Source organism: Schistocerca serialis, chromosome 1, assembly GCF_023864345.2.
Source record: "Schistocerca serialis cubense isolate TAMUIC-IGC-003099 chromosome 1, iqSchSeri2.2, whole genome shotgun sequence".
NCBI lineage: Eukaryota > Metazoa > Arthropoda > Insecta > Orthoptera > Acrididae > Schistocerca > Schistocerca serialis.
In genome coordinates, this window is record NC_064638.1 from 364,853,738 (window position 1) to 365,430,453 (window position 576,716).

Genomic DNA, 576,716 nt, shown 5'->3' on the forward strand with positions numbered 1-576,716 from the left:
AAAACATTCATTCTGGAAACATCCCCCAGTCTGTGGCAAAGCAATGTCTCCACAAAGTCCTTTCTTCCGTCAGCCTTCAGCGGCGCATCCGTTCGGACGGTGTTTACGTCTCTGCCGCACGTGTGCGCTAGAGGTGTTTACGTTAAGTGTATAGCGGTGTGCCGCGGTAATATATACAACGAATCATGGCCTTGTTGTTTCGCAAATCGACAATGAAATCTAGTTTTGTTAAAGAATATTCTCGATCAAAGGCTTGCGAGATAGTACGTTATTTACGGGACGACGTAAAAATCGAACCTGACGTTCTAGTTGGAATACACTTACCTATAGTCAGCAGCGTGGTCTGTGTCAAGCTCATCAATGAAGCGGCATGTGACGAACTACTGCTCCGACTCCGACACAGACTTAATTTCTGTCATTCGGACTGGAATGTTGGAGCGGTTACAGTTGAACACGCCGGCATGGGACTACGCACGATCCGCGTCTTTGAGCTTCCATTCGAAGTGCCAGAATTGGTGAGAGACGTCCTGCGTCCTTACGGAACTGCCCTATCCCATGTGGCTGAAAAATGGGCGAGCTTCAAAACGTATCCTGTCCTCAATGGCGTCAGACAAATACGGATCGAACTCCGAAAGCATGCTCCGTGAAACTTGTACATCGCTGGTTGTAGTACAATTGTCATCTACGACGGAAAACCAAGGGCGTGCTCTGGACACGTACGTTCTGAGTGTAGTCAACGAACGTTTTTACAGCTGCCATGGGATGATCCACCATTCACGCCGCATCCGACTGTGTTCTCCATGACCAATGTCGCCGCATTACGCGATGACGTAGGCCGCGCGACAGAAACGTACGTGGCGAGCAACGGGAGGACGACGTTGCGCTGGACCGCCTGCAGCAGTCACAGGATGTGCTCTCTTCGGTGTCGCTTGCGGCCCCTTCAGATAAGGCACTTACAGACGTCGATAATTCGACGGCGCACGATTCCTACGTCGCCTACGAACATCCGGAGGCCATGCCGCGATTCCGAGGATCGGCAACGAAAACAGCGATCACCACCTCACAGTGGAGAACGACCGACCAGATCCAGCAGGCAGTGCTGAGGCGTTTTCGGATACAGAGCAGACCACCATGGATATGGCACACGACCTTCCGATGCCGATGCTTCAGAAAAAGCGGAGAAGTTCGATCGATGGCAACAGGCTACTGAGGAGGCTACGGGCCTACAACGCACTACAACGATGGGAAGCTAGGGGACTGATGAGAAGACCCACCCCCATGGAGAACAGATGATGCTGGAGGAACTGCTCCCACACACTCTCCCGGTGTAAGACCGGAAGAGTGCACGAAATAACGGCAGACCATATGAAGGGACGGCGGGGGACGTTAGATAGAATACAGCCTGTGTGTGTAAGAACTAGCGACCGTAAGGTGTCCTGTCTGCGTTGAGAGGCATTCAACAAGCTAATCGGATAGGGTCTGTTAACGTCAATAGCATTGGGACGCTGGTAAATATTAAGATGCTCAGTGACATGATAAAGACTGCGGATTTAGACATAGCGCTGTACAGGAAGTTCGAGTGCTTTCCACCTCGGACTTTTACAGTTACGATATTTACTGTTCCCCATGTGACGAGAGAGACGTTGGCACTGCGATACTATTGAAGCAAGGGATACGTGCAGACGAAGTAGAGTATTTGCCTTCTCTCCGTGGTACGGCCGTGACCATAGGTGGAATTCGTTTGATCAATATACACGCACCGCCGGGCTCGGATAAGAGAAGGCCACAGCAGATTTTTACGCCCATGAGGTTACACCGTTGTTCTGGGGACGATACCATGCTTGCATACTCGGCGGAGACTTTAATTGTGTGCTCGACAGAAAGAACCAACATCCTAACTATACTCCTAGCCAAGAACTTCTGGAGCTGGTCAACGGAGTGGAATTAGCCGATACATGGGACCTGAAGTATCGCAACCAACCAGGATATACGTTTTTTTACGAGCCACTCCGCGACCCGTATGGATAGGATCTACGTTTCGAGGGCGTTAGCAGCGTCGATGGTGGACTCAGAAATCTGGCCGACCGCGTTTACAGACCATGAGGCATATATTTGTACGGTTAACCATGCTAGACAGCAGGTATGGAGACGGAAGGGTAACAGGGACATGAACGTCTCCCACCTGCGTGATGCAGAATGCCGACGCATGATGGACGCGTGGCATCGCTGGTCGACGAAATTCTTGCGGTTCTGTCCTACAGTGGTGGATCGAGTGCGCGAAACCAGCTTTACGGAGGACGTTCATAGGTGATGGGAAGGAGGTTTCTTGATGGCAGCGCACGACGACTTTTACTTTACGGACCTCCGGGAACTGTTCCCTCAACCACCTACAAGAGAACGCGAGACGCTCGTCCACCGAGTCAAGACGAAGCTGGTACAACTTGCGACACTACGGATGGCGGGTACAATGATACGCCCGAGGTAGCAGGATTGCCAGCCCAACGAAGTTCCCTCGATGCATTGCGTGGTAAAGGAAAGAAGAGGAAGACAAGGAAGTTAATTCATGAGATCGTTCTCGCCGATGGCCGCCGTTTTTCAACACAAAAGGGCAGAGCACAGGCGTTCACCAATCATTTTAGCAGGTTATATGCGAGTGACGGGGGGGAACAGGGGGAGCTGGGGAACGTCCTGGAAGAGGTCCCATACGCGACGCGTGTGAATGGGGAAGCGGAGGTGTTATCTGAAATTACGTGTGAGGAGCTGGAGGAAGCGATTACACGAGATGCCTCTAACAAGCCCCCAGGTCCAGACGGATTCCCGTTGGAATTTTACGAAGCCTTTGTGACCATTATGACACCGATGTGGTATACATGTTTAATGAGCTTCTGCGGCAAGAAGTATCGGTTCCCATAAAATTCACGGAAGGGATCATGATCCCAATCCCAAGCCACGTGGTGGCAAACGACCTTGGGATTATCGCCCCTTGACCCTCCTTAATAGTGACTACAAGATCTTTATGCGCATACTGGGCAGCCGTATCAAGACGTCGCTGGCGTATCGAATACATGCCGATCAGAATTGTCTTGGCGGTATCAGTAATATCCACACAGCCATAGCAGACTATCGTGACGTGGTCGCCCTCGCGGCTGCATGCGGCCTCCGGGGGGCTCTGGTTGCTGTAGATTTCGATCATGCTTTTGATCGAGTGGGTGATGTGCACCTCGCGGCGGTGATGAACAGGATGGGTGTCTCGCCATTATTGACCACTACAGTTATGCGGCTGTTGCACGAAGCCAGATCAGCGATGGTGATCAACGGAGGGAGAACTGAGTGTTTTAAGAAGATCAGTCGGACAGGGTTGCCCCAAGTCGATCCGCCTTAGAACCGTGCCTCGCAGGCCTTCGCTGCCGTCTTGCCAGGATCTCCTTGCGGCATCTATCATTTAAATGTAGAGCATACGCGGATGAAATTGTGTTCCTCGCCCGGAATGAGGTGGAGACTCGATCAGCACTAGATTGGCTACAGACTATGATACAGCAGCTGGCAGCGAGGTCAACTTCCTAAAATCACAATTCATGCATGTATGGCGTGGACTTCAACAAGGAACGGAAGCACCTTTACCTGTGGTGCAAACCCCTGATGTTTGGGTACCACCTTTCATAAGGAGACGGCGGGAACGGCTGCGGACAACTACCGACGGCTGTTGCTGAGAGTCCGCGCGTCAGCACGACTAAACGCCCTACGGTCGATGGATATGCTGCAGCGAGTGTCACTCGTCAACCTTTATCTCATTCCCATGATGTGCCACAGTGGCTATGAGGATTCAGCCGCCTTTTGGGTACCATGTAAGCCTGGGACAGCTCTTTAAGGTATAGTTCAACACGATAACACTTCCAGCGCGAGAAGGGGGCGTTGGTTTAGTGAACATGCACGAGAAGGCGCGCGCCATATATATTAATACTATGCTAAAACGGTGGCGCAACAGGAATTACTCGCTTACGGGGACAATCATCGAAGAACTAGTACCAATATCGCATCTTCGCCCGGTCAGTGTCGGCCATATATCGCCCCATTAACGTATGTGCGGACGTTCATCCTTGAATACAGTTACGTTCGAGAGCGATTAATCTGCTTCTTCGACAGATCGCCCGCAACAAGGTGTAACGGAAACATCCTGCCTTTAATTGGCACGTGGAGTGGCGCACGTTACACCACCCCCACCTACCTACCAGAGTCAGTCAACATGATACATTGTAGTGAACCGGAAATACCCAACGAATAACGAAAAGTACGCCCATGTGTCAGCAACGCGGCATGCTGGGTACAGACGACCACCAGCTGGTCTGCGGCGAGGCGTTGGCTGCCTGGACTCTACCAAGGAAGATAACAGCATTCATGCGGCGCACTATACAGGGTGAGTCACCTAACATTACCGCTGGATGTATTTCATAAACCACATCAAATACTGACGAATCGATTCCACAGACCGAACTTGAGGAGAGGGGCTACTGTAATTGGTTAATACAAACCATAAAAAAATGCACGGAAGTATGTTTTTTAACACAAACCTACGTTTTATTAAATGGAACCCCGTTAGTTTTGTTAGCACATCTGAACATATAAACAAATACGTAATCAGTGCCGTTTGTTGCATTGTAAAATGTTAATTACACCCGGAGACATTGTAACCTAAAGTTGACGCTTGAGTACCAGTCCTCCGCTGTTCGATCGTGTGTATCGGAGAGCACCGAATTACATAGGGATCCAAAGGGAACGGTGATGGACCTTAGGTACAGAAGAGACTGGAACAGCACATTACGTCCACATGCTAACACCTTTTTATTGGTCTTTTTCACTGACGCACATGTACACTACCATGAGGGGTGAGGTACACGTACACACGTGGTTTCCGTTTTCAATTACGGAGTGGAATAGAGTGTGCCCTGACATGGCAGGCCAATAGATGTTCAATGTGGTGGCCATCATTTGCTGCACACAATTGCAATGCGTCCTCCACGTCCTATGAAACGCCCGTCGAACATCCTGTCAAGGGTCAGCCGAGTGTTAATTGCGGAATGCGCAGGTGCACCATCATGCTGATACCACATACGCCGACGCGTTTCCAGTTGGACATTTTCGAGCAACGTTGGCAGATCAGTCTGTAGAAACGCGATGTATGTTGCAGCTGTTTGGGCCCCTGCAATGATGTGAGGACCAATGAGGTGGTCGCCAATGATTCCGCACCATACATTTACAGTCCACGATCGCTGTCGCTCTACCTGTCTGAGCCAGCGAGGATTGTCCACGAACCAGTAATGCATGTTCCGTAGATTCACTGACCCGCTTCATCGGTAAACAGGTAGAACTGCATCGCATTCTCTGTTAATGCCCATTGACAGAATTGCACTCGATGATTAAAGTCATCACCATGTAATTGCTGATGTAGCGACACATGAAACGGGTGAAAGCGGTGACGATGCAGTATGCGCGTGACACTACTTTGACTCAGTCCACCGGCTCTCGCAATGTCCCGTGTACTCATGTGTGGGTTCATGGCAACAGCAGCTAACACACCAACTGCACCCGCTTCTCCTGTGACGGGCCTGTTACGGACCCGTTTGCGTGCTACGACCATACCTGTTGCATACAGTTGGCGGTAGATGTTTTGCAATGTGCGGCACGTTGGATGCTCTCTGTCCGGGTACCGTTCTGCATACACCCTGCAGGCTTCAGCTGGATTTCGTCGACACTCGCCATAGATGAGTATCATCTCCGCCTTTTCAGAGTTCGAATACACCGTGGTCACAGTTCCTACAACACTACACTATCACAGACGTCTGGTATCACAGTTGGTCTGCGTGCGGAGACGAATGCAGAATAACAATAGCAGCAAGCGCTACATGCGGACACTGCGACAGCTAGACCAAACCACAACAGTGCACTACAGCCACACTCGTAAACACGGTCATCATCGTAAACATGTCCCTGCAGATGCTGCTCGCCGACTGTGGCCCGTGTTTGTTACAACACGCAACTGAACGTCGGAGGTTTCAAGCGTCAATGTTAATTACAATATCTCCGGATGTAATTAACATTTTACAATGCAACAATGATTACGTATTTGTTTATATGTTCAGATGTGCTAACAAAACTAACGTGGTTCCATTAAAAAAAAACGTAGGTCTGTGTTAAAGAACATACTTCCGTGCATTTTTGTATGGTTTGTATTAAACAATTACACTAGCCCCTCTCCTCACGTTCGGTCTGTGGGATCGGTTCGTCAGTATTTGATGTGGTTTACGAAATATATCCAGCGGTAACGTTAGGTGACTCACCCTGTATATACAGCAATATCTTCCGACGTAGTATTTTGTTCAGAGGAAACGCATTTTCCGCGCCATAAGACGAATGCAGTGGCGTGGATCACAGGTATGATGGTCCATTACACATATAGATACACGTGTCTGAGTGTACTGAACGTACAGGATTACTGGCAATACTCGCAAGATGGCCACACAAAACTGTTACGGCTACGAAAGTACAGGGACTGGTATGCAAATTTTCTAGGACGGTTTTTGCGGACTCGCCGTATACTTGGGGTATGACGGGTGCACAAAGATGAGCGGCGGTGCTGTCGTTGTGTAACCGACCAAGTAAAGTGATCAGCAAAGGAAAACTACGCGAGTATGCGACCCAGGAAGAACTAGCGATTGCACAAATAGCACTGGAATGTTTCTTTGAATTTTATTTCAATATATACAAATAATTTTTTTAAGAGTGCCAGAGATGGCCCCACTTTGACCTTGTTGTTAATTCATGCTGCATGGTAGGACGGCAGCGAGGTTCCTTCCAGGACAGCTATAATGTATAAGGATGTACCACGGTTTTGTGAATAATAAAGGTTTCTGTTTCTGATATCTCCATTAAAAAAACAAAGCAAAACGGTAGAGCACTTGCCCACGAAAGGCAAAGATCCCGAGTTAATAAAGAAAAAGGTGGTAAAACACTTGCCCGCAAAAGGCAAAGATCCAGAGTTCGAGTCTCGGTCCGGCACACAGTTTTAATCTGTCAGGAAGTTTCAAGTGGGTGTATCTTTGTTTCATTATTTATACTCCCAAAGTCGGTATGAATGGTGTATACTTGCGAAAATTTTTTGCTACACCACTTGAACGTACCGTTCGTACGGAAGTCTTGTTTACTTCTTAGAACCTCTTTCCCTGCTCTTCTGCTAAAAACTACTATCCTTTTTCCTAATTTGTCATCGCTTATCAGAAAATCATCATTCATAGCTAGTAACTCTGTTTTGAGATTAGTTTCTTATCTTGTCTGCGAATCTCTCTCTTTTTCCTGTAATTTTGCCTACTGATAGTTCTTTTCGCTGCTCGCTGTTCTGGCATGACAGAAACAAAATCATATCCTCGATTATGCAGGCAACCCAGCTCTTATGAATATATTTTGTAAATAGACGTCTCTTCCTCTCGTGCCCTTTTTTGTATGGTTCCAGGTCTTCCTTACTTTTAACCGAACGTCATACGGAGCTCCACATTGATGGTCGAGTGAAAAAAGTACCGTCGGGTCTCTGGTTTTAAATTCGCAGCTCGTGGTGTAGTGGCTAGCGTTTTTGCCTCTGGATCGCGGGTCTTGGGCTCGATGCCCGGCCGGATTTGGGATTTTCTCGGGGGGGGGGGAGGGGGGGTACTAGGTGTTTGTGTTACCCTCATCATTTCATAATTATCATTCATGACAGTGGCTAGATTGGACTGCATAAAAATTGGGATTTTGTACGGGCGCTGATGACCGCGCAATTGAGCGCTCCATAAACCAAACACCATCATTATCTTGATTTTAAGCATTCCTCGGCAACGGATTGCTTTCTGTCTTAAACAGCGCCACGTGACTGTCCCTTATTCTTTCGTTATCTTCACTATGTAACAATAACTTTCAAAGCGGCAACATTGCTTATCGCGAATGGTCGTTGAAACTTCCTTACTGGAATTATTGCGACAGAAATACACAAGTTGCACGTTGTCAGCTCTGGAACAGCTAGAGAAACGCTAAAGCTGTTTGTTGAGACAGTCGGCTACTATTGGGGCGCACTTCGGCCGCGTCTGGAGAGCAGATAGTTTAGAGTAATTACAACGATCTTGGCGCAGTTAAGCCGTGACAGAAAGCGAGCAGGTACGGGGCGCATATTTCACAGATTTATGGTTGGGCGCAAATTTCACTTGTCGCAGCACTCATGGATTCGATAGCAACGCGCATACCAGAACATGAGCGCTACATTAGTCTAGAACAGCACAGAAAGTCTGCAGTGGCCGAAAACTGGCAGGACTGCTGCAAAGTAGTCAAATTTAATACTGGCCGAGCAGGCAGGTTTGACGTTGAGAGAAGCCATCCTAACGACATGAACAGAGAGGATGGATAGAGGCTTGTCCCGTCCTGGCTGCCAGCCCGCAGAGTCCAACAGGCCGCACCCAGCAATGCGTGACGCGAGCGCTCCGGCAAGCCACTGCCCCCACGAGGCCTGCGTCCTGCAAGAGGAAAGCGGCAGCGCACGCCTTATTCGTGGGTGAGCTCGAGTCATAGAAAACAATGCAAGAAGTAACAGAACAGCAGGTCTCCACTCCCACCACAGAAGCAATCTGTTATACTAGAGTCCCGGCTCCTGCCTCAAGTGACCAATCATAACAACGACAGCCTAAATTTAGGACGTAAAGGCATGCTCAGTGAATAGCAATGAGAAAGTACACTACTGGCCATTAAAATTGCTATACCACGAAGATGACGTGCTACAGACGCGAAATTTAACAGACAGGAAGAAGATGCTGTGATATGCAAATGATTAGCTTTTCAGAGAATTCACACAAGGTTGGCTCCGGTGGCGACATCTACAACGTCCTGACATGAGGAAAATTTCCAACCGATTTCTCATACACAAACAACAGTTGACCGGCATTGCCTGGTGGAACGTTGTTGTGATGCCTCGTGTAAGGAGGAGAAATGCATACCACCATGTTTCCGACTTTGATAAAGGTCGGATTGTAGCCCGTCGCGATTGCGGTTTATCGTATCGCGACATTGCTGCTCGCGTTGGTCGAGATCCAATGACTATTAGCAGAATATGGAATCGGTGGGTTCAGGAGGGTAATACGGAACGCCGTGCTGGATCCCAACGGCCTCGTATCTCTAGCAGTCGAGATGAGAGGCATCTAATCCGCATGGCTGTAACGGATCGTGCAGCCACGTCTCGATCCCTGAGTCAACAGATGGGGACGTTTGCAAGACAACAACCATCTGCACTAACAGTTCGTCGACGTTTGCAGAAGCATGGACTATCAGCTCGGAGACCATGGCTGCTGTTACCGTTGACGCTGCATCGCAGACAGGAGCGCCTGCGATGGTGCAGTCAACGACAAACCTGGGTGCACGAATGGCAATACGTTATTTTTTCGGATGAATCCAGGTTCTGTTTCCAGCATCACGATGGCCCCATCCGTGTTTGGCGACATCGCGGTGAACGCACATTGGAAGCGTCTATTCGTCATCGCCATACTGGCGTATCACACAGCGTGATGGTATGGGGTGCCATTGGTTACACATCTCGGTCACCTCTTGTTCGCATTGACGGCACTATGAACAGTGGGCGTTACATTTTAGATGTGTTACGACCCGTGGCTCTACCCTTCATTCGATCCCTGCGAAACCCTACATTTCAGCAGGATAATGCACGACCACATGTTGCAGGTCCTGTACGGGCCTTTCTGGATACAGAAAATGTTCGACTGCTGTCCTGGCCAGCACATTCTCCAGATCTCTCACCAACTGAAAACGTCTGGTCAATGGTGGCCGAGCAGCTGGCTCGTCACAATACGCCAGTCACTACTCTTGATGAACTGTGGTTGGTTCAAATGGCTCTGAGCACTATGGGACTAAACTTCTGAGGTCATCAGTCCCCTAGAACTTAGAACTACTTAAACCTAACTAACCTAAGGACATCACAAACATCCATGCCCTAGGCAGGATTCGAACCTGCGACCGTAGCGGTCGCGCGGCTCCCGACTGTAGCGCCTAGACCCGCTCGGCCACTCCGGCCGGCTGATAAACTGTGGTATCGTGTTGAAGCTGCATGGGCAGCTGTACCTGTACACGCCATCCATGCTCTGTTCGACTCAATGCCCAGGTGTATCAAGGCCGTTATTTCGGCCAGAGCTGGTTGTTCTGGGTACTAATTTCTCAGCTTGTATGCACCCAAACTGCGTGGAAATGTAATCACATGTCAGTTCTAGTATAATATATTTGTCCAATTAATAGCCTTTTATCATCTGCATATCTTCTTGGTGTAGCAATTTTAATGGCCAGTAGTGTATAAACGACTCCGCACAGCTGAAAAACGTCAGCAGGTTTTGGAACTGGGTTGAGCACAGCAGTAGTACTGCAGTGTATTCGGGTACGCTACGCACAAGAGAGCGGTTCGGAGCGAGCGCGCGGCTGAGGTAGTCTGCTGCTCGCTGTCTGGCGGTGCTTGCGCCGCCTGATGCCCCACCGGCCGCCGCGTCTAAGGTGATAACGACCATGCACGAAGGAAATTTGGCGACGACGACCAAGGCTGCGAACACGGCAAACTTCTGGAATGGCGCGAACGGACAACAGCGCAGGTCCTGGGCCCCGGCCGCGGCCGATAAACCCACGTCCTCCACGTCGACGATCGAAGTCTGGAACCCGCCACTGCTCTACGGGAAGGATAGTCACACTAGGAAGATACACCCCATTCCACACACACCTCACTGTATAACAACATTACACAGCCAACAACAAACGACGCTCAAAGAAGACGAGACTAACTGGCGCGTGATATGGTCGCTAGACGCGGCGAAATCACGCCGAGGCGCCACACACCAATATCTACCACCGAATCTGATTCGGAACATCCCCGTTGGGCAACCACGAAGACGAAGGTTTTCAGTTTATCCGAAACAAACGAACCAAACAAAAGAGGAGGAACTCACAAAAGACACCTGATAACGCTAAGCGACAAATTCCACTGCCAGCCCCCAACCAATTCGCTGCCTTGCAAGTGGAGGGCGAATAAATGGAATTGACGCCTCACCAGGAACGGCAGACGCACAACCTTCCACCTCTGGTGTAAGGCAGCCACCTTGTAAGAGGTTCATGATTAAGGAATTTGTTGCTAGCGCACTCGAGCAGATATAATTTCGATGGATTGCTCACGCGCTGCCTGCGATGTATAAGCTGTAAGAGAATCTCAGACCAGAGAGCAGTGTTTATGCAGTAAGAACAGTGTCTGTAGCAGTAGGAGTTTGTAGTAGCTGGCAGTCTGGTGTATGGAGTTGGCTGGGCCGGTCGTGTGGAGCGATGGCGGTGCCTGAGCGTTGTAAAATGGTTCAAATGGCTCTGAGCACTATGGGACTTAACATCTATGGTCATCAGTCCCCTAGAACTTAGAACTAATTAAACCTAACTAACCTAAGGACAGCACACAACTCCCAGTCATCACGAGGCAGAGAAAATCCCTGACCCCGCCGGGAATCGAACCCGGGAACCCGAGCGTGGGAAGCGAGAACGCTACCGCACGACCGCGAGCTGCGGACCCTGAGCGTTGTAGTATACGGTAAAAGCAGCGTCGCGCATATGTAGTATTGTTATATCAAGTCCCATGTAAATGTTTAAAAAAAAATCTCTTAATAATTATCTTTCTCATAAAAAGTAACTTTTGACAATCAATCATCTCCATTTAAAGAATTTACTAATTTCTCCAATCCATGGTCATCCAGATTATTGTAAAGAAAAATCAGTTGTTTCTTTTTATACATGACAAATCCATCGGCCGGCATTGCACTGCGTTGTGCCAGAAAAATTTCTTGTAGGAGCAGATATATACGCGTTATCCGGCGACCTTATTGAGGTAAGAATTTTTAATTTATGCAGTATGATCTTCCAGGGCCATTACGCAGCACTGCTGACGTCCAAAATTTACCAGTTTGCATTCACAGTCAGTTATTGAAAGGTTATAAGTGAGCCACAATTTTATTGAGAGGTTAGTCTCATTGTATTATTGGTAGGTTACGGAAGTTTTCTGTTGGGGAGGTTACACTAAATGTCAATGCGATACATATTTTCACTGTTGGGTAGTTACCCTAAATGTGAATACTGTTTAATATTATTTTATTGTTGGGAGGTTACGGAACAATTCTGTTGGGATAACCTCCCAACAGAATTATTCCGTAACCTCTGACGAAAATCCGTCCAATAACCATACAGTACGCGGCAAACATCTTTCGCTAAACACCGAACTGAAGAGACATGTGGCTGGACCAATCAGGGCCATCTATAAAGAGGAATCAATCAATTGCCACTTCGAAACGATACAGGACCAACAGACAGCACTGCAGTTCTTCCAAAACGCAAGAATTCCGTTGTATACACAAGAACCTCCAAGTGAGAAGATGCTCAAGGCCGTCATAAAATATCTCCCGGCCGAAATTACGACGAAGGAAGTTGAGACTGAAAGGAAAGACGAAGGCCGTGATGTTTACACGACAATGCTCCGGTCTCCATAATCGCATGATTCTGCACAGTCTCCACCACTGAACTGGACTCACAGAGTTAAATATATCGGTATTATCTTGGAGAAGGAACTAACACATGTACGAGAGAAACGAATAGAGTTGCTACACCTTCTCCAATAGATCTACCATATACTGGCCAGTATGGAACTACGGACCAGGACCAATCTCCACCTTTATTCTACTAGTCATCCCGGTGCTAATTTACGGTTACTCGAAATGAGGCGCTGTTTGCCCCTCATCCTTACGCCTCCTCCAGGCAGTCCAGAATCGGCGCTTTCGGGCCATACTCCGTCCACCTGGTTGGGTCCGGATCCAGGACTTCAACAGTGAACTTGACATGCCGCTCCTGAGGGAACACATTAGCATATCTACTATGAAACTCCTCAACAAGGTTGAAGCATTTCGTCCGACACCCAGGCACCTCGAGTATGTCGGCTCTGTGGCACCTTGACAGTGGCACAGGGTCACGGTACCGCGAGCTCTCGTACAAGATCTTCCGTAATGACGTCGATTTGAAGCCGAATGAACACACATACATAAACACGTATATATCTCTGTCAGAGACAGCAAAGGACTTGGAAGTGCAGTTGAACGGAATGGACAGTATCTTCAAATGAGGATATAAGATGAACATCAACGAATTAAGTCAGGTGATGCTGAGGGAATTAGATTAGGAAATGAGACACTTAAAGTAGTAAAGGAGTTCTGATATTTGGGGAGCAAAATAACTGATGATGGTCGAAGTAGAGAGGATATAAAATGTAGACTGGCAATGGAAAGGAAAGCGTTTCTGAAGAAGAGAAGTTTGTTGACATCGAGCATAGATTTAAGTGTCAGGAAGTCGTTTCTGAAAGTATTTGTATGAAGTGTAGCCATCTATGCAAGTGAAACATGGACGATAAATAGTTTGGACAAGAAGAGAATAGAAGCTTTCGAAATGTGGTGCTACAAAATAATGCTGAAGATTAGATGGGTAGATCATATAACTAATGACGAGGTATTGAATAGAATTGGGGAGAAGAGAAATTTGTGACACAACTTGATTAGAAGAAGGGATCGGTTGGTAGGACATGTTCTGAGGCATCAAGGGATCACCAATTTAGTATTGGAGGGCAGCGTGGAGGGTAAAAATCGTAGATTGAGACCAAGAGACGAATACACTAAACAGATTCAGAAGGATGTAGGCTGCAGTAGGTACTGGGAGATGAAGCAGCTTGCACAGGATAGAGTAGCATGGAGAGCTGCATCAAACCAGTCCCAGGACTGAAGACCACAACAAGTTACAATAAATGTATCAGGAACAGCAGAGTCTACGAACGCAAAGCCTAAGACCCTGTTCATGACTAATGAAGATAAACTTGACCCATTTATCTCCACCCCACGTGTCCAGCTACACAGGTGGCAGTACTTTGGAAACACTGCACAATAACAATAACAATAACAATAAAATAATAATAATAATAATAATAATAATAATAATAATAATAATAACTAAAGCACGTAAGTAGACTCAGAAGAAGGCACTGTAACTGTGACCGAAAAGATTGTTTCTACACTATAGTTTTTTTACATTATGACGCGGAACGATGCTCAGAAAGCTTTGCAGGGACGCAATTATAAATGCATATAAATTGTTTAATTACCAGACGTACTCAGGAATAGAGCCCGTCGTCACTGACATGTCAGACAAATGCCGTGATGGTTCCTACCTTAAGGTCGCGACCGGCAACCTGTCCCATTCTTGGAACACTACACTTGTATGTGTGTAAATGCCGGTTTAAGAATTACATCATCACTTTTGGAAGTTTTTTTAGTGTTTGCTCACCATGTTAGTTTGTCTGAACACCTGCGATGATAATAATAGTTAAACAATTTCTAGGATATGTTGCAAAATCTAGTAGCAGGTACTAGTTAAGAGCTACAAGTCTTCCAAATGAGATACAAGGCGCCGGGAAAAAATCTTGTTGGCCTACATGTTGGTTTCGTTATGTTTCGTAATGGACGATCGTTGTATGATCGCCAAAATTTCCAGACTGTGATGCACATTCAAGGCACCAACCGGTCTGTTGGTGTGCGGGTGCCCTTGGCATGCAAATTTTTGGTAGCCGGATGCAGGAAGATAGCAGACATGTGAGGAGAAAGTTGAGGCAAGTAGCCCTCTGCAGTTGGTGCTTATTCACCACTTCTGGAAGAACTGAAAGTCTTAATATGTGACCGTACTGACAGGAAGTCAAGTAACTGTGGTTAACTTCGAACATTGTCGACGTCCAACCAACTTGTAGGTAGCGACGACAGCATGATTCGCCGTCGGATTTTTTTTTAAAAAAAAGCCTAATAATTCAAAATGTAGTTTACGTCATTCTGCTACTTTCTGGGTATGGAATTACATTCCACACAGCCTTTGAAGATTCATTTGTAATCAGCATAGAAAGTTTGGGCTTTTTATACAAAACTTAAAAGATTATAGCTAACCTCTCTGCTCGTAATTTTGTTATTGCAAAGATCAGGTCATTTTTCCCACTTCTTAAAAAAATCCTGAAAGAAACACAGTCCCTTTCAGTAATTTGTAACGAAAGTATGCGATTCCTAAATATTGTATGGTTCCTATTAAAGCTGGGTGTACGGTATTCTTCAAAGGCTAACGACAAACTCTGTAAGATGCAGTGTAGATGTTCAAACACATCGTGTTGGACTCTTCCCGAAGTCTTTTTCCAGACGTGTAATATTCTTTGAAGTACACAGACGGTTTTCATTTGAAACGTAACAGAACTTGTAATTTAAAAGACTCTTCTTTAATATTTAACCAGTTTTGCCGAAATTATATTCATTACCTAATAAGGAGGAACTGGATTGTTATGTTGGAGAGCAAATGCACTGATCTCTCATACGTGTCACTGTTTCGTAAGAAGCTTTCACAGAGAAAACCAAATGCTCGTTGACCACTCCATCGACTCCCTAAAACGCTAAAGCTTAAGATTGCGGACGGCAGAACTACTTGCCATTACATTTCGTTTTCGAGTGTACCTAGATCGCCATTTTCACTGCCGCATAGTGTATATGAAAATGCTCGTAACACTGATATATTTCAAGGTAACCCATGCACGAGACAGAATGAAGTGATTTGTTTTCACAATTATCAACTGAAGGAAATCTACGTTCCGTAGATAACTAATAATATTGATTATTTGTGTGAATGCGATCTCATTGTTTTCCTTAAGTCACAAATTACCCAACTGATAGAAATGTTTGTAATTTTTGTGATGAGAGAATTTTGTAATTGTACACTACTGGCCATTAAAATTGCTACACAAGGAAGAATTGCAGATGATAAAGGGATATTCATTGGACAAATATATTATACTAGAACTGACATGTGATTACATTTCCACGCAATTTGCGTGCATATATCCTGAGAAATCAGTACCCAGAACAACCACATCTGGCCGTAATAACGGCCTTGATACGCCTGGGCATTGAGTCAAACACAGCTTGGATGGCGTGTACAGGTACAGCTGCCCATGCAGCTTCAACACGATACCACAGTTAATCAACAGTAGTGACTGGCGTATTGTGACGAGCTAGCATCTCGGCCACCATTGACCAGACGTTTTCAGTTGGTGAGAGGTCTGGAGAATGTGCTGGCTACGGCAGCAGTCGAGCATTTTCTGTATCCAGAAAGGCCAGTACAGGACCTAGAACATGAGGTCGTGCATTATCCTGCTGAAATCTAGGGTTTCGCAGGGATCGAATGAAGGGTAGAGCCACGAGTCGTGCCGGCCGGTGTGGCCGTGCGGTTCTAGGCGCTTCAGTGTGGAACCGCGTGACCGCTACGGTCGCAGGTTCGAATCCTGCCTCTGGCATGGATGTGTGTGATGTCCTGAGGTTAGTTAGGTTTAAGTAGTTCTAAGTTCTAGGGGACTAATGACCACAGATGTTAAGTCCCATAGTGCTCAGAGCCATTTGAACCACTTTTTGAACCACGAGTCGTAACACATCTGAAATGTAACGTCCACTGTTCAAAGTGCCGTCAATGCGAACAAGAGGTGACCGAGACGTGTAACCAACGGCAACCCATACCACCACGCCGGGTGATACGCCAGTAGGGTTCCAATGTGCGTTCACCGCGATGTCGCCAAACACGGATGCGACCATCATGATGCTGTAAACAGAACCTGGATTCATCCGAAAACATGACGTTTTGCCATTCGTGCACTCAGGTTCGTTGTTGAGTACAGCATCGCAGGCGCTCCTGTCTGTGATGCAGCGTCAAGGGTAACCGCAGCCATGGTCTCCGAGCTGATAGTCCATGCTGCTGCTAACGTCGTCCAACTGTTCGTGCAGATGGTGGTTGTCTTGCAAACGCCGCCATCTGTTGACTCAAGTATCGAGACGTGGCTGCATGATCCGTTACAGCCATGCGGGTAAGATGCCTGTCATCTCGACTGCTAGTGATACGAGGCCGTTGGGATCCAGCACGGCGTTCCGTATTACTCTCCTGAACCCACCGATTCCATATGCTGCTAACAGTCATTGGATCTCGACCAACGCGAACAGCAATGTCGCGATGCGATAAACCGCAATCGCGATAGGCTACAATCCGACCTTTATCAAAGTCGGAAACGTGATGGTACAGATTTCTCCTCCTTACACGAGGCATCACAACAACGTTTCACCAGGCAACGCCGGTCAACTGCTGTTTGTGTATGAGAAATCGGTTGGAAAGTTTCCTCGTGTCAGCACGTTGTAGGTGTCGCCACCGGCGCCAACCTTGTGTGAATGCTATGAAAAGCTAATCATTTGCATCTCACAGCATAATTTTCCTGTCGGTTAAATTTTGCGTCTGTAGCACGTCGTCTTCGTGGTGTAGCAATTTTAACGGCCAGTAGTGTATGAATCTTCTTATGTTGTACAGTTGTTTTTTGACAATAATCAGACTTTAATTTTTTAACAATGATTTTCTTTGAAGTCTCCTCCAACATTCTTAGTAAAAGTTTATAATATCTTGTTGTGTATGTATTGCACCCTGCGCCTAACGCAGCCAGAGATTTTTTCCGACAAGCAAAGAGAATCAGAGATCATTTTTCTTTAACTGCTGAATTTCCTGACTGCAACGTGCTTTCGAGAACGTCAGCATACCAGACACAAAATAGCATGCTGAGCAAGAGGTAAGTTGCTTTTATTTCAATGGAGATCTCGCTTTGCGTTCTTGTGAGCAAACCTTACGTAGTCAAAATCTGCAGGTGTTGTGCTAAGTTAGCAAATTAATTTACAGTGAAAAATATTGGTTGTATTAAACAGTTATTACTTTATCGTGTTGAGTAGCATTTTGTTTTGTGGATATTTCAAGTCAGACATTGCACTTCATGTTACGAGACTTTCACAACGTACTGGGTGGTTACAATTAAACTTTCCCTTTTTAACACTTTATAAGACAGAAACTAATTACCGACGGAGCACCAAACTTGACAGCATTAATGTCCAGAGTATGTGGTGCATGATTTCCAAGCGTGAAAGCGCTGCCGCCCAGTTCCAACTATGGCCACCAGGTGCCGTGATCTGTCAGGTGTGTGACGCACCGTCGGTCCAGTCGCAGTTCACTTGTTGACGTGTCAACATTACCTTGAAGAAAAGGCGCAGGGCATTATTGGTGCACCTCTATTACCAAAACAACAGTAATGTTGCAGCTGCACTTCGAGAATATCGCATGTGAAGGGATTACGGAAGGGTCCTCTTTCTCCACCTGATGTGCGGAGCATGATGAAGAAGTTCAAATCATCTGGAGAACTGGGTGTCGCTCCGAGAAGAGACCTACGACCGGTTGCACCACAGGTGGTTGATGAAATCGTTGTTGCTATTGTAGACAACGCTGTGCACAATTCGCGATCGTCAGGCAGTACGCTACTGTGTCACGACAGTTGAACATCCGTGGTCCACAGTGCGGAAGGTACTTCGAACCATTCTCAAATGGTATCCGTGCAAGAGCCATATCGTACAGCAGCTTGCACCACAGGACGCACAACGACGTATAGACTTCGCTTTCACTTTCTTGCAAGGATTGGAGCTGAGGAGAGCTGACCCTGGCCTATCCTACAGGGTTTGTATAAAAAGTAATGAGACTGAGCTTGTGAATCGAAATTAATTGTAGATATTGCTGCAACCACTTAGTACTCTTCAATGTACACTCCTGGAAATGGAAAAAAGAACACATTGACACCGGTGTGTCAGACCCATCATACTTGCTCCGGACACTGCGAGAGGGCTGCACAAGCAATGATCACACGCACGGCACAGCGGACACACCAGGAACCGCATGGCAAGCCGTTCCACAGGACTACATCCAGCATCTCTACGATCGTCTCCATGGGAGAATAGCAGCCTGCATTGCTGCGAAAGGTGGTTATACACTGTACTAGTGCCGACATTGTGTATGCTCTGTTGCCTGTGTCTATGTGCCTGTGGTTCTGTCAGTGTGATCATGTGATGTATGTGACCCCAGGAATGTGTCAATAAAGATTCCCCTTCCTGGGACAATGAATTCACGGTGTTCTTATTTCAATTTCCAGGAGTGTATGACCATTGGGAGTCAACAACCCGCTGCATGAGAGATTTCCACGCTTCAAATGCTGCCGCGAATGCTGAGTCTGAGATGGCCTTCTAAGCCCTCGTCGTGGCTGCTTGGACCTCCTCTAGGATCCCATGACGGTGTACTTTCAGGGAAGTTGTTAGATTTTGGAACAAAAAAAAAAGTCTGGCAGGGCCACATCGGGACTGTAGGAGGGCTGGGGAATCGTTGGAATCCCTTTATTGGCCGGGCAGCTTGCCACCATGTAGCAGGTGTGACTTGGAACATTGTCATGATGCAGCTTCCAATCATTGCAATGGCTGGCCTCATGTGATGAACCCTGACTTTCAGCCTCATGAGTACTTCGCGATAAAAAGCACCGGTGACAGTTTGACATTGTGGCACAAACTCATGATGAACCACTCCCTGACGTTGGAAAACACTGTCAGCATGGCTTTCACCTTCGATTTTCTCATTCGAACCTTTTTTGGAGGTGTGGACGCTGCAGTGCGCCACTCGGCACTCACTCCCTTTGTCTCCGGGTCGTACTGAAACATCCACGTTTCATCTCTGGTGATAACGTTATCTAAAAATTCCGTGTCAGCTTCAAAGCTCTGGAGATTGTCTTGGCAGTCGTCCACACATGCTTGCTTTTGAACGTCTGACAAAATCTTCGGGACCATCTTGGCACAGATCTTCCTCATCGATAATTCTTTGGTGATGACGTTGTGCACTGTCATTTTATCAAGTCCGAGGTCGTCTGCCATCATCCTGACGTCCGCAACGCTGTCCCGGCCCTCTTTAAAGCTGGAGAGGCTAGGTTGGGCCCACATGAAAACTTGGGCTTTTGGCAGGCAATCATCATCGTAGGCTTGCCGACATACATCCAACATTTCCGTACCCGATTGTCCTAGTTTCACACAAAACTTAATGGCGTAACGTTGCTCGATCGTTTGCTGCATGTGACGTCACGACCGGCGACTTCGCGACGTGTCCACTCAACGCAGTCGGTCAGAGGGTTAGCTGCCCTCTCTAATGAAAAACTGCGTCAGCGGCTCAACACTGAACTTGATCGGGTGTCATGGTACATCCGCACCGAACAAATGCAACGAACAAAATGAGAACAATAATAATAATACACACGATGCTGACGAGACAGGAGCCCGCAGGTGAGTGGCACGCTGAGCGTTTACGGCCAGGCACCCCGCAACACCAAACCCCCGGGCGAGCGCGCGCTGCGAAGTACAGTCGTGTTAGCAAAAAGTCGGTCTCATTACTTTTATACAAATCTTGTATGGACAGACGAAGCTCATTTTCCTCTCACGGGTGAGGTGAACACACAGAATTGCAGAATTTGGGGATGTTCACCACCAGTCACTGTGAATGAAGTTCCTCTGTACGGTGAACATGTCACCGTATGGTGCAGCTTGAGGGCTACGTTCATTATTGACCCATTATTATTTGAACAGGCAGTGTGACTGGTCGGTGCTCTACAGGAGAGAGAGACGCACTGAACTCTACAGTCTTCATGCAAGATGGGACCCCACCGTACATCGCGCGCGAAGTTCACCTGCTTCTCCGAAACACGTTTGGAAACGATCGAATCATCAGCCGGTGTTTGGCCGGCACCTTCACCTCATCTCACTCCCTGTGATTTCTGGTTGTGGGCTACCTCTAGGACAGGGTTTACCAGGGGAACATTCTCACACATGTTTTGATTTGAAGCGTAGCATATAAAGAGAGGTAGCTGGCATACCTACGGATATGTTTCCTTCTGAATGCAATTCTGCTTTCAGAATGCTAGGGGACGATGGGTGCATATTGAGCCCCTTTTGTAGCAGTAATTGTACCGGTATGTAATGGTACGATGTACGGAAGCAGCACGCTAAAGATGTTTCAATTGATTACTCTTCCCATGTCCTTGACATTAATGCTACCAAGTACGGTAATTAATTTCCGTGTTATAACATGTTAAATAGGGAAAGGTTACTTACAGTCCCCGGTACTTCAGCATTGAGTTTCAGTTGATTAAGTTTCACTGTATACACGATTAGTTTCTTTTCGGATTTAATTAAAATCATTTTCATTATTTCAAATTTAGCGTTTCGTTTCATTAAGTTTAAAGTTTTGTTTCAAGACACTGTTCGCATACGCATCACGGGGCCACCCAAGAGTTAGTTTTGCTCAGCAGTTGAATACTATATTTAAAGCACACGTTAAACGAGGGGAAACTATGAAAAAAGAATATTCAGTGCTTCTCACACAGATAAGTTACATAGAAACCTTGCAATATGTTGAGATATCGAGCAACAACTTGCAAGCAACTAGATGGGCATTCGGGAGGACGACGGTTCAATCCAGCGTTCGGCCATCCTGATGTAGGTTTTCCGTGATTTCCCTAAATCGCTCCAAGCAGATGCCGGGATGGTTCCTTTGAAAGGGCACGGCCGACTTCCTTCCTCGTCCTTCCCTAATACGATGAGACCGATGACATCGCTGTCTGGTCTCCTCCCCCAAAAACAACAACAACTAGATGGAACCGTAGAAGGTTTGAGATCCTCTCAAAGAATGAGTTCGCATTCGAGAAAAACCGCTCGTGTGAACCACGTCTTGCTTTTGTGACCCACGCCGCCTTGCAAACAGTAGATGGTGAACAGGTAATTCCGTCTCTTCCTAGGTTTTCGAAAGGCGCTCGACTCCGTACCACGCTGACTAATACTTACCAAGATACGATAATAAATTTGATAAAGGTAATAAGAAGGTAAAGAATCCATTTTCTGTTTTCATTCCGTGGTTGTGTGAGTTACCTTGGCGCAGGGTGCTGTGGAAGGTGACAGTGGCAGGCAGGGTAGCCTAATGTGCGGAGGTAGCGGTTTCGTGTCTAGCAACATTAACATTTTTTGAGTGCTGAAACTGTGCACATTCGAGTGAAAGTTGATGTAGCAGCGGTATCTGTGTCGTAAAGTCACCTCTGGAAATTGCAAATTTTGGAAAGCAAGATTATCCAGCATTTATCTGTGACAGAATTTGGAGCCAACGCTACAGCAAGAAAAATGACTGCCGCAAGCAATGTGGTAGTAGTACATCAATTCCACCGCTAAGAAGGGGTGAAGAGCGTACCAAATTATCATTCTGCTATCTTCAATTACAACACCACAACAAAAATTCAAATGGCTCTGAGCGCTATGGGACTTAACTTCTGAGGTCATCAGTCCCCTAGAACTTAGAACGACTTAAACCTAACTAACCTAAGGACATCACACACATCCATGCCCGAGGCAGGATTCGAACTTGCGACCGTAGCGGCCGCGCGGCTCCAGACTGTAGGGCCTAGAACCACTCGGCTACTCCGGCCAGCCAACACAACAACAGCTACCATAAACAAATATGTAGAACAGTACTGAATATTACGCTCCAAACTTCATGCTTCATTATTGAATAGTCAGTTACTTAAAACACTGTCTCTTAAATTCTTTATCCTAAAATCACGAACAGTATCCTTCTTTAAATAATTTTGTGTAAATTTAAATGACCAAAAGACATTTGCCAGGCAAGATGGTCATAATGGCAAATAATGATAATGAAGTTACAAAAGACAGCGTCAGATCTATTTATATTTTATGTAAATTGAAGGGGGGATCACTGTTATCAACTGCGGCGGGCCATGAAGCTGAACTGGCGGCGACGAGCGAAAATGTAAACCGGACTGGGATTCGAACCCGCCGCAGTTGATAGCAGTGATCCCTCTTCATTTTAGAACAGTATTTCACAACTGCTGTATCTGCGTAATGTCTGTTCTTAGAAGGAACAGACACGTGCATTGAAATAACTGATAAACCTGGCTGAATAATGGATCCACTTCCTTCGGTGCGAATGCACATGTACGCCCGACCTCCTGTGGGAATCTCTAAATAGCGAACAGGAGTATAATGGACAGGGACTGCGGATGGGTGGCGCTCGATGGGAGTGTGTATCGGCCGTGAGGCGTACCGAGACAGACCGTGCGGGTGAGGTAGCGTTGTGTACCGGCTAGCGCAGTCGTTACTGCACCTATTTACTTCGCAGGAGATCCCGGGTTCGAATCCCGGGGCTGTACACATTTTCGCACGTCGCCGCTGATTCCGCTTAATCAAACACTGTTTTTTGCCTTGCTTCACAAATTTTATTAGGGTTACTACACAACCTAGGTTTCGGGTTATAAGCCCATTTTCAAGTAGATAACTGATTCTAAAGAATCAGATTCCGAAGAATCAGTAACATACTTGAAAATGGGCTGATAACCCGAAACCTAGATTGTGCAGTAACCACAACAGAATTTGTGAAACAAGGGAAAAAACAGCGTTTGTTTAGTTAATTCACAATGTTTCATCAAGAACCCATAGTTGATTCAACTGAAAATGTAAAGGTTCGTTTGTTCAAAATCGTGTACTTCTGAAAGTCCTTCACCGACTGCTTTGAAATTTTAGCACACGCTACGCACCAACTGAATCGCTATATCGTATGTAAATGTATATATTACGTATGTAATAAATAAAAATGTTATATGTATACAATACATTTTATACACTGTATGACCCTCCTATCAGTGTATAAAAACATACACGTATTGAAATGCAACGTAGTGTCCAAATTTTAAAGGAATCGATTAAGAACTTCGAAGATTTAAGATTTTGAACAAACGAACGTGAGGCTATCTAGTGGGTAATATAGAGACATACACATATTTAAATGTAAATGAGTCGGAATTTAAAAGCAATCGGCGAATAAGTTTCGGAAATTTAAGATTTTGAATAAACGAACATTAACATCTGTTTAAATAAAAATATGAATGTTCATTTGTTCAAAATCTTAAGTCGATGAAAGTTCTTCACTGATTGCTTTCAAATTTCGATGCAACATTGCATTTGATTACGCAAATGTTTTATATACCTACTAGGGTGCCACGTGTAATACATAAATATATATGTAATTATCGTAGGGGAACTCTATATAAAAATATAAATGTTTGTTAGTTCAAAACCTTCAATCTCCGAAAGTTCTTCACCAATTGCTTCGAAAGTTTTATGCAAGACTGAATTCGAAAATATGTGTGTTTTTGTAAACTTATTTTGTAAATATATGTTATATTAAATAAACATCTAGTATAATCTCGAAAAGTTCTTGTCTTGTGTACCAAAATTTTTACTAAATGCTATAATGAATATTCAAGTGGACATATGTATAACATAAAGAGGAAACATTGTTACGAAAAATCTCTGTTAGCAGACAGGAAAGTTTTGTGGCTTATTGGCTTATGATTACGATTCTGCTACAGTATCTTAATTTGCAATAACACTAAACAAGACTAAAGATCAGAGAAAGGCAGGAAGGGTAGATAGGACAGAGAGATTGGAGGAAATCGACGAAGAAAGCGGAAAAGGGGAGATGGAAAGAGAAAGGGAACAGATGGAGGTGGAGTTAGGTGAGGAGAAGGTGGACTTTGAAATTGGTGAGGAGGTGACAGAGAGAGAGAAAGAGAGAGAGAGAGGGGGGGGGGGAGGTAGGGAGAGGCAAGAGGATATGATGAGAGAGAGGAGAGAAGAAGATAGATGGAGAAAGGGGGGAGGCATGAGGGACAGAGAGAGGAAGAGAGAGAGGGGACAGGAAAAGATGGACAGAGAGAGGGGAGAGGAGGTGATGAATAGAGAGAATGAGAAGGAGGAGGAGATAGACAAAGGGGAGGAAGAGATGGACAGATGCAGTGTAGAGCAGAGAAACTCGGTCAAGCCCCACTGAAGTCAGTTAAACTACCGAACATGAAAATTGCTGAAATTCTCAATTTTAACCTTTTGTACTTATATGATACATAAAATCACACAGAAATTTTCCGAGAAATATTGTGCTGTTACGTTTTCTTTTATATGGCATAGCCCATTTACGAGGGTAATCCCAAAAGTAATGTCTCCTATTTTTTTTATAAGTATAGAACTCTGTGTGGCAATTGGTCACACTGTTATGAAGAGTGCTTCACGCGCTGTGTGTAAACATGTGCACGCCGCGCTGAGGCGATCAGTTTTGGCTTGGCAGCCGTTGAGAATGGAGCTTCCGTCGAATGTTACCGCCAAGAGCGAATTGCGCGCAGTTATTCGGTTTTTGAACACAAAGGGCACTGCGCCCACTGAAATCCATCGCCAATTGATGGAAGTGTATGGTGAGTCGTGCATGGATGTCCAAAATTTTCGTAAGTGGTGTAGAGAGTTTACAGCTGGTCGGGCCGATATTAACGACGAACAAAGGAGCGGGAGACCGTCAATTTCTGAGAAAACAGCGTTGAAGGTTGAGCAAAGCATGCTCGAAGATCGTCAGATCACCCTGGATAATCTCTGCACGTTGGTTCCTGAGGTTTCGCGAAGCACCGCTCACAGAATTTTAACGGAGACATTGAACTACCGGAAGGTGTGCGCAAGATGGGTGCCACGCATGCTGACTGAGGACCACATGCGGCAACGAGTTGATGATTGCCGCGCATTTCTTCGCCGCCTTGCAGCCGAACAGGATAACTTTCTGGACTCAATTGCCACGGGTGACGAAACCTGGGCATACCACTTTACACCTGAGACCAAGCACCAACCACGCCAGTGGCGGCGTCCTTCTTCGCCAAAGCTGCGGAAATTCAAACATAGTCTGCCGGTAACGTCATGACAACCGTTTTTTGGGACCGAAAAGGGGTATTGTTGGTCGACTTTATGCCCACTGGGATCACAATTAACGCTGACAGGTACTGTGAGACTCTGAAAAAACTCAAACGGGCAATTCAGAACCGGAGAAGAGGAATGTTGAACAAGGGTGTACACATTCGCCATGGCAACGTTCGACTACTCACCGTTCGGCAAACCGTTGGTCTCCTGCAACAGTTTCAGTGGAACATAATCACCCACACACCCTATAGGCGTGGCCTGGTGCCCAGTGACTATCACCTGTTCCCTAGGTTAAAAGAAAATTTGGCCGGAAAGCGATTCAGCTCCGAAGACGAGGTGAAAGAAGAGGTTCGTAACTTTGCGGACAGCATAGCGGCGAGCTGATATGACATGGGCATACAAAAACTGCCACACTGTCTACAAAAATGCATCGACAGAAATGGTGATTATGCCGAAAAATAGCTAAATGTTCAAGCTATAAACTGATGTAAACCATTGTAGAAATAAACACGTCTATGTACTTTTAAAAAAATAGGAGACCTTACTTTTGGGATTACCCTCGTATAAACAATAATTCTATGGTTTTCCTCCATTTTTGGATTTATAAGTGTAAATTTTCACAAACAGTTTCAATTATACATTAAATAATTTCCTATATACCTAAAGCTCATAGGAGTGCCGCAACTTTTAATGTTTCTCTGTTTATTTTTTAAGAAAAGCTGTTTTTAATTGCGAAAATCCACTTTTCGGCCTCTCATTTAAATATGAGAATAATTCCTGTAAATCTACTACCAAAGCCCGATGAACTTCTATGAGATGTATCCGTAAACACCACGTCTATTGCAATCGCATAATACGTTACCGACGAATTCATTTTTACAGTTTAGGAATTATTTATAACAATTAACTTACAATAATTATAAACTGATGCGGATGTCGAAGGCGGGTCTTCACACGTGTAATCGTCCATCCTTTCCAGACTACTGGCTCTTCAGTGATACATATGGTTCAATATTTATTAATTTTGGGGTAAGCTTTGATATTACTCTGGACGCGAAAAGGGGCGATGAGAAACAAAGCGCCTGTGCTATCCGACGGACGGATTTTCCCGGTCACGCGGTCACCTTAGCGGCCGGTGGAAGTCCAGAGACAACACCATGTGTGGAGCATAGCATGAAACTGGCAGATTTCAAATTTCAGGTGTCAACACGATTATTACCCAATCTTGGCCGCCGCCTATGCGTCCGCGGTCCCGTGTTTGTGACTGAATAAAGTGTCTCTTCGCTTTACAATAAGCTGCTGTGCTACAGGAGGAGAAGATGGACAGAGAGAGCCGGCCGGAGTGGCCGTGCGGTTATAGGCGCTACAGTCTGGAACCGCGTGACCGCTACGGTCGTAGGTTCGAATCCTGCCTCGGGCATGGATGTGTGTGATGTCCTTAGGTTAGTTAGGTTTAAGTAGTTCTAAGTTCTAGGGGACTGATGACCACAGTAGTTAAGTCCCATAGTGCTCAGAGCCATTTGAACCATTTTTGATGGACAGAGAGAGAGAGAGAGAGGGGGGGCAGGAGGTGATGAACAGAGAGAGTAGGAAGGAGCAGGAAATGGTCAAAGAGAGAGGGAGGAAGAGATGGACAGATATGGGGGCAAAAGGAGATTAAAACCTGTGATTTCTCTTTTCTGTCTTTTCCATGTGACCACACTGAGCCATAGCAATTCGTGGCTGGGAACAGCTAGTTAATTATAAATTAGATATTTGTGGTAAGTTCTGTGGGACCAAACTGGTGAGGTCTTCGGTCCCTGAGCTTACACACTACTTAATATAATTTGCACTAACTTAGCTAAGGACAACACATACATCCAACCCTGAGGGAGGACTCGAACCTCCGACGGGGGCCGCCGCGTGAACCGTGACAAGGCGACTGAGACAGCGCGGCTACCCCGCGCGGCAGTTAATTATAACAAAGTAAATTCGTTTCTGTTATATTTGAATAGCTTCTGAAAGAATAAAGCTAAATTTCTCCTCGTGATCTGGTGACAGTGAATCTTCGTTCAGTTAGTACCTATCTCAGAGGAAATGTAGTATTGTAAGATTATAGCAGTCTATAATCTGTTTCACTACTGTGGTGAAGATAAAACTACAGGGTAAACAGTGAAGTGAATGTTCAGTGAAATATCCTTTGTTGTGGGTTGAAATTATTGCAGATCAAGCTCTGGTATCCTCATAAAGCTTTGGCGAGAGGTCTGAGATAAACTTAGCTGCTTGAAAAATAACAATGTATTCCCATAGGTTATGCATGGTCAAAAAGTAATTAAATATTTTCAGGGTCAGGAGAAAGTTGCATTTATAAAATGCAGATTAAGTACCAATACTCAACTCAGCAACGTGTCCGTTAACAGTGAAGAGAGCAGGTGTCGGTTTTTCTTTTTTTTTCTTTTTTTTTACTACTTGCGGCAGCGTCTGTCTCTCGTGCCGCGCTGTCATATGTTTTCTCAGAGCGCCATAATCGTTGAAACACTGGCTTTCCAATAACATAATATCGTATTCTGCACCGCATTCAACACCTCTGTAAGCAAACGCAGCTACTATACCAGCTAGCAATTGCTATTTTTGTAGTTAAAAAGAAATACTTTGCTAGCTACGAGAACATTATAAAGCTTTTCGTGTACTTTAAAATTTTGGACGAATCGGTCACATGCGAAATTGGTGCCGATGCTATAGTGCATAAAAAAATGACCGTCGTAAGAGAATGCAGAAAGAGTTGGACAAAATTTGCGGATGGTATAACGAGTGGAAACTCTTTTTAAGTATCGATAAATGTAAGATAATGTCTATAAGAAAGACGAAGAACCTAATAGAATACAATGATATGCAATGAATGTTATAATTACATCACACTGTGTAAGTGTTGGAGGGTAGTACTAAGAAGATGTATGAAATGGACTGACCACACAAAATCAGTAATAGGGAAAGCGAATGGAAGGCTTAGATTTGTTGCTAGGCATCTGAGAAAGAGCAGTGTGTGTGTGTAAGGAAAATTACGTATAAGGCGCTTGTATGATCAAGTCCAGAGTATTGTAACATTGTTTGAAGTCTTTATGAAGGAGGCGTGGTAGCGAAAATTGGCGAAATTCAGAGACGTACTACTAGGATCGTAAAAGTTCAATACAGTTCATGCGGTAGTCCAACAGAAAAGCTTAAATGAGAATCCTTGAAAGACAGACTATCTCGCGAAATCCCATTGGGTTAATTTAGAGAAGCTGGGCTTCGAAGAAGATGGTGTAGTCATTACACTGCCGCCATTGTGTATTTCGCTTATGAATAATGAGAGTAAGATAAAAGCGATTATGGCTCGTACGGAGGTACTGTATATAGACTTCCCTCCGGCAATACACGAACGGATTTTCGAATTGATAATATTGGAACAGATTAGGCAGTATTTACACAGTAAATGTTCCATTACAAAGAACTACCCAGGAGTATTACCCCAATTTAATCTTCGCGATGTTAAAAAGATGAATGCAACAGATATTTTGTCAGTGGAGTTGAAAAACAGCTCAAATCGTTAAGCCGGCCGGAGTGGCCGAGCGGTTCTAGGCGCTTCAGTCTGGAACCGCGCGACCGCTACGCTCGCAGGTTCGAATCCTACCTCGGGTATGAATGTGTGTGATATCCTTAGATTAGTTAGGTTTTCAGTAATTCTAAGTTCTAGCGGACTGATGACCTCAAATGTTAATTCCCATAGTGCTCAGAGCCATTTGAACCATTTGAAATCGTTAAAAGTGAACAAAGCACTGAGGTCCGATGGAATCACGATCTGATTTTATACCCATTTTGCATCTGAGTTAGCCCCTCTGTCAACTACAATCTGCCACAGATCTCTCGAACAAGAAACCGTGCCGAGCCGGCCGAAGTGGCCGTGCGGTTAAAGGCGCTGCAGTCTGGAACCGCAAGACCGCTACGGTCGCAGGTTCGAATCCTGCCTCGGGCATGGATGTTTGTGATGTCCTTAGGTTAGTTAGGTTTAACTAGTTCTAAGTTCTAGGGGACTAATGACCTCAGCAGTTGAGTCCCATAGTGCTCAGAGCCATTTGAACCATTTGAACCAAACCGTGCCGAGCGGATGGAAGAAAGCTCAGGTCACACCCATCTATAAGAAGGGTAGCAGAAGTGATCCGCAAATTTACCGTCCAATATTTTGACATTCGTTTGTTGTAGAATCTTAGAACTTATTCTGAGCTCAAACGTAATGATGTCTTCGAACAGAATGGCTTTCTTCATGCCAGTCTGCATGGATTTCGAACACATCGATCATGTGAACTCAACTCGCAATTTTCTCGTATGACAGCATCGAAGTATTTCACTCAGTATCACACTTACGCATATTATCAGAGGTGTGATCGTATGGGGTGTCTTGCGAAATTTGTGAATGAATTGAGGATCTCTTGATCGAGAGGTCGCAGCAAGTTATCTCGAATGGAGAACCAGCGACAGATGTAGAAGTAACTTCGGATGAACCACAGGGATGTGTGATGGGTCCCTTACTGTTCTTGCGTATTACTTATCTTACAGCCAATATTAATAGCAACCTTAGATTTTTCGCATATGATGCAGTTATCTACGATGAAGTACATCTGAATGAAGCTGCACAAATATTCACTAAGACCTTGAAACGACGACAAAGTGGTCCAAATACTGACTACTCGCTTTGAATATTCAGTTATGTAGAACTGTGCACTTCACAAAACGAATAAATACTAACCTATGACTATGATGGAGGTTCAGTAAGTAGTGCAACACATTTTTTTCTGAAAGCAGGTTGTTCCTTTTTAGGATTCCGGTACACCATATTATGCCTCATCCATTAGGCTACAAAACCCTATTTTTGAACATTATCTCCGTCAATGCGTCGACCTGACGGCGCCTGGCTGTGAGAGCCTGTTTGTCTGCATTGTACTGCTGTACTGTTTGATATCGCGCTGCATCAATAATCGCCCCATCATGCACATACTGCTCCCCACAGAGTGCCTCCTCCATTGGGCGAAAGAGATGGAAGTCGGAAGCTGCTAGATTCCGGCTGTAGGGTGTATAATACTGCCGGCTCCTCAGAATCAACCACTGTCTTCCTCAAATGTGAGATTTTGTTTCTGTATTTGTTAACCATTTCTACACTCACGCTCATAAATTAAGGATAATTGCAGAATGTGGTGCCACACAACGTGGCACTAGACAAATCTGGCACAGAGGGAACACGTACGATACAGATCTTTAAGTCCGCGGTATTGGTGATAAGTTGAGAAAACCGTACCTAAATACATGTGCTACAAAACGCCACTGTTTCCTGCGTATGTACACAGTCATCAATATGGGATATGATCACAATGCTCACGTACACAGGCCGCACAACAGGTTGGCATACTCTGTATCAGGTGGTCGAGCAGCTGCTGGGATATAGCCTCCCATAGCACCAGTGCCTGTCGGAGCTCCTGAGGTGTCGTAGGGGTTTGAGACGTGCAGATATACGTCGACCGAGGGCATCCCAGACGTACTCGATAGGGTTTAGGTCTGTAGAACGGGCAGGCCACTCCATTCAACTGATATCTTCTGTTTCAAGGTACTCCTCCACGGTAGCAGTTCGGTGGGGCCGTGCGTTTTCATCCATCAAAAGGAAGATGGGACCCACTGCACCCCTGAAAAGGCGGACATACTGGTGCAAAATGACGTCTCGATGCATCTGACCTGTTACAGTTCCTCTGTCAAAGACATACAGGGGTGTATGTATACCATAGTCCCACCTCACACCACCAAACCACGACCTCCATGCAGGTCCCTTTCAAGGACATTAATGGGTTGGTATCTGGTTCCTGGTTCACGCCAGATTAAAACCCGGCGAGAATCACTGTTCAGACTATACCTGGACTCGTCCGTGAACATAACCTGGGACTACCGTTCCAATGAGCATGTACTGTGTTCTTGACACCAGGCTTTACGGGCTCTCCTGTATCCATGAGTGAGTGGGATGCACCTTGCTGGTCTCCGGGCGAATAAACCATGTCTGTTCAGTCGTCTGTAGACTGTGTGTCTGGAGACAACTGTTCCAGTGGCTGCGGTAAGGTCCCGAGCAAGGCTGCCTCCCGTACTCCGTGGCCGTCTGCGGGCACTGATGGTGACATATCGGTCTTCTTGTGTTGTTGTACATTGTGGACGTCCAGTACTGTAGCGCCTGGACACGTTTCCTGTCTGCTGGAATCGTTGCCATAATCTTGAGATCACACTTTGTGGCACACGGAGGGACCGTGATATGACGTGCTGTGTTTGACCAGCCTCCAGTCGCCCTAGTATTCTACCCCTCATAACGTCATCAATATGTGTTCTTCGAGCCATTTTCAACACACAGTCACCATTAGCACATCTGAAAACGTCCTGCACACTTGCTCGGTCCACCATACTCTGACATGCACCCACACACCTCTGCGTATGTGGACTGCTGCCAACGCCACCGTGCGACGACCGCAGGTCAAATGCACCGCATGGTCATACCCCGAGATGATTTAAACCCACAAACCGTCCACCAGAGCGTTGTTTCACCATGTATCAGCATATCAGCATTATCCTTAATTTATGAGCATGAGTATACTTTTCAGACCGAAAACTTTTTCGTCCACTTTCGTTACTACTAAAGGTTCTACCATTTCTTGGATCTCTATAATTTCTAAATCAAACCCTTCGTTGACATCATTGATTGCCCCCCCAGAGTGGCCACATTGGTGTTTGTGATACTTATTTCAAGTTTTGTATCTTTGACTACAATACTCAAAATGCCTAATTTTTGTCTACTTTTTCGGTCTGTTTACAATCTTTACACACCGGTTTTTAAGTTGGTTATCAAGACCACTAACTTGTGCCTTAATTTGACTTTAATGCTGCTACCTTCTACTTTAATTTGTGTAAATAAAATTTTTAACATGTCATTCGTGCTCAACGGTTTTTCACTGTCTTCCTCTACTCTACCTTGATGTTATGATTCTACCTCATGTTTCTCGATCGGTTCTTTTCCTGTTTGTGGTGGACTGAACATGTCAACCGCTTCATTCGCATAACCACCATCTTCCACATATTCTTTTACGTTTGTTCCGTCCTTTAGTTCCTGTTTTCCTTGTGACGGGCTCATCATTTCAATCTGATGATTTACATACACGTGGGATGCTACGTAAGCCAACTGCCGTTTGTGATGCCACTTGTGTACTCATTTCGGCAACTGCTATCGGGCTCCATGATGTTTCTCGGTACGCCCCGAACTGTCTCCTTCTGCTCACTTTTGTTTAGTACTGTTTTTGTATCCATTTAATACTGAATATGATTTACGGTTTATTTTCTAAACTCCCGTAATATTTACTATTTTTGTTTTATTGTATTTACTGCAGGTTAGTCCCGCTGGACATTCAGTGATTGTAATACTTTCGTTTTGCGCTCAAATGAACATGCTATGGTCTGTATTTGACTGTGTAGCAAAGCAGGTCCTGTCACGCAGCGCCACGTATAACACTACCGGACCCTAGTAAATTTGCAGTATACCGACAATGTTATATCTGTGAGAGAAGTTTTGTGACCGTGACTGTGTGTAATGGAAACGTGTCGAACTAGTTTTCTATTCTGGAAATATTGTTACTGTGAGGAATCAATAGCAAAACGAACGGGAATCTAACCCAGGTTTATTGGTAATCAAGCAGACTGTCACTGCGTAACAAGAAACGGTCGCCAGCCTAATTAGGCAAAGTTGTCCTCAGTACTAGCATCATTCATAAAGAAAGTTATCTACGTGGATTGACTTAACTTGATACTAAAGTTCTGTTTCGCTGATACGATACAGGAAAGTAGTACAATTTAGCAAGTAATGTTCCAGTAAATTGACTTGAACTACACTGGAGAAGTATTAATGTGTTCAAGCAACAACTGGCTTTCAGTAACACTTACTATCGGTAAATTACTGTAGGAAAATGATGATAAATGTTGGTAAATGATTGCTAATGGTTGAGCACTATTAACATAGACAAGATGTTCTTTTGCCAGTTTAAATAGGGGAAATTATTACTGAAATGGTTATGAAATAATAGTATCTTTTGCGCTGATAATTATTTGCATTCTCTACGAATATTCACTACCTTACATTATTTAGCTCAAATGGAATACGTGGCACCTAGATCTAGCATAGTTTGAATAATTGTTGCCAGTTGCTTATTTTTGATAGCTGTTATTGTAATATGACATTTAAATTTGCTCAGCAACCAGCACGGCAACCCACAAACTTATTTATCGGTAGATTCAGATCGTGGCTGTGCACTTTAGTTACAACACAAAATGAGAAACACTGTGGACTACAGTACACGTGAAATTGTGAACAATATTATTTCAACTAAAAAAAACTTTGAAATGTATGCTTTACTGTCCATTCTTGAAAACTACATGAAGTATTTTAAAACTTAGGCTCAGTAAATAATTAGTATATACTTTTCAGCTCCACAAGGTTTGTTAGCTTTTGTTAAGGAAAGTAATTGCTTTTCAGTTCAGTAAAACAGGATACTCGGATTCAAATGGTTCAAATGGCTCTGAGCACTATGGGACTTAACTTTTCTAAGGTCAGCAGTCCCCTAGAACTTAGAACTAAGTAAACTTAACTAACGTAAGGACATCACACACATCCATGCTCGAGGCAGGATTCGAACCTGCGACCGTAGGGGACGCGCGCATCCAGACTGTAGCGCCTAGAACCGCTCGGCCACCCCGGCCGGCTGATACTCGGATTCATCGTAGTATTTGGATAGGACCCTGTCAGAGTAAATGACTAAGGATCAAATATGGTGGCTCAACACAAAGTTTAAAGAACACAAAATTATTACTGAAAACGAAACCATATAACTGGCCCATGCATTCATACAGTACTCAACTGCTAACGTGAGATAAAGGTGGTGGCAGCGTCGATCTCCTGTGCTATTCAAATAAGGGCGGCAAAAGTAACCACGGCTCTTCTTGTCTAACGAGGTCTGAAAATTCTCTTCTTGGCGTCGGATTTTTCATAGTACAGAGCTAACCAAAGTATGCCGTGAATAACACTAAACAACAAATTTGAAGTGAAAGTGTATAAATTGCGTGATTTTGAGTTAGTTATGTTTATTTCAGTATAAAATGATACAAAATCATCATCTTCATAAATATTTAGCTCTAGTTTTTTAAAAAAGTAATCTACATTTTTGGATATATAACTCACTAAATAAGCATTCATGTTCCAAGATTCAGCATAACAAATTTTAAGCGAATAATTACTTGAATTATATTATGTGTTACGCATCGATTACTTTCAGTGTCGTTCTGGAAGTACAAAAGTAAAATATGAAGAAAAATGAAGATAATATTGCATGAATGAAAAGATTTTGTAAGTCTACTTTGTAGCAGAACTATGTAAAGCACAAAAGAAAATATATAAATTTACTGGTCACAAATGTATATAAAAGATTACAAATAGTAGTTGTCCATATGGACAGTATATACAATTACATATTTTGTTCAGAGGTAAATTCAGAAGATGACCGTTTTCGTTTCGCTTGACGTTTATACGCATACTCGGGAACATCCCTTATGACAGTCGGTGGTTCAGGTATTGGTAATTCTTGCCCATGTAGAACTGGGCGTATGGCAGACGGAATGTTAGGATGGATCACTGTCCACTTCTTCTTCATAGATATTCCCTTCTTGATAGGAGGAACCATACAAAAGTAGCAGTCACTGACATGATTTGTTGGTTCATGCCAGATCATGGGCACTGCAAAGGGCATTGAACGTCCTTTCCCATGCATCTATTTCCTGAGGTTGCAGTCACAAGTGTTGCAGATCACATATGGACCCCAAGGTTTATCCCATTCATCTGTTCTGCACCCAAAAATGTGTCAGCACTGTTAGCACAAACTCGTGGCATTTTTGTTCACTTCAGTGGCAGTCAACTTGAACAACTGGTAGTTAATCTGGAAACAAATGTGCAAAAATTATTACATGCATTAAAAAAGTCACTGAAGTTGAAGAGGAGTGAGACAAAGAGATCACTAAAATTGGTATCAAAATGTTTATATCCAAAATATTGCACACAAGTAAGACCAGGGACAATAATATAATCCATTTTACTAGTTATTATGACTTTGACAAACGATTATAATATTTGATTTTAAACTTAACATAAAAATTCGTATATAATTATCTCGCCGTAATAAAACAGTGTAAAATGAAAAGTAGAGGTAATTTTGAATAGTCTTTGTAACATTCGCGATCAGCACACTAGAACTGAGAGGAATTGGCTCTTTTCATTTGATTTACATTTTGATTGTTGCACAGTGTAATAAGCCACACTACTTCCGCATTCGAAGCTGTATTATACTGTATAATCTTACAGTTCTTCTCGCCTATCGCCTGCTAGCCACCGACTACCTTTTTACAGGACATTACTTTTGACATTATACTCATAGATTAATTACAATTACATAAATTATCATAAATAAAGAATGAAACATTTCCATCGATGTTACATCAAAGATAATAGTTATACAGAAGTCACATTAAGTAAAAACAGAAATATAATTTAGCTAAGACCACTATAGGTAACATCGATAATTGTGTTACAGGTGACTGGGGAAGAACAGTCCAATGACGTTTTGTGAGCACTACCAATAGAGACGTACAATTGAGCAGCGAGGTGTTTGATTCTGATTCGTCGATCACCTCGAATGAGAGTGTCCGGACGTTCCAATGTAGCAGGAGCAACAGCTGTGCAGCCAGCCGGCACTCGGGAGATAGGACAGGTTGATAAGACCTTGTTGCGCCGATGTCATATACCTCGCCCGACGACTACCCCTGCTTTTGTTCGTTACCAGGTCTTCGTAGACATTTTGTAAGCACCTATGAATATCTGTGGTGCTCTTGTTTTCCGCCAAAAGAGATTCAAATGGCTTTGAGCACTATGGGACTTAACTTCTGAGGTCATCAGTCCCCTAGAACTTAGAACTACTTAAACCTAACTAACCTAAGGACATCACACACGTCCATGCCCGAGGCAGGATTCGAACCTGCGACCGTAGCGGTCGCGCGGTTCCAGACTGTAGCGCCCAGAACAGCTCGGCCACCCGGCCGGCCCCAATGACAGGTCTCTGCTTGGAAGCACTTCCATTTTGAAGGCTACTTATAGGGCCGCCAGCTATCAGAGCTCCATGAAGCTATAGGGGAATATTGCATGATCTCCCACCACAAAACTCATATTTTTTAAACCAAATTGTTGAAAACGTGTTGCTTTACTTATTGAACACCCCTCGTATAATATCAAGCAACTGGAATCGGGTAACTCACACAGATACCCGTCTGTAACACATTATAGGGATATGAAATGGTATGATTACATAGGCTACGTCCTGACTACAGCAGAGAGCAGACTTCGGCTTATAGGTAAAATACTAGGGAAATGCAATCAGTCTACAATGGTGATTGCTTACAGATTGTTCGTGCCACCCATCCTAGAAAATTGCTCAACTGTGTGGGGTCCGCATGAAGGAGCACTACCACACTAGCAGGTGATATTGAATATGTACAGAGAAGGGCAGCACGAATAGTCACAGGTTTATTTGACACGCGGGAGAGTGTCACAGAGACGCTGAAAGAACTGATCCGGCAGACTCTTAAAGATAGATGGAAATTACCCCGAGAAGGATTACTAAAATGTTTCGAGAATCGGCTTTAAATGATGACTATAGAAATATACTACAACCCTCTACCTACCATTTCCATAGGGTTCGTCAGGACAGGAATAGATTTAATATAGCACGCATTGAGGTATTGAAACAGTAATTCTTACCACGCTTCATACGCGAATGGAACGGGAAAATGCCCTAATAATTGATACAATGCACCATACCCTGTGCGTGCACTTCTGCACTTGCCCTCCCTCCTCTCCCTCCCCCACCCTTTCTCTCTCTCTCTCTCTCTCTCTCTCTCTCTCTCTCTCTCTCTCTCTCTCTCTCTCTCTCTCTCTCTCACACACACACACACACACACACACACACACACACACACACACATACACACAAGCACACACACAGGCGCACGCGCGTGCGCTCACACACAAACAAAACTAAAAACCAGTTCGTCAAAAAACCAGTATGGGGAGTGATAGGTAGGATAAGGAAGATTAGGGTTTATCGTGCCGCCGACAACGAGCAACGAGATCGTTAGGGACAGACAAAGATGGAGGAGGGAAATGGCCGTACCCTTTTAAAGTAACCATCCTGGCATTTGCCTGAAACATTAAAGCAAAATCATGGAAAGCCTAAATCTGGATGACCGGTCGCGGATTGGAACCGTCGTCATTCCGAATGAGAGTCGCATATGCTGACGAAATCTACTTATCACCTTGTTAAGTATTGCGGTGAGCCGGACAGTAACTAGTGTGGATAAGAAACAAATTGCAGAAAGGGTGTCCAGTAGAGACTTACCTACTTCAGTTAATGTCGCATTTCCTGATCTAATTCCCTCTACGTCACCTGATTTAATTTTTACCACATCCAATGACGCTTGTTTTACTTTTGTTGATGTTGGTCTTATAACCTTTTTTCGAAACACTAGCCAATCCGTTCATATGATATTGCCAGTCTTTGCTGTCGCTGGTAGAGTTACGATGTCATCAGGAACCTCAAAGGTCTTATTTTCTTATTCCTGAACTTGAATTCCCTTTCCAAAATTCGTCCTTGCTTTCCTTTATTACTTGCTCAATATACAGACTGAATAGTATTGGGGAGAGGCTTCAATCGTTTCTCACTCCATTCTCACTATTTCCATTTTATGTCTTTCGACTCTTATAACTGTAGTACAGTTACTGTAGAAGTTGTTAATAGCCTTTCTCTCCCCATATTTTATCCTTGTACCTTAAGAATTTCAAAGAGCATATTCCAGTCAACATCCTCAACACTCCCTCTGAATTTACAAATGCTATAAACCTAGGTCTGCCTTTCTTAACTATATCTTGTAAAAATTAGTCGTAGAGCCAGTATTGTGTTCCTACATTTCTCCTTAACTCAAACTGATCTTCTCTGAGATAGGTCTTTGGCAGTTTTACCATTTACTGCAAATAACTAGTGTCAGTATTTTGCAACAATGACTTATTAAACAGATAGTTCGGTAGCACACTTGTCAGCACCTGCTTTCAGTGAAATTTGACTATAATTAGTATTTTGGATTGCATCTTTATGTTTTAGCGGCGTAAAGACTGTTCCATAAAATTTCTGGCATGCAGCCGCATAAATGCAGCTAGCTTCTTCTTCTAACATTTCGGGTGAATACCGTGCAGCCATTATCAGAGTGAGCCGAAGTGACTAACGCTCCAGCACTTGCTCCGTCCTTTTAAACTCGACGACCGACCACTACGTATGCGGCCAAAGATACACAAGGCGCCAGAGTTGCTGATAGGCGGCAAAGAGGTGTAAACATGCTTGGAAATTAAATCTATGGCTGCGCAGTCGATCCACACGGTGATACCGATGTGTCACGGAGAGCTGCACCGTCGCGACGTTTTTGTGATTTAATTACAGAAATTGGAGGATTCCATTATTTGTCCCAGCTGAAGCCGCTATATCTATTAATTAAATCAATTCTTAAGGTACAAGGATAAAACGTGGGGAGCGAAAGCTATTCACAACTTCTACAGTAACCGTACTACAGTTATAAGAGTCGAAAGACGTAAAATAGAAATAGTGAGAATGGAGTGAGAAACGATTGAAGCCTCTCCCCAATACTATTCAGTCTGTATATTGAACAAGAAGTTAAGGAAACCAAGGAAGAATTTTAGAAAGGGAATTCAAGGTCAGGAAGAAGAAAAAGACCTTTGAGATTCCTGATGACATCGTAATGTCATCTTTCTGGGACTCAGTAGTGAAAGAAGCAATTGAAATTCAGTTGGCGACGAATTTAATTAATAGAGATAGCGGCTTCAGCTGGGACAAATAATGGAATCCGGCAAATTCTGTAATTAAATCACAAAGACGTCGCGAAGGTACAGCTCTCCGTGACACATCGGTATCACAGTGTGGGTGGACTGCGCAGCCATAGATTTAATTACCATGCATGTGTTACACCTCTTAGACGCCTATCAGCGTCTCTGGATCCTTGTGTATCTTTGGCCGCATACGCAGTGGTTCGGTCCTCGGTTTTAAAAGGACAGAGCAAGTGCTGGGGCGTTAGTCACCTCGGCTCACTGTGAAGATGGATAGACGGTATTCAGCCGAAATATTAGAAGAAGAAGCAGAATTTATGCGGCTGCACTCCCTAAATTTTATGGAACAGTATTTTGCATGTTTTGAGTCATATGTTCTCAGTCTCAGATCGAAGATATCTTTGTTGTGGAATTATAAGATTTCGGGACATTTCGACTAACTCACATGTGGGTCTGAGATGCCCCAGTTCAAGCACGTCATCTCGTCAGAGTCGACTACTATTAGGTCAGAAATATCACCTATTACTGTTGTTTTTCTACTTCGTCTCTTTGTTAGACTCCCCTTCTTACGACTCGGCCTCGTTCCATTCTTTATCTGCTGCTTTATGATTAATCATATCGAAGACAATAATCTGCGAACGGTTCTGCTATTTACTTCTTACATTTCCTTCTCTTCTAAGAGCATTTCATCACGTTGATTCGTATATAGAAGAAACGTTAGATCTTAAATAGGGTAGAGGTCAATCCTGCTTCTCGTAGCACGACCTGTAAATGCACTAACAAATATGTACCTCGAATGTTATACAAATTATTGTAGAGGAATGACCGATATCACGGACAAGCGTCACAAGACGAATACTAATATTCTTCAGTAGTGGGAGGAGCACTAAACCTGGAGCAAAGCCAATGGAATCATGTAGTTCGAAACATGTTTATTGTTTAAGAGTAAATGATCACTTTTCACTCCAAGCAGGTATCTTGTCTATATGTTTTTGTAATTCGTTTTGATCTTGTGACGAATTTACTAGACTGCAAACAGTCCAGGAAAGGAGCTCATTTCTGAACACATGCTGGTTATGTGTCAATAAACGTTTTGCCTCGATGTTTTTCATTACGATGGAGTGCAGTATATGTTCCAAAATCTAATACAAGCCAATATCATTGTTATGGGTGTATAATTCAGAGGGTAGGTTCCATTTTCTTTCTGGTGCGTTGGTGTAATCTGTGCAACTGTCTAGTCTTTAGATACGAGCGAGCTGTTGTATATGATTGCTAAAAATGGAGCTATTTCGTCGTCATACTCAGAAACGTACGGTCTGGACAGGAAGATCTGCCTTTATTAAGTTACTTATGTTGCTTCGTTCCCTTGGCTTCAGTGTACGAAGCAAGTAAACAAGAATTCATCGATAAGAATAAACTGTTAATAGCTGCACCGTAGAAGAAATTCTGAAACTAATTTGGAAGTTTTACCCCGAGAATCAGTAACTGTGACATGTAAGGATTCTGAGAATCTGGCGACACGTGGTCGCCACAAACAAAAAATTCTGCATAAATTGAGTCGTAAAATTCAGAACAGCTGACAAAATTGGACAGGATATATTACTGTGAGTCACGATCTGCAAAGTTAAGGCTCTCAGATCCGTATCTAACACGTGCTAAGACAACGAAGAGATGTGGAAACTAGAGTTCGAACTGAAATCGAAATTAGCGACGTTTCATAAATCTGTTCAACTATACTATACACGTGAGATCACCAACGAACTAAATCAGACTGAACTGAGAAGATGCATTACGAATCCACGTGTTTGAACTGAGGTAGCGCAGAACAGTGGCTTGCATGCGTGGCCAAGTGCAGCTGGTTATAACGTTCCGAAATCAACCAGAAACATTCCGTATGCAGCCCAACGAGCGATGAGCGATGAGAGAAAGACGTTAATTTTGACTGGAGCTAAAATCTACAAAGAAAAGGTAATGAATTAATTTTGAATAGGCACACACACACTCAGTCGGTGTCGCCCGTCTCACGTCTCCCGGAACACTGCCAAGCGAACTCTTTTGGAACCCACGAGTCCCGTTCCTCCGGAAGTGCCCAGAGAGCTCCATATTGCGTGCTGCCAACCTAAACAAGAGCTCCGTCCAAGGCGAACAGAAACCTCTTTCCTACCTGGTACAGGCTGTATAGGGTTAGCTATCATGCCACAGTAGGAGACTACTTTCACTCCCACGTATCTCGATAGGTACTGAAATTTACCTTGTACACTCTCATTCATGCTTTTCATTCATCAGGTGAGAGGAGAAAAGGGTGTATACAGGGTGGTCCATTGATCGTGACCGGGCCAAATATCTCATGAAATAAGAGTCAAACGAAAAAACTACAGAGAACGAAACTTGTGTAGCTTGAAGGGGGAAACCAGATGGCGCTATGGTTGGCCCACTAGAGGGCGCTGCCATAGGCCAAACGGATATCAACTGCGTTTTTTAAAAATAGGAACCCCCATTTTTATTACATATTCGTGCAGCACGTAAAGAAATATGAATGTTTTAGTTGGACCACTTTTTTCGCTTTGTGATAGATGGCGCTGTAATATTACAAACATATGGCTCACAATTTTAGACAACAGCTGGTAACAGGTAGGTTTTTTAAATTAAAATACAGAACGTAGGTACGTTTGAACATTTTATTTCGGTTGTTCCAATGCGATACATGTACCTTTGTGAACTTATTATTTCTGAGAACGCATGCTGTTACAACGTGATTACCTTTAAATACCACAGTAATGCAATAAGTGCTCAAAATGATGTCTGCCAACCTCAATGCATTTGGCAATACGTGTAACGACATTCCTCTCAACAGCGAGTGGTTCGCCTTCCGTAATGTTCGCACATGCATTGACAATGCGCTGACGTATGTTGTCAGGCGTTGTCGGTGGATCGCGATAGCAAATATCCTTCAACTTTCCCCACAGAAAGAAATCCGGGGACGTCAGATCCGGTGAACGTGCGGACCATGGTATCGTGCTTCGACGACCAATCCACCTGCCATGAAATATGCTATTCAATACCGCTTCAACCGCACGCGAGCTATGTGCCGGACATCCATCATGTTGGAAGTAAATCACCATTCTGTCATGCAGTGAAACATCTTGTAGTAACATCGGTAGAATATTACGTAGGAAATCAGCATACATTGCACCATTTAGATTGCCATCGATAAAATGGGGGCCAATTATCCTTCCCCCCACAATGTCGCACCATACATTAACCCTCCAAGGTCGCTGATGTTCCACTTGTCGCAGCCATCGTGGATTTTGCGTTGCCCAATAGTGCATATTATGCCGGTTTACGTTACCACTGTTGGTGAATGACTCTTCGTCGCTAAATAGAACGCATAAAAAAAAATCTGTCATCGTCCCTTAATTTCTCTTGTGCTCAGTGGCAGAACTGTACACGACGTTCAAAGTCGTCGCCATGCAGTTCCTGGTGCATAGAAATATGCTACGGGTGCAATCGATGTTGATGTAGCACTCTCAACACCGACGTTTTTGAGATTCTCGATTCTCGCACAGTTTGTCTGCTACTGATGTGTGGATTAGCCGCGACAGCAGCTAAAACACCTACTTGGGCATCTTCATTTGTTGCAGGTCGTGGTTGACGCTACACATGTGGCTGAACACTTCTTGTTTCCTTAAATAACGTAACTATCCGGCGAACGGTCCGGACACTTGGATGATGTCACCCAGGATACCGAGCAGCATACATAGCACACGCCCGTTGGGTATTTTGATCACAATAGCCATACATCAACACGATATCGACCTTTTCCACAATTGGTAAACGCACCATTTTAACACGGGCAATGTATCACGTCCGCACTGGCGGAATGTTACGTTTGTGAGTATTACAGCGCCATCTATCACAAAGCGAAAAAGTGGTCCAACTAAAACATTCGTATTTCTTTACGTACTACACGAATATATAATAAAAAATCGGGGTTCCTATTTAAAAAACACGCAGTTGATATCCGTTTGACCTATGGCAGCGCCCTCTAGCGGGCCAACCATAGCGCCATCTGGTTTCCCCCCTCAAGCTAGACAAGTTTCCTTCTTAGTAGGTTTTTCGTTTGACGCTTATTTCGTGAGATATTTGGCCGGGTCACGATCAATGGACCACCCTGTATACTGACATACTGCACATAGATGTTTTGAATACGCGTGTGGGGCTCCGATAATTACCAAAAATCTTAGTGAAATGTGAGGCGAAGTATTTAAGGTAATACACCTAGTGCCCAGTTGCTCAGTCTTTTTTTATGTAGTTTACAGTCTGCGCCCAGAATTTAGGTGCCAGAGGCGGATACATTAAGTTAAATGTCAAACAAAATGATGGTGAGGCTCACGTAGAGACCCTTCAGGGGTCATGGCGAAGCGTCGCGGCAAGCAGTGAGCACGGTCTGTGGTGGTCGCTTGGGGCACTCATTCTGTGTCGGGAGTGCACCGCAGGAGCAGCGGGCCGAATGGCTGAACTGGATTTCGTCGTGGTAATCCGAGGTGTGCCTCAGCCTTCGGTGCTGAGTCCGTGTGAGCTGCCGTGACTCCTGTTGAGACGTTTGTTATGTCGCCCAGTCTCGCTTGGGTTTCGTTCACCGTGCTGCAGGCCATTATTGTTTCTTTGTGAGCTGCTTTATTTGAACGTTTTTGTTCCGGAGGTTGCTCTTCAGTTCCGACCATTAGCGGTGATCCTTAAAGTCCCCCTGCATGCAGTGCACTGCATTCTTATATCTCACGTCGGTGTATCATATTATCTGGTTTGGCTTCGCTGTGCCCGGGTTGTTAGTCCCGGTCAGCGTGCCATGTTCTACGGAACTCCCTGCTTACTAATTGATAATTTGGTGTTTTTAACTGTGCAACTTTTGCCCTTGAGCTAAGGACGATCTTTTAAAAAGGTTTTACTCGCTGTCCAACCCATTAACTTACACAGCTGGCTTACAGCCGGCTGCATGTTTCAGAAGTCCGTTATTACATTGCCGGCTGAGAGACCGGCATCTTCTAGATGGCATGAAATGTTACATACCATTGGAAAACTGGGAAATCGGTCTATTTGGTGATGTATAACATACTCGATTTCTTTCGATACATTGCGAGTTACAAGCAATCGTTTTCAGGTTTTGTTAGGTTTATCCCCACTGAGTCCCATCAAGCAAACACCCTTCAGAAATTACGTGTTGTGCATAGCAAGGAAGAAGAAAAGTAATACACCATTTGAGTGTGAGAAAAGTCTAATATTGTTGTACTGCCTGTTTTTTTCAGATTTACCGCTCCAACAAAAACTTCTAAAACTGTGTTATCCTCACTGCTCCTCACTTCAATAAATAGTATGGATAGATTTATAAAGAATTCCTATCAAAAACTTACATAATTTTCAGAAAAGTTTGCAAGACAAAATATGCTGACTTTCACAAATTTAAAGAGTATGGGGAAACATATTAGTAAGTCAATAGTTTAAAGTTGCTCAGTACTGAATATTTGCCTAAAATTTGAAAAATTTAATTTACCTCTTAAAGATGGGTCGGTATAATTTTTTTCTTGTTGTGATCATTGGCTCAAAGTTAAGACTTAAAGTTTCCCTTTATGCTCTTATTAGTGGTTGCGTTAAAATTAAGCGTAAGTGTTGAGTATTTTGTTCACACTAATCCGCTGGTTAGCAGAATTAAGAGTATATATAATAATTGCAATTTGGTGTATTTAAATGAACTTAATCTATTTTTTAATTCTGATGGTAGTTACTCCACGTGTAGTTGCGAGCTTAGAACAGTTATGAAGCCGAAAGCCTCATGGCAATGTCGCACATTGTTCCTGAGGTATCAAGGGTGCCATTGCAAGAAAATTAATTTCATCTAATAATTGAAGAAATAATTTATGGACATCTGTAGTTTATTCAGAGCAAGTTAACTCGCGCGGGTAGGAAAGGTTGGTTCTGTAAATGTGCCACGTACTGCTATATATTATGCACAACCTTCAGTCTTGTTGTTGACCTTACGTGGAAGTATATTTTTAAGTATCTAAATATTTTGTAAGTTTTATTACACTGATTTTTTTTTTGCATTTTTGAATTTAGGTCCAGTGGACTGTTGCCTTTAATTACAATCTGTCTAACCATTTATTTTGGTTCTTTATTTTAAGGTTGTGTTGTCTGAGAGTGATTCAGATTGCTGAGCCTGTTCTGCAGAACCTTTTAGTTAATTGTTCTATGCGTGTTACCACTGCATGTTTGGAATATTTTGCCAAAATAAAAATTATATTTTTGGTATATCTTCAGCTTGTGTTCAGTCCTTCCATGCAAGCAGCCGTATCCTGCTGCCATCCACATCATTTTCCTTGTGGAAACTAGTACAAGGTTGGAAGTGGTTATAGAGAGATGGTTGTTGATGACGTGTTTGCAACGATTTTAAGTTATTACGTGAGGCGCAGCAGTTCTGCCGTGTTTCATATTAGTCCCGGTTCACTAGGGATGGTCCCACAGACTTTTTTTTAATATTTTATTCTCCTTTGTAAAAAGTCAGTATAAATTTGAAAGCTGAATAAATCACGGAATAATGTAGGTACAGAGGTACAAATTGACACACATGCTTGGAATGACATGGGGTTTTATTAGAACCAAAAACAATACAAAAGTTAAAAAAATGTACAACAGATGGCGCTTCATCTGATCAGAATAGCAATAATTAGCATAACAAAGTAAGACAAACCAAAGATGACGTTCTTTAGAGGAAATGCTCAATATGTCCACCATCATTCCTCAACAACAGCTGTAGTCTAAGAATAATGTTGTGAACAGCACTGTAAAGCATGTCCGGAGTTATGGTGAGGCATTGGCGTCGGATGTTTTTTCAGCATCCCTGGAGATGTCGGTCGATCACGATACACTTGCGACTTCAGGTAACCCCAAAGCCAATAATCGCACGGACTGAGATCTGGGGACCTGGGAGGCCAAGCATGACGAAAGTGGCGGCTGAGCACACGATCATCACCAAACGACGCGCGCAAGAGATCTTTCACGCGTCTAGCAATATGGGGTGGAGCGCCATCCTGCATAAACATCATACGTTCCAGCAGGTGTTTATCAGCCAGGCTGAGGATGATGCGATTCTGTAACATACCGGCGTACCTCTCACCCGTCACGGTAGCAGTTGCAAAACCAGAATCACGCATTTCCTCGAAGAAACAAGGCCCGATAACGGTAGATGTGGTAAATCCAACCCATACCGTGACTTTCTCGTCGTGTAATGGAGTGTCCACGACAGTTCTAGGATTTTTGGTAGCCCAAATTCTGCAGTTGTGGGCGTTGACAGACCCTCGGAGCGTGAAATGAGCTTCGTCGCTCCACAACACGTTACTCAACCATTCGTCATCTTCCGCCATCTTTTGAAACGCCCACACCGCAAATGTCCTCCGCTTCACTAAATCACCAGGTAACAGTTCATGATGCCGATGGATTTTGTACGGATAGCATTGGAGGGTACGCCTAAGTGCCAACCAAACAGTAGTGTATGGAATGCCGGTGCGACGTGCGACTGCACGAGCGCTGACTTCTCCGTGCATAGACGAACCCGCTACAGTCTCCATTTCTTCCTGAACTGTCTCAGCAGCATTACGCCTTATGCTCGGTCGGCCACTACGGGGTCTATCGTCTAAACAACCCGCGGCTTCGAACTTCGAAATCATTCTCGCCACCGCTGCATTTGTCAACGGATCTTTACCCGTTCGAATCCTCTTCCTATGGCAATAGGTTCGTAACGCTGAACTAGCACATTCCCCATTCTGATAATACAGCCTCACTAAAAGCGCCTTTTCATGTAACGTCAACAAGCTGCGACTGCTGGCGCATCTGATTCTCTCTCAATACAGTTCCTTTTATACACGATTGTCATGCGTAGTCACTGACGTTTTGCTGTCCAGCGCCATCTGTCGGACATTTTGTGAACTTTTTTTTTGGTTCTAATAAAACCCCATGTTATTCCAAGCATGTGTGTCAATTTTTACCTCTATATCTACATTATTCCGTGGTTTATTAAGCTTTCAAATTTATACTGACTTTTTGATCACCCGGTGTATATATATATATGAACCTTGCTCAATTAAAAACAAATTATGTGCGACAATAAATCTGAAACAGAAGGAAGATACGTGCCACTCACTGGCTGTACGTGTATGCCTATAGTAGCCACGGATACCGCGGCCGACCTGTCCTTGAGGCCTCGTTGTGCGGACGCGCCGCTGCAGCGCTACGTGAAGTTGCCGGCAGGTCCTGTTGGCGGCGCTGGCATCGTGGCCGCTGCATGCGCGAGGTGCCGTTGCGGCTTCCAGCGCTGGAACCAGTGCCACACCGTCCAGGCAGCTGCCGTGTGTGCACGACGTCCTGCAGTTGTCACTTTGAAACAGGTACGCCGCTCGCAAAAGCCTCTCTGTTCGCTTACGCACTTACGCGATCTATACTCCGCCTTCCGGAGCTGGATATCTTTTCGGGTGTTGCGATCGAGCTCTGTTAGAGTCAGTTTGTGAGCCCGCGTTACGTAACAATGGAAGTTGATGACTTACATAAACGCATTGCAAACGCTACTCATATATGTCGGTTCGTGAATATCGCCTGAGTTTTGCAAGTGTCCAATTCAGGTGGCAATTGCAAACCACTTCCTCTGATACTCCGATGTGCGTTGCGCTGTACTAGAAAATACCAATCGATGTAGGTGTCGGTGGGTGTTATATAACATTTGCGAGCTTCCTCCCCGCCAAGAAGTCAATTGTGAAATTTCAACTGTTTTGCATGGGTAGTGGAGTGAAGTGACTATGTGCTTTGGTGAATAAAGAACAAACCGTGTTTCAACGGAAGGGTGAATGACCTGGATGTAATTTAGGTTTATTCACATGGAGTGATGAGCCAAACTCGCCGCTACTGCCAATCTCCATGTTTCTTCATAGATGCCAAATGTTTCCCTGAAGTAGAGAGAAGGAAATAAAAAAAAAAAGGAAGCTGCAAATTCTCAGTGCAATTTGTTTCCTCGGTGCCTTTGTGTTCCTGCAACTCTTAGGAAAGTGATGCTGTGTTATACGCTGATGATTTCACTCTATGTCTTACAGATTTGCCTAAAGAACGTAGTGCAAAGCACGTAGCACTTAGGGACCTGATTTTCCTCTTGTATTACGAACATTGCATACTTGATATTTTTGAATAATGAAAGTCACATTCTGTTGCGGAACATAGCCGATTCGTTAATGCTGGTAATGATTACGGTTGCATGCGCAATACATTTTCGATTTTTCGTCAACCTGTCTGTAATGAGATATCTATCAATCTATAAAGTAGGACGAAGACTGTGTGTCAAGACAAGCCGGGAAGTATCAGCATCGACACTTTTTAAGTATTTTTTATATACTGATTCTGTTCGTCATGAATTTCTTATTTGTTGTTCTATGTTATATTTTTAATGGTTTATTTTACGTTCTTAGTCAAAATGCTCTACAATTTCAAACATGTTCATATTCGAATATATTCTGCAAGCAATTGCAGTGTTTTCCACGTCCCCACTAACAACTATACAGTATCCAGAATGAGATATTCACTCTGCAGCGGAGTGTGCGCTGATATGAAACTTCCTGGCAGATTAAAACTGTGTGCCCGACCGAGAATCGAACTCGGGACCTTTGCCTTTCGCGGGCAAGTGCTCTACCAACTGAGCTACCGAAGCACGACTCACGCCCGGTACTCACAGATTTACTTATGCCAGTACCTCGTCTCCTACCTTCCAAACAAGGTAGGAGACGAGGTACTCGCAGAAGTACAGCTGTGAGTACCGGGCATGAGTCGTGCTTCGGTAGCTCAGTTGGTAGAGCACTTGCCCGCGAAAGGCAAAGGTCCCGAGTTCGAGGCTCGGTTGGGCACACAGTTTTAATCTGCCAGGAAGTTTCAACTATACAGTAGTTTAACTAAGGTTTTATGAGGTTTTTTGTGCACTCTTTTGAATCACCATTTCAATGTTAAAGACAAACTTAAGCAAACTACAGACAGAATAAAGTACTTACATTTACTGAATAGAGACCCTCTGATGCGCAACGTGATTCTGAGCCAATAGGTGACACACTGTATGGGTTTAGTCTACAACTTTTACGCTTAAATGTACTACTTCTAGAATTTGGACAACTTATTACGTTCGGGGTACACTGACGTACTCGGATTTACGAAAGATATATAAACAGAAGACTAAGACCTTCACTGGGGGCTGTGCGCCACTCGAAATACGTATCTTAGACCTGCTCTTTCTGTGCATTTTATAAAGAACGTCTCGCACTAAAATTTAATCTCTGTCAGTAGCTTACGCCTCCTCCTCTACAGCCGTTAGAAAGTGCAGTGAAGTGGCGTGGTGGCAAATAGAGTACATCATACAAATTTATGTACTTTTCTGACTCATTGTCGTCTACGATATTTGCCATTATCATTGGTGCTTGAAATATATAGAACGAAATAAGAACCGGGGAGAAATAAGAAAAAAAACTGAATCATGGCTAGTAAAATATTCATGGTCTAGAGGTAAGTAGGTTTGAAATCATCGTCAGCGTATTTTAAGGAGGGAGTATCAAATATTTCGTAGACTTGAATAAAAAATAGGCAGATCACGCCACTTGTGGTTGGATATTCAACTATAGATTCTAACAGGGTTACCTAGCCGACTAGGAGTTATATAATACGAGCCATGTGCGTAAGCGTCTGGAAGGTGAGCGGATGTTGAGTTTGGAGCGCAGAGTACTTTCTATTCATTACAGAATTCTCGTAAACTTCTAGAGGTGAGTGGGTAACCATCGGTTTTCCCTGAAATAATAAGTTTTTTGTTTCGCCTACAAAATTTACTTTTTGTGGAATAACACATCTCCATACTTACCAACTCATTTACATAAAATATGGCAGTTTTAGAATCTTCCCCTCGCCCCCGCCCCCCTTGCATAGATGTGTGCGGACTCCCATGATCATGTGTAACTGAAGAAATAAATTAGTTCTAAAGTAATATCGGCGGCAAGAATCAGGGAGAACGCCGAATAAAGCTGTGTGAAATGTGGCTGCATTCAAATCCGCACTGCTGGGCAAGCATGGTGACGGAAACATCTTTAACTAATCTGAGGAGGATTCTCCAGACAGCACTTACACGGTAAATCAAGCTGGCACATATATTTCTGAAACTAATATTGACAGTACAATTCGCTTTCCTTTTTTATTCTAGGCGACTTGGACTATTTTAAAAGTTGTTGCTGTTGTTGTGGTCTTCAGTCCAGAGACTGGTTTGATGCAGCTCTCCATGCTACTCTATCCTGTGCAAGGTTCTTCATCTCCCAGTACCTACTGCTACCTACATCCTTCTGAATCTGTTTAGTGTATTCATCACTTGGTCTCCCTCTACGATTTTTACCCTCCACGCTGCCCTCCAGTACTAAATTGGTGATCCCTTGATGCCTCAGAATATGCCCTACCATCTGATCCCTTCTTTTAGTCAAGTTGTGCCACAAACTCTTCTTCTCCTTAATTCTATTCAATACCTCCTCATTAGTTATGGGATCTACCCATATAATCCTCAGCATTCTTCTGTAGCACCACATTTCGAAAGCTTCTATTCTCTTTGATAATCAGTCACTGTAATTCCATAGGTTCTATGTCTAAAATTATGAATATTTTGGCTGACTCGCCTTAAGGAGTTCAAAAACTGAAGCATTATCTTTATTCCACAAATGTTTTACATCTTTAATGCGGCCATTGGACATCGTGGCCAGTGTGACTAAGTTACCAGTGGTAAGCTTGTCAGTAGTCATGTGGTGTTGCGGGAAAAGAGGAAATGACTTTACGAGCAGCACACTGTTCCTCTGCTGTCAGTGATCAGTGAGCAGAGCAGAGGGCAAGGGGAGCATAGCTCACACCTAGAGTATGTTAGTGAGCCAAGTGCCTAGGTGGGGTAGGGTATGTCACGTCCCTTAGTGTTGCCGGCAACAGCATTTTGTGTCCCTTGTAGAGCGTTCGTTAGCATCTCCGCCTACATTTGACCGGGCAAAATGAAATTGTAGTTGCAGATAATTCCAAACCAAGGGCAACCACCCAGGTAAAATACTTATACACAGTTTACAGAACTTTCAAGCAGTAAAATCCAGATGTTAAAATCGGCTAAAGTGATGAACATAAAGCTGATTGAGAGCTCGTTACTCCACTTCACTGTGTGTATTAAAGCTCTTGTAGACTGCCATACCGGTTTCGCAACCTTTTGAGTAGTATCTTCTGGAGCATCTACTGATGTTACACGTAGCCATTGTAGATTACAACTGATCGGGTGTGATGGTACATGTAGTTACCATAGTTTACAACTGATCGGGTGTAATGGTCGATGCCGACCAGTGTGTCGATAAGACACACACCAGAGGTGGACGCATGTTTTAATTTTCACAGTTGCTGAGGATACTGCGAGTCGGCATCGCCATTACAACCCGGTCAGTCGTAAACTATAGTAACTACATGTAACATCAATAGATGCACCAGAAGATGCAACTAAAAATGTTGCGAAACTTGCAGTGATATTCTGCAAGCGTGGCAATAGACAGAGCTATGGTGGATTAACGAGCTTTCATTCAGCTACGTGTTCATCAGTGTTACCCATTTTAACATCTGGATTTTACTCCTTGAATGTTCTGCGAACTGCGTATAAATTGTAATTACTTTATATGCAGGGCGTGGACAAAGTGAAATTTTTAAAATGAATGTCTACACACTGTAATCGTGAATATGAAGACGATGAACAGCGTTTCATTCAAAATTAAGCTTTTACATAACATATTCAAATCAAACAAGCAACTGGGCATTAAGTATAAACTTAAAGTATCATTACATATTCTCTTAGCAAAGCATAACGAAATTATGTATTAATTTACAAGTCTGATAATTCAGAGAGCTTAGAACTTATTGGAATGGGAACTAATAAATAGTGTCAGCTTCTTTGTGTAATTACTGAAACGTCCCCTTAGAAAAATTTATGAGTGGCTGGGCTGATAAACCTCTTACATTATTTGATCTTCAAACAGCTGAGCAGAACTGAACGTACTCAGACATTTCTCTCTTTACTTATTCTGATCAACACTAAACTGACACACAATATTTTTAGCGCAACGCAATCTGACTTTCAATAATCTCTACAAAAGAATGGCCCTGACTAACAATAACCTATACCTTTCACGAATCACTTACCTCACAAAAATCTTCGTTACTCGAACTACTGCAATACAGCGAGCGCCAATACTGCCAGCTAAATAAAAGATTCTAACTACTGAAGGCACTAACTACTGATAGGCATACTTAGCAAATGAAAGATTTTGGTAAGATCAAACAATGTATTTACCTCAATAGTGTTCAAAGGTCATAATATATATAGCAGTTCATGACATCCAGTCTTACAAATGTACTGTCTCTGATGGATACACGTCCAGATCATCCGCTCTCAAAACTCCGCCATCTCTCTCCCCACATCCACCACTGCTGGCGGCTCACCTCCAACTGTGCAACGCTACGCTCTGTTAACATCCAAGTCCGCAGCTCGTAGTCGTGCGGTAGCGTTCTCGCTTCCCGCGCCCGGGTCAGGGATTTTCTCTGCCTCGCGACGACTAGGTGTTGTGTGATGTCCTTAGGTTAGTTAGGTTTAGGTAGTTCTAAGTTCTAGGGGACTGATGACCATAGATGTTAAGTCCCATAGTGCTCAGAGCCACTTGAACCATTTTTTGTTAACATCCAACTGCCCAACACTACAATAGCGAACAACAATGCAAACCAGCCACAGACTGCGCACAGCACAGCCAGTGATTTTCGTACAGAGCGCTACGTGGCGTTACCAATATAAAAACCTAAACAGCCTACTTACATTATTGTGCCCTTTTTAAAATATTTTACATACAGCAATAAAAACTGTAGGATATCATCTTCAACTGAAAGATAATCGCAGTTTGTAAACGATATTAGAGTTAAAATATTGATTGCAAAGATCGCTTGTAGCTGGTACAGATACTGTATTACCATTTCTCTGAACTCAGACCTTAGTCTCCTGATTCATCACATCTTCGTGGGCCTTTGTCCCACTTCAACGCGGGGTCGGCCTTGTTTCTATGGATTTGTCGATGTTAGTGTCGGAGGGTGACCGAATGCCCTTCCTGTCGCTATCCTATACCCCCCGGGACGAAATTAGTGTACCACAGCTGTCTGTGTCTAGTGTAAGCGATGAATTAGTGCGATCGTTGGCAAATGTCTGCGAGTCGTGTAACTGGGGACGGGACATGGGGACCAGCCCGGTATTCACCTAGTGGGATGGGCAAAAACCGTCTAAAAACCACATCCATCTCCGTAAATCCGCCAGGTGGATTCGATCTGGGGCCGGCGCGTCTACCCGAGTCCAGAAAGCAGCGCATTAGCGCTCTTGGCTAACCTGGCGGGTAGACCTTAGTCTCTCGATTACTAGAGAGAAATGGAAGGATAATACTTTCACTTATATTGTGCACTGTCCCGTATTGTGTTGAACATTTAGGCGAAAGAGACATCTTCCTCGCCAATAAAATGGAACGTAGAGGCAAGAAAGTTCGAAAACCTATATACGTGAACTGCAGTACAACACCCATATGTGAGAGGTACGGAAGTTGTATCTCACTTACTCGGTCGAGCTACAACTCAAGAAAACTATATTACCGTGTATATTTTCAGACAAGCGAAGTGGTGCGGCAGTTGATTTACATCCACAAGATTACTCTACAATTAATACTTGAACATCTGACTGAGTGTTCATCACACCAACTTCAGACTATTTCTCTATCGTTCCAGTCTCGAAAAGAGTGCGGGAAAAGTGAACTCTTAAATCTTCCCCTGCGACCAGCGAGGTCACTCATGTTATTTCATGATTATTTCTCCTTGCGTAGGTGAGCTTCAACAAAATATTTTCGCATTTGGAGCAGAAATATGGCGATTTAAATTTCGTCAAATGATCTCACTGCAACGAAAAACGCCTTTTCAATGATTGTCACTAAAATTCACGTATCATATCCGTGACAATCTCTCCTTTTTCACGATAATACAAAACGAACTGCTGTTTTCTGAACTTTTCCGGTGTCCTCCGTCAGCCCCACCTAGTAATGACCACATATCGTGCAGTCGTACCTGAGAAGAGAACGGACAAACGTAATGGAAAAAAAAGTGTGGGGAGGGACCAAACTGCTGAGGTCGTCGGCCCCTAGACTTACACACCACTTAAAAAAACTTATGCTAAGAGCAACCCATGCCCATGCGTAAGAGACGACTCGAACCTCTGCGCGGAAGGAGCCGCGCAATCCGTGACATGGCGCCTCAAACCGCGCGGCCACTCCGCGCAGCAAACGTGATGTAGGAAGTCTCATTAGTATACCTGTTGCTTCTTCTCAGCGGTGTGCTAACAAAACACAGTATTTGGTTCGCATTCCCCACATCGTCATCTACGTAAATGAAAACCCTATTGACAACTTTTAGATTTGTATGATTTATGGCGCAACCAAAATTTAACGAATTCCATTTTGTACTGATACTCGTGTGGATGACCTACGTAAATGAAGACCCTAGGTATTCAGTTGAACTGACAACTTTTAGATTTGTATGATTTACCGCGCAACCAAAATTTAACGAATGCCTTTTAGTACTAGTACTCGTGTCGATGACCTAACACTTTCAATTATTTACAGCAAATTTCCACTTACCGCACCATACAGATATCTTGTCTGAATAATTTTGCGGATGGTTTTGATCTCCTGGTGATTTTAGCAGACGGTAAATAACAGCATCATCTGCAAGCAATTTAAGGGGACTTCTCAGATTGTCTCGTAGATCATTTATCTAGATTAGGAACAGGAGAGGGCCTATGATGCTTCCCTGAGGACCGCCAGATATAAGTTCTATTTCATTCGATGACTTTCCGTCTAGTACAATACTACGGACTGTGACGTTTAGTGAAGGAACTTCAGTCTGACGTGGTTTGGGTCTCAGTCGTCTTCTGTGTGTTCACTGCACGTGAGAGAGTAGTTACCCCGATCCTATAGGAGTGTGAAGCAAAACACGCATGTTCCAATCTTACTTGAGTAATTTATGTCACGTGTCTCGTCCAATGATTCCTCTGACTGAACCATGTTTTTCTTGGTCTGGTGCACGGGAACCCGTTTTCGTGCTGCAGTGACCGATACGGCTTGTACTACTAATTGTATGTGTTGTGGACTGGCCAGACAGCCAATCCACTATGACCGGTAGCCGAAAGGCACGCATTTAAGCTCACGCAGGATGGCATGAGGTCTGGAACAGGACAAGGTCTTTATAGTAGCAAAAATAGTACGTAGCTTCTGGAATACTTAACTTTAATCCATAATTGGTGAATATCGGTCTGACGGTACATGCATCACAAGATAAATAGCAATTGATAATGGCGCCTTGCTAGGTCGTAGCAAATGACGTAACTGAAGGCTATGCTAACTATCGTCTCGGCAAATGAGAGCGTAATTTGTCAGTGAACCATCGCTAGCAAAGTCGGCTGTACAACTGGGGCGAGTGCTAGGAAGACTCTCTAGACCTGCCGTGTGGCGGCGCTCGGTCTGCAATCACTGATAGTGGCGACACACGGGTCCGACGTATACTACCGGACCGCAGCCGATTTAAAGGCTACCACCTAGCAAGTGTGGTGTCTGGCGGTGACACCACAGTATGCTTCTGTTCTTGAAACGACAAGGAAGTAGGAATGAGGAAACTGCATAAGGACCAGTTTCCCTCCTTTGCAAGGCCATTTACTACTTCGTTGTGTGAATAGGCAAGTGCCCCTTTCAGCCCATTAGCTGAAAGGTTTTCTTTTCTTTTCAGGCTTTCATTATTTCCACCAAGTCGTAAATGTAGCTACTGGCGTGAGATTTCCAGTCTGGTGCTCTAACTCGTTTGCAGCAGTTTTAGATTCATGAAATGTAATCGCAGTTGCGAATACGAACAACCATCACCAGTGTAAGGGAATGACGACAGTGAAAACCTCTGCCGGACTGGGACTCGAAGCCAGATTTCCTGTTTACGCGAGCGGTCGTCTTAATTGCTTTGGCTATCCGTGTACGACCCACGGTCACACCCGTACATCCGTATGTCGTCGTTCCTGCGTCGCAGCCTGTACTGCAAAATATTTGAATAAGTTTGAATTACTTATATTACACTCTTATAAATAATTACAGGTTGTTCATTTTCTCCCTTAGTTTGATGTGCAAAGTACAACGATTTGCATTCGAATTCGATTGATAACAATGACAGTCGAAGATGTTTCAGGCATTGCTGACGTTCTCTTTCGTTATCCTTTATTTGCTGCACATAGCTTGATGTCATCCACGTAAGATTGTTGCTTCGAAATTTAAAGTTTTGCGCTGACAGGTTTTAAGGCAAATCTAGTATTCGTGGAGTCGCACACAATACAGTGCAAGCTTTCGAATTACCACTGAAGATATGAAGACAGATGTTGTCAGACGCATTTCTCTTGAGTCGTTTATTGATACCTTACCATAACTCCACAAAAGCAGTGTCCAAATTCTTGAGGCTAACACAAGCACCTCGCAGGAGAAGCACGAAGAAAACTCCTCTTGCTCGTAAGAAGTTCGGGAAATCGTGAAATCTCTTACCAATAACACTGCAGTACCAGAAATTACCTTGCTTTCAATACCCGTTTGACATCACCTTTGTCATACTTGCCTCACCGTTCAAGTCACGGAAAGGACGTCAGTTACGAATTAGAGCAATTTATTGAACTACGAGGGTGAGTCAAATGAAAACCTTAAATTTGTAATAACAAATCGTAATTTCGCGCCGTTATCCTGTAAGTCGGTAAGCGTGCTACAAACAGCGCTCAGAATGGCCTGTAGGTGGCAGCATAGTGCAGATGCACACATACCGTCGCAGTATCAGTATAAAGATGGCCGCCCCACATGCGACTTGCACCAGGGGAGAACAGCGTTCTGTTATTCGGTTTCTGCGTAGTGAAGGTGTGAAACCTATTGAAATTTATCGACGAATGAAGGTTCAGTACGGTGATGAATATTTGTCACAGCAGAAAGTCTACGAATGGAATAGGAAGTTTACAAATGATGTGACTTCAGTGGAAGATGCTCCTCGTCCAGGTGAGGCACAACGAGTTGTGACTCCACAGAACATTGCAACAGTTGAAGCCATAGTGAAGGAAAACCGCCGAGTGACACTGAATGACATTGCAGCATGTTTACAGATTAGTCACGGGTCAGCACACCACGTTGTGCATGATGTGCTCCAGTTTCACAAAGTGTCTGCAAGATGGGTGCCACGGCAGCTGACTCCTGAAATGAGAGAACGACGTGTTGATGCTTGTGAAGAACTTGATGCTTTGAACGAGAAGGTGATGGCTTCCTTGCAAGAATCGTTACTGGGGACGAAACCTGGGTTCACTTCCACCAACAGTCCTCATCATCAAAACCGAAGAAGTTTCGAACAGAACCATCAGCAGGGAAGGTTATGCTGACTCTTTTTGGGACGAAAAAGGCGTCATTTTGGAGCATTACATGTCTAGAGGGACCACTGTCACCAGTGCATCATACACAGATCTCCTAAAAAAATCATCTGCGGCCTGCAATGAAATCAAAGCGACGTGGATTGCTGTCAGCAGGTGTCCTTTTGCAACATGACAATGCAAGGCCCCACGCTGCCCGTACAACAGTTGCAACAATCACAGACCTGCATTTTGAGTGTCTTCCTTATCCGCCATACTCACCAGACCTTACCCCAAGGGATTTCCATATGTTTGAACCACTCAAAGACGCAATGGGAGGGAGAAGTTCCGTTCTGATGAAGAGGTACGCCACGCGTCGCATGAGTGATTGTGCGGACTGCCAAAACAATTTTTTTCTAAAGGAATTTATTCACTTTGTAGGCGCTGGAGGACTTTCATTGAGCGTGGGGGAGATTATGTTGAGAAGTGATACAGCTTTGTAGCACTTCTGCACAATAAATAATATTTTAACAAATATTTAAGGTTTTCATTTGACTCATCCCCGTATATTGGCCACAGTGTATTTATATAAAATCAGATGGCTCTAAAATAGAAGAGGCAGCGGGGCCTTTGCTCTGTTCCTGTAATGCCAATATAAAATGTAAAGGACGTCCAAAAAGCTTTTGTTCGTAGGCTGTACAGTCCAGAATTGGTAAGCCAATCAGGAAAAATCGCCGTGAGCATTGAGATAATCATGCCACTGACGGACCAGTTTGAAGATACCCATTTGGTAAAACACAGGGTCCTGCTATGAGAAAGTCCGTAACTGCTTGCTGCCCATCCTCGTCCGATAGGAATCGACAACCCTGTCAGTACTCTTACAGACACCAGCCTCATCGTGCAACATTTCGAGCCATTTTAGGCGTTTGTATGATCATGGCTCCTTTCAGACAGACGGTCGTGCATGGGGGTGGCGGACTGTGCGTGCACCAGATTTGGAGGATTGAGTTCCACACGATATTGAGACGAATGCTAGTCCAAGCTCCGAGCGAGTGTCCCGACAACATGGTGTAAGCCAAAGTAAGATTGTGTGTAAGCTGCATGCCAATCGCTACTATCCCTATCACATGCAATGAGAACAATGATCGTCAGCAGCGGATATCCCTCTACTGGAAAATTTTGTCGACGGTTTTTGCACCAGGGATCACAATTGTGGGATCTCTGTCGTCAGTCTTTATTACCGACGTAGCTACCTTTTTACCAGAACGGGCATCATCAAGCTGCATAATCGTCATTTGTTGGAAAACGGACATCGCACATGGTCAGAGGCACTTTCATTCGTCAGAGCCATCTATCATGGCAACGATGCATTCCGGGACACATAATCGTAGCAACTTTTTTCCTCCATTTGCAGTCAAGAACCCGTCCGTGTAGTTTGTCGGTTTTATTAATGATCACCCTGTATACCCGCATCAGACTCGCGCTACGTTGTGTCTACGCTGCTGCAACGTCCTCAGAAGGAAACTTGTTGATCCCATCTTGTAATTCCATTTTCACGTGAAACCTCTATCTAAACAGTAGAGTTACTGGTCATTAGGGAGGCTATTTGTTATGGAATACTGATAGTTATACCCATATTTATGCACTACCAAAATGTTTTACATAAGTTATAAATTCCATAATTCAACAAGCACACTAACAGATGTGTCTTGGACATATTGGACACCATCACAGAATCAGGGAACAAAGACTTAGACGACCAGCCGCTTCAGATAAAAGAATTTCATGGAATTTTCTATAAATGAAAAGTTCACCTAGAAATGAAGGACAGTTCCGTCTAACAGCAATCCCTCATTATGACTTCAAACCTACACTCAAGAAGGCTGCTTATCTCGACGGCAACCGTGAGTGGCAAGAATCTCGGCAATAAAGTGGCGCGCTTCGACTAGTATGGTAACATTGGTTGCTTTCGTTCCGAAATTTTGTAGTAGCCAATCCAATGAATCACCCCTGCCACCGTCCTTGGTGCGAAGACTGATCGATCGAGGACATAATGTTCCTGAGGAGTATCAACCTCACATTTATTAATGTACTTTTTGTGCACCAAGAGTGGGAGTCGTCCATGGAGAGTCTTTAAGTGAGCAGTTGAGAGCTTGAGTTTTCTGGGCAGAGGCTTAACGCAACGGCCAGTTATTTAAACGTTCATAGAAGAGGAATTGCACTCGCTCGGGTCATATGATTATAGATTTGTTTACTAACCAGAGAGAGTAGTTTTGATTTGCTCTTGGTCTATAACTTGGCTTTGTGTAAGATTCAGTCTGATGCTCATCGGTGCTCACAAGTTGATTTTTGTGGAAATTCGAGCGTCATAATTGTGGTAGCGCGATTCGTTTTCTGAGCACCTTGCTACTTACTTACTTTAGCACGGTACTTAAGTCGCTTGATTTATTGTAATTTGTGGCCACTCTTTTGTCTCATTAACTTTGAATTTGTAAACTGACCAGTTGAGCATAAATTATTGTTTTCTCTATCCAGTCTTCGATATAATTTGAGATTTTAGACAACTTTCTTCGATATTGATTTTATGTGAATTATATCAATCATTAAGAAGAAATACATATCTCTTACTCTGTCTTGGCTTAGATTTCAAGATACCTTATTCTCCTACAACTTTTCCATGGTTAGGCGACTCACTAATAATAAATACTAATTACTGTATACCAAAGTTGTTGATCTCACTATGACGATTGCTTCGTAATGCACAGAGCCCCAACGCAACGGCCAGTTACTTAAAAATTCAGAGAAAGGAATTGCTCTCGCTCGGGTCATATGATTATAGATTTGTTTACTGACCAGAGAGAGTAGTTTCGATTTTCTCTTGGTCTATAACTTAGCTTTGTGTTGTTTGATGATACAGTAGCTAACGAACTACAAGCCAAAGATTACAAATGTCAAAGAGTTTCTACAGATTCGATGTAAGTAAGTACAATTTGATAGCGGAATGCTTGGAAGATGCAGATATACAGAGTTATGCTTTGTACAAAAACTCCAGCACATGCAGTTTTTGAGTAATGCTTTATACCTTCATGTGCATACATTAAGAACTTACTTTTATGTATGAAGACTCAAACTACTATACCTTTGTATATTCTTTTAAAAAGTACTGACATATATACGAAGACTCAAAGTGCCATGAATAAGGTACTCCATATGAAACTATTCTAAGAGTAGACTTGTATGTAATCTAAGTGTGACTTACTAAATCTGTCTAATATATTGCATTAAACACAATGTTATGCTGATTCTGCGAGGCTACTTTAACTCGGAATCTCTGTTACGTCTGTATAGATATAGTAATTGCCATGCGCATTGCCTAAAGCCAAAATAAATAAAGAAAAAGTCACACATAATATGGACCTGAGAGCACCGGGCGAATGGCCTTGAAAGCGGCCTTTCTCGATTGAAACTTCTTGTTTTATTGCCCTCTGAACTTGTATGCAACATGATTCTAGTATTCTAATGTGACATCATGTGTTTCAAGATTGAAATGGTTGCGGATACGCCTTGTAGAGTTGGAGAATTTTTAACTGCCTACCATTGAGCACTGAATCATATGGTTACGTGTAGTCTGTGTACTATTGCTATTGGTATCCGGTGGCGTTACTGGGGTATAGAGAGTGCTCTGGCTGCTGTTTCCATGAGAGCGCTGTTTTGTGAAGGGAGAAAGTTGATAAACAGCAAAAGAAAAAGGGAAGAGGACGAAGCAGAAGTAGTTGTGGTAGAAGAAGAAGAAGAAGAAGAAGAAGAAGAAGAAGAAGAGTGGAACGGACTGGAGGTCTCTGAAATGGGAAGGGGGCGGAGATATGTGACAGAAAATCATGAGAAGAATCGTATTGGACTGTGTTGAGCAACAGTTCCATAAGACCTACCTATTCGTCGAATGGAGAAGCTTGTGCCTTCTTTTCGATTATTATTGTTGATGGAGCCACTCTGGTTAGGCCAAGTGATCTACCGCAACAAAAGTCTAAAGAGTATATTTTGTATTTGTTGTTTTGTCACGCCTTAGCATTGATGGGGAATGAAACAATGAAAAATGACTTTTCATATTGCTTAAATCAAAGCGATTTGTTGTTGTTCCGTGTCTTGAATTGTATCGTTCAAAAAATAATTATCAGACTGTGTTCTTTTTAATTCATTGTAAAGTCTGTTCATCTCCATAATCGAATAAGGATTTTTTAAAAGGAGGGAGCTGCCGACAGATAGGGGAGGGTGGGAAGCGGGGACAGGAGGGAGGTAAGGACGAAGCTTCCCCGGTCGCCAGTTACCCTGGTTTCGATCAGAGTCATCACTGTAATTTCTGATTTCTGAGGTAGATACCCAGCCGCTCAGTTTGGTTAACACATTGATCATTGCTGTTAAGACTATCGAAGACGCTGGTAATATACGAACTTCTAATAAACACAGCTGGAGTAGGAAAACATTAAACTGGTGGCTACTTGTTGCAACATTTATTTCTGCTAGCGATGTGCCTGCCGCCTAACGTGTGGGAACAAAGACATAGGAGGAGCGATTCGGAAGCATCGAGATGTGAGGCGCGTATTACACTGCAGTACTACCCTGTTTGACGGTAATGCGCCACGTCGCCGTGTAATATAGCCTTTAAATTAGCGTTCATGCTTATATGAGCTGTTTGCCATCACCCACTGCCGCCTTTTCATAACTTAGATCAAGGCGCTACAGTCTGGAACCGCGCGACCGCTAAGCTCGCAGGTTCGAATCCTGCCTCGAGCATGGATGTGTGTGATGTCCTTAGGTTCGTTAGGCTTAAGTAGTTCTAAGTTCTAGGGGACTGATGACCACAGAAGTTAAGTCCCATAGCGCTCAGAGCCATTTGAACCATAACTTAGATTTCTTTCCTTTCATTGGGGTGGTTAGCCAGGAAGATGGCTTATCAAGGGTCGTGTCTGACAGGGTTTCAACACAGTTACCGTGCAAATAGTAATTATTTATTGCTCTATATACAACAAATTAAACTCATCACACACGACAAAGATGGTTCAAATGGCTCTGAGCACTATGGGACTTAACTTCTAAGGTCATCAGTGCCCTAGATCTTAGAACTACTTAAACCTAACTAACCTAAGGACATCACACACATCCATGCCCAAGGCAGGATTCCAACCTGCGACCGTAGCGGTCGCGCGATTCCAGACTGTAGCACCTAGAACCGCTCGGCCACCCAACGGCTCACACACAACAGTCTTCTACTATTATTATTTGAACCTTCACATTAAAATATTATTTTGAATTACGGCAAATAATTGCAGTTCTTTCCATTATACACCCGTCGTTAATCTTCTATACATTTCGACGTCTAACATAAGACTGAGAAAAATTGTTCCTATAGCACATCCATGAATACTGTGGTATACACGCAACTGCCCACTGGCTACCCTCTGCTTAAACGCTCCAACATGTGTCTGTAATCGCGAGGAACAGATGTTTATTTATTTCTTCCACTGAGATAAAAGAAAAAGTAAACTTCTACGTATAGGGAAATGCTAAATAAATGGCCAGATTATGTCTTCATTTACACTTATAGATGAAAGCGCACTTTAAACGGCTATGTAGGCTGCGCCTTTTATTGCCAACAATCAGGAAACTACAGAAAATATGAATTACCAGAAAACACATCAATTTTTACTACAGAATCGGTTGCTGTCCTCGAAGCACTAAAGTACGCTATACATATAATTCCAAACAGAAATTTTGATAGTCACTGATTATCTGTATGTTTTAAATTCAGAGTCAATAAGAAACTGGAGAGCCTTTGAATAGCTATACCAACTGTATAATAGAACAGAGCAGTCCATATAACAGTAAAGGACAAACCATAGAGACGATTTGGGTGAAAGGACACTGTGGAATCAGAAATAATGATAAAGTGGATGAAATTGGAAAGAAAGCAACAAAAACAGGGATCCATTTTAGTGTAAAATTACAACATACAGAACTTTATAAAAATGTCATATCCAATATTAATTCCCTTTTGTAAGAAGACTGAGATTCATCAAGGCAATTAAAGGGTAGCCACTAAATACACTACTGGCCATTAAAACTGCTACACCAAGAAGAAATGCAGATGATAAACGGGTATTCATCAGACAAATATATTATTCCAAAACCCGCATATTATTACATTTTCTCACAATTTGGGAGCATAGATCCTGAGAAATCAGTACCCAGAACAACCACCTCTGGCCGTAATAACGGCCTTGATACGCCTGTGCATTGAGTCAAACAGAGCTTGGATGGCGTGTACAGGTACAGCTGCCCATGCAGCTTCAACACGATACCACAGTTCATCAAGAGTAGTGATTGGCGTATTGTGACGAGCCAGTTGCTCGCCCACCATTGACCAGATGTTTTAAATTGGTGAGAGATCTGGAGAATGTGCTGGCCAGGGCAGCAGTCGAACTTTTTCTGTATCCAGAAAGGCCCGTACAGGACCTGCAACTTGCGGTCGTGCATTATCCTGCTGAAATGTAGGGTTTCGCAGGGATCGAATGAAGCGTAGAGCCACGGGTCGTAACACATCTGAAATGTAACGTCCACTGTTCAAAGAGCCGTCAATGCGAACAAGAGGTGATCGAGACGTGTAACAAATGGCACCCCATACCATAACGCCGGGTGATACGCCAGTATGGCGATGACGAATACACGCTTCCAATGTGCGTTAACCGGGATGGTCAAGGGTAACCGCACCCATGGTCTCCGAGCTAATAGTCCATGCTGCTGCAAACGTCTTCGAACTGTTCGTGCAGGTGGTTGTTGTCTTGCAAACGTCCCCACCTGTCGACTCAGGGATCGAGACGTGGCTGCACGATCCGTTACAGCCATGCGGATAAGATGCCTGTCATCTCGACTGCTAGTGATACGAGGCCTTTGGGATCGAACACTTCGATCCGTATTACCCTCCTGAACCCACCGATTCCACATTCTGCTAACTGTCATTGGATCTCGACCAAAGCGAGCAGCAGTGTCGCGATACGATAAGCTGCAATCGCGATAGGCTACAATCCGACCTTCACCAAAGTTCTCGGGCCTCGTCTGGCTGAGGGTCGGCTACGTATACTGAAGCGCGCGGCGTTTGCCCCGCTTCGGAGACCAGGGAGTGTCGTGGCCGCCTGTGGGGCCGGCCGCGTCTCCTTAAACGTGCGATGCGCGCCCGTCGCCTGGCGGTTCGCATAAACAAAAAAAAAAAAAAGGTCGGAAATGTGATTTCTCCTCACACGAGGCATCACAACAACGTTTCACCAGCAACGCCGGTCACCTGCTGTTTGTGTATCAGAAATCGGTTGGAAACGTTCCTCATGTCAGCACGTTGTAGGTGTCGCCACCTGTGCCAACCTTGTGTGAATTCTCTGACAACCTAATCATTTGCATATCACAGCATCTTCTTCCTCTCGGTTAAATTTCGCGTCTGTAGCACGTCATCTTCGTGGTGTAGCAATTTTAATGGCCAGTAGTGTAGCCGTTGAAGAGAAGGACCCATCGAAACCTTGTTTGCACAGAACAAACTACAGCAGAAGAAGCGTATCTAGTTTAATAAGGACGAGGTAAACCATGAGAATTTTACGGGTCATGAGAGATTACAAGCCTTTTGGGGCTTGTCTCCTCTCACTTTGTTTGATTTCATATCATTTTATTAATGTGTCTCAGTTGGCGCAGGCCGAGAAAGGTCAGTGCTATAAATGAAAACGGTAATGAGGACTCGAATTTTGTTTGTGATGTTCCAACTGCTGTCGGGACATCGCTTGCGCTTTCGTCCTCCTTGTGTGCGTGAGCTAGGGCTGGACCAGGGTCAACTGCGTTGAGTGTGGCAGGAAAACGTCCAGTCGTATCAGGCTGGCTTTTCTGCAGATACGACGGGGAGTGGACATAGCGTGTGTCAGCTCGTCAGGCGGCCGAGCTGCTACGGCTCTTCGCCACTGTATTAGCCAGGAAGCCAGCGTTAAACGTTTTGCTATCGTTGCCGTCTGGGTTTCGCTAGCCCAACGCCAGATGTTGGTATCGTTTTTAGTGGTTCTCAGGATCTGGAGTCTAAAGAGACGGCACGCCCGACACACCGGCCCCTAGCGTCCAAGAGATATTTTCTTCGTTTCTGGCGGCGGTCTTCACGGCCGCTTTTGCGCGTCCCAGGAAACGCAGCGAGTTGACTGACAACTCAATAAGACTTAATGTGACGTCGGAGAATTAGCGACAACGACTATGATTGGCACAAAAAATGTTGCTGGGATTTTGCGGAGTGTACTGAAGACAGATAACTGGAGCAATTGCCCGCGGCCCCCCACGACTGGAAACATTGGAGAATGGTGGGGTTGCGAAGCAGTAGTTTTCTGTGTAGGCACGCAGTGCACGAGACGGAAGTGTCCTCTGGAACACAAGGGAGGATAGGTGTATTGATATTGTTGTCTCCTGGGGACACTCTTGCGTAGACTTACAAGTTACACTGCCTCGGTGATTCGGACAGATGTTCATAATCTTTCCGGGATTTATGTCTTCGGGTTTTATCCGCAGTCATCGATCATCAGAAAGCAGTACGCAGGCCAGTGGATGCACCGTCGACTGTTGCTATACAATGACTGAGATCTTGGTGGTAAGGTATTTGCAGCACCGGCGTAATAGGGACCTGTAATTCTTCTGACGCCCTCAACAGCGTATGCTCTCGTGTTGGCGCTACAATACCCAGAATTTTGCATGTGGATTTTCCGCAGAGTTCCCATTTCCGAGCGGCATTCTGTCGCGCAGTCAGGGTTTATCATTACCTTTGTTGATTGACCAACTCATAATAGATTACTGTATTCAGTATTTCAGAAGAGGTGCCCCTTTAAAACAAATCTACCAACTACTTAACCTCAACGCCATTATTTTGTGACCTTGTTCTATTAAAGAATTGTCCAGTGAATCGCATATTCATATGTTTATTAGATAAAATAAATCTCTTTGTAATAATTAATTTGTCATTTAATACTTTCATGATAAATTTCATTTCGTGCCCATTTTTTTACAACTATTGGGCATAGAGATTGACTAATAACTTCATTAAATTATAGCGTGTGTGAAATCCTTTTTACTACTCATTTACAGGATCGTTTCATTAATTCTCTTAGCGTTCATTTCTCCATTGTGCTTAAGTTAAGGTGGTAGTTAAAAAGAGGAGGGGGTGGAGTGTATTAGCAGCTCTCGTACAAATTCCGATGAGTGTGTTACGCACACTTTATATCCCGGCACCACGCAAACTAGGGAATTTTCCAAGCAATCTGTACCGCCTCGGTCTTCATAAGTGCGTAAATGAAGCAGTTGCTGATGTAAACCACCACCTATTTGCTTGCGCACTGTTAAGCATTCACCAAGAACAAAACTGGTACGCAGAAATATACGTCTTCCTGTGTCCTGTAGCACTGTCTCACGATCAGTGATCTACAACAGTGATGAAATACCTTAACAATAGTATTTCATTTATATGCATGTTCACAATAATGAAAATACATATGCATATAAAAATGGTTCAAATGGCTCTAAGCACTATGGGACTTAACATCTGAGGTCATCATTCCCCCAGACTTAGAACTCCTTAAACCTAACTAACCTAAGGACATCACACACATCCATACCCGAGGCAGGATTTGAACCTGCGACCGTAGCAGCAGCGCGGTTGCGGACTGAAGTGCCTAGATCCGCTCGGCCAGAGCGGCCCATATACTTACACATTCATAGGAAAAAACACCAATGAATGAAAAATTATTATTGCAGAATTTATGATTTGTTAGCAATAATTATTGTATCGCTTTTTTAAAACAAGAATTTACGCTCTCACTGTTATTATATGACCTGTTCAGTACCTTAACTAATATCTGATTTCTTAGTGTGTATTGTATCAAGTTGGTGTGTAAGTTGGTAGCGTTTTTCTATTAGTTTAATAAGCACAGCAGACACACATAACAGAGACTTATGTTATCAATAATATATTCTCCTTGACTATTTACACCAGTCTGCCAACGTTGCGTATCTTTTCGTTTCCGCGGCTGTAGAAATCATGTGGTTCTGAGACGAAGAACTCGTCGAGCCATGTTCGGAGCGCATTTTCATCCAGAAAAGAAATTCCTCGAAAATTATTCGTCAGAGAGCGTGAAAGATGAAAATATGAGGGCGCGAGATCAGATGAATAGCGTTTTTTTGTCAGTGTAGCAGAATTTAGGCGGGTGTCGTTATGGAATAGTGTCACTTGGCGCAATCTTCCTGGTCGTTGTTCTTGGATTACGTCCACAAGACGTCTCAGTTCTTGACAATAAATGTCAGCACTGATGGTTACTCCACGGGGAAAAATTCGTAGTACACCACACAATCGCTGTTCCAACAGATGCGTATAATTATCTTTTGTGGATGCGCTCTGGTCCTTGTACAGGGAGTTGCTGCTATGTCTGGCCTCAACCGTTCCTTTACTTTCCTTATGTTAGCATAAAGACACCGTTTACCGTCACCAGTGACCATACAGGATAGGAATGGTAGACGTTAGTCACGAACTTTCGAAAGTAAAGTTCTATGTACTGACTTGGCAGAAAATCCTAAGAAATTTTGGTCTTATGTCAAAGCGGAGGGTGGATCAAAACAAAATGTCCAGACACTCTGTGACCAAAATGGTACTGAAACAGAGGATGACAGACTAAAGGCCGAAATACTAAATGCCTTTTTCCAAAGCTATGCCTTTTTCCAAAGCTGTTTCATAGAGGAAGTCTGCACTGCGGTTCCTTCTCTAGATTGTCGCACACATGACAAAATGGTAAATATCGAAATAGACGACAGAGGGATAGAGAAACAATTAAAATCGTTCAAAAGAGGAAAGGCCGCTGGACCTGATGGGATACCAGTTCGATTCTACACAGAGTACGCGAAGGAACTTGCCCCCCTTCTTGCAGCGGTGTACCGTAGGTCTCTAGAAGAGCGTAGCGTTCCAAAGTATTGGAAAAGGGCACAGGTCATCCCCGTTTTCAAGAAGCGACGTCGATCAGATGTGCAGAACTATAGACCTATATCTCTAACGTCTATCAGTAGTAGAATTTTGGAACACGTATTATGTTAGAGTATAATTACTTTTCTGGAGACTAGAAATCTGCCATGTAGGAATCAGCATGGTTTTCGGAAAAGACGATCGTGTGAAACCCAGCTCACGCTATTCGTGCACGAGACTCAGATGGCCATACACACGGGTTCCCAGATAGATGACGTGTTTCTTGACTTCCGCAAGGCGTTCGATACAGTTCCCCACAGTCGTTTAATGAACAAAGTAAGAGCATATGGACTATCAGACCAATTGTGTGATTGGATTGAAGAGTTCCTAGATAACAGAACGCAGACTGTCATTCTCAATGGAGAGAAGTCTTCCGAAGTAAGAGTGATTTCAGGTGTGCCGCAGGGGAGTGTCGTAGGACCGTTGCTATTCACAATACACATAAATGACCTTGTGGATGACATCGGAAGTTCACTGAGGCTTTTTGCGGATGATGCTGTAGTATATAGAGAGGTTGTAACGATGGAGGATTGTACTGAGGTGCAGGAGGATCTGCAGCGAATTGTCGCATGGTGCAGGGAATGGCAACTGAATCTCAATGTAGACAAGTGTAATGTGCTGCGAATACATAGAAAGCAAGATCCCTTATCATTTAGCTACAATATTGCAGGTCAGCAACTGGAAGCTGTTAATTCCATAAATTATCTGGGAGTACGCGTTAGGAGTGATTTAAAATGGAATGATCATATAAGTTGATCGTCGGTAAAGCAGATGTCACACTGAGATTCATTGGAAGAATCCTAAGGAAATGCAATCTGAAAACAAAGGAAGTAGGTTACACTACGCTTGTTCGCCCATTGCTCGAATACTGCTCAGCAGTGTGGGATCCGTACCAGATAGGGTTGATAGAAGAGATAGAGAAGATCCAACGGAGAGCAGCGCGCTTCGTTACAGGATACTTTAGTAATAGCGAAAGCGTTACGGAGATGATCGATAAACTCCAGTGGAAGACTCTGCAGTAGAGACGCTCAGTAGCTCGGTACGGGCTTTTGTTGAAGTTTCGAGAACATACCTTCACCGAGGAGTCAAGCAGTATATTGCTCCTCCTACGTATATCTCACGAAGAGGCCATGAGGATAAAATCAGAGGGATTAGAGCCCACACAGGGGCATACCGACAATCCTTCTTCCCACGAACAATAAGAGACTGGAATAGGGGAGAACCGATAGAGGTACTCAAGGTACCCTCCGCCACACACTGTCAGGTGGCTTGCGGAGTATGGATATAGATGTAGATGACGAGCAAGCAAAAAAAAAAAAAAGGTTAAAATGGCTCTGAGCACTATGGGACTTAACATCTGAGGTCATTAGTCCCATAGCGCGGTTCCGGACTGAAGCGCCTAGAACCGCTCGGCTACCGCGGCCGCCACGAGCAAGCATAGATGCACATATAGCCAACCGCTGATTTTTGTGACTTTGGATAAGATCATGCAGCACCCAAACACTCGATTTTCGAGACTTTCGCATTGCAAGCAACTGTCGCACGATGGTGGAATGATCACAGATCACATTTTTGCCAGTTCCCGAGTACACTAACATGAGTCGTTGTGGATTAATGCGTTTAAACGATCTTCATCAATCCCCGAAGGCTCTCCTGAACGTAGATTCATTAACGTGAAAAGATGCTCCTTAAGACTAGGAAACCGTTTTCTTGCTGTGCTATGTCCAATGGCATTATCCACAATCACGGCGCAAGTGTTTCCGGATGTTTCCGCTGCTGTCACCTCTGTACTGAACTCAAATAGAATAATATGTCGGGAACGTTCTGATTTCTCCACTAGACGCTCAATTTTCTAGCGTCCACGGCTCCACTCACTATCTCCAAGTGACACAATGACAACATGTAAACACAAATAGCATCAATGAACCACAAATAAAAACTGACAGTCGATAGATAAACCCACACTAATCGGAATACCAACATGCAAAAAAAGAGAACGCTACGAACTTGGGACCAACCTAGTGCTGTGTACAGAGTATGTTCACAATAAGAAAAGTACGTATTTAGATTACCAGGAAAATATAACACCAATGAATGAAATATTGTTATTGTATGTTTTGGTTCAAATGGCTCTGAGCACTATGGGACTTAACAACTAAGGTCATCAGTCCCCTAGAACTTAGAACTACTTAAACCTAACTAACCTAAGGACATCACACACATCCACGCCCGAGACAGGATTCGAACCTGCGACCGTAGTGGTCGCGCGGTTCCAGACTGAAGCGCCTAGAGCCGCTGGGTCACGCCGGCCGGCTATATTGTAGTGTTTATGATATATTAGCAGTAATTGTAGTACTGTTGTTGTAAAACAAGAATCTACGCACTGATTGTTGTGATATGACTTATTTAGTGTCCGCCCTCTGTAGCTGAGAGGTAGCACGACGGACTGTCACTCCTAAGAACCCGGGTTTGATTCCCGGCTGAGTCGGAAATTTTCTCCGCTCAGGGACTGGGTGTTGTCCTAATCATCATCATTTCATCCCCATCGACGCGCAAGTCGCCGAAGTGGCGACATATCGAAAGACTTGGAGCCGGCGAACGGTCTACCCGAAGGAAGGCCCTAGTCACACGACGACCACCTGTTCAGTACATTAACTAATATTGATGTTATTGCGTATTTTATGTAAATGTGTACAAGGTGCGTGGTGGTGTGGCGGGAAGAATGAAAACCAGAAAAGAACCCGTGATAATAATAAACGGTTTTCTGTGAAGTGATAGAAAACTTCAGGTGTAAGTCTCCTGTTAGAGAGAGGTTTCGCGCGCTGGCGTCGCTCGCGTTGCATAACTGGGAGGCGCGCCCCTGCGTGGGTTGCGGCGCTCGCGGCGCGACCACGTACATGGGCAGTTACTAGCATTCTCGTGATCCGTGCGACATAACTGCTACCTCTCGCTACGAGGTGGAACGTGGTAGCCTGTTTACAAACGTAATACACTCAATCAGTGAAATACTTGGCAACTCGCCGACTTTTTACATGACTGTCTTTTACGTCACTCTCAGGCCAACCTTAATTATTTTCCTTTTACTTGTGACAGTTCAGACTTAAAGCTACGTGCCATTTTTCTCTCTCTGTCCCGTCTCAGCCATTACACTATTACACTTTCAGAAATACTTCTGCAGGGAAGTGCCAAGTTGGCATGATTTCAGTTTGTGTTTGAAGATAATCTGATTATCTTGTAGATTGCTCAAATGACTGATTTCGAACAGACGATTTCATCATCATATGTCTGTCTATTTTTGTTGTATAAATTACCTTCTGATAAACCAGGCATTGTCCTGGGTATTCATTTTGCCAATTTTCTATTAGAAACGAAGAGAAAAAATGAACTGTGTTTTTAGTGTAATATCGAAAGGATTTCATTTCCCTGTATTCGTAAAAACACCTTCGAAATTGCCGGCCGGTTTGGCCGGGCGGTTCTAGGCGCTTCAGTCTGGAACCGCGTGACCGCTACGGTCGCAGGTTCGAATCCTGCCTCGGGCATGGATGTGTGTGATGTCCTTAGGTTAGTTAGGTTTAAGTAGTTCTAAGTTCTAGGGGACTGATGACCTCAGATGTTAAGTCCCATAGTGCTCAGAGCCATTTGAACCTTCGAAATTGTGAGACAGTCGTACAAACAAATAGCCTATGCACAATGCGCAAATGTGTAAGTACAGTATCCAAATTTTTAAAAAAAGTAGTTTGCGAAATACAAATTCTCTTTAATGTTTATTTAAGTCAGATCATGATTATAAATAATATTTTATATGAAACTTACTAGGAGATTAAAACTGTGTGCTGGGCCGAGACTCGAACTCGGGATCTTTGCCTTTCGCGGGCTCTACCAACTTTTGTTTTATCGCATTTTCTTCGTTACTGTTCGTTTTATTTGTTTGGGGCGGACGTCCCTTGGCGCTCGTTCAAGTTCATCGTTGATACATTAACTCTCTTTTTTTATTGCATCGGGCAGTTAACCCTCTGACCGAACACGCTGAGCTACCATGATGGCGTCCAACTGAGCTACCCAAGCACGACTCACGACCCGTCCTCACAGCTGTATTTCCGCCAGTACCTCGTCCCCTACCTTCCAAACTTCACAGAAGCTTCGCAGGAAAACTTCTATGAAGTTTGGAAGGTAGGAGACGAGGTACTGGCGGAAATACAGCTGTGAGGACGGGCCGTGAGTCGTCCTTGGGTAGCTCAGTTGGTAGAGCACTTCCCCGCGAAAGGCACAGGTCCCGAGTTCGGGTCTCGGTCCGGCACAAAGTCTTAATCTGCCATGTCAGCGCACACACGGTTGCAGAGTGAAAATCTCATTTTAGGAATATTTTGTTTGTCCAGGCAGCTGGGCGCAGCTTTCTGGCACGTCTGCAATGCGATTTTTTAAACGTGTATGGCTACGCCTCTCCGTAGCTCTGTAGAAGGCTATTGTTTTCGGCTGCAGCCGTTTGCGACTCGTGGTTGAAAGCTGTCAAAAGCGATGTCAGATGTCGAGGATTTCCGTAAGTTGACACGACGGCAGGAGTGTCTTGGTAGTGAAGAGTAAATGTATTAAAAATTCATTGATGATGAGGCATTTTGCATGCATGTCATTACTTGTGACGTCATATCTCCTGAACTACGATAGGTAGTTGGTTCTTGCCCCCACAGTGATTACTGCCTGAAGGAGAGGGGTATATGTACCAAGTTTGGTTGAAATCGGTCGAGTGGTTTAGGAGGGGATGTGGAACATACAGACACACTCATACATTCCTTTCTTCCTTTCATGGGGCCTTTGTCCCGCTCCAACGCGGGGTCGGCCGTGTTGCTATTGATTTGGCAGTGTTAGTTGCAGAGGGTGGCCGGATGCCCTTCCTGCCGCCAGTCCGAACCCCTGGGGACGGAATAAATGTACCCCAGCTGTCTGCGTCCAGTGGATGCCATGGAATAGTGCGAAAGTTTTCAAATGTCTGCGAGTCGTGTAACTGAGGCGGAACGTGGGGACCAGCCCGGTATTTACCTAGCGGGATGTGGAAAACCGCCTAAAAACCACATCGAGGCTGGTCGGCATACCGGTCCTGCAACACACATGGTAAATCATTACAGTTTCTCACACTCAAATTAAACATTGTACTTGGTTGAGAGTTAAGTAATACAGTGTGACCGACTATAGCAGATGTTGAGATGTTGAAAGTGTCCACCATTCATCTCTTGGCACTTTTGGCCCTGATCAGCAAGTTTCTGAAGTCGAATCGAAGCTGGACTGCTGGAATTGCTGCAGGCTCATCCGTCATGTTCTGGTGCAGTTCTTGAAGACCATGAGGGCTGTTGCGATACACCTTAGAATTGAGGGCTCCCCACACTAAGTAATCGCACACTGACAGATCAGGTGAGCTGGGTGGCCAGCTCGGGCAGCGATTAGATTGATCTCTGCTAATAACTCCGTCAGGCGTGAAGTAAATGTTCTCTTCAGCCGGCTGTATGGGGTGTGGCTATATGCATGTATTCATGTCCAATCGTATCCACTCATCTGGGACCCTTTTATTTGCCCCACCCTGTATTTCTTGAGGAAAAATATGTTCGATTTAGTTATTTTTCCTTAAAAAGCAGCACAAATGTCTGTATATCCGTACTTATCGGTACTGTGCAGGAGTCCTTACTGCAAATTTGTTCAAAAACAAAAGGGGTTGTAAGATGCTAGAATGTAATGCAATTTCCACGTACGTTTCACGAAACTGTCAAATTTGATGAGAGCTGTGGCTTCTTGTTATGGCTAGTCGTAGTTTTTCACGTAGGCCTTTATATTGCAGTAGCGTTGCACTAGTCAAATGTCACTTGCTTGTTAGAGCAGATTCGTACCGTATCGAACTTTGCGGCGCATTGCGAAACCTCGACCCCTTTCGAATGCGAGCATCGTTTCCCCAGGCCTAAGATCAAGTAAATGACGATCACGAAGAAATAAAAATCAGTGAAGCAGCTTGCACACGAGGAATCCTACCAGAATTTATTTTCGTCACATAAGTACAGAGGTTGTATGTAGACGTAATGGAATCTTCAAATCCAAAGAGCTCCAGGCCTTGAGAATATTCAGCCATCTCTATTAAAACACTTGCCACCAACAACTATCCCTTACTTAACATCAATACATGGGATCTCCAGGTTGGAAAATTAACAATATAAAGAAAAGGGTTACTCACCGTAAAGACGGTACGTTGGGTTGCAGACAGGCACAACAAAAAGACTGTTACACATTTATTTTCGGTAAAAGCCCTCTTCTAAAAAAGGAAAGACACACACATATTAATTCTCACAAGCAAGAGCACCTCATGTACATAGGGCCGCCGTGTACAACAGCTCGGACCAGAATCCTTTCCGGATAATTTATTCAGTCCAGCGAACTTGCTGGCGAAGATCGGATTTGATAAGCAGTAGTCTCTCGTCGTGTGCGGGGGACGTTATTTTGCTGAAATGTAAGCCCAGGATGGCTTACCTTGAAGAGCAACAAAACGGACCGTAGAATATCGTCAGTGTACGGCTGGGCTGCAAGGCTGCCGCGGATGACAACCAAAGCGATCCTGCCTTGAAAAGACATGGCAGCCCAGACCATCAGTCCTGGTTGTCGGTCAGTATGGTGGGTGACAGTCAGGTTCGTATCCGACCGCTGTCCAGGGCGTCTCCAGACATGTCTTCGGCGTGGAATCTCATTGACCAGTAGAACTGTATTCAGTGGTAACCTCCGTTTCGAACCGGGTCCCGATGACCAGCGATAAGGTGTCTCGAGAAGCACCGGGCAGTGGTGGGACGGCCCGACAACCAAGAGTGGTGTTCTGAGGTGACATTTCCTTTCATAGCAGGGAGAATTTAGTTGTCGTCGGTGGCATCCTCACAGCGGAGCGGTACCTCTGCAATATTCTACGCCCCGTTTTGTTGGGCTTCATGAGAAGCCGTACATTTCAGCAAGATACTGCCCGCCCGGACACAGTGAGTGTTTCTTTCTACTACTTGCTTTCGTGCTTGCCCAAAGCTGCCTTGCCAACAATGTCGCCGGATCTCTCCCCAACTGAGAACGTTTGGAGCATTATGGGCAGGGCCCTCCAATCAGCTCGGGATTTTGACGGTCTACGCTCCAATTGGACCGAATTTGGCACGGTATCCTTCAGAAAGAAATCCAACAAATCTGTCAGTCAATATCAAGCCGAAAACCGCTTGCATAAGGACCAGAAGTGGAACAACGCCTCACTGACTTGCTCAATTTGTGGAGCTCTTTCTGTTGAATAAATTATCCAAATATTCTGAAGGTGTAATAGTTTGTCTGTCCGTACATCACATCTACCATTTCCGTCCAGTTCTGATAATTCCTTCGTGGTGCGTCATTTTTCTTTTGTCGGACAGTGTATTTTCTTGTGGGCTATACACGCCCGTTACGATCTTAGTAGCTCGTTTCCGAGTTCGTTGAATGTCTGTTGTGGTGAGTAGTTGATGAGGACTTCAGACACTGGAACAGTACCCTGGAATTTGTCGCACTAACGTTTTGTACGCGATTTCCCTTACAGATGACTGCAATTTCCCAGAACGTTTCCAATAAATCTAAGTCTTCCATTCGCCTTCCCTCAGATTCATTTTGCTGATAGTCCCATTTCATATCGCTTCTTGATATCAGCCCCAGATGCTGCTACCCTGCGATATGCTCAAACTGTTCGCCTCTAACCTTGTAATCTCTTGGTATAGAATTCTTTTGCTTTGTTATAGGAATATCTTGCATCAATACATCACAACGAAAGGAAATTTTGTGGAAGTCTTTCTTTATTCCCATATTATTGTCCGACGACTGCACTTTCTTGTTGGTAAGAGTATCGTCAGTCTCGTATTGCTACCGACCCTACCTGATAAATCATTTGTGTATACTGAGAACGCAGGAGGCTTTATTACGTTTCATGGCTCCACAAGTGATGTTACGAAAGGTTGAATAAAATTACGTAATTACTTTTTTGTTCGTTTGCAGTTGCGCGTGTGCAATCCTAGCATACATTGGAAGCCCCACTTCACAGACCACAGTGCCGTAGCACGCCGCCAAAGGAATCAAAGCAAAATGGAGCATCTCACTGTTACAATGGAGATGGCGTGGTCCGTTACATTTTAGTTCCTCAAGCGGCGTACTACGGTGCTCTGACGCGGGGTATTCAGTGTGTACCAGAACTGTAGAAGTGAACTTGCAAACAAAAAATTAATTACGTAATTTTATTTTTTTCCAGATGAGAATTAAAACTTTATGCCTACCTCTCGTACGTTCGTTTCTGTTGAATATTCGCCGTTCGGTGTATCATACTGAGTTATATTGTCATATCTTCGTCGATCCACAACAGTACCAACCACAACAGTCTGCTCTTCGTAAATAACAATAGCAGGCAGATCCAGGTAATGGGTAGGGGTTTGTGGAGGGTGGTGGCAAGGATGTTTATAGTTTAATGATCTGCCCCCAACCAATTTTTTTTCTATAAGCGTTTATATTTTTACGTATGTCAGTTCCAGATTTCATAGCTAATTTTCGGAGGATAAAGTCGCATGAAAACTAACAATCTCGAAAATGGCGAGGGATTCTATAAATTAGAAACTGCGTTTAACACAGGGTTGTATTGTATTGTATTAAACCTGGGACCCCGAAACGACGAAGAGGCTTCGTCCCGCCGTAGCCCTCAGTGGTTCACAACCCAACAACAGGCCACATCAGTTCCCCCACCTCACCGCCGCCCCACACCGAACCCAGGGTTATTGTGCGGTTCGGCTCCCAGTGGATCCCCACCCCCCGGGAACGTCTCATACCGGACGAGTGTAACCCTAAATGTTTGCGTGGTAGAGTAATGATGGTGTACGCGCGCGTGAAAGCGGTGTTTGCGTAGCAATCGCCGACTCAGTGTAACTGAGGCGGAATAAGGGAAACCAGCCCGCATTGGCCGAGGTAGATGGGAAACCGCCTTAAAAACAAGCCACAGGTTTGCCTGCACACCAGATCTCGACGCTGTCAGGTAGAAGCGCATAACCACATCCTCACTTACTACCTGTTGCAAACAAACATAACACGGTTCGCGAATCCACATATAGAACCGGAAAACCACAATAAGGGAAGACAGAAAACAAAAGGCCCTCCACGGAAAACTGACTCCGCGAATTAAGGCGGAAACGACCGAAAGAAACAGCAGTCTCCTTGCTGGACATCTTCATGCTTTCGCGGCGTGGTCAGTAATCCATTAAACGTGCAGTCACATAAAATCTACTTTCTCTGCTAATTTTACAACCGTTTACCGTTCATCCAATTTATATGACCCATTAGAAACGGTTTGTGAAATTATTAGTGCCAAGCCAAGGAATAAAAGCAATATACACACATCAAAAAAAGTTTTGCATCATCCCAGTTCCCAGAACTCCTTAAGATAGACGCTGACTGTTGATATTGTATCACATACACAGTCCCTTTGACTGTTCAGATGTGTCACTAACCCGCCCAACGGAGTGGCCGAGCGGTTCTAGGCGCTACAATCTGGAACCGCGCGACCGCTACGGTAGCAGGTTCGAATCCTGCCTCGGGCATGGATGTCCTTAGGTTAGTTAGGTTTACGTAGTTATAAGTTCTAGGGGACTGATGATTTTAGTTGTCAAGTCCCATAGTGCTCAGAGCCATTTGAACCATTTTTTGAGCCCGCCCAAGGATGTAAACAACCATGCATGAGCAGCGCCTATTAGACGGAGGAGGTACGACAGCCGATCAGTTCCAGTCATTCCACCAGGAAGGAGGTACACGGCTCGTATTGTCTGAAGTTCAGCCATGCATAGACGGTCAATACCGCGGTTCGGTCTCGTCCGCAATCTTACTTTGTGATAGGAAGGGTTCTCAACAAGGGACGTCTCGGAGTGAACCAAAGCTATGTTGTTCGGACACGGAGGAGATACAGAGAGACAGGAACTGTCAATGACATGATACGCTCAGGCCGCCCAAGGGCTGTGGATGACCGCTACCGACGGATTAGGGCTCGGAGGAACCCCGACAGCAACGCCACCATGTTCAATAATGCTTTTCGTGCAGCCACAAGACGTCGTGTTACGACTCAAACTGTGCCCAATAGGCTGCATGATACGCAACTTCACTCCAGACGTCTATAGCGAGGTCCATCTTTGCACCTACGACACCATGCAGCGCGGTGCAGATGGGCTCAACAACATGCCGAATGGACAGCTCAGGACTGGCATCACATTCTCTTCACCGATGAGTGTCGCATATGCCTTCAACCAGACAATAGTCTGAGACATGTTTGGAGGCAACCCGGTTAGGTTGAACGCCTTAGACACACTGTAGCAAGGTGGAGGTTCGCTGCTGTTTTGGGGTGGCGTTATGTGGGGCTGACGTACAGTGCTGGTGGTCATGGAAGGCGCCGTAACGGCTGCACGATACGCGAATGCCATCCTCTGACCGATAGTGCAACCATATCGGCAGCACACTGGCGAGGCATTCGTCTGCAGGGATGAAAATTCGCTGCCCCATCATGCACACCTTGTGAATGACTTCCTCCAGGATAACAACATCGCTCGACTAGAGTCGCCAGCATGTTCTCCAGACATGAACGATGTCGAACATGCCTGGGATGGACTGAAGAGGGCTGTTTATGGACGACGTGACCCACCAACCACTCTGAGGGATCTATACCGAATCGCCGTTGAGAAGCGGGACAATCTGGACCAACAGTCCCTTGATGAACTTGTAGATAGTATGCCACGACGAATACAGGCATGCACCAATGCAAGAGGACGTGCTACTGGGTATTAGAGGTACCGATGTATATTCCAATCTGGACCAGCACCTCTGAAGGTCTCGCTGTATGGTGGTACAACATGCAATGTGTGAGCAATAAAAAGGGCGGAAATGATGTTTATGTTGATCTCTATTTCAGTTTTCTGTAGAGGTTCCCGAACTCTCGGAACCTCAATGATGCAAAACTTTTTTTGATGTGTGTACAAATACGAAAATCTTAAAATAAAAGTACTAAAACCTGTTGCTCGTATAAACTTTAACAACCGCTATTTGCAATTAGGTACAATTCTGAATTGTATAAAAGTGAAAATACGTTCAAGTAGCAGCATAGCAAAACTTATAAAGCAATAAAGCTATTGTCAAAAGCCAAGATCGTTTAAATACTGTTAAGTGGATAACCGGTTTCAACACATTAACAGTGCGATCATCGGATCTGAATGTAGATTAACATTTATAAACCATTTGGATATAACGATACATGAGGCAGACCATCCGATATAAAGAGTGATCGCGCCACTACGCACTATGTTTTCACTACAAAATAAAGCTACTGATGAAGAAAAAGGGAAAAAGAAAACACAATTGAAAATGGTAATCATTTCCCGAAACCAGTCTTGTAAAATAGAGGGTGAACATTAATAAAATCGACAAACTTCGGTGATGGATTACTGTCAGGAAATGGAGGAGAAAAGGTCCTATGAATATGTGTCGCCGGCCGGGGTGGCCGAGGGGTTCTGGGAGCTACAGAGTGTAACCGCGCGACCGGTACGGTCGCAGGTTCGAATCCTGCCTCGGGCATGGATGTGTGTGATCTCCTTAGGTTAGTTAGGTTTAAGTAGTTCTAAGTTCTAGGGGACTGATGACCTCAGGCATGGATGTGTGTGATGTCCTTAGGTTAGTTAGGTTTAAGTAGTTCTAAGTTCTAGGGAACTGATGACCTCAGAAGTTGAGTCCCATAGTGCTCAGAGCCAATATGTGTCCGGAAATGCATCGTAAATGACGCTGACGAACGACAGTTCCTCTGACCACACGCCGTGTGCCTTGTGTATTGCAGGCTGTGTAATTGGCGGAGCGTACTGTGAACAACAAAATGGTCAGGTATTCATATCGGGAACAAGCCGATAGGGTGTTGTGTACGGCCAAGAAGATGGAAACGGTTGAGAGGCAGACACCAACCACATCACACAACATTTTCGAGCCATTTGTGGGCGTTTGTGTGACCATAGGTGTTTTCAGATAAGTGAACGTGCAGGAAGGCGACGGACTGTATATACACCAGATTTATGCGATCGGGTTCTACAGGATACTGAGACGAATCCTAGTACAAGCTCCAGGCAAGTGGCGCGCAAACATAGTGTAAACCAAAGTACGATTATGTGTATCCTGCATGGCCCCTTGGATTTTTACATCTGGGAGCATCTGAAAAGTGTTGTGTACACCGAACCAGTTGCTGATATGACAGGTTCTTTAACAGTGTGTTCGTAACATCTGTGCCCCTACTTCGGAGAGGCTGGAATGTGCGAATGAGTGGGGGAATCCATTATGCGACGTGTGAACGCATGCATTGCATCCCATGTAGGCAACTGTTAACATCTGTTGTGACATGGATGCGCTGCAGCTCTGTACTGTGTTCCGGGACGATTTGTTGTCCTTGCACGCACACCGTCCATTTTCGGATACATGTTCGTAGGACCTTTTTTCTTCCATTTCCAGTCAGAAGTCCGTCCCTGCATTTTGTCGGTTTTATTAAGGTTCATCCTGTATAAATAAAAGAAAAATCGTGACTGTTATTTATAAACAAACTCAACCTTGAGCCTTCTTGAAAGTGAGCCGAAAGACGGAAGACGAGTGTTCGCAGAACTTTGGTTCACGGAACACACGTCATTGCTGACGAGAGCGGTCTGCAGGACGAGGTCCTACAGTTAGTTTTTGAAGCCAACGGGTAGAGCAGATACGTAAGATGCTGCAAATGAAACCAAATATGAATCTAAGCACTGGAGAAGAAGACCAAAACCCATGGCTTTCCTGCCATATGTTGGTAAACTACCGTCAAAAATGGGACGGATCCTCAGCGAACACAAAGTGAAAGTAACTTTTCACCATCCACCTAAGACAGCAGCACTCTTGGGTTCCGTTAAAGATGATTTGATCCTTCGGAAGGCCAGAGTGTACAAGTTTCCTCTTCGGGTGTGGCCTTTCGTAGATCGGACAATCCATGAAACACACACGGAACGCCATAGGTATACCTGGCTCTTACAGCCCAATAAATCGGCTGCGGCGAGTATTCTATTGACCCTGGTCACTCTATACTGGCCGGCCGGGGTGGCCGAGCGATTCTAGGCGCTTCAGTCTAGAACCGCGCGACCGCTACGGTGGGAGGTTCGAATCCTGCCTCGGGCATGGATGTGTGTAACGTCCTTAGGTTAGTTAGGTTTAAGTAGTTCTAAGTTCTAGGGGACTGATGACCTCAGATGTTAAGTCCCATAGTGCTCAGAGCCATTTGAACCATTTTGAACCACTCTATGCTGAAAGAAAACGACAAAATTCTGGCGCAACTTCATCATTTTGGAATTCGGTGATGAAAGAAGCTGTTGAAATTCGTTTCACGACGAGTTTAGATAATAGAGACAGCGGTTTCAGCTCGTATAAATGATGGAATCCGGTACTTTCTTTAATCAACTTTGCAAAGACTTCGCCACAATGCAGCTCACAGTGATGAATAGACTTCCCAGCGTGCATCGGCGATGTAGCCACGGATATACGAGGGCTATTCGGAAAGTAAGGTACAAAAGGGGTGCGACATGGAAACCACAGTGAAAATCCAATGAACCTTTGCACAGATGCGTTGGGCAGTGCCTCTAGTATGCCTGTCGATCGCGTCAAGTCGCTCCTTTCAATTACGAAAACACAGTAAGCACGTAAAGATGCTTAGAAGAGTAGTGTCTCCCGGCAAGTATGACGGCCAGGTGTGAGATTTCGCCTGATGGCATGCAGCCCACATAACATAGCTGTCCCACGTTTCCTTCTGCATGAGAGTTCTTAGCCGCACGCTGCAGGGTCCATGAAGCTGCTCCTGCGGCGTTTTCGATGGGAAGTGTTTGATCATCCAGAACAGAGCCCGTAATTGATTCTCCCTGAGTTTCATCCCTGCTCACATGAACCGCTGGCTATGAAGACAGTGTTCTGGCACAGACATCGAGCTGTAGTCCAGAGCAGAGAATTGGCAGGAAGTACAGGCGGCTGCCTTCTTTGACGAGGGTATTGGAAAGTTGGTAAAACGCCACGACAAATGTCTAAATCGGAGCGGCGACTGTGTAGAGAAGTAGCTGGAAGGTGTAGTTGACTGTTGCAAATAAAACATTTTTGATTTTCACAGTGGTTTCCATTTTGCGACCGATCGGACGTTACTTTCCCAATAGGCCTCGCAGTTCATGTAAAAGTGTGCTTCTTTGCCGGCGATCAACGTCTGTGGTGCTTATACATCTGTGACCGCATGGGTAGTGATGCGGTCCGCGAGTTTAAAAGGTCGAAGCGAGCGCTGTAACGTCAGGCTTTCGGCCCACTTTCGAGACTGCTGAACGGTATACGCCCGAAATATTAGAAGTGGAATTTATACGGCTGCACTCCCTAAACTTTATGGAGCAACATTCATTTACTTGCGTAAGCCTATAACCACAATTGGCAAACCAGTGTTTGCAACCGTAATGCTCAGTGAAATACTGGTAACTGCGATTCATTTTGTTTAAATTATGACTTTATCAAAGTTCTAAGGGTTTTTTGCTACCATCGTTCTTAAATTAATTGCGTGACACATGTACTATCCAATTTTGTGGACGAATGCTTTTCACTGGCTATAATTCTCTGAACTGGAGTTTTTTGCAAGTTATCCTAAAGCAGTGCACTATTCACTGGCGTAAGCAAATAATTATCGTTGCTTTAAAATAAATTGACAGAAAAAAATCGCAACGGCAAGAAGGAGTTGTGCGACATAAACGAAAGCTGGTAGGCGTTTTTCTACATCTGAAAGATGATGTGTATTCAGATTTGGCGCCAGTTACAAAAAGGTGGCGCTCGTAGCGCCACTATGACGATGCAAATCACATTTGCTGTAAATGGAAATGAGCGTTTGGCGTCATTGGCCGGGAGGCCCCTTACGGAGCAGGTCCGGCCGCCTTGGTGTAGGTCTTATTACATTCGACGCCACACTGGGCGACCTGCGCGCCGGATGGGGATGAAATGATGATGAAGACAACACTACACACAGTCCCTGAGCGGAGAAAATCCCCGAACCAACCGGGAATCGAGCCCGGGCCCGTAGGACGGCAATCCCTCACGCTGACCACTCAGCTACCGGGAGGGGACAGATTTTCTGTGACGGGCGTGAGCGGTAGCTACCTTCGAAAACGGACGTGGTGAGTTGATGGTGGTCAAGAATGGCTTTGAGGTGACTACGATGCTACTATCAACAACTCACTTACATTGAAGGTCTCGTATTAGGTCTACTGCGATTGCTGGCAGCGGTGGTCACGGGAACGTCGGTCGCCAGAAGACCGAGCTCCGGACAGACACGTGACACTACCGAGGGGGAAGACTATCGTGTTCGGTATATCGCTCTGGCGCGTAGTACTACATGTGCAGCAGCAATCTGAGCAGCAGTTGGCACCAGAGTGACACAACGAACTGTTACAAATCGGTTACTTCAAGGACAGTTAAGAGCCGGACGCCCTGTAGCGTGCATTTCACTGACCCAAAACCACTACCATTTGCGACTTCTGTGGTGTAAAGCGAGAGATCATTGGAGGGCAGGGTGGACGAGTGTTGTGTTTTGGGATGAAAGCTGGCTGTGCCTCGGTGTCAGGGATGGCCGTGTGTTGAGTAGGACGAGGCCAGTTGAGGGCTTGCAACCAACCTGTCAACGTGCTGGACATCCTGGACCTACACCTGGAGTTATGGTCTGGGGTGCGATTTGGCGCAACACCAGGAGAGCTGTCGTGGCTATTGTATGTCAGCCTGGTGATTCGACCTGTTGTGCTGCCATCCATAAACAGAATTTTGGGGGCTGTCTTCCAATTGGATAGCGCTCGCCCACATATCGCTGTTGTAGCCAAACATGTTCTACACAGTGTCGGCATGTTGCCTTGGCCTTCTCGATCATCAGATCTGTCTCCAATCGAGCATATATGACCATTATCGGACGACAACTGCAGGGTCATTCACAATGAGCATTAGCTGTCCCTATATTGGCTGACCAAGTGCAACAGGCATGGAAATCTGTCCCACAGATCGACATCCGACACCTGTACAACAAAATGCATGCGCGTTTGCATGCTTGCATTCAACACTCTGGCGGTTACGCAATTATTAATTTATCAGCATTTTACATTTGCAATGGCTTATGTCGCGCTTACATTAATCTGTGATTTTCAGTGTTAATCACTCAAATATGTTATGTAGACAAATGTATTCTCGAAATTTCATTTCTCTGAATTAAATATCTTTTGGTTTTGCTACATTTTTCCGTCAGTGTATTTTAAGGCGGAGGAGGGAGGAGATTAGTGTTGAACGTCCCGTCGACAACGACGTCATTATAGACAGAGCACGACCTCGGATAATGAAAGGACGGGGAAAACAAGCGGCTGTGCGCTTTCGAAGGAACTGTCCCGGCATTTGCCTTAAGTGATTAGAAAAATCATGGAAAACATAAATCAGGATGGCCGAGTGCGGGTTTGAACCGTCGTCCTGCCGAATGCGAGTCCAGTGTGCTAACCACTACGCTACCCCGCTCGGTGTCAGTTATTTTATATGCAGCTACCGATTTCGTTTTACGCAACCTGCATTGTTACATCTGGCCTTTAAAAATCATGTACAAGCCGTTCCTAGTCAGACAGAAAATACTAACATGACCTGTTTGTAGGAAATTTAATGTATTTAAATCTTATATTGGGGTACGTATTCGCTAGAGGTCGTAGTTTTTCGAGTTATTAAAGAAAAACGTACAAAAGTGAGCTTCAAACACTCCACGCCAACCCCACCCCGCTCGCACTCTCAGCTTCCACCGGTCAGGATTTGTACTACGTCGTGCATGACCTTCCCTCCTACCACTGTACAAAAATTTGCGACTCCACGAATTATTTCCGACATTTGTCAGTTTTTGGTCTTTGTCTGGACCTACTACGCCACCGGCTTAGTCGAGCAATTACAAATTTTTTATGAATTTTAACAGCATAAAATAAACAATTACATCATTTTATTCGTTAGGCCCTCTGAGTACGAAACCACTATGCTTTTTTTGGGGAGGGGGGAGGGGGGAATGGATCTAACTATTAACGTAATTAATTTTAGCGTATCGATCACAAAGGCCATTTTTCTTTCATTGCCCTCACGGGCGAAATACATTAATAATCTTAACGCAGGAGCCCACTATGTTTGTGGCGTGATAGCCTAATCAATAGAGACCAGAAAAGGTCGAAGTACTAGAAATTCCGATTGGTGAGTGATGAGTGTGTGGGTGGAGGTGCTCTTGAAGAGAACTTTTGTACGTCTTTCTTGAATAACTCGAAAATCGTGTCGTCCAGCGAACACGTATACCAGTACAACATTTAACTAATTGAACCTCTACAAAGAGGTTCTGTTCGCTTTTTTATTTTATATTTTTTATTTTATTTTTTTATTTTTTTAGGATCAATAGTTCTCGCTTTGCAGACTTTACAAGCTGCATAAAACATTGGTAGGGGCAACTGAACCAGCCTGTGTGTTATAGTACGTAGTTATCTGTTGGTATTGCGCATGGCGCAGTGCGCTGGCCTACGAGACAGGAAGGTCAATCAGACAAGGAACGAATCAGTGTGGCGGATTAACGTCCGTGCGTCGGCCAGCGTGAGGTTAATTTTAGGCGAATTCTCACTCTTTTAGGCGAATGCTGGGCTGGTCTCCAATTTTAGTCTCAGAAAATAAGACACACAAACGACTGAAGTATGACTCCACACATAACAAAGTTTATACAGTTCACCTGCCGTAGATAACTGATAACTGCGGCTTGCCGGTCGAAGTGGCCGAGCGGTTCTAGGCGCTTCAGTCTGGAACCGCGCGACCGCTACGGTCGTAGGCTCGAATCCTGCCTCGGGAATGGATGTGTGTGATGTCCTTAGGTTAGTTAGGTTTAAGTAGTTCTAAATTCTAGGGGACTGATGACCTCAGATGTTAAGTCCCATAGCCATTGACTGCGGCTTCAGGAAGGAGACAGCCGGCCGCGGTGGTCTAGCGGTTCTAGGCGCTCAGTCCGGAGCCGCGCGACTGTTACGGTCGCAGGTTCGAATCCTGCCTCGGGCATGGACGTGTGTGATGTCCTTAGGTTAGTTCGGTTTAAGTAGTTCTAAGTTCTAGGGGACTGATGACCATAGATGTTAAGTCCCATAGTGATCAGAGCCATTTGAACCATTTGAACCAGGAAGGAGACACGGCTGCAAAGTTAAATAAAATACATTTGTCAAATCTCGAGTACACTCGACTGCCTACTAGACGCGAATTAACGCCCAGTAAAGGTAATTAAACATTTATTACTACTGCTTTTAAACGTTTTACATATTTCATCGTTTTTATTATTAAAGCCGTAAGTAGCTATGGCACACTAAAAGTGGGGATGACGGCGAGTTATATTTAGAGGGTGAGGAGAGAGAAAGTGAAAACTGTGTCCCCACCTCAGAACCGAACCCTGAAGCTGCCCCTGTTAGCATCTACAGTGCAGTTTCATGTACGTGATGAACGAGTTTCAGGAAAGCATCGAACAAGATTTCCGACCACCTGCGGTTATACAAAACGATCTGCGTTCATGGTATGTCAATGTATTCACAGTACTTACTGCTCCTTCTGGTTGGCTCTCGATCAGAGAACGTTCTGGTACATACTAAACACGTGAGCGACTTTTGTAGCGTATTGAGTGGCTGAGCAGTTTCGGCGACACGGTCTCCACTTCCCAATGAACTGAAACTGCCTACCGCTGTTGCATAACACCAACTGGCCACATAGTTTCCCTGTACTTCCCCTAAACTCGAAGGCGGAGATGCTTTTCGGAACACCGTTTTCTAGACATCGCTGCTTGCCAGTCGTCAGCATCTGTAGAGGACGTTTCTGCAGATGGAAGGTGACGATCGTTCGCAGTCTTGCCATTGGTTGGCGCCGTGGCGGAAGCTTACGTAACGCAACGCCGCCGCCTCGCCGAGGCGGTCGGCCGCATCCGTAGGCAGCTAGCTGGGCTGGCTGTCTAGTAGCCACCCCGCCTGCCCACTGCCGCAGGAAACCCGCTCGGCTGCAGCTGCCAAGGCCGCGCGCGTCCCCTATAAGTTTGTTTCGTAACACTCGACTGTACCAAGAAAAACGAGAGCATCCAAGAAATAAATCTAACTTTACTGTTGCTAACGACAAAAAGGCTACTTTGTGATGACTTGTTGAGACCGTGGCTGTGTAAAGCTAAAGGTTAAGTTGTACGTACTTATTACTTAACACAATAATAAAAGAACGATCAGCGGCTACTAATAATGCTATACAGTAAAAAGAAATAGCGGCATTACCGGTTTTCATACAGTTGATAGGCAGCCTTATTGTGCGACCAATCAGGATCGTATATGTGCTTCACCGTGAACACGACTGTCATGATCCTGGAACACGTCGGTGCTCACAACCTACTCATCATGAAGACGCAGAAGATAAGGCAACATCAAGATGTTGAAATAAACATCACGGTAACCTGAATGAATGAGCCCATTTCACAACACAACAAAGCGCCACGGAACCACCGCGGGCCTCAGCTACACACTGCGGATTAATCGCCTCGCTGGGTCGTTAGAACTCGAGAACTTCCGTCACTTAAAAAAAAAGAGTGAAAATCCGCGAGACATCAGAGCACGCGACGCTAGATTACCGTCAAGTTCCTGTGCCGTTCTGTCCAGTGAAGCTATATGCGCCGCTACGAACAACAACGAGGTATCCGATTCCAAATGCTCATTTCATGCAATTCGCTTCGAAATGTTCGCTCGGAAATTGGTTGTCATGGATATCCATTTACCGACACCAACAAGTCTTATCAGATTTGAAACCGACTGTACTCTACAAGGCGAGGTTCCGTCTCCGGTTCCTGTCCGCAAGGATATTTTTACGACCATTCTTTGTACACTCTGTCAAATGGCTGTGACTTGTACACCACTTCTTGTAGAAAATTCACCTTAATACATCAACGTACGAGGTCTGTACAAAAAATACCGGAAGATTCGTAATTTCGCGCCAGTGGATTATTGGAGTGAAACGCAGTTGGCATCCCAGCATACGCCTGTCTTTAGTGTGTAGCTGCCGGAAGTTTCTTGTCGTATGTTTGTTTTTCATGGTTCAGTGCTGTATTGAGTAGAACGTTGTGTTGCGCAATCTGCGAATTTCGAGACGGATGAATTCGAGGAGCAACGTGTCTGAATTAAATTTTGCGTGAAACTCAAGAAAACCTTTACAGAGACACACCGAATAATGCAGGAAGCCTACGGTGTTGAGCGTTTAAGCCGTACTCGGTGTTACGAATGGTTCGCACGATTTAAAAATGGCCGGATGGAAGTTGAAGATGACCGTCATTCAAGACGCCCTTCGAAGTAACTAACGACGCTCATGCCAGGAACGCCAACGAAACTGCGCGCGACAATCTGACTGTCCTAGAGATTGCAGAAGGAGGTAACAATCCAGTTCGATCATATCATGAAATCCTGACACAACATCTTGGAATGCATCGTGTTGCCACCGGGTTCATCCCATGGCTCATGAGTCAAGAAGAGAGACCCTCTCCTCGCAATCTGTGAAGAGCTTTTGAGTCGCGCAAATGAGAACGAGATCTTTCTTAAGGGGAGGTTTACTATCTTTTGGCTCAAAAAATCTGTTTTTTTTTTTTTCAAATTGGATTTTTGGATCCATAAAAGTGTTTAGAATCCACCCCTGAAACGGTTTTCCCGAATACGGAACGGAAATGTTGAACAAAAAAATGCACCTGCCTGAAATCGGCGTTTTTCACGCACCAGTTTTTTTCTTTCGGAGGACGAGTTATTGTAGCGGTGCTTGGGAGGAAACACACAAAATTCAGATGACAGTTTGAACGAGTATGTTTGGAAGTTAGCCCTCAAGCATGTGCATTCAGCCGCGAAGACTGTGGAGACTGCGACTTTCCTGGCAGTGAGCAGCTTCAGCGAAGGGTATTCAGCAATTCTGAAGACCATGACAACGATGGACGTCACCCTGTGACTATTCGACGCAGTTCGCTTAGCATTCGGACGGCCACCAGATTCAAGCGGCCGAAAACCTCTTGTCATCGGCCGTACGAGCGGCTCTAGAGCAGCGCAGGATGGTCCAGATCGAGCAGAACGCCCACTATGAGGAAGAGAAATGACTATTTTATGAACCCGGAATAGCAGACTGAACGTACCTTGCATAATGTTGCATTTATATGCACTCAAAACTTCAAACGCGTTTTTCTAGAAAGACTTTTTTTTATCGCGCGGTATGGGATCTACTGAACCGATTGGCATGATTCTTTGTTTCCGACGAAGCTAACTAAATTATGTAGGAGTTGTACCAGTTTTATTCCGATCCGTCAACTATAAATAATTTTACTTGGCCGACAAAATCGAAAAATCGATGAAAAAACCCTATTTTTTTCAAATGGCCGCCACTTTGTTCCCTATGGTCCAAATAGCTTAAGCGAGGTCCAACTCCTAAAGAATCTTATTTATTACCCTAACGTTAACTCAGATTTGATTTCAGACGAGCCGGCTGACCTGTGACATACCGCGCGTGGAGGTCTACATCGAAATTTTGTTTCGTTCCGACGGCACTTCCGCCTTTGTTCTTCGACATTTCCGGTCGAAAACAATTCCAGTTTGTAGAGAAAATATCAATAAACATTTTGACCAAATTTTACGCTGATATCTGTAACATATCCCGAGAAAATTTTTTCAAAGAACACGCTTTATTCGGGCCAAAGATAGTAAACCTCCCCTTAAGAGAATCGTAACTGGCGACGAGACGCGAGTCTACGGTTATGCTGTTGATACCAAGGTTCAGTCATCACAATGGGTCAGAAAAGATTCTCCAAAACAAGAAAAGGTCGTCAGGTCATATGACAGCCATGCTGATAGTTTTCTTTGACTTTGAAGGATTAGTGCCACGGGGACAAACTGTTTATCGATGGTACTATCGGGACATTTTGCGACGCCTGCGAGAAAATGCGAGAAGGAAACGACCCGAAATGTGGCGAGACAATTCATCACGCACCCGCACATTCCTCCCTGTTGGTGCGTGACTGTTGCACTAAAAACGAAATCACTGTGCTACATTATCCACCGTAGTCTCCAGCCCTGGTCCTTGCGGACTTTTCTTATTTCCAAAGTTGAAAATATCGTTGAAAGGACGAAGATTTTAAACGATAGAAGAGATAACAGAAAATTAGCAGACGGCGCTTCGCGCGATCAACAAGAGGCGTACGAAGACTGCTTCCGAAGTGGAAACGGCGTTGGGAAAGGTGTATCAACTGTGGAGCAGAGTATTTCGGAGACCATGCACAATAACTAAAAGGTAGGGGTAGAAAAATTTTGTGGACAAAGTTTCGGAATTTCTTGAACAGACAACTTCATTGACTGTGTGATCATTTGCAATCCCAAACACAATGGATCCTTTCTGTCATTCTATTACGTCTCCAGATGAACACGTCTTACCGCGCTGATGTCAAATAAATCACGTTTCTGCCGTGACTTATGCCAGTACTGGAGAGCCACCTCGCTCGGCCACGTAACACTCCTACACTATCTACAGCGCTCCAAGATACTTCAAGATGGCCACTAAATTTGGCCCTGTGAGCCTATGAAGCACTCTTAACAACAGTCGAGCCGTAAAAATGACCCAGGAATAGCCGTTCCACACGAGTAGCACAAAAAGATCTCAGTTCTCATCTTTGAAACTTGTTTGTATTGTTTTAGTATATAATTAAGTTGTTAAAATACCTCTTTTCATAGCATAAGTTTTTGGTTGACCACCACAGTCAGAAATAGTCCACGTCTGGCGTGCAACGTAATTTAAATTACAAAACCAAATGTGAATAGCCGTCTGATGAAAACACAGTCGGTTATAAACTGTTAACAAAGCTATTTTTTTAATAAATACAATTATTAACAGTGATGGTTTCCTGTTTTTTCACCGTTTGTAAAAATTAACCGGTATGGAAATACATATTTTTTTAAGGAAAAGAAACCATGACACCTTCATATCATTCATGGATTTGGAGACGGCCTTAAACAAGTAAATAACAGGAACTGCACGGACAACAATAATCAAATATAAAGGCAGACGTTATGAGACACTTCCTGGTTTACGACTCAATTTTCCCATTAATGCCACAACGCTTTATTCTAATAGGAGGAGATGTTGAATGTAAGGTTAAAAGTCGAGACTGATATCTTGCCAAGACTAATAGACGGAACTAAGAGCAGGTAGCATTGTTACAGCATACTCTCGATTACAAGCAAGTGATTAAAATCTCGACGAGTTTTTTGCCAGCAACACGGAACTAATTGTGACGATTACGTATCACGCCGCGTACGAGAAACTAGCTCCCTGGATTGCCACCACCTGTTCTCACTGAAGCACAGAGAAATTTCGCTTTCAGTTTCTTTGTAACTGATGTTTAATCGAGCGCTTTGCATCTAGAGCACGCGAACATCGGACAGTACAGGTACCTCACCTTTGTAAGATGTGGATCGGACAGATGTGGTGATGTGGCACACCTTGCGATTGAGAAATAACAAAAAATACTCCGTTGTCCAGAATATAATATGCATCTGACTGTAGGATGAAACATTGAAAGGAAATTGAGAGAAGAATAACAACCACACGTGCAGCAATAAAGTAGCGGCATGCTTACCAACTTTACATATTTAAAAAAAAAACACCAAGGATGAGAAGTCAAGAACATTGGCTCATTGTAGAAAATGTAGAAAACGGTGTGACATTCCATCACCAATGCTTGTATGACAAAGAGGGGATGAACGAAAAAAAAAATAATAATTAGAAGAGGAATTAAGTGAAAAGAGCATACGAAACAATCATAAAGACCGTTGAAGACACTATAATACTGTATACTGATATGGATATGGTGTCTGTTCTTTCGGACATGTCCGAAAGAACAGACACCACACCCATGTAAGTATATAGTTCTGGCGATACCGGCCATGACCTTCTGCTTCTGTGCGGATGCACACATAGTACCCGAACTCTTACGGGACTTGGAAGAATGTCTTCCACGAGTAATGAGTGTGTTGGGGTGAGACACTACGAATGTAGTGTGTGGACATACAAGGGGAGAATGTGGGTCTCGCGGGAGGCGTGCGCGAGATAATCCCTGCAGTCGCACTGTGTCCTCGGTGGCTCAGATGGATAGAGCATCTGCCATGTAAGCAGGAGATCCCGGGTTCGAGTCCTGGTCGGGGCACACATTTTCACCTGTCCTCGTTGATCTATATCAACGCCAGTGCGCAGCTGACGGTATTAATATAATTCTAATTTCACTAAAATACTGTGAGGGCAATATAGTGGTAAAGCAAACAAATTGCTGTAATGAAGAACAGAGACAAGATAAACAACAGTAAAGTGAAGAACAAAACTAAATAAGGTACCAAATAAGTGGAAGACACTACATCTACATCCATACTCTGCAAATCACCGCGAAGTGCGTGGCAGAGGGTAGGTCACTTTGCACCAATTACTAGTGTTCCTCCCCGTTCCATTCACGTATGGAGCGCGCGAAGAATAATTTGAGTGCCTCCGTGCGTGCTGTAATTAATCTAATCTTGTCCTCACGATGCCAATGTGAGTGATTAGTAGGGAGTTGTAGTAAATTCGTAGAGTCTTCATTTAAAGCCGGTATTTGAAACTTTCTTAGTAAACTTTCTCGGAATAGTTTACGTCTATATTAGAATCCGCCACTTCAGTTTCTTCAGCATCAGTGGCACACTCTCCCACGGGCCGAACAAACCTGTAGCCATTCGTGCTGCCCTTCTCTGTACGCGTTCAGTATCCCCTGTTAGTCCTGTTTGGTAAAATAATTCAAATTCAGACTAAACATTAAGTTTGCGTAAATCCGTGAATCGTTAGAACATCGCTGGCTCCCGATAGCGTTCCAGGTGTGTTCCATCCGTTACAGATCAAGCGAATTTGGTGTCCAAAACATCATCGTGAGTTGGCTATCATAATCCTCGAACCACTGTAGAGTGATTCTGGTCTTCGAACACGGGCAGTTATCCCGCTGAATGCTGCCGCTGCCATCAGGTTCAAATGGCTCTGAGCACTATGGGACTTAACTTCTGAGGTCATCAGTCCCCTAGAACTTAGAGCTACTTAAACCTAACTAACCTAAGATCACCACACACACCCATGCCCGAGGCAGGATTCGAGCCTGCGACCGTAGCGGTTGCGCGGTTCCAGACTGTAGCGCCTAGAACCGCTCGGCCAACCCGGCCGGCTAGCCATCGGGGAAGACATCAAGCACGATGAGATGCAGGTGGTACACAATAAAGTACAGGCGGTCCACTGCTGTCATGGTGCCTTCAATAACTACCACTAGCCCTACGGAAACGCAGATGAATGTCCCCATAGCATACTACTTCCCCAACAGCCACAGTCCGTGGCGTGTGCATATTTCGTGCAGTCGTCCTCCTTGACGACGGCGCATCCAGACACGACCATCGAGCTGGCGTAACCAACTCTTGTGCCTGTACGAGCATTTTACCCTGTCGTCAGGTTTGCCACAAATGGCTGCTTACCGATCGGGGAGTCCTCAACCTCCAGGTTCGGTAATGAAGCGCAGACGTACACTACCCTGTGGCCTATTCGTGGTTTCACCATCCTTCAACCATTTTCCATAGGTGCTCACCACAATAGCACGCGATCGGCCGACCATCTTCACCGCTTCCGAGTTGTTCGTTGCCACGCGCCACACCATAACAATCAGCCCTTTGTCAAGAGTCTCTTATATCAGTGGATTTCTCCATCTGCGTTCCATATCATCGATAGAGTGATTCCCCTTTCGTCTTGGTCCTGCTTATGCAGGGTGGCCAGAAATAGACTGAATAGCTTGTAAGATTGTTGCAGACGGATTGAGCTGAGGAATAGTTGTTACGAAAAAAATTCGATACGCTGCGTCGTGTCCGAGTTATTTAGCATTAATGTTAGCCAATCAGACGTTCGCGCGCACAAATTCAAGCAGCCTGCCAGCAGTGGTGTTCCTGGTTTGATTTCCTCAAACCGTGCAAAAATAGCTCTTGCTCATCTAGCTTAAATTTATCACTTCCAAAACAGTGCGGCCCCGGTAGCTGACACGGTATCTCAGCGTGTTCGGTCAGAGAGCTGGCTGGCCTCTGAAATAAAAAAACTGAGTGAAAGGAACAACGAACTTGAACGGATGTCACGTGACGTCCGCAACGACCAAACACAACGATCAACAACGAACAAAATGCAAAAAGAGAGAGTGGTCAGCGCGGCTGAATGTCAATCCTAAGGACCCGGGTACGATTCCCGGTTAGGTCAGAGATTTTCTCCGCTCAGGGACTGGGTATCGTGTTATCTTAATTATCATCATTTCGTCCCCATCGGCGCACAAGTCGCCGAAGTGGCTTCAAATCGAAAGACTTGCACCCGGCGAACGGTCTACCCGACGGGAGGTCCTAGTTACACGACATTTGCTTACAAAATTTTAACTCATAGTGAGCATTTCAACATGTGGTATCTCAGGGACCTACAGATGTCCGTGCATTAACACATTTTAACGACTGCAGGTGCCTGAATTTGCACGCGCAACGACCTGGTTGGCTAACTTCAATGCTAAATAACTCGGAAACGACTCAGCGTATCCATTTTTTTCTTAGCAGCTATTTCTCAGCTAAAATCCCCTGCAACATCCTTGCAAGCATTTAAGATTGTTTTTGGCCACCCTGTACACTTCGCTTTCCATGTCACGTGCCCGCAACTCCATTCAGTCTTGGCGTGGGCAGTGGTTGTAGTGATTTGGCTCCACAGTGTGTCTAAAGAACTTTACTTCGTTATCAATGATTAGGTAATTCTACCACCTTCGGCAATGTCGAGCTAAAGAGCGAAATAAGCCATTCACTAATTATTAAATGACGTGTTTTTTTTTATTTCAGCTTAAAAATCCTAGGCATGAAAATGACTGCTTTCAAGAAATTTATAGCGAATATGGAGCAACGCATTACACATAATTAACAAGAATATCAATGTCGTCGAGCCAGTGAGGTAGCACTGGGGAAAGCAGACCCACATTCGTGGAGACGGCAGGTGAGATCTCTGTCTGAGCATCCGGACTTTGGTTTTCCACGGTTTCTCCAAATCGCCCAAGACAAACAGTGGGATGTTTCCATTGAAAAGTTCACAGCGGATTTCCTTCTCTACATTTCTCAATGTGATCTTGTGCTCCATCTCTAATGACGTCATCGTCAATGAGACGTTACGCCTTACTCTGCCTCCCATCAATGTCATCGAGAAAACGGAACGCCAGATATCGAATAAAATACTCGGACGCAAGTTACGCGACGGTATCTGATGCGCAAGACCTGAAAAATGTTGTATTCCGGTAGTTCTGTTGCACGGGAATTACGCATGAACTCTTACAAGCAATTTTTCACGAATGAGCGCCTCACAAGAAATAAAGAAGACACTCTAAACAGGAACGAAAAAGAAATAACAACGATAGCTGTTGACCTCCGGGCAACTACAGCTACGTAAAGACAGAAGATCAATGCACACAAGTTCTCATCCAAAAAAGTGACAGAAAAGTGTCGTAAACTTTTAAAGGGGTGCACAAAAGAATGACGGTAGATCTCTAGTGAAAAGATGAAATTTTGGGAAGATAGGAATAACAAGAAAACCAAGTTAACTAACTCTTCTGGCAGTTCAAGTGTGACAATAGTGATAACAAACATACCCATATATTTAATTGGATGCTTGTGTGCGTGTGTGTGTATGTTTTTTTCCACATCTCCACCTAAACCACTAGATCAATTTTAACCAAATTTGATATACATACTATTTATTATATGGGAAGAAATTTTGTGGGGGTAAGGGCCATTTAGCTCCTCAAGGGTGTAAAAGGCGTTAGCAGGGCTGGTGATGGCTGACATCTAGGCTGCGTGGGTAGTATCGGAAAACACTCCAGACGATATACGTGCAGACAGGCATGACAGAGCAGCGAGAGGAGGCGGGGAGGGGGGGGACGAGGAGATGGATAATGAGAGGGGAGGGGGTGGATGAAACTGACAGAGAAAGGTGAGAATATGAGACGGACAGAGGGTCGGGAGGAGGAAATGCACAGAGGTGAATGCTGAGATGGACAGAGGGAGGGGGAAGTGCAGGAACCAGCTGGAAGACGGGAGTGGTGAGAAGCTGAAAGAGGAAGATCGGAATGAGATGATGGGGTTGAGAGGTGGGGGAGGAGAAGTCATGAGTAATATATGTACCACACGTGTACGGGGGCCAAGCTGTGGGTAAAAGGCTTGTGATAATGTATGACAGGTGTTCACTATTATCCTGCCTGTTATTTTAATCAGATTGTCACTAATGTGGCACTTTCTGAGGAGGTAAGATGTTGATTCCAAAGACAAAAATAGTTCGATAAATTAAATAATAAAGAGCGGACCTATGAAGTCTGTGGTGCTGAGAGACAATTCAAGTACATAATTTTGCTTGGAGTGGACTCAGTGTAGATCTTTGTACGGCAGCGACACCTACTGAAAAAAATCGGCAGCTAATTAAGCACCTGAAATGTGTCGCTTTGCCTGGCCGCAGCAGAGATCACTGAGAGATCAGTGAATCAGACGCTTACGTAAGTAGAACGGCCAGAGGCGTCGCCTGAATGGGAGACTGCAGCCTTGTCGCGCTCTATTCAGGACTCGGCAGCGTCTTGCGTCACAACACAGCAGCCATTGCCAACAGGGCGGTATGCATGCGGTTAGCATTTTACTAATAAATTTTTCCAGTTGTTCATCAGACATGCTAGCGGATACGTGTCGAGCTATCATACTTAAAACACTGCCTGAATTTAAGTCAATTGCCAGGGCATGTAACTGGAACGTTAACGACCACAAGGCAGAATATTCCGCTGTTGCACTTCAATTCAAATAACCAAGTACAGTTAAACTCTACCAGAGGACGGCTTAAATTTGCCAACTTGAAAACACATGTTGTTGCTCTCGGGAATATCCCAACAGCCGACAACGGAATCCAAACGACAGAATGTGGACAGTCGTGACTTGCTGGTAGATTAAGTCAAAACTCAACTTTCATGTCCAGGATCGGTGAGCCACGAACCTCGTAGCAATGGGAACAGCACCACACACTCCGACACCGCATAGAGGCCGCCAGCGGGCCCAGCCAAACTAAGCGCCGCGGAGATTTCCTCCCTACTCGACGCCAACCGACCAACTGCCCAGGCCCGGAAACGATGAAAGGACTAAATATAGGTACGCTGATGAGACGACCAACCGAACGACCAACCAACGGTCGTCCCGCTCCAATCTCCCTCCATCGGACAGTTCATGTGTGTCGCCAGCGGTCGGCGAGCACTGACTGTCGGCGCCTCACCGGCTCTCCGTTCCTCGACTTCACTGCTGCTGCGATCCGAATGCACCGTTGGTCCATCCCGAACGGACTCCCAGACACACAACGACCCGGAAATACTATAGGTCGCTCCAGAGATGGTACGACAGTGCACTTATCGATACGCGCTGCTACTGCCGCTAACGGACAAGTAAGAAAGGAAGTTAGTGACGCCAGTAAATAGAATAAGAGAACGAGGCGGCAGTACCGTAATAAAAGATGACAAACAATAAATGGCATGAACACGAGCCGTGCATGGCTCATTGCGTTACACTTGAAAGTCACGTGGATACATGACACTATTTTTCAGCAATCGCCAAATCTCCGCACACAATATTCTAAACGTTCTACCAATCGTCCAGTTCCTGAACGATAGAAATCCACTCCTTGGTCACGAAGCCATTAGAAAACCGCTGTATGAACGTCCTCATCGTTGGATAATCTCTTCAATCCCAGATATTCTTTTACCTTGCCGACAAGAAATTACAAGGTGTAAGAAGTCTCCTCCTCGATCAGAAACACTCTCGTATGTACGGCCTTGGTCAAATTGTTGTCACCATTCCACTAAGGCTAGATGTGGCATTGAATCTAGTCCACATACCGCCAGAATTCCACAGTGAACATGTATGTAGTTTACACGTCTTGCCCCGCACCCTTCAACGTCGGAGTACGTTTCCAGTTGCTGCACTATTTCAATCTCCGCTGTGCTACACAGTTTACCCACAGCGCAGCAGAACTGTTTGTACAGGAAACGCGGAACGTGTCATCTCTTCTGACGATACATCACTCTTACCGTGCAGGGTCTTACTGTGGAACGATATGTGTAACTTACTGTCAGAAGTCCCTATGAAATGGGGTTTCCCCATGTCAGAAATGAGATTCCTGGCACGTCGGGCGTTCCATGTGAGAACAGATAATCGGACGACAGTACATCATTTGGTTAAATCAAACGAGATTCAAGCATCAGTACCGAGACAGATTCCCTACCCACAATGAATTGTTGGTAAACGGTTTCAATAGCTTATTTTAATTTTAAACGCCACTTCACCTTTCCGTGTTCGTGCTGTCATCTCCAGGTAGAGGACCATATTTTTTACGTTGTTGACTTTGTTTGCGATTTACAAAGTTTTTGTACACGTGTGTTGCCTGTTTGCCACACAGCGCTGTGGCGAGGACTCCGAAGGACGACGGTGCAAATACCCGTCTGGCTATTCAGACTTGTGTTTTCCGTGATTTCCCTAATTCGCTTAAGGCAAATGACGGAATGGTTTCTTTGAAAGGGCAAGACCTATTTCGCTCCCCATCTTTTCGTATGCCGAGCTTGTGCTCCGTCTCTGATTACCTCGTTGTCGATGGGACGTTAAAAAGTTATCTTCTTTCTTCTGTGGCAAGGAGGTTATGTGTCGTCTTGCACTGGCGATGAGTTATTTACAGTGAAGTGACGAATCACGTTACACAGTGTGTCGATACGTTGGCGAGGTATGGGTATGGCGAATGCCCGCTGAACGTCATCTGCCAGCGTCTGTAGTGCCAACAGTAAAATTCGGAGGCGGTGGTGTTATGGTGCGGTCGTGTTTTTCATGGAGGGGCACTACCACAGCACAGGCCTACACTGATGTTTTAAGCACCTTCTTGCTTCCCACTGTTGAGGAGCAATTCGGAGAAGCCGATTGCATCTTTCAACACGATCGAGCACGTGTTCGTAATGCACGGCCTGTGGCGGAGTGGTTACACGGCAATAACATCGCTGTAATGGTCTTGGCTGCACAGCATCTTGGCCTGAATCCTATAGAACACCTTTGGGAAGTTTTGGAGCGCCGACTTCGTGCCAGGCCTCACCGACCGACATCGGTACCTCTCCTCAGTGCAGCACTCCGTGAAGAATGGGCCGCCATTCCCCAAGGAACCTTCCGGCACCTGATTGAACGTATGCTTGCGAGAGTGGAAGCTGTCATCAAGGCTAAATACTGAATTCCAGCATTACCGATGGAGGGCACCACGAACTTGTAAGTCATTTTCAGTTAGGTGTCCGGATACTTTTGATCACATAGTGTATATCCCACGAGAAGACCATGCAGGGAAAATTAGAGACATTTGTGCTCACACGGAGGCGTGCCAGCAATTGTTCTTCAAGCGAACTGTTCTCGATAGGAACAGAAAAAGTGCAGAAGTGACGGTGGTACATAACGTACCTTCCGTCTCACACGTTAAGATGACTTGCGCAGTATAGCTGTGGGTGTAGATACAGAAAGGTTGCCAACCTTTGCTATAGATCAGCCGCTACACCGGCGTCCCTACAATTTTTATGACTAATCTGTATTCGTGTATTCACATTCCTACAGTTTTTTGAAGATACTGACTCGTGTTGTGATTCAGTGGTGTAGTTAACGCTTTTTAAACCTTCAATTTTAGAGAAGTGCATAACATAACATAGCTTTACTCTTACCGTCAGTTTTCAAATATTTTGACCCAGCTGGCATCCTCTCGAGCTGTGAGTACAAATCACACAATTTTTGTTGAATGCGGATAGTCAAGTAGTCTCAAAATAGTGGTTGTTCCAAAGGGTTATGAGCTTTTTGCCTGTGCCCTAGAAACATACCTTATTTTTCACCCATGAGATATTGTGAATTCAGTTATTCTGTACCAGAATGTATTTAGTTAGGGAGCTGAAACGTGATATGCATTACCGGGCATTCGACGTTATAAATGGCTACCTTTGTATTGTATGCACAATCTAATCGTGTGTGCAGCGCCGTCCAGCATGGTATGTAGTTTGATTACTCAATGTATGATTGGTTGTGGGCGCCAATACCTTCTACGTCGTTCCCTTGAACTCCCTGTTATGTGCTGGTCGGGTGAAGCAGAGGTTAGCTTGTTGGTGGGTCTATTGACTGTCTATCGGTTGGGTTGTCGTCGGATCGACAGTGGTTGGGCCGACTGCCTGTCTCACCTAAGCGAGCGTTAGAATTCCTGGCCGACCCTCGGAACTTCTGAGCGCCCTTGGATGTACTGCCTTTTCTTGTTTGTTCTTGCTGTTTGTACTTGTATGGCTTCTAGCCGACTTTTAGATTAAATTTGTTTTATCCTTAAGGCATCAGATTGTTTGGGCCTTCAGCCTAATTTAAGAACTGTTTTACGTGAAGCCTTTGGCTTTTTTTTATAAATTAATGTTATTGAGTCTTAAGTGTTGGGCCTTCAGCCGATTATGAATTTAAGTTGTTTTATCTTAAAGTGTCAGATTCTTTGGGCCTTCAGCCTAATTAAGGAACCGTTTTAAGATAACGCTTTTCCTTTTAAATTTCTGATTTTGGTTGAGCTTTAAATTATTGGCTTTCAGTCGTTTTTAAATTAAAGTGCTCTTGCCCTTAACGCTTGAGACTGTACGGCGCTTTCAGCCACTAATTAAGTTCCAAAACTAAAGCTGTGTCTTTTTTTAAAATTTTTCTTGTCTCTTGTAATGTTTGATCAAATAAAAGGTTGTATGTTCGAGTGTAACTGATAGCCGCTTATTTTGGTCCCTTTCCACAACTTAAACTACCTGTCTTGCTCTGCAGGTGTAGCAGGGCGTTTCACGCAACACTGAATAAAAGTTGGTTGGTCTGCCATAGTACTATGAAACTTACTTTTTTGAAGGACCTTCGTGCAGGTAACTTATGCAAGAGACTGAATGAGCGCATTGCATTTTCCAGCAAAGAGACGATCCACGGCTCCTAGCGCCTCAGTTCCTTACGGAAACCGAACAGCCGGTGTGGGAGGAACTCATCACTGTTGACGTAGTGCATCAGGCATCGACGGGATGTGGCTAATCGGTCTATAGTCCCTTGGTCACTTGACACAGTGCGTTGGTTTCCGTGTGTTTCCAGAATATGATGGCAACATTGCCAGATCTGAACATGTCGTTGAAGGCTGTCGCTAGTGTCCGCCGATATGTGCACCAGCAGGTGCTTTGTCGCATGGTCCGAACTTCGGACCTTCCAGCTGTTCAGATTTATGACAGTCTGCTGAAATAATGTCTTCAGCCGTCGCCTCCAGGAATTGCAGGAGCCGATTATCATAGATCCCGACGTCTTTGAGGCAGATGCGATCCTACTCCCAGTTTTCAGCAGTCACCTCCATTAGGGTTCAAAATGGCTCAAAGCGCTATGGGACCTAACACTGAGGTCATCAGTCCCCTAGACTTAGAACTACTTAAACCTAACTAACCTAAGGACATCACACATATTCATGCCCGAGGCAGGATTCAAACCTGCGACCTTAGCAGCAGCGCGTTTCCGAACTGAAGCGCCTAGAAACGCTCGGTCACAGCGGCCAGCTTCCATTAGGGTATTCGACTTTTCGTCCAATAAATTCGTTGCCCACTTGCAGCGGAGGGATCTTTGTGTGTCGCCGGGGGAAGCGTATGACGATCGCCCAGGCCGTATAATCTCCACACGTTGTGTTTTGCAATACGATCCGTGTCGGCGTTGCAGTGGCGGTATACTGTAGGCCGCTGAATGGGATTCAGGCTGTCGTCTGTGCATTTACCACCACGTCTGTCGGCGTCGCAAAACTCATGAAACTGATAAGGTCGATAGACTTCGTGATCCATGACTCTACATCCGTGGTAGGCACAGACACGAGGTAAAATACTCTCACCGTAAACATTATGTGTTATATCATGAGACATTATAAAACAAATTAAGCATAACTCTAACAGACAAACCTGTCGCAACACCACAAACTACCACAAATTTCTTTGAAATATACTGTGGCAAACTCCTTAGGTTTGAATTGGATCACAGTATGCTTGGAACAGTAAGCTGCATCAAGTGATAATCGCTGACGTGCACAAATAGTCTTTATTTGAGGAAACAAGTAACAAACTTTTTCTTACTTTACCACAATAATATTATTCAAATAAAAGAATATTAAGAATACGTACAACAATTTTACAAGTTTTTGGAAATTTTTGTTGTATGGATCCATAGCCTCAATAAGTTTTAAGAACGAAAATATGGTACAAGCAGGCTGCAATCTATTTGTGTGTGCTATTAGCTAATGTAACGGCATTACTGAATTGCAGTTGTGCTACTCACAAACATGAACGCGATGTGTGCCGTTATATATGTACTGGCTATTTAGTCAAATATGACATGAAGTCTGATAAATGCTTGAGAATGACCGAGGGTCGAAATTAGCTAATAGCACAGACAAAAAATAGATTACAGCCTGCTTGGTTTGCTTTTTTTCGTTATTAGTGTACATGTAACAGGGGCTATATGAACATTTTGAAAAGATTACGGCGTATTTACTCCCCCAGCCTTGGACATTTCGATCGTCTACTGCTTCTGTAATGATTTATTCATCGGGAGACGTTAAATCTTATCCTACCTTTTTACGTTCAGTGCATCATTCTTCGTGCACCATAATATCTTGCACAGTTTTTACAGGAAGAAGAAATATGGAGTTTACATACGGGTGAGGGAAAGAATCTGAATCCTAGTCCTGTCGTTCAGTTATTTCTTAACATCGCTGTTACAGTCCAGTTGCGTCAGACAAAACTGCAGGTGGGCTGTGAAGTGCACCCTGTCACCATTCGTCATACTATGTCACATTACCTGTGCTCATTCCTCATGGAAATTACAGTTCCCTGAGCAGAAAATATGCGTGGCACGTAGTTGCCGCCGGGCAAGAAACAGGCTTAGAGGATAGTAGCTACACTCGTTCTCAAGAACGTGCGATCAAATACACGCTCCGTCAGGAAGTGTCTTTATTCGATTTACATATACTGAATTTCGTTGCCTGTGGCATGCCACCATACGTTATGTTGTAAAAGAGACGTATGTATGTGCGTCACTATCATTCTTCCCTTTTCATATTCCATTCACAGATGGTATGCAGAGAGAACAGTTGTCGCTCCATCTCAATATAAACCCGAGTTTTATAACTTTCTACTGCTACGCGAAACGCATATGGAAGGAAATAACATGGTTTTCGACTTGTCTCAAATCTGAGAGTAAGATTTTATGTCATCCACACCTTAGGATGCTTGTAACTATTAATCTGAGGCGCTTTTTGGTTGAATTTTTTAGTGTGTATCACAAAAATAGATTATTTTAAGAATAATGAATGTCAGATGCCGTAACAGTTATCATATTGAAGAGACACATCATTGTGTATCAGAAAATAATAATCCAAAACATGACGAAACGTCCAAACAATGCCTGCGGACAATAGCCTGTCCGACTATATCGTGCGTTTACAGTCTTGCGTGGCGATAGAAATTAATTGAAGCTATTGACTAGCCAGAGACATACACTCCTGGAAATGGAAAAAAGAACACATTGACACCGGTGTGTCAGACCCACCATACTTGCTCCGGACACTGCGGGAGGGCTGTACAAGCAATGATCACACGCACGGCACAGCGGACACACCAGGAACCGCGGTGTTGGCCGTCGAATGGCGCTAGCTGCGCAGCATTTGTGCACCGCCGCCGTCAGTGTCAGCCAGTTTGCCGTGGCATACGGAGCTCCATCGCAGTCTTTAACACTGGTAGCATGCCGCGACAGCGTGGACGTGAACCGCATGTGCAGTTGACGGACTTTGAGCGAGGGCGTATAGTGGGCATGCGGGAGGCCGGGTGGACGTACCGCCGAATTGCTCAACACGTGGGGCGTGAGGTCTCCACAGTACATCGATGTTGTCGCCAGTGGTCGGCGGAAGGTGCACGTGCCCGTCGACCTGGGACCGGACCGCAGCGACGCACGGATGCACGCCAAGACTGTAGGATCCTACGCAGTGCCGTAGGGGACTGCACCGCCACTTCCCAGCAAATTAGGGACACTGTTGCTCCTGGGGTATCGGCGAGGACCATTCGCAACCGTCTCCATGAAGCTGGGCTACGGTCCCGCACACCGTTAGGCCGTCTTCCGCTCACGCCCCAACATCGTGCAGCCCGCCTCCAGTGGTGTCGCGACAGGCGTGAATGGAGGGACGAATGGAGACGTGTCGTCTTCAGCGATGAGAGTCGCTTCTGCCTTGGTGCCAATGATGGTCGTATGCGTGTTTGGCGCCGTGCAGGTGAGCGCCACAATCAGGACTGCATACGACCGAGGCACACAGGGCCAACACCCGGCATCATGGTGTGGGGAGCGATCTCCTACACTGGCCGTACACCACTGGTGATCGTCGAGGGGACACTGAATAGTGCACGGTACATCCAAACCGTTATCGAACCCATCGTTCTACCATTCCTAGACCGGCAAGGGAACTTGCTGTTCCAACAGGACAATGCACGTCCGCATGTATCCCGTGCCACCCAACGTGCTCTAGAAGGTGTAAGTCAACTACCCTGTCCAGCAAGATCTCCGGATCTGTCCCCCATTGAGCATGTTTGGGACTGGATGAAGCGTCGTCTCACGCGGTCTGCACGTCCAGCACGAACGCTGGTCCAACTGAGGCGCCAGGTGGAAATGGCATGGCAAGCCGTTCCGCAGGACTACATCCAGCATCTCTACGATCGTCTCCATGGGAGAATAGCAGCCTGCATTGCTGCGAAAGGTGGATATACACTGTACTAGTGCCGACATTGTGCATGCTCTGTTGCCTGTGTCTATGTGCCTGTGGTTCTGTCAGTGTGATCATGTGATCTATCTGACCCCAGGAATGTGTCAATAAAGTTTCCCCTTCCTGGGACAATGAATTCACGGTGTTCTTATTTCCATTTCCAGGAGTGTATTAACAGGATTTGCTGAACCACATCATTCAATATCTACGACCTGCGCTGTCACGAAAATCTGTTTGCCTGACCTACGTAATCACTATACGCTGCTGAAGTCACACTACTACAATGTAAGTAAATGTGACAATTCAAAACAAAAACATGAAAATAGAAACATAAAACCACCAACCGTCTCACACTTGCGTATGTATATCTTACTTTCGCAAACGTATTTAAGAGAGCTACCATTGCGCAACCTGTTTGAGACGTCATTATCATTTATCATCGGGGATGGCTGTTACTGACCTATGATAGTATCTGAGGGTCGCTCACATGTGTGATACTTTTGCGGTTTGGTAAATAATGCCATTTTAATTTCTTAGATATGTGCCTGAAATACATCGACGGGGAGAATTAAACTTTGTCACAACTACCATCTTGTGCCGCAGTATCTACTGTCTGCAAAGTGTTTCTTCAGTGCTTGCCTCTCTTATTCTGAACTGTTTAGTACTGTTGGAGTCTCAAATACGCTAGTTTTTTGTGTCTGGCCATTGATAGTCGCAGCCCAATGCTGCGTAGGGTGATGTTGCTGCTGATTATGGGGTTAAAGAGACGAAATGTCTGAAATCATCAATCTGTTATTCACTTGCTCCCTCACCTTGCCTTTACAGTGTAACCCACCAGTCTGCATCTAGAGTAAATTCTATGTGCAACTGTGAGAAAATTTTCTTAACGTTTGCATAGCGTTTCTATGGCGGGACGTGGGTACCAACCCGGTATTCACCTAGTGGGAAGAGGGAAACCTCCTAAAAACCACATCCAAACTGACCGGCAGGCCCGCTCTCGTCGTTTATCCGCCAGGCGGATTCGAACTGGTGCCGCTGTAATGGAGCATGGGTACCACTTTAGGAGTGGTTAGAAAATGATTTGTTTTTTATGTCGTAATCTGTGGCGATAAGCACCATTTCACTTCTACTCCAGAAGCTGCTTGCTGCGAACCACAAACTGAATACGAAGTAGTTGGGCGCTTCGTCGGGAGGTCGGAGTTTGTTCCCTCCGGTTCGCTTTTAGCAACATCAACCGAGCGTCTTCACTTTTTTTTGCGTCGGGAAGTGTTCATCTGCACAAAAGCTGGTAACTGGGTGATAAATATATCTCATATTGTTGTAGTTAGAGGAGATTATTAATAAAATTCGTAACCAATGAAACAAATGTTGAAGTTAGAGAGAGATTCCGTAGCCTGTACTCGGGATTGCGGTAGGTTTTAATATCGGTCTAATTTCGTTGCGAATAGCCACCCGAACTTGACCACGTATCGAATTGAGCAGAATAAAGCAGATATGAGCCGTTGTCATATTCTAAGTTAGTCACTTGAGGAGATTGAAACAACCTCACAGAACAGAAAGAAGTAGTAGTACGTAACATCATTGCAAGGAGGAAACGAAGTACTATCTTGGACTAGGGGAGGAAACCGGACGTTTCTCTTTCAAAGCAACCATACTAGCATTTGCCCTAAGTGATTAAAAGAAATCACGTGAAGCCTAAATCTGGCTGGACGGTGATTTGAACCGCCGTATTCTCGAATGCACCTTCGCTGTCTGCCAGCGCTACTAACAGCCATCAATTGCACCGTGCCATTTTCCTATTACAACATTATGCTCTACGGGAATGTAGTCACTCTAGGTGTGGCCGACTCCTTTTTATTCCCAACTATCTGTGGTTTCTCGTCACGTGTGACATACAATACGAGGCCAGAAAAAATTACGTGGAAGGAACGTGTTAAATAAATGTACTATCTGATTCGAAGTAAGACCGGTTTTTCGCGTAAGTGTTGCAGCCAAGTATACAAGCGCCTATTCGCGAAAAAGAAGCAACAGGTCCTTCCACATCACGTCAGCAGCATATCTCCGAAGTAGAAGACCGATCTGACGCCTTTCACCTGAGTGTTCAATGAGGGTCGCCCGTGTTTCTTCATGAATAATGCTTGTAAGCTCTGTCACTGCTGCCAGGCTTCTGGATTTCCTAGTAGATCCCCTAGAAGTTAGAGCGGTGTAGTGGTAAGCCTGATGGATCCCATAGTGGCTCATACAACGCACGCTTTCACCGGTCTTCTAATCCTGGCGACATTATCAGGAGCTATAAAGATTCAAATCGCTTTTACAAACTTATCCGAGCTCAACCAGACGAGCTCTTTGTATGTACCCACACAACGGTCAGTCCGTGACGCCATCAGATCAGTGCCTAAGATGGAGGAGTGGCTGTAGCGTGTGTTTGTAGTGAGGACGATCTGACGCTGTTTTCTTTGCCCACAGTTTGACTAATTTCAGTCTCTTTTGAATTTGGATGGGCTATCTCTACATTCTAGCATAGTAACGATCTTGATAAACGGTAACGTCGGAGAAACAGACTTAGTGGTCTTTTGGTCCTGGAACACAATCTACTACTGCAGATTTACTCACGATTCTCAAATGACAATTGGGGAAGTTGATGAAAAACATATACTATTTCAAAAATGCACCAAATCCACAGTTTTGGAGATATGGCAATGAAATTTCGTACCACCTTTACATGAAAAAAACACATTTTCATATAAAAACCTTTGATTATATATATTCAACTTTTTTAAAATTAAATTTGAAGTTTTATTTTCAAAAAATAATGTATATTCCTTTTTCTCAGAAAGTATTCAAGAGATTTCTACAAAAACTTCTCTGTTTCATCTCTTTATATGTTGTAAGCTTCTCTCATGGGGTTCTTGAAATAGGTCAAATAGGAGAATTTTCATAATTTTTAATTATAATTCCACAAGTACAATTTTAAATTCATGCAAAATTCCAAGCACTTTGCCCCATATCTCAGCTTGAAATCAGAATTTGCTCTTGAGACAACGTTTATTAGGTTTACAGACATATATGTACAAAATTTCATAATTCTAGCATTAATAGAATCTGAGGAAAAGGTACATAAACTATAGAAAACAAACTTTCAGGAAACGCAATTTAAAGTTCAACCTAACTTTTTCCTTATGTCACTTCTTCAAAAGGTATCATATTTGTACTCTTGGTCGTCTTTCCCTTCAAGGCTTCTCTTCTGGTTTGTTGTTGTCTGTCTTCTTTCCTTTACTAGGTCTTCAACTGACTTTTCAGCTGCAGAGACGCGCTGTAGATCTGTTTTTCTCAGGATGTCTTGAGTAAAATTTCCTGTCTTGAAGCCCATTCTTTCTAATACCTTCATCCTCCCGACGTTCCCATCATTAAATACAATAACTGCATCGTAATTTGCAATCCTGACAACTGTAGCAGATGCAAATGTGTTTTTAGGGCATCGTTTCTATATGAGTCAATTTAGATGCTAATTTGGATTTTCGGTTTTGCCATGAACACACTTTTTGAGAAGTGCAGGATCGGACAAAGGTGATCTATAAAACCAAAGAGTATGTATCACGGCCTTCTAGATGTATCCCGCACACGTTTGGTTGAAAGTAATACACAGAATCGTTGTTCATTGAGCTGGCATTGAAGTGCTGCTTCAAAACGTGGGAGTGGCAGGGAGGCCGCGTCACACTTTTAATTAATTTTCAGGCACTTCAGATGCGATTAAAACATTGAAACTTTGGTAACTTATTATCCATGAGTTGTACTAACAAATAAAAAATAAATCGAAAATTGACATTTATGGTTCAAAATTGCTCAAATGGCTCTAACCTCTATGAGACTTAACATCTTAGGTCATCAGTCCCCTAGACTTAGAGCTACTTAAACCTAACTAACCTAAGCACATCACACACATCCATGTCCGAGGCAGGATTCGAACCTGCGACCGTAGCAGCAGCGCGGTTCCGGACTTAAGCGCCCAGAACCGCTCGGACACAGCGGCCGGCGACATTTTTTGTCAATTTCATTAACGTCCCCCCTTAAGCCGAGTGTCAACACTTGCTCATCGTTTCACCATCTCTCAATCACTTTCCTTATACCATATGTAGGAGCCTGTGAGAAGCAGTCTCTAATTGAGTGCGGGATGGACGAGCGGAAGTGCAGTGGTGGGGCCTTGTGTAACGCCAGGGCGCTAATGAGACATCATTCGATTAACATACATTTGTTTCCGATAGTTTTACAATCACGCTATCCTCTTCCCAGTTCATCTTAGCTGTGGCGTGCTGTGCCCGCGTTGCGCGAAGGTGCAGCGTAGCTCGTCAGAGCCTGGAGATGCCTTTGTAGGCGCCGGTTCTGGCGTTGTCTACGGCCAGCGCCACGGCCCTGTCTCGGAGGGTCAGACAGCCGGCACGTCGCTACAGTCCGGCGTCGCTGTGGGCGTCTGTCGGAACCTTATAATGTTTCTGGCTTATTCAGCCATCATATTAGGCTCCAGGAAGCTATTCCCAGGGCAGTGGAGATGCAAGAAGCATAGAGATGACGTAATGTGAGATGAGGTACCGGTGACAGATGTTAGATTCGGTACCATTCCCGTGAGAAAGACCGCCTGCATGATGCTGCTGCTCTGTGATTGGCTGCTGTGTTCGGCGGTAGGGCGCCAAAACGTTAAAATTTTAGTTGCTATTATTAATTAAACCTGTCATCCAAATTACTTCATTTTTTTAAATAAACATCTCTCAACAGCCAGCTATCAATCAGTCATTTCAAAATTATTAAAATCAAAGTATTACTAAAACAAAAGACTGACGATATTACTGCCGATGCACTTCGGTGGCGTTCGGGTCACGCCTTGCTGGCTTGGCGCGCGAAGTGTCTCGGGCAATCCGGATCTCCAGTTCTGACCGTTCCAGTAGACATACATGTTGTCTGTTATAGCAGTATCTGTTTCATGCAATTTTATTTACTACAGTTCCGACCGTCGCTAGGTACAGACATGTTGTCTGTAATAGTAGTATTTGATTCATGCAATTTTATTCTCCAGTTCTGACCGTTCCAGTAGACAGACATGTTGTCTGTGGCAGGATGTACTTCCTGTTATTTTAGCCAGATATAATGACTGTGGAAAGATATGTTCAATACGTTGTGATCAAGAATAGTTTCTCGTGTCTATATCAATAAAAACGCGAGTGGCATCCCAAATGAGTTATAGTTTATTCGTAGCAGCAGTTCCTTGCGAAGTTAATTTCAGCCTTAAGAAAAAGAATCCACGACCTGCGTGCTGTTATCTGCGCTGGGGACATCATCATCATGAAGACAGCAGGTTAGTGAAGTGTACAAGAACTTATGTGTTCCACACAGGGCAGTGGAAACAACTAGGCACTATCTCACTTTTATTCCATTTCCTCAGCGCTCTCGTTGAGTGAAGCTGCACTTCGGCTCGGCCCCAGAAATCCACATGACCCTGTTGTCGAGTGTCGAGATGGCGTGTAGGTGGAAGACCCAACAGTGACACGAGAGAGAGAGCAGTAGGCGGTTCTACCGTACAACTAGTAAGGCAGTACTTGTTCTCAAACGATCGCTTCAATATCGTTTACTAGATGACCGGTTTCAGCACTCTGAAGGTGCCATCATCGGATCTGAAACGTGGATTAACATTTATAAAACCATATGGACATCATGGCACATGAGGCAGACTATCTGATGGTGCCATGATGTCCATATGGTTTTATAAATGTTAATCCACGTTTCAGATCCGATGATGGCACCTTCAGAGTGCTGAAACCGGTCATCTAGTAAACGACATTGAAGCGATCGTGGCTTTTCAATTATTTTAAAAAAGAGTGATCGCCTCACGACACACCATGTGTTCACTGCAAAGTACTTGTTCTGCCCAGGAATGGCCAGGCCACAGTGGTGCCCTGCTAGCAAGTTGAACAGCTCGCAGATGGGCAGATTGGTAATTCGTTCACCTAAGATTGGCCTGGTCCTCTCTTCAGTTAGTCACCATTATGACCGACAGGGGTGCACCTCGCAGAGTCGAAGTTCCCTCCACAGCCAGATGGCTGTGAACTGCTAGCAGTGGACGCGCAGATGGCGGCAGCTCTTGACATTTTGTTTTATTCACGGGGTATCTTGCAATAGTAGAGCTGATCTTCCATCGGTACCAGTAATGAAAATAGAGTGGCCTAACTCTGAGAATGAGTGGAAGGAAGGCGAGCGTTATATAACACTCGATAGCGTTATTCTTATCCTCCGCCTGACTGCCACCCGCACCGGTCTCCGATGTTTGGGTGACCAGATGTGTGACCGCAGCTGGCTTGATATTCAACATCAGACATTCAGAGCATTCCTTTACGTGAAGTTTGCTGCTTGAAAAGCATCTTGTCTCATCCCTACCTGAAGTTACTACACTAGCCTCGTTGTATCTGTTCTGCATTGTTGTCTAAGTCCTGAGTCAGGTGTTTCTGATGTTCTCCCTCTCTCACTCTGAGGCAATAAGCTTCTTCTCTGTTAGCAGTTCATTACTTTCTAGTGTTGACATTGGTTATTCCACCGTTGCGTACCCGGCGGACGTGTTCCACTTAGTGTCGTCACAGCCGATTCCATTATCTGTACGTATAATTACTCTGCTGTGCAATACATAGACGACGACGACAGTAGCACGAGAACAGCCTGTCAGCTTTGCCCCTTCTGAGACATTCGTTCTCAGACGCTGGGCCATAATAATCTGCACTTTGTCAAAGTCGCTCCTGCAGTCCTCAGTTTGGGATCCTTATGGTCGTTAGAATGATTTGCCGTTCGTCTTTGCTCCACACATGCATTTTTCCTACCGCGTCAAGTGCCTGCAGCCTCATCAGGCACCATTCGATCTTCAGTTTGTAACGTCTCTTAGCAAAAGACATATTATGTAATAAAGAGAAAACATTGTGTGTCATGTTTTGTTCTTGTATAAAATTATGTACTGTTTTTTTTATTTATTTTAGATAATATCTGTGTCGGCGAGTACTGAAACCACCACAGACGATACTTATTAAATATCAAACAAAGATGAGTGTGGTGTCACCACCAGACACCACACTTGCTAGGTGGTAGCCTTTAAATCGGCCGCGGTCCGGTAGTATACGTCGGACCCGCGTGTCGCCACTGTCAGTGATTGAAGACCGAGCGCCACCACACGGCAGGTCTAGAGCGACGTCCTAGCACTCGCCCCAGTTGTACAGCCGACGTAGCTAGAAAAGGTTCACTGACAAATACGCTCTCATTTGCCGAGACGATAGTTAGCATAGCCTTCAGCTAAGTCATTTGCTACGACCTAGCAAGGCGCCATTACAAATTATATTGAGATGGTTATTAATGTATCAACAAGAGCGATGTACACCAATTCTGGATTTAAGTTAAGTATTCCAGCAGCTACGTACTTTTCTTTATAGCATTCATTATGTATCCTGTTTCAGACCTCACGCAAGCCTGCGTGAGTTTAAACGCGTGCATTTCGGCCTCCTCTAGCAACACGGTGTTGGCTCTTCTGCCAACAATTCAATGAGAATGTGTGACTAGTATAAATAATACAGAACGAACATTAATTTCTCTGTCGTCTTCTTGGAGTTACGGGAGTAGGATAGCCTGTGACGTGATAGTGTACGCTAGCGTAGCATTCTTTTGTCAAGATTGAGAGATGTACGCCATTACGTACTCATAGTAAAGGTGTGTAATAATTAATATATTTAAATGTTCTGAATAGAGTTACTTAGTGAAACCTTGCATTATGATTTGTAATAAGCTTGCCTGGTATATTATCCATCCCTTTAAGACATTTTCAGTTAAATATTATTCGTGGTGCAGAGCTGCGCTACGAACGAACGAGCCGCTGCCGCGGCGCATTCAAACTGCATTAAATGAAATCTATCATACCGCAAAGAAGCGGGAAGGTAATAGTGAAATAAAATTATTTCTTTCAGCTTTCGGACTTGCAGAGCGGAGCAGCAGATTTTATGATGTGTTTTTCAGGTTGACGCGGGCTGTTGATATTACTTACAGTACAAAAAAGATAATTTACCTTCATAACATAAAAGAAATCTTGCAGTGCTTAGTTCCGGTCTGGCAAACCTTATAGTAAAAACGTCTTTTTCTCCGATAATAGTCTCATGTTCTTGTGCTAGTCGTGGTACTTATTGGTGTTTTACTGTTAACAAAAATCCACTGCAAACTTTTGATGTTGAACAATCATTGCGAACTGTAACATCAGTATTCATAACAAAGTAATTTTCATTAACATTTTCAGTAACTATAAAGTAGGGAAGATATGTTGAACTTTATAGTGAGTTACAGTAACGAAAAAATTTTCCTTTAATAGAAAGCCAGATCCAGAAGAATAAGAACATAATATCTTTTTGTTGAAAATTAATGATCCGAAGAAAGTCACGGCACAGCATCACTAAAAGGTATTTCGGGGCTCTTTTCGTAGTCACATATTTCATTTAGTATATGAGTTGTTACGCGAGTAATAGTAAAACAAAGCAAATAATAATAGAGCCAGCGAAAAGTTATTCAAAAACAGTCTTAATCGCATTTATTATTATAATACTGCCAACCGGTTTCAACCCGACGTAGGGGTCATCTTCTGGGCGTTTACACCATTGGTTGACTGCTGGTGGTGTCACTGCTGTCTACATAGTTTCCTGCCGTTATGTAGTCAGGAGTGACACCACCAAGCAGTCGACCATTGGTGTAAACGTCCAGAAGGTGACCCCTACGTCGGGTTAAAACCGGTTGGCGGTATAATAATAATAAATGCGATTAAGACTGTTTTTGAATAATTGATTAATCATACTAATCTCCACAAGCATGTTGTCGAAAAACCATTTGATCTTGCCGTGGAAAGCTGACATAATGATTTTGCTCACGAAAGTGAATTTCTGTCAGAATTACTCTTTATACATTTTTCTTAAAGTTTAAGGTAAGTGCAAGGTATTTATTATCTCTCAGAGCGTTAAATGTGTAGCACATACATAAATAAATGAATTCATAAATATGACAATAGTGTGATTCATAGTTAATTCGCTGACCATTTTTTTTAGTTACACGTATCTCCTACCATCGTGGTGGTGGTTAATGTTTAACGTCCCGTCGACAACGAGGTCATTAGAGACGGAGCGCAAGCTCGGGTTAGGGAAGGACTGGGAGGGAAATCGGCCGTGCCATTTCAAAGGAACCATCCCGGCATTTGCCTGAAACGATTTAGGGAAATCACGGAAAACCTAAATCAGGATGGCTGGGGACGGGATTGAACCGTCGTCCTCCCGAATACGAGTCCAGTGTGCTAACCACTGCGCCACCTCGCTCGGTCTCCTAACATCGTGTCGGAGCTCGTTGTCCGGCGTAATGCAGTAACTGGACGCGGCAAGGACTCAACAAGTCATTAGAAGTCCCCTGCAGAAATACTAAGCCATGCTGCATCTATAACCATCCATAATTGCGAAAGTGTTGCCAGTGAAGGATTTTGCGTACGAACTGACATCTCGAATATGACCCATAGGATTCATTCGGTCGGTATGCGTAGCCAAATCAAAGGAAGTGGGTTACAGTACACTTGTTCGCCCACTGCTTGAATATTGCTCACCAGTGTGGGATCCGTACCAGATAGGGTGGATAGAAGAGATAGAGAAGATCCAACGGAGAGCAGCGCTTTTCTTTATAGGATCATTTAGTAGTCGCGAAAGCGCTACGAAGATGATAGATAAACTCCAGTGGAAGACTCTGCAGGAGAGACGCTCAGTAGCTCGGTACGGGCTTTTGTTGAAGTTTCGAGAACATACTATCACCGAGGAGTCAAGCAGTATATTGCTCCCTCCTACGTATATCTCGCGAAGAGACCATGAGGATAAAATTAGAGAGATTAGAGCCCACACAGAGGCATACCGATAATATTTCTTTCCACGAACAATACGAGACTGGAATAGAAGGGAAAACCGATAGAGGTACTCAAAGTACCCTCCGCCACACACCGTCAGGTGGCTTGCGGAGTATGGATGTAGATGTAGATTCGCTGAAAGCGTCCAGAATGCTATTCAAACCAAGCACGAACGTTTGTGGCCTGGTGACACGGCGCATGGTCATCCATAAAAAGTCCACCGTTGTTTGTGAATATGAAGTGCATGAATGGCTGCAATGATATCCAAGTAGTCGAACATAACCATTTCCAGTCAACGATCCATGTAAACATAGCCCACATCATTACGGAGCCACCACCACCTTGCACAGTGCGTTGGGTCCATGACTTCGTGGAGCCCGAATCACTCTCGGACCTTACCGTCAGCTCTTACCAAGTGAAATCGGGATTCGTCTGACCAGACCACGGTTTTCCCGTCTCCTAGGGTCCAACCGATATGGTCACGAGTCCAGGTGAGGCGCTGCAGGCGGTGTGCTGTCAGCAAAGCCACTTGCGTCGCTCGTCTACTGCCATGGCCTACTGTCCTGACAGATACTTTCGTCGTACGCCCCACACTGATTTCTTTGATTATTTCACGCAGTGTTGCTTGTCTGTTAGCACTGACTACGCAAGCGCCGCTGCTCTCTGCCATTGCGTGCATGACGTCGGCCACTGCGTTGTCCGTCGTGAGAGATAATGTCCGAAACTTGGTATTGTCGGCACGCTCTTGACACTGTGGATCTCGGAATATTGAATTATCTAATGATTTCCGAAATAGAATGTCCCATGCGTCTAGCTCCGATTATCATTCCGCATTCAGAGCCTGTTAATTCCCATCGTACGGTCATAATCAGGTCGGAAACTTTTTCACGTGAATCACGTGAGTACGGATGACAGCTTCGCCAACGTACTGCGCTTTTATACATTCTGCACGCAACACTACCAACATCTGTGTATGAGCATATCGCTATCTCATGACTTTTGTCATCTCATTCTAATCAAAAAAATGGTTCAAATGGCTCGGAGCACTATGGGACTTAACATCTGATGTCATCAGTTCCCTAGACTTAGAACTACTAAAATCTAACTAACCTAAGGACATCACACACATCCATGCCCGAGGCAGGATTCGAACCTGTGACTGTAGCGACTGAAGCGCCTGAAACCGCTCGGCCACTGCAGCCGGCTCTCATTGTAATCGCGCAAGTTTATCTCAAGTATGAGAAAGAAGACACGTACGCGTTCGTTTGTCTCCTCCTATCCAGTTTGTCTGTCAGAAAATTTCACAACATCGTGCACTTTCCTACATACCAGAAGATTCTGTGTAGTGGCAACAGAAATGGGTGTCCTTAAGTGAATATTGTATGCTGTACCCTTTCTTCAGACATATTTATTACGAGTCGTCGCATTTTTCCACTAGTGCTTGTTCCAGATAATTACACCAAAGTGGTCCCTGTTTTAATGACGAGCCGCACCTGCGTATAGTGTTTTTAACAACTTCGATTCAGGTCGGCGTAAATGGTAAGAATACGTAACGACCAGTCTGAGATTGCATGCGTCAAGAAAAGCTAAGCAGGAGGTTTTCTGTTTCTCTAATGTTGCCAATGCAAATACAGCGCGACCGGCTTGCATACTCGTACAGCCATCAGCAGATCCTTAACATGGTGACAGAATTGTCTGTCTCATTCGTTCGTTACATAATCCTAACCACTCAGGATGATTCTTCTCTCCCAAAAAGTAAGTAAAGACAGAGAAATATTACATGTACAGAACTGTTTGTCCCTACGACCAAACTTGTTAAGGGAAAGTAATAAGTCAACTTGCAGACTGGTACGAAGGGTGAGGATATATGTCAGATGACGGCTCATGAAGTGGCAGGAGTGTGTTTATATGTTCTGTATCGTCGGGATAGAAATCTATCGCCGGAAATATGTAATACTAATACAACACTTTGATATCTCATAGACCCCCTACAATACATGCAAAATCACCTCTATTTTACCTCAGGGTGTCCGATGTACTGATTACGTAATCGTGATTCGGTCCACGTGAACCCCTAGCGAACAGGCAAACCACAAGCACAGCTCCAGAAAATGTTTGACGTATTGTTTCTGCGCTCTCAACTTACAATTAGTTCAAGTCCGTAACCGCAGCGTCTGAAGGGGTGCATGAAACGTTGGATTGTATTACGGAAGGTTCTAATGCGCCATGGTTCATTTTATTTCAAAGCAACGGTGTATCGTATGTACATACAAGCACTCGCCCTACCATTATTCGATTGTGGCGAAACGCTAAAAAAATGAGAGTTGCCGTTGGCTTCCTTATTGTGTAATCATCTGTTGGGACGACGTTTCAAAACCGCTGGAGAAGTAGATCACTCTTTGAAAGATTTCTTTCGTTAACTTCCCACTTACTTTCCTCACAGTAAGATCAGCGGTTTACCAGAAGGTTTGAGAATGAATTTTGCAGGTGAGGGGAAGCTGTTTCTAATTTTCGGGTACACATTTCAGAATGTTTTGCCGGGATATCATCAAAGAGAAAAAGCTATCTGCAGTCTACTAAATTTTGTTTAATTTCTTTGTAAGCTAATTTTGTATCGAAAAAATAAATGTAGGTATTGTGACACGTTTGGACACCACCTTTCTTATTCTGTCAATTCTCCAGAGTGTGGAGAGTTTACCATAAGACATTAGTCAAGAGCAGTCAGTATGAATTTGGCTTCGGTCATTAACAAGCTCTACTGTCAGTGAAAGAAATGTATTCGCAACGGCGAATACGTTGAAACTTCCGCTGCACAATTGATTAGTGACAATGAAAATTTGTGACGGACTGGGACTCGAACCCAGATTTCCCACTTATTGCGTGCAGTCGCCTTAAACACTTCGGCTATCCGAGCACTCCTTTAGGACCGACCCAAAGTTCCATACGTCACCATGTGTCTACGTCCTGTACTCGCACAGTTGCTGTGATTCCAGCATAGGGAGAAGCTTTTGTTACTATTGTGGTGACGTTGTGTAGGCATGAAATAGTATTTGCAGTGACTGTGTCGTACGGTGCACCATGCAATGTCGTATAATACAAAGACTGCAAACACTACCTGTTGTCATTGTTTGTACTCACTTTGGGTTAATGTGTTTCCATTTTTTCGAGAATTTTGGTCCCTCATAACTCAATTTCACCGCTGAGGTGCCAAGCTGCACAGCAGACAGCTTTCACAATTCCCGCAGTTATGGCACTGACACGAAAACGATCACTTGTGACATGGGAGCTGTATTAGATTCCCTTGCCACGATTAGTCCACTGCGACAAGAAAAACGCTCGTGAAAAGGGGAGTTAGGCGCTGCTTGGCAAGTGTAAGTCAATTGTTCATGCGCTAGAACGATAGCAGACATAGGATGTACAGGCACTTTGTTTGCGGCCTCTGGACTTTCTCCTCTAAATGCGAAAATATTTTGTTGACGCCGACCTACATGGGGAGAAACGATCATCATAATAAAATAAGGGAAGTCAGAGCTCGCACGGAGAGATACAGGAGTTCGTTTTTGTCCACGCGCTGTTCGAAAGTGGAATAATATAGAATTAATGTGAAGATGGTACGATAAACCCTCTGCCAGGCACTGAAGTATGATTTTCAAGGTAGCCATGTAGTTGAAGACATAGATGTAGATGGTATTTACGGCAGTGCATACTCCAGCCACAATTATCAAGCTTGGTGCTATTCACAGATGAGTGCACGTTTACTAGACGGCATATTAAACATGCACAACATGCATGTTTGGGCGGACGAAACACCACGTGCGCAGGTGATTCAAAAGCACCAACACAGCGTCGGTATTTACATCTGGGCAGGGATAACTGGTATCCATATCATTGAACCATATCTACTGCCAAACAGACTAACAGGACCAATCTATTTCACATTTATTAGAGATGTTTTGCACACCGTATTGGATTTAGTGCCGCTAAATATTCGGATGGACATGTAGCTGTAACACGACGGAGCTCCAGCACATTTTGATGTCAATTTGCTGATTCACCTCGACGTTGCATATCCCATTCGATGAACTGGCAGAACTGGACCAGTTATACGGCCACCACGGTCGCCATATCTGACACCTCTCGACTATTTTCTGCAGCGTAGTGTAAAGAGTGTGGTGTATGGCACATCGGTAATGTCAGTGGAGGACTTTACTGCTCGAGTCCAGGGAGCGATTGAAATACTTTAAAACAACTGCACGTATTGGATCATAGGAGCGAGGCTCAGCATCCTGTATATAAATATAAACACGTTGACTGTTGCATGCATTGTGATGGATGCTTCGTCTCAACGAAGGAGGGCGCACGGCATCAGGCGGCCCCGTGGCGGTCAACGTGCTAAAATTCATACGAGAACAAATCCACCTGACAACTGGTGACGAGAATGCATAGTTCGCTTTTCTGTTTCCTGGGGAACACTTCGACCTTATTGTCGGGCAACATGTGCCACGTCAGTCGTTCATACTCTTTGAGGAACGTGCCTTCCGGGGTTTCAAGGGCAGGTCTTCGAGCCACACTGTGCCCTTGCTGAGCACACAGCGTCACTTTTACAAGGAATTGCTTTTACGATCTTTAAGTGCAGAGGTTCGTGCCATCATCTATCCTAAAAATGTTTTGCTTGTCTAGATTCTTGTCGTAGTCAGCCTGAAAACTCTACCATTTGCGTCAGCTTCTTTTGCTTGACGACAAAAGATTGTTGCTGAGCTTGTTCTCCGCAGTAAATTTATGCTTAATGTTCTTGATAACATGTGTTGAGGCCTGTGACTAAGTTCACCTTTGGTTTCTACGTTTCATAGTCAGCGTTCTTGCATCTATTACGGCTCTAATAAAAAGGAATAGAATGTGTGCAACAGTGACATTAGTGAAAGTTGGTTCCGATGCGAGGACAAAAGGACGAATTCGGATATTAAGTAATAGCTACAATAACGGCTTTATTCACCACTGAGATGACAAACGTCATGGGGTACCTCCTAATATCGCGTCGGAGTTCCACTTGTCCGGCGTAGTGAAGCAACTCGACATGGCATGGACTTCACAACTCGCTGAAAATCTCCTGTAGAAGTACTGAACCATGTTGTCCCTATAGCCGTCCATAATTGCGAAAGCTGGAAGTGAAAAATTTTGTGCACGGACTGACCTCTCGATTATGTCCCATAAATGTTCTATGGGATTCATGTCGGGCTATCTGGATGGCCAACTCAATCGCTCTAATTGTCCACAATGTTCATGAAACAAATCGCGAAGAATTGCGGTCCGATGACAGGGGGCATCGCTGTTTGGGAACATGAAGTCCATGAATGGCTGCAAATGATGTCCAAGTAGTCGAAAATAATCATTTTCACTCAATTACCGATTCAGCTAGCCCAAAGGACTCAGTCCATTGCATGTAAACACAGCCCACACAATTACGGAGCCACCACTAGCTTGCACAGCCGCTTAACAACTTGGGTCCTTGGCTTCGAGGGGTCTATGCCTCACTCGAACCCTCCCATCAGCTCTTACCAGCTGAAATCGGGATTCACCTCACCAGGCCACGGTTTTCTAACTCCAAGCAAACGCCGCTGTCGGTCGGCCAGTGCATTGTCCGTGGTGAGAAGTAATGCCAGAAATTTGGTATTCTCGGTACACTCTTGACACTGTGGATCTGAATATTGATTTCTTTAACGATTTCAGAAATGTAATGTACCATATATCTAGCTCCAACTACCATTCCGCGATCGAAGCCTGTTAATTACCGCCGTGCGGCTATAATCACGTCTGAAAGTTTTTCACATGCATTACCTGAGTACAATGACTGCTCTGCACCGCCGTTTTACACATTGTGAACGTGAGAATACCGCCATTTGTACACATGCATTCGGCATCCCATGACTTTGTCAACTCCGCCTATATGCAAATACATACGATCTTCGACAGCAAATACTACTGTTAAGACATTGCTCAAATCGAGGAATCAATATCTGTTTTCTCTTCTTAATATTTGTGCTTCCGATAATAGCTAATTCGCGTGACAGTTTTGTATTTACTTTTTCAACGTCTTGGAAAGACAAGTGTGGTTATTGTGAAATGTCTGTACACTCTGATCACCACATGAGCCCACCCAGCAGTGCCTGTAACTTGTTACATCCGCTTTGTTACTGCTCGTAAATGTTTTCACGTAGTGGGCTGAAAATTGTCAGTCACCTACCGAACATTTATTCATTCAGAGCCTTATAGGTTTGCCATAGGTTGGCGCCCATATAAACGCACTGGCGGCACCTCGACTCTTCCTCCGCTTGTACCCAAGTCAGCTCGTATGGGATCATGGCTTGGACATTCAGAAAAAAGCGTATCTCTACCCGACTCACTTGCAGAAATGGTTCAAATGGCTCTGAACACTACGGGACTTAACATCTAAGGTCATCAGTCCCCTAGAACTTAGAATTACTTAAATCTAACTAACCTAAGGACATCACACACATCCATGCCCGAGGCAGGATTCGAACCTGCGACAGTAGAGGTCGCGCGGTTCCAGACTGAAGAGCCTAGAACCGCTCTGCCACACCGGCCGGCGACTTACTTGCAGAATCAGCGCCTGTGATTACGTATATTCTTACAAATATTTATGATTTACTTTATTTATTTATTTAGTGCAACCATAAAACCTGCCCGCCTGTGTATCTAAAGCAGGTCGCACAGTACATCCGAAAGAACAATATTCGTTTGATAAGCGATATCCACTATTTTGCATACTAAGCTATTCTTCAGTCTCAGATAATGCAACACAAAGTTTGTGTAAGCCAAAAATATGATCGATTACCCTTTATAATTTTTGTACACATTTCATTATTGAATGTGTAAACTACGAATCATGTGGCGAATTTGTGTGGTCAGTTATGTCACCTGACATTTCTGTAGAACGCCTCAGAGACGTTGCGTGGTGATGTTACGTATTCAGCTCCAACGCTATGATTCCTTTGACCGTACTGCTGAGGAAATAATTGTATTTTGACGTTTAAAAGCATTTCCTCGTGAATTCGTACGTTGAACCACAAACGGTATCCATATTTCACTAGGTAATCATCGCTTTTCATCAATTTTCGTATTACAACTAAGTAAATCCTTACCGCGCTGAGCGGTATTATGTAACATGTCGTACAAAATTGCTTGGCGATACTAATATTGATATTGAAGTCCACTGCATACATATGTCTCAGAATTTACGAATATTTAGACTAAATTTTGTAATGTACGAAGATCATTCAAATAGTCCATGCACAATAAGAGTTTGTGCTCATATTGTCAGACTTAGCCAAAATCAGGGCAGTGTAAAAATGAACCTTCTGACTTATATACATCGGCGAGTTTCATTTTTCCAGTTCTTTGTTATGACAAACCATCTGACAAGTTATCTTGGTGGTGAAGGTAAAAATGCAAGACCCATCATCACGAAAACGCAAAATGAGCGTACTTTGTAACGTCCCTAACAGCGAATATGCCACATTCATGATTTTGGCGTTCTGTTAAGAGCCCTCAGCGCTTTAAGCAAACATGAATGAATTACATGCATTGATTGGATGTCCTGACAAATTTTCATACGTGCAATTAAAATCACTTATTTAGTCATTATTAACGTTACTTCGCCCCTAAGAATGTGACTGATAACACTTCAGTTCCTCGTATAACATCTCGGTACATTATATACAGCATGATTGCTGGACAAAAATGTATTTCAATCGTGTAGCTAGCAATAAGAGCGTGCAAAAGCTGTGCAAAATGCTGTGAAGTTATTTGCCTGGCAAGGCAAACGTGGCATACATAAGCTACGTAACAAACTGTCGTATAAAGTAGCACATCTTGATTTAACCTTTCGTCGAGTCACGTTGTCTGGTCAGAAGTCTTTAAGTATGTGTCTTGATTTAAATCTGAGTATTACATTAAGGTATACAGCCAAATGTCAAGTGAACACTTGCAAAGCAGCGTCCCTTCCAAAACACCGGCAAATATTCCATGAGTACAATTTAACATTCTGCAGACCGAAGAACGATTAGTGTCGCAAATGTACCGCATTTAATTCACTGCCCGAGAACTGGAATCTATGGAAGGAACATCATGACAAACATTCGTAGAGAAGAGCTTTGGATCGAAAGAAGCGTAACGTACACAAAATGCTAGCAAAACGTGGCTGGAAAATTTGCTGTCCAAGCTGGGTGAAACACTCAAAAGAAATCTTGTGGCCAAATATTCTACAGGAAAAAACTGGAAATGTATAATTTGAGAATGTACAATACGAGAAATCAAGATCGCAATTCTTAGTAGTGGAATGATACACACTATGAAAGTGAATCGATTGAAATCACCACAATGGATATGATTGCATCATTGTGCTATTAGAAACTAGACAAGTGAGGACAATACTAGATGGGTGTGGTTGGTCAGCGGAAGAACTCTACGTTTGTGCCTACGCGTATCACTGTGTGACAACTGTCCAAACTCACAGTCAACAGATCACGCACTTTTTGAAACGGAACACACAGATATAGAGTGCATGACTATTCATTCCAAGGTAGGAAATAATGGTAAGTATATACCAGTGTACACCACGATGGATGAGCACAAATACACTCCTGGAAATGGAAAAAAGAACACATTGACACCGGTGTGTCAGACCCACCATACTTGCTCCGGACACTGCGAGAGGGCTGTACAAGCAATGATCTAGTGATGGGGAGCTCGTGAATGAGTCGTTTAAATGAACGCTTCACTCCAGTGAAGTGTGAACTAACCACTCAATTTCAATGAACTGGTACTTCAAACTCCGCACAGATAGCACACTCCACACTTTTTTTCTAGTTCGTTCACTCACTCTCTTCCCCTCGCCCTCTCCCACTACATTGGCGCTACGTCACTCATTCTCCCTTCACTTCAGTCCTCCCTCTACTGCCTGTCGTCGAATCGCGCGGTGAAATACACATACAACAACAGTTGCACTTTGCTTTCACATAACCTAAATCGGCGAAGAAACCCCAAATTTCACTACTTTCACGCGAGCGCGTTTTGCTAGCCATTGTATAAGCGTGAAGAGACACAAAAACTGCTTTCAAATAAAATAAAGAGGGATTTTACCTGAAATCGTACCAATGACTACAGGTGACAGTTTACGTTTTGAATTTAGAGGGTTATTATTCTCAATAAAAATAAAATCTCCAGGAAAACTTCTGAATAATTACTTAACGTAGGTATATAGTTTTTGTGACAGTGGTCATTCTATTTTGGATTAAATTTTAAAAGGAACATAAACTTGGACTGCATTTCGTTGGTAGCCCCAGTTTTCAGTCCATTAATACAACAAATAAGGTTTCACTTGGCAGATGAAGACTCTTTTTGGCGCTTCATGAGAAAATGTCGAGCAAGATTAAACGTAATACCTTCTTTATATATGACAGGCTTCTCTGTTTATCTTTCATTTGTCCCCTTCGACCATCCTGTATTTAAGTTAACTCAGACGCTGTAAGACGCAAAACGTTGCGTTCACGTTACTGCATAGTTCGGCCATCTGTTGGTAAAAATATGAAGTATTACGAAGCTTTATTGTACGAGCGAGCGTAGCCGCGGCTGAACGGCGAACTGGGCAACTTCGCCAGGCTTCCGTACTTCATGAATGAACTACTTCATTTGAACGCTTCACGGCAAAGAGTGAAATGAATGAAGTAGTTCACGGGAATGAACGAGTTCGACCCATCTCTACAATGATCACACGCACGGCACAGCGGACACACCAGGAACCGCGGTGTTGGCCGTCGAATGGCGCTAGCTGCGCAGCATTTGTGCACCGCCGCCGTCAGTGTCAGCCAGTTTGCCGTGGCATACGGAGCTCCATCGCAGTCTTTAACACTGGTAGCATGCCGCGACAGCGTGGACGTGAACCGTATGTGCAGTTGACGGACTTTGAGCGAGGGCGTATAGTGGGCATGCGGGAGGCCGGGTGGACGTACCGCCGAATTGCTCAACACGTGGGGCGTGAGGTCTCCACAGTACATCGATGCTGTCGCCAGTGGTCGGCGGAAGGTGCACGTGCCCGTCGACCTGGGACCGGACCGCAGCGACGCACGGATGCACGCCAAGACCGTAGGATCCTACGCAGTGCCGTAGGGGACCGCACCGCCACTTCCCAGCAAATTAGGGACACTGTTGCTCCTGGGGTATCGGCGAGGACCATTCGCAACCGTCTCCATGAAGCTGGGCTACGGTCCCGCACACCGTTAGGCCGTCTTCCGCTCACGCCCCAACATCGTGCAGCCCGCCTCCAGTGGTGTCGCGACAGGCGTGAATGGAGGGACGAATGGAGACGTGTCGTCTTCAGCGATGAGAGTCGCTTCTGCCTTGGTGCCAATGATGGTCGTATGCGTGTTTGGCGCCGTGCAGGTGAGCGCCACAATCAGGACTGCATACGACCGAGGCACACAGGGCCAACACCCGGCATCATGGTGTGAGGAGCGATCTCCTACACTGGCCGTACACCACTGGTGATCGTCGAGGGGACACTGAATAGTGCACGGTACATCCAAACCGTCATCGAACCCATCGTTCTACTATTCCTAGACCGGCAAGGGAACTTGCTGTTCCAACAGGACAATGCACGTCCACATGTATCCCGTGCCACCCAACGTGCTCTAGAAGGTGTAAGTCAACTACCCTGGCCAGCAAGATCTCCGGATCTGTCCCCCATTGATCATGTTTGGGACTGGATGAAGTGTCGTCTCACGCGGTCTGCACGTCCAGCACGAACGCTGGTCCAACTGAGGCGCCAGGTGGAAATGGCATGGCAAGCCGTTCCACAGGACTACATCCAGCATCTCTACGATCGTCTCCATGGGAGAATAGCAGCCTGCATTGCTGCGAAAGGTGGATATACACTGTACTAGTGCCGACATTGTGCATGCTCTGTTGCCTGTGTCTATGTGCCTGTGGTTCTGTCAGTGTGATCATGTGATGTATCTGACCCCAGGAATGTGTCAATAAAGTTTCCCCTTCCTGGGACAATGAATTCACGGTGTTCTTATTTCAATTTCCAGGAGTGTAATTCATAGTTTCAGGGGAACTCCTCGTCCTTTCGTCTTCCGCACTGTCATTCACGATAATTATCTGTACTTCAAAAATGAGCAGAAATCCCAATACTCAATGTTTGCCTACTCCACTATGAAATAAACGAACCTTATTCAGTGGTTTTTTAGTCATCAGTCTACTGACTGGTTTGTGGCGGCCCGCCACCAGTCCATCATCTCGGTGTAGCACTTGCAAACTCTGTCTTCCTCTACCGTGTTTACCCTCTATAGCTCCCTCTAGTAACACGGATGTCCTAGCATCATGTCCCCTCTCCTTGTCAATGTTTTACGTATGTTACTTTCTTCGCCGATTCTACCGAGAACATCCCCATTCCTTACCTTATCTGTCCACCTAACTTTAAACATTCATCTGTAGCATCACAACTCAAATGCTTCGATTCTCTTCTCTTCAGCTTTTACCACAGTCCATGCTCCTCTACCATACAATGCTGTGCTGCAAACGCACTTTCTCAGAATTTAGTCCTCAAACTGAGGAATGTTTGATACTAGTGAACTTCTGTTGGCCAGGAATGCTCTTTTGTCAGTACTATCCGCTCTTTATGTCCTCCTTGCTCCGTCCGTCACGGGTTATTTTCCAGCCTAGTTCGAAAAATTCCTTATCTTCATCTACTTCGTGATCAATTCTGATAAGTTTCTCGCCGTTTTCATTTCTGCTACTTCTCACTACTTTCGTCCTTCTTCTATTTACTCTCACCCTTCTGTCCTCATTAGACTGTTCATTCCGTTAAACAGCTCCCCTAATTATTCTTCACTTTCACTGGGGATAGCTATGACGTTGGCGAATCTTATCATTGATATCTTTTCACCTTGAATTTTAATCGCACTCTTTAACCTCTCTTTTATTTCCATCATTGCTCCTTCGATGTAGAGGTTGATAAGTATGGGCTAACTTCCAATAGTTGCAGAAAATCTTAAGGATTTGCTTATAATGTGTCACAAACAGATTATTACGCAAGAATATTAACTAAATTTGTCTAGCGATGAACCTGAATGTGACGCACTGCTGGGACCATGTACAGAACACACGTTACACTTTTGTGGGGATTAGATTGTTTGTTTACAGTTTTATTGTTCAAAATGGCTCTGAGCACTATGGGACTCAACTGCTGAGGTCGTAAGTCCCCTAGAACTTAGAACTACTTAAACCTAACTAAGGACATCACACACATCCATGCCCGAGGCAGGAGTGGAACCTGCGACAGTAGCGGTCACGTGGTTCCAGACTGTAGCGCCTAGAACCGCTTGGCCATTCGGGCCGGCAGTTTTATTGTTAGTTTAGCGTGTGGTTTACTGTTTCCCTTGTTTATTTTGAAGCAGTAACATTTAAATTTACTCGTACATCCGATACGTCTGATTTACTTAATAGTGCGTATACAAAAATCAATGTAGTTTGAGAATTCCAGAAGAAAAAAAGTAGTACCTCCAAAGGACAGGGAGGTATGATTGACTCACATATCCTAATATTCGTAAATGTGATAAGTGCTGTGTGAAATCGAAAGCAAATCGATTTCTTGAACAACAATAATTGAATTTTACGATTCTTTGAAACATGTATCCCAAAACAAGTACGAGGCACATTCGTTAGTTGGCATAAAGAAGACAATATCTGGTTCACTTCACAAATAAAGGCGCTACTTGCAGTACTTGTTTGCAGCACCATCGACTTTGCCAATTGCAGTTGCGTTTCATAGAGTCCTGTGCAGGACGGCAGAAATTTGGAGGTTATTTTTACAACCGTGTTAGTAGGCATGTGAAACTGCATCAGACGGGTGAACACTTTTGCAACACTTCCACAACCTGCTGTGTGAAGCGTTGTGTGTCTGATAACCTATACTTACTTTAGAGCGTGCTCATTTTCGAGTCGTGTTACATAAGAAGCTCCATCTAACGACATCAACACTCAGAAACTGGTTCTAGGAAATATGTTTTTTCTCCAACACCTAAATACCTCTTCTGACCATTAAGTAAAGTGGAACAGCAGGTACGCCTTGTGTTTCAGCGTATTTGCTACATCCATACATATTGCAATAAAGGATGTAACTATGTATGTATCCGTACGCACGTTCCACATCTCCTCCCAAACCACCGGACCGATTTCAACCAGACTCGGTACACACATCACTTACTGTCTGGAAGGAAACGGTATAGGGGTAAGAACCACTTACGTATCGCAGGGGGTAGGCGAGAGGTTGGAGTGAAAAAGGACGAGTATCCTTACTTTGGTCATCCAGTATTTGAGAATGAGGGCACTTAGTGACCTGCAACAATCTTACACATACTTTCAAACTTTCACCAAACTTTTTATTGCTGCTAACCTCCACAAAATGATGAATGGAAAAAAGTTTATCGAATACTACATTTTCGTTGTTCATGCTGTAAAACTGTCATATGTATCATGACGTTTTAATTCATTACTTCTTTACAACTAACCGTACTCGTGACACATTTTCAGACAGTATTCGCTTTACCACTGAATGTACCAGCGAAATTATATCACTGTTCGACAAATAGCTCAGGAGAAATGACGTCATAAACAGTGAGATGTGTGCAAAAATGCCGCATCATGCATAACGTTTTAATGTTTTACTTCTTCGCTAGTAACTGTATTAACAACAAATTTTGCAGACAGTAGCCACATATATCGCTGGATACACTTGCAAAATTATATCATTGTACACCACATAGCCCAGGAGACAACAGCTTCATAAATTATGAGCTGCAGGAAAATCGAACTACAGCGTAAAATTCGCTATAGATACAACTGAGACGTGTGTACAAATACGTTTGAAATACGTTAAATGTATGTGAAATGTATTTGACAAACATGGGCAAAGCCACCCATAAGAAGGTCATCCTAAAACCCTGGAACGATGTTAGCCAGATTTGGTGCACATAGTTACAATCTGGAATGAAATACTGTAGGAGGTGAGAACCACCAGCCTCCTGCTGGTATGAGCATGATAACGTGAAGAGAAAAGGGGGGCAGACAGCGAGGGAGGACAGGGTCACAAATGGCTGGTAGGAGATGGACAGACAAAGGAAAGAGACACTGGGAGGAAGAGATAGGCAGAGAGGGGAGGAGGAGGAGATGAATAGAGATATGGGGAGGAAACGAATAGTGAAAGGGAAGAGGAGGAGATGGACAGAGAGAGGGGAGAAGCGGAATTCAACAGAAAAAGGAAAGACAAGATGTACAGAGAGAGAGGAGAGGAGGAAATGGATGTAGGGAGCTGAGAGGAGGTGCTCGATAGAGAGGGGGAGCAGGAGGTGGAATTAGTGGAGCGAGCGGGAGGTGGACAGAGAGGGGGCAGGAAGAAATGGGCAGAGTGGGTGGATAGAGGAGGTAGATAACGAGAGGGTATGAAGGAGATGTATGCAGAGAGAGGATGAAAGAAGAGTTAGAGAGGTGTGAACGAGGAGATGCACAGAGCGAGGGGGAAGGAGAAGATGAACTAACACAAAATCGGAATAAATACATACCTGTGGAATGCCGAGTAATCAGCTATTACTATTTAAAACGAAAGTTTGCAAAGTCACAAACCTATGATATTGCCGTCGTATGGTCGGTCAGAAGGTAGCCGGCTGGAAGACTTGTATTGTGAAGTATACGGGTGCCTCCTATTCACCTCCCCCCCCCTCCCTCCCCCGCCCTGATGACCTCAGATGTTAAGTCCCACATAATGCTCAGAGCCATTTGAACCAAAGCTCCTTCCTCCTTCCCTACCAATGCCTGACTCCTGCGAGACACTCCCCCACAGACTGACTGCCTCTGGTCCACGCTAGTAACTTAAAACCTACACTCAAACTTCGAAAATGGAAGATGAATACGTGCGAGAAGAAAGAATTTCCAGTTAGGCAGCTGTATCTGCTCATCAGCGTCTCTAGCTGATACTGTAACACAACTTTACATTATTTGATACAAGTAACATGTGACTGTTTCTTGTATAGCTATACAATTTAAAAGGCAATTCTTGACAGCAGGACTTTGTAAGGTATTGATTAATCGTACTTCATTAATACAACCAAAAAACCAAAATTTTAATGATGGCTGTTGTAGAGAGACGCATGAAAAAAGTTGTTCTATGAAAAAAAAATGTTGTTCCATGACCATCTCTCTATCTGATCTGGCCTGAGTAACTTCTCTGCTTGCGTTGCTGTTAACTGTCATTAAATGCACGGTGTTGAAATACGAAAAGAAATACCTGAGGGATAGCTGGAGCCACTTGCCCGTCTGCAGTGATCGCGCTGTCGGCGGCACCTTAAACTCTAATCTCCCATCGCCGGCCGAGGTGGCCGAGCGGTTCTAGGCGCTTCAGTCTGGAACCGCGCGACCGCTACGGTCGCAGGTTCGAATCCTGCCTCGGGCATGGATGTGTGTGATATCCTTAGGTTAGTTAGATTTAAGTAGTTCCAAGTCTAGGGGACTGATGACCTCAGATGTTAAGTCCCATAGTGCTCAGAGCCATTTGAACCATTTTTTTTTTCTAATGTCCCTTCCTTCCTCTTTGGAGTCGCTGGGAGCGTAGTAAATGTTTGGAAAGTGCATTAGTAAATAATTAACAAATACTGATTATATAGAACTTCCAGGTAATTCAGGGAGACGAATCATGAGGCTACACGGCTGAACCAAATTTAAAGAAGAGTCAAGAAAATGTTATGTGAAATACCCATATCACATCATTAAAGAATATCAAAAATGAGAATTTTCTTAACACTCGTGGAGGGTGAATCACAGCAGTAAAGAGTATGCTTTTATAGCACGTGCTTTACGATAGTACAGCGCGATGACTAGGGGGAGGGGGGGGGCACACGGCACATACAATTCAAACAAGAGTAAAAAAAAAAAATCATGTGAAAATAATCTGTGTCGGAGCATTAGAGGAAGGTAGCACAAAAGCAGAAGAGAAGCTTAGGTGAGCCCAACCTTCGCATAGCAAAATGTATGGAAAACCGCTTCTCCACCTCTCTTACACAAGAAACGAAGTACCTAACAACTTTGCCGACCTAAGATTCCAAGTCGTTCGAAATAATAAATTCTGCAAAGTGACCGAAACCATGAGACGCAAATAATCGAACATGACACGCTAGCATTCTGAACTATAATGCACAACGCATAATGTTGTCGAAACCAATAAACAGAACGAAATTCCCTACCAACCACATGCTCATTGACGCCCGGCGGAAACATTGGTCACAGCGTGACTCTGACGCCTCAGAGATATTAGTACGCCCGTGCTCATTAAACTCGAGAAGCATCGAAACTAAAATTTATGTATGTGATGGAAATGATGCGCGAGTTTATGAAAGGAGTTGAATGTGGGGCATGTTTCCGAAATCTGAGGAACTGTACCGGTGTATCATACAGTCCTACAGGCACCGTCGTAGCACCATGTCTGCATATGTGGACACTTAGCAAGTCCAGAACTACACGATGTACTAGTACCACCAACACACTGAAGACAGCAAGTAGAGAATACATGGAAATAGGCTGACACAAATGACGAGTCAAATGTATGGAAAGGAGGTAGCCCTCGCCGGCTCAATGAGTCTCGATTGGTGGCAGTAAAATGCTTTCACGGCGTTCGCGTCTGACCTATCGGCATCATTTGACGCCTCGTCAGTGACTCAATTGGTCGCAGAAAAGCCTGCGCTTTGTTTTCTGTGACGTTTACTGCTCCACCGTTGTGCCAGTGGTTTACGCTTCGTACTCTGACAACGAAGTGTTTTTGCACTGATTTAGTGTGTATTGTGTCAGAGACAGTGCAAGCTATGATTATACGTGACGAGATGAAAGTCAATTTATTATCCCTCGCGCTTCAGTAAACGTTTATACCAAATATACATCATAAAGAGTTACTGCAGAATGTCATTTTCGATGCGTGTTTCCCAAGTCATATCAACATGTTGCCCGTGTGATCAGTGTAATGAACCAAGGGCAGTAGAGTGGTCATAGGCCAGAACTTGCAGGTGGGGAAACTATGTGGTAAGTCCCGAGGTACAAGTGGAAGTTACTGCTAATTGCCGGCCGTTCATAGAACCTGAAGGGCGACTGCTTGTCTTGACAACTTTCGCCAGAGTTGATGATTGTTTATAGCTCTTCTTCTTGACTCGTAGTGCTTTGTGAGATGTTAAACACTACATGTTCTAAAATACGTCTCTAAACGGATGTGCTACACGATCGTAGTCATACATCGGTGTCCCCTTGTTAATCACCAGACTGTGTATTTGACGGAGTTGCGAATCAAATTTTGCCCGTTGTGTACCATGTCGTCGATGTGAATTCTGTTAACGACAGGTTGGTTGCTGAGTGCGATGTGTAACTAATGGGTTTTTTAGCGGTAAGCCATGTGAAACTGGATCCCTCTCAACCACCTCCGTCGTCTTTTCCACTCCTCTACCTCACTATGCATTCTGTTTTGGTTTCAATCGCTTTCAGAACTACACTAAAACAGCAAGACACTGAACATGGAGTAGGGAGCTAGCGTTACTGTCCATTGGCGCTGACGTTTTTCATCTCTTTCGCAACGTCGACCTTAGATTTTTCCAGCGCTTAGATTGCTGTCCACTCAATGATTTCAGGTCCAAAGTGCAGTTTGAATACAGAAGTAACTACAATAACGCACAAATCGCCGAGGTAGCTGCTAATGAAACTTGAAACGACCAAAAACTTATCGAATTTTCTCATTTTGAGAAGACAGCAGGAACAACCTGTTTTACTTGCTAAAAATATTCTAAGATCGTACAAATAGACCTTTATTTAAAACAACGGTTTACACAGAGGTTGCTGGTGTCTTCAGGTGTTAAAAAATCGTTTTCTTATAAAAAGTGTTAATGTCCAGTATGTGTAAACAGATGTGCTACTGTGTACTGTGTTTTTGTGATGGTAGAATCATCTGTGAGCGGTACATATACGGAAATGACCATCTGCACAAGGTGCTTTATGTTTTTAAATATTTTATTTGTGGCAAATCTTTTAAAATGTGCTGTTTTTTTTGAAGCCGCATTACAATTTGGCGTAAGGCACAACTTAAAACGAAAACTTTGATAACAAAGGTTTTTTAAGATCTGAAGATGACAGCAAAGTCTGACTAAACAGGCTGTTTTAACTAAAGAAATGTTTATACGATTTTGGCTTTAGAATATTTTTAGCAAAAACTTACCACTGATCAAGAGATATGTTTATGGTGGATGTAGAGCAATTTCCTGCTGACAATATTCTAGTTTTTTGAGTGTATACAAAATGTATTCTACAACTGTATCTACTTCCAAACTTTGCAAATGACTAGGAAGTGCATGGAAGAGGGTACTTCCCCTCATAATAGTTATTACGGCTCCTCCCCAATCCAGTCGCGGTTGGAGCGCGGGAATTAGATTACTCTTCAAAGCCTCTTAATCTAATCTTGGCCTAACGATCCCTACGGGAGCGATACTTCTGAAGTCTTAGTGTATTTCTACATTAATCTTTTAAAGCCGGTTCTTGAAATTTGGTATGTAGCCTTCCTCTGGATAGTTTGCCTCTATCTTCAAGTCCACGCCAGGTCAGTATTCTACCAATAAACCGAAATCTGCCACCTGATTTGTCCGCTTCTGAGCCTGTGTGATTGTTCTATTTCACACCCTTACGAGGTACTATATCCAGGTACTTGTATGAGTTGAGTGATTCCACTTGTGTTGCCGCCTAGAGATCTCGGTGCCACACCAAAGTAAGCATTGCACATCGATACCACAGACATTACCGATATCGTCTCGCTACAATCCGCAGTGGCGAATGGGAGAGGCTGAAGAATACACACCCTCTCTCTCAGCACAGCATCATCATCACAGGGAGGTGAATATAGAGCCGAGCATAGAAGCGCTCTGCTCAGTCCATAATCTCAGCTGAAGCATCAACATCATTGAGCAGGACTAAGATAATGTTCAGTTCTCAGGCGGAAATGTACTTTTATAACAATTGAACATTTCAGTTAAAGAGAAGAGTTTGTAAAGCGCATGAAGTGATGCTTCAGCAGTCAATGTCAGTTGTAAATTATCAAGTATATAATTTGAAACCTTAACGAAATTTTGTCTGGTGACAACTCTTTCAAAATGATGAAATATAAAATGTTTATCGCTTACCAGTTTTCCACTGCTCATGCAGTGAAAGTATCGCATGAGCCATGACGTTATAATTTATTACCTCTTTATTACTAACTGTATTCGCGACACATTTTACAGACAGTTTGCATATATGCCACTGAATGTAAGTATAAAATTATATTACTGCTCGACACATAGTTCAGGGGACATGACGTCATAAAGATTAAGCGTAAGGTCTGACGCTGCCTGGCACGGGCGTGAATGCACAGCCACAAATAAATACCGTGGCAATACCAGGCCTCTCCGATAGTTATCGACGCGACTATCAACGTAACTATAAATTATATGACGTTTAATCTGATTCATTCGTAGTTCTGACGTGGGACTTGTTTTGCGCCTGGGAATGACGTCACAAGCCTCCAGAAGCACCAGAATAAAAGCAGCAGCCTCGGCAGCAGATGGCGCGGCATCGATGGGTGCAGCAAGCAGACGCTCGTGCAGAGATAGATGTGAATATTTTTCGTGATAGCACTGAACTATTTTGGACGGGGTAAAGGTGGCAATACTGACGCAGCGAAGTATTTCAATGTAACTCGCTTGTCATTGTTTTCATACGGAACAATAACAAGAAACATTACTGAAAGTTTTTTGTTTCTTATTCATAAAGTTAATATCATGGCAAAAAAGTAGTTATGTGGACCTACAACTCTGGACAACCGACGACTGCACGATATGTTGTGGATTTAGGGAATCTGCATTGTTAATGGTGGTTCGAATTAAAAATAGATACATATCAGTACTTCATCACTTTACACAAAAGGCTCCGAGGAGATCTGCGACCATATTGGCACTAAATGGCAAAACACTTACCTTGATCCCCATAGTAATGTCATTTCACGGCGCGTTTCGAGAGAACCCTGTCATCAGACAATATATTAAAAGGAGTATATTGCAACAACCCAGTCAATATGAGAAACGTAACTATTAAAATCACTACAAAGTGTCTTCCCTCGTCCTATTCGATTTCGTAACATCAGTGCGCAAACTGACACAATCAGTTCGAAATGGTACAAGGTAAACAATATTGCCAGTAGGTGGCGTTAATGACAGTAATGGCTATCAAATGAGGCATCACTGTTACGACAACGCTTATTACAAAACTGCTACATTGCAAAGCTGCTAGAATTTGTATATAGGAAGTGCCACAAATCGCGATAGCTCAGTATATAAGTTTCAAGCAAAATGTTAAAAGCAATATTACATGGCAAAATCAAAATTAAAAATAGACCAATTAATATAAAATTTAAAAATATGGAAGGAAGGGGACAGGTACACTTTCTACGAATACAAGAAACGACCGGCCTAGTGAGCGATAATGCTTGTAATATCGAAATCAATAATTACAATATCATTGCAAAAATCGTCAGTTATTGCAATTAAAAATTTCTGCTGAAAAGGTCATAGCTGTTGCAGCACTTCAAGGTACTTAAATTTGATATCGGAATGTAGCGTCTTTGCTCCCTTTTTTCCTCATTTCCAAATTTTATATTCATTGAGCTACTTGTAATTTTGATTTTGCCATGTAATGTTACTTTTAACATCTTGGTTCAAATTCATGTACTGCGCTATTTCAAATGGTTCAAGTGGCTCTGAGCACTATGGGACTTAACTTCTAAGGTCATCAGTCCCCTAGAACTTAGAACTACTTAAACCTAACTAACCTAAGGACATCACACACATCCATGCCCGATGCAGGATTCGAACCTGCGACCGTAGCAGCGGCGAGGTTCCAGCCTGTAGCGCCTAGAACCGCTTGGCCACTCCGTCCGGCTGCGCTATTTCATTTTGTGTCACTTTCTGTCTTCAAATTGCAGCAGCTTTGGAATGTATCAGCTACGTTCTTGTCAGTATAATGTCTTTTCTGAGATAAAAATACAGTCTTGGTTGAGGTGGGTTTTATTTCCAAATTTTAATTAGGCGTTTCGCCTGTGGTAGGCATCTTCAGATTATCTACAAAGCAAAAAATTGTAAAAATAAGAGTAAGGAAACGTCCTGATCCAACCCTGTGCAGAAATGTATTCTACGGGAAAAGTTCTCATGAAACTTACAGAAAATGGTCATGGCGCACGTCGTCCGTAAAATGATGACACGATGCGAATAAATCGGCAAAACGCAGTTGGGACATCAAAAAGTTGAAAATACCGGTGTCTGTCAACTTGGTCTTGCAGCGATGAAAAATTATAGCGAAAAAATTTTTAAGGTTTGATAAACTGGAAATTATTAGTTTTGAAAAAGGCGGCTAAGGAGACCGTGAAATAAGTAACAAAAAATCCTTTACATCTACATGGATACTCTGCAGATCACATTGAAGTGCCTGGCAGAGGGTTCATCGAACCACCTTCACAACTCTCTATTACTTCACTCTCGTATAAGCACACGGAAAAGACGAACGCCTTTACCTTACCGTGCGAGCTCTAATTTCCATTATGTTATTATTACCTTACCCCTTGCCATGCGTAAAGGATTGCACACAAGTTAGGAACAGATGCACAGCAGAGCTTCATGCAGCGGGAGCACAACATGTATGAGAGTCCCCGCTGAGAAACATAGAACGCGGAAAAGTATGATAATCGGGCCTCGGGGCCTCGGTGTTTGTCAGTGGTGGAAATTTGGAAGTAAAAACCTCCGCAACCAAGGCCGCATTTTATCTCAAAATTTACTCTGGTTGCTTTATCAGTCGAGATGCTGGAATGGAAGAAATTTCAATGTGTTTTCTGTATTAACAGTTTTTTAAATATATACGTAAGTTAAATAATAGATGTGCTCTTTAAATAAGTGTTATATAAAAGTGATGACTCCTGTCGTAGGAATTACTGTCCTAACGCCACCTACTGGGAAAACTGTTTACCTTGTACCTTGTCGAACTGCTTAGGTCAGTTTTGCCACTAAATAAAATGTAAATGTCGTGAGTCTAGGGCCTCCCGTCGGGTAGACCGTTCGCCGGGTGCAAGTCTTTCGACTTGACGCCACTTCGGCGACTTGCGCGTCGATGGGGATGAAATGATGATTAGGACAACACAACACCCAGTCCCTGAGCGGAGAAAATCTCCGACCCAGGTTTGGCCACTGATGGTGTTACAAAACAGAGTAAGAAGTGACGAGACATTTCGTGCTCGTTGCAACATGTACGTTCCTCAATTTCACTGCGTTGCAGCACTGTGTTTCATTTAACATCGTGTCTTACATTATACGTCTCATCCTATAGATCTGATGATGCGGTTATCCAGAAACGCTTTATGAGGAGACAAATAAAATTATTTTGGCAAGCAAGACAAGTGTATTGTCATTTAGACCTCATTAAGTTACATATTAGGGTTGAATTTCAACTGAAATTGGCTAACTATCGGCAGCAACGTATTTAAAAAGTTATTAATGTGATCGAGAATGTCAAAAAGTACCGAATAAGATGGTGGAGTATTGCTCATCATTCCTTTTGAGATAAGATTCTTCGACATTGCAATATGTGGTAGAATTACCTTAATTAATGACATCACTTCATTCTCTGCAAAAAAAAAAAAAAAAAAAAAAAAATGGCGGAAGATCTTAGTCAATCCACTCCATTCTAAAAGAAGACCACTCACTACCTCCGAGTCACGTCGTAGCATTGCGTCACCATGAAGTTACCTTGCATGTACCTCGTTTGTTTCATCATCTAAAAATTGTAGAGAGTAAAGATAACCCTTTTTGGGTTAATTCGCCCGGCACATATCACCAGTCGACGAAACTTGCTCGCAGACGAAAACTGTATGCCTGACCGACACACGAACTTGGGAACTTTCCTTTCTTTCGCATGTGCTCCAACGACTGAGCTGTTCGAGGGGTCCTGAGTCGTGCTCGGATAGCTCAGTCGGTAGAACACCGCGAGAGACAAAGGTCCCAGCTTCGAGAGGCAGTCTGGAACACGGATTTAGTCCGATAAGAAGTTTCAAACCGGTGCACACTTCAGAGCAGAGTGAAAATTCATTCTGGAAACATTCCACTACGCAGTGGCTAAGCCTTACCGACCCAGTATCCTTTACCCACGAATGTTGGTTCGGCAAGGTTTGCAGGAGAACTCCTTTAAAGTTTGGAACGTAGGATAAGAGCTCGTGATGGAAGTGAACCTGTTAGGGCGGGTCGGTAGCTTATTCGATAGAGCATTTGCCTCGGAAAGCAGACGGTCCAGGTTCGTGTGTCGCTCAAGCACCCAATTTTAAACTGCCAGAAACTTTTAAATCCAGCATCCTTTAAAGAATTTAATGATTCTGATCTCTTGAAAGACGCAGTTTTGTGGCTTTATGTGCAGTCCTGCTAGCCTGTTCTGCGGCTCGTCAAAGTTTCAGCAGGCGTTAGAAACTACGAAATAATAAATAGTCCGTATCGTTGCCATCTGTTATAATATTAAAGTATCGAGCTGCCCTCATGGATGAAGGTCATCATTTTCCGTTAATGCATATTCACGGGATTTACTTTTCCCTTATCAGAAGAACGAAAATCTTGGGCTATCAGTGTATGGTTCTTTTATTTGCGTAGCATGTTTTAATTTTTTCCTTGTACTGATAGTTGGCCCTAATGTCCACACAGCAACTTAAAATTGATAAAAAATAAGTGTGGACATTTTATTTAATATCTATCCTTTGTATGCTGCCGTAGCCGAGGTCGTTAACTCGTACTGCCGTCCACATCGGAAAGGAGGTAGCAGGAACAAATACGTGGGGTCGAAGACGTTTTCATCAGTATTTCCCTGGATATGGGATCATACGTGACGTAATAAATTTTTTGAGCATCTGTTGATAGCGATTCTTTGGTCGAGCGTGGATGTAAAAGACAGCGGCCTTCTTGGCAGCATTCAAGAGGGTCTGCTCGGGTTTACACCGCTTCCCTTCTTTCTCTCTTCGTATGAGCAACACAAACGCTTTTCTTCTTACCGAGCGAGGTGACGCAATGGTTAGTACACTGGACTCGCATTTTGGAGGACGACAGCTCAAACCCGCGCCTGGCTATCCAGATTTAGGTTTTTTGTGATTTCGCTAAATCGCTCCAGGCAAATGCCGGGATGGTTCCTTCGAAAGGGCACGGCTGATTTCCTTCCCCTTCCCTGACACGATCCAAGCTTTTGCTCCGTCTCTAATGACATCGACGTCGACGGGACGTTAAACCCAATCTTTCTTCCTTCCTTTCTCTTTTTTTCTCTCTCTCGTATCATTATCATCATGAACAACACAAAAGCGAAATGATGCAAGCTCTTACACGAAATAGATACGCAACGCTCACACGCCGCCACTGCATGGTTGTGGGTAGACGTGATCACAGGAAACTTCCTGTCTGCTCTTTTCAGTTTAGGGGAAATCTCAGCCAAGTACATCATAAGACATTTAGATTTACAAGCCAGCCTAATAGACACTTGCTCTGTTGGTCCCATACTTGGAGGTGAACACATTACATTCCAATAGACTAGTACCTTACGAAAATCAGAATGACAAGGAATTTACGTTTAGCCGCCAAATATAATAGACGTCTACACGTTATAGTGACCAGTAAATCATTAGTAATCTGGCTGCGCCGAGGCCACAGTGTCCTTGTCGTGAACTGCTAATCAGCGTAGCAGCGACTAGGTGTTCTACCACACGCTCTGTCAAGGAGAGCTTCTCAAGGTGACCTTCCCGTCGACAGGGCCTGAAATTCTCTAGCCACCCGACGTTCGTAAGGGGACGTGCTCATCTGAGTGCAGGGACTTTGGACAGATGGCGTCATTTCATTGGAATATCTCTTGCTCGTTATTGCGACAGTGCAGACACTTTTTTCATCGCAAGACTATTTCGAAACAGTTTACTATTGCCTTTCGCGGATCTGTAGAGTGCGTAACAGTACCGGGTGTAAACTATAACTGTTAACAACGTACCACAGTGGTGTAAGCGAAGACGAACAATTTGATATGAGACACTAGTGGTCTATCGAGTCGGGTCAAACCGGCATACAAAAGCCACCTAAGCTGCAGCGTAGGCGCACCGTGGGAGATTTTCAGTATCCTCTCGCTCTCTTACGCCACTGGCTTACTCTGCTGTTTCGTCAACAACTTTCCCGTCAGGGCAATGAAAGAAAAAAAAGACTCTTGTAAACGTTATGCACAACGGATTAACTTTATAATTACATAGAAATTTAACCCGTAAAAATATAACAGTTTCGCAGCAAGAAACAAAGCGTTGTAGTTGTTAATATTATGCTGTTAAAATCAGATGTTTTGAGGTGAAATTTACATAGATGTCAATTTTATATTTTGTAAGTACTACAGCAACGGGTTTTTAATAATGAAAGACGATTTTATCCAAAATCTTCCGCTACGTGAGTGCGTTCTTTTGTAGTTCTAGGTAGTACATCTGCAAAGTGGCTACCGCTAGGGAAATAACGTACAGGTTGCGGTCTTAGTATCACGATTTAACTGCACAGCATCCCAGCATCTGTCAGCCGTGGTAAAATCGGTTCACGTGTGCGGTTGTCTTCAGTGGACGCAAGCAGAAAGGTGGAAGGAGTATATAGAGTCTATACAAGGGTGATGTACTTGAGGGCGATATTATGGAAACGGAAGAGGGCGTAGATGAACATGAAATGGGAGATATGATACCGCGTGAAGAATCTGACAGAGCACTCAAAGACCTAACTGGAAACAAGGACCCAGGAGTAGGCAACATTCCATTAGAGCCAGCCCTGATAAAACTCTACCATCTGGTGAGCAAGATGTATGAGACAGGCGAAATACCCTCAGCTTTCAAGAAGAATATAATAATTCCAATACCAAAGAAAGCAGGTGTTGACAGGTTTGAAAATAACTGAACTATCAGTTTAGTAAGTCATAGCTGCAAAATATTAACACGAATTCTTTACAGACGAGTGGAAAAACTGGTAGAAGCCGAACTCAGGGAGGATCAGTTTGGATTCCGCAGAAATGTTGGGACATGTGAGGCAATACTGACCCTAAGACATATCTTAGAAGATAGATTAACGAAAGGCAAACCTGCGTTTCTATCATTTGTAGACTTAGAGAAGGCTTTTGAGAATGTTGGTTGGAATACTCTCTTTCAAATTCTGAAGGTGGCAGCGATCAAATACAGGGAGCTAAAGTCTAGTTACAATTTGAACAGAAACCAGATGGCAGTTATAAGACTCGAGGGGCATGAAAGGAAAGCAGTTGTTGGGAAGGGAGTGAGACAGGGTTGTGCCTATTCCCGATGTTGTTCAATCTGTATATTGAGCAAGCATTAAAGGAAACAAAAGAAAAATTCGGAGTAGGAATTAAAATCCATGGAGAAGAAATGAAAACTTTGAGGTTTGCCGATGACATTGTAATTCTGTCAGAGACAGCGAAGAACGTGGAAGAGCAGTTGAACGGAATGGACAGTGTCTTGAAATGAGAATATAAGATGAACATCAACAAAAGGAAAACAGGATAATGGAATGTAGTCTAATTAAATCAGGTGATGCCGAGGGAATTAGATTAGGAAATGAGACACTTAAAGTAGTAGATGACTTTTGCTATTTTGGGAGCAAAATAACTGATGATGGTCGAAGTAGAGAGGATATAAAATGTAGACTGGCAATGGCAAGGAAAGCGTTTCTGAAGAGAAATTTGTTAACATTGAGTCAGGATTTAAGTGTCAGGAAGTCTTTTCTGAAAGTATTTGAATGGAGTGCAGCCATGTGTGGAAGTGAAACATGGACCAATAAACCATAGTAATTACTTAAAAGACATCATAGTCGCCCTTGACTATATAAAATATTTATTGTTTCTATTGCAATTTCGGCCTTATGGCCATTTTCAAGTAAGACTGCGAAGTTACATTCTGTCAGAATATAAGACTATGTGACATGAGTACATGTCGTCGTCAAAATGCAGCCTTTTGACTGTGAGAGTCCCACAAGATCTGATGAGAACGACACTTATTACATCGTCGTTGCCGGCCGGAGTGGCCGAGCGGTTCTGGGCGCTACAGTCTGTAACCGCGCGACCGCTACGATCGCAGGTTCGAATCCTGCCTCGGGCATGGATGTGTGTGATGTCCTTAGGTTAGTTAGGTTTAAGTAGTTCTAAGTTCTAGGGGACTGATGACCTTAGAAGTCAAGTCCCATAGTGCTCAGAGGCATTTTTGAACCCACATATCGCTGTTACAACCCAACAAACTTTACAGAGTGTCGACATGTTGCCGTGGCCTGCTTGATCACCAGATCTGTCTGTAATGATGTTCATATGGGACGTCATCGGTCGACAACTGCAGCGCCATCCACAACCAGCATTAACCGTATCTGTATTGACCGACAAAATGCAACACCCGCGGAACTCCACCCCACAAACTGATATCCGGCACACGTGCAACATATAATGTATTCCGTTTGCGTTCCCTCATTCAACATTCTGGCTGTTCACCGGTTATTAATGTACCGGCATTTCGCATTTGCAATGGCTTATCTCGCGGTTACATTAACTTGTGATCCTGCAAAGTTATTCACTTAAACATGTACCCAGACAAATGTATTCCCGAAATTTCATTACTCTACATTAATTATCTTTTGGTGCTGTGAATTTTTTTCCGTCAGTATATTCATAAGGCAGAACAATGGTTGCCGATGTGTTACTGTAAGTGATGATATGACCGTGATTACGAAATCTGTGCGCAACATGTAAATAAATTCTGCGCTTGCAACAGATAACGCTATACTGTTTCTTACTCTGGATTTGCTGCTCACCGGCGAAAATCGGCAGGCTGAGCACAAACTTATGAGGGACGTTAAAAAGCCGAAGTTCTATAAACTTTATTTTAAAAGTATAGCCCAGCGCTCACTTGTCCCACTACGACACAAGGCGGTGAATCGCCGTCTCGTAAAATTCCTGGGGTTGCTTTCTCAACTAGTTCCGAGTGTGCTGCTTGACGTCTTCGTTCGGGAGTAATCTTTTGCATCTCAGAGTCTTCATCAGGTCACCGCAAATGATATAATTGCAGGGAGACAGGTCGTGACCGTGTGGAGAGTGACAAGGGACTTCTCACTTGAATGTCTGCAGCAGCTCCTTGACTGCGATTGCCGTAAGGGACACAGCACAGTCGTCGAGCAGTGTAGCACCACGGGTGAGCAGGTTTGGTCGTTTCGATTTGATCATTTTTAGAGGTGTGTTCAAGGTTTTTGAGTACATCTGCGCTTTTACCGTTGTCCTATACTGTAGGAAGCCGAGAAGAAGGCGACCCTTTTTACCAAAGAAGAAAGTAAGGGCAACCATTCCGGACTTGCGTGCACGGTGTTGGATTTTTTTGAGTGGGGGGCAACCCTGCTAGCATGCATTGTAGACTTTGTCGTATTGGTTTGAGTTCGAAGTGATGACATGTCTCCAGCGACCAATTGTGACAGGAACTCATTCCCTACATTGGCGTAGCGCTGCAGATGTTGAAGAACGAGTCCCATTCGACATGTTTCCTGTTGTGGTTGAAGACTGAGAGACAACCATTGGGTATACCCTTCGTGAAATTTCAGTGTGTCGTTAATGATGGCATGAACACTTGCGACGCTTAAGCCGACGTCTGCAACAAAGGCTGCTACATCAACTCACCAGTCATGAATAATGACAGCCTGCATGGAATCGGTAATGCGGTGTGGCGTTCCAGACCAACGACATCGGACATTCCCTGAACCGCTTGCGTCACTCCTCGACTCTTGCTACGGATTTGCAATCCTCTCCGTACACTTGCTCTATTCTTCGATGGATTTTCGTTCCCTGGACTCCTTCGCAATCAGAAAAAGCTCTATGGACCGTTTCTATTCTTTTGAAACCTCCATTTCACTGTTTTCAGCACGACTGAATGCAGTGGATGGTCGATGCGTGCTCATGCTTACTCTGTCGTCAGGTGGGTGTGCACCCATGTCCCTACATCGGCGAGTTTGGGATTCAACGCTCTTATAGCGATCCAACTTTCTTCCGCGGACAATAACATTGCAACCCTTTCGCCTCTTTTCATTTCACGACATTAGCCTGCTATAAATGCATTTATACAGGGTGCCCTAAAATTCCCTTTTGGATGGCGGGGGCAGGTGTACGAATATATGGAAACACCAAAATGACAACACATTACCATGTCTAAGATGGTGCAAGAAACCCATTGCCATTCAGAACATATTCCAGTCGTCTCTGAACGGATAAAGACTAGTCCTGTGCCGTTTTCAACCGAATCTTTTACCATTCTTGCTGCAAAATAATAGCAAGCTCAGGTAACGATGATGGAGTTGGATAGATATCATGCACCATTCTCTCCAAGGTACACCATAATCGCCGGCCGCGATGGCCGTGCGGTTCTGGCGCTGCAGTCCGGAACCGCGGGACTGCTACGGTCGCAGGTTCGAATCCTGCCTCGGGCATGGGTGTGTGTGATGTCCTTAGGTTAGTTAGGTTTAAGTAGTTCTAAGTTCTAGGGAACTTATGACCTAAGATGTTGAGTCCCATAGTGCTCAGAGCCATTTGAACCATTTTTTTTTACACCATAATCACTCAATAATACTGAGGTATGGTGACTGTGAGAAACGCGACAGTTGATCCTTGTGCTTACACAACCAGTCCCGGACAATGCGAGGTGTGTAAACAGGGCCCTGCAGTACTGGAGCACAGCATTGCCATTGGCGAACAAACACTGTAGCACGAGAGGGCCAAAATGATCACATAATTCTTGGCGGTAATGCGTCCTTGCAGAGTAACCATAGGGTACACGGAATACCACGATATGCCTGCTCAATTTATTGCCATGAAACAAGACTCATCCGACCAAATGACATTCCTCCATTGCTCCACAGTCCACGTTATATTGCTTCGGCACCACATTTTTCTGCTACGGGCATTTGCATCACTGCTGAGCAGGTTTTGGAATTCCAACTTGCCCAGTAATTCCCAGATTACGAAGATTCCTCCGCCTTGTTGGGGTGCTAAAAGGGGTTGCAAGGGCGTCATTCAATTCTGCAGTGACTTCTGCAGCTATTAATTTTCGATACGGTGCCTCTTGAAACACTGAACACTTCGGATTCCTTGATTACGGAAGCACACAGCACACAAGCACCAACATTCTACCCACGTTCGGCGCACGACTGACACTTGCGACGCATTGAGAACATGACAAAGATGTCGTTCGTGGTCGAATATAATAGTGCAAACTGCAGAATGGCTAACAGCTGCATTTCAGGCATATATTTCTCGAAGTGTTTCCTCACTTTTGTCCAAGCCCTGTACAAACCCAAAGAAAAGGTAGAAAGAAACTAAGATGTGCCACAGACGCAAGCCATAGACGATACATAGGGAAAACAGTAATATCACAAATTGAGTCTGCCTTGATGCAAAACACCTTGTTATTCGTTTATTTCTTTATTACCCCAAACTAGTTTCGGCGACAAATATCACCACCATCAGTGGGGTATTTTTAATCTAAAACATGCAGAAAATGGTGTGGTTGTACAAACACAGTAAACCATTATTACATTTTTACAAATCGTCTTTTGAAATACAGTTTTATATTGGCATTTTCCTACTACGTTATATATTGTTTGCTACTTAGAAGAAAATTACCACATACAAAAGGCTTTAGTCGAAGGGAAAAATGGAATAAATGAAAACACAACACTCTACTACAACAACACACTCTTTACCGCTCTGAGAGAACTGACCAAGGACACAGAACAGAAAGCACACACACACAAAAGAACCACTTCCCCATCACACACAGAGACATAAATAATGAACAGAAGACGTCGTAATGCGCGCTACAGTTTTTCATAGCCTTTCTCGCCAATTACGATACGCCTCTCGCGACACACGCGAACAGCAAGATGGTGTAATATTATGGTTCAGAAACAAAGTGCAAAAGTTTCGTTTTTCTGTGTAAAAAGCAGTCACACACCATCCAACGAACCTGAGTATACGAATAGCTAAGCAACAACTAAATACACACCAAAATAACTGGTTTCCACAACACTACCATAACCCCAAGTATATACTGCTGACATACGAAGTTCACCTTCGAGTATTTGTTTACTAATAGCCGCTCACTTGGTTGCAGATGACATGATGTTCGCTAAGTAAAAAGACAGCAACAGAAAAAAAGAGCACAGAAAATATGTCACAAACAGCGCCAATAATTACTTAAAACATGCTGTAGCATACAATATGTAAGGTAATATGAAAATATCAATATAAAACTATATTTCAAAAGACGATTTGTAAAAATGTAATAATCTTTTACTGTATTTGTACAATCACATCATTTTCTGCATGTTTTAGATTTTAAAAAAACCCGCTGATGATGTTGATATTTGTCGTCGAAACTAGTTTGGGATAATAAAGAAATAAACGAATAACAAGGTGTTTTGGATCAAGGCGGATTCGATATTACTGTTTTTCTATGCAAACACGGACCAAATTGAAGCGCTCCAAGATAATATTATTGATACATAGGAAACTAATGTTCAGCAGAAGATACACGTTCGCATATCCAGTGTTACATCCAAAGATGCTACGGGACAAGAAGAGAAGTGACTTATAGAGTGTGTGGATAAAGTTCGTATCTTCCAATGTGGCTCAAGTTTTACTTAGTGACCTGTGATCCATAAGCTAATGACATAATGTCGACAGGAAAATAAACAGGATACAAGAAAACGCTTCTCCCTGTCTGCCAATTGGTACACATCAAACTCTCGTGCTGCGTCGATATGCGTACAGAACTTATCAGCATTAAACACGTGTACTGGTCTGGTTTCGAAACTGAATGTTTGCCTTTACGGGCAGAACTTTTCTCCCAGTTTGCACTGCTTGGATGGTAAAAATATCAGGGAGTTCCCTGAGGGAAGCAAAGATACAGATTCATATTCCGATTCTGTGTACTGGTTTAATGAGCTAAGTTATTCTTGCATCATTACTAGTGATAACTAGAATAATTCAAAGGTAGCGTTGTTGTTGTGGTTTTTTTTTTCAAAAGAGTGACTTGATGCGGCTCTCCAGGCTCATCTATCCTTGCAGGTCTCTTCATCTTTATGTAACTACTGGTGCCCGTATCCATTTCAATCTGCTTACTGAACTCGAGCCTTGATCTCCTTCTACATTTTTTACTCCCCATACTTCCCTCCATTTCCAAACTGATGAGGATTTGATGCCTCAGGATGTGTCCTATCATATGATCCGTTCTTTTAGTCAAGTTGTGCCATAGTTATTAGATCAACCCATCTTATTTTCAGTAGCCATTTGTGTTATCACATTTCAAAAGCTTCTATTGTATTTTTGTCTGTGTGGTGTATCCTCGACGTTTCATTTAAATACAGGACAACATTCCCGAGAAACACGTTTAGAAAAAAAAAAAACATCCTAACTTTTAAATTGATATTTGATGAAACAAATTTCTATTTTTCAAAAATGCTTTTCTTGCTATTGCACGTCTAAATTCTACACTCTCTCTGCTTTGGCACTCGTCAGTAACTTTGCTGCCTAACAGTAAAACTCGTCAACTACTTGTAGTGTCTGATTTATTGATCTAATCCCTTCAACATCACTTGATTTAATTTTACTAAATTCCATTACACTTGTTTAAGTTTTTTTGATATTTGTCTTATAACTTGTTTTCAAGATTATCCACTCCGTTCAACCTCTCTTCCAAGTTCTTTGCCGCCCCTGGCAGACTTACAATGTCATCGGCAAGCCGACAAGTTTCTGTTTCTTTCTAAACTTCAAAACCCAAGTTTAAATCCAAAAACAGGCTACAATCCTGTCGCAGTCCCTTCTCATTACTGTATTCTTTTCATGCCATTCGACCGTTACAACTGTCATCTGATTTCTGTCCAAATGGCAGATGATCATTCGCTCCCTGTATTTTATCCTAGCTACCTTCTGAATTTCACAGTTAAAACTGTCAGAAGTTCTCTAGTTCTACAAACGCTATAAACGTATTTTGCGTTTCCTTCGCTTATCATCCAGGATAAGCCTTAGACTCAGTATTCCTTCAGGTGTTCCTACACTTCTCTGGAACTCAAATTGATCTACCCCAAGGTCTGCTTCTACCAGTTTATCAATTCTTCTATAAGTAATTCGTGTCAGTATATTGCAACAGTGATTTATTAAGTGATTCGTACCTCTCAGCACCTCTCTTTTTTGCCATTGGGATTGTTTCTTCCTTCTTGAAGTCTGTGGATATTTTGTGGGTGTCATACTCTTTGCTCACCAGGTGGGATAGTTTTGCCATAATTACCTCTCGTAATTTTGCTTCACCTTACGTCTTGCAGTGTTCTGTCAAGTTCATCTCTCAATATCGTACTTCCCATATCATCTTCATCTACTTCGTCTCCTCTTTCTATAGTACTGTTTCCAAGTATGTTTCCCTTAACTTTCTTCCGCCCTTCAGCCTTCCGTTCTTTGTTTAGTACGGAGTGACCATCTGAGCTGTTAACACTCATGGAGATTGTTGTGTTCGCAGAAGAGCCAACACCGTGTTACTAGAGGAGGCCGAAATGCACGCGTTTTGGCTCACGCAGGCTGGCGTGAGGAGGGAAGAACTATACTGACGTGAGGTCTGGAACATGACAAGGAATTAGAATTCAGAAAGCGAACGTAATTAGTTTGATACTTAACTTTAATCCATTAATGATGAACGTCGCTCTTGACGGTACATGAGTCACAATATTATCTGTTCAGAAGACATAGAAACTGAATGTGGCGCCTTCCTAGGTCGTAGCAAATGACGTAGCTGAAGGCTATGCTAAACTGTCGTCTCTGCAAATGAGAGCGTATGTAGACGGTGAACCGTCTCTAGCAAAGCCGCCTGTACAACTGGGGTGAGTGCTAGGGAGTCTCTCTAGACTAGACCTGCCGTGTGGCGGCGCTCGGTCTGCAATCACTGATAGTGGCGACACGCGGGTCCGACGTATACTAACGGACCGCGACCGATTTAAAGGTTAACACCTATGAAGTATGGTGTCTGGCGGTGACACCACAGAGATGCCTTTGTATTCCCCTAGTCACGCACGCCTCCACAGCCTTGCATTTCTTTTATAGCCATCCTGCTTTGCCAGTCTGAACCCCTATCAACCTAATTTTTTAGATGTCTGTATTCCTTTTTGCCTGATTCGTATGCTGCAGTTTTAATATTTTCTGCTGTAGTCAGTTATTTTCGATATGTCGCGTTTTATCCAAAGATAACTGCAATTCTTTAGTTCCCCACTGTCGTTGAGGCGAGTAAAACGATGGTGGAGGGTCGCTGCTACGCAAAATTCTCTGTAGAGGTGTGATGTGGCAGGGAACGGCTGGTCAGCATCCCTTGTCCTGGTGGTCCGGGTCTGAGTCCTGCTCGGTGTAGGAACAGAGGACCCTAACTTACGGCCGGTGCGAAGGCTATTGGCGGCTGCCAGGAAGGCTGCCGCGCCGTATTGACCGTATGCGCGGTTAGTGGGCGACGGAAGGCTATTTTGTCAAGCACTGTCGTGGTGCGAGGAAACGGCGCGCGCTGTGGATGGTGGGCGGAAAGGACTTTGGGCGTCACAGGGATGGTCCAGGGTCCAGAAAATCTACTGTACGATGGATTGGTGGGAGAGGAGGAATTTTCCTCTTCCTTGTTTTGTTTGGTAAAGTTCAAATTTATTGGTGTTCTCCTCTCCTTTTTCCTAGCCTTAATCCCCTGTCTTCTCGCTACTGGTATGTTAATTATTCGAGTTGGTTATGTTAGTAGTAAAATGTGGCCGAATGCCCTTCCTGTCGTCACAGCCCTACCTGTTCTACCCCTCCCCCCCCTTTCCAAACACCCTCGGGACGGAATTTGTGTACCCCGCCAGTGGGAAACCGCCTAAAACCCACATCCACGCTGGACAGCTCACCTGCCTTCGCCGTTAATCCGCTGTGCGGACTCGATCCGGGCAAGTTCGCCTCTCCTCCCCTAATCCCGGAAGCAGGGTGCTATCGCGCATGCCTTCCCGGTGGATGTACTGGTGTTGCCTTTCATTAATCTTTTGGTTTCTTGTTATCGGGTCGTCACATTTGATTGTCTTCCCGAGGTAGCGTGCTTAAAGGTACACAGAGGGCATAGGAATTCAAAAGCACTATAACAACTTCAACAGAAAAGAAGAAGGCTTTAAGGTAGGCAAATTGTGGACATTAGAGCTTCATGAAGCAAACGGCACCAACTCTTCCGCAATAGAAGCTCCGTGAAACAAGTCAGCGTGACTCCGCGATGTCGAGTAGTGGTATGAGGACGACATGATACGACCGTTGCGTGGATACGTATACACAGTTCGGCTTGCCGAGCTCGTTTAAGTTTCAAACTGCTATTTGAGTCTTTATAGTCTCTGATTATGTCTCCAGCCGTAGGAGATAAAACTTTTGGCACAGAAAATGCCTTGGACAACGACCTAATGATGATAAAACCAAATTCATTAGTGATGTGTGTCGAGGCAAAGGTGTCAGTACCAGTCGGTAGCCCTTAAGTCGTTTCAGCTAGACGCATTATCAACATCGAGCGGCGTGGGGCAGTGGTCAGCACACTGGACTCGTATTCGAGAGAAATATGGTTGACACCTACGTCTAGCTATCCTGATTTACTTTCCCGTGATTTCCCCAAATCGCGCCAGCCAAACGCCAGTGTGGTTTCTTTGAAAGGGCACGCCCGATATAGTTCCTCACCTTTGAAGCTTTCTGGACTTGTGATCTGTCTCTAACGACTGTTATGGACCCTAATCTTCCTCCCTTCCTTTCCCATGAACCACCGCTCGTTTTATCTAGTCCCTACCATACTGTGCTCGTTTCAGCTAGCTCCTATCACCCACTACCCACTTCGGGCTAGCCCCATCACGCACCACTCCTCTATCACCCACTGCTCGTTTCAGCTAGCCCTTATCACTCACCGCTCGTTTTAACTACCCTTTATCGCCCACTGCTCGTTTTAACTAGCCCTTATCACCCACTGCTCGTTTCAGCTAGCTCCCTATCATCGCTCGTTTTAGCTAGCCCCGCATCACCTACCACGTCGAGTGTCTTCAAGGAGAGCGCGAATAGCAAACGTCATGGTTCTGCTACCAAACCACTGGTAGTATATCGGCATGGAAAAGGTTGTTTTGCGTGGAAATCACTGGTAAACAAAGAGTTAATCACCTGAACTCCATTCGAATGGAGCGGAGTGTACAGTCCCATCCAGATTTAAGCTTTCCATAGTTTCTGTAAATCAGTTAAAGGGAAATGTGGGGTGATTGCTCTGAGGTCTAAGGCGCTGCAGTCATGGACTGTGAGGCTGGTCCCGGCGGAGGTTCGAGTCCTCCCTCGGGCATGGGTGTGTGTGTTTGTCCTTAGGATAATTTAGGTTAGGTAGTGTGTAAGCTTAGGGACTGATGACCTTAGCAGTTAAGTCCCATTAGATTTCACACAAACATTTTTTTGTTGCTCTGAAAGGACACGGTCAATGTCTTACTCCACTCCTTTTCTTTTCGAGCTTGTAGTCTTACGTATTAGCGCGCGGTCGTCGACGAGAAGTTGACACTAATATTCCTTTGTGGTACAGCGCCAGAAAAACAGGATCTGTTGGGATGACTTGGCGCGTGACGCAACTCTAGCCGCTGGCGCTACACCGCAGAGGCGGCCCTCGCTACCCACAGCAGGCGGCCTGGCTGGCCGGCTGGCTACTTCGCTGCTATAAAGCCATCTAGGGCTTCCTCAGCGCCCCACCTCGAACTGCGCCGCCGGCTGCTGCCTTCTGGCCAGTGGCCGACTGGAAGAGCCCCGCTCACATACCACACGCGCCGCACGTTTAATCGTAGCTGCTGGACACCCACGCCGTTTCCGCACCGTTGGCGGCTGGATCGTCACTGTTAGGGCAACGTGAGCCCATGGAAAGGGAAAAACATCAGAGGTAGGCATTATTCGCATAAATATGACGCTAATAAAGTATTTGAATAAAGAAATAATTAGTAATGGAAGATAGGACATCTTTGTAGAGGTAAGCGAACATACACTACTGTCCATTAAAATTGCTACACCACGAAGATGACGTGCTACAGACGCGAAAATTTAGCGACAGGAAGAAGATGCTCTGATATGCAAACGATTAGCTTTTAAGAGCATTCACACAAGGTTGGCGCCGGTGGCGACACTTACAACGTGCTGCCGTCAGGAAAGTTTCCAACCGATTTCTCATACACAAACAGCAGTTGACCGGCGTTGCCTGATGAAACGTTGTTGTGATGCCTCGTGTAAGGAGGAGAAATGCGTACCATCACGTGTCCGACTTTGATAAGGGTCGGATTGTAGCCTATCGCGATTGCGGTTTATCGTTGGTCGAGATCCAATGACTGTTAGCAGAATATGGAATCGGTGGGTTCAGGACGATAATACGGAACGCCGTGCTGGATCCCAACGGCCTCGTATCACTAGCAGTCGAGATGACAGGCATCTTATCCGCATGGCTGTAACGGACCGTGCAGCCACGTCTCGATCCCTGAGTCAACAGATGGGGACGTTTGCAAGACAACAACCATCTGCACGAACAGTTCGACGACGTTTGCAGCAGCATGGATTCTCAGCTCTGAGACCGTGGCAGCGGTTACCCTTGACGCAGAATCATGATGGTCGCATCCGTGTTTGGCGACATTGCGGTGAACGCACATTGGAAGAGTGTATTCGTCATCACCATACTGGCGTATCACCCGGCGTGATGGTATGGGGTGCTTTGGTTACATGTCTCACTCACCTCTTGTTCGCATTGAAGGCACTTTGAACAGTGGACGTTACATTTCAGATGTGTTACGTTCCGTGGCTCTGCCCTTCAAAATGGCTCTGGGCACTATGGGACTTAACTTCTAAGTTCATCAGTCCCCTAGAACTTAGAACTACTTAAACCTACCTAACCTAATGACATCACACATATCCATGCCCGAGGCAGGATTCGAATCTGCGATCGTAGCGGTCGCGCGGTTCCAGACTGTAGCGCGGCTCTACCCTTCATTCGATCCCTGCGAAACCCTATATTTCAGCAGGATAGTGCACGACCGCATGTTGCAGGTGCTGTACGAGCCTTTCTGGATACAGAAAATGTTCGACTGCTGCCCTGGCCAGGACATTCTCCAGATCTCTCAGCAACTGAAAACGTCTGGTCAATGGTGGCCGAGCAACTGGCTCGTCACAATACGCCAGTCACTGCTGTTGATGAACTGTGGTATCGTGTTGAAGCTGCATGGGCAGCTGTACCTGTACACGCTATCCAAGCTCTATTTGACTCAATGCCCAGGCGTATCAAGTCCGTTATTACGGCCAGAGGTGGTTGTTCTGGGTACTGATTTCTCAGGATCTATGCACCCAAATTGCGTGAAAATGTAATCACATGTCAGTACTAGTATAGTATTTGTCCAATGAATACCCGTTATCATCTGCATTTCTTCTTGGTGTAGCAATTTTAATGACCAGCAATGTATTTATGCACTTATACACAAAACTTTTGTTTCTAGATCGCATTTCATTATTTCTGATTACACGTTTCGTCTCCCAGCCACACTCGGATCCAACCTTAAGAATCAGATACAATAAGCCAAACAGCACGTGAGCGTACCAAGTATACGCGTTTATGCTCGGTACGATCAAGTACTATTTGACGTAATACGTTGTATTTATGCTTTAAGTGTTTGATATGAGGGTGGCTGAGAGCCGAAACGCGCAATTAGAAATATACTGCCGGAAAAAATTGTGTACCTTCTAGAGGTTTACAGTTCACTCAAAATTTATTTACGAAGTTGCAGCATGCTGCAGGTGAGAAGTATGTCCGCAGCTTGGCTTATAATTGAAATAAATGGTTGCAGCTCCGTCGTAAGTTACACTGACAAGAACTTTTTATTTCTAGATTTATTACTGCAACGATGCATACTGAGTACATGAAATGATTAGATTTACAGATCAGTAGCACATGTGGTTCTGCGGTACCAGGTATCGACCCACGCTGAAACACTCACATTAATAAGTGGTTTAGCCTCCATGGAGGCAATGGAGGTGCCGGCTCTGGTACCCAGTAGATCATACAGCTGGCGAATACTGTCTTGGGATATGTTATGCCACACCTGCTCGACGTGTTTATGTAGTTCTGCAAGAGCTATTGGTTGACAAGACGCACGAGATACGCTGCTCGTCCCATCATATTCCCCACATGCTCAACTGGAGACAGGTCGGGAGATAATGATGGCCAGGAAATTGCTACATGTCTTGCAGGGCACGCTAAGTTTCACAGGCAGTGTCTGGGCGAGCATTATCCTGTTGGAATAACGCATCACCTTCTTGTTACAAGAACGAAACTAGAACGGGTCTAACATCATTCTGTGCCCGAGAGGTGGAGCCAGTGGTCTTGGACGATTGCACTGTACGAGACAGCACTCGCTAGGTCTGTTTCGTACGCAAACGACCATCACTTGATTGCAGGCAGAACCTGCTTTCATCGCTGAAGGCCACGGCGCACCATTCCATGTTCCAAGTGGCCCTCTGACGGCACTAGTCGATCTGTGCATGTCAATTCTGTGGCTTGAGTGAAGATGGGCTAGAGGTGTGCATGTCCGTAGCCTCATTGCTAATAATCGGTTCGCAACATTTCGTGTTGACACGTCTGGACTCACGAGCCAACCTCTGTGTTTTTTTTAGCTCTACGATCTGCCACTGCTCCCCTTACAATACGGCGGACTTGGGCAATTCCAGCAGGACAATGCGACACACCACACGTTCAGAATTCCTACAGACTAGCTCCAGGAACACTCTTCTGAGTTTAAACACTTCTGATGACCACCAAACTCCCCCGTCTGTGCTGCGTTGACGCCCGGAACCTCGTCTACAGGTGTGAGAATGTTCACGTGACCTGTGACGAAAGCATCGTTGCACAACTGACACAGCACGTCCAACTCCGAAAGGACCATCCCGTCACCCGGAAGGCTACAATTTGACTCCTTTCAAACTCGCTCAGTTGACTGTAGGAAGCACGAGTGCGTCCCCAAGGCATGGTTGCCTGTTTGCTTCGCACGTTTGCGCCATACTGAGGCTTCTGCTGTGAGCATTCCCTATTAAAAGGCAGGCACAGATGGCGCTGTGGTAGCTACGCCACTACGCTATCTGTTGGCAGACGACGTTGAAACAATCATCGGTACATCTACTATCCCCCACGTTGTATACGCCGTCACCGGATCAAAATCGACTCCCTCTTTCCAGTTGCGCAAATTTTTTCCGACAGTGTAATAAAGTGAGACCTAGACAGAAAAAGTATGTATAAGTAAATAAATGATTCATTAAATTGTTCGCAGGTTAATGGATTATTCCTCTCTGCGAATACAAAAAAGTGTTGTTTATCATTCCTAATTTCAACAAACGATTAATGCTGACGACGACTGCATTTTGGCTGTCGATCAGCTCTCTCTCGCGCGTAACCAGTTTTATGACGTTTTCCATTTGTTGAATAATTTTCTAGTGCCGTATACAACAAACATAAAAATGCTTCGTTGGTAAAAACATATAAAGCAAAATTGTTACTGTTGTTATTGTTTATCAAACAGAATCACAGTATAAATACACTGGAGAGCCAAGGAACCTAGTACACGTGCCTAATTCGTGTAGGGCCCCAGCGATCATGCAGAGGTGCCGCAACACGACGTGGCATAGACTCGACTAATGTCCGAAGTAGTGCGGGAGGGAAATGACGCCATGAATCCTGCAGGGCTGTCCATAAATCCATTAGAGTACAAGGGGTGGAGATCTCTTCTGGACAGCACGTTGCAAGGCAGGTTCAATAATGTTCACGTCTGGGGAGTTTAGTGGCCAGCGGAAGTGTTTAAACTCAGAAGAGTGTTCCTGGAGGCGCACTGCAGCAATTCTGGACGTGTGGGGTGTCGCATTGTCCTGCTTGACTTTCCCTAGTGCGGACTGCATGAATGGATGCGGGTGATCAGACAGGATGCTTACGTACGTGTCACCTGTCAGAATCGTATCCAGACGTATCAGGGTTCCCGTATCACTCCAGCTGCACACGTCCCACGCCAATACAGAGCCACCACCAGCTTGAACAGTCCTCTGCTCATACGCAGGGTCCATGGATTCATGAGATTGTCTCAATATTCGCTCGATACAATTTGAAACGAGACTCGTCCAACCACGCAACATGTTCCCAATCATCAACAGCCCAATGTCGGTGTCGACGGGCCCAGTCGAGGCGTAAAGATTTGTGTCGTGCAGTCATCAGAGATACACGAGTGGGCTTTCGGCTCCGAAAGCCCATATCGATGATGTTTCGTTGAGTGGTTCGAACGCTGACACTTGTTGATGGCTCAGCATTGAAATCTGCAGCAATTTCCGGAAAGGTAGCACTTACGTCACGTTGAACTATTATCTTCGGTCGTCTTTGGTCTCGTTCTTGCAGGATTATTTTCTGATCGCAGCGATGTCGGTGATTTGATGTTTTGCCGGATTTCTGATAGTCACTGTACGCTCTTGAAATGCTCGTACAGAAAAATCCCCACTTCATCGCTGCCTCGGAGATGCTGTCTCCCATCGTTCGTACCAGACTGTCACACTGCGTTCAAACTCACTTAAATCTTGATAACCTGCCATTGTAGCAGCAGTAACCGATGGACTCTTGTCTTCTACAGGCGATGCCGACCGCAGCGCCGTATTCTGTCTGCTTACATATCTCTGTACAATACGCATGCCTGTACCAGTTTCTGTGGCGCTCCAGTGTAACATAGAGGTATCGAAACTATAGTTGACCTTGGTGCCAATTGTCAGTTCTTGCTTCATATGGTTGCCAGCAAGTGTCTGCCTGGTACATCTAGGTCGCTTTGTCTGTCGTTCATTGGGCGATATGCTTCGATTTGGGATGGCAATAGTGTAATAGCATATGGCGTTTTTCGACCTTCCGGCAGATACAATTCAGTTATACCTGTGACGTATGATTTTCGTCAAAACTGCGGAACTGATCCACCTACAACTCAAAGCCCTTCGACGATGACTCAATCACTTGTCTGTTTATGTACAGGAAAGTGGATATCCTGTCCGCATGTGCTCGCTCAAAACGCAGAGCTCATTCAACAGGTTTTTACATTTCAGAGACGTTTACTCATCATTCTAGCCGAGGGTTAGTCATTCTTCATGTGTCTATCTGGCGACTTTGTTTTTTCTAAACGCGCTCAATTCAATAGGTATAAAACCGTCATAAAGTGATAAACAACGAAGTGTACAGTGTTGTGGATTCTTTCTGGGTATGGATATGAACAATTTCCTTTCAAGTTTAGTGTTCGATGACCAGCCTACACACCATCTCGAATTAGGAGCGGATGGACAAGGAAATCGACCTTATCGACCTTGCCCCCTTTCAGAGGAACCATCACCGCATTTGCCTTAAGAGATTCAGGAAAATTACGGTAAAGATACATCTGGACGGCCGGATAGGATGTGAACCGTCGTCCTCCAGAACGTGAATCCGGCGTGCTGATCATTGCTCCACCTCGCTCAATCCCGAGACAAGATTTAAGGCCTTTCCTGTTTTGGGAAATGTCGGTCACATAATCACGTAACTGGAAATACTGAAACCAGGATTTTTCCACAATTGCGAGAAAATACCGAAAGTTTAATTTTTCAGGATGACGGAAGTCCAATTAGGGAGCGATGGACCATGAAAGTAATTCTAGGAACCACGTCGAGGTTGTGTGTACGTACATGTAAAACACGTATAATCGGAAGACGCTTTTGGAAAGAAAAGGTTTATACTCCTATATGTACATTAAAATCTACTCCACTGTTCTAGCTTCGTTGATTTAGAAGATATAGTCTTGTGTAATCGTATGTATCTTTTTCAGACAGCCTTTACTCCCTTCATGTTGCAGTGAATACATAGGTAACGTATTCATCACTAGCACACGCATGAATAATAGAGGGATTATCGTTGTTCATAATTTCTAAAGTTTGTCATGATTCTTATGTCAATTATCTACTAGTTTCGTTAGGTCTGTGGAATATAACGGGCTTGTAACACCTGTAACAGTTTTGTGGGAGTGTGATCTTCCACAGATTTAAATGCAGCTTAGTATTGACGTTATGATCATATCGCAAATAGGGAGTCATCCTTAAATTTTTAGAAAGACTGTTATGGAAACAAGACGCTTAACTTCCTCCACAAGAAACTGGCACATTGTGCTTTTATGCAGTTACGTGTATAACTGTAGTTTTATGTAACTTGCCACCCAGCATCACATCGGGGATGTAGGGCCCTGCCATACTGCATATAATGTAGATAATCCATTGTGTCAGGCGTGCATTAGGGATTTCAGCCATTGGCAAGGCGGCTTGATCGTCATTCTGCGCTCACAGGTGGCGCTGTGCCCAACCAAATCACATATCTCAAACACCCAGGCTTCTCTGGCTGCATTCAACTCCATTTCTCTCTCTCTCTCTCTCTCTCTCTCTCTCTCCCTGCCCTCCCTTCTCCTTCTTCCCACCTTTCCTCTCCCTCTCTCTCTTCTTATGACGGGCGTTCCTCCCCTTTTGTGTATTCCCTTTGGTTCCCTAGTGAAATAACTTACACAGTTGTAGACGGGAGAAATAAACTATAATTTTTTGCAACTGCGCTCTGAAACAGGTTTCGTAAGTCAGGCAGACTGGACTGTCAGTTCATCCTGTTCTTGATATTAGTCACTCTGGATGTAGGTAAAGCTGTAACTATCTTTATTAATCATCAGTTACGATTTTTTGCTACCTCGTATTTGTGAACGTGAAGCATTTCTTTTTGTATGTCCATACATCTGACTGGAGGCTTTAGGGCCTTCGGCTGTTCACTTACATAATACGATGTAACACCTACAGCCGCCCTTACGATGTTATTTATTATGTGGCTATCAATTTCGGTGCTTCTGTACACCACCTTAATGCCTTAACAGACTCAACGCCAGTTAAGGATCGAGGATGGTGTACTGAAACACAGAAACTGATAGCCGCATAATAAATAACATCGTAAGGGCGGTTGTAGGTGTTACATTTTATTGCAGAAGCATTTCTAATCTGGTAGCTCACTACAAACTGTAACATCGATAGTGATGATGGAAGTTTTCGTCTCCTTTATTATGAACTTTTTCAGTAAATTTCGTCTTTCAAAAATCTAGTGCAAATAAATCTCGTTTGTGTTCTGGTTTACACTACTACTGGCAACACTCGTATGCATATGTCAGGACCAGAAGCTTCTCATAACCTTACCTAAAACAGAAACAGTACAACAATAAGCTACTACTCGTACTGTTGATACTGATTTTGATATTGCAAGTCAAGGTCTACTGCTGTTTCTGACAGTTTACGTGTAAGTATGTATGATTAAAGAAATATATAAAAAATAAACAACATAATTGGAGTCAAGAAGAAGGTTAAAAGAATACAGCATAGCAATAATTACTGTGTGAGTTTCTCATTGCGTAAGGAAATGTCTACTATGCCTCCGTTCAATCTATCCTATTAATAATTTTTATATTCTGGCCATCCTTAATACACTAACAAGGGGACCTCGTCTACTCATCGTCACCGATTTCTTCCAAATTTATGGTACCTGTATAAACAGGACTTGGCCAGAACTGAAAGTGGCAGAAGAGGGCGCTCGAGACGAGAAAGCGTTTAGAGAAAAATAGCATGTTTGGCGAGCGTGGGGAGGGACATGAACATTTAGGTTGGAATAATTATCCGGCAGAGGTTGGTGCAGCGGAAAGAACACAGAACTGTAAACCGAGGTTCGTGGCTTCGGGGCCCTATACAGAAAATTATTTTACTTTCAGTATTTTCACAGCAAATAAACCTAAATAATGCTCGTTAAATTGCATTTATTGTTATTTTCATAAAAGGCATGAAAAGAAAAGGCAAATGCAAATTTTCGATTGTAAAAAAATTTCCAGGAAGGTGTTGTAAGATTTAAAAGTGAACTTCGGAATTTGAAGATTTGTGGTATGGTTCTATGGGACCAAACTGCTGAGGTCATCGGTCCCTAGGCTTGCACACTAATTAATATAACTTAAACTAATTTACGCTAAGGGCAACACACACACCCATGGCCGAGGGAGGACTCGAACTTTGGACGGGGAGCCGCGCGTACCGTGACAAGACGCCCTAGACCGAGCGGCTACTCCGGGCGGCACGTGAACTTCGTTTATCAATTTAGATAACTGTTATTACTTTACAGTTGATGATCTACACGTGCTGGGGTGATATTCACCATAAAAACAGGGGAGACAGTAATTGTCTCTGCATTTTGTACACGTTATAAACGCCGTACTTTTAGAATTACAAAGTTATTTTAAAGTTTCTGTAGAAAACAGACTTGATTTACATTCATAAAGGTTACATCCTGCACAGTTGTACAGCAAACCACGTGTAACGCATCATTGGTGAGGATGGCTGGTGATGGAATGCATTTTGATGCATCTTCTTCCCCGATGGTTCGTTACACAATTAAGTGTTCCTTATGGAGTTGTTGGTCATTGTACGGACACGATCATGCCTCAGTCTTACCACAAAAATATCGGTATGACAGAATGCCGAACGTCGCAAAGAGGAATCTAATAACACTAGCTGACAATGAGACGCTTGATGGAAAATAACGTTTAGTCTGGCCTAATCTACTTGCAGCAACATCATATTTCTAATTAAGCACATACACAGCACACTTCCTGGTCAGTCCGTTTTACCTCTGGGAAAAAGGTCCTCGAAGTACACGTCAGAGGGGTCAAACAATGGAGAAGTTGAAAATTGACAGCCGTTTGTTTACAACATGATTTTGTAACCAGACGGTTAATACTCAGTCAACGAGCAGCCAAAGCATCTTTAGAAAATCGGTCGTTTTACGATGAGGAGTTATAGCGGCTATTTGTACACAGCCGGTAAATAGGTTAATACACCTGGAAAGACGTCGCGGATTTTGCTGCGATAACGGCATATGCCACCTGCTGGATAGTAGATGTACTGATAATAGTTTCAACGTCGTTCGCCAACAGATAGCGTAGTGGCATATTTGTCACAGCGCCATCCCTACCTGCGCCTTTACAGAGAACGCTCAGAGGGGGTTGCGTTGGGTTGTTTGGGGGAGGAGACTAGACAGCGAGGTCATCGGTCTCATCGGATTAGGGAAATTACGGAAAACCTAAATGAGAATGGCCGGACGCGGGGTGAACTGACGTCCTCCCGAATGCGAATCCAGTATGCTAGCCACTACGCCACCTTGCTCGGTAGAACGCCGAAAACCACAAGGCTCAGTGTGGTGTAAACGTGTCTAGTAAGCGGGCAAACCATGTCACGGAGACGCACTCATGCTTCCTACACCCAACTGAGCCAGTGTGAGAGGAGTCAAATTATGACCTTCCGAGTTGTAGGATGGTACTGTCGGAGAATTGCCACGTAAGATGAACGTAGTACGTCAGTTGTGGAACGATACAGGTATAAGTGGTCACGTGAACATTTTCACACCTGTGGACGAGGTTCTGAACGGCCACGCAGCACAGACGGCGTCCAGGTTCATTGCGTTGTATGGGCAGCAGGCTACCGCAGCAGAGGTAAGAGCGCTTGTGAGTCGACACGTGTCAACATGAACTGTTGCGAACCAGTTATTAGCAGCGGTACTACGGGCACGCACACCTCTAGCCCGTCCTCCACGCACGCCGTAGCACGACGTGCACGGCTTGACTGGTTCCATCGCAGGACCACAGCGATGAAAGCAGATTCTGCCTGCACGCAAGTTATGGTCGTTTACGCGTACGACTTAGACTTCGTGACCGCTGTCTAGTAGAGAGCATTTGTCCAAGACATACTGGCCTCACGCCAGGTCTTATGGTCTAGGGTCTGAGAAGCTGCAACTCTCGTTCACCTTTGGTGTCTCTGAAATGGACATTAACCACCGCTCGGTACGCACAGAATGTTGTTAGACCCGTTCTTTTGCCGTTCTTGCAACAGAAAGGTGGCGTGTTGTTCCAGCAGGATAATGCTCGTCCATATACTACCAGTGAAAGTCAAGACTTGCAGCAACTTCCCTGGACAGCACGATCTTCAGACTTGTCTCTAAACGAGTGCTTGTACGATATGGTGGGACTAGAAGAGACTCGTGCGGTTCGTCAACCGAAAACTCGTATAGGCCTACGTGAATGGGTCGAGCAGGCGTGACATAAAGCATCACAGGACAGTATTCGGCATCTGTACGACCGACTGCATGCCAGAATCAGCGCCTGCGTTGCTGGCAGCGGAGGCAACACCACGCAATAATATGGGTGTTTCAGCGTGGGTCGATACCTGCTACCTCAAAACCGCTGTGCTATTGTTCTGTAAATCTAAGCATTTCATGTACTCCATATGCACTGTCCTCCCCCCATGAACCATGGACCTTGCCGTTGTTGGGGAGGCTTGCGTGCCTCAACGATACAGATAGCCGTACCGTAGGTGCAACCACAACGGAGGGGTATCTGTTGAGAGGCCAGACAAACGTGTGGTTCCTGAAGAGGGGCAGCAGCCTTTTCAGTAGTTGCAGGGGCAACAGTTTGTATGATTGACTGATTTGGCCTTGTAACACTAACCAAAACGGCCATGCTGTGCTGGTACTGCGAAGGGTTGAAAGCAAGGGGAAACTACAGCCGTCATTTTTTCCGAGGGCATGCAGCTTTACTGTATTGTTAATGATGATGGCGTCCTCTTGGGTAAAATATTCCGGAGGTAAAACAGTCCCCCATTCGGATCTCCGGGCGGGGACTACTCAGGAGGACGTCGTTATCAGGAGAAAGAAAACTGGCGTTCTACGGATCGGAGTGTGGAATGTCAGATCCCTTAATCGGGCAGGTAGGTTAGAAAATTTAAAAAGGGAAATGGATAGGTTAAAGTTAGATATAGTGGGAATTATTGAAGTTCGGTGGCAGGAGGAACAAGACTTCTGGTCAGGTGAATACAGGGTTATAAATACAAAATCAAATAGGGGTAATGCAGGAGTAAGTTTAATAATGAATAGAAAATAAGAGTGCAGGTAAGCTACTACAAACAGCATAGTGAACGTATAGTGGCCAAGATAGACACGAAGCCCATGCCTACTACAGTAGTACAAGTTTATATGCCAACTAGCTCTGCAGATGACGAAGAAATTGAAGAAATGCATGATGAGATAAAAGAAATTATTCAGGTAGTGAAGGGAGACGAAAATTTAATAGTCATGGGTGACTGGAATTCGACAGTAGGAAAAGGGAGAGAAGGAAACATAGTAGGTGAATATGGATCGGGAGTAAGAAATGAAAGAGCAAGCCGCCTGGTAGAATTTTGCACAGAGCATAACTTAATCATAGCTAACACTTGGTTCAAGAATCATAAAAGAAGGTTGTATACATGGAAGAATCCTGGAGACACTAAAAGGTATCAGATAGATTATATAATGGTAAGACAGAGATTTAGGAACCAGGTTTTAAATTGTAGGACATTTCCAGGGGCAGATGTGGACTCTGACCACGAACTATTGGTTATGAACTGTAGATTAAAACTGAAGAAATTGAAAAAAGTTGGGAATTTAAGGAGATGGGACCTGGATAAACTGACTAAACCAGAGGTCGTACAGAGTTTCGGGAACAGCATAAGGGAACAATTGACAGGAATGGGGGAAAGAAATAAAGTAGAAGACGAATAGGTCGCTCTGAGGGATGAAGTAGTGAAGGCAGCAGAGGATCATGTGGGTAACAGAAGAAATATTGAATTGATGAAAGGAGAAAATATAAAAATGCAGTAAATGAAGCAGGCAAAAAGGAATACAAACATCTCAAAAATGAGATCGACAGGAAGTGCAAAATGGCTAAGCAGGCATGGGTAGAGGACAAATGTAAGGATGTAGAGTGTTATTTCACTAGGGGTAAGATAGATACAGCCTACAGGAAAATTAAAGAGACCTTTGGAGAAAAGAGAGCCACTTGTATGAATATCAAGAGCTCAGATGGAAACCCAGTTCTAAGCAAAGAGGGGAAAGCAGAAAGGTGGAAAGAGTATATAGAGGGTCTATACAAGGGCGATGTACTTGAGGACAATATTATGGAAATGGAAGAGGATGTAGATGAAGATGAAAAAGGAGATACCATACTGCTTGAAGAGTTTGACAGAGCACTGAAAGACCTCAGTCGAAACAAGGCACCGGGAGTAGAGAACATTCCATTAGAAGTACTGACGGCCTTGGAAGAGCCAGTCCTGACAAAACTCTACCATCTGGTGAGCAAGATATACGAGACAGGCGAAATACCCTCAGACTTCAAGAAGAATATAATAATTCCAATCCCAAAGAAAGCAGGTGTTGACAGATGTGAAAATTACCGAACTATCAATTTAATAAGCCACAGCTGCAAAATACTAACGCGAATTATTTACAGACGAATGGAAAAACTTGTAGAAGCCAACCTCGGGGAAGATCAGTTTCAATTCCGTAGAAATGTTGGAACACGGGAGGCAATACTGACCTTACGACTTATCTTAGAAGAAAGATTAAGGAAAGGCTAACCTACGTTTCTAGCATTTGTAGACTTAGAGAAAGCATTTGACAATGTTGACTGGAATACTCTCTTTCAAATTCTGAAGGTGGCAGGGGTAAAATACAGGGAGCGAAAGGCTATTTACAACTTGTACAGAAAGCAGATGGCAGTCATAAGAGTCGAGGGACATGAAAAGGAAGCTGTGGTTGGGAAGGGAGTGAGACAGGGTTGTGGCCTCTCCCCAATGTTATTCAATCTGTATATTGAGCAAGCAGTAAAGGAAACAAAAGAAAAATTTGGAGTAGGTATTAATATCCAGGGAGAAGAAATAAAAATTTTGAGGTTCGCCGATGACATTGTAATTCTGTCAGTGACAGCAAAGGACTTGGAAGAGCAGTTGAACGGAATGGACAGTGTCTTGAAAGGAGGATATAAGATGAACATCAACAAAAGCAAAACGAGGATAATGGAATGTAGTCGAATTAAGTCGGGTGATGCTGAGGGAATTAGATTAGGAAATGAGACACTTAAAGCAGTAAAGTAGTTTTGCTATTTGGGGAGCAAAATAACTGATGATGGTCGAAGTAGAGAGGACATAAAATGTAGACTGGCAATGGAAAGGAAAGTGTTTCTGAAGAAGAGAAATTTGTTGATATCGAGTATAGTTTTAAGTGTCAGGAAGTCGTCTCTGAAAGTATTTGTATGGAGTGTAGCCATGTATGGAAGTGAAACATGGACAATAAATAGTATGGACAAGAAGAGAATCGAAGCTTTCGAAATGTGGTGCTACAGAAGAATGTTGAAGATTGGGTGGGTAGAACACGTAACTAATGAGGAGGTATTGAATAGGATTGGGGACAAGAGAAGTTTGTGGCACAACTTGACTAGAAGAAGGGATCGGTTGGTAGGACATGTCCTGAGGCATCAACGGATCACAAATTTTGCATTGGAGGGCAGCGTGGAGGGTAAAAATCGTAGAGGGAGACCAAGAGATGAATACACTAAGCAGATTCAGAAGGATGTAGGTTGCAGTAGGTACTGGGAGATGAAGGAGCTCGCACAGGATAGATTAGCATGGAGAGCTGCATCAAACCAGTCTCAGGACTGAAGACCACAACAACAACAACATATGCACTGTTGTAACAATAAATCTTGAGTGAACTGGAAACCTCTAAATTGGTGTGATATTTGTTTTCGGGCAGTGTATTTTGCTTCCGATAAACCGCTAGCCAGCGAGCTGCACTGAAGACATAGTTCGTCGCACCACAACCATATAGGCACGGCGTCAGTTTTGGTGTTACTTAGAGATGTATGAGACGCATTGCACAGGGCTGAGGGCTTAGGCGTCCTTGGTGAGGGATGGTAGGGGCAGGGAGTAGAGGGAGGGACACCTGGGGGCTGTAGACTTTATGATGATTATAATATTGTGGCACAATTTTAGCAAGACCTGTCTGCTATCTTACTGCATAGCAGATATAACTTTCACGCTGTAGGAAATACTGCGGTTCTTTGGAGTCTGTTTACGCTTCCTCTTTTCGGGCAGTAAGCATTTATCATTTTTTCAAAAATGTTCAAATGTGTGTGAAATCTTATGGGACTTAACTGCTAAGGTCATTACTCCCTAAGCTTACACACTACTTAGCCTACATTATCCTAAGGACAAACACACACACCCATGCCCAAGGGAGGACTCGAACCTCCGCCGGGACCAGCCACTCAGTCCATGACTGCAGCGCCTTTGACCGCTCGGTACCATTTTTTCTGTTTATTTTGTGCATCACAACAGAGATTTTCTTGATCGTTCTGAGTTTAATTCATTTACGATTTTTAAATTTCAGTGGCAATGTAAAATTTTTGGCGTATTAATAAATATATTTCTTGTACAAAACTAATTGAACATCCTGGAATCAATCACACAAATTATGTAATTTCAGATGGTTAAATAAAAATTTTAACTTAGATTTTAACATTAATAACATAGTGATATTTACCTAACCTATATTAATAAAATAGGCTTACGATTTTCCTGTCAAATTGTTGTCGTTGTTGTCTTCAGTCCTGAGACTGGTTTGATGCAGCTCTCCATGCTACTCTACCTTGTGCAATCTTCTTCATCTCCTTAGTACCTACTGCAGCCTACATCCTTCTGAATCTGCTTAGTGTATTCATCTCTTGGTCTCCCTTTACGATTTTTACCCTCCACGCTGCCCTCCAATACTAAATTGGTGATCCCTTGATGTGTCAGAACATCTCCTACCACCCGATCCCTTCTTCTAGTCAAGTTGTGCCACAAATTTCTCTTCTCCCCAATTCTATTCAGTATCTCCTCATTACTTACGTAATCTACCCATCTAATCTTCAGCATTCTTCTGTAGCACCACTTTTCGAAAGCTTCTATTCTCTTCTTGTCTAAACTATTTATCGTCCACGTTTCACTTCCATACATGGCTACACTCCATACAAAAACTTTCAGAAACGACTTCCTGACATTTAAATCTATACTCGATGTTAACAAATTTCTCTTCTTCAGAAACGCTTTCCTTGCCATTGCCAGTCTACATTTTATATCTTCTCTACTCAGTTATTTTGCTCCCGAAATAGCAAAACTCATCTACTACTTTAAGTGTCTCATTTCCTAAGCTAATTTCCTCAGCATCACCCGATTTAATTCGTCTGTCAAATTATTCTACCGAAAAACATTGAAACAATATTCCTATTTATCCTTTAAAATACAGTGTGTTTTACGTCATTCCTGTCTAATGTTGTTCTTGGGGCAATATACTTTCTCATACTAATTGTGTCAGTGACACAAAAAATTAGCAATTTTAGAACATTGCCCCTCTAGAAAAAATTTCTGCCGACGCCCGTGATTGATTGCTAGCCTCTATCCATTTACAAAGTATCGCCGTAGAGGCGACAGGTGATTTACACCGGCATTCAGGAAAATATTCACTTAAAGTTGTTGCCTACACTGCAGTACGCTACGCTGATTAAGGGCCCTCCTGTCCTCTGGATGCATGCCTGCACGAGTTAGGTAACGGGCTGTGAGGGAGCAGAGGCGGTCTGCAAGCCGCGCTACGCATTCCGCTGAGGGCCTTGTGCGGCGCTTCTCAAGGCCTGAAGCATCGCTGCTACTGCATGGTGACAGGGTACACGCTCGCTTTGAAGCTATCTCCACTGACAAACATTGGCTGTAAATCAAAAAAGAGCAGCGCAAATCAGCGTGCATCCCGTTTGTCGCCAATACTTCCAGCTAAGTCAGCAGGATCTTGGAGCGACACAGATTAAAAAATTGTGCTGTTGTTTCACCTCTTTATTGGAAAGCTGATAAGAAAGCCTTAAGTAATTACTGTCCAGTTTCCTTACTACGGCTTTTTCCTAATTATTCGAAAAACTAATATATTCAAGAGAAATCTCACTTTTAACGAGAAACAGCTTATATGTCAGAATTTAAATTCTGGAAGGACTGCCCGACTGAAACTGCTATTTATACATTCAATCGCCTGTTATTGCAAGCCTTAAATAATAAAATATCGCAAGCTGTATTGTTATGCTCTTTCGAAGGCGTTTAGTTGCGTGGATAATGTTACTCTCTCAGAGAAACTTTAGCTTTATGAAACTGACGGCTTTGCACATAACTGGTTTGAATCAAGAAACAGAATGAGGAAAGTTGTGTTCGTTAATTCAAGAATTTTAAAAGGAGAGAAAATTTTAGTGACTGGGGAGAAATCATAAAGGGAATCCGACAGGACTCAATTTTGGGTCCATTCCTATTTCTTCTATGTGTGAATGACCTGTCATTTAATATTTATCACGCAGAATTGTTACTTTTGTACACGATACTAGTGCAATAATATACCCCGTTAGAGAGAAAGCAACAGAAGACATTGGTAATGATGTTTTTCAAGGAATTATTAGGTGGTACTTTGAAAATGCTATCTCGCTTAGTTTTGAGAAAACACACTATATTCAGTTCTTTACAACAAATAGTCATATCAACATTTGATGTAACACGTCAAAAGGAGTCAGTAAACAGGTTAGAATGCTCCAAATTTTTGGGTGAACACATTAATGAAAACATGAACTAGAAGAAGCATATTACTGAGCTGCTCAAACAGTTATATTCAGTTACTTCTGCTTTTCGTATATTTGCTTGTGTTGGAAACAAACTGGTCAACTTCCTGACTCACTCGGCATATTTCCAGTCAATAATGTCTTATGGAATAACTTTCTGGGGTGACGCATCATTTTAATCAAGGTATTGATGGTACAAAAGCGAAAATAACAACAATATGTGGTATTCTCCTGCGTCAGCACTTACGCATCTCTTTAAGAAATTAGGAATTTTAACTGCACCATCACATCACATACATTCCCTCATGAAATTTATCATAAATAATGCATCGCGATTTGTGAAGAATAGTGACGTCCATACCTACAAGAATACACCCCTTTCTGTGGCTCAGAAAAAGAGTTAAATACGGACTAGCAAAAGGGGTTGGTCATTCGCCCAATATCATAAAATGTCTGACAGGTAGCAAGCAAATTATAAAAATATGAAGCATATTTCTTCGCCAACTTCTATTCTTTGGACGAATTTTTATTTATGAACTGGTACTGTGTAAAAGACGAAAAACACACCTGGTTTTTAAGTGTAGTTGCATGATTAGGACTAAAATATATGTTCATTAATGTTGACACTAATTAAGTATACATATCCTGTCACCCATCCCTTAGATTTTGATGCTCTTAATGTACAGAAGAGAATAATCTAAGCTTTCGCAAACGGTGTGTACCAAATCCCCTGCGTATGTGCAAGGCACACGCGGGGGAAACTGTTCACATGAAAGAAGAGATGTGCCGTGAATTACTCCAGACCACCAGGTTCTCCGTGGCCGCCCATAGTATAAAAACTGGTCGTACTATAGATTACCACAAAATCACATGACTTAGGCAAGCTTCCTGGATTGCGTAAGCAAAGAGGCCATTGAAATTAGAGTCCACGGTGCTCTAGTTAACAAAGAAAGTGATCTACAACTAACAAGGGAACATTCTCAGGTGTTAATAAACGATCTTGACGAAACTTGGCGGTTGTGTAGAGGGGGGACACACAATGCAATACAGTACGTATTTTTTGTTTGTGCCCAATTTCATTTTTGGGGGGTAATACACACCTTGAAAGGTAATTTGAATGTTAGGTTTGGAGGGAATATCTTCGAAACAATTGTATACAAAAAATGTTTCTGGTATAAAAGTTGATATCTAATGACGTTCTTGAAAACTATATAATCAAATTTTGTAATAATTTGAAATTTTGCAAAATACCCCACCAACATTAATTAATTCTGAAAAATGAAAACTTCTATTACAACAGACATTTAAGAAACTTTCAAACTACGTACATCCAAGTGAAATAGAGCTGGTTTCCGAAGTACCATTTTTAGAAAATAAATTTCTTACAGGCAGTGGGATAGAGAAAAAAGTCACTTGACGCCAGGTCTGGGCTGTATGGTGGACAGGGTGTCTATGCTTTTTCTGGTTAAAATCTCTATCACACTTTGGCCATCATGAAGCCTGCCATTATCCTGATGAAGCAACCACTGCCCAACAAGTTTCTTTCCACCTTCTTTGTTATCTGATTTCTTTCAATTTGTTCAGAATCTTTCTGGAGCATGCTTCAGTTACTGCAACATCTCTTGGAATAGTATGTGTGTACACAGTCCCTCTGTAATAGATGAATGAGATGATGATGGCCTGATTCACAAACATCTGCACAGGTGGTTTCTTTGGTGGTGGTTGACCATCCATGTTGCTCCCACGCTGTGCTACTCCATTTTATTTTTGGGCAATAACAAGTCACCAACTTTTCATCAGTATTGATGATGTTTTTCCAGCATGCGTCACCTTCATCTTAAGCTCATTGTTACTATAGTTCAATTCTTTTATCTTGGCGGCTCGCGCATCCCCGCCTAGACGCGGGAGATTGCTGCGTTGCCAGTTGCACACGACGCACGCGCCAAGAGAAGCAGCGCCATAGTATAGCATAGTTCGCAAGCTTACGTTTAGGGGGGAGCGCGCAGTTCATGAAGTAAAGCCACCACGGCCGCATTAACCCTTTCGCTGCTACAAAGACGTGCTCCCTGCATTCCGCGCTGTGGGCGATTTTGTCACTGCACTGCTCGCCTGTGCAGACACATTGTGTTCCGACTGCTTTGACACTCTTTATCATTCGATTCCACAAAAACTATTTGGCTCAAAAATTAGATTTTTACCTATCTTCTTGACTGATACCTTCCCCCCATAAATGACTTAATTTTGTTTCGATGTTCAACGCAGTTATTATGCAGCATTAAATATAGTAAACTTTTGCACGAAATTTTGAAGAGTTTGCAGAGGTAAAGTCTATAGAGTATACTTTCCGGATGGTCGATTTTAGTTGCCACAATGTTGAGAATGAAATGTGGACAAGATACCTATATATTTCATTTAATTTAAGTACCACATAAGTGTCGTATGTAATATTGAGAAATATTCCACCTTTCACGACTGTAACAAAAGTTTTACTTACACTGGGCACGTTTGGCTTTATTTTAAAGCACTTCAATCAATCAAAAGGAAGTAGACAAAATACATTAAACAAAACTGTGGACTTACAAAAACATTAGGACTTGAATATACCGTCTGTCAGTGAAGTGCTCAGAGCTATGTCAAATATAATTTTGTGTGTGGCACACACAAACAGCATTTATTTGCTAAAACACTGATGAGCCAACACAAACGTTGAATATTGTGCTACCGCAGCACAAAACTACGAAAGGTGACTTGGCAATGGAGGACACAAAATACAGTCCTCTTATGATGCTTCAAAAGAGAGATACGCGTCTGGTCTAAATAAGTCGCTTGTTACAGTTGCAGAAGAGGGATATATTTCAATACCATTGGTAAAACTGCGACTGTGGAACAAAAACAAGAAATAGAACATGAATACCATTGTGTATGTGCCATACCTTTCACCGATGGAAGTGCTTTAAAATAAAGCCAAACGCGCCGTGTGTAAATAAAACTTTTATTACAGTCGCGAAAGACGGAATATTTCTCAATATTACATACGACACCTATGTGGTACTTAAATTAAATGAGATATTGTTATACAGTAAATATTATATGAAATTTAGGTATCGTGTCCACATTTCATTCTCAACATTGTGACAACTAAAATCGACCATACGGAAAGTATACGCTATGGACTTTTACCTCTGCAAATTCTTCAAAATTTCGTGCAATGGTTTACTACATTTAATGCTGCACATCAAAACAAAATTAAGTCATTTATGGGGGGAAGGTATCAGGCAAGAAGACGTGTAAAAATCAAAATTTTTGGCCAAATAGTTTTTGTGAAATCGAATGATAAGTGTGTCAAAGCAGTGGGAACACCATGTGTCTGCACAGGCAGTGATGACAAAATCGCGCACAGCGCGGAATGCGGGGAGCACGTGTCTGCAGCAGCGACAAAGTTAATGAAGAGGCAAACCACTAGAAATTTCATTCAAACGAATAAAATTCGTGAAGTAAGGCACTCCAATATTGTTTTTAAATAAAGAAAATATTAAGTACCGCACAAGGTTTGGACTCACAACCTTTCACTTGGCAGCCCAACACCTTAACCGTTCCGCTACCTCAGCTCATTGAACAGTGTAACTCCATAATGACTCTAACACCTCATGCAACTACTTATAAACACTGTTGGTATGACTATGAATTACTCACGCTTCGTCGAAGTACAATAGGAAATAAACAATTACCGCTGTTCTTTATTGCGAAAAAGCAGTTCGTGAGATTGAAACAAACACCTTTCCTTGCTATCGCCAGAATTAGGAGTCTTATTGCTTGTTTGGTTTAATTAATTAATAGAATATGAAGTAATTGCTATAAAGAATGCTTTTTCCAAACTTTCTGTAAAGGAAAGTCTGCTATCAAGACATTGCTTTTGTTCTATTACTTTATTTATGACTGAACGTTTCTAAAACTGAAGACACTCGTCCGTGCTCTGCACTGCTGTCGAGATCTGGCAACGTCGTTCTCTGTTCATTGGCTGACTGTGTTTTGTGACGTCAGATGCGCAGAACGAACCTAAACTCGGCCGCCAAGATATATGACACGCACTTTAATAGCGATACACATCAACACAATTCTGCTTTTGCTTCGGAGTAAGCAATCGCAGTATGCAGAGTGTGGCCATTGTTCTTTTAAAGGATGTGAGCACTTCCAGATGGTTCCCCAGAATACGTACAAGCTGTTTGATCATGAGACGTGGATCAGTGCCGAATAATGGCTGCCCCAGTTGTGATTGTTGTAATTTTCAAGACCGTAACACGCGCGCCTTCTTCTCCTTGATGTTCGCAACCTTTCTATCCGTCATGATTTGCCTTGTTCCGCAAGGCACTAACCAGATACGGGAAGAACCACAACGTTGTTTCAGAGAAAAACGGTAATTGATTGAAAAGACCGAGTACAAGACGAAAACTGTACACAATTCCGAAATGACAAACCGAGAGCAGTTGAATCGTAAAGCCTAGAATCGTCAGATCGTGCAAGCAAAAATCTGAATAGCGAATCGAGAGCAAGAACAAGTGTGTGACGGTGTGTGAATAATAACGTTGGCTACCGGAAAGCTTCGGATACACCAACACAACTGATCGAACAAACTAACTTTCCTAGTTAGTTGAGCCGCCAGCAGAAGGTCTTGCCAACTTACGCTTAGTTCACGCCACCCGCGGTGCAGCCGTAAGAACCATACAACTCTTGGACTGACAACTTCTGAATCCTGTGACGATACTAAACCTTGTACAAAAGCAAACACGGTCGACGGGACATAACAGACTCGCCAAAGGCTGTCTTCAGTTCGCCATTGGCCACACTAACATTTTTGTTCAGGCGAACACTATGTTTTATCTTGTAGTACTGTTCATGAAACTCAGAAACGGTGGATTTAGAGGTGCCAAAAACGCGCAGACACTTCCATTCACTGCTACAACTCAGCTGAGATTCCGGGAAGAACCATACACTGCCGAGTATATGCATAGTCTAACATCCTGTTTTTGCAAAAAAATGGCTCTGAGTAGTATGGGACTTAACATCTGTGGCCATCAGTCCCCTAGAACTTAGAACTACTTAAACCTAACCAACCTAAAGACATCACACACATCCATGCCCGAGGCAGGATTCGAATCTGCGACCGTAGCAGTCGCGCGGTTCCGAACTGAGCGCCTAGAACCGCTAGACCACCGCGGCCGGCCCTGTTTTTGCAGACGGCTCCTCCAATCACAGTATGCGATTCGGAGTTGGCGCTATTCTTTGTTGAACATCTTTTGTGCTACTTTCTGTTTGTCTGAACATCACAGTAATTATTGAGGAAAGGATTCTGCGAAGGACGATTAGAATCTGCCCTTATTACCGTATCAGGCGGCGTTGATTTACGCTAGACGGAAAACCCTATTTTATCATCCTTTCTAGTGACCGTTAAATAAAAAAAAGTTATGTTTCTATGCACTTCCTTCTCCTTATATTCTCAGTTGTTGAAGGGCTGCTAAATCTGTGTTTCATCTCCTGAGAACATAAACCTATCTTTAGCATAAAAAGTTTTTGTGTCAACTCGGAAATATTTATGAACACATTTGTTTCTATGTTAATCAGGTCTGGTAGGCAACTACCAATCGTTAGACCTTGTTTTTGCTGGTACACCTTACCGTAGAAACCAAAGTAGTTAAAATTTGAACCAAAATTTAAAAAGCAGCGCTCACTCATAATTTTTAAATGAACACACGGCCGTTTGACTGTATTGTTTATTTAATTACAACCCAGGCTGAAACCTGGGTTCTAATTAAATAAACAACAATACATTCAACTGGCGGTTGATCATTTAAGAAATAAAAACGTGTTACGTTCTGTTGCGCAGCATAGTACAGGGTGATTGTAATTAAAGTTAAGCTTTCAAACCGCTGTAGAAATAACACCATTGGTCAGAATGACGTCAAATTGCAACGGAATATTATCGGAAAAGTGGGAAAACATACGGCAGTAGAAAAATAAATAGTTACAAAATGTAGCAATAAATGGCGCTTTAAGCATCATAGTTGAATGGTGGTTGATTACAAATGCTAAATGAATCAGACAACAATGCTTAAGGTGTATGTTTGACGTTAAACAAACTGTACTACTCAGAGTGCATGGTTGTACAGGTGTGATACTGTTAGTTACGTAAGCCCATCCACCACGGTGAGGTCATATCACATCGGATGGGAAAAATCGGTTTTCAATTGTACAGAGGCCAAAAACTGCATAAAAAGCATCAATCACAGCGGTTTTTAATTGTCCTGAGGCCAAAAACCGCATAAAAAGCTTCAATCAAAATCAAATCGGATTTTAATTTTCGTGTGACTGGCGCAAAACATGTTCAATATGCTGTCCACCGTTTTTTGCAACAAGTTGAAATCGAGAAACAGCATGTTCCACAACTGACTGAAGTGTTTTCGCCGTCACGCTCAGAATTTGTTGCGCAATGGGAGCATTCAATGCAGCTGAGTTTGCAATCAGAACACTAAATACATCATCTTTCAGATAGCCCCACAACCAGAAGTCACATGGATTAAGATCAGGTGATCGGGACGGCCAGGCTGTAGGGATATGGCGGCTGATAATTCTAACATTTACGAAATGGCGCTTCAGCAGCTGCTTAACCAGATTTGCGATGTGCAGAGGTGCGGCATCTTCATAAAAATGATCACATCCATACATCCACGCTGTTGGAGAGCTGGAATGACGTGGTTTCGCAAAAGACACTCATAGCGCTTACGAGGAGCATAACACGACAGAAAGCATCTGTCTCTTCGAAAAAATATGGCCTTATGATAAATGATGGCGTAAACCCGCACCACACAGTGACCTTTTCAGGATGAAGTGGTACTGGTTGATTTCCGTGTGTTTTTCCGTTGCCCAGATGGAAGTGGGCTTCGTCTGTTCATAAAACCTTCCACAGCCAATCATTGTCCACTTCCATGCGAGCAAGAAATTCTAAAGCAAACGTGTCTCTTGCTGGCTGGTTAACAGGAAGCAACTCGTGTATATGGGTAATTTTGAATGGATAGGTAAGAAGGATGTTTCGTAGGATTTTACGCACCGTGTTCACGGGTATGCCCAATGTTCGGGCAATTCTCCGTCCACTACACGTTTCCACACCACCACTCGTCTACTCCTGCATTGCTGTGGCCACTGCTTCCACTGACGTCGAATCAATTCGTTTCCTCCTTCTACCAGGTTGCAAACCAAAAGAACCTGTCTTTTCGAATTTCCGAATCATTTTCTCCATTTCTCCAGACCCACGGCAGTCATCGCACCAACGCCTTTTTTCAAACGTTTCAGTGTCCGGAACTTCTGCAGAGCGATGTGTGCACAGTCATCATTCTTGTAATACAGCTTTACAAGCAGAGCTCGATCCTGCATTGAGACAGTCATTGTGAATGTCGCAGACGCCAATGGCGGAAAAGCCGTGTAGCCGGCGTGTTTATACCAAGTTCAATGGGTCGTGCGCATGACAGGCGTTTTCATTTACGTATTCTGACACATACAGCGCCGTCTATTGATCAATTTTCACTTTTTTTGCCATACGTTTTCCTCCTTCTGTGATAATATTCCGTTGCAATTTGACGCCATTCTGACCAGTGGCGTTATTTCTACAGCGTTTTGAAAGATTAATTATAATCGCCCAGTACACGTCAGTATAAGACATTATGGAAATGAATACTGAACGCCAGCTGTAATAAACTAATTTTTTATGCGAAATAACGTTAGTAAGATTATCTGTACACTAAATTGTGCCTGTTTTACGTCTACATTAGCAATGGTACTTCCACATTGTGTTGTTGTGTATCAGATTATCCTTAATTTTTTAAGTATGAACCATTGGTATAACGTCATGTCGTCAGTGATCGAAATTTCTTGAATCTCACTCTCAAAAACTAAACTGCTTGACAAAAAAATTGTAGTAACAACTATGAATTGTTTGTTGGCTGTAGTTTGAGAACAGACAATTTAAACCAAAACTAGTCATCACAAATAAAAAATATTGAATGCTACTGCGACAGAAATTAGAAAAAATAATTTTTATTTACTAGAGAGAGTCGCGTGTGGGCGCGCGAGAGGGTCGTTTCAACCAAGATGTGCTCCTTGTGTATTCTTGCCAAAAAGTGATAGTAATTATAATCGGTTGTTGTCATGAAATAAGTTTGCTTCACCACGCGGTATCTTGAGTCGTCACTGTATAGAAATACGTATTGGAGACTGTTGTGGGCGCCTCGTGAAGCTTACGGGAGAGAAACACCGATATTCGCGTCCAAAGCTCTGAACTAGCAGGGAACTGTGTGAACTGGAAGGAATAAAAGACTCCGGTGATTTTTGAGTGGACTCTGATTACTTGCTAACAAGCAGAAAAACACCTGTACGGAAACAGTGTGTCAGGAGGAGCTTACATTTCTGGCTTTTGTGTGAGTAATTGTTTGACTGTGTTAGCAAGCACGAATACAGAAAATGTGAATAGTACAGCCAAATTTTGACTTATATCAAAATGTATTAGGTACTCTGAACAGTGACTGATGTATCTGGAGTATCGACCTCGCCCTGAATTATTTTTTACAAACACTTCCGCACATCAGCGGGCAGTGGATGGAGATGTAGGGCTCGTGTCTGTAAGAGTTTCGACGAAATTGCATGTAAACACTGGGCGGACTTACATTGACATTATTACGATTCTGAACTATGCGTGTTATATAAACCTCCACAACAACGAGCTAAAAATTGTAACTATTTCGCTTCCAAAATGTGGCATCATTTTCATGCTCTTCCGATTTTTGCTTGAGGAGCTCTGGACATTACAACTCACTGCACAGAAAAATAATGTTAACTATTTTCCTACACTTGCAGTCGAAATGCCTCATATACAACATTTCCAGGCGTTATTAAAAATGTGTAATTTAGCGTTAAGTATTTATTGTTACCCGCGCGGGATTAGCCGAGCGGTCTGGGGCGCTGCAATCATGGACTGTGCGGCTGGTCCCGGCGGAGGTTCGTGTCCTCCCTCGGGCATGGGTGTGTGTGTTTGTCCTTAGGATAATTTAGGTTAAGTAGTGTGTAAGATTAGGGACTGATGACCTTAGCAGTTAAGTCCCATAAGATTTCACACACATTTGAACATTTAATGCTACAGTTTGCATGTAGTGCCTTCAGTGCCACAAAAATGATGCAGTACTAGCTTTTTTCTGGCTTTCAGCCCTGAAAGTACTTTTACAGTTGCAGCTGTATTTCTCTCTGCTTGTTATCGTACACCATTACGTATTAACGCACTCTCTTAGCTCTCCTGTGTTGCTACACTGCCCTCAATCTGCGCCGTATTTCTTGCACAGGCGACTGGCACGAGCCCAGCAGTGGAGCCATTTCAGCCTTGAAATCTCATCTGAAATTCAAAGTCGCTGTTTCTTGTTATTTCGACCACTGAAGTATTACGACCTCAGGCTGAAGTTATCCGATAGGCCTTGCTCTCACTACCTTGCTGAAAAAAAGAGGAAATGAGTTTGCGAGCCAACGGGACTTGTTGCTGAGGCAAAGCATCGTTCTCAGAATTTTTAAAGCGGATAGTTCTGTTTTCTTATTTCCTTTTTGGGGGTCATCTCTCTTCTAAGAGGTTTGACGCGACTTCCAGCGACTTACAATCCAGTGCCAACTTCATCACCTTTCTCAATTATTTGTTGGTTCTATTTCAATCTCCGTTTTCACTATTGTTTTTTCGCATTATGGTTCTATCTAATATCAGGGAAGGTCCTTCCATCCTATACCTTCTTTTATTAAGTGTTTTCACATATTTCTTTGTTCACCAGTTTTGTGCGGAGAACCGTTGATTTCTTAACGTATCAGTCCACATACTTCTTAGTAATCTGGTGTAGCAATACATCCCAAAGCATCGACTCTATTCTTCACCAGTTTTATTACATCTCATGGTTAACTTCCCCACAGTGCTGTGTTCTAGATGTACATTAAAGTCTATGAATCTATGACTGATACAAGACGACTTCTCTTGGCCAGGGGTACCTTTATCGCTTGTGTTCTTACTTTTTCTTCTGTTAGTTACTTTGTTTCCAAGGTAACAAAATTCCACCACTTCATCTACTAGGTGGCCCATTGTTAATGTTAAATTACTTGATAATATCATTTGTCCTATTCAAAATTACTTTCGGCTTTGGTGATCCTAAACCCATATTTTGTGCTCATTAGACTGTCCATTCCATTCAACAGGTCTTATAATTTTGTCTTACTTTCTCAGAGGATAGGAATGTTATCAGCGGATCTTGTCATCCATACATTTTCACCCGGAATTTTAATCCCACTCCTGACCTTTTTTTCACTTCCGTCATTGCTTCTTCGATGTACAATTTCAACAACAGGGGAGAAAGTCTACATCCCTATGTTACACCATTTTTAATCCCAGCACTTATCTCTTTGTCTTCCATTCTTAGTGTTTCCCCTTGCTTATTGTACGTATTGCTTACTACCCGAGTTTCCCTATAGTTTATACCAATTTTTCTTAGAATTTCAATAACCTTTCACCATTTTACGTTGTTGAACGCTTTATCTACGTAGATCAATTATATGAAAATTTACATCATATAGCACAACATCAGAACTGCTTCTCTTAAGTTCAAATGGTCCAAATGGCTCTAAGCACTATAGGACTTAACATGTGAGGTCATCAGTCCCTTAGACTTACAACTACTTAAACCTAACTGAACCTAAGGACATCACACACATCCATGCCCGAGGCAGGATTCGAACCTGCGACCGCAGCAGCAGCGCGGTTCCGGACTGAAGCGCCTAGAACCGCTCGGTCACAGTGGCCGGCTTCTTTTAAGTCTTCGCTTTTCTTAAAACCAAACTTTTTGTCATGTGAAACTTCTCTGAACAGGCTTCGAAAGACCAAACGGTACCGAACGACCACCGTGTCATCCTCAGACGATAGGCGTCACTGATTGCTGATGTGTAGGGGCATGTGGTCAGCACACCACTCTCCTGGCCACTACGTCTCAATCAAATAGCTCCTCAATTGGCCTCACACGATATGAATGCACCCCCCCCCCTTCTGCCAACAGCGCTCGGTAGACCCAGACGGTCACACATGCAGGACAGCACTAAACTTCGGTGATCTGACGGGAACTGGTGTTACCATAGCGGCGAGGACGTTGTCGTTTGTCATACAACAGACCATAAATGTTCTTTTCCGTTGTTCTGTGTATCATTCTTGTCAACAAGTGCGATTCATAACGGGTCATTCCAAAGTGCAGTAATTTTACGGATGTTCCTCACTCGTCATCTCGGATTTTAATCAGATTTTAGGTCAAGGTCTTCTAAGTGATCAAAGGAAGATGTACAGATTTCTAGCTCACAGATTTAATTACTTTGTGAGTAGAAGCCTGTTGCGTGAGTGCCTACAAATATCGTGGCGACGTTTCAAATTGTTTTTTTTTGCCTACTATGAACTGCTGCATTTCAATGCATACTTGTCAGAAAGCTGTAAAACATGGCAAAATGGTTGAAAAACACGCATTTTGCGTTGTTTTGTGTCATTGTGATTCACTATTTCCGTTATTAGCGCAATTCAACGCCATCAATAAAATTTTTCATGGAAGAATTTCTCACATACTCAAGTAGCTTGGTCTCTTCTCGTATTTATCTCAGGAAACACTCCTTCTGGGACCCTATTGTGTAGCTGATTGTTTATAACACCTGACAGTGTTATAACGTTTCGACGTATAGTTTCTTTTAGGCATATGAAGTTGAAATTTCCACACAAATGACTTTTAAGACTTTGTATCTCAAGAGAGATGCCTGAAGCATATTTGTGGTAATCACTATTTGAAAGAGTATTCATTTCACTATGAAATATCAGATTTTCACGACTGCGTGTTTTCCCCTGATGATCTATAACCAGCCAGTAAAGTTTCCGATGCAAATCATTATTTTGGAGCATCATCTTCTAAGAACAAAGTATTATCTTTATGAAATCAGTAGTAAATGTGTGCACAAATTCAGTATGCCTTGAATTGAATATGAGTCATGAGAGTTATCCTGCATTTTATACTTCTTTGGAATTGTCTTACAGAAAGAGAAAGATATTGACTATGAAAAAATTTAATCATATTTAATTGTTGTAGGTAAGTTTTCGTATTTTTGCTTTCAGACTCATAGGTTCAGCTAGTGAAGAAAACCTGCCATAGGGTACTTTTTGGTAATATGGATGATTCAAGCTGCTATTTGCTGACCTGTTATTCCAGTAATAGGGTGAAAAATGTTGGGTACTTTCCCCTGACCAAAGGAGCTATTAGTAAGTCGTTTTGTCTAATGTTAAGTGATGGATTTTTCTTCAACATAGAACTATTTCTATGACAAAATTTAAATCTCTGCTAAAATCATGTTGTAATCCATTTTTAAAGATGGAGCTCCACATTGAAAAAATAGGTGAATTAATTAGACTCTGGAAAGACGGCTAAAAAAATTCTGCAAGCATGGAGAGTCGGACAAAAGACTGTTAAACTGACTGTGCGATAGGAGGCTGTCGTATTTACTTGATTTTTCTAACTTTGGAATTCTGTTGATTTTCTTTCGGAAGTCGGACTGTATTTCTCCAATCTCATGGATTCTATGCACTAATTTTTAATAATAGTTTGATCGCTACTTCTCCCAGTGCTTCTGATGTTATCTATTGCTTCTACTTTGTTTGACCGAAAGTTTCCCAAAGGTGTGTCAGACTGACTCTAACACTAGACCCACTGCATCCTCCAAATCGATGACCATTTCTGCGCCTATCACGTCAATAGACATCCTTCTCACTTGTCGAGTCATCAGTGTACTCTTTCCACTTATCCGTTATCTCCAGTGTTTTTACAATATACTGCCTTCTTCACTCTTATTTTCGATGATCTTGCTTTTATTTTCACCGAGTATTGTATCAAAAAGTTGATTAACATTAACCAAACCAGTGTCAGCATTAGCGCATGACTTTGTGGACTATCAGAGGTTTTCCGATGATTCAGTATTGAGATGATGCCAAACTTTTAAGTGCGCTACATTTTTCCATGATATTCGCTGCTTTCAGTTACGAGAATGATAAATTAATTACGTGATTTCACCTCAAGCATAGATCTGAATATTATCTTAGAAGTCAAAAGGTGCAAGGTTTTAGATAATAAATGGTGAGCAACCCTGTTTCGTGACATGAGCAGAAAGAAGAACAGAAATTTACAGTTTACCGTCCCGTTGAAGACGAGGTGCACCACGATCACGAATTGGATAATGGTGGCGAAGGAGTCTCGTCATAGGAATCACTCCGGTATTGGCTTCAAACGACTTAAAACACCTGCACCTGTACGGCCTGAGGGGGATATGAATCACGCCCCTGCCAGGTTTTAGTCCATTGTCTTGAGCAACGCACCATATCCTTCAGGTTGACATCTGGGGTCGTTGAACTAAAAAGAAGTAACGACTCTGGTCACAAAAACTGACAACAGCCAGGAGAGCGATGTGCTGAGCACATGCTCCTCCATATCCTCATTCAGTGACGCCTATCAGCCGAGGATGTCATGGCGGTCGGTAGGTGCCGCTGGGTCTTCCGAGGCCTGTTCGGCCGGAGTTTAGTTTTTATCAGTATAGTGGTAATGTTTACGAACACATATTTTCAGTATACGTGTTTTTAGTATACAAGATGAACAAAAATTAGCGCACTAATGCCACAGGGCGATTCCTTGCATGCTAACAGCTCAAAAACGTCTAAGAAAAATTTTGTCCCGCGCACATTTTCGGTAGAAAATGGACGTCAGGCATAAGCAGTTTGGCAACACTGAAATCACATGCACCTTCCTTCTACACTATTTAGCTCGCTATCCAATTAATGCAGTAGAGTTTTTTCAGTTTTATTGTCCTTTGTCCAATTTTTTCCTCAATAAAACTGTTATAGTACTAAAATAATATCAGGTGAATCATTTTGGATGTAGATGGTCTTTTAGAGGAAGTAAATGAGACAGCATGTGGGATGAGTATTATTGTCAGGAGGGAATGGGGGTGGGAGGAGGCGGGTGGTATAGCATTTATACAGACTGTTAGTTGCGTTCATTTGGAATGAAACAGGTGAGCTAGGTCATATTTGGTAGTATGAATACAGCTCAGGAATGATTGCATGGTATTCGAGGGAAAGTCGGTTTGAATTATCCTGGCAGATGACATGGAGTGCGTTGAAAGGTACGGAAGATGGATCGTGGTGACACAGCTACGACAGGAGACCAGGTCGTTGGGATACGACATTTTGGGAGACGTAAGACTGGCAAAGGTGTTCCATATGCTTAATCAAACTTGGAAACTGTATTAGTTACAAGAGAATATCGGTGTGGAACAATATATAGATACGTAAAGAGAGAAGGAGAGCGACACTTTGAAGGATTTAAAGAGAGTGGTAACTCTTGGGGGATATGGAGTCCCATGCATTCGGATAGATGAGGACAGGACGGATGGGGGACTTGTAGATACAAATGTATACGACAGTCGTGAGATATAGTTCGCCAACGGTATGCTTTCTTGTGGGTGGGTTGTGTTTCCACGTTAGCTATTAATAGAGCGTAAGTCCGAGGTATTTTAATGATTTACATGGTGAACTGAACGGTTAAGGACTGTGAAGGAGATGCCTCTGGAGGGAAATGGCGGCTGATTTTTAATGTAATTACTACCAGTATTTTTGTAGAATTGATGTACAGGTACCAGTGGTTACATTTGGAGGTGCAGTTATTGAGGAGGCGTCAGAGGGAGCGTTCGGAATAATTTAAGGTGGGATGAAAAGGAAGGAAAGCGGTGTCGTCGGAAGAATGAAGTAGATGTACGGCTGAAGGTCTTTCAGAATGTCGTTTGTGTAGCGGAGATAAAACAGCTTGATAGGATTGATCCTTGAATGTAAAATGCGAAAGTGGGCGTTGTTTATCGTCACATACGATAGAAGTTTTTTTTTTTAGAAACTGTGCAATTAGGGTGATGTAATGAAATTGTTTGCTTAAACTGAAATGTATTTAACAGAATCGACATAGTCTTGTGTGGCATCACAATATGCGTGGGCCTGTAATCGGTGAGTAGTACTGCTAACATATTTGCAGCGCCGATGGGAGATAAGTATAATGGGAAATTCGCTATAAATCGCGTAAGCAGTTTTATTTAATGGCCTGCGACCGGTTACGATAATTGTACGACAATACAGTATTCACTCGTTTGTTCTTGCAACGTGCTTTGTGTATGCAAACTACTATCCGGTGATGATTGTAACAGCTCACAAATCGTATTGGATACTAAACGAAAACGACGTTAGTGACTGACAGCGTCTATTTTTACGTGGTTCTATTCAACTAATTCCAACAAACACGAGGCGTTCGAGAAATAAACAGTGATCTTTCCTCTCCTCTAGTCCTCAACGGAGCGGATTCGCGCTAAGAAAAGACACTGGACTTACATTCGGAAGCAAGGAGTTTCAAGTTCTCGTCCGGTCGTGAAAATTAAGGATTTCCTTGTTACGTAAACCGCTTAAGGCGAAAGCTGGGCTGTTTCTTTTGAAAAGGTCACGGCCATTTTCATTCCCCTTGCTTGACTGACCCAAGCTTGTGCTCCTTGCCTGGTAGCCTTTTCATTGACGGGAAGTTAAACCCTGATTTTCCATCCCTTGTTCACAACATTAAAAGGCTGTAAACAACAGGCAAAGGCTCCGTAATAGCTGGGCTGTGGTAACTGTTAAATTCAGCGGCTGTATAGTGTGGGGAGAGACAGTCTGATCGCAGCAGGGTGCGGGATATCGAGGAAAATTTTCCACACAAACATAGGTCGAAAGTAGATAGCTGTTGAGCTAGAGACATAAAACGACAGACAGCCAAGGACGAGCGCGCGTAATTTTCTGCGGTATGCGCTCGTCTAAGCTGCTGGTATGTTATCCGAGAGGATCGTCGATCATTTCTTAGTCGGCGTTAGCTTTACAGGAAAGTAGCATTTTTCCACGTAGACTGCATTTTTACTACTGTTACACAACTACGTTCATCTTTTTAAGCATTTATGCAATATTTTTTAAAAAATTATCACGTGAATAACAAGGTCAGCGTAATTACATTACGTGCTTCCGTTCGCTTCGTTTTACAAATCTGTTCTTGATGGTTTCGCAATAGTTGGTTCACATAGAGCAGGAAATGTGCGAAGATAAAATGCAGCGCTCATTCAGTAACTGTATGGTTCTGGTACCAGTAGACATCAGTTTTAATGTATGGTCAATACTCGTATTTTTATCCGAATACTAATTAAAAACAAAAATTTTGCTTTTATTAAAAATTATGATTTATTATTTGTGAAGTGAAATTTCCACTTGTTAGTAAATGTGGAATTCAGCTAAAAGTAAAAAAATACCGGAACATACGTTAGGTACGTTCTTAAAGTAATTTTTATTGTTATCTGTTAAACTCTGCATAGTTAATCCGATACTGCAATGGAATTTTTTTTCACTTTTGACACAGTAATGGCATAAAATGAATAACCCACGACGACAAAATTATTTAAACCGATAGAATGTATTAGATTTAACAAAAAGTGTGGAGGTAATCACGTGGTTTCTAATTACACACACGTGAGGGCCAAACGACGTCACAAGCAGCAAAACGAACAATTGGGTTCATCTTTGCACTAATGGCTGTAAAGCTGAAACCGCGACAGTATGAAATAAACAAACATTAAAATATACGGTCAAATGGCAGAAATTTCATTCAGTAAGCTCTACATGACTGTGGTCCCAACGAAGAAAAAATCAGTAATGAAAGAGACGATAAAAAATAAACATACAAAATACCAGGTGTACCGGTATGAAATGAGCGTTTTTTTGTGAAAATGAAACACTAATTTTGAATTGAAAAGTAAAAACATTTTATTCAAAGTACTGACCATTGATTTCTATACATTTTGACCACCATTCTGGCAATTTGTGGGCACCACGCCAATAGAAATGTTCGTCTTTTGAAGCAAACCAATCAGAAACCCAATTTTCGACTTCTTCGTAGTAATCGAAGTTTTCCTCAGCCAATGCGTGTCCTATTGATGAAAACAAATGGTAGTCGGAGGGGACCAAGTCTGGTGAACACGGCGGGTAGGGTAGCAGCTCCCAGCCAAGTGTTTTGATTGTATCCTGAACCAGTTTTGCTTTGTGTGCAGGTGCATTGTCGTGTAAAAAAATTACTTTGCCGTGTCTTCTGGCCCATTCTGGTCTTTTTTCGATCAATGAATAGTTCAAATTGATCATTTGTTGTCTGTAGCGATTGGTATTCACAGTTTACCGGGTTTTAGAAGCTCATGATACACCACACCTTTCTGATCCCACCAAACGCAGAGCATTGTCTTCTTGCCGAATCGATCTGGTATCGCAGTCGATGTTGACGGTTGTCCCGGAGTAACCCATGATTTTTCCCGTTTAGGATTCTTAAAATAAATCCATTTTTCTTCGCCAGTAACAATTCGATGCAAAATTGATTTTCTTTCATGTCTTTGGAGCAAAACTTGACAAATGGTTTTTCGGTTTTCCATCTGTCTTTCATTCAATTCATGTGCTACCCATTTTCCACACTTCTGGATCTTTCCCATAGCTTTCAAACGGTCAGAAATTGTTTCTAGTGCAACATTTAGCATTGTTGCCATTTTCTTCTGACTCAAAGTATCATCTTCATCCAATGTTGCTTGCAATTCGGCGTCTTGGAACTTTTTGGTGGTCTTCCACGTTCTTCATTTCTTACATCAAAATCATTATTTCTGAACCGTTGAAACCATCTTTTGCATGTTGCTTCCGATAGAGCATGATCACCATATGCCTCGACAAGCATTCGATGCGACTCTGCAGTACTTTTTTTTTTCAAATGAAAATAAAAAAATAATGCTTTCCGCAAATCATCAACTTCTGGTACAGAATTCGACATTGTTAACGCGATGAAAACATATGATGATGTTTGTTCCATGACTTGATGTATACTAAATACCTTTGACAGATGTCCTACCAACAAAAAAAAAAAGGCTCGTTCACAACAAATGTTCCCTATCGACACATTTGTCGCTTAACGCTCATTTCATACCGGTACACATGGTAGGAACAAGCAAAAAACAAGTATTTCGTATTAAATCTAGCTAGATTCGAGCTAACATCTTTGCTATCACAGTCCTGTTATGCTACGCTCCCAAGTACGCAAACTGGCGATAACTGTTTTGTACTTAACAGTTCTTGGACACTTTCTCATCTTCGACGGTGAGTTTTTGAGATATTTTTTGAGAAATGCGTCGTACCACATTAGGATACTGACGTCCCGGCATTGAGTACAAGTCCTACAAGTACGTAGGAAATAGAAGGGAGCCACACTACAAGGAGCTCTTTTTAGTCTATTTGCGTTGATGACGTGGCACTTTGTTGCCTACAGTAGGTAATGCTGTTCAGCAGCTGCTTGTAGACGAAGACGACACCGAGCATAATAGGCCGGTAAAATGGAAACTTCCCTGTGCTCGCGCCCACCGCTGCCGCCAGCTTACATACACCAAGGACGCCCGCTGCCCGCTGACCGCCGCCTGCGCCAGAACGCCACTTGCCTAGCCTGTCTGCCAGACCGCACCACTCTCCATTCGCTGCCAACCTCACATATTAAACACGGAACGGGACGTTCCCTGTCAGCCCTCGAAGCACGATCTCTCCCACATGCTCAGCGCTTTGCCCCGAGTTCCTCACACTATTGACCGCCGCTATGGATGATGGAAAATTCTGTCGTCAGCCGGCTCACATGAACTGTGTGGAGTGTTCCTTTCTGTCCTAGCGATTTTTCCGTGGTTACTTTGTTTCACTTGTGTGGTGTCATGAATCGGCAATTATATACTTTAACTTTGTGACAAGAGGTCCTTCCTGCCGTCATAGTTGTCATTTAATCTATGGAAGGAACTTTTGTTTTTTCCTAGTTTTATTCGATTTTTTCTGGAAAAAATACTTACACATTACAGCTCAAAGCAGCTTTCTCACGTTCCCACATACGCACACCAGTGCTTGAGCTAGATCAAAAACACTACTGGCCATTAAAATTGCTACACCAAGAAGAAATGATAAACGGGTATTCATTGGACAAATATACTATACGTTTTCTTTATCCAGAAAGGCCCGTACAGGACCTGCGACATGCGGTCGTGCATTATCCTGCTGAAATGTAGGGTTTCGCAGGGATCGAATGAAGAGTAGAGCCACGGGTCATAACACATCTGAAACGTAACGTCCACTGTTCAAAGTGCCGTCAATGCGAACAAGAGGTGACCGAGACGTATAACCAATGGCACCCCATACCATCGCACCGGGTGATACGCCAGTATGGCGATGACGAATACACGTTTCCAATGTGCGTTCACCGCGATGTCGCCAAACACGGATGCGACCGTCATGATGCTGTAAACAGAACCTGGATTCATCCAAAAAGTGACGTTTTGTCATTCGTGCACCTAGGTTCGTCGTTGAGTACACGATCGCAGGCGCTCCTGTCTGTAATGCAGCGTCAAGGGTAACCGCAGCCATGGTCTCCGAGCTGATAATCCATGCTGCTGCAAACGTCGTCGAACTGTTCGTACAGATGGTTGTCGTCTTACAAACGTCCCCATCTGTTGACTCAGGTGTCGAGACGTGGCTGCACGATCCGTTACAGCCATGCGGATAAGATGCCTGTCATCTCGACTGCTAATGATACGAGGCCGTTGGGATCCAGCACGACGTTCCGTATTACCCTCCTGAGCCCACCAATTCCATATTCTGCTAACGGTCATTGGATCTCGATCAATGCCGCAAGCAGCAATGTCGCGATACGATAAACCGCAATTGCGATAGGCTACAATCCGACTTTTATCAAAGTGGGAAACGTGATGGTACACATTTCTCCTCCTTACACGATGCATCACAACAACGTTTCACCAGGCAACGACGGTCAACTGCTGTTTGTGTATGAGAAATCGGTTGGAAACTTTCCTCATGTCAGCACGTTGTAGGTGTCGCCGCCGGCGCCAGCCTTGTGTTAATGCTCTGAAAAGCTAGTCTTTTGCACATCACAGCATCTTCTTCCTGTTGGTTAAATTTCGCGTCTATAGCACGTCATCTTCGTGGTGTAGCCATTTTAATGGCTAGTAGTGTATATAGTGGAAACAAAAGTTAAGTTTTGGAACGCTGTTAGTCCTCTCGCCTCGAATGCTAAGTTCTTTTACGAGTACGAGCTAGGTCAAGTTAAATTTCCTCACTGCAATCCCCGAGATGATATCCTAGTCCAGACCCGCCTAGCTGATGGTCCGCGGTAGCGCGACGTCTTGTTCAGAAGACTGTCGGTGAACGGAGGATTGGCCTACTACAGCTGCAGTGGCGGCGGCTCTCGCTGTGATCATCAGTTCCGGGCAGGCGATGTCACTGACAGATTAAATGCTCGCTTCGAGGAGACTTTCTTCGTCTGACTGACTGCAAACCTGGGCAGCGGAAGCAGAACATACTGCCGATCTGCACACTCCGATTCTACTGCGCGTGACGATTGCGCTATCGGCGCAACATCCGTAGTCTCCCTGCTGACTTCTTCGCCCTGCCGCGATACAAGTGGAGCCGGGGGCGTTTGAATATTGCGGCCACTCACGCTCCATGGTAGGCACGCCACGGCACTTAGTTTAACTTTGGTGTAATGTGTGATTCCACCTAATGACCTATGGTGGGATTAACTACGTAGATTGAATGCGCTCCCGGTGGTAATTTTGGGACAGGAGGCATTTTCCCAGGCCGCGATTGAAACTTGGGGTTCTTTGCAGCGACAATTTTGCGATGTTGTTATGACGGTCCACATACGGTGGATTTTTTCCTACTAGTTATTTGAGTAGGCTGAAGATTAGTCAGGAAGAATCAATACGCAAAGAAGTGGGATACGGAAGTACTAAGGAATGACGAGATACGCTTGAACTTCTCTAAGGCTATAGATACAGCAATAAGGAATAGTTCAGGAGGCAGTACAGTTGAAGAGGAATGGATTTCTCTAAAAAGGGTCGTCACAGAAGTGGAAACGAAAAACATAGGTAGAAAGAAGGTAACCGCGAAGAAACCATGTGTAACAGAAGAAATACTTAGAGCGATCAATGAAAGAAGGAAGTAAGAAAATTTTCAGGGAAATTCAGGAATACAGTAAAACAATTCGCTGAGGAATGAAATAAATACGAAGTGCAGGGACACAAAGACGAAGTGGCTACATGAAAAATGTGAAGAAATCGAAAAAAAAATGATAGTAGGAGGGACTGACTCAGAATACAGGATAGTCAAAACAACTTTCGTCGTAGTTAAAAGTAAGGGTGGTAACGTTAAGAGTGCAACGGTAATTCCATTGTTGCAGAGCAGAGAGCAGATAGGTGGAAAGAGTACATTGAAGGCCTGTATGAGTGGGAAGATTTGTCTGATGTGATAGAAGAAGGAACAGGAGTCGATTTAGAAGAGACATGGGATCCAGTATTAGAATAAGAATTTAAGAGATCTCTGGGCCACTTAACATCAAATAAGGCAGAAGGGATCGATAACGTTTCATCGAATTTCTGAAATCATTAGGGGAAGTGGCAACAAAACGACTATTCACGTTGGTGTGAAGAATGTATGAATCTGGCAATATACCGTACGACTTTCGTAAAAATATCATCCACACAATTCCGAAGTCTGCAAGAGCTGACAAGTGCGAGAATTATCGCACAATCAGCTTAACACCTCATGCATCCAAGTTGCTGACAAAGATAATATACAGAAGAATGGAAAAGAAAACTGAGATTGTGTTAGATGACGAGCAGTTTGGCTTTAGGAAAGGTAAAGGCATCAGAGAGGCTATTCTGACGTTGCGGTTGATAATGGAAGCAAGACTAAAGAAAAATCGGAAACGCTCATACGATTTGTCGAGCTGGAAAAAGCATTTGACAAAATAAAATGGTGCAAATGTTCGAAATTCTGAAAAAAGTAGGGGTAATCTATAGGGAGAGACGGGTCATATACAACATGTGCAACAGCCAAGAGGGAATAATAAGAGTCGACGATCAAGAATGAAGTACTCGTATGAAAAAGGGTGCAAGACAAGGATGTAACCTTTCGCCCCTACTGTTCAATCTGTACATCGAAGAAGCAATGATGGAAATAAAAGAAAGGTTCAGGAGTGGAATTAAAATTCAAGGTGAAAGAACATTAATGATACGATTCACTAATGACATTGCTTTCCTGAGTGAAAGTGAAGAAGAATTACATGCTCTGCTGAACGGAATGAACAGTCTAATGAGTACCGAGTATGGATTGAGAGTAAATCGAAGAAAGATGAAGGTAATGAGAAGTAGGCAGCAAAATAACCAGTGACGGACGGAACCATGAGGTGATCAAAAGCAGATTAGCAATGGCAAAAAGGCATTCCTGGCCAAGAGAAGTTAACTAGTATCAAACATAGGCCTTAACTGAGGAAGAAATTTCTGTGAATGTAAGTTTGGAGCACAGCATTGTATGGTAGTGAAACACGGGCTATGAAGAGAATCGAAGCATTTGAGATGCTGTGCTACAGACGAATGTTGAAAATTAGACGGACTGAATAAGGTAAGGAATGAAGAGGTTCTGCGCAGAATCGGAGAGGAAAGGAATATGTGGAAAACACTGACAAGAAGGGGGCACAGGATGATAGGACATCTGTTAAGACATCAGGGACTGACTTCCATAGAGGGCAAAACTTGAAGAGGAAGGCAGAGATTGGGATGCATCTAGCAGGTAATTAAGGACTGAGGTTGCAAGTGCTACTCCGAGATGAAGAGGCTGGCACAGGAGAAAAATTGGTGGCGGGCCCCATCAAACCAGTCAGAAAACTTCTGCTGCTAAGGAAGCTACTTTTAAATAATTTCATCTGACTTCTTAGCTAGCAAATTTCAATTTTTTTAAAATTGTTTAAAGGGGCAGCTTACAATTATTGTTTTACTTTAGGTTTCAGATACAACTGGTGGAGGGTAGCAACTTCTCTCATGCAAAAGTTCGATCCATAAAAGCATCTTAAACTGTGGCAGATTTATTTACCATGAACATGTTGCAGGACAGTTGTGGATGTCCCACAAATAAAAATATAAAGTCTGTGGCGCTCAACCCGTGAAAGGGCATCCGACAGGACTGCAGATAGAGTGCATCCTTCCGTTTGTCATGGCACTAGGAGGGAGAGGGTGGCAACCTCATCGCCCAGTCAATTTTATTATAATATTTAATTGACACCAAGGAATATCATAAACCACAGTACTAGTGATTGTTGGTTATTGAGTATTGGACCCCTACTCTTAGTTTTCTTTTTGTTCAGATTTGCATGCCTTATGCAAATGAGAGGACATTGAAAGCATTGTGGGTGATGCAGAAGCACACAGGCTACCAGGTGGGTTAAAGTTGGCCACCACACTCAGTCATTTCACAGAAGGATGCCCGAGGGAGGTGCAGGTCAATAGCCCATGGGCCAGACGACTCTTTGTATTGCCGTACTGAGGCCTCGAAAGCAGCATGGATGAAACAGATAAGATCTCCTGTGGCGAAACCCCCCTGCTGCAAACCATTTTACAACACAGCGAAGAGGAACATTTTTAGCAGATGGCACTTGAAATGTGTTTTCTTATAGGACGACTATCCAATGAGTTCCACCCAATAATACCCAAACAGCAGACTCTGTACACAATTTATTAAATTGCCAATACTAAACACTTTTAAATAACAACTAATTCATATAACTTACAAAACTTAAATGGTTAAAGAGTGAGCTTTAAAAACAATAACGACGGCTTGCCACCATAAAATCAAGAACCTTTTACAATAGTGCTTTTAGAGTTTATCCAAAAGACAAAATCCAATAATAAGTTAACTTGGAATTACAATTTAAAATGATTTATATAAAAAACTTTAATAAAGATAATGGCGCTTGGCACCATAAAATGAAAGAAACGCAACACACAACCAATAAATATAATGACAAAATAATAATTTCATACAACCAAAGGGCGTGGGCAACTCCAAACGCAATCACAGACGAGCGAGCTCTCAACACTTGGGAGCCTTCCCACTAGAAACGGTGCCCGAAATAAACCGCTGAGATCTCCCCGACATGCCTCCCACAACTGCCCATCACTTACGCACGTTGGTTATGTTCTGTAACATACGACACATAATATCGACACAAGACAAAATTCAAAAATAAGTACAACATCCCGACAGCACATGATAACCACGGCGTCGTTAACTCGGGCGCTCTTAATAAGTGCCGGAAGCCAACACACACAGATCTCAAACAGTTCTCGCTTCCTGGGGTATCGGCGAGGACCATTCGCAACCGTTTCCATGAAGCTGCGCTACGGTCCCGCACACCGTTAGGCCGTCTTCCGCTCACGCCCCAACATCGTGCAGCCCGCCTCCAGTGGTGTCGCGACAGGCGTGAATGGAGGGACGAATGGAGACGTGTCGTCTTCAGCGATGAGAGTCGCTTCTGCCTTGGTGCCAATGATGGTCGTATGCGTGTTTGGCGCCGTGCAGGTGAGCGCCACAATCAGGACTGCATACGACCGAGGCACACAGGGCCAACACCCGGCATCATGGTGTGGGGAGCGATCTCCTACACTGGCCGTACACCACTGGTGATCGTCGAGGGGACACTGAATAGTGCACGGTACATCCAAACCGTCATCGAACCCATCGTTCTACCATTCCTAGACCGGCAAGGGAACTTGCTGTTCCAACAGGACAATGCACGTCCGCATGTATCCCGTGCCACCCAACGTGCTCTAGAAGGTGTAAGTCAACTACCCTGGCCAGCAAGATCTCCGGATCTGTCCCCCATTGAGCATGTTTGGGACTGGATGAAGCGTCGTCTCACGCGGTCTGCACGTCGAGCACGAACGCTGGTCCAACTGAGGCGCCAGGTGGAAATGGCATGGCAAGCCGTTCCACAGGACTACATCCAGCATCTCTACGATCGTCTCCATGGGAGAATAGCAGCCTGCATTGCTGCGAAAGGTGGATATACACTGTACTAGTGCCGACATTGTGCATGCTCTGTTGCCTGTGTCTATGTGCCTGTGGTTCTGTCAGTGTAATCATGTGATGTATCTGACCCCAGGAATGTGTCAATAAAGTTTCCCCTTCCTGGGACAATGAATTCACGATGTTCTTATTTCAATTTCCAGGAGTGTATATACTGTACAAAACCGCCCTTCTTGGGCAGACTTTACCTAACACATCGAGTGCCAAATGTACCATACATGAACGCAACTCCGGGCAGGACTCCAGTTGAGCAAATAAATTAGTACAAACAAATATCGTAACGAGCCACACACACAGCAAAAAGTTCTAACAACACCGCCCCACATGAGAAAAATTCAGAAACCGCTGCTGGAGCTTCCAGGGGAAAGTCTGAAGAGCCAACCAACCCCACACCCTAACCTGGCAGACGACTCCAAAATTCAGCAACTAGTTGTCACGTTCCGTGCAGTACCCGGAACACCAACTACCCTTTCGCTTTCCGCCGGCCACCGCAAACACACACCAGTGACGTCATAGCAAATCGCCACCGGAGCGCCACCCGCACCAGGACAGCGAACTATAATCGATTACAGTGCGCGCTCTGAGCAAGATCACAGGTTAGCGGCGCGCGCCATATCAGCACTATTGTGCACAGAAGTAGGAAGCTGGGTTTTTCTTAGTAAGGCACCGGACGACACAGATAAACATCCCAAAACTGGAATGGGGACCCTCAGTTTTTGAGCCTTTGAAGGTATGAGACGCCATTGGATGTGTTGAATTCACAAAAACCCAATGTTTGTACGATGTACGAATCACACGGATTGGCTCACACAAATAAACAAGTGGTTAGACAGAGAAACCCTGCTGTGTTGACAAGGACTGCCTAGTTAGTCACAGAGCGAGACTATGTGTAAAATGGTAGAACTCACATTACTGGTAAAATGAATAGAGGATAGCCTTAGGAAGAGGACTAGCGTGTTCTAAGGAGCAATTTTATTGGTCGGCGATCGGAAGATCCGAAGCCCAGACAGAATACAGTACGAGACGTGAAACGCGGCAGTCTGGGGTTTCCTTATAGTAAGCATTCGATCAGATATCACTTCATCTTAGACTTTTTCAGCTTGGACTCCAGGCTCTGCCGAGAGCCACCGACAGCCCTCCTCCGCCTTGCTGATGTATCGAGAGTCTTAGAGAGATTTCAGGTTGATTTGCACTTTGCCAGTGGCGCGGTTCGTTGGCGCCACCAATGGCTCATTCTGCAGCCACTTTAGCCTCCACATGAGTACCACGGTGAGATTGAGAACAGGGAAATTAAAAGTCATTTCAAGTTTCACTTTGACGTATTACATTTTGAACCAATTAATAGTCTGCTTTCAATTCCAGTCACAGGTGCGACGCATTCCCTTTTGTAGTACTATTTGCCTTTCAATTAACGTCATGGCAATCACGGTACACATCGCGACTGCAATTTATTCTCTTGCACAGTTATTAACAGCCTTCCCCCTGATCCCTTTGTCAGATGTGTCAAGGCCTTATTGTATTATTACTGCCACTGTTTGTCAATTTTTTATGAATGATTTGTGTGAAATCTTACGGGACTTCACTGGTAAGGTCATCAGCCCCTAAGCTTACACACTACTTAACCTAAATTATGCTAAGGACAAACCCAAACACCCATGCCCGAAGGACGACTCGAACCTCCGCCGGGACCAGTCCATGGCTGCAGCGCCCTAGACCGCTTGGCTAATCCCGCGCGGCTATGACTGATTTCATCGGGATAAACCAAAGATATTGTGATTGTCTCATTTAGTAGTCGTAGGACTCCTAATTCATTATTTTGGAGTTTGAATAATTAACATTTGTCAGAAACAGGGGCCACTTTCATATTTTCACTTAAATTAACAACCCTCAAGCAGTATCGACTTGCACAATCAGTCACAGTCAGTAATGTTACTTACAAGGGCGTGCAGAAAAGCAGCGCATCCGAATTCTTTATTCTGTTCTCAATATGGGTTAAGGTATTACATTTCCGTGGTTACTACTCGGTCAACTTTCTTGCTTCGCTAAAGCACGCCGTTCCAAATTGTAGCGTGTGAATTGGCGATGTGTAACATAATTATGTCGGTGTGTGAGAAATAGCATACTTTAATCGAGTTTTTAACCTTAGAAAACTTCTTCTGCAAGACAACGGCAGACCACACACGAGCGTTGCACATCTACAACAATACGACGCCTTGAGTTCACTGTCACCGATCATTCTCCACACACCCCCGACTTGGCATCATCCGATATACGTCCGTTTCCAAAACTCAACGAATACCTTCGAGGGCTTCACTTCAACAGTGACGCTGCGGTGCAAGCAGAGATGAGAATGCTGCACCATCAACAATGTCAAACATTGTACACTGGCGCTATCAACAAACTCGTCTGTCTTTGGGAGAAATGCGTTTGTCGCCAGAGTGACTATGTTGAGAACTAGATATGTAGACATGAAGAATAGAGATGCAGAATGTTATAAAGTTTGTTTTATTTAAAAAGCTTTAAGAGTTTTCACGTATAAAATTCGGAGGCAATACTTTCCGGCAAGCCCTCAAATTCTCATTTACACAAATAGCGTCGTTAACGGTTTGGAACCGACAGATTCACCTCCAGACGGCTGTACAGTTTTATATTACACTTGTTGTTGTTGTTTGAAATAGATTTTGGCTGTTTTTTTTCACAACTAATGTAAAAGAAAAGATGGAATGAAAGCGTGAACAGTCAACTGAAAATGAACCCATACGGTCGACACCGGTAACGGCGCTATTTGTGTAAATAAACAACACTATCAACAGTAGCCGGCTGCTGCTCCCTTCTCTGCAAGAATCAACTTATATTTTGTAGACAGCCATGCGTTTCAGAAATGTTAGTTTTCGACAAAATAGTAGCACGAAACTTTCTGTTCTAAGTGACAAGCAAGAGAGTGCCTAGAATACAGTAGCAATGAAAACGCGATACGTGAAAAAATGGCGTTTAGAACGTTCTCCATTTTTCCTCTTCAACTGAGGTAAACGTAGTTTCACTGGGACTGTTACGCTGGCAGCGACAGAAGTCGTCCGCTTCCCAACCCATAGTCTACGATGGGTTTTGTATCCCGCCTGGAAGGCGGCGCGTCTGTGTGTTGCTGTAAACTGAATGGTAGGCCGAATGTAAGGAAGTGAGTAGGAACAGGAAAAGGTGAAAATCTCTCGGTATTGCTCTTAGAAATGGTTTTACTATATCACAATATTAGCTGAATACATAACTTTGCACTGACGTCCGAAGCCTTAGACCCGTCGTAAGTTGTACAAAGTCTCAATAGCAAGCGAAGTGTCCCGGCCGTCTGCTCTTAATGAAATGGGCAGAATCTGGAGCGGAGCTCGTAGAGCTCTCCAGCTCCGGCTAGAGTGCGCTGTCGTCGATGTCTGTCGTAGTGCCAACCTAGCAGAGCCCTCCTACGTTGTGGCATCGTAGCTGTCGATACCACAATAAGAAAACCGTACTGACCATGAATGCTAAACCAAACTTAATAAAGCAATGGTCAGTATGTACCTACCTGATTAGAATAGCCGGCCGGAGTGGCCTTGCGGTTCTAGGCGCTACAGTCTGGAGCCGCGTGACCGCTACGGTCGCAGGTTCGGATCCTGCCTCGGGCATGGATGTGTGTGATGTCCTTAGGTTAGTTTGGTTTAAGTAGTTCTAAGTTCTAGGGGACTGATGACCACAGCAGTTAAGTCCCATAGTGCTCAGAGCCATTTGAACCATTTTTTTTTATTAGAATAGGAGGAAAACAAGGAATAAAGACAGGTAGTATTTATAATTTTTCAAAACTTGATTAAAATACCGCCGATTTCAAATTCGCACCAAAATGTGTGACCTACAGATGCTACAAATTTGTTACTACAATCTACAACATTTTCATTCAATAAAATAAAGTACACTTTTCCAGTTCGAAGTAATTTATTATTAAACGCCATTATGATCTCCAGGACACAGTCTATGTGATACTTAAGAATGGCACATGCCGCGAATTTTTAGTGTGTACGTGTAACCACGTGCTACCTACTGATATTTGTTTTAAAGACGTTCTCTGTGGTTTGGCACCTTGATCAAGTACCGAGAATACAGTAGCAATGAAAACGTGATACATGAAAAAATGGCGTTTAGAACGTTCTCCACTTTTCAATTGAGGTAAACGTAGTTTCACTGGGACTGTTACGCTTGCAGCGGCAGATGTCGTCGGCTTCCCAACGCATAGTCTACGATAAGAAACCCGTACTGACCATGAACGCTAAACCAAACTTAATAACGCAATGGTCAGTATGTACCTACCTGATTAGAATAGGAGAAAAACAGGTCGTATTTATAATATCTCACAACTTGATTCTATAACATACCGCCGATTTCAAATTCGCACCAAAATGTGTGATTTGCAGATGCTACAAATTTGGCTACTACAATCTACAACATTTTCATTCAATAAAATAAAATACACTTTTCCAGTTCGAGGTAATTTATTATTAAACGCCACTTTGATCTCCAGGAAATATTCCATATGATACTAGAGAATGGCACATGCCGCGAATTTTTAGTGTGTACGTGTAACCACTAGTCATTCGACTGGTAGGAAGCTGTGGCATTCGACTGGTAGGAAGCTGTCGATCGGATCTTGGTATACCATGCAGTTTCTCCACATCGGTGTACCTGCTACACCCTACGTTCCTATCGATCTATGTACGTGTTCCGATCTCAGTTAAGTCCTATCACTTGTCTCCAGCTGCTATTTCTTTCTTTGTGTCTTGTCTGGTCCAAGCGTTCATTTCTGTGGTAATCGTTTTCCTATACTACATCCGTTAATATTCTCCTTGCTACAACCGTATTCAGTAATACATTTTATGTATTGCGTGAAGCTGTCCCGATGAATATATTGTTTCAACATCTATGGGGAGCTATACAATTATTTTCTAATTTTGTATTAGATGGCTTAATTTTTTGATTCGGGCAGGCACAGTGATGATATAATTTTTTCTTTAATCTTATATTTATCCAGTCATACCAGAAATGCTTTTACTATATCGAGTACCTTCAAATCAAATGACGCAGTACAAGGAGCCTCAGTACACTGAAATGCTTAGTAAGAAATCGTTTACTGTATGACTGAAACATCTAACCGTTGACTGCAAGAGAAACAACGAAAGTGCTTTATTCTACTGATATTTCGGCAACAAATCGTATTGTTTGAAAACAACGGTTACTCCATTTTATCAGTGACGTATTTGTTTAGTCATAAGGCATTTCATGGAATGAACTGGCTTAGCAGCACACTCAGAAGTTATTAAACGGATTCAATCATGACACTTTTCCTACTCATCTTAATAAGCTGAAAGTAAAGGACGTCGATTCCTGTGGCTGTGACAATAGTTCACTTAGAGACGCGAAGTAATATAATTGATCAGGTGTGTGGACAATGTACTGACTTTATGGACCTGCACCACTAGACAATAAATTACATTGCTAAAACATTTAAACTCCCAAAATAAGGACATTCGTTCCGCAGTGAAGCTGGGAGGTCTTCTATGAATTTCCCGGACCTTAATATAGACATTAGAGCAAGAAGACAATTATTTACCATTTAAATAAAAACTGTAGCAACAGATAAGGCAGTCCCATCAAGCTCCCATCTCCTGCATAGCCACAAACACGAACCTTATAATTCGATGGTGCATCGCCTCATATCTGTTCCATTTTATGAATTTGCCTTTTAAACAGAACTACAGACCACAACACTTACCGCTTTCAGTGATGGTTATAGCCCTGCTCTGATGTATAATATACTATGAATAAAGAAAATTCGTAAAATTCTATCAGTTCTGCACGTTGAGCAACAGGAACCAGTTAGTAGTTGCAAACACTGGTACTTCATCCCATATGTTGATAAAATTCCAATTATGTTGCAAAATAGTTAGTCTCACAACTGCAACCCTGCATTTTATAATAACACCAGCAAATTAAAAATTTTATTCAGTAGTAAAGACGAACAGTTAGAGCTGTGACAGTTAGGTTATCTGAACAGGAAAAAAAGCTGGAGGTTAAGAAAGAAAGATTCAACCTTTGTCGAACATCTTTTGGGACGAAACCACCCATATGATGCAAACTGTGAGTTTTAAATTATGTTAAAGAAAGCAGAAAGATGACACTACTAGAAATGCTGGAAATCAATAAAATACACATAACACAGAAAGTCGACTTATGACCAAACTCAGTTACCCCTCTGTTAAATTAAGTTCTACTTAAACAAAAATTAGATTAAAATCGTAAATTCAGATTTATTTATTTTTAATCTGTTATTAAATGTTGTTGTTGTCTTCAGTTCGAAGACTAGTTTGATGCAGTTCACCATGCTACTCTATACTGTGCATGCCTATTCCTCTCCAAATGACTGCTGCAGCTCACATTCTTCTCAATCTGCGTACTGCATTAATCTCTTGGTCTCCCTCTACCATCCCCTCCCCCCCCCCTTCCCCCTCCACACACAGACACACACACACACACACACACACACACACACACACACACACACACACTTCCCTTCAATACTAAATTTGTGGTCGCTTGATGTCTCAGACTGTGTCCTATGGTTCACATGGCTCTGCCGAGGTCATCAGTCCCCTAGAACTTAGAACTACTTAAACCTAACTAACCTAAGGACAACACACACATCCATACCCGAGGCAGGATTCGAACCTTCGACCGTAGCGGTAGCGTGGCTCCAGACTGTAGCGCCTAGAACCGCTCGGCCACATCGGCCGGCAGACTGTGTCCTAGCAACCAATCTCTTCTTTTAGTGAGATTGTGACACAAATTTCTTTTCTCCCCTACTGTATTCAGTATCTCCTTATTAGGTACGAGATCTACCCAACTAATCTTCAGCCTTCTTCTGTAACACCACATTTCGAAAGCTTCTATTCTCTTCTTGTTTACACTGTTTATCGTCAATGTTTCACTTCGATGCAAGGCTACATTCCATACAAATACTGACGGAAAAAAATCGTAATACCTACGAAAGATTAATGTACAGTAATCAAATTTGGGGAATGCATTTGTCTAGGTAACATATTTAAGTGATTAACATTGTAATATCACACGTTAATGTAAGCGTGCCCGCATCTGGTGGTCGTGCGGTAGCGTTCTCGCTTCCCACGCCCAGGTTCCCGGGTTCGATTCCCGGCGGGGTCAGGGATTTTCTCTGCCTCGTGATGGCTGGGTGTTGTGTGATGTCCTTAGGTTAGTTAGGTTTAAGTAGTTCTAAGTTCTAGGGGACTGATGACCATAGATGTTAAGTCCCATAGTGCTCAGAGCCATTTGAACCATTTTTTTTTTGTAAGCGCGAGATAAGCCACTGCAAATGTGAAATGCTAGAACATTAATAACCTGTGTAACCGTTAGATTGTTGAATGCAGACGTACATGCATTATAGTCATCTTCGCGTTGAAGCTCTTTTTTCCGTGTTTGCTTTAATAATACGTGTGTTTTTGGATAGGATCCGCCTTTAGCAAAACACAATTTTTTTTAACCTAAACATGTTTCATTGCAGTTGCAGCATCTTCAGTGGGCTTTTATTTCTCATATGTTAAAGATAAACATTGTTCTGTACTGTTTGTATAAATGTAGCTATTAGTTTTAGTGTTTTTCAAATATCTGTAATTACGATTTAAAAACTAATAGTTACATTTATACAAACAGCATAGAACAATGTTTATCTTTAAAAGATGAAAACTAAAAGCCCACTGAAGATGCTGCAACTGCAGTGAAACATGTTTGGGTTAAAAAACAAAATAGTGTTTTGCTAAAGGCGGATCCTATCCAAAAACATACGTACCTGCATTACGCTGTACAGCTGCTGGATGTCAGTTTGTGGGGCAGAGTTCCTTGCCTGTTGCACTTCGTCGCTCAGTACAGGGACCGTTGATGCTGTCTGTGGATGATGCTAAAGTTTTCGTCCGATGACGTCCCATGTGTGCTCGATCGGAAACAAATATGGTGATAGAGCATGCCAAGGTAACATGTCGATGCTCTGTAGATCATGCTGAGTTACAACAGCGGCATGTGTGTGAGCGTTATCCTATTGGAAAACACCTCCCGGAATGCTGTTCATGAATGACAACTCGACAAGTAGAATCGCCAGATTGACGTACAAATTTGCAGCCACTATGTGTGAGATAACCATGAGAATGCTTCGGCTGTCATAAGAAATCGCACTCCATGCCACAACTCCAGGTAGAGGTCCAATGCGTCTAGCACACAGACAGTTTGCAGGCCCTCAACTGACCTCCTTCTAACCAACACAAGACCATCTTTGGCACCGAGGCAGAACCACCTTTCACCTTTCATCAGGAAACACAACGGATCTCCACCTCGCTCTCCAATGAGCTCTCGCTTGACGCCACTGAAGTCGCAAATGACGGTAGTTTGGGGTCGGTTTAATGCACGCTATAGGGCGTCTGGCTTGGAGTTGTCAACGAAATAACCGATTTATAGCAGTTCGTTGTGTCCCTGTAGTTTCAATTGCTTCTGCAGATGCAGTACGATGGAGCAGAGCCATACGCCGAACACCATGGACCTCCCTCTGCATAGTGCCACCTGACTTTCTTGCGATTGTACATTCTCGTGACCACTGCTGACAGCATTCACGTACAGTGGCTACATTCCAGTCAAGCGTTTCTGCAGTATCGCAGAAGGAACATCCAGGTTCTCATAACCCTATTGCAAGACCTCGTTCAAACTCAGTGAGATGTTGATAATTGCTATTTGTCGCCTTAAAGGCATTCTTGACCAACGTCAACTCACAACGTCCCATCTCAAAGGTAACTAACCCTCACGACCATTACAACTGTTTTTAAAGCAAACCTGATTTGTATTCTCAAAGTGGCGCTAATAGAGCTATTCTTATGCGATTGCGCGAAATTTGGACCGACGTCATCTTTCAGATATAGAAAGACGCCTACCGACTTTCACTTAAGTCGCACAGCTCCTTCTTGGTGTTGCAATCTTTTTCCGTCAATGTACTATCAGAAAAGACTTACAAACATTTAAATCTACATTCGATGTTAACAAATTTCTCTTCTTCAGAAATACTTTTATTCCCATTGCCAGTCTACGTTTTATATCCTTTCTACTTCGGCCATTATCAATTATTTTGCCATCTAAATAACAAAATTCAGTACTATTAAAATGTCTCGTTTCCTAATCTGATTCCCTTAACATCACCTGATTTGATTAAATTCCACTACCCTTGTTTTGATGTTGTTGATGTTCATTTTATGTCCTCCTTTCAAGACACTGTCCATTCCTTTCAACTGTTCTTCCAAGTCATTTGCCGTCTCTGACAGAATTACAATGTCATCGCCAAATCTCAATGTTTTTGTTTCTTCTCCCTGCCCGATCGGGCCACACATTTTCAGCTGTCCCCATCGAGGTATATCAACAACACCTGTCGGCAGCTGAGGGTTTTAATTAATTATCATTTATTCTACAGAAGCTGCACTGTCATCAATGGTATCTGTTCTTTCGAGAACAGTTATTTTCTTCATACCCTGTATCTATATTTGTGCTATTCAGGCAGGTTATTCGTTGAAGTGCGACCTCTGTATACTTAAATTTTCTGCAGTTTGAAACGTTCTTCCGTAAGAGCATATTCAGGATCGTATGCTTCGGACTTGAAGTAGATATCTACGAAAAGAGTAGCTATTGGAAAGAGCCTACTTGCATCTAAACGGCCGGCCGGAGTGGCCGTGCGGTTCTAGGCGCTACAGTCTGGAACCGCATGACCGCTACGGTCGCAGGTTCGAATCCTGCCTCGGGCATGGTTGTGTGTGATGTCCTTAGGTTAGTTAGGTTTAAGTAGTTCTAAGTTCTAGGGGACTGATGACCACAGCAGTTAAGTCCCGTAGTGCTCAGAGCCATTTGAACCATTTGCATCTAAACGGTCACTGTAACGGTTCATAAAAGTAGATATTGTTTGTTTTAAACATTTCGCCGACGTCTAGACTAACAGCTACGGAGCTCAATATTTGATCTAGGGTGGAGCCGGATATCATTCACGTTAATTCGAAAGGCGCCACGCCAGCATTCATTTAAAATTGTTTAGGAATAAGGTGAAGACTAGGATTAGAATGGACTTTTAACCGGTTCGGCCAGGAAACTCTCCCAATGTCGTGAAAAGTGGCCGCCAATTTGGATACAAATTATGTTAAGACGCACTTCTTCTAATTTCTTGCGGAGTTTAGTTGTACTTGAGGGACTACGATTGGTAACACTGCTTTCGGAATGCTAGTATTCTCGTTCGAAGGCCAGTTTGACACACAATTTTATCACATCTAATCGTAAATACGGATATTTAAGTACCAGAATTAATGCATTCACTGTAATGCCGGTTCGGTTGGCGCCACATACGTATTACTCGAAAAATTGTGAAATTATATCCACTGCAACATTTTTGACATTTAAGATACCTTGTGTGACATTACAGATATCTTGTGTCGAGATTTGACGATCCTGTAGTCAGATTACGCCTCCTCTGGACGTTGCCTGTTCACTAGTAATGAATATGCACGAATCATTTCTCGTGACAGCGTCCAACTCGATGCACTCAGAAGTTTGCAGCAGCACAACCACGCCTGCCGCCTCCGCGCTCGCGTGTTGAAGGTTTGGGGGAGGGGGGGGGGGGCGTGGACACCTGCCAAAGATAGAATTGTGGCCTGGCAACAACTACATTCACGCGATGTGCTCATTAAAACAGAAGTCTACATAATATTGACACATTACTAGAATCCAGCCTTCTGCCCCGTAACGACGACGAACATTTTACATTCTACTGCGTTGCGGCTTTAAACATAGATCAAATAAAAAAAGAAGTGATTGACAATCGCGTGTGAGAGTGGGTGATGGTGTCGGCTTGGCTCTTCTGCACACAATATTGGCTGTGGCAGCAGCAAGCAGCCTTTCCATTCTGGATACATTCACACATTGCCCGTTAACGTATCGTGTTTGCTTAGTAGGATAGTAAGAGTCTTATCACTTTTCTGCACACTTTCGCAGTAAGTTCAACGCAAACAACGAAAAGGAGTCACAAGTGTTAAGTTACCGATTGAAAGCATCGTTTGCAATTGACGGTGGAACTGCGCCTGAGTCAGCAGAGTGGTATGACAAAGGTGACTAGAACGGAAGGCGTAAGCAAGCTCATTATCTAATTCTTTTCTACTATTTTGGGTGACATGTAAACAAGAGGCTATCATTCACTTTGTTATTCTGGCTTATGTATAGAATGAACTATAGAAACTAAATGCACACTTTTGATAAAATGACTATCTGTTGACAAGGGAATGGTACGATCCGATATGTTGAATTTGCCCCAATGTTTTTCGTACCGCAAGAACATAACCAATCATGTTTTTTGGGTGCAGAAATTTGTACAGCCGGCCGCGGTGGCAGAAAGGTTCTAGGCGCTACGGTCGAAGATTCGAATCCTGCCCCGGGCATGGATGTGTGTGGTAGGTTAGTTAAGTTTAAGTAGTTCTAAGTTCTAGGGGACTGATGATCTCACATGTTAAGTCCCATAGTGCTCGGAGCCATTTGAACAAAGTTTGTGCAGCCTTTTTCCTTGGAAGTGGTCTTGGAGCTGTCAGAAATCCGCGAAGGACCAGCGCGAGCTAAGCCTCACTTTCAGTGTCGCTTACCCATAATTAAAGAGTTTCCTTGTTTATGCTTTATAACCGTCACTAACGCGCCTCCACCTGCACAATAAGGCTCCAACTGAAGGTTCGAATTTTGGTACCGGGAAAAATTTTTTAATTGCAAAGTCAGTCAGTATATGTGAGATGTACAGGGTGTATCAAAAAGAATCATCCGATTTGGCACGTTTCTATTTCTGAAACTAATAGACATATACAATAAATTTTGTTTTTTGATGAGCGGGAAACTCAAGAAGTTTTTTTTCGTACCTTTTCATAAGTGTTCAGTACGCCCTCCTGGAGACTTACGAAATACATCAAATCGGTATTGAAACACTTACCACACTGCAGCGAGCATATCTTAAGTTACAGCTTCCACAGCTGCTCTCATGCAATGTCTCAGTTCACTCATTGTTGCTGGTAAGGAGGCACACAAACAGAGTATTTTATAAACCTCTACGAGAAACAATTACATACAATCAGGTCCGGTGACCTTGGAGGCCAGTAATGTAAGGCTCAATCATTTGGTCGAGTGCGACCGACCGATCGTTCAGTAATCCTTTGATTTAAAAATGCCCACACTTCCAGATGTCAGTGTGGCGGTGTCCCATTCTGTTGGTAAATGAAGTCGTTCGAATCAGTCTCCAACTGTGGGAAAAGAAAATTATCAAGCATATCGAGGCATGTGCTTCCTGTAATAGTGATCTCGTCAAAGAAGAAAGGACCACGCATCTTTCCGCGTGAAACTGCACAGATTACATTAAATTTTGGAGAGCCCCTTTCATGTTGTACAACTTCATGTGGTTGTTCCGACCCCATATTCTCACATTAAGGCGCTTCACCTTTCCATTTCAATGGAATGCTGCGTCGTCACTAAACGCTAAGCGTGGAAGAAACTGTCATTCACCGCCTTGCTAAGAACGAAATTACATTACTCCACACGTTGTTGTTTGTGAACTTCACGAAGAGCTTCCAGTAGCTGAATTTTGTGTGGTTTCATGTATAAACGTAACACACGTCAGACGGACATCGGGGCCAATGTTGAGCTAAGGAGCTGCACGGTGAACGGATTTCTGGCGGATGCGTTCAACGTGTATTTAAAATGTCTCCCTACTGCTTCTCAAAGGAACTAGTTGGCTTCACTAGAATCACAGGGTGCGTAACCGCATAATGACCCCAGTTTCGGTGTGGGCAACAGTCGGCTAAGATCGCTGTTGGTTTTGTCTCCGTGCGTTAATCAAATCAGATCAATGTAGAAGACAAAAATTATTCATGAAAGCAATCCCACACAAATGGCACATTCAAGAGCACGGTTATACCCATAGCTTCATACGTCAGCAAGAAAGTATTTATTGTAATGCCTACATCAGTAATTACGTCCAGTTACGGAAGTAATGAGCAACGAATACTTAGTAAAGGCATGTATCAGGGCAATCCCGAATACGTACGGTACAAAATTTAGTCGTTACTTTTACTGCCCTACTTATCACAGTATCTCACAGGTTACGGATATCCTCCTGACAGTTTATAAAAGGAATGTGGAAGACAACAGCAAACCTAGGACTCTGCCCAAGGCAACTATATGGGAGTCGTGTACTGTTTCCAATGCTCACTAAACGGGTATCGAACAAGGTGTTGCCAAGTCGTCATAAATATGAATAAATGTCTTTATCAATGAAAAGTATAAACTATGGATGTTAATAATATTACTAATACTATAGAACATTCACAGTTTGAGTTTTACAACGATGAATATGAACTTTTTAACCACGCAGCGCCGGAAGACCCTCGGCTATTTTGAAGCATTGCTCCACCTGTTACCCTGTGCTTATCGCTCTATTTATCCATACCTCCAACATTCAACCTTGCCGGCCGAAGTGGCCGTGCGGTTAAAGGCGCTGCAGTCTGGAATCGCAAGACCGCTACGGTCGCAGGTTCGAATCCTGCCTCGGGCATGGATGTTTGTGATGTCCTTAGGTTAGTTAGGTTTAACTAGTTCTAAGTTCTAGGGGACTAATGACCTTAGCAGTTGAGTCCCATAGTGCTCAGAACCAACCATTCAACGTTCTGTAGAGTCCATTTTTATGTCCTAATTTTAGCATGCCTATACATGTTTTTTTTCGTCTACAATGTCTTCCTATGTCAGTTTAGTTAATCCTGAATCACATAGCACACTTTACAACAATCTTTCCCTATTTTGACGAAGATCTTTCACAGATTTTTTTCCTCTCATGTTTATATATTCTACCTCCTTACTTAATTTACTAAGGTTCCCTGTTGCACCACATTCTGAGTACCTCCATTTTCTCCGTATGGAATTTGGGAACGTTGCACCACTGAGTGATTCCGTCCGTTGGACGCGTACTTTGAGCCTGATAAGCCTCTGGATGCTTTTAGAAAGTAGCGAGCTGTGTTTTATCTCCGTTTTCAGCGTCTCTATTTTTTTGCCTCCAGCGACCATTTCCAACAACTCGAACTCTTAAACATTGTCAACAGATCTGAACACTTAATTTAGCGTACGCTGCATGGAAACGAGCCACTGAACTGTAATTAAGAATGCCTTTCCAATTAAGACGATTGAACTAGCCATCTGATTCCCTCAGCTGGTTATTCTATTCAGTCTTAATCTCTGGTTGGGACCTCGGAACCTGTACTTTCGATCTCCGCGGAAACCGGTTCCTGAGTTGCTGGCCCCATGTCTGTTTTTATTGGTCGACGCTTGCTCTCCAGCTCAGAGGCAATTAAAATAAAGAAACTACAATGATCTAGTTCCACTGTAATTAAATACTGTATATTTGTTTTAGAAACTGTGCGATAAGTTAATTTGATACTTTATCTTGACTAAATATTAGTTCGCGCAAACGTTTTGCGCAATAATGGACGACTATTAAAGTTTACAAAGAACTGTCAAACATAATGAATTTATGTTAAAATTACTAATATGTCACTATTAGTAACTTGCCGAAAGACACACTATAAGTATTACGTGTTGTTGTTGCTGTGCTCTTCAGTCCCGAGACTGGTTTCATGCAGCTCTCCATGCTACTCTATCCTGTGCAAGCTTCTTCATCTCCCAGTACCTACTGCAACCTACATCCTTCTGTATCTGTTCAGTGTATTCATCTCTTGCTCTCCCTCTACGATTTTACCTTCCACGTAGCCCTCCAATACCAAATTGGTGATCCCTTGATGCCTCAGAAGATGTCCTACCAACCGATCCCTTCTTCTAGTCAAGTTGTGCCACAAACTTCTCCCCAATCCTATTCAATACCTCCTCATTAGTTATATGATCTACCCATCTAATCTTCAGAATTCTTCTGTAGCACCACATTTCGAAAGCTTCTATTCTCTTCTTGTCTAAACTATTTATCGTCCATGTTTCACTTCCATACATGGCTACACTCCATACAAATACTTTCAGAAACGACTTCCTGACACTTAAATCTATACTCGATATTAACAAATTTCTCTTCTTCAGAAACGCTTTCCTTTCCATTGCCAGTCTACATTTTATATCCTCTCTAATCGGCTATCATCAGTTTTTTTGCTCCCCAAACAGCAAAACTGCTTTACTACTGTAAGTGTCTCATTTCCTAATCTAATTCCTTCAGCATCACCCGACTTAATTCGACTACATTCCATTATCCTCGTTTTGCTTTTGTTGATGTTCATCTTATATCCTCCTTTCAAGACACTATCCATTCCGTTCAACTGCTCTTCTAAGTCCTTTGCTGTCTCTGACAGAATTACAATGTCACTGGCGAGCCTGAAAGTTTTTATTTCTTCTCCATAGATTTTAATACCTACTCCGAATTATTCTTTTGTTTCCTTCACTGCTTGCTCAATATACAGATTGAATAACATCGGGGAGAGGCTACAACCCTGTCTCACTCCCTTCCCAACCACTGCTTCCCTTTCATGTCCCTCGACTCTTATAACTGCCATGTAATACATTTTGTTGGGACTGGATCTAGGCCGCGAAGTGGATGTGGAAGTATATGGATACAGTCAAGGCAAAGAATCTCCATACTGAGGGAACAGATGCAGAAATCCTGCATAACAGCTCTTGGCAAGGTCCTAGTGGAGGTTATTTGCTACTGTCTTCCTCCGACCTGTTAGGAAGTGTCAAGTGGTAGGCCATCTGCTTCTTGTGAATGACCATAATGAATGCTTGGACAGTGCAGTGATGGGTTTGTATTGTTATGAGAGAAGGGAAGGGACGGGGTTAAATATGATGCCTGCACACAGCCCTCGCCTCTTGAATGGCACCGCCGTGCTCCTCTGAGGAATGCATCAGCACCAACAGTGTCGCCTGCCCTGACTTCACGAGACACTACAGGGAGGTTGGGAACTAAATCCAGGACATTAGCGCAAAGACTGGTGGCGATCAGGAACTTTACATCACCACCTCTCCTCGCCTTGCGGGACAAATACGGGCAGTGAAAATGTACCGCCACCAGGATTCGAACCGACTTACCTCCGAGCCGAAAGCCACTGCACACGCCTGCGAGCGACCTGGGCAACAAAGGCGGGTATATGTACATTAATCTTGTTGAATGTAAATGTCGTGTGACTAGGGCCTCCCATCGGGTACACCGTTCGCCGGGTGCAAGTCTTCGATTTGACGCCACTTCGGCGACTTGCGCGTCGATGGGGATGAAATGATGATGATTAGGACAACACAACACTCAGTCCCTGAGCGGAGAAAATCTCTGACTCAGCCGGGAATGGAACCCGGGCTCTTAGAATTGACATTCTATCGCGCTGACCACTCAGCTGCCGGGGGCGGACTATTAATCTTGTTGAATTGCCTTTGTTTTGTTGCCGTGAGAGCAGGAGAGTAGACATGGCGGAACAAGATTCCGTATAGGAACATCTTTTCTGTCTCTCCGCGAATCCTTCGGAAAGATTAATACGGCAAATGAAACAGAACTGATCGCATTGGTATGGAACTGTTTACTGTGGTGCATCATTATGCGAATTTTTTCGCCCTTCAACTGGGTCCTCACCCTACGAAAGTTTGACTACATCTATCAACTCAGTGACAGCGGACGCGCAATTTTCTGGCGACGTGTTCTAACACGCCCTTGGAAAAGTCGTGACGTAGTCTATCACAAGAAATAAATAATAAAATATCTGTAACCTACGTCTTATCCTAAATCACTCTGCAATCAAGAGGAGATAATGGCTTTCTTATCATCAGGGTAGCTTCCCTCTCCGTATATCCCACCCATTTTCTTTCTGCCCAACAATGAACCAGTATCTCCGACGTATTAACGACGAGCCATACCTTTCTCGCCTTTATCTATTTCTTTCCACCTAATCTGCTGATATTACTCCATCATTTCTCGCTCTTCCTGTGTCAGGTGAACTTCTCTACATTTGATTCCTTCTGTGCTCGTGATATACATTTCTGCTATTTTCACTATCTTTGACAAAATCGCAGAGAGAAAAATTGCTTTTCACAACTTTGATAACACTGAAATTTTTTAAATTCCGTGTTTTCCTCGTGATATGTATTATTGTCTTTATTTTTCCCAACAAAGTTTATGTTACTGGATTCAGTCAAGTTTAGTACAGGTTTCTTCCAGCTTCCTCAGGAATAGACCTGGTGACTTAAGTGTTTTACAATAATTTACGCAACAGATGAGGGCTATGAATAATTGTGTCTTGTGTATTTCATTGGTTCAAATGGCTCTGAGCACTATGGGACTTAACTGCTGAGGTCATCAGTCCCCTAGAACTTAGAACTACTTAAACCTAACTAACCTAAGGACATCACACACATCCATGCCCGAGGCAGGATTCGAACCTGCGACCGTAGCGGTCGCGCGGTTCCAGACTGTAGCGCCTAGAACCGCTCGGCCACTCCGGCCGGCGTATTTCAAGCTCTTCAGGTTATGTGATCTCAGAGTGTCGACAATAAAGTGGATGACATCGATTTTAACATTCCACATTCGAACGATCTCGATAATCAGATCTTTACATCTCTTTTTCTTCTAACCTGGCATACCATTAATATTCCCATTACATAGGACTGATGCATTGATAGCGAGACATAAATTTTTATCTAGGTCAGGGCTTCCTAACCTTTTCAGCTGGTGGACCCCTTCTTCAGTCGAAAATCCATGGCGGACCCTTAGTCAGTCAAGAGCACAGTAACTTTAAATTTCAGAGCGAAACCGATGGGAACTGGGGTTTCTTAATGCAAGTTCCATGTTCCCATCCCAATGACCCACCACCTTCGCCCCCCCTCCCCACACACACCGAAGGTATCAATAGTATTTGGTTTAGGGATGAAGGAAAACAACTTTAAGGTCAAAAATCGACTTATGAAATAGGTAGTGCACTGACAAAGCAAGTTTAACATTTAATGATGCCTGGGGCCGCATACGTGCCAGCGACCGCTGTGATTGGTCGACAAAGCTCGCTCCGCGCATGCGTAAAAGGTTTCAGTGCATCTACCGCCGTGAGCCGGCGCACAAACGACCCCCGTATTGTTGCGAAACAGTCGATCAGAGAAGCTGCGTTCACCGGCACTAAACTGTGTATGCGTTCTCACGCAGGAACCGCAAAGGCTGCTTGGGAATACGACCTGAAGTAAAAGTACACATGTTTTTCACACACAAAAAAAATAGTGATGAATTTGATTTTCACATTTTTATTAAATAATTTTACTCATTATTTTACACGATTTGGTGAAGGATGGCCGCGGACCCCCTAGAAAGAGCCGGCGGACCCCTAAGGGGTCCGCGGACCACACGTTGGGAAGCCCTGATCTAGGTGACACACAAAATTATCAGAGTTGTTAGCTGCAACCGTTTGGTCAGTAAGTAATTGTTGGTCATATTGGATGCCAATTGCATCCAAAGTTGTTGTGACCACTTTAGCCACCTGGTTATACTATTTTCTGGAGAGATCTGGTGCTCCTAGAGCACTACATATTTGCCAATGAAGGTATGAGCACTTTTTATTGGGAGACATACATTGTTTGGCAAAATAAGAGAGCTTGATATCATATGTCCTTTGGTCTTAGAGTGCAGTCAGAAAAGCTGACTTCTGTCGTCTTGAGTGGTTTCCATTACAACTTTTTCATAGTTCTTCATCCTCTAGACCTGATCTTGGGCAGATACTATTAGAGTTTCTGATTCAACCCTCGCTCTACCCCTTCTAGCCACAGAGATTGGCACAGGAGAGGAATTCGTGGTGGCCCGCAACAAGTGTCAGAAGACACAAAAAAGAGCTACAGGTGTGTCTGATCTCTGTAAATACAGTACTGGCCATTAAAATTGCTACACCACGAAGATGACGTGCTACAGACGCGAAATTTAACCGACATGAAGAAGATGCTGTGATATGCAAATGATTAGCTTTTCAGAGCATTCACGCAAGGTTGGCGCCGGTGGTGACACCTACAACATGTTGACATGAGGAAAGTTTCCAACCGATTTCTCATACACAAACAGCAGTTACAACAGTTGACCCGCGTTTCCTGGTGAAACGTTGTTGTGATGCCTCATGTAAGGAGGAGAAATGCGTACCATCACGTTTCCGACTTTGATATCGTATCGCGACATTGCTGCTCGCGTTGGTCGAGATCCAATGACTGTTAGCAGAATATGGAATCGGTGGGTTCAGGAGCGTAATACGGAACGCCGTGCGGAATCCCAACGGCCTCGTATCACTAGCAGTCGAGATGACAAGCTTCTTATCCGCATGGCTCTAACGTATCGTGCAGCCACGTCTCGATCCCTCAGTCAACAGATGGGGACGTTTGCAAGACAACAACCATCTGCACGAACAGTTCTACGACGTTTACAGCAGCATGGACTATCAGCTCGGAGACCACGGCTGCGGTTACCCCTGACGCTGCATCACAGACAGCAGCGCCTGCGATGGTGTACTCAACGACGAACCTGGGTGCGCGAATGGCAAAACGTCATTTTTTCGGATGAATCCAGGTTCTGTTTACAGAATCGTGATGGTCGCATCCGTGTTTGGCGACATCGCGGTGAACGCACATTGGAAGCGTGTATTCGTCATCGCCATACTGGCGTATCACCCGGCGTGATGGCATGGGATGCCACTGGTTACACGTCTCGGTCACCTCTTGTTCGCATTGACGGCACTTTGAACAGTGGACGTTACATTTCAGATGTGTTACGACCCGTGGCTCTACTCTTCATTCGATCCCTGCGAAACCCTACATTTCAGCAGGATAATGCACGACCGCATGTTGCAGGTCCTGTACGGGCCTTTCTGGATACAGAAAATGTTCGACTGCTGCCCTGGCCAGCACATTCTCCAGATCTCTCACCAACTGAAAACGTCTGGTCAATGGTGGCCGAGCAACTGGCTCGTCACAATACACCAGTCACTACTCTAGATGAACTGTGGTATCGTGTTGAAGATGCATGGGCGGCTGTACCTGTACACGCCATCCAAGCTCTGTTTGACTCAATGCCCAGTCGTATCAAGGACGTTATTACGGCTAGAGGTGGTTGTTCCGGGTACTGATTTCTCAGGATCTACGCACCCAAATTGCGTGAAAATGTCATCACATGTCAGTTCTAGTATAATATATTTGTCCAATGAATACCCGTTTATCATTTGCATTTCCTCTTTTATTGCAATTTTAATGGCCGGTAGCGTATATTAAATTTGCTACAAACAGATATGATAATCTTGTGCGTGGTACTGAAAGGCGTTACGGGTTGCATAAAACCCATTGGTTGGGGCAGTTGAATCCTCCTGCATATAATGACCTGCAAATTTAATCACGTAATGGTTTTGCCAGACTGTACGTGAGCAATAAATAATATTTATTTGTGGGCTTACACTCTTGGTGTTGCATTTTTAATGAGCAGCAGTGTAATATTCTATTTTTTAAATCATTTGTGCTACATTTTGTGTCAAAAGCAAACAATGTTTTGATGAAATGCCATGTATAGAGGATATCACTAATATTCAGCATGTCAGTGGAGACAGTGGACGATGTATAGAAACCTGTGGCAGCCCTTTTGTCCCCGGCCCCCTTCCGTCACACTTTGTTTTACAGAATACTGATTATTATTATTTTCCAAAGTTCTTAAGTTCCTATCAGCAATTAGCGCATCACATGCATTCTCTACCTCTCATCAGTTCTTCCTTAACAGTAGAAAAGTTGGGAAGATTTTCGAAGAAATTTTTCTCCCCGCGGTGTCTCTCTGCTACTGCAAGTACTGTATGCGTTGCAGCGGCTGCGACGCGCGGTAGCCACCGCCTCAGTTGGAGAGCCGGTCCCACCACTTGGGAAGGCGGACGACCTCCAAGCCACGCAGTAGGCGCTAGTCGCCCGCCACCGGTGCCAGCCGCCTTACCTTTTTCCCACTAACACTTTTTGTATACTTAAAGCCATGTAGAGAACTAATATAAGCCGCTGAAAGGTTTCGCGTTTGATACTAGCGACCGGCGGCTATATGTAGGAGTAGCTCCGTGCCTCATAGGGCCCTTATGTGTTTCGATCTTTCTAGTGCTACATTTTGCATCGATGTAAAGCCCAACCGTTTATAACACTACTGTCCGCTACTGATATACCATAACCCTACAGTTGGGGGCAGTTCGTACAATAAAATTATTTTTGTTCAAGCAATTATAGTATAAAGAAGCAGAGCAGTGTTACCCTCTGAGAGGAATTTCGCTATATTGACCGTGTTGTATCTAACGGAGGTGGCTTTCGGGAGTGAAAGTCAAAATTACATAGATATTTAAACAGTATCAAACAATAATTTACTTATCCACACTGTTCAAAGAATAAAGAAAATGGTCGCCAGCCTAATTGGGCAGGAGAATGATTAACGTTCTTGTTTAAGAAAGCAGGTATGAGTAACTTTAACGGACAGACACAACCTATATTTTGCCACACGCGAGTGCAATGAACTCTGACACCTGAATATGTTAACGTTAAGTTTGGAGTTGAAAGCTTGAGCAGAACAAACTATTTGCATAAATATAACAGATAACGATACACACTACTACCTTCAGACCGTAGTCAAACTGAGTGGTTTCAATAATATTACTATTACAATGCACTTTAGAATCAAGAATTGGACATAGGTTTAATATGACTTTTCAAACATATTCCTATCTGACATGAAATACAGATATGGTGTACAGCAAAATTAGTTATTGCACATAGATTAAGTCTCTCACTACTGAACACCTTTTAAATGGAATTCACTAACAGATTACTTCTCACTGTCTTTTGAATAAAGAAGTTACTGTTTTCATAGATAGTTGTCTTTCTACTAATTTTTATGTAGCATGAGCATAATAGACAAACTGTGCATCCTGTTACAGCATTAATATGCGCTTTTAATACACAAGAGGAACCCAATATTGTACAGGATTTGACTTGAATAGCAAGAGTAATTTAAACTCTCTATAATTACGTAACTATGTGCCTTTGAACTAATTTCAATGGAGGGGGGGCCTTAATCTTGACCACTGTAGCAGACCAAACTAAACACACTTTCACTACATCAGTGAAACACATAGCAAGCAAGAACTCTCAACAGTTGCAGTTCTGAACTTTTACTGCAGTGAAACACAAATTTGAGATATTTTTAAGATCCTTTCAACAAACAATATTAATTTTAGTACACTCTATTGCCATATTAATTTTAATATGCCTTCAATAAAGGACATTCGGTAAACACTTTAGCGTGAAAGGGACCCTAAGAGGATATGTGACTGAGGATAAACCACGGTAGGTGCAAGAGTTCAGTCAAATTTTACCTTATATTTGGGTACACCGTGACATCCTATCAGCTGATCCTTCACTGTACATTACTATAGTGTTCCATTACAGTGATTGCGCAATGTGGTGGCGATTGAATGTTGATAGGTGGATTTGCAGGTAGAATTGCTGGGCTCTGTCATTTCTTGGTGGCGATGATAGATACCAATTCCAGTTACAGCTCTTTTCCATCAATCCGAGGCATTGGGAAGCGTCAGGAAAAGCCCCTCTCTCGGAACCAGCACAATACACAACTTTTACATGAGCAGTTGATAGTTTGGTAGCTCGTCCCCGACTGACTCTTGGTTCCACCTTTTCTACCTAGGCCAACCACAATTTGCCCACACTACACAGTTCCGTTCCCGAGGGGAACCACAACATCTTTCACATACAAAATAACTAATAACCGTAAGTGAGGATCAGCAATTACACAATAATAACCAAACATATTAATTAAAACAGAACATTTGCACATATTGACATTTCTACAAAAAATTATTTAAACAAAATTGATCAACGTCAAAGATAACCCAAGATATTATGTGAGGAATACGAAACATCATTTGCTCATATTGTGCTCTAACAACCCTACCACAACAAAGGTCAGCATTTTAATAACGATTGTGGTGTTGCTCACGCTGCTAAATACTGCATTTTCGGGCAACAAGTCATATTATGTGGCAGGTGTCATTAGAGCACAGTTAATAAAGTCATTTCATGTAACAATCAAAAAACTAGGCACTCGTCTTTTTGTGTTTCCCACGCTGGTCTCGTCGTAAAATCATGGCTCAATCGTTGAAAATCTAGGTGGTTATGATTCCAAGCTCGGATGCAAAGAGGCCTAGGTTTTATTCTGCTACATTCAAAAGTTTTTGTAGATGCGCTTCACAAACCATCCTTGAAGATTACACTTTTACTGGACAATGGTGATGTAAAAAAAAAAAAAAAATCAGCACTCCGAAATTAATTTACACTTCCTTTTAATTGCTTTTATTGCAATATCACGCGACACACTAAACATCGCTTCACAATACAAAACATACTTGAAAACATCTTCCTAACAGTCACTGTTAAAGTTCACATTTTTTAAGCTGACGACAATATTCGCCTTTCCAACATGACGTCCACGGCTTGACTTTCTCAAGGTCCGACTCTCTAACAAGTTAACAACCAACTAACTATCGCTTAGGCGCCCAAAAATCAGAGTTACAAGTACGTCAAAGATCATAGTGACAAAAGAAAGAATACACATAAGAATAATATCATTGCAATATAAACATATCGATGTATCACAAATGAAGTCCGCCCCCGGTAGCTGAGTGGTCAGCGTGACGGACTGTCAATCCTAAGGGCCCGGGTTCGATTCCCGGCTGGGTCGGAGATTTTCTCCGCTTAGGGACTGGGTGTTGTGTTGTCCTAATCATCATCATTTCATCCCCATCGACGCACAAGTCGCCGAAGTGGCGTCAAATCGTAAGACCTGCACCAGGCGAACGGTCTACCGACGGGAGGCCCTAGCCACACGACATTTCATTTATCACAAATGAAATCAAATCTGAATGTTGTCTCAGAAATATGTTAACTACTTCACAGAAACACAGTAGAATATAGCTGGTGTCGAGAGTTTCAGGTGAGGTGCCGTAATGGTTGCGTAATTCAAGTACCATCACATTGCATATTACAGTATCGAATTAATCATTCGCTAATTACAGAGGTTCAACGATGGGATGTTGAACAAAATAGAAAAAATGAATCAAGAAAAGGTATGTAGTGTCTAAGCTATGGTGTTATACGTTCCCAGCTGAAAGGGCCACGACAGTACCAGCCAGGAAGGAATTACTTCTATTTTGCAGGAGATAAAATTTTTCTCAACTTTCAAGAAACCTGCAGTTCTTGTTGTCAGCTTCGATAAGGGACAATTTTCTCCTTAAAAGAAATGGACATCAGTGTTTGAATAAAGAAAAAAATGTTACTACCGCAGTAGAAGTTTAGTTTGAAAGGTATTTGATTTGCAAGTGAACAAGAAAATGGATAACGAGACCAAGCCACGAAGAAAAAGTGTGCACAGAGCAGGGTTGTACAGAAGGGAGGAGGCGAGAAAACGTAGACAATTGGGAGACTACGAATGTAAGCTCCGCGATTCGCCCCGCAGTCGGTCGTAGGACGTTGTCTGACACTCATCGCCTCATCTATTGGTTGCGAGAATCCACCTACGCTTCACGTTCTTCCTCTTACAGGTTTGCATTTTTGCTTATGTCTCTGAGAGACTTGAATTAGGACTAATATTCTAGCAATAGTGAAACTGCAACACGAAGGAGGACATGTAGTTGAAATAATCTTCAAAATATACATCAAACAAATGACAATACACAAATGATAACAATTTCGGAACCATACAGGCCTCTGTAAAAACAAGCCTCTTCTGAAATCTGAAAACATAAACCTCGAGACCCGATAATGGTTCATGGAAATATACACTCCTTTTTTTCCTGACATTTATCCCGTGTCTTCACGAAGTCGGCATCTCAGTTTTCGGATTTGGCAGTGTTATTGGCAAGAGGGTGCTCGGATGCCCTTCCTGCCGCCATCCCTCCTCCCTCCACCCCCCCCCCCCCCTCCTCCCCACTCCCTCCTCCCGTGACGGAATTTACGCAAGCCAACTGTCTACGTGTAGCGTTAACTTTTATGAAAGTGTGTTGGCGTTTTCTAAATATGTGTGTACCGTGTTGCTCAGTATTTACCAAGTCGGAGGCCGGCCGGTGTGGCCGTGCGGTTAAACGCGCTTCAGTCTGGAACCGCGTGACCGCTGCGGTCGCAGGTTCGAATCCTGCCTCGGGCATGGATGTGTGTGATGTCCTTAGGTTAGTTAGGTTTAATTAGTTCTAAGTTCTAGGCGACTGATGACCTCAGAAGTTGAGTCGCATAGTGCTCAGAGCCATTTGAACCAAGTCGGATGTGTAAAACGTTATAGCCTATGTCGGGATCGACAAAGCAAAATTATATCCCCAGGCCGAATGTGAGTTAACAACTCATTACGAAAACATAAAAACTTCTCCTGTACCTCTTTGGAGCTTAATTCTACAAAAACGAGAAATAGTTCTCAATCAAGACGCTGCCTTGAAGTAGGTGAGAGCCGCTAAGTCGGATGTACTGTCAGCCATGGAAGACTGAATCACAATTACTAGTATCACATGGTGCGCTAATTCTCTCTCATTGCATGGACACTACGACCCGTCACAATACTCAAGTCCTACAGGTTCCGCTGTGGTGTAGGCCACAATGACTGCTGGTAGCTCCACGTAGGACCGGAGGCGCAGCTCCGATGAGGATGGAGTCTCTGGCGTCGGAAAGCAGGCCGCTGTGATTCCAGAAGAAATTCTGACAGACGGATTGTTGTTTCTTAATCTGTTAACGTTGCTAAAGCCTTACTCAACCGCAAGTAACCTGATTTCAGCTGCATGGATCTTACGAATGGTTCAAATGGCTCTAAGCACTATGGGACTTAACATCTGAGGTCATCAGTCCCACAGACTTAGAACTACTTAAACCTAACTAACCTAAGGACATCACACACATCCATGCCCGAGGCAGGATTCGAACCTGCGACCGTAGCAGCCGCGTGGTTCCTAAGCGCCTAGAACCGCTCCGTCATTGCGGCCGGCTCTGGATCTTACGTTTTTGTCGGTTGTAAATGATTTTAAAACTGAATTAAAACAGTGTTGACCACAATAAAAAAAAATCATTGGCAGTGGTAAGCAGTTTCGGTCAAAATGCGATCATCCTCGGACCTATTACACCACGATGAGAGGCGTTGGCGGTGAACGGAGCAGATCGTGGATACATGACGCCAACTGCTCATTAGCTGATTTTAGCAGTTGTTGTTCGTGGATCCACGATACCTGCTCCCTTCACCACACTGCCTGCCATTATGGTGATCGTCGCATTTTGACCGAAACCGGTTATTCTTGCCAACTTATTTTTTCAGTCAAGACTGTTATTAGTTCAACTTAAAAATATTTTATGAAGACCGATAATATTGTCCACGAAAAATGTACTCAATAATCACAGTTTATTAATGACGCACGACTCACTTCCTTAGCGTAATGTTCGATCTTGCTGTATTTTAAATTTCATTCTTGTTACTTTTTTTGTCTTATTGTTCCACACATGTGTCCAGTTTTGCTCCTTTCTGATATACCTCTTTGTCATATTCGTACGTGATATCACATCGCACATAATTAAAATGACTGACCTCTTGTACTACTGTATTTTCCACAACTATTTTTGTTAAATGATAATTAATTGAAACCCTCAGCTGCCGACAGGTGTTGTTGATATATCTCGACGGGGACAGCTGAAAATGTGTGTCCCGACCGGGATTCGAACCCGGGATCTCCTGCTTACATGGCAGACGCTCTATCCATCTGAGCCACCGAGGACCCAGATGAAGAGCACGACTGCAGGGACTTATCCCTAGCATGCTTCCCGTGAGACCCACATTCTCAACTGTCCACAATCTGCATACGTAACTGTACCTAATAGGTATTTGCCCATCCACTAATTACTCGCGCACACTAAGGTGACGATTCCCGTATAAGTTCGGCAACCTGTGCGCATTCAATTAATTATCATTTATTCTAGAGAAGCTGCACTGTCATCAATGGTGTCTGTTCTTTCGGTAACAGTTACTATTTTCACATATACTGTTTTTGTTTGTCATCCATCTCGGCATAAGACGTGATTACTAGTGTGATAACTGTCAAACACTTAAATCTAGTTTGAGGAAATTATGCTGAACTGTCATATAATGCCTGATATGAGCCACCGGCAAATTATTCTTGTATTATGATAATCTTCAGTCCAAGGCTGAAAGCGTCGCATGTGAGAAGTTGCGACAGCGCAACAGGAGTTTCAAAGCGGGTCAGAGTCCATATGTCATCACCACGGGACATGTTAAAGAGTATTACAGATCCTGTGTCCTTCATTCAGGCAACTACTCGTATTACGATTATCATTCTAACAGGCAGTCGTCTGATTTCGCACAACGCCACAGAAAACCGAATTGCGGTCCCGTATGACGAAAATAATGCAATGATTGATGAATTAGAAAGAGCGAGATGAAGTGATAACGACAAAGGACTGGTATTCATAAGGAAAATAGCTCAAATCCCCGTCCAATTTACGAAACCTCGGTCTATTTCTTCCGAAAGTACTTCCTCATTAGTAGAAAAAAAATGTTTAAAATACTGGAAGTAAGTGGAATTCCCTTTCAGGCTACCTGAGTTAGACTTTACTCGCTTAATCTAAGTCCTTTCATACGCTGCTTCAATGCCAAGTTTAATATTCTTTACGACAGCTGTTTTGCGTTTATTGTCATTCTCAAGTAACATATAGTTTGATTTGACATCCACATTGCACCCATAATAACTATTGTGTCTAATTCGGAGTTATTACATAACCTGCAGTAATTATAAAACGTGTGTAATACATTTTGACACTTATTTTATAGTTAGTTGACTATTTATTAAGTACTATTTGACATTCATAGTAAAAGATCTATCAAATAAGTGTCAATACGTATTTCATACGTTTATAATCACTACATGCCATGTAATAACTACGACCTAGACAAGGACAGTTTACTGTAGATGCAATATGGACGTCAAATCAATCTAGACGTTACTTGAGAATGGCAATAAACCCGAAACAGCTGTTGTAAAGAATATTAAACTTACTGCAGCTTGTATGGATCTTTCCTTCCAAAATGTCGTGTTATGGCGTATAGTATGCTGCGGGGTCTACAGAACGAAACAAGTTTCCTTCTTTGGCCATATGATCTTGTATTCCGTCTCTAATACTCTTATTCTCGACTCCATTGTCTTATATACTTCCCGTGTTGATAGTATACAGTATATCCTATTATACCCAATTAAATAACGTATCTGTAGTTATTTATGTACCCTGTATGTTTTTAAACCTTTTCATTTCTTTTCACCAACGTGGAATATGTGCTGCGTACCAGATGTCTTCCCTCAAAATGAAGTAGGCTGCAATTTGGAGCTTTTGTGCTGGAGTGTTTGCAGATGCAATACTTGAGCTGTAGCACTCTCATTTGCAATGGACTGAAATACTAAAATATATTTTGCGAATAATTACATTTACAGTTTTTACCATCACTGACTACAACGATTATCTCGCATCGCAACATAAACTTTTTCTTTGTTGCAGGTGGAAACACAATACGTAAAGGAGCTGCCGCCACAGGTGTCCACGTGAAAATTTACGTCAGAGTGTAAGTAACGCACGACTGGTTTCTTCTAAAAGTGTGGTTGTTTGCAATATATGTCCTCTGTCTCGTATTTAGCGAATGAATACTGTTCTCCTTTTAAAAGAGATTCATGTGGTCAACCACAAATCTCGTAATTCAGTGGCTTTACTTCAAAGTCAGGATATGAATTTCTGTCTTGTTAAATAATCAACTTGAGCTTCGTCGATTAACGTCACGCATGTTCCTGAAGGCTCGTTTTTGTGTTAAACAAATTTCTCCTGCACGGAATGACTTCTTGCAAAATATTATCCCATATGACGCCAAAGAAGGGTGTTTGTGACGTCTGAGAAGTTAGCTGGCAGAGCCTCTTATCGTTTGATACAAGACGTTTGTTTACCATACGTGGCATACAGCCCACCACGAGTGGCATACAATGTCCATGTCTATATTTTCAATCATCACAAAGATTTTATACTTGAAAGACAAGTCATTTGATGCAGACGTGGACGGTATACACTATGAGAGCAAAAGTATCCGTACAACCCCAAAAACAAACGTTTTTCATATTAGATGCATTGTGCTGCCCATTACAGGGATGTTATTGTCGTATAACCATCCGCCATAGGCCGTGCATTATGAACAGGTGCTCGATCTTGTTGAAACATGCAATCGCCATCCCCGAATTGCTCTTCAAAAGTATACACTATGAGAGCAAAAGTATCCGGACAACCCCAAAAACATACGTTTTCATAGTAGGTGCATTGTGCTGCCCCTACGCCAGGTAATCCATACAGCTATCTCAGTGGTCATTAGACATCAAGAGAGAGCGGAATGGGGCACTTCGCGGAACTCACGGACTTCGAACGTGCTCAGGTGATTGGGTGTCACTTTGGTCGCACGTCTGCATGCGAGATTTCCACACTCCTAAACATCCATAGGTCCACTGTTTCCGATGTGATAGTTAAGTGGAAACGTGTAGGGACACGTGCAGTACAAAAGCGTACAGGCCACCTCGTCTGTTGACTGACAGAGACCACCGACAGTTGAAGAGGGTCGTAATGTGTAATAGACAGACATCTATCAACGCCAACACACAGGAATTCCAAACTGCATCACGACCCACTGCAAGTGCTATGACAGGCGGGAGGTGATAAAACTTGGATTTCATTGTCGAGCGGCTGCTCGTAAGCCACACATCACGCCGATAAATGTCAAACGACGCCTCGCTTGGTGTAAGGAGCATAAACATTGAGCGTTTGAACAGTGGAAAAACGTTGTGTGGAGTGGAGAATCACGATACACAATGTGGCGATCCGATTGCAGGGTGTGGGTATGGCGAATGCCCGATGGACGTCCTCTGCCAGCGAGTGTATTGCCAACGGTAAAACCCGGTCGAGCAGAAGTATCCGGAGATACAGTGGCAGAGAATATGGAGAGCGGTCCATCTTCCCTCTCTCCCTATGGCGGCCGTAGACTTCCAGCATAAGAAGTCACCCCTCATTCTGCCAACGGACTTGTCAAAGACAGAGATTCAGTGCGCTCACTCCTTGTCCTTCGGGTGGGAAACTGCCCCTAAAGGCGAAAGAATCAACAGTGATCAGCGGCATGAGGATACAGAAGGCAGTGAAAACCACTGCATTAAAGACACGTAACGTGTATCCACAGGACATGTCACCTATAATTGAAGAAGTGTCATGATGATCTCTTCATTGGCAAAAGATTCCGGAATAGTCCCCAATTCAGATCTCCGGGAGGGGACTGCCAAGGGGCAGGTTAACATGAGAAAAAGATTGAATAATCAACGAAAGAATAACGTACTAAGAATCGTGGCGTGGAATGTCAGAAGCTTGAACGTGGATTTCTGATCAGATGAGTATAGGGTAATATCAACAGCAGCAGAAAGTGGTATAACAGGAGTAGGATTCGTTACGAATAGGAAGGTGGGGTACAGAGTGTCTTACTGTGAATCCTTCAGTGTTAAGGTTGTTCCTATCTGAACCGACAGCAAACCAGCACCGACAACGATAGTTCAGGTATACATGTCGACGTCGCAAGCTGAAGATGAAGAGATAGAGAAAGTGTATGAGGGTATTGAAAGTGTAATACAGTATCTAAAGGGATATGAAAATCTAATAGTTATGGGACACTGGAATGCAATGGTAGGGGAAAGAGTAGAAGAAAAGGTTACAGAACAATATGGGTCTGGGACAAGGAATGAGAGAGGAGAGAGACTAATTGAGTTCTGTAACAAGTTTCAGCTAGTAATACCGAATACTCTGTTCAGGAATCACAAGAGGAGGAGGTATACTTGGAAGAGGCCGGGTGATACGGGAAGATTTCAGTTAGATTACATCATGGTCAGGCAGAGATTCCGAAATCAGGCACTGGGTTGTAAGGCGTACCCAGGAGCAGATATAGCCTCACATCACAATATAGTAGTGGTGAAGAGTAGGCTGAAATTTAAGACATTAGTCAGGAAGAATCAATACTCAAAGAAATGGGATACGGAAGTACTAAGGAATGACGAGATACGGTTGAAGTTTTCTCAGGCTTTAGATACAGCAATAAGGAATAGCTAAGTAGACAGTACAGTTTAAGAAAAAAGGACATGTGTAAAAAGGGCCATCACAGAAGTTTAGAAGGAAAACATAGGTACAAAGAAGGTAACTGCGAAGAAATCATGGGCAACAGAAGAACTACTTCAATTGATCGATGAAAGGATAAAGTACAAAAATATTCCGGGAAACTCAGGAATACAGAAATACAAATCGCTGAAGAATGAAATAAATAGGAAGTGCACGGAAGCTAAGACGAAATGGCTACAGGAAAAATGTGAAGACATTGAAAAAAAAAGATTGTCGGAAGGACAGACTTAGCATACAGGAAAGTCAAATCAGCCTTCCGTGACATTAAAAGCAAGAGTGGTAATATTAAGAGTGCAACCGGAATTCCACTGTTAAATTCAAAGGAGAGAGCGGATAGTTGGAAAGAATACACTGAAAGCCTCTATGAGGGAAAGATTTGCCTGATGCGATAGAAGAAGAAACAGGAGTCGATTTATAAGAGATAGGTGATCCAGTATTAGAATCAGAATTTAAAAGAGCTTTGGAGTGCTTGCGATCAAATAAGGCAGAAGGGATAGATAACAAACATTCCATCAGAATTTCTAAAATCATTGGGGGAAGTGGCAACAAAGCGACTATTCACGTTGGTGAGTAGAATATATACGTCTGGCGACATACCATTTGACTTTCGGAAAAGCATCATCCACACAATTCTGAAGACGGCAAGAGCTGACAAGTGCGAGAATCATCGCAAATCAAAAGGTCATGCATCCAATTTGCTGACAAAAATAATATACAGAAGAATGGAAAAGAAAATTGAGGATGTGTCAGATCACGATCAGTTTGGCTTTAGGAAAGATAAAAGCACCAGAGAGGCAATTCTGACTTTGCGATTGATAATGGAAGCAAGACTAAAGAAAAATCAACACACGTTCATAGGATTTGTCGAACTGGAAGCGTTCTACAGTGTAAAACGGTGCAAGACGTTCGAAATTCTGAGAAAAATAGGGGTGAGCTAGAGGGAGGGACAAATAATACACAACATGTGCAAGAGCCAAGAGGAAATAATAAGAGTGGTCGACCAAGAACGAAGTTCTCGTATTAAAAAAGGTGTAGACAAGGATGTAGTCTTTCGCCCCTACTGTTCAATCTGTATTTCGAAGAAGCAATGATGGAAATAAAAGAAAGATTCAGGAGTGGAATTCAAATTCAACGTGAAAGGATATCAATGATACGATACACTGATGACATTGCTATCCTGAGGGAAAGTGAAGAAGAATTACATGCTCTGCTGAACGGAATGAACACTCTAATGAGTACAGAGAATGGACTGAGAATAAACCGATGAAAGACGAAGATAATGAGAGGTAGTGGAAATAAAAACAGCGAGAAACTTAACATCAGGATCGATGGTCACGAAGTAGATGAAGCTAAGAAATTCTGCTATCTAGGCAGTAAAATAACCAATGACGGACGGAGCAAGGAGGACATCAAAAGCAGACTAGCAACGGCAAAAAGGGCATTCCTGGCCAAGAGAAGTCTACAAGTATCAAACACAGGCCTTACTTTGGGGAAGAAATTTCTGAGAATATGAGTTTGGAGCACAGCATTGTATGGTAGTGAAACATGGGCTCTGAAGAATATCGAAGCATTTGAGATGTGGTGCTACAGACTGTGGGGCGGCAGGTGGAAAAATTGTATATATAAATGTAGAATGTAATGTAGAAAAGATGCTTTCTCGGCCGATGTACCATATGTGGGGCGGCGGGTGGAATATTTGTTTCAATGTTTTGTATTTATTTATGCTGTTGTTTGCCGTTCTCAACACTGGCTCTCTAACTACAATATTGGCAACCAGAAAGTGATTAGCAAAACGTGAAGCCTGTAATTAGAATTCCTAGTGCCCACTTCATCTGAGAAATACATTTATAGTTACAGCTTATAGCTCTGAGGAATTAGGAGATTGTCTGGGATTCATAATCAAAAACCATTCTCTCTAAAATGTTCACTATATTCTGAAAGCGACAGACCAAAAAGAATCCACACAATCCATCTACCAGAGCAGTTGAGAGTCTAATGGGCTGATCCAACTATAACTGTTCAAATTAAAATGTTTAAGTGAATGCTCGCCATAATTTGATGATAATGTTCATCAAACACCACGCTAAATAATGGTAGAATGTCTGTCCCGCGGCGGCACGTGAAAATACGACATACGCGAACTGAAGGTAGATCATTAAAGTCATCCCAGAATTAACACTTCACTCGAAAACGATTTCATGGTTACGCGTATCCCGAGTAACTTATTACGGCATCCGAGGCTGTTTATAGCAATGATACCGACGCGACGCGACTCCCGGCACAGGTGGTGCACTAATCAGCGTCTGGAGAGAACTGGGGCCTTTCCTTCTCACGCAGCATTCGTACATATAAAGTCGCGATGCGGACAGCTAAGGGAACGCCTGATCAAATCCGCTCTCCCGACTAGCCGCTGGGCTAGTAATGCACCACTTTAAGTTATCGAATAAATCATTGCTTCCGTTGCTAATGGCCGATGAAGCTCTCAATTTAAATGTGCAATCAGCACACAGGTAAGTAATCATAATAAAAGTCTGACGGGGCTAAGTCAAATATTTTGGGCGAGAGAATTAATTTAATTACACTATACGCAGTAGATGAGCTCTGAACTTGCTCTTTGGAGATGCGCTATAGCTATAGTTTTGTAGTTGTTCAGTTGAAACTTCTCACATCTTTATGATTATAGTGGATCTCCCTTCGACTTAAATTTAAACATCCTAGCTTTATTTATTCACCTACTTAATCTATCTTGCTTCCTTAATTTTTAAGACAAAAACCAGAAAATCATGAATTTCAACTAAAATTTTAATTTGTGAGATCCAGAATACTGTTTCTACTAAATTATTATGAAAAAAGGAATCCAAATATAAATTTTTAAGTTTCTAGCTCTTTTCTGTTGCGCCAATGATTTTTACAGAAAAATGTCCAAATTTCGAAAATGCTTAAAGTTATTGAACTGATATTCAACACATATTGATTTAGTATTACTCCTGACATACTAGAAACGTTTCAGGTTATTTACTTGATTTTTAAAGTATTGCACAACATTTATGACGTCAGAGCTAGTTACAACGGACTGGCTGGCACACAATGGAAAGACTGATGTGAGTTTTATAAGGCGTGAGTATGCTGCTTCCCTACAAGACGAATGTTGAAAACTAGGTGGACTGATAAGGTAAGGAACGAGGAGGTTCTGCGCAGAATCAGAGAAGAAAGGAATAAGTGGAAAACACTGATAAGGAGAAGGGACAGGATGATAGGACATCTGTTAGGATACGAGGGAATGACTTCCACGATACTACAGGGAGCTGTAGAGGGCAAAAACTGTAGAGGAACACAGAGATTGCAGTACATCCAGCAAATAATTGAGATCGTAGGTTGGAAGTGCTACTATGAGATGAAGAGGTTAGCACAGGAGAAGAATTCGTGGCGGGCCGCATCAAACCAGTCAGAAGACTGATGACCAAAAGAAAAAAAGTATGTAAAAGGAAACAAACCATAGCTCTCCCTCAACATTGGGCGTTGCATGAAAGTCACTATGAGCTCTATTTGGGGGGGGGGGGGGGGGGGCGGGGTGACCCCAGCCACAAAGTGCAAAAACAAAATTGCAAATATCTACCGAAACGTCAGAGAAAATGGGCTTGACGCCTCTTAGGAGAGACGTCCTGTAGAGAGAAGAACGCTAGGAACCGGATTTCCACAGCTGCTTCGTTCTGGTGTTTGACTGGTTCTCTCTGAAACAGTAACACGTGTTACAGTATGGAGTGCGTCTTCCTCTCTGAGAAAGGTAAAAGAAAAGCGACTGAATGTGGCAGGCCGGTCTGCCAAAGACCTGTTTAAGGTGGCCGTCAGCGAGGCCGCTCAGGCATCTTTTTAGTTTTCGAGATACTCACAGCGGTCTTTCTTTTTTGAAAATGTTGTAATTATTCAGGAAGGTTATTTTGCGAATCTGTTTGCTTGAAATTCCAGCTATGATTGTAACCGTAACTTGTCGAAACTGCGTTTGGCGTTTGCTATAAACTGATATGCGGTATCGCATCGATACCTGCCAACCCCACTTGCTGATGTTTTAGACATATCTGGCGCACACTGAAGTAGTCGAAATAATAATTAATAATGAGGGTATGGCATTGGTGGCCGGGAGACCCCTCGCGGGGCGGTTCAGCCGCCGCTCCACAAGTTCTTTAACGCCACTTCGGCGACTTGCTAGTGAATGAGGATGAAATGATGAAAGACACACAACACCCAGTCATCTCGAGGCAGAGAACATCCCTGACCCCGCCGGGAATCGAACCCGGGACCCCGTGCGTGGGAAGCGAGAGCGCTACCGCAAGACCACGAGCCGCGGACGTAGCCGAAATAATAAACTACAATCAATTTTACGCCGCTGTTTCCCATGAAAAGGTTTATGCTAGTCGAGATTCTTTCGATAATTATGATTAATGTTGATGGATCGTTGGTTTTAAAGTACTAAACTTCGTGGACATCTGCTCCTTCGAATTCTTTCAGTTTCTCAATCACCAATGCCTACTTTTGCGTCGTTATAATTACGGCTAGTAGTAAGTACCAGGGTACACTAAATAGTGATTAGCTGTCGTCTTGTTTAACTTTGGAGGATTTTTTCACTGTTTCTACAAGAGGCTGAAGAGGCAAGTCAGTACATGCATACACTGGTGAACTACTGATAACTATTTGGGTCGAACATAGTTCCAGATAAGCGAAAATGGGATACATGAACAAGTATGTTCCACACGTCTTTTGCTGCAGTGTTTGTATTCTGTTCTGCTATCCGTGTACAACTAGCTAGTCCTCCGTGTCTTATTATACTCGTATGTCTCGCCAAATATGATTTTCCTTTCTCACCTACATATCTCTTTTTAGAATTCAGCTTGTACTCCGTCTCTAATGACCTCGTTGTCGACGGGACGTTAAACACTAATCTCCTCCTCCTATAGCCTTCACGCCTCATGAGAACATTTGCTACCCGGAATGGGGAAAGAAAAACTACAGTTAACTCACTAAGCCAAGAGGGCATTATAATAAGACTGTTACATCCAACTAGAACAGTAAGCCCGCGTAAGCGAGCTTACAGAGACAACAGTGTCGACGAAAGGAGTGTGATGGTAACTGCATAAAGAAAATATTCATGGCTCAGCAACTGTTGGCAGAATTCTTGTACATCAAGTGAATGCAAGGAAGACGCTTCGTAGTATAAGGCCGTACCCCCAACTAATGTGCAATGTAAACCTGTAGTGTTGACCATAGAGACAACTTTTGCGTCTTGCTTATCCCATATGAAGAACATAGGGAAAGTGTAAAACGCACATAAATTTATTCTGATCCCATCTAGGTTGTCCTCCTCTGTATCTCAGTGGTCAGCGAGTCTGGCTGCAATGCGGAGGACCCGGGTTCGATTTCCAGTGCTGCCAGGGACTTTTCCTCGGTGGGAGGACTTTAACGGGATGCACTCAGTCTCGTGATGCCAACTGAGGAGATACTTGAGAGAGAAGTAGCAACTCCAACGTCAAAAAAGCCGACAACGACAGGGAGAGCGATGTGCTCACCCCATTCTCCACCGTAATACATTTTAATGACGCCATTCGCAGACGATGACACGGCAGTCGGTCGATCCCGATTGGCCTGTCTGAGCCAGAACGCGGAGTTTTGCTTTTTTTTTTGGCATCTAGATCATTGGTGCGTGAGACTGTTCAACATAGTGAGCCCCACAAACCTACATAGTGTACAATTCGACCACATGGCCAAGCGAATACCTACAAATGAGGCGACTTGGCAACTAGAGCCCTTCGCACAAGTCACCCCGAAAAGACTTCGCTGCTAGTCAGGTATCAGCTTCTCGTAAATTATACAATAACAACTGGCAGATGCGTAGCCATCTGTGCCACCCTATTCCAGTCCACAATTTACTTGAACCATTCCAGAGCCAGTTGACCAACCGAAGTTCGACTTGAGTTACTAAGGAATGACTTTTAACTTTCCCTACTCTATTGCTTGTACAGATCCTCTCTTCATACTGCTCCTTTGTGTGTAACTCGCAAGGTCCTGATGCTGTGGAAATAATATATTAATATATCCTGGAGAAAGGTTATGATGGAGAACTTGGCTCCTGCTTTCCCAAGAATGTAACTGAAGCGTATATATTTTGCGGATTATGCACTTGACGTTTACAGGTGCCACTTCCTGCCGGTTGAATCTTTAAGTCGGTTCCTATGAACTGGTTCGAGTCCCTTACCAACACGAAGTTTTAGCTCCATACTGTATGCAGTACCTCCCGAATACAAGTAGTACGTCACGATGTATGATTATTCTTATGAGCCGGAATTTTTAGTTATTTGTTGATTTACCTTTCCTCTACTGCAGCCGACCTGGCGGCGGACAAATAGCCACTCTTTACAAAAAGCAGAATACAATTCTACGACTTTAGTATAAAGTATTTTAGAGGTAAAACAGGTGATTATGATTTGATGTACTTCAACTTTGTTATGAACATGATAGGAGGGCTTCTGGTGGTGGTGGTTTTTGGGGGAAGGAGACCAGACAGCGAGGTCATCGGTCTCATCGGATTAGGGAAGGACGGGGAAGGAAGTCGGCCGTGCCCTTTGAAAGGAACCATCCCGGCATTTGCCTGGAGCGATTTAGGGAAATCACGGAAAACCTAAATCAGGATGGCCGGACGCGGGATTGAACCGTCGTCCTCCCGAATGCGAGTCCAGTGTCTAACCACTGCGCCACCTCGCTCGGTGGGGCTTCTGGTAACTACGGATAGGGATTCCGTTGTGGATTGTGGAATAATATTCGGCGGATATTATATGTAAAGGGATGTGTTATGTACATGGGGAAATAAATTGATCAGTGGGGTGTGGATCTTAGCAGATGAGTGGGATGGCAGCTTCAGAAGGAAAGGATGGACTGGAACTTTCATTTACCGAGTGAAGAGGCGCCGTTGGTGGCACACTCGACACACGTTCGGGAGAACGACGGTTCAAATCTTCCACTCACTCTGATTAAAATTTCCTGATTTCCCTAAATCGCTCAAGTTAAATACCGGAATGACTTCTTTGAACAGGGCACGTCCGCTTCCCATGTCCTCTTCAGCCTCCCTCTCTAATGACCTCGTTATTGAGGACGCTAAACTTTAAATTACCTGTCTATCTGCTACCTTGGAACCTTCATTTGGTATGGAAAGATATTGGTAGGGTAAGTTACTGTAGTAAGGAAGGGTACATCAAAGGAATGAATTCATAGTCTGGTAGGGAGAGGCGACTGAAATTCCATTGGGAAACAATATGGAGAATATAGAGATGAAGGGAACATGGGGTGTGTTGATAGAGGCGGGGCTGCGGTTCTCAGGGATGAGGGAAACTGTAGTTTGCAGCAAATAAGGTTGCGGAAGTTGTAGGAGAGACGTGGGTGATGTTTGTATTTGAGAGGGAATGTAAACTAAGTAAACTGGTGCAGGATACGAATGGGAGAAAGCTGTAGGGCACAAAAAGCGAGGCAGACGGCACGTTGTTCCAGGACTACAAGGAAAGGATAAAACTTCGGGGAAACGGAGGTTCATGTTACACTGGCACTGGTAAGGACGGGGTGAATCATGGTTTTATAAGTACTGACGATGGTTATGGGGTTTAATTCCTATTTTCAACCGGTTAGAGGTTATAGTCTGCTGTGGGCTTTGTTTTGGATGATTAGTGGGTGAGGATTACAGGATAGTTTCTGGTCCAGTGTTAGTCCAAAGTATTTCAGCGTTTTTGTTAGGTAGACTAAACAGTTGTGGATTTTCAGAGAATGACAAAATTCGAGCGTACGGAATATCAGACCAGCTGTGTAACGGGACTGAAGAATTTGTTACAAACAGAATTCAGCATTTCACTCTCAGCCGAGAGAAAGCTTCAGAAGTAACAATAGCTTCAAGCGTACCCCAAGAGTGTGTTATAGTACCATTCCTTCTCGCGGTACGTATAAATGACCTAGTAGATAACATCGAAAGTTAAATGAGGCTTTTTATGGATCTACGTCTACACACACTCTGCAGGCTAGGGTGTGGTAAATGGCGGAAGCTACTTTATACCGCTACTAATTTCCTTCCCTAACCTACTTTCAAAGGAGCGACGGAAAAACGATTGTCTACATGCATCCATAAGAGCGCTAATTTCCCTTATACTGACTTCGTGATCCCTACGTGAAATGTATGTTGGAGGCAGTCGAATCGTTCTGCAGTCAGCTGCAAATTCCGGTTCTCTAAATTTTCTCAATAGCAGTTCGCGAAAAGAATGTCCACTTCGCTCCGGGGACTGTTATCTGAGTTCACGAAGTAATAAAGTTGATTGGACACATCGGTAACAAATCTAGCAGCACGCTTCTGAATTTGTTTCGATGTCTTCCTTTAATCTGACTTGGTTGGGTTTCCAAACACCCGAGCAGTACTCAAGAATGGGGCGTACTAGTGATCAACACGCGGTCCCCTTTAATGTGAGCTACGTTTTCCTAAAATTCTCCCAATAAACCGAAGTCAGCTGTTCGCCTTTCCTATCGTCGTCGTTATCTGCTCGTTACATGTCATAGTGCTTTGCAACGTTACGTCTACATAATTAATCGATTTAACTGTGTGTAGCAGCAGACCACAGATACTTTATTCAAATTGTTTTTGCTGATAATCTGCATTAACTTACATTTTTTCTACATTCAGAGCTAGCTGCCACTCATCACACCACATAGAACGTCTAAGTCTTCCTCTACCCTTCTTGTATCAGCGGAAGCAGTTACATCCTTAAAATATCTTAGAGTATACATACAGAAGGATTTGAAGAGGAGCGAGTACATAAAACTAATCGCAGGTAAGGCAGATGGCAAACAATGATTCATTGGAAGAATCCTCAGGAAATGCAGTCCACTCATAAAGAAGGTAGCTTACAAAACTCTGCTTCGACCAATAACTGAATATTGTACGTCAGTCTGGGATCCGTACCAGATAGAATTGATAGAGGAAATGGAGTGGGACCGAAGAAGAGCAGCGCATTACAGGTTCATTTAGTGGCAGACGAGACAAGAGAGGCGTTCTGAATCACTATGAAATTTATCGTTGAAGTTCCGAGGGCGTAACTTTCTAGAAGAATCAACCAATATTTTACTTCATCCTACGAGAAAAGTCCATGAAAGTAAAATTGGAGAGATTCAGGCTCACATGGAAACTTACCAGCAATCGTTCTTCTCGCAGACCATCTGCGACTGGAACAGGTAAGAGGGAGGACTGACGGTGTTACACAAAGTAATCTCCGCTACACACCGTAAGGTGGCTTGCGGAGTATAAACGTAGATGTGAATATAGGTGTAGAAAGCCCTCTGGGTCTGAACGCTGAGGCGATTTTTCCTACAACTATTGGTCAGGTCTTGAAGGGTTGATGGACAGATACCACTGACTGTACCAAGTGGTGAAGTTGTCGAGTTGGATTGATCGTTGAGATCAATGAATGAATGAATGGTAGAGTGGATTGAAAGGATGACAATGTCGATAGGAGGTACACGGATGGTGGTGGTTTGGTAACACAGGTTTTGTATGTGAGAGAGAGGAGTGTTGATAGGACGAATCCTGGAGTACACAGGTTGGAAGGTACGGTAGTGGCTTTTGTTCATTGTTACGTATGATGGACAGTTCGAAAGAATGCAGTTAGATGGGTTTAATGAATAGCAAGCGCGTACCAGTGGAGTTTGTAGAGGAGACCCGAATACGGGAGCAGGCTTTTTCGACCTATGAGAGCTGATCAACAAAGACTGAGATTGATTTCTTTTCACAGATGTTTATTATTCCATTTCAACGTTTCTATCATTTTTTTCAAAGTACGCCGCTCTTACATGAACGCAATTTTTATAGCGCCTCTGCAGTTCTTGAACAGATGGTGCAGGCTATTTTTTGTCAGGTCCTTGAGAATCGTCTCACTTTTCTTGAGCACTGCTTCTGAGTTCTCAAATCGAATGCCCCGAAGCTTAAAAAAAAAAGTTTAAGTGGGTCTAAGACTTTGCATCTGAGGTCATCAGTCCCCTAGACTTAGAACTACTTAAACCTAACTAGCCTAAGGACATCACACACATCCATGCCCGAGGCAGCATTCAAACCTCCGACCGTAGCAGCAGCGCGGTTCCGGACTGAAGCGCCTAGAACCGCTCGACGACAGCGGTCGACCCCCGAAGCTTTACCTTAAGTAATGGGAATAAAAGAAATTCACAAGGTGAAAGATTGGGCTATAAGGTATATGCCATTCTCAAGTAATGTTCAAATGGGCCAGAAACTACATAACTTGATATGCGACGTATGTGTCATGATGAAGTCGCCGTCCAGTCGTTTCCTTCCAGTGTGCTTCCTCAGCTTAACAAATACTAACGTGTGGTATGCTGGTGCAACGGAAGTGTGCGGGAGAACTCCGTGCTGGAAAATAATTCCATGACAGTCAAAAAATGTGATCACCATCAGTTTCTCTGCAGATGGAACACTTTTCCCTTTTTTGTGTCGGAGGACCTGGTGATTTCCACTCTGTGCTGGCTCATTTTCCTGTTCAGAATCGTAATGATTCAGCCGTGACTCATCACCGGTGATAAAAGATTCCAGAAATGCATCCCCTACATCAGCAGAGAGACGCAGCACCTCAGGGCTTGTCTCTACACACACGGCCTTTTGTTCGGGAGTCAACAGACCTGTCACCCAACACACACGATCACGGGTCATACGTAAATGATCACGCACAATGATAAAGACACAGCTATATGAAATTATCAGCGCTTCACTGAAGGTACGTGATGTTATCCGCCGATCCTCTCGCACAATCAACGATCGCTGTGGCCGAGCGGTTGTAGGCGCTTCAGTCCGGAACCGCGCTGCTGTTACGGTCGCAGGCTCGGGCATGGACGTGTGTGATGTCTTTAGGTTAGTTAGGTTTAAGTAGTTCTACGTCTAGGGGACTGATGACCTCCGATGTTAAGTCCCATAGTTCTTAGAGCCATTTGAACCATTTTTGAACGAGTAATCGAAGCAGCTGTGTTGATGTTTACTTCAGTCACAGCAGAAGCAGGAACACCAGGCCCACCTGGCTGAGAACAGACAAGCCGGCCTTCTTTGCAGTCCTTGAACCACCTAAACATGTTCAACAAGGTAATCTATCTTCACCGCACCCTCGCTGTAAACTCTCCGTAAGTTTGAGTTAAGCGAATACAAAATTTTATTGCGCCGTGCTTCTCCCTCGCGTCAGTTCCATTGTTAGGTATGCGAAATGCAAAGAGCGTCTACAAAACAGAGCGTTACTACAAACCCACCGTTACGAGAGGGTTGCCGCCTGTGGACATAAAATTTAAGGTCCATCTCTTTTCAAATATTCATGGTACATTACTGAAGCTACAAGAAAAAATCAGTCTCCGTCTTCGTTGATCAGACCTCATAGAAGCCGTGAAGAATGCAGCATTGTTTATAGCAGCGATGTACAGTCGACACGTTCGGGACAGGTGGACAGGGCATTACTGGTAAGCGACAACGAGCGGCGGCTTGCTACAGACAGACAGAATACTTTACGTTTCCACTGTCCCGGCCACGTGTGGCTGACAGCTGATCCGCTTAGCGCCGCGTGTAATCAACAGAACGGATGCCACGGCGGCTTCCTCTCTGGGTTGCGAGTAGCAGTCCTTTGTGTCACGCCGCGGGCTGCGCCACTCGGGTACGTGTGATGCCCTGCTGGCTGCTTTCGTTGTCTCTGTAGTGAGATTGTAAACAGTAAGGCCCTTAACTATGCTCTCACTAGAGCGAAATAGTACACATCACTGTTCCAGTCACAGTCTTTCACTGGCCTGATGAGGAAGACATTTGGATGGAGAACATCGCTTATTGATTCTTTCCACATTAGAGCTGTTGCATATTGTGTTCACTCGTTACTAAGTGATGAGTATAGCACGAGACTCTAAGTACCCGTTTCGTTACTGCCCGAAACGTTTCGTTAATACCATGTTTCCTCCCCTGCAAGCAATTCGCCGTGCGGCTGCCCCGTCGGAGGTCCAAGTCCTCCCTCGGGCACGGGTGTGTGTGTCGTCCTCAGTGTAAGTTACTTTAAGTTAGATTTAAGTAGTGTGTAAGCTGAGGGACCGATGACCTCAGCAGTTTGATCCCATAAGACCTTACCACAAACATCCAAATTTCCATGCAACTCGGGCCCCTCTGGGGCCCAGTAGATAGTTTTCGTATTCCTCCAATTTCTTAGTCTCGGCGGAGCAATTCGATAGTAACACGGAAAGGTAGGAGACGAGGTACTGGCAGAAGTAAAGCTGCGAGGACGGGGCTTGAGTCGTGCTTGGGTAACTCAGTTGGTAGAGCACTTGCCTGCGAAAGGCAAAAGTCCCGAGTTCGAGCCTCGGTCCGGCACACAGTTTTAATCTTCCAGGAAGTTTCAAAAACCGAATACATTTTATGATGTTACTCGCAATTCGTCTCCGACTTTGGCGTGGTCGCCAGTATTGTTACTCTTAATCCATAGTTTCACACGCTACGGCTGATGCGGCTGTCCGTTCCAACGTATCTTGTATGAGTCTTGTAGGGAGCACATTGTGCTCATGTGGGAGCGATCTAGATGCTTGTAACACAATAAACTGGTAGCCAAGTTCAGAGGAATTTTTTTTTATTCCATGATTACCGGTTTCGGCGAAACTAAAGACGCCATCATCGGATCTTAGGACACATACAGGTTACAACATCAACGCAAACAAAGGTGCAACTATTAATATCACCATTGTTTGCCTTGATGTCATAACCTGTATGTGTTCTCAGATCCGATGATGGCGACTTTAGTTTCGCCGAAACCGGTAATCACGGAATAAAAAGAATTCCTATGATCTTGGCTACCAGTTTATTGTTTTACTGTGTGAGTCTCTCCATCTCTCCATTACTGCATCAACACACACCCGCTTGAACCCGCTTGCTGAAGTCAAGCCTTGGTCTTCCTCTACAATTTTTACCCCTGTCACTTTCCTCCATTTCCAGAGTAACAATTCTTTGAGTCTTCAGGGTGTGTCCTGTCAAGCTATTACTTAATTTAATCACGCCATGCCATAAATGTTTCTATCTCCGATTCGATTCAGTAATTATTCATAGGTTAATCTATCTGCTCCACCCTCCCTCTACAGCACCACAATTCAAAAGCATCTCTTTCCTTCTGGTCTGGACTATTTACTATCCACCATTCACTTCCGTACAAGACTACATTCCAAGGCAACTCCTTCCAGAAAAGACTTCCTTACCTTTACATTTACTGATGAGTCAAAACACATCGCTCTGCAAAAGTTACAGACGAGCTAGATAAACCAACATAACGAATTAACTACGTAGTGGAAATGAACGAAAGTGCGGAGGCTTTTTGCCAGAGGTCTCTCAGTCGTGCACAGAGTTGACGTCACATGACGTGAGGTAAGCGTGATTCTAGCACCGAATGCAGGTGGCACCGCAGTACGAGGCAGTCGAAGGAACTGGAGAAGACAGTGTGTCTCAATCAGCAACAAGTTACGGTGCACTGTGATGGTGTTCTTTAGTACAACATGGCCCAGAGCCAACAATTCGTTGACCTCACGCAGAAAGAATTATCGCGACACTGAAAGAAGGATGAAGTGTGATGAGTGTGGCCCAGGAGGTTGGTATTGCTCACAACATTATTTGACGTTCGTGGAGATCGTTCCTAACCATAGGCACTGTTGCCCGAAGTGGTCCACCATGGTCAGCTGCAGCAGCAGATGACTGTTACCTTGTGCGACAGGCAAGAAGAGCTCCACTTGAAACAACGGTTGAAACTGCAGTCACATTTAACAGGACTGCGAGGCACACAGTGCCACAGCGGTTGTATGTGGGCAGCCTCCTTGCCCGACGACCAGTATGTTTGATCTATTGACATTCGCGCGTCGGCGATACCGTCTGACATGATGACAGGTTGATAGGACTGGACCAACTAGGAATAGAATCGCGTGCCGTCCTCGGATGAGAGGAAATTCAATCTCAGCACTGAGTTTGGAAGTATCTTCATATGGCGAGAGATGGGAACATGTGAGACACGGAGACACCCAAGAACATTGTAGAACATGTTCGTTTTGGTGACCCAAGCGTTATGGTGTGGGGATGGCGAGAGATGGAAACACGTCAGACATCCAGGAACATTGTAGAACATGTTCGTTTTGGCAATCCAAGCGTTATGGTGTGGGGATGGCGAGAGATGGAAACACGTGAGACATCCAGGAACATTGTAGAACATGTCCGTTTTGGCGATCCAAGTGTTATGATGTGGTGAGGCATATTGGCTCTGAGCACTATGGGACTCAACTGCTGTGGTCATAAGTCCCCTAGAACTTAGAACTACTTAAACCTAACTAACCTAAGGACAGCACACAACACCCAGCCATCACGAGGCAGAGAAAATCCCTGACCCCGCCGGGAATCGAACCCGGGAAGGTGAGGCATATTGTTGCAGTGGAGTGCTGACCTCCGAATCTTCTAACACAGCACTCAGCATTCAATGTTATTGTGACGCTGTCCTCCTTTCCCAAAGGCATCTTTTCAGAGTTCCATATTTTTATGGATGGCAATGCGCGACCATATCGAACAGCGCAGGAGGAGGAGTACTTGGAAGAAGAGGATATTCGGCGAATATCCGAACTTAAATCCCATCGAGCACGTTCCCCAAACTTAAATCCCATCGAGCATGTTCCCCAAACTTAAATCCCATCGAGCACGTCCCCCCCCCTCCCCCACTTAAATCCCATCGAGCATGTTACCCCAACTTAAATCCTATTGAGCACGTTCCCCCCAACTTACATCCAATCGAGCACATTCCCCCAACTTAAATCCCATCGAGCACGTTCCCCCCAACTTAAATCCCATTGAACATGTGTGGGATGCACTGGGGAGGCGTACAACAGCATTCCTACATGCACTAACGACCATCCAGCAGTTGTCAAATGCGCTGGTGGAGTAATGGACTACCCTCCCACAAGAACTTCTTACCAACCACGTGGTCAGCATGAAATTACGCAGAGCATCTATTGCCACCCGTAGTGAAGACAGACGCTTGCATTTGCAACCAAGTCAACGCAACAGGCGTTTGCTCTGGCAATGATGCAACCAACGACAGACACGGACAACCAAATGGAACGACATTGTCTTTACCCAATTCTGCCTGTGCCACCACGATGGAAGGACTAGAGTCTGGAGACGCCGTGCCTTATGCATCGCTTTACTGGTCTTATGATTTGAGGTGGTACTGAATTTGGATTCCATCCCCCACCCTCCACGCCGCCCAGTGCTGATTTCCGGTACACTAACCAGACAGCGTTACATCTCACAAGTGATGGAGCCTGCTGTCCTTCCATATCTTCAGAGCTTACCGACAGCCACATTGCAACAGGATAATATGCGATCACACTTGACAAGCAGCGCTCAAACTTCTTCGTCGCCCATCGCACTGCCTTGCTGCCTTGGCCTCCTTGTTCTCCCGATCTACCACCTACTGTCGAAAACGTCTGGTCGATGATTGCGGGGCGACTGGCCCAGGATACATCACCCGCTGTTACCCCAGATCGGTTTTGGCAATATATACAAGAAGCATGGACTGCTATATTCCAACAACACATGCAAAGCCTCTTTGATTCAGTGCCGGGGTATGTAGCAGCGGTTATAGCCAGCAATGGCGGCAACACTTAATAGTGACTGCATTGTCTTCCTCATTTCACACGGGACTGTATTTTCAATCATGTGATCTTTGTACGACGTGTTACCTCCCACACCAATCTGGCTGTGATTATACATGCAAAATCAAATAGAGGTAACGCAGGAGAAGGTTCAATAACGAATAAGAAAATAGAAATGCAGATAAGCTACTATGAACTGCGCAGTGAACGCATTGTTGTGACCAATAAAAACACGAAGCCAACACCCTCAACAGTACAGCAAGTAGCTTCGCATGTGATGAAGAGATTGAAGAAATGCATGTTGTGATAAAATGAATTATTCCGTATATAATATTTAAAAGAAATTGTGGTGCTAACCTAATAAAGAAACTGGTAATGTGAAAGACAATACATAATCAAACCCAGAAATTCAAGTAACTCCACACTGTTCAGGGATTAATGACAGTAAGTGGATATAGGTTCGACCCTACTTTGCTGGGATCTTAGATGCGTAATCAAAAATGCAACTACCAAATATGTAGGATATAATTATAAATTAGTTTTCATTATTTTTCTTCTATCCGTTTCCTGTACCTTGCTCATAATTCGATTTCAGAATAGGCATATACGATCAGCGCGATATACGTAATTATGCACAAGAACTTTTCCTATCACCCTCGCAAGGAGGGATTGGACATATTGTGCCATCATTCCATTTTCCGTCTGTGCTACGGTTCCGTGCTTCACTTACCTATGTTATATCTGAGACGTAACCAAGGCAGAGGCCTACCTCTGTCTAAACGATGCAAATGCTCTGTTTGACCACATTTATGTCACAGTTGAGTACTTAATCCAAAACTGTGCTCTGTTAACTCCGGTCCTCCAATTGAGACATTTTAGCTGATCAGTTTCCCATTTATAGAAACTTCAAGTCAATTTAGCGGATGTGTCGACGGCTGTGTCAACGGGAAGCTAATGTAAAAATAGGTTGGGAGATGCCAGTGGCAACTCGCATTTCAAACCTGATTTCTGACGTAAAGACAAGACGGTTTTTCCATCGATTTCAGTATTCTGCGTCGAATGCGCTTTTACTAAACGATTATCCGTTTTTTTTAAACTTAAATAACTTTTATATTATGATTTAGCATTTTCTTGATGGATTGCCAAACGACAAATTATAGGTATTCTGCTCTGTTCACATTCACAAGCTAAGTTTATTCTGCAACTTGAGTAGTCCTGTCTTGATTTAATCATAGTTTGATCTGTAATTAAAATGCAAGCCTGCAAAGTGATGAATTTATTTCACTGCTCGTGCACTCAAGGTGACAAAATAAGTTGCACGAGCTTCCACGGTAAAAGCGTTGCGCGGTGAACCGGGACGACCCCGCAGAAGGCGGGGCTTTCGATATCTGGCTCCGGTTACAGGGCAAAGCGCCCCGGGGAACAACCGGTTTGCGGGCACATCCATCGCCTTTTCTGATGCAACAGGGTCACTGCGAAAGTGGGCGGAAGTAGGGTAGAGTCACTTCCAGCAATCTGTGGACTCGTGCTGCCGGCTTTCAGAAACTAGCGCGAGGGAGTAGTGGCAGACAGAGCCCGTACACACCTGTGTACATCTGAAATCCCCTGTGAGTGGGTAACGGCTTCTGGTCCAGCGTTGTATGAAGATTTCTGATCACCAGGTTTTCTCCACACGATTGATTAGTAGTGTGTTTCCCGGTGTTCTGGCGAGCCTGGTTGGAGTTCAGGAAGCGAGTACACATGGCAGCAAAACTCGCAGCACCTGAAGAAGACAGCTGGTTCCGACGTCGAAATGTTGTGCATAAAATGGAAACAGTAACTAGCAGAACACCTGGAAGAACACTATTAATGGAAACATAGTTTCGCGCAATGAGGGGTATTAATAAAGTTTTAATTGTTGTTGTTGTTGTTGTTGCGGTCTTCAGTCCGTAGAGTCGTTTGGTGCAGCTCTCCACGCTAGTCCATCCTGAGCAAGCTCTTCATCTCATTAGGGAAGACGACGGTTCAATTCTGCGTCCGGCCATCCAGATTTAGGTTTTCTGTAACTTCTCTAAATCGCTCCAGGCAAATGCGCGGGACGGTTCCTTTGAAAGGATACGGCCGATTTCCGCCCCCATCCTTGACACAATCCGATCTTGTGCTCCGCCCCCAATGAACTCGATGCCGTCGGTACGTTAAACCCAATCTTCCTTCCTTCCTCCTCTTCATCTCTACATAACTTCTGCAAGGTAAGTCCATTTGAGCCTCGTTACTCTATTCGTGGCTATGTTTCCCTCTACAACTTTTATCAACCCCCTCATACAACACACACACACACACACACACACACACACACACACACACACACACACACACACACACACATTTGAGTCTCGTTGCTCTATTCGTAGCTATGTCTCCCTCTACAATTTTTATCAACCCCGTCACACACACGCACACGCGCGCGCGCTCACACACGCACACACACACACACACACACACACACACACACACACACACACACACACACACATTCTCCACCAGATTCTGTTAAGGGAAAACTGAAAGATACAAGGAATACATTGAGTGCCTGTATAATGGAAACAAATTTAAGGACAATATTACAGAAAGAGAAGAAGTAGGTGAATGTGAGACGGGAGATAAGGTTCTACGAGAAGAACATGACAAAGCGCTGCAAGACCTGAGGGGAAACAAGGACCCTGCCGCAGTCGACATTCTGTCAGTAACATTGTGATTCTTGGGAGAGCCAACGATGACAAAATCGTTCCACATGATGCTCAAGATTCGCTCTAAGCCGAAAATAAAAAGAAGCCGCGCCACGAAGGAATTATCCGAATGGGACGAAAATCAATAGGTGTCATGTACATGTACAAACTAACAAATAATTACAATTCCAGAAAAATTGGATGATTTATTCAACAAATAGAACAAGTCAATAACGCGTTGATCTACCTATGGCCCTCATGCAGGCAGTAATTCGGCTTGGCACTAATTGAAAGAGTTTTATGATCTCCTCCTGAGGGATATTGTGCCACATTCAGTCCAATAGGCATGTTATATGGTCAAAATCGCGAGCTGGGTGGATGGCCTGCCATAATGTTCGAAACGTTCTCAACTGGGGAAAGGTCCGGTGACATTGCTGGTCAAGTTATGGGTTTGAAAGCACGAAGACAAGCGGTGGAAGCTCTCCTCGTGTGCGGGCGAGCATTATCATGCTGAAATGTAAGCCCAGGATGGTTTGCCACGAAGGGCAAGCAAATCGTCGCCGTACCTATGTGCTGTAAGGATGTCACGAATGAACACCGAAGGAGTCCTCCTATGAAAATAAATGGCTCCCCAAACCATCACTCCTGGCTGTCGGGCCCTATAAAGGGAGACGGTAGAGTTGGTTTCTCACCGCCGTCTGGGGCTTCTCCAGACACATCTTCTCCGGTCATCAAAGTTCAGTTGCAAGCAGGACTCATCACTGAAGACAAATCTACTCCAGTCAATGAGATTGAAGGCCGAAGACGTGTCTGGAGAAACCGTGGGAAGCAATCGGATAACAACCCGAATGTCGTCCGCCATACGGCCCAACAATCATGAGTGATACTTTGGGATGCCATTTCTTCTCACAGCATGACGTCATTGGTTGTCATCCGCCGCACCCTTACGGCACAGCGGTATGTCGACGATATTTTACGCCCCGTTTCGTTGCTCTTTATGGCAAGCCATCCTGAGCTTACATTTCAGCAAGATAATGCCCGACAGCACACGACGAGAGCTTCTTTCGCTTACCTTCCCCAAAGCCTAACTTTCCCAGCGAGGTCACCGGATCTTTCCTCAATTGAGAACGTGTTGAGCGTTACAGGCTGGACTCTTCATCCAGCTAACGATTTTGATGATCTGACACTGTAATTGGACAGAATTTCGTACGATATCCCTCAGAATGTCATTCAACAATTTTATCAGTCAATACCAGTCCGAGTAACTGATTGCATAAAGGGCAGAGGCAGACAAACGTGTCACTGAGTGTGTCCATTTGCGAAGCTCTTCTCTTGAATAAATCTTCCAATTTTTCTGAAATTTTAGTCATTTTCTTGCCCATACGTGTGCATCACATCTACCGATTCCCATGCCATTCGGATATTCTTTCGTTGTGCGTAGTTTTCTTCCTTAGAGTGAACAAAAAAATTAGGGATTTTACTGTTCTGAGACTTGAATATAGCTTCCTGTGGTTCTCTAAGGTCACTTCTATGCTATATGTGCTTATTATCATTAAATTTCAGTGTTTTTTTGGAACAAATACGTCAGTGAAGCTACTGATGAATCTGTAACCTTTGTTAATAAGCAGCCTGTTTCGAAAAAAACATTCTTTCTGTAAAACTAGCGTGAAATACTTTTGGACAAACAACAGTCAGCATTTTTGATCCGATAGCCATTGAGTAGAAAGTCAATGGAATTACAGGCAGTGGCTGGGAGTATTGACTGAAATGAGTGGAGAAAGTTGAAAATATGTGCCGGGCCGGAATTCGAGCCCGGGGTTCCTGCTTTCTAGGCAGATGCTCTAACCACTAAGCCGTCCGGTCGTCAGTGGTCATTGTAACTGATCGTACTACCCTAGCACTCCTCTCGTCAGACCCAAATTCTCATCTGACCTACACACTACTGATGTAGTCTCACTTGCCCACCATCCTCATTACTCGCGGCATGAGGATAGTGTGCAAGGGGCACTACATCTGTAGTGTATGGGTAAGTTGAAAAGTCGGGTCTGGCGGGAGGAGTGCTAGGGTAGTACGATCAGTTACAATGACCACTGACGACCGGATGGCTTAGTGGTTAGAGCATCTGCCTCGAAAGCAGGAGACCCGGGCTCAAATTCCGGCCCGGCACATATTTTCAACTTTCTCCACTCATTTCAGTCAATACTCCCAGCCAATGCCTGTAATTCCATTGCGTCTTAAATCTTAATGGCTGCTGGGATAAGAAATAGTGTCTGTTCTTTTGGATATGTCCGAAAGAACAGACACCATACACACGCACTCACTCATCCTCTGGTGATCCAGTACATTATGACCGTTGTCCGTTGTACACTGCGAGCCTGAATGCCGCTTGGTGCTGCTGCGGGCTTGCGACGCCGTAAGGGAAGTTTATAAGCGGAGCAGCGACGAACAGGCAATCATTCTAGCGACGATGCGGTCCTCAAATTGGGAACTCAACTGACATAAAAGACTTTGACAGAGGGCAGACTGTTATGGCTCGGCGTTGAGGGGGGGGGGGGGGGGGGGGCGGGAAGAGAAAGAGAGGAGCAACTTGGAGACAGTAAAGCTGGTCGAGTGCACATGCTGCTGTTGTAAAAAGACTGCGGAAACTGATTGATGGACGGTGAAACAGCAAGTAGGCAACCAGGTGTTCACGCTTCACCACAGAAGGAAAAGGTCGGATGCTTGCCCACTCTCTAAAGCAGGCTAACCGGCGATCTGTGGCAGATCTGACGACAGAGTACAATGTGATGCAGGCACGTAAGTTTTTCGAGTACACCGTTCAGTGCACATTGCTGAGCATGGGGATCCACAGCAGACGGCATCTACTTGTTCTCTCATGTCTACCTGAAGACATTCAATTACAGATACAGCACAAGCAGGGGAAAATGGAGATTAGACCGTTGATCATAGTGTCACTTGGTCGAGTGACTCCTCTTTTCTTGTTGAACCGGGTCGTTGGTCGTGTCCGGATGCACCGTCATTCAGGCGAATGACTGCTCGAAACATGCACCGCAGCAAGGAAGCTTGCTAGTGAGACCAGTATTGCGCCTGGGAGACATTCCAAGGGACCTGTAGTGTGAACGTCACTGTGAGCCATCTGCATCCCTCCATTCTTGACATCTTTCGCGACGGCGATGGCAGGATAATTGTCCGCGTCACAAGGCCAAAATCTTACTTCAGTGGTTTGAGGAGCAGTGCACTTAACTCACATAGATATGTTGGCCACCATATTCACATGATGTGTACCCAGTGGAACACATCTGGGACGCTGTCAGACACCACAAACTACCGGACCATAATTTACGGGGAACGTGTGGCCTGTTCGCAGGCAACTTGTGCTTCATACCTTCGGAAAACTACCAAGAACTTGTCGAATTCATGACACACACAACCGCCACTGTATTACTTTCCAAAGATGGACCAACACGCCATTTGGTGGTCACAATGTTTTGGCCTTCAGCTCCTGTCTGTTTCCTATTATCATCTACCCATCATCCATTAGACGGTTGTCTTGGTCGTTTCTTATCTCCTGGAATCCAGCAAACAATTTCCTCGGTATATCAACCATCTATTCGCCACGCTGCATGTTTCGCTCACCTGAAGACTCTTTTTACAGTCATTTCAGTTCTCTTATGATTTAGTTTGATATTCTGTCTGTCCTAGTAATCCCCGATATGCATCTCTAAATAGCTCCTTGAGTAACTTTCAGTTATATTGAAAGTCCATAACTTGTAACACGCAGTGACTGAAAACTTCCAGCCAGAGCCCTCAGACTATGTCTCTAACACAGGCACCGAGCGTGAGGCGCAGTGGTTAGCACACTGGACTCGCATTCGGAATGACGATGGTTCAAACCCGCGTCCGGCCATCCTGATTTAGGTTTTCCGTGATTTCCCTAAATCGTTTCAGGCAAATTCCGCGATCGTTCCTTTGAAAGGGCGCGGTCGACTTCCTTCCCCATCCTTCCCTAATTCACCTTGCTGTTTGGTCTCTTCCCTCGAATCAACCACCCAACCTCTAACACAAGCGCTTTCACTGAAAACACATGTTCATAACGAGACATTAGCAACTCACTTGATACAAGTATCGCAAGAATATGATGCTAAAGTTTTCCTCACATAGTTTAAAGGTATTAGAAAACAGGCAGCACCGTTTTGTCTGTGGGGATGAAAACGCAGATTAGATTAGATTAGTTTTTTGTTCCATAGATCCGTGTTGAGGAGATCCTCGTGGATGTGGAACATGCCACCTTTATATATATATATATATATATATATATATATATATATATATAAGCGATTCCTTTCGGGAATGTCATAAGGCTCAGTCTAGACCCACTACTGTTTCCTACTATGTCTCGTCGATATTATCTTCCTGTAAACACTAACCACGATATTGTTGCACTTGGCAGTTATCGCAAACAAGTACAGTGGTGACTAAGGGAAACGAATATTCGGTTCACTTTTGCATATACGCGCTGACTTATGGTATACCGACCGAAGCGTTCTCAATCCCAAGTGCAACAATATTACGGTCGACTAATGCCTACGATCTCCAGCCACTCACATTAATGACATGTTCTGTTCAAACTCTGGATGGTCGCAGAACTGGGCATGAAATTAAAAGAGAGGAAGCCCCAGGTAATTAATGGTTCAAATGGCTCTTAGCACTATGGGACTTCAACATCTGAGGTCATTAGTCCCCTAAAACTTAGGACTACTTAAACCTAACTAACCTAAGGACATCACAAACATCCATGCCCGAGGCAGGATCCGAACCTGCGACCGTAACTTTCGCGCAGTTCCAGACTGAAGCGCCTAGAACCGCTCGGCCACAGCTGCCGGCCCATGTAATTAAATTTCCTTTAATTTACGTCTATGGTCACAAACTTTTTGTTCACAGATTACCGGTTTCGGTCTATAATGACCATCTTCAGATCTGTATTTTATAAAAACAGTGTCCTATAAATCACAGATCTGAAGATGGTCATTATAGACCGAAACCGGTTATCTGTGAACAAAACGTTTCTGGCCGTAGACTACATTGAAGGAAATTTATTCTGTATACGGGCCACTGTTTTAGTCGCAACAATGTCGCAGCTTGTGAACCCAGGTAATTTTTGTCTCCTCTCAGAATACTGAAAGAAACACATCGAAGCAGTACATATTGCGGACGTTGGCAAAACTTACAAACTGCAACCGCAGTAATGTGCTAGTGTGGCGTTTGGCCCAAGGCGCGTAAATGATAACCGAAACAAACGATCATTGAATCTATGGTATCTTAGCTTCAGTACATGCCTCGAACAGAGATGGAGCAAGTCAGGAAAAAAATTGTGATGATTCTGACACAAGTTAAGCCTCTGAAAACAAATATATTGAGAAAAAAGTGCAATATCGTCGTCATTAAAGTAGACAATAGCAAAGTCTATGTGGTTATGGCCTTGATGGATTATAACAGGAAAACGTCATATTTACTCAGCAACCACCTAATGGAGGTCCCACGGAAAATACGACAGTAAAAACATAAATAACAAAAAACACAAGCATTGCTTAAAAAACCTAGAACAGATATTGACATCTAGTAGAGTAATTGCCGAAGTTCCAGCCGAATCTGGGATCTATAGGGAGCTGAAGACTCGAGCTATGCTTATACACCTTCCAATAAAACTGCAAACAGTACATTGCAAATGAGTTGTTGTTTTTGTTAGCAGATGTGCCGACCACGATAATCGTCTTTCAGATTCCACCAGTCTTTCGAAAAAGGGGAAATCTTAGAGTGAGCATCTCGTAGGCACCGACTTCTTTACGAGAACGTAATATAGAGCGTAACTGCCTGACGATGACGTAGATGTGGGAAGCGATGATCTGTAGTCTTTTTAAAGAGACCGCTCCAGCATTCGAACTAAGTTGTCTAATCAAAATGACGGGGCGGTCATTCACATTCGTAAAAGGAACTAGCGAATTTTGACTTCCAATATAAAGCATTCACATAGTGTTTCTCCTTGTTTCAGCTCAATCGTTAATCTTGTCTTGTGCGAGTCAGAGACGCAAAGTTGCACTGTAAGAATCTACTCTCACGTCCCTGAATGCAAACAAGCGAATGCGGTTATAACTGCTTAGACGAGGCTGCACTAGAATCTATACTTAGAAGTTGTCAAACCGGTATAGAGACGTGTATCGTGTAATGACGCACCAGAGCTTGGACCATATTAGTTGCGATTTAAGTTCACGTCGATAAACTGTTTTTGCCAGATTATCCAGCAAACCCTAATTTAATGCAAAGAATGAAGAGAGATCATCTATTAATGTTCGTGATGGACGAGTTCTGAACAAAGTGAAAACCTAGTGATAAGTAACAGTGTGCTTCGTCGGCGTTAAGGGGCGCAATATTAACTCTTGAACGAGTTCCAACGAGGCAGGATAATACGTCTCTAGAAAATTAGTTTCTTAGACAGGGACGATATGGAACATGCCACTACGGACCGAGCGAGGTGTCACAGTGGTTAGACACTGGACTCGCATTCGGGAGGACGACGGTTCAGTCCCGCGTCCGGCCATCCTGATTTAGGTTTTCAGTGATTTCCCTAAATCACTCCAGGCAAATGCCAGGATGGTTCCTTTGATAGGGCACGGCCGACTTCCTTACCCTTCCTTGTCTAATCCAATGAGACCCATGACCTCGCTGTCTGGTCTCCTTCCCCAAAAACAACCCAACAACCCAACATGCCACTACGGTGGCGATGCGTTCAAAAATGGTTCAAATGGCTCTGAGCACTATGGGACTTAACATCTATGGTCATCAGTCCCCTAGAACTTAGAACTACTTAAACCTAACTTACGTAAGGACAGCACACAACACCCAGCCATCACGAGGCAGAGAAAATCCCTGACCCCGCCGGGAATCGAACCCGGGAACCCGGGCGTGGGAAGCGAGAACGCTACCCCACGACCACAAGATGCGGGCTGGCGATGCGTGTTTGGATCGAATGGATGTAAGTGTCGTACACAGCGACAGGTGGGTACTGAAGCGTACTATGAACATAGCACGGGATAAAAGCCATCTTGTTCACGGGGCTCAACGGATTGGTAGGTATTTTGCAATGTGTTGATTTCACGATGGATCACTGCAGTTGTTGTGGACCTGCGTGCGATGACAATGAAGATGAGAATGATGATTATGGGTTTAAAGAAAAACTAAAGATCTTTATTCATCAGTCCCTCACCTGCGTGCCTTGATGGTACTACCCCATCTGCCGTGGACTGGACTGAGGACACGCAAACAATCTGCCCTAAGTGATGCACGGCCAGGTGTTAGATACTAGGGTGATGGCCGTGGTCTGGCAGAGTGCAGTGTTGGGAAGCACAGCAGGCAAATGCCACGCTTGGACAGCCGTTGCAACACTACTACTGGATACTCAGAGAAATCTGAACAGCAACTGCTACATTGGACATGTTTTATTAGAGTTTGAGGTACTACCTCTCATTCAGGCATCTCAGTGTGCTGTATTTCAGCAAACTACGCGGGGCCGTTTGCGACAAGGAATGTGTAAGCCTCTTCAAACTAACTCCGCAACTTTCATCTGCTCAACATTCTAACTCCGCAACTGGCCCAGTACTGTCCATACCGCCAGTACCCGAACTCAACAACTAACAGAAGATCTGCGGTTTTTTATTGGCCATTCCGTGTATCGCATCTGCAAGCTACGAGTGTAGCGAAGTTAAACTGGAGAATAGCAATGTTAAACTAAAGAGTAGCAATGTTAAGCTAAAGAGTACTAAAACATTTTATTACAGAATTTACAAAAGGTAATTTACTATCCTAAATATTCTGCCGGACAGAAAGATGACGAAAATGTGTTTGAACGAAAGAAAGTGTGTAATAATGAGCTTTAGTTGCAGTTACTTTCATTCCGAAGGTGTTTCGAATCTAATGGTAACACTTTAGCTTGGTGCGAACACATTTCTGAATGGGCCATTTGTTCATTTCATTATTGTGTGTGTGGTTTGAGGTTTTCGGGCGCTAAACTCATTTCATTATTATGCCATTGATCAGTTGTGTCTTCATCAGTCTTTTTTATTGTTTTCTTGTCTCGTTTTTGTGCGCAATAAGAGCAAATTCGAGCAAAGAATTAAAATGAGTATGATAACTCTCGCACACATTCCAAAGCATAGATGACTCGCATGCCCAAACATTGGGTGGGGAAGATGTATTATCCTCATCGTTGTACACTGAGAAGACAGAAGTCATGGGATAGCAATATACACATATACAGACGCCGGTAGCATCGCGTACACAAGGTATAAAAGGGCAGTGCGTTGGCGGAGCTGTCATTTGCACTCAGTTGATTCATGTGAAAAGGTTTCCTACGTGATTCTGGCCGCACGACGAGAATTAACAGACTTCGAACGCGGAGTGATAGTTGGAGATAGGCACATGGGACATTCTATTTCGTAAATCGTTAGTGAATTCAGTATTCCAAGGTTCACAGTGTCAAAAGTACGCCGACAATACCAAATTTTGGGCATTACCACTCACCAAGGACAAGGCAGTATCCGACGACCTTCACTTAACGACCGAGAGCAGCGGCGTATGCGAAGAATTGTCAGTGCTAGCATACGAGCAACACTGCATGAAATAACAGCAGAAAACAATGCGGGACGTACGAGCGAATGATTTCAGATCTCCCGACATAAGGCTTATCGAACATTATGCACAATATCCTACAGCGGCAACATTTTCGCAGTTGTGGAAGGCTACAGGACAGCATAGCTCATTATTTCTGCAGGGGACTTCCAACGACTTGTTAACACCATGCCACGTCGAGTTGCTGTACTACGCGGGGTGAAACGAGGTCCGAAATGATATAGGAGGTACCCCATGACTTTTGTCTCTCTGAACGCTCGTCTTGATACTAAATGGAGATAAATCCGTGACACGTGAATTATTGTTCTAATGTATTTATTACAGTGTAGTGTCACGTTTCTCTTTGCAGTGACAACCGGTTTCGTGCATATTTTTATCTTCAAATCTGTTAAATCACCTAAAATACATGCTAAGTTTTATCTTACGTAACTAATATGAAACACGCTTACGCTTACGATATATACAATAGCTTATACCTTACCCATAACTTTTTTTTTTTTTTTTTTTTTTTTTTTTTTTTTTTTTTACATAGGGCAGACAGATTGGAAAAGCCTTGCTCGATTTAAGTACCACATTGCCTGCCAACAACAAATTTCCCAATAACAAATTTCTTTCCAATAATAAAATTTCAAGTTATAATGTGACCTTCCATTAAAGATTGACCGCATATCGAGATTAATAAGTCTTGACGTCAGCAGCGCTGCGTCATGGCCCTGTGAAATCGTCCTGAATAAACTGAAAAATTCTTACCTCACAATGATGTCGCCGGATCGTTGCTATCTATATATCTGTTCCTATAAGAAAGTTTTGGCACAGCCCAGCGCAATGCTGACCACTAGATTTTCATTTGTAGGAAAGCAACTGATTTTCTTTTGCTTAATCAACATGAGTATGCACAGAAAAAAATTCGTAAAAACTTTAAACTCAGATAAATGACTGGCAAAAGTTTTCTTCAGAACAAAAGTTATTATTGAAACATTTCTGCAAGGAATTACATGGGACAGTTTTGGCAATTAACATATGCGCGTTGCAACAAAGAAGATTTTTTTTTTTTTGTTTTTACCTTATACGTTCCTGTCATTTCCCTCAAACACTCGATGTAAAGGCCATGATTGTTCCCTCGAAAAGTGCACGCCGATTTCTTTCTGCATCCTTTCGTAGTCCGGCTCTAAGGATCTCGCAGTCGACGGAGCGCTAAATTCAAAATTTTCTTCCAACCTCCCTTCCTTTCTTTTAGCGCAAGGAAGTAATACATACAGGTCCACGAGCTGTTTCCCTGACATACTCTGTGAGACAGAAGAACGATGCTCGACGAAGGAATTACCTGAATGGGACTGAAATCGGTAGATGTGACGTACATGTTCAGAAAAACAAATGGTTACATTTTCAGAAACATTTGATGATTTATTCAAGAGAAAAAGCGTTACAAGTTGAGCAAGTAAATAGCTCCATCTCTGGCCCTAATGCAGGCATTGATTGACAGTGTTTTTGGATGTCGCCCTGAGGGATATCGTGTCAAATTACACTACTGGCCATTAAAAGTCCTACACCAAGAAGAAATGCAGATGATAAACGGGTAATCATTGGACAAATATATTATACTAGAACTGACATGTGATTACATTTTCACGCAATTTGGGTGCATAGATCCTGAGAAATCAGTACCCAGAACAACCACCTCTGGCCGTAATAACGGCTTCGATACGCCTGGGCATTGAGTCAAACAGAGCTTGGACGGCGTGTACAGGTACAGCTGCCCATGCAGCTTCAACACGGTATCACAGTTCACCAAGAGTAGTGACTGGCGTATTGTGACGAGCCAGTTGCTCGGTCACCATTGACCAGACGTTTTCAATTGGTGAGAGATCTGGAGAATGTGCTGGCCAGTGCAGCAGTCCAACATTTTCTGTATCCAGAAAGGCCCGTACAGGACCTGCAACATGCGGTCGTGCATTATCCTGCTGAAATGTAGGGTGTGGCAGGGATCGAATGAAGGGAGGAGCCACGGGTCGTAACACAGCTGAAATGTAACGTCCACTGTTCAAAGTGCCATCAATGCGAACAAGAGGTGACCGAGACGTGTAACCAATGGTACCTCATACCATCACGCCGCGTGATACGCCAGTATGGCGATGATGAATACACGCTTCCAATGTGCGTTCACCGCGATGTCGCCAAACACGGATGCGACCATCATGATGCTGTAAACATAACTTGGATTCATCCGAAGAAATGACGTTTTGCCATTCGTGCACGCAGGTTCGTCGTTGAGTACACCATCGCAGGCGCTCCTGTCTGTGATGCAGCGTCAAGGGTAACCGCAGCCATGCTCTCCGTGCTGATAGTCCATGCTACTGCAAACGTCATCGAATTGTTCGTGCAGATGATTGTTGTCTTGCAAACGTCTCAATCTGTTGACTCAGGGATCGAGACGTGGCTGCACGAACCGTTACAGCCACGCGGATAAGATGCCTGTCATCTCGACTGCTAGTGATACAAGGGCGCTGGGATCCAGCACGGCGTTCCGTATTACCATCCTGAAACCACCGATTCCATATTGTGCTAACAGTCATTGGATCTCGACCAACGCGAGCAGCAATGTTGCTATACGATAAACCGCAATCGCGATGGGCTACAATCCGACCTTTATCAAAGTCGGAAACGTGGGTACCATGCATTTCTCCTCCTTACACGAGGCATCGCAACAACGTTTCACCAGACAACGCCGGTCAACTGCTGTTTGTGTATGAGAAATCTGTTGGAAACTTTCCAACATATTTCTCATACACAACTTTCCTCATGTGAACAGGTTATAGGTGTCGTCACCGGCGCCAACCTTGTGTGAATGCTCTGAAAAGCTAATCATTTGCATATCACAGCATCTTCTTCCTGTCGGTTAAATTTCGCGTCTGTAGCACATCATCTTCGTGATGTAGCAATTTTAGTGGCCAGTAGTGTATTTCCAAGCGACGCGTTGGCTTCGTCAAAATCCCGATCTGGTTAAGGAGCCCTGCCCATAATGCTCCTAAGGTTCTCAATTGAGAAGATATGCAGCGATTTTGTTGGCCAAGGTAGGGTCTGACAAGCACGAAGAAAAGCAGCAGAAACTTTCACCGTGTGCGGGAGGCCATTATCTTGCTGAAATGTAAGCCCAGGATGACTTGCCATGAAGGGCAACAAAACGGGGCGTGAAATATCGTCGACGTACCGCTGTGGTGTAATATAGCCGCGGACGACAACCAAAAGTGTCCTGTTGTGAAAAGAAAAGGCAGCCCACACATCTCTTGTGGTTGTCGGGCCTTACGGTGGATGACAGTTGGTTGGCACCTCACCGCTTTTGCCCTCAGTGGACGTCCAGCTGCGGTTCTAGAGTGCCAATTCCAGCTTTCGACGCCGGTGATCAACCGTTACCATGGGCGCGTTGAACGAAGCACCCGCTGCAGAGTCCCATATGAGCTGAGCGGTCCCTGAGGACCTGAGCTGTCCTCGGTTCATCTGAGCGGTCGGTTATGGGGAAGTTTACTATTTTTGGACCGAAAAAAAGCATATTCTTTGAGAATTTATTTTCTCTGGATGTGTTATAGATATCAAAGTCAAATTTGGTCAAAATGTTTATTGATATTTCCCCTATGAACTGGAATTTTTGTCGACCAGAAATGTCGAAGAGCAAAGGCGGAAGTGCCGTCGCAGCGAAACAAAATTTCGATGTAGACCTCCACGCGCGGTATGTCACAGGTCAGCCGGCTCGTCTGAAATCAAAATTGAGATGACGTTATCGAAGTGTATAAGATTCTTTAGGAGTTGTACCTCGCTTAAGTTATTTGGACCATAGGAAACAAAATGGAGCCATCTGAAAAAATGGGGTTCTTTTTATCAATTTTTCGAATTCGTCGGCCAAGTAAAAATATTTATAGTCGATGGATCGGAATAAAAGTGGTACAACTCCTAGACAATTTAGTTAGCTTCGTCGGGAACAAAGAATCATGCCAATCGGTTCAGTAGATTTGAAGTAACCACACCGCGCGATAAAAAAAAAGTCATTTCGAGAAAAACGCGTTTGAAGTTTTGAACATATAAATACAATGTTATGCAACTAACGTTCAAACTGGTCTTCCGAGTCCATAAATTAGTCCTTCCTCTTCCTCATAGAGGGCGTTCTGATCGATCTGGGCCATCCTGCGCTGCCCCAGAGCGGCTCGTACGGCCGGTGACAAGCGGTTTTCGGCCGCTTCAATCCGGTGGTCGTCCGAATGCTTGGCGAACTGCGTCCAATACAGTCCCAGGGTGACGTCCATCGTTGTCATGGTCTTCAGAATTGCTGAATACCCTTCTTTTAAGCTGCTCACTGCCAGGAAAGTTCCAGTCTCCACAGTCTTCGCACCAGAATGCAAATGCCTGGGGGCTAACTTCCAAACACAGGCATTCAAACTTTCATTTGAATTTTGTGTGTTTCCTCCCAAGCACCGCTACAATAACTCGTCCTCCGAAAGAAAGAAACTGGTGCGTGAAAAACGCCGATTTCAGGCAGGTGCATTTTTTTGTTCGACCGCGAATAACAAACAAACATTTCCGTTCCGTATTCGGAAAAACGGTTTGAGGGGTGGATTCTAAACATTTTTATGGATCCAAAAATAAAATTTAAAAAAATCGATTTTTTGAACCAAAAGATAGTAAACCTTCTCTTAACCAACAGCTGCGCGTGTATTCGCTCCTATGCATCTCCGCAACCGTCGTTGACGCGTATCATCTATTGCCTGTGGTACATCAGAGTTGCCTCGGCTCCGGTTTTGGATAGCGCCATTTCACCATACACGGTATGCTTTGACCACGGCGCCACGCGAGGAGTTTGCAAAACTAGCCGTTTCGGAAATGCTTTCACCATTTCCCCGAAAGCCTTTTGGACGTCAGATGAATCGCTTCGTTTCCACTTTACGACGACCACTGCAATGTTTTCTGCATCCCTTCGACGCACTTTATATACTCTCCACTGCTAGTGCTGTCACACATCGGCTGTCAGTGGTTCGTGCACGTTTACATCGAATTAGGCGGTGATCGAGTCAATGTGACTGAACCGTGTAGCAATAGCATATTTTGTCGATCAGGAGAGCTCAGCGACTTCGCTCATGAACTAGCCATTGAATATCAGCTGAATAACAAATCCATCAGGGACATTTCAGCTCTTCTACAGCTTCGCAAGTTGACTGTTTGTGAAGTCAGTGTGAAGTGAAAACACGAAGGAACAACCGCAGCTAAACCACTACCAGGCAGATATCTCGTACTGACGGACGTTGCGGAGGGTGGTTGTAAAAAACGCATGAAATCTGTGCAAATAATCATTCGTGAATTCTAAACTGCTACTAGCAGTTCAGCTAGTACAATGATTGTGCATATGTAGTTAAAAATGTAAATGTCGTGTGACTAGGGCCTCCCGTCGGGTAGACCGTTCGCCGGGTGCAAGTCTTTCGATGTGACGCCACTTCGGCGACTTGCGCGTCGATGGGTATGAAATGATGATGAGTAGGACAACACAAAACCGAGTCCCTGAGCGAAGAAAATCTCCGACCCAGCCGGGAATCGAACCTGGGCCCTTAGGATTGACATTCTGTCGCGCTGACCACTCAACTACCGGAGGCGGACCATATGGAGTTGAGAAGCCCTTAATAAGCCACAGATTTCCATAGTCACTGCTAAGCGACGCCTCGGGTGGAGTTAAGAGCGTTGTCATTGGACGCTGGATGACTTGAAACGTCTGATTTGGGGTGATGAATCACGCTGTACCGTGTGGCAGTCGGATGGAAGGATTTGGGAGAGCCTGAAGAATGTTACCTTCTATCACGCATAGCGCCAACAGTGAAGTACGGAGGAGGTGGAGATGCTGTACTGGGGTGTTTTTCGTGATTAGGGTGTGGTTCCAGTCGAACATAAAAAAACGCAGAATGCGGAAGCGTATGAACACATTTTAAAGCATTGTGCACTATGTGAAGTAGAGGAACAGTTAGAAGACGATGACTGTTTGTGCCAGCATGACAATGCACCCTGTCATAAATCAGCATCTACGAGGCAATGGTTTGTGAACAATAACACTCCTGGAAGAGACTGGTCTGACCACACTCCCGATCAATGTAAGATCGTTGGCACGAGTTATAATGTCGGCTTCGGTCAAGACCCCTGAGTACAACATCATTAGCTTCTCTGGTTTCGGCTTTTGAGGAAGAATGGGGTGCCATTCCTCCATAGACACTCAGAAACCTCACTGAAAGTGTTCTCACCAGAGCTCAAGCCGTCCTAATCGCGAATTGTGAACACACTCCACATTAATGTTCACCAACAGTCATCCGGAGACTTTTGTTCAGATAGTGATTTCCTTTGCACACACGTGGCGTGGATTTGATACGGCTGGAAAAATATTTTGAACCGTATTAAGATCATTTTTCAGTAGAAACTCTTCGCTTATTATCGTGTTTGTGTTAACATTGACGGCCAAGTGTAAAAAAAAAAAATGGCTCTGAGCACTATGGCACTTAACTTCTGAGGTCATCAGTCCCCTAGAACTTAGAACTAGTTAAACCTAACTAACCTAAGGACATCACACACATCCATTCCCGAGGCAGGATTCGAACCTGCGCCCGTAGCGGTCGTGCGGTTCCAGACTGTAGCGCCTAGAATTGCTCGGTCATCCCGGCCGGCGCCAAGTGTATCTCATGTGTTAATTTATGCACTTGCGGACGGTACCGAAATCTTGATTTGTAATATGTCGATGAGAGGATGTAGTGACCATGTTGCTCTGTTTCTCTAGCCTCTTATTTATTTGTTTTGACTTTTGCTCGTCCGTATCAGTTTCATCTTTGTTTTTTAGCCGGTCGTTCTAAGTTATAGGGGACTGATGACCTCAGCAGTGGTGGTGGTGGTGGTTAGTGTTTAACGTCCCGTCGACAACGAGGTCATTAGAGACGGAGCGCAAGCTCGGGTTAGGGAAGGATTGGGAAGGAAATCGGCCGTGCCCTTTCAAAGGAACTATCCCGGCATTTGCCTGAAACGATTTAGGGAAATCACGGAAAACCTACGGGATGGCTGGAGACGGGATTGAACCGTCGTCCTCCCGAATGCGAGTCCAGTGTGCTAACCACTGCGCCACCTCTCTCGGTTCCTCAGCAGTTAAGTCCCATAGTGCTCAGAGCCATTTTTTTTGTTTTTTATTGCACATCTTACCGATTACTTGCCTGTCTCTTGTAGTGAAGATGGATTATGAATTTGATTTCCCATGTGCCTAGACAAATCATGATAACTTCCTACTGTAATTATTTTAAGAATGTTGGAATTATAGTTAATCTTGTTGGAGCCTCTCCAGTCCTGTTCACCAGTGGACTTTCGGTTCCTATAATGTCTGACTGTAAAGTTTTTATAAAGTAGGATTGACTTTCTATTTTCATTGTTCGTTCTTTTTACACAGCTCTCCATTTTCAGTATCACTATTCTACGTAACTAACAGCACTGTTCAGTAAGTACTATGCTCACCTCTGCCACCAGCTAAGAACTTCCTTGCCTGGAGATAACTTTACCGGACACACATTTTTGGTGTGCTCTTCCACCGGAAGGGCAAGTAGCGGAATTCGCGTATGGGGATTAGTGGATCCTTTCTCGACCTTTTCTGTGTTGCGTGGTTCGTGTCGGTCCGCGTAAGCATTCCTTGAAGACCTGTAGATGCCTATCATCCGTCAAACATTGTAGGGTATGGTAAGTCAATAACTTATTCATCAAGGTACTCCACATACTATTGATGTTTTGTAGACTCGTATAGAAACCACGCAGCGAGAGAGAGAGATTCCGTAGGAGCACATTGCGTAAGGACTTTACCGCGCAATTCTGAATGTTGGAAGTCAGGAGTAAAGTACAATCCTGCAATCACAGTCAGCTGCATATTCCCCCAGGCTTAATTTGTGGAATTACAGCTAGTCTTAGACATATCCTTATTGGTGATGCGTGTTACACAAACGATAGTACTTTTTGTTCTGTCAGTGCCTGTTAACTGATGCCGATGAACCATTCCGGCATTTGCCTTAAGAAAGTTAGGGAAACAGATTAAAATGTGGATGGCCGGCCGGGTATTTGAACCCCCTTCCTCTGGAATACAAGTCCAGTGCCATAACTACTGCCCATGTCGCTCGCCTTTACGTTAATAAAGCTCTCAAAAAAAGTTTTTTTTTTTTTTTTTTTTTTTTTTTTTTTTTTTTTTTTTTTTTTGTAATCCGAAGCATCTTTACCAATACTCTTTCTACCACGTGAAACAGGTGGATAATGGAGGTAAAAGTAAGTCAGCACTATCAGCGTAGTTCGGTAGAGGACAGTGTCTCAAATACTGAATGGACAATGCGGCTTGTGTACATTATCTGATCCGAAGCATTCGGGCACTTGTTGGAGGACAGTAGTTTGGAGTACGTCCAATCTTCGCCTTTGTGACGACTTCAACTCTGCCGGCAACACTTTCAATGAGGTGTCTGAATTTCTGCAGAGGAATGGCAGGCCACTCTTCCTCAAAAGCCCAAAACGAGAGAGCCATAATGGTGGAAGGAGGCTAGCCTTGTGATACACATTATCTGTTTTACTGTTGAATGTATTTGTATTGATACTTTTGACTGGTAATGAAGTCGTACCTTGTCATATGTTGCAATATTAAACTAAGTTAAAGACGTTCATAACGAGTTGTTACTGGTAGTTGTTACTGACTTTAGCAAATAGTCATGGTTAAATAACAGCTTTGCACGATTTTCAACGATCGTTACGAGTTTTCGATTCGAAAACTTTTGAAATATCCTTTAATAAAACTAAAAAACGAAGCATTTAGGACATACATTTATATGGACTTCTCTAGTTGTTATGGCATGAGGGAAACGACATCAGAGTGGGCTTTTTTTTTTTCGGGCGCATCCTGTGTAAGAAATGGGAAGCTGCACAAAAACAAGGTCGAGAGGATTAAGAGTATATTGTAGGCACACAATAATTCGGTGTGCAGAACAAAAGCATAATGAAATGTCGCTTCATTAGGCATCATGAGAACCAGTGCCGGTGCGTGTCAGTTTTCGCAACTAATTGTGACACACACTGTACACACATCTTATATTACGATGCTCCCGGGGCCACTCTCGGCTTGACACCTCAAGCGGCCGCTACTGATTGAGGTATGCCCAGTACAGAAATCTTAAAATTGTTGCGCTTCTTGCGCCCCAGGCTGCGGCTTGTATCGCTTGGGCCTTAAACAGGCCCTGAAGAGAACACTGGTGTGCTGCGCCTTGTGTTATTCTGTACACCCGCCAGGAACTGAACCTTGGCAATGAACTTCATAACAGCTGAGGCCAGTCCTAGAACACGATCTATCAGCGGGGTGTGGCCCGTTCCAACCAACCCGTTGGCTGTTAACTTCAGCTACTTGCGAATGGCAGCTTGTTTTGTTACTCAGACGAAAAATACGAAAGCGGATACCGCAGTGAAATGTGAGAACTTCTGCGCCTCTGAAACCTGAACCCAGGATCAGTACACCTTGGGCTTGGCTTGCGACTCCACATATGACGGACCATCAAGGCTGGCAGTAGACACGTAACACACGACGGACGAGAAAAGAAGGGAAAAAAAGTCTATCGCAGACAAAGAGGGCTTTTCTGGCCAAAAGAACTCTGCCTGTGTCAAACATAGGCCTCAATTTGTGGAAGAAACTTTGAATCATGGACTGTGGGAACACCGCATGAGAAGGGAATCCAAGCGTTTGAGTTGTGGTACTATGGAAAGATGCTGAAAATTGGATGGACTGATAAGATACGGAATAAGGAGTTTCTCTGTAGAACCGACGCAGAAAGGAACACGTGGAAAAAATCGACGAGAACACGGAACAGGACGATAGAACAGGTGTCAAGACACCATGATACTAGAGGAAGACGTAGAGAGTAAAAACTATTGGGCGAGACAGAGCCTAGAATACATCCGAGAAATGAAGAGGTTGGCACAAGAGAAGATTTAGTGGCGGGCTGCATAAAACTAATCAAAAGGATTTGACTCAAATAACAGAATAATTAAACAATACTGTCCCGTGGTCTAAGCAGAGGGTTCTAGCCACTTACGTTACTAGTTACCTTACCCCATCCTCCACCTCGCACTCCGACCCCTTGCACTTTTACTTGATTCACAGACGCCGTGCGGAAAATGATGCCCTCTACGTTTCAGCTTTATCGGCAAAGTACTACGATCTTAGGATCTCTTGTGAAGCCAAGTCATCCACCTCTTGAAACTAGCCCTTCAGGCAGTCAAGGACGCACTTTTTGTGGAACCTGACAGCGGAGTTAGACAAGTACTCTAGTCACGTTTCTTGAGCTGCTGCACATTCCTCAGAAGCGGCGGAACTCTTTGAAAGCTTTTGCCCGCTATTAAATCGTTGCAGACTGACAATAATTCTAACGAGACATAGAGAACTGTCACAGTGGGAAAGTACATCGCGTTTCCTAGGACGGCGGTTCAAATCCCCGTCCGGCCATCATAGGCTTCGGTATGCCGTGTTGTCCCTACATAACTTAAGGCAAATGCCAGGATGGTTTCTGTGAAGATGACGTTTTATTTCCTACCCGTCCTTCCCCAAACGGAGCTCGTCCTGTGTTCCTAACGACGCCGTTGATGGCGAGACAAGAAGCCCTTATCTTCCTTCCATCCTTTTTTAATGAGCAGGTTAGAATACGTCAGTCCTCTGACGTAAAGCAAAGAGACCTTGACAGAACAGTTAAATTGAATGCACAGGCAGCTTACCACGGAAATTAGATTAACAATAAACGAAGCTGACATGAAAGTGTCGAAACGTAAATAGGAGTAAGAAGACTGTAAATGTTAGAATTTAGCGTCCAGTTAACGCCGCAGTATTACAGACGAAACTTTATCATGCAGTGTATAAGAGTAAGGTAATCAACGGTGGCCTCGTTGAATAAATCATTCCGGCCTTCAACTCTGGTGTCTTGGGGAAACACTGAAAACCGAAACTGGATTGGTCGTACACGATTTAGACCTCACTCTTTCAGAATACGAGTCGAGTGCTAATTACGGCATCTCCTACGGCACTATCGCTTCAAGTATTCTATTCAGCTATGACTGATGCCACAATACTGTCGTAGTCAGCAGCCTGAAGACTGGTTTGATACTGCGCTCTACCTTAGTCTATTCTATGCAAGTTTCTTCACCTTCAATACTCAGTATACATCTCATTGGACTTATTGATTGTAATCAAGCCTTGATCTCTCTCTACATTCCTCATCTCCCCCTCCTCCCCCCCCCCCCCCCCCAATCGGTCCGACGTTTCTCTCAATCATCAAACTGGCAAACCTTACATGCCTGAAGATGGGTCCTATTGTTGTGACTTGGCAAGACAGCCAAGCCACTATGAGAGGAAGCCGAAGGCACGCCTTTAAGCTCACGCAGGCTGGCGTGAGGTCTGGAACAGTTAAAGGAATAGAGACTAGCAAAAAAGGTACGTAGCTTCTGGAATACTTAACTTTAATCCATAATTGGTGAACATCGGTCTGACGGTACATGCATCGCAAGATAAATAGCAATTGATAATGGCGCCTTGCTAGGTCGTAGCAAATGACGTAGCTGAAGGCTATGCTAACTATCGTCTCGGCAAATGAGAGCGTAATTTGTCAGTGAACCATCGCTAGCAAAGTCGGCTGTACAACTGAGGCGAGTGCTAGGAAGTGTCTCTAGACCTGCCGTGTGGCGGCGCTCGGTCTGCAATCACTGACAGTGGCGACACGCGGGTCCGACGTATACTAACGGACCGCGGCCGATTTAAAGGCTACCACCTAGCAAGTGTGGTGTCTGGCGGTGACACCACACCTATCAATCGATCCTTTCCTTTAGTCACGTTGTATCAGGAATTGCGTTTCTTTCTGTCCAGTTCGATTCAGTAAGACTTGTCCAACTGTTTTATCCCTTCGTTTCACTATATTCTTTAGTAGTCTTTTGCTCGTCGTATTGTTGCAGAACATCTTTATTCGTTATTCTATCACATGTTTCATCTGTTTTCTCTCTAACTTCTTAAATTTCAACAGGCATTTCATTAATACTAGGTTATTGTCATCATCAGTATCAGCATCAGGATTATTATGCTGTCCTTGATTCCTAAATCTCGACGTGGTAGCTTTTTTTCATCCCGTCATCTTACTTGTGCATTTTCTTCTCAAGGGATTCTTAAAATGTGTGTTCGCGATGACTAGTTCGTGCCCAGCATGTAATTCGTTAATCTTTTCCCCTTGCATTTCGCTTGCCGAGATAAAACTATCCCATTATTTCCCGTCTCTATCTTCGTCCATAATCAGATTCCAGTATCCCAATTCTTATCGCTTTTGACCCACATTACGAGCCTACTAACATTATAATCCAGTTCTTCACTTTACCTTCCATTCAGTTTTGTGACTGGCATATACAGGGTGTTACAAAAAGGTACGGCCAAACTTTCAGGAAAAATTCCTCACACACAAAGAAAGAAAATAAGTTATGTGGACATGTGTCCGGAAACGCTTACTTTCCAAGTTAGAGCTCATTTTATTATTTCTCTTCAAATCACATGGAAATCACATGGAATGGAAACACACAGCAACAGAACGTTCCAGCGTGACTTCAAACACTTTGTTACAGGAAATGTTCAAAATGTCCTCCGTTAGCGAGGGTACATGCATCCACCCTACGTCGCATGGAATCCCTGATGCGCTGATGCAGCCCTGGAGAATGGCGTATTGTTTCACAGCCGTCCACAATACGAGCACGAAGAGTCTCTACATTTGGTACCGGGGTTGCGTAGACAAGAGCTTTCAAATGCCCCCATAAATGAAAGTCAAGAGGGTTGAGGTCAGGAGAGCGTGAAGGCCATGGAATTGGTCGCCTCTACCAATCCATCGGTCACCGAATCTGTTGTTGAGAAGCGTACGAACACTTCGACTAAAATGTGCAGGAGCTGCATCGTGCATGAACCACATGTTGTGTCGTACTTGTAAAAGCACATGTTCTAGCAACACAGGTAGAGTATCCCGTATGAAATCATGATAACGTGCTCCTTTGAGCGTAGGTGGAAGAACATGGTGCCCAGTCAAGACATCACCAACAATGCCTGCCCAAACGTTCACAGAAAATCTGTGTTGATGACGTGATTGCACAATTGCGTGCGGATTCTCGTCAGCCCACACATGTTGATTGTGAAAATTTACAATTTGATCACGTTGGAATGAAGCCTCATCCGTAAAGAGAACATTTGCACTGAAATGAGGATTGACACATTGTTGGATGAACCATTCGCAGAAGTGTACCCGTGGAGGCCAGTCAGCTGCTGACAGTGCCTGCACACGCTGTACATGGTACAGAAACAACTGGTTCTCCCGTGGCACACTCCATACAGTGACGTGGTCAACGTTACCTTGCTCAGCAACATCTTCTCTGACGCTGACATTAGGGTTATCGTCAACTGCACGAAGAATTGCCTCGTTCATTGCAGGTGTCCTCGTCGTTCTAGGTCTTCCCCAGTCGCGAGTCATAGGCTGGAATGTTCCGTGCTACCTAAGACGCCAATCAATTGCTTCGAACGTCTTCCTGTCGTGACACCTTCGTTCTGGAAATCTGTCTCGATACAAACGTACCGCCGGCCGAAGTGGCCGTGCGGTTAAAGGCGCTGCAGTCTGGAACCGCAAGACCGCTACGGTCGCAGGTTCGAATCCTGCCTCGGGCATGGATGTTTGTGATGTCCTTAGGTTAGTTAGGTTTAACTAGTTCTAAGTTCTAGGGGACTAATGACCTCAGCAGTTGAGTCCCATAGTGCTCAGAGCCATTTTTTTTTTTGAACAAACGTACCGCGCCACGGCTATTGCCCCGTGCTAATCCATACATCAAATGGGCATCTCCCAACTCCGCATTTGTAAACATTGCACTGACTGCAAAACCACGTTCGTGATGAACACTAACCTGTTGATGCTACGTACTGATGTGCTTGATGTAGTACTGTAGAGCAATGAGTCGCATGTCAACGCAAGCACAGAAGTTAACATTACCTTCCTTCAATTGAGCCAACTGGCGGTGAATCGAGGAAGTATAGTACATACTGACGAAACTAAAATGAGCTCTAACATGGAAATTAAGCGTTTCCGGACACATGTCCACATAACATCTTTTCTTTATTTGCGTGTGAGGAATGTTCCTGAAAGTTTGGCCGTACCTTTTTGCAACATCCTGTACACTTGTGTGACTACAGCGTCTGTTGGATACCCATTCAATTCGAAGATCAAATTTATTTCTGTTTGCTGTTGATATCTCTTTACTCTATTTCCCATTTCCCTAATCATTACTGCTTACACTCCTGTTTTACCGGATTAGCCGAGCGGTCTAAGGCGCTGCAGTCATGGACTGTGCGGCTGGTCCTGGCGGAGGTTCGAGCCCTCCCTCGGGCATGGGTGTGTGTGTTTGTCCTTAGGATAATTTAGGTTAAGTAGTGTGTAAGCTTAGGGACTGATGACCTTAGCAGTTACGTCCCGTAAGATTTCACACACGCACTCCTGTTTTACCATTGTTCGACCCAGTATCAATAATGAAACGGCCCCCGCCCAACAAATGTCTATCTTCTGGCCATCGCATCTCAGCGATTCCTAGAGTATTTACCTGGGTCCTTTTAATTTCTTTGTGGTCTCCCATACTGCCTTAACGTTCTAATATTCCACGTGACTGCCCTAACTCTTTTCGCTGCTCGATAGTCACCACCTGGAGATCCGAATGGTAAACCATTTTGCTTCCAGTGTAGTTTACCTAGGAGAAAGCTATCAGGACATTCTGGCAGAGACGTGAATGTGCAACTACAGATCGGAAAAGAAGCTTTGAGTAACAACGTTAACTGCTTGTTGTTCTGTCGTCCTCAGTTGCGTGTAATATTATGTTGATAACTTTTACCTTAGATCCTCTAATCACAACTGAATAAAACAAATTTCTCTTGTTATACGTCTTTATTACTTGCAAGACATCTTCAGTGGCTTTGAACACTTATATATTTGTGTTTGAACTATATTGCTTCACATTTTGGACATTATATATTGAGGTTATAAACAGTTCTGGCACTATCTGCTTATCTATTGTTTACAAATTTAATAGATGCAGATCTCCATGTGTAATTTTTCCTGTTTTATAGCAGTCCCTCTTACTCTTACCGCCATACAAAGTTTAGTTTTCACAGCAGAATGGTTCAAATGGCTCTAAGCGCCAAGGGACTTAACACCTGACATCATCAGTCCCCTGGACTTAGAACTTAGAACTACTTAAACCTAACTAACCTAAGGGCATCACACACATCCATGCCCGAGGCAGGATTCCAACCTGCGACCGCAGCAGCCGCGTGGTTCCGAACTGAAGCGCCTAGAACCGCTCGGCCATAGTTTGCACAGCACTAGAAAACGAACGCTTGCTTAGTTGAAGTTATATTTTGAACGGTGTTGCTAACTGATGAATGTTATTACTAACTCTTGAAAAAATGGTTCAAATGGCTCTGAGCACTATGGGACTTAACATCTATGGTCATCAGTCCCCTAGAACTTAGAAGTACTTAAACCTAACTAACCTAAGGACATCACACAACACCCAGTCATCACGAGGCAGAGAAAATCCCTGACCCCGACGGGAATCGAACCCGGGCGCGGGAAGCGAGAACGCTACCGCACGACCACGAGCTGCGGGCTACTAACTCTTGAACGTGTGGTTGTAGTCAATGATGTATCCCTCTCTCTATATATATAATTTATGTGACGTAGCACGTGAAAGTTGCTGGATTTGGACGGGTTACTCCTGTAACTGAAATATCAGATCTGAAGATGGTTATGAATGAACCGAAACCGGTCATAAGAATAAAAAAAAAAAAAATTGCAATCAAGACGGATTTTAAGTAACATTATAAAATCACTGATTGCTGTTATCCCATAAGACATTATGTCTGTTTTTGCAATATATATATATATATATATAATACAAATTTGGCCGTTAAAGACCGTGAAAACAGTTATTTCTTGCGCTTCTGGGAAGTCTTCTTTCTCTCAGTCCACACTTCTTTCATTCTTGCGCTGAAGGCGGATTTTCTCTCTTCAGACCATTTAGTTCCACAAGTCGTCTTAATTTTCACACCGAAACCCGTGAATGAATTCAGTTTTTTTCTAAAAAGGTTTCTGTTAAATATTGTTTCCTGATCTATGTCCATTTCTTTTAGATCTCTTTCTGTGTTGATAAACCATAAATTTTTATTTTTTAGATTTGCGATGTACGAAAATATTTGTTTTGTAAGCCTATTCGGGTTCATCCTCATGATGTGAGCATAAAAGGAGTATCTTCTTTTTCTAATTTCGTCTGTAATTTTGCTGCACTTCGTATACACTTCTTTGTTGCTTTTTAGTCTGTATACAGGCTTGCCTTGATCATCTGTTATTTTCCTGTGTCCAAGAATTGTCCTCACAATTCTTCTTTCACGATTTTCTATCTGTTCTGCGTATGTAAAATTTGCCAGTGTTTCTGATGCATATAGTATCTGCGGTCTAATGACAGTCTGGTAGTGTCTGAGTTTAAAGTTTTTGGATATACATTTTTTTTAATACATTTGTCTGCAGTAGTGAGTTGCTGTCTCTAGTTTTTGTATTCTAGCCCTGCAGGCTGGATGACCTTTTGCACAGGCTGAATTAGTTCACCAAGATATTTAAAATGTTTAGATACCTGTATTTTCCCGTATTTCGTAGTTATTTTCTTTGGTGGATTTTTGATATTTGTAATGATTTCTGTCTTTTCAAATGAAATTTGCAAGCCTGCTTTTTCAGCAGTTTCTTTAAGTAATTCTATTTGTTTTATTGTGTCTTTTGTGTGTGTGTGTGTGTGTGTGTGTGTGTGTGTGTGTGTGTGTGTATTTATACAATGTATGCATGAAAGGATTTTCTTAAAATTAATTTCTCATTTCTTTTATCAAGTTCAGCAGATAGTGCTGATGGTGTCTGGCCGTCTATTACATGTTTTGTTCTCTGGTTTCGGGATATGATAGTGATCCTGCATTGGTATAAGGCATTTGTTGTGGTTGTTTGCCCTAATGACTTCCATATATAGTTCTGTACACATGTGTATATATTCCAGGCCAGTGAAGATGCGTTACAAATAATAAAGGCGAAACGCACATGGCAAGAAAAGATTGTTTCAGTCAATTGTGATGAGACGGATCTAAAGTAACGGATGTCAACATAAGGATTGGTGTTTTTAGTTTTACAGCATAATGACGCCTTTCTTTTCGAACGGATTGTCCAGGCTGTTGTGTATAGTGGATACAGAGAGACAAAAAGATGACCAAAAGGTAGGGAGATACAGAGGACGGCATCGTACATGTGGAAAGACTGACTTAAACAATAAAATTTACATACAGGTGTGCAAAGAGGAATTACGCAAGAGTTATGCACGGAACTCACAGAATATTTCAAAAAGATTCATTCAATTTCACAACACTATATATCTTTTACATCAGTGACAGAAACTTGGAGTAAATTTCAACTTAAACATGTGACCACAAAGTTTTTATTTGCATTGAAATATCAGATTTTATAAGGGTATTAATTTTGCATGCAAGCATATATTACCTTGGGGTATTTTTTCTACAATTGCATTGAGGATCGAAATTTTTATTTACTTTTACAAATTTTCAATCTACCCGCCACCGGACACATGACATTCAGATGGATAATTACACTCGTCTCATACTTCTGCGAGCATATTACGTCTTATTTACACGATTCGCAAACATTTAGAAAACTTTCGCTCGCTTTCGCAGGAATGAACACGCCAGACAGACAGTTGGAATACACATATTCCGTCGCGGAGGGTGACGGGTTGGCAACAGGAAGAATATCCGGTCATCGCTTAAAACTATGAAAAATCCGTTAATAAGCATGACGACCTTGCGGCGGTGCGGTACAAAGAGATAAGAAAGAGAAGAAACGATGTAGAGCTACTGCATTCAGTGCGGTCGCTATGCTGTGCTGCAGTACACCCAAAGATGTTGATATGGGATGCACAGACGCAGTCTTTCACAAACCTCCACAAATATACCGTGAGATCAAACGACCTTGAAAGTCAGTGACGCACTGCGAGGTTAGGACGCCGTAGGAGGTGCAGCGCCGTACTCTCGGCGAATCACACCGCACGGTTGTAAAAGAATGGCAGGTGCTGAAACGGAGAACACAAAAGTCATCTGTTGCTGTGTTGTCTACATCTCGATCAAACGTATATAGGGTAATCAACGACCGAGTCAGCGAGCTAACCTGCTCCAGGAACAGCTAGCTACAAAGTACGAGGGTGAGTCAAATGAAAACCTTAAATATTTTTTAAAATATTATTTATTGTGCAGAAGTGGTACAAAGCTGTATCACTTTTCAACATAATCTCCCCCACGCTCGATGCAAGTCCTCCAGCGCTTACAAAGTGCATAAATTCCTTTAGAAAAAATTCTTTTCGTAGTCCGCGACACCACTCATGCACCGCGTGGCGTACCTCTTTATCAGAACGGAACTTCTTTCCTCCCATTGCGTCTTTGAGTAGTCCAAACATATGGAAATCACTTGTGGCAAGGTCCGGTGAGTATGGTGGATGAAGAAAACACTCAAAATACAGGCCTGTGATTGTTGCAACTGTTCTACGGACAGTGTGGGCCCTTGCATTGTCATGTTGCAAAAGGACACCTGCTGACAGCAATCCACGTCGGTTTGATTTGATTGCAGGCTGCAGATGATTTTTTAGGAGATCTGTGTATGATGCACTGGTGACAATGGTTCCTCTAGGCATGTAATGCTCCAAAATGACGCCTTCTTCGTCCCAAAAGAGAGTCAGCATAACCTTCCCTGCTGATGGTTCTGTTCGAAACTTCTTTGGTTTTGGTGATGAGGAATGGCGCCATTCCTTGCTCGCTCTCTTCGTTTCCGGGTGGTGGAAGTGAACCCAGGTTTCGTCCCCAGTAACGATTCTTGCAAGGAAGCCATCACCTTCTCGTTCAAAGCCCCGAAAAAGTTCTTCACAAGCATCAACACGTCGTTCTCTCATTTCAGGAGTCAGCTGCCGTGGCACCCATGTTGCAGACACTTTGTGAAACTGGAGCACATCATGCACAATGTGGTGTGCTGACCCATGACTAATCTGTAAACATGCTGCAATGTCATTCAGTGTCACTCGGCGGTTTTCCTTCACTATGGCTTCAACTGATGCAATGTTCTGTGGAGTCACAACTCGTTGTGCCCGACCTGGACGAGGAGCATCTTCCACTGAAGTCACACCATTTGCGAACTTCCTACTCCACTCGTAGACTTGCTGCTGTGACTAATATGCATCACCGTACTGTACCTTCATTCGTCGACGAATTTCAATAGGTTTCACACCTTCACTACGCAAAAACCGAATAAGAACGCTGTTCTACCCTGGTGCAAGTCGCAAGTGGGGCGGCCATCTTTATAGTGATACTGCGACGGTATGTGTGCATCTGCACTGTGCTGCCACCTACAGGCCATTCTGAGCGCTGTTTGTAGCACGCTTACCAACTCACAGGATAACGGCGCGAAATTTCGATTTGGTATCAAAAATTTAAGGTTTTAATTTGACTCACCCTCGTAAATATTAAATTTGCTCCAAGATTTTATCTTCTTTCATGTACAGGGGCGTTTAATAAGTAATCCAACAATCTTTTTCTGAAAGCAGGTTGGTTTTATCCAGGGTTCAAATACACCATATTATTCTCTACTCTTCTGCCTAGAAAAACCTATTTTTCAACACAATCTCCTTTCAGTGCGACGACCTCCTGCCCCCTTATTGGCATGTATGCCCACATGGTACCACTCTATTGGTCGATGTCAGAGCCAATGTTTTGCTGCCTCAATAGCATCCGCATCATCCACGTACTCCACACGAGTGCATCATTCATAGGGCCGAACAGATAGAAGTCGGAAAGTGCGAGATCCGGGTTGTAGGGCGGATGAGGAAGGACTGTCCAATGACGCTCTGTGAGTTTCTCTCGGGTGCGCAGACTTGTGTTGAGGCTTTGCGTTATCATGGAGGAGAAGTTCGTTTGCATTTTTATGGCGACGAACATGCTGTGGTTGTTTCTTCAGTTTCCTCAGGGTAGCATTATACTTTAGAGTTGATCGTTGCCCCATGAAGAAGGACACCAAACAGAATAACTCCTTCAAAGTTGCAGAAGACCATTGTCAAGACTTTACAGCTAAAGAGGTGGCTTTGAACTTTTTGTACAGAGGAGAGGTGGTGTAGCACCACTCCATGGATTGCCGTTTCGTTTCCGGTTTGAAGTGATGAACGCATGTTTCATCGCCTGTGGCGATGTTCGACAAAAAATTGTCACGATTAGCCTCGTAACGCGCAAGCAGTGCCGTGCAGATAGTCCTGCGTTGCTCTTTATGGCCTTCTGTGACATGGTGGGGAATCCAGTGGACACACATCAACTGATGGACGAGTGTCTCAGCACTACCACCAGAGACGTCCAGTTGAGCAGCGAGGAATTTGGTTTGACCCGTCGATCACCTAAAATGAGAGTACCAGCACGTTCCAACACTGCAGTAGTCACAGATGTGTGCGGCCGTCCGGAACACGGGAGATCGGACAGGTTTGCGAGACCTTGTTGCGATGATGACGGACGCCTCACACAACGACTCATCGTGCTTTTTTTTTCACTGCCAGGTCTTCGTAGACATTCCGTAAGCGCTTATGAATGTCTGCGATCCTCTGGTCTTCCGCCAAAAAGAAACTCAATGAAGCCTCTCTGCTTGGAACGCACCTCCGTTAAGACGCCATTTTGAAGGCTATGAATACCGCTGCCATCTATCGGAACTTCATGAAACTATAAAGGCTGAATCGGGAATATTCCACTATGTCCCACAACAAATTCCACATTTTTTTCCACCGAAATTGATTGAGAAAGAAAATTACTAATTCATCGCCGCTTGTAGATGTAACGGTCTCGTGAAACTGGGCAAATTTATTCTAAAATAACTACACATTTCCAGAAATCTTATAGTCGATCAAAGCATTGCATTAGCGTTGTCCTGCCCGCATCTCGTGGTCGTGAGGTAGCGTTCTCGCTTCCCACGCCCGGGTTCCCGGGTTCGATTCCCGGCGGGGTCAGGGATTTTCTCTGCCTCGTGATGGCTGGGTGTTGTGTGCTGTCCTTAGGTTAGTTAGGTTTAAGTAGTTCTAAGTTCTAGGGGACTGATGACCATAGATGTTAAGTCCCATAGTGCTCAGAGCCATTTGAACCATTTAGCGTTGTCCACTACATTTTTCGCTAGACTACTTCATGTTTTGTTGCATTTAAAAATCACATCATGATGTTTAAACGCTGCTACCGTGTGCAGTAGTTTGTCACTACATTCAGACAAAGGTGAGTACACTGCTTGACAATGGCTAAGGAACAGAGATATTGTTGGACAGCAATAATCACAGGCAACGATGAACGACTTGAAATACTGCACTTACGTAACAGAGATGGAGTGGTTTATTTATATCGAAAAATGGTACAGATTTCACAATATGAGAAAGCGGGCTAACAGATATAAATAACGTTCATATTTACACAGGTCAGACTCCCAACATAAAGGTCGATAACGGACTCTCACAAGGGAACCTCCCCATCGCGCCCCCCTCACATTTAGTTATATGTTGGAACAGTGGATAGGCCTTGAAAAACTGAACACAGATCAGTCGAGAAAACAGGAAGAAGTTGTGTGGAACTATGAAAAAAATAAGCAAAATATACAAACTGAGTAGTCCTTGCGCAACATAGGCAACAACAAGGACAATAGGAGTTGAGGAGCTCCGTGGTTCCGTGGTTAGCGTGAGCAGCTGCAGAATGAGAGGTCCTTGGTTCAAGTCCTCCGTCGAGTGAAAAATTTACTTTCTTTATTTTCGCAAAGTTATGATCTGTCCGTTCGTTGATTGACGTCTCTGTTCACTGTAATAAGTTTAGTGTCTGTTTTATGACCGCACCGCAAATCCGTGCGATTAGTAGACGAAAGGACGTTTCTCTCCAATGGGAACCGAAACATTTGATCGCAAGGTCATAGGTCAATCGATTCCTCCACAGGAAAACACGTCTGATATTTTCTATACGATACTGGTGACGGCATGTGCGTCACATGACAGTAATATGTTGTCGACCCACCGAACTTGTACACTTGGCGAGTGGGTAAAAAGATTCTTCTACCTTGCCCGATATAGGTTTTCTTGTGAATGTCATTATCACTCCCAAAAAAGTGATCGTATCGAACGGACAGATAATAATTGTCTCAAAACAAAAAATTAAAATTTTCACTCGAGGGAAGACTTGAACCAAAGACCTCTCGTTCCCCAGCTGCACAAGCTAACGACAGGACCACGGCGCTCCGGCCAGCTCATTGCCCTTGAAGTTGCATATCTTGCACATGGACTACTCAGTTTGCATATTTTTTTCATAGTTCCACACAACTTCTTCTTGTTTTCTCGATTGGTGTGTGTTCAGTTTTTCAAGGCCTATCCACTCTGCCAACTTATAACTAAATCTGAGGGGGGTGCGATGGGGAGGTTCCCTTGTCAGTAAGGAATATGCCCTCCTCGGGCGGTAATGCAGGTTTTGCACCTGTTACTAATGCTGGGTACCAAACTGTTGAAGAGTCCTTGGCGTATATTGCCTCATTCCTCTCTGAAGGCGGTTTTTGTTCTTGCATGGTTCGGGGAGGCGTTGTTGGTTGAGAAATGCGTCTGCCAAGAGCATCCCAAGCCTGCCCCTTAGGGTTTATGTCCATACGTTCAATATCTTCACTTACCAAAGTGCCAGACACCTCAGCTGTCCTGTGTGGGACATGATCAAGGATAATCTCCATGCAATACCGCTGTTCCGTAACGGTACCTCGCGCAAAGATGTGCAGCGTTTTTCGGCCCTTGTGCATAATGCCTGCCCACAACGTAACGCCTACGCCACACCAATGACGTTCATGGACATTTTTTCGTGTGTAGCCTGTTCCCATCTTTCTCCACACTAGCTGGTGGACAGGATCACTTGCCACAGTGAAGCGAGATTCCTCGGAGAACATCATTCTGGACCACTGCTGCTGACCCCAATCAACATGCTCCCTACACCAATGAATGTTTCCTTGACGATGGCATCTCTGAAGTGGGATCCATTTAAGGGGCTCCGGAACGCCCTATATTTGCAATGTTAAAATAACGCTTATAAATTACATCTTTCCTCACAAAGTATTTGAGGTAGGAAGTTGAACTTTTTACAGATTATTTATTGGAATGTGGGCTACAACTTAACACAGGGATTTTACAAAATTTTAATTCAGTTATTAAAGATGATTTTTTTCAATTGTAATGAAAATTCACACTTTTTTGCAATTTTTTATTTATATATTCGAAAATATACAGTTTTTTGTAAAAAGGCTGTGTTAAATTATGCAGAAGGTACTGTGTAACATTTACTGAAAGTTTGAAACAAATATGTTTGGAAGATCCTTAGAAAACATGTAATTAGTATGAGAAAATAAAAGTTTTGGGAATCGAGCGACAAAGATTGGATTAACTTTTTAGTGCATTCCAGGTCCATAGGATGGATTATCTTCATCCTCTGCAAACTCATCCTCCAGCTTCCTCTTGTTCCTCCTCCTGTTTACTCTTGCTTGTATTTCTAGACTCTTTACAGCCCTGCCTGCAGCACGAAGGCGTTCCTTGTCTAAAGCAAGCATCGCTCGTTCTTGTGTTCGTAGATTTTGCTACCATTTTCTTCAGTTGCAGTTACTGCAACACTGTTCCAAAAGGTGGTCATGTATGAACACTTATCACATTTCAGTTGTATTTCACTAGCAAGTCCTACGTGCTTTATTATGGAGAGTTCCAGACCAACTTCACTAGAATGAATACATCTTACACAGTTTGAAAAAATTCCTTTGAGTACCGACATATCAAATATTTCATTCACATCCGATTCGCCCATAAAACATTCATAGTTTTCACTCATTGAACCAAGCTTCTTCTGTGAAGTATTTTCTTTCCCACTTTGACTGCTATGGGCAGGTGTACTTGAGAGGTTAGGTTCACTCACTTGGTTATCGTCTTTATTGTTTACAGTAATAACACATACCTTTGGCTTTCCAACATTTCTCCTTCTCTTAAAAGCCTTCAGAGGATTTCTAATAACTTTACTTTTACTCATTATTATACTTCAAAAAAACAGAGACTCAAGAAACAGAATTAATTACGAATATTTTCGAGATAACGACAGAGTAAATAAACATGAAACAATCGACAATCACACCAGCGATATATATTGAACCATCACAGGTTAGCCACAACACATACTTTATCTCACATCACTAAAATGTACCTGATGAACACGGACGTTAATAATAACACCATTTGACAGCAGTTTAACAGCGCCACAGTGGGTCACGCCCATGTAGAACACATTTAAAAAAAAATTTAAAAATAGTTGTAATCTTCGGAATTGAATAAATTATATATCTATTAAAAGGTAATAGTCTGCAGATTCAGAAAACGCAAAAAAGTAAAAATTGAACTTTTCATGATTTTGAGCCTTTCCGGAGCCCCTTAACAGGTTTCCGAGCATACAAACCAGCCAGATTTAATCGCCGCGACATGATTCAGGCGGAGAAACGTGTGACGGTAGCGGCTCAAAGATCAGCAGCAATCTACCTAGGAGTGAGCTGTCTGGTTCTTTTCGTCTCTAGCGTTACACATCGATTTTCTTACAGTGTGGCAGTGCGTGTACGACAACCGGCGTGCTTTAGCATAGCATTTCCAACTGCACGACCTTTTTTAACAGCGAGATGACACTTTTGGACACACCCATTACTGTGGCCACAGTAGTGACACTTCGACCGGCTGCGAGCCGTCCAACTGTTTGCACACGTTCGTAAGCACTCAAATGATATGTTGCAGACATGCCGTACCACAGGGAATAGCGCACGAATCGGTTCCACAACAATCTACGCCAAACATCGTACATAAACTGTTAAAATGCATACATAGCGTTCTTGGAGGCTTCGCTACAGTTAACACGTCCCGACCTCTACATTTCCTTTTACTACCCATCGCTCATGTGTTCCTCAACAGTTGCCGGTTGTTCCGTAGCAAATGGCAGTTGTTCCTTAGCAAGTGTCAGCGTCAAAACAAGTATTCAGTTCCTAGTGATGTCAAGTTTGGAAAACAAAGAAGAAAATTGTATTGATTGGCGACCCCATGGAGTTTTGTGTGCACCACGACCAAATAGTGGATAGAATTCGAAGGAAAATCAGCATTGGCCGTATTTTGTTGTTTTATTGTCAGCACAATCGATTTTCAGTCACTTAGTGACCATCCTCAGTGCTGTAATATACAATTAAAATTGGTAGACACTGGTATCAAGCTATAACCACAAGCTTAGAGCTTTATATTATGTGATCGCTCTAAGCTTGTGGTTATAGCTTGATACCAGTGCCTACCAATTTTAATTGTATATTACAGAACTGAGCATGGTCACTAAGTGAGTGAAAATCGATTTTGCTGACAATAAAACAACAAAATACGGCCAATGCTGATTTTCCTTCCAAAAGAAGAAAAACAACGCCAAAAATGGATAAAAAACGCAACATGTAGAATATCATCCACGGAATCTGCCACCGAAGATGCCTTGCAGAGAATAGATGCGAAACGCTTATAGCATAAAAATTGTTTCATTCAGTTGTAGTTAGACGGTCCAAAAGTAAAAATTATTAATGTACCGTAACAAGTGTCATTTGCTCCTATGCAACTGTCAAGCAGTGTATTGTGCAGTGAAGAGCGTCTGCTTACCTTTACAATCAGTTCCCAATCGCGCCTAACTCGTGTGGCGTTGTTGGCTACAGGCCTCGATGTGTGAGTTCAGCATCCATGACGTAAAAATTTTGTTTCTGTTTTTGCTCATAATGATCTGTTTCCATCTCGAAGGTTGGGAGCTGTGTCTGGGGTGTGTCTGTTGTATGTAGGTGATTGTGATGACTGGGTGTGGAATTTAGAGCAATGATTGTGTTCTTGATGAAGATGAGAGAGAACGCAGTGGATTAAACCAAAAGCCGGCCCAGAGGCTAATTCTCTTACGCACGTGTCACCGTCAACATTTTCACGTTCTGTCCGTAAGACAGTGCGCAAAGTTTCGGTCTTTGCCCAGAACACTAACGCGAAGTCAGTTAATCAAGATCCAATCTTCTCGCACTTTACTCTCGTTACTCAAATGTTCCACGGACACGGAGCTTAGCTTACAAATGATTCGGTATGAGTAACATCCATGTACGGACGTGTCCATTCATGCTTTTCCTACACACCAACAACACGTTACTCTTTTTCTTTTTTTGTGGACGATGTAACACACCCCGTTCATCACGAAGTTGCGTATCAGCGGGTTGTCTTTCTAAGCAACAATCAGAAAATCTTTACCTTAACGAATAGCAGAGCAATTTCTTAGTAGTAGGGTAATAAATATAGGAAATTTCAGCGCTTGGAATTGTTAGAATCCACTTGCTATAAACTAATTTCATAGCCAGGTAGGCTTGGGTATCAAGAGTAAAGGCCAATGAGTTCGTTATATAAAATGTTTGACTCAGACAGGTTACGTAACACTGTAGTTAATGGCTATTCATTCAGCCGTTGCGTCAGAGGACGGCAACCTGTAATTCCCTTAACTTTGAATTGCGCTTGCCTTTTACAAGTAGTTTGCGTATTTATTTTGCAGAAATTGGCTTTGAGTAAACATCAACATGCAAACATTTTGCTTAACATGTACAAACGCCTTAAATTTTATTCAGTTTGTGTACTGACAGGAAACGTTTTGAGATTAGTAGAAAAAGAGACTTGCTGTGTGACGGAAGAGGAGGTCGAGTTCTTCATTATGTGAATTCTGCGATTGCTAACAACGACGCGCAATGCACTGCGAAAAATAAGTGATACTTCGCAAGCAATTTCATATTATTTTATATATGCTAACATACGGACAAGTCTCTAATGGAGCATCACAATCTAGATAATGGGCTCCCCTGCTGTTTTACGGTTTCAGTACAGAAGTCATACTGGGGCTTAAAATATTCGATCTGACTGCGTTTAAACACTCCAACTTCCTACGACAATTAAGTTCCACCGTTCCGTACGCGAGAAAGCAATGCGTTAATTCTGAGACTAAACAACTCTTCCAACTTCAAATGGTAGTCATTAAATAAAAACGAAAACTACGTTCGGTTGAATAAAGTTCATTACACTATCTCGTACATCTCTCAGTAAAATAAAAGTCCTATCACTGAACTAAACCTGCTGCATACACTATTCAAGAACAAAACACCATAATCTCTCATCCATTAAATTTCATCTTCTCATTATCCTTCAAGACACTCTTCATTCCATTTGCGTTCACTATTTATTGTCTTCCCCTCTCCCCTTCCCTGTCCCTCTTAACCCTCCCACCCCCAAACTTCGCCCCAACTATCTACCATTTAAATGCGCAACTTCATCACTACACCTTCATTTCTCTTACACATTAATATTATAATTAAACGACATAACATACATACATCACCTCGGTTCCGAGAGTTCCGGAACCTGTACAGAAAACTGGAATAGAGATCAACATAAACATCATTTCCGCCCTTTTTATTGCTCATCAAAACCACACATTGCATGTTGTACCACCATACAGAGAGACGTTTAGAGGTGGTGGTCCAGACTGCTGTACACACTGGTACCTCTAATACCCAGCAAGCACGTCCTCTTGCATTGATGCATGCCTGTATTTGTCGCGTCATACTGTCCACAAGTTCATCAAGGCACTGTTGGTCCAGAATATCCCACCCCTCAGCGGCGATTCGGCGTAGATACCTCAGAGTGGTTGGTGAGTCACGTCGTCCATAAACGGCCTGTTCAGTCTATCCCCGGCATGTCCAATAGGATTCATGTCTGGAGTACGTGCTGGCCACTCTAGTCGTTATCCTGAAAGAAGTCATTCAAGAGATGAGCAAGATTGGGTCGCGATTTGTCGTCCATGAAGACGAATGTCTCGCCAATACGCTGCCGATATGGTTGCACTGTCGATCTGAGGATGGCATTCACGTATCGTACAGCCGTTAAGGTTCCTTCCATGACCACCAGCTGCGAATGTCGGCCCCACATAATGCCCAAAACATAAGGGAACCTCCACCTTGCTGCACTCGCTAGACAATGTGACTAAGACGTTCAGCCTGACCAGGTTGACTCCAAACACGTTTAAGACATTTGTCTGCTTGAAGGCACATGCGACCCTTATCAGTAAAGAGAACGTGATGTCAGTCCTGAGCGGTCCATTCGGCATGTTGTTGGGCCTATCTGTACCGCGCTACATGGCGTCATGGTTGCAAAGATGGACCTCGCCACGGGCGTCGGGAGTGAAGTTGCTCATCATGCATCCTACTGCGCACAGTTTGAGTTGTAATTCGACGTCCTGTGGGTGCACGAAAAGCATTATTCAACATGGTGGCGTTGCTGTCAGGGTTCCTCCGAGCCACAATCCGTAGGTAGCGGTCATCCGCTGCAGTAGTAGCCCTTCGGCTACCATAGCGAGGCATGTCATTGACAGTTCCTCTCTCTCTCTATCTCCTCCATGTCCGGACAACATCGCTTTGGTTCACTCCAAGACGCCTGGACACTTCCCTTTTTGAGAACCCTCCCTGGCACAAAGGAACAATGCGGACGCGATCGAACAGCGGTATTGTCCGTCTAGGCATTGTTGAACTACAGACAACACGAGCCATGTACCTCTTTCCTGGTGGAATGACAATTTGATTGGCTGTCGAACCCCCTCCGTTTAATAGGCGCTGCTCATGCGTCTTTGTTTACATCATTGGGTGAGTTCAGTGACATCTCTGAACAGTCAAAGGGCCTCTGTCTGTGATACAGTATCCAAAGTCAATGTCTATCTTCCAGAGTTCTCGGAACCGGGGTGATGCAAAACTTTTTTTGATGTGTGTACATATGACTAATCACAAAGAAAGAGTATATATTTAGATCAAAGAAGAAACTAGCCGCAAATATGGCAAAAATAGACAAAGCACCGAGGAATAGATAGCCAGAACGGTACAGACAGACAGTAGTTTGCTATACTGCAGCCTGCTTCAATAAAAAATGCATAATTCTGCAAAACAATGTGGGATTAGGCCAGAATCAACAGTGCCAAGCGAAGAATAACTCAGAAACATCGAATCAGACGGCGTTTCCTGAAGTGAGCGGAAACCAGGCACCAAATACTGTTAAGTACAATCGACATCTTTTGTAACAAATTGTTTTTCGATAGAGAAAGAAAGTCAGTTTGTAATACTTCCATTACAGATGTCTTATTTCAATAAAACAAAACGCGTTTGATGATAAAAAAGATGCATTTTCTTGTAGTCGCAAAGACGGAATTAAAATACTTTTGACAATTATAAATCAACTACGAACAACGTGGCCACATAAATGAATACTATAACTGTGCCTTGTATTATCTGCTTACTAATGATCTTGAAATTTTATTCATTCAGTATTAAGATCGATTATCCTGGCCTAGCGCAAATAAAATCAGCACCAGTCAGTAGCGAACACAAATCAAAGACTGACGTGTACACAGTGTAAATTAAATCTTCCTTAGGAGCGGCAACAGGATCTGTCGACCTCTGGTTATTGTTTGTCTCTTCCACTGCTGACGCGTCCTCTGTCGAGGTACAGCCAGCCCTGGATCGTGCATCTCAGTGATGACTAGGGCGTTCTCAACGTCTAACAGGTTTTAGAAAAAAAAGTAATAACAGGATTGTACACCACTTGTAGCCTTCATTCCGCAAACCCTTTCAGCACATTGCTCTGTCCTTTCAGTTTCACTTACTACTTTGGGATCGAATAAAAATGCTAACGTAGCTAGTCCGTTACCGAATGTCAACATCGTAGTCAAGTCCACTAAGAAGAGTGAACAGGAGAAAACATGAAAGCAATACCCAGGAAAAAGTGCTGTATTAGTTTCCCGTAAACTGGCTATTACATTAAAGAGTCATACAGGTCTGTGCAGCACAGGAGGCGATTTTGAAGAGAACTACTGAGCGAAGGGAATGGAGTGTTCGAACATCTACATATATACTGCCAAGCTACTGTACAGTGCATGGCGTAGGATATCTTGTACCATTATTAGTGATCGCCTTTCCTATCGCATTTGCGTAATGAGTGAGGGGAAAATGACAGTCTCTATGCCTCCGTAAGCGCCATAATCTCCCTTACCTTTTTCTAGAGGCCACCACGCGAATATGGTGATGTAAGCACAATTTTCGCGCTGCCTTCCTCGCCTACATGTTCTCCGAATCTATTTAGCAGCGTTTCGTGAGGAATACGTTGTCCCATAGACGTTCCACGGGCATTTCGTAAGAGTTATACCGACCTGTTATGATCCTAGCAACACGTCCCTGAATTCATTCGGTGCCTGTTGCGGTGCCTAAGGACTCCAAATGTTTCCACAGTACTCTAGAATCGGTAGCAGTAGCGTCTTGTATCCAATTTCCTCTACCGGTACAGTGCACTTTCCCAGAAATCATCAAACAAATATACGAGGGATGTTTGAAAACTCCGTGCAAAGACCGAGAGATGGCACCACCGGAGCGTATCGAGGTCATGTTTAGTTAGTAGAATCTTTAGAAAGAACGCACACCAAGTTTCAAAATGTTCAAATGTGTGTGAACTCTTATGGGGCTTAACTACTAAGGGCACACTGCTTAACCTAAACTATCCTAAGGACAAACACACACACCCATGCCCGAGGGAGGACTCGAACCTCCGCCGGGACCAGCCACACAGTCCATGACTGCAGCGCCTGAGACCGCTTGGCTAATCCCGCGCGGCACCAAGTTTCAGCCATATTGGTCTATTTCTTTGTGTTTGGTATTCGTGTGACTCGAGGAAGTCGAGTGATTGTCAAAAAATGGACGAAAAAGAATTTCGTGTGGTGGTTAAACTTTACTTTATGAAAGGCAAAACGCCTCAGGAGACTAAAGAGAAGCTTGATAAACATTACGGTGACTCTGCACCTTCGATTAGAACAGTTTATAAGTGGTTTCAAAATTTTCGGAGTGACCATATGGGCACAAGTGATGCTGAACGTTCTGGACGCCCTGTGGAAGTTACGACTCCAGAAGTCTTTGATCAAATCCAAGATACGATGATGGATGACATAAGAGTTAAGGTGCGTGAGATTGCTAGTGCTGTGGGCATCTCGAATGAACGGGTACATAATATTTTGCATAAACATTTGGACATGAGAAAGCTATCCGCAAGATGGGTTCCGCGATTGCTCACGCTTGACCAAAAACGGAATCGTATGAAGTGTTGCAAGGACGGTTTGCAGCTATTCAGGAAGAATCCGCAGGACTTTGAGCATCGTTTCGTCACTGTGGATGAAACATGGATACATTACTATATTCCTGAGACCAAAGAACAATCTAAACAAGGGGTTACCAAGGGAGAATCTGCACCAAAACAGGCGAAGACCATTCCTTCGGTCGGAAAGGCTATGTCGACTGTCTTTTGGGATTCGCAAGGGATAATCCTCATCGACTATCTGGAAGAGGGTAAAACTATGACAGATGCATATTATTCATCGTTATTGGACCGTCTGATAACCGAGCTGCAAGAAAAACGCCGGCGATTGGACCGCAAAAAGGTCCTTTTCCATCACGACAATGCACCAGCTTACACCTCAGCAGTTGTGTTCGCAAAATTAATGGAAATAGGATTCCAGCTCGTTTCACATCCCCCCTATTCTCCAGACTTGGCTGCCTTGGACTACAGTTTGTTCCCAAATTTTAAGAAATGGCTGGCGGGAGAAAGATTTTATTCAAACGAGGAGGTGATTGCCGCAACTAATAGCTATTTTACAGACTTGGACAATTCCTATTACCCGGAAGGGATCAACAAATTAGAACAGCGTTGGACGAAGTATATAAGTCTAAAAGGAGACTATGTCTAAAAATAAGAGGTTTACTCCAAACACGTAAGTAGTTTTTATTTTTGCACGGATATTTCAAACGCCTCTCGTATGTCTTCTATTCGTCCTCCCTAATACTGGTTTTACGTGATCGTCCCTTGCCATCACGATTTTTTGGTATTACCCGTAAATATTTATACCACGTGACTTGTTCACGGTGTTCAGCACTAATCATACGAAGTGGACTCAGGGTTGATGGGCTACTTCTGTGCAAGACTGAGCAATAGAGGAGGGTCGTGGCAGGGAGCGGGCCTATGGCAGCTTGGTAAAACAATATTAGAAGTCAATTACTTTATTATAACCCATGTGCCTACACTCATAGGCAGCGGTGTGATAGCCCCGCCCCTCAGGGCAACGCACTGTTCGTTGTTCGCTAGCGCCCAGTCGGTAGGCCGCAACGTATGTGCCCAAGAATGCCGACGTTCGATGGCCGGCTAGTAGTAGGTAACCAGTAAAGAGTGCCACTGCTGCTTGCGGGTGGTGTAAGTGTCGCGGAAGGCGGCCAGTTGGAACACTTGAAGAGGAAGCTAGCCTTGCAAAGGTGTCGGCGTCCGGACTCGCATAGAAGGGAGACCAGCTGCACCTGCCCGCTGGGCAGGAGTCGAGCGGCTGCTGGAGAGGTGGCGCAGAGGTTAGCACACCGGACTCGCTTTTGGGAGGACGACGGTTCAAACCCGCGTCCTGTTATCCTGATTTAGCTGATTTAGGTTTCCCGTGATTTCCTTAGATCGCCCCAGGCAAATGCCGGGATGGTGCCTTTGAAAGGGCACGTCCCATTTCCTTCTCCATCCTTTATTAATCCGAGCTTGTCCTCCGTCTCTAATGATCTCGTTGTCGACGTGACGTTAAACACTAATCTCCTCCTCTTCCTCCTCCTGGAATGAGCCTCGAGTTGGCACACCAGTGGAGAGGCAACAAGTCAAAGGAGCGATCGATGCTATGGTGTAGCCATTGCGGCTGACAAGACTCGTAGTGGCTGCTTCTTGCTGACAAAGAGTACAGCAGTGAGCAGTGGCTGGCGTAGCATTCCCCCCCCCCCCCCCCCCCCCCACTGTCACTCCCAACATAGTAGGTCTCCTGGACTGAGAATATCTCTCTGCTAAAACGTGGCGGTTGTACATACAGGATAATGGCTCACTTCTTGTTGTTGTGCCTATTTACCATTTCCAGTCACGTTCTTAACAAACGAAGAAACCGCTTCGCCCGTATGAATCCAGTTTTACCGCTACGCAGGCAGGATTGCGGTGCTAGGCCTGGTCCGTCTCGCAATGTATAAACAGTCCTCTTGCTGTAATTGACATGCCGACACCCTATGCTCACTTGCTGCCTATAGCTTACGCAAGTGCTGCACTGATATTCTTCCAAAGCGATGCCCAAAAAACAGTGGCAGCGCTACACATGTAATAAGGTACAGTCGGGCTATTTGTCTTTCTTATAACCATTAACTTGCATCCATCCACATTCAAAGCGAGCTTCCACTCATTACACCAAGCGATAATTTTGTCCTAGTTTACTTTTAATCGTCCAAAGGCGATACTTTACTGTGGACTACAGCATCATTAGCGAACAGTCTGACATTGCTGTTGATGGTATCTGATAAATATTTTGTGTGTGTTATAGAGATCTTATTACGTTTCCTTCGGACAGACTCAACGTTTACCTTCCTTCCTGTTTAGCATGAAGTGCTAGGGTTTATTAATCAAATATCCATCATGTCAATCACAAATCTGAGAAGATACTCCGTATGGTCGTCTCTCGGTTAGTAATCGTAGTGAACGTTGCTTGTTAGTCCGTTCAATAACCTCATTGTATTACGCTCCTCGTATTTACATCTGTACTTAAAAAAAAAAAAAAAAAGTTCAAATGGCCCAGGGGTACTATGGGACTTAACTGCTGAGGTCATCAGTCCCCTAGAACTTAGAACTACTTAAACCTAACTAACCTAATGACATCACACACATCCATGCCCGAGGCAGAATTCGAACCGGCGACCGTAGCGGTCCCGCGGTTCCAGAGTGTAGCGCCTAGAACCGCTCGGCCACACCGGCCGGCAGTACTCAACAAAACTGTTAATTGTGAGGCAGAGGCACGTCTATCAACTGAAACACGTACTCTAAGCATTAACAGAGTCAGTATGGAAGAAACCAATTAAGCTGCAATGACACGGAGTGATAAAAGTGAAAAATCGTTAGGAAATGCTGAATGTGTAGTGTAAGAAATACGTTTCGACAAATGAAAAATTGTGCCAGACCGGGACTAGAACCGGAATTTCCTGCTTGTCCCAAGCAGCCTTTCGTATTTGACAGTCGAGCAGTCTCAGCAACAGTAGCCCCAGCTCCGTTCCCAATTAAAACGGGTAGGTATCTACTTTTGTTAGTAGCAGCTAATGGCGGATTCATATCTGGAGACCATTCGTACTCGATTCCCTACATAACGCCACGTGACATCGTTGTATGATATAATTTTTATAAAATGACTTTAATATCCGAGTACGGCTTGATTCGCAACGAAAAGCACTTTTTGTATTCATCTGAGCCCGCTGCGTCTTTTATGTCACATAAGGACACTGTATACAATGCCCTTATGTGACCACCTAATGTATCCTGAAGATGGCAATTATACAGATATAGGCCTACTGCAATAAACAATATAATCGAACACAGTAGCGTCTTGGTCTCATAGCATATGTAAAGAAAAATACTTTTTTTCATGGATCAGTTAAAAATTGATTCCGCCCATCTTTTTCCTTCCTGAACACTTTTATGCAAATCCAAACGACATATAATTACCCGAATGTTTTGGCCTATTGACGTAGAACGGTAACATAAAGAAGAGAAACACATTGCTGGGAACTCGCACAATCCTTCTACTTCGGTTGGGAGCGAGGGAACTGACTCAGTTGTCCGTGAAAACAACCGTGGGAGCACGATACTGTGGGATAGGGTGGAATAGGCTACATCTTACCTAGCATCGCACGTGCGGACAGCTTATGAACTCGCGGGAGATGAATCCGCCGGGAACACTGGTTGACAAACCTGACAGTAACAATGTCCCACTCGCACACCTCGGCTGTGATGGGAATGAGTCATTAGTTAATGGTATCAGAATTACCCTCCGCCTCACACCATCGGGTTGCTTGCGGAATATTGACGTAGATGTAGATTAAGGCATGTAACCTCCCCACAAAATAATTTACCGTAGCCTCCCAACAAAATTCGTTGCCATTTAACCTCCGCACAAAATTCAGTCACATTTAGTGTAACCTCAAAACAGAAAAATTCCTAAACCTCTCAACAGTAAAAAATTATAATTATGTCGTTCACATTCAGTGTAACGTCCCAACAAAAATAAATTCAGTAACCTGGTGATAATACAATATAACTAACCTCTCAATTAAATTGTCGCTCACTTATAACTTTTCAATAATTGACTGTGAATTTAACCTGGTAAATTTTGAACGTCAGCAGTGCTGCGTCATGGCCCTGAAAGATCATTCTGAATAAAAAAAAAAATTCTTACCTCAATGAAGTCGCCGGATAACGCATATATATCTGCTCTTAAAATAATGTTTTCTGGCACAGCCCTGTGCAATGCTGGCCGATAGATTTGTCATTTATGAAAGGAAGCAACTGATTTATTTATTTATTATTTTTTTTGCAACAATCGTGATGATCATGGATGGGAGAAATTAGTAAATTCTTTAAATTGAAATTAATGGTTGTTAAAAGTTACTTTTTATGAGAAAGATTATTATTACCAGATTTTTAAAACATTTACATGGGAGTTAAGATAACATTACTACATATGCGCGAGGCTGCTTTTTACCTTATACAATAATACTCAGGCTCCGGCATCGCTGCACCGCGACCGGCCCAGCCAACACGATACACCAGACCAGACCAGATCAGACTGCAGAGTAGCTCATAAGCCACAACTTACTGCTACAGCTACACAGTTCGTACTGCAGTCAACACTGCTCTCTGGTCAGAGATTCTCTTACACCTTGCATATCGTAGGCAGCGCATGAGCGATACATCGAAATTACATCTGCTCGGACCTCTTACAAGCAGTAAGTGCTGTGATAATAGGGTACGCGTTTTCCGTGCCATCGTGTTTTTTGGAGATAGTGTGTAATACATTCTATCAGTTACTAAATTTGTGAGTGTATTATGTCGGAGTTACATGAATCCGAACGTGGGCAAATTCTTGATGTCATATGGTGGCTGTTTAGTATTTCAAGACTCACTGTATCGAAGATCTACGCCGCGTATAGAAAAGCGGAGAAACGGCATCCACTAACTCACAACGCGGACGAAAGTGTGTGTTGAATGATTTTGACGGACGGTCGCTGAAGAGGATTGTGACGAAAAATAAAAGGACGACAGCTGCAGAAGTTATTCCAGAACTGAATGTCGCACTCGCAAACCCTTTAGGCACCTAAACAACACAATGAGAGCCCCATAAGCTGGGAATGCAGGGCGACTTGGAATTACGAAACCCCACATCAGTGATGCAAATGCCCAAAAAAGAAACGTGGTGCCAAAGCCACAAAACCTCGACTGTGGAGCAATGGAAGAAAGTAGTTTGTTCGAATGAATTTTTTGTGCGCTCTTTCCAGCTTCTGGCCGAGTTAATGTCCCAAGGGTGAAAGATGGCGGTGGTTCGGTAATAATTTGTGCAACTATATCTCAATATTCCACGGGCCTAGTGATTACGCTGCAAGGTCGCAAAACTGCTAACTGTGGTCATGCTATGTTCCAAGACGACAGGACCGCTGTTCCCGCAGCTCGCTTCGTCCAGGGTTGGTTTTGTGAGCACAAAGATGAATTGTCACATCTCCCCTAGCCACCAAAGTCACTAGATCTTAATATTATTGAGTCTTTGGGGTCTACCTTGGAGAGAAGGGTGATTTATCGCTATCCACGTTTTCTATTTTTAACTGAACTTGCCAGTGTTTTCCTGGATATTGCTGTAAGACTCCCGAGGCGACTGGAAGCTGTTTTCAATGCTAAAGGGTTTCCTACACCGCATTAGGCACGGCGATGGCATGTGTTTTGGTGTTTCCACATTTTTGTCCAACCTCTGTATGTCCATAGGCGTAGCGCTCAGGCTGAGGGATCCTTTTCAGTACTGGATGCGATGAAGACAATTTACAAGCACAGTGATCGAGATTAGAATGAGTGCATTAACGATGCTCACTGAATTTTTTCTTCTAAGAGTGACAAAAAAAACGTACTTCATATACAAGAATTACACTTTCTCTCTGTTATGCACAGATGACACGGATATTATTTTACACAAATTGATTTCATTTTCTGTTCCATTTTGTAGTTAAAATTGTTTGTGTCTCATATGAACTTGGTGAAGAATTTCATATGCAAGGATGATTTCGAATTGACCACCAGTTGTACAAGTCAGGAACCGATACTGACAGCAGTGTCTTAGATTATTGAGTATGTTGGCTGTAGCAGGTATAAGTAGTGTAATTTCCCTACATAATGTAATACAGGGTGTACACAAAGTCCGGGAACACTTTCAATTACTTACTGCATAAGAATTAAACATTGTACAGATGTCATCCAAGTTGCATTTTGAAGACAAACTCTGAAAGTTTTTTTTTTCACACATTCGATATGCGAACAATGAGTGACTTGGCAGACGTCAGCACAGTAATCGAATTCTTTGCCATACCCGTCCCAGCATGGCATCGTCGACTGTGGCAGTCGCTTCCCTTTGTCTCCCCCCGGAGCTCTGCTACATCACATGGTAACGTGGTAGATGCGGTACATACACCAGATCTTTAATGTGTCTCCACACAAAAAAGTCACACGGAGTGAGATCTGGTATTGGGGAGGCCATTTCATGACACAACTGTCCCTTTCTGTAGCACTGCCGATCCATCGATGCGGCAGCTCCGTGTTCAGGCATCCACGAACGTCACCATGAAAATGGGGTTAAGCTCCATCCTGCTGAAAGATGAACGGAGAGTCCGATTGCATTTGAGGCGTCAGCCATTGCTGCAAGATGTCCAAGTAGAAATATCCAGTGACAGTGCTCTCGGTGAATAAGAATGGCCCGTACAGTTTTCAACGTGACAAGGCACAAGAAACATTTACCTTTGGGGAATCACGCTGGAATTCAATGGATTCTTGTGCATGCTTTGTACCCCAGATTCGACAATTATGCCTTTTCACTTTCTCATTAGTGTGAAAAGTGGCTTCGTGGCTAAAAATTAAGCCATCCACAATGCCATTCCCATTCTCATTCAATTGTTGCAACTGTGAACAAGACTCAAAAACGCTTGTCTTTGTCGTCGACATTGAGCTTCTGCACTAGTTCCAATTTGAATTTTTCATAGACAGCTTCTGTCACAGGACTTTCCACGCTGTCACTGGAGCCATTTCGAGTTCACGGGATGCACGATGCACCGATTTCTTTGGACTCCTTATGAATGTCTCTCGTACGCGCTCCACATTCACTTCACTCACACTGGGACGTACCTTCTCTTTGCCGGGCACAAGCAACCTGTCGTAACGAATTTGTTGTGCCATTGGTAAATGGCCTTCTTTGTTGGTGGTTTCTTACCGTACTTGGTTCTAACCATTCATTGAACAGCTGTAGCACACTTGTTTTTGTCGACCCCCAACACACAAAAAAATGGTTCAAATGGCTCTGAACATTATGGGACTTAACTTCTGAGGTCATCAGTCCCCTAGAACTTAGAATTCCTTAAACCTAACTAACCTAAGGACATCACACACATCCATGCCCGAGGCAGGATTCTAACCTGCGACCGTAGCGGTCTCGCGGTTCCAGACTGTAGCGCCTAGAACCGCTCGGCCACCTCGGCCGGCTTCCAACACACAGAAACCTTGCTCCGCGCCTGAACTCGCCATGTTTGCGACTAGCGCTGACTATCGGCAAATTACCAAACTACGTTGTGGCGGTATTCATGGGGAAAAAAAAACCTTCGTGGTTTCTCTGCAAAATGACATATGTATGATATCTGTTCGATGTTTGGTTCTTGTGTCGGACTTTATGCACACCCTTAATTACCGTAATATTCCGGCTGCGAATATCAGCGATGATGCGCTACCGTAATTGAGACGACAACACTCTTTGCTGGGAAAAAAGAGCATCTATGCTCTTTGCAATTGTTGGAGATAAGGAATGGCTATTCGAGATTTTTTTTTTTGGGGGGGGGGGGGGGGGGGGGAGGGTCACATAAATTTGAAGTGCAGAAGAGATACAACTTGTAATCGCAATTATCAAGTATAAAAAATTTGTCTTATGAAAATGAAGGTAAATACCGTCTACGAACTTTTATTCGATGTTGGATCACCGGACCTTCATAAAAACTATTAGTGTCTTTAGCAATACAGTGCACAGTGATTTCTTCGCGAACTAACAATACTGGCGAATGTGCCACTATCACGGTCCGGACGACACTCAATATTTCGCCGTCAGCTTGTGTGTTCAAGACGTTCCCCAAGGGACCAATTTCTTAGTCAGAAGATACCATACTGCCACTGTTGCTCAACCATCTCATTCTGAAAGTGTTTCCAGGAGATCTTACGGCGACTGTGAGTACTTTAGCTGCCATGAGAGACGGAGTCTTCATCGCGAGTTGTAGCAGTTTTCTCCGACTTCGCCTGGCGTTTTCTGAGAACCGGAGAAACGGAAATCTCCGAGCGCCAACTCATCCTGTACCTAAACCGTTCTCTCCTTACAGCAGCCACGAAGAAAACATAATCATCTATATACAATTTTAAAATGTATGCATCTAGGCAAGAAAATCAAAAGAGTTTAAATACAGTACCTGTCTTATCTGTGTCAAAGTCAGGGGTCAAGTTAGTTAATTAATCAATTTTTTTCGACGTAGCAGTTCATTTCAGTTGGTGAACAGGACGGCAAAGGACAGGAATAGCTACTCGATCAAATCAAAACAATAACAAACTGCGAAAGACATTTCAAGCAAACTTCGGTCTAACACATAAAGCCCTTATTTTCCGTCTGATCCATATTTGTTTGTGGCCAGAACTTCACAGATACTCAACTATCTTTAGCAGTGCAGTTGGAAACCGCGGCATACCTGCCACCTATCGCGTATTCACGCAGACTGAGGAAGCGAATGCGGCTATGAAATGCAAGAATGAATATCAGTTATCTTCTTGCTTAAGAGGGTGTGGTGTTAGAAGGTGGTAATTGCATAGAGTGTTCATGCGGTTAGAAATATATGTTCGGGACAGACAAGGGAAGAGAATGTTCAAATGTGTGTGAATTCCTAAGGGACCAAACTGCTGAGGTCATCGGTGCCTAGACTTACACACTACTTAAACTAACTTATGCTAAGAACACACACACACACACACACGCACACACACACACACACACACACACACACACACACACACACACACGCGCGCGCGCGCGAGCGCGCGCGCGCGCCTGCCTGAAGGAATACTCGAACCTCCGGCGGGAGGGGCTGCGCAGCCCGTGACATGGCGCCTCTAACCGCGCGGCCACTCCACGCGGCTAGGGGAGGAGAATACGAGCGCCACTGCAGTGTTTCGTAAGAAGGTGTCAGCTGCCTTCGCGCGTGCATGTGAGGTTGTTCGTGTCGCCAGCCAAGCAAACAACACAATGCTCGCTGTTGGCGGTTCAGGTGACAAGGTATCGTGCACGCGACCAGTCCAACCCCTGCGGTTCTCAAACCCTTTCATCGCTGGTTTGTTCCTTTGTACAGGTGTTGGACAAAAACATGGAATCACAGTGAGAAAGCCGGCCGGAGTGGCCGAGCCGTTCTAGGCGCTTCAGTCTGGAACCGCGCGACTGCTACGGTCGTAGGTTCGAATCCTGCCTCGGGCATGGATGTGTGTGATGTCCTTAGGTTAGTTAGGTTTAAGTAGTTCTAAGTTCTAGGGGACTGATGACCTCAGATGTTAAGTCCCATAGTGCTCAGAGCCATTTTCACCGTGAGAAATCCATGCTCGAACATAAATGCAGATACTAGCCAAACGTGCAGGTTGCACTGTTCTATTTGACCACGAACGGCACCTGTGCAGTATCCTCAATATGTTTCAGGTATCAATGTGGGTTAGAACGGTGTTCTGTGTAGTTGTGAGTGCATTGTATCGAACATAAGAGAATTCGAACGTGGACAAATTGCTGGAAGAGAACTCCATGAGCACAAAATTGCAGGGCGAGCCGAAATTCTGAAACCAGTCATCAGTGATGCAAATGCCCGAACAGCAAACATGGTGCCGAAGTCCTGAAACCTGTACTATGGAAGGAAGTCATTTGTTAGTCGCACACTGTTTTCAGTTTCTGGCCGAGCTTACGTCACAAGAGTGAAACATAGCTGGTGTTCGTTGATAATTTGCGCAGCCATGGGCCCCACGGTTTTCCTGCAATGTCGCATTACTGCGAATGATTATATGACAATTTTGGCTGATCAGATCTATCCCATGGTGCAATGTTTCTTCCCCAATGGTGATGCTGTGTTCCAAGACGACACGTCCCCTGTTCACGCACCTAACATCGTCCAAGAGTGGTTTTGTGGTCACGATAATGAATTTTCGCATCTCTCCTGGCTACCCCAGTCACCATTTCTCACTATTATCGAGATTTTACAGTACTTTCGAGAGAAGGGGTGCTACCCACCTCCGTCATCGTTACCTGAACTGTTTGGTACTGTTTTGCACGAAGAATGGTATAAGATTCCCTTGAAAACCATCTAGAACAAAATGCCTTCCAAATTTATTGCCGAACTTTCGCAGATGATGTGGGAATACTAGCAGACAAGACGAAGACAATTAAACCGATCAAAACTCTCAAGGAAGGCACTGAAAGAAATGCGGTCCTAATTTCCTTCCAAAAACACCAAATACACCGTTCGGAACAACCTGCCCAAAAACTGATCACAAAATACGGAAAAATCGAGAGAGTTCCATACTTGAAACACTTCGGCAAAGTCTTAGAAACCCACAGGAGGAAAGAAAATGGCACTGAAAATTGGATCGCACGACTTAAGAGAGCTTCCGGTAAAATCTACATCTACAACAAAAAATTTATGCCCATACACACAAAAATCAAGCACTATAACATAGTTATCAAGTCTTAAGTCTTGTATGTCTTGTACGCTAGCGACTCGCTTACAATCTACGGAAAAGTTCATGAGGAACATATACTAAGAGAAGAAAGCAAAGGTCTAAGAAAGTTGCTCGGCCCCAAGAGACTAGAAGATGGATACAGATTACAATCTCGAAAACAACCGAAAAAGTATCGAATCTCGTGACAGAGATAAGAAAATAAAGATTGAAATTTTATTGGCATATCCACAGACTTCCAGCAACAATATTGACACACAAAATTGCGTCGTACATAGAACAATTCAAAATCATAGCTTGAACTCAGCAGGTCACATAGAATTTAGAAGACGTTCATATAACCCCATCAGACATTAACAGAAACTGAAAAAAATTGCTAATGGAAGTATTTTCAGAGAATGAAGTCAACACCAGACAAGGAACTAAATGGACTGAAGAAAGAAAGTTACGGAGAGAAAATGAGAGACGCTTGGAATCTCCGAAGATTGAAATATAATAGTTTTCCGTGATCCGATAGCGTTCAATTGCCAATAATAATAATAATAATAATAATAATAATAATAATGAAGTTCCTAAGCAAAAAGCCTGAGCATTGACGACCAACGGAACCCTGAAGAAGGAAAGTGAAGGTTGGTTTGTGTTGCACAGGAGCCAGCCATCAGAACTAATGCCATCCAATTCAGAATCGAGAAATCAGCATAAGCTGCAAAGTGCAGATGCCACAAGGGAACTGAGTAAACAGTGGGCGGCATCTTGAGCTGTCGCAAAAATATCGCTCAGACTCATTACAAGCAGAGGCACAATGCTGTGACTCAAATGATCCACTGGAACTTATGCTAAAAGTACTATCTGCCGATGGCAAAGAAGTAGTGGGAGCACAGTCCAGAGAAAATGATCGAGAACGAAACTGGCAAATTATTGTGTAACTTCCGACTTGAGATAAATAGAATACTGGAGTACAGTCGCTAAACATCACAGTTGTGGAGGAAAAGAAAACGTGGATTATTGACGTTGTCATCCCAGGTGACAACAGAATCGACGAGAAAAACTAGAACAACATACCAGGTACAAAATCGCGGTACAGCGACTCTGGCGTTAAGTCGGAGAAAGCGGCCCCGGTCGATGTGGGAAGTTAAAAATCATTGACTCTTATGAAATACCCGTTTGTAAACTGTAAAAAGCTATATTACTTCTGTCTGAACGAATTATTTGCTGCTAAGCCAAGCATTCCAAGACGCTTGGGAAAAATCCGATTAGAGATAAGATATGAACAACAAAGTGATCCCATTTGTTGTGTTTACTATTATAAAAAATAAATAATAACAGTAATAACGATAATATACAGGGTGGTCCATTAATCGTGACCGCGCCAAATATCTCACGAAATAAGCGTCAAACGAAAAAACTGCAAAGGACGAAACTTGTCTAGCTTGAAGGGGGAAACCAGATGGCGCTATGATTGGCCCGCTAGATGGCGATGCGTAAGTCAAACGGATATCAACTGCGTTTTTTTTAAAAATAGGAACCTCTATTTTTTAATACATATTCGTGTAATACGTAAAGAAATATGAATGTTTTAGGTGGACCACTTTTTTCGCTTTGTGACACAAACATATGGCTCACAATTTTAGACGAACAGTTGGTAACAGGTAAGTTTTTTAAATTAAAATAGAGAACGTCGGTACGTTTGAACATTTTATTTTGGTCGTTCCAACGTGATACATGTACCTTTGTGAACTTATCATTTCTGAGAACGCTTGCTGTTACAGCGTGATTACCTGTAAATACCACATTAATGCAATAAATGCTCAAAATGATGTCCGTCAACCTCAGTGCATTTGGCAATACGTGTAACGACATTCCTCTCAACAGCGAGTAGTTCACCTTCCGTAATGCTCGCACATGCATTGACAATGCGCTGACGCATGTTGTCAGGCGTTGTCGCTGATCACGATAGCAAATATCCTTCAGCTTTCCCCACAGAAAGAAATCCGGGGACGTCAGATCCGGTGAACGTGCGGGCCATGGTATTGGTATGGTGCTTCGATGACCAATTCACCTGTCATGAAATATGCTATTCAGTACCACTTCAACGGCACGCGAGCTATGTGCTGGACATCCATCATGTTGGAAGTACATCGCCATTCTGCCATGCAGTGAAACATCTTGTAGTAACATCGGTAGAACATTACGTAGGAAATCAGCATACATTGCACCATTTAGATTGCCATCGATAAAATGGGGGCCAATTATCCTTCCTCCCATAATGCCGCACCATACATTAACCCGTCAGGGTCGCTGATGTTCCACTTGTTGCAGCCATCGTGGATTTTCCGTTGCCCCATAGTGCATATTATGCCGGTTTACGTTACCGCTGTTGGTGAATGACGCTTCATCGCTAAATAGAACGCGTACAAAAAATGTGTCATCATCCCGTAATTTCTCTTGTGTCCAGTGGCAGAACTGTACAGGACGTTCAAAGTCGTCGCCATGCAATTCCTAGTGCACAGAAAAATGGTACGGGCGCAATCGATGTTGATGTAGCATTCTCAACACCGACGTTTCTGAGATTCCCGATTCTCGCGCAATTTGTCTGCTACTGATGTGCGGTTTAGCTGCGACAGCAGCTAAAACACCTACTTGGCCATCATCATTTGTTGCAGGTCGTGGCTGACGTTTCACATGTGGCTGAACACTTCCTGTTTCCTTAAATAACGTAACTATCCGGCGAACGGTCCGGACACTTAGATGATGTCGTCTAGGATACCGAGCAGCATACATAGCACACGCCCGTTGGGCATTTTGATCACAATAGCCATACATCAACACGATATCTACCTTTTCCGCAATTCGTAAACGGTCCATTTTAACACGGGTAATGTATCACGAAGCAAATACCGTCCGCACTGGCGGAATGTTACGTGATACCGCGTACTTATACGTTTGTGACTATTACAGCGCCATCTATCACAAAGAGAAAAAAGTGATCCAACAAAAACATTCATATTTATTTACGTACTACACGATTATGTAATAAATAATGGAAATGTCGTGTGGCTAGGGCCTCCCGTCGGGTAGACCGTTCGCCTGGTGCAGGTCTTTCGATTTGACGCCACTTCGGCGACCTGCGCGTCGATGGGGATGAAATGATGATGATTAGGACAACACAACACCCAGTCCCTGAGCGGAGAAAATTTCCGACCCAGCCGGGAATCGAACCCGGACCCTTAGGATTGACAGTGTGTCACGGGGGTTCCTATTTAAAAAAACGCAGTTGACATCCGTTTGATCTGTGGCAGCGCCATCTAGCGGGCCAACCATAGAGCCATCTGCTTTGCCCCTTCAAGCTAAACGAGTTTCGTTCTTTGTAGTTTTTTTCATTTCGTGAGATATTTGGCCCGGTCACTATAATGGACCACCCTGTATAGAGTATCTGGTCAAAAGTGTCTGGACACGCTTATGTAATGCGAGAAGTGACCACCAGATGTCACTAGAGACAGACCCGTCAGTATGAAAGGAGGCGGGGAGTATTGTGCTGTCAGCAGAGAAACAGTAATAGCAGAACTAACTGATTGGACACGAAAGGACATGCCATTCGGCTGGCAAATTTCTAGTAAGAACTGATACTTCTACAACCATGCTAGAACCATGTGGAGGCGCGAATGAATTGTGCATGCTTCAGCAGAACGCTTTGTCCAGCTTCCTTCTCTCTCTCTCTTTCACTCTCTCTCTCTCTCTCTCTCTCTCTCTCTCTCTCTCTCTCTCTCTCTCTCTCTCTCACACACACACACACACAAGGAAACCAACTCTGACAGTATTCGACTAACATAATTTTTTTATCCTTTCAGTGCTTCCAGTCAGTACAACCCCAAAGTGTTGCATGTTGAAAATAACTGAACTACTGGCTTTAAACGTTCAGCATCGAATAAGTGTTTCGTTATCGAGAGAAAGAAACGTTAAATGGTGATCAACTTAATGTGGTTTTTGAGGGTTTTCATGAGAGCCTGGGGAACTTCTGGGAATACGTTAGATTTCGATGCTGTAGATACCTTGAACTGGAACTACAGACTGGAGTCATTATCTCCGATAGCAAGAATTCAAAGCCAGCCTTGCCGCCTCTGATGTAGCGTCTCTGTATTTTGCATGTTCCTTCGGAGTGGGTGGCCCAACAGGATGAGGTATTGCCTCGAAATCACGAGTAAAGCTTTTAAACAAAATACTCCCTATCATATTTCACTTTAAACCACATAAACACATACCAAAGATATTAATTATCCCAGTACTTGCGCTTATTTCTACAATTCGTCTTTGTCTCAGAATATACAGGCAGCGGCGACAGTTGCTGCTAGCACAGAAGACATCTTGACTACTAGAACGGCGTGTGTGGTTGTGTCTAGCTGGGTGTGTAATCACGCTTGTGCACATATCGAGGAAGAAATGTACACGTACACGGATGCCTCTTCTTACGTATGAGGCAAACACAGGCCCAAGGCGCACCGGTGTAAACGCACATTTTAGCTGAGGCTTTGTTTCGTAACCATGTTGCATAGTAGGGCCTTTTCTAACAATATTTCCTCGAAAGGCCAGAGAAAATGTAGCTGTATCGTTGGTGTCGAGCAAACTTGATACAGTTATCACTGAAATGGGCGACCAGCTTTCATGTATAGCTTAACGCATAGTGCGAACCAGAAACAGGTCGAGTGCGTTCACCGACTTTAACCGTTGGACGGCAAAACTGCCCAGCCTGGGTGTGGCCCACAAGCTGCTTTGCACACCTGTTTGGGATATTGCCGTTATCGTGCCGCGTCCCCACACTTGGAACACATCGCAGAAGCATTAAGCGAGAAAACACGCAGGACAGAGTTTACACGATTAGCAGATAGATAATAATCCCCTACTTGCATAACAATGGCGGTCTGCTGTCAGCAAGGGCATCCGGCAACGAGAAAATAATGGACGAGTTGACGATGAGCGGATGCTGCAAAATGAGACAACAGCATAAGAAGAAGAAAGACGAAAGGGAAACAGAATTACCGAACCAAGAGAGGCCTTAGGAGCCATCTCGTTAGAATTTTCCGACTCAGTCTCATTTCGGCTTATGTAATTGTCGGTGTGACATTCGTCAACGGTATAAAAGTAAGGATTATGAAAACATGATTACTACCTTTTACATTGTTTGATCATTTCCTTTTTCGTGTGCCGGCCGGAGTGGCCGTGCGGTTCTAGGCACTACAGTCTGGAGCCGCGAGACCGCTACGGTCGCAGGTTCGAATCCTGCCTCGGGCATGTCTGTGTGTGATGTCCTTAGGTTAGTTAGATTTAAGTAGTTCTAAGGTATAGGGGACTGATGACCTCAGAAGTTGAGTCCCATAGTGCTCAGAGCCATTTGAACCATTTTTTTCGTGTGTGTGTCACTTGCCCACATTTCTGGAATATGTTGCTGGCTATAAGCCGTACCCTATCGTCCGATTTATACTTTAACAGTGCAGAGTGACTAAATATATATGAAAATATGTGAACTTTTACAGCAACCATTCTTAGTATCCTGAACCGAAACAGCTAAGGTACTGAAATGTATTACTTCAGAGTAGAAGGCTCTACTCCGATCACGAAAAAGAGACAAAATTTTGCCTTCTTAGACTATTCTGTCCTTTCTCGTCCAAATGACTTATCAGCAAAAAGTCATTCCTCTAATACACAATACACACATTTTACTGTCGAAACCTGAATTGCTTCGATTCTCAAATAATGTCAAACTGTTGGTATAGGTGTACAGTGTTTCATGCAACCATTATGGCTCTGACCACTGTATTTATGATAATTTTTAAGGCTCGTTTTCTCTCGTGCAGAAACATCCGTGCAAATTATTGGCAAAAGGCCACTTGAAGCTCAGACTCACAAGACGTTTTCGCCTTCGACAAGGAAACCAAACGCTCGTTGGCGAAGGCACGCTGCGGTCCGCCAGTCTGAAGACCGGCGCCTGCGAGTATACAACACCCACGGGCATGTGCTTTGCGCGTAACATGACCACCAGTCGCGGCCTTCGTCACCTGTCTTACGTGTAAACAAGTTCCTCCGAAAGTGGAAGCACAGTTTTTTATACAATTGTCCAGTTCTCTAGCGGTGCAAAGGCATGTTACTTTGAAACGTCCCCTTAGAAAAATTTATGATTGACTATGCTAATAAACCTCTTACATTATTTGCTTTTCAAACAGCTGAGCAAAACTGAACGTACTCAGACATTACTCTCTTTACTTATTCTGATCAACACTAAACTGACACACAATATTTTTAGCTTAACGCAATCTGACTTTTAATAATCCCTACAAAAGAATGGCCCTGACTAACAATAACCTATACCTTTCATGAATCACTTACCTCACAAAAATCTTCGTTACTCAAACTACTGTAATACAGCGAGCGCCAATACTGCCAGCTAAATAAAAGATTCTAACTACTGAAGTCACTAACTACTGATAGGAATAGTTAGCAAATGAAAGATTTTGATAAAGAACAAACAATGTATTTACCTTAATAGTGTTCAAAAGTCATAATATATATATCAGCTCATGACATCCAGTCTTACAAATTTACTGTCTCTGATGGACACACGTCCAGATCATCCGCTCTCAAAACTCCTCCATCTCTCTCCCCACATCCACCACCGCTGGCGGCTCACCTTCAACTGCGCAACGTTACGCGCTGTTCACATCCAACTGCCCAACACTACAATAGCGAATATTACAAAAATGCTAACCAGCCACAGACTGCACACAGCACAGCCAGTGATTTTCATACAGAGCGCTACGTGGCGTCACCAATACAAAAACCTAAGCAGCCTACTTACAACTTGCCTGAATCACCGAGAATTACCCGAACTTGGCAATAACGTCGGAATGGTCCCTCCCAAAAGGGACGAATGCTGTCCCTATACTCGTATATTTGAGCCGATGCTCCATCGTTAACGATTTGGGTGACGATTGGAAAAATTCTAATCTTCCTTCATTCAGTTGTAAACCCGAGAAACGTAACTTTGAGCATTACTGTGGCGATAAAAATGGCTCACATTTTTTAAAAAATGTGTACTTGATGTTTAAAAGAGGAAGTCTAAATGCATATTTATTTTGTCGAGCCCTGCACTATTTATGTTTGATCTCTACTGCTGAAATGTTCAGAAGTTACCATGTGCAGACAACAGCTGATCATCGCATTTTAGTGACATCTGCTCTTTATACATGTCGTCCAGGAAGCAATTTATTTGGCGGCGAGACGCGCATTTGAAAAACGATAAATAATCCCCAGTGTCAGCAGAATAAGTCATAGCAAAAATCCAAAGGGTGTCGTTCCTCTACCTCCGAGAACAGTTTCTCATGTTGTTGGTACGCGTATTCCCGCCAATGTTGTTTTCTGTTCGTAATATCAATCCATCGTTGTAGTATTTATATTTCTTTTATTTATGGGAGAGAGAAACTGGCAATGAAAGAGAAAAGGAGGTGGATGAAGCCAATAGCAGTGGGAGCAAACGAGAGAGGAGATATTGACGGCCTATGAGAGACAGTGGCAGTAAAAGGGAAACAGAGATGGATGGAGATAGTAGCAGAGGGAGCAAAAGAGAGAGGAGACAGTGGAAATTAGAGATGAGTGGAGACCCTATATAGGCTTGGGTGTCCGGACCTCCCAGACCAGCGAACTTTAACAAATAGGTTTAGGGGAGGACAAAATTTGGACCGAAATTTTAAACTTGCGGGTATAGGACAAAAAATATGTTGGGCCCCCAGAAATTTTGAGATGCCGAGGTATATTGGAGACAATGGCAGTGGGAAAAAAGACAAAAGGAGACAGTGTAAGTGAGAGAGGAGAGAGTGGTGGTGGGAGATATTGTAAATCAATTAGATTAAAAGGAGATAGCGGGAGAGAGATGTGTATAGACAGTGGAAGTGAGAGGGAGATGCTGAGTATAAAGGCTTAACTACAACGAGAGACTGGCTAAAAGGATTTAGAATGTTGTGTTAAAAGAGAGCGAACGCCAAAATTTTTGGTATGGAATATGGAGTGAGGGTTCAGGCTGCCGGTTCCCCACTTTCCTGTCAGAGTCTTTTAAAGAGGAACATATTTGCTTTTTTTGTGCTCCAGCAGGAGAATTTTTCCGCTGATATAATTGTACTTTAATTGAAAAAGCATGGAAAACCCATGGTGTGTTCTGATTGTACTATACTCGCATTTTACTTGATTTAATAAAACATGGCGAGGCTGTGACATGATGAAACTGTATCCTAATGATAAGCCTCAATGAATCTTTTGCCAGTCCACGTACCTTCATTGTACGTTAGTGTCCTGTGTCAGTGAAGATTCTACTGTTTACACGTTTCGCCTGTCTGATGTGTGATTAAAGTTTTGGTGGTATGCATAATTATGTGCTGTTATATCTGTTGTGCTTTGTTGTTGCCGCGGAATTATTTGTGCCCCCTTTGCAAAATTAGTTTCAGTGGGGCGTAGCAATATTTCTTATGAATGATATGCACACATATATCTTACGTTAAGTTTTCTTCTGTCGTATGTTCTTTGATGCGCCTTTCAAATTATAGGCGTGTTATTATTGTGAAACGAGTAATAATTTTTATCAAATTTATATCGATATATTACAAGTTTAAAAATTTGCGAGACTGGGCTCAAGTGGGTGGCTTGTTTCTTTGTGCATGCCTTCTGGAATAATTAAGTGCTGTTAATGAAACACAGTACTTGGTTAAGAGCCCACGTTTACACAACACCCTACCAAATTCCATTTCCACTGAAATCCTGCGCCACATCTTGATTTTCGATACCCATGCTTTGTTTTATATTTGCTGATGTAGGATCTTTGGAGGTTTTACAGTCTCACTTGCATTCAGCGTTTTTGCCGCGGGTTTTACGTTAGTTTGTTCTAGGGCCATGTCTTCCAGCTGTTCGCAGGATCCCTTTTCCTGTATAAAACTCCATTCTGAAACCTTGAGAGGGATGCATAGTCCACATAGAAATTATTTCGACTTCTAGTATTTCGGTTGAGAATTGCTGAGTTCATCCTAAACTGACTCTTGTTATTAGCCACAAATACCATTAGGGTGTACATGTTTCGGCAAGTGGTCGCGGTGGCCTAGCGGTTCTAGGCGCTGCAGTCCGGAACCGCGCGATGCTACGGTCGCAGGTTCGAATCCTGCCTCGGGCATGGATGTGTGTGATGTCCTTAGGTTAGTTAAGTTTAAGTAGTTCTAGGTCTAGGGGACCGATGATCTCAGATGTTAAGTCCCATAGTGCTTAGAGCCATTTGAACTATTTTTTTCGGCAAGTAAGTGAAAGTTACGTCCCTGAAGAGGCCCCTGATAGCTTTACAGTTGTCATCATTACATAGTATTGTTATTGCACGCTTCTGTAGAACAAATACTTGTCTCACTTTAGCTGTAGTGCCCCAGAAGATTATACCATTGTATAAAACGGAGTGAAAGCATGTGGTGTGCTAGTAATCCCGCCTGCATGTCTACTCGGTAAGAGACATTTTTGAGTGCAAAGCAGGCAGAACTGAGCCTTTTGGTTACCTTAATCTCATGCTGGTTTTACCAAAGTCTGTCATCAGTCTGGATGCCCAGGAACTTCAAAATGGTTCAAATGGCTCTAAGCACTATGGGACAACATCTGAGGTCATCAGTCCCCTAGACCTAGAACTACTTAAACCTAACTAACCTAAGGACATCACACACATCCATGTCCGAGGCAGGATTCGAACCTGCGACCGTGGCAGCAGCACGGTTCCAGACTGAAGCGCCTAGAACCGCTCGGCTGCAACGGCCGGCCCAGGAGCTTCACACACAGTGTCATCCACTATATGCCCGTTGATCTCTACTTTTGGTACATGCAAATCGCTTTTTATTGCTTCAAATACTGCACGAATGCCACTAATGGGTGCCGCTTCCTCTGTTGCAGGCAGTGCGCCACATGGAACTGTCGATGGGGTTCAACAAGGTGAGCGGAGTGACCTTATCATGGGAGGAGCTGTCTGTGTGGGTGCGCCGGCGCCGTCAGAAGCAGCCCTTCTGGAAGGGCCTCCAGTATGACCGCGTGCAGATCCTCAACAATGGTGAGCTATCTGCAGACCTCTCCTACAGTGCGCTTCACGTCAGAAGGCGACCCAACTATGACGCGTTCTGCGAATCCTCCTTCACTAACCGCTGACAGCCAATGTCATTCACTCTTCTTCCGCCTGCCTTGCTGTGAGTTATGCGGGACAGCGATAACTGCTGTCTTCCAGACTCCAACTTACCCGTTCATTGGCAGAGACTGGACTACAGATGGTACCCGTAGATGTCTCTCCATTGAAGTGCGCACAAAAAATGTAGCCTGTGCTGCATAGGCCAGATAGTAAGGGAGGGGGGGGCAATGGTATCAGAGGGGGTTAGGTCGCTTACGGCTGTGGCGCGGTAGGTGAGGTGCTAGTGACGGCAACAACTGAATGAAAACAGACGATACAGTCGCTTGCTCGAAAACATTCGACTAATTCAGTTGCAGTTTTAAGTTCTCTGTGAACGATCAACCGAGTGAGGTGTCGCAGTGGTTAGCACAATGGACTCGTATTCGGGATGACGACGGTTCAAACCCGCGTCCTGCCGTCTAAATTTAGGTTTCCTATGATTTCCTTAAATCGATTCAGGCAAATGTCAGGATGATTCCTTTGAAAGGGTACGGCCAACTTCCTTCCCCAACCTTCCCCAATCCGATGGGACCGATGACCTCGCTGTTTGGTCCCCTCCGCCCCCCCCCCCCCAAAAAATCAACCAACCAACGATCAAACTTATTTGTCAAATTTGCTACCCCTACCCACGGTTTCTCAAAGAAACATGCTCATGTACCAACTAAGTTTAATAACAGAGACTGAAAATACCGCTTCAGTTGTAAGCACTCCGTCTCCAGGCCACAAGTGGCCCATCGGGACCATCCGACCGCCGTGTCATCCTCAGATGAGGATGCTGATAGGAGGGGCGTGTGGTCAGCACACCACTCTCCCGGTCGTTCTGATCGTTTTCTTTGACCGGAGCCGCTACTATTCGGTCGAGTAGCTCCTCAATTGGCATCACGAGGCTGAGTGCACCCCGAAAAATGGCAGCAGCGCATGGCTGCTGGGATGGTCACCCATCCAAGTGCCGGCCACGCCCGACAGCGCTTAACTTTGGTGATCTGACGGGAACCGATGTTTCCACTGTGGCAAGGCCGTTCTACTTCAGTTGCAAAATGCTTTTTATTTAAAAGACGACCAGTTTCCGGTTCTTACATGTCCATAAGCAGGTGTAATACTGAAAATAAACAAGAGATCGGAGCTAATAATAGTTCTTACAGGCAGTAGTAAAAATAAAAAAACAAAAACTAAGTTCCATATAATATTTTTGAAACCTTGCAAGTGAATCGGTATTTTCAACCTCTGCTATAATACTCAGTTGCAGACGTTCCTCCAACGGGATTGTTTGTAAGTTTAATAAATGTAACCTCACTTTTAAAGCAACTCTCGTGCTGTGTGTATCGTGTCATGGAGTATTTTGACACTATTGGAAATAGTTATCAGTTTCGACAAAGCATTTCTTGCAATGAATTTAGCACTGTGGATTAAGAAGAAAAAGAAAACAACACACTGGTCCAGGGAATGGTTGAAATTGACAGAAAATCTGCTAAAGGAAATGTTACCGAGATTTCATTGAACTCCCAATTTTATGTTGTGTGTGGAATACTGATTTATTTCTTAACGCCTTTCAGTTTAATATATGGCTAGGAAACACGCAGCACTTCTACCATTTCGATAACTTCCAGTGCTCTGTCGTTTTGATCCATATTCTGAATAGTGGAAACCCACACTGTACTGAGGTAAACTGAAATGAAAACACTTTCTTGCTAAACATGCGTGGCGAAATAACAATACGAACAACATCCGACATCTTATCAAATCATCCATTAAACAAAATGTTTCTTAGACACGTCAAGCAAACACAAACTGCCAAATAATTTAACAAACTAGTGAAGTTTGACAAATTGTTTGTAGTCAAGAGGGGCCTTTAAGTATCAGCTGAATTATTCATTCATTCTTTTCAGTGAAGAAACAATCTATTCAGTCAGTTCGATTATAGTTCATTTATTTATTTTAAGAGAAAGCAAATCTGTAGGAGCAACCGAATCAAAATAATCGATTCAGTCCGTTGTAGTTTTGTGTAGTAATTCTTCCTTTTCAATAAAAACCAGTCTTTCTGTTGCTTCAACCGCGTATTTGTTCTTTCAACTAAAACGACTCTTTAGTGTTTTAGTTGATTGCGCCGTCAATTAATGCTTCCAAGTAAAATCAGTTTGTAGTATTTTCATTTTTTAAACTTAAAGGAGTAGCATAAAGCTGCCGTATATGTACCCCTGGAGGGTACATCCCAGAGTGTAGGCCAAGGTTGAAATAAGTATTATGTATATAGAATGAAATTTTCACTCTGCAGCGGAGTGTGCGCTGATATGAAACTTGCTGGCAGATAAAGACTGTGTGCCGGACCGAGACTCGAACTCTGTACATTTGCCTTTCGCGGGCAAGTGCTCTGCCATCTGAGCTACCCAAGCACGACTCACGACTCGTCCGCATAGCCTTAATTCCGTCAGTACCTCGTCTCCTACCTTCCAGACTTCACAGAAGCTCTCCTCGAATCCTTTACTGTATTTCTAAAAATGGTCCTGGACTTTGGGCTGCATTTTTAATTACTGGAGATGTGTGGTATTTGATGGAAAACCTACCCAAATAAATTAGAAAGCTTGAGTATCGGCGTGACACTTCAAATCGAAGATTTTCAACTTCCTACACTACTGGCCATTAAAATTGCTACACCACGAAGATGACGTGCTACAGACGCGAAATTTAACCGACACCTACAACGTGCTGATATGAGGAAAGTTTCCAACCGATTTCTCATACACATACAGCAGTTGAACGGCGTTGCCTGGTGAAACGTTGTTGTGATGCCTCGTGTAAGGAGGAGAAATGCGTACCATCACGTTTCCGACTTTGATAAAGGTCGGATTCTGGCCTGTTGTATCACTAGCAGTCGAGATGACAGGCATCTTATCCACATGGCTGTAACGGATCGTGCAACCACGTCTCGATCCCTGAGTCATCAGATGGGGACGTCTGCACGAACAGTTCGACGACGTTTGCAGCAGCATGGACTATCAGCTCGGCGACCATGGCTGCGCTTACCCTTGACGCTGCATCACAGACAGGAGCGCCTGCGATGATGAACTCAACGACGAACCTGGGTGCACGAATGCCACAACGTCATTTTTCCGGATGAATCCAGGTTCTGTTTACAGCATCACGATGGTCGCATCCGTGTTTGGCGACATCGCGGTGAGCGCACATTGGAAGTGTGTATTCGTCATCGCCATACTGGCGTATCACCCGGCGTGCTGGTACGGGGTACCATTGGTTATACGTCTCGGTCACCTCTTGTTCGCATTGACGGCACTTTGAACAGTGAACGTTACATTTCAGACGTGTTACGACCCGTGGCTCTACCCTTCATTCGATCCCTGCGAAACCCTACATTTCAGCAGGATAATGCACGACCGCATGTTGCAGGTCCTGTACGGGCCTTTCTGTAAACAGAAAACGTTCGACTGCTGCCCTGGCCAGCACATTCTCCAGATCTCTCACCAATTGAAGACGTCTGGTCAATGGTGGCCGAGCAACTAGCTCGTCACAGTACGCCAGTCACTACTCTTGATGAACTCTGGTATCGTGTTGAAGCTGCATGGGCAGCTGTACCTGTACACGCCATTCAAGCTCTGTTTGACTGAATGCCCAGGCGTATCAAGGCCGTTGTTACGGCCAGAGGTGGTTGTTCTGGGTACTGATTTCTCAGGATCTATGCACCCAAATTGCGTGAAAATGTAATGACATGCCAGTTCTAGTATAATATATTTGTCCAATGAATTCCCCGTTTGTCATCTGCATTTCTTCTTGGTTTAGCAGTTTTAATGGCCAGTAGTGTATTATGAAAGGCAGGTAGGAAACGGCGAGAAGTATCACAAAGAACGGCTACTCTACTAATATTCGAAAAATGCTGTTTTCTGTATATATTGTAAGCTTTTCGCTTAAAGTAGACACAGCAAAACAAAACGATCAAAGACTAATTTGGATGTGATACCAGCAGCAGCATCTCGCCCAAAAACAGCAACTCAGCCAAGTTCCACGTGCGAAGATGTTCAAGATACAACAACAGGAAATGTGCAACTACACTCTGGATCAGCATCATTGAAAGCTGCGACCAGATCCTCCGCACGACAACGCAGACCTCCAGCCTACAATCAGCATTGTCTGTGGTCAGGAACAACAAGAGCTCCCAGCTAGCACCCTACCAAAATACAACAGGTGCAGAAAGTAAACTCCATAAACCTACATTAGAGATGAACGTGGCGAGTGATGTCCCAAAACATTATCTGTAATCTAAAGCACATAAAAAAGCCATCTGTTCCAATGGAAAACGGACAGTATTCCCTTTTAAAATATTACACCATAATGTGCTGTCAATATTTAGTAAATTGTTAGAAACAGATCTAGTCCTGAAAACTAATTTACAATTAGATATTTTCTGTATCACTGAGCTTTGGTTAACAAAAGATAAAATTGGAAAAACACCAGTTGGAAAATGTAATCTAGCTAGTCGTTCTTGTGGAAATGAAAGTAAGGGAGGTGGTACAGCTATCTATGTTAAAAGGAATGTGAACTAAAAATGCCTCACAAAGCACAGTAATATACTAACAGAAAAAGATTCTGAATTTTCTTTAATTGTCTTGACAGACTCTGACATAATGATACTGAATCTGTATAGGTCCACCACTGGCAATGTCCAGACTTTCAATCACTGAAGGACTACTAAATGTACTACATGCGCTTAATAAAATTATGCTAATATGTGGAGATTAAACCTGTAAATGGAAAGATGAATTGCTAAATATTACTAAATCATTACACTTACTCCAACCACGATCGCTGAAAACTCAGAGTCAGCGCTCGACCAGATCTTTATAAACGAAGATAGATAATACTACCCAACTGAAATCGTTAACACAGGTTACAGTGATCATAAAGCCCCGATGCTAACAGTGAATTTAAACTGAAAAAAGCAATGTCTTACAAAAACTTCAGCGCCAAGGCAGTTTAACAATGAAAACCTTATGCTTTTTATCTTCTTAAGGACTGAGAACTGGTCAGAGACATATGAAGAAAATGAGGTTAATAACATGTTTAATTCTTTTCATAAAACATTTCTTTACTATTTTAATATTTCATTTGTATTTAAGTCCAGGAGAAATTGTAACAAACGCATAAATTCATGGAAACAAAACGGATAAAAATGTAGCTAAAAATAAGCGCTAAGGAATTACATCAAACATCATTATGTTGATTATAAGTTGAGAACATACTTTAAGTCTTACTGTATTTTCTACAAAAAAGTAATTAAGTAAGCAAAAAATTATATAATGAGAAATCAATAACAGTCTAAAAATAAAATAAAAGGTGTTCAGAAAGTTGTAAGAAACTTTGAAACTGAATCTAAATGATAGGTTGACATTAGAATCAGAAAAAATCGTAGATGCTTTTAGTGACTAGTTCATTACAGTGACTGAAAACCTGATAAAGAAGAACTGCCATAGAGCCAGTACTCAACACCCGACACAAGTGGAAGTCATAAAAGCATTAATGTTTCTCCGCAAAGCCTCAAACACTGAAGTGCTCGCAGTTATAAAAAGACTAAAAAATAAATACGCCAGTGACACTGACAACATACCTGATTTTACTGTAAAGAACTGTGGGAAATACATGGTAGAACCATTAACTCTTATAATTGATGCAGCCTTTAGTAATGGTGTTCTCCCTGACCTCCTAAAGACTGCTAAAGTTACGCTACTCCACAAAAAGGGACCAGAAAATTATGTAGCTGATTAGAGGCCAGTAGCACAGTTCAGCACATTTTCAAAAACATTTTAGAAATTATTTTACACCACATTAAAAAATTTTATTAACAGATTCTCTTTACTATCTGAGCAGCAGCATGGATTTAGAAAAGCTAAAACAACAACTACTGCAATATGTGAATATCTCAACACAACCATCAAATAATTAGATAATAAAAAAATTACTACTAGTATTTTTGTAGATTTATCTAAAGCTTTTTACGTTACTGTCCACACTATATGCTGTAGAAATTTAGCTAATAAAGGTGTGAGAGGAACTGCAAACGAACGGTTAGAATCGTATCTGTCAAAGAGAGGGCAAAAAGTTGAAACAAAATTTGAAAAAAAAACACAATATTCATCAGTGTACTGTGCACTCCTCTGAGAAAATGTCTGTTACATTGGTGTACCACAAAGCTCAATTCTGGGAACCATATTGTTTCCGCTATATATTAATGACATAAACACGAAACTTACTTCAGGGCATAATGCACTATTTGCAGATGGCACATGTATTCTGGTAACAAGCACAGACAAAACTGGCCATGATCAAATTATTAAACCACATAAATTATCACTGAGAGAATGGTTCAATGACAACAATCTCATCATAAATGTGCGAACAACAACCTACATAAGTATCAACATCTCATCTTAGAAACGAAAAATCTCCAACTTGGTCGAAAACAAACAAGAGCTCTCCAGTGCGAACTCCGTTAAGTTTCTCGGTACATACTACAGTATGGTATCAATTTCTGGGGAAACTCACCCTGTAGCAGAGATATCTTCAAAACGCAAAAAAAGGTAATACGTATAATATGCAGACTGAGATATAATGAATCATGCAGGCAACATTTCAAGAAACTTGGCATAATGACACTGCCATCTGCTTACATACACTGTTGGCCATTAAAATTGCTACACCAAGAAGAAATGCAGATGACAAACGGGTATTCATTGGACAAATATATTATACTAGAAATGACATGTGATTACATTTTCACGCAATTTGGGTGCATAGATGCTGAGAAATCAGTACCCAGAACAACCAGCTCTGGCCATAATAACGGCCTTCATACGCCTGGGCATTGAGTCAAACAGAGCTTGGATGGCGTGTACAGGTACAGCTGCCCATGCAGCTTCAACACGATACTACAGTTCATCAAGAGTAGTGACTGGCGTAATGTGACGAGCCAGTTGCTCGGCCACCATTGACCAGACGTTTTCAAATGGTGAGAGATCTGGAGAATGTGCTGGCCAGGGCAGCAGTCGAACATTTTCTGTTTACAGAAAGACCCGTATAGCACCTGCAACGTGCGGTCGTGCATTATCCTGCTGAAATGTAGGGTTTCGCAGGGATCGAATGAAGGGTAGAGCCACGGGTCGTAACACGTCTGAAATGTAACGTTCACTGTTCAAAGTGCCGTCAATGCGAACAAGAGGTGACCGAGACGTGTAACCAGTGGCATTCCATACCATCACGCCAGGTGATACGCCAGTATGGCGACGACGAATACACGCTTCCAATGTGCGTTCACCGCGATGTCGCCAAACATGGATGCGACCATCGTGATGCTGTAAACAGGACCTGGATTCATCCGAAAAATTGACGTTTTGCCATTCGTGCGCCCAGGTTCGTCGTTGAGTACACAATCGCAGGCAGCGTCAAGGGTAACCGCAGCCATCGTCTCCGAGCTGATAGTCCATGCTGCTGCAAACGTCGTCGAACTGTCCGTGCAGATGGTTGTTGTCTTGCAAACGTCTCAATCTGTTGACTCAGGGATCGAGACGTGGCTGCACGATCCGTTACAGCCATGCGGATAAGATGCCTGTCATCTCGACTGCTAGTGATACGAGGCCGTTGGGATCCAGCACGGCGTTCCGTATTACCCTCCTGAACCCACCGATTCCATATTCTGCTAACAGTCATTGGATCACGACCAACGCGAGCAGCAATGTTGCGATACGATAAACCGCAGTCGCGATATGCTACAATCCGACCTTTATCAAAGTCGGAAACGTGATGGTACGCACTTCTCCTCCTTATACGAGGCATCACAACAACGTTTCACCAGGCAACGCCGGTCAACTGCTGTTTGTGCATAAGAATTCGGTTGGAAACTTTCCTCATGTCAGCACGTTGTAGGTGTCGCCACCGGCGCCAACCTTGTGTGAATGCTCTGAAAAGCTAATCATTTGCATATCACAGCATCTTCTTCCTGTCGGCTAAATTTCGTGTCTGTAGCACGTCATCTTCGTGGTGTAGCAATTTTAATGGCCAGTGGTGTATATAGTATTATATCATTTGTTAAAACCTACCTATTAAGCAAAGACAGCCCATTACTATTAAATTAATACATTCATAGCAATGAAACGAGACGGCAGTCTGATCTACATATTATTCCGTCTAGAACAGCTTGTTACCAAAAAAGTGTTCAACATATTTAGATAAGAATGTATAATAACTTACCTGCAGAAATAAAAAAAAGAATAAGAAATAACAGAAGTACCAAGAGGATTCATGCACAAATTAAAAAAAATCTTTTGGTTCAAATCTTTTACACAAGAAATGATTTTTTTTGAAAAACATGATAAATGTTAATTAATTTCTTTATAATTGATCACCTTAGCCTGATTATAGCGCATCTTTCCTTCAAGTATGTGACATACTGGTCTGTATTTATTCCCATTTTACTCTTATCACGTTCCATTGCATTTTAACACATAGTAAAAAGAAGTTAGAACCAATCTAACAAGCGCAAGTACAACGTGATATCTATTATCTTCTTGTCAAATTGAACAAACTTTCATGAAACGATTAAAACTGTAAAAATTACTTGTAAAAATGTATGCTGACTTGTCCAATACCATATGTGCAAATTGTACACTATTTTGATTATTTGGATCAATACACTGGAGTTTTGTCAGGACCTTATGTCATCTTTCGTGCCGGTTTCGTCATTCCCATCCTCTACCTCACGGATATGAGATTACAGCCCCTTGACGTTACTCAATAGCGATACAAAGATCTTCGCCTGGCTGTTGGCTGCGCGACTTAGATGGACAGCTCGGTACATGGTTTCCCCCGATCAAACTTCTTTGGGAGGTACCAATAACAACCGCACTGCCTTCTGCCGATATAGGGACATAATCGCTCTTGCTCACGCACGTCGTATTCCTGGACTTTTGGCAGCTCCTGACTTCAGCCAGGCGTTTGATTGAGTCGCTCATGACTTCTTGGAAATGGTGCTCCACAATATGGGCTACCCTGATACTACCGTCGGCGTCGTAACGGGTCTCCTTCTTGGAGCTACGTCTCGTGTACTCTACAACGGCCATCTTACTGCTCCCATCTCGATCTGCCGATCGGTGCGTCAAGGCTGCCCGCTCTCTGCGCTGTTGTATGCATTCGCCATGGAACCGTTGTTATGCGGTCTCCATCAACACCTCTCTGGGATATTTCGGTGACCATGTATTCAGCGGCACTACAAATGCAGATGATCTCGCCATCGTTCTTCTTAGCGGTGCTGAGGTCAGGGAGTCACTGGCATGGGTTACCACCTACGGCGAAGCTTCTGGTAGCTACCTTAGCGTCCACAAATCGAGCGCCAAGGCTACAGGTGTTGGCTCAAATGGCTCTGAGCACTATGGGACTTAACAGCTGAGGTCATTAGTCCCCTAGAACTTAGAACTAATTAAACCTAACTAACCTAAGGACATCACACACATCCATGCCCGAGGCAGGATTGGAACCTGCGACCGTAGCGGTCGCATGGTTCCAGACTGTAGCGCCTAGAACCGCTCGACCACTCCGGCCGGCGGCTACAGGTGTGTGACTTCCTGTGGACAGTACTGCTCCTTTGCGTGTAGCTGATACTCTCCGATGCTTAGGACTCGATCTTCCAAGTGATCTGCGGCGGACAATTGCCCTCAACTGCCGACGTCTACTTTCACAACTACGAGCTGGGCTCTGATCACCGTTTACGAGCACTCGATCTTCCGCAACGCACACGATACGTAAATGTATATTTGGCGTCACGTATCCCCCACACGGCACAGACACTTCCTATTTCGCCATCAATGGCCCGCCGCATGCTAGCGGCATTGGGTTCATTTGTTTTCCACGGCTTGCTGCTCAAGATAAGGTACGAAACACTTAGCCTGCCGCGGTGCACGGGCGGTTTGGGTCTGTATCATGTGCCTGACAGAGTGGTAGCCCTTTTCATTGGCTCTCACATGACGTTGTGGTGCCGTAGTCCTACGTGCCTATTGCTGGAGGCCCTTGCACCACACTCTCTCTCAACACCTACCCAACTTTCAGAAGTCACGCCGCCCTTCTTTTATTTCCGCCAGTTTTTCCTTGAACTGAGCTAAGTCAGTGCTGTGACACTGCCGGCGCAATTGACGTCCACAAAGGCTACCTATGGTTTCCTTCAGCAGCACAGGTCACCGAATGTGGTTGAGGCGAAGCTTCTCCACGTCGGCTGGCGTGCCGTTTGGTGATCGGTGTGCGCTCCTTATCTTGACACTGACGTCCAGTCTGTATGGTATCTTACTGTCAATGGGAAGCAAGTGTGTCGGTCACGCCTTCGCAGGTATCACCTCGCAAACACTGTTGTGTGTCGACTGTGACGTTATGGACGCAGACGAGCACCGCCCGGATTGCAGATCGGCGAGAGGTGTCTGGTTCTTGGTGCGACAGATGTTGCCCCTAATTACCCATACGAGTCCTCATCAGATACCTACGCAACTGCTCCTCTTTCCGGGCGCGAGATGCTTTCCGCAAGGGAAGACGAACTCTTGTGAAGTGGATTTGTGGACACGCAGTGCACTACTTGTTTGCTGATGGCGAGAAAAGTATCCTTGACTTTTGGCAGTTCCTTAATTAACTCCATTGTGCAATTGTCCGCAATCCAAAATACAGACAATTTTTCTCCAATGTCCTCTGTAGTGTCTTCCTTAACCCACCCTCGAGCTGTGGTGTTCCTGTCATGAATGGCTGATCTCTGCCTCCTCCACACTTAGAACCGATATAATCACTTGTAATCGGAATGTTGTTCTCGGAAAAACTTTACGTTGATAGTCACAATTAGTCTGACGTCATGTTTCGTCCTCCTCGCGTGACACCGGTTTTTCGGCGGTATTAATGACAAAAATAAATAAATAACAATAAAAACAAAAGAACGAAAAGAAAAACAAGCAAATAAACGATGGTCCCTACGCTTTCCTCGATTCCTGGAGGGTGAGAAAGGGATGTGGTGACCAGGCCTCGGGTTGCGACCCCTGCCCTCTTTACACCCACGCCTCCCTTTCCTTTCTAGGAGAAAGAAATAGTTTAGTCGGTAGAACAATTGACCCCAAAAGGCATAGGTCACGAGTTCGAGTCTTGGTCCTCCACCCAGTTTTAATCTGCCAGGAAATTTAATAGATTGAGTACAGTAAGTCTTTAAGAAACAAAACAAAAAAAAAAAACTGTCGACAGCGCCCTTCAAAAACTTCTAGATCCTGAAAAGGAGCGCTGTTACAATATTACCGAAAGCGTTATGTAGGTGAGTTAACTTGGCGTTTTGGGGAAAGAACAGACAGAAAATAATTTAACTGGTACAATGGCAGTTTTCTGAATTGCATTGAAATGTTACGAAAATTCGATCCAAGTTTGACCGAAGACACAAGACGTGATGAATGATGCAGAAGTGTCACGAGTATGCCGACTTATGTCGGAGACAAAATTCAAAATGAAATAATTTCTGTACTTGCAACCCAAAACCAAAGTCACGTTTTAAACTTATGCCGAACATTTTTTAGTTTTAGTTGACTGTACTCCCGATTATTCATGTATGGAACAATCAGTATTATCATTAGATTCGTTAGTTTCAAGAAACACTACGACAGCTGGAAATAAGAGGGCACTTCTTAGCTTCTTGTCCAATTTTTTATGCTACTGGCGCCGCTTTGATTTCTTTTATTACAGAAAGGCTACCAAAACGTAATCTGAATATAAATAATTTAAGGGGACGGGACAGGTCTATGACAATGATTCAAACACGCGCTGTAAAACAATGGGTTGCAAAAGCGACTGTTGAAGCTAAATCCATGGGCTTGTTACGTGCCGTGTGCTGCCCATTGTTTAAATATAATTGTTAACGATGCAGCTAATATAAATTACTAGGTACACTTCATGTTTTCAGTATAGTGCAAGAGTCGTACAATTATTTGTGGATTTATCAAAAAAAAATGCATTACTTCTTTAACTTTAAGACCATTGTCTGGGACAAGATGAACAAGTAGAATAGATGCCATAAGACCGTTGCATAATAATTTACCACACATTTATGATACTCTACACGAAATAACTAACGCTTCATCTTTTGATCAAAACGCAAATGATGACGCGCAATGTCAAGCAGACAAAGCATGTGTGCTTTCTTTTATTAGCCCAATTTATGTATGGCACGATATAATTGACGTAAGTAAACTTTGTTAGTAAAATTCTTCGGTCAAAAAATGTGAATATGCAGGTCGCCTTGGATGCTATACTAGATTTATGAAACTTTTTGATCGGCTGTCGAACTGTCTTAAGATTTGAAATAGCTGTAAGTAATGCAAAAGAAATTACCTTAAAATTAGTAACAGAAACTGAGCTTGAAACTTACAGACCCAAAAGGCTCCGAAAAACGCAATAAACTTTTGATTATCAACATGGAGGCAGGCACCTTAAATTGACTCTAAAACATCTTTCAAGGCTAATATCTATTTTTACATTTTTAGGCAGGTTCTAAAGAGTTTATTTGTTATTTAGTCACAACATCGTACTTAGTTTTTTGTTTAAATTTAGCAATGTTCAAGATTAAAGCCAGTTTACGACTACTTGTAATCATTTATGGGAAAGACTTTCCGTGTCAGACATAGATGCTGAATATTTGTGCAAAGAAATTATGTCGCGTCTGTCCCTTTCTAAAAATTTAAACAATGACATAACAAAAATTCTGGAATTTATATTTTTAAATAATTTGACAATCATATGTCCAAATCTCACTTTTTTATTATGAATTTTAATAATGATGCCAATCGTAGCAAGCGCAGAAGGATCCTTTTCAACATTATATTTAATAAAAAATTGCTTGCACTCAACATTGAGTCAGGAAAGATCGTCCAATTTGGCCTTTTTATGGAAGGGAAAACTAATACTCACGAGATTATTAAGTACTTCGCAAAAAGAAAGACTAGGAGGAGTTGATATTGTGTAACTGTTCGGATTTTGTAATAGCATGAGATTTTTCAATCTTGGTTTTCACTCACGTTAAATATTGAAATCTAGATCACGATGGTAACAAAAAATAAGAAGTGCAATAAATACAGCAAGGAACGTTTTGACTTTTACATATAGAACATAACTTTTTATTACTTTCTGCTAAAAATCAATTGAGAGTTATAATATTTGTCATGATCCTATAAATACGTAACATTGTGGAACATTACAGGTATGGGTAAAAAGCCAAATCCAATTAATATACAAAAAAATTAAACCCTTAATCTCCTATAATTTGTATTTCAGATATATTAGCAGGACATAATAAATAATTGTTACGTAATACGGATTTTCTTTTGGCATCTTCTTCCAAATCATAGTCAATTGGTTCAGTCATTTACAAAATTGAAGGGGTGAATCCTTAGTGTTGCACACAGTGTTGACCATCATTGGCTTGCCACCGATTTCCTTACTGGCGCAGCTTTATGACAGAATGCTTTGTCAAGCTGATACAAACCAATTGTCATTCCCAGCTGTTCCTCTACTCTGCATGGTACACTGTACTGTAAAATATGTTCATATCGTTCTGAATTAAGTGTTTTCTTAAGCACAATATGGGGACCACATCTGAATCATGAAAAGCACCCCCCATACCATTAAATCGTCTACTCCACACTTCACTGTTGGCACTAAACGTGATGGCAGGTAATGTTCTCCAGACATTCACCAAACTCAAACCCTCCCGTCAGATTGCCACAGCATATAGTATGATTCATCACACCAAATCACTCATTTCCAGTCATCCACTGTCCAGTGGTGTCACTCTTTACATCAATTCAAAAATTGCTTAGCAATGATACTGCAAAAAATGAAATGTTGTGTGGCTGTAATATGTGTCTGATGAGGAGTTGCTCAAGCATCACACAAAGTACTTTATTCTTTTTAACTTCCTACACTTAGTCATTGCACTAGATGGACTGCTGGTAGCAGTTTAAAACTTCTGAATAACCCCTTCTACTGATTTCATATGATTTTTTACAACCACCCTCCACAATGCTCAATGATCCCTGTCCATCAATACAAGACATTTGCCTAGTGTTAATTTAGGTGTGGATCTTCCTTTGCATTTACCATTCACAGTTACATCACCAACAGTTAACCTGGCTAGCTTTAGAAGTATTGAAATGTCCCTGATGGATCTGTTACTCAGGTGATATCCAGTGACTAGTCCACCTTTGAACTTGCTGATCTCTTGTATCTGACTCTTTCTGCTGTTTCTGCTTGTCTGCTGAGAACAAATTATTCCCTGACTCCCCTTATACTGGTCAGTCCACCTCTCATGACACCTAGTGGTTGATACACATTACATAGAAGAGTTGGGATACTTTTGATCAGGTAGTGTATATTACTTTGGAATTATTAGAACAATGAAGATGTAAGATGATTTGTCTTGGTTGATTCTCTTCATGTTAAGTTTCATTTTGATGTTTTTAGAATGACACATTCTGTTCTGTCTATAGTTGGGTAATAGTTACCTGACACTTAGCAGTACTTTTGCCAGCTTTCAGTTGTGTAGCACTAACAGCTGCAGGCAAAAACAGTAGTCATATGCATAGCTGCGACAACACTGAGGCATTACCATAGAGATGTTTACACAATCACATTACATGATAGGTTGAAGTAGGTGCATAAAGCTGCCGCACCCAGCCCACTGCAACGGTCAGGGATTTCCTTATACTGACTTGACTATACGACACATCGAAGTGCACCCACTGACTTGCTACTGCACATGAGCTGTGTGCATTCTTTTCAGCTGTCAACAACAATACAAATGAGTTAAGTAGACTACAGGAAACCTAAATCTGGACAGACATATGTAGATCTGGACTACTCTCCTTCTGAATGTGTGTCCAGTGCTTTGAGTGGCCCTTAGACAGCCAATATTATTGCTCAGTATTTCAGGATGCACAGTAGTATTAAATATGCATGGGTTAATTGACAAGCTGTGCAGTAATATTGAGAAGATCAAATACTTTAGAAGTACACTCCTGGAAATTGAAATAAGAACACCGTGAATTCATTGTCCCAGGAAGGGGAAACTTTATTGACACATTCCTGGGGTCAGATACATCACATGATCACACTGACAGAACCACAGGCACATAGACACAGGCAACAGAGCATGCACAATGTCGGCACTAGTACAGTGTATATCCACCTTTCGCAGCAATGCAGGCTGCTATTCTCCCATGGAGACGATCGTAGAGATGCTGGAAGTAGTCCTGTGGAACGGCTTGCCATGCCATTTCCACCTGGCACCTCAGTTGGACCAGCGTTTGTGCTGGACGTGCAGACCGCGTGAGACGACGCTTCATCCAGTCCCAAACATGCTCAATGGGGGACAGATCTGGAGATCTTGCTGGCCAGGGTAGTTGACTTACACCTTCTAGAGCACGTTGGGTGGCACGGTATACATGCGGACGTGCATTGTCCTGTTGGAACAGCAAGTTCCCTTGCCGGTCTAGGAATGGTAGAACGATGGGTTCGATGACAGTTTGGATGTACCGTGCACTATTCAGTGTCCCCTCGACGATCACCAGTGGTGTACGGCCAGTGTAGGAGATCGCTCCCCACACCATGATGCCGGGTGTTGGCCCTGTGTGCCTCGGTCGTATGCAGTCCTGATTGTGGCGCTCACCTGCACGGCGCCAAACACGCATACGACCATCATTGGCACCAAGGCAGAAGCGACTCTCATAGCTGAAGACGACACGTCTCCATTCGTCCCTCCATTCACGCCTGTCGCGACACCACTGGAGGCGGGCTGCACGATGTTGGGGCGTGAGCGGAAGACAGCCTAACGGTGTGCGGGACCGTAGCCCAGCTTCATGGAGACGGTTGCAAATGGTCCTCGCCGATACCCCAGGAGCAACAGTGTCCCTAATTTGCTGGGAAGTGGCGGTGCGGTCCCCTACGGCACTGCGTAGGATCCTACGTTCTTGGCGTGCATCCGTGCGTCGCTGCGGTCCGGTCCCAGGTCGATGGGCACGTGCACCTTCCGCCGACCACTGGCGACAACATCGATGTACTGTGGAGACCTCACGCCCCACGTGTTGAGCAATTCGGCGGTACGTCCACCCGGCCTCCCGCATGCCCACTATACGCCCTCGCTCAAAGTCCGTCAACTGCACATACGGTTCACGTCCACGGGCGCTGTCGAGGCATGCTACCAGTGTTAAAGACTGCGATGGAGCTCCGTATGCCACGGTAAACTGGCTGACACTGACGGCGGCGGTGCACAAATGCTGCGCAGCTAGCGCCATTCGACGGCCAACACCGCGGTTCCTGGTGTGTCCGCTGTGCCGTGCGTGTGATCATTGCTTGTACAGCCCTCTCGCAGTGTCCGGAGCAAGTATGGTGGGTCTGACACAACGGTGTCAATGTGTTCTTTTTTCCATTTCCAGGAGTGTATATTGACCTACCTGAGAAATATTGTGCTCTCTGAGAGTAGTATTGATGATATTCTTGCCAGCTGCTCCATGTGCTTTACTGTGTGCACTCTTCTGTTTATTTGCTACAAATAGTTCAAAACAAAAAGAAAGATGATTCACCTTAGAGTTTATTGAAATATACAAATTCTTGGGACGTTAGGACAAATGAATACAAAAACCTGGAAAATTAAGAATTATTGTTCTAAGCTGTTGCTCATTAAATGTAGAGAGCAGTTCTACAGCTACAAGGGAAGATATTATTTAAAATAATTATCTAAAAACAAACCTAAGGGGAACCATTTCCAGTAATGAATCAGATACTGGACCATCAATGTGCAAAAATTCTGATAATCATTTGTCCTGTTCAACCTCAATTCTTTCAACATGTTTTGAGAAGTGAATTGTTTATGCTCTTTATACAAATCTTTCTTCCACCTTCTTTTTCTCCTTCTGTTTGCAACAAAGGAGTGCAGTTACCACGGCATCAGCATCCTCACCATCCATCATTTTGCACCAGACTAAATAATGCACATTTTATTTGAACAGTCTAGAGAGAACTTCAGTAATATTGCATAATATTATTGTAAAATAATACTGACCATATGGGGACCACATTACTACTGAAGCACTTTGCTTGTCTGGACCACAAGAATAATACTAGAGAGAGAGGATGCCTATGATTGTACACATTTTCCCCTTTCTGTATTTAATTGAACTGTGTACAGTGGTAGTACAGTTTTATTCATTGCTTTAAGCAGCAACACATAGTAATGCTGTTTTCTCTCTACCGCCTTCCCATCCATAATTCAATATTTCATTGTGCTTGAACCATCTTCTGACGTGAAGTGAATGATTTTATGATTATATGGAGCCTTCTCTGCATGTTCCATAGACTAACAGTAGTATCTTTGTCTGTTTGCAGTCAGTGGCATTGCTAAATCTGGGACTTTGTTGGCAATAATGGGCGCCAGGTATGTATAATGAATAGCTATAACTGCACCTTTGCATTGCCAGCAAGCAGAGCATGTTCACACCCTATTTTATTTTTGTTTCGTCTATCCAGATCCATAGTATTTGTGATAAGTCTAAATTGTTACAAAATAAAGGTTGCTAAGGCATGGGCCTCCTGGTGTGTTGACTGTTGATGTGGAGGCAGTCCGTCAGGTCCTAATAGATTTGTACTTATTACATAGTTTTCATACATTTATAGAAATGATTGACAGTGATTTTACTAAACTACAGATTTAAAATTGCTGATCGCTTTAGCAGTCATTATGCAATATAGATTTTTTGTTGTTGGGCTGTTCATGGGAAATTATACTGTTTCCTTCTTAAGGAGACAGTTTCAGCACTGTCCTACAGTCATGGCAGATGCGGAAGATTGCAGAACATTGCTGAAATAGAACTGATGATATGTCCTTTGTCACTTCCTCATGCATTCCTCATTGAGCTGCAGAAGGAGGCATTGCAAGTACAGCAACACAACACAGAATTAAGTTACCGGTAATCTGCTTCTTGCACAATCGTGTGCTATGTTACAAATCAACAATTGTAACAATATTATGAGAAGACAAGTTGTTACTCACCATATAGCAGAGATGTTGAGTCATATATAGGCACAACAAAAAGACTCTTACAATTAAAGCTTTCGGCCAAGGGCCTTCATCAACAATAGACACACATGCATGCACACACACACACACACACACACACACACACACACACACACACAACTCACATGACTGCAGTCTCAGGCAACTGAAACCACTGTGGTGTGTGTGTGTGAGTGTGTGTGTGTGTGTGTGTGTGTGTGTGTGTGTGTGTGTGTGCATGCATGTGTGTCTATTGTTGATGAAAGCCCTTGGCCGAAAGCTTTAATTGTAAGAGTCTTTTTGTTGTGCCTATATATGACTCAACATGACTGCAGTCTCAGGCAACTGAAACCACTGTGGTGTGTGTGTGTGTGTGTGTGTGTGTGTGTGTGTGTGTGTGCCTGTGCCTCTGTGTGTATGTGTGTCTGTGCCTCTGTGTGTGTGTGTGTGTGTGTGTGTGTGTGTGTGTGTGTGTGTGTGTGTGTGTGTGTCTATTGTTGATGGAGGCCCTTGGCCGAAAGCTTTAATTGTAAGAGTCTTTTTGTTGTGCCTATCTGCGACTCGGCATCTCCGCTATATGATGAGTAGCAACTTACCTTCTCATAATATTCTTACATTCTATCCTAGATAATCCATTGTTTGAAATCAACAGTTGTGTTGGTCATCTCTGTTCTTATTCTTCATTATTGTGCAAAGAAAGGACCTAATTATAAAATATCCAAAAAAATGAAAGCAAATTAGAAATAATCTGACTGTGCAAGAGATGCACATTGTAGTAATATACCATAGCAAGTTACAGGATGAAAGTGAAATCATTAAAATTAGGTTAATTCTCTAGGGACCACTACATGTCTGCACTCTGTTGATGTAGTATCTCCAAAAATTTAGTGTTGGTATATACAAAAACATACATAAAACACCATGAGAACAGATGCAACCTGATGTTATTGGTGAAATGATTCAGTGCACTGTGTTAGGCAACCAAGAAGATATTTTTGCAAGATCACAATTAGTGGGGAAGAATTTCAAAATGGAGAAAATAATTTTATAAGTATTGCAAGTTATAGTTTGGAACCTATTCTGAATTAAATACTTCTCAGTTGCATTAAGAGAAACACTGAAAATGCTCATCACATTAAATATAAGCACTTCATCACATTGTGAACAACATTGTAAGGAATGGGTTAAATATTCTGTTGAGTGTGTAACTTTGAAACTTGTGGAAACATTGAAGGTAGTACTGAAGCTGCATATAGATTCAGTTTTTTTTGTACTATACCTAATTCAATTTAATTATGTGCATTACATCTGTGTTATGTTACTATTTGGACAATATCACTTTCAGATTACTCCAAACTAGTATTTGTTAAATCTCAAAGTAACAGCACTTGAATCGGAAGTGTTTCAGTTTCTCACTGTTTCCTTTCTTCTAGTGGTGCTGGAAAAACAACACTTCTAGCAACAATCAGTCAGAGGATTAAAGGTAGGAAATCAACTACAGTACTCATTCTCTCGGGTAATCCCATGTGTGTTTGCAGTGTTAATAATCTAAGCTTGTTTGTTTTTATCACAAAACAGGTGAGACTAAGGGAGACATTCTAGTAAATGGCAGACCTGTAGACCAAGCAATAATGAGCAGTATATCTGGATTTGTTCCTCAGCAAGATCTCACTATTGATTCTCTTACAGTGTCAGAGCACATGGAGTTCATGGTAAAGTATATAAAATAAAAATCCTCAGTAACTTTTCTGATAAAGATAAGTCAGGTTTCTAGCTATTGAATTAAAAGTTAATTAAATTCATACTGCGACAGAGAAATGAAAGTGTGTTCCAGACTGTTACAATCAAGTGGTTCTTTATCAAGAGGAACAGAGTTTAGAGCAAAGGCTTTGAAGAGCTTTCAAAAGAGATACATGATCACCTGTCATGATGTATGGAACAAGAGAGCAATGGGCAACTAGGCAGGGTGGTAGGACACGAGCATGTATGAGATGGATTCCGGATCATGGAAACATCTGTAAATTGCACCTAATTATAAATATCTCATCATTTCTTGTGTATCTCTCTTACCTTGCCTCTTGAGTAGCAGTCTTGTCTAATTCACTAAAAAGAAGCACCTGAGTTACCAGGCATACTATTAAGTCTGTTGTAGTAACACTACTGTCTGCATATAAAACACACATACGAATTATTCACTTTTACTGTACAACAGCAAAAATTCATTATGTGAAAGCATTACCAAGCTAACAAGAACAGAAAAATCAAAGACCGTAGAAATACTGCACTTGCCACATGTTGATTAGTTGACTATGTCATTTGCATAAAGCCCCCCCCCCCCCCCCCCCACCCAGTGTGGAGTACTGGGGATAAATGGGAATTTGAACTTGACTGCACATCCAGCATGTGTGTGGATGGGTGGTTTGATGGCCACGTACATCTACATCTACATGGATACTCTGCAAATCACATTTAAGTGCCCGGTAGAGGGTTCATCAAACCACCTTCACAATTCTCTATTATTCCAATCTCGTATAGCGCGCGGGAAGAATGAACACCTATGTCTTTCCGTACGAGCTCCGATTTCCCTTATTTTATCTTTGTGATCGTTCCTCCCTATGTAAGTCGGTGTCACCAAAATATTTTCGCATTCAGAGGAGAAAATTGGTGATTGGAATTTCGTGAGAAGGTTCCGTTGCAACGATAAACGCCTTTCTTTTAATGATATCCATCCCAAATCCTGTATCATTTCAGTGACACACTCTCCCATATTTTGCGATAATACAAAACATGCTGCCTTTCTTTGAACTTTTTCAATGTACTCAGTCAGTCCTATCTGGTAAGGATCCCACACCACACAACAGTATTCTAAAAGAGGGATGGACAAGCATAGTGTAGGCAGTCTCCTTAGAAGGTCTGTTACATTTTCTAAGTATCCTGCCAATGAAATGCAATCTTTCATTAGCCTTCCCCACAACATTTTCTATGTGTTCCTTCCAATTTAAATTGTTCATAATTGTAATTCCTAGGTATTTAGTTGAATTTACGGCTTTTAGATTAGACTGATTTATCGTTTAACCGAAGTTCTTTTTAGCACTCATGTGGATGACCTCACGCTTTTCATTATTTAAGGTCAACTGCCACTTTTCGCACCTTCGATATTTCTTCTAAATCGTTTTGCAGTTTGTTTTGATCTTCTGATGACTATTAGTCAATAAACGACAGCATCATCTGCAAACAACCGAAGATGGCTGCTCAGATGATACTGCAGGTGACCTTCAAAGTGTGGTACCCTCTCCCAACCATGTTGTTGCTTGCTGAGTGACAGCTTGTGGTACAGTAGTTACAAAAACTGCCCAATTTTGACAGATCATTGAAAAGGTTGGACTCATACTGTCACCGCTGGATGGTAGTGGTGTGGAGAGAACAACCAAAACATTGCAGCCGAGTTTTGATGAATGTCCCAGTGGTTGTCTCATTAGACATATCCTTGGTTGGAACAACTTCTGCCCACTGTAAGCATGTGTCCACTGCCATGAATATGTATCTGAAGCATTCAGATGGGGGGAAAGAGGACTAACTAAGTCAATGTGGACATGTCCAGACCTCATTGTTGACATGGGACTGTGTCCCAGATCTGCATGCACATGCCTCTGATCACGATGCTTTGGCACTGTAAGCAGATGGGAGCCCAGGCAGATGCAAGTTTCCTGATTGAAGGCCACATGAATCGATCACCCATCCGTTTGCCTATGGCAAGTGCTAGGCTGTGGACGCTGTCTGTCTGTCGAAACAGGTGTGAAGCAAAGTCTCTGTTTGTTTCTACATACATCACACCTTACACTTGCCGTGCCACTGGGTACATCCAACAGTTGAAGGCACGGGCCAGTGGAGGAATTGTTCAGTAACAGTTGAAGATTGAGCAGTGGTGAGGTCGTTGTAGTTCTAAACAGGCGTTAGGCTGCTGATACTAGAAAAGTAGTTGGCTACATTGTTATCAGTATCATGAATGTGATGTACGTCCATTGTAATTTGGTAGACATATCTGAATATCTGATGTGTCTGAATTGGCATGGATAGTACTTATTGCTGATCTTTTGAAATGCTGACACAATGGATTTGCGTTCAGTGTAAAAGGTAACAGGTTGGGCCTCAACAAGGAGACAGAAATATCAGATTATCTCTTAGATCACTAAAGTGCTCCAACATGTTTAGCCAGGTTGCAGTTTTTTGGAAAAGAAACTTCCAATATCCATCCACCTTTTGGTGTAGTGCTACATATCGGCTAGCATCAACAACTGGAGGAGACACTTGCCTGTTACCCTGTGGCCTGCCAGTGCATTTTTGAGGGACTTTCATGTTGCATGGATTCATGTGAGGTGGTGTTGGTAAATATTAACCACGCTGAGGAAACACCTCAGTTATCGATAATTCTGTGGTCAGAGAAGGAGCCACAAAGTATCTAACTTCCCATGTAAGGATGTGGTGCCATGTGCAGACATTTTATAGCCAAGGAAGATTACCACAAGTTCACTGACAACAACCTTGTTCTCACTGAGCGTAATCTCATGGTCAATTCACCTCTGCTTCACTGACCTTAAAAGATGGCTAAGTAACTGGACATATTTATAAAATACTAATATGCCATTGAAGTAAGTAAAGCAAAATGGAAGGCCCCTTAGAATATTGGCGAAATAACTAGCCATGTCTGCACTCCATTTTTCAGCCCAAAAGGGATAGCCAAAAACTCAAACAGTCTAAATAGTGTTATCACTGCAGTTTTAAGTATGTCTTTGATTGCCATTTGAATCTAATTATACACTTTTTGCCAATGAGACACACTAAAAACCTCTACATTTACATCTACATCTACATAGGTACTCCACAAGCCTCCGAATGGTACACGGCAGAGGGCATCCTGTTCCACTACTAGTCATTTCCTTTCCTATTCCACTTGCAAACAGAGTGAGGGAAAAATGCCCTACATATGGTCTCCTTAATGTGTGACTCACGCTTTTCTAAAATTCTCCTAGTAAACAGAAGTCAGCCATTCACCTTCACTACCACAGTTTTCACATGCTCATTCCATTTCATATTGCTTTCCAACATTATGCCAAGACATTTGAACAACTTGACTGTGTCAAGTGAGACACTAGTAATACTGTATCTGAACGCCACTCATCCACATTAACTTACATTTTTTCACATTTGGAGTTAGTTGCCATTCATCATTGTTGTTGTTGTTGTTGTGGTCTTCAGTCCTGAGACTGGTTTGATGCAGCTCTCCATGCTACTCTATCCTGTGCAAGCTTTTTCATCTCCCAGTACCTACTGCAACCTACATCCTTCTGAATCTGCTTAGTGTATTCATCTCTTGGTCTCCCTCTACGATTTTTACCCTCCACACTGCCCTCCAATACTAAATTGGTGATCCCTTGATGCCTCAGAACATGTCCTACCAACCGATCCCTTCTTCTGGTCAAGTTGTGCCACAAACTTCTCTTCTCCCCAATCTTATTCAATACTTCCTCATTCATCATATCAACCAGAATATCGTCTAAGACATCATGTATCTTCCTACAGTCATTCAACTTTCACACCTTACTGTACATCACAGTATCATCAGCAAACAACTGCAGATTGCTGCCCATCCCATCACCAAATTATTTATTATATAGAGAATAGCAGCAGTTCTATCACACATCCCTGGGGCACTTATGACAATACCCTTGTCTCTGATGAGCACTTGCAGCTGAGAACAATGTACTCAGTTCTATTACTTAAGAAGTCTTTGAGCCACTCACTTATCTGTGAACTTACTCCATATGCTTGTACCTTTGTTAACAACCTGCAATGGAGCACTATGTCAAATGCTTTCTGGAAAGCTAGAAATATGGAATCTACCTGTTGCCCTTCATCCATAGTTCACAGTATATCATGAGAGAAAAGGGCAAGCTGAGTTTTGCATGAGTGATGATTTACCTTCTTATACACTGGAATCACATGCACTTTTTTTCCAGTCACTTAAGACATTGTGCTGGGTGAGAGGCTAAATAAGGGGCCAATGCCATAAGGTACTCTTTGTAAAATCAAACTGGGACTCCATTCAGACTGGTTGACTTATTTGCTTTCAGATCTTTCGCTTATCTTTTTATGCCAGGGATGCTTGTTACTATACCATCCATATGGGAGTCTGTACGATGGTCAAATGATGGTATGTTGGCATGATTATCCTGTGGGAATGATTTCTTCAGCATGAAAAATAGTCACATGCACCAGAGCACAAGTGAAATCCTGGATGTTTGGTATCAGGTATCTATCGAGGATTGTTCAGGCATTCGCTGCATAATAATCACTACACAGATGCCATGAACCATCTTTCTTGTGCAATAGATGGACTGGTGAGGCTCAAGAACTTTCCAAATGGTATGTGACTCCATCCTGAAGCATCTCATGAAAAAACTTTGATCTCATGTAGTTGTTCCAACGCAATCTGGTAGGTGCATAAGGAAACAGCTGGACCACAGTTGGTACAAATATGGTGCACCATTGTGTATGTGGGCATGCCCTGTGGCTTCATGGTTTGCTATGTTGCTATGTTTCCGAAGACACCGCTGTATTAGAGGCAGGGTCACTGTGAAGATGTTCTAAGCATCTACAATGTTTTGCAAGCTGCTTGCATTTTGTGGCCTTCAGAGTATCTTCTAATTCTAACAAACTGTTTTCTGCATGTGATTTGGTAATTTCATGATTGATTGTTGCATAATCATCTTCAATGTTATGGATTTTGGATGCCACTTTGCAGTGGTAGGACTCCCACTGTCCCATTTCATCATTCAATAAGAAGTATTTAAGTTGTCTAAGCTGTGAGCATGTGAACAACCTTTTACATTGGGAACAGTGTGACCATCAACAGAATGTGTTAGGCAAGCATTCTGTATATCCACAGTGACAGTAGCTTGCTTGAGGAAACCTAACCCAAAATTGTTTGAGCTATGTCAGTTGACATAAATGTCCACTTCCAGACAACAGTCTGCTGGCAAACAGCAAAGTCTTGTAACCATACTTGTGTATGATGGAATTGTTGGCTACCATTAAAGGGACAATATTGACTTTCTTGGCATCAGGAGAGTATGTGGCTGGCAGATGCAGACACCCGATCCCATATCAATCAAAAACAATAAGCCTGAAGACCAGTCAGTGATGATTAGCCTTGGTGATGTGGTAGAGTGTAGTCATGCTACAGTGACAGCGTTGCTATCATACTGCAGTTGGCAGCACAATGAGTAGTGCTACATGGCACACATATTGCAGAACATCAACAGGTCCTTTCGGTAGGCAGTGAAGATGGATGTCATGATCTGTTACACCTAAATCAGATCATGTTTGGTGTTTGGGTGCAAAAATGATAAAATGATTTTATGCACTTCATAGCCTTACAACCAAATTGTCTATGAAAGCACCAAATGTCTACCAAGGTAGCTCATAAATGCATGACTGGGGCATAAGGGCATGGTGTGTATGGGCACTACCTGCAGCCACAGTTCATAGTTGCAATGTCTCTTAATTGCTTAGTCAACTTCTTGACAGAGAGTTTGTAGGTCCCCAGGTAAGCCTGATGGTCGTCAGGTGGAGATGGCATCATGGTAAAGCATTCACTCACAGGACTGGTCCACCAACTATTGGCTGTCTTTGGTAGAAATGATAATTCTCCCAGTGCCTTGCAGCACATGAGTTGAGCATAATGTGTGCTCTGTCAGCAACTTCAAGCAACTTAGATAATGATTGTCCTTTGTGAGCAATTAAGGTTAGTCAGACTTGTAGTAGCAATTATTGTCAGATGTGTGATGGCATATTGTCCAAAATTATACTGGCATCAATCATACATACAAATGTTTCCAGAATTTAGATTGTGTCTTGTCACCACACATCTCAAGGTAAAGGATCTGCATAAGCATCTGATCTATTGGTTTTATGCAATGTAAGATCAGCAGCATTTTGAGGGCATTGTAAGGGTGTTGGAGAAGGAGTGTAAGATATTATCCATCGCCAATGAAGTTACTCATTGACAAAGATTACTGATCACTTAAGTGAACTGTTCAATGTCATCACAGATTTGTTGCTGGGTGAAAATGTTTCAACTATTGCGAACCATACAGCTGGTTGGCTGGGTACAAATGGCAGAGCCAGAATGGTAAACGTGGTGTGGGAGAGCCACAAGAGCTGAAAGTTTGTTGTTCTTGTATGTGGTACCAGAGCAGGTGGAGGGACCGGAACTGGTAGCATGTTTAGATTGGGTTCAATGTCACTTGACTCTGCAGTGTGGCTGGATAAAGCACTGACCTGTGGTTGCATCACTGTACCTGCTGATGATATAATTGGCACAGATTTTAGCATTATGTTCAAAGCCAATTTGGCAAGTGGTGCAGAATCCAGTGATTGAAATATGGGAGTTGAGTGTTGCAGAATCTCAATCTCATGTTTAAATTTCTGGATGGTGCCATCATTGGTGTGCAAACACATTGACCAAAACCAGGATCTATCTATGTGAATTGCAGCAGATAACCTATCCACAAGAATACAATTTCTGCTTCAGGATCACCAATTATTTAGGAATGCTATCATCTACATATGAAACACAATTATTGGTGTGGTAATATTCACTTTTATTATAGACAGCCAAAAATCATGATGCAAACATATTAGCAAGCTAAGAAGAACAGAAATATCAAAGAACATAAGAAGTTTAAGAAAAACTGCACTTGTCATGTATCGATTAGTTGATCATGTCATTCCCATATATTGTACTACATTCTATTATCGTACCATGAATTTCAGCTATTCTCGCCTCATGAGTTGCAACCAAAAATATATTATTTTACTTTCATCTCATTGTGTTCCAAAATTTTATGTGATTTCCTTGTAAGCTGTATGTTTCTTAAAATTATGCACTGCACTGTACTGATTCATTAAGTCAAGTGACAGCATTAAACTTATTATCAACTACCATTTGCTCACTTGTATTACTTTCAATATGTTTATTAACATGTTGCCATACCCTGTTGGTCACAGTAAACAGTATGGCCAACACATTTACACTGTTTGTAATAATCACAATTTGACCACACGAATAGCAACAAACTCCTCGACAAATGAGGAATGAAAAATGTTGTTAATCTGGAATAGGTGCACTGTTTTATTTAAAATAAATGACTATTCCAAACTCTGTATTTTTCGTTTTAATTAGTTTGTATAATTGTTTTTTTAAATCTGTAGAATGATTCTTTAGCTTTTACTGTTATTGCAGTTCTGTTAGTTACTAGCTATAGAAAGAGTTATGTCAGGGGAGTCATCACAAAATTTAATGTAATCCATTACTAGATACTTCCAAAATATCGTATTTTAAATTTAGAATTTGAAGCACTTCCCACCTGTTACTGCAGTTTTTTAATTATTAATAGTGTGTACATAAAATTAGCACTGGGAAACAGTAAAGATGAAGAAAGTTCATATTACATCTGTTGCCAAAATAATACTGTCATTGTTGCTGCTTAAACACAAAATATAGAACCTCTACACTGAAAGTCATCTTCCAAGCATGGGAGATCAGAACTGTTTGTGAAATTATATAAAACAATGTTGTAATGACTGATTACATTTGGTGAAGAATTCCCCGCAATTTATTCAGTCCGAATATGTTTCAGACATAAATTGACTATACTTTTGTTTTAACTTCCTCTTTTTGTTTTCGAAATGGTAAGTGTGACTTGTATAAAAACACTTACATCAAATAAAAAATATTTTCTTTTTTGTGTTCATGACAGGCTTGCATGAAAATGGATGCCCAAGTGAGATTTCTGCAAAGACAGCGACGGATATCTTCATTGATCTCTGAACTTGGTCTTGTCAAGTGCAAGAACACAAAACTATCAGCACTGTCAGGAGGGGAGAGAAAGAGATTATCTTTAGCTGTTCAGGTATGTGCAATTAAAATATAGTAATAGGCAATTTCTAAAAGTTGCAGTTTTATATAAAAGCAACTGTTTGATAAATGGTCACTAATTAAGTTTCCAATAAAAATGATTAGGACGTACAGCATTTGTGTTATCTTCTTGAGTTAACTGTAATATGATAGCTACAGAAAATATTGATGTTCTAAGCATCTGATGTTCTGTTTCACCTTAAGACTTCACTTGCAGAGTTTAGCCTTCTAGATGTAACTGTTATTATAACTATAAGGTGTACATTCAATTTCCCTCAGAATGATATATGAATAAAGTTATGCAGGTTGTTTCTTGCATTGTTTATTATTAGGATCAGCATTTCGGCTCTGGTGATATAAGACCACTGAAGAATTTCAGAAGCAAGCCTTAAAATACTGCAAATTTTTTTGAAACAAAACAGTGATAATTCTTATGTTAATTTCTCTCAAGAACCAGAAAAACATAAGAGCTTACAGGGCAGTTACCATTTTATCTATAATTTGTTAAAAGTAAAATTCAAATAACAGGAAGCACCAGCCTTGTGCCACACAGGTAGTTGTGTATCCCAAATTTCTTTGAACTGATATTCTTCTAGTTTTTGTTCCTATTATAACAATAAGAAATCATTTCTCATGATAAAAATTATTTCACTCAGATGGGAGACAGTTATATAAATGAAAAAAACTAGTATACATTGTTGGTCCACAGCAGGCAACAGCTATTATACACTGACAGGAACAGAAAGTGTAATACCATCAAGCATCAGTTCCATGTTTATCAAATGTGGAGATGGTCCTCATGTAAGTAAATAATTTTTCATCCCATGAGGAACTAATGTAAATTATTCATCAGTGATCCCCATGAGCATTATGCTGTGCTGCAGTCATTGTGATATGGCAGCAAACAGCTTTCTGATATCATCTTAAGGAATTTCTCACCATGCCTAAAACATGCTCTGTCAGTTCATGAAGATTGCTGGCTGGAGGATGGTACAAGTATATGTCTTCACATCAATTCCCAGACATGCTGTGTGGGTGGAAAGGTGACAAGTAGACGAACACATAGTTTTGTGGTGATATATACTGAGCAAATTTTCTTGGGCTTCCAGCCACATATAGTTGTTTAAAATCCATGAGTTTACAGCTAAGTTCTCCTTGGCCACTGTCAAGTGGTAAACGTTGAATGATTGCTGCTGCCATCCTTATATAGCTGTGCTGTCTTCAGTGATGCCATTGGTGCTTGCTCCAGTGCCATATGTGGTAATGTTTTCATTGCGCACTTACCGTGCTCGCTTAATCTTTCTGAAGGTCAGGTTCCAAGTTGTGCTTAGCTGCAGGCTGCCATCTTTGTTGAGGGAGTTGTCAGAAATTTTAATTCAATCGCTTCTTTTATAGCACTGTTGCTTGGACTACAAGTTTTTGGAATAGTGTTATCTGATAGAGTTAAAAATTTCTGACAACACCCTCAATAAAGACTGTGGCCTGAAGCTGAGCGCAACATGGAATCCATTCATCAGAAAGTTGTAGCTGATGTAGTGCAATGAAAAAAATTACCATATACATTCTGCTACAGTGAGCACGAATGACATCACTGAAAACAGTGCGGCTATATAAGGATAGCAGCAGTAATCACTTGACAGTCACCACTAGATGATTGCTGAGGAGAACTTGGTCGAAAGCTCATGGATTTTAAACTACTGGATGTGGCTGGAAGGCCGATAAAATTTTATTAGTATATATTGCAGTGAAACCGTGCTCTCCTTTACGGGGAGGAAACCTGACATAGCATCAAACGCCTGGGGAATCTGTGTGTTAAGAAGGCTAATTTATTAAGCTCTCTAGCCTTCTATTATGCTGCTGTGGAAAGAGATGATGATTCCATGGTTTGCCGCTGTGAGCCACTATATCAACAATATTGCAGCCAGGAGAATATTTTGTGATGACAGCTTCGCCCAGCTGTGAGGGAGGATACATCATACCAGTTGAATACAAATGGCCATGAACTAATAGCTACCCACCTTCAGCTGATGGGATGCTCTACATCTACATCTACATCCATACTCCGCAAGCCACCTGACGGTGTGTGGCGGAGGGTACCCTGAGTACCTCTATCAGTTCTCCCTTCTATTCCAGTCTCTTATTGTTCATGGAAAGAAGGATTGTCGGTATGCTTCTGTGTGGGCTCTAATCTCTCTGATTTTATCCTCATGGTCTGTTCGCGAGATATACGTAGGAGGGAGCAATATACTGCTTGACTCTTCGGTGACGGTATGTTCTTGAAAAATACAGAGTCTTCCACTGGAGTTTATCTATCATCTCCGCGATTACTAAATGATCCTGTAATGAAGCATGCTGCTCTCTGTTGGATCTTCTCTATCTCTTCTATCAATCCTATCTGGTATGGATCCCACACTGCCGAGCAGTATTCAAGCAGTGGGCGAACAAGTGTACTGTAACCTACTTCCTTTGTTTTCGGATTGCATTTCCTTAGGATTCTTCCAATGAATCTCAGTCTGGCATCTGCTTTACTGACGATCAACTAGTCTCCAGAAAAGTCATTATACTCGAACATAATACGTGTTCCGAAATTCTACAACTGATCGACGTTAGAGATGCGTACTTCCAGATAATTTATGGAATTAACTGCTTCCAGTTGTTGACCTGCTATTTTGTAGCTAAATGATAATGGATCTATCTTTCTATGTATTTGCAGCACATTACACTTGTCTACATTGAGATTCAATTGCCATTCCCTGCACCATGCGTCAATTCGCTGCAGATCCTCCTGCATTTTAGTACAATTTTCCATTGTTACAATCTCTCGATACACCACAGCATCATCTGCAAAAGCCTCAGTGAACTTCCGATGTTATCCACAAGGTCATTTATGTATATTGTGAATAGCAACGGTCCTATGACACTCCCCTGCGGCACACCTGAAATCACTCTTACTTCGGAAGACTTCTCTCCATTGAGAATGACATGCTGTGTTCTGTTATCTAGGAACTCTTCAATCCAATCACACAATTGGTCTGATAGTCCATATGCTCTTACTTTGTTCATTAAACGACTGTGGGGAACTGTATCGAACGCCTTGCGGAAGTTAAGAAACACGGCATCTACCTGTGAACCCGTGTCTATGGCCCTCTGAGTCTCGTGGACGAATAGTGCGAGCTGGGTTTCACGCGACCGTCTTTTTCGAAACCCATGCTGATTCCTACAGAGTAGATTTCTAGTTTCCAGAAAAGTCATTATACTCAAAGATAATACGTGTTCCAAAATTCTACAACTGATCGACGTTAGAGATATAGGTCTATAGTTCTGCACATCTGTTCGACTTCCATTGGATTGGGACTGGGTTGATGTAGACACAGTAGCATAACAGATGCCATTGCAGAGGTTGTAGCTCTCCGTGGCTCGTGGTCTTGCGGTAGTGTTCTCGCTTCTCGCACACAGGATCCCGGGTTCGATTCCCGGCGGGGTCAGGGATATTCTCTGCCTCGACATGACTGGGTGTTGTGTGTCTTTCATCATCATTTCATCCTCATTCACTCACAAGAACTTGTGGAGCGGCGGCCGAACTGCCCCGCGAGGGGTCTCCCGGCCACCAATGCCATACGCTCATTATTATTATTATTATTATTATTATTATTATTATTATTATTACTTGCTTTCCTTCAACTATATCTTTTTGTATTTGATAATTTTCTTCCTGCATTTAAGAATGTTCAAATCAGTGTTGATGTCTGTTAGGCTATGTTTATTGTCCATAAGGAGTTCAGCAAATGTGGAATGACTGCCGTTACTTTTTAATGCCCTTCTGTGTTCTGTGTATCTGGTATTAAAGTTTCTGCTTGTCTGTCCTATACAAACTGATTTGCAGTCCTGACACATTATTTAGTAAATACCAAATGTGTTGTGTTCGTCTGTGTTTGCGTTGGTTGTATTTAGTTTCATCTGTGTTGAGTTGTCTGTCCTGTAGGCTTTTTTTAGCCATTGTTTTTTGAGTATGTTGCATATAATGTGGGCTGCTTTGTTGTTGTAGATGAGAATGAACCATTTGTTTGTTGTTGTGGGTGGTTCTTATTTATGTGTGTTCTGTGTGTTTGTAAGTTGGTCAGAAGGCTCTTGTGTGTTGGGTTTCTTTTTTAATTTTGTTTTAATTTTTTGGTCCAGTTTATCTATAGTGTTTGTGTCATATCCATTCTTTACAGCTATTTGTCTGATTGTGTGTAATTCATTGTTATTGTTGCTTTCAGTGAGTAGAGTTTTGTTCAGTCTGTGTAGCATATATTGGAAACCAGCTAGTTTGTCTGTAGTTGGATGATTGGAATGTTTGTGAATGGCTGTGCTGGTGGTGGTTACTTTTTGGAATATGGAGAATTGTTGTTGGTTGTTGTGTCTGTGTATTGTGAGGTCAAGGAAATTTAACATTTTGTTTCTTTCTGTTTCTAAAGTGAATTTTATTTTTGGCTGGACTTTGTTCATATCACTATGGAGTCGTTGGATGCGACGTGGTGTTTCATCTAGAAGGCATATGACGTCATCTACATAATGATACCAATATATTATCCGGTATTGTTTTGGTCCTAATATTGTTTCAGATATTTTGTTTTCAATGTGATTAACAAAAATGTTGGCTAGAAGTCCACTGATTGGTGACCTCATTGGAAGTCCATCTTCTTGTGAGTGGAACTGATTGTCAAATGAGAAATAGTTTTGCTCTGCGATTACTTTTAGAATGCTAGCTATTGCTTTTATGTGGGGTTTGGGAATTTCTGCCTGTTCTTCTAATTGTTGTTTGATGATGCTGATGGTTTCTGTGGTGGGGATATTGGTGTACATGGATGTGATGTCAAATGATGTGAGTGTGGCTGTTGTGGGCACAATGATGTCTTTGATTTTTTTTGTATCAGCTCTTCAGTGTTGTGTATGCTTCTGTTGTTTGTGTATGTGTAATGTTTCTGTAAGTATGTGTGGATTTATCTGGCTAAGGTGATATGTGGCTGCACTTCTGAAATTGACAACCGTGCATATCAGAATGCCCTCCTTGTGGAGCTTTATTGGGCTGTTCAGTGTGGGTACTTGGGGGTTCTTTTTTTTCAGCCATTTCACCTTCTGTTTTGTGAATATGTGTGAGATATTTTTTAGAAGTGTTTGTGTGTTTTTCTGGTATCTTTGTGTTGGGTCGCTGGTTACCATTATTATGTTGTTGTCTTCCAGAAATTTTAAGGTTTTATCTTTGTATTCATCCTGTTTTATTATTATCATTGTGTTGCCCATGTCTGATCTCATAATGAGTGCCTCATTGTTTTTAAGTTTGTGTTTTATTTTTCTGCCTGTTTTTTCTTCTTCAGTTTTTGTTTCTGTCAATATGTTGTTCTTGTTTTTCTTTATTACATGTCTTATTTTTTCTGCAACTAACTCCCTCATCAGACCTGCATTCTCACTCTCTCTCTCTCTCTCTTTCTCTCTTCTCTCAGAAATTCAAAACAACCGCCAATCAATGACATCTTCAACTGTTCCACTGTCTGCCATCTTGTTTTCACAGCTTCTACTGTTCCACTGTCTGCCATCTTGTTATTACAGCTGGTAAACTGTGACAGTCACAATGACAGTGACAACTCAATACGTAGAACATGACAATGAAAAAGATGACGAAAAAAGAAACCATAAGTAAAACATAATGTAAATAAATACACACACACACACACACACACACACACACACACACACACACATACACACACACACCTTTCACATGAATTATTAATTTGAGGCACAGCCATATCAGATTAGAAATCATACTTTTTGCGTAAATGTTTTGCCTACATTAAGTTGTATATAGTTGCAGGTGACAAACTGTAAAGAAAAAGTCACTGTAAAAACGTAATACAGTAGGAAAACCACACCATATGATAAGAAGGTATAAATACACAATTTTATGTGCTCTTCAAAGACCTGTAATTACGATTTAGAAATGAATATTTATATATATTTAAACAGTAAAGAACATTCCTTATGTTTAACAGCCATAATAATAATAAAACCACTGGTGATGCTGCAACTGCAGTGAAACATGTCTGGTACAAAAAAAACAAAATTGTGTTTTGCTAAAGGCAGACCCCACTTAAAACATGTTATTGTTAAATCAAACACAGACAAAAGAGCTTCAACATGAAGATGACTGCCACATTGTTGATTGGAAACCCACCCTGCATGCTACCAGCTATCACCACCCTTTGCAGAAAAGTTCTGTTCTAAGGACACTCCAAAAGAACTGACCCACCTACGGAAAGTCTTCAACAACCACCAGATTTCACAAGCCATCTTGCCAATGATGGCCACCGAGCAGGGTACGAAGAAGCTTGCGTTCTTGCCGTTCTGTGGTTCAATAACAGGAAAGATTAGCCAGCTTCTAAAGAAGTATAAAATCAGTATGGTTTCTAGGGCACCAAATAAAATTCGACAGCTAACAAGGCCTGTGAAGGACAATGTTGGGCTCAGAACATCAGGAGTATATAAAATACCATGTGGGTGTGGACAGTTCTATATCAGACAGACTATACATACTATTGAACAGTGCTGTGTGGAACATGAGAAATGTTTTGGCCTACAGTATCCTGAGAAATCAGCGGTGGCAGAACATGCTTTAGAAAACGAGCACCGTATTGCATATGCCGAGACAGGTAAGCACAGCTTGGAACCCGGCCATCAAAAAGCTGAAGCTGGCATGGCAAGTGCGCCATGAAAACATTACCATATACGTTTCTGGAGCAAGCACCAGTGACATCACTGAAGACAGTGTGGCTACATAAGGATGACAGCAGAAATCAATAGACAGTCACCACTCGACAATGGCTGAGAACTCAACAGAAAGTTCGTGGATTTTAAACAACTGGATGCGGCTTGAAGCCTGAGAAAATTTTATAGATAACTAGTTGGCCAGTGAAGAGTCCATACATTCCTCAAGGTGTTTGCAGTGTGGGAGCTTACATTGTCCTGATTGTTCTGCTGGAATTTGCCATTTGCTATCTTGTTCATGAATGGTAGGGAAACAGGGCTTACCATTCTTGCCACATATTGGCAAGCATTGAGCCTCTCTTCTGCAATTGTCTAATTAGTCCTCTTGTAATATTCAATAGCTTTCCACTTCTCAATTCCAGGAGATGCTTCCTGTGACCTTTCACCAGGTCATCTACAAACACTTTGGCATTTATCTGGTAGCCAAGTACAGAAGTGAGACTCATTGCTTATCACTACAGAATGTCACTCAGTGTCCCAGATGATGTTGGCTCTACAACATGCAAGTCACTGTTGTTGTTGGTGTGGTGTCATTGGCAGATAGCAAATGTTAACAACTGCTTTGTTAGGCATCTCAAACAGATGTGCTTTGTTAATGCTCCATGATTTTTACTGTGTTGAGTGGGATAAACTGATGTTACAGTATTCATCTCAGGCATGCTAGTGAAATAGTTGTCATTAAATCAGATAAATGCAGGACCATTGCATTTCACAAATTTATTTACATTTATAAGCTGACTTCTAACATTTCCTTTATATATGAGTGAAAATGCCTGTGCCAGATAAATTCACTTAAAACTTCTTGGTCCACATATTTTACCTACAGACTAAACATACTGTTCATGTCAGTTCTTTTACTTTTCATTGATTGTATCAAAATTTGTGTAGGTTATGATACGTAGGAGAATGGTGGAAATAACAATACTGCAGACATCACTAAAACTTGCAAGTGCCACTAAACTTGGGTATTGTATTGATGAAGAGGCTACTGTACAAGTGGTGGTTAGTTACAGGTTCAGCTTTAATGGATGCTTTAATGGATATGCAGCTGTAGAAATGTAAAAATATGAGTACACACAGTAAAATCAAACAGTGGAAAATCCAGGATGGAATGTAACAATATTATGAAAATGGTAGTTGTTACCCACCATATAGCGGAGATGCTGAGTCGCAGCTAGGCCAACAAAAAGACTTACGAAAAGAACTTTTGACCACAAAGGCCTATGTCAAAAATAGACCACACACACACACACACACACACACACACACACACACACACAGGGCGCGTAAGACGTAACACCCCCTGTATTCCAGGTGCGATTGCGCGTATCGGCATGCGGTTTTTGGCGAATCATAGTGGGCTATAGGGCACATACATTGGTACATGCACGATAATCACAACGTTTATATTGACCGGGCTAATGATGTAAGTACATGTTTTTTAAATGGGATGCTATACTTTTTTTACCATCATTCGAACGCTCTGGAAAAGACGTGTATAGTGATGTAACGCATGTTGCTATTGTGATTCAAACTTTGCCTAAAAGAGGGTGGATGATAATTTACATACATAGCGTAGGCTGTGTATGCTGCATAGAGCACAGCAACTTGGCCTGCGGGTCGCGCGAGGCGTGTTTATGGTCTGCAGCCGCTTCCGACTGCCTCGACCTTCAATCATACAATATTTCCCAGCGTCTTTTAAGCAAAGTTTGAATCACAGTAGCAACATGCGTTACATCACTATACGTGTGATGTGTGACAGATGTGTGGGGACTATCTAAGTTGTCTCACACATGTGCAGTGTTGATGACCTTGCTCTCACTCTTGCTGGAAATGGCCAGTCCTAACTCATGCCTGCACAAAGTTAATGCCTGGACTTATTTCTGCCATCAGCATGCAGTGTGTTGAAAACTTGAAGTAAAGCAACTGCACCTAAGCAATTGCTAGCAAAATAACATGAACACTTGTACCACTGTGTGTGGCTGTAACTACAGTATAATGAGGCTTGCAGTCTGCCTTTACTCTTCTTCCTGCCATTATTTTTCATGCCATAAAAATATGTTCTGCTTCTTCTTCCATGGAAGATATGTGATATTTTACAAATGGTTGTAAATTTTGTGTCTTGTTCAGGCTCCCAATCTCATCTTCTTTTTCTTCTTCTTTCTTTACCAAAACTTCCTCTGTTCACTTTCTTTTTCTAGTGTTTTGGTCTGTTTTATTCTATTTTGCTATAATTTTCTGTGATTTTTCTGATAATCTCCTCTTCTTCAATTGTGCATTCTTCTTCTTTTTTTCTCCTTATTCCTCTTCAACTATATGCTTTTCCTCTTTCAGATGTGATCTCAAATTGCTGTATTTTACATGAGCTATATGTTCCCACTTCCAAGGGTCTCCTTCTATGGCAGTGCAATATATCCTTGTAAACACTTCTGTATCCACTTTAGTCTTCTCCTCTTTTGATGTAAGCATTTGCTTTGTTCCACCCTTCCTAATCTTCACAGTGTTTTCTCAAAATTAACCTCTATTTGTTGCCCTGTCACCAAGTCCACTCCAAATATGAAATCCACACCATAAATTTAGTTCTAGCAAAGCCTTCATTCTGTCTCCATTTCGATTACACTGCTGTCCCCTGCTTGTGTGATGCTCTTTTCTTTCAAACCTTCTTCCTGACCTAAATCTATACTCAGTCATATTTCTTCACATGTATATGCAACTTTTTCAGTTTAGTTTTGTGTTTGTAGCGCTCTGTGCAGCTTGGCAGAACTTTCTTTATTGTCAGTTTCTAATTCCTCATAACTCACTATATATTCCCCTGGCTTACTAGACAATGGCAATGAAACTCCTTCAAGTTCTTTTATTGTTTTTTTGTGATATTCTTCTCCTGGTTTACTCAACTGTCCTTCTTGTTCATCCTATTCCCTCCCAAATGCCATCCATTGTACTTGTCGTGCTACCTCCTTTGGGCATTGTTCTTCTTTCTTTATCTTGTTCCTTTTAACTATTGCCTCTTCCATTCTTCCATGAATTTCTTCAGCAAATTTAGGTTCTCTAATGCAGTTCTACACCTTTCACCATGTTCTATGTTTTTCTCCCAAATGATTTCATTGTACTTCTCATCTGTTTGACCCATACTGGGTTTATAATAGTTCATGCTTAACAATTTGTAAATACATAAGGTACGATTCTAACACAGTTCACACTGAATCATCACATGATATTCCACACTCCAAAAATATAACTGTACTAATCAAATATTCTACTGTAGCACTGCTTGGCAAAATTTTGATTTTTGACATCCAGACTTACTTCTTGCTATTTTGAAAACTTCTAACTATTTTGAAACTGTTGCTGTAGTGCTGTTGTGTGGCACTGCATCCTCTGCACTGCTGAAGAGTGCTCCCTGGTGTTCTTGTAGTTACTTCTGTCATTTCAATCTTGAGAATATATTCACTTACCCATGTCATACGAGGGGCAACGGAAAAGTTTCTGTTTGAATGATGTACAGTCCAGAATTGGTATGCCAAACAGGCAAAACTGCCATGAGTACTGAGGCACTCAGAATTGATATACCAAACAAGCAAAACCACCATGAACACCGAGGCAATCATCCCAGGATGAAGGTGGCCGCAAAACACCATGTTCTACTGTGTGAAGAAGTCCATAACTGCCTGCTGCATATCCTCATCTGACTGGAGTTGTTGATCCTTCAAGGCTTTTTTTAAAGAGACCATGAATGTGATAATCATATGGGGGGAGATGAGGATTATAGGGCTCAAGTGTCTCCCACTTGAGTTCACGTGAGTTCTGCGTTACAACATTTGTGATATGGGGAAATGTGTTATCGTGGAACAGAAGCACTCCTTGTTGCAATGTTTCAAAATAGTGTTTTTTCAGTGACATGCCGCCCCATACACATTCTTCATTCTCTACCGGATGTCTGTTGGTGTTTGTCCTTCAGCAGCCAAGAAAGGAATAACAGCACATTGTTCCTGTTTTGACACATATGGTAATAATGTTGCCATAGTTCATGTTTCCACATTTATTACATGGACATTGGAAAGACACAAATGCCAATATGAACCCTTGCCTCCATGACAGTGCTTATATACTCACACTGGAGTCACGCTGTGTTGCATACACACTGCAGCAACACTGTCAAAGGAAACTTTTTGATTCCCCTCATAGTTTATTAGAAACACTGTGATCTATCTCTGTGGTCCACTATGCTGCTCCTCCACTCAACAATGGGTATCATTCCACCTGTAACTGGCATGTTGCACCAGCTCTGTCATCATCACTTTTTAATTTTGATTTTGTTCTCTCGAATTATTCTCTCCACACACCTCTTCACCGAAGATTGTCCAGTCATTCATCAAAAATTTTAAGGTATCATTGCAAGGTAATAAATACTAAACAGTTAGTTTACTGAGTCACTCAGTATGTTGTCTAAGAGGGGAGGATTACACCACATAACTGAAAGTTGTACTACAAATTGTTATTTACCACAGAATGGATACAACCACACAACACACATTCTTTTGCTTACTTCACTTATTATACAGATTCTGTTTTTATATTTGCCATTTGATATGCCTACTAGTCTCTGCAGCAGTGCACCAACTAACTGTGAACAGAACATCATTAACATACACACATACTTTTCTGTTTATTTGTTCAGCACTCAGGCTATTTGTGTACTTCAAAACTACTCCATTATCTAACTCAGCTGCCACTTGACTACTTACACCAAAGATAACTGCAGGAACAAAATACCTTACATTTAGTACCTTTCTGTGCCAGTGATAGAGTTTTTGATTGGCAGTATATATCATTCATATCTCTAGTTTCATGCATGTAGACTGCTGAGTTGCTTTCAAAGAGAGTTGAATTGTTCACAATGATGCAAATAAGAGAAAAAATGTATTGGGACGTAGTAACAAGTATTTCAGTTGGCTAAAAATTTTGTGACAGATTGGTTCTTGGAAGATTTTTTTGAGAATAGAAGATTTCCCCTAGAAGAACACACGCAAAATAAGCTACCAGTGTTACTGTTTGTTTCTTAAAAGCCATGTAAAATTTGTTTTTGCAGAAATGAAGTTAACTGAAAGACAGTTAAATTCTGTTGATCAATTTTGTTGGTGACAGTGGTTTCCAAATTTTCCATTACAATGTCGGTGTTGTTTGAAAACAGTAGATTTGAACTCATCACTATTCCTAGCTGCAGGCAGATTTTTAGCATAGATCAAAAACAACATGAACCTAAGACAGATTACTGTTGGACTGTATGATAAGGTGCAACAGATATTCCCTATTTGCAATCCACAGCTTCCAGAATTACTTTCTGCTTCCTGTTGGTGATACAGCATTTCAGCAGGTTACCTAATGAGCCCATGCTGCTGTACTATTGGACATTTTCTGACAGTAGTATTGCCTATTTAGATGATTTTATTCTGGAAGCCAATTTGCCTTTTATTTAAAATGCTGAAGTGTTCAAAGTATTTTACAGCGTGTGACAAATTTTTGATTTCTGTTGATATACCAGTATTGTAAGAAAAGAAATCAGTCTGTAAAGGCTCACATTTTAGATTTTGTTGTGGCACATTTTATTCCCTGTGGGAATATACCTTGGTACACTGCTGAGTTATGGATATTGCTCAGTAGTTTACATATTTTGACAGATCAGTGTTTTAGTAGGTTAACTGAGATACTGTCAAAGTGAGATGAATTGTTTTAATGGTACAGTAGTATTCCCAAATTCTGTGGTGATTATAGGAGCTGACAATACTTCATCAAAATTTGTTTTGTACTTGCAGCTTGAGAATATCCATAGATGTGACCTACAGCCTAATTGCCCAGTGACACTCCAGAATTGTTCATTGGAAAATGCTTCTTAAGGAAAGCAGATCACTTGCAGAGCATATCAGAATCCTCAGAATTCGAAAACTATAGAACTGTTGCATGGTTTTGATTTTCATATAAGATTTTTGACATAGGTTTTAATCAGGAGCATAATTAAAAATGCTTTAACTTGACTCCTCTCTGACTGGTAAATATCAGATGACTTCATGCTACCCCTGAATGTTTACACTTATTGCCAACTTTAGCTAACAAGGGTTCATTCCCATTGCACCCCCCTCAGATTTAGTGGTAATATGGCCCAGCAGATAGCCTGTCAAAAACTGAACTAAGATCAAGCATGAAAACAGGAAGAAGTTGGAAAAAAAGAAAGGGACGCAAAATACAAACAGTGAATGGTCCAAACTTAGCAAGTGCAGTATTGAGTGGAATGTAAGAGCCATGGTATCAGGGTTAAGTGGTCATGATGATGGACTGCAAAGTGGGTGAAACAGGTTCTAAATCCTCTCATGCCATTTTTTTTTTTTTTTTTTTTTTTTTTTTTTTTTTTTTTTTTTTTTTTTTTTTTTTTTTTTCCGCACAACTCTTTGAACCGTCTGTAGCCTTGACAGTTGTCATATTATACACTGGTTACAGAATATAAGTTATGTGGTAAGAATACATTACCAATGCAAATAAATGTGATGAGTAGTGAGAGCAGGTGAGATAGCACCTAGACGTCTCACAGAAATGAAAACAACAAATAAATGGACATGAACTGTGTTTCAACAAAGGAATTCAAGAGTCAGAACTTCCAAAATGGAATGCAAATTCAAAACTGTTAAAAATGTTACCAAAATGAAACACAATTTCAAAACCATTAAAAAATACGTTTTGACAGAATACAGAGAAAGAGTTTCATTGTGAAACTGTTGCATTCATTTGTTGCAGCTTATGTGACAAATTATTATGTTTTCATCATTTCTTTGGGAGTGATCATATTCATATGAACACCTAAATAGGACAAGGAGGCATATCTCACTCACTCACCAACCATACAAATTAGGTCCTATCATATGACACGTATACCGTCACTAATTCCGTGTATGACACACCAGGCTTTTTCCGATGGAGGATTCGGTTGACTTTGTCACAAAAGCTTGGCTGTTCCCATTAGAAAGCCACTTCCTTTCAGCTGCTACTAGAGTACTTGCGCAGGATCAATTTTCATTATAGGTCCCTTCCTTACACCTCGCTGTTGCAAATGGACTTTACACCACTACATAGACACAAATTTGAATACAGCGAACAGTGAAATAATAATAATAAAACAAAGGCACTTGGGAATTTGAACATGGCTTGCCTACTGTTGCAAATGGACTTTACACCACTACACAGACACAAATTTGAATACAGCGAACAGCAAAATAATAATAATAGAACAAAGGCACTTGGGAATTTGAACATGGCTTGCCTGCTTGTTAATCCAACACTGTGACCACTTAACCACAATGCTGTTGCTCATTTTCTGAGCTCAGTGTTGCACTTGTTATGTTGGATGATTGACTGTTTCGATTTTGTTTTTCTTTTTCACTGTTCAGTGCATCTTTTTCTTGTTTTCAACCTTGATCTATATTTAATTTCCAATGAACTGTCCACTGGGCCCTCTTACCACTAAATCTGAGGTGAGTATGATGGTGAGTTTCCCTTGTAACAGTATTGTGCGCTATAGCAGTAAGCAACCATTGTGAGTTTAGTGTTGATTCACATGTGCAGTGATTGTTTATATTATTTTTTTAAATGAGCAAAGAGGCTATACTTGGTCCTTCTAGCAACTTGTTTGAGTGTCCAGCCAGCATGAAGTAGGGGATCTGCAGCAAGTGGTGTAGTGGCTAGCATTGTTGCCTCTGGATCAAGGGGTCCCGGGTTCAATTCCTGACCGGGTTGGGGATTTTCTCTGCCTGGGGACTGGGTGTTCGTGTTTTCCTCATCATTTCATCATCATTATCTTCATCATCATCATTCATGAGAGTGAGTAGATTGGATTGTGAAAAAAAAATTAGACTGTATAAAAATTGGGACTTTGTATGGGCACTGATGACCACACGGTTGAGCATCCCACAAACCAAACATTATCATCATGATGTGCAGGCATAAATGTATCGGTGTGTGTGTGTGTGTGTGTGTGTGTGTGTGTGTGTGTGTGTGTGTGTTTGTGCTTGTTTTCTAGCTAGACAAAGGAATTATTCCCAGAGCCAGGTAGTTTTCTTTCTCTTTTGCATGTGCCTATCAATGACTCAACACTTCTGCTATTCAGCGAGTGGTCTCCTTTACTCCTAAATTATTTAAAGCCTGCCAGAAATTTTCTACATACTTATACTACCTAGTGAAAAAAAAAAAAAAAAAAAAAAAAAAAAAAAAAAAAAAAAAAAAAAAAAGTTATGCGGGCAACCTTTCTACTAAGAAAATTAAAATACGTTATCTTTCCTCAATTTTTCTCATATTATACAAAAGTGCATATTGTATAACAGCAATTTCCATCTGCTTCAACCCATTTATGGAGAAAAAGAACTTAAATGGCTATAGAAAATGCTTATTTGTTCATCCGCATATGTTATGTAGATACAATTATGAGGGAGGACCCTCATATTATCTGGAACAATTAAAAAAATACATTGTCACACAGATGAATTCATGTATTTATAGCAATATGTAATTAAGAATATATTGTTGTCTGATTTATCAAAAGCATTTGCCACTTTTATTTACACATAAGCTGGCTAAAAATCAAGGTCCACCCAATCAACAGAAAATATACTACTTTCAGATATTCAACCACTCTTGTAATACCACAATTCAGCAGCTTTAATCTACTACTATATACTTATCAATTATGTGACAGTACTAACTCATATTGAAGAAAAACAGCTAATATACATTGTGTGATGCAGGCTTGTTAACAATGTTTATTGTTTCCTATAGTCCGAAAATATTGCTTTTTCTTCAAAAGCTTCCTTTTATAATAAGAGTAAATCTTAGTTTTCATTGTCAGTTACTGTGCTAGATGTACAGGTTAGCTTTATTATACAATATGAGAAAAAATTATTTGCAGCTGCTGACAGACCCACTCCTTCTGTTCTGTGATGAGCCAACAACAGGGTTGGACAGCTATAGTGCTGGAGTTGTGGTGGAAAAACTGCGGCAGTTTGCTGAGATGGGCAAAGCTGTCATTTGTACAATACACCAGCCTGCATCTGGGCTCTTTGATTTATTTAATGAAGTCCTTTTGCTGGCTGGTGGCCGTGTTGCTTTCCATGGTGATGTCGGAGAGGCAGCAAAGCATTTTAAAAGGTGACTTTTATTTAATCTCACAATGATATAAGACTTGTAATTGTAATACAATAAAAATAAATAGCTCTAATGTAGACACTGGGACATGCCTCTTCAGTGCTGTGTGTTCAATAATTTTTCTTCAGACCAAACAATAGTCATTAATTTAAAGTGAGGTGCGTAGAAGAACACATCCACACATGAAAAGGTGAAATTTTACTTACCTGTTTATCTTGATGATGGCTTCATCATCTTCTTTAGAGGCATGATAAAACCTGCTGGTCATCTTTTAGTAAGGAGAAACTTAATTGGTGAAAATATTGTGGAAGTTGGGTAATTCTCAGTATACCAAATGAAATAAAGTATGTGAACTTTGAAGCATTTGTATTGTGCAACATTTCACATATTGTGCTGACACAATTTATACAAACACAACCAATACATCTGCTTTCTGTAGTGTCCCAAATGACTCAACTTCCTTTTACAACCCATCCCCACCAAGTCCACCACAACAAAGAGGAACAAAGATTCTATTTGAAACAAGGAGTTAACATCTTTGTCAGAGAAAATTGCTGATACATATTCATCAAAATTAACAAATATGAATTTATATAATTTTATGTAAAGTAATACAACATGGTTAAAATACATAGAACATACATAAATATTTAAGAATGAAATAATTAACTTTTATAATTGTGTGCTTATATGAATTTATTTTTCATAAACAAAACTATCAATACCCACTGGTATCAGAAGATTTCAAATTTATCATTGAGCTGCTTACATTACATTACACATAAAATATGTAAGTAGGTTTTATTTGGGTAGGACAGGTGGTCAGTTGTGACCTTGCTGAAGAAACCACATTGGCATTTGCCTGAAATGATTTAGGAGAACCATGGGAAACCTAAATAGTAAACAACATCCTCTTGAATATGAGGTCAATGTCTTAACAACTGTACTGTTTCATTCAGTTTGTCTCTTTTGCAAAATGTTCCTCTGATCATACACAATTTGCATCAGATAACTCATAATACATATAAAACAATGCTTGCACAGCCCCACAGCACACACAAGTGACTCCGGGGGTCTCCATGCCCCCTTCCCGCTCCCTCCACTCTCATACCCCAGTGAGTAAGATATTGTGCTCAGAATGACATTACTATCATTCACTACAGATCTTGGTAGCACATTTACTTGTGACAGCATTACACTGTGACCATGTATTGTAGTGTGACAGGATGTTGTAGTCATCCCCTTTCATTATTAACTCCTACTGTGAGTCTTCTAAGTGATCTTTAATTATGAAATATGTTTAGGCTGAAACTTCTGGCAGATTAAAACTGTGTAACAGGCCAAGACTCGAACTCAGGATTTTTGTCTTTTGCAGGCAAGTGCTCTACCATATGAGCTACCCAAGCACAACTCATGACCTCTTCTAACAGCTTTAATTCTGCCAGTACCTCACCTTCTCTGATTTGGTTGTTTCTTTTCCTTTTTTCCATTGATGCATGTGGCCATTACAGTGATAACTTTTATGAGAGTGCTTATAATTGTTATTAAGTTTAAAAGATTCATACACTTCAGATAGTATATGATGTAAGGTCTGATGTTAATTATTTCCTGTTTACAGTTTAGGTCTCGTGTGTCCAACTACATTTAACAAGGCAGAATTTTACGTCTCTCAGTTGGCAATAGTTCCTGGCAAAGAAGCTGAATGTTCAAGAAAAATAGAATGGATTTGTGATGAATTTGAAAAATCTCCCTACAGCAAGTATATAGCAGATCAAATAGCTTCTAGCTATCAAAACCAGAAATATTTGTTACCGAATCAAGAATTATTTGAAAACAAAACTGTCTCATACACAAATGGTGGTCTTAAATTTTATCATGAGGTTTGTTTTATATCACTTGCCATTTACAAAGTGTATTTCTAAGTGAATACTCATAAAAATAATTTATTAGAAGAATACTAGGCCTAATTATATTTAAGGGTCTTTATTTTTAGAGAACTATTGTTTAAATAAACAATAGCAACATGAGAGATGCATTAATAGCACAATATTGTTTTCCAGCAAGACCATGAGTTTGGCAACTACATGTCACTGTAAGTATGAACAGATTGTTAAAAACTGCAGAATACTCACTTTTCACTTGTATCCTAACTTGGAATCTTTTACTCCTTTACAGGCGTAAGCCACACCATTTAACACAAGTTTATTGGTTGACAAGAAGAACTTTTATTGACCTGATCCGCCATTCGACTGATGTTTCCATAAGAATAGGCTTATACATGGTAATTATCTTTTCTTACATTTAATGGGTGATGTAATGACAACAGTATTTCTAAAAATAATGATACTCTGTAGCAATCTTGTCTTTGTGGAAAATATTAATATCTCCTTTCAGTAAACATGCACAAACCAATTTGAATATGCAGGTAACATCAACTTCTATTGTCTTTTTCACAATGGTGACTATAATCAGAAACTATTACATGTCACAAAAAGTGCTTTATAAGCTGCAAAATAGTCACAAATGAAGACAGTCATTTAGGAAGTACAGTATTTCTTTCTTTAATTAAAGTTGATGAACACAGGAAATTGTCATTAGACTACCAATTTCAGTTCATAGTGACTATCTTCAGATCTGTATAAAACATTCAAAGCCTTACCATTGTCTTAATACAATAAAGCCAAAGTGGCATCTTCAAGAGAGATGAACAAAATTAGCTGGGCGCCATCGAACAGAACTATTAATGCAGTGCACACTAGGTCACAGTGCCAGCAGTACACAGTGCAATACATCTGCCCCAGTGTAAGACTTCTCATACTGGGATAGAATCTCATATATGCCAAATTTTCAAGTTCAAAATTGTCTCTGACCATAGATAACAGATTCCTCAATTTTGGCAGTGGATATAAAATACACTTGATCTCATAAGAGTATGTTTGTGAATCCTTTTGATTCTTGAAGACACACCTCCAAAATAAGAAGAAAATGCCATTTCAGGCAGTGCCTTTACATCTTGATTTACATCCCTAGAGTGAACTCACTTTGACTGAAGAGTGCTACATACCTCTTTTTTCAGAATAACCAATATGTTTTAACGTTGTTCTTAGATGTTGCATATCACCTCTATGTATCAGGGAATGTAAGACAGTGCTGAATTGTTCAGGGTCATGACAATGTTTAGCCTGCAGATATAACTAGATGTGAGTAGGTTTGTGGTAGATATTATGTCTCAGGATTCCATTGGCCTTTATTCTAACTGTAACATCTAGAAATGGTTAGTAGCCATCCTTTTCCACTTCCACTGTGAACTGAACACTCAAGTGGAGTGGGTTTAGTAGCTGGAGAAACATAGGTACTGTTTATGCTCCATCAGACCACAGTGTATCATCAGCATACTGCCAAAGGAGGAAGATATGAGAGGTGCTGATTGTAGTGCTTTCTCCCCAAAACCCTCCATACAATAGGTGGACACCATGAGAGACATCATGGTGATATCATCCAGGTATTCAAACTACTGGATATTAAATAAGGAATACTTTAATTAAAGAAATGCCACAATGTCTTCCTCAGACTTGCCTCTATTAAGTTCTAAAAATCATGTGGAGGCACTTTTGTAAATACGTACACAGTACCAAAGCTAACCAGAAGATCTGGTGATTGTAGTCTAACCACCTTCAAGTGACTCAAGAAATCCTCTGAATCCTAAATGTGATAGTCATATTTACCTGTGGGAGGTTCCAATTGACAAAGAATGCATAGGCTGTCTAATATTAACTACAGTGGGGTAAAAGAGCACCCTTTTGTGTGGATGTGGTCTTTGTGGTTTCTGAGGGAGTAATATGTAGGGGGCTAAAGAATGTGTTTGTAGATTCTTAACTTAATACTGATTTTTGAAACTTTTGCAGGAAAATTGTTACCTACCCTCAAGGGTCTGCTAATTCAAGATTTTCTGCATTTCGGTGATGCTCTCCCATCAGCCAAAACAAAGTTGTACCAATTCATCCTGCCCCTCTTCAAATACATTGAGTATTCCCTCTTAGTCCTATTTAGTATGGACCCTGAACACTTAAGAAATATTGTAAGATGTGGCACACAGGTATTTTGTACATAATCTCCTATGTGGTATTACAGTATGTTCCTAGTGTCCTGCCAATTCATTGAAGTCCACTGCCTGCTTTATCTACAGCCAAACCTAGTTGGTCTTCCAATTTATATCCCTACAGATTGTTGCACTCACATAATTGTAATAGTTGAGTGATTGCAGTTGTTACAGAATGATGTTGTAGGCATAAGATACTACAAGTCAGCATTCTGTGAAGTGCACAATTTCACATTTGTGAACATTTAAGGCAAGCTGTTAATCTTTGCACCACTTTGAAATCTTGTTAAGATCTGATTTAATATTTGTACAGCCTTTTTTTTCAACAATACTTCCTGATGGATAACTACATCATATGTAGAAATGTTTTACTTACCATTAATATTGTCTGACAGGCCACTAACATATAACATGTACAACAAGGTTTCCATTAAATTTCCTTGGGGCTCATCTGAAGTTACTTTTTCTTCTATCAGTGACTTTCTATCCAAGATAACATGTGATATCCTTCCATCCTCAGTCTACTCACAAATTTGGTTTGATATCATATATGATCATACTTTTGTTAATAAACATTTTTCAAGCCACTTTACAAGCAAAGCAGCAATATTAGATGATTACTTTTGGTTACTTTGTAAATGTAGGAAAAGGATGAAAAGTAACTGCATAGTTTCACAAGTAGATTTTTGCAAAATTAAGATGAAACATATGTGAAGAAACTGAAGACAAACAAATGACCTTTCATTACAAACCCATCTCTCTTCTTTCTGTGTTCTCAAGCATTCTGAGAAGGTATCCTGCAACTGAATATTGAACCACGTTTCTGACAATAATCTTTTAACTGTTGCTCAGTTTGGCTTCCATAAAGGATACTGTGCAGAGAAAGCACAATTTAACCTCAAGAACCTAGTTCCAGCAGAACTAAACAAGAAAAATTATCTTATTGACAATTTTTTGACCTCATAAGTGTGTTTGATGATGTAGATAATAAATTGTACTAGGCAGACTAAAACAATGAGGCCTGAAAGGCAGCTCCCTTATGTTGATGGAATCATAAATAAACAACTGGTAGCATTAAATATGGTCTCCCTGCAAGGTCAGGTGCTCAGCTCCCTCCTGTAGTTGACATACTTAATCTCTCAGAAAATTGTCTTATGTAGTTCCAGACAAATGAGTAGGCCATACACGTGCCAGAAGTAGAGATTTAATTAACACACAGTACTGAAACCCTGCGTGAAAATTCCTAGGATTCCAGATGGATGACTAACTGAGGTAGGTGTATTATGAAAAGGATAGTTGCTACTCACCATATAGTGGAGATGCTGTGTTGCAGATAGTCACAAAAAGAAGACTGTCAGAAAGTGAGTTTTCAGCCAACAAGATCTTTATCAAAAATAGACAAAGCACACACACACACACACACACACACACACACACACACACACACACACACACAGACATGTGTGCACGGGCAAACACATGACCACAGTCTCTCAGTTGTTTGGATTTAACTGAGATAGCTCCAGAACATGGCTGAATTAATCAGAAAGCTCCTGTCTGTTAACATACAACTTAATTTCTAAAACATCTCTGAAATCTCTCTATTGTTTTGGGATTTATGAAGTATGACTTGTAATCTACCAACATAATGATATGTAGTCTACATTGCTTCTTCGGTAGAACGTCAGTCTGGGATATTAAAGATCAAAATTCAGTATTTGATGCTGTTTGCTAAAAATAAAATATATCCAACACCACAATTTAGGTTGCATTTTTTACCCGTTTATTAGCGTCAAAGTCATATTGTTAGAATGATGATCAGTTTTCTCTTCTTTGTGAAATTATTAGTACTCACAATCAGGTCAGCAATCACAAACCACCAAGAGTCCAGGGCAGTATTATTGACATAAATTCTAAAGTCATTGAAGCACAAGTTAATACAACATTGTCCAATAATCAGTGGCAATTATAAGTCACTAAAAAAATTAAGAGTGGCACAGAACATAGCTCATTTTTACACTAATTATCACAGTTTGCCTACTGTTTTGTAATAATCCAGTAGATGAAATTACACTGCAGTAGGTCACTTAGTTCAGTCATTCATGAAAGTCGCAACACTCAATAACAGCTTGTTCAAGTCACAAAACAACACTTTTCAGTCAAAATATTCGTCAAGTTGAGTTACAGAAATCACTTTAGTTTTTAAACATTGCCATTATGGTGTTATTGTAGCTACTGACAGACAAATTTTCATGAATAACTTGTGAATAACTGTTGCATGAATAAATACCATAAGCATGCTTGACATAGGTGTTACATGCTTGTTTGCTCAACTGAGACTGTGCACATACTGTAGACTTTGAGTGACATCCAATTACTGTAACTAAGGACTGGCATATGAACAAAGAATATGAAGAGAGTCCACAACCATTTGAAAAATTGCTAGGTTAAATTATGCTTCTCAGAATGGACTATAATTATTGATAAAATTTTGGTCTATGAAAAATGTAGAAATCCAGGAATTTAAAAAAGTTTATGGAATCACTTCATACAGCCACATTGGGAATACCCAAGTATGGTTGGCATTTTTAGAATTATTCTACCTAAAGATAAATTATGCAAATTGATAATTAGTGGCTTAATTAACTAGAGAGAGACTTCACTTGATTCAAAAAGAAAAAAAAAAAAAAAAAAAAAAAGAAAAAAAAATGGAAATAGAGCGACAAAGTACAATTTCAGTTCGGAATCTAATGAGCTCTGAGGAAAAATCTCAATAGATAATATAACTACTTCAGGAATTGAATATTGATAATTTTGTTAAGTAATTAGTTTCACGGAAATGGGTATAGGTTAAAAGTTGAACTACCAGTCTTTAAAACTAGTAGTGCCATGCTCCCTAGAAATATGTATTAGCTCACAATGTTTTTCTTATTATGTCATGTACTAGAATTGAAGAATTAGGTGTAATTTCTAACTAACTAATTTCCCAATAAAATTATGTGCAGCAATAGAATAATCATATAAAAACTTTACGTTGAACAATGAATCTATATGAGGAAAGTTTTGAGAAATGAGCAAAGGGGGAAAAATTAATTATTCGCAGGAGTTGAAGTCATAACAGATGGTACAGTTCCAGATTGCCATGTCAGAACTGGATGAATGAGTCAACAAATGAATAACATTTTCAGAATTAAAAGAGAAAAGAACATCATGATTCAGCATTATAAGTGTGATTCACACGTAACTTCTACAGTGGTTTAGATGTGTGTCTAAAGTGGGAACAAGAGCACAGTCCTCAGTATCAGTGATGTATAAGAGTGACAAAAGTGATTATCAAAAGGGATTAACATAATGCGAAAATAGATTGTTGTAACAGATATTTTCTTGAAGATATTGTAATAATTTATTTAGCAATTTCTGAATGATGTTGCCATCTGTTGGATATTAGTTGGCAGTGTTGCAGACAGTGCATTTGAATTTGAGGGAACTATGTTCTAATTCTAACGTGTATATTCTACGATGTTCAAAAATCTTTTACCATTGCTTGTCTGACTAAACTAACACTTCAGTCCCAGTCACCAGGTTGCAGTATGATGTTATATCCAAATTGTTTGAAAATATTTGAACATACTGTTCAGAAACATGTTATAGTTATATGTCTTTTCCTTTTTTTCAGATGATTGCTCTGCTGCTTGCTTTGCCATATGTGGGCATTAAACTTGATCAAAGAGGAATCCAGAATGTTCAAGGTCTAATGTACTTGATCATTACAGAAACTATATTCACTTTTTCGTATGGTGTTTTTCATACATTTCCAAGTGAAATACCAATTTTGCTCCGTGAAATAAGCAGTGGATTGTACAAACCAGGACCATATTATATATCAAAAATGCTTATACTGGTAATCATTTTAGTTTGTTTTGAATTCTTAAATGAGTCACACATGTAATGTAATGTAATCCTTGTTAAGTAATTAGCTTGCTAATAATGAACCTGTAATTTTTGCTCTATAAATTAACAACTTGTGTTGTACCCTTAAGAAGCTTTTAAACTCTCGCGCTCTCTCTCTCTCTCTCTCTCTCCCTCTCTCTCCGTGTGTGTGTGTGTGTGTGTGTGTGTGTGTGTGTGTGTGTGGGTGGGTGGGTGGTGGGGGAACACGCATATGCCTGTATGTGTGCGTGCATGCAAGTGTATGTGTGAATACTGAAAGGAAACTAAATGTTTAGTTGATTTGTCTGTGAAGCATAATGAATTCATGTTTGTACATTAATTTCCAGCTTCCACGTACAATAATAGAGCCATTTATGTACACAACACTTATATTTTGGATTGTTGGATTACAAGGAGGACTGAGAGGATTTCTTTTATTCTGTGTACCAGTTATTCTGAGTGCCATATCAGCAACAGCTCTTGGTAGGTGTGATTACTACATAGTAATGATATATACTACATTTAGAGATTTTTAACTAATGTATATTTTTACAGGGTGTGTGATGTCAGCAGCATTTGAATCTGTTTCTACAGCATCACTTGTCTCAGTTCCTATAGATTTTCTGACTCTAACATTCTCAGGAATTTATCTTCATCTTGGGTAAGTTAAGTAATTTCTCTTTGAAGTGTTGATGTCAGTTCAGCAACTCTTGCTGTCATGTAATTTGAAAATGTGTTATTTAAGGTAATTAGACATGAAGAAGAAGAATATATTTCATCAACTAACATTCTGTTCTATAATTATTTTTGCAGTGTTTTTGTCAGTTTATGGAAAACAGTTTGGATACAAGGAAACAAAAATAAATGGGTGCACTTATACAGGCTGATTTTTTCCCCTGTGCACAAACTCTAGGGATTCATTGATGAGAGGATAAAAAAATAATAATAATCTAATGAACTTACGTCCAGAAATTCATGGTTCTCATGCTAGAGACCATTTATTCAGTCCTACATTGTAACAGAGATTGCGGTCTAATATGTACTGAACCATACAGCCACCGTTACAATTCTGTACTCTGCCACGAGTAAGTACAGGGGGGAATTCTTGTAAATTTCATGGAGCTATGGGTGGGAGGTAGTGGTTAAAGAACCAGTTGGCACATTGGATGGCAGGCGCGTGTGATGTTGATATTTTACAAATGACTCTGCAAAGCAGGTTTATGACACCACTTGCGGGCTAGAAGACATGGCACAGCGGCCACTGTATAAAAATATGCAGTAATCAGGGTAGCACAGGGCACCAACATGCTATATAGAACCCATTTGTTGCAGTTACAACAATGCCGAGTGACCTGTGTGTAGGGGCTAAAGTGGGCTGAGGAAAGCTGACATTGTAATTAGCAAAGAGCATTCCACTTGTCCCCTCCTGGGGAACTATGTCACAGGCATAGGGAAAAGGTGAATAAATAAGTGAGTTTGGAGGCACAAAGCAGGCAGTTGTGTTGTCATATTGTCTGTGTCTAGAAATTGAGAGAATGACAATTTTTTAAGTTGCAGGCCAACCATGATGACCTTTTGGTGATGGATATCGGTGGCCAATTGGCCCGCTAAAGCTACCTTCAACCTCTGCTGCACCGATGTGTCATTGCTGTGCAGGGATTGTTGCTCCTTGTAGCTATACTGAGGGCTGCTAACCTCCACTCTCTGAATGGCATTGTCCAGTGGACTGCAAGCTTGTGTCTGCAAGGGTGGGTCCAGGGCACAAACTAGTGGCCTCCTGGTGCAGAGCCATATACAGGCACTGAACGATGTGGCCTGGCCAGATGGACAGAGTTGCTAAGCATCACTATAATGACGGCAGTCAACTGCTTCCCTTCGGCGCTCTACATGGGGTCCTCGAGTCACTCTTGAGGGAGCAGTCAGCCATGTTCCGGGCCATGGGCACAGTCAACACATGCAGCCATGGCGCAAATAGGATCGCTATGTCCGCAAGGCTGGAAGACTGGATATTGATGCTGCAGATTACAGCATTTCATGTTGGTGCTGACCCATGCATGGTGCATGATGTGATTGCTGAGTTCAGTGCAGGGCCAGCTCTGTACCTTCAGTGTAATGAAGTTCAGTGAGACACTTGCATGTGTTTCTCTGCACATTTCGGCATGAGTCACTCCTCTTTTCCAAACCATACATCTTGGTCGTTCTAACATATTGCAGTCCCTGAGTTTGGGGGGTTATAACAATTTGGTGTCAGAATATGATAGTTTTGCTTTCCAACACAATACGCTGCATCAGAAAGTGTCTGTCTGCATCCAACACTAAGTTTTGGTGAGAGTTGGTTTTGGTGAGTGGTGAATGATGCAGTGGCATTTGACATAGGTACCAGCTCAGCATAGTGTGGTGCAGTGAGTCTAAGCTTTACTTACATTGTTTTTTATGTTTGCTCTCATTGTCAGAGTTAGTTGTGTGAGCTAGATTTACTTTTGTGAAGCTACAGGAACTGTGGACTTACCTTTGTTCAGAGGTAATGGTAGACATGATAATTTAGTGCCAGTGAAGTGTCCCTTTTTCAATTTGTCTAGGCACGAGTTGCCATGTACTAATGCTGTAGCAGCTACTTATTCTGTGTTTAGGCATACTGGTCATCTGTCTAGCAGTTGTACTGAGTGTAGATGGGCGATGATTTGCCAAAGGAATTAATTTGTGTTTTCATGTCTTTTGTGTGTATGTAGAGATGAATGGGAGTTTGTCTTTTCTCTTGTTTTAAAAAAATAAGTTGCTTGAAGGTGGAACTAGAGTACGCAAAAAGGCGGAAACACATGCTACTACCTCAGATGCAGCTGCTACTTTGACTTGGTAGGTGAAGTTGTTAACAGAGCAGTTTGAAAGCATGAAGGGGAGAAATTTCAAACTTAATCATGAGTTCGAGGCTCGTAAGGAGAGTCATGATTAGACGCAATCAGAGCTCAGGAATGTAAGTCCAGATTGAGAGTGCCTTCTATTCCATATGACCCGGCAGTGGTTGCGCTGATTAATCGCTTCTTGGGCAAGGCAACAGAGGACACAACAATTTTCATTAGAGGAATTATGGATGCTGCGGAAGCACATGGGTGGGCAGATGAAGTAACCCTATATGGTGCTAATATGTGTTTGACAGTGGATGTCAAAGCATATGTTGCATATCATGTTGCAGGATTGGGCTGTGCAGGGTTGTGTCAGTGATACTGAAAGCAGAACAGTGTGTGATTTTTTGGGAGAAATTAAGTACATTGTCAGTGCAGTGCAATGAGCCTGTGGAAGTGTTCTCAGGTAGAATCCGTTAACATCCATTAACATTTCTAACATTTATATAGTTTAAATAAAACATAACATTTTCACTCTAAAATAATATAAATGATATTTATAAATACCTAAAAGTAAAAATACCTCCTTAACATCTTCAGTGTCAAGCTCTAATTATAAGCTATAAAGGTATAAGGAAAAACATATCTACAGACCCAGAATGTTGAAGCTAATAGGGTACTGTTACAGGAGGCAGAAAATGGAGTGGCAGACGTTTTTTTGCATGATACACATGTTGTAATGTCACAAGGGTATGGATGGAGACCAGAGGACTTGGAGTCAGTTCTTAGGATTGCAACACTTATAGAGGAGGTGGATATGGCCACAAAGCAGAGAGTAGACCATTGCGTGTTTGCTTGTGGATGCAAGTGTTATGGATGTGATTGGGAGGGGTGTGTAAGGAAGAAGTGTAAGCAACCGGAGTGCTATGTGTGTGGCATAGTGGGCCACCAGGGATTTGAGTGTAGAGGTAGGAAGGGTGGAAAGCACCGGCAAGGAAAGCAGCCATTAAACGTAAACGGGATTGCTTCAACTGTAGGAAGGCAGTCCCGATTGACCATAACATGGGACAAGTTAGTGCAAAGATAGAATGTAGCTTGGTGGTCTTAGTTGGTGGCAGGAAACAAAGATTTGTGGTGGACACAGGTGTGAATGTGTCTGTTATCATTCTGGACCTCATGGGAAAGAGGAGAATGGGGCCACCATGATATAGGTTATATGGGAATGGTGATAATAGGATGGAATCATTGAGTATAGCAGTACTGGAGTTTTCAGTCAGGAAAACTAAGTTCAGCAAACACATGGATGTGTTGCCATGCATAGGCGAAAATTATTCAGTGATTCTCAGGCCAGACTTTTTTTGACAAACATCACGCTAAGATTGATATTTGGCAGCACACAGTGGAACTCAGTGAGACTTTGTTTCAATTGGGGGAAACAGTTGCAACTGAGACGATGATGCAAGATTCACCTATCATGGAGGTGAGACAAATTATCCTGCATACATTTGAAAAAAATTTGATTAGCAGGATAAAATACCAGCAGGTATGGGAAAGATAGTGTGGGCTTCAGAGGATAACAATTTGCTGAGGGAAGCATAGTATGTGTTTGCACTGCTCTTAAGCAATGAAGAGTTGGATAGTTCACATTGTTTTATCCACAAGAGTTTAGCACTTGTGAGTGACATTTTTGGGGAACAAATGATTGAGGTTAGTGTGGATGACTTTGGCAGAACGAAAGTGGCCCTGTCAAAGGGTGAAAATAGCCACTCTGGAAGTCTTGGGAGATCAGAGCTTTTGATAGGTCAAGCTTAGAGGAAAGACACAAGCAAACTTTTGATAAGGAAGTGTCATGAGGGAAAGTAGATCATTTGAAGGACAGTTATCAAATGGCTATGGAGAACAGCAATCCCGCTGATGCAACATCTCATAATGACAGGGGATCATAGAAGCGAGTGATAGTTACCAAGCTATAGGAAGCCATACTGTACAGCAAAGCAGCTGCAATCATTGTTAGAAGAATTTATTGATCAACTACATTCATGCTCATAAATTAAGGATAATTGCAGAATGTAGTGCTACACAATGTAGCACTACACAAAACTGGAGCTAATAACAAGGGCACATAGGGAACACACATGACACGGATCTGTAAGCCCATGGTATTGATGATAAGTTGAGGAAACCGTCCCAAAACACATATGCTAAAAAACGCCTCTGTTTCTTCACATGTACCCCAACATCAGTATGGGATATGATCACCATACACAGATACACAGGCCGCACAATGGGTTGGCATACTCTGGATCAGGTGGTTGAGCGGCTGCTGGGCTATAGCCTCCCATTCTTGCACCAGTGCCTGTCGGAGCTCCTGAAGTGTCCTAGGGGTTTGAAGATGTGCAGCGATACATTGACCAAGAATATCCCAGATGTGCTCAATGGGGTTTAGGTCTGGAGAACAGGCAGACCACTCCATTTGCCTGATATCTTCTGTTTCTAGGTACTCCTCCACAATGGCAGCTTGGTGGGGCCATATGTTATCATCCATCAGGAGGAAGGTGGAACCCACTGCACCCCTGAAAAGGTGGACATAGTGGTACAAAATGACGTCCCGATACACCTGACCTGTTACAGTTCCTCTGTCAAAGACATGCAGGGGTGTATGTGCACCAATCATAATCCCACCCCACACCATCAAACCACAACCTCCATACAGGTCCCTTTTAAGGACATTAAAGGGTTTGTATCTGGTTCCTGGTTCATGCCAGATGAAAACCTGGTGAGAATCACTGTTCAGACAATACCTGGACTCGTCTGTGAACATAACCTGGAACCACTGTTCCAATGACCATGTACTCTGTTCTTGACACCAGGCTTTACGGGCTGTCCTGGGACCAGGGGTCAGTGGAATGCACTTTACAGGTCTCTGGGCAAATAAACCATGTCTGTTCGGTCATCTGTAGACAGTGTGTCTGGAGACAACTGTTCCAGTGGCTGCAGTAAGGTCCCGAGCAAGGCCACCTGCAGTACTCCGTGGCCATCTGCGGGCACTGATGATGAGATATCGGTCTTCTTGTGGTGCTGTACACTGTGGAAGTCCCTTACTGTAGCGCCTGGACACATTTCCTGTCTGCTGGAAACATTGCCATAATCTTGAGATCACACTTTGTGGCACACGGAGGACCTGTGCTATGACCTGCTGTGTTTGACCAGTCTCCAGTCACCCTCATAACGCCATCAATATGTGTTCTTTGAGTCATTTTCAACACACAGCCACCATCAGCACATCTGAAAACATCTGCACCATACTCTGACATGCACCAACAGATCTCTGTGTACGTGGACTGCTGCCAGCGCCATCGTGCGATGACCGCAGGTCAAATGCACCTCGTGGTCATACCCCGAGGTGATTTAAACCCACAAATTGCCCAAGAGAGCATTAATTTATGAGCATGAGTGTACTATGGGATGGGATCATAGAAGCGAGTGATAGTCACTGGAGTGCAAATATTGTCATCATGCCACAAAAAGTCAGCGGATCAGACACAGAATAACAGATTTTGCTGTGACTACAGATATCTAAATGCAAGAACCATTTTGGGTGCTTAACCAACTCCAAACATCACGGAAACAATGCATAATCTGGGTAGTATTGGTTCTTTACAACTATGGACCTCAGCAGTGGATACCATCATTGGAGGTGGCACCTGAAGATAGCCCAAAAACAGTGTTTTCCATCCAAGCAGGACATTTTCATTGTAAATGCTTGCCCGTTGGACTAAAGTATGCACTGACAACTTTTCAACAGTTGTTAGATGGGGTACTGAGAAGATTAAAGCCAAAAACTTTTCTAGTCTATCTCAATGGCATAATTGCGTATTCAAAGTATTTACCAGAGCATGTGAGACATTTGGAGGATGTGTTTAGTAGACTATGATTGTCACATTTAACGTTAAGTGTGGACAAGTGCCATTTTGCACAAACTTATGGAAACTATCTGGGGCACTCGATTAGTGAGTGTGGCATACAGACTGATCCTTGTCTTACATGTGCAGTTCAGAATTATCTGATACCACAAACAACTAAGCAAGTACAGTTGTTCATTGGCCTCTGTAATTATTATAGACAGTTTGTGAAAGACTTTGAAGAAATAGCCAGACCCTTGAATGAGCTAATGAAGAAGGGGATGTCAGGAAACATTTGAAAAATTGAAAGAAATATCATTTTCAGATCCAGTATCACTTTCTCTGGATTTCAAGAAAGAGTTTATCCTTTTGTATGATGCTTCAAATGAGGCATTCGGTTGTGTTTTGGCACATATGGTATATGGTTAGTAACATCTGATAGCTCACGCTTCAAGTTAGTTAAACAACACAGAGTGTAACTACTCAGCTAAAGAGACAGAGATGTTTGCAGTCATATTTAGTATTACATATTTTTGGTGTTATCTGTATGGTAGTTAGTTTAATGTCATGGCAGATTATATCTCATTGAAATGGTTGCTGGGTTTGAAATAGCTATCTAGTAGATAAACTCGGTGGGCACTTAAGCTTAGTGAATTTGAGTAAGAGGTGATCCATAAGCCAAGGAGACCGTATGCAAATGCAGATTTGTTAAGCCACAGGGTAGCAATATTAAGTACGCTCTGGAAGAGCACTGAAGAGTGGCAGTGGGCACAGGCAAGGAATAAGGAGTGCCAGGCATTTAAATCACAGCCACATTTCATTATGGATGAGGGTTTGTTGTGTAGAACGATGAAGTGTAGACCACATGTAGTGGTTACAGAGAGTTTTCAGAAGGAAGATTTGCAGCAAGCTCACAACCATATGTCGTCAGGACATGGTGGGCAATGTGCAACAGACAGCTGTGTAGCAGAGCAGTTTTGATGGAGGAACAGGAAGCATGACGTGGAGTAACATGTTAAGGACTGTGCAGCCATGAGTGCAGAGGGCCGACATTATGCATCAGAAAGTGCCATTGCAAAGGTTATCAGAGGCATCCAGTCCATTTAATATGTTGGGGTTGGATGTCCTCTGGCCATTTAATAAAACACCTGTAGGAAATAGGTATGTTCTCATGGTCATCAGTCATTTTTTTCAATTTTTGGAAATGGTACCAATGCCAGACCAATGGGCTAGTACTATGGCACAGATGTTAGTAAACAACTGGATATTAATATTCCAGGTGCCTGAGACCATACTTATGGGCCAAGGTACAAATTTTGTCTCAGACTTAATGAAACAAGTATGCCATGTGTTGTGTATTAGGAAGCTATAGACGAGTTCAATTCATTCACAGACCAATGGGAGAACAGAACATGTGCACATGACAATTGCAAAGATGTTGAGCTACTGCGTAGATTCCAAGCATGGTGATTGGGACACCTGTTTACCACATGTACAGTGTGCCTATAATTCGAAGGTTCATGTTGCAATGGGCTTGTTGTCATTTGAGGTGGTGTATGGTAGGAAAATGCCATCTCCCTTTGACACTTTGATTCCTAAATTGGGACCAGATGGTGAGTCAGTGAGGAAGTTTTCCAGAAGAATTAGGGAGGTTTGGAGGAATGTGCAAAAAGCAAATGTGAAGGTGCTAGAATGCCAGGAACAGTCAAACAAACACGTGGACAAATTGCCACAATACTGCTTAAGACACTGGGTAATGGTCACTAGTCCCTATTTGTCAAAAGGGGGGGAAAATGTAGAAATTTTTAAAAAAATACCAGGCACCATACCAGGTTGTGGAAATGACCTCACCAGTCAACGTGAGGATACTGTTCCCCACAAAAATGTTTGTTGTACATGTCAGTCACATAAAACCATTTAAAGGAATGGTGGAGGAAATACCTCAGTTATTGGCAACCAACCAAGAGAGGGAAATTACAAAGAGTAAAGGAAGAAACCTGGAATTGGTGAGCAACATAAGGTGCATGATGTGCCATATGGTTATGGTTGCATAAGTAAGTTGTATAATTTAATTTGTTATTATTATTATTATTATTATTGTTACTAATATTTTGGTTTAGTATATCAGGGAGTATGTATTCTTTTTTTGTCTTAGGGATATTTGCTGTTTTTCTTATTTTTGCAGAGTTTTTAGTTTTTCATGCTGTTATTTTTGTTTGTTTTTTTCGTGGGTTGTGCACACAAGGGAGGGGATGATAGAGTAATTTGTGATCTGTCCAGGTGGACAAGTATGGGCTAATATGCAGACATCTGAAGGAAGTTTGTTTCTGTGGGAGTAAATGTGACACTTTGTGGGAAGGAACTTCTGCCAGCTCGAACATCTTCCGAAGGGTGGTACTCATTGGCTATGCTCTGTATTCATGCCAGAAAATGTATGGTTGTACTGCTACAGACTGGTAGGTTGGGATGCTATGCTTACAGGCTCACCCGTTATAACATAGTTGCAAAATACATTGTATTGGCCAGAAGGATCTCTGAGGGCATTTAACATCCAAAATTTAATGTATTTAAAAAAACACTTAATCCAGAACTTTTGCAGTCCTTGGATAGATTAATAGTGTCCAAGCAAGGGGGAATTTCAATGGAACAAATGTGGCAGCATGTACACCATTTCCGGGAAGAGCAAGAGCACAAGGTATTAGTGGTGAGAATATCAACAACCAGTTGTGGCGTATTTCTAGCAGGCTTTTGCGTATTGTATTTCTGGATAAGAAGCAAGAGAGCACAGTCTATGGACTGCCACTAGAATGGTTGTCCATCATTGATAAAGGAAGCAATTAGTTTTAAGGTCTTATTTAGTGTATAAGGGTATGATAAGGGGTACATGGTAGCAGTAAAATGTGAGCAGAAGTTCTCTATCAAGAATATGGGAGATTGTCCTCAGTGGGTAAATTATTAGAGTTAAGGTAATTAAGTGGGAGCATGGTGTTAAAGATATGGGATGAATCTTCTTGGAAGGGAGGAGTATGCTACACCATGAATAAATACAAGCATGGATTTGCGGAATTCTTGTAAATTTCTCGCAGCTATTGTTGGAAGGCAGTGGTTAAGAGACCAATTGGTACATGGGATGGCAGGCATGGGCGATATTGATATTTTGCAAGTGATTCTGTGAGGCAGTTTTATGACACCACTTGCAGGCTAGAATGCACAGCCCACTGGGCATTGTACACAAATGTGCAGTTATCCGGGCAGCACAGGGCATTGATGTGCTGTGGAGAACCCATATATTGCAGTTATAAAAGTGCCCAGTGAGCTGTGTGTAGGGGCAAAAGCTGGCTTTGTAATTAGTAAAGAGCACACCACTTGTCCCCTCCAGAGGAAATGCATCAGAGGTGTAGGGAAAAGACATATAAATAAGCAAGCCCGAAGGCACAGAGCTATTTTGTCCACATGTTGACTGTTTAAGTTGCAGACCAATCATTATGACCATTTGGTGATGGATATCGGTGGCCAATTGGCCTGCTGAAGCTCCCACCAACCTCCACCGCAAGGATATGTCATTGCTGCGGTGTGGCTTGTCACACGTTGGAGCTACACTGGCACAAGGAGCAAGAGGACTGCCAGCCTACACTCTCCAGTTGGTATTGTCCGGTGGACTGCAAACCGCTGTCCGCAGGGGCAGGTCCAGGGCATGAACTCATGGTCACCCAGGTGTGGAGCTGTCTACAGGCACTGAACGAGCTGCCCTGTATGGATGGCAAGAGATGCTAAGGCTCACTAGAATGACAGTGGTCAGCTACTTCCCTCAAGCGCTTTACGTGGGGTCTATGAGCTATGCTTGAGGGAGCAGTCAGCCATGTTTTGGGCCACCGGCACAGTTAACGCACGCATCGGCCACTTAGCCATGGCCTGAGTAGTGTCGCTATGTCCACAAGGCTTGGCAACCAGATGTCGATGCTGCAGATTCCAGCATTTGTCTTTGGAACTGACCCATGCATGCTGCATGGCACCATTGCCGAGTTGAGTACAGGGCCAGCTCTGTATGATTGCTGCAATAAAGTCAGTGACGCACTTGCCTGTGTTTCTCTGTATACTTTAGTGTGAGTCATCCTTCTCTCCAAAATCATCCTCTTAGCTGTTCTGAAATATTACAATCCCTGAGCTTGGGGGGTTGTAACAAAGTGTTGAAAATGATTTTTCTGTGCCTCAACATATGCATGTACATGCCGTAACATGTTCTGTCTCACACATTCCCATCAGCCAGGCTGCATTTGAACAGTGTCAAAGGCAGCATGAGTACACTGCTCCAGTGTCTCATGGGCTCTGCATACGTGACACTTTTTAGATGGCCCCATGACCATAAATCACATGGACCAACTGGTCCCCCTTGGCTGATTATTGACCAGGGAAGACATGATTGAGATGTGTCTGGACAGCACCATAATGTAGCAGCCTCATAACCCTTTGAATCATCAGTGACACTTCTTCCAACAGATCCAACAGGGGAGACAAAGTCACCTGCAAGAAATGCTGATAATTCCAGCCTGTTAGGCGATATGGAAGGAAGACTGGTCCCAAATGATGGACGCTAATTATCCCAGACCACATGTTCCAACTGCACTGATGCTAATGATTTGCTTTCACCACACCATGGGGGTTCTGTATACTATCTGAGGATTGAGTTGATTTGGTGGAAGAGACCAAACAGAGGGGTCATCAGTCTCATCGCATTAGGGAAGGATGGGGAAGGAAGCCGGTCATGCCCTGTCGAAGGAACCATCCCAGCATTTGCCTGAAGCTATTTAGGGAAATCATGGAAAACCTAAATCAGGATGGCCAGATGCGGGATTGAACCATCATCCTCCTGAATGTGAGTCCAATGTGCTAACCACTGCACCACCTCACTCAGTACTATCTGACAGATGACTGTTATGGGAGTTGAGGATATTACTCCACAAAAAGGTGGCCTCATCTTTGAACAGGATGGATGACAAATATCCCAAAATTTGGGTTGCCTGGAGAAGAAACCAGTGACAAAATGTGGAAAGTCTGTCACTAGTAAGCCCTGCAGATGCTGTAAGTAGTAAGGGTAGTAACAATTGTCTTGGAGAATGTTCCACATGGTCATTTGGCTTACCCTGTACTGGTGGGCCAACTGCCTGGTACTGACACAGCAGCCACTTTCCACAATGTTAATTACATTTTTGTCCAAGTCTGGTGTCTGGATTTTTGGGTACATCCTTTATGATTTTGTGCTTTCTGAAATGGTCATGTCTCAGACGAATGGTAAAATTTTATTGGAAACATTGAATGCTGTGGTTATTGTCTGCAGAGACAGATCTCCTGATACAACCTTGTTGCCCACCGCCCATTGCCATTTGCCTTTCCATAAGTAAACACCATATCAACAAGCTCTCGATTCAAATACAGAACCATTGTGTACAATACTGTATCACATTCACTACAAGGTGAGACAGTAATAGAAGTGAATCGGATACTTCATTACCAATTACTATGTGAGGAGAGGGTGTTAGGGCATGAGGTGTGAGGGACAGTAGCACCCTCTAGGAGGAAACCACGGATACTGTAACTATGGGCTGCGTGGTACAGTGCATATTAACCAGCAGTCTCTGTAACAATGTATGATTGAATAGATGGTCTCTAGCAGGGAAACCATGCATTTCTGGACCATTTGTGTTACACATCCTCTCATCGATCAATCTCTGGAGTTTGTAAATGGTAGAAAAAATCACCTTGTATATCTGCTTTTTTTTTTTCTTCCCTTCCAGCACTGATGGTGATGTGTTACAATTTGTTGCACATTTCTGTTTGGTACAAAAAATTATAGTTAATAGACTATGTTTCTTGATTACAGTAATCTGCCAGCACACTTATCGTGGATCCGTTATACATCAAATTTTTACTATGGTACTGAGGCAGTATCTATTCTACAGTGGGAAAAAATCCATCACATTCGTAAGTATATTCACATGTGATTCTAATCCAAGTTATTTGCCATATAAGTTGAAGGAAAACATTTTAATACAATTATTAATACTTAATTTTTTCTTGTTCTATAGCTTGCTATGAAGATCCAAAACTGCCCTGCATATCTACAGGATACGGTGTGCTAGAAAAGTACGGTTATGGACCAAATAATTTTGATTTGGACTTACTGGGATTGTTTCTCATCTACACTCTTTCTCATGTAATTGGTTTTATTGCAATTTGCATTCGTAGTAGGAAAGAACCTGTTTATTAACACACAACTGAAAAGAATAACCATACGTTCATTTTGTATAGTAAAATATTATTTAAATATTTTTTGAAGAACTTTGTGTGTGTTCTTTAATCCTCTCAAACAAAGACCTCCAAATCAATACACTCTGTGTGTATCAAAACCTGATTTTTGTTTTAAAAGTACTATTACTTTTTACTTGTCGAGTAATAAATGGAACTTTGTCTCCAAACCCCTCATAGAATATAGACCTGGGTGGATTGGATGCATGCACGCTCAATGATACAGATAGTTGTACAATAGGTACAACTACAGTATATCAGAGAGGTATCAGTAGAGAACACAGACTATAAAAAAATGTGACAACAGGAAGAACATGATTTATGGTCAATTGAGTACAAGGTTAAAGGTAGTAAGGACATTTCTAGCTGAATATAAATAATCCAGTAGAGAAGAAGACCACTCACCAACAGCACAGTGAATGTATTGTTCTTGTAAAGGTACACATAAAGCAAAAACTTACCACAGTAATAGAAATATATGTGCTCATCTGACAAAATATTAATCACCATCTTGAAAGAGCACGCTAGTCAGCCTTAAGTACTGTAGTTCATGTAAGGCTGGTAGCAGACAGCCATATGACCCACCACACTGATGTAAGTAATGAAAGTGAAATGATGTGTATGTGCCAGTCAGTTGTATGGAACCAGTATAGTAAGATTGGCTGACGTGCAGTCATAACGAAATGGCAGAAGGAGTTATCACCATGGACAAAGTTGCACAATTTGTAGTGTATTAATGCAGACTGCAAAGTCCGTGATGCTGATGAAATTAAATTAGGAAATGAGGCACCAAAGTAATAGATGAATTTTCATATTTGGAAAGCAAAATAACTGACAATTACTGACGCACAGATGACATGAAATCCAGAATTATGACAGGAAAAAAGTGTTTGTGAAAAAGAGAAATATTTTAAAATCTAATATAAATTTGAGTATTAGGAAATATTTTCTGAAAGTGCTTTTCTGGAGTGTTACCCTGTGTGGTAGTGAAATATGGGCAATATGTAGTACAGACAAGAAGAAAACAGAAGCTTTTCAAATGTGATACTACAGATGAATCTGAAGATTAAGTGGGTGTATTAGATACCTAATGAAAAGGTACTGAATCAAATTGGGGAGAGAAGAAGGAGTTAGTTGATGAAACACATTCTAGAGTATCAAGAAATGGCCATCCTAGTACTGCAGGAAAGTGTGGGGGTAAAAATTGTAGAGGAAGTCCAAGGATTGACTACAGTAACCAGATTCACATGGATGTAGCCTACAAAGAGTAGTTATGTAGAGATGAAGAGGCTTGCTCAAGACAGACTCGTGCAGAGAGCTGTATGAAACCAGTCTTCAGACTAAAGACCTTCACAATACATCTTCAAAATCTGCATTCCAGTAAGAAGTTAACAACTGCAGTGACAGGATAAACATTTTCCGTCTCATAGTGTAGTTACAATGGTGTTCTGCTCTGGAAGTTTTTTTTAATAAGATGGAAGACTCTTTGGTTAAGATCTGCTCCATAGTTTCTGAAACAAACATGAACCATTCAATAAGTGGTAGTACTGTAAAAATAGCTCATGTTTGTTGCTAATGCATTGACTGGCATTTGTGTTTGAGGTATTAAGAGACTAATTTTATGAATTTAATTTTATCCATATTTTGCAGCTTAAAACATGACTGTATTCAAAACATTGGAGGTATGAATTAAACAACAAGTGTAGTTAATAATGTGGTGTCATCGCCAGACACCACACTTGCTAGGTGGTAGCCTTTAAATCGGCCGCGGTCCGGTAGTATACGTCGGACCCGCGTGTCGCCACTGTCAGTGATAGCAGACCGAGTGCCACCACACGGCAGGTCTAGAGAGACTTACTGGCACTCGCCCCAGTTGTACAGCCGACTTTGCTAGTGACACCACACTGACAAATATGCTCTCATTTGCCGAGACGATAGTTAGGATAGCCTTCAGCTAAGTCAATTGCTATGACCTAGCAAGGCGCCATCACCAAGTTATGTTGAGATGATAATACTGTATCAACAAGACCAATGTTCACCAATTGTGGATTAAAGTTAAGTATTCCAGCAGCTACGCACTTTTCTTTATAGCATTCATTACGTATCCTGTTTCAGACCTCATGCCAGCCTGCGTGAGTTTAAGCGCGTGCCTTTCGGCTTCCTCTCATTGGGTCTAGGCTGTCTTGTCTAGACACAACAAATAAAACATGAAAAGTTGTGACTGAATGCATTGTTTAATTCATACCTCCAGTGTTTTGAATACAGTAATGTTTTAAGCTGCAAAAAATGGATAAAATTAAAGTGAATTTTCCCAGCCAGGCATTGAAAGCAGTATACCCATACAGGAATTACAAAATTAAACTCATGACTACCAGTGCTAATATTAAGTTCACCAAAGAATGTCGATCATGTGATTTTCATCCTAATTATGTCAAAGTGAAGATAAAAAATAAGTCTACTGCATCCCAGATTGCAGTGTAGTTAATGAAACACGAAAAAGTTGTGACAGGAGGTGGTGTTTAATTCATGCCTCCAATAATTTTATGAAGTCATTAACGCTTGGTACTGTCACTTATGTGAAAACTTTGAAGGAGATCAGTTGTTCTTACTATATTTTGTACTTTACTGAATACAACTGATCAAGAAGATCTTTTATCTGAACCAATTAAATGAAAGAAATAGTTAAGTACATTTTACATACAGAACTTTATTTATTGTCTCCATTCTGGAGTTTCTTTTGCTGTAATAAAACTTAATGAAAATTTGTTTGAAATAGTGAATAGTCATCTGCTACACAATGACAGAAAACATCTAGTGCTGTTTCAAGGAAAACATTGCTCAGGTTGATGATCACTTTCATTAAACCAAAGAAAATCTCAACATTATAACACCATATAAAGAATTATCCAAACACTTAAACAAATCGAATACATTTATGTATAGATTTTTTAGTGTTTGCGGAGTACTGACTGGTTGGTGGTACAGTCAAATCTGACTGTACTGCATAACTGAACTCGGCAGCCACCTAGTGTTCAATGCTAAATTTTTGATGAAAACCCAGACTCCAAAAAATCAACAAATTGTGTTTTTTGTCTATTTCTGTTTTAATGGTAATTCCAATTAATCAGCATACATGCAGCAGTGTAGTGTGTGATTCAACAATACAGTAATATCGTCTGGTATGCACATAGCAGCTCACTGCTACGTATGACACTGAGTAAACTTGTGTTCTGACCTTGTACTAAGAAGAGTGCAAAATTTAAAGAAAAGATGACAGATATTCTAAACATGAGGATTGGCATACTCTGACACACCCTCTTGTTCTCTCCCTGTCTCCATTGCTCTTCTGGTGAAATATGTACATTCTCATAAGTGAACCTTCTCCAATTCTATTCATTCATACAGAGATATAAATGGGTAATCTGGAAGCCATATGAGAAAATTTTTGTGGTGAAAGTATCTGTTATTCTGCATCAGTGTAAATCTCCTGACTAAAGCATGATGGTTTACCACAGTGTATTAGGAAAGAATAAGTGTTATGAAATCTACTCACCAAGTGGTGGCAGATCACACACATAAGAGGTTACAATTAGGCAAGCTTCTGGAGCCAGTGGTTCCTTCTTCAGGCAGAATGGTTGAAGGGGAAGGAAGAGGGGTGAAGAAAAAAGGCTGGAGAGGTCTAAGAAAAGGGGTAGACTTCAGGGAAGTCACCCAGAATCGAGTGTCAGGGGAAACTTTCCGGACAGGATGAGAAGGAGCCACTGGCTCTGAAAGCTTACCTAATTATAATCTCTTTTATGTGTGTGTTCCGCCGCTGCTTTGTGAGTAGATTTTTTATCTATCAAATTACATTATTTTGTTAGAAATTTAGGTATAGCTTCACTGTGAAATAAGAGCAAAACAGGAACCAAAAGTAAAGACAGTATGTTCTAAAGTGTACATCTTTGTACATCAGTAAAATCAACATTTGCCATGGGTAACATTCAAAGTTGTGTGCCTCCATTCCATGCACTATAACATGAATAAATTGTTTTTTAGGATACTGTCCACATGGCAGTATAGATGTCACTGCTCAAGTCTATCTTACCCTTCCATGTCGTCCATCATAAGATCACCCAGTGTGAGGAGCAGGTTTCTGAAATGATACATTGCAAGTTTCAACTGGTCCCAGACATGTGTAACTGAGTTCATATCAGCAGATATATTCTGATGATTCCTATCCCCTAGAGGAAGGTAACCATGAGCTGGGCTCAATGAGTAAATGCAAACTCATTGCCAAAATGTTAAGGCTGGATAAGTATCAGACAAGATTTGCAACTGGATTCAAGACTTCATTGTAGATAGAACTTAACATCTTGTTCTTAATGGATTAAAATGAATAGACAGAAAGGTAATTTCTGGAGTACCCCAAAAAAGTGTGATAGGATTTTTACTTTTGCAGTGTATATAAATGATCTAATAGAAAGCATTGGATGCTCTTTGAGACTGTTCATAGATGATGTGGTTGTATATAAGAAAGTAACAATGCTAGAAGGCAGTATCACTGAATGACCTAAAGAGGATCGATGAATGGTACAGACTCAGCTGACCATGAATGTAAATGAATATAACATATTGTGCATACACAGGAAAAGAAATCTGTTACTGTACAACTACACTATTGATGACAAATTGATGAAATAAGTATCTCTCTTAAAATATCTGGGAGCAATTATCCAGAATGACCACATAAAACAAGTAGTAGGAAAACAGATACCATACATGTTCATAGGAAGAGTCTTAAGGAAATGTAACTCATTCATAAAATAAGTGACTTCAAAGACTTTTTTGACCAATTCTTGATATTGTTCATCAGTCTGGGACCGTTACTACCTTAGACTAGTACAAGAGATAGAGAAGATCCAACAAAGAATTGCACATTTTATCACACAATCATTTGGTGAACACGAGTGCGTTACAAAGATGCTCAACAAACTCCAGTGGCAGATGCTACAAGATAGACATTGTGCATCACGGAGAGGTTTACAGCTGAAGTTCTAAGAGAAGTGATCACTATGAGAAAATTCTTCCCACATGCCTTTAGCAAGTGGAACAGGGAAAGGGGGATCTGTTAGTACCTTCCACCACATACCATCAGGTGTCTGGCAGAGTATTGATATAGACATAAATAATAAGTTGGAGAGTACTGTTCTGTTCCAGATCCCTGGATAGTGATGAGAGATATATAACGCTGAACACTGTGCCGGTCCAAAACATTTCCTTTCTGCATCACTGAAACTCTATGCCTCTCATTTGAATTGTTACCTGGCGGCATCCACACTCTTCCAAGATGATCATTATGTACTATATGGGTCTACATAGCTCTCCCAATTTGCTCAAGAAAAGCTGTACTCAGACCTGTTGCAGTATCGTTGGGTTATCTATGAGGCATACTTTGTAGATAGCAGTCATTTGCTGGTGTTGTTGGCTATTGGATGACTACTAAAGAAATTGTCAAGTTTTTATCTGGCACAACAGTGGCAGAATTTTGAATATTGCTGTGTTGTATGCCAAGTCAGCCAACTTACCATACTGGCATCTCTTCTTGTTGTCAGGCAACAATATGTACATTCTGTAAGCTTGGAATGACCTTTTGAGGCATGTTGGGAGGCTACACAGTTGAGGTTACAAAACCCACACCATCCCATTCAAGGCTGGAGACACAGTGCCCTCTACAGGATGTCACTGCAAATGTAGCTGTTGCAGTGATATACTGCCATTGAAATACTATTGAGAGAAAGGTTTCTGACCAAAAGCCACAAGTTATGCAAAACTGTTTTGTTTCTAAATTTCTTACTCCCAGAACAGCTACCACTTTTCAGGTTGTAATATATAGTATATGTTTTCCTTGCACTGCAACGTACTTTACATATGTCTGTAAATAGAGGTAATTGGTTGTTGTTCTCTTTTTCAGTCTGAATAGTGTTTCAATCAAGAACCAAGAATTTTTATTCACCATTGATAATTTTACAGGGAAATAGTCTTCCATCATGGGAATATACTGGAGGCTATTATAATATGTAATTAATAATGAAATAAATGAATGTCAGTAAACTGTAGTACTACCCCACCATGATATTATTGCACTTTGCCTCCTGTGGCCATTATTGATAACACAATGTGACTATACATTAAATAAGTACAATGGTGACTAAGTGCATGGGATTGTGAATGATTTCAAACAGTTGTGCATATACTAAAAAGTGTTTCAGCATGTCCTCATGAAATATCATGATGAAAACTTGTGATTGGCTGATCAAAGTACCTTGCTCCCAGATTCAATAATTGATTAATATAAGTAGTAAGTGCAACAATAATAAAATATGAGAAAAGAATATTTGTAAGAGCTAGTTTTAATAGGCTATACTATAATATAATGTGGTATGAACCTTGAGCACAAGAATTGGATGGAGTATTTGGGTTCATTTTGTGAGAACGTCCAGTTATGACTTGGTGTATGTAAATTAGCCTTTCCTGTGGTGTTGTGTTCATGAATCCCCCCACCCAGGAGCAGATTCTGAAATATAGAGTATGGACACACAGGTGTATAAACTTGTAATTCTGAGTATTCTGAACCTGGTGAAAAGAGGACAACAGATGATATGACCTGTTTTACACATTATGATCAAGACTTTTTTGTGTTTTTAAAATATTCTTGATGTAAGGGGAGTGTCTCAGTACAATCATACCATGTGACATTTGACATTTTCAACTGGAATAGACCAAAGCATATCATCCCTAGGTAACCCGAGCTCACTACATACCTAAGTTTCAAAATTAGGTATGACACATGAGATACTTTTTCATCTATGTGATTCATATGTTCGACCCAATGGAGTTTGGTGTCACAATGGTAAGTACCTAAAAGTTTTGATGACTTATTTTGTACTTCATTTGACATTCCCATTAGGAACAGTTGGGTCTTACGAGAATCAGACGGGGGTTTATTAACTGTAAACCAGTCCAAGGCCATATCAAGAGTTTCTTCTGTTGTCCTATTTAGATATGAAATTCTCTGATGTATGGTAAAAAGTGCTACATCCTCAGCCTACCCTATGACAGTATGAGCTATGTTATTAGGCAAATTGTTGATTGCTGTAATGAAGAAGAAGGGTCCAACAATAGATCTTTGCAGAACACTTGTACTATTTTCCATTAAGGAGGAATTTGTGTTTCTGTTGCATAAATAAGAACTCATCACAGCTAATGTGGTTCCACACACCCCATAAAACTTCATTTTCCATTGTAGAATGTCAACAGGAATGCAATTGAATACTTTGCTTTGATCACATAATACCAGTAATACCATGCTTTGTCTTCAAGAGCTGTTAAAATTTGATTCACTATTTTCAAAATGGCCACTTTTGTGGTTCTGCTGTTGCAAAAGCCAAACTGATTGCTATAGAGGAGATTGAGTTTTTCAAAGTAGCTGCTTATTTGTATGTGTAGCAGTGCTTCAGATATCGTTGAAAATATTGGCAAAAATTGAGATTGCTTTTTAGCTTTGGGGAAGTTGTTTGTCACCTTTTTTAAGAACTGAGGTAACTTTCAATACCTTGAGTGAATCCAGAAATAGTCCAAATTGAACATATTTATTAAAAATAAAGGCTAATGGCATACAGACTATGTGTGTTGCCTTTTTAATGGCATAATTCATAATCAATAGTAGTCCATACTTTTAGAATTTGAAAATTTGATAACAGCTTTTATAATATCAACAAATGTGATAGTACTCAGCTGAAATCCATGGTCCTCTGGCAGCAGTGCTCCATTCAGGTCCATTCCAGATGAACTTGTTGCTTTAATATGGTTTTCAGTTTCTTTAACCAAGTTTAAAAAGTAATGATTTAATTCCTGAGGATCAAGCAGAGCTGCTTGTGTGCATTTTGGTGTATCTCCTTGGTTTATTGTTTGTCATGCTGCCTTGCATTTATTGGGAGCCCTTTCTATATAGTTTTTCACTGCTATGTTTTTTTCTAGAAGGAGCATAGCTTTGTAAAATTTTTGCATTTAACATATGATCTGTAAAGGTTCTCTCTCTGCTTTGTCCTTTGGGTACAGGCATACTCATGTATTTGGTACAGAAGGAGCACCTAATTTTTGTTACTGGTGAACAAGAATACTATAAATCTGTGTATTTATTAAAAAAGTTATCAAGGGCCATTTCAGCTCCCCTTTTCCCCAAACTGACAATTACATATAAAGTCTCAATTTGCCCGACCTAGTGTTGTTATGTACGCTTTATTTTGCCCTCTTGCTATTACCAGTTTGGGTTCTTTCCCTATGAAAATTCATGATAATATTATCTATGAAGGCATTCTTACATGTAGCACAGTTATTTATACAATATAGGCCCAATGATCTTAGCACATTCAGAAATGTTCTTGTAACTTTTCACTCCATGTTTGCCATCTCTATGTTAAAACTGCCGCATATAGCAATTCTTGGCTTAATCTTCAAGATTTTTTAAACTGTTAACTTACATTTTTCATAAACAAATTTACATCTCCATCCAGATACCTACACAGACTAACTACATTTTCTTTCTCTAGTTTTACACTACTAAACTCCCCATTGAATTCTGAACATCGTGTAGCTAAAACAGTTGTGCAAAATTTTACTCCTCCTTTCTGTGTTGTCTATACATCATGTAGACAACAACATACCCTTGGTGAAAAATATATTTACTTGATCTTTGGTTAACCAGAACTCAGATACACATATAATGTTAACAAACTGAATGTTACACAGATGTTCTAGTTCTGAAAGCTTATTTCTAATGCAGCTTATGTTAATTAGTAGAAATCTGAGTAGTTCATCTCCCTCTATACTCTCCTAACAACTATTTGTCTCTCTACTTGAAGCTGTAGGCTCAGTTAATGTCTTTAATCTCAGTGCATTATGACAGTATGTGTTATGATAGTCACATGCCCATTCTTCTGTTTATTCAGTCACTTTGTTAACTGATTTCTCTAGTGAAACAGCCTCTGATCCCACTAAAAATCCTGGCCACACAATAGTAGTTTCTTTCATCAGGTTGACCACTGTATACTGCCTGTTAGTACTTCCACTGCTTGAGCTTGAGTTTTCTTTATTCTTGTTTCTGCAACTTGGTCTGTCTGCTTATAAGATGTCTTCTTTTATGCCCACTTGCTGTGAGATTATTTTCTTCTGATTCTCCTTTTACCTTTTGAATTGATCTATTGGGTATGATTTTTTTCTTGAGTAATTGTATTACCTACAGATTTATTACTTGCTTTTAAGAATTTTATTGTTCTTTGTCTGGGAGTTGTGCCAGTCATTGGTTTCATTGACTATATGCCTGTGGGATACTCCAACAACAATCATATTCATATTATGTATGGTTGACAAGGCTTTTTGCAGAGAATGAAGTGCAATGTTGGCTTCATTTTTTGACACAGCTTTGGTGCCTGCCCAAAGAACAGCAGAGACTTTGTCAGCTTGTATAGATCACTGCATTTTTTGTAATATTATATTAATGGGGACTTACCTTTAGTTTCATGTTTATCTGAAGCTAAATTTAAAATATTTTCAGCACAGTTTCTGCCATAGCTGTCAGAGGCAATAAATATTTTAGACATGCTACTCAGTAATTGTTTTTTTATAAATGATGGATTACTTTTTCATTGACGCACTCAAAAAGTGCTTCCCTTTTTCACCTGTGTTCTCTGATACCTCCTGCATTATGATATGCACACTCTGTGGAAAATCATGCTTCTTGTCAGATGCCTCGATTCTATTGTTTTTATCCATTTCTTTATTCAATGTTTCTTGCCCTTCAGTTATTAGTTAGTGGACATACAATTGTTTTCATATTCATAAGTTTCTTTTTTACTACTCTGAGTTCATTCTTTAACTTTTTGCATTAAAGCACGTGTTCCAATTTTATCCAGGTTGTTGGATTCAGTACAAAAATAATCACTGCACTTCCAGCTTTTTTGCTCTGTCAGTTGCATTTATGCAAGAATAGTGGAATTTCTGCTTACACTTTATACAACTCCCACCTTTTCCTGATTTTTTTATTGTATGAACAAGGTTTATTGCATGTCTCCTTATTTATTTCATAAATATTATTCAAATTTTCAGAAATGGCACTGGCCATTGTGCATGAGTTAGTCATAAAACACAGTATGTCCATAGTCTTTCAATAAATTACAGAACTTATAGTTACATGCAAAGAACAATTAATAATCTGTATGTGTACAGCATAATATGTTTAGTTTAAGTTCTTTAAACTATTAAAAAAACTACTTTTATGCACAAGACTATCAGTACACTACCATTCCAAAGACATGCAATGTAGCTCTCCAGGCTAGTCTGTCCTGTACAACTCTCTTGATGTATATATAGCTACTGCAACATGTGTTCATTTGAACCTGCTTGTTGTATTTGTTATGCCTCAATATCCCATACACTTTTTATACATCCACACTGCCCTTCACAAACATATTAGCTATTATTTAATGTCAGATGATACATTTGAATGATTAATCACTTACTATCTTTGTTGTTGTAAGTATGCAGATATACAAGGTTGTCTAGACTGAGAGGCTTGTGCATGATGATAAAATGTAACAACATCCAAGTAAGTTATGTAGGAGGAGTGTTAGTAGTATAGCTTATAAATTTTTTGACTTATTGTTACCTGCATTTATAACCAAAGAATAAATTTATCTCCAATCAGAAATGAAGATACTAGGGCCATTAAAGTCCTTCAGTTATCACTTTTGAACAAGATGCATCATATTTCTCTCTTTTTTATGAAAGAGAGGATTGTGACCAATCAAATCTCAGACAAGTTTTAACTGATGACATGACTGGTGCCTACGAAGGCTCAAGAAGCTCTAATGCTCAAGGACACTTACAATCATATATAGATGGGCATTATCATCTTTTCTAGATGCTATGAGCAATTATCTTACATGTTATAAGCACTATTTCCTTATTTTGTAGCTGTAGATAGTTTACATATCATATCTGGATGTTCTTTGTCTGTTTAATTTATTATTCTGCTGTTAGTTAGTACCCTGTGTATTATGCTTTCAGTTAATTGTTTGGCACTGTTATGGTATTGTTTTCAGTCATAAGGAGTTCTGAGTGGAAAAATATGGCTGGAACATGATGCAAACCAGTGTGATTCTGAAGAGATTCCACAGGGGGAATTTTCTTTTTTTGTTTTGATGTCTGTTTTATTTGGGGAGTGATGTGATATGAGACTCTGGAAAAGGAAGGCATAATTCTTTTTCAAAATTGTTACAAGATTTGGAAAGGGGCAATAGAGAAGAGAGTATGAAGTTTCATATGTTTTTATACTGTTAAATTATTGTACCTTTTGGGAATCTTAATTCATATCATCAGCAATTTTACATCTATTGCTTATAAAGACCTCACCAGTTCTTCTAAACTGACCTACGTGCCTACCGTTAGGTAAATGACTATCTTCTTACTTTTTTTGGAATCCGAAAAATAACTTTCTTCGCCAGTCTACCAATTTTTCACCTAGTTACATGTCCCATTAAGTTCTATTAATTTTCTTTCTTGTGATTATATTTTTAGCTCATCTCTACTCTCTCATGTTTTCCTTTCCCAACATACAGTGATGAGCTGAAACATTGACATTGCCTACCACAAGATTGAATGCCACCTGGTGGTGTTGCAGACACTTGATACAGTAAGGAAAATGATAAACTGAGTAGGGAAATCATTCTAGTGACAATAGGGCTGAAAATGGGGTGTTTGATGCCCACACCTCATCACAAAACATCAAAACATGAAAGTCTGAGGCCTGTCATCTTGATATAGTAGGATAAGAGTTGATCTGTGACAGATGTGAGAGCAGAGTACCTTGTTGGTGTGAGCCCAAGTGTTTCACAGCACACCATTAAGCACACATTGTTGAACTTGGGTCTCCACAGCAGTCAACCCCATTGTGTTCCCATCAGTGGCAACATGTTTCCTGTTGAGGGGAATTGCAATGTCACCCAGGTGAACAGCTGCTCAAAACATGCACCTTTCTGTTTGTAGAACCCAGTGGGATCAGTATTTGGTGTACAGGATGTTCACTTGTGCTTCCATGGGATCTGTGGTAACAACTGAAGTCACCATGACAGCTGTGGACTATTTGAACATTATTGTAGACCATCTACATCCCTTCTTGCATGAAATCTTCTCAAGTGGCAATGGCATCTATGTCTAGATCCATACTGTACAAACCACTGTTAAATGCACGGCAAAGGGTACTTCCCATTGTACCAGTTATTAGAAATTCTTCCTGTTTTATTCACATATGGAGCAGAGGAAGAATGATTGTTTCAAGGTCTCTGTGCATGTTCTAACTAGTCTAATTTTGTCTTGCAATTACAATGGGAATGGTAAGAAGACGGTTGTAGTATATTCCCTGATTTTTCTAGTTACTGAAACTTTGTAGGCAGGATTTTGGGAAAAATAAGAGTAAGTTATAGGGGAAAAGTATAATACACAACAAAAAAGAAGCAGTCGCAGCTGGTAGAGATACATTCTAGGTATTCACAAATTTTTAAATTCAGATAAATGTGAGACTGCAAAATTAGTAACATCTGTTACGCTCATCAATGCATTTATACAACTTCAGCTGCTGTCAATAATAATAATAATATGCATAACTTGTATGAAAAAAGGAAGAATTGTTTTGTGGAATTTTATTGTTTTGCACATAATTCAGTAAATTTTATGGCAAGAACAAAATAATGTTTAAGTTTTCACTACTCTCCATTTCGCATTTTATGTAAGTGGGAGTTTGCGCTTTTATTTTTTTGGACAAATGTGCAAGATCCATAATTCGTGTACTTGTTAATGAATTAAGTTCTGGGCTGAAAATCAGGCATCCTTACATTGCACCTACATTGTGACTTAACACTTATTAAACCCTTCTTTGTTAAATGTTTGCGTGTTGTCATCCTTATTTAATTTTGTCACTTTCTCAGACAGCAAATCTGGTCTGGAATGCCCTCATTTCTTTGTGGCTAACTTTTCCTGGTAATTTTCTATTCTGTTAGTGCTTAATACAGGTTCAACAGAGTTCATGTTGACACTCCTCTGGAAAGCCAATTCCTGCACAGTAGACAACCAACTCCAAACACAAACTGCCATTTGCAGAAATGATTAAATTCAAGTAGTACTATTTTCCAAGGTCACTTTACTAATATACAAATGAGATGCTGAGGGCCATAAGGTCCAAAAGCACATCCTCTTTGAGCCTCCTATTTAAGTGAATATCAGAAACCTGAGACAGCTTTTCATGAATATTCAAAATTATGCACAATGTAGGCCTCCAGTTCAGATAAACTGTAAGTTCAACAAATGTGAAACATGAATAAATGCTACAGTCTCACAACTGATTATGTGCTTTATGGTTCTCAGCGCTTCAAATGGATTACACTATGATAAATACAAATCACTATGTACCATATCTCATTCAGAATCTCTCAAAATAACATCTACTGATGTCCAGTCTAATTCTAGTATATGGAGTGAATTTGCATATCTGGTGTGTGCTACCACCTAGCAGGATTTATGGCAAATGTAGATCAAAGTCTGCTGCAGTGTGCTACCACCTGGCGACACTGACAAACTAGTAGTTGAGTGGTAAGGGCTAGCAGTGCATGACATGAACCGTGACATTGTTTATCAAATCTGTACGTATTTGGCAAATAAGGCAATTATGTCACACCAGTTGCTCATGTGCAGAAGCTCCTTAAAAAATGCACACGTTAAGACGTGCTCTTGACCCTGATGCCAAGTTTCACCAAGTCTACTGGAGCAATATGTAGCACAGCACTGTAAACGTAGTGCCAGGTATTTCAGATTACCACATCTACATTATGTTTTACATCAATCAAAGAAAAATAGCCAATACATCCACAAGGTGTCAAAAGTGCTCTTACACAGCAGACACCACTGTCAAGAAGGAACTATAGGATTGGAAGACCAAGAATGAAGTGCTCAATTCAGAGAGGGTGTAAGACAGGGATACGCTAATGTGTTCAGAATATGGATTGAGGGTAAACCGGAAGAAGACAAAGATAGTGAGAAACTTTTCAAAACTGGTGATCAAGAAGTAGATGAAGTTAAGGAATTCATCTAGCTTGGGAACAAAATAACCCACAATGGATTAAGCAAGAATGACATGAAAAGCAGACTAGCACACACAAAAAGGACATGCCTGGCCAATAGAAGTCTACTGATATTAATCATAGGCCTTATTGTGAGGAAGATATTCCTGAGAATGTGTTTGGAGCACAGAATTATATGGTAGTAAATAATGGACAATGGGAAAACAAACAGAAGAGAACTGAAACATTTGAGATCTACTGCTACACAAGAATGTTGAAAATTGGGTGGACTGATAATATAAAGAATGAAGCAGCTTTCCACAGAATCGGTGAAGAAACACATGGAAGACACCAACAAGAATAAGGGATAGGATGATAGGATATGTGTTACAACATCAGGGAACTATCTTTATGGTACTAGAGGAAGCTGTGAAGAGTAATGACTGTGGAGGAAGACAGATTTGAACACATCCAACAAATAATAAAGGACATAGTGTGCAAGCACTACTCTGAAATGAAGAGGTTAGTGCAGGAAAGGAAATTGTGATCAGGATTTTTTGCATCTATTCAAGCGTTTTTTTTTTAGCACTCCACGACACACTCCTGAGGGTTAAAGAAACTGTGATCATTCATGCTGCCTTCGTTTACATTCAATATACTCTACTAAACCTATTTGATAGGAGTTTCACACTAGTAATATTCTGGGATGTGACATACAAATATTTTGTAGCTATCTTCTTTGTAGAATAATTGTATTTCCCTAACATTCTACCAATGAACCACCGTCTGCCACCTACTTTACCTACAGCTGAGCATTTGCACCTGCTCCATTTTGTATTCCTAAGAGGTGTTACGCCAAGTTATTTGGGTTGATCTATTCCAACTGTGGCTTATTGGTTTTATAGTCAGAATAATACTTTTCTGCATTTTGTGAAGTTTACAGGTTTTCATTTCTGAACATTTAAAGCAAGTTACTAATCCCTGTACCACTTTGAAATCTTAACAAAATCTGACTGAATATGCATGCAGGTTTTTCCAAACAGTTCTTCATTACAGATTACTATATCATCTTTGAAAAACCTGAGGTTACTATTAATATCACCTGCCAGGTACCTAATGTGTACTATTAACCATAAGGGTACCAACACATTCCCCTTGGGCGCACCCTATTTTCCTTCTAAATCTGCCAGTATTTCTCCATCCAAGATAACTTGCTGTGGCCTTCCTGCCAAAAAAATTCTGTCCTGTCACAAATTTCACTTGACACCCCATATGATTATACATTTGATAAGGATAGATGTACTGAGTCAAATGCTTTTTGGAAGTGGAGAAAAACTCCACCTACCTGAATGCCTTGTCATGTGAGAAAAGTGCGAGTGGGATTTCATATGATCTATGTTTTTGAAATCCATGCTGGTCGACATGGAGATTGTTCTGTTCAAGACACCTCATTATGTTTGAGCTCAGAATATGTTATAAAATTCTGCAAAAAATGGCTGTCCAGAATATTGGACTGTAGTTTTGTGGATCACCTCTGCTACCCATATTGTAGATATGGTGTGACCTATGCTTTCTCCCAAATACTGGGCATCAAGGAGAAAAAGAGGGTCAATCTCAGCTGCAGGGATTCCATTGGGCCATTGAACTTTATTCAATGTTTGCACTTTCATCTGTTTCAACTCCACTGACACTAATATCTACGTTATTTATGTAAGAAATAGTTTGAGAATTAAATTTGAACAACATTACTGTTTTTTTGTTTTGTTTTAAAGGAGCATTTGAAAATTTCTTATTTCTGCTTTTGTTTTATTACTCTCAATTTCAGTTCCTGTCCCTTCCTCAAGTGTGTGTAGTAACTAAGGTATGTAACAGTACTGCGAAATGTAACTTTTGCGTGATGTATCACCGTCAAGTAACATAACTTGATTAAATTTAGACTATACATAGAATTGCTATAGCTACTGTTTGGTAGTCTCCAGTTACAGAAATAAATACACAATGTAATGAATAAAAATTAGTTTTATTCAAATTAAAGTCACCCCAATTTATGATTGTCCTGAACATTGCAAAGGTTGGGATATGGTTCTTAATAGAGTGTGTGATGATCACTCAAGGCATTGCATGCAGCAGCTGAAAATGGCAAAAGTAGTACCCTTTTATAAAGAAAGGGTATCAATGTATGAGTAACTATAGACCTGTGTCACTACTATCAGTTTTCAAAAATGATTGAAAAAGTGTTCCTATCGCAACAAACTACATTCTTCAACAATCATAACATTTTTACAACAATAAAAATAAATGATTATTGATAATATAATGTAAATGGATAGATGAAACATTTGCTGCCCAGAACTCTTGGTCAGTGGGGGCATACCAGAGGGGATGAAAAGGAAATACTGACTGTTGAGGGACTGCATTCAAGAAGATTTTAAAACCCAAGATTAACAGTGGAAGACAGGTTACTGCTAGACGTCATTCACAAGTTAGAATGAAAAACTAAGCGAATTTTGTGACAGAATATGAAAGATGTAGAAAACTAAAATGGAGTGAAGAAAGGAGTCATTACTGATAATATATGCTGAAACAGAAGGAATTTATATAAATTAAGGCCAGGTGGGTGTTAAAACGAAGGGCCTGTTTTAGTGCTAGTTCCACCTGCAGGGCTCAGAAACTCTTGTCTGGCAGGAGAATCCAGATGGTGCATGTGACAGGCACCGAGGTCATGACTGTAGTGTTTTACAGCATACTCTGTAGCAGAATATTGTTCGTTGCCTGTATTCACCCTCCGTCTATGCCTGTTCACTCTGCCATCAAGATTCCATCCCTATGATTCAAACTGACCTGCAGCCCTCCTAAAAACCTCGGACCCTGGACTTACACCTCAATCCCTAGAAGTTCTTACTGCACCCAAACCACACACCCACCTTTTACCTTCTTCCTAAGATCCACAAACCCAATTCTGGCCATCCTATAGTTACTGGCTTCAAAGCACCCACTGAACAACATCTGCAACCCGTAGTACAAAAACTCCCCTCCTATATTAAATATATCAACCATTTCCTAGATCATCTAAAATCCATGCCCGTTCTACTCCCACCACACACCTTGCTTGTAACCATTGATCCTATCTCCCTCTACACCAACATCCCCACACACATTGTGTGTTTAACATTTCCTCAGTCAACACCCATCTGATTCCAAGCCCATGACATCCTACTTGCTCACCTTAACTCTATGCTTTGCAACAATTACTTCACCTTTGTGGAGGCAGACATACAAACAGATCAGGGGTAGAGCCATGGGAACCAGGATGGCTCCTTCCTAAGCCAAACTTTTCATGGGGCACTGGGCTGGGGCTTTCCTAGGATCCATAAGGCTTCAGCTCCTGGTTTGATTTTGATACATTGATGACATCTTTGCTGTATGGCCTTGTGGTGAGGCTGACATGTTGAAATTCCTGGAAATCTAAATTCTTTCTCTCAATTAAGTTTCACAAGGTCCTTTTCTGAATCCCATGACACTTTCCTTGATGTTGATCTCATCCTCAACGAAGGCCAGCTACACACTTCTGCCCACATCAAACTTACTAACAAACAACAGTACTTACGTTTTGACAGTTGCCATCCTTTCCATGTTGTGAGGTAATAGGCGAATTGTGGCGCCCTGAAAATATTCCGAGTTCTGAGTTGGCATGGCCACATGGGCCACTCGGTGGGTGCAGGCCGACCACGTGGTGACGGAAGTTTGTCGAAGCTAGAGGGGGTCCAGCAGCCACGTGGCTCAGAATTCCATGGTGACGCTGTGTCAATGAAAGACACTTGTATGCTGGGAGTGCCAAAGATGGTGGACTGTGAAACCATCACGGCAGACATTTCACTGTTTGTATAGAAATTAATAGTAGCCAGATGAATGATACCTCAAAAAGAAACATGTACATTACTATTATTTGCAAGATAATTCTGATGGTGTAATCAGATTTTCAATATTGTTATTAGATTAAAGTTTAGTATCTGACAGTAAATTATACAAGTAACACCCAGCAATGAATTTCCAAAATCTGAACGGTTCATCTGATTTTGTCAAGCTATGTCTTTAGAAAGCTATTAGTGTAAACCTACATTGGTATGAATTACAGGCATGTAACTAATAGTATGTGAGTTATTGGAGGCCAAAGTGGCCAATTAGTACTAATCACATCAGGCCATAAGTACTCAACAGCAACATGAAAAAAAAAAAAAAAAACTGTAGCAGCAAGCCTATAAATATATTTGTCTTTGTTTATATCCAATATATATTATTCATGAAGAAATTGGTTATGGTTAAATATTTACTGTGTTTTAGAATGGCTACTGGCCTACCTTTTGTTCTATTCCTTCGATATATGTTTAATTTTTTTATGTATCTAATAATGAACCATGGACCTTGCCGTTGGTGGGGAGGCTTGCGTGCCTCAGCGATACAGATAGCCGTACCGTAGGTGCAACCACAACGGAGGGGTATCTGTTGAGAGGCCAGACAAACGTGTGGTTCCTGAAGAGGGGCAGCAGTCTTTTCAGTAGTTGCAAGGGCAACAGTCTGGATGATTGACTGATCTGGCCTTGTAACATTAACCAAAACGGCCTTGCTGTGCTGGTACTGCTAACGGCTGAAAGCAAGGGGAAACTACAGCCGTAATTTTTCCCGAGGGCATGTAGCTTTACTGTATGATTACATGATGATGGCGTCCTCTTGGGTAAAATATTCTGGAGGTAAAATAGTCCCCCATTCGGATCTCCGAGCGGGGACTACTCAAGAGGATGTCGTTATCAGGAGAAAGAAAACTGGCGTTCTACGGATCGGAGCGTGGAATGTCAGATCCCTTAATCGGGCAGGTAGGTTAGAAAATTTAAAAAGGGAAATGGATAGGTTGAAGTTAGATATAGTGGGAATTAGTGAAGTTCGGTGGCAGGAGGAACAAGACTTCTGGTCAGGTGACTACAGGGTTATAAACACAAAATCAAATAGGGGTAATGCAGGAGTAGGTTTAATAATGAATAGGAAAATTGGAATGCAGGTAAGCTACTACAAACAACATAGTGAACGCATTATTGTGGCCAAGACAGATACGAAGCCCACACCTACTACAGTAGTACAAGTTTATATGCCAACTAGCTCTGCAGATGATGAAGAAATTGAAGAAATGTATGATGAAATAAAAGAAATTATTCAGATTGTGAAGGGAGACGAAAATTTAATAGTCATGGGTGACTGGATTTCGAGTGTAGGAAAAGGGAGAGAAGGAAACATAGTAGGTGAATATGGATTGGGGGACAGAAATGAAAGAGGAAGCCGCCTGGTAGAATTTTGCACAGAGCACAACATAATCGTAGCTAACACTTGGTTTAAGAATCATGAAAGAAGGTTGTATACATGGAAGAACCCTGGAGATACTAAAAGGTATCAGATAGGTTATATAATGGTAAGAGAGAGATTTGGGAACCAGGTTTTAAATTGTAAGACATTTCCAGGGGCAGATGTGGACTCTGACCACAATTTATTGGTTATGACCTGTAGATTAAAACTGAAGAAACTGCAAAAAGGTGGGAATTTAAGGAGATGGGACCTGGATAAACTAAAAGAACCAGAGGTTGTACAGAGATTCAGGGAGAGCATAAGGGAGCAATTGACAGGAATGGGGGAAATAAATACAGTAGAAGAAGAATGGGTAGCTTTGAGGGATGAAGTAGTGAAGGCAACAGTGGATCAAGTAGGTAAAAAGACGAGGGCTAGTAGAAATCCTTGGGTAACAGAAGAAATATTGAATTTAATTGATGAAAGGAGAAAATATAAAAATGCAGTAAGTGAAACAGGCAAAAAGGAATACAAACTTCTCAAAAATGAGATCGACAGGAAGTGCAAAATGGCTAAGCAGGGATGGCTAGAGAACAAATGTAAGGATGTAGAGGCCTATCTCACTAGGGGTAAGATAGATGCCGCCTATAGGAAAATTAAAGAGACCTTTGGAGAAAAGAGACCCACTTGTATGAATATCTAGAGCTCAGATGGAAATCCACTTCTAAGCAAAGAAGGGAAAGCAGAAAGGTGGAAGGAGTATATAGAGGGTCTATACAAGGGCGATGTACTTGAGGACAATATTATGGAAATGGAAGAGGATGTAGATGAAGATGAAATGGGAGATATGATACTGCGTGAAGAGTTTGACAGAGCACTGAAAGACCTGAGTCGAAACAAGGCCCCCGGAGTAGACAATATTCCATTGGAACTATTGACGGCCGTGGGAGAGCCAGTCCTGACAAAACTCTACCATCTGGTGAGCTAGATGTATGAAACAGGCGAAATACCCTCAGACTTCAAGAAGAATATAATAATTCCAATCCCAAAGAAAGCAAGTGTTGACAGATGTGAAAATTACCGAACTATCAGCTTAATAAGTCACAGCTGCAAAATACTAACACGAATTCTTTACAGACGAATGGAAAAACTAGTAGAAGCCAACCTCGGGGAAGATCAGTTTGGATTCCGTAAAAACACTGGAACACGTGAGGCAATACTGACCTTACGACTTATCTTAGAAGAAAGATTAAGGAAAGGCAAACCTACGTTTCTAGCATTTGTAGACTTAGAGAAAGCTTTTGACAATGTTGACTGGAATACTCTCTTTCAAATTCTAAAGGTGGCGAGGGTAAAATACAGGGAGCGAAAGGCTATTTACAATTTGTACAGAAACCAGATGGCAGTTATAAGAGTCGAGGGACATGAAAGGGAAGCAGTGGTTGGGAAGGGAGTAAGACAGGGTTGTAGCCTCTCCCCGATGTTGTTCAATCTGTATATTGAGCAAGCAGTAAAGGAAACAAAAGAAAAATTCGGAGTAGGTATTAAAATTCATGGAGTAGAAATAAAAACTTTGAGGTTCGCCGATGACATTGTAATTCTGTCAGAGACAGCAAAGGACTTGGAAGAGCAGTTGAATGGAATGGACAGTGTCTTGAAAGGAGGATATAAGATGAACATCAACAAAAGCAAAACAAGGACAATGGAATGTAGTCTAATTAAGTCGGGTGATGCTGAGGGAATTAGATTAGGTAATGAGGCACTTAAAGTAGTAAAGGAGTTTTGCTATTTGGGGAGCAAAATAACTGATGATGGTAGAAGTAGAGAGGATATAAAATGTATGCTGGCAATGGCAAGGAAAGCGTTTCTGAAGAAGAGAAATTTGTTAACATCCAGTATTGATTTAAGTGTCAGGAAGTCATTTCTGAAAGTATTAGTATGGAGTGTAGCCATGTATGGAAGTGAAACATGGACGATAAATAGTTTGGACAAGAAGAGAATAGAAGTTTTCGAAATGTGGTGCTACAGAAGAATGCTGAAGATTAGATGGGTAGATCACATAACTAATGAGGAAGTATTGAATAGGATTGGGGAGAAGAGAAGTTTGTGGCACAACTTGACTAGAAGAAGGGATCGGTTGGTAGGACATGTTCTGAGGCATCAAGGGATCACCAATTTAGCATTGGAGGGGAGCGTGGAGGGTAAAAATCATAGAGGGAGACCAAGAGATGAATACAGTAAGCAGATTCAGAAGGATGTAGATTGCAGTAGGTACTGGGAGATGAAAAAGCTTGCACAGGATAGAGTAGCATGGAGAGCTGCATCAAACCAGTCTCAGGACTGAAGACAACAACAACAACAACAACAACAACAACAACAACAACAACAACAACATAATGTGTGCGAGAGCATGTTTATGGTACAGCTGTACGAATATATTTAATTTCCAGTTATTTAAATGTAAATACAGTATTTTGAATGTGTTTCAATATGTTTGTGAGTGCATGTTGGCTTTGAGACATGGAGGGAGTGCTCTAGCCAATCACAGCACTCTTTACTGAGAGACATGGAGGTTGGGGAGGAGCATCATTTTTGGGCAGTGTGGTGTGAGGGACGTTCACACATGACTTGGGAGGTGCTGGATGTGACAGCGAGATGGAGTCACAAGAAAGACTTGGATAGCATGGAGCGGTTAGCTCATGGTCGTGGCAGACAGAAATACTTCTTAGTGCTGACTTTTGCACTTTTGAGATTTCTGTGGCTTTTACAGTGAACACTTAGTGTGTATTTAGAAGTGAATATCTCACAAGCTATGTTATTGTTGTTCATAACTAATTATATGCAGTAGGAATCCATTGTTTCCCTGTTCAACTTATTCTATTTAACTGCTGGATCATCGACACCCATAAGTGTTTTTGCAGAAATATACCACATTCTTAAAAGTACTTCTATCATACTCTTAAAGTCGGTAAGATAGTACCTGTATATTTTATTTAATTGCAATATTTCATTTATAAATTTCTACATTATATTTGCAATTGCTGAGTGATAAGGATCTTTGACCATTCGATCCATATTACTTGGTATTATCTGGCTTGTAATGTGGCAACTACGTATCCCAGCCCATTGACAATGAAACCTGCCAAAACATTTAATATTTCAACTCTGAGTCAGAGGGTACATAGTTGAGGGCCACCACTCACAGTCATTACAATTTCATATTGTTTGAAAGCCTGCAATGTCAACTGTTTCCTCCTATCCATCCTTGGCATTTGTATGGATGCAGACACTTTACAGCAATACACCACCTTTCTTACTTCAGCCTTCACTGGACAATTATCCCCAAAGCCTAGTTCAAAAGCAGATTTCCCAGGCCATCAAATCAAATCCTGGTACTGCTTTTAAAAAAAAAAAACACTTTTGTGCACACCACTTTTAAACTGGTATTTTCCTGATCTTGAATGTACTAGTCAGCTACTTCAACAAGTCCTAAAGTCATGCCCTGAAATGAAATCCATGCTCACCACACCTAGAATAGCTTTTTGTCACCCTCCCAATCTCTGCAATATCTTTGTCAGACCCTATGCTGCTCCTGCACCCATCTCCCTACCCCATTGCTCCTACCCCGCTGCAAGACTTGCCCTGTGCACCCTCCTACCACCGCTTATTCCAGCCCTGTAACTGGTAAAACATACTGTCAAAGGGAGAATCATTGCAAAACAACATGACATACCAGCTATTGTCTAAACACTGTTCAGCATTTTACATTGGCATGACTATCACCCAGTTATCAGTCAGGATGTATGGGCATAGGCAGAGGGTTTATACAGGCAACACACAGTATCCTGTTGCAGAGCATGCTGTACAACAATGTCATGACCTTAGTGCCCATTTCATCACACTCCCCATCTGGATTCTACTCCAAGACATCTACTTGATAGAATTTATCCATTTTTGTATTGGATTGATGAGTGGTTGCAGTCTGTATTGTTTTTCACTTAATTAGGTAAAGCCCCTATTGAACAGTTTGTGAGGGTATTTTACTGGGAGTAAATGTGACTAAAATAAACCTGTCAAGTACATTCATTGTAAACTGTCCACAATTCACTGCTTTGTCACTATCACCACCTCTAGACCACTGTGGCTCAGGTTCAATTCCCAGCCTGGTTGGAGATTTTTTTCACTCATGGACTAGGTGTTTAGAGAAACAATCATTTAATCACAAAGATGTGATAGTCACTCAATACCCCACACAAAGTATCTCAGTCAATAAAACTATGATCGTTTTATTTCCCTGTGAACCGTGCAACAGCTGTATTTCTTATATTATGAAAGCGTAAGATAGCAGCACTTGTACAGGTACAAATGAAGTTTTGTCATACACCTTTTGGGGAAAGTAGCTTGAGTATTAGATAATATTGGCCCAATGTGATAATACACCACCCACAATCTATTGTGTGTATTTCTGAAACTACCATTTACATTATGCTGTAACTGCACATTTTCCACCTTTCACATGTTTTACACAGCATACCATCTTTTCACTGCAATCAAAGTGTGGGTTACATTGAACAGTGGAGCGATTTAGAGTAAAATTCCACTGTGACTATGAAGAATGACGCACTCAGGATACAGATGTCTCAATATTTGGATAGCACTGAATTTACTTACTGGAGATTGTTTCTTACCCTGTTGTTCCTGTATGTGGTATGGAAGTCCTTTGTTTCATTTAATTCTGTGGTTCTCTCCCTTCTTTCTGTAATAGTTTACTAGTCAGACACACGTGAATGTATTCTGATCGTACACAGAAGAGGCCTGTTTTGTTGCTTTGTAACATCCCATTTCCCTATCCATTTTTATTCATTAACTGCTCTTTTAGATCAATGTGCAACATTTCTGGTTTATTGGTAATCATATCTATTTACTTAACATATCCACAAGTGGTAACTAAGTATCTCTCAATAGAGAAGGCTGTGTTTAAAACTCCAGTGAGGAGTATTAAAACTAACTGCAGTAAGTATTTAAAAGAACACGGTTTGCAGTTTACCAAAGTTTTATTTCAAAATAATGCAAAATATTTATACTCAAAGAGTATATTGTACAAATTTAATACTATAACATGAATATACTGTACAGAAGTTGTGTGTGGAACAACACTGAGGTAATAGAAATCTGATTCTGTGTGTAAGTTTACAATATGCTACATATTCTAAAAATCCAATAATTAAAATAACTGTGCCAAAATTCTGGCATTTGAATAACTATTGTGTATTTACAGTCTTTAAAATTTTTTACAATAAATTAGAAGTTTCAAAATTGCATCCATAACCCAGAATTGAAGTACATGCAAAGCATGCAGATGTTCTAAACAAATGCAGAAAATTTGTAGTGTATAATAAATATGGCACACTTACAAAATTTTTATGTAAGTTTCATTATGCATTGTTTTTGTAATCTGTTTAAAACAGGCAAGTCATTTCAGTAACAATTGGTAATTGCAATTTTTTTGCTTGTTTGACAAGACCAGTCTTGATATGTTCATTGTATTTTTTGTATAGTTTGGATTTTTACAAAAGTCTGGCTGAATGAGTGAGTGACATACACAACACTTTAAACAATATACGATATTACATAAAATTCAAACGTACTACACACATACACATATGAACCACTCACACTAATATTCCTCATGAAATGCAAAAAAAGATGCATGATAAAAGGATGCAGCATATAAAACAAGTATCTTGGCTCTCACAGGTACTCTAAGCTGTCAGATGCTTTGCACTCTTAGCTGTTAAGTATCCAAAGTGAGGCAAGATATTTATTCTGTTGTTTATCTTTGTGGTTGATAAAATACTTCAAAAGCTTCTATCAACTTTGTCAGCATGAACACCGACCACTCTTTGCTTCACTTGCTTTACCATCAAGAGCAATTTTTTCTGTGTCTTTTGCTGTGTCATTCTGGTGTATTAATTGATCATTTTGCAGAATCTGTAATTAGAAAAATGTACAAAAATATGATTCTCAATATCAAATTAACTTTTTAAATCCCATTTAGTAATGATAAATGGATGGTCAAAACCAGTAAAATTAAATTTTGAGGCTTACCTTCTTGACAAGAGTCCTTGCTGCCTCATCAATGTTAATATTCTCCTTGGCAGAAGTTTCATACCAGGCTGTGAAACCTTTTTCTTTGCAATATTCTTCCATTTTAGCAGGATTATTGACAAGGCCTTCTTTTGGTTGGTCACACTACAAAACAATGGAAACATGGTAACATTTTTCAAGAAAGAGGTTATTTTCTTAAAGAACAGAATATTTGAAGCAGATTCCACCTTTTAAGCAGAAAGTATTTCCATATTTTGTTCTACAAGTGTTCTGTGTAAGACCAACTTAATTGTTTTAAGGTTCAACCTTAAAGCAGTTGTTAATTTTGCTTAACACTTTCAACCAGTTACTGTTAGTGTAAGAGAAATTAAATCCATTGTAAAGAATTTTAAAGTGAATATATTAAGTGCTGCTTTTAAGGTTTGTTAACAGGTAATATGCCCTAACTAGCCCTGATAAGGGCCAGTAGTATACTATGCTTGTTTGATCAGATTTCAGTTTAATTCAAAAGGTAGAGACAGCATCCTAGAAGTTGAACCATTAACATTGCCCTCTTAAAAGCTTTTCACTTAACTCCCATGACATTCCAGTAAAGAAACTGACTGGAAATTTGGCATGTTAGAATGACATTTTCTGGGAAATGTGTGGGAACACTCTTCAAATTTCAACATCATGTGTGTGTAAAGTTTAATCTCAATTTAAGCAATTACACAGAAAAGGAGGGACATTTCTCTTTCACTCTAGTAGTGAGCAGGGAACAGGTCTTTGCACCTGAACATTTTTAACATTTTTTTAACTCAAGGTGTCCAAGCTATTAGGGACTACAAGAAGTCACTGCAAATTTTCAAGTGAGAAAACTGAGCTTATCCTAATTAAAATATTAACCAGTATTATGAATATTTCACTTCAACAGTTATAAACAAAATTATTGAAAATATGACAAAATCCATAGCATCCACATTGGACCTAGCAGATGACACATACTTGCAATTCATAAATTGCTCTCAGTTTGTATTATTTGATAGAAAGTTTCTGCGTCACTGACCACTGAGTACACACTATGAAACAATTGACTTCTATTTCACATGTTTTTGAGGCTTGTTTTATTGAAGCAATTACTGTAACTCAGCTGATTGTGGTCTATCACTTTGTGAGCTTTAATCCATAATGGGTAACTTTTTCAAGATATTCCCACCTTTTACAGTAGGTGTGTATTGCAAAGTTCAAAGAATTTAAGATCCTTTTGCCACTGGAACTTAAGATCTTTTGGAAGTAACTAATTGCATACGGAGTAATTTATCATTGAAGTGCTTTGTTAGTTCAAAATTTCTTGCAACACTACAACACTGTATTGCCTCATACCAGCAATGTTGAAGCAGAAGTTTGCCACTTTTATGGAGACACTGCTCATCAGAACTGCACTCAGTGTTACTGTAGAAAGCATCCCTTAGGTTCAAACAAACTTTATGGACTGCAGCAGTTTATGGGTAACTTTTCATCTACATCTTGTCATGCTCAACTAGGGTCTGCATGTTTCTAGACACTAGCAGGCACACAATATTCCTAAAACACTCTTAGGGTGGCAGCAGTTGGTCCCTGTAAGTCATAGCTGAGAGACCAGTTTAGATTTATGATATTGCTACTTCATATATTGTGGACTAACCAACTTCTTTAATTTATAAATAGAGCCACAGTACCATCTTTCTTCCTTTGATTGATTCCAAACTGTCTGCTTATTTGGGATTACTGAGTATGAAGTATTTAATTTTAAGATGAAATTTCCCAGTTTCCAGCACTGGAAGCTTTCAGTATTTTCTGGAATCATATTTTGCCTCTTCCAGCCAGTTTGTGGTGTTTAAGACACATTTGTGTAGGGCATTTTGAGTTTAGCTTTTAGCTTATTCTGTTTGATTTTCTGTTTCTGTACAAATCTTTTTTTGTTTAATTTTGTGTGTTGAAACATACCAACATTATCTTTGTGGAGATCCAGAAACAATATAAAGAAATATCACAATATAAAGAATATGTGCAGTAACTTACAAGGGGTTTCTGTAAAATAATCTAAACAAGCTTTAAGAACCACAGTTTTACTGCACTTTGAAAAACAGTAAGGGTTTATATTCCACCCTCCTCGAAACATTCAGAGATAAGCCTCAGTTCTAGTGTAAGTGGGAAGGAGTTTAACAGTAGTTCTTGTAAATTTAGCAGTTACTTGCTCATCCAGAATTTTCAAAGCCCAGGAAGGTTTGTAATTGTAGTTTGAACTGTAGCCTACTAAAGAACTTTAAAGCAAATCAATATGCATCAATACTCTAATTCCTCACTGATTAATGCCAATAACCAAAACTTTGAACTAAGATGGTAAATATGTCTGTTACAGACCCAAACACTGGCCTCCTCTAACTGGTCCACCTTGTCATTGCAGAGCACAACTACGAACTGAGTTCATAGAAATGAGACTGATACCACTTTTGTTCTGTAGCTTCTCTTAATATTTACAGAATTCAGAATTGCATCATACTGTCCCACTTCAGGCTGTTTGTAGTTTTCATGAAATCAAATATAATAGTATTATTAGGTTCTGGAGCATAGAATGCTAACCAAGTGTGACTATCTCTTATTACCACTTCTACAATGATCAGTGTGGGAACGGTGAAGACTGCTTGCAGTGCTATTGTTTTGAGGCAAAGAAAGCACTACCAAACAGCCTAATGACAGAGTGCATAGTAAATACTTGTTCAGACTGTAAACGAAGATTGATGCCATTAATTGTGCTGAAATTATTCTTGTTAAAACCTTCATAAATATTGGTTTGCCAGCTGATATCTGAATTTAATCCCAAAAGGAATGTGTGACCATACAGTTGTGTTTAAGGGTCAAAGATATTCACTGAGGTCTGTGCACTCACCCATAGATGGCTAAGATTATTCATTTCCTATGTAGACAGATAGTTGTATTTATCGGATTATACTACTCTGCTAAATTTGATGTTCTCTCACCTAGTACTCTTACCTAATAGTGAAGGTTCAGTAGTTGCTACTAGTAAGGTGTCCAGGTTTACACATCAGGATGTAACTGCAGGTGTTGGTTTTGTAGAGCTAAGTTCCTAAAGTGTGCATTTGGCAGCATTGTGCTGTATGAATCACCTACAACTTTTGACTCTGCAGTAAAGGCAGGTTCCAGCAATATATTTTGTATTAACATTATTTTCAGTATTCTTTATAAAGGTCAGAGACTACTATATTTAATATTCCTCTAACTGTGCTTTGGTTACTTGAGGGAGGGAAAACCCACCTAATCCTAAGCGAATGTTTTGAGTCAATGAATCATTAAGTGACTGAAGTGAATGCAGAAGATTTTGCAGCTTAAAATTGTTAAATGATAAATAGGAACAAGTGTGCAAATGATCCTGTATCAAACTAGACAGGGAGCCTGGTGTGTCAAGAATAAGCATAAATCTGCACACTGGTGTATTGTAACACTTGAGGAAAAATAACCATATTTGAATGTTTATTAAGAATGTTTGTGTTTAATGTGATCTGCAATGTCATCAGTGACCCAACATGAAAAAATGTGAACGAGGGTGAATAATTTCAAACCAAGCTGTATTGACAACTCATGCAAACAAGGATCTATAACAAAATATTGAGAGATGAAGGGTCATAGAAGAATCCCTGAATTATATGCAACTCAGCAGAGTAACTAGAGAAAATCAGTTACTATGGCTGGATGGTTACTTAAAAATGAGTGACAGCCACTCTGCAGCACAATCTCAATATTTTTTTTGGAAAGGAATGTGGACACACACAACCCTTAAGCACACACTTCTCATTATCATTTGAAATATAGGGAAAGTTTTGTGGGGAGAGAGCTGCCCTCATAGCATTAAAATTATAAAATATGCTTTATCACTACCTGCATTCACATATTACACTTGCAAATCCTCTCACCATAAGAGAAGGCCATATATAAAAGTGTGATGTCCCACTTTTAGTTTTGTAAAATATATTTCAACTCTGTGGCCAGAAGGAAGCAGTGGTTGCACCATAGGTTTCATCGACCTGAGGTTACTGTATCATTCTCAGCCACTGAGCCTCCCACAAAAATGGCTGACAGGGTTATGTACAAGGTGACTGCCTGAACAGCAAGCACAAGATTGGAGGGAGCAACCCTCCTTGGCAGTTGCATTAATACATTACTTTCCCAGATCCCTGTGCACCCCAGAACACCAGAAAAATTTTTCTTCCTCCTGCCTTTACAAGGGAAAGAGCACTTCCAGCGTCATGGCTCAGCTATCCACTAGACATTTCTGTACAACAGCAAGATTAGCACTTTGGGAATCAGTGCACATGTCATCTTTCACACCAGTGTACTTAGTATACCAAGTAGTTCTGCTTAGCAAATGGGAAACACATGTGATACCTACACCATCTGGGAACACTTAACATTAAGCCTGGATGGAGGTTTAAAATCTCAAAATATAGTTTGAAATGTAATTGGGATGCAGTTCTTCATGCATTTCTCAAATTCTGGAATCAACATAGGCCTCTAGTAGACAGGGGTATTCCCTGCTTCACTTTTGGCTTTGGATCTTTATGCCATCCAACTATAATATCTCAGGGCTCTCCCTTGCACATATACCAAATCACATCATTGCTCACTTTCAGATACTGAATGCATGTTCCTCAGGTAGCCAGTTAACAGTTTGAAACAGATATAGCCCTGCACACTATATACAACAACAAATTGACCATTGCTGAAAGCCTCTGCACACTGGCTGCAAATATAGGGTTGTGCAATAATTCCCTGTTGATATCTATACTCCAATGGTGTATTGCATCCAGTAATTTGAAGTACGAGGCCTTACTGATGCATAAATCTGACATGAGATGCTAAAAGCTGGACCTTAGAACAGTTTATGCTTTCCAATGAGCAATATCCAAGTCGCAGGTGAGTGACTTCATGCAGCCATCGTGCACTACTGCCAATTCAAAGATTGTCATGAGGGCTTAATCTACACTTAGATCCAGAGTAAGAAGTAGACATCCTTTCAGTCTGGAATATCAAACCTGATGAGAGGCTCCTCTACAAGCAATTTTTGTCCAGTTTGAAGCAGGTTTCAGAAATGCAAGATACAGATATATTCTGTATTTTGAGTTCTCCTAGCAGGCTCTACTGGTAATGGGTGAATGAATATTCTAGTGACTTTTAAAGATTGTTATTCAAAATAATGCTTATAATTCTGTTCTTCGTGTCTTATGTCTGATTATTTTCTTGTGCAGAACTGTTCCATTGTTAATATCAGGCTACAGATAGCTATAAACTTATTATCAATATATTTCACATCACAGGAAATTTTTAGATGGTATAGAATTTCCAATGCATTGCTCTGGTTGAAGGAGAGTACTGAAACATCAGAGTGGAAATTAGGTCTACTGAACTGTCTACTAAACATTCTCCGAGTAAGATTCTTACGTGTGAGGTCAGACTCACTTATCTGCATTTGTTACTTTCAGGAGTTAACTGGGAAGTCCTTTGAATTTTTTCTGTGGAGGAAGTGTTAAGTAGAAATTGATAAGAAGGGAATGATTTGTAAGTCAGTACATAGAAAACATTAACTTGAGTTTGATAACAGTATACATGATTCAGCTACTAAAATGAGCATCTGCTGCCATACTTGCTGAATTATTTTCACTCCATTTGAGGCATCTTTAACCTTCTGACTGTATAGCAAACTTTACACTTACGAGAATTAGATAAGTCTTTTCCATAGATATAGCTTTCCAAGCAAGGCTAACAAACAAGCATTAGATGCTAATTTATGGATGAGTACAGCCACATTTAACACAGCTCATGACTGCACACACACACACACACACACACACACACACACACACACACACACACACACACACACACACACACAACCTGGAGAGTGCAGAGAATTTTATGTATTGAGAAATAGAAGACAGCACACAGATAATACAAATAACAGCCATATTTCATGTTTTTTTTACCATCATTTGGTATGAATAGCATCTTACCTTATTTGCAAGAAGAACACAAGGAATGGGTGAGCCATCTTGTAATGTCACTTTGCTGTCTAGGTCCTGCTTCCATTTCATGACAGCATCAAATGTCGCAACACGGGTAACATCGAACACAATGAAAGCACCCACTGCCTCTTTGTAGTAAACCCTTGTCATGTTGCCAAACCTCTCCTGGCCTGCAACAAATCCACCAGATCCAATGAAAAATAAGCATGTGAAGCTAATTATATCAAACCAACCATTTCTGATGCTGCAGACAGCATTGTGCATTTTAGACAGAGCTCTCATGTACATAGGAGGCAGAATGATAAATTTTAGGACATCTAAATGATTGTACAAATAAAAATGCCAAGATAAACTTTTCTAAATAAGGAAAGCAATTGTCATAGGTGTATGGCAGTATCACAACCAGAATTAAAATAATCTTACCTATTGTGGTTAGTGACTTAAGGTCTGACTCAGACTTCAGTGGACCCTGGGATTTTTTTCTGTCACTTATTCCTCCAACTCCACCAATATCTTTGTGTGGAAAATGTTGTGTGATGTTTGATGTCATAATTAGATACATCAGTTTTAAGACTGAAGGGTAGCAAGGGCATACCATTTCTAATAGCACCATACTTTTAAAGCCAATGTGTTTTAACATTCAGTTTAAGGACAGCTTTACATTACAAGTTATTCATTGTTTTTATTAGTAGTGTAAGTACCTTCATGGGTCATGCAGTTTCACTTATAAGGGCATTTGAAAAGTCTGTGCAAAAAGAAACCACTTAGGTGTTTGGGGTAAACCTTTACTTTTGAACAGTCCTTTTTGACTTTTACACTTCATCCAATGCTCTTCTAATTTGTTGATCCCTCCCAAATAATATAAATTCTCCAAGTCTGCAAAATAGTTATTAGTTGCTGCAATCACCTATTCATTTAAATAAAATCTTTGTCCCACCAGCCATTTCTTCAAATTGGGGAACAAATAGTAGTCCAAGGGAGCCAAATCAGAAGACTAGGGGACTAGGGGGGGGATGTGAAATGATTTTGAGTCTTATTTCCATTAATTTTGTGACCACAACTGCGGAGGTGGGCACTGGTGCACTGTTGTGATGGAAGAGGGCTTTTTCTTGCAGCTCTGTCTTGAAACAGTCCAATAACGATGAATAATATGCACCTGTAATTTTACCCTTTTCCAGATAGTGTATGAGGATTATCCCTTGCGAATACCGAACAACAGTCGCCATTACCTTTCTGGCCAAAGGAATGGTCTTCCTTTTTTGGTGCAGATTCTCCCTTGGTAACCCATTGTTAAGATTGTTGTTTGGTCTCAGGAGTGTAGTGATGTATCCACGTTTTATCCACAGTGATGAAATGGCACTTAAAGTCCTGCGGATTCTTCCTGAACAGCTGCTAACCATGCTTGCAGCACTTCACTCGATTCCGGTTTTGGTCAAGTGTGAGCAATCACAGAACCCATCTTGCGGATAGCTTTCCCATATCCAAATGTTTATGCAAAATATTATATACCTGTTCATTTGAGATGCCCACAGCACTAGCAATCTCGCACACCTTAACTATTCTGTCATTCAACACCATATCATGGATTTTATCAATGACTTCTGGAGTCATAACCGCCACAGGGCGTCCAGAACATTCAGCATCACTTGTGCCCATATGGCCACTCTGAAAATTGTTAAACCACTTATAAACTGTTCCAATCGAAGGTGCGGAGTCACTGTAATGTTTATCAAGCTTCTCTTTAGTCTCCTGAGGCGTTTTGCCTTTCATAAAGTGATGTTTAATCATCACACGAAATTCTTTTTCGTCCATTTTTCAACAATCACTGGACTTCCTTGATTCACACGAATGCCAAACACAAAGAAATGGACCAATATGGCTGAAATTGTGTTTGTTGTTTCCGAAGATGCTACTAATAAATATGGTGCCATCTCTAGGACTTTGCAATGACTTTTCAAACGCCCCCCTTAACAGAGGCAATAGGGCATAAGCATTAGGTATGAAGTCAGTAAATAATATTTGTAGTGTGAGGTTTCGTTGGCCTCATTACAGTCTTAAGACATCCAAAAACCCAGAAAACTGAAAAGCTAGCCCAAGGACCTCCAGATGAATCTTTATGCTCTGAAGTGACAGTCATGAAGACTCACCACTGCTACCAACACCACCATAAAATGGACCAATTCAAATTAAAGGAGGCTTTGAATTAAGAGTATCTAGAAAGTAATTTCCAGTTTAAATTCCCACCTTACAACCAAAGAACAGACCTGGACTACAAATTTGGGTACATTTTCGTCGTAATGCCAGTATTTCTTTTTTAGAAGTATTGCTACATGTGTACTTTGAAGTCTGTCTTTATTAAAATATAAATGTGCGCATGTAGTTCTTACCTTTATTATTGTGCTTCCCATTCATTGCCGTATTTGAAAGGACAGACTGTTTTAAGTTGGTACTATTTTAGAACTCGTGTTTGAGGCAAAGCAAATGGGAGGAGTTAGCTTCTTTTGGGAACAGTTTGAATTGGACTTCCACATTCAGCTTTAGACTTACAGTTATGGAAAAACCTCAAATTTAAGCTGGAACCGAAGACGCCAGAATTTTATATGTGACAATGTTACCCAATAATGAAATACCAAATATGAATGATGATTTATAAACTTTCTTTAGGCCTACCCGCTGCTATTCCTTTCAGTGTAATGTCTCACATGTATGGGGTTGAGTCAGCTGTGATTGCAACAGTTACTACCCTAACCATTGTTCAGTCCGCCCACATATTAAAATTGACAGTTTGCAAGTGAGTTCTAATCATAGAATGTAGAATTACTTTGCACCATGTGAGCCCAGTGGTCAGATCATTCTCCTTTTTGGCTTTGTTAGCAAAGAGGAAATCCCCAATTTTCTAAATAAAGATATTACTGGGCGATGCAATGAACCACTAGGGAAGCATTTTTGCCCTACACCCCAGTTTACAGAACACACTGTGCTGAATAGACATGACTCACCGGCAATGTCCCACATCTGCAGGCGGATTATGGTGTTTGAGTCCCAATTGAGGACTTTGAGCGCGAAGTCGACGCCGATGGTGGCGCGGTAGTGCTGCGAGAAGAACTGGTGCACATAACGCTTGATGATGGACGTCTTGCCCGTGCCCAGCTCACCGATCACCAGGATCTTGTACAAATGCTCGCGCTTCTCAGGCAGCTGCTGCGCCTGCAACACGAAATGGGTCGACAGTCAGCTCAAATCCTTATATAACAAAGACAGATTTTGACTACCAGCTTAGCAGCCATTTGAGAAACTATTTTCAGTAATAATTGGGACTATTGAACAAATGAGTTTCTGACAGGTCTCCTTGCGTAATTTGTAGTTTATTTTTTAGTTTATTATTACTGCTGTTACCGTACCTGAAATACATGGACTTCTATGTATTTAAATGTTTAACGTGTGTATTGTGTTTCGTATCAGTGCTATTCTCAGAAAGGAATGTGTTTTAAATCAAATTAACGGAAGGTGGAAAGAACCAGAATGAGATTTTCAGTCTGCAGTGTAGTGTGCGCTGATATGAAACTTCCTGGCAGATTAAAACTGTGTGCCACACTGAGACTCGAACTCGGGACCTTTGCCTTTCTCGGGCAAGTAGATTAGATTAATACTTGTTCCATAGGTCATGAATACGACACTTTGCAATGATGTGGAACGTGTCAGGTTAATAAAAGATGTCTGTACAAGATATTACATTACACAAAATATTGCATGACACTAATGTTTAAGTTTTTTCCCCCTTAGTTTATATCTAAAAATTCAGCCAATGAGGAGTTGTCATCTAGAAATTCTTTTAATTTATTTTTAAATGTTAGTTAGCTATCTGTCAGGCTTTTGATGCTGTTTGGTAGATGACTAAAGACTTTTGTGGCAGCATAATTCACCCCTTTCTGTGCCAAAGTCAGATTTAACCCCGCATAGTGAAGATCATCCTTTCTCCTGGTGTTATATCTATGCACACTGCTATTACTTTTGAACTGGGTTGGATTATTTACAACAAATTTCATAAGTGAATATATACACTGATGTTACTATGAGGATCCCTAGATCCTTAAATAGATGGCTGCAGATGACTGTGGGTGGGCTCCAGCAATTATTCTCATTACACGTTTTTGAGCAATGAATACTTTTCTACTCAACGATGAATTACCCCAGAATGTGGTGTCATACGAAAGCAGTGAATGAAAGTAGGCATAGTAAGCTAATTTACAGAGATTCTTATCACCAAAATTTGCAATAACCCTAATAGCATACCTAGCAGAACTCAGACGTTTCAGCAGACCAATATGTTGCTTCCAGTTTAACTTCTCATCAATGGACACCTAAAAATTTTGAAAATTCTACCTTAGCTACAGACTTCTGTTCAAAGTCTATATTTATTACTGGAGTTGTGCCATTTACTGTACAGAACTGTATATACTGTGTTTTATACAAATTTAAAGAATCCATCTGCTGAGAACCACTTAATTTTGTGAAAAACCATTTACAATTACACCACTTAGTTCTTGGTTTTTGGATGTTATTACTATACTTGTATCATCAGCAAAAGGAACTAACTTTCCATCTTCATCAATGTGGAATGGTAAGTCAATATATATCAAGAACAGTAAAGGACCTAAGACCATACCCTGTGGGACCCCATACTTGATAGCCCCCAGTTTGAGGAATCAGCTCTACCAAGGTGGACAGAAGGCAGTCTAGAGTAGTGGCATTAGCTTTTATGGGCATTCAACTTAAGGAAATGTGAATTATAACGACTCGAGGGATGACAAAAAGGTGTAGAAGTGAAACAAAGAATGTGAATCAAAGTGGTTTAGAGTGGTTTAGAGTGGTTTAGAGTGGTTTAGAGTGGTTTAGAGTGGTTTAGAGTGGTTTAGAGTGGTTTAGAGTGGTTTAGAGTGGTTTAGAGTGGTTTAGAGTAAGATGTCGAAAGCAGTTCCTGAGCATAGATGAGGTGATTTGTAAACTATTAATGACGTAAGAATTGACTTTTTCACTAAATCACTGAGGAACGAATGATTACTGAAGTGATTTTTGTGAAAGCATAGTACTTCTCATTTACGTGTCTTCTGCCCAATAAAGGATCATGCTCCTACAATTATATACCGTGGGTTTATATCGAATATGCAATATCAGAGACTGCAAATAAATTTAAAATTTTAGTCCGATTTCGAAGTTACTTCAGCTACTGTTCTGAATGTGTACTTTTCAGGTAAGATGTGTAATTCAAACCAGTTTCTCGCACAAGTGAATCATTTTAGTATATATCCATATAAAATCAAGTGAGGCGCCACACTATCTTAGCAAAATCAATGAAAGCAGAGATTGCACCATCTCTCCCATGGAGGCGAAAGTCGATAGCTATTTCCAAAGTTCGCAACTTGGCATAAGAACGCCAGTGACGTCACAGTACAGCGTCACCACTGTAGACCATGGCGGTATAAATACGTTTAAACCATGGACGTCGGAAAAGGGAATTATTACGTCACGAACTTTAAACCCTCGTCTGTCGTCTTATGTAGCCGAAAGCATCAGGTTCACCCCATACATCCCTAGTTCACCACAGATACATCTCTGGGATATCAAACTGACGTGCCCATGCCCTGTTTCGCCGGTTGGGGATATGTATCGAGTTATGTGATCGTATCCCAGATACAAACTTTTATCGTGTGGAGTCTTAATTGTTTCATTAAAAATGCCAACTTGCGTCTCTTCAAGTGTAGTAATCGATCCGATTGTAATTAACGTTAAAGGAATCCCATTCATTCATTAGCGAAGCCATTCAAGGAATATTTTCTTTTGTATACATGAATTATGGCTGGGCTGGTTACTTTTATTCTATACCATCTTTCATCGGCTTCCAAACCGCAAATGCTCCAACATCCGAGCCAAGTGCATCGACGGTCTCGTCCCCACACAACGAACGTATAAACGCGCAAACGAAGTTGACACTGAGCGTTGGCTGATGGGAGTGGCTGTAGTGGGAAAATGCCTTTGCAGTCGCTCCCATCTGCCACCGCCTCGAGTGTCAACTTTGTTTGCGCGTACAATCAATGACCACGCAGAATCTCATTCCCTAAATTCCTCCCGCCACTATTTGCTGTTGACATTCCTCCTCCTCGCCCCCTTTCTAAAAAAGTTCCTAGCTAGACTAGCCGCATACAGTGATCACGTGTGTACGAGTTGGGTGTAAGAATGTGTGTCCTTTGCTTCCTATCTGAGTAAGACTGGCCGAAAACTTATGTGAACACTCATTTTGTCGTGCTTGGTTGCCTCTGCGTGAGAGTAGCAGTCTAAACGCTTCACGGTATACTTATTCTGCTAAAGTTTGTGATCTACTGCACTTCAACGAGAATATTTAAATGTGATATGGACTTCCATACTTTGAAATCAAAGAGATTCAAAAGTAATGAAGCAGATCAAAATAGACGTACATTCCGATTGTGGTATGTTTGGTTAGTCCTGAAAACAAAGTTATTGGCGAGAAATATTCCGGGGAAAGAAGCAAACGGGATACTGTTTGAGAGATAGGCCTATATGTTATCCAGGTTAAGCTACCAGTACTAAATAAATGACCGAGAGTTTAAAGCAAAATTTCCATTTGGCAAGAGCTAAGCGTTTGAGACCACTCCCTGTATCACATTTATAGTATTGCATAGTGCTAGAACATCTTTAAATAATTTTATCTTTTGACCCTGTAAACTTATTACTGGTCACACAAAGTTAAGGTTTCGAAGTGAGAAGACGTAAACTACAGTGGAACGAATGCACTGAAACTAATAAAGCAAGATTTCTATTCTGCATGCAGGTACACCTCTATGCTGTTCTGTTTCTGACATTTCAGTGATCGTTCACTTTGTTGGCACGCAAAAAGTACGATAGCCTGCCTTGCGGCAAACAAGCATTGGTTTCCGAGTTCCTGCTTCGTTTGTTATGGATACAAATACAGTAAATGTGGAACTAAATGGATTATGAAAGGATACTTTTAAGATTATTTCCTTCTCTTGATTATTTGAAATTTATCAACAAGAAACAAGTGACATTAACAATGCCAAATGTGTCTTACTACAGCAAATACGCATATAAGAACAGAAGAAAGTTCTAAATGCCTTCCTGACAATGTTACTCATGTAGGCATTATAATTTTTAGTATTTAACACATCTGTTGCGTGTGTATGACAAGCAGTGAACAAGACGCAATCGTAAACAGTCTGCTAATGTTTGGGCCTGTTTAAAACTGCAGCAGGCCCACCCACTATGGCTTCAAAACTTACACCGTAGACCTATAGCGCCATCTTCCTGTTATTACCTCCACTGCTGAAACTAACGTTTTTGGGCTACGTAACGTTGCGGACGTCGGCTTCAAGTTTGTGACGTAGCGCCGACTTACCTCCATGCATAGTTCAGTCTTAATTCGCTCGCTATCTTTTCACAGTTGGTAGCTAAAAGAAGAGATATTTTGGAATCTGAAATTTATTGACATGCAATTTCAATTTTAGTTATTACGAACTATCATTTTGTTAAAGTGTTCACTGTTGTGTATACGCATGAAATTTGTATCTGAGTTGTGAACGTAATTTTGCTGTAGAAGTTAATTAACGGGCGAACGTTAGTAATGAAGTAAATTAGGATTCGACATCGTACTGTTAAGAAGTGCACGTGATCTTTCAGAAATGTCGCCGCTTTTAGCCAAAGTGAAAACATTTTTCCGAGCGGTAGCTGCGACTGAATACATATCTCTGAACACCTGCGTCAGTATGTTATATGTTTTTATAAGTACGTAGACCTGTTTACTTCTACCATGGTTTAAATCCGTTTACAGCTTGAACATTTACCTATTTTTCGACAATCACTATTTCTGCCCATGCGTTTTCGTAGACGCTGTGGCAGTTTTGTATGCCCATGTCATACCAGCTCGCCGCCATGCTGTTCAGAAAGTTATGAACCTCTTCTTTACCTCGTCGTTTGAGCTGAATCCCTTTCCGGCCAGATGTTCTTTTAACCTAAGGAACAGGTGATAGTCACTGGGCGCCAACTCAGGGCTGTAGGGTGAGTGGGTGATTATGCCCCACTGAAACTGTTGCTGGAGAGCAACGGTTTGCCGAGCTATGTGTGGGCGAGCGTTATGGACAATGTGTACGCCCTTGCTCAACATTCCTATTCTCCGGTTCTGAATTGCCCGTTTGAGTTTTTTCAGAGTCTCACAGTACCTGTCCGCGTTAATTGAGGTCCCAGTGGGCATAAAGTCGACCAACAATACCCCTTTCCAATCCCAAAAAACAGTTGTCATGGCTTTATCGGCAGATTGCAAACACACTACACCACACGAACATTTGACATCCATACACGACTCACCACACACTTCGGTCAATTTGCGATGGATTTCAATCGGCGCAGTGCGCTTTGCATTCAAAAACCGAATAACTGAGCGCAATTCGCACTTTGTAACATCCAACGGGAGCTCCATTCTCAAACAGCTGCCAAGACAAGACTGAGCGCCTCAACGCGGCGTGCGCATGTTTACAGGCAGCGCGTGAAGTACTCTTCATAATCGTGTGACCAACTGCCACACAGTTCTGTACTTATAAAAAAATAAGAAACCTTTCTTTTGGGACACACACACACACATACACACACACACACACACACACACACACACACACACACACACACAATATGATTACACGACAATAGAAATATACCACTTTGCCGTGTATGACTAACCATCGCGAACAAGTGATAAGTGCCAATCGTGTTTATAGACTCCGAATGTAAACATTTTTAAAGCCAACTTCACAGCTGGAGGACATGGAAGAGTCGTTAGTGTTACGGCACGATTTTCATTTTTGAGTTTTGTGAATAACACCTTTAAAAATGCATTTTCACTTATTACTGATAAAATCGCCATTTCACGCACCACTGTCGAAAACTGTTGACTATGTGACTTGTGAACTAACCTGACCTCGACTGAAGATTTTCTGGAATAAATTCGAACGGCCAAAAGTGAGTTCTGTAATCTAATAAAGTTTATTTTGGAGGCCCTCTGAGTATTTTGCAGGCTAACACTGTTTACAGACGTTTCACACAATGCCATAGAAACTGTACAGCTGAGGCTTTTACGAATGAAAATACAGCGGTGTTAAGCAATGTTGTATCCGTGCTAAAGATTCTCGTCCCTTGCAACAGATACCAAGTATTTTAACATTCCACTACCTCTTCTGCGTTCACTTCAGCAGCCTTCACTCTTAACGACTACTTACGGGCCTTCACTCTGACAACAGGTAGTTTTGGCGCCCCAGTAGACACTAACCTGAATGAAAGCCAATAACAGCCGCATGTAAGAACTCTTAGAAATGCTTTGGAAACGTTTCAGTATCAAATGCTTAAAATTTAATTTGTCTACACCAGAAATCCAACGTACGAGTGTTTAACAACTTGTCAGACACCGTGAATGAAGATGATGAGGCTATTACCAGTTTTTAGAAACTTACCTTTTTTCCAGCTTATTAGAAATGAAGTTACAAGTTTAGTCACCAACGAAGAAAAGTACCAGAAATTTTTATATGGACACTATTCCTCTTCATTCAGCGTGTCCAGTTCTAAGATGGTGCATATCGCGACCATTATGATTTTACTGGAGTATTAGAAAGCCCATTTTATTTAATCTAGTCGATATATAACAGATGATACCAAGTGAAAAATTCTCGTGCAATGATACAAGTGCCTCTTTCATTGGAAACCGTACGTCTCCCACACCTCGAGAAGTAGCAGTATCAGGAAGCTAAATTCGGAGGCATAGAAGTCTACTGCCATTCCTGCTGCTTTAGAATACACAATCGGCTGAGTAGCTCGTTCGGCAACTAAAATATTTCGCTTTGAACGACTTAAAATTGTCTATTCTTAAAGTTTAAACATATTTAAAGTAGTACTATCTACAGCAGTTATTGCAATATTCAACTGACAATATTCAAGCAAGAATAATCTTCAGTGAACCATTAATTCCAATAATTTGGTACTGAAAGTTGTCAGTAATATCTGATCATCGCTCAAATATGCTTTCTAGACATCTGTGTCGTTTACGAAGTGTCACGAAATTCTTGTCTCAGAAAGCTGTCAGTGTTAAACTGAGAAGCTTTATTTCTCAGTGTAGCTGCCTTTACGTCCGCCGTGGGAGAAACTGGCTGCAAATACCGACACTAACTCCATCATATTCAGGTTACAATAAAGTAGTTTATTTCCACAATAGATCTGAGCAGGCCAGGAAAAGCTGACTCATTGTCCTAAAAGTGTTTCCTTTTTAAACTGAATTAATCTTAAGTTTTTTCCGATCAATTTTCTTGGTAACATTTGAGCGTAGCACCACGTTAGTAGCACATGGTTTACATGGTGTGATAAAAGGATAGATAGCACAATTTTGAAATTTAATTGCCAGATTCGATAAACTGAAATCTGGAAACGAAAGATTGTTCGAATCACTGTTAAGGAACTCTAATCTTAAGTGGTTCAGACACATTTCGCCTACCCCTCTTGCGCAGCCAGTCCCAATAATGGCAAGTATTCTGTACACAGCGTGTTAGTGCATAATTCTGTGACTGCTGTTGTGTCAGATTGGAGCCGTTTGCAGATGTCTGGAAACAAGTATCAGCTAGTCAGTTACAAAATGACAATTGACTGCATTAAACCATCAGTACAGAGTACGAACACTGCCATGTTTTAGTTAATTCGTGCATTTCACAAATGCTGTTTTCACCAGGCGTACATGTAACGCAAGTTACATATTCATTACAAGACACTTTTTCAAAATTGAATTAGTGTGATATTTTCTGGGTATCTTCACAAATATGACCATTAAAAAGCTAAGGTAATTGGCGTGATCTGAGATGGATGGCTGCACTCTTAACAGAGCGGCAATCCTTTCTATTATCATATCCGATGCTTTTTCCAGCTCAACTCAGGGGTTACTTTAATGTCAATGACGTAGTTTGTGTGCATACTATGGACTGCTGGACGAGCAGCAGCTCAATTCATTAGCAAGAGCTGTAATTTTAACAAAGTATACCGAGGAGAGCAGCACAGGTGAATAAATTATTCTCTGACGCGAATCTTTAAGGAAGCCACAGCTGCTAATGTGCCACTGGCTCCAAATCTTAGACAACGCAACTGTCACTCCACCTCATGGCATATTCGACTAATTAGTCTTACCCAATTAAATTTTAACCTTCAATGGCAGTGTACGTTTCAGGTCGAAAACTACGTTGGATCCTTACCGGCTCCACCCTTGTTCCACAGGTTGAAGGTAATTTCATCGTTTTTATCATTTGTTTTGTTGCCGAAGCAGAATTATTTCCAAATCGAGGTATGGAAACAGTTGTTTGAACATATCATTTTGAGAAAGCTCCCACTTATTCCACAGATATCCCCTTCTAAGACGTATTCACTTGTTTCATCGCCTTCAGCAACGTGTCGCCTCAGAACGAGTTTAGCAGCAGCCTTCCTTAGATGGTATCGCGATCCTGTCAGCTTTGGTTAACAAATCTGAGCCTTTTCTGGCTGATACCTCTTATCGGACAGAGAGCTATTATATTCTAGCTCCTAGATAATGGCAAAGACATTTCCTTTAGTGAGAAATTACACTCAATACCGTTCTGTAACAGTTTAGACAATCACCGTTCCCCATTGCTTTCCAACTCTCAATTCCTATATTCGTGCAGAAAAATTTGTTAAGCGTGCAGGTAATGATTGAGCCAGGTGTGTGACTGCACGACACCGTGAAACCTTGTTCTCTCGGCACTTTATAACATTCCACTAAATGGAAGATTTGATATGAGAGAAATATAGTTTTAGTTTGTATGTTAGAAACTTCTGAGCGTTTCAGTAGTTGGTGTTTAAGTGGATACTTTTGGACAAAAGTTTACGACCATCCACTGACTTCATTTTTAGTTTTATCGTGGCTCCGTAGCTATTTTTCTTTACCAGTAATCAAAATTAACGATCTAGTTCAATGTCAGCTGAAGTTTAACAAGTACCAATTTGGCAGGATCTGCGCGTGGCATCTTTGTTTTAGCTTTTCCTCAGTGTCATTCTACGTTTAGTACTCGTAACAAAACAGACAGTGCGCACTCCAACGTGTGTAAAAATTCTTACCCAATCTCCTTAACGTCTATCTTCCCTTTATTCCCACATGGTACCTAGTGAAATTCCGGTACCTTAACGATGTGTAGAAGAAACTAATTACAATTAAAACAGCTACAAATCCGCCTTCACTGTTGATGCGTACGCGGGATTTCTCCCCATTACCGCTGTCTATGGAAGTCCTAAACGTAGATTCGCTTCATAACCGACTTTTAAGAAACGAGCACAATGCGATGAAGGAACGAACTTCCGAGGCATGTAGAACGTGAAGACGACCGAAGTATGGGCGTGGTGCCACGTAAATCTTTGAAAGTAGTATCACCAATACCTGACGTGATACCGTTACATTCTGTGTAGCTGTGACAGTTGAAATTTCTAAGCAACAGAAGTGGAAATACATTGCAGCTTCTATTCCAGCCAATTTCGAAACTGGCTAATTCCAGAGAACAGGGCAAATCCGAAGAGTTCATTCGGAACGAAAGCACTTTCTTTGCATGAGTAAATTTAGCAGTGTGTGTTGCAACAGTATAAGCAAGCAGAAAGTGTGTTTTCGACCTATCCAGTATCACCTGCCTGTAATCTCATCCTGTGAACAAAGATTTCCCATGCAGTGTACAACCAACGAAATGAGTCCTTACATCCTATCACTGAATCAGTGCTTACTTTTGATTTGGTATGTCAGTTCAGTCTACGTGCAAAATACCATCTTAACATGGAATAATATAGCACGACAGCTTTGATTTAGATTTTTGTCTGAAAATCTAACAATTTTCTGCACGAATGTTATGCTGTAATATCGGCAAATACTAGTTGTTGCTTACTTTCCGATTAAGTTTTAGATCACGCTAAATTAGTCTGGCCAATTCTAATACACGTGTAGCGTACTTTAAAACTGCAAGCAGGTTACTTTTTCTATGTAATCTTTAAATTCACTTCCCTCTTTACCTACACCAGCGATGTGATAGGGAGAGCTTATGGTGTCAAAGGATAGATAATCGTTTGCACGTAGCATCCGCTAATGCACAAAACAATTAGCAGCATTTTCATTGCTTCCAAATGAAAAGTTTGCTACGTTTGTACGTAGTCACCTTAGGGAAAGATTTCCTAACTTCAATAAAGTTCTAGGAAATTTGTTTTCTAATGTGGAAACAATCACGATTTGCATAACGAGAGTTACTCTTAGTTCCCTTTTGTGTTGCTACTGAAAATACAATAAAAAATGCAACTCAAATGCAAGCAGTATTGCAGAATGATGGAATGCTGACGGGTTTCTGTATTTTATTTAATGTCACGGATTGTAGCCAGCCTTATGTATTAAAATTTACCACAAGAAATTCAGGAATTAACGTAATACTGTGCTTTTTCAATATTAGTATGTTTTACCTTTGTTGTCAGGAATAGCAGAGCTAACCTACAGCAGTAAGATTTTCGTAGCACATACTGAACATATCGTATGTTCGATTACCACAACTCATGCGTAATTTATCTGTAGACTATTTTCCCTATCGAGCTTAGCTTCACAATATGAAAAACCATTAATATTCAAAGAATGTACTACATATGACCTACGTTTCGAGGTAGGTTGCTCTAACGCCAGAACCCTACTGATAGTGAGCAGTCCTGGGGTATGCTTACAGCCAAGTACCTGGAGTATGAAAGGTTGATTTCGTGTCTTAACCATTAGTCCAGAATGTTTCAATCTTCGTCATTCCCAGAATCCCTTGTAATACGTAACATTTGCGACTGAATCGTTGGTCATGCCATCTGAAACCGTGCGAATACTGGGCTTTCCAAATACCAACTTGTTAAGGACGTGTCGTCAGTTTGTATTTTCGGGGAAAACGGCTTTGAAATCAACAGGCTTTGGCAACAACGTTTTCACTGTTAAACCCGTCTAGTATAGACGCTTGTATTAACGGACAGATGGGCTACAGTGCAGCGAATTATTTCTGTAGAAAAGTAGATTCTTACAAAGAAAAAGCAGCCAGCCACTTAAAAAATGCTATTTATTTCCACAAATAGCGCCATTACCATTTCGAGCCGACAGGTCATCGTCAAACGTCTGTTAACGGCTATTTATTGTTCACATTAAGTATCAAATGTAATCTGATCGTCTACCCTTCTACGGTTACAATTTAGTTCGCATATATTTAAAAAATGGCTCAAAACAGATGAATAAACGTAATTTCACTATCAAAAAATTTACAATGATTGATTTGAAAATTGGTGAAGTGGGAAACGTGTTTCACGAACCTAATTAGAGCCATTCACGTTTTGATGTGATTCTAGGATTTTATGAGTTAAATTGTTAATTTTAGATTTTATCAGGATGGAAACTACGGAAAAAATTAACGAATCAGTATCTGAACATTTACTCTCCTGTCAGTGGAAAAACAAATATCTCATGTTTTTACCATAATATTTGAAAACTGGTTTGACATACCACACGAATTATTTGTACATTTCATGAAGTTTTCTGTGGCCTTTGCGTCCCGTTTCACACAAATTATGTACAAACGATAAGAATTAATGAGGTGAGTAGTAATTTTTCCAAACCAATGATGTACGAGTATAAATAAACTTACTTAAGACATTCTTGGAACGAAGAAGATGGTGATTTGATGTGATTTTATTGGAAGACGCGGTATGCCATCTATAGATACATGCCGCCCCATTTGATCGCTCAGAGCCTTCTGTATACCGCAGAGAATCGTCTGCAGGCTTGTTCTTTAAGTCCCGAGAGCATCTCGCAACATGCTAGCACTGGACATATGCGTTGGGCCGTCTATATTACTTTCGCAGCGAAGTGTGTCCCATCAACCAAGAAATGGTTGATACCCATCTGAAGACGGGCCTGTCTCTCCGAAACCGGTAACGGCACTATTTAGGTAAATAAATAGCACTTAATATTGATTATTTTGTTTTTCTTTGCAGGAGTCAACTTTTTTGTACACATCCACGGTCTCAAAACTTAAGTTTTTGGAAACATTACGTTAGCGCTGAGGAGTAATTGTTGAACAATCCTATCGGTCAGAAGCTATGGGGCAAGGAAGCCACTGTTCAGGTACAACCTCTGTTCACAGTTTGAAGTGTCCTAGGTCACAGTAACGAATGCAAGATCATCGCCATTGAACGGTCCACTCCATGGGCAGCCTGACCACGTTTGTATCTAAAGGCTTTTCCCTTACGTCTAAGACTGGTCTGTCAAAAGGACAGGCATTTATAATATAACGCTGGGTTGGGTCCATAGGGCTGCATAGTTAAGTGAAGGAAACCTGTCTTATGTTTTGGGAATTCTGTGGTATTAAAAGTGAGGGTGAACGAGTGGTTCAATCACGTTGCCATCTGCCTTTTTCATAATATTCTGCCTATCTACAACGCCTTCTTGGGCCCATTCAACTGTCAGGCCTTTGGGGATGTGCCGGTTCCTGCATGTCAACACCTTTACTATAGTTTAAGGTGGTTTGGAGCTTAGTCTCAGTTGTGTATTACCAAGGGTTTTGGCGTTGTGAAGGTTTGTCACTTGTTAGGAACTTCAGATTTTCACCTACTGTGTCCTATTTCATAACCGGTTAATGAGGTTTTGAAATATCTAATCTCCTATAAAGCCTTTTCCTTATAACCAACCAAAAAACATTCTGACCAGCAGCATGCATTGTTACTAAAGATACTAGACTACTTATATATCCCTGAGACTAGACGACTGGCTACAGGAGTCATTTGATTCGGTGTTGGCACCTATCAATGGCCCACCCATTCCACTGGGAGGTGGAAGAGGAAACTTAGGATCCATCTCAGTCCCATGAGCAGCTAGGGACATTAAAGTTCATCCAGACAGAGCCGCATGTAACTAATCCAGCCTTGTAAAACTGAGGTGTGGTATGTTCCTTGGGGCAGCTCACTAACGACTGTTCCACCTCAACAGCCATGCATCTCGTCAGTGCATGGAACACCATTAGATTGAGGGGTTTGAGAATTTTTGCCTTCCTCACAATCCAGGTCGTCAAGCACAGATCCTATTCCCGGTGACAACATCGACTGCCACGGCATACAGTGGTCGTTTACGCGTGCCCAGAGAGCAACAAGGAACTGGTGGTGCCAACCAGTCCCCAGCTCAGGAACTCAGCTCGCCAAGCCCGTACGCAGCAAATTAATGCTGAACCCCTGAGGGAAGAAATTTTTCACACCGTAGGACTGGTCCTCGTTGTCTGTACTCCAGGATTGATGTCTGTGGCTCCCACGAAGATGTCCGTCCAATTTGACGTTTCATCTCCGCGTTCCCACTTCGTCATCATCTGATTGTGTGTCTGATCACGCTGTCTGGACTAACTGGGTACATCGCAGCTCTAACCATTTCACGAGTATGTGCTTCCGTGGTTAAATTTATAATCAACCCAGTTGTGAGGCTGAAAAATTATGTAAAATCAAGTTTTATACCGGTCACCATCTTCAGTGTATATAACTGAACACTGACAGTGTCCAGAGGCAGGAATCCGCGCTGAATATGGAGAAGCAGGACGTGCCGGGTCGATGCACGAGCGCTGCAGTAAATCCGTGGGCGCTCCGGACGGCGGCGCCGAAGGCCAGGGCGGCTGAAGCGGCACGCGAACCCGTCGTGGCTGGCACCGCAGCGTGCACGCCCCACACAGCCAGCCGGCAGCCGGCCCTCTGCGGCAGCCGCCGACCCGCGGTGCTAAGAGCACGCCACGCTACGGCGCCGTCTGTTCCTCAACCGTGACTGACAAGGGGAGCCCACAACGTTTGGAACGCAGATTTACTGTAAACTTCGTACACTCTCAGTACTCCATCAGGACAACAAAATGTGTCAGCAGTAGCGCGTACTTCTCAAGCGTTACTGAGAAAATCTCAAGAACTTCGGTTGTCAAATATACAGGGTGTTACAAAAAACGTACGGCCAAACTCTCAGGAAACATTCCTCACACACAAAGAAAGAAAATTTTTTGTGGACATGTGTCCGGAAACCCTTACTTTCCATGTTAGAGCTCATTTTATTACTTCTCTTCAATTCACATTAATCATGGAATGGAAACACACAGCAACAGAACGTACCAGCGTGACTTCAAACACTTTGTTACAGGAAATGTTCAAAATGTCCGTTAGCGAGGATACATGCATCCACCCTCCGTCACATGGAATCCCTGATGCGCTGATGCAGCACTGGAGAATGGCGTATTGTATCACAGCCATCCACAATACGAGCACGAAGAGTCTCTACATTTGGTACCAGGGTTGCGTAGACAAGAGCTTTCAAATGCCCCATAAATGAAAGTCAAGAGAGTTGAGGTCAGGAGAGCGTGGAGGCCATGGAATTGGTCCGCCTCTACCAATCCATCGGTCACCGCATCTGTTGTTGAGAAGCGTACGAACACTTCGACTGAAATGTGCAGGAGCTCTATCGTGCATGAATCATATGTTCTGTCGTACTTGTAAGAGCACATGTTCTAGCAACACAGGTAGAGTATCCCGTATGAAATCATGACAACGCGCTCCATTGAGCATAGGTGGAAGAACATGGAGCCCAATCAAGACAACAATGCCTGCCCAAACGTTCACAGAAAATGTGTGTGTTTACGTGATTGCACAATTGCGTGCGGATTCTCGTCAGCCCACACATGTTGATTGTGAAAATTTACAATTTGATCATGTTGGAATGAAGCCTCATCCGTAAAGAGAACATTTGCACTGAAATGAGGATTGACACATTGTTGGCTGAACCATTCGCAGAAGTGTACCCGTGGAGGCCAGTCAGCTGCTGATAGTGCCTACCCACGCTGTACATGGTACAGAAACAACTGGTTCTCCCGTGGCACACTCCATACAGTGACGTGGTCAACGTTACCTTGCTCAGCAACATCATCTCTGACGCTGACATTAGGGTTATCGTCAACTGCACGAAGAATTAGCTCGTCCATTGCAGGTGTCCTCGTCGTTCTAGGTCTTCCCCAGTCGCGAGTCATAGGCTGGAATGTTCTGTGCTCCCTAAGACTCCGATCAATTGCTTCGATCGTCTTCCTGTCGGGACACCTTCGTTCTGGAAATCTGTCTCGATACAAACGTACCGCGCCACGGCTACTGCCCCGTGCTAATCCATACATCAAATGGACATCTGCCAACCCCGCATTTGTAAACATTGCACTGACTGCAAAACCACGTTCGTGATGAACACTAACCCTGTTGATGCTACGTACTGATGTGCTTGATGCTAGTACTGTAGAGCAATGAGTCGCATGTCAACACAAGCACCGAAGTCAACATTACCTTCCTTCAATTGGGCCAACTGGCGGTGAATCGAGGAAGTACAGTACATACTGACGAAACAAATATGAGCTCTAACATGGAAATTAAGCGTTTCCAGACATGTTCACATAACATTTTCTTTATTTGTGTGTGAGGAATGTTTCCTGAAAGTTTGGCCGTACCTTTTTGTAACACCCTGTATACATCTGTGCGTGGCCATTTTCACCATGAAGCGGCGGCGGCGGCGGCGGCGGCAGCCGAGTGGTTAGCGTTCAATCCCCGTAATTACTGGATCGAGTCCCGTTCATCTGTTTATTTTCAACAGTCATTTTCTTTACTGTTTATATTACAATTGACAATGGAAAATACGTGTAATCGGGTGAACTTTTATTAAATTTACAATGTTATTTGGCAGTCTACTAATTTTTATTATCACAAATGTAACATTCATAACTATCGACTAGTGAACGACCTAACGCATAAAGTGATACTGAAACTGTATGCTTGTTCGTGTCTTCAAAATTGTTCGTATTTAATCGAAAGAGAATTTGCTTCTCGGAAGACGCTATTAAAATACACTACTGCATAACCAAATATCAGCGCCGATTTTTAAGGAAATACTGCGTTATACATGGTTTGCTTCCAAATTATCGTCTGAGAGATGTTTTTGAAAATGTTACCGGGGTTTGTTTTTCCACGGAAAACCTCAAAAGACCTTGCGTATGCGGAAACCTAGCATTTATTCAATGCAGCTGGTGCCGTTTAACTTTATGTTTTCCATGTTTTACGAAAAATTCCATCCCGCAACTTTTACTCGTAATGTCGAAAGCGACGATTAATTTTACATCTTTCGAAAGCCGTCTGTGCCGGTCAAAACTTGGAGGTAACAAGTCGTTTCGGGCTCCTTCAACGTATAAGGGATTTCTCAAATCACGGAGCATACATTTTCGGTATCACTTGATGCGTTAGGTCGTTTTTTAGTCGATAGTTATGAATATAATATATTATTTCTGATAAAATTATTAGACTGCCAAATAACATTGTAAATTTAATAAAAGTTCACCCTATTACACGTGTTTTTCCATTATATCAATTGTAATATAAACAGTAAAGAAAATTACTTGAAAATGAAAAAACAGACGAAAGGGACTCGATCCAGTGATTACGGAATAATGGAACATGTTTTGTGTTCTCGTATTATGACGTTCTTAGATAATACAAATCTCCATCATAACCAACATGGATTCCGCAAACAGAGATCATGTTAAACTCAGCTCGCCCTATTTGCCCAAGAAATTCACAGTGCCGTAGACACTGGCGAGCAGATTGATGCCGTATTCCTGGACTTCAGGAAGGCATTTGATACGGTTCCGCACTTACGTTTAGTGAAAAAAATACGAGCTTACGGAATATCGGACCAGGTTTGTGATTGGATTCAGGATTTCCTAGAAGAAAGAACACAACATGTCATTCTTAACGGTTCAAAATCTGCAGATGTAGAGGTAATTTCGGGAGTACCGCAGGGAAGCGTGATAGGACCTTTATTGTTTACAATATACATAAATGACTTAGTTGACAACATCGGTAGCTCCGTGAGGCTATTTGCAGGTGACACGGTTGTCTACAAGAAAGTAGCAACATCAGAAGACTCGTACGTACTCCAGGAGGACCTGCAGAGGATTAATGCATGGTGCGACAGCTGGCAGCTTTCCCTAAACGTAGATAAATGTAATATAATGCGCATACATAGGGGCAGAAATCCATTCCAGTACGATTATGCCATAGGTGGTAAATCATTGGAAGCGGTAACGACCGTAAAATACTTAGGAGTTACTATCCGGAGCGATCTGAAGTGGAATGATCACATAAAACAAATAGTGGGAAAAGCAGGCGCCAGGTTGAGATTCATAGGAAGAATTCTAAGAAAATGTGACTCATCGACGAAAGAAGTAGCTTACAAAACGCTTGTTCGTCCGATTCTTGAGTATTGCTCATCAGTATGGGACCCTTACCAGGTTGGATTAATAGAAGAGATAGACATGATCCAGCGAAAGGCAGCGCGATTCGTCATGGGGACATTTAGTGAGCGCGAGAGCGTTACGGAGATGCTGAACAAGCTCCAGTGGCGGACACTTCAAGAAAGGCGTTACGCAATACGGAGAGGTTTATTATCGAAATTACGAGAGAGCACATTCCGGGAAGAGATGGGCAACATATTACTACCGCCCACATATATCTCGCGTAATGATCACAACGAAAAGATCCGAGAAATTAGAGCAAATACGGAGACTTACAAGCAGTCGTTCTTCCCACGCACAATTCGTGAATGGAACAGGGAAGGGGGGGGGATCAGATAGTGGTACAATAAGTACCCTCCGCCACACACCGTAAGGTGGCTCGCGGAGTATAGATGTAGATGTAGATGTACGGGGCTTGAACGCTAACAACCACTCGGCTGCCGCCGCTTCATGGTAGGAATGGCCACGCACAGATATATTTGACGACCGAAATTATCTTGCGGTTTTCTCAGTAACGCTTGAGAAGTACGGGCTACTGCTTGCACATTTTGTTGTCCTCATGGAGTACTACTAGTGTACGAAGTTGCAAGTAAATCCGCGTTCCAAACGTCGTGGCCTCCCCTTGTGAGTTCGTGTCGAATAATGTGGGCAGAACGCAACGGCTGGGGTTCTCGTACGAAACGGAAAGTACGTGCAATTGCAAGCATGTATTGTGTCTTTGACAAGTCGAACATAATCCAACTACACTGACGGAAAAAGTCTAAACAGCAAAGAATAAGCTAGAGTAATGGAACTTCGGGAATAACTGTCTAGTTAATGTAAGTGGTTATCACTCCAAGAACGCAGGTTAACGTAAGCGCGAGGTAAGCCATTGCAAATGTGAAATTCTGGGACATTTGTAACCGTAGTGACCGCCAGAACATTGAATGCAAGTGTGCAGGCCTGTGATACAAGTGTCCCGTGTCTGTGAGATGGAGTTCCAGGTCTGTGGCACTTTGCCGATGCAGGGACGGTTAATAATGTATGTGGATGCACTGTCTTTGCCCTACAAGGTCCCATATGTGCTCGATTGGTGGCGTATTTGGTGATCGATCAGGCCAGTTCAACATGTCGAGAACAGTGGTATGTGGCCGAGAGTTACCCTGCCGTGAAACCACCTGGATTGCCGTTCATGAACGGCAGCACAATTCGAATCAGATTGACGTACAAATTTGCAGTTAGGGTGGGTGGGATAACCAACGCTAGTGCTCCTGTTGTCACGAAATCGCAGGCCAGAAAATAATTCCAGATGCGGGTCCAGCGTGTCTAACAAGCAGACAGGTTGGCTGCAGGCCCTCAGCTTGCCTCCTAACCAACACACGGCCATCACTCGCACCGAGGCAGAACCAGCTTTCGTCAGGGAACAACCAACCTCCTCCCTGTCCTCCAATGAGCTCTCGCTTGACCTAAGTCGTTAATGACTGTGGTTTGAGGTCAGTGGAAGGTACGCTACAGGGCGTCGGGTTCGGACCTGTTCTTCAGGTAAACAGTTTGTAACAGTTCGTTGTGTCACTAGTGCCAACTGCTGCTCAGATTGCTGCTACAGACGCAGTACGATGCCCCAGAGCCATACGCCGAACACTATGGTCTTCGTTCTCTGAAGTGCTACGTGGATGTCCGGAGCCTCTTGCGACCGCGCATTCCCGTATCCATCGCTGCCAGCAGTCTTATGTAGTGGCTACATTCTTGCCACATCTCTGCAGTGTCGCAGATGGAACACCCACCTTCTCTCAGCCGTATTACAAGACTTCTCAACCTCAGATACGTTGTGTGTTGACCAACATCTACTCAACATGTCCAGTCTCAAAGGTAACCAACGCTCACGAAAATAGCAGCGTTTATTTAAAGCAACCACGATTTACATCCTCGTAGCGACTCTGCTGGCGCCATTCTCATGCAACTGGTGCCAAATTTGAATACACGTCTTACAGACGTGTAAACACGCCTACCAACTTTCGTTTATGTCAACTTCCTGATGTTGCGACTTTTTCGTCGGTGTAATTTCGGGGGCCGAGTTTTCACAACGGCTCTTTACGTCAGAATTTGTCAAGACAGATGCTCTGGGGGTGGGTGGTAATTTAGGCCCACCTCGCTACTGCGTCTGCTAGAAAAAGCGGTCGACGACGTAGAACATCACGAGGAAGGTTCTCAGAAACAGATGCATGCTTTAGGGAATGACGTAATACAATAGATTTACAAGAGCGAAGAGAAAAATAATGGACGTCCAAAAAAGAAGTGCTCTGATTAGAATGTCAGTTTAGGATACGATTTTAGTCCTTCGCAGCTGCATGTGTACAGTGAAATGACAAAGCGTAAGGACTGGGATTAAAACCCAGGGTCGGAAAATCAATGAAAATTCGTTTATGACACTGCTATCCACAGTGCATATGATTAACTGTAGGAGATATCTACTGAAACGAGGAGCGAGCAAGTATTATACATTTGCAGTGAAGCGGAGATGAAAATTAATAGAAATGAAATTGAACTGTAAAAAATTAGGTTCAAATGGCTTCAAATGGCTCTGAGCACTATGGGACTTAACATCTATGGTCATCAGTCCCCTAGAACTTAGAACTACTTAAACCTAACTAACCTAAGGACATCACACAACACCCAGCCATCACGAGGCAGAGAAAATCCCTGACCCGCCGGGAATCGAACCCGGGCGTGGGAAGCGAGAACGCTACCGCACGACCACGAGATGCGGGCTAAAAAATTAGGAACAATGAAGTAGATAAAGTGGAGGAATTCTACCACCTTGGAAGCGAAACGTAACGTGGAAAGGACAAAAAGCGGACTGCCACAAGAGGCAATTCCTCGACGAAAAAAGTCTGCCAATATGAAATACTGACATCAGTATGATTAAGAAGTTTCTGAGAATTAACATTTGGAGCACATCACGGTGTGACAGTGAATCGGACTGGGGGAAACAGAATCTAAGCGTTTGAGGTATGGTGCTATACAATGATGTTTAAAAGCAGGCTATTCTAAATAGAATTAGCGAGGAGAGATTAACAAAAAGGAACAGGAAGGTGGGACATGGGTTAAACATCAGGAAATAACTTTGTACTTAGAGCTTTGTAAGTCAGACAGTAGGGAAACTAGTGGAATATAACAGATTGGGGTCGTTGGATGTAAATCTTACTCTAAGAGCTTGGCGCAAGACAGGAATTCGTGACAGGCCGCATCGGATCGGGAAACTGATTACACAACACTCCTATTTCCAGAGCAGCAGGATATTACTGCCAACAATCTGTAACTAAGGTATTTCTTCTCACCAATGGCGCAAGTAAGGGAAAGTTTAGTACCAGAAGATGGAGGAAAGACCTCAGTAGAAAGGACTCCATACACCGCTTTACCAGCGATTTTGCTCACAGCTTAGCTACAGTCCTGTGAGGTGGCTACATACCTCCTCGAGTGGTGATTTGCCGACTTGCTGAGTTTCACGGACACCCTCCTCATCGAGACGTGTTGCCGGTGATCCAGTGGCTGAACTTTACGATGGTCGATCCCGGCAAGATGGACAATGAGGGCTGCCTGCAGGTATAGACACCGTGAACCCTTTGTTTTCGCTAGGGGGCCATTTCTCAGCTGTCTGAAGACGATTCGTAAGGTATCAGTTGCAATCATGTTTGACGTGCAGTTTATATTCCAGCAGTTCGAAGCGCAACAAGATGTACGGGCCAATTATCTAATTGTAAATACTAATGATGTTTGAAGTATATGGTTCCCACTAGTCTCTTACTTTCAAGTAATCGGTTCCTATCTCCATTTGATCGTTCATTTACCTTCAATACTCTAGTAACCGGCGGCCATCTAAACTAATAGTGACAATCTGGTCCGACGTCCTGCGTGATATCTCCAGAAGTAACCGCTAAGGTTTTTTCAATATGCACACTGATCAGCTAGAACATAATGACCCCCACCTACCACCTAACAAACCGTCCAGGTGATAGCATCGTCACCTGACGAGGGATGGCTGCTAGTGGGACACGCACGATGCATGGAGTTTCAGCTGCGATTTGGCTGAAAATGCGGCCATTTAGATGCCCTTTTGAGAACTTTTCTTATTACGTCTTGACCACACTTATTTTTTGACCACCAGCTTACGCGTTTCGACTTTTCGTCAATTTCGAAGGCTATAAAATACAACAAAACTGGTATCAGAAGATACGAAAAAGATGCATTTCACCATTGATAGACTACAACGGCTAGAATATGGCTTCCTAGATTACCGGTATTATGTCAAATTGTTCATTAGATACATTTTAACGTCAGCATTCTCAATCACGCGCCAAATGAAAACTGCTACCAATGGAAAATTTTGGGAACCAACCGCTAGGTGGCGCCGGGTAATTGGTGCACACTGCAATTTTGTTTGTTTATAACCGCTATTTTCATTGTTACATAGTGTAAAAATTTCATCAGTAAACATGGAAGTCAATATTTTGCAAAAATATATTGATTTACAAAACATTTTTTAGTGGTCGAATATGAGTAAAAGTATTTAGTGCATATTTAGTGCTATTCGCGCAGTTTGGTCATAGGCCGGTAGAGTAATCATAAGCGGTTGCTCAGCGCTTCATGCTGCATGGTCTAAGTTGAAAACTTAACGCTACTATAGCTGAAACTACAATGAAATACAGACCTTTAGCTGCTTACCGGCGTTGATAAATATCAACGGGAACAGTTGAAAATGTGTGGCCCGACCGGGACTAACCTGGGATCTGTTGCTTATATGGCAGACGCTCTATCCGACTGAGCCATCGGGGACAGAGACAGGAGCTCGTGCAAGGTACCATGACAGACAAGGATTATTGTCAATTAGTCGAAAATCACGTACACCCCTTCAGGACGATCACGTTTCCCGATGTTAGTGGCATTTTTCAAGAAAATGATGCCGCATGTCACAAGGACAGTAGTGCGATGGAGTGGTTCGAGGACGCAGTGGCGAGCTCAAATTGATGTGCTGGCCCCCAACTCGCCAGATCTGAAGCCGACCAAATACATCAGATGTGATTGCATGTGATGTCACGTGATGTCAGGGGTCATCGCTCCCTCCCCCGTATTTACGGAAATGGGGTTACTTGTGCGTGCAGATGTGGTGCAAACTCCACGCCACGATTCGTCTCCGCCGTCATCTGTGCCAAAGGTGGACACGGTGTTTTTATACACCTATTTCGCAAATCCTAACTGCATAGCAGAAGATTTTTGCTTGCAATGTTCAGGTTGTACTTACATGGGGGCCACAAAATACTTCAACATTGATGAGAAAGTTCTCTCTCTGATCAGGGTTGTGAAACTTTTGAATGTCATGTTAGTATTGCAATGTTTTCCAGTTAATTCATCGTAATAAGGATCCCGCGTATCCTGTAACACCACCTCCCTTGCTTCCACAAAGTACAGTGAACCAGGAAGCTATCTCCGTTTACCAGTTGAACACGACCAGTCTCCGCGCATGTGGCTACAGCTGGTTACTAAGGGCGTGGAAGTAACAGACCTCAGTTACCAGTTCCACACGACCGCTCCCGGAAGTCTGTCCATTTCCAGCTGGACCCGTTCGCAGCTGATAAATACGGCCGTCGACCCGCCGAAAGAAGCAGGCGTTGGCGCCCATCCACTGCGGTGGTGTGTCAGAAGAACTGGACCCTGACTTGCTGTGTGAGTAAGCTAATCTGTTCTTACACTGCATTGCGGTCTCAGTTTTTGTTGCGCTGGACTCAGTCCTCCATAATTTGGAACCTAGCCAGCTGAGGTTCACAGACCATTGCTGTAGCTGCCGCCGCGGTAGCATCAAAGTGTCAATTGCTGCCAAGGATTCCCCGACGTTCTAATCCCCACGCATTTCGTCTCGCCGATGTCAGACTGGCCATCATGGCATTACTGCCTGTAAGGCCCATTGGCAGCTGGAGACTTGCGGCATAAGAAATCATTCTGCCAACGGCCTTAGGAGGGCGAAAGAACGGATAAGTTGTTCAGGGTGCTTTCTTGTCCTTGGGGGTTGGAAACTGCCCCTAGCGGCGGAAGAACCAGCAATGATCAACGGCATGGGGATGCTGAAGGCAATGGAAACCACTGCATTAAAGACATAACGTGTAAGTGAGAAAGTGTTATGATGATCTCTGCATTGACAAAGATTCCGGAATAGTCCTCCATTCGGATCTCTGGGAGAGGACTGCAAAGGGGGGCTAAGACCATGAGAAAAAGATTTAAGAGCCAATCAAAGGATAACGTTCTACGAGTCAGGCCGCGAAATGCCAGAAGTTTAAACGTAGAAGGAAAGTTAGAAAATCTGGAAAGGGAAATCTAAAGGCTCAATCTGCATATAGAAGGGGCAGTGAAGTGAAATGGAAAGACAAGAATTTCTGATCAGATGAGTATACGGTAATGGCAGCAGAAAACGCTATAACGAGAGTGGGATTCGTTATGAATAGAAAGGTAGGGCAGAGTATTGCTGTGAGCAGTTCAGTGATAGGGATGTTATCAGAATCGACAGCAAGCTAACACCGACAACGGTAGATCATGCCGACGACACAAGTTGCAGGTGAAGACAGAAAGAGACAGTATATGTGGATGTTGAAAGGGTTATACAGAACGTAAATTGCGATGAAATCTAATAGTTATGGGAAAGTGGAATGCAGTTGAAGGGGAAGGAACAGAAAAGAGTAATATGGGCTTGGAGAAAGGAATCAGAATGATCTGTCGAATTTCAGCTAGCATTAGTGAATGTTCAAAAATCACAAGAGGAGGTATATTTGGAAATTGTCAGATTACATGATCGTCAGGCAGAGATTCCGACATCAGATACTGGATTGTAAGGTGTACCCAGGAGCAGATATAGACTCAGATCATAATATAGTAGCAATGAGTACACTGAAGTTTAAGACAATCAGGAAGAATCAGTACGCAAAGAAGTGGGATACGGATGTGCTAAGGACTGACTAGATACGCTTTAAGTTCTCTAAAGCTATAGACACGGCACTTAGGAATATCTCAGTAGGCCGTACAGTTGAAGAGAAATGGATATCTCTTCAAACAGGGAAACGACATGAGTTGGAAGGAAAAACATAGGTACAAAGAAGGTAGGTGAATAAACCATGGCTACCAGAAGGAATACTTCAGTTGATCGATGCTAGAAGTACAAAAATGCTCAATAAAATTTAGGAATACAGAAATACAAGCCGCTGAGGAATGAAATAGAAGTGCAGAGGAGGCAAGACAAAATGGCTACATGAAAAATGTGAAGAACCTGAAGAAATGCTTTTCACAAGGACTGACTCAGCATAGAGGACAGTCAAAACAACATTCGGTGACAAAGCAAGGGTGATGAGATTGAGAGTGCTAGTGGAATTCCACTGAGAAATGCAAAGGGAAGAAAATGGATAGGTGGGAACAGTACATTTAAGGCCTCTATGTGGGGGAAGATTTGTCTGTGATAGAAGAAGAAAGTCGATTTAGAGGAGATAGGGATCCACTATTAGAACCCTAATTGGAAAGGCCTTTGGAAGACGTAAGATCAAATAAGGCAAACGGGATAGATATTCCATCAGAGTTCCTAAAGTCATGTGGGGAACTGGCAACTAAACTACTATTCGCGTTCGTGTGTACAATGTATGAGTGGCGACATACCCTCCGACTTTCGCAAAAAAATCACAATTGCAAAGACTGCAAGAGCGGACAAGCGCGAGAATTGCCGCATAGTCTGCTTAACAGCTCATGCAGTCAAGTTGCTTTCACGAATAATTTACGGAATAACAGAAAACAAAATTTAGTGTTGGGTGACAGTTTGACTTTAGGAAAAGTGAAGGCACCAGAGAAGCAATGTTGACATGTTCATAGGATTTGTGGAACGGGAAAAAGCGTTCGACGATGTAAAATGGTGGAAGATGATCGAAATTCTGAGAAGAATTGAGCTAAGCTATGTGGAGAGGGCTAAAATAAGTTAGGTACGAGAGCCAAGAAGGAATAATAAGGTGACTACCAAGATCAAAGTGGTCGGATTAAAAAGTGTGTAAGACAGGAATGTAGTCTTTCGCCCCCGCTCTTCGGTGTGTACATCGAAGAATCGATGATGTAAATAGAAGATTCAGGAGCGGAATTAAAATTCAAGGTGAAAGGATATCATATGGTTCGCTGTTATCCAGAGAGTGAATTACATGATCTGAATGGAATGAGCAGACTAATGAGTAGACTATAGATTGAGAGTAAATTGAAGGAAGACTAAAGCAATGTGAAGTAACAAATGAGAACAGCGAGAAATTATCAGGATTGATGGTCATGAAATAGATTAAGTTAAGGAATTCCGCTACCTAGGCAGCAAAATAACCAATGACGTAGAAAGCAAGGATGACATCAAAAGCAGACCAGTACAGGTAAAAAGGGTATTCCCGGTTAAGAGACGTCTTAGTGTGAAACATAGGCCTCTGTTTCAGGAAGAAATTTCTGAGAATATGTTTCGAGCACAGCATTCTGCGGGTGTGAAACATGGACTGTTGGCAAACAGTTACATAAGACAATCGAAGCGTCTTAGATGTGGTGTTACAGGCGAATATTTACAATTAGGTGGACTGATAAGGTAATCAATGTGATGGTTCTGCGCAGAATCTGAGAGGAAAGGATTATGTGGAAAACAAGGAGAAGGGACAAGATGATAGCATATCTGTTAAGACATCAGGGAATGACTTCTATGGGACTAGAGGGAGCTGTAGAGGACAAAAACTAGGCAGCAAAGCAGATTGGGATAGATCCAGCAAGTAATTGAGATGAGGTTGGCGCAGGAGACATCTATTACATGTGTTCCGAGATTACGCGGCATAACTGAAGCTGTCTCATTCAGCAGTTGGTACCACGGCGGGTGGTCTTCGGGCGAGTACCGCGTTCAAGCGACCTAGGGTAGCGCCACTCCGAGTCCACCAGTGAGAGGCAGCCACAGCACGCGAGGCCTTTTATATGAAAGCGAAGCAGTCAACTTTGAACCATCACCGGCGTCGCGGACGGCAGCTAACGTGAGCTATGTCTGACGCATGGAAGGTGCGACTTCCATTGTTTTCATCCCGAAGTGGTTGGTTCCTAATTTTTCGGTGAGAGGAATAGCCGTCGAGTCTGAGCTTGCGCTTGGGGAGACGGGCCGCGGTTGGCACCAGACAGCACAAGTAGCCCCGTGTGCAAGGAACATGGGCGCTATCATGTGCGCTAGGACGAGTGGCTGCTGTCACGGGTCCGGAGTGTTGGGACGCATGGGTGCGGCCCTGTCTGGAAACTAGGCCTGCAGAACCGAGTGGCAGCTGGCGGTTGTCGACACACACCGGCTCCTAACTGAGTGGGCCGGACAGCGTTTTGCTGGTTTTCGCGAAGATTTCCTAGGGTGCACGGACTTTGCTGTGATTAGTGCTGTGTGCCCTGCACACAGGACTGCTGAAAGAAGCGTAGTAGTGCGCAAATAGCGATCTCTGTTTACTATCGTGGATTGGTTTAGTTTGTTCCTTTTGTTTTGAAACGGTTTGGCTGTTTTCCCAGCGTCTTTTACGGGCAGTTGCAGAAGCAATATCGTTAGCAAAGTGATCGTAACTATCTTTGTCATTCTCATTGTTACTGTTTTTGGGCAAGTCCTTGGGTTTAACTATATTATGGTCTTTTCATAGAATGGTAATTATATTGTATGAAGTGCGTTAAGTATTGGCTTTAAACATGTGACAAAGTTTGGGTAAGGTCCTGAATCAGATTCGAAGTTTGTTCAAAGTCACTAAGCGCTGTCATTCTAAAATACTGTCTGAATGAAGTCCGGACATTTGCAGGACGGATGTGACGTTGTCTGTAACTGCGATAAACTTAGCTTTTGTTGCACCTGCAGGCCTTTAACCAAGCAACCTGTTAACGGGACTGGGCACCGCGTCCTGGGTTCCAGGATCGTCTTAGTGATACACTGTAGATGTTTGCCGCAGACAGCATTGCTGTGTAAACTTCTGTTTAGGTTTTATTCTTTTATGCTTCTTAAGCTTTTAGTGTTATTATTCGGCGTGATTCTGATATTGAGTTAGAACTCTACGAATTGCGAGATATTTACAGTGACTTAGTTCCACCGTTAGTAAGCTATTGTTAATGCTTCACTTGTTTTGGGAATTTGTTATTAACTTTTAACCAGTTGGTGTTTGCTTGTATTACTGCGCTCTTCTAGAGTAATTGCTTTGACAATATCTTACTGTCCAGTAGCAGCGTTAATAAATAATTTCACTGCTAAGTTAATACAGCTTCACAACCCCCAGCCACTTCCACTGCACAGTTTATGTAGCTGGTAATGTTAGCTACTTCGCATATGTATGCTTTATTTCAGACTACTTTCATAAATTGTGGTATTTGAAAAAGACGCGTAACTTTACCCTACCATTTTCATGAGCCACTTGCGTCTTATTCTCAATTAGTTTGTCTAAAGACTTCTTTCTCACTACCGTTTCCAAAGTTCAAAGATTGAGCAATATTCACTTGTTTCTGGCCGCTGCCAACCTTGTCTTCTAATGTGTGTTAGTATATTCATGTTTTGGACATCGTCTCCTCGCTAACTTAGTCGTGCATATTTTTGACCTGTGAAACTGTTCATAGGTTATTCATTTTGAAAATGAGCGATGCCGCATCATTGAGGGTGACACCAACTCCTCCCACTACTGTTCGTGGAAAGCTGTGATTCGGATACAAGGTCGCGAAATCAAATAGTGTAAATTTCTGCAACACTGAAAAACCAGCACAACGAAATGCTACACTCACTCGCCCGGTATAGAAAGTGAGTTGCTGCCTATATAGCAAAAAGTTTTGTCAGCCTTTAGAGCATCCTGTAGTTTAATACTCGTCTTGGCCCATTTTTGCAGCAACTTTTACGTATTTTCTAGAAAATACGTTTCATTGTATATTTCAAATTTAAAGCATTTACAAGTGAAATATATTTAACATTTCTGTTATCTCTAACCCCATGCGTTGCTTTTATTCATGAGTACGAAGAGGCACTGAACACTGTCTGCTAACTACGGTTGGTTGCACCGAAACTGCTGTCGGTACCGGCCGAGGCATTCGATCTATCGAAAGAGATATTTCCATCAATCGCCACGCTGCGATTCTTTACAGATCGATCAAGTGTGTAGCCTTCCGCAGCCGGTACCTCATTTCTGCTGGGTGTACTGCTGCCTTAACACTGAAAATTTTTAAATTGACTTCCCCAGGAAAACGGCCTCTGCAATACGACAGAGACGTCTTAGTATATACACCCAAAAGGATTTTTATGATGTTAGTGGCTAATTTCCTGATTAACGTCGCTGCCATAATTTGCATTCAAACAATGCCAAACTTTATAGCTGACACAGTGTTTAGCTTAAGATATTCCTGTCCCATCAGGGTCACCTACAATTTCCATTTGAACTATTCACGGAATTTCTCATTGACATCTCGAGACTGCCCCATGCTAGTAGCAACGTCGAACTTCCTCGTCTGAAGTACCACCTCCCACGACTATTCTGGGAAAGAACGAAATCCGAAGTTAGTGCAGAAAAAAGATGGGTGTTTCGCTAGTGGTGGAAGAAAATCAATATGGCTCCTCCCCAGAAAGTGCGTAGGGCACTTCTTGTTTACTCAGTTTCAATTCTCCATTCGTCCCCCTCCCCCTCCGAGAAAGGGGACTTTCAGGGGAGTGTTCTTATGTACTGCGCTGCTGAAGTGTCACGGTGTTCCAGATTAATGCTGGCTACATTCTATAAAACCCGATTTCTTTTCTGTGGACGCTGCCAAGCGATTAAACATTTCTAGTGCGTTCCACTTACGTTATAAAAGCTGTGCGGCGGTGAGTGGATGAGAAACTAGGCGTGTTAACTACTACTGACGACAGCTGACCTGCAAAACCTGTTCTTAGAACGACTCAATCAGTAACTTTTTACTTACTTTATGTTACAATTCTGATCTGAAGCACCACAAGCAACTTTAGACCGCTGCAGTCAAGCAGCCCATTATCACTTGATCCTGACTTACATTTATGTCACTAGTGTGTTAAAATCAAAATGGCTCACACCTGTGATTTCATAACTAAACTGAGATTTCCATCACTGCTATAGCTATTAACGCCCATCTCCACCAATAATTAGCCGTTACCGTTTAGTAGTAGTCGATATTTACGCAATATTATAGAACATGCTGTGCATCTTTAACCTCAGGTGCTTCTGTATCTACTTACAAACTCATCTCCAGCTCAATATCTGTACTATCACCTCTAACTCCACTATCAGTTTCGTCTCCAGGATCATTTATTATTGCCCGTTATCTGCAGACTTACGAGGGTTCATAAATGCATTTCATTAAAGATACTGATGACTTTCGCCAACACAACAATCATTAGCAATGACTCTTTCCTAACTCCGAAATTGAGTAGTTTAAAAATTTCATTATCTTTCTGTAAAATCTGACTAGCAACTTAGCATTAATTCGACAACCTTCGTAAATTACATATGAAAATGAGAAAATGTGAGGAGAATCCAAAGTCACGAAAATGGCACGTGCTCTTATTCTGGGTACAGTTCCAGACGCTAATTTCAAGCATCACGTAGTTACTAATGAGGCGCAACTTCACGCGAAACTATCAGTTGCGTGTGCTGCTTACACCCTCAATTTAGCTCCTAATTTTACAATACATTGACGCTTCACTTATCTAATTAACTCTTCCAGTATGGTGAAGTCAAAATGTATCGGTTGTGTCACTACAGTGACGCAATACGTGCATTTCACATGCTGCAACAATACAGAAAACTTAAGATTTGTCGCTAGCGGCGTTCGATACGATGTCCTGCCTTAGCCTGAGGGATGTGAAGGATTTAACAATTCACGACTTCAGGTACGCACGTGACAACGATGCAGAACAGACTTTGAACTGCGCTCCGCCAAATTATTGATTTATTAATTAATTGAGAGGGGTTATGGGACCAAACGGCGAGGTCATCAGTTCCGTGATTCCGAAGTCACAGAAGGAAGAGGGTTGCTGAAAGTGGACAGATCCAGTCAGGTGCGTCACATTAAATAATAAACATTAAAAACAGCAGAGGCATCGAAGGTGAGACCAAATCTAAAAACTGAAAAAAAAAGGGGATTAGGCCATGGAGTCACAGACCGAGGAGACAAAGTAGTCCCAGCCACAACCAACCTGTCCCTGCTCCAAGATGAAAGTAGAACCTTACGTCTGGAAACAAAAACCACTTTCACGGAGGAAACCAAGGACCAGTTCAACCATCCATGGATCGTCTTTAAATTTAAGGATTCGGGGAGACTACACCTAGCACGAAGGGCCGAAAGAAGGGAACATTCCACCAATGTCAGCGATCAGTATGGCTCGACAATCGCCTTGTGGTGGGTCGTTACGTAGAAGTAAACAATGGGTGAGCCGGTTATGACCAATGCGTAAATGGCATAAAACAGTTGATTCCTTCAGAGAGGAGCGGAAGGAAGAGCGCCAAACTGCAGTAGACTCCTTGATTGTGCGGAGTTTATTGCTATAAGCAGTAGCGCTCCAGAAGGCGTTCCATTTTTGGGCAAAGATTTGACATAGATCCGGATATCCGCAGCTGGAATCATGAAAGGAAACGGTGCGTAAGTATCTGCTTCTGTAGCCAACCAGTCCGCGAGTTCATTCCTTGGGATGCCCACACGACTTGGGACCCAGAGAAAGACGGCTGAACACGCGCTCCCCAGAGCGAGTCAAATAGTTAACCATGTGCCATCTTTCTTCGGATTTGTCCGATTTCACGTAATTAAGCTTAATTTAATTACAGGAAAGTTCCGGTGATCAGTGGCTATTCAAGATAATGCCGAAGGGAAATGGAATCAGCAAACCGTTAATTTGATGGCACGGGAAATACTGACGGTAGAATTCACAGTACTAGACTTCGAATTGAAGCTGTTACCTCAGCTTACTTTTTTTCACTAAAAATCTGCTTTCATGTCAGCTGGTTGCATTACTGAGCGTGACGTAATGACAACGTAGCATCACGTCATCAGGTACATGTTCTGCCCATGTTCAAGTATTCAGTAGTGTTGTGGCGAGAAAGGTTGCGTTGTTATAAAGTGGTCGTACTTTTACAAGCTTGAAAGTGCTGTCATAATTTTACACACAGTAGACCTTAAAATATTAAAATCCTGGATGTCTGCCGGATACCAGTGGTAAGTTTAATGTTATTACTATTAGGACTTCAATGTGGCTACATAGGACTGATTCCTGTGGGAGCTGTACAACCGTGTTAGGGACAAACAATACAGTAAAGTTGACGGAAGGGTCATTAACGCCTGGAATGAAAGTTTTAAGAAACAGTGAGCCCTAGTAAGCTCCTGGCTCTACACATGACGTTGGAGCTTATGAACTGCTCCAGTTTTAAATGACTATGTATTCAATTGTCTAGATAATTCACTGCAAAAAACAGAACCAGAGTGAATTAGAGTGAATTAGTGGCGAATAAGAACCAAATGTCGCAACCGTTCAAAAATTCTAACAGTTGAGAAACGCCGGCAGCGGTGGCCGTGTGGTTCTAGGCGCTTCAGTCTGGAACCGCGGGACTGCTACGGTCGCAGGTTCGAATCCTGCCTCGGGCATGGATGTGTGTGATGTCCTTAGCTTAGTTAGGTTTAAGCAGTTCTAAGTTCTAGGGGACTGATGACCTAAGATGTTAAGTCCCATAGTGCTCAGAGCCATTTGAGAAACGTCCAAGCAAAACACTTAGAACTGTTGTTTCACTGAAGGAAGAAAGGTACGAAATCGAACTTAGTGCCGCCGTGTTGAGTGATTGATGGTAAGAAGGGACGATCCTGCAATATACACTGTTGCCCTAACACACCATCTGCCATAATACGGTTTTATGAGTGTATATTCATGAACAATTGTGAGTGTTAGAAGTTCGGCATTTTTGTGGGCGCCATTATGTGACCAGCAATGGTAGAGGGACTGAGCGCGGTTGGCGCGCAAAGTTTTAGATGTGCGCCCGCACGTTTATTACGCGATCATGAAGTCCTTTGATGTAACTAAAGCTGAATGCGGAATGTGTGGCAGCGACAATTATTTCATTTAAATTTAGCCGCTACAGGAACTAGTTTCCTTGTGTACTGCAGACGAGAGAAACACCAGTAAAAATTCGCATGTGGACCCCACTTTAGAAGCATTCTTGATGTAGTGAACTGGATCTCACGAATATTTTATTCCACATGTGACGTTTTTAACAGCAACAAATAGTAATGTCACGCCTCAAGTACAGTTCCAGAAGCAGGCAAAAGACTGCTTCAACGCTTCATCTTTTACAAATTGTGCAGGGCAAGATGCCAGTACAACTTAAATAGGTCTTTTGGAATGAAATAAGAAAGGATCAGGCGATATTCAGTCGTGTAAAACATCGCTGCGTACAGAGTAGGTGTATAGTTAACATCCAAGTTTGACTGTATACCTAGTACTAGCATATTAACGTGTTGATGAACATACCGGGTGATAAAGTCAGTATAAATTTGAAAACCTAAACCACGGAATAATATAGATAGAGAAGTAAAAATTGACGTGCTTGGAATGACCTGGTTTTTTATTAGAACCAAAGAAAAACAATGTTCACAAAATGACAGCTGAAAGATCTCTTGCGCGCGTCGTTTGGTGGTGGTCGTGTGCTCAGCCGCCACTTTTGTCATGCTTGGCCTCCCATGTCCCCAGACCTCAGTCCATGCGATTATTGGCTTTGGGGTTACCTGAAGTCTCAAGTGTATCGTGATCGGACGACATCTCTAGGGATGCTGAAAGACATCTCTAGGGATGCTGAAAGACATCTCTAGGGATGCTGAAAGACATCTCTAGGGATGCTGAAAGACATCTCTAGGGATGCTGAAAGACATCTCTAGGGATGCTGAAAGACATCTCTAGGGATGCTGAAAGACATCTCTAGGGATGCTGAAAGACATCTCTAGGGATGCTGAAAGACATCTCTAGGGATGCTGAAAGACATCTCTAGGGATGCTGAAAGACATCTCTAGGGATGCTGAAAGACATCTCTAGGGATGCTGAAAGACATCTCTAGGGATGCTGAAAGACATCTCTAGGGATGCTGAAAGACATCTCTAGGGATGCTGAAAGACATCTCTAGGGATGCTGAAAGACATCTCTAGGGATGCTGAAAGACATCTCTAGGGATGCTGAAAGACAACATCCGACACCAATGCCTCACCATAACTCTGGACATGCTTTACAGTCCTGTTCACAACCTTATTCCTCGACTACAGCTATTTTTGAGGAATGATGGACATATTGAGTATTTCCTCTAAAGATCATCATCTTTGCTTTGTTATGCTAATTATTTCTATTTTGACCAGATCAAGCGCCATCTGTGACAGTTTTTGAATTTTTGTAGTTTTTGGTTCTAATAAAACCCTATGTCATTCCAAGCATGTGTGTCAATTTGTACCTCTATCTACATTATTCCGTGATTTATTCGGTTTTCAAATTTATACTGACTTTTTAATCACCCGGTGTAATACTCTAAGAGATTAAACGTCTAAAATTGTATGGACATCTAAGACGTATGGACGATGGACGAACGAAGAAAGCGTGGCAGTGGACCCCAGCGAAAAGGACGCGTCGAAGCGATCTAGGAAGAGCTGCGGTCGAGATACCCGGGACGCGACGGGTTTCCAGGACTACAAAGAGACCGGCATGATCGGAAGACGAGGGATACGGGACGCGAGAAGCGGCGCCAGTCGTGGAATACCAGCAGTACGTTTTTAGTACATTCTTGTAAGATAAAATTATCTTGCAAACGGAAGCACATCTGGAAATGTAAAATTTACTTTCGTATTGAGACAACGAATGGTATCTTCAACTTCACTGTGAACAATGTAATCTGACGTGTAGCGAAGTGTGGAGCGTCTGTGGGGCAAAGTGTTTGGGACCTCGTCCAGTGCGATCCGCACCACGCAGCGCGCTGGGCGCCTGCTTCCGCCGATCTCGCGTTTCGCGGGAAGCCGGGCCTGGCGCCTTACGTAACGACACGCCACGCCGCGCCGCCTCGAGCCCCGTACACCTTTGTCTGCCCGCTCTGTAGCACGCCACGGTATGCCGCGCACACCGTTGAGACACGCGGCCAGTTCCCTTGATCTTAGAAAATACGTTTCTTCAGGCCGTATGCAATTGTCATGTAGTTCCTGCTTTGTATATTGTAATGTCCCTAATAGCTTACGTACTTATTACAGTGTTGCGTGGCGTATACATTGGTCTTTGGCGTTGATGGCACACCTAAAGCAATTTGTAGCGTGGGACTTTTGGGGACCTGTGTGGAACACGAATGCTGCTGCAATTTGTGGTTTTAATTCAACGTCTTTGTGTTAACGGTGCTACAATTACTAGGCTTTGAATATTGATTTGGAGATGGATATTTAGCGTTTACTTTGAAAATAGAAGCAAATAGAACCACAAAGCTTTCAGTTGCGCGAAAATTCCATGCGAAAGTAAGGTACTTTGTGCTTATGAGACAAGGGTGCTCATATCAGGGAGCAAAGGGAACAGCGCCCCACCCACTGTCCCCAAGCCCCACCCCAATAGCTCTCAGGTAAAGGAAAATTACAGTCATGTGTCAAGGAAAATTTGAAAGTTTGTATTACGCAGTTTTTTGATAAGGCTGTAACTTTTGTGGTTATTTACAAGTCGCCATTCGTCTTCCGAAATATAAAGATACTCTTACCAAGTAGTAAAGGAAACAATTTGGAGTAGGAATTAAAATCCATGGAGAAGAAACAAAAACTTTCAGGTTTGCCGACGACATTGTAATTCTGTCAGAGAAACAGACCTGGAAGAGCAGCTGAATGGAATGGAATGTACAGTGTCTTCAGAAGAGGGTATAAGACAACAGAAGCAAAACTAGGATAATGTAATGTAGTCAAATCGGGTGATGCTGAGGGAATTAGATTAGGAAATGAGACGAAGTAGATTATTTTTGCCATTTGGAGAGCAAAATAACTGATGGTCGAAGTAGAAAGGATATAAAATGTAGACTGATAATGGCAAAGGAAACTTCTTCGAAGGAGAGAAATTTGTTAACATCGAGTAGAGATTTAAGTGTCAGGAAGTCTTTCATGAAAGAATTTGTATGTCGTGCAGCCGTGAATGAAAGTGAAACATGGACGATAAATTGTTTACAGAAGTGGAATAAAAACTTTCGAAACGTGGTGCTACAGAAGAATGCTGGAAATTAGATGAATAGATCACGTAACTAATGAGGTACTGAACAAAACTGGGTAGGAGAGGAATTTGTTGCACAACTTGCCTGTAAGAAGGGATCTGTTGGTAGGACACGTTCTGAGTCATCACCAGTTTAGCATTGGACGGAAGTGTGGAGGGTAAAAATAATAAAGGGAGACCAAGAGATGGAAACACTAAGCGGGTTCGGAAGGATGTAGATTGCAGTAGTCATTCTGAGATGATGAGCCTTGCACAGGATAGTAGCATGGAGAGCTGCATCATACCAGTCTCTGGATTGATGACAACATTCCATATCCCCAGGTCTAGCCTCTCCTCCCTCTTACCAACTATCATACGGACACCGTCGTCATTAGAGAAGACAAAGTAGTAGTGCCTTGCATAGCCTGAGGTCAGATACGTGGCAGCACTGGAATGCCCTTACAAATACTCGAGGGACTATCGCGAGACAACGTTCATCCTGACTCCTAGAGCTGGAAATGACTTTCTGCAGTAACAAATGTCACTCACAAAAGCTAAGATTGTGTTTCTGGAATAAAAATTATGACATGCGTATTAGAGTCAGTCACGTTATGTTTCAATCTAAGAAAGACGAGATCGACCTTACAAGTTTTATTAATTTACAGTACTAAACGGCAGTAAGTGGCATAATTCCATTATATTATTTATGTATATATAGTCATCAGTAAGCAGCTACCAGATGAAAAATAGTATCTGGTTCTGGTGCAAAAATAGTTTAAGCTAGTCAGTCAACTAAAGATTTGATCAGCATATATTGCCACGATTTTTGGAGACGTCTTCAGTTCTGTGCAGCTACGGTGCCCGGCGTAAGGTTGTCGAGGTATGTAGCTGCATACCCGGGCAACACGGGGGACAGTGTGGGCAAGCTTCCTACTGAGTGGCTTAAACCAGGCGTAATGCGATTACGGCCTCTGAGTGGCTTCTGTCCTCTGTAAGCATTCACTTGCCGCTGAGGACTAAAACGTCTCATCCGTATGAGCTCGCCTTTGGAGAAAGATGTGCCTGGCCAAATATTTTGAATGAAGAAACTACCCGTTGGAGACTAAATTTTATATATAGTGCTTAGACTGCTTGATAATTTAGTTATTTCAGAATACAACTGCACTTAAAATTCTACTTGTTGCCATTACAACTGAAGGGAAGTAATACTCTACGAGTTGCTGTATCTTCGGATTAACTCCGCGATTAAGAAAATTTGAAAGTTTGTTTCGGGTTAATGGTTACATATTTAAGATTACCCATTTCTGACAGCAACAGCTGTCTTAGGTGCAGAAAACCGAGCCACGCCCATTTATACAAAGATAACTCACAAACAGTACCTGTATGAGAGTGCACATATGTAAAGTGCTAGCAGAGGGTCCAATTTAACGAAAAAAATATAAAATCAAGAGAAATGAAGTATCAGCAGTATACTAGACAGTTCTCAGTTTGCGATGTTTAGAGCGTCCAATATGTGCTGTTGTTTGAGGCCTTGGTAGGACGTATTCCTAGACATTTACTTTTTCAGGTATCTGCAAACAATGTCTAGACTGCCGTGAGTGTAATATCTGATAGCTTTCAGGATTCCTGTGGCCGAAACACAAGAAGATATTCCTGTTTCTTTTTAGACATAGTGGTTACTGCCGAAAGGCGTCACAAGGAACAAAAAGCATTTCAGTCAGGAAAGCTGCACGTGTAAGCGCCAAAAATGATCGCTGACTTCCTTTAGACTTATCCTGTCCAACGTTATTCGAAAAAATCATTCTTTCGTAGTTTCGTTCCTCTGGCAGCGCTTGAAATTTACACGTTCTATTATTTGTGCTAACTTCCGGGAAATTTACATGACCCGTTGTTAGCGTGTCTTTCACTAAGATACGAAGATATGAAGATTGTCACTGCAAACTTAAACCTGGACTATAAGGATATTTGCTTGCGATCGTTGACTGGAAACCAGGAGAAAATTTTATGTCTTAGATATTTCGTTACGAATGTGATAATAGGTGACACTGAGGACACATGTTAGATGTGTTTCTTAGACATTGTAAATGCCACAGAATGTACAAATTGGCATCACTGTACTTCATTAAGAGAAATGCGAAATGGCTTCTAAGAATAGGTAGTATACTTTTAAGTTTATCTGAAGCACTTTTGCAAAGGGTGTTTTGGTCAAATAAGACTTTCAAGTTCTGCAAGTTTCATCCTACAAAAATTATACCTGGCATCGAAGTCACGTACACCAAGTGGTCAGAACTGAAGTTATTGCGACGAGTATGTCGTCTGCTGCTTATGTCTACGTGGTGCATTGGTCTCCATACAATGCTGGTGGAAGTAGGTTTGACATTTCAAATTCAAACCGACATGGATCTCAAACTGGAGTCCTGCGAAGGCAAAGTGACATCCATCAAACCCTTCAGACGTCCACTGCGGTGGTTTACGAGCGTGGAATTATTGTCTCGAGTACTGAGAGTATACCATCTAGACACTGTACCTTTGAACTCAATTATTCTGCACTCATGGATGCTAAGCAGCGATCATCCCACATCTGAAGCCAGTGAACTGGCGACGTGCTGCTACGTTCACTACTCTATCTGATCTGTAACCGAGTGCTCAGCCGTCTACACTCGCGCCATACGCAACTTCTACCCGCAGTACTCCATCATACAAGACGTCTTCAAAAGGGCAACTTACCGTGACTATAGCTTTAGCTGAAATCAACTAAACTAAAAATAACCTTTAGAATATTTAGCCCTTTTTCAATTCTTAATTGGGATAGAAAGAAGTGGGTGAAAGAGGGAACGCCAACAATTATAACATTAATACATTACTGTTAAAATTCATGCTCTAGCCATTATCAACTATGAACAATTTACTTTACATAAATGCCATGAAAAACTCAATTTTCAGAAGGAAAATATTACTGTCTACTGGCGTTTTGTCTATATACAACGCAACACGGTGATATGTTTGATAAAACTCAATTTTCATTTCAGAAAGAAGGGAAAACTGGTAAACCGTACAAATACCCTAATTTTTCGTCAGCTCAAACTGCTACAGAACCGTCTGGTTATATTATGACTTCTATCGCGACTAAGGAATACTTTTGATACACTGCCAACAGTCAGATCGCCCATGGAGTGGTACAGAAGTTCCATTAGCAGTAAATGTGATCAGCTTATATTCTCATTAAATTCATATTTGTGAATTTTATTTTTTTAATCTAAATTACTAGTGCGAAAAATGACATTTCTAAGACAACAGGGAAAACTAGTGGATACGTGAATATTAGCTGCAGCTGTTCGTAAATCCGAATTGGTATCTTAAATGCACGCTAAATGATAGGATGACAGAACTTACGGCCGTGTAGGACGAACGGAGAAATTAAGACACGCTTATAAACGCAATAAACCTTGCGCTTTAAAATGCATTTGTGTTCATCTCTTAGTGGCAGATCACAGCAATTGCTGTGCGATCCTATTTGCCTTTCTACTACTGTGTGAAGAACGTCGAGAAGCCGTTCTATGCAGACATTTGCTTTTACTGGTGTTCAGACTTCCACGCGTTAAAGAAGCAGGAACAGCGCGATCCAGTGTCGCCATAGATAGAGAAAATGAAATCCGGCGGAAAAATCATTTGCATTACTGAAAGTGGTTCTGATAATTTGAGCCATATTAAGAGTAGGCTTTGCGCCTCATGCTACGCGTAGCCTCTGAAGGACAAATACACGATGCATAAATACGAGTAAAATCTATAAACTGGAGGAATGTGACCTACAGTAATAAAGTAATCTCTCATTACTATCTGTACTCTAGGTGCGACGGTCTTCCAGGACGACAGATCTGAGCCACGTTAAGCACGGTACAAGATTTGTTTTTATCCAAGTTACCGTCTGAGTAATGCAACCGCATTACAGTTTGAACAGTCATCAAGGTTAACAGTGCTATTTCTTTATCGTTGAGGCCTGCAGTTTTAGCCAGCTCTCGTAAAATACGGATGATTTTTTTCGTTAGTTTTATTACGTTATGTATGACTGGTGGAACAATGTGCAACTGCTATGACGAAAATGCTTAGATAAAAATGCGTCCTCAACACCGTGAACGCAAAATTTTGGTAAACAAAAATGTTTTACAAACCTCTGAATGCAGCGACGCCTGTTTTATTGCACTCATTCAGAATTTCTTGGTTCTACGAGTCTAGCTGAGAAATAAATGTTTCGTTGGTGACAATATTTCTGCACAGTAGAACTATGTTAAAATTCTGGGGCATGACGTCCTAATAAATGCAACAGTAGACTAGGATGCGCTCTGTTACAGTACATGTAAGGCGGTTTCAGTGCGAGACCACTAATTCCCTTTCGACGTACGTCGGAAGAGAAATTCCGATTGTGTAACCTTTCGAAGGGTTACAACCGAAGTCCCAGCAAAGTGATCTAATAAGGGGAGGCCACGGACTTGGGTTCGCAGATTTACTTAGAAGTTTGTACACCTTTAGTAGGCCTTTAAAACAATATGCTATTAGTAAGGTGCAATACTCTGGCAAATTCGAGAAAATCCCAAGAGAAGTTGTAGACGTCTCTTATGTAACGGATGTATGAGTAGGTGCTGGATGTTAGATTTCATGGTGGTCAAACTGGTTAGCATTCGAGCTTCGTAAGACGAACATGTATGAGGTGACGGTTCGACTTCCGCTGAAAATTTGTAATGTATACTTTTTCATCACTGGTCATATTACTTTCACGTTTGAGAGGCAATATTCAAAAAACCACGGTATTTCAATGACTCAGGTTGACTTACTATTTTTAATTATTAGAACAACCACACTTCTATCGACAAGTATCTTCAGTCCTGCCTGCATGGTTTTCTCGCAAAATATACGTAGGTTGTAGCGAGACGACTTCTAGCAACATATGATCTGAAATTTAATTTAAACCATATCGTGATTTAGAACAACCTACAACTGGCGTTTTGTGAGCTCTGTGACGGTGTCATGCTTACTAAATGAACTTTTAACGAGACTCTCCTCTTTGTATCTTCCCTACCTTCTCTTCAATCCGATCTAGTATGGATCCCGGAATGATTAATGATTTTCTAATGTTTGTGGAACTAGGGTATTTTAAGCTCCCTCCTCTGAGTGCACCGCACTGCCTGGCGAGTCTTCCAGTTGGGCTCAGTTGTGGCACCCGCCTTTCCTACAGTTAGTTCCACTTAAAATCGCTTCGCATGCGTGCTTCCAGCTATTTCATGCTACTGCTTCCAATGCATGTTCGGCAATTGCTTGATCTCAGAGTAACAGCCTTCTGCCTGTTTGTGCAAACTACGTTGAATGTTACTTATATTGCTACTTGGCAGTAAGGCCTTATTCAGGTTAACTGTTGCCGGAAGCAACCGAACACAGGCTTACCGCGGTGTTTTCTGCGTCACTAAGCGCTTTTGGAGTGCCCGCCACCTTCTCCTGCAGTGCTGAGGCAGAGTTACTTTTTCGTTTTGCCTCGCTCTGCGTGGCCGCCTTGCTTTTATCTGATAAGTGCGTTCCTCGTGATGCTGTAACACCTGCTCTTGAGGCTCTCTGCGTCGTGAACTGCACGGTGAGTGCATCCCTGTAGCTGTTATCGTGTAAGTTGCATCCGTTGTCTACACGCCTTGGTATTTCGTATATATTGTTACTGGAGGCGTCTATCGAGCTTTTTCGGTCAGCGCTATTCTAGAGAATACTTACATCTTTGGTTTCTTGTGTATATCGCTAACAGGCGCAAGTACACTCCAACGTTAGGAGCAGTAACGGTTTGTTGCTATGACAGTACGTCCAAAAAAATTAGGCAGTTTCAGACACAGTGGGAAACTTTCAATGGCATCTAATACTAGTTGTAAGTAGAAATTTTGTTGCTGACAAACGTAACCTGTCTTATGTAGTAAGTTGCAGAATGTTCACAAATTTTTATTGAACTACTAGAAAACCTTTTTTACCGTAAGTGCCCTGTGATTTAAAGAAGAATTGCTTGTCATAGCAGCTGGCTAGGAAGACTTTCTTACTCATTTGCTCCCTGAATGTTAGGTTTAATATGGACAGTTAGCAGGTTGTTGCATCTACATCAATATTTCAACGAAAGAACCACGTTCCTGAATCTAGTTCGTAGTTAACTGAATGAGACCTAAAATTTAAATAAGGTGAACAGTGGCAGCTAACAGAAACTTTATATATTTTACATAGATGGCACCGTGATTGCTGGTACTCAATTTTGCTCGGTTAAACTTAATTTCATAAGCTCTTTTTCCCAACCGCGTTAACACATAACTGCAATTAACATTCAGCTGCGTTTGACAACGCCGATTGCTGAAGTTTTGTTGATGAAGTTAACCAGTAATTGTAAACTTACGGTAGTTTTTAGCGATCCCATCAGATAAAGCTAATGTTATTCCTGTATTTCTCCCCGTGTAATTCACGACGAAATAGTTAACAGGTGAACGGCCGGTTGGTTGTGTCCAACGGGCACAATATTTCGGCAAGCGACCACACTGTCGTCAGTTGCACTGATTGCGTAGGAGCTGGAGTAGGGCAATATTGTGTGCTCTTTGAGCACTCATCCACCTGTTCGCCAGTGAGCTTTTCAGTAAAAGCTCGTTTAACGACGCTGCGCGGCATTTCACATCTAGCGGTAGTGATACTACGTCATCTATAAGGCTTTGTTCGACTAGAAGGGGGAAGAGATTAAGAAAACTCACTGGCACACTGCATAGCGATTCAGAAAATTCCATGAGCTTTCTGCTCTTCCAGCCAGGCAATCAATTTTACAGTAAGGGAATCTAACCGTATTTAAGTTGGATATGGACAGTTAGAGTGTCTCACGTACATCAACGTTTCAGTGAAACTACATTTGTTCATCTAGTTAGTAGTTACCCGAACGAGGCATGCTCCATTGATGGCGAAGCTCCATCTTTAATTGAAATTTGATCTCAATTTTCTAATAAAAGTTCAAACCTTTATTTGTAGACCTTAAATCGACTGCACTAATCTGCTATATTAGAATCTAGAAATTACATTCGGGTACCAGATTTGAAGCATTCGTCTATTCCAGGCAGCTAGCCCAGCCACTTTACTACGTCTTTCACAATTCACGAGTTTTGGAAACATTCTCCTTCATGAAAATTCGGTTTTACAAGAATTTTTCGAATCTCGAAACAATGCAAAATAGTGCAGCCATGAAAAGTGGTGCTGTATCACTGCTTATCCCACTAGTAATGTAACCTAGAGGCAAACATAACTAATTTAGAATGTTTGAAATGTTTAATTCTTTTCAATGTTTTAAACCACTGTACACAATTTCAATAGTAAATTATCTAAGATTTGCTACAGAATAGAGTTGTTCAGTTCTTTGGCAATTTCAGCAGCTATAACTATGTCTCAATGTTACCTGAAGTTTTCCCATGTAGGTATGAACTGTGGCAGTGTCCTGATTTACTCTCATTCTAAGACAGCGATAGTCTACAGCAATCTTACTATACAGTTTCAACTGCTTTGATATTTAAATTGGTTTGTTTGCTACCTGTTTAACATCGGAATGTGACAGGGCTGTCTTATTCGCGAATACAAATTCGAGTTTTCCATCTAAGATGGCGGGACAGTTTTCGATCAGAAAAACGGGCCAAGCATTCAACCCTGAGGAATGTCTGCTGTAGTCCTCTGCCATTGGGTAATTATGTTTTTTTTCGGATAAACTGTTTCTGGTTCTTTTATTGTGCCGCTAACGATGACATTGGCCACGGCCGCGGAGGAGAACGCGCTCTCTGAAAAAGCCGGCAAAGTGCTGGAAGGAGCGGCTGCGGCGGACACGTTACGTAAAGCTGACAGTGACCCCCAACCGCTACCTGCTCCGGCGGACGAACCTCGCGAGAACAGGCTGCCGGCCTTCTGGTCTGCTGGCTGAGGAAGCCCCAGTCTCTGCACAGTTCCGTGTAAATACTCTCAGTGCTCACGTTCTGTCTGCAGCCACGTATAACGACTGTGCAAACACTCATGCTATAAAAACATACTACAAATTTTAGCGAACATCTGAGTTCGACACAGTTTACAGATTTGTAGAGAACGGTGTGCGAGCTCCACAAACTATTTTATGAACACTATCTTTGTTTGAATTCGAAATGAAAATGATTTCGTATGATATTTCACAGTTCAGTAACTTTACTAATTTTGTGTTTTTGCGAGGTATTTGGCATTAGAAGCATAGACCTTGCTAACAAAGGAACCTCCCCATCGCACCCCCCCCCCCCCCCCTCAGATTTAGATATAAGTTGGCACACTGAATGGGCCTTGAAAAACTGAACACAGATCAATCGAGAAAACAGGAAGTTGTGTGGAACTATGAAAAAATAAGCAAAATATACCAACTGAGTAGTCCATGCGTAAGATAGGAAACATCAAGGTTAATGTGAGCTCAGTGAAGGCGTTTCTCTTGAGGCCACTCAAATGTGTGATTTCTGAAGAAGGATAGCAGCATTTCAGTAGTTGCAGGGGCCCCAATCTGAATGATATCTGAGATTTTAAGATCAGTTCACGTAGATAGAAGTTTTACCTCAATTTCTTTGCTATCCTGGAAGTCCAATTTTCCTCTTCAGGAATCGTACGTTTTGCACAGGGACAAAGGTTCAAATTTATTAAATAACGGTAAGTCAGATTTCGAAACCAGATTTTCAACTGTAAAATATTTCCGGAAGCGGATGTTAACTGACCTTAATTTATTAGTAATGAACCGAAAATTAAAAACTTGCAAAAAGTAGAAAATTAAGGAGGTGGAACCTCGGTAAGTTTAAAGAGTTTCAAATTGAGTATCGTAACCTTTGACGAACTGGGAGGGGAATACAGCGGCAGAGAATCAATTAGGAAAAAGACAAGGTAAACTAGATTAGCTGATTTTACCTGTCGAAGGTAGAAAAAATAGCGAATAAAGCAAGCTGATGAAAAGACTTGTAAACAAATGAAATTGGCAGAAAGTGCTAGATGGCTAATTAGGTACGGCTAGGGGTCAAAGGGAGACTGACTAGAGGAAACAAAACCTATAGGGAGATTAAAGAAACTGAAAACGAGAAGCAATTGCACGAATATTAAGACCTCAGATGGCAAGCCAGCACTAGGCAAGCGGGGGAAAGGTAACAGACGAAATATCCTCAGACTTCAAGAACAATGTAATATTTCCAATTCCAAAAAAGCAGATGCTGTCAGGTGTGAGCACTGCCTATCAGTTTAAAATGCCATGATTAAAAATTTCTAATACGAATTTACAGAAGAATTAAGAAACTGGTAGAAGTCTAATTCGGGGAAGAAAGGTGAGTTCCAGAGAAATATTGAAACACTAGAAGCAATATTGACACTACGACTTCTTAGAGGGTAGATTAAGGTAAGGTGAACCTATTTGTTAAGCATTTTAAGACTAATTGACGAATAAAGTCTGAAGATACCTGCTGGACATTTTAAGTATGATTTGGAGTGCGGAACATTCACTGGTGTTAAGATATAGCAAAAAAATGCACAATATGTAGAAAAATCGAATTTTTAGCAATATTTTGTGTGTTTCCCCTAAACGTCGTCTTCGCTTGCGCGCAAGTTAATTTCGCTTCTATTTGCTCTCTATGGTTACCTGGTGTCCCCTAACAACGCAATGGGAAAAGCGACTAACTTCACCGACAGAAAAACAATGTCTAACGGCACTGGAAGGATACTAGTATAGCGCTGCTTCAATGATCGATCGGGGAGCAGTGATTTTGACGTCACAGACAGTGGGTTGCTGCGTCGTGCGCGTGGCATGGAGGTGTGCGCAAGCTGTCGTGTCTTGACAGACCTCGCATATGGCCCGCTGATGGGAAGTGTTTAATGCCACATGACGTCAATACTAATCCCTACACACTTATGTGACCAGATCTGTCACTCCATCACTCCGTCAGGACACCTGTACATTTGCTGAATGATTCACAACGGTATGACTTACCATCTGCCGTCAAATTCGACATTGCAAGACTTTTCTAGAATGATAACGCACAAACTTACGCCTGTGGATACCAGAGAAAATTTCTAATAGCTAGAGAGCACAGGTGCGTTATCCGTATATTATGACTAATTTTCTTCATTATTGCACCAATTTTCTGTTTTCCTGTCCATAGCATTATATGCATTTCAGGAATTTATTCCTATTTTCAAGTGCAGCTTTTGACTTTGGTATTTCATACGTCTGCACAATGATGGCAGTACAATAACTGCAAGTAGGAAAATTTTTTAACCGTGTGAAAACAGATTTATAATTTCCGAATGCACGAAAATCACGACACGCGTAAGAGCGGCTGAACAACCGAAGAAACTACTTGTCTGTACGTGTGAACGTACGGAAGATCAATGAAAAGGGAAGGATGACCAGTTCTTCCTTCTACTTCGAAAACGAAGTTTTCCTGATGCCATTATTAGTAAAAATGGAATTGAAGGACTTCGTGACGTAAGAGCGACTTTTCGTAACAACTCGTTGACCGGAATTCTCCCGCTAACTGATACACTACATCAAAAATGCTGCAAATATTTCATTGTCGTCCTCAGATTCAGGTTCCAATGAGACCGACTGCTCTGCGCTGAATGGCGTGACTCAGGCTAGAAAATTATTCATATGCTGAATGTGGCGTATTCGCGAGTCATAATAAACTGCCACCTGAATACGAGGCAGAGGTTACATTTGAGCTTAACACTAACTTACAAATACGCTATTCCCCGTCTAAGTTATGATTCCAAGATAAATACTGAAACAAGGTTTATAGCAAATTACTCTAGACCTAAGTTTCGTTACTGATATAGCTCTCGTTTTTACATCGACGTTAAACAGTGTGTTTAGAAGACTGCAATTTACTGGCCTATCTTTTGCCGGCGAAGTTTTCCTAGCTATTACATTGATCACTCAGATGCGTGCATTGCTGTATTGAAATCTGGTTAGTAAATAGCATTTCGTTCATATTGTGTAAACCATGCTTGCAAATTTCCTAATAATTCTTGAATTCTTCTATGTTCTATAATTTGCAAGGAAGTTTAGAAAACAGTTTGTGAAATAGTATCATCCTCTGTTTAACATTTAATTTTGTAAAATAAAGACACCGCACAGTTTGAATCACCTAATCTTATTGCATGTTAAGACATCCATTTCCATCTTGCTGATGCTATTAATGCACGCACTGCCTTATCACAAAAATAATAGTATTCAGTTATGTAACTATTTAAATGTTGATGGGACTGTTCCGTCTTTCTGCTGTCATTTCCCTATTTTACGCTTACACAGTTTACCAAACATATCTGAGTCATATCCCATCTTCGGTATGGCTTTTGTGCGTCTTCAATACGACTAGCAAGTATTTAGAATTTTTAGATTGCCTCTGGTCGGGACAGCAGATGGAAACATATTCCACAACTTTTTTTCTCGTCTTTATTGCGTCTTTCATGTTTTATGGTTAAGTGTCCAGTCAGTCCGAAAGTTCCTTACTCTTAACCCAGAAGTTCCATTCCAAGATAAGTGTGAGGATCTCAGATGGTTAAGTGATTATTTGTAAGTAATGTCCCGTTATTTTATTGTAGAAGTTTTAACCGTATAGTTTATCATTTTTAAGAAGCGTTGTTTCCTATTGTCTTAATTACTTTTGAATACATTATGGGAGTGGCAGTGATCAATGTGTTACAAATATTTACTATTAGAAACAGTCTATCACGATTTATTTATCAAAGTGACCAGTTTCGACCACAGCTGTGGTCATCTTCAGACCATTGAGTAGGAACCTCATTCTGTTGGAGAATTACTACTCTCCAACAGAAAGAGGTTCCTACTAAATGGTCTGAAGATGACCACAGCTGTGGTCGAATCAGGTCACCTTGATAAATCGTGATCAAGACTTTTTAATAGTAAATATTGTCTTAATATTTTCGTTATTTCAGTTTATGCCAGATGATTGAACTTTAAGCGTTGCGAAACCGGTTGCGTATGTAATAAAATATAGTTGTGGTGTTTCTTCATTTTACAAAATGGACTTTTTGTTGCGGCTGCCCCATAGTAAGATCTTTTATACTATCGTTAGTACTCAACATACCTTGCGTGACTCAAATATCCTTACGTCAAGCCTTAGATCTTTATTGTTTAAGTTTTGTATTATCTTTTCTTCGTCACTGCAGATGTTGAAGCGCATTACCAGATCTAAACAGCGGTGCCACAACACTAAGAAGATTCTTTATCCTATTGTTTAGCTTTATATGTAAGTATCAATATGCATTGGCGACGTTTTCGGATAAGAATTCGCTTCATTATCTTTGACCAGAGATCGCTAGCGGGTTCTGGTCAATGCCCCTACCGCTCAGAAGAAAACTGGTGAGACGACTTTTTCCCCCGATTGCTGCCGGAGCGCGCTGAACACCGCAGCTGGAGAGCTTCTTAACCAAACTAACAGAAGGCGCCCTCACTCATGTCGAAAATACTGAAACAAAAAGTATTTTCTTTCAGAATCATCTTTCATAGTATTAGGTGAGGACCGTACTAATAAACCAGTTCAAGGTTTAAAATTTGTGTAAAACCGCCGTTGTAAATGGCGCGCAAGTAAATGTCCATCTACCGCAAAACCGTCTGTTATAGCATTTTCTTAGTATCTGTTACGTGTCATTTTTTAGAAAGCAGTTCTTGTGTAAGCTGCTTCGGCTGATCCACAAGACCCTTTTAGAACCAATACTGACATCGTTGCTCTGTTGATTGTAGCGTACAAAAAAAGAAAGGCAGCTACTAGGCACCTGCCGAGCCACCGACCTATTTAAGTCGGTATTTCTCTACAGTCTTGCTATCTTCCTATTTACATCAACAGACTGCCCACGCTTCATTTACATCAGCCGTACAGTTACGTAGTATTTCCATTTTATATCTTGTTTGAAGTATGCGTTGTTCTTCCAATTTCATTCTAAAGAATTTAAAGTTGGCTACTCGCACGGTAACTATGTTGTAATGAGACCCATTTTTAACCTTTTTATAGAAGTATACGATACCAGGATTAATCCCGAATGTGGTATATGTGAAAATTCTCGGCTGTTTCACTGAAAGAATTTCGTATGATTTTCTATACAAAGTGTGATGTTTCGAGCTAAAATATGTACAAAAAGAAATTTGTTGCCCTATGTGTGGTTAAAATTATTCTTTTGAGGATGAAACTACGAAATGTCTGGCATTCATATTAATTGCACACGGACGTTAATTATTAAATTTCTGAATTCATTTACAAAATGACATTTTAGAGAAGATTTTTTGTCAAGAGTTTGTAAACTCTCTGGAATATTTAGACTACCGCAGAATGTGAGTTTTAGTGGGCATGCCTATGATGGAATCAGACGTTTTTGAGCCTGTCACTAATGTAATTTGTGGTGTTGTAGAAGTGGAAACTGAAGACTGTAATGCTGAAAAATGTGACTAAGAAAATTCAAGATTACAGGCAAATTTTCAGTTATTTAGCTATCAAGAACCCACTATAAATCAAAATTTTAGTCTCAATAATATATCCCTAGACGCAATAACTGCAGCCAACAAGAGGAGAAAATGAAGTTAAAAGTTTCTTTGATGTATCTCAGGCCTCTAAGCTTTTGAAAATGACACTAAGAAATTTAATGGTGATGTGTGGAAGGGTAAGATTACAAGGTTCACTGGCTGATGTGTTGCACTTGGCCGAAATTCGGAAAATTGGATAGTTACGCGATATTGTTCATTCAACGACAGTACGCTACAATTGAAAAGGTGCTACGGCCCTATCAGTTTAACAGCTTTTGATACCAGAGTACGAATCCCAGTACGCTCTGTATGGAATGTTTTGCGGCCGAGCTAGTGCTTCAAATTTCCCCCGCCCATCGTAATGTGCGGTGTTTGCTTAACCGCGAACCTGCAAGCCGTGAACACCGGCCCCTCGACAAGACGGCAGGCGTTGTCTGCGGTATCTGTGACAACCACACGAGCACACAGGACAGAGACCTGTTTCTCTGCCGCTCTCAGGACGTCGTAGCACATAGCCAGAGGGAGTAAGCAGTCGTACCGGTTATTTGTTTTTTCTGTTGCAGTTACAGTAACTGCCAATATTACTAATCATCTCACCTATTCAAACGCACTCAAAGATAGCGGGTAAATAAACTGTTAATCGCCGTAAAATGTTGAAACACCTTTGAAAATAGTTTGGGAGTGTTAAGTGAGTGTAAGAGCAAGAGCTGAGCACCCTTGTATAAAAGTGCGTCGTACGCGGTAGGATGCGACCTGCACGCTCTTGCCGCGTGGTCTGCGTTCTACCAGTAAGGAAGCTAGCTTAAGAGCGGGAACTCGTCTTCAACCGTGAATACTCTCAGAAATTTCCATTTATTTGAACACAGGTGTTGGGCGCATAAGATTATTTCAGAACTATTGCATAGAAGCTACGCCTCAAAATGGCCAGTCTAGGAAGGCGAATTAGAGGCGATTAAGGAGAGTTCTCTATTAAAACTGCCATCTAGGTGCTGCAAGAATGTGGTAAGCAAGTAAGTGAATGATTTGTCCGGAGCGTTATCGGTGAATGGTACAACGGAAGAACGTCATGAATAGTATAACGATATTTTAATTTCGATTTTGGTGGTGTGAGCGACTTCAACATCTTTCCATCAGAGTTAGGAACTACCGTGTGGCGAAACCAAAAATACGAGCTGCAGGATAAACACCGGCAAACTACTGGAACTACTGTCGAAAACGGCACCGGAGGAGAGGGGAGGTGTGTGTTTCGGTATGGTGCTGTTTTAAGCCATCGAATGTGTGAAGCACTTTCATCGACAGTAGTTTAAGAAAGCGTGTTAAATCCGAAAGTGAATGCGCATAAGAATGCAGAATGTTAGTTACTACACCCGAAATTTTTCTATCTAAAGCACTCATCAAACCTTGGAAAAACATTGGCTTCTTTGTATCTCAGTGCTGTTGAGACCACTCGTCAGGCCTTAACCCCATACAGAATTTATGGGACAAACTGGAAGTGTCGTGACAACTTTAACGAGCTATGAAAATCTGAAAATGTGTAGGGAGAATGGGAACTAATTGGGGCTGAGAACACTGCTGACTTCTCTGGTAACATGCAACAGTGCTTTAACGCGATTATAAAGCAATGAGGGACATCCCACGACGTGTTGAGTGTCAACATTATTCCCGTATTCACCACGGATTGCATTGGTCGAATATTAAGGAAACTATTGTGTTAAGCCGGGAAATGTTTGAAAATGCTGCCTTTTCCTTGAGAAGTTGTGTGTTCTAGTTTCTATCTTCATTGACGAATCTCATTCGTTTAATAAACGTGAGTGAATAAAACCTACCGTTAAATGGTGGGGAGACCGAATACGAACGAATGCCTGCGCGTCTTTATTGCTACTTAGGCCCTGCGGCTGATATCACCCACGCGAAATACATACGTAGTCTTTTCCATCACTTCTGCCCTTACAGTGCAATTCCGTTCGTTGATTGGAACAAATGCGAAAATGATCACACGCTAGACAAATTTCTGCAATAGTAGCAAACCTCTTGAGCTTATAGTTCGGATACCAAAGGTTAACACTGAGAAAGTTGAAGTAGCATGAAATGCAACCGTCATTCATTAGCGCCATTCTGGGACAGGTAACTGCACTTGTTAAGAAAACGATACACAAGATGCTGGTTGGTTGGTGACGTTAAAGTGACCAAAATGAAAGGTCATCAGTCCCTTCATCCTGTATGAATCTTACCAAAAATAATCCTCGGAAAAAGAATGCAAATGAAATCTTGGGAAGCTCGATTCTAAACTAGATACACAGACATAAAATCAAGTAGGAGAGAGCGGTAATGTAAGATGCTATTTCTAGATTAAGATACTGCTGAAACGTGTCAAACGACCGCAGTGAAAACTTTTCAGGAACTCCCTAAGTAGCAAGATAGGGGGTTAGGATCTAGCGTCCAGTACACAGGGTCTGAAGGGGTAGGAGGCGATCGTGATTTTTCAAAATTAACCCCCACGCATTTGGCTTAGGGAAACTACGGGAAACTTTAATCTTTCACAAAGACGAGAAAACTTCCTACCAGTAAGAATCTATACTCCGCGTCTTGTAGGAAGGCGGCCCTATTTTCAGCGGTTCTGCACATCCTTCTCCATTAGCTGCTAATAGCCAATGAGATGTATTCCCTACCGAGCAACAAGCGGTGAGTTACTTCTAGACGGTGAGAATCTCCTGCAGGCTGCGCGACAATACTGTTTCATTCACAGAGCGGCCGAATTATTCAGATATTTTCTTGTAGCGGCGCAACTATAAACCTAAGTAAATAGTGCCTTAACCGCTGCACTTTTTCACTCATCAAGTACTTCAGGGACACGCTGCTACGATCTTATTTAATCTGTGTAGCCTTTACGAAAGAAAGATGCTCAACGATTTTAATTGGCAATAATTGGAACAAAAACTATTTTAGAGAAATAGTAAATTTAGGGAATCTGACCTAGATTGTGGAAAGCTTTGAGTCCATGCGTGGCAGAATGATGGCAAAAATAAGAGGCTGTCAAGTATATGGACAGCCATTCATGTACGTCATATGCCACTTCAATAGGGAAGTTAGTAGTTAAAATTAATATGACTTACATTTCGCAACTAATTGAAGTTATGTAGGTGCCGATCTCGACTGGAGGCTCGTGGATCCAAATAGGTTACCGATTTGCCTACTTTCCTCTCACCCACAGTTGAAAAATTACGAAATTTGAAAAAATATTTGTAATTTAGCCGCGAACCACTAATACGATTAGTTTTAATCGGGAATATTGTGGCCTTTATAAAGCGCCATCCGAGGAAAACAAAATCAAGATGATCGAACTTGTTTCAACCCCTTTCCGGAAAAACTCTTGCCTTTAATCGTTTTGGCAATTGGCGCGGCATGGAAAAATACGTGCAGTAAGGTGCACTCTAGTGACAAATACGATAGTGATTGATTATAGTGCCATATTTTCATAGGAAACTTTCATTCACAAAATGATTCACTTCGTAACTGCGAGGGGCTGTCGAAAAGTTTGTAGCCCGAGATAGTTGCCGTAATGTCTCAAACACCACCTACTTTTATAGTGATCCTTTGTGGGTATGCATATCAAATTTAACGGTTCCACCTTCGTTAGTTTTGCCGCTAGGATTCGTTGTATACGGTAGTGTAAGCAAATTTCCGTGATTGAGTATCTTCGTTTGAAGGGAATGACGCCCAAGGAACTTGCCAGGAACACGCTGAATACACTCTACGACAGTGCTCAGTCTTATGAAAGAGTGAAAAACTGGGTGTCAGACTTCAAACGTGGAAGATGCGTCAAGCAGCGGAAGGCCTGTCACCGTTGCCACTGATGAAACAGTGACCAATTCACAACGTTGCTGCACATTGAAACCACATTTGGAATCTCCAATGGGTGCGCTCATGGAATCGTTGGGGATATTTTGGCAACGCGAAATGCTTCATCTCGGTGCGTCCCGAAATTGAATGCAGATCGAGACGGGAGAGTGTGCAGTGCTGTGATAGAAATCGCCCGCCAAATTGATGCGGATGAAGACTGCATTCTTGCAAGGTATGTCAATGGACAAAAGGTGGATTCACCACTTTAATCCTGAGATAGAACAGTCAATGGACACATGCTTCATCCCCTAGCCCAAAGAAAATTCCGGGTGCAAAAATCAGCTGGTAAGGTAATGGCATCGGTCTTCTGGAATGCACAAGGGGTAACTGGCGGATTACTTGCAAAAGGGCGTACCTATCAATGCATAATACTATTGCACCGTTTGAGAAAAAAGGCGGAGAAAAATTGCGCGCGGAATTCTTTTGCGCCAGGACAACGCACCGGCGCACGAAGGCCTCGCAACACACTAAACTGCATAACTGCGGGTCCAAATTGTTACGTTATCCGCCATATTCTCCAGACTTTGCTATATCAGAATACTTTTGACAAACCTAAAAAGATCTCTAACGAGGAAGATTTGACGATGATGCAGTGAACACTTGGTTGGACTAAGACCTTTAATTAAATGGTTTGCAGAAGTTACCTGAGCGTGCCCGCAGGTGTATTAGTGTACACGGGTATTATGTTTAAAAATAAATTGGTATTATGAATTTGTCATTTTTGTTAGACTAGACACTTTTCGACACCTCCACCCCTCGCATCTTGCAACCTTTACAAACGTCAGTTGCTGAATCTTTCAGTTGCTCTTTAATAGCATTCGTTATAAATCTGAGAAAATTAAACGTAACCAGTTGTTTGCTAAGGTTAATTTTTTACCAACGTAATGAACTCAACATAGCGAAACTACTTCCTAGCAGCTGTACGTTCACCTTTGCAGCCAAGAACATCTAGGCTGGATGAAAGTCTGGTAAACAATTCCCTACGTTACTACGAAGCTCTTTTACCCTCTAGGTCATCAGATTAGCACTTTCAGATGTTCATTAAAAAATCAATTTTGAAACCGGAAATGATTCTTTGACACTCAGCCGTTAAAAACAATGGAGTTGCCCGTCTTTAACCAGCACACTTCTCACCTCATCTATCCTGAAAATCACAATGTAGTAGTGATGAAGAGTAGGCTGAAGTTCAAGACATTAGTCAGGAAGAATCAATACGCAAAGAAGCGGGATACGGAAGCACTAAGGAATGACGAGATACGTTTGAAGTTCTCTAACGCTATAGATACAGCAATAAGGAATAGCGCAGTAGGCAGTACAGTTGAAGAGGAATGGACATCTCTAAAAAGGGCCATCACAGAAGTTGGGAAGGGAAACATAGGTACAAAGAAGGTAGCTGCGAAGAAACCATGGGTAACAGAAGAAATACTTCAGTTGATTGACGAAAGGAGGAAGTACAAACACGTTCCGGGAAAATCAGGAATACAGAAATACAAGTCGCTGAGGAATGAAATAAATAGGAAGTGCAGGGAAGCTAAGACGAAATGGCTGCAGGAAAAATGTGAAGACATCGAAAAAGATATGATTGTCGGAAGGACAGACTCAGCATACAGGAAAGTCAAAACAACCTTTGGTGACGTTAAAAGCAACGGTGGTAACATTAAGAGTGTAACGGGAATTCCACTGTTAAATGCAGAGGAGAGAGCAGATAGGTGGAAAGAATACATTGAAAGCCTCCATAAGGGTGAAGATTTGTCTGATGTGATAGAAGAAGAAACAGGAGTCGATTTAGAAGAGATAGGGGATCCAGTATTAGAATCGGAATTTAAAAGAGCTTTGGAGGACTTACGGTCAAATAAGGCAGAAGGGATAGGTAACATTCCATCAGAATTTCTAAAATCATTGGGGGAAGTGGCAACAAAACGACTATTCACGTTGGTGTGTAGAATATATGAGTCTGGCGACATACCATCTGACTTTCGGAAAAGCATCATCCACACAATTCCGAAGACGGCAAGAGCTGACAAGTGCGAGAATTATTGCACAATCAGCTTAACAGCTCATGCAACGAAGCTGCTTACAAGAATATACAGAAGAATGGAAAAGAAAATTGAGAATGCGCTAGGTGACGATCAGTTTGGCTTTAGGAAAAGTAAAGGGACGAGAGAGGCAATTCTGACATTACGGCTAATAATGGAAGCAAGGCTAAAGAAAAATCAAGACACTTTCATAGGATTTGTCGACCTGGAAAAAGCGTTCGACAATATAAAATGGTGCAAGCTGTTCGAGATTCTGAAAAAAGTAGGGGTAAGCTATAGGGAGAGACGGGTCATATACAATATGTACAACAACCAAGAGGGAATAATAAGAGTGGACTATCAAGAACGAAGTGCTCGTATTAAGAAGGGTGTAAGACAAGGCTGTAACCTTTCGCCCCTACTCTTCAATCTGTACATCGAGGAAGCAATGATGGAAATAAAAGAAAGGTTCAGGAGTGGAATTAAAATACAAGGTGAAAGGATATCAATGATACGATTCGCTGATGACATTGCTATCCTGAGTGAAAGTGAAGAAGAATTAAATGATCTGCTGAACGGAATGAACAGTCTAATCAGTATACAGTTTGGTTTGAGAGTAAATCGGAGAAAGACGAAGGTAATGAGAAGTAGCAGAAATGAGAACAGCGAGAAACTTATCAGGATTGATGGTCACGAAGTCAATCAAGTTAAGGAATTCTGCTACCAAGGCAGTAAAATAATCAAAGACGGACGGAGCAAGGAGGCCATCAAAAGCAGACTCGCTGTGGCAAAAAAGGCATTTTTGGCCAAGAGAAGTCTACTAATATCAAATATCGGCCTTAATTTGAGGAAGAAATTTCTGAGGATGTACGTCTGGAGTACAGCATTGTATGGTAGTGAAACAGACTGTGGAAAACCGGAACAGAAGAGAATCGAAGCATTTGAGATGTGGTGCTATAGACGAATGTTGAAAATTAGGTGGACTGATAAGGTAAGGAATGAGGAGGTTCTACGCAGAATCGAAGAGGAAAGGAATATGTGGAAAACACTGATAAGGAGAAGGGACAGGATGATAGGACATCTGCTAAGACATGGGGAATGACTTCCATGGTACTAGAGAGAGCTGTAGAGGGCAAAAACTGTAGAGGAAGACAGATTGGAATACGTCAAGCAAATAATTGAGGACGTAGGTTGCAAGTGCTACTCTGAGATGAAGAGGTTAGCACAGGAAAGGAATTCGTGGCGGGCCGCATCAAACCAGTCAGTAGACTGATGACCAAAAAAATCCTGAATGTTTACTGCCATGCTTCAACAATGTTGGTTCTCTATGGCGGTGGGTGGGAGTTTCAAAGAGTGGTAAATGTAGATCTGCGGAAGAGTTTATCGGCTATGAGGGGATGTTGGGTAGCCTTGGCAGCTCTTGCTATACGACAACCCTTGAATTGATGTTGACATACCGATCCTATCCGAAGTTAAACACCGGGGACGGAATAATTAAGAAGATTCAGTTTTACATCAAATTTTCACACAACATGTGGTCACGGTATATGCCAGACATTCACTGGTATAATTGTGAAGACATTCTCTGCTGGAAATGTTTCTAAACCCCCATCGCAAATTAATACTGGATTTCAGTAAAGCACCCTCATTTAGAATAACCGGATACTTTAAGCACATTCAAGGAATTACGCGATTCGTTACTGTAATCAAGAGCCTGTCGTAACTTTACGTTATTTCATTAATGAACAGCGCAGAAAAGAATGTGTATGAAGCATTTTCATTACACACTGACACGGACCAAGTAAGAACACGTGAGAAAGCACCGTCGTATTGTTAAAGTAGAACGTGGAGCCAGCCCTTGAGTCACGCAATTTCCGCAACGCTGCGCACCTTTGCCGGATGTCAGTTTTCTTGTGTTGCTCCCGCGACCTGTCTTACAAACCGTAAGTTGGAGGTCGATCGATAAACTTTGGAAGCTGCTTCGTTACTGCCAACAGTAGACGAGTACAACTTTGTATTCGCTTAGTTGACAACTCTTTGGAGACCGTAGCAAATCACGTGAGTAGAAGCCTCCGGTAGTCACGCGCTTAAGTCTTTAGCACAACCTTTCGTGCTGCCATCCTCTCGTTCTGGGGCAAGTGAAAATTTTACCTTCTCACCTACAAAAGTTTTTCCCAAATAAGCAGCTAAACAGTGCAATAAGCGGCGACGGCAGCATACAAAATTTTAGAAATACTCGTACATGTACTCAGATTAAGATTAACAAATTCATGGATTATACTGAAATACTTCGTCCCTCTAAAGAAACTGCTTCTGTAACAATCTTATAACAATTTAATTTTCGACGTCTTACGTATTAATGCTGTAAGAACCGTAACTGCGGATGGATCCATGTGCAAGTGACAAATTTTTAAACCTGAATACATTGCATTACTGTCTCATACGGACGTGTACGCCCAGCACAGTAAGTTTGACTATAGTTATCTCTACGCTACGAAACGTTGCCAGTTGCATCCACCTCTGCAACAGTGAAAAGATTCCATGTATCCGCAATTTTGTGGCCAGACGTTCAGACAACTGATCTAACCAAATTTTAAATGTCCAACAAACCTACATGCAAGAAGTGCAAGTGGTGTAGCAGCAAAACTGAATGGAATGTTGGTAGGTATACAACTTGAACAGTCAACGTTGAGACCTTGCGTGCCTTAAAATATACCGGGTGATGAAAAAGTCAGTATAAATTTGAAAACTGAATAAATCACGGAATAGTGTAGATAGAGGTACAAATTTACACACATGCTTGGAATGACATGGGGTTTTATTAGAACCAAAAAAATACAAAAGGTCAAAAATGTCCGACAGATGGCGCTCTATCTGATCAGAATAGCAATAATTAGCATAACAAAGTAAGACAAAGCAAAGATGATCTTTACAGGAAATGCTCAATATGTCCACCATCATTCCTCAATATCTGTAGTCGAGGAATAATGTTGTGAACAGCACTGTAAAGCATGTCCGGAGTTATGGTGAGGCATTGCCGTCGAATGTTGTCTTTCGGCATCCCTAGAGATGTCGGTCGATAACTATACACTTCGCGACTTCTGGTAACCCCAAAGCCAACAATCGCACGGACTGTGGTCTGGGGACGTGGGAGGCCAAGCATGACGAAAGTGGTGGCTGAGCACACGATCATCACCAAACAACGCACGCAAGAGATCTTTCACGCTTATAGCAATTTTTTGGTTCTAATAAAACCCCATGTAATTCAGAGCATGTGTGTCGATTTTTAACTCTACATTATTCCGTGGTTTATTAAGTTTTCGAATTTGTACTGACTTTCTGATGACCCGGTATATTCGAAGGTGCTTTCTCGAAGAAAGATGAACTTAAATTATTAATACCGTTACTCGTATGCGCATTAAGCTTTAGTAATTAAATACTCTGTCAACGTCTACGACTAATTTACTGATAAAATGATCTTCCTTGACAAACATTTTATGATAGCGCCCACTAGCTTTGACGTCTTATTTCATGTTACTCAATCCACGAAATTTAACAACTTAGTTCCACAATACTATACTACGAGAAAACCACTACGTAAGGCGGTGTGCATTCCCATACTTCATGAACGTTGAAGTCAAGCTTAGAGGTACGAGAAGACTAAAATTAGTAACTTTGAATCACACTAATAAAATCAAACTTCACTAGCACCCGAACTGTAGACACTATGCAGCAATATTGAACTACCTAAATACATTTGCCTGACTTGCATGTGCAGATTCGAGGAACTATATGTAAAAAAGGCCGTTCTGGACAGTACTAGTGTTACTTCGTATAATATCTGCAGTCGTGCTACATGATAGCGCAAACGCTAACCTCAGAGAGCCTCTCCGGTGTAGGCGCCATCGCAACGCTGTTGGGATGGAGTTGCACAGGACACTGAACACTGAGTGGACGCGCCAGCAGCAACAGGTGCTGTGGAAGGCCACGCCCTATCAGCATCTAGTATCTATCCCTACCTGTACGTCAGACCCGTTGCCCCTACGCGACACTGGTTTAACTTCTCCCGCGAAACCCTCACGAGCTTTGCGTTTCATGTGGTCACTAGTTGAAGGTCAGCCTTCAGATTCCATGGAAATCAAATGGGACATACACGGACGTTTTGATCGGTTCAGCTCTAAACCGAAAAGTGACTTAGGAACTATTACACCAGGAATCAGCTATCAGAAGTATCGAAGAACGAACTCTTCACTCGATTGCCCAGTAGGGCAAAGCTCTTACATCTTCCACTTATCAGACTCGCTACGCAGTCGCTAATACCAGGACTTACCGTCATTCGACGAAACTAAGTGCACGTTTTCTAGCAGTTTATGAGAACTTATAAACTATCTGAAGAAACATCCTCAGTCAACGTAGTGAAATAGCACGGCGAAAAATTTATTCTTTCCTGTTATTCACAAACTCCTGAGCGCTGATGAATACCGACGACTTCCGTAGCCAGTGGGTAGGCATCTGAAAACTAAGGCGAAAAATATACAAGGGAAGTAACTTCCACATTAGTGTAGATATGTATGTAGGTAATTATGCAGAGTTACAAGTTTGATGCACGAGTAACTTTCAACTTCTTTCTAACTATTAAAAAACTGCGATTTAGAATGCAATTATTTTATGGCTCGTGGAAAGATTACATACCATCATTGTTTGGGAAACTAATCTGAAAACTATCACCAAACGAACTAAAAATTTGGGCATCTTTGTACAGCGCAGTTTCAATCACGTCACTAAATTGAAATGTACAGGCGGTCTATGACTACTACTATTTGGAAAAAAATTGACAGAACAGACACGAGAACTCTTAACATGCAGTCCTATTTAGAAAACGTAAGAACGAGCGTTTTGCCTGCACCATGAAGTAAGTATCAAAACCATTTAAAGCACAGCAGCCTATTCAGGTAAGTCTTCCAGGCATTAACTTCACACCGATGCGTAGTCAAAACGAGAGTGTCCTGCACTATTCTGCTAACATCAACTCTCACTTCGAAGTACTATCTCATAAATCTTATATCGAAGTTAGTTTAGAGCGTTGGGCGTGTCCAGGTTACGTGAGAGTCTCAGCACGGAAGGTTATATAACTGACCAACGTCCTAAATTAGCTTTCAATCTGGACCTCACGGTAATTATCACTTTGAACCCTCTATTCACAAGAATCCACTTTTGTCTTCGTAGTCACGTATTTTGACAATTCTAGTATCTTCTGATTTTGAAACGCGCACAGCTGCGAGGATGTTCAAGTTGTGAAATACAAACATTCCTAAGATGCACCATATTACGTAACCTTCAGCCGCTCGGACATACAAGCTTTACGTGATCAGCTTACGGGCAAAGTAGCGGTAATGGTGTAAGCAAAATAACTAGTCCAATTTTCATTCTATCGAGAGTAAGATGTGTGTTAAAGGGCACTAATCTATTTTGGATCTCGCTGCAGAATTCTGAGCTAGTAAAGAGTCAGTGAAGCGCTGGAGAATGTAAGTCTGTAGGAGACTGTAGGCTTCTAAAGGATGTTTCAGCTAGGAGAATTACGATTTCTATGAAGCTCTCAAGTTAATTCAGACGAGTGCGTCTGCAGAATGTAGTAGATACTTGAGTGGGTGCGCGCTAGAGGGAACCCAGCTACGGGTGGCGTGGTAGGTGTAAGCACTTGCTTGTGCTGCTCCAGAGGCAAACGCTTGCAGCTACGTACTTGGAGCGGAGAGCGGTGGCCCATAGCGGCTTTGGCCCTAGCGCGGGCTGCGTGGGCGTCTACGGACAGCAGGGTTGCGCCTCGCTGGAGCTGGAAGCGTTGCCGGCCTGCGCTGGAGCCTCCAGCGGTGTGGGCCGCTCCGCGCCGCTTTACGTAACGAGGCGCGACGCACCCACCGCTGCTTACGTAACACGCACCGGCACAGACACCCCCGCCCACGTCCGAGCGCACCCCTCCAGTTGCCCCTTCATTAACCTGTTCCGTGACAATACGAACCGATATGCCGGAGCCCAAGTAGGAATCATCTGTTAAAGAATCATTTAAGGCAAATAGTGCATTATTGCAGCGGAGCTAAGTTTCGTATCCCTCCTGACTCGTTACCCGGTACTCCGAATTACGAACTTTCAGAAACTGCGTGGCAAAATTGTAAACCTGGTAACCCGGAAGCTAAATGGGTCCGTTTTGAGTGACGGGAGGAAGATAAGTGGTTACGTAACCACCTTGTTTTCAACACACGGAAGAAAACAGCCAGTGTTAATTTAGACTTTCCCCATAGAACACTATAGAAACAGTTGATTGGCAGATATTACTTTTGCAATACGCTACTTCGCCAGAACCCGTCGAAACGTCGTGGGATCTCAAAACTGCCAGAGCTTTTCATCAATTTATTCAGCGAAGATGCTATAACCTCGACAACGCATTGATCCAATCTCCTATACTTAGAAACAGCTATTGCAGAAACAAGTCGTGGACTGACTGGAACCAACAACTTATTAGGACTGATTAAACCTCACAAATATTAGAAACTTGGAAACGCGGAATATAGAACGGGTATGGCACCATCTTCGATCTCCCTTATATCAGCCTTACAGCTAAAGCAGTCCATGAAAACTGTACATACTCAACTTTTAGTAAATAGCTTTGCAAGACAAACGCTCAAAGCAAGGAACTTCAAGAGAGCCTTCTCTAACAGCGATGACTCACAGCTTTGTAGTTGCTTAATCGCTATTCAGGAAAAATTTCCCTTTACCTTTGTCAACATGTTTTCTTTTTGACATTTGCCAACATTCAGAGACGCTGGATCTTACGCAGTTTATACTTTTACTTCAATGTGACAGTGACAACGGTCATTCAACATACAAATATTAAGATATGCCGATTTTTCAATGGTGCACATCCCTTAGCTTGTAACATTAATAAGCATCTGAAACTCTCACACCATAATCTTATAACAAGAGTCTTTACTACACCAAGCTATTCTGCTATGAGCTGTACAGTATCTTCAAGACTGAAGATTTTGCTACTGGTCGTATTTTACCCGAGTTTTGTGTACATCGCCTGCTCCATATAGTCTGGAAACTGATGCCTCGAAATGAGTATGAAGACTTGCTCGATGTGATCTCATTCTGCGCTGTATTACGTCTGGAATCGTGAGCAGTTGATACAAACTCCAATATCATGCGTGATGTGTCTAAGATAGCTATCTTTCTTGCCTTACATTTAGGACACGGGGTGTCTACATATTTGTGCGCAATATTTCGAAACTTGCGTAATTTGTTCCATCAGGTGGTGAAAACATGTACGTTAGTTGAAAGTTTAGGTAAGTCATTGCGCAACCTCAAACATTTTGAAACATCTATTATAAAGGCTTTCTGGCTATACCTAGATTACGTAATACGAACCCTTCCGTCGCTACTGAAAGTGCACGATGGCAAGTGTGTATACAAGACTGAATTGGATAAGATATGGTTGCTCTCCCACCTCACGTTTCTCAGTTGGTCTACGCTGTATGCACGAGAGATTTACGTAAGATGTAATATCATTTAAACCTGATTCTTTGAAGAATTTAATTGCCATGTACAAAAAGCATCAGCTGCGATTACAAATTACTAAATGTGTTTAATGTTTTACGATCACGTAACCTACTAAACTTAGGAAAGGTCTGAAAGATTTTTAGTTAGAAGTCGCTAATAGGTGTAATTTAAGCATAATGGGCTATGCTGTCTCAATAGTTCCTAACTAACTTCCTGTGTTACACCTTTAACGTAAGATTAAAGCTCTTAGTGAGTAGAATGTGACAACTGAATTACGAAAAACATTAAGTTCTAGTGGCCTCGAAGCCATTATATAAGTAAGCTACAACTGGGATTGTTAAGCATGAGCCGGGTTAGTCTTAGTAATGTAGACAGCGTTTCTCAATATACCTTGTTCATTTGGTCACTTTTAACCAAGTGTTCGTTACATGTTGGGCCTACGACTGATTCATAACTAAATTAGGAATGGCAACTAGTTATAAATCAGGGTTTACATCTGACGTATTAAATGTTGAGAAACCGTAAACGATTTTTGTACGCATTGTTACGACTAAGATTTTTTGGGAGCGGTAGTGGTACAGGGGACGGTGTGGGGGGTACTATGACGCTGACCAGAAACCGGCTCCTATTCAGGTAGGACTCGAGATTTGATGCGGATGAAGACTGCATTCTTGCAAGGTATGTCACAATGGACAAAAGGTGGATTCACCACTTTAATCCTGAAACAGATCAGTCGACGGAAACATCCTTCATCCCCTAGCCCAAAGAAAATTCTGTGTGCAAAAGTCAGCTGGAAAACTGCGGAAACGATCTCATCCATACATGTATGACGCAGAGAAGGCAGAATGGTTAATCAACAGTTCAGAGAGGGTAGCGGGTTCGAATCTTACCGCGGGCGAGGGCGGCTGCTGCGAGGCGGCAGCTGCTGCGGCCCCCAGGCTCTCAGTGAGCTTAGAACGCGCCTCGGCTATGGCGTCACCGATGCTGGTGGCGTCCAGAAGACTCCCTCGCTCGTCCTCCGCCTGTGCGAACTCTTCGTCGGCCGTGCCATTGTGCAGCGCTCCGTCAGCCCTCTCTGCGTCCAGGAAGGTGTCCGATGCGTCGCTCTCGCGCTGCTGCCGCTCCTTGTCCGCCGCCGTGGCCAGCTCCGCCTTGAGCGACGGCAGCGGCGAGTCCGGCAGGGCGTCCGGGCCGTCGGCCGCCCCCGGCGACAACGCCGACGCCGCAGCCGCGCCCGACTGTCGCTTGCGGTTCCTCCTCTGCGACATGTCCCCCGTGGAATCCTCCGCCTCAGAGTCGCTAGCCGCCGGTTGCGCCTCCTGCTCTGTCTGCTGCTCCGGCTGTACCACAGTGACGTCGCCGTGCTCGGTGCCCTCTGCAGACGAGTCCTGCGGCTGGGGCGGTTGCGGTTTCTCCTCTGCGGCTTCGAGCGGCGTTTCCTGTTCGGGCTGTGGCGGCGCGAAAGGTTTTTGTTGCTCTATTTCCTCTACCCTCTGCTCGATCGTGTCTTCACTGGAGCTCTGGACCGGCGGTGCAGCAACTGCGCTCTCGGCTGCCGGCGTCACCCGCCCGCTCTCCGTCTGCGCTGCTTCGCTCTCCACTTCGCCGAACTGGTCCAGCTCCTCCTCCTCCTCGTGTTCGCTTTCGAGCGGCTCTGCCTGGCGCGCAGCTACGTCGCGCACGGTCGCCGACACACTGGCTACTAGCGGCGGAGCGCGCAGGTCCGCGACGTCGGCCGCTTTCGGCTCCGCTTCGGCTGCACCGCCGTCCTTCGCGGCGGGCTCACTCTGCTGCTGCTGCGGCGGCGGAGGAGGATCAGCCGCGGGCTCCGGCGTCAGGTTCCAGATGATCTCCTGCACGAGTTCCGCAGCTGTAGCGGCGGCTTCGGGCGCAGTGGGCAGCGGGTCGGCAGCGGCGCGCGGTTCCGTAACGGGTCCCTCGCCGTCAGCCGCCGCCTCACCCGATTGGTCAGCGTCGGGCGGCAGCGGCGGTTCCGGTTGGCGGACGGGCGGAGTGGGCGGCGTCCCGGGGCTGCTCAGGTCCTCTCCGTCCGGCGCCTGCCGGCTGCTCGACGCCGACGACGCACTCGGCGAAGCCTCCGGCGTCGGCGTCTTCGAGTTCTTGCCGCCGTCGCCGCCCTTGTACCTGCCGATGCTCAGCTTGCGCACCAGCGTCGACGCCTTGCTCGTGCGCGCCGTCTTGGCCGGCGACGGCGTCGCCTCTGCCCCGTCGGCTGCCGGACTCTCTTCCGCGCTGCCCTCCCTCTTGCTCGCCTTGCTCTTGCTCTTCTCCAGCTTCTTCACTTTCTTCCTGTCCTTCTCCTTGGCTTTGATAGCGGCCGCTTCCGGGTCGGCGGGCTTCCCCCGGCCCCCGACGCGCTGCCCCACCTCCTTCAGGCTCGTCCTGAACGCGCCGAACTTGCTTTTGGATTTGGGCGCCGCTGAAGACTCCGACGTGCCCTCGCTGTCGGGCGAGGACGGCCTGTTAGTGCCCCTCGGCGGTTTACTACTGCGACTCTCCATGTGTAGACGCTTCCTGATGCGCGGTGGTACGAATCCGGCTAGTATCTGCGTGAGCGTCCGCATCAACAGCGGTTGGGTGCAGACGGGTGCGTCTCTGCGACGCGAGACGGTATTGTTTGTTGTCGGAGAGAGTGTCTGTGTGTCCGGCGTGCGACTGAGGCAGCGGGCCGCGGCTCGTCGGGCCCAGACGGGGGAGGGGGTAGGGGGAGCAGTGGCGCACGCCCAGTGCTGCCGCACACACGCGCCACCTGCTGACGTAACCTCGTGCCGCCGTGTAAACAAGCAGACTAGTTTCCGAAAGCAGTTCAGCACTGTCCTTGCACACGGCCGACAGGTCTCCCCGAGCACCCCCTCCCCGCCTCCTTACATTAAGTATTCTCGACTAGTAGACAAGCCGTGTGTTCCGGAAACAGAAGTGAGCGGAAGATCTCGCAGGTGGGAGAGCGCTTTCTGGTTGTGCAATTAGAGTCGAGTGCGAATTATATAAAACGTTTCAGCGTTGCCAAGCGGTAGCGACAGGAATGTGCGTCGTGACCTTGCCACTGCCACAATTGACATACGTGCCCTCCAACGACAAACCTGGCAGGACTCAAATACAGCTATATATAATGAAAAAGGAAAAATACTTATGGTGTCGTGTGGATGCAGAATATCGGGAAAGTGATGTTAGCCTATTACTGCGTCGCCTCTAGGTAGAAAAACTTCACAACTACAAACGAAGACCACAACATTGTGCTTTTCATTTTAAATCTTTCCCTTCTTGATACTATTACGATCTGACATGTGCTGAAGAATAATTCAGTTAAGGGAAAATAATTCAACAGACATCCTATTGTGACGCTATTCGTCTTTTATAGGAATTGACTCGCAGTAGCTAATAGTGGTATAATTAATAGAAAATTTCATCTTGAAACATTTGGACAGTCGATGTGGTTCCATGAAATATTACACCGTTGTCTCGTGCTGTTTCAATAGCTTAGAATTATTTCGCATCTTCGAAATATACATATAAAACGTTCTATCTAGTTTGCCACAAACAATCACGGACACATTGTGAGGATTTAAGGCACCACAAATCTTCTGTAATGTTCTTGAAAGTGATTTTCATATTTTACTTTGTTCTTCCTGGACGCTGCTGAAGACTTAACGTAATGTAAATACACAATTTGGGTACAGACGGCAGCAACTCGCCTTAAATACAAGTAACTTTTCAAGCGCTATCTTTAGAGCAACTATACTCTTGTTTACAGAACTTATTTTCTCAATCATGTCTGCATTGTCACACTGCTGGCCCCATACGATATGCGTGTTGACGTTTCGTAGTCGGCGTGGAGTAAAAATGTTGGTACCTCGTAGCATAGGTAAATGGTTCATAGGACCCCTGTCAGCGTTGAAATAAGCAAGATCACCGGAGTTATTCTAAGTATATCTGACTTTATGGACGGAAATAAATAAAAGTTAAACTTTTTCAAAACGTAAGCGCGTTGCTATAATTTCGATCTCGCGATGCTAGCCCACAACGATCACGTCTACCCTAATTCCAGCGCAGCAGTTCTAAATTCATGGCATTTGATATCTACTGAATTCAATAAATTTCTACCGGCTGCGGAGTCTAACACGGAAAACTGACTCCGTATACTTTTCATATTTCAAGAAGACATTTATTTGAAAATTGTAATTATCCCTTTCATATTCATTGGAATAAGAATTATACCTCCTAGTGAACTATGAGCCCTAAGACATGTCCATAACCAGGATAGTAACAGCTCCAGAGATTTTTTATTCCATTAAAAGTTGCCAGAAGTTCCTTCGAAGCGGTCTGTGAAGAACTTCTAAAACAAATGCTTAAATATTTTAGGGGCAAGACTTCCTCGTAGTTAAACTCGGAATAGTTAAGTGTGAAGCTGTCGTGAATCATATAGTTGTGGAAGGTACCGCTGTCCACGGTGGGCAAGACATTAGCAGGGAAGATTTCCCTGATGCCATTAGCTGTCGGTAGGATCCGGTACGACATAACTCATTAATGTAAAACAGATAGAAAGGCAGGCACATAAGAATAACAAATACGATCTGTGGTCTGACATCTAAGATACGAAGTTTAAGTGTTCAGGCGAATAAATAAAATGTTAATTCCATAATTTGAAGTATGCACAAACGAGCAGCTTTGAAAACAAGCATTTTTCCTCATTCAGTGTGGAACTGGCTTAAATTTTAATGGTGACTTGCTTCGTAAGCTGGAAATAACTCCGATGGTACAGTTTTAATATTTTTAATTTATAATTTCCAGACCAGCTGCGCTGGTATTTCTTTAAACTGATACTTGTCCTGTGTAATAAGGTAAATAGTAGAGCGGATAGATGTCTCTACTTCTGCTTTTAGCGATTTTCCTTTTGTAGGGTGTGCTATTCACCCGGCAGTTAATATTCAGAGCGTCTGCTAGAACTATTTTTTCCTCCACGAATATTGCTGATTTCCTTTAGTCCAACAAAATCCATCCAAGTCTCGTTGTAAACGTTTCCACTTGTCAGCGCTCTCTGCCCAAAATCACTGTAAAGAGCTTGTCAATTGCTAATGATTGCAAAATCGAATTGGAATGTTAGATGCGCTCCTTACCAGACTTCAATCCAAATATCGAAACAAGATTTCACACATTTCATGGTACTGAATGAGGCGAACATCTTAGTATATAGTAAATACACTGTCGATACATCGGATTTTCAGTGAATCGATAAACTATAACATAAGATAGTTACTGGAAGTAATACGGTTTGTCTGAAAGCTTGGCAAATGTGGCCGGAAAATAAGCTAAATTTGATATCAGTTGGACTTCAACGCTGTTTTAGTCCCGTTTACCATATTTTACTGCGGAAGTGAAATGATTCTGCTTTTTCTGCGGTTAAAATCATTGTCCCTTTTAGAAACAAATGTGTGCGTGAATCACGAAATCACAGAGAAAATATACAGAAACACATTCACATTTTTGTTTCGATATTTCTAACAGCTTTTGAGGTCTTAAATCTTAGTTATCTAAATGTTCTAAAGAAAATTACTGGCTTCTGAGCTACTTCGGTGTAGCATATGCCTGTTTGAAAGTAGCATTTTAATTTAAATTAATAATGGTGAGATTTTATGTAGTACATACACATTTTGTTGAGCTCTTTGCTCCTAGAATTCTGACGAAGTCAAGACTACTTTTATTTTCCTCTCATGCGTGCTAAGCTATCGAATCGAACCCTTCGGCGAAATTATAGCCGTCAGTGAATCTTTAGTTCAACTATGCTTTGTTGTTAGTTTGTGCTAGAATGAATGAGAGAGGAAAGCCTACTCACTTCTAAAATAGTTCACTAGGCAAAGCTAGAGCAGAAAAGGACGAGTATTGAGGCAATGCCGCATGAGGCGAGAGTTGATTCCTTAGCAGCCGATTTCCCGTACCTGCTACGTAAACGAGGGGAAAAAAAAGAAAAAAGTGCAGTTTATCCCCCTTTCACGATTCTCAAACGTTACCGCGAAAGACTAATTATAAGGTTAAATCTTGAACAAATTTATAGCTGGCCGCCTCCTATAATGGGACGTGGAGCCTTTAATATTGGTTTAACCCTTTAACGTGGCGATAGCGACAAGACATGACCGTGAGTGGTACAGAATCGTCCAAGCGAGGGGAACGGGGGGCACGGCATGATACGAGACTAGACTCGACGAAGTATGCACGGTGTCCCAGGATGGATGGTAAATGTTCAGGTTTGACATGAACGACCATTCGAAGCAAAAGCGTCTAGTAGACTTGGGCTCTAAAATGCTGATCTTCAGAGCTATGAGCACTTAAGAGACGTTTCGTAGTAGCGAAGGTGGAAAACTGCTTGAAGTTCATAAGGTATGCACTTTGGATCCCATATTTACTCGAAGTTTTCGCTTCGAATCACCTTTTCTGCCATACCTATGAATTCTGACCATTCCCCCTAGGATAGCATGCATGTTGTACTCATTATTGTGGATCTGGACTTGGGACTGGCAATGGCTGAGGTAAAAGCACGTATTTCTTTTCTTCGTCTTAAATTTCTTTGCACATTATTTCACGTAACTTACAGAACTAGTATCGCCAGTAGTTGAAATTCGGCCAGTTGTCTGCATAAATAACTACGTATCATATGGAAAACGACCATACGTAGTCACTGGACTTATAATTTGAGTCTAAGAACTGACTATAGGAAATTCTGCATTGTAATTACGAGAATATTGAAATAATTCTTTGGTTTCTATTGAATTGTTCGATCATACAAAAATAAATTTCACGTTATCGACGGCAAATTAGTTTTTCCCTTATGGCAACATAATATGAATGCCCGTCGTATCCTCATATACGAAAAAATTTGCACTACAGAATAGACACTTAGTTTATCAAACCGCAATTATAACTCTTAACGTTATTTGGAATAACGTTCAGTGCACTTTAAACGTCTTTAAAATCAGCAATAGAATTATTAATGTCCACATTATTCCTATTACTCTATCTAGTTCTTTCAGTCCCACCCGTCAGTTCTTCTGAGGTATAGGTTAAAACAAATAAGTGTTTCCGTATAAGGGAAGTAGTAGCTTTTCAAAAGGCAGAAATTGAAAATTATTAACTAACTTCAAATTTTGTGGTTAAAGGTGGCAAATGAATACAATGTCAATTCCATTTACTCTTAGACAAAAGTAATCGACAAACGTCGATAAACGTTATGTATAGTCTCTGTTGATCCGAAAGCTTCATTACTAAGATGTTTCGTTTTCCACTGCTTGACATCAATCTAGCAGTTGCGGCACTGTAGTCGCGCGGTATGCACGTCTTACTGCAAATGAACCAAGAGCAACAGTTAAACATGAACGTCGCTAGAATGTGATTTTACGGAACGTTGTCATTTACACTATAGCGCCATTGAGACTCGTGGGATAAAAGTTGGTAGCGGATTATTGCACTTTTCCTCCCACGATCGTTAACGAAAACACACTCTGACGTTACAGTAAACAAATTCACTGTTGAGTAAGGAAAACGCTTGGCACTGCGAGTGATTCATTGCGAAATACGGGAGGGAGTGCCACGGGTATGATACGTGAATTGGCGTGGCAATCACTAAAACAACTTTCTCGTTGTGGCAGGATCTTCTCGCATTATTTCAATCGCCAAATTTCGCCTCCGATTGCGGAAATATTTGTCGCCGCTCACCTACATCTGCGGAAATTGATAAAACGAGAGAAATCAGACCTCGCACAAAAAGATGTAACTGCTAGTTTTTCCCGCTCGCGGTTCGGGAATGGAACGATAGAGAAATGACTCGAAAGTGATTCGATGTCCGCTCTGCGAAGGACTTAATTGTGAATTGCAGAATAATTGTGCAGATTAGATGTAAATGTACACAACAAAATGTTTCAGCGTGTCCCTGTGAAACATGAGAAAAACCCACCTTAAGCCGGCCGGACCGCCCTCACTCAAAGGTACATTAATATCGTAGTCGACTAATACTTACTTTTACCTCTCTACGTACATACACACGTTTTTGTGCATATATGTGGAAAAGCACCTTTCGAATTATTAGTTTCATTGGCCTCCTATCACAATTAATATTAAAAGTCGGTACTTAAATTTTCGTCCGGCCGTAGTGACAGAGCGGTTCTAGGCGCTACAGTCTGGAGCCGCGCGACCGCTACGGTCGCAGGCTCGAATCCTGCCTCGGGCATGGATGTGTGTGATGTCCTTAGGTTAGTTAGGTTTAAGTAGTTCTAAGTTCTAGGGGACTGATGACCTTAGAAGTTGAGTCCCATAGTGCTCAGAGCCATTTAAATTTCCGAGGTTCAGGTATTAATATTAGGATTTTACCTAAAAAAAAAAAAAGATTCGTTCTGAGGAGTATCCAGCTATGGCCAGTAATAAAGTGCTTCTACATATTTGCGACGCATAGCGGACGTAAGCTTTCTCTGCGTTATTGTTGGTATTTAGTTTTAGTTTTATTTCGTATGCAGTCACATTCTCTGTTAAATGACAAATGTTTCTGGCCATAGTTGAAAATGTTGAGGGATGTAGAATTTGGAATTAAGTTGTAAGTTTTGTGTAGCCGATGATATCCAGTTGAATGTATTACGGCTAATATATAACAGCAAAAACGAACGGGTCCCTTCGTAAAGTTGTTTGTTTGGAATGTGTAACTTCAGTTAGCAGCAAAAATTCGATTTTGTCGTGATCCGTATGAACGGAAGTTCTGTAATGTAGAAATGATCATCGCCCCCATGAAGACAGATGACTGAAGTTAGTACGTTGATTTTCATTGAAATTGTAACAAGATTTCATAGAAATTACACTGGTGGAACACTATCGCAAATGAATATTCCTCTGTTTGGCGTTACTCGATATGATTTACGCCCACTTCCTGCTTGTCGTCACGCAGTTACTAGATTCTAACTCGTTTCGTGTAAGTTTAAGACAAAAACTGTAACCCAGTTTGAAAAATGAGCTAAATATTAAGATGAAAAAAGTGGTAAAGTACCAAATTACAGATCCAAATGCTGTCGATTCCTAATCTGTTCTACAACACTTTATTTGTGACTCGTTTCACCTCTCGCAATGTTAGTGCGAAATACGCATTCTCACTATGGTTCGGTATCCATGTTAAACTGAAGATCTCCCTATTACTGGCAGGGTAAACTACTGTAGTTCCAAGATAGACGGCAACAGAATACCACCTCCGACAGGACCATGCTTCGGCAAGCGCTGTGGCTTTCGCACTACCTTGGGTTGAAGGCGACTTTTTTCGCGCTCTTGTGCGATTCACTGTAACTTTAATTTTATCATCTCGCTCATAATCCATCGTCGATCTAGAAACGGAAGAAAATTAGCAGACATATAGTTTGTTAGGAGGAAAAGTACATGCTTTGAGGGGTGATAGTGTTAGTGATTCTGAATAATAAACCTCATATGAACATGTGTGTCCTGAAGCTTCCGAGACGACAATGAGGAACAGGACAAATGCAGGTGATAGTAAATAAAAATATTAAGCTAATGCTTTGTAAAATTTCCTTTTCAAAGATACTGATGAAGTCCAACTGCAACGGGGTTCTAGGCGCCTACAGTCTGGAACCGCGTGACCGCTACGGTCGCAGGTTCGAATCCTGCCTCGGGCATGGATGTTTGTCATGTCCTTAGATTAGTTAGGTTTACGTAGTTCTAAGTTCTAGGGGACTGATGACCTTAGAAGTCAAGTCCCATAGTGCTCAGAGCCATTTTTGAACCTCGTAAAATTTACTATTGCAGGTGCTATCAGTTCGCAGTTCCCGCCAATCTGGTAGTGTCAGTATAGGATTTAAAAAGGGACATTTTTTTTTACTTTGTATGTGACAAGCCGTTGGAGACTGCGTGATTGTAAATAATTAGGGCATAAACTATAAATTGACCTCCTGTGACTAAAATATGGAGTAGTAAACTTACGATGGTTTAGTAAAACTTACGACGGTTTAGTAAAAAGCAAGGGGAAACTACAGCCCTAATTTTTCCCGAGGGTATGAAGCTTTACTGTATGTTCATGGCTGCAAAATACTAAAGCGAATTCTTTACAGAGGAATGGAAAAATTGGTAGAAGCCGACCTCGGGGAAGATGAGTTTGGATTCTGTAGAAATATTGGAACATGTGAGGCAATACTGACCCTACGATTTATCTTAGAAGCTAGATTAAGGAAAGGCAAACCTACATTTCTAGCATTTGTAGACTTACAGAAAGCTTTCAAATTCTGAAGGTGGCAGGGGTAAAATACAGGGAGCGAAAGGTTATTTACAATTTGTATAGAAAACAGAGGGCAGTTAGGAGTCGAGGGTCATGAAAGGGGAGCAATGGTTGGCAAGGGAGACAGAGTTGTAGCCTGCCCCTGATGTTGTTCAACCTGTATATTGAAAAAGCAATAAAGGAAAGAAAAGAAAAAATCGGAGAAGGAATTAAAATCCATGGAGAAGAAATAAAAACTTTGAGGTTCGCCGATGACACTGTAATTCTGTCAGAGACAGCAAAGGACCTGGAAGAGCAGTCGAACGGAATAGACAGTGTCTTGAAAGAAAGCTATAAGATGAATATCAACAAAAGGAAAACGAGGATAATGGAATGTAGGCGAATTAAATCGGGTGATGCTACGAGAATTAGATTAGGAAATGAGAGGAAGTAATAAGAGTTTTGCTATTTGGGGAGCAAAATAACTGATGATGGTCGAAGTAGATCGGATATAAAATATAGACTGGCAATGGCAAAGAAAGGGTTTCTGAAGAAGAGAAATTTAACATCGATTATAGATTTAAATGTCAGGAAGTCCTTTTTGGTAGTATGTGTGGAGTGTAGCCATGTATGGAAGTGAAATGTGGACGATAAATAGTTTAGACAAAAAGAGAATCGAGGTTTCGAAATGTGGTGCCACAGAAGAATGCTGAAGTTTAGATGGATAGATCACATAACTAATGAGGAGGTCTCGAACAGAATTGGAGAGAAGAGAAATTTGTGGCACAACTTGACTAGAAGGGATCGGTTTGTAGCATATGTTCTGAGGCATCAAGGGACCACCAGCTTAGTATTGGAGGCAGTTTGGAGAATAAAAATCGGGGAGGGAGACCATGAGATGAATACACTAAGCAGATTCAGAAGGATGTAGATTGCAGTAGGTACAGGGAGATGAAGCAGCTTGCACAGGATAAAGTAGCGTGGAGAGCTGCATCAAACCAGTCTCTGGACTGAAGACCACAACAACAGTAAAAACGTTATTTCCCCATTTAACGTTCGAGGATTAAGCCAACCCCACGAATGTAATGTAACTTAATGGAATGAGACGGGTAGCCAAGAAGCAACCCCACGCATCCGATCAAGAGGATAAGTTTCTGCGAGGTACTGTCGCTGATCGTACAGAATGGGCAGCAGCACCTTTGTGATGAAAGTACATACGACGACGTGTTGACAAAGAAATATCCTCAAAGTATTCTAACACATTTCGAAAGACGTGCGACTGAGGCCTACGATTTTCAAACAGCTGTATGTCGGATACGGTTAAGAAAAGGGCGTATGGTTCATTTGAAGTCTCTTTTTATGCAGAATCACCAACACTATCACCCCTCAAAGCATGTATCTCTCCTCCTTAGTCATTGAGCATAGCAGGTATTGCGCATTCGTAAGTGCTTACGTATTATATCACCCAACACAGCATTAATGAAGAAATAAAGTGAGAAACTGAAACTTTGTTTGCATGACTTACGTTATACAGGATGGTCCATTGATCATGACCGGGCCAAATATTTCACGAAATAAATGTCAAACGAAAAAACTGCAAAGAATGAAACTCGTCTAGCTTGAAGGGGAAACCAGATGGTGCTATGGTTGGCCCGCTAGATGGCACTGCCATAGGTGAAACGGATATTAACTGCGTTTTTTAAATAGGAACCCCCATTTTTATTACATATTCGTGTAGAACGTAAAGAAATATGAATGTTTTAGTAGGACCACTTTTTTCGCTTTGTGATAGATGGCGCTGTAATAGTCACAAACATATGGCTCACAATTTTAGACAAACAGTTGGTAACAGTTAGATTTTTTAAATTAAAATACAGAACGTAGGTACGTATAAACATTTTGTTTCGGTTGCTCCAATGTGATACATGTACCTTTGTGAACTTATCATTTCTGAGAATGCATGCTGTTACAGCGCGATTACCTGTAAATACCTCATTAATGCAATAAATCCTCAAAATGATGATGTCCGCCAACCTTAATGCATTTGGCTATACGTGTAACGATATTCCTCTCAACAGCGAGTAGTTCGCCTTCCGTAATGTTCCCACATACATTGACAATGCGCTGAAACATGTTGTCAGGCGTTGTCGGTGAATCACGATGGCAAATACCCTTCAACTTTCTCCACAGAAAGAAATCCGGGGACGTCAGATCCGGTGAACGTGTGGGTCATGGTATGGTGCTTCGACGACCAATCCACCTGTCATGAAATATGATATTCAATACCGCTTCAACCGCACGCGAACTATGTGCTGGGTATCCATCGTGTTGAAAGTACATCGCCATTCTGTCATTCAGTGGAACATCTTGTAGTAACATCGGTAGAACATTACGTAGGAAGTCAGCATACATTGAAACATTTAGATTGCCATCGATAAAATGGGGGCCAATTATCTTTCCTCCCATAATGATGCACCATACATTAACCCGCTAAGGTCGCTGATGTTCCACTTGTCGCAGCTATGGTGGATTTTCCGTTGGCCAGTATTATGCCGGTTTACGTTACCGCTGTTGGTGAATGACGCTTCGTCGCTAAATAGAACGCGTGCAAAAAATCTGTCGTCGTCCCGTAATTTCTCTTGTGCCCAGTGGCAGAATTGTACACGACGTTCAAAGTCATCGACATGCAATACCTGGTGTATAGAAATATGGTACGGGTGCAATCGACGTTTTTGAGATTCCCGATTCTCACGCAGTTTGTCTGCTACTGATGTGCGGATTAGCCGCGACAGCATCTACAACACCTACTAGGGCATCATCATTTGTTGCAGGTCGTGGTTGAGGTTTCACATGTGGCTGAACACTTCCTGTTTCCTTAAATAATGTAACTATCCGGCGAACGGTCCGGACACTTGGATGATGTCGTCCAGGATACCGAGCAGCATACATAGCACACTCCCGCTGGGCATTTTCATCACAATAGCCATACATCAACACGATATCTACCTTTTCCGCAATTCGTAAACGGTCCATTTTAACACGGGTAATGTATCACGAAGCAAATACCGTCCGCACTGGTGGAATGTTACGTGATACCACGTACTTACACGTCTGTGACTATTACAGCGCCATCTGTCACAAAGCGAAAAAAGTGGTCCAACTAAAACATTCATATTTCTTTCCGTGCTACACGAATATGTAGTAAAAATGGGGATTCCCATTTAAAAAAAACGCAGTTGATATCCGTTTGACCTATGGCAGAACAGGGAATCAGCGATCATAAAGCGGTTACGGCATCGATGATTTCAGCCGTAAATAGGAATATTAAAAAGGGTAGGAAGATTTTTCTGTTTAGAAAAAGTGACAAAAAGCAGATTTCAGAGTACCTGTTGGCTCAACATAAAAGTTTTGTCTCAATTACAGATAGTGTTGAGGATCAGTGGACAAAGTTCAAAACCGTCGTACATAATGCGTTAGATGAGTATGTGCCAAGCAAGATCGTAAGAGATGGAAAAGAGCCACCGTGGTACAACAACCGAGTTAGAAAACTGCTACGGAAGCAAAGGGAACTTCACAGCAAACATAAACATAGCCAAAGCCTTGCAGGCAAACAAAAATTACGCGAAGCGAAATGTAGTGTGAGGAGGGCTATGCGAGAGGCGTTCAATGAATTCGAAAGTAAAGTTCTATGTACTGACTTGGCAGAAAATCCTAAGAAATTTTGGTCTTATGTCAAAGCGGTAGGTGGCTCAAAACAAAATGTCCAGACACTCTGTGACCAAAATGGTACTGAAACAGAGGATGACAGACTAAAGGCCGAAATACTAAATGTCTTTTTCCAAAGTTGTTTCACAGAGGAAGATTGCACTGTAGTTCCTTCTCTAGACTGTCGCACAGATGACAAAATGGTAGATATCGAAATAGACGACAGGGGGATAGAGAAACAATTAAAATCGCTCATAAGAGGAAAGGCCTCTGGACCTGATGGGATACCAGTTCAATTTTACACAGAGTACGCGAAGGATCTTGCCCCCCTTCTTGCAGCGGTGTACCGTAGGTCTCTAGAAGAGCGTAGCGTTCCAAAGGATTGGAAAAGGGCACAGGTCATACCCGTTTTCAAGAAGGGACGTCGAGCAGATGTGCAGAGCTATAGACCTATATCTCTAACGTCGATCAGTTGTAGAATTTTGGAACACGTATTGTGTTCGAGTATAATGACTTTTCTGGAGACAAGAAATCTACTCTGTAGGAATCAGCATGGGTTTCGAAAAAGACGGTCATGTGAAACCCAGCTCGCGCTATTCGTCCACGAGACTCAGAGGGCCATAGACACGGGTTCACAGGTAGATGCCGTGTTTCTTGACTTCCGCAAGGCGTTCGATACAGTTCCCCACAGTCGTTTAATGAACAAAGTAAGAGCATATGGACTATCAGACCAATTGTGTGATTGGATTGAGGAGTTCCTAGATAACAGGACGCAGCATGTCATTCTCAATGGAGAGAAGTCTTCCGAAGTAAGAGTGATTTCAGGTGTGCCGCAGGGGAGTGTCATAGGACCGTTGCTATTCACAATATACATAAATGACCTTGTGGATGACATCGGAAGTTCACTGAGGCTTTTTGCGGATGATGCTGTGGTGTATCGAGAGGTTGTAACAATGGAAAATTGTACTGAAATGCAGAAGGATCTGCAGCGAATTGACGCATGGTGCAGGGAATGGCAATTGAATCTCAATGTAGACAAGTGTAATGTGCTGCGAATACACAGAAAGATAGATCCTTTATCATTTAGCTACAAAATAGCAGGTCAGCAACTGGAAGCAGTTAATACCATAAATTATCTGGGAGTACGCATTAGGAGTGATTTAAAATGGAATGATCATATAATGTTGATCGTCGGTAAAGCAGATGCCAGACTGAGATTCATTGGAAGAATCCTAAGGAAATGCAATCCGAAAACAAAGGAAGTAGGTTACAGTACGCTTGTTCGCCCACTGCTTGAATACTGCTCAGCAGTGTGGGATCCGTACCAGATAGGGATGATAGAAGATATAGAGAAGATCCAACGGAGAGCAGCGCGCTTCGTTACAGGATCATTTAGTAATCGCGAAAGCGTTACGGAGATGATAGATAAACTCCAGTGGACGACTCTGCAGGAGAGACGCTCAGTAGCTCGGTACGGGCTTTTGTCAAAGTTTCGAGAACATACCTTCACCGAAGAGTCAAGCAGTATATTGCTCCCTCCTACGTATTTCTCGCGAAGAGACCATGAGGATAAAATCAGAGAGATTAGAGCCCACACAGAGGCAGACCAACAATCCTCCTTTCCACGAACAATACGAGACTGGAATAGAAGGGAGAACCGATAGAAGTACTCAAGGTACCCTCCGCCACACACCGTCAGGTGGCTTGCGGAGTATGGATGTAGATGTAGATGGCAGCGCCATCTGGCGGGCCAATCACAGCGCCATCTTGTTTCCCCCTTCAAGCAAGATGAGTTTCGTTCTTCGTAGTTTTTTCGTTTGATGCTTATTTCGTGAGATATTTGGCCCGGTCACTATCAATGGACCACCTTGTATGTGTTGATAATACAGAATAGCTTAACTTTATTTGTTACAGCAGGGGCACACCTTATTCTGTCCTTTATTACGTGTCTCGACCGTAACGGTTAATATACCGAACTGAAGCAACCTGTGTTTGCAAAGCGGCCACGATATACCAGACAAAATGCTCAGTGGGTAGGTTACATTTGTAGCCAGAAAGGCTCGCTCTGGGACTGCTGTATTTTCGGTGAGATGTGTGGAGTGGAAGGGGGAAGGAGCAAAGTTTTAAGTGGAGTGCAGAAGCACAGGCGTGAGAGTTTGTCGTGTCGCCCCGGCGCGGAATGCGGCGCTGGCCAGCTGCTGGAGAAAGGGCGGCGGCTGCGGCGAGCGCTGCTGCTGCAGCGGCGTCGTCGGCCAGTGGTGGGTTTCGCGGGTGTCGGGTGTCGCTCCCCGGGCCGTGACGGACACGACGGCTGCGCGCGCGTCAACAGCGCCGCCTGCAGGCGCGCCGACCGCGGCTCGCGTTCGCACTTGCAGCAACCTCTGTATCAGGTTCGCCTGCAGCTGCTGTACGTGTAGCCTACCTGTATTTAGCCGTAGATCTCGTTACACGTCCGTGCAGCACAGACCGCCAAAGTTATTACATTACCCCAGGCAATTATGCTGTGGTCGGATGAATTCCCAAAGGAAAATAAACTTTTCGTCCCCACCCGCTGATCTGACAAGAACATAGACTCGCCAGTTACACTCGAGTTCTGAAAACTCACGTCATGCCTCTGCGCTGGAGCACACGGAATCGAAATTTTACTTCACACAGTGGCGAGCCAGGGTGTGGAAAGGTTCTTCATAGAAGATACGTCCGCAGCTCGTGGTCGTGCGGTAGCGTTCTCGCTTCCCACGCCCGGGTTCCCGGGTTCGATTCCCGGCGGGGTCAGGGATTTTCTCTGCCTCGTGATGACTGGGTGTTGTGTGATGTCCTTAGGTTAGTTAGGTTTAAGTAGTTCTAAGTTCTAGGGGACTGATGACCATAGATGTTAAGTCCCATAGCGCTCAGAGCCATTTGAGCCATAGAAGCTACAACCACTACTGATGATGTCCTCTGCACTTGGGGACAAAATTTTAGGTTTCTCAGAGATACTCATTTCACCACGTTGCAGTAGCTGGGAAAATTTTAATGACTGACTTTTCTGGCTGTGATAGTTCACGTTGCTCAACCCGATGAAGCTTATTAGTGTTTAGCTATCCATCAGGCGATGGCAGTTTCGATCCTGCTAGAAGAAAATGCATCTACAGTACTTAAATATTCCGCAATTTTTGCAACTATTAGTCATTTCCTTTCCTGTTACACTCTCAAATGGTGCCAGAGAAAAACGACTGCACAAACCTCCGTACGAGCACTAATTTCTCCTACGCTATGTGATCAAAAGTATCCGGACACCCCCGATAACGTACATTTTTCATATTAGGTTCGTTGTGCTGCCACCTACTGCCAGGTACTCAATATCAGCGACCTCAGTAGTCATTAGACATCAGAGAGCAGAATGCGGCGCTTCGTTGAATTCACGGATTTCGAACTTGGTCACTTGTCGTACGTCTGTACGCGAGATTTCCATTTTACTAAACATCCTTAGGGCCACTGTTTCCGCTGTGATAGTGAAGTGGAAACGTGAACGGACACGTACAGCACAAAAGCGTACATGCTGACCCCATCTGTTGACTGACAGAGGCCGCCGACAGTTGAAGAGGGTCGTAATGTGTAATAGGCAGACATCTATCCAGACCATCACACAGGGATTCCAAACTGCATCAGGATCCACTAAAAGTACTATGACAGTTAGGCGGGAAGTGAGAAAACTTGGATTTCATGGTCGAGCGGCTGCTCATAAGCCACACATCACGCCGGTAAACGATAAACGACGTCTCGCTTGGTGTAAGGAGCGTAAACATTGGACGACTGAACAGTGGACAAACATTATGTGGAGTGACGAATCACGGTACACAACGTGGCGATCCGATGGCAGGGCATGGGTATGGCGAATGCCCGGTGAACTTCTGCCAGTGTGTGTAGAGCCAACAGTAAAATTCGGAGGTGGTGGTATGGTGTGGTCGTGTTTTTCATGTTGGGGGCTTGCACCCCTCTTTTTGTGTGGCACCATCACAGCACAGGCCTACATTGATGTTTTAAGAACCTTCTTGCTTCCAACGGTTGAAGAGCAATTCAGGGATTACAATTGCATCTTTCAACACGATCGAGCACCTGTTGATAATGCACCGCCTGTGACAGAGTGGTTACACCATATCATCCGTGTAATGGACTGGCCTGCACAGAGTCATGACCTGTATCCTATAGAACACCTTTGGGATGTTTTGGAACGCAGACTTCGTGCCAGGCTTCACCGACCGACATCGATACCTCTCCTCAGTGCAGCACTCTTTGAAGAATTGGCTGCCATTCCCCAGCTGATTGAACGTGTGCCTGCGAGGGTGGAAGCTGTCATCAAGCCTAAGGGTGGGCTAACACCACATTGATTTCCAGTATTACCGATGAAGGGCGCTACGAACTTCTAATTTTCAGCCAAGTGTCCGGATACTTTTGACCACATAGTGTATATTCTCGGTCCTTGCGCGAAATCCACATCGGTGGGAGCAGAATCGTACTGTAATAAGCCGCAAATGTCTGTTTTATGAATTTTCTCACTAGAGATTCGCGAAAAGAGCGTAATCTTACCTCAAGGAATTTCATTTGAGTTTGCGAAGCATTTCCGTAAGTTACGAGTTGATCGAATATACTGCTAATAGATCAGCATCATTCCTGAACTGCTTCGTTGTCGATTATACACACTTGTGGGGGATCCCGAACATACTTGGATTGCACTATTGTTGTATATGCGGTGTCCTTTATACACGAGCTACGGTTCCCAAAGTTCTCAGACGAAAAGTAAAATTAATAACAGGTTTCTGGCTCACTTAGAGACTCTAGAGGGATCTGTGCCATGTATGGACTACAGGACGTCTAATAACTTGCTGGTGAATGTTCTACGTTCTGAGATGATGGACCACCCTCCGTAGACGCCGTCAACTACAGTCCATTACATCAAGAACAAAATAGTTCCATTGACCATGATTATACAACGTAGTGGATTCGCCACCAGCTAAGACAACCAGTAGCGACAAACGTCATTGTTTTTATTGTTGCGATTTTCAGTTTGAAGGCTGATTCGATGTAGCTTTCTACGCCAATCTGTCCAGTGCTACCCTCTTAATATAACTAGTGGAGCCTGAGTTCATTTGAACCTGTTTACTGCATTCATGTCTTGGTCTCGTAGATATTTTACCTCCCACCGCTCCCCTCCGGTACCACACTGACAATTACGTGATGCCTCAAAATGTGTCCTTGCAGACGAGCCCTTCGTTTTGTCAAGTTGTCACAAATTGTCTTCCAAATTAGACTCAATACCTTCCCATTAGCTACTCTATCTAGCTGTGTAATATTCAGCATTCTTCTATTGTACTACATTTCAAAAACCTCTATTCTCTTGTCCGCAGCTCGTGGCCTAGTGGTGCCGGCACGGTAGCTCAGCGTGGTCGGCCAGAGGGTTACCTGCCCTCTGAAGAAAAAAAAAAGAGAGAGAAAAAAACTGAGTGAACGGTCCACGATGATCTTGAGTGGGTGTCGTGGGATGTCCGCCTCGAACAAATGCAACGAGTCATAACGAACAAAACGAGATTTTTTAGAAAAAGTGGTTAACGTTGCTGCCTCGGGATCAGGGGTACCGGGTTCGATTCCCGGCCGGGTCGGGGACTGTCTCCGCCTGGGGAATGGGTGTTTGTGTTATAATTATTTTCATCATTATTCAGGAAAATAGCGGTACTACAAAATGAAAAGATTATGAATTTGTACTGGCGCTGATAACCACACAGTTGAGGGCTCCACAAACTAATAATAATAACCAATCTCCAAACTGATTATTAGCTATGTTTCATATACGTACAGGACTACAATGCAGACAAATACCTTCTGAAGAGACTTCCTAATACTTAAATACTAGATGTTGACAAATTCCTCGTATTCAAAACCGCCTTTGGTGTTATAGCCATTCTGTTTTTGTATCCTCTCGTCTTTGGCCATCATCAGTTATTGTACTGCCTAAATATCAAAACGTATCTATTGCTTTTAATGTCTGATTTCCTAATCTAATCCTTGCAGTACAGCCTGATTCGACTACATTCCATTTCCAATGTTTTACTTTTCTTGGTTCTCATCATAAACCTCTTTTCAAAACGCTATCCATTCTGTTCAACTGCTCTTTCAAGTCCTTTGTTGACTTTGACGGAATTACAATATCATCGGCAGACCTCTAAGTTTTCATTTCTTCTCGTTGTACTCTAATTTCGTTTCCAAATTTCTCCTTCGTTTCCATCATTGAGTAACGATTCTTACTTTTTTTCAGAAGATAAACTTCAAAACCCATAACTGTTAATAATTAAATATTGACGACACTGCATGAAGAATGTTTCCGCCTAACGCTATACGCAACTTTGGGAAGAGCCGCTGTTTAGCGTTGTTCAAAAATACTTCAAATGGCTCTGAGGACTATGGGTCTTACCTTCTGAGGTCATCAGTCCCCTAGAACTGAGAACTACTTAAACCTAACTAACGTAAGGACATCACACACATCCATGCCCGAGGCATGATTCGAACCTGCGACCGTAGCTGTCACGCGGTTCCAGGCCTAGAACCGCTCGGCCACCCTGGCCGGCGTTTAGCGTTGTGTTCTGGTAATTAGTGAAAATACATTGAGATATGACGTAAGATATATTTACAGTACGGGTAAAAACTTCTCGGGCTCTAACTGACATTAACATATTTTTGACATACAGTCAGTAAAACATGGCTGAATTTCAGATTTTTACCTGGTTTTTGTAGGAAAGAAACTTGAGTGATTCCCCATCTTCGCGGAGATCTGAACACTGTACTTGTCGGGACAGGTGTAAACGTCAAAGGTCATCCTTCATCACACCGAGGGAAGTGGCATTGTAATTAGTGCAGTGGATTCGCATTCTGGAGGACAGCCGTTCAAATTACCTTACAGCCATACTTGTGTCGGTTTTCCGTGACTTTCCTAAATTGCTCCGGGCAAATGCGGATGGTTACTTTGAAAAGGGCACGGCCGATTCCTTTCCCATCCTTTCGTAATCAGAGCTTGTGTTGCATCTCTAATGACCGCGCTGTCGACGGAACATTAAACACTATTCATTCTTCGTTTCCTTTTCCTTCCTCATTCTGACATGGACCTAGTTGTGAACTGTGCAAAAGCTCGTCTACTAATACGACCTCCTCCTGGCCCCACCCTGACTAATTGGCGGCACGGCAGACAACCTTGGCGACTCTGTAGTTGGTAAAGAAATAAACCGGTATTTTATACAGGCACATTTCGCCTCTCCTTTATCGCCCTATAAAAATCCTTTTACACGAGTTGTCGGTTAAGTCGGCTACTAGCGGCAAGTGAGCCTACTGCAGCGCCCCTGGCGTTTTCTTCCTGTACTTAGTTTAACTTGTCACGAATGGTCGTTTCTTTACCACAGTTTTTAAAGAAAATAACTCCCGTATTTGAGGTCAAATCTCCTGAACTGTGAGTCGTACGACGATATAGTATTTGAAGTACACTCCTGGAAATTGAAATAAGAACACCGTGAATTCATTGTCCCAGAAAGGGGAAACTTTATTGACACATTCCTGGGGTCAGATACATCACATGATCACACTGACAGAACCACAGGCACATAGACACAGGCAAGAGAGCATGCACAATGTCGGCACTAGTACAGTGTATATCCACCTTTCGCAGCAATGCAGGCTGCTATTCTCCCATGGAGACGATCGTAGAGATGCTGGATGTAGTCCTGTGGAACGGCTTGCCATGCTATTTCCACCTGGCGCCTCAGTTGGACCAGCGTTCGGGCTGGACGTGCAGATCGCGTGAGACGACGCTTCATCCAGTCCCAAACATGCTCAATGGGGGACAGATCCGGAGATCTTGCTGGCAAGGGTAGTTGACGTACACCTTCTAGAGCACGTTGGGTGGCACGGGATACATGCGGACGTGCATTGTCCTGTTGGAACAGCAAGTTCCCTTGCCGGTCTAGGAATGGTAGAACGATGGGTTCGATGACGGTTTGTATGTACCGCGCACTATTCAGTGTCCCCTCGACGATCACCAGTGGTGTACGGCCAGTGTAGGAGATCACTCCCCACACCATGATGCCGGGTGTTGACCCAGTGTGCCTCGGTCGTATGCAGTCCTGATTGTGGCGCTCACCTGCACGGCGCCAAACACGCATACGACCATCATTGGCACCAAGGCAGAAGCGACTCTCATCGCTGAAGACGACACGTCTCCATTCGTCCCTCCATTCATGCCTGTCGCGACACCACTGGAGGCGGGCTGCACGATGTTGGGGCGTGAGCGGAAGATGGGCTAACGGTGTGCGGGACCGTAGCCCAGCTTCATGGAGACGGTTGCGAATGGTCCTCGCCGATACCCCAGGAGCAACAGTGTCCCTAATTTGCTGGGAAGTGGCGGTGCGGTCCCCTACGGCACTGCGTAGGATCCTACGGTCTTGGCGTGCATCCGTGCGTCGCTGCGGTCCGGTCCCAGGTCGACGGGCACGTGCACCTTCCGCCGACCACTGGCGACAACATCGATGTACTGTGGAGACCTCACGCCCCACGTGTTGAGCAATTCGGCGGTACGTCCACCCGGCCTCCCGCATGCCCACTATACGCCCTCGCTCAAAGTCCGTCTACTGCACATACGGTTCACGTCCACGCTGTCGCGGCATGCTACTAGTGTTAAAGACTGCGACGGAGCTCCGTATGCCACGGCAAACTGGCTGACACTGACGGCGGCGGTGCACAAATGCTGCGCAGCTAGCGCCATTCGACGGCCAACACCGCGGTTCCTGGTGTGTCCGCTGTGCCGTGCGTGTGATCATTGCTTGTACAGCCCTCTCGCAGTGTCCGGAGCAAGTATGGTGGGTCTGACACACCGGTGTCAATGTGTTCTTTTTTCCATTTCCAGGAGTGTATATTCATGGGCGTATGTGGATACTGTCTGCAAAATGTGCTGAAGAGTTTGGACCAGGGGTGCTCAACCCGTCGATTGCAATCGACCGGTCGGTCGCCATGACTTTCAATCCATCTTTCAATACCCTTGTCCTAACTACGTTGAAAAGAGCTGTTTTCGCCAAATACCAGTTTGTTGACAGTGAGTGTTTTTCACGGTATTTACTGTTGTTAAATCTGACAACGTCTCCGCCTCTTTCGTGTTCATCTGCATTTCACAGCCTCTAAGGCCGTTGCAAGCAACAATCGTTTCTCCTGTGTAGTGGGGTTACTACTCGCGAACTGTAACTTGGCGCGTTGTGGGCGGGTTTGCAATGGGGGGGAGCGCCCTCAGGGTTTGATGCGGGGTGAGGTGTGGTAGGGGACAAGCTCCGCCTCGAGTATGGAACACAAACACAGCTTCCACTAAGTGTGTTCGACGGAGGTAATGAACAGTTAAATATTTCGTGTTATCGAAATAGAGGTTGCTGTTTGTGTTGACAAGTCAACTAACCGCCTCATCTTTCAGACTGTGTTCATCAGTTTGTAATAAACTGCCAGTGATATGCAAAGTAAAGTATCACACTAAACTACTTCAACCGTTTTGATGTCTATTTTAATTTTTGTCGGAACTGTAATATCTTCAAAATTGAGTAGTCGGCCTACAACTTGGAGAGAAAATTATCTTTTATGTATTTTAGGTAATTAAAATGGTTAATTTTGGCTACGGTGGTGTTTTGTGCTTAAATCTTTACGAATTTGTAGATCAGTAGATCTGTAAATGGATTAAATTGCATGTAGTAGATTTCAAGCCTAAAGAGGTTGGGTGCCACTAGTTTATAGCAAAGAAGTAATAAACTGAGCCGGCCACGGTGGCCGAGCGGTTCTAGGCGCTTCATCCGGACCCGCGCGACTGCTATGGTCGCAGGTTCGAATCCTGCCTCGGGCATGGATGTGAGTGATGTCCTTAAGTTAGTTAGTTTTATGTAGTTATAAGTTCTAGGGGACTGATGACCTCAGATGTTAAGTCCCATAGTGCTTAGAGCCATTTGAACCATTTAATAAACTGAAACATCTTGCCAGATATCGAAGTATTACTGCATGAACAGCGTAAACGCAGTAAGCGATAAACTCTCTTCCGGTCATCGTTTTATGGAAAATGTTAGCGAGATAAATTTCCGAAAAGGCTCGATATTACGTGAAGGTACTCTCATTCACAAATACTGTATGTATATACTCGGAGTTATTTGCGCTCTGAGTTATACTGCGTCAAAGATCCACAGGTAGTTTATAAGTTAAATGCTTGACTTCTCACGTTAAAATTCTACGGTAATATTATCAAATGGTTCAAATGGCTCTGAGCACTATGGGACTTAACATCTATGGTCATCAGTCCCCTAGAACTTAGAACTACTTAAACCTAACTAACCTAAGGACAGCACACAACACCCAGCCATCACGAGGCAGAGAAAATCCCTGACCCCGCCGGGAATCGAACCCGGGAACCCGGGCGTGGGAAGCGAGAACGCTACCGCACGACCACGAGATGCGGGCGGTAATATTATCTCTTCATGAGTAGAACATAACAGCATATTAAATTTAATTCGATCAATAATTATGCGAAATACTGAAAATCGAAGTAGTTATCCTTTGAACGAGTCACTGTAGCCGTTCAGTAATATACTAGACACGTGGACACCAAAATTGGATGTGTTGTGATAGCCGTTTGTTGTGCAGTTTGGCCCCTGTACAGGGAGAGTAAGTTCATGAAGGACCATCCTTCTTGAAATAAGTTGAAATATAACAACAGAATTATAAGATCTGGCAATGACAATACGGTCTACTAATGACGGAAGCAAAACTCAGAGTGGGTATTCCTGACAAAGGTTGTGTGCTAAGTTCTCCAGATTAGTGAGAACTGAAAGAGTAGAAAGTGTATCGCCAAACATTTCAGAATGTTTGCTGCAGATGATGTGCACGCACAAGCACGACAATCAATATTCTGAATGCAATAAATAGTGCTTTTTCTGGTTTGTCTTTTATATCCTGTTTTCTAAGAAGGGGAACACATCACACCCTCCTCACATTTAGTGATGAGATGGCCCAACGCAAATCAAGAATGGAAACAGGGAGAAGGTATAACGAACTGTGAAAAAGAAGAAAACTCGAAACAGTGAACGGTACAAGCTCAAGGTGTGGAACATCGAGCGTGTTTGGAGAGCCAAGGTGTGGTGGTTATATGATTACGGTGTTGTATGACAAAGTCCATGCTCAAACCTACCTTGTGCCCCATATTTTTTTTCACAAAATTATTAACTTTCCGTCCGGCTTTAACGTGTCTGTTCCCTGTAATCAAATTTGTGTCTGTAGTGTTGTACGGTCCGTTTACAACAGCGAGGTGTATGGAATTGACCCACAGACTTACATACCTCTCATTTGCTCTACACAAGTACCACGAGTTGTGACTCTTACGTTCCGTTTTGGAAATTTTGATTCTGGAATGCCTTTGTTGTAACATATTTAACTGACATTTATTTGTTGTTTCCGTTTCTGTGAGTGATCTATGCGGCAACTCGCATGCTGCCACTATTCATCACATTTTCTTGTGACGGTTATATATTACATGACTCGTATTGTAAAACCTAAGTATAGTATCACAACTGCCAAGACTACAGAAGAATAGACACGTCAATGATCGCATGGAAAGTTCATAATTTTCTGGAAAAAAAGTTATGGGCGCCAGAGGAATTTGAACGCGGATCTACCGGTTTGCAGTCAGACATCATGACAACATATCCATGACGGAATGATTCTTGCGCATCGCTCGATGTTGCACATCTTGAGCTTGGACCATTCACCGTTCGTATTTTGCTTGTTTTTTCAAAGTTCAGCACACCTTCTTGCTGTTTTCATGCTTGATCTGTGTTCAATTTTTAATGGGCATTTTATCACTAAATCTGAGGGGAGGGGGGCTTGCGATGGGGACTTTCCGTAGTAAGTGACAAATAACATTGAAAATAGTTTTTCTCAATCAATAAATCTGGCTTCTCCATTGTAGAAACAATTTTCATTTAAAACTTTGTTTTTTACTTTATTTGTGCATAGTGTAAGAGTTTTCTTGTTCAGGTATTGTAAAATATAAAAACCTTCTTTTAGATACTTTGGAGAACATTAATAGTAAAACCAAAACCTCCTCATGCAACCTTTGCAATGTCTCACGAAAATAATGCAAACATAAAAACAAAGATGGAAGAAAATCACTAAATTCGTTACTGTAACGTGAGGGTGGCGAGAATTGGTTAACGTTAGCAGATGTCGTCAGTCTCCCGGTTCTGCGCATGTGCAGTGTGTAGCGAACGCCACAGTAAATTGATCACTGATCTACTAGATACGTGGTTGGTGGCTGGTTACAGGCAGGCACGTGGCGCGCACCCGCCACGGGCAGTCGGATTAGACCAGGAAGTCGCTCGTGTAAGTCCCAGCTCAGTAGCTGTTTGCTGCCCGCTGCCTAGAGTTCCAAGTCGTGAAGCACAATCAACACAGCGAATACTCTACGAGAGGACATACCAGTACCAGTACTGTTTAGAGGAATGCAGAGATTTTACATTAAGTAGAGTGCATCAATATGAGCCACTAGTAAGTTACGTGAAAAACAACGCTACGAAATCAAAATGACAAACACTGAGTCAAGTCGAGATAAGGAATGAGGTGGTTCTCCGCAGAATCGGCAAGGAAACGAATATATGGAAAACAGACGAAGAGAAGAAAGGACAGTATGATACGACATACATTAAGACACTGGGGAATAGCTTCCGTGGTTCTGGTGGGATCTGTGGATGGTAAAAACTGGAGATAGAGATTGGGATGTATCTAGCATATAATTGAACGTGTAGGTTGCAGATGAAAAGAGTGGCACAAGTGAGGGATTCGTGGCGGGCCGCATCAAACCAGTCAGAAGACTGATGATCCAAAAAGAAAGGTGGGGGCTCTGCAGGTAACTGCTTAACGTTTATCGTCGTCAGACGAATTTAGCTTTCTTGTATCGAGACTTCTGTACCGGTATTGTAGTTAAAATATTAAGTTTATACATAGTCTTCAGGTTTTGGTTCAAAATGGTTCAAATGGCTCTAAGCACTATGGGACTTAACATCTGAGGTCATCAGTCCCCTAGACTTAGAACTACTTAAAGATAACACTGAGCGGTTCTAGCGCGTCAGTCTGGAACCGCGCGACCGCGCGACCGCAGGTTCGAATCCTGCCTCAGGCATGGATGTGTGTGATGTCCTTCGGTTAGTTAAGTTTAAGTAGTTCTAAGTTCTAGGGGACTGATGACCTCAGATGTTAAGTCCCATAGTGCTCAGAGCCATATGAACTATCTGAAACCTAACTAACCTAAGGACATCACACACATCCACGCCCGAGGCAGGACTCGAACCTGCGACCGTGGCAGCCGCGTGGTTCCGGACTAAAGCGTCTAGAACCGCTTGGCCACAGCGGCCGGCCATGTTTTGGTACTTTTTAAAATAAATAAATAAATAAATAAATAAATAAATCAATACAAGAACGAAGTTCTTCATTTGTAATTACGTGAATAATATAATGGTGTAGAAAAGTTAATAAAAATACTCATATTGTTGGGTGCATAGTCATATCCAAGCACAGAGTAAACCATTCTGCGAAGACCACCACACTAATGGTAAAGAGAAAGGTTATTGATTAAAAGGGAAGAAGGGGACAGCGAAGATGCAGGCTTAGACTAGGCAGATGAAGACAGTATATAATGAGTGCGCACAAATAGTGAGGGCACCAGTTCTGAATGATGTACAACTCTGAATGAGTGCCAGTTCCAGTAATTAGCCATCGGTAACACTGACACTAAGTGATAGCGCTTACGCTACGCTGCTCTAGGTGCCAAACCCGAATGCGAAACGAATGTGCTGCTGTATAATGAACAGGTGGCCTATTAACTGCGAAGGCCGTTACTGCGCGTAAACAGAGTACTTAAAGGCAAAGAATAGTGAGTGGCTAGGAACATTGTTATATAAAGGGACCTATCATGGCAAATTAAAAATTCGGTTAACATCTCTCTAATACACTCAGGTGTCAAAAGTCACGTGACACCACCTCGTACCGTGTCGGACCTTCTTTTTCCGCCGCTCCCCCCCCCCCCCCCTCCCCATTCCAGGGGCTCACAGTTCTGCCATTACTTCGTGTGTGGTGCACGTGGAGCACCGAGCTATTGCAGCCCATTCTTCATTTCTGGGCTGCATTTTCTTCACCCTCCCTTCTTATCCTGGCTCCTTCTCACTGCCCCTTCCTTCCCCTCTGTCTGTGTTATTGTTTATGTCGACCTGGCTAGCCAGCTGGTTCCCAGTATTATCTGTGATTTTGTTCCTCTTACCTCTTCTTACGAGGATAATGGAATGTAGTCGAGTTAAGTCGGGTGATGCTGAGGGTATTATATTAGGAAATGAGACACTTAAAGTAGTAAAGGAGTTTTGCTATTTGGGGACCAAAATAACTGATGATGGACGAAGTAGAGAGGATATAAAATGTAGACTGGCAATGGCAAGGAAAGCGTTTCTGAAGAAGAGTAATTTGTTAACATCGAGTATAGATTTAAGTGTCAGGAAGTTATTTCTGAAAGTATTTGTATGGAGTGTAGCCATGTATGGAAGTGAAACATGGACGGTAAATAGTTTGGACAAGAAGAGAATAGAAGCTTTTGAAATGTGGTGCTACAGAAGAATGCTGAAGATTAGATGGGTAGATCACATAACTAATGAGGAAGTATTGAATAGGATTGGGGAGAAGAGAAGTTTGTGGCACAACTTGACCAGAAGAAGGGATCGGTTGGTAGGACATGTTCTGAGGCATCAAGGGATCACCAATTTAGTATTGGAGGGCAGTGTGGAGGGTAAAAATCATAGGGGGAGACCAAGAGATGAATACACTAAGCAGATTCAGAAGGATGTAGGTTGCAGAAGGTACTGGGAGATGAAGAAGCTTGCACAGGATAGAGTAGCATGGAGAGCTGCATCAAACCAGTCTGAGGACTGAAGACCACAACAACAACAACAACCTCTTCTTTCATCTTTTTTCGCGTTTTTAGTGTGATCCGTTTGGTGAAGAATCCCTCCCTTGCATCTACGGTGTGGATTCCTCTCACCCTATTCCTTCCCCCCCATAGCTCCCCCCCCCACCCCCATCTGCCACACTAGATCACCAGCTCCTGTAGCCAGTCGGTGTGGTGGGGGCATTATGTACCCATCTCGCTGACCCCCTGACAACACAGGGATCACACTACTGACACCTGAGATTTTCCCTTCTGATGTATGCCAATGAGTAGTTGCTTGTAATCCTGGAGCATTGGAGCTCCCAGCAATGGTCGCCATGCCAGACTGCCATTGCTGTGGCTGGGTACTGACTGTGGGGATAGCCCCTGTGCGGAGTGGATGGTATCAGGGCAGATGCTTGTCGCATGAAGCTTACCGAGCTGCAATAATCTGGTTGTTTTCAAACGACCATCTTTTCGAGTGGTAGCAGATCATCGAATGTTGCTTTATATGACTCTGCAACCTTCTCTTCCCTGGATACACCCTGGGAGGAAGGCCAGGATTGTTGTCTTGGGATGAAACACTTTCCTCGCTACCTGGTCTTTATTGGACAGTTGGCGACACATTCACCACCACAAGCCATTGTTTTTTGTGGTGAATATCGAGGACGAGTTTGGTGAAGTGGAGTCTGTCAGTAAGATGCAGTCAGGCTCCCTGTTGATCAAAACTGCTTGTGCTGCTCAATCTGCAGCCTTTCGTCCTTTGTTTGTCATCGCCTTGGCGATGCTCTGGTGTCTATTACTCATCACCAGTCTCTGAATATGGTCCATGAAGTGATTTATCGTAGTGACCTCATATTGCAAACTGAAAATTTTAATGTAACAATGCTGCTGAATTATGCTGTATAGTATATAGACCCACTAATTATTTAAGGTGGCGGGTTTTTGTTGTTTCATTATATTGTGTTAATAAAGATTTAAAAAAAATAAAATATAAAAAAAACTGAACTCTGGGATAATCTAGAGTGATGTAGGGTTTATTTTATCCGACTTGTGCAGAACGGTCATAAAGACAACTGGGTCGGTATTGGCATCTTTATTTTGGCTTTAGAGGGGGACAGATTCCCAGAGAAGGTCAAGGTTGAGTGTTACGATGTGACGTGAAACTGAACATTCCACCACCCATGAGGTGCTTTCGGTGCTTGCATTTTGCCCATATATCTTCCCACTGTACAGCAGGCACTCTGTGTGGTGACTGTGGCTACCCACTCTGTGAGGGAAGCCCCTATATTCCGCCACCTTTGTGTGTAAACTGCCAAGAATGCTGCTCTCCAGCCTCATCAGATGGCCCACTTTACAAGAAAGAAGAGAGGATTCTAGAGTACAAGAGTACAACTCGCTGGATTGTCTGTCTTATGCTGAGGCTCACCAGAAATACGACACTCCACCCAGTCCCGATTTCTCTACTTTGCCTCTGTTACATTCCATCCCCTACCTCTTCTTTACCCAAGCCCTGTCCCCCTCACGCCTGCCCCTCCCCTGCAGTTCTCACACCTTGCTGTCCAGGTGTCCCTTCCCATTCCCAGACGAAGAGCAGCCCCTCCTCCTTCGTTGCCCACCCATTATGGGGCTTCCCCATACCCCTGTCCTCCTCCTGGGACCCCTCCCCCTAGTGTGTCTCAGGGTGGAGACCTGCTACCACAACTCAGCCAAGGGAAATACTGCCTGTACACCACAAGGTCGCCCACTGTTTCGGTTCCAGATGTTGCAGAAGCCTGCTGTTCCTCTGTGTCCTGCCCTCCTCAACCTCCAAAAGAAGAAGAAACCTAAGTCCCAGGACAAGGTGGCCCCAGAGGTGTCATCTCCCCCTTCACAACCTGAATATAACATCTTTTTTACAGATGTCACTTCTTCCTCGTTGGTGTCGACCACTGACCCAGTGACATGACCTCTTCTCAGCTTCTTTATGTCTAACCTGGACTCTCACCACACAATAATGCAGTGGATTTGCATTTGTCACCTATCGGAAATACAACTTGTTTCGCCTTATTCTACATTCTGTCTTGCTCTTCAAGAAACGCAGTCCTGTGATGACCACTTTCAAAGGTTTCATGGTTATTGGGCGTTCTGTTGGAACCATAGCTGTCCTGGTATAGCATCTGGAGGGGACTGCCTTTTGGTTTGCGCTGATTTCATTAGTGACTGGACTCCACTTTGTACCAACCTGGTAGCAATAGCAGTAAGAGTGTGAACAACCTCAGCAATCAGCATTTGCAATGTCTGGCTCCTTCCAGGTAGACCACTACATTATGTTGACCTGTGCACCTTAACTCAGCAACTCACACCCCCATACTTCCTCCTTGGGGACTTCAATGCACACTTTTCCATTTGGGGGTGCCACTTCGATGGATAGGGGTCTTGTAATTGACCAAATTATTACATACTTCGATTTGTGTCTCCTCAGTGACAGTTTCCCTACCCACTCCAGTGCTGCTCATGACACCTTTCCTGCTATTGATCTCATGATCTCCTGCCCTGCTCTCATGCCCTCCCTACATTGGTCATGATCTTTGTGACAGTGACGACTTTCCAATGATTCTATCGTTCCCCTGGCACTGCCAGGCAGACAGACCCCTACATTGCGCATCCTACAGAGCCAGTTGGCATTTATATATGTATGTTGTGCACTTTGACCATCTCTCTCAGATATGGTCATGTAAGATGTCTCTGCCACTCTTCTTCATGCCGCTGGCACTGCTGTCCCCCTATGCACAGGTCACCCTCGTCGTCGACCAGTACTGTGGTGGACAAAGGACGTAGCAGTCACTATCGACGACTGGCGACAGGCGCTGCAAAGATTTAAATGACACCCTTCACAGACCAGTCTTATTGCTTTTTAAGTGTCTCCATGCTAAGGCACGATACCTTATAAAGCTGAATAATAAGGAATTTTGGGAGTGCTATGTTTTCTTGCTGGGAGGGTATGCCTCCTCATTGCAGGTTTGGTGCAAGCTCCGCAGTCCTCTGGGCTGCCAGCAATAATCAGCTGTCCAGGTCTTATCCTACAGGGTGCTCTGTGAACTGATCCACCGGTCCTTGAACACCTGACGACACACTTTGAGACAGCATCAGCGTCCTCTTCTTATCCTGCTACCTTTCTCTGGCAGAAACGCCAAGTTGAAGAAACCTCCCCCTGTTTCAACCCTCACCAAGCTGAACCCTAAAATGAACCATTCACTGAATGGGAATTCTTGCAGGCACTCACTGCTTCACCTGACACTGCCCCAGGCCCAGATTCCATCCACAACCAAATGATCCAACACTTAGACGTTACCCAGAAGCATCACCCGCTCAGAACCTTCAACAGCATCTGGTCACAGACGCCTTCCCCTTGCAATAGTGAGACAGCATAGTTATCCCCGTCCTTAAGACTGGTAAGAATCCAGAGCCCCGACTGCTACCACCATATTAGCCTGACCAATTTACTTTGTAAACTGCTCAAGAGGATCGTTAGGTTCTGATAATGTTGGGTACTCGAATTTCAGATCTTTTGTTCCTATATGAGTGTGGAAATAGCAGTCCTACAGGCTAACCACCGATACCTCGTTACAGCCTTCTCTGACCTACATAAGACATACAACATGGCTTGGCACCATCACATTTTAGTGACCCTCCATGATTGTGGCCTTCGCGGCTACCTTCCGATTTCTATCAGCGAGTTTTTATCCCACTGGACCTTTCAGGTTCAAGTTGGCACTTCACTCAGCAGCACCCCTCGGATCCAGGAGAACGTTATCCCACAGGGTTCTGCGTTAAGTGACATACTCCTCCTCATAATCGTCAATGGGCTTGTAATCTCTGTTGGGCCTCTGGTTACCCCGCATTGGAGGTCGACGATTTTTGCATTTGGTGCAGCTCTAGTATCTGCTGAACGCCAGCTTCAAGGCGCCATCTGCAAAGAGCCTCTGTGTGGACCCTCTCCCATGGCTTTGTTCTCTCTCTCTCTCTCTCTCTCTCTCTCTCTCTCTCTCTCTCTCTCTCTCTCTCTCTCTCTCTCTCTAACGTGGGTTATGCATTTTGGCGTTGACCCACAGTATACCCCGATCCAGAACTTTTATCTAGGCAACCACCGTCTCGATGTTGTAGCACAGTCCAGTTTCTTGGGCCTTATTTTTGATAAAAAGCTGACGTGGCTGTCCCATATTCGCTACCTGAAGACTACCTGTATGCGGAAGCTTAATGTTGTCCACGTCCTGGCTCATAGGACTTGGAGAGCAGGCAGTGCTACTCTTCTTTGTCACCCTCTAGTTTTGTCCTGACTAGATTGTAGTTGTTAGGTTTATGGCTCTGCAGATCCTTCCACTCCGAAACTACTTGACCCTGTTCATCATTATGGAGTACGTCCACAGCTCTTTGTTTAGTGGCTAGCATTGCTGCCTCTGGATCACGAGGTCCTGGTATTGACTCCCGGCCGGGTTGGGATGTGCTCTGCACATGGACTAGGTGTTTGTGTTGTCCTCATTATTTCCTCATCTTCATCATCATAATTCGTGACAGTTGATCGATTGGATTGTGTAAATAATTGGACTGCGTAAAAATTGGAATCACGTGTGTGCACTGATGAACGCACAGTTGAGCGCCCCACAAACCAAGCATCATTACTGTGGATGAATCTGGCTATCAGCGCCTTTCGAACTAGTCTCGTTGACAGTGTGCTCGCAGAAGCAGAGATTCCGCCTCAACAGATACGATGGGGCCAACTCCTGGTTTCCTAAGCAATCGCCATTTGACGATTCCCGGACCATCTTGTGTACCTCCAGCTTTGCAAACGAGGGATGTATCCGTCCTGATACCCGCCCTCGGGTGGGATTGCCAATTGGAATTCATCTCACTTCTCTCTCTCGCGATCTCCATTTCCACTCACTGGAATGTGCCTTGTGTATTTCTTCCCACCCCCGTTCCTTGGATGGCGCCTAGACCACGGATTAGGACCGAGTTATTCCAGGGTCCTAACGTCTCTATCGCCTCTATGATATGCTGGCATCTTGTACATTCCATCCTTGAAGACTTCCACAGTGCTACGATCTTCTACACTGATGGTTCTAAAACGATAGGGATGCGCTTTTTTGTCTCCTACTGCCATGGAACACCATTTACTTCCGGGAACATGTAGTGTTTTCACAGCGGAGTTGCTTGCCTTTAACAAGTCTCTGCATTTTCTTTCTCAGGCCTCCCTCCACAGAGTTTTCATATTCACCGACTCAATGAACATCTTGCAGGCTATAGACCGATGCTCCTCTCGTCACGCTTTGGTCTCTGCTCGGACAGCCTAACGGTTAAAGCGACTGTGCGTGAAAGGCAAGAAATCTGGGTTATAATCCCGGATTGGCAGAAATTTTCATTAGGTATGACGTAATCATTGTTCTGATTATCTCGTAACCATTATGAGCGGTTTGTTCATTTTCACACTCTGTAATGTACAGAATATTCCCCACGGGTCGCGTACACTCGCATGTAGCAGCATCAAGCGGAACTTCCGTATATTTCAGTCTGTTTCCCAAACTGAAATTAAGCAATAGACGCGTTGATCCGCACGTCTAGAATGACTATAAATCGAATGTTGGTATCCAGTCACGTACAGGAATTCACGCATTAAAGCATCATGTTTTTGCTATGTCGATGATGTGAGAACACACACACACACACACACACACACACACACACACACACACACACACACACACACACACACACACACACACAGAGAGAGAGAGAGAGAGAGAGAGAGAGAGAGAGAGAGAGAGAGAGAGAGAGAGAGAGAGAGAGAGAGAGAGATTGCTCGTCTGGAAACGCCTTTGCGAGGAAGTACAAATTTGTATAAATTTTATAACAACCTTCAGGATGTTAAACTATTGTAAAGTTCACGCTAATGCTTCTTAGTTAAAATGTAGTTAGTGAAAGATTTTTAATAAAACACAAATGGTTAAGAAACTCCATTGGCACTACACCTAATGGAATACTACGGACAGTCATTTTTCGATTTTTGGTGCGGTCGAAAACGCAATCATCGGCGATAAGTAATTACACAACAGACGAATATTTTGCGAATATAATAACTTGGAAATAACTTGGAAAAACGAAAACACCGAGACAATTCCAGACTACGTAAATTTCATTACTAATCAGCTGTGACGAATCATTGCAGACCGGTCTTTCTGTATACTGTGGATATACTGTTATGTCTGGATGATGGATGTGAGGTTGTGCGTTAATCCATCATTGAGTAAAGTGGATATTTCAGTGAACGTTAAGAAATCATATGTATCTTACGGAATCAGTTCACGCGTTATGTTATTTTAACGGAATGTGATAAAAATAATACTCCAGGACATTAAAAACTGTTTTGGAAAGTAAACCCTACGGTCTTGGTTGAAGTATATAAAATTAATATGTTCACCATGTGCAAGAACGAATCGGAGGCAGAATGTTAAAATTAAAACGAGAATTGAATGGTAAAAATCTTGCATGGAAAACCTCCTCGGTGTGTAACACGCTCAACGACAAACAAATATTTTCATTACAAGTGTACTACGGTAAGGCAACAAGTGACAACAGTGGAAATGTGAAGCAAATGCAGAAAGTTGTATGGTCAATTTATGTCCATAAAATATCTACTGATGATGAAAAACCTGTATATAATTTGCGTCCCATTTCAGAATACAAACTCAAGAAAGCTGAACAAGTAAGAGCAATGTTTAGGTGTTTAGCAGATCCAGAACTTCTACGCAAGTGTTTGCTCGGAATAACTCAAAATGCTAATGAAAGTTAAAACTCTCTAATATGGAAACACTGCCCAGGACAACGTTTATTTCCACAACTGCTTTAAAATTTCAGCATATATCGATCGTTTAATTTTTAACTGTGTTAATCTTGTCAGATTACGACCTGTACAGAAGCTAGGATTTTATACAGGAGCTTTTTACACTGTTAGCATTGTAGGAAATCGATAACAGGAGAACTGCTACATCTGATATTAATGCTACTCAATCTGAAAAATCAAGTTAACGAAAGAACACAGGCAAAGAAAAGACTGCTTGAGGATGAAGAGGAGTATGCATATTGTGTTCTCTAGTTCATCCAGATAATATAAGGCATAGTACGAACACTGTGAAATCTTTGATTCAGGTTTTCCGCAACTGACATTTCGGAAACTATGAACGTTATACTCACAGACCGCTAATGTTAGAGTACTTAAATTTGTCATGTAACTAGTCGATAATTTAGTGAAACATTCTGTGGAAGGAATTTTCATTTAATTCAATAGTAAGGAATGTATGCAAGAGAAAAACGCTAAAATTTGGTGCATTTATTTCACAGGTATATGGAGAGCTGTAAAAATCTAGCAAAAGAAGGTATCAAAATTCTGTTCCACGGATATCTATAACAATGCTATATCAGTTTGTACTAAAATGAATTAATTTCATTCTGTTAAATTTTTCAAAAAAGACATTTGTACTCACCTTTCCGCAAAAATTTCAATTGTTCGTGATTAAAAACGTATAACGTCAATAAGAATGAAAACTTGGGTGCGTATGCATATAGCATTTCTTAACAGCTGTGCCAAATTTAGTTACACTGTCTTGAAAAATTGACTTATTCTTTTCCAGAGTATAGCATACATCCCCCCCCCCCCCCCCATTTAAGTGACTTAGGGAAACCACCGAAAACAGCAATATGGATGGCCGGATAGGGTTTTAAGCCATCTTTCTGAATGCGAGTTCAGTCCGGCTGTTAGAGATGCTGCCTCAGTAGCAAGCACCGACCAGTGTCAGCATATAATGCGATTAACAATGCTGGAATACATCAGGTGGAGTAACACACCAATTAACGAATTGTCCGCAGCTCGTGGTCTAGTGGCTAGCGTTGCTACCTCTGAATTAAGGGGTCCCGTGTTGGATTCCCAGCCTGGTTGGTGATTTTCTCTGCCAAGGTACTGGGTGTGTGTGTTGTCCTCATCATTTCATCATCATCATTCGTAACATTGGCTAGATTGGATTGTGTAAAAACTGGACTGTGTAAAAATTGGGATTTTGTACCGGCGCTGATGACTGCGCAGTTGAGCGCCCCACAAACCAAAATCACCACCACCACCACCACCACCACCACCACCACCACCATCAAATAACGTGCCTGGGGCGTGCTCTCTAATTCCTGGAGACATCACGACGTCGACAACTGTTTCCGTCGGCATCCACGGCGCACGTCAGACTAGTGGGGCAACGTTTCGCAATTCTCGAGAATGGCGCTACCTTTGCGATGTGTTAAATAAATGCTCTAAACAGAGTAACCACGTTATAAACCAAGAGATTGAAAAAAAATCGATAGTTTAATGGTCTATTCTCCTCAATCAGCCTATAAAATAAGCGACGTCACCTTGAGATACAGTATTTTTCAAAGTGACGGAGTAGATTGCGGGCACACTGAAAAATATATCTTTCTGAAATTCGGCTAATTACTCCTTTGACATGACGCAAAGGAGTAACAGGGTAATTTTTTGTTTTAATTTATTCATTAGTTGTTGCAAAAACCGTGACCAAAAACACACGACAAAACTACAGTTTTGTTTCAAATGTCCACCATTTGTTTGTTTTTCAAATTTCAAGAAACTTGGCTCTTACTTCATGTGCTAAATCCTGTAAATTAAGAAAATTTTATTATAATTTCAGATAAGATTTGCAGACAGCAGGACTTGCGTTATGGACACACCTCATTTTGGACAAAGCAAGCTTAACTCTTCGAGTGACGTCTGAATCTTTTTTAAAAATAAAAAAATATCGTCAAAGATTCAAGAATGTTCAAAAACATTTACGTTGACTGCTTCATTAATTTAAAAAAAAGTAGAAATCACTTTTATAGGTTGACAGAGGAGACTGGACCTTTGTCTTCAGATTAGTAGCAGCTTGAGATCTTCCTGCGAGAGGCCTTCAACAGGATACGCCAAAAACCGGAAGTTGGTATCATATCTACCGTAGTGATTGAAGGCTACAAGTGTGAGGGAAACTGAGTGACAGCTTCGTAGCGTTTACATACCAAGGACAACTACTACAGGCTCTGTGTGCTCCACATTGGAGAACCAGCTGACAAGCTTTCTGGGTCGCCCAAGTGGCGAGTTCGCACGCAGTTTATTTCCATCAAGGACTTCCACAACTGACCTCCCTCAAGCCGGGCCAGGCAGTCTGTGCACTGAGCTTAAGCTCCTTGAGAATTTGTCGCGTTGGTATCGAGGTCACTGAAAATAGCACACAAGCGCGGCTGGAGATCAGTAGGGGATATCGATTTTTGTGGTTTTGCAAGCACCAAGTGATTTTTGTGCAGTGTTCGAGGAAGGCGTACAGAATACATAAAAAAATTGTTGGCGGGCGGGGTTTGAAGCCCCCCTCTTCCCGAATACGAATGAGTGTCTTAATGAAGGTGTCACATAGGTCGCTGAAAGCATATGGACTTAAGACTACTGTTCACATCGGGATCTGGAATTTTCCCGGATGATCTTTCCAGATATCGATCAGTAATTCCTGTAGTACAGGATGCCAGCTACCTTCTATCGCGCTTCAGGAACGCGTTGTCAAACGATGCAGTGTGATCAGAAGCGTTTGCTCAGACTATTAAAATCGAAAATATGCTGAGTACATGTTGTTAATCATAAGGCAAGGGTGAAGGCGCTGGGAACACCCACCCCCCCTCACCACCCTTCCTTCTCCTTCTGGCCGACACTCCACACACACACACACACACACACACACACACACACACACACACACACACACACAAAAGTTGTGAGGTGCTTGCTTGTTGTCCAATTATTTTAAGTTTACTTGCGTGAATAGTTTTGCACTGTTTCGGATATAACATTTTCCTCTCGATCTGTTGTTAAATTTAAGAGTGCGAATCAGGCAGCTGTTCCAGTATTGATAATACCTGTGGAGTGGAGTGCGTCTGTGCATATTCATTACTGTTGCTGTTACGACTGCGTGCCTTAAGTGTGCCATTTGGGAACTGAAGCCTGCTACATTCACACTTGGAGCATGGACAGTGATACTGGCATTGCAGTATTTACGTGAAATCGTTAGGAATTATTGTCTGAAGCACTACATCCTTTTATGTGGATCACGAGCAATCCTATATGATTGGCTCGACAGTGATGTCCTTGTAACAGAAATGAATATGCGTTAATGAAATACATAGTGACCCTGTTATCGAAAGATTTTTTATTGACAGCGAATAAACACTGCCCAGAATCAAGTGCAAGCTCTTTAGATTTAAAGGTAATTTTATCATATCTCCAAAGAACGCAAATATATTACGATTAACCAATGTAACGAAACAACTTCACCATTCGGCGTTTTCTGCTTTCCAACAAAATAATTAGCCGGAGCAGAGAAATTAGTAAAAAACATACATTGCTGGTAATTTCCAATGTACTTCAAACTATCTACTGATGGCTCCAGAAAAACATATAATGACAGAGTGTATTGCACGTCCCTGTGCCGAAGTGCAAGTTGCAGGGAATTGATTTCTTTTCCCAATGAGACTCCAGTTCTTTTGCGGAAGCCGGAGCTAAACTTGCAACTTTACATTACTTGCAGAATATCACCACAAAAAATCATTGTTGATTTTAAAAAAATTAGCGAGACTATTTGTTGAATATTACTAATTGTTTCAAAAAAATTACATTGGCCGGTCGGAGTGGTCGAGCGGTTATAGGCGATACTGTCTGGAGCCGTGGGACCACTACGGTCGCAGGTTCGAATCCTGTCTCAGGCATGGATGTGTGATGTCCTTAGGTTAGTTGGGTTTAAGTAGTTCTAAGTTCTAGGGGACTGTTGACCTCAGAAGTTAAGTCCCATAGTGCTCAGAGCTATTTGAACCGCATTAAATGGGCACAGTTTCCATTGTTCTTGTGGGTCTATTTGTGTTTATTATAATACTTGTCATTCCACAAAAAGAACGGTATCACATTCGTAATTAACGATGACGTCAAAGAGCAGGATAGGAGAAGCTTGTGTTATGCGACTATTCATGTCTGACACGAATGACTTAAAGAATAAAAACCCTTGAAGTATTGAAGGTAGTGCTGACTTATTGTAAGCTTTCTTAATGCTGTGTTTGATATTGCTTCCAATACGTTGAATGAAATACGTGCTTCCTAGATGATATTCGAGCCAACCAGCTTCACGATACGGCCCCTTTTTTGGAAGCAGTATATTATCACACTCATTCGAGGCAACACTTAAATTTAAAATAATAGACAAATACTGTAGTCAATGTGTTGAGAACGACCTAGAGGTGTTGCCAAAGCAAAGTTCGTGAACTCTGGGTCCACTTAAAGCACTTAAATTAACGACTGTCTGTCAGACGGGTCACGCATTCTCCTGGCAACAAACACACTGTTGTTAAATGAGTCGTTTGAAAAAAAGATCTTGCGTAAACTCTTATGATAAAACACTGAGCATTCTGAGCGGCTACTGGCACAGCGTTATGACTAAGTCACAATAATACACAGCACGGAGATATCAACGTGTCGTTAGGAATGCAAAGCGAAGGTGGAGGTGCCGTGTAGCGCCGCCGGGGGCAGTGGCACCCAGCGCTTTGCAGTGACGCAACAAGGTGGCCACCCCCGGTGACGCAGCGCAGCCGTGGCCCCCGTTTGCTGCGACTCACCGGCTGGTTCCAGAGGTCGGTGAGCGACTTGCGGAAGACGGTGGTGGTGGCGCCGGGGCCATCAGCGTCCGACGCGGGCTCCGAAGTGAGCCTCATGGCCCAGGCCAGGCAGCGCGACTGCCGCTGCACGTAGCTGCAGCCGCCTCCAATCCGCCTCTCCCGTTTGCGTAACGCCCAGTCTCGGGTTGCCCTGGCCTCGCTGCGCCTCACTAACTGACTCGGCCAACCCGCCCCGTGGGCGCCAGGCGCCACCCCGCTACAAACACGACCACTGATTATGTAAACACCTGACGCAGCGCTGCTCGAACGCTGACCATCGTAACTCCACGACATTCGCTGATTCGGTTGAAGCTCCTCGTTCTACCTCTACCTCTACCTCTACACTCAACACGCCGCCTTATGGTCTATGGCAGTGGCAGAAAGTACACTACTGGCCATTAAAATTGCTACACCACGAAGATGTGCTACAGACGCGAAATTTAACCGACGGGCAGAAGATGCTGTGATATGCAAATGATTAGCCTTTCAGAGCACTCACACAAGTTTGGCGCCTGTGGCGACACCTACAACGTGCTGACATGAGGAAAGCTTCCAACCGATTTCTCATACACAAACAGCAGTTGACCGGCGTTGCCTGGTGAAACGTTGTTGTGATGCTTCATGTAAGGAGGAGAAATGCGTACCATCACGTTTCCGACTTTGATAAAGGTCGGATTGCATCCTATCGCGATTGCGGTTTATCGTATCGCGACATTACTGCTCGCGTTGGTCCAGATCCAGTGACTGTTAGCAGAATATGTAATCGGTGGGTTCTGGAGGCTAATACGGAACGCCGTGCTGGATCCCTACGGCCTCGTATCACTAGCAGTCGAGATGACAGGCATCTTATCCGCATGGCTGTAACGGATCGTGCAGCCACGTCTCGATCCCTGAGTCAACAGATGGGGACGTTTGCAAGACAACAACCATCTGCACGAACAGTTCGACGACGTTTGCAGCAGCATGGACTATCAGCTCGGAGACCATGGCTGCGGTTACCATCGATGCTGCATCACAGACTGGAGCGCCTGCGATAGCGTACTCAACGACGAACCTGGGTACACGAATGGCAAAACATCATTTTTTTTCGGATGAATCCAGGTTCTGTTTACAGTATCATGATGGTTGCATCCGTGTTTGGCGACATCGCGGTGAACGCACATTGAAAGCGTGTATTCGTCATCGCCATACTGGCGTATCACCCGGCGTGATGGTATGGGGTGCCATTGGTTACACGTCTCGGTCACCTCTTGTTCACATTGACGGCACTTTGAACAGTGAACGTTAAATTTCAGTTGTGTTACGATCCGTGGCGCTACCCTTCATTCGATCCCTGCGAAACCCTACATTCCAGCATGATAATGCACGACCGCATGTTGCAGGTCCTGTACGGGCCTTTCTGGGTACAGAAAATGTTCGACTGCTGCCCTGGCCAGCACATTTTCCAGATCTCTCAGCAATTGAAAACGTCTGGTCAATGGTGGCCAAGCAACTGGCTCGTCACAACACGCCAGTCTCTACTCTTGATGAACTGTGGTATCGTGTTGAAGCTGTATGGGCAGCTGTACCTGTACACGCCATCCAATCTCTGTTTGACTCAATGCCCAGGCGCATCAAGGCCGTTATTACGGCCAGAGGTGGTTGTTCCGGGTACTGATTTCTCAGGATCTATGCACCCAAATTGCGTGAAAATGTAATCACATATCAGTTCTAGTATAATATATTCGTCCAATGAATACCCGTTTATCATATGCATTTCTTCTTGGTGTTAATGGCCAGTAGTGTACTTCGTGCACCTGTGTTACTTCCCATCTCCCCCACCCACCTCGTATGCCAGAAGCGTATGGTGCGTGGGAAGAAACATGGATGGCCAGCCTACGTAGGATCTCTAATGTCTCTTGTTTTACCTTCATATTCATTTCACTAGATACAGGTGGAGAAATTGGTATGCTGGTTAACTCCTCTGAGAGGTCAAGCTCTTGGAATTTTAACGGTAAATCATTACGTGACACACCACGCCTCTCTTGTAACGTGGCAATCAAACTGACTATTCGGCCATAACGCACTTCCTTTCAAACTCCACTCAGGGACAAAGTAGTGCTCCCTCATCTCAGTTCCGGACACTGCCCAATGACGCATGCTTATCTCTTGCAGCAAGAGGATCCAGCACAATGCGGTGTGTGTCGTCACACTGTCGGTGCGCCATGTTTTAACGTCGTGTTTTTTGCTCGCTGATAGGAGAGAAGGCTTTGATCTACCGAGGGACTTACCCTCCTTTTTAGACAATGACGAAACAATAGCACGAAAATTGATGACAATCTGTGGTGTCAGGAATTCTGCCCTATTTTGTCGGACGGAAGTGTTAACGTGCTTTCCAGAGGATGCCTCCTCCTCTACAAGGACACTTCAGTATGTAATGGAGCATTTTTTTCCGAAGCAGCCTTCCCATTTAATAAGCGATTATAGGCGGTATAAGCACAAATAGTTGTAAGCAATGCAGTGGTAGTTTATCACTGACACAACATACAGCCGGCCGGGGTGGCCGAGCGGTTCTAGGCGCTACAGTCTGGAACCGCGCGACCGCTACGGTCGCAGGTTCGAATTCTGCCTCGGGCATGGATGTGTGTGATGTCGTTAGGTTAGTTAGGTTTAAGTAGTTCTAAGTTCTAGGGGCCTGATGACATCAGAAGTTAAGTCCCATAGTGCTCAGAGCCATTTTTTTAACACAACATACAGATTGCGTTTCTTCGACTTATTTTCTTTTGTCAGTGCTTGCCTCGACTCGTTATACTCCCAGAATGTTCTTCTTTTAATGGGAAATACTGAACACTGTGAGTGAGTGACAGAAAGAACATGCGGATCGAATAACACGATAAAGATAAGTCAGACTTCGTCATCTAGCAAATGGTACGTATTTATGTTTTAAGTAATTGACTTGATAGTAGCTGTAGAGAACATCGACAGCAGTGTTCTCCACAAGCTATGGAAACATGTAGTTGACTTGGATATTGGGGAAGTCGCTCACGAACCCTGTAGCCTCACGTCTGGCAACATGTGAGGACACGGTGTTTACAGAGCATGTGGTACCGGCGCTCACATGGAAGGGGACGCGGGGGCAGATCGGCGTTTTGTTGCGTTGTAGTGAACACAGTTGTGGTTACTGACCTTATGTGGTGTCCCAACTTCACTCTGAATGACCGGCAGCTGTCAGCTTTCATTGTCAGGACTCACATTCAAGATGCCCAACATACGCCTTCTTCAGAGACGCAGCTAGAAAATCAGTGGCACAGAACTTGAGTGAACGATTGCGGGATGGCACAAGCGCGTCCTGTGGTTATACGCCGCGAACGGCTTCACTCGTTACGACACGAGGTGAGCTAAGGTGAGGTGCCGTAGGGAGCAGGCCGTGTTTTCGACAAGGATGTTGCAACTAGCGCTCTACACGGAAGTGGGAAAGAGTCTTAAGTGGCCGTCTTTCTAGGAACCAAAGTTCAAAACATACCCAAGTCTGGTGGCGGCAACAAGCGAATCGCCTGTGGACGGGCTGGTGGACATGTGCTCATTTAAACTGCCAAAATGTTCACATGTATAAGAGTACGACACTCCATTTTCTTCTTCTTTTCCCCTTTGTGTCATTTGTCACAACGAAATTTCTCCATTTGGGTGAACATTTCAACAAAACAATCCCACTCAGACACACTGAATGAAATATGAAACGAAGGTGTACTACTGGACCCTGAGTAAATCGCTGACGCATAGACTTAATGTTTAAGACTCTCAGCTGTATATTCTACAAACCATTGTGAACTACATGTCAGATATTTACTGTCTATTGTGCCAGTTATTAGGATTTCTTCCCGTTCCATTCACGTATGGAGCACCGAGGAACGATCGCTTCAACACTTCTGTGAGCGTTGTAATAACTCTAGTCTTGTCTTTGCTATACATGTGGGAGTGATATCCAAGAGGTGGCATCATATTCATAGACTATACTTAAACTCGGTTCCTGAATCTTTGTAAGTAAGATATCAAGGAATACTTTGCCTCTGTCTACAATCGTTTGCCAGGTTGTAGATTTTTTTTTATGTGTCTATGTGACACTGCCTTGTGACCATTCGTGGTGCGCTTTTCTGTATACGTTGAAAACCCCCGTTAAACTTATTTGGTACATTACCCATTGTTTTTGTTATTGTTTCTTCAGTCCTAAGACTGGTTTGATGCAGCTGTCCATGCTAATGTATCCTGTGTGAACCTCTTCATCTCCAAATAACTGCTGCAACCTACATCCTTCTGAATCTGCTTACTGTATTCACTTCTTAGTCTCCCTCTACGATTTGAACCCCCCCGCCCCCCCCCCCTCTTCCCTCCAGTACTAAACTGGTGACCCTTGATGTGTCAGAATTTCCCACACACTTGAGAAATATTTTAGAATTTTCTGTAATAAACCTTCATTTTGGACTGACTGCATTTTTCTAATATTCTACCAATAAACTGAACTCTTCCACCTGCTGTACTTTCTACTGAGCCTATATGATTGTTTCATTTCATATCCATACAAACTGTGACACCTTGTTAGTATGAATCGGCTCTTTGTTACAGCAGTCGATTTTTTGTTTTGTGAAGTGAGAGACTGTACACTTATGAACACTTACAACAAGTTGTGAATCCTTACGTCATTTTTAATTCTTATCAAAAACAGACTCAATATTTGTTCAGCATTTTTCAGGCACTGCTCTATAATCTGTGAAAAGTCTGCAGTCGCTATTAGTATTGTCTGAAAAATCCTTAATATTCTTCAAACCAGCCTGAAATATTACCTGATATCCCATACGATCGTATTTTCCACAATACGCGTGGGTGCAGTACTGAGTTAAATGATAAAACTGAGCACTGTTTAATTACTTCACCATTCAGTTTGAACTACTGAAAACATGAAAATTTTCTACAGTTATGTAATTGAGGTAGGAAACGTATTTTGCTTCAGCGGACTTGAGGTTTCGAAAAGTAGATGTCTTTGGTATAAAACAATTCTACGTCAGTTAACGTATGCATATTTCTAGCCACGTACTGATTTCAAGTTGTTGAAGACTTACTTGATTAAAAAATAAGTAAACACGTAAAAAGCATTATAAAGTGTCACAAAAATATCGCTTTTTGTTAAAGGTAGATTGACGGACGTTGCTTTATTTTGAAGTACGTTTGGTAGTAATGTCCGAATGCACCACACTAGCGACGACTGAGAACAAAGAGATTCCAGACAGTCTATAAACATAAACTCATAAAAAATGAAAATCAGAATTATGGACTTACCCCTAAGCATCTTTCTGTGAGAAAGTTAACACATATCGCGTGTTAACACCATAACGTTCGAAAGAAAAATGATACACAGTATTTAGCTTATTCTATAGCAGTTTCCGAGAAACCGCAGAAACCTCAAGAGTAAACGAAGGTCGCCCGATTTTTTATGTTGGTCAACCAAGCTGCGACCAGTGACCACAGCAGGATTTGTGGATCACGGAGCTTTGTCTCCGGTCAAAGCAGTGAGGGAGACAATTGATAACTGAAACCTTAGTGTTTTAAAAACTGGAGTACTGTACCGTCCTTCATTCGTTCAAGAGGTCGAGTTTTCAAGGATCTATCACAAAACAGACAACTTCGCGTGAAACAAAGTGAATGCCCTGTAATATCGGAGAAATGAAAGCGCCATAAGTTGTACTGAAAGAACGGATACGTACTGTGTGAAGACCTAGAGGCTATTTTCTGTGCATCATGTTGCAGCTTCTTGCACACGAACCTCTGAGTATACCAGACTGCATTAATGCTTGAAGTAAGTCTATCTGAAATGTGTGTGCGTGTAATGACGACTAACACCCCAGGAAACAGAATCCAAAGACGAGCTCCAGTAGGTTTACAGAGACATTCCAGCGTTTTAGCTTCTCGGTTCCTTCGCACAGGCAACGATCCTGCTAAGAAAAGGTGGCTTGAAGGAAATATGCAGATAGCTGGTAAGTTGCAGTTGTGTATCTTTTGTACGAGCGGCGTTTCTTACTTTCCAATTATAAAGTAATTTTTATCCTTATATGAGGCGACTTCCTGTCGTAACAGGAGAAATAATTATGAAAAGTTTTCTCTAGTGGCCAAATTCGCAGCGGCTGTACAAGTATATAAATTGCAACAGTTCAAAAGAAAAACTCGTTTTGCACGCTGCACATTAAGTTGTTTTTATTTTTATTTTTTTTATCTTATGCACTGACCGAGACACTTTTCTCCTTACTGATAAGGTGTCCTGAAATATTACACGATTTTTTCGTTTGCACATACAGGTTATCGTTTGTATGTACAGGTTATAGATTTAAAAACATTCATTGACGCTTTTAGAATAAAAAGGGAACGTACTCACAGATCAACGTCTAATTCATTATTTGTAACCCAAACAGCTTTCTCTCATGTGGCAAACTGGTTGAAAGTTTGCAGTTTTCCCTGTGATCAGTTTCCGAATTATAGCACTGTAACAGCCATTTTCTGTGTCTAGAATGTCAATCGTTTCTGTAAATGTTGCCAACTTCCTCAAGTTTAGATCTGAATTGTTTTTTGCCTGTGAAAATTATATATATATATATATATATATATATATATATATATATATATTCCAATACAGAGACATGTAGAGGGGCAGAAGACGGCGCTGAGGTCGGCAACGCCTATATGTTCGTGTCTGGCGCAGTTGTTAGACAGGTGACTGATGCTACTATGGCAAGTTATCAAGATGTGACTGTGAACGTGGTGTTATAGTTGACCGACGAGCGATGGAACACAGCATCTCCGAGGTAGCGATGAGGTGGGAATTTTCCCATAATACCATTTCACCAGTGTACCAGGAATATCAGGAAGCCGGTAAAACATCATATCTCGGACGTCGCTGCCGCCCGAAAAATATCCTGCAAGAACGGGACCGACGACGAATGAAGAGAATCGTTCAACGTGACAGAAGTGCAAAACTTCCGCAAATTGTTGCAGATTTCAATGCTGCGCCATCAAAAAGTGTCAGCGTGCGAACCATTCAACGAAACATCATCGATATAGGCTTTCGGAGCCGAAGGCCCACTCGTCTACCTTTGAAGACTGCACAATACAAAGCTTTAGACCTCGCCTGGGTCCGTCAACACCAACATTGGACCATTGATGACTGGAAACGTGTTGCCTGGTCGGACGAGTCTCGTTTCAAATTGTATCAGTCGGATGGACGTGTAAGGGTATGGAGACAACTTCATGAATCCATGGACCCTGTACGTCAACAGGGGACAATTGAAGTTGGTGGAGGCTCTGTAATGGTGTGGGTCATGTGCAATTGGAATGATACGGGACCCTTATAGGTCTCGATAAGACTCTGACCTGTACCACGATCCTGTTTGATCACCTGCATCCATTAATGTGCATTGTGCATTCCTACGGACTTGGGAAATTCCAGCAGGACAATGCAAAACCCATACGTCCAGAATTGCTGCAGAGTGGATCCAGGAACACTCTTCTGAGTTTAAACATTTCCGCTGGCCACCAAACTCTCCAGACATGAACGTTATTTAGCATATTTGGGATGCCTTGCCACGTCCTGTTCAGAAGAGATCTCAACCCTCTCGTACTCTTACGGATTTATGGATAGCCCTGCAGAATTCATAGTGTCAGTTCCCTTCAGCACTACCTCAGACATTAGTCGAGTCCATGTCACGTCGTGTTGCGGCACTTCTGAAGGCTCGTGGGGGCCCTACAAAATATTAGGCATGTGTACCAGTTTCTTTGGCTCTTGAGTGTGTATAATGTGTTGCACTGATGTTGACAGTTTTCTGGTAGATGGTAGGTGTCTGTGTCGTTTTTATTTTTGGAATATGTTTTTGGATTGAACTGTCCGTTTTGAATGCTATTTTTATGCCTAGGTCTTTTAAAAATGTTTGTTATTGGGTGCGTGAGTTTGTGCTTGTAGGTCAGTGTGTACGATTTTGACCCTTCCTTCTTGTTTTCATGTATTCCCGGAGTCGTTGTTTTGTCGTGCTGTGTGTTCTCGTTTGTATGGCGTTTTGTTGTGCTGTATTTTTCGGCAGAGTAGGTACTGGGTTTATTTCTTGTATCTGCTGTTTAACTACTGTGTTTAACTTCGTGACTAGATTACTATTGTTCCCGTTGTTTGTTGCTATTTATGTGATGACGTCTAATTCTTTCTGGTAGTTTCCGTGCTGAGTGGTACAGTGTTGAGGCGACGAAGTATATATCTGAGTGCTTATTGTTTCTGTAAGTGCGGGTTATTTGAAGTCTGATGTATGATTGTGTCTGTTGTAGATTTTCGGTAAAATTTCCAAGCTATGCTGATTGTTTTCTTTCTTAATGGTTGTATCTAAGCAGTTTATTTGGTTTTCATGTTTTTTTTTTTTAAATTGTGAATCTTATCTTCTTGTGAATTGTGTTTAGATCTGCATGCAACTGGTCAATCATTGCTGGAGGTTCATCAGTTAAACAAAGGGTATCATTCATGTATCTGCATTTATTTACAATTAATTAACAATAATTACAACATACTTAATTGGACCAGATAAATAGATGATATCCTTTGTTTACATCAATTCAAACTTCCTGGCTAATAGGCCGTGATCTATGTATATAGCTTTTTCCTAACATTCCCTCTCCGACTACGTAAGACATCTTCAGAGCCAATGTGGAGAACTGCAACCAGAAGTTGAGGGAGCGCCGAACATATGGACAGTGTAGAGGGCACAACATTCTCCCACGTGAGGTCGGCTACGAGATTATATCTGATAATGCCAATATTCTCGACTGAAAGTAATCGATCATCATTCATATACTGAAATGTTAACATCCAAATTTTAATTTAACACCTTCCTCTTTTCTGTAAAAATTATAATGTGTTTATAAATCTTAACAGCCTCTCTATAAATATACGCATGATAATGCGATGTTTTCAATATGAAACTCGTCTCAGTGAATTTTATTTCATGATCGCCCTCTTGGTAAAGATGTTCCGCTACGGCCGAATATCCTTAGTCCCAGGGGGCAATTCTCTTGTGTTCAACCAGACGTGTGTTTAACACTTCTTTTTGTGGTACCAATATAAGTCAATCCCTAACTACAAAGAATTTTATATACGCCGGGTGCACCCAAAGGATGTCGTATATCTTTTGCCGATCGTAAACATTCTTTTATATTTCTGGTGGGTCTGAAGGTAGTTTCCACACCATACGTGCTCATCACTTTCCCAATGCGATCTGTAATGGTACTGATGGACGGAAGGGAAACTTTCCCTTTGTGCCGCCATCGTTCCTCGTCGATCCTGATTTTCTCCCTAGGATGAAGGATCGATCTATTTCCTTGTTAAAATAACCATTCTTCTTGATTGTCGACAGTGTGGATGTTCAAGTTTATGTTTGAAATAAGTCGGTTCACTGGTTTTGTATGCCCTGTCTACCAAAGTTTTAATCATACCTCTGTTTGTCTGGGGAGGTGGTTAGAATCTTCATGCAGGTAACGGTAAATGCAGGTGGCTTTTCTGTACACACTATGGCCCGACGTCCCGTCCTCTCGCTTGATAAAACACACCCAAGAAATTCAGTTTGTCATTGTTCTCCGCCTCCATAGTAAATTGTATTTTCGGACTGCTGCTGCTGAGATGTATCAGGAAGGCTACATAAGAATTACGATCGATTACTTTCAATCGAGAATGTTACTATTACCAGAAATGACCTCGTAACAGACGTCACGTGGTGAACTGTGGTGCCCTCTACGCTGCCCATACATTCGGCGCTCCTTCCAGCTGTGGTTGCAGATCGCTTCTTTTCCTCTGAAGATGTCTCCCGCAGTCTGAGAGGAAACGTTAGGAGAAAGTTTTATACATCGACCACGGCCTATTAGCCGTAAAGTTGTAAGTGATGTCAAAGTACTAGCTGTAAAAGTTTACACAATATGACCCTTCGTTCAGCTGATGAACCTCATGCAAAAATTGACCAGTTGCATGCAGACATAACACAAAAAGAACATGACAACCTAATAAACTTTTTAGATATAACCATTAAAAAACAAAACAATCACCATAATTTGGAAGTTTATCATAAACCTACAACAAAAGACACAGTCACACAGCAGACTTCAAACCACCCATACTCACAGAAGCCATCAGCACTCAGATACATACTTCGTAGACTCAACAGAGTATCACTCAGCACAGGAAACTACCAGAAAGAATTAAACGCGCCGGCCGGGGTGGCCGAGCGGTTCTAGGCACTACAGTCTGGAGCTGCGCGACCGCTACGGTCGCAGGTTCGAATCCTGCCTCGGGCATGGATGTGTGTGATGTCCTTAGGTTAGTTAGGTTTAAGTAGTTCTACGTTCTAGGGCACTGATGACCTCAGAAGTTAAGTCCCATAGTGCTCAGAGCCATTTGAACCATTTGAATTAGACGTCATCACACAAATAGCAACAATGGATACAGTAGTAATCTAGTCGCAAAATTAAAAAAAAATTACACAACAAATACGGTCAGTATATACGACACATACACAGCCGAAAACAACAGCACAACAAAACACCAAGCAAACGAGAACACACAGCAACACACCAACAACGTCATAAGGAAACATGAAAACACGAAAGAAGATTCAAGATAGTACACAGTGACCAACAAGCACAAACTCTCACACAAAATAACGAATATTTCCAAAAGACAAGGAACAATCGTAGCATTTAAAATAGACAGTTCAATTCAAAAGAACATTCCAAAAATAACAAAAGACACAGACATCTACCAGAAAGCATTAACATACCAACTACAATGTAACACATGTGATGGAAGGTATGTAAGACAAACCATCAGTACATTCGAAACTCTGGAAATATCTGCATCTAAATATGGGACAAGCTCCTCAAGTTTTGCACAACGCTTAAGATAAAAAAAAAAAAAACACGAACCTACTACAAGGGAGAAAGACTTGAAAGTAGTGAGAATAAATTATGAGATACACCATCTAACCTTACAAGAAAATTACCACATACAGGAAACAAAGGCTGAAAAGAAGCATCTATTAAACGACTAAGTACATACGAGTAATCACTCACTGATTTCGCTGACTGATCACATAAAAGACCGTAATTCCAATAGATGATGCTTAGAAATAATTATTTATAATAACTATAACAATAATTACAATAAACAGTAAAAATAAATAAAATCAATAATTACAATAAACAGTAAAAATAAAAATTGTGTGTGTGTGTGTGTGTGTGTGTGTGTGTGTGTGTGTGTGTGTGTGTGTGTGCGCGCGGGAGCGCGTGCACGCGCGCGCGCTCGTAAATAAATGATAATGTAAAAAATAAAGCGGGCACACACACACACACACACACACACACACACACACACACACACACAGGGAACTTACGTAAGCACACATATAGTTACAGAAAAATACTATTCAGAGCAAAATCTGAGAAAGTTGCCAGCACTTGCAAAAACGAATGACACTCCAGATACAGAAAATGGCAGTTACAGTGCTATATTTTGGAAACAATGACCACAAGGGAAACTACAATCCTTGAAACAGTTTGTCGCATGAGAGAAAGCTGTGTAGCTTACAAATAATGAATTAGATGCTGATTTTTAAGTATGCTTTTTTTTATCATAGAACGCCAATGAACTGTTTTAACTGTTTTAAATCTATAGCCTATATGTGCAAACGATAACCTACATGTGCAAACGATGAATCGTGTAATATTTTAGGACACTCACTGAAGATGGCTTGCAACGAAAATGAAGCGGCATGCAAAGGTAGTTTTTTTTTAACTGCAGTGATGTAATTATGATTTACTTCTGCAGGTTTTTATAGTAATTTGTCAAACCGTCGGAGCCATATAATTTATTACAGCATTGATAAATAGATCTGTTGATATAAACAAGCAAATGGGCTACACGAGCTCGTATTTATAGTGCGGCAGTTTTTCATGCAACGCACCTTCAGGCGCTCACCTATGAAGAGTGCAAAAACCACCATAGGCAATAAATAATTAATATTCCGTCCGCAGCGATGCGTTCGTCCAATCCGAGGCAAAGTCAGAACCGTCTTTCATTCGTAGAGGCAAACAGCAGCAATTACAGATTTATGTGCGAGGCCGGCAAATGGAAAAGGTAAATGCATTCCAGACATAGAGGACTGGGCGTTTCTTTATTGCTAAGGATGCAAACCAGTTAGTAGCACTTGACTTACGTTTGTTTTAGATTTCACCATGCAGATATTTCTTAGGAAGACAATATCTGTGTCTGTTGTTCTATGTTCTGGACTAGAACCTGGACAGAGCGTCGTGACTCCTGCCTATGGTTTATTGTAAAAGGCATTAATTCGAGCTCCTACTAATACTGCAGACTCGCAAATCCACAACTACCGTGGATACACTTATAGTCGTTTGTTGTCCAGGATTGCGACTACATGAGTTAACATGTTGATTCAGATGCTTTTTAATTTTATAAATAACGAGCTAAAACTTCGAATAATGTTTACTTTTGTAGTGGATTTGCGAGTATGCACATCTGGGGCTGTCAGGGTGCAGGGTGTCTGTTAGCCACACTCGTAGATATCGTGTCAAGACTATGATTACAACGTCCTAAGTGCCAACTGCCCCCCCCCCCACCCCCCACTGCCTTCAGCTAAGGCTCCTGCTTTTATTATATTGGCTTGTGACGCCATTATCTCGGCATTAGACGAGTACTACGTCGGAATTACAATGTGTCTAATGAATCAAATTAAGTTTCACGTAGTTTTAATCTTTTCTGATGGCCACTTATACAAACAATTCATTGCATCCAAATGACATTGGAAGTCCCTCACAAACTGACAGTTCTGAATGGATGCAAATCGTATTTATCGTTACAGCACGGAAGCACTATAACAAATATGTTTGACAAGACCGCGGGCAGAGTCGCGGTTTTGGGGGCGGGGAGGAGCTTCTTGGTGCTTGGTTCCTATTTGGGTAAGAAACATGGTGTAAAACGTTTTCGGTTTTTCCAGGACGAGAGGCCATTTGCAGAGCCAGTCGAACAACTGTCTACTGCAGCTATGTTACAGTAAGACTATATTAAGTAAGGTTTGAACGACGAATTGGTGCTGGCGCCCAGACAAATTGTGCGAAAGGATTAATTCCTTTTGCAAGATTTTAATCGGACTGAAATTAAAGTGCGGTTAATGGCACCATTTGTTTGTGGACCGCTCGTATTTTACGTGCAAAAACATAAGAAAAAACACGTTTTTGTGGGATGGTTTTGAAGCGCGCCGTTCTATGTTTCTAATTGTTTTAATCTGTTCAAATTTTGTAAGAAGGTAGACAAATACATGTACTTAATGGTCGTCCTGTTTTGTAAAAGCGGTATCCGTTGCCACGATATAAGCAACATGGTTTAAAAGACAGTAAAAAGCCTATACCGGATCAGTCGTCGCACGTGTCAACAACCGTCAAGTCAGTTGCCAAGCTATGGCGGTTTAAATTAAAATTATGCTAGAGTAAAAGCTGGGAACCAGAATGCAAAATGCTCCTATCAGAGCACGGAAAAGGCGATTATTTCCTTGGCAGAGTTAGGGATGTAAAAGAAGGGAACTAACTTTTCGACTTATCTGGCAGCTTCAAAGACATTTAAATCAAAACATCTTGACATACACGCACATTTTTACAAGGCACTGAGCACTCTTAGCACAACCCCTGTTACATGCTAAGGGGTTAGGGGTGTAAGAACAAATAGACACAAATTTATGTGCTTCTTGAAAGTCGGATGCATCTAAAATAGGAAGTATCCGAAAGTGAAGCTGTATCTACAATTGGAAGTATCCCAGAGTTGGAATGTATGCTTCTAAACTTCAATATGTTGTGCCATACTGCACGACGTGACAAATGCCGTGTTGGACTTCTTCTTTTAATCCCTAACTCTGCCCAGAACATATTAGCTTTTTCTGTGATATGATAGGGGCATTTTTCATTCATACTTATTGAACCGGATAGAAGGGGCATGGAAAAGCAGAAACATACAGAAACAAAAATCACTAGAAAAATGTCAAAATAAAAATCGAACAGCATGTTATCCTGATGTTTATCATAATATTCGATTTGATCAGGGAAGTATGGGACTGAAATTGAACTTTCTATAGGCCAAATATTACAAAAGTAACCAATTGAAGTATTTTTATCGATCTTTAGAATTAATTATTGATAATTAAGATAATCTTTTTCACGTAAAACTAATTGCCAGAATTGTAGTATTTTGACCTCATGCTTCTAATGAAATACATCAAATGCTTTAAAATGCTTTTCTAAAAAAAAAGTCAAGATCAAAATGTTCGGTGATTTATCAGGCTTTGGAGGATTGGTTGATGGAAGCTGTCCTGCACAAAAACAAATAATAAAATATGAACTGAAGCAGAAAAAAACTATTAAAGCAAATTTAAGCAAATAGATCGATATGGAAAGGGATAAGTTCAAGCAATTTTGTGTAGTGGCCCAATGTGTCTGGTATGTTACATCAGATCCAACATTTATTAAGTAAATTTTATACCGTGACGAACAATGCAGTTTTCATTTGAAGCAATCTATTTGAGATAGATGGGTTGGTGGCAACTGATCTCGCTCTTACGAAAAGTGCAGCACTCTTCCAAGAAAGGCATCTGGTCACGCCACATGTACCGAATCACAGATCTAGCTCTTGTCTTTCCAAACCAAGTGCACGGAAGCTCTCCAGACAACCGTATCTACAAGGATACTGTGGCCTCAGAGTAATGAATGCGAAACGTTTGCCATGCTCAGTCTCCGGTTCATGGTTTAACCAGTTCTGTTTAGGGCAGTTAAATTACAAATTATTAGGTCAAGCTTCCGACGTCACTCTAAGTTTCCCCACCAATGTACACTACTGGAAATGGAAAAAAGAACACATTGACACCGGTGTGTCAGACCCACCATACTTGCTCCGGACACTGCGAGAGGGCTGTACAAGCAATGATCACACGCACGGCACAGCGGACACACCAGGAACAGCGGTGTTGGCCGTCGAATGGCGCTAGCTGCGCAGCATTTGTCCACCGCCGCCGTCAGTGTCAGCGAGTTTGCCGTGGCATACGGAGCTCCATCGCAGTCTTTAACACTGGTAGCATGCCGCGACAGCGTGGACGTGAACCGTATGTGCAGTTGACGGACTTTGAGCGAGGGCGTATAGTGGGCATGCGGGAGGCCGGGTGGACGTACCGCCGAATTGCTCAACACGTGGGGCGTGAGGTCTCCACAGTACATCGATGTTGTCGCCAGTGGTCGGCGGAAGGTGCACGTGCCCGTCGACCTGGGACCGGACCGCAGCGACGCACGGATGCACGCCAAGACCGTAGGATCCTACGCAGTGCCGTAGGGGACCGCACCGCCACTTACCAGCAAATTAGGGACACTGTTGCTCCTGGGGTATCAGCGAGGACCATTCGCAACCGTCTGCATGAAGCTGGGCTACGGTCCCGCACACCGTTAGGCCGTCTTCCGCTCACGCCCCAACATCGTGCAGCCCGCCTCCAGTGGTGTCGCGACAGGCGTGAATGGAGGGACGAATGGAGACGTGTCGTCTTCAGCGATGAGAGTCGCTTCTGCCTTGGTGCCAATGATGGTCGTATGCGTGTTTGGCGCCGTGCAGGTGAGCGCCACAATCAGGACTGCATACGACCGAGGCACACAGGGCCAACACCCGGCATCATGGTGTGGGGAGCGATCTCCTACACTGGCCGTACACCACTGGTGATCGTCGAGGGGACACTGAATAGTGCACGGTACATCCAAACCGTCATCGAACCCATCATTCTACCATTCCTAGACCGGCAAGGGAACTTGCTGTTCCAACAGGACAATGCACGTCCGCATGTATCCCGTGCCACCCAACGTGCTCTAGAAGGTGTAAGTCAACTACCCTGGCCAGCAAGATCTCCGGATCTGTCCCCCATTGAGCATGTTTGGGACTGGATGAAGCGTCGTCTCACGCGGTCTGCACGTCCAGCCCGAACGCTGGTCCAACTGAGGCGCCAGGTGGAAATGGCATGGCAAGCCGTTCCACAGGACTACATCCAGCATCTCTACGATCGTCTCCATGGGAGAATAGCAGCCTGCATTGCTGCGGAAGGTGGATCTACACTGTACTAGTGCCGACATTGTGCATGCTCTGTTGCCTGTGTCTATGTGCCTGTGGTTCTGTCAGTGTGATCATGTGATGTATCTGACCCCAGGAATGTGTCAATAAAGTTTCCCCTTCCTGGGACAATGAATTCACGGTGTTCTTATTTCAATTTCCAGGAGTGTATATTGCTGATTTGACGTACGGCAACGAGACGTCGGCTGTTCAGTGCGAGAATCATTAAAAGATTGAGGATTGCCGAAGGAGCAGTGGAGAGATCGGTGCTGGGAATTAATAGGAACAACAGGAAAACAATCAAGTGGACCAGAAAACTGAATGGAATGGCAGTCATGGGAAACGAAACGGGGTGCGTGATATGTGTACCGGTGAATGATTGGTAGATGAAGCAAGGAAGATCTTTGCTTTATTTCAAGATGTAAGAAACGACAGCGACGATCCGCTAGCGGCTGGTGGCTCATGAATTTAGGAAATACACAGGAAAACGAGAATACGTATCGCTGAAGATTGTATAACCCAGCCACGATATTAGTGCAGTTTTTTCACCCTTGGTCGCTGTACAAGAGATACTTTCACGAGTAGATAGTCTGGTCGCCAGAAGAGCAGTACAGTCTCTGATGGTCTTCAAGCCACAGATAATCCCACGAGTCGACAGATGCACCCTCACTCCCAGGGTTTCAGTTATATTGTGGTCAGCTAATAATGCATGGAGGCCTTTATGTTTTACCCACATAAAAATATGTCTATGTGTATGACTTGCAACAAGAAAAAATACTAAAGAACGAATACTGGCTCTTCAAAGCAATTTATATTTAAAATTAAATTATTAACTGGCTATTTACAGATGAGTTTATGTAACAATAAGACATTTAGTGTAGTTGCAGAAGAAACGCGAAATATGGAACAAATGCTCTTTGACTTTCGAACTTCATTATATTTGTGTAAATGTTTTTGTTGTTTAATATGTTCTACATAACACGATTCAACGTAATGAATACAGTGCTTACACAATCCGCAGCGTGTTTCATCCACGCCGATCCATACTTCCATGCTAATATTATGAATGAGAAAGTAGCTCTGTCTGTTACATTTCACGACTAAACCACCGAACAGTTGTCCACGAAATTTGGCGTGAGATAGTGTGAACGCTGATGAAGAAGAAGATAGGTTACTTTACATAGTATGTACTACAAGACATTTATTGATTTGAATAATATTACGCAAATTAAGGAAAAATATTTAGTCTTTGAAAAAGCCATGAAGTCTCTCACTTTTGAACATAATATTTATGAAAATGCTTTTATTGGTTGATATGTTCCACGTGACAAGATTCAACGTAATCAGTACAACTCTTAGTCAACTGTTAACACATTAAATTCATGCTTTCCTCTTAATACCAGGATTAATAACTGGGAAGGTAATTTACTATGTTATATTTTCACTAGTCTATCGCTGAATACGATGGTATTTGTTGTGAGTATAGCTTGAACCCTGAGGATGACCACAGGCTACTTTAGAAAGTTGTATATTTCTGAGTATTACTAATATTTTTAAATATGGTGAATGGCGTGCAGATGATGCTGGCGCGATTTTTAGTGACTCTTAGTGTCTATAGATTATTCCGTGACAGTGCAAATCCCATGTTATTGTGCTCGTGGTTTGGATACTGAGTTCCTGCATCACCGGGCATAGCTGGAGAGTTGTGGTGAAGATATAACAATAAAATCGGACGGTAAACTCTAGAACCATATTTAAAACTATTACTGCAAACCTCGCAGACTTAAGTCTGATTTACAGCATAGTTCACAGAGGGCTCGTGCTACTGAAGTTACTCGAATCCAACAATTCAGAGCAATTTAGTGTTGGCCGGAACTTCGATGCAGAACGTCAGGCTGCCCTAAGAACTGGAGACATCAGAACAGTCACAAGGCCGTCCCATTTTACACCTTGAGCGTCACGCGTCTCTTGCAGCTTGCAAGACCCCTGAAAACTCACAACGACGGCGTCATTTAAAGACCCTACGACAATACAGAGTCCTACCTTTACATGCAGAACGTGGGAGGCTTTTGATGAGCCACAATTTGATTATGATCCATTAACTGACTATGTTAATCATAAATTAGTCATCAAAGAAGGATGGATCAAAAATGAGGGCACCATAACGCATTAAACTGGAAGGAAGAATCGGTTTGTATGTGTTGCTCTGGTGGCAAAATCCCACATTCAGTACTAGGTGAGCCAAGGAGACCCCTAAAAACTCTACTCCTGGACGAATGTAATGAATTGAAGCATTTTTTTAAAATGTGATTAGGAAATTTAATGCTTGCTGTCAGATTCGACACATAGAAAAATAATAGAAATACATTCACTATGTACCTACACGCCGGTGCTACATACATTTTTATATAAACGTTTCTACACCAATATATAAACAGTCATCTCGTCATCATAATAAAACTACCGATATGCGAGCGAAGCAGCGGGTAACCGTAGTTTATAAGGTAAAAATTTACTAAATGGTAGTTGTTCAGAAAGAGCATTTACAAGTTGTCCACAAAAAATAAACAGTGATGTCTCTCATCCAACTTACGTTACTAGTAAGTGATCAAGGCGTTGATCAGAATGTGTGGCGTCAGTACTCATGTCCAGTATAATTGGACGACAGTTTTAAAGTGTGTTTGGGTGGCTGGCTGATCCTATCATTTCCCCGATCCACCAGCGATTTTAACGCCATCGCCTTTCTGAGGTACACTTCATTTTAATGAAGGTCGTTTTCGGCTAGTACCGTAGTTACAATCGTAGTTAACACGATGGATGGATGGATGGATGCATGCATGCATGGATGGATGGATGGATGGATGCATGCATGCATTTAAAATTGTTGGGTGCAAAACGGCATGCCCACCAGCGCCCTTTCTCAAGATCATTGTACTGATGAGTATTTACGCTCGTTAAAACGAAAGAAAAGCTCATCTAACTACCGCTGCAATCACAAAAAATTCACATGCAGTCTCCATACACCTATTCATGCTGTTACAATACGTTAATAGTGTTAATAAAACAGCGGATGGCTTTAAGATGGCTAGTTGATCGCGGAAATGACAGACAGCCACCCAAAAACGCATTAAAACTGTCGTCCAACTAAATTGGTCAGGAATACTGACACCACACAAAATGTCAACAATTTCTTTAATATATTTTTTGTTCATCTGTGTCTGCAGCGTAGTATATACCAGATAATGACATCAGTGTAACGAAAATCCAGAAAAGTTACAATTCAGTTATGTCTTTATTTCAGATATGTTTCAGCTGTCATTCCTACTTTCAAGTAATTTGTGAATGCAATATTGATGAGATAATTTAATGTATATAATACGCATTACATATTTGATTGATTACATATTGGTACTTACGTCTAGGTGAGCTTGATCTCAATATTGAGCCGAAAGTGAACTGTCATGTTCAATAGTTGGTAAAATTATGTAACTTTAATGTTTGATACACGTTGAATACTTTTGACAGAGCTTTGACAGTTCTCTTACTTTTATATGTTTACGAAGTATATGGAAATAGACATCAATGATGTTATTTCCCACTGTTTGGATTTCGACGTAGGCTATCTTTGTTGTGTGTTAATTGTTTTTAATTTTATGCCTTTTCGTGTTCCATTATTCCAATAAAGTTGTTTCTGATAGAATTTGTGTTTAAAATCTGTATGTTCGGAGTTACATATGAAATACTTAATGTTATTAAGGCAAAGTTTTACGGCTCGAGACTCTTCCTACCTAGTCACGCTTCCAGAAGCGAAGAGCACACCGAGTAGTTTTTTGTTTTAAAAGAAGATTTACTGTTCTTCATTTTTTCATGCTATACTTTTGCGCCTTATGTACGTTTCATTGTGTAAACATTAGGCTTAAATACAACATCTTGCAATATCTCAGTCCACTGTGTGCATTTCGCAATACTTGACCTGCTTGATAACGATAATTCTTTTGTAATTCTGAAGTTTTTCAGTGGCTGTAAAGAAAAGATTGAAGGTGAATTGTATAGTGGTATGACGACTGGACACGTTGCGTGTTCTTTCGTTATTTGTCCTTCACCGCAAACAGAACACCCTGAAATCGGTTTACCTATCATTTCTTTTAGTTTTTTACATACATTTTTTAAATGAGAAATTTGTTTGGTTGATCGGCCAATCACCACTAAACAATGACATCGTCAGTCACTTCAGTGGCTTGATGTTTCCGAATCCAAGAGATAATACAGACAGTGAACAAAAACTCTACGCTAATGTGCGTTATAAGACATATCATCAGCATTTACTGTTTTCTTATATCTAAATATGCGGATCTGGTTCATCGTCATTGGGTACATCTCTCTTTCGTCGTGGTGTTACGGTTGTAAGAAGTTCTTGGTATTCGTATCCTTTTCCTGCCGTGACTTACTGAGAAAAATTTTATTGAAAACATCTCAGCCATTAAATAAGAGAGAGAGAGAGAGAGAGAGAGAGAGAGAGAGAGAGAGAGAGACGACAACTACATTGGTGTGTCCATCAACACGACTGATCACACGTCGCGTCGGCTTTTCTGGAGAGTGCTGGTTCTCTATAGAGCACTACGATGGTCTTATTCGTGTGTGGAGGGTCGAATGAGAACGAACATTCTCATAGTGCATTCATCAGCGCCAACACGCCTAGCGTTGTGGCATGGGTGCCATTGGGTGCACAAAACGGTTACGTCTGGTTTGCATAGCCGGTAAATTGCAGAGCAGGTATTTCCTTTCTGACGTGTTGTGGACGGTATCTGATCTCTATAGTGAATGTCTTTTCTGCAACATAACGTAATACCGCATGTTTCTCGTGTTGCTCTGACCTGCTTCGATGAAGAGGATGAGAGTGTTGCCACGACCAGTGCGTTCTCTAACTAAACATAGCCTTCCGAAATCCCTTCTCCATAGAAGACGAAGTAAATATTCCAGAATTCGAATCAAGAACAGTTGCCAACATGAGTAGCTTAGAAGAAGATATCCGTGGAGTAGTGAAGCAACTTAAATCACTTAATAAAAGCAAGTCTTCTGGTCCAGACAGTATACCAATTAGGTTTCTTTCAGAGCACCCTGATGCAATAGCTCCATACTTAACAATCATATATCCAGACCATCACACAGGAATTCCAAACTGCATCAGGATACACTGCAAGTACTATGACAGGTAGGCGGGAGATGAGAAAACATGAATTTCATGGTTGAGCGGCTGCTCATAAGCCACACATCACGCCGATAAATGCCAAACGACGCCCCGCTTGGTGTACGGATCGTGAACACTGGACGATCGAACAGTGTAAAAACGTTGTGTGGAGTGACGAAACACGTTACACAATGTGGCGATCCGATGGCAGGGTATGGGTATGCGTATGGCGAATATTCGCTCGACGAATGATCGGTAGCCAAAGACTGCAAAGTTGCACAAGTCACACCAATATTCAAGAAAGGTAATAGGAGTAATGCACTAAATTACATGCCCATATCGTTAACGTAGATATGCAGCAAGATTTTGCAACATATATTGTGATCAAACATAATGAATTACCTCGAAGAGAACAGTCTATCGACACAAAGTCAACACGGATTTAGAAAACATCGTGCTTGTGAAACACAACTAGCTCTTTATTCGCCATGAAATGTTGAGTGCTATTGAAAGGGATATCATATGGATTCCATATTTCTGGGTTTCCGGAAGGCTTTTGACCACGTACCACGCAAGCGGCTTGCAGTGAAATTGCGTGCTTATGGAATATCGTCTCAGTTATGTGACTGGATTCGTGATTTCCTGTCGCAGTGGGTCACAGTTCGTAGTAACTGACGGAAAGTCATCGAGTAAAACAAAAGTGATTTCCGGCCTTCCACAAAGTAATAATATAGGCCCTTTGCTCTTCCTTATCCACATGAGTTCTAAAACGAATCCGTTAAACTTCGGTTACACGATAAATCAGTGAAATCTAAAGGCCGTAAATTCAACTAAATACCTAGGAATTACAATCACGAACAACTTAAATAGGAAGGAACTCGTAGAAAATGTTTTGGGGAAGGCTAACCAAAGAGTACGTTTTACTGGCACGAAACTTAGAAAATGTATCAGACCTACTAAAGGGACTACCTACACTACGCTTGTCCGTCCTGTTTTAGAATAGTGCTGTGCGATGTGGGATCTTTACCAGATAGGATTGACGAAGTACATCGAAAAAGTTCAAAGAAGGGCAGTACGTTTTGTGTTATCACGAAATAACGGAGAAAGTGTCACTGAAATGATACAGGATTTGGGATGGATATAATTAAAACAGGTGTTATTCGTTGAGGGGGAATCTTCTCACTAAATTACAATCACCAACTTTCTCCTCCGAATGCGATAATATTTTGTTGATGCTGACCTACATAGGGAGAAACGATCACCATGATAAAATAAGGAAGCTGGCATGGAAAGATATAGGTGTTCGTTCTTTCCGCGCGCTATACGAGATTGGAATAATAGAGAATTGTGAAGGTGGTTCGATGAACCCTCTGCCGGGCCCTTAAATGTGATTTGGAGTGTATCCACGTAGATGTAGATGCAGATCTCACACTCATTGAAAACATCAGCTCACTGATTGCCGATAGAATGGTATGTCGCCTGCTACAAGGACTGGTCTGAAGCAGCATGGAATGACGTCCCCTTGTCTGTCATCCAAGCCCAGCCGGTTTAGAGCAGCTTCCGATAACATACGAGCTAGCTCTGCGCACTAAATTTCGCATCCTGTACACTCCAATATCAACTACAAATTTAATCATGTATCTTTCCTGTAGTCCTGTATGCGCACGATAAGTAAAAACTCGTTCTTTGCTATCCTTCCTGAGGCTGCAATTTTAGTGCCCGGCACTGTATTACTTTATCTTCAGCCTCGTGGTGAAGTGATAGAAAGGTGACTTCACTTTTTCTGACATGTGTGGGCTCCCTATAGGACTGTAAGTGTTCACAGGATTTATGTCACACTGGAAAAATACGAAGGCCTTCAGGTGACGCTTGGTGTGCGCTTGTGCAACATTGTGCACGGAGGCAACGAATATGCACGTACTTGGTAGGAATCAGCACGACGTGACAGGACAGGAACGCCCTCTGCGACAAGCGATGCCGGTCTGCCGTATCTCATGAGTCCCGCGTTTCGCAACCTTTTTATGTTTCAAGCTTTCGCGACACCTCTCCATGTTTCCTAGATGCAAACAGGTAAAGTAGATACAACACTTGTTTTAATTATGGACCGAATAAGAAATACAAATTAATTGAATAAGACTCCTGAATAGGCACATGTGAACACGGTCATGAGACGTGCAGTGAAAGAAACTTATCACTCTTAAGCAGGAACATAGAAGTCTCACGACGCACCTGACATATATCCGCGATACACCATTGCGTTTCGACACGGCGGTAGAGAAACGTTGCACTAGTCCATCAGTAAGTGGCTGCCACTGTCTGTAGACTCGGTGTTTTTTTAAAAGGTTCTGTGCGGGATCCGAGATCAAGCTACATGCCTGCAGGTCAACCTCGTTACGTACAGTCTGCGTAACAGCTAAAACACTGCCGTATAGTACAGACACGATGCAGATGTAGTTCTCTCTCTGGCTGTAATAGAGTCGTAGTCATAATTGCAGCCGAACCAATGTAAGCTATGTCTTACCCAAAACTACTCTGTATTTGAGAGGAGATTAAAACTGTATCTGTGTAGCTTTCATCTAGACTGCCTTAATAACATGAAGTATTTCATATATAACTCGGAACAAACAGATTTTATTGAACGGAATGGACAGTGTCTTGAAAGGAGGATATAAGATGAACACCAACAAAAGCTAAACGAGGATACTGGAATGTAGTCGAGTTAACTCGGGCGATGTTGAGGGAATTAGATTAGGAAATGAGACACTTAAAGTAGTAAAGAAGTTTTGCTATTTGGGGAGCAAAATAACTGATGATGGTCGAAGTAGAGGGGATATAAAAAGTAGACTGGCAATGGCAAGGAAAGCGTTTGTGAAGAAGAGAAATTTGTTAACTTCGAGTATAGATTTAAGTGTCAGGAAGTCGTTTCTGAAAGTATTTGTATGGAATGTAGCCATGTATGGAAGTGAAACATGGACGATAAATATTTTGGACAAAAAGGGAATAGAAGCTTTCGAAATGTGGTGCTACAGAAGAATGCTAAAGATTAGATGGGTAGGTCACATAACTAATGAGGAAGTATTGAATAAAATTGGGGATAAGAGGAGTTTGTGGCACAACTTGACAAGAAGAAGGGATCGGTTGGTAGGACATGTTCTGAGGCATCAAGGGATCACCAATTTAGTATTGGAGGGCAACGTGGAGGGTAAAAATCGTAGAGGGAGACCAAGAGATGAATACACTAAGCAGATTCAGAAGGATGTAGGTTGCAGTAGTTACTCAGATATGAAGAAGCTTGCACAGGATAGAGTAGCATGGAGAGCTGCATCAAACCAGCCTCAGGACTGAAGACCACAACAACAACAACAACAACAACAATAACTGTGTAGCTTTTATCTAGGCTGATTCCAGTTGTCTCCTTATTGTCCACACTGTCCGAACAGGCCTCGGAAAGCCCCATCGTACTGACCGACGCCGTGCCATCCTCAGCCGACAGGCGTCACTGGATGCGGATACGGAGAGACAGGTGATCAGCACACCGCTCTCCCCGCCCCATCAGTTTTCGTGACCGTAGCTGCTGCGTCTTAGTCAAGTACCTCCTCAATTGGCCTCAAAAGGGCTGAGTGCACCCCGCTCGCCAAAAAAGCTCGGGAGTTCCGGATGGTCACCCATCCAAGTTTTCCCCAAGCCAGACAGCGCTTAACCGTCGGGAACCGGTGTTACCACTACGATAAGGCCGTCGAATTATTGTCCAACAGTGAACTATTATCTCTCTTACATAGTCAACACTGTCCTTGCTTTCCGCATCATTATTTCTTGTTCTTTCCCTGTCCATTCAACGTCTTCACCACGTTGAGGAATAATTGCCTCTGTACTGCTGCGACACATTTCTGTTAGACATCATTACTTACGTTTGATAGGAACGTAATGAGTAAATAGCTTAAGCCATTGTTAACAACACTGATACACTATGTGACCAAAAGTATCTGGACACCCGCAAAAACATACGTTTTTCATATTAGGTGCATTGTGCTGCCACCTACTGCAAGGTACTCAATATCAGCGACCTCAGTAGCCATTAGACATCGTGAGAGGCCATAATGGGGCGCTCCGTGGAACTCACGGACTTCGAACGTGGTCAGGTGATTGGGTGTCACTTGTGTCATACGTCTGTATCCGAGATTTCCAAACTTTTAAATATCCCTAGCTCCACTGTTTCCTATGTGATAGTGAAGTGGAATCGTGAAGGGACACGTAGAGCACAAATCGTTCAGATCGACCTCATCTGTTGACTGACAGAGATCGCCGACAGTTGAAGAGAGTCATAATGTGTAATAGGCAGACATCTATCCAGACCATCAAAAAGGAATTCCAAACTACATCAGGATCCACTGCAAGTACTATGACAGTTAGGCAGGAGGTGAGAAAATTTAGATTTCATGGTCGAGCGGCTGCTCATAAGTCACAAATCGTGCCGGTAAATGCCAAACGACGCCTAGCTTGGTGTAAGGAGCGTAAACATTGGGTGATTAAACAGTGGAAAAACGTTGTGTGGAGTGACGAATCACGGTACACAGTGTGGCGATCCGATGGCAGGGTGTGGGTATGGGTACGGCGAATGCTCAGGGAACGTCATCTGCTAGTGTCTGTAGTGCCAACAATAAACTTTGTAGGTGGTGGTGTTGTGGAGTGGTCGTGTTATTAATGGAGGGGGCTTGTACCCCTTGTTGTTTTGTGTGTCACTATCACAGCACAGGCCCACAATGATTTCTTAATCACCTTCTTGCTTCCCACTGCTCAAGAGCAATTCGGGGATGGCTACTGTATCTTTCAACACGATCGAGCAGCACTTCAGTATCCCTGTAACGGACTGGCCTGCACAGTCCTCACATGAATTCTATAGAACACCTTTGGGATGTTTTGGAACGCCGACTTCGTGCCAGGCTTCACCGACAGACATCGATACCTCTCCTCAGTGCAGCATTCGGCGAGGAATGGGCTGCCATTTCCCAAGAAACTTTCCAGCACCTGATTGAACGTATGACTGCGAGATTTGAAGCTGCCATCAAGACTAAAGGTGGACCAATACCATACTGAATTCCAGCAATACCGATGGAGGGCGCCACTGTAAGTGATTCTCAGCCAGGTGTCCGGCTTCTTTTGACAACATTGTGTATTTGTGAAACATCATATATTCAATATTACATCTATTATTATTATTATTATTATTATTTTTATTTTTTATTCGTTCGCTCACTTTTACATGGTACTGCTACAATGATAACTGTTCAAATAACAAGTTAGCTCTAAAGTAACTATTTGCTCGATGAACTCTGCATGTTTATATGTTCAGTAAAACTGCCTTCAGCAGTTGCCAGTATAATGAAGGATGCTGTTTTGGTTCCTGTAGACTCCTCACAATCCGTTTTTGGACAACGCCGGTGTGCGATATTACTACAGGGACGATGTTTAGCGACTTCTGTTTGCACATGGTTTTTGCGTCACCAGAAGGGTCCCGTATCTGGCCATCTTCTCATTGCCGGTGATTTGAAAATTATGGGTTTTGGTATAACATTGTCTTTAAGGAAGCTCAGCTTTATTAATCATTGACCAGTTCTATTACAACTGATTGCCTTATCGGTTATTATGCTACTGATCCAGTAAGTTGTAAAATTTTCATTTTCTACAACAGGGAGTGGATCTTATTTGCGACATGGAGCAAAATCGTCCTATTATTGTAAGGCCAACTGATTAGAGGTCAGAGCGTGCCCAAAGGTCGTAATGTAGCTTGGTGGAACAAACTAATAATATAAAATACGGCAGTTAAAGAAAAACTTAAAGTAACTCCTGACAGAATTATATATGAAAAATCTGAAGATAATGGCTTCGATTTTCCACTTTCCTTTACTGTTGGAAACATTTACTGAAAATTGAGTCGACAGGCTAGTAGTACTCATCTATCTGTACAACGGTAAATACAATGCCGGAAAAAATTGTTGCATCCAGAAAGCCGACGTTGATTTTGATCCAATGACGGCACATGCCGCCTTGGGGATGGTAGATGTTCTGACAATGGTTTCAACGTCGTCCACCCACAGATAGCGTAGTGGCATAGCTACCAGTACGCCATCTGTGTCTACCATTTAATAGGGATTGCTACAGCCAGAAGGCTCAGTGCAAATGTGTGAAGCCATCAGGCAATCATGCCACGGGGACGCACTTGCGCTTCCTACAGGCAAGGGAGCGAGTTTTAAACGTGTGAAATTGTGGTCTTCCGAGTGGCGTGTTTCGGGGAACTGCCAGTCAGGTTGGACGTGCTGCGTCAGTTGTGCAACGATGCTGGTATCAGCGGTCTCATATCCGTAGACGAGGTTCTGGACGTCCACGCAGCGTAGACGTCATATTGTAAAAGAAGCTGTGGCAGATCGTACAGCTACCACAGCTTGTGAGTCGAGACGTGCCAACACGGACTGTTGCGAAACCATTATCAGCAGTGGTACTACGGGCACCCACTCCTCTACTCCGTGTTCCACTCACGCCACCGCAACGACGTGCACGTATCGAATGGCGCCGTCAGACGATCCTTTCGGAGATGGAAAGGCGCGCCGTGGTCTCCAGCAATTCTGCCTACACGTGAGTGATGGTCGTTTGCTCGTAAGATGTAGACCCGGTGAGCTCTGTCTCGCATTGCATTCGTCCAAGATTCACTGGCCTCACGCCAGGCCTTATGGTCTAGGATGCGATAAGCTACAACTCTCGTTCACCTTCCCTAGGCCAACACGATCTCCGGATTTCTCTCCAGTCGAGCACGTGTGGATATGATGGGACGAGAAGTGACTAGTGTCACTCGTCAACCAACAACCCTTACAGAACTACACCAGGTCGAGCAGGCATGGAATAACGTATTTCTGGACAGTATTCTCCATCTGTTTGATTGACTGTATACTAGAGCCAGCGCCTGCATTGCTGCCCGTGTAGGCTACATCACGCAGTAATATGGGTGTTTGAGCATGAGCCGGTACCTGGTCTCAGAACCGCTTGTCCTATTGATCTGTAAATGTAGCCATTTCACGTACTCCAAATGTATTGTTCAACAATAAATCTTGAGCGAACTGGAAACCTTTAAAAGAGTGTCCTAATTTTCCGCCGGTAGTGTAGCTCTGTGTATCTAAATGCACACTAATTTTCTTTCTATTCGAGAGCGCAACTGTCGAGAAATAGTTTGAAAGCGGTTCTGTGAACCTTTTGCCAAGCAGTTAAGTGTGAATCGCAGAGTAATCATGTTGATGTAGATGCACAGTTTTCATCTAAACGCATCCAAGGAATGAAGCCGACCAAACTGTTCCAGACATTGAAGTTGCATTCAAGGGGACACCGGTGCGAGATCTGACCTGGCAATGTAAATTTAAGTTTTACGAAGTGTTCCTAGATGAGGTGAAAAAGGCACGGTTCCTTTGAATAACCCACTGTCAGTTTCTTTCTCCATCCACGTGCAAGCGGATAGTCTACCATCCATCATGACCTCGCAGTCAAAATGTTCAAATGTGTGTGAAATCTTACGGGACTTAACTGCTAATGGCATCAGTCACTAAGCTTACACACTACTTAACCTAAATTATCCCAAGGACAAACACACACACACCCATGCCCGAGGGAGGACTCGAACCTTCACCCATGACTGCAGCGCCCGAGACCGCTCGGCTAATCCCGTGCGGCACCTCGTAGTCGACGGGACGTTAACTCCACAATCGTTCTTTTTTAACTCAATATTTCCCAACCCATGGACACAAGGGAATAGGCAGATGCCACATCATAACGTCCCAACCGTTATAATCACTTCGTTGCCATCTCGTGAATCTATTCGTTCTCTCTTGTTCTAAAGCAGGATACGGTATGGATCAGGAAACTGAATTTAACTGTGTTACACCAGGGATTCGATTGATTATAACCGTTTTACTGTTTCTGACAGCCTTCATTTATATTATCAAACTTCACAGAATACTTCGAGGGGCGTTAAGTAAGTAAAACAAAACACTTTTACTCTCGGAAAATTTCGGTAGAAAAAATGCGAAATACGTCCTGAGGAATTGTGGGATATTTCTGATTCAGCCCCTATAGTTTCATGAAGTACCGATAGGTGGTGGCGCTATAAGTAGCCTTCAAAATGGCGTCTATGACGGAGGTGTGTTCTAAGCAGAGAGTTGTAATTGAGATTTTGCAGGAAAACCAGAGCGCCACAGATATTAACAGGAGCGTACGGAATGTCTACGAAGACCTGGCAGTGAACAAAACCACAGTGAGTTGTTGGGTGAGGCGTCAGTCATCATTGCAATAAGATCCTGCAGACCTGTCCAGTCTCTCGCGAGCCAGCCGACCGTACACAGCTGTGACTCCTGCAATGTTCGAACGTGCAGAAACTCATTGGAACTGACTGACGGGTCACAATAATACACCTCGCTGCTCAACTGGACATCTGCTGGTAGTCCTGACACACTCGTCCACCAGGTGGGGTACTCATAGTTGGGTGCCCATTAGGTTCTCACCGCCTGACGGTAGACAATAAAGGGCAACGGAGGACTATCTGTGCGGTACTGCTTGCGCATTAGGAGGCTAGTCGTGACAATTTTTGTCAAACGTCGTCATAGGTGACAAAACGTGGGTTCGTCAGCTAGAACTGAAAAAAACGGCAATCCATGGAGTGGCACCGCAACACCACACCGGCGAAGAAAAGTTCAAAGCCACACCCTGAGCCGGTAAAGTCATGGCGACGGTCTTCTGCGACTTAAAAGGGGTTATTCTGTTTTATGTTCTCACTCGTAATACAACGATCAACTCTGAATTGTACTGTGATACCCTCAGCAAGTTGCAGAAACGATTTCAGAATGCCCGTCGCCACAAAAATGCAAAGGAATTTGTTTTCCTCCATGACAACACAAGGCCTCGCACACGTCTGCACACCCGACAGGAGCTCACAAAACATCATTCGATTGTTCTTCGCCATTCACCTCACAGCCCGGATGTCGCACCTTCCGACTTGCAATGAAGGACGCATTCTACGGGAAGCATTTCGTGGATGAGGGAAGGGTATTGATGCAGCAAGACGTTGGCGCCGACGATCAGTAGAGTGGTACCATGCGGGCATACAGGATCACCCAGTAAGGTGTCGTAAGGCCGTCGCATTGAACGGAGATTACGTTGAAAAATAAGGTTCTGTAGACAAAAGAGTGGAGAATAAGATGATGTATTCGAATCTTGAATAAAACTAATCTGTTTTCAGAAAAAAGTCTTGTATTAGTTATTGAACGCCCTTCGTATATGCCACTTCGATATTCTTTAGAGCTGCGTGAACAGCAATTGTACACCCTGCACAGATTTCGAAAGACGTTAGGCACGCTACCCCACTGTCAACATACAACATATACGCAGCAACCTTACGAACTGTTCACAGATATGCTGTATTTAAATGTTGATTTCTGGGAATATTTCGTGCTACTGCGAAGTGAACCACGTACAAGACACTTAAAGAAATGTATTTGGATCCGGTGCCATATCGATTAAAGGAGGATATCCAAGTAGTTCACAGACATGCTCTGCAATTCGATGATAACGAGACCAAATGGACTTGAACAGTCTCGTACTATTCTTGCTATCCTCTTAGTTGATCATTGCGTTGGTCCATGGCTTTTTCATGTGTAACGGGGTGTAAAGCTAGTTCGCGTCCGTAGTAGAATACTACACGTGCACCGTGGGTAACGCTAAATGAACTAGCAAAGTACAGGCGACCAGATAATCCTTAGTTGATCTCCTGGTCACGGCAAATCACGATGAATTCTAGCAAAACGAATCCTTTGACTAGAGAACTCGGATCGCTGATTCGAGTCTGCCACCTGAATATTGAAGCCTTGCATGTACTTGCATAAAGTTTTAACAAAGAACGACATTGACGTAGTCGCAATTCAGGAGACCCATACTGAAGATGACGAGCAGCTAAGATCAAGGGGCATAATATCTGGCTATGACCTAATAGGCGCCACACACCACAGACATTATGGCACGGCAACATACGTCAGGAGAAATATCGAAGAAGTGGCTCTCGTATCAACATCTACCACAAACGAGATTCACGAAGTCATTATAAAAGTGGGTGAAGTCACAATAAATAATATATACAAGCCTCCAGGGCAATCGTGGCCCCCACAAGCCCTTCAAATCCTGCCTCACCCAGCAATATACGTGGGTGACTTTAATAGCCACCATGAACTGTGGAAATATCGAATATCTGACCAAAACGGCGAAGACCTGGTGAAATGGACAGAAGATCATAATACTCAACTAATCTTTGACGCCAAAGATCGAGGTACATTTAAATCAGCCGCTTGGCTAACTGCGACCTGCCCTGACCTCAGTTTTGTTACAACTGACAAGAACAATAAACCCCTGCCGGTCTCTCGCAGGGTACTTGAGGATTTCCCCCACTCTCAGCATCGTCCAGTGCTCTTAGAAATAGGTCTTACTACTCCCCTGATATCCTCTTATCCTCGTCCTAGATGGAACTTTGGGAGGGCAGATTGGGCTGCTTTCTCGGAGATACTTGATAAATGCCTTGGATGGATACCCCCAACGTATAAGAACTACGAAAGATTTGTTGGAGCCGTCATCAGCTCAGCTAAAGTTAGTATGCCCAGAGGATTCAGAAACGAATATGTGCCAGGATGGAGCGAGAAAGTGAACGGCTTTATAGACAGTTTCTGGACAATGGGGATAAAGAAATTGCAGACGATCTATTACATAGCCTAGACGCGGCCAGGCGTGCTAAGTGGATGGAGACCGTGGAACAAATGGATTTTACAAGATCAAGCAGAAGGGCGTGGTCTTTGCTTCGGAGACTTGGAGGTGGAGGTAAAAATCTGCGAATGACCAGCGCTATGTCCCCAAATACAGTTGCAGTTCACATCAGCAAGACGTCCAGGGCCCCAAAGGAACGAGCCCATACTATAAAAATTAAAAAGGAGCTTAAAGAGCTAAAATCGACAGCAGAGAACAATACATCTTATTCCCAACCCTTTGCAGTCGAAGAGTTAAATATGGCCCTGAACGATATAAAACCAGGAAAGGCCCCAGGGTTTGATGGGATTCACCCAGAATTTCTGCTCCACTGTGGTAAATTTGCAAGATTATGGCTTGCGCGATTCTTCTCTAACGTGTTGCAAACTGGAAAAATTCCGCACACTCTCAAAAAGGCTAAAATTGTTGCCATATTAAAACCAGGCAAACTAAGTGACTAACCTCAGAGCTACCGCCCAATCGCCTTACTCAGCATGATCTATAAATTACTGGAGAGACTTATGTACAACAGAATGAGCGAAGTCATCCTGGAGGCTGTACCGGTAGAACAGGCGGGCTTCCGGCCGAAAAGAAGCTGCACGGATCAGGTCCTCGCTCTAACAACCTACATCGAGGCGGGCTTCCAAAGACAGCAAAAAACATCAGTGGTATTTGTTGACCTGACGGCGGCGTTCGACACTGTCTGGAGACAGGGCCTGAGTTATAAGCTCCTCCGCATCGTGCCATGTCTAAAAACGGCTAACCCTATCAACGAAATGCTCTGCAATAGACCATTCCAGGTTGTCATCAGTAACAACAGAAGTAAATTCATGAAACTTAATAATGGCCTGCCCCAAGGTTCAGTACTGGCTCCACTGCTTTTCAGCATGTATATAGCCGATATGCCTAGGACGAGATCCAAAACGTTCGGATACGCGGACGACTGGGCCTTGGCCACACAACATCGAGTGATGGAGGAAACTGAGATCACACTATCCAGCGATTCGACCACTCTAGGAAAATACTTCCGTGACTGGAGGCTCCAACCCAGCCCATCCAAAACAGAGGCCACTTGTTTCCACCTGAATAACAAATTAGCAAACAAAGAGCTCAAGATCCGCTTTGATGGCGGCATTCTTCCATATAATAGAACACCAAAGTATTTGGGCGTGACACTCGATAGAACAATTGAGCTATAAACAACACCTTGTAAACACTGCTGAAAAAGTCAGAACTAGAAACAACATTGTCCAAAAGCTTTGTGGCACTAGTTGGGGGTCCACTGCCTTCGTTCTGCGTAGCTCTGCACTAGGACTTGTCTATTCTGCAGCAGAGTACTGTTCCCCAATATGGTTAAATAGTGCTCACATCAAGAAGGAGGATGCAGTCTTGAACCAAACGATGAGGATTATCTCTGGAACGATCAGGTCAACTCCTGTCCAATGGCTGCCTGTATTGAGCAATATCCCGCCGCCACATTTGCGCAGAGAACTCGCACTTGTCAGGGATTGTCGAAAAATCCAAAATAGCCCAGATATTCCTATCCGCACTCTGAGTAATGGAATTGAGCAGTACAAATGGAGCATAGTGCCATCACCACAGTGCGACTGCGGCGCTGACAGGCAGACAATTCACCATATCGTGGTAGAATGCCCTCTGAGGGCCTACCCTGGGCCAACAAGGGACTTCATGGATGCGACTAACAGTGCAATCGATTATATTTCTATCCTAGATGTTTGTTTGTGATATTGTAACTGTTTTGTGTGTTATGTACTTTTAGATTTTTCATACGTGATTTGTACTTGCCATACGCTAAATAAATAAATCATGTGTAACATAGTTTCAAGCGCTTCTTGGTGTCTTCATATTTTGCTGCGACGTAATATGACAATCACAGCAAGTGTCTCCATCTCGTGGTCGGCCAGAGATGCAACTGCTGTCCAAGCTGCTGGATCAGATAGCTGGCTAACGACAGCGCCTTCTCGTAGAAGAGAATGGCGGAATCAGTTCCGCAAGGTGCCGCTCTCTTCGTAGAAATGCCTCGTCCCTTGGAAGCTATAAGGAGAACCTCTGGGTTCGATTTTGCACTCTGGAGGCGTCTGATGTGTGTAGTAGCGGCGCTTCCCTTCGCCGCGGTCTCATAATTCAGCACGCGGCTGATCACAGCCGCTAGAGCTTGATGCTGAAGTGAATTCACAGGCGTGTCACTAGACTTGTCATCAGGCAGTCCAGTCCGTATGGGAGTGCTATGGAGAGTACCCGTACTGTAGCCAGCGACTCCGATAGCCAGACTGTTTACTCGCTCGATAACCGGCGGAGCCACGTATGAGCAGCATGCTGTGAGCAACTACCACAGGTCGCTGACACACCCTCCTCTGTCACGTCAAGTGGCATGATCTGGGCCAATGGGCATGCGGCTCTATGTCGTGCATCACAGCACGTGACCTTACAGGTTCAAATGGTTCAAATGGCTCTGAGCACTATGGGACTTAACTTCTGAGGTCATCAGTCCCCTAGAACTTAGAACTACTTAAACCTAACTAACCTAGGGAGGCAGGATTCGAACCTGCGACCGTAGCGGTCACGCGGTTCCAAACTGAAGCGCTTAGAACCGCACGGCCACACCGGCCGGCTGACCTTACAGGTCTTACGAGTTGCACCGACCACCTCCGGCGGGGAGCGAGTTACTCTTTTAGACCAATTTAATACTTCCTAGCTCCGCATTTAAATATAATCACGCTCTCGATAAGACTACGTTAAGAACTATTTTTCCACTGGTATACCAACATGGTCCCCAACGTAACTGAGTATTCGCGATATATGTCTGGCAAGGCAACTAGTGTGATGTCATAACTTGGTTGTGGGGCCCATATTTCCCGTGGGCCCCAGCGTGACCCCTTTGTCTCCAGACCAGGTTGGTTGGTTGGTTGGTTGGTTGGTTTGTGGGATTAAAGGGACCAGACTGCTAGGGCCATCGGTCCCTCCAGACCAGGATATGGTTGCCTGCTCAGCGACAAAAAACCAGTGTCGCACTCAATCTACCTGCTTCCAATACGTGCGCCGGTTACCCTGTTGTTCAGCAGTTTCACTGCAAGTTTGAACTATATTTGGTCTTTGAGCCCCCTGGGATTTTTCAGTGTAATACGACGGTCTTGGTCTGTATTCACGGACGACAGTATTTCACAGTGTTTATTCTTTATGTAATCGGAGCCAGCCAGAAGTCTGCATTGTGCGCCGAAATCTGGACCTACACCGAACTTGTAAGTAGTCTTTTTGCTCAGACAAAGGGATTGGAAGCATCGATCCATCAGTCTGAGATCTTTGGGAGAAACCTCTAGAAAGAAACATTACTTTCTTTTCGCGGAATTCCGACAGAGAAGTGAAAAATACCAGTATCAAACCAGAAAGAAAAGAATTCAGACATAAATCTTCGTCGTCGGGAACGTGGATGGACAAGGCGTACATGTTTTTATTCCAGCGTTCAATGATTAATGTTTCTACGTCTTTTTTGTGTAGACTTGCTCATTTACTGCAGCCTTTACGATCGTCTTCCCTTTCTATAAGGGAAAAAAAAGAAGAGTCTCTTGTAGTCAAGGTTTGGTGTTGCGTGTTAGCTCATCAGAGCATACCTTTCGAAAGAAACAAGTAACTGATGTTGGAATCTGACGCCAAGAAATTAATAAATAGCGGAATAAAACGATTCTGAAAACCTAAATACAGCAGGGTCCATAATACTGCCCGATAACATAACTTTAAAGATAGGAAGGACTGTTCTAATTTTCTACCCAAGATATCAATTCCGAGCTTTCTCCAGACGATCCTGAGATGCCTTTCATACGAGCCTACACCTAGTTCCTTGATGACAGCACTATAATCACAGCTGAGTAGAGTTTCGCTCTACAAAAACTACGATTCAGTAGTTTTTGTACGGTATATAAATGGTAGGACTACGTGTAGTACTCGTGGCATTGGTAGGGAAAGAAACGTAACTGAATGTGTAAGAAACTGGGAGCCGACGAATTCTCTTTTTGTTTGTTTCCGTAATTGTGCTGTTTCTCTGCAGTCAGCAGGACGAATAGTCTTTAAGAAAATTGGTTATGGTGTTGTGATAATGATATTAATCACTTGGTTTGCAGACAAATGTTTACATTTATCAGCTAGAGCATTTGAACGTTTAATCTTTTCTGTGACAACAGCGTGAACACGTTGATATTCAGCAACGTGGTACACACAGTATGGTGGTTAGGTGTCTCGAAGCCAGAACGAATTGAATGGGAAGTTTTTCACCACTATTGGCTCTCTATATCAATAACGGTGTTCCTGAAGCATAGACAGCTCTAGTGATCACTTTACTTAAGTCTGTCAGAAATTCTTGCAGGAGTGCCCAATGAAAAATGATGTGGCGTTCGAGAGACGAGATTGCCCGTCTGGCGAGGTTGCAGATATAGTAGCCATCGACGTTCCATTAGTTGTTTCAGAAGTGGTCCTCGAAATTCTTCCTGATCTGTGTAAAGGTTCCTGAGCCACACGGTTGCTATAATATGGACAGAGTCTATATTTCTGGAGGTTATCTCGTAGACGAGTAGCCCATGCATTATGATGCACTTATTGTTCCGCAGTACCCACACTTAGCTACTGTGTTGTTTTCGGTTGTGCTTGTATTATAGTTGAAATCGATGACGCATGCTGACGAACGTTGGTCGCTTACTATGTTCCATAGGTTAGGTGGCCCTATATATAAGCTCACTCAGTTTCTAGACGGTCCATCACTCCCGGTTTAGAGGGGAATCTAGTAAGACACTGATCTTATGTGTAAACAATGCGACCGCAATGCAGTAACGCCCGATAGGTATGCAACACACCTAAAGTATGGGTAATGTGGTTAGGATCATCCAGGAATCAAACTGCTGAGGTATCGGTCCCTAGGCTTACACACTAGTTAATCTGACTTAAACTAACTTACGCTAAGGACAACACACACACACTCAAGCCAGAGCGAGGACTCGAACCAACCTTCGACTCCTCGCATTTGTATGATAGCCCATGGACAGCATATGCTAGTTCTACAACTCTACTCCTGAAAAATTATCCTCCCGTCCATAGCACCATAGCATAATCCGTGCAACAGACAGAGTGCGTGTAGTATGTAGGGTGAGGTGAAGCACTTAAATTTCCTGAGCAGACTTTCTCGCGATCGAAAAGATCCCTACAAGCACGGTTGCTTGACTAGCAGACTGCTCCAGCTAGACATTCCACAACACGGCATGACTGGTTGGTTCCTGAACGAGACACATTTCTCTTCGAGATGAGGCAGCAATGTTAGTGAGATTAGGAGTGCAGTATCTGCGGTCCCGCAAGGCTCGGCGCTACGTCTCGTATTGTACCGATCTACACCAACGACGTTAACGAAAAAAATAACGTGTTTTAAAGCAGTCGCAACGTTAATTTAGTCACGACGAAATTCTAGGAACATGTAGATGCTATTAACAATTGCTATAAAATGTGCCGGATCAAAATTAGCCCTTATAAGGGAACTATGGTACACGGATGTCCAGCATAATGTATAGAAGTTTGGGTCGGTATAGGAAGCGTGCACGGATAGCCGAAGTTATTCAGGTGACAGCTCGCGACAAGCAGGAAATCCGACTTCGAATCCCAGTTCGGCATAAATTTTCATGTCCCTAATAGGTAGTATATCTATCCCTAATACAGCTAAAGCCAAGATATTTGCATTAGCGATATTATTTCGAATTAACTCCGTAAGAGTTTTATTCTCATGTTATCTCCTAAACCGAGGAACTGCTCGATAACTAAACACTCACTGGTGACTGCAGTATGAACAGAAGTGACTCCATGAATTTTTCTATCTCCTTCCTAACATAAGCACTCCTTAAGGAGTCGATGTTATCAGTGATACAGACACTTACGATAGCTCACAGATCAGTAAACAAATTGATTTAAAAATCGCTAAACAAACTAGAACACAACGCCATTAGTCCAATGATGACTACGTGATTAACATTTAGGCATTCGATAGTTACTGCCTCTACTACTGATCTGATGCGGATACGAGTATTTTTCGAGACGCAGAAAATGAAAATTAAAAACAAAGTCATTAGCAGAATAAGGAAAACCAGTTAGAAGGAATTTATTTACATTTATTTCTGACTGTAAAATTCAAAATTCGAGCTGCTTCACGACGCAGAAATCAAGGAGAGCTCTTACGACGAATGTAAATCATTAATCTTCTTTGTCATAATGTTATCTTTGGGAGTCATAGTTTTTAAGATTTTCCTACATAAAGGATATGCAGTACTTTCCATAGATTAAACGGCATGCTGGAATATGTTAAATTAATTTCGAGATATTGAATGTTAATTAAATGGGACGATATGTTGACGATGTTTTCCATTTATATAGACATGAAACGAAAGAAGAAGATGAGCACCTAATGTAGCTCTAAGGTAACGTGAGGATTTCTTTACGACTGTTTGATATTTGATAGCAGGTTGGCCGCAGGTTATGACGCGTAACAAGACCAGCGAGAGCATCAGCTTGCAGGAACAGCCGCATCCGCTCATCGATACTGGACAACGCACAGGTTGTCCGCCTCAACACCACGGCGCCGTCGTATGTTACGTAAGGACCTACGTCTTACAGTACACACTTAACGACAGTATGGACGAGCGCAGTTGAGGCATGGTCGGAGCAGTTTTTCGAGAGAGCGTATCCATTCATCTACTTGAAGTGGTGTGAAAGTATAATTATCCCCATTCACTTGAGATATCTATATTTTCAGAGAACGAAAGTAGTAATTGTCGACATCGTTATATATTGCGTATAATATTTAACTTGGTCGAGTTAAGTGTGTTGATTGCGTTAGGCGTGCCATATTTTCACTTAATCAATATGTAACAAATAAATAAATCTTGCAGCGACTAGAAACCACTGCACCCGCAGAATATCAAAGTACACGTCCTTGTTTAGTGAGAAAACAAATTCGACCAACAATGTGTAAAAAAAGTTCAAAACCAGTTCTTCGATCCATGTGCTACGCATTTAATAAGAACTTCCGTAAACTATGCAAAGCAATATGAATATTACGCAAAGGTATATTTCATTTTGTGCGAAAACGGTATGAAAAATATGTGCAAAACCTTAGCATTGTGTGTCACTGCCAAGTAACTTAACTCGATGAATCTTGGATCATAGATACATCGTGCGATCAAAAGTGTCCGTAACCACCCAAAAACGTACGTTTTCCATATTAGGTGCATTGTGCTGCCACCTGCTGCCAGGTACTCCATATCAGCCACATCAGTAGTCATTAGACATCGTGAGAGAGCAGAATGGGGCGCTCCGTGGAACTCACGGACTTAGAACATCCATAGGTCCACTGTTTCCTATGTGATAGTGAAGAGGAAACGTGAAGGTACACGTACAGCACAAAAGCGTTCAGGCCGACCTCGTCTGTTGACAGACGGAGGCCTCCGACAGCTGAAGAGAGTCGTAATGTGTAATAGGCAGACATCTATCCAGACCATCACATAGGAATTCCAAACTGCATCAGGGTCCACTGCAAGTACTATGACAGTTACGCGGGAGGAGAGAAAATTTGGATTTCATGGTCGAGCGACTGCTCATAAGCCACACATGACACCGGTAAATGCCAAACGACGCCTCGCCTGGTGTAAGAGGCGTAAACATTGGACGATTTAACAGTGGAAAAACGTTGTGTGAAGTGACAACTCACGGTACACAATGCAGCGATCCGATGGTAGGGCGTGGCCGTGTGGGTATGGCGAATGCCCGGTGAACGTCATCTGCCAGCGTGTGTAGTGCCAACAGTAAAATTCGGAGGCGGTGGTGTTATGGTGTGGTCGTGTTTTTCATGAAGGGGGCTTGCTCCCCTTGTTGTTTTGTGTGGCACTATCACAGCACAGGCTGTGATGTTTTAAGCACCTTCTTGCTCCCCACTGTTGAATAGCAATTCGGGGATGTGCGATTGTATCTTTCAACACGATGGAGCACTTGTTCATAATGCTCGACCTGTGGTGGAGTGATTACACGACGATAATATCCCTGTAATAGACTAGGCTGCACAGAGTCCTCACCTGAACCTATAGAACACCTTTGGGATGTTTTGGAACGCCGACTTCGTGCCAGGACCCACCGACCGACATCGATACCTCTCCTGAGTGCAGGACTACGTGAAGAATGGGCTACCATTCCTCAAGAAACCTTCCGAGCACCTGACTGAACGTATACCTGGGAGAGTGAAAGCTGTCATCAAGGCAAGGGGTGGGCTAACAATATTAATTCCAACACTATCGATAGAGGGCGCCACGAACTTGTAAGCTATTTTCAGCATGGTGTCCGGATACTTCTGATCACATGGTGCTGAAAAAACTGTTGTAGTATAGAACAGAAGGTAACTGAAAGACATTAAAAATGAGACGAACAGAAATGACACTTCTGTTCAAAGATTATGATAACATTGAAGTCACAGCGATTCATGATGGTCCTCTGGACATTACAAATTGAGGGACGTGATTCTTAATGGGGTACGTGCTCACCAAGGGCGGCAATACGTGCTCTGCAACGTTCTCCCAAGCTGATCACAAGGTTAGTAAGGAGTTCTTATGATAGGGCGTTCCATTTCCCCATCAGCGTGGCTGACAACTGCTGAATGGTCGTTGGTTTAGGTGGAAGTGCTTCAACATGTATTCTCAACGCGCATCACAGGTTCTCGATGGGATTGAAATTGACTGAACGGGCAGGTCAGTCCATTCGCAGAATGTTCCCTCGTACCAAGGGCTCCCACATCTGTGCGGTCGCGCATTGTAATCCATAAAAATATCAGTGCCAAATGCACTCCTCGAAAGACGCACATGAGGAAGGAGTACGATGTCACAATAATGCTGAATGTTGAGAGTACTGTGTTCAAATACTTGAAAGTCAGTAACGTTATGCCTCCTAACACCATAAAAAAGGAACTCCGTCGTCAGGCCACAAGTCGCACATCGGCACCATCCGACCGCCGTGTCATCCTCAGATGAGGATGTGGATAGGAGGGGCGTGTGGTCAGCCAGCACACCGCTCTCCCGGTCGTTATGATGGTTTTCTTTGACCGGAGCCGCTACAATCCGGTCGAGTAGCTCTTCAATTGGCATCACGGGGCTGAGTGCACCCCGAAAAAGGGCAACAGCGCATGGCGGCCTGGATGGTCACCCATCCAAGTGCCGGCCACGTCCGACAGCGCTTAACTGCGGTGATCTGACGGGAACCGGTGTATCCACTGCGGCAAGGCCGTTGCCTCACACCATAAAAGCTGGACACCAAGAGGTTATGTTCGAAAATGCTGGACGTCCTTTCATATGGGGAAAGATGAGAAACTTAATGCACCCAGGAATACTGTCGAACATGATCGCAAAGCTTGATTGCATTTTCATTGTGATTTTAATTTCGCAAGCAAGCTTCGCCGTGAAATGAGCAAGTTTAACTTTTCCTTGTTTCTTTAAGGTCTGTCTTGAAATCGCACGTGGCGAGTCGTTTTCTCAATAATATGTATCCCAGACCAGATAACCAAGACAGCGGGAGTGGTTGCTATTATCTTGTGCTGTCAGAAAGGGGACATCTTTATTTACATACATGTCTTGGTATCAATACGGGACAGTAATACTCCACTTAGGAATACATTACAGATATTAGCGGTATGTGCTGAGCGACCGCACTGCTTTCTCGAACTACTACGCAGAAACTCTCTACGTTGTTTATGGTTTATAATTCTTGTTCTGTCTCACCAAGACAGTTCTTGTGACTAATACTTATTCTTGTATTCGTACGTGGATCTTTCAGCAATCTATGGTGGGCATTTTCTAAAATAGGCCCCAGTGGAATTGATATATAGTGACAAATACAGAAGAACACGTGTTCTTAATTTCCACAAAGGTCATCTTACAAAAAATTATGAGGGCTAATGAATTCTGGGCTTGTATTTAGGCACCAGGAAAATTTCAAGAAGAGGCTGCACGAGTGGTGTCTAGTATAATTTATACATTTTCGGGTTCAGACAGTGGTTGTTCGTTAACCAATTGTAGATGAACGTTACTTGTTTTCGAGGTGAAAATGTTCTGAACGCTGTTGCGAGGTTATAATCACATTCTATGTTACTGTGTTGTGTAAAATTAATTAAAATTTTAATTCTTAATAATATACACAGTTAGGTAAACAGTCATAATGGAAGGTGATTTTACATATGTGAAACCATTGCACTTTCAAAATGATGAAAGGGTACATTAAGATGTACAGTGTGTATCACAGTTTATGTTACACATTTCTAGAGGTCATAGAGGGGACTTCGTACATCAAGTTTTACACAGGAACCCCAGTGCAGAAATGTCATCCAACGACGGTACAGAGCGACAAAGTTACAGGTGCTGGCACCTGTAAATGTTTGTGATACAGATGGTTCCGTGATGATGTTACAAACCCTTCAAGGATGACGGAGACGGATAAATGTATGAATCTGGGGTAAGGGTCCCTGGTTTGGAAACGAACGAGTTGAAAGCTATAAGCATAAAATCATTCTGATACCTCTGACAGTGGAATAAATGTACCGGTACTGTTGCTGCTAAGAATGTAGTGTAGGCAACTTTCAAAGGTGATAGTGTGGACCAGACAAGGAAAAATGTCCAGTAAACATGGGCCCTAAATTCATACCTGAGGAATTATGAGCATTTGTTCATCTTCGCTAGTGTGAAACGTATCTCCTCTATTGAACAAGTTCTCGTAGCTCTTTCGCTGTATGCAACATTCACTGGACTGTAGTTATAGGAGTCGAAGAACATGAAGGGGAAGCAGTCGTTGAGAAGAGAATCAGGCAGAGTTTCAGCCTATCGCTAATGTGTTGTTCAATCTGTACATTCGGCAAATAGTAAAGGAAATCAAGCAGACACTTTAAAAGGGAATTTAATTTAAGGAAGAAGAAATAAATATTTTAAGGTTTGCTGGTGACAGGCGGTGACGAACTGGGAAGATCATTTGAACGGAATAGATAGCGTCTTGAAAAGAGCTTGTAAGATGAATATTCACAAAATTTAAAGAAGGATAATAGAATATAGTCGAATTAATAAAATGATGTTGATGGAAATAGATCAGGAAATGGGACATTTGAACTAGTAGCAGAGTTCTGCTATTTTGGGCAGAAAAATAACTGATGAAGGCCGAAGTATAGAGAACGTAAAATCCAGACTGGCAATAGCAAGAAAAGAATTTTTTTAATATGGAATTGGAGAGAAGAGAAATTTGTGGCGCATCTTGACTAGAAGGAGGGAGCGGTTGGTAGGGCATATTCTGAGGCACCAAGGGATCACCAGTTTAGTTCAAATGGCTCTGAGCACTATGGGACTTAACTGCTGTGGTCATCAGTCCCCTAGAACTTAGAACTACTTAAACCTAATTAACCTAAGGACATCACACACATCCATGCCCGAGGCAGGATTCGAACCTGCGACCGTAGCAGTCGCGCGGCTCCGGACTGCGCGCCTAGAACCGCGAGACCACCGCGGTCGGCCACCAGTTTAGTATTGGAGGGCAGCGTGGAGGGCAAAAATCGTAGAGGGAAACCAAGAGATGAATCCACTAAACAGATTCAGAAGGATGTAGGTTGCAGTAAGTACTGGGAGATGAAGAACCTTGCACAGGATAGAGTAACATGGAGAGCTGCATCAAACCAGTCTCTCGGCTGAAGACCACAACAACAACATGAATTATAAATTTAATTCTTAGGAAGTTTTCTCTGGAGGAATTTGTGAGGAGTGTAGCCTCATAACGAAATGAAACTTGGACGATGAACAGCTAAGATAAGAAGAGAATGGAAGCTTTAGAAATGTGATGGTGCAAGAGAATACTGATGATTATTTGGGTAGATCGGGTATCAAATATAACTTTACTGAATTGAACTGATTGAAAAAAGAAAATTACGGCACAACTTGACTAAGAGAAAGAGACGGTTGATATTACACATACTGTGCATCAAGGAGTCGTGAATATGGTAATAGAGGGAAGTGTAGGGGTGGAAGAGTGAAAAATCTATAGAGGTCTTCACCACAGCAAGCTAGCTGAAGTGATTGTATTGTAGACTGCACTATTTATTCAGAGATGAAAAGACTTGCACAGGATGTGCTAAAGCTGAGAGCCGCTTCTGTCCGTTCTTCGGATTCAGGACCACCACCAACAACGTAACAACAAAAGAGCACACATCCTGGACACAAACCGAATACGGCTTTCATTGATACGAACCGAGTACGGCCTTTGTAGCCTCAGGCATTGTGACGAATAAACCCGGACGTACACAAGGTCGTATTATTTTCAGCATGAAATATTTCTATAACAGCGTTTCTAAGCCGTAAGGCAAGATATAATTTAGTGTTGTACAAAGAAACTGTTGAAGACTTACTGCGTCATCGTTGGTAAGGAACTGCCCTCACCTTATATGACTAGTACAGCCTTAAGGCTGGATCAGAGGTACCGACGGTGAAGGGCAAGAGGGGGGGGGGGGGGATGGGAGAGCGAGGGAGGGTCATAAGGTGAGATTTGCAAGGTTAATAGAACTACGCAAAGTATTCAGTGCCTTAGAAGCATTGTTCTGAAGGCAGACGCTGGCAATTCACAAGTGGATGAAACAAAAAGACCACCGCTACGGTTGCTAGTCATTGTGCAGAATACGAATGTAGCCGTCAGTTCGCTAAAATTGCTTCTGTGCGGCAGTGAATGGGTTTTGCGCAGCTTGGGCGTCGGGATGGCTCGGGTGAGCTCAGCGCTGTCCGAGACGGCACGTCCCACGCCTGCCGTACACGGCGGCCGCTGCCTGCCGCCTGCCGAGGCGGATCGCTACGCTGATACGGCTTAGGAGCTCGTCAGGCGGCGCGACAGCCAAATGAACAAACTGTCAGCAGGTCTGTATCAGCCATAGCAGGGCGGCGCCAACGACAAGTATAAATGAGAGCGGGCCTCGAGTTACTCGGGCGTTCGCCAGCGGATGTACTGCGTGATGAAAAAGTCAGTATAAATTTGAAAACTGAATAAATTACGGAATAATGTGGATAGAGAGGTACAAATTGACTCACATGCTTGGAATTACATGGGATTTTGTTAGAACCAAAAAAATACAAAAGTTCAAAAAATGTCCAATAGATGGCGCTTCGTCTGATCAGAATAGCAATAATTAGCATAACAAAGTAAGACAAAGCAAAGATGATGTTCTTTAGAGGAAATGCTCAATATGTCCACCATCATTCCTCAACAATAGCCGTAGTCGAGGAATAATGTTGTGAACAGCACTGTAAAGCATGTCCGGAGTTATTGTGAGGCATTGGCGTCGGATGTTGTCTTTCAGCATCCCTAGAGATGTCGATCGATCACGATACACTTGCGACTTCAGGTAACCCCAAAGCCAATAATCGCACGAACTGAGGTCTAGGGACCTGCGAGGCCAAGCGTGACGAAAGTGGCGGCTGAGCACACGATCATCACCAAACGACGCGCGCAAGGGATCTTTCACGCGTCTAGCAATATGGGGTGGAGCGCCATCCTGCATAAACATCGTACGTTCCAGCAGGTGTTTATCAGCCAGGCTGGGGATGATGCGATTCTGTAACATATCGGCGTACCTCTCACCCGTCACGGTAGCAGTTACAAAATCACAATCACGCATTTCCTCGAAGAAAAAAGGCCCGATAACGATAGATGTGGTAAATCCAACCCATACCGTGACTTTCTCGTCGTACAATGGAGTTTCCACGACAGTTCTAGGATTTTCGGTAGCCCAAATTCTGTGGCGTTGACAGACCCTCGGAGCGTGAAATGAGCTTCGTCGGTCCACAACACGTTACTCAACCAATCCTCATCTTCCGCCATCTTTTGAAACGCCAACACCGCAAATGCACTCCGCTTCACTAAAACGCCAGGTAACAGCTCATGATGCCGATGGATTTAGTACGGATAGCATCGGAGGGTACGCCTCAGTGCCAACCAAACAGTAGTGTATGGAATGCCGGTGCGACGTGCGACTGCACGAGCGCTGACTTCCCCGTGCATAGACGAACCCGCTACAGTCTCCATTTGTTCCTGGACTGTCTCAGCAGCATTACGCTTTGTGCTCGGTCGGCCCCTACGGGATCTATCGTCTAAACAACCCGTGGCTTCGAACTTCGAAATCATTCTCGCCACAGCTGCATTTGTCAACGGACCTTTACCCGTTCGAATCTCCTTCCTATGGCAATAGGATCGTAACGATGAACTAGCACATCTCCATTCTGATAATACAGCTTAACTAAAAGCGCCTTTTCACGTAACGTCAACATGCTGCGACTGCTGGCGCATCTGATTCTCTCTCTCATTACAGTTCCTTTTATACATCATTGTCATGAGCACTCACTGAAGTTTTGCTGTCCAGCACCATCTGTCGGACTTTTTGTGAACTTTTTTTTTTTTTTTTTTTGGTTGTAATTAAACCCCGTGTCATTCCAAGCATGTGTGTCAATTTTTACCTCTCTATCTACATTATTCCGTGGTTTATTAAGTTTTCAAATTTATACTGACTTTTTGATCACCCGGTATATAGTAGGAGAGCAAAGTGAACGAATGTCAACAAAATAGAGCAACACTACAAGTCGTTAAAAAGTGGTGTTTCTGACTTTCTTTCGAATGTTCGCTGTGCTTTCTCAACTCGTTAGTGTCCACGGAGATTCAACAGCAAATAACCTCACCGGAAAAAATTAATACTACAAAAATGAAATGACACATGTTTAGAGACTTTCCTGGTCTCATACAGATACGATTTTATGTGTGTAGATTGAAGCGACGAGAGAAAATTTGTACCCAGGCCAGGATTCGAATCTGGGTCTTTTGCTTACTAGACACGTGCGCTAGCCATTAAGCCACCTTGCCCCAGCGGTTTGCACAACTGCATGGATTATTACCCTGGCACGCTTCCCTCTTCGATCCAAATTCTCACTGCCTTCCCAGTCTACTTTAGATTCCCCCTTACACACGAATTCACGAACAGAATTGAATTCTGTTCGTGTGTAATGGGGAATTTAAAGTAGACTGGGTCTGCAGTGAGAATTTGGATCGAGGACGGAAGCGTGCCAAGGTAATAATCCATGCAGTTGTGCAAACCGCTGTGGCAAGGTGGCTTAGTGGCTAGCGCACGTGAATAATAAGCAGGAGACCCAGATTCGATTCCTGGCCTGGGTACAAATTTTCACTCGCCACTTCATTCTGTAAACATATAATATTTAATACTATCTGAGTACCCTGTGTTGACTGGGGACGTATTCCAATCCCGTTAGTCTATTTCCTTCTTCGTCCATTTCCTCCTCCCCACTCTCGCTGTCACTCTCCTCTTCACCCTCTGTCCACCCACCTCATCCACTTTTGTTTCTCTGTCCAATTCCTCCTCCCCTCTCTCAGCGCAACTCCTCTTCCCCCTATCTGTGTCCATCTCCCTTGGATACTGTCTCCGAAATTTGTTGTAAACTGTCCTCCATGCCAAGAGGCTCTGGAAGGCCCAATGATACGATCTTGAGGTGATAGGCATCACTGGATGCGGCTATGGAGAGGCATGTGGTCAGCACAACGCTCTCCCGGCCTTTATCGGTTTTCGTGACCGGAGACGCTATTTCTCAGGGAAGTAGTTCCTCCATTGGCATCACAAGGGCTGGGTGCCCCCCCCCCCCCTCCCGACTGGCAACAGCGATCGGCTGAACAGGACGGTCACCCCACAAGTGATACCCAAGACCGACGGTGCTTAAATTCGGTGAGCTGACGAGAACCGGTGTTACCACTACGACAAGGCCGCTGGCTTTTAGCATTAAAGACATGATAACCGTCATGCATGCAACGGCATTTTTCACGCATCTCACTATTTCTGACATAACTCTTGGACTATGTGTCGCACAATGATATATACCATGTGATCAAAAGTATCCGGACACCTGGCTAAAAATAACTTATTCGTTCGTGGCGCCCTCCATCGGTAATGCTAGAATTCAATATGGTGTTGGCCCACCCTTAGCCTTGATGACAGCTTCCACTCTCGCAGGCACACATTCAGTCAGATGCTGGGAATGGTAGACCATTCTTCACGGAGTGCTGCACTCAGGAGAGCTATTGATGTCAGTCGGTGAGGTCTGGCACGAAGTCGGCGTTCCAAAATATCCCAAAGGTGTTCAATAGGATTCAGGTCAGGACTATGTGCCGGCCAGTCCATTACAGAGATGTTATTCTCGTGTAACCACTCCGCCACAGGCCGTGCATTATGAACAGATGTTCCCTCGTGTTGAAAGATGCAATCGCCATCCCCGAATTGCTCTTCAAAAGTGAGAAGCTAGAAGGTGCTTAAAACATCAATGTAGGCCTGAGCTGCGATAGTGCCACGCAAAACAATAAGGGGTGCAAGCTCCCTCCATGAGAAACGCGACCACACCCTAACACCACGGCCTCCGAAGTTTCCTGTTGCACTAGACACGCTGGCAGATGACGTTCACCGAGCATTCGCCATACCCACACCCATACCCCGCCATCAGATCGCCCATTGTGTACCGTGATTCGTCACTCCACACAATTTTTTTTGACACTGTTCAGTCGTCCAATGTTTACGCTCCTTACACCAAGCGAGGCGTCGTTTCGCATTTACTGGCGTGATGTGTGGTTTATAAGCACCGGCTCGACCATGAAATTCAAATTTTCTCATCTCCCGCCTAACTGTCATATTACTTGTAGTGGATCCTGATGTAGTTTGGAATTCGTGTGTGATGGTCTGAATAGATGTCTGCCTATTTCACATTACAACCCTCTTCAACTGCCGGAGGTCTCTATCAGTCAACAGACGCTGTCGGCCTGTACGATTTTGTGCTGTACGTGTCCCTTCACGTTTCCACTTCACTATCGCTTAGGAAACAGTGGACTTTGGGATGTTTAGGAGTGTGGAAATCTCGCATCAGACGTATGGCACAAGTGACACCCAATCGCCTGACCACGTTCGAAGTCCGTGAGTTCCACGGAGCGCTCCATTCTGCTCTCTGACGATGTCTAATGACTACTGATGTCGCTGATATGGAGTACCTGGCAGAAGGCGGCAGCACAATGCACGTAATATGAAAACGTACGTTTTTGGGGATGTCCGAATACTTTCGATCACATAGGGTATTTATGTAGGTACATTCAGCAGCATACGTGGGTATCGTCTGCAAATTGTGTTCCGAATAGAGTTAGAAGCAAAGAAGTAATAATTTCACGCGTCATCCGCAATGCGGAAGTTTCTCGCTCTCTCAGCTTTCAAGACGTCATAGCTCCTGCGCAAGGATAGGAACGTGGTCCTTATCTCCACAGCGAATGTTGCCAGACATTAAGGGATAAGTGTACCAAATTTGGTTGAAATCCGTGCAGTGGTTTATGAGTAGACGTCGAACATACACACGTAGATACAAAAATATATACATACGTGCCTTTTTATAAACTGTACGGATTCGTCACCTCCTTAAAAGAACGGGCTGGTGGCTTTGGAGCGCTGTAGACGCTGGAGAACTGGTTCCAGCCAGTCATGTGACCCTCCAGCGGTGATGTACGTCTTGGCAGCGAAGCGGTGTGTATGCGCCTGTCCGTTGGACGGATTGGGCACAGTAACATGGGTCTAAGTGGAGACGTGACAGAATCGCAGAAAAGGGGTTGTCTTCCTAGGACGTTCCCATGACCACAGCGTAATTAAATTGTCCGATTTGTTGGCGTATCAAGGGGCACTGTCCAATGTGTCTACAGGGAATGGTGTACCTTACGTAACTGGGCGTAAGCGCAGTGGTCATAAAACAATACTAACCGAGAGAAGTATCACGTCTGTTTTAAACTCGATACTAAATGGTCCTGTCAGTGACTGCAGTTCCATGAAGCCAGTTTTGGAGCGAACACTCCAAATGAAACTAGATGCAGTAAACTTCTGGATCCGGGTATCTTGTAAAAGACCATCGCTCACCGAGGCTCCTAAAGATTCACGTCTCCAGTGGGCCTAATAAAGAGAGAAACTGTACAGAATCTGGCTGGAGAAAAGTGATGTGGTCTGACAAGTCGTGATTTCGCCTCTTTGGAATGATGCAAAGCGTCGAACGTACAGGCGGCCAAATGAAGTGTCTAACCTGCAGAGTGTGGAGGGTGTACTGCAAGACGTCCTGTATTGTATTGTTTTGGGGCTGTTCTTCGTACTGTGAGCGGGACTCACTCATTCAGGTTGTCGTGACATGAACCAGGAGGTTGTCCTTTCTCCTACTTGGCAAGTATCCCGTTGCCAATCCCATTTTCTACGAGACACCAACTCCGTTCACAGGGGCGCACGGGTACGTTCTTGGTTGGTTGATATTTCAGGCGCCCTATCGTACCTTAACTGTCACGCTAAGTCGCCCGATCCTAACGCTGTAGCAAATGTCTGATGTGAAAGAGTAAATTGTAGTAATCAAGATATTCCTTATTTGAAAACTCTACAGGTTCTGATCATCTGTGTTCTTCCATACGGCGCATGCTCGAGAAAACTGGCGAACTCAGTTCTTCAGCTAATTGTGATTATTATAGGTCCTAGAGGCGATATTGCTCGGTATTAACGTAAAGGCTACTGGGGATGAGTAATGTTTTGTCCGGTGTGGTTACGAGGCACACTCTGTATATTAAGGAACTTGGCAGTCTTTTTGTGCGCAAGACTTGCTTCCAAAACGAGGGCAGGCAGCTAAAAACAGACTTCGCATAATTTGCGCTGTTATTACCTTGTAATATCACCCGACAACGAACCTGTATTATGCCTGACCTGTCAACTTTTACACTATATAGAAGGTGGAGCACTTGACGAGCATATCCATGTTCGCTAGACTCTTGTGCTCCTCAATCGTGTGCATCTAGCTGCAGTTGTGCGACTCTATGTATAGCAGTTAACATTGAAGACAGCTAGTGGTTCATCCAGTTTCCTGTTTAAACAGTCATATTATTCTTATCGCCGGCCGGTGTGGCCGAGCGGTTCTAGGCGCTTCAGTCTGGAACCGCTCGACCACTACGGTCGCAGGTTCGAATCCTGCCTCGGACATGGATGTGTGTGATGTCCTTAGGTAAGTTAGATTTAAGTAGCTCTAAGTTCTAGGGGCTGATGACCTCAGATGTTAAGTCCCATAGTGCTCAGAGCCATTTTTTATTCTTATCGAAGAGAACTCGAAATATTACCAGAATTCTTTGACGAATCATTCAGATGTACTATTGTTGACACTCGACGAAAGGATAACTGTCGGCTTCACTCTTTTCTCTACTTTCAGTTTTCCGCAGAAATGTTGACAGAAAAACGGGTTCTAACCCATACTACGTGTTACAAAGCCGTATTGCTGCATGTTAAACCTTACTTTCTATGATGAAAGCAGTGTAGAACAAATGTGAAAATTGGCTCTACCATGCTGAGGTAACATTTTTGAAATACCTGTCAGTGCATTCACAGAGCGAATTGGCGCAGTTGTAAGTCACTGGACTCCTATTCGAGAGGACAGCGCTTCCAATCCCGGGTCGCCCAATCCTTCCTGTGATTAGCTTTGTAGATAGTTTTACAAACGGCTATTTTTAGACGGCGAAACCCATTCATCACTTAATTGTTGAGAGAGAAGCGTAGAAATGAACTCAATAATGCGAGACGGAGAGATATAAAGGTGGAAATTTTTACATACATAATGAGTTCTGCCAAAGCCTTTGAGATCCCCTACGTGACACAAATAGGTTACTTCAACTTATTTTTCTAAAGGACGAGCCAACATGGAGTTAGCGAGATAGAGAGAGTCAAAGAATGTGAGTTTCCAAACTGAACGATTGTCCTCCTTCGTAGCTGCGCGGTCAGCGCGGCGGATTGCTAACCGAAAGGGCCTGGGTTCGATTTCCGGCCGAGTCGGATATTTTCTCAGCTCTGATACTGGCTGTTGTGTTGTCCTTACATTCCTAGCATAATAACTGACATTCCACACTTGCGATGGCTATATGGGCACGTCCCTAAAGCCAGTAACTTGATAGAAAAAGTGTGTGTGTGTGTGTGTGTGTGTGTGTGTGTGTGTGTGTGTGTGTGTGTGTGAGAGAGAGAGAGAGAGAGAGAGAGAGAGAGAGAGAGAGAGAAACTCTTCAATTAGAGTAGGTTCTCTTTCTGCATGTCGCTGTAAGTACCACATGTGTCATAAGAATAACTGAAGGATCACTGTCTTCCTGTGGGGTGCCTTTCTGAATACCGTGAATTCATGGAATCTATCAACTGTGAAAGAAGACTGTTCAAATGAAGAAGGTATTACTGTACGTATTTCCGCGCCATTCTTTTGTGATCCAATGAGAACTACATCCAAAATTCAGTATTTATACCGAGTACTCTCTGTTGAACATTATTTATTACCGGTTATGATGGCACCTTGAGTGCACGAAAACTTTGTCGGCATGGGCTATTCTCGACGTCAAGAATGGTTTAGGTTCATGATGGTACTTCAAAATTACGATGTGCCCTCCCATCTCACGTTCGGTGATCGCCTTCCAAGAGCAGAAGTTCTTTGGTAGAAAATAAAAATATCTTCTACAAATCTATATAAACGTTTGTTATTCTCAATGTGGACTGCATTATTTTGTTCATTCCAGGTAATTTTTATGAGGAATGTTTATGTGTGCTAGTTTGAGAGTCAGATGGTAGAAAATAAAAATATCTTCCGCAAATCTATATAAACGTGTGTTCTTCTCAATGTGGAGTGCATTATTTTGTTCATTCCAGGTAATTTTTATGTGCGCTATTTTGAGACTCAGATGGTTGAGTCAGACCCGCATCGGATGCGCTCTGCGAATTGACAACCCTTCTCGCTTATACTGGCCGCCGTGAGTGTGGTTTTGAGGGCGTTTACAGGGTCTTGCAGGCAATGGTGGTGTGGTCCCCAATCTAAATACATGGGCAGAAGACGCACTCATTTTCTCTCCCTCAGATTAACTAAAGATTGCGGCAACAGAATGGGCAGCCGACCACAAAATTAAAGTAAAAATTCAATATGCCAAATCGCATAAATTGTGGAGCACGTACGTCGGGATAACAACAAGTATAGTCTTCGGATGTGGAAAAACCATTAAGTATTAAGCCTCGATTTTTATGCAGCGTATGATAAACAAATTGTGATGGAATAACTTTTCTCAAAAGCATCGTGAAATGCCAAGTACAATATCGCCGACGCTCCCGTCGCTTGTTAAATAGCGCCAGCCGCACGAGTCATCAGCTGCTTCCGATCTTCTTGAGCTTTCTGATGATATCTCCGAACTAACGAATAACATGCACTCATTACGACACTGTCCTTTTGACTCATCTTCCACAGTTCAAGCGACAATATAAAAAGGTGATTTGCGTCATCAGATATAGTGCAATTTTGCTGCCTTCTGTTATCAGGGCAGGCATCTTGTAGATGCCGGGTGTGTCCACACACAGCGGAAAGACAAATAGGACACAGCATTCAGTGCTTTTGCTTCACGTAGGAGAAACAGGTCCTTATATAAGCATCAAACCGACGCCGAGTTCTGGCTCCCAACCAAGAGTAGGTGTCCCCTATGCTAAGCCAAGGACATCTCGGGACTTACATTCAAGAAATACGCCAGGATGCTTATAAGTACTGTAACGCTCATTTCGACCCAAACTGCACTGATCGTTGCAGGGCCTATAATTTTTTTTTAGGAATTCGTTTCAATCAACAGATGATCATCTGCTGGACTGAAGCGATCTAGGATAGCTTGATACCACTAAAATATTGTCTGATGATTACATTGTATCCAGAAGATAGTGTGTTTACCTTTTGTTCCAGTCGTCTCGCTGACTGGAAAGTGATGGTATATTAGCCGAAGGGACTGAGTTGGTAGCCCGTCTACTTCACTATAGCCAATGGCTTTTGAAATGTACGATGTCCAAGTTACAGCCAGTACTACGAAAACATCCCAGCAGTGGCACAGTGTTGAAAAGGGGGGGGGGGGAGAGGGAATAAAGAGGCAGGTACTGGCTGAATCAGATGAAGAGTCGCGAGTAAACAGGAGACTTCAGGCCTTAACTAAACCTCTCGGAGAACTCGCAAAAGACCAGTAGAAACTAACCAACAGTTTTCCTGCGAGGAATTCAATTTAGTAGGCGAGTGAAGATCACGGATTCCTACGTAATCATCAGTGCAATCTTTTTCGAAGAATTCTTAAGCAGTTCTCTGGAAGTGGATTCTCCTTAAATATCGAACAAAGTAAGCCACAATATTCTCAGTTCTGTTTAACAAAGAGAATAACACCGAAGATAGATGTGGCATACGAACATGTGTCACTGCATTTGACAGAATGTGTCATCTTTTTTTGACGTTCATATTGATGAAAGTGTGAACTGGGAAGAACATAATTAAGTTCAGCACTGTTCCTCGTTACGTAATTACTAGTTTTGGAAACAAACAGGTCAGCGTCCCAGCAGATTGTACCGTTCCACTCATTGTCTTATGACTTAATTTTGTAGGGGTAACTGATCACAATAAAAGAACATAGTGTTTGCACAAAAATGAGCTTTAAGGAATAGTATGTGCTGTTCAATCACAGCCCCCTCTCTATCAACGCAGTTGCGAATGTAATATAAATATGTATATATTAACTAGTCACTTGAGATCCAATGCTGCATGTTCGTAGTATCTGCCCATGGTTGAGAGTAAATGGATTTCATCTCTTGAAATCCACACTGCCAGCTCACGTGCAACTCAACAGGGATCTCATGCCAGCACTGCCATGTAGCAGTCAGTAATGCGTTTAGACCTGACTCTAACTCATTATGCTGACTGCAGTTTGGGTTTGTGAACTGTACATTCATATTCGATCCCTATACAGCCCCACACAAAATTTAATCTTATAGACGCTATAGCTGCACAGCGAGAACTTCTGGGTCAGACATTGCGATCTAATCTGGTTGGTTCCCTAAATCTTCTCTAATCTCAGGATAAAGGCACTCGTGCAACATTTTCAGGAGCGTCATCTCGTTCAGCTATATGAAATTCGGCAAAGAAATTAATGATCACCAGAAGCGAACAGTAACGTCCACAGGTACCACATTACAATAAAATCAATATAATTTATTTTGTTTTGTGTAGTGCCAATGTGTAACTTCAGAGTGAAATACCTCGAAAACATGTACTGTGTCCTGTGTGTATTTCTGCAACAGATGAACATGAAGAAGAGGACAGGTGTCACGAAACTTATTTCGCAGTTGACAAGTAAACAGTATACAATAATGTAAAGAGGGTCCTAAAGAAGCCAACAATGTAGAAAATAAGAACTGACTAAAAGAACCAACTTATAATGCCACTGAGATGTTGAAACATGTTTGGGCGTTTATAAAAAATAGTTGATAGCATTATAGGCGGATCTGAATTCTCGTAATTATAAGATATGTAATGTATTGGAAATTAAGTCCCATGCTTCTTGACAGAGCCTAGGGGAACGATGCCGGAGAACCACACCGCCGTACTTGGCAAGGTCCTAGTGGAGGTGGTTTGCTGTTGCCTTCCTCCGACCGTAGTACTGTATTAAAAAAAGTTATTAAAAAGACCAGAAGTATGTGCATTATGACTGAGATTAGTACATCTGATAATAAAATTAAAGCAATTTGGAATATTGTTATAAGGGAAACAGGACAACTGAGAGCACAGGAAGACTGCATTTCTGTCAAACTCAATAAAAAGTTTGTTAACAGGAAGTTGGAAGCAGAAAACATTTTTAATAATTATTTTTAAGTGTTGTAGAGAAAATAGGATCCAGCTATTCATTAGAAAATGCAAGGCAGTATATGGAAGAGGCTATACTTTCGCAATTTGATAAAACTGAAATTCAACCCACCACTCCTACTGAAATTCGGAAAATAATAAATTCCCTCAAAAATAAAAGCTCACATGGAATTGATGGCCTTTACAACCTTGTTCACAACAGATAAGTAGAATTATCAGCCACATATGTAGTAGCTCACTGAAACAGGGCATTTTTTCAGACAGTCTAAAATACGCTATTGTTAAACCATTGCATAAAAAAGGGGATAGGTCTGATGCTAACAATTACCGCCCAATCTTCTGACAGCTTTGTCCAAAATTCTGGAAAAGTAATGCATCAAGAGTAGCATAACATATTAGTAAAAACGAAGTACTAACTAAATATCAATTTGATTTTCAGAAAGGCATTTCAACAGAAAATGCTGTTTTTGCTTTCGCTGATCAAACATAAAACGCTTTGAATAACTGAACATCGGCCACTGGGATAATCTGTGATCTCTCAAAGGCTTTCAGCAGTGTGAATCATTCTTCTAAATAAGTTTAAGTATTGTGATATGTGTGGGACAGTGCACAAATGGTTTGATTCGTATTTAACTGGAAGAAGGCAGAAGATTAAAATTAACTGGAACATAGTTTTTAAAAATCAGCAGTCCTCTAACTAGGGAGGTATCAAGATTGGGTGCATCCAAAAAGCAAGAATTAGCTGAGGAAATTGTAATTAATGGCTCTCAGAAAATTATTAAGTGATTCTTTGCGAATGGGCTCTCCTAAATTTTGAGAAAACACAGCATATACAATTATATACAGTAAATGGCATAACACCATTTATAAATATAGACTATGAACAGAAGTCTGTTGCAAAGGCAGAATATTCAAAATTTCTGGATGTGTGCACTGATGAGAAATTGAAATGGAAGAAACACTTTGATGGTCTGCTGAAACGGTTAGGTTCAGCTACTTATGCTATTAGGGTTATTGCAAATTTTGGTGATAAACATAGCAGTAAATTAGCCTACTATTCCCATTTTCATTCACTGCTTTGACTTGGTATCGCATTTTGGGATAATTCATCATTATGAGACAAAGAATTCATTGCACAAAAGCGTGTAATCAGAATAATAGCTAGAGCCCACCCAATATCGCCTTGTAGGCATTTACTTAAGGAACTTGGGATATTCACAGTACCTTTGAAATACATATAGTCACTTATGACATTTGTTGTTAATAACGCATCCCAATTCAAAAATAACAGCGAGGTGCATAGCTACAACACTAGAAGAAAGAATGATCTTCACTATTCTGAGTTAAATCTGACTTGGGCACAGAAAGGGATGAATTCTGCTGCCACAAAAATCGTTGTTCATTGGCCAAATTGCATTAAAAGTCTGACGGATAGCCAACCAACATTTAAAAACAAATTACAACAATTTCTGAATGACAGCTCCTTTTACTCAATAGATGAATTTTTATATATGAAGTAATAACTGTAAAAAAATTATTATTTGTATTGTGTAAAGAAAACTTATGTTAAAGTGACACGTTTCACATCATTGCAAAGTGTCGTAGTCATGATCTGTGGAACAAGTATTAATGTAATATAATTTAACATCAAAACATTATCTAGTGTCAAAAATCGTTGTTTATTTGAGCACAAAACACAATTTTCTGGCAGGTAGCAAGGTTAATATGAAATCTTCGCTAAATCGTTCCCTCTGAGCACCTCCTTGTATTGTATAGAACAATTGTTAATTAAATACTAGATTATGTGTAGCCCACAACTTGATAGTGTTTAATTTGTTGTTATATGTAAGTATCTTACACTAATAACGTGAACAGCATCGATGACTAGTATGCTCATTCTCATGAAATTTTGATAGAAATGATCTGCTGAAGATTGAATTCAGTACGTAATGGAACCACGAAATTTCCAATTTACCGACCCCTTCCATCACAAAGTACATTAATTTGGCGAAAACTGGCAAAAGTATAAAATTAAACTACCAGTAACTTCTGTGTCAGTCGATTATGTAACCGGAATTCCTGGAGTCCACATGCCACAGACATGTTCCTCTGTCGCAATCACTTACTATTAGCGTGACAGCTCTCTTCTGTCATTTTTTATTTATTCTCCTCTGCATAACTACTGCATTCGGCATCTTCTATAATCTGTTTAGCATATTGTAGTCTTCGTATGCCACTACCGTTAATCCCCTGTGCTGCTCGTTCCAGCGGCAAGTTAACTATTTCTGGATGCCCTTCCAGATGCGAAACTAACCTGTCCGTACTTCTGCCGGCCGTGGTGACCGAGCGGTTCTAGGCGCTTTAGTCCGGAACCGCGCTGCTGCTACAGTCACAGGTTCGAATCCTACCTTGCGCATGGATGTGTGTGATGTCCTTAGGTTAGTTAGGTTCAAGTAGATCTAAGTCTAGGGGACTGATGACCTCAGATGTCCCATAGTGCTTAGAGCCATTTTAATTTGTCCCTACTTCTGGTAGGTGTCGACCATAGACTTATTTCCAAACCTTTTGAAATCAGGACTTCGCCAGTTTTCAAGTTAACTGTCCTGTTGCACTACCCGATCAAGAGTATCTGGACGCCCGTATGTAATGCGAAACTATTACTAGATGTCACGAGAGGCTGACCCGTCTCCAGAATGGGTAGATCGGATGAGTTCAGTTTGTTCCAACGTGGAATAGTCATGTTTGTATGTATGTATGTATGTATTAAACCGGGGACCTAGAAACCACGGAGAGTCTTCGTCGTGCCGTAGCCCTCAGTGGTTCACAACTCCTCAACAGGCCACACCAGTCCACCGACTCCACGACCGCCCCACACGGAACCCAGGGTTATTGTGCGGTTTGGCCCCAGTGGACCCCTCCCCGGGAACGTCTAACACCAGACGAGTGTAATCCCAATTGTTTACGTGGTAGAATAATAATGGTGTACGTGTACGTGGAGAAAGTCTTTACGAAGCAATCGCCGACACAGTGTAACTGAGGCGGAATAAGGGGAACCAGTCCGTATTCGCCGAAGTAGATGGAAAACTGCTTTAAAAATCATCCACAGGCTGACCGGAACACTGTACCTCGACACCAATCCGCCGGACGGACTCTTGCCGGGGACCGGCACGCCTTTCTGTTCGGGATGCAGCGCGTTAGACCGCGCGGCTAGCCGCGTGGACGGACTAGTCGTTGTATGTCACCTGAGCAAGGAATCCATCGGGGACATTTCAACCCTTCCGAAGCCTGCCAAGACGACTGTTGGTGTGAAGTGAAAACGTGAAGGAACAACCACAGCTAAACCAAGAACAAGCTCTCCTTGTATGTTGATTGACAAGGACAGCAAGCACTGCGTAGGGTGGTAAAGGCACATTAAATAAACGAAAGGAGTCACTCAAGAGTTAAAAATTCTACCAGCAGCCCAACTAGCATAATGACTGTGTGTATGGAATTCGAAGGAGCAGCTCCTCATAAGGCACACATTTCTGTTGTCAGTAACAAGCAACGCCTGAGTTGGTGTAAAGAGAGACACCGATGGGCAGTGGATGACTGGCAATGAGTGATTTCTGGTGATGGAGCACGTTATGCCCTGTGGCAGTCCGATGGAAGGGTTTAGTGGATGCCTAGAGAACGTTACTTCCCATCATGTGTAGTGCCAACACAAGTACGCAGGAAGTATTGTTGCAGTATGGGGGTTGAGTTTCGTGATTAGGATGTGTTTCCCTTATTGCGCTTAAAAAGACGCTAAATGCTGAAGGATATCAGCAATTTTACAGCATTGTACAGTGCGTTAGTAGAGGAACAGTTCGGAGACAGCGACTGTTTCTGGGAAAGTGACAATGCGCCCTGCCACAGAGCAGCATTTGTGAGGTAGTGGCTTGTGGACAGTAACTCTCTTGAAATGTATTGACCTGCCCAGAGTCTCGAACTGAACCCAACGCAATACCTTTGGGATGAGCTGGAATGTCGGCTCCACCCGGACCCCAGCGTCCAACATCACTAGCTTCTCTGATTTCAGGAAGAATGGGTTGCCACTCCTCCAGGCATTCAGGCACATCATTGAAAGTGTTCGCAGCAGAGTTTGAGACGTCTAAGGGCGCAGGCTGGACCCACACTATATTAATGACTACTAATAAGTGTCTGGATACTTTTAATTAGACAGTGTAGTTACCAACGGTCGTCGGTAGGGCCCATTTCAAATGCCTCCTCCGGACTTCCATTGTTCCGCATTTCACTTCCATGTAATTCTGTACTCCAAACATACACTTTTAGGAACACCTTCCTCGGATCCAAATCAATATCTGATACCAGTAGAGCCCTTTTATTGAAGAATTTATTTAAGAAGGCATTCTTCATCTGTGCCAGTCAGCTTCTGATGTCTTATTTGTTTTGGACCTGCTGAATAATCTTTTCTTTCTGGATAAGAGAAATCTTTCAATTTTTGGACAACGTTGCAATACTGATTCGTTATTATCCTTTACCCTTTCTACTACTGCGTGTCAACTTGTCTTCCTTATGTTCATTCTTTAGCCAAGTTCTGTACTAGGTACGTGGCCCGTTCCTTTCAACAACCCATCCGAGTCGGACATACATACGGCCAGAACGGCCATGCTGTCTGCTGATCTTAGCATAGGTACTGTTCCCATCCTACCTTTATTCTTCTTCTGAAGCTTTCTTTCATGTCATTCATTTTTTCAAAGAAGTACAAGCAACTATACCTCATTCCAGTCTTAATAGTAACGGGTCTATTTTGATTTTCCACTTTTATGTCTCCCATTTGCGACAGTCGTAGGTTATTCATATATGTTTGTACTTAAGGCACAGTCATCTAAGACTTCTATTTGTCTTCACACTGTTGGAAACTTTCTCAAAGCCCACAAATTTTCTTCATAGTGATAGATACCGAAATAAATAACCGCGGGATAGGAGATAAACTGAAGTCGCTCAACAGCGGAAAGGCCACTCGGTCTGACGGATATTTATGCGATTCTGCGTACAGTATATATTCTGGCAGCAGGTCGCTGGAGCAGCGGAGCGTTCCTTCTAAGTGGAAAAAAGCGCAGAACAACACCGTTTTCAACCACGCACAGACGCACAAACTTACAGTTCCAAATCACGTAAGTCAGTATTTTTGCAGAATTTGAGAACGCCATTTATGCTCGCGTCTTATGACATATATGGATACCGAAAATCTCCTCCATACAAATCAAAATGGATTCCACAAGCAACAATTGCATGACACCCAGCTCACTTTGTCCGTTCACGAGGCCCAGTGGATACCGATGCCTATGTTAATACTGTTACCATGGAAGCATTTCTTACTTAGCTATTATTAGTCCCGAGCATCGGCAGTTTATTGCAGAAACATGCGCCTTAAAAGTGTTCCTTTTTCTGGCACAAATCGCATATGCTTTTCAAGTGAATCTAATGACACGGTACTGTCACTGAAGACGTTTATAAATGTGATGCCATTCACATAATAATTGTGGCTGAACCATTGAAATGTCTGATGGATGAAATAAAGGCGTGGTAATTGAAGTTCAATCACTTTTTAATTTTAATTAGAAGTCGCAGTCCGCACATCATTGTTCGTGATTAATGTAACTGATATTCCTTCAGTTACCATCCTCGGCAAATATCTCCATAGTTTTGGTGTAACGTCGCTGCTTTATGCACCGAAGGTTATTGGTTCGCGTTCTCCATGTGTTGGTATTACGAGTATTCTACACACGCATACATCATCAATGCAACTACTCATTAGCCAAAAAGAAGCTGTTTTTAAATGAAAGAGTCCTGACGCGTTATGCTCTTCTGCGTATTTTCAGAACACATTGTGACAAACATGAAAAACTAGCGAGTTACTCATTCAGCGAAATGATTTTCGTTTATCATGGTCAAAATGCTCAAATGCGTGTGAATTCCTCTGGGTCCAAACTGATGATGTCATCCGTCTATAGACTTACATACTACTTAAACTAACTTGCACCAAGAACAACACACACACCCACGCCCGAGGAAGGAATCGGACCTCCGGCGGCAGGAGCCGCGGAATCCGTGACATGACGCCTCAAATGCCGCGGCCATTTATCATGTTCCTAATATCGGATACCTTTTAAGGTAATCGGCTTAGTTTCTCACATGTACCGAATGTAGTTCTCATGGAACTGCTGTGTAACGATCCCGTAGAACCATTTTACCTTTAACATGTACTTCAAAAAGGAAGTGATCTTTTCGTGTTTATCTAGGTACACCTTATTTAGAAAGCGACAGAAAGCCAATCATATAGTGACAATGACACAGATCTTTTACAGCCTTGAAATTTATCATTGTAAATCTGTGAATTGTAGGGACAAAATACTGGAAATTCTAGACCCTGCTAGAAAATAATAGTCTTCATAGTAACAGACTATTGTAAAACACTCATCTTTGCGCAGACCCTCCTGGTTTCGTTTAGCCACGTTTTACGGGAGTGCAGTGATATGTTACAAGTTGTCTTACTAAAGATGGTGCGGTGGAAGAGGAGGACGAAGAGAAAGAATAATGAGGACACAAACACTGACAATCAATGGCCTGCACGGTTTCACCATTTGATTTATTATTCTAATAATATTCGAGGCTACCTACCGCAGCTGTTACTAATTACGGCAAGAACATGAAGCTTTTAGAGGAACGTACAGTCATGGAAATAAGTATTCATATAGTAGGTGGTGACAAACTACGATGGTGTGTTGGGATGGTAAATCACCCACAGCGCCGATACGAATAAGTACGATGATGTAGCGTCAGATAACCAAGTTCTTGGTAATGTAGCTTCCAGTATGCCATGAATCTATTCTGGGAAAATAAAATATGTTACACTCCGCACGGTCTACGACAGGGCAAAATGTATTCATAGAGCGGACTAATTTCAACCAAACAAACGGCTGACGCAGCCCAGGAGTGCATGCCACACTTGTGTAGTCGTGTGGCGGCCGTGAAGCAACAGCACGTCGGAGGTGGGTACCGTGGAACAGCAGAATGGGCCGCAAGGGGAAGGAAACCACCATTGAGGAACAAAACATCGTTGTCGCCAAATATCTTCAACATAAGTCGTATGCCGAAATTGCTAACATCATAGGACGAAGCCGAGCGACTGTGCAATCTATCATTAAGCGATATGACAGACATGCAGTAATAAACAGCGAACGACATGGTCGTCCACAGAAGCTTACAACAAGAGAGACCAGAATGCTACTAATAATCACCAAGAAAAACCCGAAAACGACAGCGTCGGCATTATCCGCATATGTACATGACCACTTCCGCAAGGACATCGCTCCAAGGGCAGTTCGTACTATTCTCAATCGTTCGGGCTACAGAGCCAGGGTCCCGACACGAAAGCCCTACATCAGCAAAAAGAACAGGAAGTGGCGGATGGAACACGCGAAACAGCATGTATCCAAGACAGCAGACTTCTGGGATACTGTATTGTTTAATGGTGAAAGCAAATTTAATATCATGCACAATGATGGTAGGATCTTGGTCTGGAGAAGACCGAATACAGACCTCGACCGAAACAATATTCAACCCACGGTGAAGCACGGAGGTGGTGGAGTGATGGTATGGGGCTGTATGTCAGCCTAGCCTCCGGTGTCGGAAAAATTAGTGTTTGTGGAAGGTACCATGGACAGATTTGTGTATATGAACATTCTCAAACAGAGCTTACAACAGAGTGTTGACGCCTTGGGTCTTCCTAGAAATTATTACTTCCAACAGGACAATGATCCCAAACATGCGGCGCAAATTGTCCGGCTGTGGTTGCTCTACAACACTCCACTCACTCTTAAAACACCAGCTCAGAGTCCGGACCTGAATCCCATCGAACACATGTGGAGTGAGCTGGAAACACATGTGAGAAAACACAACATCCGTTCAAAGATGTTCAAATGCGTGTGAAATCCTATAGGACTTAACTGCGAAGGTCATCAGTCCCTAAGCTTACAAACCACTTAACCTAAATTATCCTAAGGACAAACACACACACCCATGCCCGAGGGAGGACTCGAACCTCTGCCGGGACCAGCCACACAGTCCATGACTACAGCGCCTTGACCGCTCGGCTAATCCCGCGCGGTCGACATCCGTAGTAAGGCCTCTTTGAAAGAGGCACTCCTTCGAGAATGGGAAGGTATCGCGTCGGAAACTGCAAGAAAATTAGTCCATTCCATGCCACGGAGGTTGCGAGAAGTACTACATCGGAAGGGCATGCATACGAAGTATTAAACACGTTATGGCTTTGTTAGAAGTGTCATTTTCTGTTGGTGTGTGAATACTTAATTCCCAGGGCAGTAGAGAACTTGGCAGACGTTTTTGTATTTTGTTTTGTAAAGGCTTGTTCATTCTCGTTCTATATACCAGCATAGCTGAATTGGCGACTGGCCAATGTGTATAGTGCATATCCAATTAGTGTTTTTGGTTTAGTATTGTCCATAAAGGCAGTTCACTTTTCCACGCTCTAGTGTATGAATACTTATTTCCAGTACTGTAGGTGCGCGGGGTACTGAGACAGGAGCGATGTTTACTCCCCGGCTCACGTAAGGCAGGCTGTCCCAGTGCGCCATTGCGTCGCATAAGAGCAGCAGGGTGGAAGACAACTTGTGCACCAACTTCGCGGCGGCCACTAGAGCTCGTCCATTCATGTGCAAATCGCCGTATTCCGACCCGGCCGAGTTCAGCGTAGAGTATATAAAACGGGCTGTCGTCACAAATAACGCACGTGTCGTACCCAAGGCTTGTATGCTACAGCGCCTGCACAATTAATAACTCAGATTAATCTCGCGAGTGTGTCTTGTGCAATGGCGCACTATCTTCTCCCAAACCGGTCCTATAGCTTGACAGCAGAAAAAGACTGCAACCCACTGACAAGTAAAAGCGAAACACGAGTACGTTTCGTAACGCTACCACAGTACCCTGCCAACGACAGTTCTTTTCGTTTTTCCTCTCTCTCTTTCTTGATGTGCAAAGTCTAAATCTGTATTCCTGTACCTGAATGCAGAAAACCTAACTTTAGTAGTGCAAGGAAACTTAAAGCCACATATACAGGGTGAGTCACCTAACATTACCTCTGGATATATTTCGTAAACCACACCAAATACTGACGAATCGATTCCACAGACCGAACGTGAGGAAAGGGGCTACTGTAATTGGTTAATACAAACCATAAAAAAATGCACGGAAGTATTTTAACACAAACCTACGTTTTTTTAAATGGAACCCCGTTAGTTTTGTTAGCACATCTGAACATATAAACAAATACGTAATCAGTGTCGTTTGTTGCAATGTAAAATATTATTTACATCCGGAGATATTGTAACCTAAAGTTGACGCTTGAGTACCACTCCTCCGCTGTTCGATCGTGTGTATCGGAGAGCACCGAATTACGTAGGGATCCAAAGGGAACGGTGATGGACCTTAGGTACAGAAGAGACTGGAACAGCACATTACGTCCACACGCTAACACCTTTTTATTGGTCTTTTTCACTGACGCACATGTACATTACCATGAGGGGTGAGGTATACGTACACACGTGGTTTCCGTTCTCAATTACGGAGTGGAATAGAGTGTGTCCCGACATGGCAGGCCAATAGATGTTCAATGTGGCGGCCATCATTTGCTCCACACAATTGCAATCTCTGGCGTAATGAATGTCGTACACGCCGCAGTACATCTGGTGTAATGTCGCCGCAGGCTGCCACAATACGTTGTTTCATATCCTCTGGGGTTGTAGGCACATCACGGTACACATTTTCCTTTAACGTACCCCACAGAAAGAAGTCCAGAGGTGTAAGATCAGGAGAACGGGCTGGCCAATTTATGCGTCCTCCACGTCCTATGAAACGCCCGTGGAACATCCTGTCAAGGGTCAGCCTAGTGTTAATTGCGGAATGTGCAGGTGCACCATCATGCTGATACCACATACGTCGACGCGTTTCCAGTGGGACATTTTCGAGCACCGTTGGCAGATCATTCTGTAGAAACGCGATGTATGTTGCAGTGCTCTCCGATACACACGATCGAACAGCGGAGGAGTGGTACTCAAGCGTCAACTTTAGGTTACAATATCTCCGGATGTAATTAACATTTTACATTGCAACAAACGGCACTTTATATGTTCAGATGTGCTAGCAAAACTAACGTGGTTCCATTTAAAAAAAAAACATAGGTTTGTGTTAAAAAACATACTTCCGTGCATTTTTTATGGTTTGTATTAAACAGTTACACTAGCCCCTCTCCTCACGTTCGGTCTGTGGAATCGGTTCGTCAGTATTTGATGTGGTTTACGAAATACATCCAGCGGTAACGTTAGGTGACTCACCCTGTATAAGTTAAATACAACAAAATATTTTACTATAAAATTTAGTAGTAAATTTAATATTATCCTCTAATATTTTGGATGTGACAAACGTAATCTGTAGAATTTTCTGGCATATTTTGAAAATATTTACTGACTATAACAACCGTCTTCTCATCTGTTGTGGAATTAATTGTTTTTGTTGGTGCTCATCGTAACTTTTCATATTTCTAATGTTTTGTGTTTTAGCTTTTTTCATATAAGTAGTTAAATCTGTGTCATGTGGCCTGAAAACAGGGAAGCCATCGAATGAGACTCGAACGATTTGCTGCTGCAAGTGGTGTCCTTAGGAATAACTTAAATTGGAGCGATCACACAGGTAATGTCGTGGAGTAAAGCAAACCAAAGACTACCATTTATTGGCAGAATTCTGAGAAAATGCAACAGGTCTACTAAAGAGACTGCCTACACTACGCTTGTACGTCCACTTCTGGAATATTGCTGTGCAGTGTGGGATCCGTTTCAGATAGAATCGACGGAAGATGTCGAAAAAGTCCAAATAACAGCAGTTCGTTTTGCACTGTCGCGAAATAGAGGAGAGAGCGAAACGGATATGATACTTGAATTGCGGTGGAAATAATTTTTTTTTAAAAAAGGCGTTTTTCATTGCGACAGGATTTTCTCATGAAATTTCAATCACCAAATTTCTCCTCAGGGTGTGAAAATATTTTTTGGCGCCCGCCTACAAAGG

At 42.8% G+C, this 576,716-nt stretch overlaps 2 protein-coding genes, 2 non-coding genes and 1 pseudogene across 4 annotated transcripts; 1 reads left to right on the forward strand and 4 right to left on the reverse strand.

The window, feature by feature from the left end:
- Positions 1-48,141: 48,141 nt before the first annotated feature.
- Positions 48,142-371,545, forward strand: LOC126470416 (protein scarlet-like). Its single transcript, XM_050098273.1, has 16 exons — positions 48,142-48,278; positions 224,149-224,212; positions 306,096-306,249; positions 323,803-323,851; positions 325,906-325,955; positions 326,051-326,184; positions 334,294-334,446; positions 350,203-350,441; positions 352,057-352,318; positions 352,499-352,530; positions 352,614-352,719; positions 358,214-358,438; positions 358,815-358,950; positions 359,023-359,128; positions 371,088-371,188; positions 371,293-371,545. The coding sequence occupies exons 3-16, from the start codon at positions 306,108-306,110 to the stop codon at positions 371,472-371,474; spliced, it is 1,917 nt and encodes a 638-aa protein (XP_049954230.1). The 5' UTR covers positions 48,142-48,278; positions 224,149-224,212; positions 306,096-306,107; the 3' UTR covers positions 371,475-371,545.
- On the reverse strand, positions 49,509-49,583 carry Trnas-cga (transfer RNA serine (anticodon CGA)). The gene has a single exon. It is a non-coding gene; the product is annotated as a tRNA-Ser (tRNA).
- On the reverse strand, positions 222,286-222,360 carry Trnat-ugu (transfer RNA threonine (anticodon UGU)). Its single transcript has one exon. It is a non-coding gene; the product is annotated as a tRNA-Thr (tRNA).
- A 24,556-nt stretch (positions 371,546-396,101) lies between the features above and the next one.
- Positions 396,102-471,559, reverse strand: LOC126470424 (ras-related protein Rab-44-like). Its single transcript, XM_050098279.1, has 5 exons — positions 469,763-471,559; positions 406,157-406,364; positions 403,146-403,327; positions 397,102-397,245; positions 396,102-396,984 (listed from the first exon to the last, which is right to left on the reverse strand). The coding sequence occupies exons 1-5, from the start codon at positions 471,455-471,457 to the stop codon at positions 396,874-396,876; spliced, it is 2,340 nt and encodes a 779-aa protein (XP_049954236.1). The 5' UTR covers positions 471,458-471,559; the 3' UTR covers positions 396,102-396,873.
- Positions 471,560-550,975: 79,416 nt separating this feature from the next.
- Positions 550,976-551,093, reverse strand: LOC126426687 (5S ribosomal RNA; annotated as a pseudogene).
- Positions 551,094-576,716: the final 25,623 nt, after the last annotated feature.

Coding starts and splice junctions, on each gene's coding strand:
- LOC126470424 (XM_050098279.1), bottom strand. CDS start 471,457: ATGCGGACGCTCACGCAGATACTAGCCGGATTCGTACCACCGCGCATC. Junction 403,328..406,156: donor GCAGATGTGGGACATTGCCG/GTGAGTCATGTC, acceptor GATTTGTTGCAG/GCCAGGAGAGGTTTGGCAAC. Junction 396,985..397,101: donor CAAGGACTCTTGTCAAGAAG/GTAAGCCTCAAA, acceptor TTCTAATTACAG/ATTCTGCAAAATGATCAATT.
- LOC126470416 (XM_050098273.1), top strand. CDS start 306,108: ATGGAACTGTCGATGGGGTTCAACAAGGTGAGCGGAGTGACCTTATCA. Junction 350,442..352,056: donor GCAGCAAAGCATTTTAAAAG/GTGACTTTTATT, acceptor TCCTGTTTACAG/TTTAGGTCTCGTGTGTCCAA. Junction 352,319..352,498: donor GTCTTAAATTTTATCATGAG/GTTTGTTTTATA, acceptor ATTGTTTTCCAG/CAAGACCATGAGTTTGGCAA.